This window comes from Capricornis sumatraensis, chromosome 4 (genome assembly GCF_032405125.1).
Source record: "Capricornis sumatraensis isolate serow.1 chromosome 4, serow.2, whole genome shotgun sequence".
NCBI classification, from domain to species: Eukaryota; Metazoa; Chordata; class Mammalia; order Artiodactyla; family Bovidae; genus Capricornis; species Capricornis sumatraensis.
In genome coordinates, this window is record NC_091072.1 from 117,732,209 (window position 1) to 118,304,504 (window position 572,296).

At 44.3% G+C, this 572,296-nt stretch overlaps 7 protein-coding genes, 1 long non-coding RNA gene, 1 other non-coding gene and 3 pseudogenes across 18 annotated transcripts; 5 read left to right on the forward strand and 7 right to left on the reverse strand.

The window, feature by feature from the left end:
* Positions 1-12,173: 12,173 nt before the first annotated feature.
* RBFOX2 (RNA binding fox-1 homolog 2) lies at positions 12,174-301,598 on the reverse strand. 9 transcript variants are annotated; one of them, XM_068970557.1, is made up of 14 exons: positions 301,416-301,598; positions 214,938-214,988; positions 76,040-76,264; positions 49,100-49,243; positions 46,654-46,704; positions 37,442-37,534; positions 34,578-34,638; positions 31,261-31,314; positions 31,030-31,122; positions 29,801-29,933; positions 26,090-26,129; positions 16,437-16,525; positions 15,914-15,986; positions 12,174-14,029 (listed from the first exon to the last, which is right to left on the reverse strand). In XM_068970557.1, exons 1-14 carry the CDS (start codon positions 301,596-301,598, stop codon positions 13,985-13,987), a joined length of 1,335 nt encoding a protein of 444 aa, XP_068826658.1. In that variant the 3' UTR covers positions 12,174-13,984. The 9 variants fall into 9 exon arrangements, with proteins under 9 accessions (XP_068826658.1, XP_068826655.1, XP_068826657.1 ...); XM_068970554.1 differs by having other exon boundaries at positions 46,654-46,707; XM_068970556.1 differs by having other exon boundaries at positions 49,100-49,246.
* Positions 218,223-218,329, forward strand: LOC138079460 (U6 spliceosomal RNA). Its single transcript, XR_011144921.1, has one exon. It is a non-coding gene; the product is annotated as a U6 spliceosomal RNA (small nuclear RNA).
* A 61,781-nt stretch (positions 301,599-363,379) lies between the features above and the next one.
* LOC138078711 (apolipoprotein L2-like) lies at positions 363,380-379,069 on the forward strand. The gene is given in 7 exon segments (XM_068971485.1): positions 363,380-363,410; positions 368,765-368,885; positions 371,523-372,223; positions 372,226-372,435; positions 375,920-375,978; positions 378,251-378,268; positions 378,995-379,069. Coding segments are annotated over 7 exon segments (1,215 nt in total).
* Positions 365,693-368,479, reverse strand: LOC138077977 (zeta-crystallin pseudogene; annotated as a pseudogene).
* Positions 379,070-381,043: 1,974 nt separating the features above from the next.
* Positions 381,044-383,357, forward strand: LOC138077697 (uncharacterized). The gene is made up of 3 exons (XR_011144812.1): positions 381,044-381,173; positions 382,875-382,984; positions 383,144-383,357. It is a non-coding gene; the product is annotated as an uncharacterized lncRNA (long non-coding RNA).
* Positions 383,358-388,991: 5,634 nt separating this feature from the next.
* Positions 388,992-396,772, forward strand: LOC138078905 (apolipoprotein L3-like). Its single transcript, XM_068971669.1, has 3 exons — positions 388,992-389,067; positions 390,861-390,981; positions 393,710-396,772. Exons 1-3 carry the CDS (start codon positions 389,037-389,039, stop codon positions 394,578-394,580), a joined length of 1,023 nt encoding a protein of 340 aa, XP_068827770.1. The 5' UTR covers positions 388,992-389,036; the 3' UTR covers positions 394,581-396,772.
* A 36,980-nt stretch (positions 396,773-433,752) lies between these two features.
* LOC138078712 (apolipoprotein L2-like) lies at positions 433,753-439,039 on the reverse strand (annotated as a pseudogene).
* A 17,956-nt stretch (positions 439,040-456,995) lies between these two features.
* On the reverse strand, positions 456,996-462,473 carry LOC138077772 (apolipoprotein L3-like). The gene is made up of 3 exons (XM_068969974.1): positions 462,443-462,473; positions 460,524-460,644; positions 456,996-457,866 (listed from the first exon to the last, which is right to left on the reverse strand). Exons 1-3 carry the CDS (start codon positions 462,471-462,473, stop codon positions 456,996-456,998), a joined length of 1,023 nt encoding a protein of 340 aa, XP_068826075.1.
* Positions 462,474-483,298: 20,825 nt separating this feature from the next.
* Positions 483,299-495,814, reverse strand: LOC138079120 (apolipoprotein L3-like). Of its 2 annotated transcripts, XM_068971961.1 has the most exons (6): positions 495,712-495,814; positions 491,888-491,986; positions 488,420-488,460; positions 488,129-488,236; positions 486,782-486,893; positions 483,299-484,297 (listed from the first exon to the last, which is right to left on the reverse strand). In XM_068971961.1, the coding sequence occupies exons 4-6, from the start codon at positions 488,157-488,159 to the stop codon at positions 483,358-483,360; spliced, it is 1,083 nt and encodes a 360-aa protein (XP_068828062.1). In that variant the 5' UTR covers positions 488,160-488,236; positions 488,420-488,460; positions 491,888-491,986; positions 495,712-495,814; the 3' UTR covers positions 483,299-483,357. The 2 variants fall into 2 exon arrangements, with proteins under 2 accessions (XP_068828062.1, XP_068828061.1); XM_068971960.1 differs by lacking the exon at positions 488,420-488,460.
* A 21,212-nt stretch (positions 495,815-517,026) lies between these two features.
* On the reverse strand, positions 517,027-535,799 carry LOC138078713 (apolipoprotein L2-like; the record flags this gene model as incomplete). Its single annotated transcript, XM_068971486.1, is given in 6 exon segments — positions 517,027-517,101; positions 520,184-520,242; positions 524,033-524,725; positions 524,728-524,915; positions 527,880-528,000; positions 535,775-535,799. Coding segments are annotated over 6 exon segments (1,161 nt in total), but the record flags the coding sequence as incomplete, so codon positions are not given.
* LOC138077978 (zeta-crystallin pseudogene) lies at positions 528,383-531,062 on the forward strand (annotated as a pseudogene).
* An 11,752-nt stretch (positions 535,800-547,551) lies between the features above and the next one.
* Positions 547,552-558,986, reverse strand: LOC138078714 (apolipoprotein L3-like). Its single transcript, XM_068971487.1, has 6 exons — positions 558,956-558,986; positions 557,038-557,158; positions 552,344-552,782; positions 547,904-548,050; positions 547,718-547,821; positions 547,552-547,621 (listed from the first exon to the last, which is right to left on the reverse strand). The coding sequence occupies exons 1-6, from the start codon at positions 558,984-558,986 to the stop codon at positions 547,552-547,554; spliced, it is 912 nt and encodes a 303-aa protein (XP_068827588.1).
* Between the last annotated feature and the right edge of the window lie 13,310 nt (positions 558,987-572,296).

The window sequence follows — 572,296 nt, forward strand, 5'->3', positions numbered from 1 at the left end:
TCAGCTCTTCACATCAGGTGTCCAAAGTATCGGAGTTTCAGCTTCAGCATCAGTCCTTCCAGTGAATATTCAGGACTGATCTCCTTTAGGATGGACTGGTTGGATCTCCTTGCAGTCCAAGGGACTCTCACGAGTCTTCTCCAACACCACAGTTCAAAAGCATCAATTCTTCGGCGCTCAGCTTTCTTTATAGTCCAACTCTCACATCCATACATGACCACTGGAAAAATCATTTTTTTATGACCATATGTAATAATAATTAATAGCACTAATAAGTAAAGGGCATCAAATTGGGTGAAAATCAGATTGGAATAATTTTCTGCCTATAAGAGATATCCTGAAGTAAAATGCCACAAAAGTCTAAACTAATAGGAAAACTTACCACAATGTAAATTTTTAAAAAGATGACAATATTTAACAATTTATCCAAACTTTGTCTTACTAGGTGCTCAGTTGTGTTCCTTGCACTAAGTGCCTTTTATCCAAGTTAGAGATTTTATAGCGATAAAAGAATGAGTCATACAGATGTCACATTACTGTTTTTACTTTATTGGTTTTTATTATGAAAGCAGGACATGATGCTTGAGTGAAAGTTACAGGTGTGGGTCCCCCTCCCCCCAACCTCAACACCTCTCTCCCAAGCTGAGCCTGCTCAGATGTATCTCCTTCCAGAATTTTCCCTTAGTCCTATACACACATTTAATACTTAAAAAAAAAAATGGAGATTATATTCAACTATTTTTCGTTTGTTAATATATTCTGGGTCTTTTCCCAGGTCACTTTATGTATGTCCCAGGTCACTTTATGTATGTTCTTTCTGTGTCTCTATAAGCCTTTATTATTATTTTTAACAATATAGTTATTTGGCTATGCCAAGCCTTAGCTGTGGCACCTGGGATCTTCAGTCTTCCTTTTGATATACAGGACCTAGTTCCCTGACCAGGGATGGAACCCAGGCCGCCTGCATGGGGAGAGTGGAGCCTTGGCCACTGGACCACCAGGGAAGTCCCGAGCCTTTATTTTATATTGTTGTCTTTTAATGTGAACAGTTCCCCTGCATGCATATTTCAGATTGCTTCTATTTCTTTTTACCACTTCAAGAAACTGGCGGACATCCTTCTATGTGTTTCTCTGTGTATGCCATTGCAGGGTGAATTTCTAGAGGGAGGGTGTTGAGTTTCAGGCATATGTACTTTTTATGCTGTGATCACCGTTTCAGAAATTACATCATTTTATGCTCCCACAAGTGTTTAAGAGGGGACACTCTGCTCCTTCTTTCTCAGCAACATAGGTCGCTTTCATTCTTTTTACTTTTGCCAAAGTGATAAAAAAAAAAAAAATGGGGTCTTGCTGTGGTCTAAATTGCATTTTTGGGCAGACTAATGACGTTAAGTATCTTTTCATATATTTATTGGCCATTGTGTTTCTTCAGTGAAACACCTTTTCAATGGGCATGAGAAATACCTATTTACAGAAAATGAGAACCAAGTGCAGTTTGAAATGTCAAGGGTTTTGTTATTACTTCTTAAGTCTTTAAAAAAGAATAGGCGTGGAGACAGAGTGGGAGAGCGAAGTTTCAGGAGTGGGGAAGAGAAATGGAGTCACGTTTATGAATCACACTAAAATCAGAAAAAAATAAAAAGTGTCCCATAAAGATGTGGTGAACCTAAGCAACTCTGTAAGTTTTTTTAAGCTTTCAGCAAATAAGCAGTTTTCATGTTAGGAAAATTGTCCTAGAAATAGAAAACATAATATGCTATTGAGTTCATTTTTATGAAGCAAATATAACAATAATAATAAACCTTGATTACCAAGAAAGACAACTTATTATCATTTGTGGCTCTAAGATGAACATATTAAACACACTGCTAGAAAATAAAATCTTTAACATACTGAAGCAAAATTCTACAATAACAAAGTTGAGGTTTTTATGAACTATAAGGAAAATTTGATATATGTAAATTTATGCACATAATATACAATATTCATGGGCTAAACAGGAAAGGAAAATTATGGTCTTCTCATTGGAGTCTGAAAATTCAGCACCTAATCCTAATACAAATCTAGGAATAAAACATACTGCATTTCATGAAGAAAAGTAGTTTTTGTAAACCAGCTGCCAACAATACTGGAGTCAATTTCATAAAATTAAATAATTTAGGAATCAAGCTAACCCAATAAGGTATGGAACCAAAATAAGAAAAATAAATATTAAAAAATAGAAAAGAAAACCAGTATTAGGTATTCATGGAATATTCATTTCATAGTTACTGTAATTAGTAAAAGTTCAGCAAAGCACAAGGGAAGTATTTTAAATGAATAATATTTCTACAGAGTAACAAAACAAGTTAGAAAACATGACATTATAAGATATTATTCATAGTAGCCTCAAAACAATTCAAAGTACCCAAGGAAATAATGTTAGCACAAATGCAAAGAAGCAACAAATCTTAAAAGAAAAATTTAAACGAGAAGCCCTGGGGAGGCTATACCAAGAGACTATTATTATTCACACTATATACAGAAATTAAAAGATGCTTGCTCCTTGGAAGAAAAGCTATGACCAACCTAGACAGCATATTAAAAAGCAGAGACATTACTTTGGTGACAAAGGTCCATCTAGTCAAAGCTATGGTTTTTCCAGTAGTCATGTATAGATGTGAGAGCTGGGACCATAAAGAAAGCTGAGTGCCAAATAATTGTTGCTTTTGAACTATGGTGTTGGAGAAGACTCTTGAGAGTCCCTTGGACTGCAAGATCAAACCAGTCAATCTTAAAGGAAATCAGTCCTGAATATTCATTGGAAGGACTGATGCTGAAGCTGAAGCTCCAATACTTTGGCCACCTGATGCGAAGAATTGACTCACTGGAAAAGACCCCGATGCTGGGAAAGATTGAAGGCAGGAGGAGAAGGGGATGACAGAGGATGAGATGGTTGGATGGCATCACTGACTCTATGGACATGAGTTTAAGCTGGCTCCAGGAATTGGTGATGGACAGGGAAGCCTGGCGTGCTGCAGTCCATAGGGTTACAATGAGTCGGACATGACTGAGCGACTGAACCGAACTGAACTGATATACTGAAATCTTCCCAATGGCCCACATATGCAAATACAACAGCAAATAACTTCCTGCATGAAGTTTAACTAGAAAGATAAGCTGTCCCCAGCCCTTGCATGGGTGTCATTGTCCACAGAAGTGCATGAAGCCAGAAAACAGAGGAGGACGAGGAGTTGATCATTGGCCTGGTCACTGGTCAGAGTGGAGACATCAACCAGGACAGAATCAGTGCCATTTTATAAAAAACCTGAATACCCCAATGGGCCACAATAAAGGAGTGTTTCGATAAACACAAAGGTACATCCTCTCTTGGTGAAACAGCATAGAGTCACCAAAAATATCCTCATGACAGTTGTGTAGCAATATGAAAAATACTTGTCTTATAATACTACTACATTTAAAAAATAAGACATACAGGGACTTCCCTGGCGGTCTGGTGGTTAGGACTTGGAACTTTCACTGCTGGGGCCCAGATTTGATCCCTGGCCAGGGAACCAAGATCCCACAAGATATGCAGCGTGGCAAAATAAAATAAAAAGACACAAAATGACAAGTATGTAATAAAAGTCATGAGGAAAAGAATATGCATTGGAAAAACAGGTAAATGAATAAAATCAAGAGTTATGTTGTGGTCTTAGAAGTGGATCTTTAATTATATTGAAAATATATTTAAAGTGATTTCTGAGCAACAAAATGTGCAACAGAAGAGGCTTTAAACAAGGATATCTATGCAACCCTGCCTGTGTTGGAGAGGAAAAATAATTTGCCCTCTACCTTTCAGCGTTCTAGAGTGAAATCCCTGTAATAAAAGACAGGTTAACCAGAAAGAAACAGACAGAAGTTAAGGAGGGGTAGGCTTCTGGGAAGCTGGAATCCTAGGTTATTAGGCTAACCCCATTACTATTTGGTTTATAATCTAGGGGGAGTCACCTTGCCCTTGGGACCAGCTTTTTCCTCTGTGATGGGGAAGGTGGCATTCACTGATGGTGCAAATGTGGTAGATAAGCACTTATCTTCTGTGTTGCAGCTGCAGAAAGCATCACGGGCCAGCTGCAACATTCTTTCTCAAACAGCCTGGATGCAGTATCCCAGCTCTCCTCGTGAAAGTGGTCCAGATACCCTCACCAACAGTGGCAGGGGAGAGCATGTCTCTTTGCCATCTGTGTGCAGATGAACTCTACGATGTAGGCTGGAAAGGGGCTGAACTCCTAAGTGTATGGAGATGTCCAAAAGAAAATGCTAACTTAGCCTTTTAAAAAAATTGAAGTATAGCCAATGTATCAATCTTAAGGGAGATCAACCCTGAATACTCGCTGGGAAGACTGATGCTGAAGCTGAAGCTCAGTATTTTGATCATCTGATGTGAACAGACAACTCATTGGAAAAGTCCCTGATGCTGGGAAAGATTGAGGGCAGGAGAAGAGGGTGTCAGAGGATGAGATGGCTGGATGGCATCACCGAGGCAATGAACACGAACTTGGGCAAACTCTGGGAGACAGTGAGGGACAGGGAGGCCTGGTGCGCTGCAGTTCATGGGGTCGCAAAGAGTCGGACATGACTGGGCGGCTGAACAACATAGCCAATGGATAACAGAATGTAAGTTGCACAAATACAATACAGTGATTCACAATTTTTAAAGATTCTATTCCATTTATAGTTAATATAACAATTGGCTATATTCCCTGTATTGTACAATATTCCATGTATGTTATTTATTTTATACATAGTAGTTTGTTCTCCTTAATCCTCTTGCTGTTTCTTGCCCCTTCCCCTTCCCTCTTTCCTCATTCATTTGTTCATTCAACAGATTTTAATTAAATGAGGCCTGTGACTGGACATGGAACAATAGACCGGTTCTAAATCAGGAAAGGAGTACGTCAAGGCTGTATATTGTCACCCTGCTTATTTAACTTATACGCAAAGTACATCATACGAAATGCTGGGCTGGATGAAGCACCAACTGGAATCAAGATTGCCAGGAGAAATATCAATAACCTCAGATATGCAGATGACACCACCCTTAGGGCAGAAAGTGAAGAAGAACTAAAGAGCCTCTTGATAAAAGTGAAAGAGGAGAGTGAAAAAGTTGGTTTAAAACTCAACATTCAAAAGACCAAGATCATGACATCCAGTCCCATCACTTCATGGCAAATAGATGAGGAAACAATGGAAACAGTAACAGACTTTATTTTCTTGGGCTCCAAAATCACTGCAGATGGTGACTGCAGCCATGAAATTAAAAGATGCTTGCTCCTTGGAAGAAAAGCTATGACCAACTTAGATGGCATGCTAAAAAGCAAAGACATTACTGCCAACAAAAGTCCGTCTAGGCAAAGCTATGGTTTTTCCAGTAGTCATGTATGGATGTGAGAGTTGGACTATAAACAAAGCTTTATAGTACTGAAGAATTGCTTTTAAACTGTGGTGTTAGAGAAGACTCTTGAGAGTCCCTTGGACTGCAAGGAGATCCAACCAGTCCATCTTAAAGGAACTCAGTCCTGGATATTCATTGGAAGGACTGTTGCTGAAGCTGAAACGCCAATACTTGGGCCACCTGATGCAAAGAAATGACTCATTGGAAAAGACCTTGATGTTAGGAAAGATTGAAGGCAGAAGGAGAAGCGGATGACAGAGGATGAGATGGTTGGATGACATCACCAACACGACGGCCATCAGTTTTGGTAAGCTCTGGGAGTTGGTGATGGACAGGGAAGCTTTGTGTGCTGCAGTCCACGGGGTCACAAAGAGACAAAACTGAGAGGCTGAACAGAACTGAACTGTAGAAGGGGCCAAGGATTTAAGGAAATGTTCCCAAACGTTGGAATCACCTGGCACGGCTTTAAGAAATAGTGGCGAGTGGGCGGGTCTGACTTCCAGTGACAGGGATTTCACTGATCTGTGACATCACTCAGCGTGGGAAGTTTTCAAAGATCTGCAAGTAATTCTGTTGAGTTTGGGAACTGCTGCATTAAGGCATGAGGTCCTTTTTTTTTCGGACTCTACGGCATAACATACTTTTACTCTGTGGATACATGTTCTAGCTTCTTAATAACCAGGGGGCAGATTTTGGGGGTAAACCATGAAACACAGGATTCACCTTCTGAGGGTCTTGGCAGTCTCTTCCCTTGCCTGTCACGGAACACAAGCTTAGGGCAGGTCCCACAGGGCACTGAAGACATTATGGAAGAAAATACAGTCTCTGTTCTACTGGCACTGGAGGCTCAGTAGGGGTACATACCCCAGATAAGGTTTTAACAGGAGAGGTAAGTGGTAGGAACAAGGGCAGGCCAAGGGGGATGGGGTGCTGTGGGAGCCCCTCAAGGGGCATCTTCTCCTGGGATGGGCGGGCTCTGGGGGGAAGGGAGGGAGTACCTGAGGGTGAGAAGCTGGTGCTTCGCCATTCTGTTTTCACCACATGGAATCCTGGGCCTGGGCCTTTGCCAATCAGCTCACTGAGCACTCTCTGCACATTACCTACATGCATTTCCAGCCAGAGGGGCCATTCATTAAGTTATTTGATGCAGACGTGTTAATTGAGTACCTCTGTGCTGGGCATCAGACCAGATCCTGCTGTGAACTAGGCAGACAAGGACAGGGAGAGCATTACCTCACCCAGCCCTGTAACCTCTGGGCAAGCATGTGAGCCTTCAGGGAGACGGCAGTGACGCTCCACAAGTGAACACACTACTTACTTCTCCTTTCTGTCCTAGTTACCCTGTCCCATGAACACCTTGTGTGCCAGAGGCAGAATGCCAGTCTTTGACTATGCCCGCAAAGATGCTCCCAGCAATGGCAACACAGGCAGATCAGCCATGGTTCCTGATCACCCCTGGGGACAACAGGAACACCTGGGATGGAAGGAAAGTTTGTCAGAGACCAGATTTTCGGTGTGGACAAGTGGGGCTGGAGACCAAGAAGACCTACATATTCATGTGAATTTCAACTGACTTTGGGACATATTCAGAACACATTTTCCAAATTGTATAAAACCACACAGTATACTTATGACTAAAATGAAAAAAAAAATCCTTTAAAATCAACTACGCTCTGCGGCTGGTCTATATCTTTCCTTGCCCTGCCCCCACCCCATCTCTCATCACAGCCCGCAGCACTGCTGAGATCTGATCTACTTTCCTGGTACCCCGAGGAAAAGTCAGCAATTTGACAGAAGCCGTTACTGAGAGACAGTTATCCCTTTATCTCAGCGGAACTTAGAACCGTGAAAAATTGGACACAGCTGAAACGTTCCAACACTAGAAGTCAAGACTTGTTAAATACAAACCATTCGTCCACTGGAGAGACCATAGTGCAGTGATCAAGAGGATGTTCAAGAGAGCTATTAACTGGATTCACATGGAAAATGTTTATCAAGTACGGTGGACAAGGCAGGGTGAACATTGTATATGCACTTTCTCACTTAAGACTCTAACCAGGGGAAACACACCTTTCGAACCTGGGAGTAGAGAAAACAAAACCTTGCAAGGAAGCTGAGCAAGGTCACATTGCAGCTATGGTGGTGGCTGCTTAGTTGCTAAGTTGTGTCCGAGTCTTGTGACCCCGTGGACTATAGTCCACCAGGCTCCTCTACCCATGGGATTTCCCAGACAAGAATACTTGAGTGGACTGCCATTTCCTTCTCCAGGGGATCTTCCTGACCCAGGGATCGAATCTGCATCTCCTGCATTGCAGGCCGATTCTTTACCACTGAAGGGAAGCAAGGAAGCTATGGTTATTTAGAGGTCGTTTCGTTCCTTTTTTTCCTTTGATGTGATCTCTATGGTTTGAATTAGTTTTATGAATTGGAAATAGATAATACATCAAAAATACTTTTCTAAAAAGAGAGGACCAACTCAGGGTCTGCTGGTCTTAACTCAGCTTCCTCCAACAGTTGAACAGGCTCACCCTCACGAGTGTTGGAGGTCACAGCGGGACGAGCATGAGCGTGTCTTCTTGGGAGGCCACGCCCATAAATGCTTGCCTTGGCTGAAAACCAGGAGCCCACGAGGCTGAGTCTTTCGGGTTTCTGGATCGAATTCTAAGGAAGGGTGGCTGAGGAAGGCCAGGGAAGAAGGAAAAGGCTCGGGAGCTTGCGTGGCAGCCAGGGAGCCAGGGGAGAGGCGGCAGTTTCTGAAGCAGGTGAGGGTGACAGCGGGGGACACGTGGAGAGGATGGGAGAGCACAAGGGAAGGGGAAATTTCTGAGGGAGAGACAGGAAGGCAGCTCCCGAGGGGCTGGAGGGCAGGCCTCTCATTCAGGGAGCTCTGCATTTGCCGCCTTCCTTTCTCCATCTTAGAATTCGGATCCAACCTCTACCTTGGGAGCCTCAGGGGGAGGCAACAGCGGGATCACTGAGGATCAACACACGCAGGCAGGAGAATGGTGTTTCTCTCTTTTATTTAAAAACAGTGCTTCATTACCATTTGCGAAGGCAGAGGCAGTGCTCTTCCTTCGCTTAGAGTTTATAAAAGCCAGCAACATGATCAATAATTTATACACATGGATAGTAATACAAAAAAAAAAAAATAAGGAATCAAAGCTAAAGATCTAACTACTCCGACCTTCACAATTCCAGCTACTTGATAATAATAGGAGTAACCCAATGAATACTGTATGGTCTAAAAGCTACTATACAATATGATTCTTAACGAGAGGGAAGGGATTAGAGACTGTCACAAAGCCCTGGGTGCTTCTCTGGAGTTGGCAGGGAAACAGGACCCTGGGCAAGCAGCTCGGGTGTCCTAGGAAGTGATTCCGGAGGGCGGGAAGGGGAGGGAGAAAAGGCGAGGCGGTGGATTATGTGAGCATCCCATGGGAGGCCCCCGTGCCCTGCAGGTACCTGTTTTGCCATGGCAACAGGAGGGGGCCTAAGAAACTGCAAGTAGGGATGGTTCCATCCTTGCCACGGGGAGCGGGGAGAAGAGGGGAGGTTTGCTGGCGATTTTAGCCTTGCAGAGATTTGGACTGAAAAGCTCAGAGACTCAGGTGGGTCAGCCTGTCGGGGACAAGCCAACCCACCCTGCTCTCTCAGCACTCTGCAGCCCTAGCTTAGTGTATCAGCCCCAGGTTTGCTCCAGCTGTTCACAAGCAGGATTATAACACAAGGAGAAAACAATTAATATCCCATAGGGGGAAAAAAAGGATCAATTCATCACTCGATATATAATACAGCCAAAATGAGCTGCCAAAACTTTGCACACACACACACACAAAATACTGTGAACAGAAAAATACAAAAAAAAATGAAGAAGCTGGGGGCCTGGCAGGGTATTGATGCTGCTTAAAGCACTCATCGGTCCCCAGAAAAACCAAACCAAAAAACATTTTTAAAAAAATTCAAAAACATATGTACCCCCTGGGAATCTGGCATTGGTAATAGGGGCGGGAAGCGGGGGTGTGGGGTTGGGGGGAGAAAAGAGAATTGCTGTTCCCTTTTTGCTGGCGGATGTGAGCTGAGCCCTCACCACACCGGCTGGTGTGTGAGTCACTGCCAGGCGGGGCCCCTCCAGCTGGCAGTCCCCTTCAAGGCCAGGTCTGAGTGGTGGCCAATGAGCAGTTCTCTCCGTTACCAAGCCCTGCCAACCAGCACTACCATGGCTGAAGGATCGACCGTTTTCCTGAGTAAGCTGTAACTGGCTACAGTTCTGGTAACGTGGAGAACTCAGCTGCTGCGGCCGCAGGCCCATGGGCCCTGTGCGAGCGCTCCCCTGGCCCCCTCGGCTCCTCCTTCCTAGTGCACTGGAGTTGGGAATTGGAGAATCTGCTGTGGCCTGGTCTGGAAGCCTTAAAGATGGGGGCCAGGGACTTGATGGCAGCCGCTGGACCAGAGGGCACCCCCCGGCTGAGGACACCCAGAGTCTACTTGGAAAGGGCCCTGCTCCTCGCTCCAGCTCCTGATGGCTACTGCCTGGTTGATCAGTCAGGCGAGGATGAAGGAAGAACACAGGAGAGGGGAAAGGGAGGGAAGAGGCTTTCAGACAGTAACATTTCCAAAAAAATAGTGTTTTATGCAACAGAGCATCAGGCTTCACCGGTGGATACTATAAATGGTCAAACATTTTCAAGAGCATGACAAAAGAAAAACACACAAGCTTACGTTGGATGTTCACCTTGCCCACTATATATTTTTTTTCCTATCTCAAAACAGTGCAAACAGTAACTTATGCTTTTAAAACACCACTATCCCTTCCCCACCCACCAAAGTCCCTTTCCTCCTATCTTCTGGGGGAAACAAGTCTGTGATTTTGCACATGTTACTGTGCTATAGGGGGTTGCAAGCAGCAGAGAAGCGGTGGGCTTGGTGGAAGGGGGCGGTCCCCAGGGCTTCCCCTTCCCCTCCCTACGGCTCTGTCCTATCCTTGCTGGGCTCATCCTCCTGCCAGAGCGAAGGGGGCTGCCCAGCCCTTCACAGATAGACCTGGAGGGTGCTCCTGCCTCGAGTTCACACCTCCCTCCTATCTGGAAGCTATGTGACTAGTTAGAACGTGGCGGTGACTCAAACTTCTCTGCCAGAACTCTAGAAAAGTAGAACCTAAACTAAGAGCAGTTCAGCCCCTGAGGAATCACTTGCAGGAAAAGCTGCTATCATTGACTTCTACTGAATAGAGCCCCACTAGCTCCCCTGAAACTAAGAGCTGAGCCCCAGTTCCCTTCTTTTTCAAGGAAAGATAATATTGGCTCAAGTCCACCTGTGGCTGCTGGAGGAGGATGGTGCCGGTAGGTTTTGTAAAACCTGAGAGCCTTAAAAATGATGAATCACAACAGCTGATCAGGGTCAGTGGGAGCTGAATTATGTAATATGATGGATTCTGGAGAAGCTCTGAGGACAGCTCTCTGGGCTTAAAGATGGATATTCAGATAAAGGTGTTCACTAGAGGATTCCTGGAAGGAGCCTGGCTTCTAAGAGTAAGAAGCATGGTATAGAAGTCTACATGGTGACCTACAGTAAAGCTGTCGAAGTCATTCACGTGACTCAGCATGGGTAAGTTTTCTAGCCTTATCCACCAGCATCCTCTAACAAACTCACGAGATGCCAACTCTTCTGACTTTATTTCTGAGTCCACTGGGAATGAGAGTCAGGAAGAAACAAGCACTGATGGTTCGAGGAACCTGCCTCTGATGAAGTTGCCTGTGTGGAGTCTCAAAGTTCAGAAGCTGATGGGGTAGACTGATGCCAGTAAACTGAGGTGCTTCAAGAGCCCCAATCAGTGCTGACACTGAAAACCAAAGGCCCTTTAATAACCCTTTAATAACTACTTAGTCTTTCTTAGTAAAGGGAGCTGAAGGAAGCGGTGTTAACACCATCCCTGGAAGTACAGCAGAGGCCCGCTGGGAAACACAGAGCTTGCCTACCGAGTCCTCAGCCAGAGCCAGCTGAACTGAAATGTACGAAAGCTCAGGCCTCCGCCTCTTTTAAAGAGGGCTGTGGAAGCTGCCTTCCCTGCCTTTCCCATCACCATTCCCTCTTTCTGGAAAAAAGAGAAGAAAACCCTTGAACTCAGTGCCCTGCTCTCTTCTGCCGCGGATATGACTATTTAGAGTTTGGCCTTGTCTCCACTGAAGCAGTGGCTCGCCGTTTTAAGAATGGCCCCTGCGTGAGCAGGACAGAGCATTTCTCTCAGACTCGAGTCAGTGAAAGCTCTCCCTCAAACCAAAAGTGAAGGAAAGAAAAACCCTCTCTGCCCCCAGTCCTTCAGACTGCGAAAGCCCCACATCCCATTCCCCTACCCCAAACTGAAATATTTATATGCACACAAGAAAAATTGTCTTAACAGCAACAAACCAAACTTTGGCTTGAGGAGGAGAACCCTTAGAAAATGGCCAATGGACCGGGCAGTCTGGCGCACTCTAATCGTGCGTTCCTCCCCAGAGTCAGTAAGATTGCATCGAGGCCTCTAGCTTCCTTGATGTCTCCCCTGATTTCAGGGAAGCCTCTCTCCCAGTTATTAGGAGAGAAAGGATTCTGAAGGGGGAGAAGATATGTATTATACATAACAGGTCAGGCCCCACCCCCACCCCAAGACAGATCCCTCTGCTTACAAAGAATGCTTGATGCTGTCATACGTCAGTCATTTTAATTCAGGGACAAGAATCAGGATCAGGCAAGAACATGTGTGGAGGCAGGAGTAAAAAAAAAAAAAAACAAAACAACAACAGCAACAAAACAACAAACCAAAACAAACCCATAACAAACCAGAAGCTCCATGTCTCTGAATTGCTCCCTTTAGCAGCTATCCCACGGGTGAAAGGTCACCCTAGTACCAATGTGAATAGACCAGGGAGCCAAATGGACCGTGCTTTTCCATTTGCTAATGCCTTCATTTTGGAAATACTGCAGGACCCTTGCCTTTAACAGCTAATAGCTAGAAGAGAAGCCTAGCCCCCCTGCCCTGATAACAGACAGAAAATTGAAGCCGGGTAGTGTAGCAGGGACTCACTGTGTGGCCACATGAGTGGCTCTTTCTGGCAACATGTGAAGTCCTGGCCATTTCAGACTCTCCTTCCTGTACAGGAGGGAGGGGAGCAGCCTCAGGGGCTTCAGTTTCATGTCCTGTAGTGTTCACCAATACCAAGTGGTCCAGGTGCTCAGCTGGCTGTCTTTGGAGGATAATGAGAAGCTGGGTGAAATGGCCATGAGGGCTCCAGGCTGTGGACAGAGACGTGACTCGCACAGGCTCTGCAAGATGAGAAGTTCTATGGCTTTGCAGCTCGTACAAAGTGCCTTTGCCTGCCCTTACATGCCCTGCTCACCAGACTTCAGGGACAGCTGACCTAGGGCTCGGTGCTTTATCTTTTGCCAACAGAGCCTATATTACATGTTTTATACTCTGAGCTGACTTTCTGATGCAAGAGAAAGACTGGGGATATCAGGGCACCTTGTCAGATATCATCTAACAACCTTTTTCTTGCCCTCATCCTCTTCACTGCCAGTCGACAATTTGGACTTTCAGCCTGCAAGCCATGCCCAGATCTCTGGGGAAATCTGGCCACTGGCTATTTATTCTTCTATCCCTGGGTCCTAAATTCTTGAATCTTGAGGACATGGGAGCAGGGTGTTAGTAAACGGAGAGATGAGCTAAGCGGTGGTTCAAAGAAAGGGAAGAAGCCCAGCAGGAACGCTAGGGTTTACAGGAAAGAAAAGAATGGTCTTTCTCAGACTCCAGAGTTCATTCTGAGACCGGATGCCTAATGAGGTGTTTATTATCCACAGTCTGAGCGCATGTTTGGAAATATTAACACTATAATTCCAAAAACCATGCCAACTATCTCAGGCTGTGCATGTCAAGATGATTATAAAAAGAATGGAGAAGATAGGAGGGAAGAGGAGATGAAAGTGTCTTTGTGATTCTCCTACATGGCAAGCACACATTCCTATCATCTATTAGCATGTGGATTCCAGCCACAGCCAATCAGAATGGCCTGCCAAAGACCAGAAACTCAGAAGACTAGAAGGATATCCTGTTGCAGAGAGGTCTCTTCTACTTCTGCTTGTCCCCCAGCCAGTCAGCACCAGATTCACTTTGGTAATCCTGTCTGCTGATTTCTGATCAGGTGCATGTATCAGCTCCTAATGTCTCTCCTTCCTCATTAACTGCCTCTTCCGTGACTGATAGAATAAGCTAAGCACGGAGATACAGACATGGAAATGCATTTTTTTTTTTTACCACAGTTAAAAAAAAAAAGAAAAAAAAAGAAAAAAATGCACAATCTTTGGAACAAAAGAATTAAAGGCAGAAATTTAAAGGAAAAATACATATTCAAAGAACATAGTGAGGTATAAAAAAGTATTCTCTCTTTTTTTGTGTTTTTTTTTGTTTGTTTGTTTTTCCTCTTCATCTTGCTATAGAGTTCCTCTACTAGTAAATATTGCAATAGCCAGGCCTCATGAACTGGGGGGCTGTCCCACTTGCAGGGGTCTCACGTCACTTCAGTAGGGGGCAAATCGGCTGTAGCCACCTCGGTATAAACTCGCCTGCAGTAATTAAAGACACAAAAATTATTAAAAGGTTGATGAGAGAAGCATTATGAAAGAAGACATATGTCCTGAGAAGGTTTTTGGACAAACAGCTTCCTTAGAAGCTTCAACAAAACTGGTTAGATAGTGTCTACTGCATGAGGTCAGGAAACTAACTTCTATCTCTAAAATGCTCAAATCGGGACCCAAATATTTATTGCCGACCTGATATTCTCAAGGGGAGGTGATCATAACAATTCATTTCATTATTTACACGAATTAGCACAGAAGAGAAATTGTGCCCAGTTTAAAACCAGGTCTGTAAATAGGTGGATTTTGAAAAGCATGTTATCTTGTTTACCTTGATTATTTTAACATAATCGTGGCCTAAAGCAGATTGCTGACTTTACCTACCTACCCGTTACCTGACAATGGAGAACATGGGACTTCTGATTACTATCACTGTCATATCCCACGCTTGGGATGGTGCTGGATTTAAACCTGAGTTAATCTTTCAATGAATAAAGCCTACTGCCTCAGTAATTTATAAAAACAACAACCAGGTTGTTTCTTGATGTACCGATTTTTATCTTTATATGTATATGTATATGTATATGTATATATATATATATGTGTATATATATATATATATAGCAATGGCACCCCACTCCAGTACTCTTGCTTGGAAAATCCCATGGACAGAGGAGCCTGGAAGGCTGCAGTCCGTGGGGTCACTGAGGGTCGGACATGACTGAACGACTTCACTTTCACTTTTCACTTTCATGCATTGGAGAAGGAAATGGCAACCTACTCCAGCGTTCTTGCCTGGAGAATCCCAGGGACAGGGGAGCCTGGTGGGCTGCCATCTATGGGGTTGCATAGAGTCAGACACGACTGAAGTGACTTAGCAGTAGCAGTATGTATATATAGCTGGGGTTTTAGCTGGACTTTATTCCTTTACTCATTATCAAATGATTTATCCTTTTCAATCAAAAGTTCCTTAGGACCGTATCACTCCTTGGGTCATTCTTTTAGTATAGGATTTATAATATTTGGGCACTAAATAAAACCTTAGGAATTCCCATCCCTTTCTTTATATTTTATGTTCCTACCTCAATTCTGACACCTCCCCCACCCCCACCCAGACCCTATTACTTCCTCCTACAGATCCTCATCACTAGACTCAGTGTGGAAAATGGCAAGCTCTCGAACACCCTTTATGTCTTAACTGGGACCCATCATCTGCGTCCCTCTCAGACATGGCCACCTGTGTTCCCAGGCCCTTGCTTGGTGGCACTGAAGATGGCAAGAGAAACTCTGGCATGAGGTGGCATCTCTGTGGACCGGCCACTGCTGAAACCAGTAAGTCCTGGTCACTGGACCTGGAGGTGTCCTGGGGGATTATTCTAGATGAGCTCTATGGACGCTTTGTATACTTCTAAGAAAATATTGTATTTTGCCACAAATGTTACTAATAAAATATCTTTGGAAGGCAATTGCTTGGTGATTTCTAGTACTATCTACTAGAAGGCTTAAGAATAGGGACATCTTTTGGCATCTGCATTTGAAACAGGTGAAGTTTTCTGAAAACTACTGTGAAAACTAGAGAGTCCTATGTCCCCAGGTGTTAGCTAACACCTAGTAGTAAAACTCTCCTCAGGCGTGCATCTAACATCTGTGGCAACATAGAACAGCAGACTCCTTTCTGCTGTCTTTACCCAGGCCGGGGGCTCACACGAGCACACAAAGGAGCCACGTGAAATTTACAGGTAGTCCTATTGGATTTAATACTTGGGCAATGGAAACAGGGCTGAGTTTATTACCTCCCTAGATCTTTTATAATCTGTAGGTAAAAGTCAGAAGTAAAATGTTTAAAGAATTAAAAAAGGCACATCTACTTACCACAGCGCCAACTCCATAGCTAGCGGCAGGGGCAAGGGCATGGTAGGGGTCGGCTGTGTACACCCTGCCATAACTGGAAAAAGAAATCCAATCAGGGATAAAGAGAAAGGAAAGACAGTAATCAAACAAAAAATGCAAAAACTTAAAAGTGTGTTTGACTGTCTAGGGATTTGTGAGTAACTTAGTCTTGGAATGCTATTAGGAAACTAGCAGAATGGAAAAAAAATCTGTCTGCTCCTAAAGGCAGTAACTAAAAAATCTCTGAAGTACATCTATAAAACGGAAAAGAAGGGCATTGGTGATGAGGAAGCGGGAAACCGGGGTCAGAGCCAGAAGAGCCCAAGAACAAGACGGAAGGAAGGGTCTGAGCTGGTGGGTTTCTGGCGGGGCAGGGTCTGGGGAGGAGGCCTGCAGAAAACCCAGCTCAGCAGCAGCCCCGTGGCCCAAGTGCCCTTCTGGAAAGGCTGCAGGAAGGGAAGGGGGTGGCGCAAGACGCCAGGGCTCGCCCTCCCTCAGCACCTACCCGTCGCTGTAAGCGGCTGCAGCAGCGGCAGCGGCGGTGGCTGCGGTCGCAGTGGCGGGCTGTGCGTATCTGTAGGCTGCGTACCCACCCTACAGGAGAGAAGAGAACTCACTTTACAGACACCTCTCCCCCCGGGGGACAGGTGAACACACACCCGCCCACACGCAGACAGACGGGACGCAGAGACAGACATGGACACAGACACACACGTGGGGAGAGTGTTTCAAACTGCATCAGTCTGCATGTTGCTCCTCAGTGCAAAATTAAGCTCCACCCAAGACAGGGATTTGATTTGCAATTTGTAGTAGTAACATAAGTAAACTACACTGGGGTACCTGTTCTCAAATTTAAGAAGTGAAAATATGATTTAAAATACTTTTTAAAAATTAAAATATGGTTGATGTACAATGTGGTGTTAGTTTCAGGAATATATCTAAGTATTCTTTTTAGATTATAGGTTATTAGAAGATATTAAGTAGAGTTCTCTGTGCTATACACTAGGACCTTGTTGGTTGTCTATTTATATATATAATAGTGTGTATGTTTTAATCCCACGGTCCTAATTTATCCCTCTTCCCCTCAAATGAAGATATATGATTTTGGATCTATCTTTGTTGGAACCTTCAGCAAGGAAAATATTTACAGCAAGTTGGGAGAACTTTATCTGACAGGAAATGGAAACTTTAGAATTAAAACATTTAAGTTTATATGTGCTATCTTCAGATTCTCTGACATGTACTCAAACTCATCTACTGCTAAAAGACAGCAGTTTATAGAGAAAGGGCCCATACAAGTGCTCTGCTCTATGTGGCCTAGCATGATTGCCAAGAGGCTAGGACAATCAAATGACATTTAGAAGGAAGAACCAGTGTAAACCAGGGGCTGGCAAACCTCCATACGTGGGCCAATGTGGTCTGCCACCTGTTTCTGAAACTAGCTGTAACACAGAACGTACGGCCAATGATGATGAAAGGCTTTACCACTTGGCCCCCTACAGAAAAAGTATGCCAACTTGAGTCTATATTTCAGACTCAGGCACATCAGATTACAAAGAGCTGGGGGCTCCTTGGGCCAGGTTCAAACAGATTAGGAAGCCCTTCCCACCTCCCCCGAGCATTTAACCACATTTGCTTTTCTTCCCTAGAAGGTTTTGGGATCCTTACGTCCCAATCTCACAGCAGGCTCTGGAGCTTTTTTTCCACGGGTTCAAATATCCTCTTAGTCCCAAAGAGCTTCCAGCTCCCCTGTCCTGCTATTTTACCTCCGTTTAGATGAATCAAATACTCAAAAGGTTTTTACTGCCAGGGGGAAGCATGTGTATTTCTTCATAAAGTATTTCAAAGATAATCACAACAACAAATGGCACATGAGACAGGCTACTGGAAAAAGTGGAAAGCCCTATTTTCCTTCTTTTTCTTTACCTTTTTAGAATTCATCTATTTTGCCTAAACCTAATTCAGCTGTGTATTTATATTATTGTCTTAGCTCCATCAGATATAGCAAAATACAACCATGTCCATTTGGAGGGCTTCTCAGCAGTGAGCCACAGCCCATTTCATTTCCATAGATTAGTATGTCTGTTTCTCATGGACATCTGAAGCTTTCTGCCCTGAGCTTTCTACTTTCAATCTCTTCAAATGTTCAATTTTTGCTAAGTCTACAAAAAAAAATTTGAATTTTTCTGTATTGTTTCTTAGGATTGAAAACAAGCATTTTCTAATGGGACCTCTGGTATTCTTAACCACCTTACTGGGCAGCTTCTAGCTTGCTGCTTTTATTTCTGTCCAAATCTTCTGGAAATACTTGTAATTTCTTCTTACGGCTTTTTGCTTTTTTCTTACATAATTTATGCTTTCTCTAACTGACGACACTGTACTGTGGGGTGAAGCATACTTCTGCTCTTTAAATTTATGCTCCTCAAATTCATCAGAAGTAGCTGCAAATGTACATTAAAAAAAAAAATCTGATAGGTTTTCAGTGGTTTTGTATTATTCCTTTATTGTTTAAGTGAATGATTTGAACACTGCTTCAATTATAGATCTTTCCATAGATATTTACATAAATAAGAAAATTCTCATTAATATTACTAACACTGGTAATGGGATGGGGCCATGGCAGGAGCACCCTCAGGGGCTAGCTACAATCCACAAGCTTCCTGAGTTCTAGCCAGGTCTACCAGGACACACAGGGCAGACTGATTTGGGTAAAGGCCTATATCCAGGCTGCAACACATACCCTGTCATACATACACGCCTAAGTATCTACATTATATATAAACTAACTCAAGTATCTCCTTCCTTCACTTAAAAAAAAAACTTATAAAGAAGAAATGAAACAGTAAAACCAACTGTTAAACAAAACAAGATGTTAATCATTGTAGTTGAGATTTTAAGCTTTGTATGAATCTTGCTGCTGCTGCTGCTAAGTCGCTTCAGTCGTGTCCGACTCTGTGCAACCCCATGGACTGCAGCCCACCAGGTTCCTCCATCCATGGGATTCTCCAGGCAAGAGTACTGGAGTGGACTGCCATTGAATCTTGAAGGTTCACTTTTTCTGTATCATTATAAATGGTTGCACTTATTTAGAATTAAAGTTTGCTTGTGTGAAGTCTAGAGCAGGGCCATGTTCAGGAAAACCTCTTTGTAAATGAGGATGATGTGGTAAACAAGACATCAGGAAGTCTGTCCCTTCAGCAGGTTTTCAAAATTCAAAATAATCTCTAAAAATGGAAAAAGTCAAGGTAATAAAAGCAATTAAAGCCCAATGTATACTACCCGGGTAAAACAACTAAAAACTTAAGTTCTATGCCATGGAGCAGAGGTATACATTCCCATAAAAATACTAACTAGATTCTCAGTAAGTCCTGGTATGTCAGATATACTGGGGATTGTATTCAGTCATTAAATTTGAGCAGTAGTGCACTAATTCTGGAAGAAAAGAAGTTCTGAATGAGGTTACTAATAGACATTTCCTCTTGGTTTCCTCAGCCTGCAAGAAACCAGGGGAACCTTAGTGGTTTGGGGGCAATGCTATTGTTTTATTATTTTTTTTTGAACTTTTTAGTTTATATTGGGGTATAGCCAATTAACAATGTTGTGACAGTTTCGGGTGAACAGTGAAGGGATTCAGCCATACACATACATGCACCCATTCTCCCCCAAAGCGGTAATGTTACTGTTGATCAAGACAATTTTAAAAGGATCAGGCTGTGGGAAAGAAGGCTCCTTCCAAACCAGAAGGAAATGCAGAGAATCTACCTCCAGTCCTTTCCTTTTCCTTAAAGTGAACTCTGACTCTGGAGCCTGAATCTGATGAGGGTCTTTTGCCATTCAAAATCAGAAGCGCAGGACAGAGATGCAAATATTTTATTAATAACAAAAGGCTCAAGAACGTCAATAGAATTTTAAGAAAACTACATCTATTTGTTTTTTTTTAAAAAAGCAGATAATATTTCCACATGTCTACTCTTCTAATTACTTTACGATAATGGCGCTATAGACAGGCTCTTTTAGGAGGAGGGATCTACCTTTAGGACAGGAAGTAATATCCTAATTAACTTGTTAATTTCATCGATGACTACCCCCAAATTAGACAAGCTAAATTGCATGTCACAGATTTACTCCTCTTAGATGTATTCTTAGTCTAAAGTATTTCTGATGGTGCTTTCAATTGGTTATTCAACAATGTGTCTCACCATAATGTAAGCCAGTGAACATTCAGGCATATTTATTTCCAGTTTGATGTTGGAAGGCATAAAGCATCCAGGAGGAGAAACCATTTTCTCAACTTTCACTTCTATGAGCAAATCTGAAGTTGTTTATGGAACATGAGAACAAAGTGCAGTTTGAAACACCAAGGGTTTCATTGCTGTTTCTTAGGTTTTTCAAAAAGAACAAGGGTGGGGGAAGGGGTAGGAGAGACAGGGTTCAGGCGTGGGGAAGGGGTATGGCGCCACATTTATTAATCACATTAAAAACTAAGCATGCCAACATCTGGAGCTAGAACGACCAGCAAAATCACCACGTTCAGACTCGGATTGGCTAACTCTATCTATCCCAGCATTCTCTTGGGACAGCGGTTCGCCCTAGGCTCTACCACAAGCTCGGTGAAGTACACAGCCTCAATTACTAGAGCGTGCAGCCACAACGACCTGGTATTACGGAAACAGTCAGTCACCACTCGAGTTAACATTCCAGACCCTAACGACTGGCCCCTCCCAGCCCAGAGAAAGAGTCAATCTGGCCCGCCCGAGCCCTGGCCCACACCACAATGTTAATAATTATAACAAGCAGTAACCCATCTGTTATATCAGAGAAGGGAACAGAGACTCCACTGAGAGATTTAGAGTGAGATGTTAACATTTCTTCAGCTGACTGCACAAACAAACAAACAAAAAAAGAGGAGAAATAATTCATTTGGAGATATGAAGTCATGAGATAGCTGATGTGTATTGCTTTGAACCATGCACCAATGCAAAACTGAAGCAACCATTAATAATAAAAATTAAAAAGGACATATGTATTTACACACAATCAGACCTGTTTGATCTGAAGCAGTTTGCAGATTCTATCTGTGTGTGATTTGAAATAAAACAAAAAATGGGGATTAGCATGGCCACAGCACACCCTAATGTCGGAGGGCAGACACGGACAGCTTTTTGGAACCTGACAGCTGGATAAATCTGGCATGGCTAAGCCTGGTCCAAATATTCCACACGCCCCAAACAATTACTTTCTTATTCCTTTGTAATTCATTTTGACTGACTCCTAATGCTCCCAACTGGGGCAGCCCAATGCTATTCCACTTCCCTAGTCCATCTTCCTGATTCACTTCTGACCCGCAGTGCTCACTTGTATGCTTGCCCTCTGTCAACACCCAGACCTACTGACCCAGTGTTCTCAAATATTTCCTGTGTTTAGGCATTCTATCTTTTTCACATGTCTGTAACACACCCCTGCCTTCAACTTCTGGCTTTTTCAAATGAAAATGTGGTTACCTTTAAGATCCTTTTGTTGTTGAAAACTCTCACTTTTCCACTGCTCAATGTCACCTAGGGACTCCGCTCTGAACCAATTTTGTTGTCTAGTGAACTTTAGAGTGCTGCCACGCCGACCACGTGACTCCTCTGCACAGGCCTGAGCTGTGTCTTAATTAGAACAGAGTGGAAGTGTTCTACAAAACTCTCCTTTTACACCTGGCCTTTCTCTGTCTCCATTTAACCTTCCCTTGTCTTGATTTTAACCTGGCCATTAAGTATATTACTACATTTTTGTTTTAGGATTTACATTAAAACAGGACTTTGGTGAGCATGTGATGTCAAGACACCTTCTTTCTACCTGGAAGACAATGACATTATGTGACACTGAGGAGAATGTATATTTCAAGACCAGCAGACAAATGAAAGCTTGTTCCCTGCATGTGGTGTATGGATTTACAGAGCAAAGGAAGTTGGGATTGGGGGGTGGGGGTGGGGAGAATGGCAAGTGTGATGCTTTGAATCACTATGGCAGAGCAGAGATCTGGTCCACCTGGCTTGGGCCTAAGGCTGTGCCTCTGGGGATCACTGTCTTTACATGATTCTAACTCCTTCCTTTCCCTCGCCTCCTCCACTGAGATCCATGGCTCTGGACTGAACTTGTATGAGGAGGGGCTCTTTAGGAGAACAAAGATTCTTTGGTGGCAATATGGCACACTGGATTAAATGTGAGTAATACAGATGTGAATACAAAACTTGTAATAATGATAATATTGTTACCGCTTTTGACTGGGAGACCTTATCTACTTGGAAGAGTAGATAATGAAAAATTTTTAAGGAAAATATTTTAAATTTCTATTATTATTAAAATTGGGGTTAAGGAAAGGAATCTTTATGACCGATTTGGTATCCTCCACTTACTAATTTTATGATAGATGAAAGACGATCTTCAACTGACTAAGCCTTTCAAACACTTTTCTTCCGCATCTCTATAATCGGTTCACCTCCAGAAGCTCGCTGGGTGGCCACATAAATAGACTAACTGAATTGTGACAAGTTACCTGCTGCTTCCCCTTTTGCTGAGCACCCAGCTACCAGCAAATTGAACAGGGCATCATAATCCACTGCCCTCACTAATCTGGTTTTAAAGTGAAAAGGAGAGAGGGCCCGGGAAACATATGCTTCCATTTTAGAGTTCTAGTATACCTAGATTTTTAGGACAACTTCAAACTTACATAGCAGCACAGCCCAACTACTACAATGATTTCACAACAGGGGCCAATTTGGGATTCAGAAATCCTGTCTAGACGGATTCTACTTTTTCTCTTTTCTCATTTCTTTCACAGAAGTAAGAAGATGTCCCAAATGGCTAAGCTCTTCAAAATATAAAAGACCAGTTTCAACACCATGGATAAATGTGATTGACAAACTAAAAGGGGTGGCAGTGATGGGACAGTGCGTGTGACACACCTGGAGCGGATGTGTGGCAATGGGGCGGGAGCACGGAATTTTGGAGGAGGTGCCCTCATGTAAGGAGCTTGACTGGGTGCACTGCTGAGGTAGCAGGCCTTAGATCACACGCTCACAAGTCTTGATTGTCCAAAAAAGCCTCTGTTCCCATCTCTAACGTGGAGCTGGAATGGTTAGTATAATTCAATTTTTTCACTGCAATCCACAATCTGATTGATTGGCAGGTCACACTGGCGCTCCTACCTGAGGTATTTTAGCGCTAATGATTGGTTCCTGTAAGACTATTCTATAACAGAACACAGGAAGAGCAGTTCAAAAAACACAGCTGTGGAAGGAAAACAATCATACAAAAAAGCCCGCGAAGGGGCCCACCAGCCTTTTCTTTCCTTTGGATGCAAGCATGCTTTTCACAGGGTGAGAATTAGGAGCAGTCGTTATCCCATTAAAAAAGTGATTTAGGGTAAATGGTGTCTTTCCTACTGATCAGAAAAAGAGGGTGTGGGCAGACACATAATCTACCTGCGACACTTCCAAATCTTAGCGTGGGGAATCTCTTTACAAGTCATGGGCACGATTGCTAGATCAGTTCTCCAGACAGGAATGTGCCATGAAAGACACAGGGAGGAAGGAAGTGGCCAGCAGGGGTTACGGCCTAAGAAGAGGACAGGGAGAGATTACAAACAAAACCAAACCAAAAAAACCTACAAAAAACACCTTCACAGTTAATAGCCTAAATTAATACAGCTTAAATAAAAGCCAGCAATTTAAACTCTTTTCCCTCATGTTGTCTCCTCAAGTTCAGGTTCAGGGCACTTTTTAGACTAGATAAACCAACCTCTCTATTTCTGATCTTCCTTTCTGAGATAACAAGAACTAAACATACATTAATAGATTTTCACAGAAGGGAAAATGTACAGAGAGGAGCAGAAACAAATTCAACATAAAATGATAGGGGTTTTTATTGTTGCTGTTTGTGTCTTTTTTAAAGAAGCCTCCTTTTCCACCTCACACATGGAGTGGGGATTGTGCAGTTTTAAAAGCTGTATTCAAAGTTAACTCTAAGCCTCACTCAACAGTTCTCACCTCATGTTTTCCGGTTTTCCATTTGTGGGTTTGGGTATTATTTCAGCACTAGTAACCAACTTTTTCTTCTTTCCTCTAAGTAACTAACTGGTTTAAGATAACTAAGAAATAAAAATACCATCAGTATTCAGTTTTTTCATCAACTAGGGGCCACGGGTCAAAAAAATGTTTTGGCAAAGTTGCTGAATTACTTCTGTTCAGCTTGATAAGGTGGTCCAATTCATAGATTAAAAAAAAAATCAAGAGTATTTTCTCAACAAGTGCAGAAAAATCATTTCTCTCTTAATAAAGTCATACATTGTAAACTAAGGAAGTGAGAGAACTGTTAACAAATACTCGGTTGGATGACTTAACAAGGTGGAAGGAGGCAAACCTTAATAAGGTACAAGTACATTATACTTAAGAAATCCCCAAATAAGATATCAGAGGACAAAAACAAACCCCAATTCAAGAGGAAGTGTACTCTAATAGACCAGATTTCAAGAAAACTTAAATAACATAAATGTGAGCTTCATGAGACTATGGATACTAATGTATATGGGAGGATGTACATGCTTATAAGAGCTTATGTAAATACATATATTTAGAAAAGTGCACTCTGGTGTAAAAGTAGGATATATTAATAGTTTCCTAATCCTCAAGTTTCACCGTGAGCATAAGAAAAAAAGATCTTTCATTTACTTCTTGAAGACCATTAGGGGAAAGATGTGGATTTAAACTAAATTACTGTAGGAGGTAATTAAATATTGATTATTTGGGTTTTATGCTTGGATAAACAAACACTTTCGGTAATCTGGGTGTCACAATCTAAGAAACATATCCGCAAAGTGAGGAGGCTGGACCAAATTATGGCTAAGGTTCCTTCAAGCATGTGTTCAAGTCTACTTTGAAGGTCTGCTCTAAATGGCCAGGTGTGTACACCCCCTCACCGTATCTCAGAGAACTGCTCTCTCCTGTTTACTTCCAGCAACACAGAATGCATACTCCACATGCATTCTGGAAGGGCATTAATGTTTTAAGATTGCTGGGAGTCTCTGGCAGACTGTGGAAACAGTTCATTAAAAAGGTACCCTTATTGACTTTGGAGAAATTAGGGTGTAAAAATCATTTCCAGACAATTCTACACTGTGCCTAAAGAATCATTTCATGCTGACACGTTTTTCTCAGGAAACTATTTCTTAACAATGTGGGTAGTTAGACTAAGCATGCATTCAGAAAGAGATCTTTGGAGAGAGGTCCCAATAGAAGACTTGCAAAACTCAAAAAACTTGACTCTTTTGTCAGGTTAGATCATTTTGTCCATATTTTAAATAACATGTGACCACCAATCATGAGACTCGAGCTATAGCTAGGCAGTTTAAATAATGGAGAGTAATAAAGATGTTACCATGGCTGGTCAAATCAACAAATCCTGTATGAGTCAAACGTTTGTAGAAGAGTGTAGGTTGTTAATGATGCCATTTGTTTCCTTCTAGATGGCTCTTAAAGAAAGAGCCCCACTGGCTGTGGACCTTCTTATATAGAAAAGCATTATGCACTGAGTATTTGGTTTCCTCTCATTCCTACCCACTCTCCACTGGCATCAATTCCTCACCTTACTCTCACCAAGACAGTGCTCTCTCAAAGTATGTGAAACAGGAAAACACACATTTCAGGAAGCTTCTTGCCATTTACAGAAATCAAAGCCCTAATGATCTAAAGAGGGATGTGAAATGAAAAGCAGAAAAGGGAAAGAGCTGGTTTCAGGCTATGCTGGTCCTGTTATTTATGTATGCACATGAGACGACAGGAAGAAAAGACTTTAAACCTGCTGATCATCTCTCAAGTATATTTGTGGAACACAGAATATCTGTGGGCATAGGGAAGGGAAAAGAATATGTCCAGTAGACTGATTCTAGCAATGACCAGGAAACCCAAAGGCTAAGTTTTTGCACCCAGGGGCAAGCGCAGTGGCAGAGAAGCATGCTTGCATTCTTAAATATATAAATATATATATATCCACAAGGAAAAAGAAAATAAAAATTAAATAAACTATATTAAAAAAAAAAACAAACCAAAGAAAAAGAAAAAAAAAGGCTGGCTTGTCAGGGGATGGGGACGAGAAGGCCCCGGTGTGTGTACTTACATAGAGGTCAGCACCGTAAAATCCGTCCTGGTAAACCACACTGCAGAAAATCCACACAAAAACAAAAACAAAAAAACAAAAGAACAGAAACACATTCCGGTTATTGAGGACGGCAGCATGCACATGCGCTCTACACGGGCAGGTGATGTATGAATACGGACCCTGGGCTGGAGAGGTTGGGGCAGCTCTGGGACAGGCAAGGCAGGGGAGGGTTGCAACCCTAGAAGGAAACGCCTGCCAATCTAGTAACTAGAGTGGGATGAGAGCAATAAAGAGCATCCCCAGAGGGCCAAGTATAGCTATGGAGAACCTGCTGGATTGGAAACACCAACCTTTCATATTGAGAGTATTAAAAAAAATAAGCTTGTCCTAAGAGGACGTTTTTCTTCAAAAAGGGTGTGTGTATGTGGGGGTGGGGGCAGGGTTTGTGCAGAGAGGGGTTAAATATGAAAAAAGGGAAAAACAAAAACAGAAAAACCCCCAAAGAATCCCACTAGGGCAGGACCTGTATGCAAAGTATGCTTCAACATTATGTTTAATATTTTGTTATCAGTTTCAGAGAAACGTAGAAATTCTTTTCTGATATCCATACATCACCTGCTTTTTACCCTGCACATTAGACATGCGATAAGATTTGGCTGATCACACAAGCATGCAAAGTATTATTATTCAGCATTTTAAGAACCAATGCAACACCTCAGAAAAACAAGTCAATCAATTCTGACCAAAGTAAACAGAGAAATGTAATTAAAAAAAAAACACAACCAAAAATACCCACAATGCATTGCTTTCACAAGCAGAGATAATGAGCTAAAGGTTAAGGTGATTGGTCCAAGGTCCAAGAATTGAAAGGTGCAGTGGGGATCCCAGATAGTAACAATATAATCCAGAGTGGGAGGAGTAACTGGAAGACTTTAAGGGTTCTTTTTTGACCATAAGAATATTCATGGAATTCTGACAAATACAGTTGATAACTGAGGTTCTGGCATGACCTGTTTTATTTAAATGAATATAATCGAGAAGGTAGCTTGATTAGGAATAAAAAGATTTATTTTCCTGTTTAGAAAATAAATTTGTATTGAACAAAAAAAATACACGATTCTGTTTTTAATCCTAAGCAACACTAAACTATTATAATGAAGATATAGATTTCAAGCCTTTTGAGGTATTTTGTGCATATAATTTCCCCAAAACGTTATGTTGGGACCAAAAGACAGAATAGCAGTAGAGAAAAAAAGATAAGAGTCTGTTTTCACTAAACCAAGATTTTGTTATTTAAAATTAAAAGATCTGTTCATCATTTATTCAACTAAACAAGCTGGAAATTTTCACTACTACCTTCTCCGCTATAACAAACAAGCTAGCAAGTGAGGTTATCAAGTCATAGTTTTAATATGAATATGAAAATAATTTATTTTTTACAGGTAGCTATAAAGTTTCTGAATTCTACTCCCAGTGAGGTTCTGTTGTATTTACAGGATAGTATGATCACACTTTGTGATGTCCCAATTATTCTGTGCCTTTGTATTATTACACAACAGGCAAATTCATCGCTGAGGTCATTTAGATAAATTCTGTCCATTTTCAGTCTCCAATTGCAGCTAAAATCTGAGGTTAGAAAATAATCTGCCTCTCAATTGCATTTTAGTAAAAAAGAGACTTGTTCATAATGAGAAGGCTGATAAAATGCCAAAGCATTGATGCCAAGTGGTGACTAATTAACCTTCAACTATTTTAGTAAGGGGAAATAGGCAAAGTTCGAAAATATTTCTTCTATAGAGAAGAGTGGTGGCGTTAAAAATATGAGTAAATTTTATGCTAAACTGTTTCACTCATTGGGAATATTCACCTAAATCTAGGAGAATTCCAATATTCCCTATATCAAATGCCACGAGGAGGCTAGAACACAATGATTAATGATGAAATTAGTTCACTAAGCTAAAAAGCAATTTTAGGCCACTCCCCATAAAATACTGGACTTATTCCTTGCCATCTTCCATGTAAACAGGTGGTTTAGTTAATAAAAAATAAAACATGGGAAATCAGTGTTCAATGTAATGCACAGAAATTGATGTGATTAGACATAAAGGTAAAATATCTTTGAGCAAATATATACCTAACACAGACTTGGTAGAGAATGGGTTTTCAAGTCTGGCCAATATACTGAAATGACCTATATTAAATAGGAATGAATTCAACCACTTGATAAAGTAACTCAGGAATATTACAAAATGCAATCCCATGTTTCTGGTGAGCAGTATCTCTTTGCAAACATGACAGTACCATCTTTTGGACTGAAATGGAAGACACTTTGTAAACAATTTTCCTAGTGTGTAGAACATCCAAGGCTCAGTTTTATGTTTTACTTGAATATTTCTTGATGAAACAATATTATATCTTTAGTCACTTCTTTAAAAGGAGATGTCAGAGGTTGAAGGTCAAAGGTCAAGTTGAGAGGGAAAAAAGGATAAAATTAAAAGTAAGTAATGGTAGAAGATGGAGATGATGGAATGCATGGGATTTAAACATCTATAAACTGCAAACAAAGGTTTATTTCTAAAGTAGTTCCCCTTCCAGTGGCTTCTGGAGCCTGCCAATTTCAACACCCATATTTGTCTTGTCTGATAAAAATGCTTTAATTCTGGGTAATTCAGGACCCCGAATGGCATGTCCCTTTGGTCTATGACTGACTACTAAATTAGTACACCTCACAGTCAATTTCTCTGTCAGAAAAGGACCTACAAAGGAGGCTCTTTCCCTTTACATTTTTACTAAGTAGCAATGAATAGGCTGCTCTGCCACTGTTTATTCTTCAGTAAGTATATGGGAAAAAAACCTGTCACAGGCAGAAAAAAGATGAGGAACACAAACATCACATCTTTGAAGAAAGAAAAGTCCTGATACAACTAACTTATAAAAGTCCACTTTTTATATAAAAATATACATTGTAGGCTGACCTTGAGAAACAACGGAAATCAAAACCTGCCATCTTCACTCCTTCTCCCCCATTCAGTAACAAAGGATTTATTTGTTGCTATGGAATCATTCCACTGCATGAGACACCCTCCATACAAAAATCAAAAGGTGAAGGATGCTCAGCTCCATTAGTTGTTTTACCATCATTCAGAAGCCAACTGTAGTTTAATTCTTCCTACTTCTCCCTTTCTCCCTTGATTCAATTGGACTTGGCTCATCTTTGAATTAACCTCTTTTAATCCGTCTCCTACAAAGAAAGCAAATCCATTGTGGGTAACTAGCTCTGCTGCTCACCACCCAGGCAGTGAAACCATAAGGGAGGGCACATGTGAGAGCCTCAGCCCCAGCAAGGGTGGTGGTGAGGGGTGAGCCCAGCAGATGCAGTCTTGCACTACAATCTTCAGCTCCTAGTTTGGTTCTCTGCAGGAGTGTTAATCCAAATTCGTGCGATGCTGAGTGAACTCCATGCCAACACACTGCTAGTGAACACAAGACAGTTCTGGCTACTGTCTTAAGCCACTACTGTGAGGGCTTAAGGTGGCCAAGATGAAGATTTATATAATGCATTGATATTCTGTTACATTCTGACAATGGTATGGTTCTTGCCATCTAATCTGTTAATTTGCAAATATTCAACGAGTCTCTACTATGTGGCAGGGCAACAACCCAGAAGTTATAAGAGGGCCATGGTATTCTGGTTTTATCCAGTTGCTTATTTGGGAATCTACTGCTTACCCTGGATAGGCGGGAATGGCTGCTGGAGGTACCGCTCGGACTGCGCCATATACCGTCCGCCCTCTGCCCCTCAGGTGGGCTCCTCTGAAAGCGGCCGCCGTGGTGGCTGCAGTTGGGTAAGGGAAGCCAGGAACTAAAGGGAGACCCAAAATATGACAGAAATGTCAACTTGCATTCAGCAGCACGTGTAACATCACAACCTGCTTTACAACAATTACAGGAAAGATGAAAAGGTACCTCCACATCACAACTTTTCTCAAAAAGAAATGGAAATATGAGATATGCCATAACTCATTGACACCATGCCTCACTTATCACAAATCATGAGTTTTCTTTGTTCCTTCCCAATTTTGGCCTTGCAATGCAAGCTGATGAGAAACAGGTCAAGAAACTTGAGAACTGCTGCCATAATGGAGATGACACTTTTCATTTCTACAACCAGTTTAAGTTTGATATAAACTCTTTCACTGACTGATTATTAATCTTATTTCCAGATGTTATTACGTCAATTTAAATAATTATTTTTCATAAGCATATCCTTTTGTGCTTTGACATGCCACCACATTCCAAGGCACACTAAATAGTCTTCAGACACGTCATGAGTCCACCTTACTCTTTATCTAACATGTTTCAATCCAGAAATGAGAGGTGAGAAGGAAACTGCCTCTCCTCTGCAGCCCTGTGTCCTTTAAAGAGGCAGACAGTCTCTAAGGGCCTGTTTTAAGTGTGCTATCCTCTGCAAAGCATGCAGGGACATTGATTCCGTATCCACTGAACTCTGTTTAATTATATCTCTTGCTGGAGCTAAATAGCTCAGGTCAAAATGACTTTAGAGGTACCAACAGAGCTGAGAATAATCAATAAAACTGGAGCAGCGTTTGAGTGGTATTCTACTCAAGGGCTCAGAGCTGACTTGCAGATAGCATGTATATGTTCCACCAATAGTCCCTTCTTTGTTTGCTTCATTACCAAAGTGCAAAACTAAAATTTTCTTTACATGCCCTCATTCTCTTCTACCTTTTCCGACTATCTGTGCTTTATGGCCATCTTAACATTTGATCAAAAAGATTCTAGCACAGGACAGGGCATTAATGATAGTATTTAACTCTCTCGTGAATGCCTCCTTTACAGTTACGTGTATTTGGGGGTACAAAAAGATCAATACCTCGCTGTTTACTCACAACAGTCAAACTCTCAAACTCCATGCCAGGTCAACATAGGCTACTTACTGATTAAAGGAATGTAAGTGTTGATGCCCCCTCTTCCTGACAGGGGCACGGCTGCATCGTTGCCTAGAGACACATCTGCTTGGAAGCTGGATGCTAAGTGTATTTAGGAAATGAAAAGGTGCAAAAAGATTACCAAGGAGTAGGAAAGTGAAAAATAATAGATTTATATACATATATAAAAATAAATATATATGTAAATAGCACAAATGGAAAAATTAACTTAAATACTACCTGCATACAACTCAGGGCCATATACAGCTCCAACTACTGGGCTTAATTTCCAACCTGGAATGGAAGAGAGGACAGTGAGCAAATGTTTAAGACTACATGAGGAACAGACAGAAGGTAAAGGAGGGCTTCAGATGCTCTGGATTCGTTTTTGCCTGGTACCATCTTCTTTTTAGGATGCCGGTGGGTGTTTCCATGAGAGGGTGATGATATTTTTGGACCTGACCCTCTTTAAGCAGGACTAGCACAGTGAAGGGATAATGAAGATCTGGCGGAGGGAGAGGCGGTAGGGGAAAGAGGAGGTGGGAAAAAAATTGGGAGGGAAGAAGGAAGGAAGATGGAGAGGGAATGAGAGAAGGAAAAAGAAATACAAATAAATCCTTGGGGTTTTGTACACTGTCTCTCACAGAACGGCTAAATGACCTAGTCCTTGTTTAGAAGAAGGGAAAAAGGCACAATATATGTAATTTGGTATCGCACTGTGATGCGCTGTCTTCTATATCATCTTGACATTGTTTATTACTCTAGCTGTTTTATTATAAAACAGTATCCTTTGACTGAATTAAAATATGACCTGGACCTCTGAACTCCAGGTTCATTTATAGCATGCTAATGGTATTCTGGGTAAATGGAAATCTTTCATTGGGATTTCCCATTGAGATTTCACTGGAATTTATTTAACCAAGTCACCAAGGAGAGATATGCAATGATAAAATTCAAGGTATGTTCCTAACTTTGGTGCATGTCTTCTGAGATTTTAATTTATAAGAAGCATATTTACATGAATCAGACTTTTAAGCTAAAGAATACAAGACCACTACAGAACATTAGTGTAAACATTTTAAGTATTTCTAAACAACATTAGGTTTGATGTCACTTTAATTTCTACAATTCCTTTTTTATATTTATAGGAATATGGTAAGTGGTTAAAAAAAAAAAGAGATAAATGTTCTAATGCCCACTGATAGAGTAGCATTCTACAAGAAAAATCTTAAAGAATATTTCTTGAATTTTATCATTTTATAAAATTTTTACAAATAAATAAAGCCATTTTACTTTTCTGAAAAATTGGCCCTTTGGTTTAATTCTTTTATAACATTGCAACATTGTGTCACTGCTAAGTTGCTTCAGTCCTGTCTGACTCTGTGCGACCCCATAGATGGCAGCCCACACCCCAGTCCCTGGAATTCTCCAGGTAAGAACACTGGAGTGGGTTGCCATTTCCTTCTCCAATGCATGAAAGTGAAAAGTGAAAGTGCAGTCGCTCAGTCGTGTCCGACTCTTCGCGACCCCAGGGACTGCAGCCCACCAGGCTCCTCCGCCCAAGGGATTTTCCAGGCAGGAGTACTGGAGTGGGGTGCCATCGCCTTCTCCGATTGTGTCACTGCTACTCTATAAATATGCGACTGGAAAGACGAAAAGGCCAATCACCAGATTTAAACGACTATAAGCAAAGACATTACTCAAGAGAAAACCCATTCATTTGGAATCATTCCAATCCCCCATTCATTATTTTATGTGCTTATAGACATGCCTCTTCATTATTCTGCATGAAAATTTCAAAATTTGTCTTTAAATCCTACTGGAGTTGTAAAAGCACAAATATTCTGCATTGTTAGACAAGTCAGGAGACTCAAAGCCAGTAAGAACATGCTGAGAATTCACCAGAAGGCACCTAGCATGCTCTTTGGAGAATCTCTTTTTAACACAGCAGCTGAAGGTTTCTAAAGTCTGCCTCCAGTAGGCTTGAGTAGTGATTTAGAATAATATTAAAAAATGAACTTTTCCTTTCCTATCAGTGGCACTACTACTTAAGCACTCCCTTTAAATGCATACAATGGATGCACACGATAATAATGGAATATTGTCAACAAAAGCTTGAATATGTTTAGTTTTGTACACTTTACAATGTATTTTTACGAGTGTTTATGTCACTTGATTTTCACAAAACTGAAAAAGAGTGGTAAGATAGGCACCACTTCTGGGACAATGAGTAAATATCCGTATTATATTTCCCTGGGCTTTATTTCCTGAAGAATAAGCTAAGAGGGCTGGATTTTGATGACTTCTAAAGAAGAGCCTGGTGGTGCTAAAATTCTGGCTGCCACTTGATAGTGGTGAAAACAGAAATGGGTTAGGAAACTGGCCCACTGTCACAGAGTAAAATGGAGAGACAGATTAAACAGGAGAATTCCTTAGTCTTCTCAATTCCAGTCAGTAGCTCTGTCTGTCCCACTGGATCTAAAGGAAATCCGACATACTTTGCCTCTCCTTATTTTGTTTAAATTTGATTTTTTAAAAATCAAAATTGCAAAAACTTGTTTTTGTGAAGCAGTGGAAAGAAGAAAACAAAAGGTAACTTGGAAGGTGATGGTATCCCAAGATACACCACTAGTAAAATGACTAAGGAAAATGCAAGTTATGCTAATAAATGCAAATTATGCTATACTCTATTTGAAAAGCTGAGCTACACATATTTATTGAAGGCCAACTAATACATTTCTTCTTGACTTAAGACATTACCAGCACATACTGTCATACTCTAGCAAAAGAGGGAGAAACTCTTCTTTTTACTCTAGATAAAATCTCATGCAGAACTCTAAAATATACAATAGTGAATGAGGTTCTTCAAAGTAGAGCCATGGGCCTCAAGACTCAGTCCATTCAGTTTTCTTTCCCCCCGAAAGATGGTCCTGTGGAACACAGTGTGCAAAACTACTCTTGTGCTATAGATTAAAATTATATCCTGTCTTACTCAGGCAACATGAATCTAGATTAACTTTTGACAACTGAAGCAGAAGTTCTGTTTTTGTTAAACAAAATATTTACAGAAAAATTCCCACTTAATGAGAAACATTTATAAAACTCACTACATAACATGTAGCCATCAAATATAAAATATTTTTAATTTTACACAAACACATACCCCGTGGCTATTACCTCTAGAGCATTCCTTTAAAAGGAGAACAAGAGGTCAAGAATTATTCCACTCATGTTCAGATAAGTAAGATCTTGAACAAGCCTAACATATTACAAAGAACTTCAGCAGCTAAAAGAGGGTTATGAGCAGAAATCTCAAATGACATGCTCACACTATATAACATGGATTTTACTGAGACTAAGACTGTAATAATTAAAAAAACACAAAAGGTAATTTATAAAAATTAACTCTGCCAGGTAAAAAAAATACTTCAATGTACATGAAAAAAATTGAAGACTGAAATCAAGAAAGTCTTTGATGTTTGTGAAAAGTTCATGTATCTATACAAGAATAGATGACATAAGTGACATTTTTCTGAAGATGATTCGTAACCTCTTACCATTTGCATATGGTGTGACCATCTTCTTATTGGTCATTACACGTGCTGTAGCATTATTCACCTACAGGTACAAAGTAGAAAGGGGGGGCAGGGAGAAAGGAGACCACATTAGGGAACATGGAGGTGCTTATTCAATAACAAAGTATTCAGTTTACAATGCAAATTTCAGAGATAATTTATTTAAATAATACCGCAATATAAAATATTAATATAGTATTTTAATTAAAGTGTTCATTAAATGAGGCTAACAAGAGTAAAATACAGTTTCTTGGTCTTCAAATGGAAAACTAGGGCAACTTTACCACCCAGGACTCCAAAGAAAAAGTACATTTGCCAAGTTCTTTGGAGATCTTTTAACAGAGAAGTCTCTGCACTGAGGAAAATATGGATAAAATTGGAAAGAGCCCTGTTTGCATGTGAACTTTGAAGTTCATTAATAAAACAGAGGCTTGCTACATTGGTTCAGGAAACAGATTTACAGGAAAATAGGAGAAAAAAAATCTGTGGATCTGATCTGTTCTTATGTTTATTGTTGTTTACATGCTTATATAAAATTTTACTGTTTGAAAAAAAAAAGTATAGGAACTTAGATTCCTATGTTGATAGGCTTTAGGACTATTTTGAATTTTCTTGATTATATGCCCTCCTCATTTAAGAAGAAAGTTTTCAGAAGGCTGTTAAATCAGGCACTTAAAAGAACTGAAAAAAAAAATAAAGCTTTATGTTTCTTTTGTTTTATGGTACTCTCTACCCTCATTACAGAACTGCATAATTAAAGCATTCTCAGTGCTAAGGTAAGTAGGCATTATAAAGATGGTGCTGATAAAGAAAAGATGAATGGGGCTTAGAAGCCAGGATCCTGTAGTCAGTCCAGTGTCAGAATCAGCTCCAAAGTTCTTGCAAGGAGGGTAGAGCCTTACAATAGAACCTGATTATATACTATGTTGTCAGGTACATAGAAACAGACCAGTTCTTAAAAGAATTATAAAACATAAAAATTATACAAAATGTTTTATTTCACTCTGTGGATTTATATTATGTTAAATTTGAATAGCAATAAATTTGCTACCAAAAACTCCACCAATTTTAGGTGGAGTTGGAACCAAAAATGTTTTGTGTTTTTTTAAGATTTGTATAGTGATCACCTTCCTATGTGAGGAAGAGCTTGAAACTTCATTTACTCTAGTTTGCCCATAAAATCATATCAACATTTCACATTTAAAAAGAAAGAATGGGATACAACAATGATGAGACTGAGAGCATGCAGTTAAAAAACACACACACACAAATAAAAGAAAGAAAAAAAAACAATCAATTTTGGAAAGACGGGAGAAAGTGAAGAGCGAGGCTCTCACAGACAAGGATTAGAATGCTTCTACTAGCTAGCTGCTAGAGCAGAAAGCACCCAAGCACTTAAAGGAAAAATGGCCAGAACCAATCAGAAACCACCAGTCAGCAAAGAGACCAACAGCTGCACAGAACAGAGAAGGGGCGGGAAGGACTAGGGCGGAGGATGGGAAGAGAGTGGGTCAGGAGAACAAAAAGCAAGGGAAGAGAAGAGAGAAAGTCAGGAAGGCTGTCACGGGCAGGAGAGAGAGCTGTCAAGGGCAAAGAAGGGGCAGTCATAGCTACAAACAGAGGTCTGGGAAAGAGGAAAAAGGAGGAAAGGAAGTAGGGGCAGGAAGTGCATTAATAAAACCAGCCAAACTGGAGTTCAGTAACTCTGAGTAAGATGTGCAAGGGGAAAAAAATCACCATGACGTCAGTACTCAAACAGCTCAGACGGCTACAAAACAATATGTACATCCAGAGTCCAGGCGGCATTACTCAACAGCATTGAAAATAAAAGGGGGAAAGGAAAAGGAAGAGGAACAAGTCAAATCACATTTTGTAGTGTTAATGTGAGATGGCAGATGGACTTTTTCTTTCTTATTTGTTCGTAATTACATTTTTAAAAAGCTTCTTCTCTAGTGCTTTGGTTTCACTTACCGCCAATGGGCACCATCGCCAGCATTGTGTATAGTTACCATGGAAAGAGTGAGTCAAGTGAAGGGCCCTAAATGCTAAACCATTGGAAAGGGAGGGGGGGAAAAAAAGCAAAATATGCAGACATCTTACTCAAAATGGTGGCTTTTATATTTCATACTTTTAAAAACTGGGAAAGGGGAAAGGAGCCAGTTAACCTTCACCGTGTGATGAAAAGGGCCAGTGAGCACCAGGTGGCCAACTCAGTCTCAGTTTTAGTACATGCTACAAGTGGCCACCCAACCCTCTGCTGGAGAATTTTATCCAGTAATTGCTGAAATTCTGGATATTAAATATATTTAAAAACCACATGAGTTTTGGATTCTTTCCTCCCCACCTCCCAACCTCTACTATCTTTTATTCCTTACTTATTACACGCAGGTGGAGGCAAACTGGACTCCCAAGAGAGAGAGGATACTGGCTGGCCCCTTGATTCATTACAGGACACATTTCTAAACTGGACAGTTTTTAGACGTTTTCAACGTTAGTTTTATTTTGGCCTGATTACAGGACTTCAGAGTCTCCCAAACCGAAGCAAAGGAAAAAAATCAAGAGAGTAGAAGGATGAACATCTCAGAGGAAAAAAGTAAATGAAATCAAATACATATACATTCGCACACAGGTAAATTGAAAGGAAAACCCCCAAACAATCAAAAAATGGGGGGGGGGAGGATAGAAGCGTTACTTTTATAGCATTTTAGTGCAAGAAAGTGAAGGACACAGAGACACAATACACACACCACAAACAAGACAGGGTTCCAAATGTGAAGTAAGTGAGGCAATACATAAAAAGAGAAATAAAAATATAAACCAGAAGTTGAATTATTGAAGACATGCACCTCGATTTTACGGCCCTCTACCACGGTGCCGTGTAATTTCTCCCTGGCCCTGTCTGCATCAGCACTATTCTCGAAAGTTACGAACCCGAATCCCTGCATGCAGCGGGAGAAGGGGGGAAAACATGCACATCGTTATATTGAGGTACTCATTTCTTGGTAAATAGAAAAAAAAAATCACAGTATGAAACTGACATCAGCAACAACTCAGCAATACTCTCCCAAAGTCACATTGTTGGTCCATGCATATTTTGTAAAGGGAAATGAAATCCAATAAAAGGATAAAGAACTATAGTAGTAGTGATAATAGTAATAATGTGATTAACAACAACAATAATAATAATGAAATAAAACAAAAAGCATGTGAGGCCAGACCAAAAGTGAGGTAGAGAGTTACTCGGGTCAAACTAGTCAACCGAGAACCTGAACATTTAAAAATAATCCTATCTTTCTCATTTCATGCTGTTAATGTACATGTCCCTTTATCTAATACTAAAAAATAATCAAATCTATTACTCCTCAGCAACTTCTATATGAAGCTTGATATTTGGGTGCCAGTGTCATAAAATGAATTTGTTAGGAGGTCTAACCATTTTAGCTTCACTTGGCCTACGTCTTACAGCACCATCAATTCCTCTGGGAATGGAACAATTTAAGACATAGTGTGGATGTTTGATTCGTGGGTACTGGGTGTGGGAGAAGAGAGCACTCATGTTCGTCTAAGCAAATGAAAAGACCATGAGGCAGTGGTCGATTATAACTTTTCTTCAATGTGAATTTTAAACAAACAGATTGACACAAGAGTAAGAATATGTTCAGCTGGAGTTCAGAAACTGCTTGTCCAGATCTGCCTAAATTATACATCTGTTGAAGCCTACTCAATGTGTTCGTTTTTTTCCATATGTAGAGAGAAAAGGAATCGTCAAAAGACAGTGGGAGTGAGATCTACTTGGTGACATGAACTGCGTACTATTCAACAGGAAAGAATACCATAGAACAGTAATAGGATTAATTTATTTGTCCACCATAGACACTGGAAACAAACAAACCATGAGGCTTTCATTTGTCAGCAGAAAATGCAGGAGACCAGGCAGCTAACGCGCTTTACTCCTTTGAGTGTATGTGCGTGTGCTGTTGCTTCAGTCGTCTCTGACTCTCTGCGATCCTATGGACTACAGCCGCCAGGCTCCTCGGTCCATGGGACTCTCCAGGCAAGAATACAGGAGTGGGATGCCCTTTCCTCTACTTCCTTTGTTCACGCTATATCTGAAAAGCCAGTCTGGGTCATCATCCTGCTACCAATTTCAACACCAGCAGGATTTACTATATACTGCAGGACTATTTCAAAAAGCACTTTATCAGCTTCATTCTAGGCGCCTTGTCCTTGTCTCGCTTCTCAGCAACTATAACAATTTCTCAAGCTATTTTCCTCTGTAGAGCGGTAACTTCTTAGATTTTCGGAGACAGTCCTCATTTTTCAATAGCTTCACTGTCCCTCTAGCATTCTTTGAATATTCCATTGTAGGATAACCGGAACCCTTTACTTTTACTGAAGTTCTGCTTTGCTGCTTAATCCATGAGCACTCCTATATATATGACACACATTCTTAACTGAGATGGCCAGCAATGTGCACTGTTCGATAAGATTTTATAAAAGCAATTTCATCATTCCGAAGGATCTGATGACTCAGCATCTAAATGATTATATGATGGGGTAGCAATCCATGGAGGATTCCAATGGATTACCTTCACCTTCAATCTGGATATCTAGAAAGTGAAATGCTAAGCTGAAAAGAATTTTTTTGTAAAAAATATGTAGCTTAGGATATAATACTATGGGTAATTTTAATGAAAAATGTTCCTTTAAAATGTATATGCATTGAAAATATCAATGGGAACTCATTTTCAGAAACAAATTTTGATATCAAGATGTTATAGCCACTTTGACAACTCAAGTTGTACAAGGGCAAGCTACTAATTAATTATTCCATCTGTCACACTAGCATCTAAGGCAGGAAGCCAGTTCTCCAATCCTGGAGAGCCCTCCAATAGGAAAGTCAAATCTTTTAAAAAAGGTTGCAGGTTGTAATGAGGTTTTGTATCACATTTTAGAAGTACTATAAGCTGTATTTCAACTGTTTGTCACAGCCTCATACATTTGATACCTTCAGTTAAATTAGTGAACTATAAATTATCTGATGTCCAACTAGCACCTAAGTTTTTAATTCTAGCATTGATTATCTGTATCTATATACCCATATACATACATACATACTTGTCTTTTAAATACACCCGTGGGTAGAAAGGATTAACCTGTTGGTCTCCTTTTGAAGTAAAGACATGGAGTCAACCTGAGGTTAAGGACTCAAGCATCAACAAGGCCCAGAGCAACAGTAAGGTCTTCTTCCTTCTGTGTAGCTTTTTTTCTACAGCTAATGGTGAGAAAATTAGAAATTACACTTCGAAATCTAAGTTCTGAATTCCATTAACTAAATTACATTAGTCCCACAGTTTTTTAAATTTCTGCTTTCAAATCTAATTGTTAAATGTGTTCTATGATCCTCCTTTCTGTAATGTGTTGATGGGCCATCTGTGACACAGTGGCTGCATGGTATCATAAGCATTGGCAGCTCATGGTCAGCAAATGACAAAGTTTAACATTGAAGCCTACACGTGTAAGATTTTTTTCAATATGACTTCAGTATTCTAGAACAAAATTTCACTTTTAAATGCTTTTAAAATATTTTATAAGGAAAAGTACTTATAAACTAAAAGAAATTCTAATTAAGGTACCAAAGACTTAAAAATGAAGCCATCTTTACAGGCATATTTACTAACCTAAGAGGAGGAAGAAGGCCTTGTTGATAATTTTGGGATTTCTTGATAAGAAACACAGAGCTAAGAGGATTTCTTTCTTTCCTTCGAAGGTAAACAGACCTTGTGTCAGGCAGAGAAACAGCCCCCCAGCTGTCCATGTCCTAATCCCCTGTGAATGTGTTCCCTTACAGGGCAGAAGGGGTTTTGCGGATGTGATTAAATTAATGACCCTGAGATAGGGAGATGATCATGGATTATCCAAGTGAACCCGATGTAATCCAAGGGTGCTTACAAGTGAAAGAGGAAAAGAGAAGAGTCAGAATCGAAAGGCTGGGCTGGCCATTGCTGACTTTAAAGGTGCAAGGGAGGCTTACAGGCCAAGGAATGTGGGCTGCCTCCAGAAGCTGACCAAGGCAGACAGTGGAGCATCCATCGCTTAGCGCCACCTGAAGGAAAACAGCCGCTGACACCTTGATTTTAGCCTAGTGAGACCCTCTTTGGACTTCCAATCTCCGGAACTGCAAGATAATAAATCTGTGAGGTATTAAGCCACACAGTGTGGCTTATTGTGTTTGTGATAATTTGTTCAGAAGCACCAGGAAATTAGGATACACTTCTCAGGATTAAGGTCTGTGATAAGGAAGGGGAGAAGCATCACCAGCATTTTTGGAGTATTGTTCTTAAGTACTTTTATCTTGAGTGGAAATTTCAAACAGGTGATTTTCCATCAACTCAGCTTCCTTCCTACCTGCTTATCTGTCACATTTACAATTTGGTTTTATGAATATTAACTCAAAGTTTGAAAAAAATTTAAAGTACTGCTCCTTTAATAAAATTTACCCATTTTTGAAAATGTGCCAGGAATTGAGCTAAGGATATTCCCAGACTTATAATAAAGTTACTAACAGTAAAACTCGCTTCCACAAAATTATGCTTAATGTTTCTTTATTCTTAGAAATATAATTCATATTAAGTCTGGTCATTTGGATCTCTTGTTTTGAAAAAAAAAATTCATACAATCATGTCTAAACCCAACAGTTTCCTTAGAAGAGCTTCAAAATGATCATACATTTATCAAATAGGAAAATGTAGTAACTCTCCGAATAATCACAAACTCTTAACAGGAGTAACTATTTAAGGTATGTAAGAAGATAAAGAACAGATAAACAAAAAGTAAAGTTTTATTTTTAATTAAAAAAATTATGTTGACACATTTGCTTGTACCAGAACTATCTGATAGAAATGTAACATAAGCCACATATATAATTTCAAATTTTCTTCTAGCTACAGTAAAGTAAAAATTTGTGAAATGAATTTCAATAATGTATTTTATTTAAGCCAGTATATATGACATAATTGTAACATGGCATCATTATAAAACCACTATTAGTGAGATGTTTAAGATTCTTTTTTTGATCTAAGTCTTTGAAATTGGCATTTATTTTATACTTAAAGCACATCCTCAATTTAGACTTGCCACATGTCAAATGGTCAGTATGGCCACTGCACTGGACAATACTCTTAACAAGATTCTCGGCTTCCAAAGTTCTTCTATGTTAATAATTTAAACTTATCAGTGTTAATTCATGATTTACCAGCTATCTTAGCTGTCTTTTGGAAATTAAGAGATGCTGTATTTATCAGGTGTATGGTGTGGTTAAAACTTCGACAAGAGTGTGACAAAAATGTTACTATCTGCCTTGATATCCATTTGTCATCAAGGGCACACAGGAGCCGAATAACTGTTACCTTTTTAGTCTGGCCTCAGACTGCAATAAATAACAAGCAATAGGATGAGCATTGTAAAAATATCTTAAAATTTGTATAATCTTTGAATTTTTCCATCTCAGAAGAATGAGAAAGAAAATTTACCATGTAACTTTTAAGGGAGAAATCAAAAGCAGATGGTTCTCCTGGGTATGGCCAGAACACAGAAATTAAAAAATAAATAAAAGAAAAATAAAACTAAAACCCATAAAATGGTAACAAAAGAAAATAAACTAAGACTTTTGGAATTACATGCACTGTTAAATCAGTTTTAAATATAATGAAAACATTTCATTTCAGCATTACCCATCAAATTTTACCAAAAATCACAAACGCCTACTTAGTGCAATTTCAAAGACAGTCTTTCGACCATATTTAGAAATAAATAATTTCCCTTTGCATAAAATCAAGAGCCAGGGAAATAGGAGAGAAATTACAGCACACTTCTTATGTCTGAGGAATGGGAATAAACATTTTATCTTCCCAAACTCCAGTCTAAACTATAGCTTAACCCAAACCCAGATTCCCATCATTCCAGAAAGCCACCTGAGAGAAGTAATGAGAACACATTAACTAAAAATCCACTAGAAATCTCAGTAATTGTTGCTGTGCTCTATTTTGCAGTCCTTTAGTGGACTTAATAATTGACACTGTCTGAGGAAGTGCAGAGCTTCTACACAGTCAGTATTTGTAAGACATGTCCCTTCAAAAGTGACAACTGTACTTCAAAGTGTGTTGACAAAACTCTATGGAAAATCTAAATGTTAGAATCTGTGTATTTCTTTTAAAATAAGCTTGATAATTATCACAAATGAATTGCTATAGGGCTGGGTGATGGTGAACAGGATTGTGGAAGGTCTGAATTTTAACAATGGAAGAAACTTTTGAAAAACTAGTCAGTCATTGAAAGTGTCTAGCAGACAGTACAAGGTCAAGAGTATTGGTTGTTGAACTAGGTGACCTTTAAGAGTTCTGTTTAAGATTCTATGTGAGATTTCTATATTTTAAATGGCTAACCACCAAGAACCTACTGTATAGCAAAAGAAACTCTGCTCAATGTTATGTGGCAGCCTGAATGGGAGATGAGTTTGGGGAAGAATCGATACATGTATATGTATGGCTGAGTCCCTTAACTGTTCACCTGAAATCATCACAACACTGTTAACTGGCTGTACTCCGATACAAGAATAAATTATTTTCCTTCCAATAAAAAGAAGAAAAAAAAGATTCTACGTTAAGAAAAATGACTGGAAGGACTTACATGAGAATATTGTGAATAATCTCATTAATGAACTATGTATGTCCCCCTTCTCATTAAACATCATGTTTTCCTTTTATAATGATTTTTTAAAGGGTGCTTTTTAAAAATTGTTACTTAAAGGATCTATGAGGAGAGTGAAAATATAATTTACTGTTCAAACTAAGACACTTTGAGGGAGAAAAAGGACATTAACAATTATACTAAAACAACAGGTATAAATTAGAACAACTAGGTATAAACTAGGATATATGGCTGCTCTTGCCATATGTTATCTTCTTATTGTTTGTACTAATACTTTGTCGTGACTGGTGAAATCTGGAGGATCAATAAAGCTATTCATATCTGTATAATCATTTTCTAGATTCTGAGTACATTAATTTTTTTGGTAGGGGTACCATTTTTCATCATATATCTTAATTGGACATTTTCAAAAGGATAGTCTATTCTTTATTTCAGTTAATCATAGAAAACTAAATACAGGTGACTTTGTACAAAGGAGTAGGGGGTAAAAGGAAGATTTAAAAAATCACATGAAATAATTTAAATAAATATGTATGTATATGCATGTTAATGAAATAAATTCATTTCATAATAGCCAAATTCAGAATATGCAGGTCAAAGGAGAAAAAAGGAAAGTAGTCAACAACAAAGAAGCAACTACTTTCTGGAACACAGAAATCCTACTGCCCAGGCAAGCTAAAAAGGTAGGCTATTGGTAGGCAGGGAAGAAACGGGCATGGCAGCAAAAGTGTTCATTTTGTTTTTAAAGGGGTATATTCACAAACCCGGGTCCAATATTCTCATAAAAAATAAGACATGGCAATAAAGAGATGCTTTTTGTCTTGCAGCCCACTTGGTTAAATATTGTTTTACATGTAAGTATTACTTATGTCAAAAAACTTGTCAGTTTTTCCATTATTGCTTCAGAAAAAGTTCAATAAAGCTAACTTCTGTATAGAAAAGCACTCTGTTAAAAGACTGAACAATTCTTAGCTAAAAATGTAAGTTTCCTTTTCTCTGGTTCCTTCCAAGACATGTGGTAATTTTATAGTCAAGTCCAGACACAAAAGAAATGAGAAACTGAACTTAATTTACAAAAACCAAAGTACTCATTACTTTATCTTAGGTGGATCCCGGAACAGGCATCTAGGTTTTGACTCCAAAATAAATCTCTATTAATAAGCCTATTCCATAAAAGAACTCTGGGTAACAGTTAAGAAGGGCAAAGGACTAAGACAGGTTTTGTATCAGTTCTGGAAGGCAGGTGCAAGGCAATTCTGAATTTTGTTCTTTAACACATTTTCCAATCAGTACGTAGTCTATCTCCCCTGCAGTAGCCCAAAGAAAAAGGGGCAGTGAGGACACAGCATAAGCTGAGAGAAGGAGCATATACTTTTAGATTCCCCAAAGAGAAAGGAAGGCTTGTGTCATTTTAAATGAAAACTACAGGGGAGAAGCAATTGAATTGGATAATTAAAAAATTTTTGGTAGTAGGCAAATCCTTGAAGTCAGTGAAAGAAGCCTTACAAAGATCAATTTCCTTTGCTTCACAAGAATTCAAATTATTTTCTTGGTAAGGAGCAAGTCCTCAATGCCTGATAGAATTTTATTGGGCTTCTGGCTGTTAGAGTCTAGCAAAGAGTATTTTAAGTGCATACACTTAAAACCAAAAACATTTAAACTACTGGTTTAGATAAACAATGTAGTCAATAATCTTCACCTATTTATTTCACATTCACATGCTTCTCATCTCTAAACTATCGTCATTTTTCCACCTTGTATCTAAAAAGTTCACAAAAAATACAGCAATCTATACAACAAAAGCATAGAAATCCACTGTGAGCAATTACAAGTATAAATAGTTTTACTGGTTACGGTTTGAACAGATTTCTCTTCAAAAATACTTACCAAGTTAAGTGCTGGAGAAAGTTCTGTATAGGCATATTAATCTTTAATCTTTTTTTGTTTTAACTGAAAACTAAAAGCTTAAGAGTATAATTACCTCTTTAATAATTAACAAATAAATTATTATAGTCAGAATTAAACACTTATAGTGTTGATGCATTCTCTAAAGGAAGGGAATAATAATCATACATTTGTATTAGCACAGATGGGGGCAGAAAAGTATTAATATATACAACTCGGTAGGTATGTTATCAGTTCCCAGTGTATGGTGAACTTGGAGTAAGAAACTGAAGAGAGGCAAATATTAGCTCATTTATTCATTTCAGCTTTTCTCAAATTACATTCTTAGAGATTAAATCATAGCGAAGGGCTATGTTCAAAGTTTAGCAGAGATGACCACAGGAAAATTAATTAAAACAATTGGTCTAACCTAAAAGTGCAAGTAGAATGAAATCTAACAAGGTAAATATTTATAAGCCCGGCCCACATCTGACTGTGTCTGTGGTGTATATTCCATCTGCTGAAAAGGAAGAAAACTCTCAAATAGAACTTTATAAAATTCAGTTCATCAAATATTTTTTCACAACACCACTTTACCATTCTCTCATTTCTAAAAGCGCTGCTGCTTATTTTAGGGAATAAAATTCTAAATCATACAGATTGGGAATTTAAAATAGCAAACTACTAGGTAAATTATTATGCCCATTCTCACGTGAAAAGCTCCCAACTCATTTGTAACTGAACTAACGTGACTCTCAGCCTCAAGTCTTAGTCTTGAAGCTTGCGACTGGGTATAACTTAAAGGAGGAAATCCACAGTGAATACCTGAATCTCTTCTCCCTGTGTTTAAGCTTTGTCAAAATTTCCTGAACAGAGAGAGCAAGTCAACTGGATAACTGAAATATTAAATTTCTCCTAAGTATGTAAATTTGAAGTTCTATTTTTCAAAGCTGAATTGTTCTGGTAGAATTCTGACTAGAATTCTCACAGAATTTAACTTTTTTCCTGTCATCTCTCTCTCTCATCCTTTATTATTTTTACTTTCCTGGCTGTGTCCACAGCATGTGGGATCTTAGTTCTCTGACCAGGGATGGAACCCAGGCACCCTGCAGTAGAAGCGTGGAGTTTTAACCACTGAACCGTCTGGGAAGTCCCTCTCTTGTCCTTTAAAATAAGAAGCTTCGGCCAAATTTAAATCTGAGAAAGAAATGGTGCCTCTGGCAGACTTTCTTCCTTACAGCCACACTCTCCCCTCAAACTTCTCACTTTTATCCCATCACTCTCCAATGTAAGATTTAGGAAAAAGTATGGACCCTTGGTGGTTTCTGTATAGAGGTAATCTAATCAAGCTAGATTGCTGGGATACTTTTTGCAGGCTGAAAACAACAACTTAAGTTTTCTGACTACTTACTATTTTAAATAAAACTAAAAGAAACCAAGCACACAATACTGAAATGGAGCTTACCTTAGAGCCACGTTCATTAAAGATTATTTCTACATCTAGGATTTTGCCAAACTGCTGCAGAGACAAAAATAAAAGCATTTACTTATGGTCAGCTTTTTTTCCTACATACTTTACTTTCTTCTGAAAAAAGAGGAGTTTTTTTCTTTTTTCCTTTATTTATTGGACCAATACCAGTTGATATTTCCTCATCATTGAGCTGATAGTTTCATCTTTTAAAATTCACTCACACATGCATCATCCACCTAAATACAGTGGAAGCTATTTTCAGAAGATATTCACAGTGTCACCCCATTATATGCTTCTTCACATGGACAAACTGGAGGTTTTCCTATCTGCAACTCTAAGTTTTGAAATGCTTGTTTTAAGAAGTAAATCCTAAGTAGAAAGATAAACTATCAAAGGCTGTTTTTCTTCCCTTTCTTTTTAAAAAAATTAATAAAAGTGACCATGTTCACTGACGACAAAAAACAACAACAACAACAAAAAAAAAAACCCCAGAAAATATAGATTAAAAAAAAAGGAAAAAGGGGCACAGAAAATCAAGATCATCTTTAATCCCATCATCTTAACATTAAAAACATGTTTTAAAATGTTTGTATTTTGGCTGTGCTGGGTCTTCACTGCTGCCTGGGCTTTTCTTCAGTTGCGGAGAGTGGGGGCCATTCTCTAGTTGCAGTGGGCGGGCTCAGCAGTTGCGGCTCCTGGGCTCTAGAGCAAAGGTTCAACAACTGTGGCACTTAGTTGTCCTGTGGCATGTGGGATCTTCCAGGACCAGGGATCGAACCTGGGTCTCTTGCATTGGCAGGCGGAGTCTTTATCAGTGAGCCACCAGTGAAACCCCATCTTAACATTTTGGTATCATCTTCCCCGCCTTTCCTTAGGCATGTGTGTGTTTGTATAAAACTATAGACATCTGACATACTATACATATTGCTTTTATTACTTTCCTTAAACTTAGTATACTTATATTTATAAATCTGAGTAACTTTCCAAATCAATAAATATATATTTGTATTATTTCTGTTTTCAAGCATACCAAACATTCATGGACATTATGAATGATTCTATTCATTTGCCACTTTATATGTGGCATGTGGGATATCAGTTCCCCAGCGAGGGACCGAACCTGTGCCCTCTGCTGTGGAAGCACAAGTCTTAAACACTAGACTATCAGGGAAGTCTCTCATCAAGAACCTCTGAAATAATAACTGTATCTTGTAATTAGTTAAGTATTTCAACATTAAGAAAATCAAACAAAGCTAAAAGCACAAAACCTAAATAACTATTGCTACATAGCCAAATAGCTGAGGAGGGGCATACACACACACAGTAATTATTTTGAGGAGAGGTATATATATAAGGTGACCAAACTATCTGTTTTAATCGATAACTGAATAAACTGAATTGAGGGATGGGAAGGGAATTATACATTTTAAGAAATCACTGACAACTGGTGTAGGCAGATCTTCAGTAGACAATATTTTTCTGCCTCAAGAGAAAACACACCTCTGACAGAAGAGGATGTACCCATTTTCACAGACCTCCAGAGATTACGGTTCCATACCATCTCTGATAATGCAGTAGAGAACCTAATAACTCATACTCCTGGGAAGTTTCTCCTTAAATGTAACCTAAATTCTTTATGTTGCCCCTTATATTTTCTGTTGCTCTTCTTTCTATAGAGCTGGAAAACAGCTGGCTACCATTTTCTGTCAAAAAGCTCTTTCAGGGCTTCCAGAATATCATTAAATCTCAACCATGGCCTTGTATTTGGTATAGAAAACACTTCCAGGAAGTTGTCTGTAAGTGACAGAACTCTGCTCCAGGGTCTTGTCACCTTGAGGTGGCCACAACCAAGACGGAGACAAGGGTACCTGCTTTTCTGACAAAAATTCGACTGCCACACAAATATTCAGGGAAAAAGACCCCAATCATTTCTTATTCCTAGTTCAAGTTAAGAGTTTGATCAAATTAAGACAGGCAACAACATATTAGCCCAGAAAAAAATTAAGGTTCTCAGCAGCCATTCACTTTTGAGTGATTTTGGGAGGAAGTAAAGCTGGAAGAATGTGTCAGGTAACAAACTAACCCTGTATACATGATTTGAGATCACAGATATTATTTCATTTAATTCACTGCCCTTGAAAGGCAGGAATTACTATCTGGTCCTGATTTTAGCACCTGAAGTCTCACGTCCCAAGAAATCCCTCAGTCCCAGGCAAACTCAGTTCTATGGTCACCTTACGTATGTGAGAACTTGCAAGGCTAATGTCCAGAACAGGCCAGGTGATGGGAATGTTTCTAAAGGGTGATGAAAATACTGACTGAGCTTACAATCCTCAGTGTATTTGTAGTTTTACCCTAAACTATCAATACTAACGACAAATTATACATTGGCAGATTATATTTTCATTGAAAAGCCAATAAAAGGACTTCAGAGACTTACCCCAAACATCTGCCGGAGGTCAGGGTCCCGGAAGCGGAAAGGAATATTAGAGACATGCAGTCGTTTAGGGGTAGATTTACTTTCTGAATTTTCACTACTTTGTGTCTGTGACTGCTGGCCGTCTGTCTGTGCGCCTCCTTCTGTCTGCTAAGCAAAGAAATAAACAACATTAAGGAAAAAATAAATACAATTATTTCACAGGAATTACATAAAATAAGGTCCTTTCCCCTCCCGATCATTATCAGTGTGTCTTTAAGCCAAAATTACAACTGTCCCTTCAAAGAGAAAAAAAAAACCACCAAGATGTTATCTATGTTGAAAATGCTATCAGTTCAGTTCAGTTCAGTCGCTCAGTCGTGTCCGACTCTTTGCGATCCCATGAATTGCAGCACGACAGGCCTCCCTGTCCATCACCAACTCCCGGAGTTCACTCAGACTCACATCCATCGAGTCAGTGATGCCATCCAGCCATCTCATCCTCTGTCGTCCCCTTCTCTTCCTGCCCCCAACCCCTCCCAGCATCAGAGTCCTTTCCAATGGGTCAACTCATTGCATGAGGTGTCTAAAGTACTGGAGTTTCAGCTTCAGCATCATTTCCTCCAAAGAAATCCCAGGGCTGATCTCCTTCAGAATAGACTGGTTGGATCTCCCTGCAGTCCAAGGGACTCTCAAGAGTCTTCTCCAACACCACAGTTCAAAAGCATCAATTTTTCGGCACTCAGCTTTCTTCACAGTCCAACTCTCACATCCATACATGACCACTGGAAAAACCATAGCCTTGACTAGACGGACCTTTGCTGGCAAAGTAATGTCTCTGCTTTTGAATATGCTATCTAGGTTGGTCATAACTTTTCTTCCAAGGAGTAAGCATCTTTTAATTTCATGGCTGCAATCACCATCTGCAGTGATTTTGGAGCCCCCCAAAATAAAGTCTGACACTGTTTCTACTGTTTCCCCATCTAGTTCCCATGAAGTGATGGGACCAGATGCCATGATCTTCGTTTTCTGAATGTTGAGCTTTAAGCCAACTTTTTCACTCTCCTGTTTCACGTTCTTCAAGAGGCTTTTTAGTTAGTCTACCAAAAAATTTAGGTTCTTGCATATTTATAGTATGTTAGTAAAATGGGAGATAGAAGAAAAATGAAATGACTTGAAATTTCACATGAAAATACATTAGGAAAACAAGATATAAGAGGAGTACATTATTCCTAGACTCTGCATCACTGACTCAATGGACATGAGTTTGAGCAAACTCTGGGAGATGGTGAAGGACAGGGAAGCCTGGCATGCTGCAATCCGTGGGGTCGAAGAGTCAGACACGAATGAATGACTGAACAACACTTTGAAAATAAAGAGTTTGTTATGAAGATTCTAGCATTTCTGGTTCATCATTTCAGGATATAAGGGAATATTTTTATATTTCATTCCCTCTAGTAGTTTCAGAGTTTATGGCTACTAGGTTACCAACGTACTCTAATATTAAGAAGAGATACCTAGTGACCAAGGGCATTCTGCTTGAAAACTGAAGAAGCTTCTTAATATGAAACCAATCTGTACTTCCCAATTTATGCACTCACTGCTATTTTAGTAGAGGGAACATTCCTTCTGTAGCTCAGAGCAAAGCTGAATTTATAGTCTGTCGGGAAAGGCTTGAAGGGACCCTGATGAATCTACTACACACAAATATATGCTAGGTTTGTATATATCAGCAGTGAAAGAATAAGGAGGAGTGTGGGTATGCATTTTTGTTTAATTTTTTATGGGTTAATCAATGACTAACAATGTTGTGTTAGTTTCAGTTGTACAGCAAAGTGATTCAGTTATACACATACATTTATCTATTCTCCAAATTCTTTTCCTATTTAGGTTGTAACATAATATTGAGTTGAGTTCCCTGTGCTAGACAGTAGGTCCTTGCTGGTAATCCATTTTAAATACAACAGTGTGTACATGTCAATCCTAAACTCGTTATGGGTGTGCATTTTTAATCTTGAATCTCCTTGGCAATGTCTTCAGTTCAGTTCAGTCACTCAGTCGTGTACAACTCTTTGTGACCCCGTGAATCGCAGAACGCCAGGCCTCCTTGTTCATCACCAATTCCCGGAGTTCACTCAAACTCATGTCCATCGAGTAGGTGATGCCATCCAGCCATCTCATTCTCTGTCGGCCCCTTCTCCTCCTGCCCCCAATACCTCCCAGCATAAGAGTCTTTTCCAATGTATCAACTCTTCGCATGAGGTGGCCAAAGTACTCGAGTTTCAGCTTCAGCATCAGTGCTTCCAATGCACACCCAGGCCTGGTCACCTTTAGGATGGACTGGCTGGATCTCCTTGCAGTCCAAGGGACTCTCAAGAGTCTTCTCCAACACCACAGTTCAAAAGCATCAATTCTTTGGTGTTCTTCACAGTCCAATTCTCACATCCACACATGACCACTGGAAAAACCATAGCCTTGACTAGATGGAACTTTGTTGGCAAAGTAATGTCTCTGCTTTTTAATATGCTGTCTAGGTTGGTCATAACTTTTCTTCCAAGAGTAAGCGTCTTTTAATTTCATGGCTGCAATCGGCATCTGCAGTGATTTTGGAGCCCAGAAAAATGAAGTCTGACACTGTTTCCCCATCTATTTGCCATGAAGTGATGGGACCAGATGCCATGATCTTCGTTTTCTGAATGTTGAGCTTTAGGTCAACTTTTTCACTCTCCTCTTTCACTTTCATCAAGAGGCTCTTTAGTTCCTCTTCACTTTCTGCCATAAGGGTGGTATCATCTGCATATCTGAGGTTATTGATAGTTCTCCCAGCAATCTTGATTCCAGCTTATAAGCATGTGTTAATTTAATTCCTTTTCAATAAATACTCAAAAAAACGCTATGTTGAGAAATACATTTGACAAATATTTAACTGGTGTGATATACTTCAAGCATTCAAATAATATTTACTCTGAAGTATTAATCTGACAATTCAAGAACCTTATGTTTTTAACTACTCCCTATGAAGTGCATGCCAAACTGGATAGCTTGCTAAGATAATTTAATCAACATATTTTTTAAAACAGGAGAGGAACCTGCTGTTCTTATTATCTCAATTGAAAGAGCACTGAGAAACTCCAGCAGATTCTGGGTGACACGGAATGGATTCCCCTCCTCTACTTTAACCTAGTGTTCAGCTAAAAGAAACTAACCAGAGAGACTGCTGGCTCAGAGATGTTTGCAACCATCTTGAAATGAAGTCTGAGACTTTATAAAGGATAATCAGGAATGTACTCCAAATGAACACCAACTTTTCAAGTGTCAATCTAAGGGATGGCAGCTTTTATCTCCTATTCAGGCTTTGCAGATGGCTCCACTGTGCCATGACTCACATGTTACAAAAATAGCAGAAAAGGGAAGAGCTGTATACAAAGCCATGTTCTGCGAAAGTGCAAGGTTTTTAGTCCTCAATCTGGGCACAGTGCAGACTAAACAAAACACATTCCACTCAAAGATGAAACTCACTTAGTTACTAAAACAGCATCACGGATGCCAAAGCAACTAGCACAAGCATCAATTACAACTGATGCTCATTTGAGCATCTGCCAACTTGCCTCTCACATCTCACAGCTGGATCACATAAAACTCTTTCTTCAACCAGTTTCTAGGACCACCAGATCTGAACTGGAGGTGAATTACTCTGAGAAAAGTAAAAAAAAAAAAAAAGCTGATAAAACTTCAAAGCACAGTTCTATAATTTAATGCAGTCCATGTAGTCTGTAAAAGAGTATGTAAGGTGGTAGGATAAATAAAAACTAATCATTACTTCCAAGTATGTTGCCTGAGGTCCTTATTTGTGGTTCTTGACAATTCTTTTTTTTTTTTTTTAACAGTCCTGAAGATACAACTTATGAATAAGCCAGATTGGTTAATTTTCCAGCCTTGTGGTAAGTACCTAACATTATTCAAAGATATGAAATCTTTAATTCTCAGAAAACGTGGCAAGTAGAAAAAGTTAAACCCATTATTTCCAAAATCTTAAGCCATCTGATTTTAAATACATTTACAAATGGAAGTTTAACATATCTAGCTACAAATACATAAACCATAAGCCTACAGCTGCATGAGTTTTCACAAAGAAAATACACTCCTGCAACAGCATCACTATAAAGCTAGTGGAGGTGATGGAACTCCAGTTGAGCTATTTCATAAAATATGGTGCTGTGAAAGTGCTGCACTCAATATGGCAGCAAATTCGGAAAACTCAGCAGTGGCCACAGGACTGGAAAAGGTCAGTTTTCATTCCAATCCCCCAAAATGCTCAAACTACCGCACAATTGCACTCATCTTACGCGCTAGCGAAGTAATGCTTAAAATTCTCCAAGCCAGGCTTCGGCAATATGTGAATCATGAAATTCCAGATGTTCAAGCAGATTTTAGAAAAGGCAGAGGAACCAGAGATCAAACTGCCAACATCCGCTGGATCATCGAAAAAGCAAGAGAGTTCCAGAAAAACATCATTTCTGCTTTATTGACTATGCCAAAGCCTTTGACTGTGTGGATCACAAGAAACTGTGGAAAATTCTGAAAGAGATGGGAATACCAGACCACCTGACCTGCCTCTTGAGAAACCTGTATGCAGGTGAGGAAGCAACAGTTAGAACTGGACATGGAACAACAGACTGGTTCCAAATAGGAAAAGGAGTACGTCAAGGCTGTATATTGTCACCCTGCTTATTTAATTTATATGCAGAGTACATCATGAGAAACGCTGGGCTGGATGAAGCACAAGCTGGAATCAAGACTGCTGGGAGAAATATCAATAACCTCAGATATGCAGATAACACCACCTTTATGGCAGAAAGCAAAGAGGAACTAAAGAGCCTCTTGATGAAAGTGAAAGAGGAGAGTGAAAAAGTTGGCTTAAAGCTTAACATTCAGAAAATGAAGATCATGGAATCTAGTCCCATCACTTCATGGCAAATAGATGGGGAAACAGTGGTAACAGTGGCTGACTTTATTTTTTTGGGCTCCAAAATCACTGCAGATGGTGATTGCAGCAATGAAATTAAAAGACGCTCACTTCTTGGAAGGAAAGTTATGACCAACGTAGACAGCATATTCAAAAGCAGAGACATTTCTTTGTCAACAAAGGTCTGTCTAGGCAAGCCTATGGTTTTTCCAGTGGTCATGTTTGGATGTGAGAGTTGGACTGTAAAGAAAGTTGAAAGTGAAGTCGCTCAGTCGTGTCCGACTCTTTGCGACCCCATGGACTATAGCCTACCAGGCTCCTCAGTCCATGTGATTTTCCAGGCAAGAATAGTGGAGTGGGTTGCCATTTCCTTCTCCAGGGGATCTTCCCAACCCAGGGATGGAACCCAGGTCTCCCGCACTGTGGGCAGACGCTTTACCGTCTGAGCTACTAGAGAAGCCCCAAAGAAAGTTCAGTGCTGAGGAATTGATGTTTTTGAATTGTGGCGTTGGAGAAGACTCTTGAGAGTCCCTTGGACTGCAAGGAGATCCAACCAGTCCATCCTAAAGGAGATTAGTCCTGCGTGTTCATTGGAAGGACTGATGTTTAAGCTGAAACTCCAATTCTTTGGCCACCTGATGCAAAGAGCTGACTCATTTGAGAAGACCCTGATGCTGGGAAAGATTGAGAGCAGGAGGAGAAGGGGATAACAGAGGATGAGATGGTTGGATGGCATCACCGACTCAATGGACATTAGTTTGGGTAAACTCCAGGAGCTGGTGATGGACAGGGAGGCCTGGTGTGCTGCAGTCCATGGGGTTGCAAAGAGTCAGACATGACTGAGCTACTGAATTGAACCATCAGATTAGGTCAAGCCACAGAACTCCAAAAGCACCCATGGGCCCCACTCTAGTCCCCACTCCCCTGCCAAAGGATCACCAGTATTCTGACTTCTAACTCCACAAATTAGTTCTGTGGTTTTTGAACTTACAAAAGAAAAAAAAAAAGAAGGAATGACACTGTCTATACTTTTTTGTGTCTGGCTTCTTTTACACATTGTAATTCATATACTGTTGTAAATTTTATAAACATACAGAATTTTTATCTGAGTGGCTTCCAGTTTTTAGCTATTATGGATAATGTTCCTATAAATATTCTTGTTACAGGTCTTTGCGTGCATAGGAGCAGGCATTTCTGTTGGATGAAGACATCTAAGATTGGATTTGTTGGGTCAAGGATATATCTTAATTCAGCCTTCAAAGTTATTGTCAGTTTTGCAAAGTGGCTGCATTAACTTACACTCCATCAATGGTGTATACAACTTCTAGCTGTTCTTAGTAACTCTGTCTCATTTTAACTATTCGGGTGGGAGGTAGTGGCATCCTACTGTGGCTTTCACTTGCTTTCTTCTCTTTCAGCCTCAGACCTTTTCTTCTCTCCACTTCTATATTTTTGAATTTTGTTGAAAAATGAGAATTCCCTGTAAAACAATAGCTATTAAAAAAAAAAAAAAACAAACAGCAAAGAGATACTTTTTGGCTCAGATGTTAGCAACCACCTTGAGGAGTCTGAGGAATAGAAAGATGGCCTAAGTAATGCAGCAAGGACTTGAATACAAGCAGCCTGGCTCCAGAGTATATGTTCTTAATCACTACTTCATAGTATACTTCACATGTATTATTTCCTTCTAATCTCACAGTAATCAATCAGGCAGGTACTGTTGCTGTTGTTGTTTAGTTGCTGAGTTGTGTCTGACTCTTTCGGGACCCCATGGGCTGTGGCCCACAAGTCTCCTCTGTCCATGGGATTTCCCAGACAAGAATACTGGAGTGGGCAGCCAATTCCTTCTCCAGGGGATCCTCCCAACCCAGGGGCCGATCTACACTGGCAGGCGCGTTCTTCACCACCGAGCCACCTAGGATGCCCATCAAGTACTATCACTGTCCTCCAATTGACAGAGGCACGAACAGGAATGGCGAAGTTAAATTTATTGCCCAAGGTCACAGATCGAGTGGCAGTGCAGGAAGTCAAAACTAGGAGCCCAATTTCATATGCTAAACCACCCCTTTTTAGCACTGCACCCACGCTCACCTTTTTTCTCATTAGATTGGAAAACATACTCCACTTTCTCAGGAACCCTACCTGAAGGAGCAAGGTTTCTCCTGGAGTGGAGGCAGGCATGAGGTTATGGGCCAGGGGAAGCTATTCAAGAGTTGATGTGACTTAAGGGAACAGGAGCAGGTCAGACCATGAAAGGAAGGAAAGAAACAAGCAAAGGCACGCTGACATTTATGAAAGAAAAAAGTCAGAGAACTACTAAACTGATACTCAAAGGGGCTGAAAAGATTTCTGTACATAGTGGAAATAGGAAAGTGAAATAATACACTGAATATAGTTAAATGAGACACTTCCCATTTGTCATTCTCAACTTTAAGTTTACTTCACTATAGATTACTAATTGTTGAAATACACAAATCAGAGCAAAGGCAAAGAAAAGTTTAAACTGTTCTGAGAAAAATCTCAGTCAATGCAGTGCTGTTTTGCTTTATTTTCTATTGTTAGCTGCTGAGCAACTTCACTAACTATATAAATAATCTTCCAAGGTTCTGTTTCTCCCTTCTGTTTTCTGATCTAATTGATTCATGGGGCAGAGGATGCAATGGAAAAGGCTGGAGTCCATGGACTGTTTACAGTGAGGCCTGACAGTGGTCCTGATGGATGTCACCATATGACTAAAAGCCTATATATCCACTCTCCAGACATCCTGGCCTCCTCCCCAGCAAGGGACACTCTACTTGAGGGCAAGCCAAGGGCACGTGACACTGAAGAGCAAATCAGATTTTTAAAGCCTCATTCAAGAAATGAGGACTAAAAAAGTTTTAAATAAACTTTAAAAATTCTTATAACTAGAAAATGGATTTACCTTTCTGACTCGCCTATGAAACAATGGAAATATATTTTAACTATTTATACATTGTGAACAAATGTTCTATTATGGACTGAGAAAGAACCCTGGGGAATACAAGATGAAGTAGTACTTTCTAAGTCTGCTTTTGAACTGTGGTGTTGGAAAAGACTCTTGAGAGTTCCTTGGACTGCAAGGAGATCCAACCAGTCCATCCTAAAGGAGATCAGTCCTGGGTGTTCATTGGAAGGACTGATGTTGAAGCTGAAACCCTAGTACTTTGGCCACCTGATGCGAAGAGCTGACTCATGTGTAAAGACCCTGATGCTGGGAAAGATTGAGGGCAGGAGGAAAAGAGGACTACAGAGAATGAGATAGTTGGTTGGACAGCATCACCGACTCAATGGACATGAGTTTGGGTTAACTCTGGGAGTTGGTGATGGACAGGGAGGCCTGGCGTGCAACAGTTCACGGTGTTGCAAAGAGTCAGACACGACTGACCAACTGAACTGAACTGATTACATACTACATAATCTGCAATACTAAGGAATCTCTTGATTAATTCAGGAATAATATTTTGATTTATGGACTATCTATTTTCTTCAATTTTTATAATGTCTTCATTTATTTCCACCTCTGTGAGGATGAAGGGGAAGAAAAAGAAAAGAAGACATTCAATTTAGCAAAGTTTCTTGAGAATCTGATTCATGTCCTAACCATCCCAGTTTAATGACAGTTTGGGTACAGAATTCTAGGTAGGGGGAAAAAAATCCTTTGGACTTTTTAAAATAAGTTAAGACTTTTGTAATTAATTAGTCTGTTTTTGGCTATGCTAGGTCTTCGTTGCTGTGCATGGGGCTTCTCTGACTGTGGTGTATGGCTTCTCACTGAGGTGGCTTCTCTCGCGGAGCATGAGCTCCAGGGTGTGTGGGCTTCAGTAGTTGTGGTGCTCGGGCTTAGTGGCCCTGAGGCATGTGGAATCTCCAGACTAGGGATTGAACCTGTGTTCCCTGCAATGGCAGGCAGATTCTTAACCCCTGGAACACCAGGGAAGTCCATCCTCCTTCAGAACTGTGAAGGTAACTCTCAACTGCAGCCGAGCTTCCAGTGCTGATGTTGAGAGATCTGGACACTGTAACTCTGTCTCCTTGTCTGTGACTTTTCCCACTCTCCCTCTCTGGTTTGTATACTAACAGTGATGTGCCTTAATGTGGGTTTATTTCAGCCTATTTTTCTGAGGTCTCTTTTAAGGTGGAAATTAAGATCTCTCAGTCCTGGACCTTTTTTTGTATTACTTTGCTTATGATTCCCACTCTATGTCATTTTGTCTCTCTTTCTGAAACCTGTATTATTAGAAACTGGATCTTCTGAACTGATCCTCTAATTTTCTTATTTCTTGTATTTTCCATCTCTCTGTCTTTGGCTCTGTTTTCTGGGATACAGGTCCTTAATCCCTCATCTGAAAACTTTGAGTCCATATGTATATCAGAATTCAGAATTTTTAGAAAGGCAATAATGATTTAAACCCATATATAACATTATCAAAGAGACGTGAGGCAGTGGTATTTCTGTAGCAAAATGTAAGCATATTCATATAAATGTGATAAAGATTGTACATAAAGTTGTGTGCTTTACTGTAATCTTTTTTTGATTTTTAGGACTTTACAGATTTTGGAATTGTGGATAAGAGACCAGAGACTTCTATATCTTCTATCTCATCTTCCAATGCTCCAATAAAGTTTCTTTATTTTGTTACCATGCTTTTAATTTTAAGGGCACGTTTCTCTTCTCTGAATCTCCCATTCCCCAACTTCCTTTTTAAAATTATATTTATTTATTGGGTCTTTGTTGCAGTGTGCAGGCTCTAGAGTGTGTGGACCCCCTAGCTGGGATGCACAGACTTAGTTGCAGTATGTAGGATCTAGTTTCCTGACTGGGGATTGAACCAGGGCCCCCTGCATTGGGAATCTTAACCACTGGGCTGCCAGGGAAGTCCCCCACCCCTTTTAAACTAGCATTTCATTCTTGTTTAGATAATGCATATCTTCCCTTATTTCTCTGAGGATATCAAATATTGTTTTTGATGGTTTTTGAGGAGAAAGGGGATTCTCTTTCTTCCAAATTTCTCTTTTTTGTTTTTATTCGCTGTCTTCCATGGTGAGGTTTTTCCCATGTATCTAGTAATCTTTGGCTGTCTTGTTTATAATTAAGAGCTGAAGGGAGAAAGGTAGCTAATAAACTAATTAGAAGTTCTGAGTGGGTGGGATGGAGGGGCTTGATGACTTTGTGTTCATTCTAGGTTCAGTTAGGTAAGCAATTTTTTGAGAAACCCCTTGATTTGTACATCTTTAGGTATTTCCTCTTGAGTTAGGTTTTCCAGAGAAGAGTTTTCCAAATCTTCTAACTAGAGTCATGCTTCTGAAACTCAAATTTTTGTAGTATAAACTGAATCACTTGTCAACTTTCCCTCACTACTGGCCTAGTGATAAATTCATTTTGGGCTTGTTCAGTTAGTTGCTAATTGGCTATCTGCTTTCTAGCTTCAAAAATTATTAATTCTCTTGTTCTTATTTTTTATATTTCTGAAAACACACAGACAAAAACACCGTTTACGGCAGTTTTGGAGAAGCATTAGATTGATGTATTCAAAAGTAACCTGAAATTAATAAGTGTTTTAAATAAAATCTTGTAATACGATATGTACATATTTTATTGAAGGCAGCAAAATAGGGCAACACAGCCTATATTTGCTTTGAGCTGACTCCTGTACGATACTTTGGGAAACATGGATTGCTTTAGAAAATAATCTTAGTATCTCAAGAAAGAAGAGCCTTATTACAGCCCTTCTCCAATGAAAGGTTGAGGTAGAATGAAGGCCTCAGAGACAAGACACTGTTATCAGTTAATAGCAAATCTATAAACACAAGATTTTTTCCTTTCTTTGTTCTTTAGATCAAAGAACTAAGAACTACTTCAGATATAAGCTGAGGATGATTAAAACATTTTGGGATGGCACTTCCCTGGTGGTTCAGTGGTTAAGATTTTGCCTTCTAATGAACGGGATGCAAATTTGATCTGGGGAAAGCAATGGCACCCCACTCTAGTACTCTTGCCTGGAAAATCCCATGGACGGAGAAGCCTGGTAGGCTGCAGTCCATGGGGTCAATAGGAGTCAGACACGACTGAGTGACTTCACTTTCACTTTTCACTCTCATGCATTGGAGAAGGACATGGCAACCCACTCCAGTGTTCTTGCCTGGAGAATCCCAGGGACGGGGGAGCCTGGTGGGCTGCCGTCTCTGGGGTCGCACATAGTTGGACACGACTGAAGCGACTTAGCAGCAGCAGCAGCAGGGGAGCTAAGATCCCTCAAGCCTCCTGGCCAAAACCAAAACATAAAACAGAAACAATATTGTAACAAATTCAACAAAGACTTTAAAAAGGTTAACATAAAAAAAAATCTTTAAAAACAAAATACAGTGGGATAAGGAGACATGACAACTTACTGCAATGTGGGATCCTGGACTGGATTCAGAACAGAAAACTGGTGATTAAATAAGATCTATATTTTACCTAAAAATATTGTACCAATGTTTCTTATTTTCTGATTATGGAAGATGTTCATATCAGGGGAAGTTAGGTAAACAGTACTCAGAAACTTTCTGTACTATTTTTACAACTTTAAGTCTAAAATTATTTCAACAGAGTTTTTTAAAAAAGAAAAATAGATTTTTGGTTTGTCAGATTCTAAACCCTACAAAATATTAGAACATGGCAAAGAATGTTTTGTTGGTTTAATGATTATTGTTGCTGTGCAGTGGCTAAGTCATGTCTGACTCTTTGAGACCCACGGACTGCAGCACACCAAGCTTCCCTGTTCTGCACTCTCTCCCAGAGTTTACTCAAACTCAAGTCCATTGAGTCGGTGATGCCGTCCAACCTCATCCTCTGGCGTCCCCTTCTCCCACCTTCAATCTTTCCCAGTATCAGGGTATTTTCCAATGAATCAGTTCTTCACATTAGGTGGCCAAAGTATTGGAGTTTCAGCTTCAGCATCAGACCTTCCAGTGAATATTCAGGACTGATTTCCTTTAAGATAGACTGGTTGGATCTCCTTGCTGTTCAAGGGGCTCTCAAGAGTCTTCTCCAACACCACAGTTCAAAAGCATCAATTCTTCTGCACTCAGCTTTCTTAACAGTCCAACTCTCACATCAATACATGACCACTGGAAAAACCATAGCTTTGACTACACGGACCTTTGTTGGCAAAGTAATGTCTCTGCTTGTTAATATGCTGTCTTTCCTTCCAAGGAGTAAGCATCTTTTAATTTCATGGCTGCAGTCACCACGAAATTAAAGATTTTGGAGCCCCCCAAAACAAAGTCTGTCACTGTTTCCATTGTTTCCCCATCTGTTTGCCATGAAGTGATGGGACTGGATGCCATCTTAGTTTCCTGAATGTCGAGCTTTAAGCCAACTTTTCCACTCTCCTCTTTCACTTTCATCAGAGGCTCTTTAGCTCTTCTTCGCTTTCTGCCTTAAGTGTGGTGTCATCTGCATATCTGAGGTTATTGATATTTCTCCTGGCAATCTTGATACCAGCTTGTGCTTTATCCAGTCCAGCATTTCTCATGATGTACTCTGCATATAAGTTAAATAAAGGTGTTCTCTTGATAAGTTAAATAACCAGCATATTCTCTTGACAAAACCCTGTTAGCCTTTGACCTGCTTCATTTTGTACTCCAAGGCCAAGTCCTTGTTCTTCTGGGCATCTCTTGACTTCCTACTTTTTCATTCCAATCCCCTATGGTGAAAAAGACATCATTTTTGGTCTTAGTTCTAAAAGGTCTTGTAGGTCTTCATAGAACTGGTCAACTTCAGCTTCTTTGGCAGCAGTGGTTGGGGCACAGACTTGGATTACTGTGATGCTGAATGCAAACAAACTGAGATCATTCCGTCATTTTTGAGACTGCACCCAAGTACTGCATTTTGGAGTCTTCTGTTGACTATGAGGGCTACTCCATTTCTGCTAAGGAATTCTTGCCCACAAGAGTAGATATAACAGTCACCTGAATTAAATTCACCCATTCCCATCCATTTCAGTTTACCGATTCCTAAGATGTCAACATTCAGTCTTGTCATCTCCAGCTTGACCACGTCCAATTTACCTCAATTCATGAATCTAATATTTCAGGTTCCTATGAAATATTGTTTTTTTACAAAATCAGATTTTACTTTCACCACCAAACACATCCAAAATTGAGCATCATTTCCACCTTGGCCTAACTGCTTCATTCTTTCTGGTGTGCTCAGTCCCGCAGTCGTGTCCAACTCTTTGCGACCCTACAGACTGTAGCCCACCAGGCTCCTCTGTCCATAAGATTTTTCTGACAAGAATTCTGGAGTGGGTTGCCATTTCCTCCTCCAGGGAATCTTCCCAACCCAGGGACTGAACCTGTGTCTCCTGCGGCTCCTGCATTCGCAGTTGGATTCTTTACCACTGAGCCTGCGGAGAAGTCCTATTCGTTCTCTCTAGAACTGTCAGTAATTACCTTTGGTGTTCCCCAGTAGCACACTGGACACCTTCTGACCTGGGGGGCTCATCTTCCAGTGTTGTATCTTTTTGCCTTTTCATACTGCTCATGGGGTTCTCCAGGCAAGAATACTGGTGTGGGTTGCCATTTTTTCCTCCAATGGACCACATTTTGTCAGATCTCTTCACTGCGATGCCTTCATCTTGGGTGACCCTGCATGGGCTCATGGCTTCATTAAGTTACACAGGCCCCTTCTGCCACCACAAGGCTGTGATCCATGAGGGGATGAATTTTGTTAACAGCTTAAAATGTACGCAAAAGTGAAATGAAATTAATTTTTCTATATCATACTATTTCTGTCCTGAACCATTCAGATTTATATTAAGATGATGATATATTTTAAATCTGAGAAAACCTAATTGAAAGGTCACTGCCCAAAACTGCTTTAACCACAACTAAAGGATACATGTGTACGTGTACATGCTTCAAAAATTATACAGCAAGACTTCCCAAAGGGTAGATTAACACTTCTGCAGGATGCTAACTGGTATTTTTAGAAAATGAGTTTTACCGTCAAACAAATTTGGGAAATACTGGACTAATAAAGTTAAAAGGTTTCCTGCGAATTCTGAATAGAGAAAACTCACCTTTCTCCCTAAACCTATACATATTACTCATTCATTCATTTTATAGGAGGCAAGCTATAAAATTCACTTTCAAAAATACCTCTTTTATCAGAATGACCTTTAGAGCACTGGTTCCCTAGAGTATGAAGGTAAACAATGGCAAAAGAGAAAAGACATGTATAACTGGATAGCCTATTAATTTGTAGTAAGTCAAGAACTGCCTATAATTCCTTCTTTGAAATGAAATAATTACATACTAATAGAATTATAGGTAATATTTATTGAAGATTTATTATGTGCCAGGTATTTCACAAAGTATTTGCTATTCATTTTCTCATTTATTGTTAAAAACAACTCTATGAGTCAGGAACTAGTATCACCAGTTTTACAGGTTAGGAAAATGAGCATGAGTTGTCATTCTCTCACGGTTACACATTTAGCAAATGGAAAGGGCTGGGAGCTAACCCTAACTCAATCTGGTTTCCAAGCTTGAGCTCCCTCACCAAATATGATATAATAAAAAGTTTTTTCAAGATTGCCTTAAAATAAATTCAGTTTCTCCTAATATTTTAGAAAGTTGGCTGGGATACTTTTCATTATGTCATCTTGCACAGCCTTAAAGGAAAATTAGGTACTAAAATCCATGTTGACCATCAACCAGACTTGGTAGCATTTACGATTTAAAACATTTTTATAAATATTTATAATGGAGTACATACTGGGTTAAAACTGGTAGAATTATATCTTATGAATTCATTCTTAAAGAGTAAAAATCTCCTAACATGATTGAATATCTTTCTAAAAAGTGAAATCCTGGCTTATATACTTAGTTACCAACAATCAGAGTAATTTCATAATGCTAGAATAACGTATCAAGAACACCTGTGCACATAAAATTATTTACCCAATGCAACACCAAACAAATTTTAAGGGCATTAAAAATTGGATTTACACCTATGTAGAGCAATGGCACCCCACTCCAGTACTCTTGCCTGGAAAATCCCATGGACGGAGGAGCCTGGTAGGCTGCAGTCCATGGGGTCTTGAAGAGTTGGACATGACTGAGTGACTTCCCTTTCACTTCACTTTTATGTACTGGAGAAGGAAATGGCAACCCACTCCAATGGTCTTGCCTGGAGAATCCCAGGGACGGGGGAGCCTGGTGGGCTGCCATCTATGGGGTCGCACAGAGTCGGACACGACTGAAGCGACTTAGCAGCAGCAGCAGAGCAATTCCTTGAGCTAAAATACATACAGATTTAGTTATTTTAAAGATTAATGCTTAAATATTTCTTCTGTGTATTTGAATGTTGCTATAAGTCAAATTCTGAGAATCTGGTCTTGTTTGGGCATTTAGAGGTAAGCTAACATTTCCCCAAAAAACTAATAATTCAAGTTTCTTCAGAAAACATCTAATTCTATTTTATCAGTGGGTCAAAGTGTTATAAACCACAGCAAATCATTTATTTTTTTAAAGCCAGGAGTCAGAATTATGTAAGAATTATTATGGAGAAATAGCAGAAACAATAGACTCAATTTCTAAATGCTTTATATTTAACTGAATGATTCTTTTATATTTCAGAATGAAAGAAATCTGTTAAGTATATTCTCGTTGGAGTTTTTGCATTTAAAGTTGAAGAGCAAGTGGAAGCTGAGAAGACACGAGGGCTTCCCAGGTGGCTCCATGGGAAAGAATCCACCTGCCAATACAGGAGACGCAGGAGATGTGGGTTTGATCCCTGGGTTGAGACAATCCCCTGGAGTAGGAAATGGCAACCCATTCCAGTACTCTTGTCTGGAAAACTCCATGGACAGAGGAACCTGGTGGGCTACAGTCCATGGGGTCACAAAGTGTTGGTCATGATTGAGTGACTGAGTGTGAATACATAAGAAGTATAGATGTCTTTTATTTTCTATAATTTACATGGGGAAGCAAAAAAAAAAAAAAAAAAGGCCTTGACTTAAAGCATTTTTCCTGAGTCCCAGCTCTGCTACAAGCTAGCAGAGCTAGCTTGTTCAAGTCACTTAAAATTGCTGGTTTCTGCTGTAAAAGGAAGGCATGAGATGATTTCTAAAATTCATTTGAGTTTTAAAATCCAGTGATTCTAATGAGTTTACTGACTTCAAAAGACAGTACAAAGTATTTACAGAAAATGCACACCCCCTGTAAACAGGTTAAGAAAAATCACGACATTGAATTAATCATTGGTGCTTCTTCAGCCTGACCCTAAGGCACAGGGGAGCAATAACGGCCAGCAGAGCAGAGTAGGAGCAGTACTGTTCCCAGAACATTTTAGCTCTAATTTCTGTTTTTGAGGGCTTCCCTTGTGGCTCAGCTGGTAAAGAATCCGCCTGCAATGTGGGAGACCTGGGCTCAATCCCTGGGTTGGGAAATCCCCTGGAGAAGGGAAAGGCTACCCACTTCAGCATTCTGGCCTGGAGAATTCCATGGAATGTGTAGTACGTGGGGTCGCAAAGAATCGGACATGACTGAGCGACTTTCACTTCACTTCTGTTTTTGAAGGGTGAAAGTGAAACTGAAGTCGCTCAGTTGTGCCCGACTCTTAGCGACCCCATGGACTGCAGCCTACCAGGCTCCTCCATCCATGGGATTTTCCAGGCAAGAGTACTGGAGTGGGTTTGAGGGGTGGGGTGGGTAATAATAATCAATAATTAATAAGTAAATAAATAAATGAAGGCATGCAAAGGAGAAAAAGCAATAATCTTAACAATATTAACAATTTGCTGAAAGGGTATCCTGAGTCTTACATGAACCAAAGGGCAATTTTCTCTACTGAAAAACATGCCTGCCTGCCTCTGAGTGTGGTTTTCTGTAGCAACTTTTACATTTCAGGCCAGGCTGTAGTTTCCTCATTAACTCAGCTGTGAACCTGTCCAGCTGCTCACAAGCATCAACACTCCCAAGGTGGAGTGTATAAGTAATTGCCTTTTAAGGTTCAATCAGTCATAAGTGTGGGTAATTTGTATAGGCTCATCATCCTCTACTATTTTTTTATTTTGGGGAAAAATCAGGACCTCTCCTGGAAAAGTGGATTACTGCATAAATGAATCCCCTGTTGTCTGAGGCCTCTAATTCTAGCCTGGAGATGGAAGATGCTAATGATCATACTTACACGGCAGGTCAAAGGTAATATGGCACAACAATACACAATGTGAAGTAAGGACTGGGTCCTATTTTTACCATTATATTCCAGAAGTCCTCCTTTGGGGAAATGGACCCATTGTTCAGGGTTATAGCTGCTTGGCTACATCTGAGTGGATTATCAATCCACAAGGCATCTTCAAGTAAGGGTTAGTGGGTAATTCCAAGTGAGGATGATTAGACTGGTCTTCTGACAGAAGAAATACAAGAAAATCTGAACTCCAGAGAAAGGGTGTACAAAAAGGAGAAGAAATTGAGGATAATGAACAATATGGGGTCTGAGTCATCTTTACTTGGAGGTGTGCTCAAAGACCCGCCAATGAGGAGGGCTGTAAAACTTACAGTGGACTATGTCACAGTAAGGCAGGCCATTCAACTAGTCCTCAAATCTCTGATGTAAAGGCACCAGCAACTTATTTGGAATGTTGTTACTGACTGGTGTGTACTCTGTTTTAGAAGCTTCTTTTTTTTTTTCCCCATTCAGAAATCATTTACTAAATGTCTATTATATACCACTGAGAGTAATAAGAAGAGGGACTAAGGAATAATTCCTGCCCTCAATAGGTTGCAATAGGTCCAACAGGTTGGAAGAATGTGTACCCAAATATAAATCTTGTATCTGAAGATCACTCACCAAAGTTCGTCTACTTCAAACACTTGGGTTATTTATTCTTGCTGGTATTTAGAAAAAATATCTAAACATACAGGAACTGAGAACCTTTCTTCTCTGCAGGCAGGCTCAGTGATAATCAAGCCTCTGCAGACCCAGGTGGGAGACCCCTAACTGTTATCTCTCTTGCTCATGCACAGTATGGGACTAAATGACTGTCAAAACAAGATCTCACATCAAGAGCATGAGACACTTCTAGCCCAATGTTCAGTTCAGTTCAGTCGCTCAGTCGTGTCTGACTCTTTGAGACCCCATGTATCACAGCACGCCAGGCCTCCCTGTCCATCACTAACTCCCGGAGTTCACTCAGACTCACATCCATCGAGTCAGTGATGCCATCCAACCATCTCATCCTCTGTCATCCCCTTCTCCTCCTGCCCCCAACCCCTCCCAGCATCAGTCTTTTCCAATGAGTCAACTCTTCGCATGAGGTGGCCAAAGTACTGGAGTTTCAGCTTCAGTATCATTCCCTCCTAAGAAATCCTAGGGCTGATCTCCTTCAGAATGGACTGGTTGGATCTCCTTGCAGTCCAAGGAGCACGCCAACGCTCACATCCATACATGACCACTGGAAAAACCATAGCCTTGACTAGATGGACCTTTGTTGGCAAAGTAATGTCTCTGCTTTTGAATATGCTGTCTAGGTTGGTCGTAACTTTCCTTCCAAGGAGTAAGCGTCTTTTAATTTCATGGCTGCAGTCACCATCTGCAGTGATTTTGGAGCCCCCAAAAATAAAGTCTGACACTGTTTCCACTGTTTCCCCATCTATTTGCCATGAAGTGATGGGACCAGATGCCATGATCTTCGTTTTCTGAATGTTGAGCTTTAGGCCAACTTTTTCACTCTCCTCTTTCACTTTCATCAAGAGGCTTTTTAGTTCCTCTTCACCTTCTGCCACAAGGGTGGTGTCATCTGCATATCTGTTAATACCATCTAAAACATTCTGGAAACAAAAATTCCAGATTTCATTGCTTATTTCTCATTTTTATGTCTGAAATCCTTTCTTTTTGTTTTCTCCATCAATAAGATGAAACTATTCAACATAAACAAGTTCCATATTAAAATACAGCAGTTCAGTTCAGTTGCTCAGTCATGTCCAACTCTTTGTGACCCCATGGACTGCAGCACACCAGGCTTCCCTGTCCATCACCAACTCCTGGAGCTTACTCAAACTCAAGTCCACTGAGTTGGTGATGCCATCCAACCATCTCATCCTCTGGCGTCCCCTTCTCTTCCCTCCTTCAATCTTTTCCCAGCATCAGGGTCTTTTCAAATGAGTCAGTTCTTCGCATAAGGTGGGTAAAGTACTGGAGTTTCAGCTTCAGCATCAGTCCTTCCAATGAATATTCAAGACTGATATCCTTTAGGATGGACTGGTTGGATCTGTTTGAAGTCCAAGGGACTGTCAAGAATCTTCTCCAACACCACAGTTCAAAAGCATCAATTCTTCGGTGCTCAGCTTTCTTTATAGTCCAACTCTCACATCCATACATGACTACTGGAAGAACCATAGCTTTGACTAAACAGACTTTTGTTGGCAAAGTAATGTCTCTGCTTTTTAATATGCAGCAGTAGCCCACAATAATGAAAAGGACAAATAAATGTCATTAACCAGGACAAATGATTTTTTAAAAGGTGATAAAAACAATTATTTCAAAGAACTATCTAAACAAGCAATCTCCATAGCTTCTCTAATTTATTCTCCCTATAATCCTACCAGGTAGGCATTATTACCTTTGTTTGATAGATGAAGAAACTGAAACCTGGGAGGGTAAAATGATTTTATTCAAGATACATTTATTGCAATAAGGAGGAAAAATCTCACTCTGATCTCATTTTACTCATCCAACCAGCTGTCAAATTCTGTTTATTCTACCCTCATAATTTTTCTTTAATGTATTTCCTCCTTTATATAATCACTGCAGCCCCAATTCCAGAACCCCATTATCAACTCCAACCACAGGACCCTTTCCTAACCAGTCTTCCTGCTTCTCTACTATCTTGTATACGTGAGATCAATTTTCTGAAGCACCATTCTGCTCGCTTCCATTTCCTGCTCAAACATCTTTAACAAAGTCATTTCTCAGTCAGGCACTCAAACACTTCCCCATCTGTGCTCTTGAGTGACCTTTCTCCCACCGTCCTCCCCATTCATCTCCACCAAGCACCCAAGCTTCAATCAAACAGAAACCCATGCTTTTATTCAAAGACATTTTTATCTTTTTTGTCTCTCCAACTTTGCTTTGAGAAATGACTTTCCTAATTCTTCCCACCATATCGAAGCATGTCTGAATTCCAGGCACTTATAGTACAAGGCCCACGTCTATGCCTTCTCCACCAAGGAGCCTGAGCTTCTCTCTCCTCAGGCTGCCCATGGCACACCTCTATCTTTTTATTTTTTTTCCCCAAGAAATATTTACTGTGTAACTATTAAGTGTTAGTTACTACAGTAAATCAAGCAAAAAAAGCTTACACTTTAGTTAGGGAGTCAAAAGTGAACAAAAAACCATCACATCTTATAAGGTCCACAGAAAGTGGTCAGCTCAGGAGTCTACCTGAGCTTAAAGGAAGGGTGCATGAATTTGGCTTTGCCTAGGAAGGTGAAGCGTGGCTTCCCAGGAGACCTAACACTTCAACTGAATGGGAAAAGTTGCACAAGTGTCTGTTCAGAAGAGCAGTGCATATATATAATCACAGGCATTGAGCTGGACATGCAGAGTCAGAGTGGTAGCCTGGATTCCCATAGTGTAAAAACAACAGCATACCACCACAAAGGGCTATTTTATGAGCCACAATAAAAGGTTTGTGGAAGCAAGATTTAAATTGAAAACTGTTATACAAATTTAAGATATCATTTATTTATAAAGTGAAAGAAAATAAAGTCGCTCAGTCATGTCCAACTCTTTGCAACCTCATGGACTGTAGACCGCCAGGCTCCTCCATCCATGGGATTTCCCCAGCAAGAATACTGGAGTGGGTTGCCGTATCCTCCTCCAGGGGATCTTCCTTCCCCAAGGATTGAACCTGGGTCTCCTGCATTGCAGGGAGACGCTTTACCGTCTGAGCCACCAGGGAATCCCTCATTTATTTATAAATAACATATAAATGCTTCTCATCTACCGTTTGAATGTAACTGGCCACAGGAATTATCAGACTCTTAAGAAACATATAAGTAGGAGGTAAAGGTTTAACAGTATCATTTATAAAGAAGGCAAACCTAGGTTTCACAATATACTGCTCTACTGCTCAGTTTCTCTAAGCACACATTCCCTGGCCTGAGAAACACACACCCATACACAATTTCCAAAAGTGAAGGGCTTAAGAGCAGCGGATCTACACTAATATTTTAAATGGACACTTAAAAATATAAGCAGAATCTTCAACTAGTGCTTCCAGATGCTTCCCCTTTTACTGTTAGCAGCTCCCTAACATGACAGCCTGTGTGTGGTCTGCAGGCCTAAGCCAAGGAGTTTCCATTTTCTCCACAGCACTAATGAATTCACAATCTATTCACAAGGATTCCTAGTCTTACTTCAATATATCTGTAGGAACTCAAATTGGTCAACATAATATAAAATAACATAATGAATAGTTGGTCATATGGATGAGGAACACAAGTCTAAACTGTATATATTCTTATGAAGGAGCAGAGCTCACTGTCATTAGAAACACACACTCTGGGATCTTGAAACCATGGGAAACTGTGGCAATAAGAGAGAGAAAGAAAGAGAAATGGGAAGGGGTGAGGAGAGGTGTACTGTGCCTTGTACATGATCAGGAAATGATTCAGGGAAGGGACTTCTGGCTCTAATGGCATGAATAGATTAGTGAATCCCCTCCTCGAAACAATAAGAAAACTTATCAGTCATTTCAGGGTTCTGGAAATCAGTTAAAGGCAGATAACAGAATAATTTCATGAAAAGTTGCTACAGCTTTAGGGTTAATACCAGCAGGGGGCTAGAAACCTTCTTCCTGGGGCTATTCCAACCCAAGAACTCCATCCTCTAATCCTCAGCTCTGCCAGGAAAGCTTTCAGGATAGTTAGGCGAAGACTCTTGAGAGTCCCTTGGAGAGCAAGGAGATCAAACCAGTTAATCCTAAAGGAAATCAATCCTAAATATTCACTGGAAGGACTGACACTGAAGCTGAAGCTCCAATACTCTGGCCTCCTGATGTGAAGAGCTGACTCATTAGAAAGAACCTGACACTGGGAAAGACTGAAGGTGGGAGGAGAAGGGACGACAGAGGACAAGATGGTTGGGTGGCACCACCGGCTTGATGCACATGAGTGTGGGCAAGCTCCAGGAGACGTTGAAGGACAGGGAAGCCTGGTGTGCTACAGTCCGTGGGGTTGCAGAGTTGGACACAACTGAGCATCTGAGCAACAACAAACCATGAAAACCAGTAGTTTTGCTGTCAGAGGGGGTAGACTCAGCTTGGGGTACTGGGGTGGGGTGCAGTAGAAAGCCACGGCTTTGTCAGCTAAAAGTGGCAAACTTGGTAGGAACCTAACTGATTCTTCTAGCTGACTGGTGTGCGTGGCAGATCAGCTACAAATACGAAGGGAAGATCCGGGAAATGAGAGAATCGTAGAGTAACTAGTTATGTTCTCCTGACATTCCCGACTGACTGAAAATACTGGGATGGGGACGGGGGAGACAAAGGAGGGTGCAACAAGAGAAAAGGCAAAGGCATACTTGAGAACTGGCTGGGCTCTAAATGCACTTGCCAATCACAAACAGATCAATTGAAGGCAGAAGCTTTCCACACTCCAGGTGCTTGAGCACAACATATGCCCAAATCACTGCCTACGAAGAGAGAGGAGTGACTCCCAGCCAGGATAAAAAGTAAACAGGAGAATAAAAATCATTAAGCAGACACATCAGTGACCATGGTGGAGTCACAGTCCACAGTTTAATCCAGGTAAAGTACTAAAAACACACACATAAACACTCATCTCTGTGTTTCTCAAAAACAAAACCAACAAACTTCAGAGTGTTGAAATATATTACTAAAACATCCAATTTACTAAAAAGTTACAAGACATGCAAAGAAATAGGAAAAGTGAGGCCCTGACTCAAGTAAACAAGAAACAGGCCCTGAATCAAGTAACTAGAAACAGGCTCTCAGCAGGCCTAGATGTTGTGGCAGATGACTTCACAGTAACAATTACAAATGTATTCAAAGAATTAAAGGAAACATGACCAGAATTAAAGGAAATATTCCCTAGTCAAGTAGGGAATCTCGACAGAACTATAGAAATCCTAAATGAAATTTCCAGAGTTGAAAAGTACATTAACTAAAATAAAAATTCACCAGATGAGCTCAATAACTGATTTGACCTGGTAGAATAAAGAATAAGTAAACTGAAACAGATTAATCAAAATTATCCAATCAAAAGAAAACAAAGAAAAAACACTTTAGAAAAATGAACAGAACTTTAGATCCAGCTTAAAAATGAACAGAATCTGAACCTGTAGGGAACAAACAAGCATCCCTATATACTTGTGGCAAAAGTCCCAGAAGAAGAGAAGGAAAGAACAAATATTCGAAAAAATTATGTTAAAAATTTTCCCAATTTTGATGGAAAACAATCCGCAGACCCCCAAATTTCAATAAACTGCAAGTATGATAAAACCAAAAATATCTATCCTTGATCTATCAGTGTCAAACTGCTCAAAGCCAAAGATAAACCAAAAATCTTGAAGACCGCAAGAGAAAAACAGCTTAACACATACAGGAGCACAACAGCAGGGTTAACAACTGACTTCTTGCTGAGGTCATAGGGCTGAGGAGACAGGGAGAAACTGTCAACCATGAATTCTACAGCTAGCAAAACTATCCTTCAGAAATGAAGACAAAAGAAAGACATTCCTAGACAAATAAAAACAGAAATTTTGTTTCAAGCCGATCTAGCCTCCAGAAAACTCTACATGATATACTATCAGCTAAAAGGAAATGACATTAGAAGATAACTCAAATCCATAGGAAGAGATGAAGATCAATGGAAATGGTAAATTTCTTTAAAAATAAAAGATTTTTTAAAGCAATAACTGTACTACTATATTGTTTCATTTCATATGACAATAACCTTGCAGAAAGGATGGTAAAGGACAGAACCCCACTGGACCAAACTGCTATATTTTACCAGCAGCATAACACATACATACACACACACACACACACACACAGCCACCAGTAGGTTGTAGTAACTCCAAGATGTAATTCTTGATCAAGAACTAAGAAAATAAAAAAATAACAACAAAAATAAATAATTTAAAAAATTGCAAAGGGATTCAAAAGATACAGAAAGAATTTATTTAACATAAATCAGTAAAGGAACAATAAAGGACAAGACACATATAAGAACAAATAGTGAAATGGCAAACATAAATCCACCTATATTAACAATTATATTAAAAGTAAATAGACTAAATACTGATACAAAGGCAGTAATTTTCAGACTGGAAAAAGAAGTACGATCCAGATGTATGTACGTTTGCTTGTTTGTTTGTTTTCCCCAAGAGACATACCTTAGATTCAGAGTTTGAGACTAAATGAAGGAAAAAGATGTCAGGTAAATAGCAATTAAAAGATAGATACAGTGGTGATATTAATATCAGACAAAACAGACTTAAGACAGGAACTACTAATAGAAACAAAAAGGGACATTTCATATTGATAAAAGGCCTAATTGGTTAGGAACATTCTGTAGGACAGACCGTCTCATCTACTAAGCTGTAAAACAAGTCTCATTAAGTTTAAAAAGACTGAAATCAAAGTATATTCTCTGAGAACAATGGGATTATAAATGGGAGAAAGACTTGGGACATTCTTAGACATCTGGAAATTAAACAACACACTTCTATATAAGCTAAGACCAAAGGAAAAATCATAAGGAAAAATTTAAGAATATCTTGAACTGAATGAAAATGCAAACACAATATATCACACTTTATGGGATGCAGCTAAAGGGAAACTTAAGGGGTAAAGTGTACCTTTAAACATATATTAGAAAGGATAAATTCTAAAATCAATGACCTAGGATTACATGTCAAGAAGCTAGGAAAATAGGACCAAATCAAACCCAAAGCAAGCAGAAGGAAAGGAATAATAAAGATCAGAATGGAAATAAATGACATACAAAAGAGAAAAACAATAGATTTTTAAAAGTCAATGAAATTGAAAGCTGGTTTTCTGGAAAAAAGCTGCAAAATCAAAAAACCTTAGCTAGATTAACCAAGAAAAAAAGAGAAGACATAATCACCAAAATCAAGGATGAAAGGGTGGGTATCACTACAAACGCAGTAGAAATTAAAATAATCAATGGAATTATTATCAGAATAACTTTATACCAACAAAATAGCTAATTAACAGGTAACAGAAAAATTCTAGAAAAACACCAGTTACCAAAACTGATTTAATAAGAAATAGAAAATAGAAAAAAGAAAAACACTGATAACTAGCAAAGAAATAGACTTAGTGATTAAAATACCTTGATAAAGCCTCTGATGTATAATATTTTACTCTTTCTTTTTCCTTCTTTTCTAGTACTTCTGTTAAATCTGTAAGTTCCTCATCATTCGTACGTGATTTGGAAACGCAGCCACTACAGCCGCCTGTGTGTTTTAATTCTAGAATGGACGCGATAGAAAGCCTCATTTGTTACTACCATGCCCAGACTTTTCAAGGCTCTTTATAGGGAAGTAAATCTTATCAAGTGATTTAAAGATTGAGTTAAGCTCTCCTCCTGATAATCTGATACAGAAAGGCAAAAAGAAAGCTAAAAACTAGAGAGAGATCTTTCTATGCAGAGTATTGGACATTTTTATCTTAGGAAATATACCACACAATCCCACAAACAAAATGATTTCCTGTATGATGTGATAACATACCTACTGTAATTTATGATGCTTCCTTTACTCGCTTACTAAATTAGTAGTAACAGGTAAAGTCAAAGAGGGAGGCTGGGGCCAGGGATTAGTAAACCAAGTACGAGTTTGGATTTTATTCTAAGTATGTTAGAAAACCATTAGAATCAAACAGGGAAATAGCATTATTTGCATTAAGAGAAAAAGGATCTTGGCTGCTATGTGATAAATTAGGCAACAGTAACAGAAAAAGTGAAAAGGTTTGGATTAGAGTGGTGACAATGATGATGAACACCTCACATGAATTAACTTCTTTTAAGTCTCCTAAAAGCCACTTGAAATAGGTGCTACTGTCTTCATCTTGCAGATGAACATGCCAAGGCAGAGAGAGATTAAATAACTGGTCAAAGGTCATACTACTAATTAGAGAAGATATTAGGATTCAGACCTAAAAAATCTGGTGGAAATGCTGAGCTCTTAATTATGGACACTATCCAGCTATGGTCGTAAGATGAAGAGAAGAGGCTGAAGTGAGAAAATGTTCTAGAGTCACGGTGACCAAGACTTGCTAATGGATTGGATGCAGAGATGATGGAAACAGAGAAAAAATCATTCATAGCTTTCGTTCGAGCAACTAGGTGAATTTAGTAGTATCATTATGCAACAGAGACAAGATAAAAAACAGGAGGGAAAGGAGTCCTAGGACCCAGCTCTGGAGTACTACATTTAAAAGCTGAATAGACAAAGACAAACCAGCAAGAAAGACCAAGGAAGGACTTTCAGTGCCTAAGAGGGAAACAGGGAGCGTCATGAAAGCCAACAACTCAAGTGTTTCAAGGAGGATGGAGGAGGCAATGTGTAGAATACTGCTGACAGATTGTGGACAATGAGGACAGAGAAGGACCGTGAGATTTTTGCAGAATGAAGGTTACCCGTAAAGCTGAAAAGAGCAGCATCTTGCTAAGTTAACTCTCATCATCACATTTACCTTGTTTTACTGTCTGTCCCATGTCTAGACTGTAAGCTGCTGGGCATTGACTGTGAGCTTTATTCTAAACCCTTATCTTCTAATTACAGTGCTTGGAGTAGAATGGAAATTACATTAGCATTGTGCAATGTAAGGTAAATGCAAAATTAATTCAAAGGGTTTTTGGGTATGATGATTAAGAAGATTTCAACAGGACGATGACAGGCCTCTTTCTATTTCGCTGCCTCATCACTCACGTACCGTCAGAGATCCGTTCTGTGTGCTGGGTGAGTTGCTGCTCTGCTCCCCGTGGGCTTGCGTGCTTCCATACAGTGTCAGGTTATGCTCACTGGTCTGGCCGGCATAGTCCTGAGTGTGTGGCACTCCATACTCTGTGGGAATTCCATTCTGTGGAGGTGGTGGAAATGGGATGGTAGTAAAAGGCTGAACCATTGCGTCAGGAGTTGTTGTTGGCTCCTGGTTACCCTGGAACAAACAGAGAAAGAGAAGATAAGACTAACAAAAAAAGTTGACTAGTTACCAAAGGACCAAAGATTTTCCTTTAAACCAAACTTTTTTAAATGCAAGGAAATTTGTTACAGAAGATAAGTTATAAGATTTGAAATTTGTTTGAGCCATTACTGTTTTCATTAGTACACTCTATTCCTTTAGTGATTCTTAGGGGAAAACAAATTAATTTCACTAAATTATAATTCTTTGTAATTTATTTGTAATTTGTTGTAAACTCCAATACTTTGGCCACCTGATGCAAAGAACTGACTCATTTGAAAAGACACTGATGCTGTGAAAAGACTGAAAGCAAGAGGAGAAGGGGACGACAGAGGATGAGATGGTTGGATGGCATCACCGACTTAATGGACATGAGGTTGAGCAAGCTCTCGGAGTTGGTGATGGACAGGGAAGCCTGGTGTGCTGCAGTCCACAGGGTCGCAAAGAGTCGGACATGACTGAGTGACTGAACTGAAATTACAATTCATAGCAACAGGTAGAATGACAGTATAAATTAAATTCTCAAAACCAGATGATATACACCTCTAGATTTTAAGAACACAGAGTTCAGGAGAAAGTACATTTTTGACAAAATTAATCTTTGAATTTCAAGGTAGAGATTTATTTAAGTCTTGGCCACTAGATTAATTAAAAAAAAAAAACAAAAACCTTTCCTTAAATTAGAAACTAGACAAAAAAACTTCCTAGACAAAAACCCTGAGTTTTTCATAATTACGGCTAGCATTTCAAGGCTAGCAGATACTTCTTGACACGGCGTCCATCCCCAGTTGCTTACCTGGGATCTCATGTGCTATCTACAGAACATACAGTAACAGCGGGAGCCCGTTAGAAGCCATTTTGACTCCATAGCCCCTGTCTCATTTCTGTTCAGTCTTTAAGTTCAGATACAAACAAGGAGTTAAATCTTGTGTAAGAGATTTTGTAAAATCCTCCCTTCTCAACAACTTACCTTCTGACCTCCCATTTTAGTCCATAAAAGGCAGAGTCATTATTTTACTAAAAACAAACACATTTTCAAAGTCTGGGGCCACTATCCTTTTGGAAATAGCTGAAAGAGATGGTCAAATGCTTCAAAGTGGTAGCACTTTGATAAACCCTTTCCCCCATATTTTAGACATCATATCATTAGGGATCAAAGAAAATCTGGGTTTAAGTCACTTGGATTCCTCCTAGTCATGAGCATCATTTCCTTCCAAACAACATAGTAATTATTCCTCTTTCTTTCTCAGTTATGGTTATCCTTCTTTTCCCTCAATTTAAGAAGGGATTCTCTACCCACTGAGAGCTACAGGAAACTGAACTTCCAGCTGCTGCTGCTGCTGCTAAGTCGCTTCAGTTGTGTCCGACTGTGCAACCCCACAGACGGCAGCCCACCAGGCTCCCCCGTCCCTGGGATTCTCCAGGCAAGAACACTGGAGTGGGTTGCCATGTCCTTCTCCAATGCATGAAAGTGAAAAGTGAAAGTGAAGTCGCTCAGTCGTGTCCGATTCTTAGCAACCCCATGGACTGCAGCCCACCAGGCTCCTCCACCCACGGGATTTTCCAGGCAAGAGTACTGGAGTGGGATGCCATTGCCTTCTCCTAACTTCCAGCAGCACTGTCTAACACCATTCCAGGTTTTTAGCATTAATTTGAAGGCCATTAAACTCACACTATTGCAACAAAATGAATCCAAAACTGGAGAAAGATCTCACATTACTTTTTAAAGGAAGGTTCACCCATCCTTTAAAATCTGCCTAAAATAAAACAACAAATTTACAAAGGCTGTTATAAATAGAGAAATATATGATCATAGGTTGGAAAGCTGGATATTCTGAAAATGACAATGCACCCCAAATTCCACAAACCCAATCAAAACCTCAGCAGGTGTTTTTGTATAAATTGACAAGTTGTTATTAAAATTTCTGTGGAAATGCAAAGGATCTAGAGTAGTCAAAACAGTAACACAAACTGGAGAACTTACACTACCTGAGTTCAAGATTTACAAAGTGATAATAATCACAATAGTGTGGTACTGGTTTAAAGACAATGGATAAATGAGACAGAAAAGAATCCAGAGTCAGAAATAAACATTTACAGTGAATATTAAGGCATCAAGTCAATTCAGCGGGGGAAAGGAAAGACTTTTTAATAAATGGAAAACTGAATACCCAATGAAAAAAAATAAACCTCAACTTTCACCCTATCTTTGTAAAAGTTAACCTAAAAGAGATAATAGACCTAAGTGTAAGAGCTAAAACTATAAAACTTTTAGAAAAGGCAGCAAAATCTTCACATATTTGCGATAAACAAGGAATTTGGGGGGACACAAAAAAATTAAGAACTATTAAAGAAAAAAATGACAGACTAGATTTCACCAAAATTAAAAAACAATTGTTATCCAAAAATCAACTTAAAATAATAAAGAGACAAGGCAGAGACTGCAAGACAATATTCACAATACATGTATCTGGTAAAGGACACTAGAATCTATAAAGAAATGTTATAGATCACAATGAAAAGAACAAGGCATGTTTGAAAGAAAGCTAACGACTTTTTAACAACCACATCCCACAGAAAGATATACCAATGGGCAGAAAATATTTGAAAAACTATTTTAAAATACATGAATGGCTATTTTAAAATTAGCAATAATCATCTATTTAAGAGTACCCAAATTTAAATTATAATATAAAACATATAATATATAAGATCTGAATAAATAGAAAGGTATATTTTATTTCTGAGTAATAATAAAGATAAAAGGTTAATCATTCCCCAAATAAAATATAAACCTAGTATAATTTCCAATTAGAAGCAAATCAAATGGTGCCTAAAGAAGGAAACAGGACCAAATACTTTTCTAACTTGCATATGAAAAAATATTAATAAAGTCTGCAAAAGGAAAAACCATGGAGAAGGAGATGCTCTATCATATATTAAAACTTGCCATAAAACTACTATGATTTAATATACAAAATGATTAAAGGAACACTGATAATCCTGATTCAAGTTTATATGGAAACTCAATAGAAGATAAAAGTGGCATTTCAATTCAGTGGAGGGGATGATTATTTATCATATGGCATTGGTATTAAAGAGGCTTCCCTGGTGGCTCAGATGATATTTGTATTGACTAGAAGTTGGCTACCCACCAAAAAGAAAATACTTATGCTCCATGCAAAAAAAGAAAAAGGAATAAAATATAATTAAAACTATGAAAATATAAGAAATATTGGGAGTGTTACTGGGGTGGGGAGATTATTAAGTAAGACAGGAAACCTAAAAACCAGAAAAGTTAAGAAAAACCTACTGGGGAAAACATCTACAAAGTAAGACAGACACACACTGGTAACCATCACTAAGTGCAGGTTATTCAAACTGATGACAAACACACACATAAACAGAAAAAGAGGCAAAGAATATAACAACAATTCACAGCAGATGAAATACAAATGGCTGCATGATAAAAATGCTTAATCTCACTAACAAATTGAAATACATATTAATGGCAAAATAAGTCCATTTTTTCACCATCAAGTCATAAAAAAATTAATAAACCATTTTATTGACACAATTATAATTGACATATACAGTTGGCCTTCTCTATCTGTGGGCTCTGCAGCGTGTATTCAAATAACCACTGATTGAAAAATACTAGGGAAAAAAAAAAGTCCCAGAAAAGTAAAGCTTTACTTTGCCACAGTCCAGCAACTATTTACATTGTATTTATAACTATTTACATGACATTTACACTATACTAGGTATTATAAGCAATCTAGACATGATTACTGAACTGAACTAAGACATGATTAAAAATATACGGGAGGATGTGCACAGGTTATATGCAGATATAGTTATGCCATTTTATACAAGGGACTTGAGCATCTGCGGATTCTGGTATCTGCAGGGGGTCCTGGAACCAATCCCCTGTGGATACCGAGGGACAATTCTACAGTAAGCCTCATTGGTTTATTCATAGTGTACGCTTTGGTAAGTTTTGACATATATATGTACACTCATGAAATCACCACAATCAAAACAGTGAACATATCTATCCAACCCCCTCTCCCAATTTCCTCATGCTCCTAATAAGTTTATATTACTTTTGTAATAAAGCCTACAAAGTATTTTTTAATATAATAAGAGAATGATGACTAGTGTAATCAGTAAAGGGAAGCCAATATACTGAAGCATTGAGTTATTGTGCTCTTCTAAAAAAAAAAATGGCATTGACATTACCTACAGAAGTTACAGCATCAAAATTCAGCTGTCTCTAGTGTCTAAGAATCACGTCTACAAAGCAATAGGAATGCTTTACATAAAAATCCTTCCTTTTATTTAGTTCTTAAAAATTATCCTAGTTTTTACCCATAGTTTTTCAGGAAAGAAAATCCTTGTCATTCATCACTATATAAGTTCTTTTCATAATCTCAAGGTCAGGGTACTGTAAATGACTTCGCTTTAGCTATTCTGGGTGTCCTAAGAAGGAAATAATATAATCCTGTCCCTTCTCTTTCAAATTATTCAGTGCTATCTAACTATCTATCTACCTACCAACCTACATGAAGCATACCTCTTCAGAAGTCCTCATGGGATTTACTGGCCTGAAGACAGATAAGAAAAAATTCTGTTTCAGGTGGGTTGGTGAATATAAGGGAATAAGAGCACCAAAGGTATTCACAGACTTACGCTTCAACTCCAGGCATGAATAGAGACACAGGACAGGTCTACTAAATAACCCATAAAGGCTAAAGACACTGTTGTGCAGTTTATGAACACAGCAAGGGGGTCTTCTAATACCCCACTGGGCTCCTCTCAGACTCTCCTCTTTCAGGGCAGCCTCCATCCTCCATTTCAGCTCTGCTGGGGAGGATGCTCTGGCACACAAAGCACAAAATTAACTCTCCCCCCAGAGGCAGTCTTGACAAAGCTGGCTCAGTCAACTGAGCAAACCTGTCAATTAGCAGTGGGAGATGGGGGGAAGAAAGGTCAAAACTTCTAAGATTCGCTTGTGGCCTTTGTACCATGTGTTTCAAAGTAATGCAAGACAAGGTAGAGGCTGAACTATTTCTCCCTCAAAAGGGAAATGTAAACCCTTATCAGGAGATATAGAAGAAACTCTTGATAGTTTATTTTGTTACATACAGGAATTTTTTTGAATGTTATTAAAAAATACTATGTTTATACACTACAGGTAAGAAACTGGAATAGGAGTGAGTTTGCATTTTACCTCACACACTCTGCAATGTCTAAAAACTTCCCCAGGTAAACATTATTATAATTTAGAAATGTTATATGGTTTTCAGACTTTCATTAAATTTCCAGGCTATATTCCTAAGTTTTAAGTTCAGAAGAGAAGCACTATAGCCTGCAGACAAACTGTGAGATAATAGTCAACATGATTATTTCTAGGTAAGAATTTACCTCTTAAGTTTGTATGAAAATGTTTTAAAATCACAGACTAAACAGTTTAAGTATATCTCATCTGACAAAATGAATTAACTTTTTCTTGTAGCCCACAAAACTAGACATAAATTCTTTTCCTTAATTTAATAGCCTATAAACTTTCTCATCCACAAGATTAAAAAACTGACAATAAGGAGTACGATGAAAATAACATTTCTACCTTGCCTAACAAGGCTCTAATAAAGATTTATCTACAACTCCTTTCTTTCCTAGAATATAAACTAAGATTTTATGTGAAAGATGAGAGGAAAAATAAAGGAGAGTTAGCTTTTAGTTCTTACCAGTGTAGCTCATTAAAATGAAAGAGAGTTACTTTGTATTCTGCCCTGCCTCTCATGGTGCCACAGGTACTCCAGCATTTGTTGACTTGTACACCTCCCTCAGGTCTCTCTGCTCAAACGTCAACTCCCCTGAGCATTCCTTTTAGAACTTCAACCCCGATTTCTCCCTAACCCTTCATAATAACACTGTTTTCAAAAAAGCAGAATGATGTCCCATTTTGTGAAAAGCTATGAGGATACGAAAAGCAGGATGCATCCAATCCTCCCACTATCCACATGAATTCGCTACAGTGGCTGGCAGGATATTATAAACAAAAATAATGCTTTGGTTTCCAGAAGCAACATAATTTACAACTATACTAAAAAGTCAGATTTCCCAAATTTCAGAAAAACCTACCTACATTTCTAATTCTCTGGTTTAAAAAGTAAGAAGATATAAATAAGTGAGAAGAGTTTTTCTAAAGTTATTTTCAAATGACTGGGGGAAAGAAAAACCCTGAAGAGAGGTACATGAAACAGACAAATCTGGGTTATATTTGATATTTCAACAAACTGATTCAAGACTGTCATCTCATCATCATTATATTATCTACACAAAAGTTTAAGGAGAAAAATTAAATATTAAGAAGATAAGAATAGTACTTATTTCACACAGAATGTATACTACTGCAACTCAAATGATTTTAAGATGCCATCTTTGAGTAAAGTTCAAGATGATAAGCACAAAGGAATGTATAAGTTATGAAGACTGTTAATAACTTTTGAAAATGTATTTTTCGCCAATGCAAACAAATTTGTTTATTCCACTATTTACACATTACCTAAAATTTTATCAAATTCATCTGAGACCCAACAAATTTTGTATTTCACAAAGAGGAATGCTGGAGTGTATGGTCAAAACATAATTTCAACCTCAGTTCTGTCACTTACTACAGCTGTAAACAATTGAATATGCTACAACCTACTTTCTCTGTGCCCCATTTTCTTAATCTATAAAACAGCAATGTTAATGTTATGATACTGTTGTGAAGAACTGGTAACATAAAATGTGAAGCAATTAAAACTCTAGACTCTCAATAAAAGTTGTTTTCAACAAACACAAGCACCAGGTAGACCAGTGGAGCCAAACTTCCACAACTTGATAAAATATTAAAATCCTACTGGATGCCACTGTAATGGATGTCACATGAAATAAAAAAAAAACAAACCAAACAAAAACAACCCTCATTACCATATATTTGTGGGAACAATATTTAAGAAAACAAACTACAGGGATTTCCCTGGCGGTCAGTGGTTAAGGCTCTGTGCTTCCAATGTAGGGGGCATAGATTCAGTCTATGCCTTACAGCTCAGCCAAAATAAAAAGAGAAAGAAAACAAACTAAGTGAAAAGTCACTCAGTCGTGTCCAACTCTTTGCAAACCCATGGACTGTGTCCATGGAATTCTCTAGGCCAGAATACTGGAGTGGGTAGCCTTTCTCTTCTCCAGGGGATCTTCGAATCCAGGGATCAAATCAAGGTCTCTCTCATTGCAGGTGGTTTCCTTACCCGCTGAGCCACCTGGGAAGCCCAAAACAAACTATAGATATACAAAACTTATTATAGTGACAGAGGCACCAACTTGCAAAGAAGAAAAATCCACTGAAAAAGCTTTTAGAATGATCAACCAGCTGAAAAGGAAATGAGGAGATTTGAAATCTAATTTCAATTCCAAGACATGTACTAAATTAACTACTGTGGATCCACAGCTGTTTTAGGCACTGAAGACATAACACAAATTAAAAATTTGCCTCTTAAGAGTTTCAGTTCAGTTCAGTCGCTCAGTCGTGTCCGACTCTTTGTGACCCCATGAATAGCAGCACGCCAGGCCTCCCTGTCCATCACCAACTCCCGGAGTTCACTCAAACTCATGTCCATTGAGTCAGTGATGCCATCCAGCCATCTCACCCTCTGTCGTCCCCTTCTCCTCCTGCCCCCAATCCCTCCCAGCATCAGAGTCTTTTCCAATGAGTCAACTCTTCACATGAGGTGGCCAAAGTATTGGAGTTTCAGCTTCAACATCAGTCCTTCCAATGAACATTCAGGACTGATCTCCTGTAGGATGGACTGGTTGGATCTCCTTGCAGTCCAAGGGACTCTCAAGAGTCTTCTCCAACACCACAGTTCAAAAACATCAATTCTTTGGCGCTCAGCTTTCTTCACAGACCAACTCTCACATCCGTACATGACCACTGGAAAAACCATAGACTTGACTAGATGGACCTTTGTTGGCAAAGTAATGTCTCTGCTTTTTAATATGCTATCTAGGTTGGTCATAACTACTGTCTACTAAATGTATTTGAAAGTATATATTCTAAATATACAGAGGGTCTATGTTTCTTATATGTCTGGTAAAAGTCTAAGCACTTTGAATATATTAACTCATTTAATTCTCACAACTCTAAAAGCTAGGTATTTCCAATGTTCTCCTTTTACAGATAGAGAAACTGACATTTTAAAAGGTTAAGAATCTTATCAAAAGCCACTCTGCAAACAGCTGACATATGCAGACTCTAATCCAAATCTAAGCCAATTTTATAGCTGGGGTTGCTAGTCACTACTCCTCGTAGCATCTCCAGCAGGGTTCTCAACACAATATATATATGTCTGTATTGCACTGAATCTAGAATATTCCCTAAAGATGATGCTTTCCCAAGTCACAGCCAGACTGCAACAGTAAGGATCAGGATCAGGGTCTTTCCCAATGCTGTCCTCCCTCTATCACAATATTCATTACACTGAAAAAGTAAGCAACTCAAGTAATGCCTTCCTCTGTAAAGCCATCCTTAGAGGAGGGTGGGAGAAAGCAGGAGTCAGCTGCAACTCCTCTGCTGCTACAACTGGAAAGCAGCCAACAGGTAACAGGTAAACAAAAGGGTGTATCTGTGTTCCAGGAAAATTTTCACGGACACTGAAATATTATTCCTCTTTTGATTTTTTTCTCAACCATTTAAAAATGTGAGAATATCACGAGCCTTACTAAAGCAGGTAGTGGGCCCAATTTGCCCACAGGCCAGTCTGCTGACATCAGGTGTAGAAGAGAGAGATTACCCTTTAGATCTAAATAAACCTGGGATAGAACCCTAACTCTGTGATCAGTTACTTGTGTGGTTTTGGACAAGACACTAAGCCTCAGTTTTGTCTACCATAAAACAAACATAACAGCACTGACCGTGAGGCTGAAAGGAGCTAAAAGATAAAAACAAAAACAACAGCACCTCATACAATGTCTAATACAGCAGACCTTCAGTGAGTGACTGCATTCACCCTTTCCAGTTGGAAACAAATTCTCCTCTCCTGGATTCTCATAGCATTTAACTTGCACAACTAAGGTCTACAGACATTTAAACTCAAAGCCTTATATTTAACATATCTAGATACGAGTTCCATCTCTCCTATTAGATTAAAAGCTTCATCATAATGAGTGGGGTCAGTTTTGCACAATGCAGAATTACATATGGTACCTAATAAATATAAAGTGTTAAGATTTTTTAAATAAATGAAGATTAAGAAGAACGGTCACATGTTATGTGCCCAGCAGTATATTGTTTTGTTTGGCTAGAGTAGAGAGCCATCAGGAAGGATAGTATGAAATCAAACAAATGTTATCTTGGGTTGATATTAAGTGGGGGAAGAGTGTTGGAAAAGGAAGTGAGAACTGGTGGAGTATTGTTTGTAATGAGAGGAATCAACACTTACATGCTTATGCTTTAGGTATGTGGTTTTGTAAACACAAGAGTTAAAGATGACATCTTTCTCCTTTAAATCACATGGAGTAACAGAGGTGAAACATTATCTCTGATCTTCTGGTGTACAATGTGAAATATGTCTAATGTCTTAATTTTAAATTTGAATGTACTATCATAGTGAACAGGCCCCATCAAACAGGAAAAATGTATAACCTAAGGACCAAGCAAGACTCAACCCTTTTATCAGTCTACTCTCCCACATCAATCCCAGAACTCCAACAGTTACCTGCCTAGGAGTGACTTCCATGTATTTTTTAGGTCCAGCCATGCCCATTCTCCCAAGCTTTCATTGAAGAAACAGCCTGACCTTGAAAGACAGACCTTGGTTCAAATCCTAACCATACCTCTTATCAGATATGGATGAGTCACTTTAAGCATTTCTAGCCCGTTTCTTCATCTGCAAACTGGCTTATTTACTCAGAAACTTGTGAGGATTACATGAGAACAAGTGAAACTGTTGACCTGGGGCCCAGCTTCCCAGCTGATCAGTCCAGGTCTTCTGGGTAAACATCCCCTCTTAGCATCCCACTAACACAACAAACTATCGAAGAACTGAGTCTGTCACTTTTTTTTCAGATTTCTGCTGATGAGTTAAGCACCTTTCCAGTCCAAGACTTACTTGGAATCTCTCCCTCATCCTTTGTGATGTTCTGTTCTGTGTACTGAGTATCCCTATACCCCAATACTTAGATACTGATGATTTTAACTATTATTCCTCGGCAGTGAACAACTGTTCAAATAGAGGAATAACAGAATCACAGCTTATAATATTAGCAATACATGGAATGTACTAGAAGGGGGGAGACCTAGAAGGCTTTTGTAATATATTGGAGAAGACAGGTAGGCCTAGACAAATGTAGTAGGGCAAAGGAAATGGAATCAAGAGATGCTGTGTGATGGAATTATAAGAACTTGGAAACCAACCAGTTATAGAGAAGCAGGCAGAACAGGTGATTTTTTAAGATTTCGAGTTGCAGACTCACTATTTGTGACCTATCAACCCACTCACCTTTATCAATACTTTAAAGAAAAAAATTTTTCACTCTTTTACAAGTCACACTGCTTAGGGTAAATGAGTCAAGGTTTGTTATCATTCCTTAACTATATTTGCTGTTCTTAATAAATTATTCTGCATATTGTTTGAGATTACTTACCGACATTTAAACATTTATAACACTCTGTCTTCAACACGGTGGGGAGAGGAGATAAAAATGAGATTTTGCTTTTGTAGGACCAAACTTAGAAACTGAGAAGGCACATAAGCTAATAATTACATTAATGTTATCTGTGCTACAAATAAAGCTAAGCATAAAGTACTGTAGAAAGGCCCCAAATATAATCATCTTCATTTTCCTAGGGTAATAAAAGTCTAAGTAATCTTAAGGAGAGAAAAGTATTTTGTCTGTATCTTCCAATTTACTTTTCAACTTCACTGTAATTTTTTCAGCTTGGTTATCTTGAGTCCCATTTTTATACTAGTCTGCTGTTGTGTTACAAATCACAGGCTACAAATCCTATCTTAAAAGTTTCCCAATTTGCACATTACGTCTGTGCTCAGAATGGATCACCGATAGAAACAGATCAATATTAATTTTATTTAAACCATCATAAAAAGAATCACTTAGTTTTTTAGATAATGCCAATGTCACTAATCTTTTTCCTAATGCTGTAGATAAATGGACATTAATTCTCTAGGTTTGTAACAGAGGAAAAAATATTTTTGTATTAAGTATTTTATAAATTATATCATTTTTATCCCTTGGGATTTTTCAGACAGGCTCAGATTTCAAACTCTACCTGCTTCTGTAAAGTAAGTTTACAAAGAGCTCTCCGTTGAGAAGGACTGAGCAGAGGGTTGTCACTCTTCTCAGCTCTTATACCAAATGTTTGTGACCAAAGGAAGAAAGAGCTATACAACTAGTAATGCAGAAAGATAAGGACAGACCACTGGATTAAAGATGATCCAGAGTCAATTAAAATAATTTTTAAGAACTCTGTAGAGAACTGACAGGCCATGAAGAAAACCCAGAGAAATAAAACAGATGAGTAAACATGTACCAAGACAAAACAACACCAGTTTACTGGGCAAAAAGTGAAATTCATTCTAGACTCTCAATTTACCTACACGCTTATGGCAAAAAAGATAAAAATAATGTATTTTCTCTCTTACAATAAATATAAATTATACCCAAAGCCATAAGATGTCAGACAATCTGTAGGTTAGTTAGAAATTGAGAGGAAAATCCTATGAAGTTTTTCATGAAGTTTCATGAAAGTTTCATGAAGTTTCCATGCAGCCTCCAAGTGGGACTTCCCTGGTGGCTCAGATGGTAAAGTGTTGCCTGCAATGTGGGAGACCCAGGTTCAGTCCCTGGGTTGGGAAGATCTCCTGGAGAAGGAAATGGCAACCCACTCCAGTATTCTTGCCTGGAAAAACCCATGGACGGAGAAGCCTGGTAGGCTGCAGTCCATAGGGTCGCAAAGAGTCGGACACTACTGAGCGACTTCACTTCACTTCAATTTCAGCAGTTCATTTTTCATTTGGCTGTTTGTAGCTTAGTAGATGGCTGGGACCCCAAGGAAACTCACAAAAACAGATTTAATGATTATAGGATAATGACTATACTAACAAAATCCAATCACCAACTGAAATATTAATTTTAAGGGAAAGTATTTCTGATTCCAAGAAAGGAGTCCAGGGCCACATCTATTCCAAATGCGGTCTCAAAGATATGATCACCAAACCCACACGGTAGGGACCCAGCCCCTCACACCCACAAACTCATCTTTTACCTGGTTCCTTGAAAGTAGAGATTCCATATTTTACTGTGCATAACAAACACTCTGGGGACATATCTTTAACGAATCATGATACTGGTACTATTCCAGTAGGTAGTTTGGGTACCACACTGAGAAATACTGCTTTTAGAGGCTTTGGCTGGGCAAAATGAAGAGAGTGACGGTGGTGGCAGGTGCTTATAGAAAATACCCTGAAGCATCTAAACCTCTAGAAGGGCAGACCTTAGGGAGGGAGTAGGCTATGAGAAGAAGGTAATAGTGGCCATAAATGTAGGTTACCTGAAAGGAGACAATTACCTTATGTGGAATCCACAGATAAGAGAATAAGCACCATTTTTTTTTTTTAATGCAAACCCTGAAATGCAAGCCTAACAAGGGCCCTTGCTCTAGAGTGGGTATAACTGAGGAACCAGGACCCAAAGTGAGAGTGTTCTGTAGCCACATGAAGGGGAGATGGAGTTGCAGGAGGGGACTGAGGGTAATTCTGAGCTCTTGCAAACAGATGATAAACAAAAATAAAACAGGAAATACAATATACTTTACCTTCATGCTTAGACTAAAAGTCAATTTCAGGATCTGGTACTAGTACTAAGGGAGGTACAGGCTTGGCTGACAAGAATATTGCAAAATGTGTGTTAGTTGTTCAGTCGTGTCTGATTTTTTGCGACCCCATGGGCTGCAGCCTGCCAGGCTCCCCTGTCCGTGGAGTTCTCCAAGCAAAAATACTGGAGTGGGTTGCCATTCTTTTTCCAGGGGAATCTTCCAGATCCAGCGATTGAACCCAGGTCTCCCACACTGCGCAAACTTGCCACCAAATCATTTGTCTTCAAAATACACACACACATCCCTCTTTCAAATTAGTAAGAGAGAAAAGCCAGCCTGATCTCTCCCCTGAGGCTGAGTTCTGCCATCTCAAAATAATAAATATTTAAACAGAAAAATAAATATTTCAGAACAAAGTCATTCAAACCAATAGTCTATTAGGCTAAAAATGACAAACCCGGTAATAGTCTTAATGTCTCCAACCTCTTAAGAGCTCTTTCTTCCAGATCTCCTTAAAGCAGTATCGAGAACCTCAAACATCTGTGAATCACATCTTCTGGCAACAAGAGACCACAAGAGGTACTCCAGTCAGCTACCAGCTTCCTTGGAAATGAAAGGATCTTACACACAAATTAATGGTTGACTGTCTATTCTATCCAATGTAATTTGTGATTTATACAGTGCATGGATAATTATTCTTTTTCTCAACCAAACTTTTCACTCCAATTTAAATTAATTTAGTCTTTATTGTGTCTTCACGGACAATTAAGTTTTGTGTCTTCTCTATGTTAAACTGAAATATCATTAAAATTATCCACAACTCATGTTCAGAATAAGACAATAGCAAGATTTTGCTGTGTGTGCTAAATAATAAAATATTTAATGATTCTTCATAGATTTTTGCACTGGATGTTCTATTATAGTCTACCTCTTTAAAATGAGTAATTTGCACGATATGTACATACAATAATAGACAAAATTTTCCCCCATACCCTTTACAGGACAAAACTGCATTTTGCCTGGCAACCACAGTTAACATGATGGTTTATATTTCCTCTAGTCATTTCATGAGTAAAGCCCCTAAACGGATCAGGGACTGAGTCATATACTACTTTACAGTAGCTTCCTCACCAAACAATAAGCATACTGTAATTGATGTTTAAAAAATACATGCTAAACTGAATTAACCAGGTAGTTGAATATCTGCTTCTGAAGTTGTCTGTAAAAAAGATAGGGACCTTTCTGTCAATAGCTTAGGAACTCTGAAGGAAGTTCACTACAACGTAATCACTCATAAATATTTACTACAGAAGGAGTTATTCATATATATACATATTAACTGAGAAGCTACATGTGAGAGTCCATGCTATGTACTGTGGAAAATGAAAAGAAAAATGAGTCTCTGCTCTCAACAATTCTCACCCAGGATAACCCAAGAATCTTTCTTTTAATAGTTCTTCTTTCTTTTAGCTTAACCTCAACCTAATGAATTTTCCAAGCAGCTGCCAGTGAACTTTCTAAAATAAAACCCAATCAGGTGTTGCTAATTAATTCTTTTCTTAAAATCCTAGATTGCTCAATGCCTACAGCTCAAGTCCCAATACTTCTGCATGGAAGTCATGCTCCCTGCAAAATTTATCTATTCGGCTTCAATTCTTGCCATCAAATATTTACTGAGTACTTACCATGGATTATTAGACACTTTGTTCTAGGTGCTGGGGAACAGTGATTAAAAATACAGGGTTCTTGCCCTTATAGAGTCTACCTTCTAGTGGAGAGACGGATAATGAACAGGTGAGTAAAACAAGAAACAGAAGGAGTGGTGCGGAGAGAAACAAAGCAACAAAGCGGGCAGGGGAAAACCAGGTTGGAGGGGTATAGAACCCTCTCAACTACTGATTAGATTTCACCTTTCAATATTTTCCTCCAAATATATTCTAAAAAGCTTTTGGTATTTATTTCCAGGGTATTTTGGGTAATCTATTTTTTGTTTTTAAAGTTGATTTTTATTTTTATGAAATTATACATGCACATGATAGTGAACCCAATGGATACGGAAGAATTTTTGACAGAAAACGGTAGTCTCCTCCCCGCTCCTTCCCTTCACCAGTCCTCTTGGGAATGACCCTCTGTTAACCTTTTCTCTACCTTATGACCCAGCAATCCCACTGCTGGGTATACACACCGAGGAAACCAGAATTGAAAGAGACACATGTACCCCAATGTTCATCGCAGCACTGTTTATAATAGCCAGGACATGGAAACAACCTAGATGTCCATCAGCAGATGAATGGATAAGGAAGCTTTGGTACATATACACGATGGAGTATTACTCAGCCGTTAAAAAGAATTCATTTGAATCAGTTCTGATGAGATGGATGAAACTGGAGCCGATTATACAGAGTGAAGTAAGCCAGAAAGAAAAACACCAATACAGTATACTAACACATATATATGGAATTTAGAAAGATGGCAATGACGACCCTGTATGCAAGACAGGAAAAAAGACACAGCTGTGTATAACGGACTTTTGGACTCAGAGAGAGAGGGAGAGGGCGGGATGATTTGGGAGAATGGCATTCTATCATGTATACTATCATGTAAGAATTGAATCGCCAGTCTATGTCTGACGCAGGATACAGCATGATTGGGGCTGGTGCATGGGGATCACCCACAGAGATGTTATGGGGAGGGAGGTGGGAGGGGGTTTCATGTTTGGGAACACATGTAAGAATTAAAGATTTTAAAATTTAATAAAAAAAAAAAAAAAAAAAAAGGCAGACGCTCCAAGGCTGGAGGCTACCTAGAATATGTGCTCAGTTGCTCAGCTGTGTCCAACCTTTGTGATCCCGTGGACAGCAGCCCATCAAGCTTCTCTGTCCATGGGATTCTCCAGGCAAGAATACTGGAGTGGGTACCTTCTCCAGGGGATCTTCCCAACCCAGGGATCAAAACCAGGTCTCCTGAATTGCAGGCTACCTTAGGGGTACTGACTCCTCTCACCTCTCCAGACTCAGATATCACATCAATCTGCAGATCTGTGCACAAAGAGAGTAGGTCTTGGCCTCCCCGAGAGGCCACTGAACAGGTCAGGTGTGGTAACCATTTGAACAGCAAACTTTGACCAAAAAGTGGGATGAGCAGGAGGTGAGAGGAAACCAGTAGATGAAAACATGTCCCCATACTTAGGAGGCCTGGCAAGAGGAACAGTAATCTATACAATGTCTTTTAAGACTTCTGCTGAAGCCAAGGCATCAGCAATGTCTTTTACAAAGCTTTGTCCAACCTTTCTCCTTTGTTCTCTCTCCCCTTTTCTTGTCCTGCTTTCCTGAGATTGTATTCCCCAATAAAGTACTGTCTCAGGCTCTGTTTTTAGGGCACACGGGCTAAGGAAATCATCTGAGACTTATCTCTTGTGTTTTCCATCTTTGCATCTTGAAGCTTGCATTTTGGGAAATATCTTTACTTTCTTTCCTTCGATGGCCTGTTTTCTTTTAACTATCACATTCTTAATCTCTCAAGTTCTTTCACATTCTCAAATTGTTCCCTTCTCATTGTACCCAGTACTGGTTTTAGGCATGCTTTCTCTTCTTTAACCTTACTACATTAGTTAGAATGTTTCTTTAAATTCTTCTCTGCCCCCTGGATTATGTTTCCGTTTGGGTAAGTACTTCTTTTTGTTTCTTCTCTTCCCTTTCATGCTGAAAGTGCACTGGTGACCCAGGTATAAAACTTGGTTAGCTGGTGTGGGTTTCCTCTGCTATCCTGTAAGGAAATCTGTTGTTACTGGGTCTCTTCCTAGAATTAAAATTCTAATTGGGAACTCAGTATGAGATAAGAAAGAGCACATCAATGGTTTTCAGGGTTCATTTCAGTATATGCAACGACCTCCTCCTAGGCCCCAAATATCATATTAAAGAAGGGGTGCCAATATTTAATACAAAAAGTTAAATTTCGCCAAACATTTTTGACCAATTTATTTGGAGTTAAACAACCTGGGGTTTTGATTTTTCCTTTTTTTTTTTTTTAATGCTGGAGAAAAGAGGCAGCAATAGTAAACACTGGCTACTTCCACTGGGAAGGAGTTGGAAAGGTTACATCGAGGCCAAGCAGTTGAATCAACCCTTGTAGAATGCACACGAAATCCCTGTTGTCCATCCCTTCTTCACTCCTGCTCTGAACCCAGAGCCTCTTAGGGTTCCTGCTAGGCAAACCAGCTTCCACACCACTCACAGGCTCCTGGTAATAACCGGCAGGCTTTAGCTTCTCCTCCATTCATCCATCAACTGGCTCCTTTTTGCTTTCTTTTAAAGAAATCTGTTTAACTTTTGTTTAAAATAATTCTTCACCCTTCTCTGTTAGTGTTTGCTGTTCTTGGTTTATTTCTTTTTGCACTTCTATACTGTTATTTCAGTGGAGTCTTATAAGAGATGCAAGGCAAGTAAAGTGTCTATCATTCTGACCCAGAGGTCATAATTTATTTTCTGGAAAGGATTTCAACCATAAGTAAATTACAGAATTCCAGGTTCCTTTTTCATTTTGAGAAAGGACATTGATTTAATGGACTTCTATGTTTCTTTAACCATTTAACAATACTAAGATTTATTAAAGGCAAATGAGAGAAGTTAAAGAAGATGAGAAGTATTTAGCACAATTCTAAAAACAGCCCTTTTACATACACTTTAGGCAATTAGATACATTTAGATTACAGGAAGTAAAAAACAAAACAAAACAAAACAAAAAACTCAAATAAGAGCAGAAACAGATGTGTACTTTACTTCTGGTCGTAGTCCGAGTGCCATGTACAAGTACATCCAACACTATGTGCTAAACATCATTCTAAGTCCTGAAAACCAAGACTTTCAAGGGTCTAATCACTCTCAAAACATAAACAAAAGAAAAAACAAGTATTTGTCAATTAAAATGTGTAACTCTTCATCTTCCTCCTTCTTCACAAATGTAATGGTGGCCAATATCAGAATGCAGTTTAAAGGAAGGAAAACAATTCCCATTATTCTATTGGTCTCTAGCACACAAATTAATCAGGCACACTACAGACTCCGACCCGTCAGGAATGGCAATGAAATATAAACTAGTGGCTGCAATATTTATTCCTTCCTCAAAATGAGGCAAATAAATCTAGAAAAGAAATTAAAAGTCCTATGTTGGGAGAAGTCATGAAAAAAAATCTATCATGGAGAAACCGTCATTACTAACCAGGAAAACCTAGTCCTATCTCAAAGTAAGGGAGGATATTCAACTTTAGAAAGGTGGCATGCAGAAAACCAAGAGCGGAGATCTAAAATCAGTTCCTAAGAGCACTAAAAAGAAGCTATCTATATGGATGTGAGAGTTGGACTATAAAGAAAGCTGAGTGCCGAAGAACTGATGCTTTTGAACTGTGGTGTTGGAGAAGACTCTTGAGAATCCCTTGGACTGCAAGGAGATCCAACTAGTCCATCCTAAAGGAAATCAGTCCTGAATATTCACTGGAAGGACTGATGCTGAAGCTGAAACTCCGATACTTTGGACACCTGATGTGAAGAACTAAGTCACTGGAAAAGACCCTGATGTTGGGAAAGATTGAAGGCAGGAGGAGAAGGGGACGACAGAGGATGAGATGGTTGGATGGTATTACTGACTTGATGGACATGAGTTTGAGCAAGCTCCGGGAGTTGGCAATGAACAGGGAAGCCTGGTGTGCTGCAGTCCATGGGGTGGCAAAGACTGGGATATGACTGAGTGACTGAACTGACTAATACACTATAATGATTGCTTGGTAACAAAAACACTCCCAGATTTCATTCCACGTTTCCTATTTCCAAGTCAAGACAAATGCTCAAGCATTTCAAAGGGCACATTTATTTCTTACTTATAATCTTTCTTCCTTAGAACTTCATTATCATTATCACATCAACTAGACTATCCAGCTTCATTCAAGAATAATTTCCCAGCAAAGAACGCCCAAGATATCTGAGTTCACCTTTTAACTCATTTTCATTTTTTCTCTCTAGGAACAGGGGGCATACAAACTTCACATTTTAGCCTCTACAGACTGCACATCTTTCATTAAAGGCCCGGAGGTTTCTAAGAAGATGTTCTGAACTGGAGAACTAGCTCCATTTCTGCTGTACTGAACTGTATGACCTTGGACAGCTCACTTCCTCTGGGGTTCTGTTTCCTGATTAGTAAAGTAAAGCTCATTACAGCTCTTAGAATCTGATTCTGTGAGAAAGAGACCTTACCCAAGGGATAGAATATAGTGAAAAAGAAGAAACATTAGGTATACCATGTGAAACTGTGTTTTCTTCTGTAATAGTCAGCAAAGTGCCATTAAAAGCTTAGCTGCTTCCTTGCCCAAAGTGGCTAAGAGCTGCTCAAAAGAGCCAGTTCTTTGATTTCTCTCTTATCCTGTACAAATGCTCCCATGTGATATACTAAGCCATCAAACTCTAAGAGCTGAGATAAAATTTCAGGAAATGAAAGTTATGTATACTGCTACTGCTAAGTCGCTTCAGTCGTGTCCGAATCTGTGCGGACCCACAGACAGCAGCCCACCAGGCTCCCCGATCCCTGGGATTCTCCAGGCAAGAACACTGGAGTGGGTTGCCATGTTCTTCTCCAATGCATGAAAATGAAAAGTGAAAGTGAAGTCGCTCAGTCGTGTCTGACTCTTTGCGACCCCATGGACTGCAGCCTACCAGGCTCCTCCGTCCATGGGATTTTCCAGGCAAGAGTACTGGAGTGGGGTGCCATTGCCTTCTCTGAAGTTATATATAGAATAGTTAAATTGATCAATTCTGTACTTAGCCCAGAGAAACCTAAGGCTCTAAGAAAATTAGCAGACACTTCTCAAGGTTCTGGCTAAAGGTAAATTACAGAGATTTTCCTTATGTTAAAGAAAAAGTTAAATAAATACTAAGGCCTGTATCCTTCATATGATACTTAAGGTAATGGCTAGCATTAAAAAAAAGGGGGTGGTGGATAGAAATAGCATAAACGTTGGAATAAGCTAAATGTGGATTTAAACCCAGGCTTTGCCATGTACGGTTGTGTGACTGTGGACAAGTCACTGAACTTCTCAATTCCTCAATACTTTTATTTGTAAAATGAAGACAGCTACCCAGTGGGGTATCTACAAGAATTCACTGAGAGCATGTATACAAAATTCTCTGCTTTTGGCTAAAAAAAAAGTAGTAGAAATAATAACTACCTATTGTGAAGGAAGAAGAAAAAAGGGGGAAAGAGTATATAGTCCACAATATAAACCTAAGAGTTGAGTTATAACTGTAAAGTTCTTTTTCACATAATAGCAATATCACTACCAATGTTCGGGGGTGGTGGTGTTTGGTTCATATTCTTTTTACTAAAAGCTTTATATAAAATATAGGCTAAGTGAAATGAACCCAAACACAACACATATATTCCCAGTTGTTCCAAAATGTCTCCTGGTTCCTCAAGAGAGAAAATGATAAAAGCATATATTTGGCTGAACTTCTGTTCATAGTTACTGCACAGGTTAAGTGACAGGCAACCATTCCAACTCAAGAAAGCTCCACCCAGAGCCACCCCACTCACTTTCTCTAGCAGGTCCATGTTGAGTTCAACAGCACCCCCACCCCACTTAAACGTCTAGATAACCTGAAAACCATTTAAATAGCAATGGCTGAAAGCCTAAAGGCTACTTACTACAGGATTTCTAAAGATTCATAAATCTCAGACCAACGCTCATCATCTTCACTGTCCACAGTGCCCTGTCTTCTCCACTGCTGAAGTAAGCAGATGGTACACTGACTTTTCTCCCTTCCTCTTCTGCTAGCACTGCAATGACAGGGAATCTATAGGACAAAGGCATCTCTCTCCTTTTCCACAACAGACCACAAATCATGCTCAACCAGAACAACACAGAAACCCTATTCTTCCTGTGATTTTCTCCATGTATTCTTAAAAAACTATCTTTAACTGTGATTAGACCAGCCCTAAACTCTCTCTGAAATTATTCCACCACTGAGTCTCACTTAATACTCAAAAATTTGCTTCTAGATCCACACACACACACACACACACACACACACACACACACACACACGCCATAGCCTTTTCTCACTCCTTCCCTTTCTGCCAAACTCCCCAAACTAATTCTTTTCTCATCTGAATTTCTAAAGGTATTTTATGGACATCATGTCCACGTAATTTACCATATTCTATCTTGGTATTTTAATTATTCTTTTACATCAAATGCATTCTTCTCCAACATTGCTTGAAATTATTGTTCAGCTGATTTTTCATTCATAAATTAGGAATACATTAAATGAAATATCATGTAATTTTTAAAAAAAATAAGCGTTCTCATTTCTGCTTTCAATTAGGATGGAGTAATGAGGACAAGACTTATCTTGCCACCTCAAACAACTAAAAACAGAAAAAGTACATGAAGCCTGGAGAAAGTTCTCAAGCTGTGGCACAAAAAGGGAAGCCAGGGAATGGTCTCCATGAGTTGAGGAGATAAAGCTTCAAGTCCAGGGAAGTCAAGACCGCTAGAGGTCACAGGGGAGAGCGCTGTAGGAGACAGAACTGTAGAGAGAGAATTCTGAAGACCCACAGAGGGTTCTCCTCAAGAACTCAGTTGAATGACAGCATATGCAAGAAACTATTAAGAATTGAAGGGAACAGTGCTAAGAGCTCACACAGTGTCAGAAACAGCCTGTTCTCCAAAATGAGAGTGGAAAATCTGATAATTTAAAAAGCATCAGTCACAGTACTAGGAAGAGTCTTGCCTCAGAAGCGAGGTAGACTAATAAACACAGCTCTGGTCCTATCTAACAAAACTTAAAAATAAATCCTGAAAGGATTAAACTATTTCTAAGAAAGTCAGCTGTGTTGTAGACAAAGCTCAAGAATATTTATAAGGAGAAAAAACAAACAAAACAACCCATCTAGCATCTAACAGGGCAAAATTCACGTCTGGCATCCATTCAAAAATTACCACGGATTCAAAGAAGCAGAAAAATACAACCCATAATGATAAGAAAGATCAACCAACTGCAACTGATCCAGAATGAATACAGATATTAGAATTAACAGATAATGACATTAAGACATCTGTATTCCACATGTTCAAAAAAACTGTACATAAAAGAAAACTGAGCATGTTAAGAGAAATGGGAGATACAAAAAGATCTGCATCAGAATTCTAGAGATGAAAACTATACTATCTGAGCTTAGAAAAATTCTATTGGACTAATAATGACAGATTAGACATTGCAGAAGAGAAGTTCAGTACACTAAATACTACCACAACAGAAACTACCCAAAGGAAATATACAGAGAGTAAAAAAGATTAAGAGTAATGAACAGCAAGGCTTGAAAATAACATGGAATGGTTATGGTCTAATATATACTGGTGATGATAGTTTTTTTAAAAATTGAAGAATAGTTGATTTACAATGTGGTGTTAGCTTCAGGTGTACAGCAAAGAGATTCAGTTTTATGTAGATTCTTTTCCATTATAGATTATTACAAGATATTGAATATAGTTTCCTGTGCTACACAGTAGGTCCTTGTTTATCTCTTTTATATGTAATAGTGTGACCTGTTAATCCCGAATTACTAATTTATCCCTTCCCTGCCCACCAGCTGCATCCTCCCCCTCCACTCCCTCCCTAAACTTTTTTTTTTTTAATTTTTAGTTTTTATTTTTACTTTATTTTACTTTACAATACTGTACTGGTTTTGCCATACGTTGACATGAAAAAGAATCTACTTCTGGTCATCTTGAGTGGAAGGAAAAGGGAGAAGGAGATAGCTTGCAGTCAATATACCACATTTGGTATACTTATTATGGGTTATCAGTCCCTAAAATTTCACTGTCACCTTTTCACATTCTTTGCCTTTCTACACTTATTGGAGTCATACTCTCTTTCCTTTCCTCTTTGCTGACCTCTTAAGCCAGAGCTCCTATGCCACTTACCCACATTCTATCTTCTGGATATATGCAGCCTTCCACTGGAAGATCTACAAGAGATTTGTGTGTTCTCCAAACAGCCAAAAGTCCTCCTTTCTTCTTACCAAATAAAACATCCATTTCCAAAATGACATTATATTTTAAGTATTGACTGATTTAGGTAATAAACACGAGAATATATGTGACTTTAACTCTTTTGGTTTGAACTTGTCATGAAGGAACAAGTTAAAATTCATTAATTCAATCAAGAAGTATTAAGTTGAACTAGACATGATGACAAACACAGGCGATACAGTCTCAATCCTACAAGAAACTACAGTCCGATGGAAAAAAACAGACAAATGTATTCACAATTAGAGTAAAAATTGAAACCTACATACTATGGACTAAGAGAACAATACATACACAATGCCAAGGAAGCACAAAAAAGGGAAAACTCTATGAGATAGGGCAAGTTTTCTGAAGCAGGTAACATCTAAGCTGAATCCTTAAGGCAAGAAATAAATCACGTGGGAGAAAGTAATAATATATGAAAAATAATATATTAATATGAAGAATTATATGAAAAGCATGAAGGTACAAAATTGCAAGTGGCTCAGTAGAGTGGAGGGAGAAAGCAAGTGAGGAAAGGAAAAGAATCATCAAGATTTCTAGGAGGAAAATGAGAGAAGCAAACCTTAACAGGGATTGAAGACGACCTGTCAAAGCTGCTAGAAACCAGGTCCCCGTCATCAAGTTAGATGGGAACGCTTCCCCACTGCTAAATATCAGCCCTCCAAGTCAGGGGTTGGCAAGTTACGGCTTTCGTCCAAAGCTGCTCCACCACCTGCTTTGGATAATCTGAAAGCTAAGTGTAGTTTTTACATTTTCAAATAGTTAAAAAATTCAAAAGAAGAATATTTTGTGGCACATGTAAATAATATGAAACTAAAATTTCAGAAGTGTTTTAAAATAAAGTTTAACAAGAACATAGCCACGCCCATTCACTTACCAATCCTGGATGACCACTTTCATGTCACAACAGTAGAACTGAATAGCTGTAACAGAGACAGCATGGCTTGAAAAGCCAAAAAAAATTTACTATCTATCTAGTCATTAATGGAAAAAGTTTACGGAATTCTGCTCTGAGTCTTTCAAAATCCCATCTCCTTCAATTAAATCTCAGCTTATCTGTTAAGAAGTTCTTATAAGAAACCTCATAATATTAGATAAAAGACTAATTATATTATTTGTAGATATAAGAGTATTATTTTTTAATTTCATAAATTACTGATTTCCATTTCCATATTTTCTTCTTAAATATTCCTTTACATATGAAATATCAAATTTTGATTGCAGAACTTTATCCTGAAATTCTAAATGAATTAAATATCTCTAGTTATATGATTCCAAGTTAAAAATTTTAAAACTGTATTTCCTGCTGTTAATAGCAGTCGAGCTGTTCTTATTTCCTGGGTCATTAATTAAATAAATGTTATTTTAATATTCCAAAACTGATAGATAGCCTTTGAAAAATTTCAAGAGGAATGATGGAAAAAATAATATATCAAAATATGATAATCTAAGATTATTTCTAAAGTATTTGATTTATAATAAGTATTATTAAATCAAAATAATTTCCCAGGATTTAATTTCTTTTTTTGGGTGTGTTTTGCTTCTATTCTCAATACAAATAGAATATTATGATTTACTGTTGCTATCGATTTAAAAGACTCTATAATTCCCAATTTTAGCTCTTCAACACTTTTTCGATACAATTTCAACATCTCAAGGAAGGTGATCAAATTTATTTTTGTTGATTTTTAATATATCATTTGTTGGTCCAATTGGCATCTTCAAAACAGAATTTGTAAAAAAAAAACAAGTTTAAAAAGTGAAAACTTCAGTGTTAGTAACCTTTGAAGGATCTGGGCAAGACCTAGAAGTTAGAAGGCAGGGAGATTCTCACCAATCAGCTGACAGTGTGCATTAAAATGGTGAAGAAAACAAATATTCTACTTTAAGAGGTGAGGGTAGTAAGTCCTTATTTTTGAAGCTGTGAATTGGTGACTACATTACATGGCCAATAGACTTTGAAAACTGAGTAAACTCAATGTGCTGTCAAAAAATAAAACCTATAACAAAGATATGCTGCTTAATAATACTCTTAACTACTTAGTAGTTAGATATAAATGATACACCATTCATATAAATTGTCATAATTAGACCAGAAGAGCAAAGACTCTAGAAACCATATGGTTTTCTATCTATGAGGAATAATTCAAGGAGGCAGGTAAGATGAGCACAGAAAACAGAAGACTGAAGGGGACATGTAGCAGTTATTTTCAAATACCTGGGTTTTATGAAGAAGAGAGATGAAACCCCTCCACGTGAGTCTGGATGACAGAACAATGAAGAAGGAGAAGACAAGAATGGAGACAGACTTATGCTCACCATGAGGAAATGAGAAGGGAATAATGGAAACAGATTTGACCTCACCATGTGGAAAGTATTTCAACTCTGTAATGGCCAACAATGGAGCGATTTATCTATGAGGTTTGTGGAATAATGGAAGAATATGCAAATCTGGAATTAAAGGCATCTCAAATCTGAATCCTATTCCTATCCGTTCCTAGAACTACCAAATTGCTTGACTTCTTGAATCTCAGTTTAATGTACTGGAAAAAAAATGGGAAAAACACCACCTACCTCAAAAAGAGATTGGCAAGTGACATATGATATCAGTAAAACAATTTTATATATGTAAATGTGCACATGTGTAGGTATGCTAAGTCTCTTTGGTCATGTCCAACTCTTCGTGATCCTATGGGCCATAGCCCACCAGGCTCCTCTGTCCATGGGATTTGTATGTAAAACTGGTACAAAGTAGATATGCAAAAACAAAAGGTTATTTCAATAACAGTAATTATTAGTGGTGGTCAAGAACAGGGAAGCTGAAGCCAAACTCTGGTTGAAATCCTGGAGCTGCCAACTTAACTTCTTTGTATTCCTGTTTGCTGATTTCTACAATATGGGTATAACGGTACTTATACGGCTGCTGAAAGGAACTGTACAAGGCGCTGACGATGGTGCCTAATGCGTAATATATATACGCTACAATGTTTTTGCCTGTGTGCTCAGTCGCTTCAGTTGGGTCCAGCTCTTTGTGACCCTATGGACTATAGCCCGCCAGACTCCTTTGTCCATGGGAGTTTTTCAGGCAAGAATACTGGAGTGGGTTCAGCCATACCCTCTTCCAGGGGATCTTCCTGACCCAGGGATCGAACCTGCATCTCCTGCCTTGCAGGTGGATTCTTTACTGCTGAGCCACTGGGGAAGCTCAACCTATTATTATGTAATATCAGAAAAATAAATTCATTTAGTGAATTCCTTGTTATTGCAAGTATTCTATCAAAGCCTTGAACATGTAAGAGATGGAAATTTCAGAAGTAAATAAGAGAGTCTCACCTAAATTCATTCATTTACACAGTCAACAAGTATTATATGAATATGTAATACTTACAAGGGGCATTAGAGCACAGTGGTTAAGAGTACAGATTCCTAAGACAGTCTGTGGATATGAATCCCCACAGTATCTCTTAGTAGCTTATAAATTGGGGCAAATTACCTAATCATGGTATTGCTCAGTTTCTTCTTCTGTCCTATGAGGGATAATTACAGGGCTGATGAGAGCATTCAATGATCTCAGGCAGGGACTTCCCTGGTGGTCCAGTGGCTAAAACTCCACACTCCCAAAGCAGGTGGCCTGGGTTCAATCCCTGGACAGGGAACTAGATCCCACCCACATGCCTCAACTGAGTTCCCAGGCCACAACTAAAGATCCTGCATGCCCTGACAAACACCAAAGGTCCTGCATGTTGCAACTAAGACCCAGTGCATCCAAATAAATAAATATTTTTTAAAATGAGTTAATGTAGGTAAAGTACTTAGCACAGTACTTGACAGTAATACATCATATATAAAGATTAGCTGATTAGCTATTCTTTTTTTTTTTTTTTGACTACATGCCAAGCACAGTTCTAGATACAACTGACTTCTGACAGGGTTCCTGCTTCAAAGACCTTACATTCTTTGGAGGGGTGGGATAGCACTGATGATAAACAAGCAAATAATAAGTAACGACAAACAAAAATATCAGTGACCAGAGAAAACAGGTTAAGGGGATAGGGAGAAATTGGGGAATTTGAGTTAAGAAAGTCAAAGGAGAGCTCTTGAGAAACCTCGAAGATGAGCATTTCTATGACTAAAGAGAAAAACAGAAGGAAAAGTTCTGAGCAGGAGGATGCAAGGCGTGTTAAAAGGAAGAGCAAAGATGTCAGTGCCAAAGGGCAGTAGGAGGTAAGGTTGGAGAGAGACAGCCAGGTTCCCAATCACTCAAGGGCCTTAAGAGATCAGAGTGAGGGCACTGGATTTTATTCGGAATCTGAAGGGAAACAAGGTTTAAAGCACGGGAGTGACAAAATCCAGCGTGCACTTCAAATGACTCACTCTGCCAATGAACCCAATTATTAATCAACTATTAATCAATCTAATCAATTATTTGGCTCCAAGGCTTTCTGAATTTAATCATTCTACTACTAGTGGTGGTTTAGTTGCTAAGTCGTGTCCAACTTGTGCAACCCCATGGACTGTAGCCTGCCAGGCTCCTCTGTCCATGGGATTCTCCAGCCAAGAATACTGGAGTGGGTTACCATTTCCTTCTCCAGGGGATCTTCCTGACCCAGGAATCGAACCCGGGGCTCCTGCATTGCAGGCAGATTCTTTACCAACTGAGCCAGGGGGGACATTTTACATATTTGGGAAATGGAAACAATACGTCACAACAGCAGACTGAGGCATTTCTGACTGCTTGAAAATCAGGCATCCAAATCCAATAATGAAACTGCTCCATTTAAAACGACAAAGCATTTACTGCAGGAGAGCATTCCATTTGTGTTTGTTAGATTTCACATATGAAGTACTGTTTAGAAATGTTTGAGAAAGATTTGACAGCGGTTTTGGAATATTGGAAAAAAAAAAAGACTGAGAAGTTATGATTCCAGAAGGGAATGCTTGAGATATCAACAACATAAGATTCCAGAGAGGAACTATACACCAAAAGGCGGGCTAGGGGGCTGTATCATCACCATGACAACACATACAGATGACCAAGAAACAAACCAAGGTAAGAATGACCTGAGGAGAAGTTAAAATATGAGCACTCCACGAACCAAAAGTCTGAAGAGAAATGAGACTGTTTCCATACGGCAGGCAACCTTTTAGAAATGAGTCTGAAGATTTTCAGGGAGAGATCAGAACAATGGAGGAACAAAACCAGGACTCTGAGCTGAGCCACTGACCAGGATGAGGAGCGGCATCTCCTTTTCAACAGGGAGGTGTCCTCCACAGCAAGACAAACTTGAACAGCGGACTGTCAAACACTAAGCTTTCCTAGTCTAAGCTGCAAAACTAAGCAGAAGGATAAAGGGAAAAAATTTAGAGAAAGGGTCAAAAAAAGGTGTGTGTTTTGGGGTATGGGAGGTGACCGAAAAGAAAAACCATTCAATAAGTCAAAATTGCTCAGATTTATGGGATTCTGGGTATCTTTTATGGAATTCTGGGTATCTTTTCAGGGCAGCTGACTAATTTTTAGAATAGCAGTGTTTTTCAAGAGCCAGCCTTGGCCATGGCAAGGAAATGGTTATAAGTAAGATATGTAGCAATGTAGAAGAATTCTGAAACAAACCAAAGCTCTGGAAAAAGTGAGGCTTTTTTTGGGTTCATTGTAAAGGAACATAAATTAGTCTCAAACCCACAATCTCCGCCTACCCCCCAACTTCCCAGAGTCCTGTGCAGCCCACAGCAAGTGGAAGTGTGCCAAGACCAACAGTGTGGACTGAAGCTCTGTGGATGAAGGGCGTGATGGGCTCCGGTGGACCTGGCGGGCAACCCAATGAGAATCATTTGAAAGCAGTGTCACAAAATGGAGACTAAATAATCACTGAGGACAGTCAAAACGCACAGAAAACACACTTAGCAAAATCAGAGGACAGATTCCCTACTCCAACTCATTAAAAAAAAAAAAATCCAAAACTAAACAAACAAAAAAAAAATCCAGATAAGATAGTAGAAAATGAAACAAAGCAAAATATACCTGCCCCCTTACCTGCCTTTAACTAAAGTATAACACCCTCCCTCTTCTCTCCTCCCAGCCACCCTGGAACAGAATAGGGAACTAGCCACAGCTCAGGTGAAGACTTAGGCCATCTAGCTACACAGAGGGGAGATGGCAGACAATGGAAGTGGTGATTCATTACAAAAGAATACACTCCTAGCGGCCTGCTGCCTCATGGGCTCACTGCACTATTTAAAGGAACAGCAACCCCCTTTCCAACCTCCCTTATTCTTAACACCTTCCCTCCTCTTGGTCCTGATGGAAAACAGATTTTGAAGAAAATGCCAGCAAAGCACTGAGCTGTCCAAGAAAGGGAGGGCTTTGTGTTCCACAGAAACTGGCAGTCTTACTCTAGAGAAGAGAACAAAAATTTTCTTTCACGTCCACACTGTAAGATCTTCCTCTCTGTCTAGTATACTTTCCCTTTCAATAGCAAATAGTATAACCTTTTCTTATTAATTGGAGTTGAGGTCATTTACAACTTTGCCTAATTTGACACATATTACAAGGATGATTTCTCTTCTCCTTCCTTTTATTCCACACTGTTATTTTCACAGATGAGAGGAGATGCAATATTTTGGTTCATAGGCTCTGAAAGAAGAGAGCATCTCAGTGAAATACTCCAACATATACAGGAATGACAAGGAAACCTAAAGTTATTTTTTTTTTAATCACATGAGCATGTGTGTCTACTATACTAGAATTCCATAATTAAATGGCCATCTGCTTTTTTCTTTTTAAAGCAAAACTTTGATAACTTATTGCAAATAACCGAGCATTATAAACCAAAAGCAGGCCTTATAAAACCAGAGCATATATAATAACAATGAGTGCACACCATGCAGCTACTGATACAGATCTAAACATGTGATGAAAATGTCATCCACTGAAAGCCCTTCACCTTCTTCCACCAAGTGAGGGATAGAAATGGGATACAGATCAAAGATCTGTTAAGATCAAAGATGCAAAGAACCTAGGTGACAAAATGGTGAAAACATACCTAAATGCCTTTCCTAATATACTTGCTGAGAAATTAAATACCACAATGAACTGTTTGATAACTTGAACCGTAAACAATGCAGACATTTTCTACTCAGAAAGCTTTACGTTGACAGATCATTATCAAATACTGGGATCCTATGTCTGGCTCAAAAAACCAAAAACTAGCCCTTCACCCTCCCCCCAAAACCCCCATAGAACAAATAAAGATTTGGCCTGTTTGGCTACTTGCTTCATTTTCCCCCTAGATTATTAACAGCTATGTATGTTACATTAACATAGGAAGTGTATACAAAAAACAAACACATTGGAATACCGGAACTTTCCAAGTGTGACATTCTGTATTTTCCATTTGTATACATTCAGAACCGGAAAAACTGAGCTCCTGCTTTCCCTTCAGCATTCACACACACTGAGAAAATCATTAATGAGTTTCACTCATTTATTAGAATTCTTAACCACTCCCAAACTCCTTCTTTCCAGTTTCTACTTATCTCTTCTGCTTCCTTCCTAAAATTATAGTTTTCTTAAATGCTGATTATTAAGACCAAGTTATTAAGTGTGCAAACGCTTATGCATTCTTACTTGGGCTTGCACATGCTTACTCAGCTCCTCTAGAAACTAAGGGGACAGGTTCCAAGAGGTCACGGAAAACCTCTGATTATAAGAAGTCCTAGTTTAGGTAACTCTTTCACTGACTTAAAAATATATATAACAAAAGTCATATTTACCTAAAAAAGTATATATATAATGAAAGTCAAGTAGTTTAAAAGGCTCCAGTAATAGCTGAGAAAGAAGAGAGCTGGTACCCTCTAATATGGTCAGTTAATGAAAACTGAATGAGGGCTCCAAGGTTAAGAAGTATCATCTACCAAGCAACAAAGAGAAGCCAGAAACAGCTTCTCTCTCTCTCTCTCTTTTTTAAAGTATAGCATATTTCAAAAGAGTTAATCAGGCTCATGAGCAAGGGATAAGAAATGCAACAGAAAATATTTCAAGGGTTTCTCCCCTTTGCAGAAGAGGGAGGGGTCTCTTAATAATCTCCAAACTTAAATCCGTTGAAAAATTATTTTGAAGAGACATATTCTTTGAAACTCCCCTTTCCTCCAGGTCATGTTGGGAAAACCTCCCTAAAGCTTTACCTCCTTCCAAACAGCACTGCGGGGCATTATATAACATTTACGGAACAGGGCTCCAGCTCCTAAAATCATGCCTCTATCCAGATAGCCAGCTGACTCTCTCGCCCTCCGGTGGTGACTTAGGAAGAGAGACAAGAGAATACAAAAAAGGGGGGCAACATCCTTAAAAGGAAAGCACTGTCCAGTGATGAAATTTCCCTACGGAGCATAAAACCTGGAGTGAAACACATCCTAAGTCTGAGACCAAAGGATATGAAGTTCTACAATGCAACAATGCAAATGATTCTAATTGATAAGTCACAGCCTCATCATTTCCTCTCAACCTATATATAAAGAAAAATGGGTAAAAGGATCATACGGAAGGATGCCAAAAGGAAAAACAGCACCACCAGGGAAAATCGGGGAAGAGTATTCACCTTTCTATTTGTCAGGAATGACTTGCTAAAATGCAGATACTGCTTGGCACAAGTAAAGGCAGGCAGAGAGAGAGAGGGAGGGAGGGAAGGAGGGAGGAAGGGAGGTCTTCCATTTCCTACTCCCTCTCCTTCAGATGTCTTTTAATGCCCCCGTGACTGTCACTTATACATTCAGACCTGCTCTCCTGCCAGGGAGGGCTCTAACCTGCCTGTGGTGCACCTAGATGCTTCTACAGTTCTCATGGAAAACAAACCATGCAGTAACAAAGACATGAAAATCAAACGTATTTTTTTCAAGCCTTCATTTTTAATAAGCCCTTTAGAGCAAAGGCAGCAAAACTGCAATTCCATCGCCTCTTTGGAGACACCGAAGTGCATCTGAAATTGGATTTCCCTACAACACAGACTCTTCTGCTATTCTTACAAGGAAGTCAATCCCGCTCCCCTCTTTTTGGCCGTCTACAAGAATCTCTTCCTACCTCTGCAGTCTTTCTCTCCCTCCCTCTTCTCAGAACCAAGACAAAGAGGTAGACAAATCCCCACAGGGTCTTTCCTGAGCCACAGCTGCACAGTACAGGAAACAGGAATCTGCTATGGAGCTAAGGGAGGGGGAGAATAAAGGATACGCACACAACACACACACACACACACACACACTCTCTCTCTCTCTCTCTCTCTCTCTCTCTCTCTCTCTCGGACCCACAACAGGCACAGACTAGCTTCCCAGCTGATAACAGTAATTTTGACCCTTTCTAAAAAGACAATAATAATTAAAACTCTGGTGATTCTGCCCCACCCGCAGAGCTCTTTTTAGATCTCGGAAATGAGAAAAGAAACGAACGGAGCAAACACAGATCTTACCTGAGTTACCATTTTCTTTTTCTCCATAAACCAAAGGGAATAGATGATGAACACTCAGAGCAGTTGCGCTGGGGGGGACACCTTCCACGGCTTTCTTTCCACCCCCCTCCCCCCCCAGTCTAGCTTGTTAAGGGCTGGTGATTGTTCTCCCTTTATCTCGTTTTCCTTCCTTTTTCTTTCTAGTGTTTCTTCCTTTCTTTTCTCTTCCTCTCTGGCAGTCTCTCCCCCTCCTTCCTTCTCCAGCTCCCTCCCATATCTCAGGCAGATGGCTGAAGGAAGCCCCACCCCTGAATGCCTAAGGTAATTAATCAGAGTAGAGCCCCACCTCTTCCTCCTCCCCCCACCCCCTCCTGGCTGGCTGACATCTCCCAACTCCAGAAAAAGGCCTGCTGGAGAATGGCAGTTTGGTGTGTGCTTTGCGCACGCGTGTGTGTGTGTGTGTGTGTGTATGCGCGCGCGTGTGCGCGTGAGGAGAGGAGGGAAGGAGGGGGAGAGAGGCAAGGGCAGGCGCCATGTGCAGGCATATTTTAAGGAGTGAGATTCTGCGATGGTGGCATTAATTATATAGCACAGGAAGTATTCAGGGCAGCTTACCATAGTTAGTACAGATTTAAAATGTTCCATCTAAGAATATCTGATAATATGAAATAAGAAAGGAATTATTTTTTTTAAAACATTTCCACAGATGTATAGTTTATAGATGCAGTGGATTTAATAAAAGATGAGAAAAGCTGCTCAATGACAGTTGACTGGAAGGTTTTCAAGGAATGAAAATATGCAAGAACCTGCTTGTCCTAAATCAGCCTAAAGACTTCAAAGAACCAAAAGAGAGAAGGGAGGTAATTTAAGTGCATATTTTTTCCACTGTAAAAAACCTGGGGATTCTGAAAAAGGTGTCTACAAACATGATGGCTTATGAAACGTAGGGTGGATACTAATTTGACTGTTCAAGGTCTCCAGCTTCATTACAAATTCTGGTTAACTGAGAATTCACCTTTTGTGTTTCTCAGCCTTCTGCAACTCAGCCTCTAGTGAAAAACGTAAACCTTTCTTATACACATTGGACAACTGTTTCATTGCTATTACTAGTTATTGTTACTATACAGTGCTAGAGATACAGAAGACATGGGAGAATATTTATTAAATATAAGAGTTTCTTTTAAGTTCTCTTAGTAGAAAATCAGGTTTTATTAAAGGGCTTCCCTGTGGCTCAGATGGTAAAGCATCTGCCTGCAATGCGGGAGACCCGGGTTTGATCCCTGGGTCGGGATGGCAACCCACTCCAGTACTCTTGCCTGAAAAACTCTATGGACTGTCTGCTGAGAAGCCTGGTAGCCGACAGTCCATGGAGTTGCAAAGAGTTGGACACGACTGAACACCTTTCACTAAGGTGGCTTAGTGGTAAAGAATCTGCCTGCCAACGCAGGAGATGCTGGAGATGCGGGTTCCCTCCCTGAGTTGGGGAAGATTGCCTGGAGGAGGAAATGGCAACCCATTTCAGTACTCTTGCCAGGAAAATTCCATGGACAGAGGAGCCTGGAGGGCTATAGTCTGTGGGGGTCGCACAACTGAGAGACTGGACACACACACACAGTAAAAAGCCATAGTGGAAAAAAAGCATCAGAGGTGTGATTCAGTTCAGAAGCCCTGGTCAGAGTTCTAATTCTGCCTTTTATAAGTGATCTTGGAAAACTCTTTGACCTCTGAATATAAATGTCATAATCTTCCTACTTCTCTACTTTCTATTATTAAATATTCAAATAATCTATGTGAATGTTTGATGAGTTCATGGTATTTGTCTCATAACAGTAATAATTTCTATTTTTTTAGTATTCTAATAAATAAGATTCTATATTATTTTTTATTTTGTATTTTAAGTTATGCTATATTTATGTTATAACCTCTAATAGATTACCTGAAGGGCAAAGAGATTAATTCCAAAGTTAAGCTTCCTATTTTTAATATAAATGCATAAAAAAATCAAAATTAAAAATCACAAATCACATGGAGAATACATTAAGTTTTTTCTGTCTCAATGAGGATTATTTGGCAAAATATATAGTCAGGCTTTAAAAGCAATGTACATATAACCGTGCTGGTTGGCACACTGCCAATATAACATCATCATAAAGTGCTAGTCACTCAGACACGTGCAACTCTGCAACCCTATGCTCCCATCCAAATTAGTAACCATTTTAACAACTCGGAAAACACAGAAACTACCAAATCACCTGAAGAGACTGGCACAGTCATAGCTATTTACTGAGTGCCTACAACACGCCAGGCACTATTCTGGGCACGTTACAGATACTTGAATACTTTTAGTATATGTGTAAAGAAATACATACAAAAGAAAGGGATCTTTTAACATTAGGAAAAACAACATTAAGAGAAAAGGGATGGATCAGTTTTGGACTTGTTCTTATTTAACATTTTTAGAAATGATCTAGAAGATAGAACATATTACATTCTCTGAATCTGTGACTGTAAAGTCAACCTGGAGATAAAATACAGACAAAAAAACGTAAAGACGGTGACAGTGAGAGCCGCTCAGCCGAGTCCGACTCTTTGAGAGTCCATGGACTTTACAGGCCATGGAATTCTCCAGGCCAGGGTACTGGAGTGGGTAGCCTCTCCCTGCTTCAGCGGATCTTCCGGACCCAGGGATCGCACTGTGCACTGCAGGTGGATTCTTTACCAACTGAGCTATTAGGGAAAGACAAAGTAAGGAAGCAGAAAAGAGTTCCCTGGGAGCAAGGGCAATGCAGTGTGCTTTGGGGAAAATCTAAACCATATTCATGAGATAATTATTTATGCTTTCAGTTCTAATATAAGAAATAAACTGAGAATCATTGTATACCGTTCTCTGAATCCGCTGGCCCATGACAGGCTAGGGGACAAAAACCCGGAGCACGGAGAAGGCAGAGTCCCCCATTCCGCACCACATAGACACACACACGCACACACACGCACATACGCTACTCTTACGAAACCATAGCTGTCGTGAGTCTGCAAACCTTCATACGTATGGAAAAACAAGCCCCAAGAGATTTTTTTTTTTTTAATAAAAATGAGGGATTCCCACATGCAAAAAGCCTAGGACATAGGTTTCCTTAGGTCTGGTATTCATGCCTCTTTTCCACACGTAGGACCAGTATTTTATGTCGCAGATAAAAAACTTGAAACTATTAAAATAATTTTCATAAACTCACTGATTCTAGTGAGCACTGGACAAACGCAAGGCTATTCTGATGCGCGTCCCTGACTTTAAAGTCTGTAGTTATAGAGGACAACCTGCTCCCTCATGACCGAGAGAGAAGAGCAACTGAACAGCCTGGGTCTGACCCAGCAACATGCCTGAAGTCCCCTGGTGCTGAGTGTGCCCAGTGGTGTTCCAAGGAGAAACTCATTTCAGGGCATTTTCTGGGCAGGAGGGAGGGGTTTGGGGAGGGAGGCAGGCAAACAGACGATCAATGTCAGCTAAGGGAGGAGACCATGTCCACCCTCAAGGATCAACCCTCAGCTTCCAGCACAGGGCCTAATATATGGCAAGGACTCAATAAATATCTGGTAAATTAACAAGTGAACTTCTAGTCGTCTCAATGTCTTCATTGTTTGCTAGGGGCTTCATGTAATCCCCAGAACTCTAGCTTCCTTTCCCCCATAACACTGAGTGGAAATTGATCTTATCAAAGTCACCAAAGACAGACCTCCGATGGCCAAATTCAATGGACAGGTTATATCTTCTTCTTTGGCATCTGGCACTCCCTCCTTTTGGAAACTTTGACTCTCAGCTTCAAATGAGAGCAGTCTTTTCTGATTCTCCTCCTTCCCTGTTCACTCGCTTCCCCACCTTACTCTTCTTGCTCTGCTGTTGGGCTTTCAGTCACTAAGTAGTGTCTGACTCCGGGGCGCGGTGGACTGCAGCACGCCAGGTTTCCCCATCCTTCACTATCTCCCGGAGTCTGCTCATCATAATCATGTCCATTGACTCAGAGATGCCATCTAGCCATCTCATCCTCTGTTGCCCCCTTCTCCTCCTGTCCTCAATCTTTCCCAGCATTAGGGGCTTTTCCAGTGAGTCAGCTCTTCAAATTAGGTGGCCAAAGTAGTGGAGCTTCAGCATAAGTCCTTCCAATGAACAGGCAGGGTTGATTTCTTTTAGGATTGACTGGTTTGATCTCCTTGCTGTCCAAGGGACTCTCAAGAATCTTCTCCAGAACCACAATTTGAAAGCATTAATTCTTCGGTGCTCAGCCTTCTCTATGGTCCAATTCTCAAATCCATACATGACTACTGGAAACACCATAGCTTTAACTGCCAACCTTCAATGTTGGTATTGCTCGACATGCCATCTTCAGACCTCTTTAACTACATACCACAGGTCCTTAACCAAGGTCCTGAGTATATAGTTCCTCACACAGGTAGCCCAGTGGAAATCTGTTTTCTTATGTGCAATTCTGTGCAGAGAGGATTTATGGTATTCATCAGATTTTCAAAAAGGTACACAACTCAAAAAAGTTAGGCAATGTTTCTTAATTCCCAAGGCCTCCTGTTGACCAACATGCTTGCTCTGGGTGGTGTGACCACTGCACTGCTTCAGCTACTACCCACTGACCTTGGTGACCCCCCACATTGCTATGTTCATTCCAGACATCTCTCCTGAATTCCAGACCAAATTATTCAAATACTGAACAACTGTTACTACCATTTAGATATTCAACAAATTTCTCTATTTTAAAAGTCCAAATTAAATTCTCAAAATGGAATCAATAATTCATTTAGCAAACATCCTAGTGTCAATCATGTGCCAGGCACTGGGGGCGCACAGTAATGGACAAAGGAGATAACCAGTCCTGGATTCTAGGACTCACTCTGCCATGTTTTACTTGGTGAAATGTGGTTAAACTTGCTAACCGGTAAGAGGTATCATTTCTTGAAAACTTACTCTGTGGTGGCTTCTTATCAGGACACTACATATATTCTTAGCTCACTTCATCCTCAGGAAAAGATGCTTTAATCTCCTTTGCAGAGAGGAGGGAACTAAGATGAGGTGAGACTAAGTATCTCGCCCAAAGCCACGCGAGCTTCACCCAGATTTAAACCCAAATCTGATGGAAAGTCTGGAGACCTTCCAGGTCTTCTAGGACTCCTCCCTCTCACCTGACACCACACCAAACCAAATGCAAGTCCTTTTGATTTCTCTGAAATCTCTCTCTTTGATTTCTCTCTGAAATCTGCCCTTTCTTTCCACCCTGGCACCACAAATTTGGCTCTGACCTTATTATTTTGCATTCAACCTCCTACCAGCTCTCTGCCTTTGGTCTACCCCTCTTCCTGTGCAGGCCTCTCACCACTGCCAGAGCTTGAAATCTCATCATGCCACTTCCCTGGTTAAAATCCTCGACTATTGCCCACAGCCTAACAAGCGGGACAACCCTGACAGCTGAGGAGGCACCTAACACACACAACGTGGCTTCAGCTCACCTGTCCAGAGCCCCTGCTTTCCCTCTCCCCACCCACCGCCTTCCCCTGCTCCTGCCACACTTCACCGTGTGCAGCCAGCTCCTCTGCAACTCCTCCATTCTTTTCTGTTCCTCACTCCAGGCACCCCATGCTCCAAAAAGCCTTTGCTGCCCTAACCTGCACCCACACTTGGGTTAAGGACCCCTTATCCCTGTTCCTTGGCACCTGAGCCACAGTTCATATTGTTCCTGTATAACTTTGAACAGACTGTGAGCAATCTGAGGGTAGGAACTGTGTTTCACAATCTTAACTCCGTTCCTAACCCAGCACCTAAATATCTAGTAGATGAATGAATGTTTGATGAAATCAAACTGTGTAATGCTTTGATTTCTACCTCTTGCCATTTATATATCCATGGAGGGTACCTAAGAACAAAAGGCATCTCTGTGATTACCAATATACTATATAAAAGCAATCTTTTCTTCCCAAAGAGTACTTGGAAATATCTTTAAATTTATAAATTTACTTTAGTATTTTAGAAATCTGAAGGGGAAAGGAAGATGTACAAGATGAGAGAATGGGAGAAAGGCCTTATTTTCAACTTTATTAGAATAGTTTAGATTCTAGACAAAACAACAATCACTGATTAAAAAAAAAACACGAAAACTCACGACTTCAGGTACCTTGCTCCTCACAATTTTACCCAGACCAGGACGCAACCTCCCCACCTCCTACCCACATACCAGCAATGCTCTAAAACCAGGTCTGAGAGTCCCTGACCAGAAGGCATACTTTCCCAGGCTGCCGCTAACACCCAGGTGAAAAGCAACATTAAAGGGATGGCATTTCCTGTGACAATAAAAACTTGCTAGTATAAAAGCTCTTCACTGCACAGCCCCCTCACCCATAATCCTAAGTGTAAATAACAATTTACACCTAACAGATATAAATACCTTTGCAGAAGCATCTCTAAGACAATACTACTTTAATATCACTTGCCCCAGCACTCCCTTTAATATAAATAATGTCAAATTACAGATAATTATATTATATCCTAGCTCATTTTCTCTGGCTTAGGGAGTGTTCAGTTATACATAACTCACTCTAGAACAACAGACGAGAGCAAAATTTGACATCAACTGCTTTGGACCTTAAATGCTTATAAAAATCAAACAATCCTCAATTTATTTCCTGTCTCCCCAAAATCAAACCCTTAGAACAAGATCACAAGTAATACACACTAAGACATAAGTGAGGCCAGAGAAACTAGAAAATATAACTTAATAAACTATTAACTTAGAGTTGCATAACATGTTCTGTAAATCTCTTTAAATTATCCCAAAATATATACAATTGAAATTACATGTACATTCTCTATATTCTCTGAGAGATTAAGGAAATGGTTCTTAGACAAATACTAAAAGGGATGGGACATAAACATATTTATTAATAACCAAATTAACAAGAAAATACACGATTAATCTGTGAAAACAGAACTGTACTGTTTTTCCAATAATAAAATATGCCACGTCTCTATTACTAAATTACTGGAGACTCTGCTGGTTTTCTCCACCACTAAATCCTTGTGCCTGGCATAGTATCTGGCATGTAGTATGTACTCAGCTAATTCAAAGTGAGAAATTACAGTGTATGTATATATCCCTCTACATCACGGTCATCTGCCCACAAGGAAGTGGGCAGTCTTTGGTCTAGCTCACTCTATACACTCTATACAGCCCCCAGCATTCTCTTGGCATTCTCTACTGTATTCATTAAACAGGTCACTTCTATCTCTTGATTTTCCAGAGGCCTAATATCCTCAAGCTGCACTTTACTCTCCTAAACTCTCAAACCATGACACACAGCTGCAACCCCCAAATGTAAGACTCTGCTTCTTCTCCCTCCAACTGCCCTATTCACCTCAAAATGACAATCACTGCCAAAATGGGTGATTGGCAGGTTAAGTACAGTGGCCTCAGGAAAAACTGTGATAAAAGATGAACCCCTAACTTGCAACCACTTATCACATAACATGAATTTACTGTCTTAGTCATTTATACGGTTCTGTGGTATTAAATACAGTGGGGCTCTGCAGAACACAAGTTTGAACCATTGTAAGTTCACCTACATGGGGATTTTTTTTTCTTACTGAACATGTGCACAATCAGTGGTCAGCTGTATCTAAAGAGGCAGAACCACAGATATAGTAATTCTTTTATTTTTTAGGAACCATCAAACAGTTTTCCACAGTAGCTTACATTCTTATAAACAAATGCACAAGGGTTCCAATCTTACCACATCCTTGTCAACACTTGTTATTTTCTGTTTTTCTTCCTTTTTTTGTTTTTACAGTAGCCATCCTAACAAGTTATATTTTAACCATTCAGTCACAGGCGGTAAATGTACAATCCACAAGACTAATTTCAAAAACAGTTTCTCAAATAGATTTCCCTCTGATCTGGCCATGCTGTGAGGTTTGAGGGATCTTAGTTTCTGGATCAGGGACTGAACCCAAACTCTTGGCACTGAAAGTGTGGAGTCCTAATCACGGGACTGCCAGGCATGCATGTGTGGTTCAGTAGTTCAGTCATATCCAACTTTTGGCGACCCTATGGAACTGCTGCCAGCCAGGCTCCCCTGTCCATGGGATTTTCCCAGCAAGAACACTGGAGGTGGCTGCCGTTTTCTCCTCCAGGGGATCTTCCCAACCCAGGAAGTGGACCTGCATCTCCTACACTGCAGGTAGATTCTCTACCATTGAGCGACTGTGGAAGCCCCTAGACCGCCAAGGAATTCTCTCACATCGGTTTTTTATGGGCAGGGAGACCATACTTACTATCCTTTAAATCATGTCTAGCAACCCTCTACCTACTTACTCTGCCTGTATTTTAAAATGATTTGGCTCAGATTTGGTTCTGCAAAAATTATAACTAATAAAATAACTAATTTAAATTGCACTCTTAAGACGGGCATGATTTTATGAACCATAGGAGCAATAAAAGGTCAAATATCTAAAATACTTCATTGCCCTATGCTGAGAATTCACTTTGTTTCATTATCTTCACATTAGCAATTCTATAAATTTAATCTAAAAAACATGTGCAAAACTTTTAATCTTTTAAAAATACTATTCAATCACCTCCTCAATAATGTCCAATTGCATAAAGCATTGGCATAGAACCACAAGCGTCAGGCAACAAAGAGCTTTGATTTAACTAAGTTCAAGAATATAACAGAAGCTAAAAATAAAATTTTATAACTATAGTGGAGATAAGAGTTTGGAGAGCAAACAACCATCGTAAATGCACCAACATTTATAAATGTACTGGAAGAACCTGTTACCCTAACAGAATTAAGAAATACGACTATAAGAGAGTTTGGGATCCTTCAACATAAAGTTTAGTTTCCAATCACATTAATTTCCCTAATGTGGTGGAGAGTGGACTCTTAAATTTTAGTATCCCATTACCTGCATTTCTAAGCTATCTTAATTTCAGATAGAATGACCTAATAAATGGAGAAAAGTCAGGAAAGTGCAGTTTTAAATCCTGAGCACCACATTTATCAGTACTAAATCTTAATGACTGAAAAGATTTGGGGTGGCAAGTTCATTTTATCATAAATGAATATAATTTTAGCATAAAGACTATCAAATATGTCATAATTTCTAAACAACAACCCTTTAATCCACTCTACCACTTTCAGTTTTGGGGAGAATGGCCAATTTTCTACATTGAAAAATTTATTTACAAATTACATTTATTTTTCTCATAAATTTTAAACACCTCAATCTTCTTTAGAAACATTCTTGCCTTTTCAGTTTCTTTTTTTACATTACTTACAGTTATTACAAGTCCCTTCCTTTACTAGCTGGGCCTCAGAAATTTACTGTTCATAGATGTTTGTCTTCAAAAGCACATCATTATTTACTTGTGAGAAGTTTTGCTTTTAATCTAGCCTCATGACACTTTTTACACTGACCAATCAATTGTGTTATGCCAGGAGATAAATAGCTCACACATAAACGAGATATATAAATACTTTAAAACCTCATTATGGAAAATACTTGCTCAATCTGACTAACTCAAATCATAGAAGATTATACAGTTAAAACAAAACATATGGTATAGACCAGTGCACTAGAATATAGTTAAAGAAACATAACCATATCCCCTCCCACACGACATCCACACTGGTAGCTCACAACTTGAACGAGAGCTGTGAGTTTACACTGGAGCGCTTATCCAATAGGTCCAATTAAAGAGCTTGGTTTAGCCTTCAGGCCCAACCTATCTAATAAGATAAACTGGGGTTTGTCACTTCCTTTAACCCTAAGCATTTCTGTCAAAACCACAACTTAGGAGCTAATTACTAGAGAAATGGCTGTCTGAAAGAAAAAATTAAGTGCCATGAAAACAAACCAAACCAAACTGAGAAACCAAATAGTATTGATAATTCAGAATTAATTATATCGACCATTTTTGTTTTCCTAGTCTAGATTTTCAGCACAATCAATATTTCAAAGAATTACAACATATGAAAAATAACCTAGTTCAATCTCTTTATTTTATATACAAGTAAAGTGAAGTCAAGAAAAATGAAGTTATTTGAACATGAATATGGAGGTTTAATATTATAGCTTGAATCAGAATCCATAATCCTTCAACTTCATTCACTATATTGCTACTAACTTAAAGGCGAATAGTTATTCAAGAGTATGGCTGATAAAGGCCTAAATTTTTATGATTCTGGATTTCAACAAGTAAATAACTAAAATGCCAATATCACAGAATAATCTAAAATGCTCAGTGTGGAGAGAGCGCCCTCTACTGTATATTACCTCTCTGACAACTACGGCAACAGTTAGAAACTGCCATCTGTGTATCTAGTCTACTCAAAATGAGCCTGAAGTTACTATAATACATACTGTGGCTTAGTTATGTTACAACTATAATGCCAGGCCCAGTATTTAAAACATACATACATACACGTGGGTTAGGTAACCACCCGTCCCCCTGCCACACACACACACACACACACACACACACAAGAATCTCTGAAGCTTCAGAATTTGTAGGACTGAAAGCAACCACCTCCCTGCCCAGCCGTCAATACCATAAATATCAAACTTCCTGTTATAGCAAATTAGCAAATAACTTTGGGAAATCTATGCTCTGAATGGTACCAGGTCAGAAGACAGGAAGTTTATAAGCATTTCATCCCACCATAAAATTCTCACTTCAATCAAGTACTATCTAGAAAACAAGTTATAACCCTCAGCTTACCTGGACAACAGGATACTGATAATCCATACAATATACACCATACATAGCAAAGGGGGAAAAGATCTTCAGATAAAGACAGTACAGAAAGTATTTAAACTTCTGCCTTGTTTGATGTGGGTGTCCTGTCCAAAGGAACCTGGAAACACCAAAAAATCCTTGGCTGACTTCCAGCCTACGCAGATAAGTATGTTGACTCAGATGACGAGGAAAGAGCTTGGCTCAGCCCAGGCTTCCACCCCAATAAGACTCTACACTACACAAAAGAAATGTTCAAGGAAAAGCAGACAGTTCCAAACGGAGTTACTAGCTATAGACTGAAAACTACACTAGAGGTTTGCTGTTACTGTTGATTTTAAACTGACAATTTCTCCAGAAACTCAAGAGGCAGAGAATGACAGCCAAGGAAGGGATCGTAGGCTCCTTAAAGGGGCACAAAAAACGGTAGGAAGCACAAGGTATCCAGGGTCCAAAGTGATATATATATTCCAGGCTTTAAATACGTCAGAGGGAACACTCCCAGTCCAGGAGGTGGAAAAGCAAATGGGACTCGTATTATTTCCCTACTTCTTCTTGGGCGGGGACTGCGCACACACGCATGCACGTACACACACACACACACACACACACACACACACCCTTCTCACTGTCTCCGGCACAGACAGGTGTTAGGATTAACAGTATAAAATCCTTCTGCTGTGGAAAGAAATGGGAAAGAAATGAAGTCACACTGCTACAGGCAGTGAAAGGAGCTCTTTCATGACATTGTATGTTTTTGTATCATTTAACATCTCCTCTGCTGGGCTCCAGCAGAAGCTCGGACAGCTGGCAGGATCAGCACAAGAAAAGAGGAAGGTGGCCCCGACTCTGAGGCAACATGAGTCCACTGGAGACCTTCAGATATGCCAGAGACTCTCTCAGCTGTTCCAGTCAAACATGGAAGGATTAAGTGCGGCTGCCTGCAGAAAGGTGGGGGTGGAAAGGTCTTTTCAGAAAAGCCAGTTGCTTTTCCCCTTTTAGGAAGCTGCTATACCCACCCTACCATTATATACAAACACACATGTGCACACATATTTCTATAACAGATATTAAAAGCAGTAACAAACACAGACAGGTGTTTGGTCAGTCTGACAATGTAGGGCAGGTTAAAGAGTTGGCTTTAAGAGCCTAAATGGCCCTGTAAAACCAGGGAACTGCTAAGTAATTCTTAGAAAACTGAATGTAGAGTGAGCAGAAAGTAAAGATAAATGCTCAGTAAGAGAGGCACATTTATAACTATCATTGCTAACAAATCCCCTAGTTGGGGTAAACATTCAAAAGTTCAAAATGATAAATAATTCTAAATTAGTTTCGGGGGCTCTGATCTCCCTAGTCTTAGAGAGAGAGTAATATTGTAACATGTTTTAGTAAGATTAACCCATGAGGATTATCTGCAACTGTGAGGCATTTGTAAGAATCTAAGTCTTACCAAGTCCATTCCACCCCCAGTGCAGTTTTTCTCCTTTTATGGTCACTGCAATTTATTTCAGTATTGTTCAGGAGAAACTGCTTTTTAAGAGTCAAAATGGCCTTAGTACGTTTAAGATAGATATCTTGGTTAAGCATTTACATTAATTCGGTTCTTAGAGATCAGGTGGACCACTGCAATGTACTAGATTATCTTTGCACTGCTGGTACTGATTCTATGTGTATTACACATAAAGGACAATAATAAACCAATCCAGTATAATTAAAAAATTTACTGACCTATTATACACAAGGTATTGTGCTAAGCAATGGAGAAATGAACAGGCACAGTTTTGTTGTCGAGGAATTTGCAGCTTGTGCGGGAATAGACAAGTACACAGGTAAAACCAAAAGGCAAAACAATGCTACAGCTCCAAAATTAAACGTCGTGAGCAATTTCTCACTCAGATAATGATATTTTTTAAATGCTGCTCTTAATGAACACTTCCACAGTGTCACTTTCTTACCACTAAAACTATGAGACCCTGCTTCATATCTTAACAGAGATTGTCTGAGCCTGGCCTGTAACAAACATCCTACTTGTCCCAAGAGTCCCTTGGACTGCAAGGGGATCAAACCAGTCAATCCTAAAGGAAATCAAACTTGAATTATCCATTGGAAAGACTGATGCTGTAGTTGAAGCTCCAATACTTTGGCCACCTGATGCAAAGAGCTGACTCACTGGAAAAGACCCTGATGCTGGGAAAGATTGAATGCGGGAGGAGAAGGGGACGACAGAGGATGAGATGGTTGGATGGCATCATTGACTCCATGGATATGAGTTTGAGCAAACTCTGGGAGACAGTGAAGGACAGGGAAGCCTGGTGTGCTGCAGTCCACGGGGCTGCAAAGAGTCAGACACAACTTAGCAACTGAACAACAACAAAGAAATAACAAAAGGGATGTTTCTATAATAAAACCTTATACTAAATTTTCCCTGGGGTCTTCCTTGGTGATCCAGTAGCTAAGACTCCATCCTCCAATGCAGGGGGCCTGGGTTTGATCTCTGATCAGGGAACTAGATTCCACATGCCACAACAAATTCGCATGCTGCACCTAAAAAAAGACAATCCCAAGTACTGCAACTGAATAAGGAAGATTTCATGTGCCGCACCTAAGACTTGGTGCAGCCAAATAAATACATAAAATATTGTTTAAATAAATAAAAATAAATATTACAAATAAAAACTAAAATTCTCCTTCTAATCAAATCAAATAATCCTCCAATCCTTCTTCTTCCTGTCCATTCTGCTGTCCCACCTCCAGCAGTACAGTGGTACTGGCCACACAAACACAGGTGAACTAGCATCTTAATCACTATTATACCTTCTTGATATGACTGGTATCAAGATTCCCTTGATATAAAGACTGGAAAATGATACCCATAAACCGGAAGAGGGTATTGTTAACCATGAACTACAACTGACAAACTTCACTTTCATGAGTTAATAACCCAGTTCAGTATCTGATGAATTAATCACAGAAGATGCATCTTTCCCAAACTGTACTATATTTAAGATGACAGACTGTAACTCAAACTCTGGAACAACTAACCTAATTTCAACCTGAAAGTATCCCCAGATATGTTATTGAGGGCCTTACCAATCTCTGTAGCTTTAAGTTCTTCTTGTGGATAGACCTATATGGACATGGTGAAAAGATATGACTGATACATTTTTAAGTGAGAAAAATTATGTTGTTGAATAGTGGTTAAAGTACAATTCTGTAGTTCCATATTTGTAAATGCATATATATATATATATATATATATCTGTGTCTGTGAATAAATTATATATGTAATTTACAAGCTTTATGTGTCTCACATATGTTATATTTTATATATTTATATACACATATAATTTATTGGTTAACATGCACACCAATATATGTCATACATAGTTCATATTTATATACACACATAGGCATAGGACAAAACCAAAACCTCTAGGGGGTGGGATAGTGGTTTTCATTTATTACCTTAAAATAAACTTCGAATTTGTTTAAATACATTTAAATGAGCATTTAATGTTCTATAATTTATCTTTTTTTAAGTTTAAGGGAATCAAAGCAGATTTTATTCTGAGTACAAGTACTTTAAAAACTGGGCTTCCCTGGTAGCTCAGCTGAAAAAAATCTACCTGCCAATGCAGGAGATACAGGTTCAATTCCTGGGTTGGGAAGATGCCCTGAAGAAAGGAATGGCAACCCACTCCAGTAATCCTGCCTAAAAAATCCTATGGACAGAAGAGGCTAGCAGGCTACAGTCCATGGGACCACAAAGAGTTGGACATGACTTAATGACTAAACAACAACAACTTTAAAAATTAGTAATATTCTCAATGTTATCACATTTGCTTTACCTAACATGATGACATAAATATAAGCTCTCATTTAATACTGGAGGATATAGATGATAAACAATCAGTACCTCGGTATAGTTTAAACAATGAGCCCTTTGGAAAAATGTCAAAATATTTCAATATGTGAATTATAACTCCTTGTACTTTTGCTTGCCCTTTTACTTACCTCTTTCTATAGATTTGTTGAAATTGTAATTTAAGGCCAATAATTTAGTCAAACAAAAATTCTAAAAATTTCTTACAGAAAGAAAGGTGAATCTTTCACCAGGAAGAAAGCATACTACAAAAGATCAAATTACAAATGTTATGGTTAAGAGTCAAGCTTCTCTCTTTTCCAGACATACAGTCTTTCTGTAGACTAACGGAGCCTTAGTTACTAATAGAGATTTGTTGCGTGGGTCAAAAACTGAACATCGTTTCAATATTTTTCTCCCATTTTGAAAGATTTAAAAGATAAACAAAAAATGTGAACATTTTCAGTTTAAATTAGTACTGTGTCCCTCCCTCAGAGGAAACAGTCTAGGTATTTCCTTTAGATTTAAATACTATCGGCAACCCACTCCAGTACTCTTGCCTGGAAAATCCCATGGACAGAGGGCCTGGTGGGCTATAGTCCATGGGGTCGCTAAGAGTCGGATACGACTGAGCATCTTCACTTTCACTTTTCACTTTCATGCACTGGAGAAGGAAATGGCAACCCACTCCAGTGTTCTTGCCTGGAGAATCTCAGGGATGGGGGAGTCTGGTGGGCTGCCATCTATGGGGTCGCACAGAGTCGGACACGACTGAAGCGACTTAGCAGCAGCAGCATGTTTATTAAAAATAAAATTCCAAAAATAAAAAGACTATTCTCCACAATAAGCTCAGTTATTTGCTGACAATCCCAAATTACACCAATAGAAAATATGCAATGCAACATCATGAGTGCTTTTTAGTGTTAAAGTTTTTGTGTACGCATCAATTAGAAATATGAATATAGAAAATGGGCTCCATATACTTCTATATATTTCATTAGCAGAGACACGTAGTCTACAAATTTCAACACCTGGTACACCTAGAGCGTGTCTGTTACATAGAATGTAACGATATAGAGGAACAAGACCTAGTGAGGGAGTGCGCTATCTAGAAATGATCTCGAGATTTAGGAAATTTAAATTTAGCTAAAGAAAAGGAGACAATTTGCAGTCCCATGCCAGAAGGAATAGCTGGTAACTGTAGTGTGAACTGTACTATCTACAACCCTAGGGATCTCAAGACTTACTCAATACTGGATAATCAGAAAATATCTGAGATTCTTTGTATTTCTACTCTCATTCTTGTTTTCTTCTCCCCTTTTCTTTCCCTTCTGCCTGTGTCATAAACCATAGGTATTCAAAGCATAGGTGTTCAAAGATGTGTTCATTGTTCAGAGATAACTAGCTAGGCCTCTGGGTAGAATGCTTTGGCAAAGACTGTAAAGACCTCTGCCCTAAGGTATAACTGATTTTAGTAGCAAGCTAAGAAGGTTCCAAAGATTGCTGTGTAGTGGAGTAACACATAAATTCAAAAAGAGATAAAGCTTGAGATAGACAGATGAGGGTGGAGGGGATGGGACAAAGAAAGATACATATGTAGGCAAAATACTATAGTTAGAGATACGTAAGACTTACATAGGGATCAGTGTGGCCAGTCTACTGGACTGTGGGTAAACAGTGGCAAGCAAGAGGAGTAGGCCAGGGTCACTGTGGAGGGCTTAGGCTATCAAGCTATGTATTTCAGACCTTTAAAGACTGAGAGGGAACGAATACTACAAAAGTAACTTTTTGTGAAAATGGCCTTTGGTGGCTGCAGGAAGAATGGAAAGGGGAACACAGCAGTAGACAGATTTATTAATGTAAAACCCACATGTTACCAGAAGGAATAAAGAAGGAACAGATGTAGGAGACATTACAGGAACTGGAGACTGTTCACACATAGTTGGATGGCATCACCGACTCAATGGACATGAGTTAGAGCACACTCCAGGAGATGGTGAAGGACAGGGAAGCCTGGCATGCTACAGTCTATGGGGTCACAAAGAGTCAGACACCACTGAGCAGCTGAACAACAACAAAACACATAGGGTCTAAGAGAGCAGGTAATTAAATATAACACTAAGGTTCTAAGTCTAGTTGGCCAGATAGGGATAACAGTGCTAAAACAGGAAAGTCAGAAGCATGAACTGGTTTGAAGTTGTGAAAGGACATCCAATAGAAAATGTCTAACTGGAGAATCACCAGAGGAGTCTGGTGGGCAGAGGAGCCCATGGGGTCGCAAAGAGTCTGACACGACTTAGTGACTAAGCACGGCATAGCACAAGTACTCAGAATTATAGGTGGCAGCCCCAGAGAGAGGTCAGGGTTAGAAATGAAGATTCAAGAGGAGTATGGGAGGAACAGTTAAGGTCATAATGAGTTAGTCCACAGCATGTTCTGAACATCAAACATAAGCTTCAAAAAGGGAGGGGGGGAAGGGGAGGGAAGGAGGGACAGAGGAAAAGAAGAGGGAAAAAGACAGCAGTTGATACAAGGCAAAGGTCTGAAAATAGAATCTTAAGGAATACACACTTCTAGAAGGCAGAAATAGCAACAAAGGATTAAAAGATTAAGCAGGATTCTGTACTATTCACAAAAGCCAGGACACAGAGGACATGTGTTACTTTTCTTCTATCCTGTGTCTCTTACAGTAGGGATAGCATTTAATAAATTGATACCCAGATAAGAGTAGTTAATAATGTCAAGCAGATATAGAAAGGTTAGAGAAGGTAGAAAAGATGATTGAATTTAGCAAATAGGAGAGCAAGAGAAGTTTTGAGAGAGCTATTTCAGTAATATCAGTAAAAAGATGGCAGCAAAGTTGATAAACACATGATCAGAATGAAAAACAGACATGATGCCTACTTTAACAAAACCTTCTACCTTGGGCTGCTTCTTTGTCTTCCAAGTGGCAAGTAAACGCCAAAATTATTGATACATTCAACTCTCTACTGTTGTCTCCATCAAGGCAGACTTTTATCTTCTTTTGTTTGATTATATTGTTCCTTTACAAAATATTCATATCTGAAAGTGACTCCTTCAAGGCCTACCTTAAATGCTATCTGTCCCATGAAGCTCCTCCTGATTACTTCCAGCTAGAAATCATTTTTCTTTTGTCTGAACTTCAAGATGGTTTATCTGTAGCCGACTTAACAGCACTTAGCACTTTCTATACATTTTAAGGCATACTTTATTAACTGGATGATTTCTTTAAGAATGGGACCTGTCTATTCACCTTGGTATTTTTCTCAAAGGATGAAGCCAGTACCTTTTACACAGATACAGCCATCAGTATATGAAAAGGGAGGGTCTACATTTTATTACTTGAGAATACAAACCAGAGGTAAATGAATTAAACACCAGGCACAGACCATCTCTTATCTGTTCAGTCAACCTTCATTCATTCAAGCAAGATGTCCCCAGCAGTGAAGTCCTAGGAATACAGAAAGCTCTCAAAGAGCTGACAGTAGCGGAGAGAAAGTAGAAAATAATAAGTATCAAAGTACCACGTGATTAATGCCATCAGAACAAGGCTCGGGAGAAAAATTAAGAGGCAACTGCTGCTGCAATCACCACTGCCATCATCTCATTTCCCAGGGTGGAGTCACCCAGGAATAGCTCACAAGCACTTCACGCTGGAAAAGAATTGTGGAAAGCTAGTAAGAGTCTTCCAGATGGATTGGAGTCAATGGTGGGGAGCTTGGAGGCAGCAGGACAGCATTCCAAATCCACAAACCAGCATAGCATAAGCAAAGTCATACTTAAGGCGCTTACAGCAAGGCAGGCAGGTAAACATATGCAGAGTCAAATGCCTATTCAAAAATATTCATGAGTTCCACTGGTTCTCAGGTCCTGTAAGAATCATTGAATCTTCTATACCAGTGGAAATGTTTTGAATTATATCTGCCAGAGAGGAGCAAATCAAAATGAAGTGCAGAAACACTCCTTTGTGTGACATATGGTCCAGAAGGAAGGATGGGTAATAACAGGCTGTGCCATGCTATGGCTGAAATACATTCTTCTGTTGATACTTGGAGTGACAGACATGGTATACAGTCTGTGAGGCCAGGAATTAGTATCGCTTTTAGAAGTGTCTTTCAACTGCTCTTTCATTCTAAATCAGTATTATTAAGAGGTAAAAAGTATCCATAAATCATGGGACAATAGACATTCACTTTAAATCCATAAAGACAAATAGTACATAAAAGATAAGGGTAAAAAGATATTACCTTTAAGACAGAAAATAATTGTAAATATTCTCATACTGTTGGGGAAATAAGTCTACAAATGATTCTACATAATTATCTTATACAATAGAGACTTACTTTCCACAGAAACTTTCATCTCAACTAACTGGTAATATTTCTGTGGTAGATTACAAAAATGGTCACAACATTTCACAGCCCCCCGTTTAAGAGACACAATTTTCCCTCCAGCCCTGGAGTTTGGTCTCAGCTTCGTGACTTGCACTGGCCATTGGGACATCAGCAAATGTGACACAAGCAGAGAGCTGACAGGTGCTTGTCCCAGGGGCTGGCCCTCTCCTCCTCTCTAGAACCCTGAGCTGACATGGGAAGAACTGTGAAGAACGAGAAGCCAAGTAGAAAAGGGCTGAGCTGTTCCAGCTGAGCCTCCCAACCCACTAGCTCACCAACTGCCAGCCATGTAAGTGTGGTCATCCTAGAGCACCTGCGCCCAGCCGCCCCAGACGAGAAGAGCCACCCAAGTTCCCGACCTGCAGAATTGTGAGCAAATAAATGATCAATGTGGTTTTAAGTTATTAAGTTTGGGGGAGGTCTGTTATGCCACAAAACCTAACAGACACAATCTCACTGCCTAACATTAAAAGGGATATCTCAATATTGGCACTAATACGACATCATCGTAATTACTGTCACTTGGAATCAGGCTGTGTTAGTCGTCCAACTTTGTTTTCTTTTTCAAAGTTGTTTTGGCTCTTCTAGGTCCTTGGCATTTCCACATGAATTTTAGAATCAGCTTACTAATTGTTGAAAGAATCTGGCTTGGATTCTGATTGGCATTACACTGCATCTACAGATCAGTTTGGGGAGAATTATTATCTTAAGAATATAGGTCTTCTAGGCCATGAACACAGTATATTTCTCTACTTCATTCTACTATTCAAAAATAGGTTTTAAAATATTATGATTACCTTTTTTTCCCCCTAGTATGTGCTAAAAGCAAATGCTATGTCTGAGGTACAGCATATCTTATTACCACTTTCCTGAAGTCTGCTAAATCCCATAATACTCACATTCCTATAAGACAGTGTGATATTGGTGTCAAGATAGAAAAATAGATCAATGGAACAGAAGAACCAAAAATAGACCCACAGGTGCAAAGGCAACTCAGTAGAGAAAGAACAGTCTTTTCAGCAAGTGGTACCAGAACAACTGGATATCCACATAAGATAAAAATGAACCTAGATCCGTACTTTACGCCATGTACAAAATTTAACTCAAAATGAACCACAGACCTGAAACGTAAAACACGAAACCATAGCGCTTCAAACAGAAAACTTCTGTGACCTTTGATTAAGCAAAGATTTCTAAGATGTCATGCCAAAAGCACAATTCACAAAAGAGCAAGTCTGCTTTTCAAAAGACACTGCGAGGACAATAAAAAGACAAGTCATAACTGAGAGAAAATATTTGCAAAGCATGTATGACAAATGACATCCAGAATATATAAAACGTCACCAAACTCAGCCATAAGAAAACATGCAACCTATTTTTTTTAATGGGCAAAGATTTGGATACCTGACCAAAGACAAGTCAGGGATGCTAAAGACACTCCTGAAAAGGTGCTCAGTATCACTATCTATTAGGAAATTAAAACCGCAACAATACTACCACCTTCCTATTACACTATGACAACACCAAGTGTTGACAAGTCTACGGAGGAACAGAAAGTCTCAAATACTGCTGGCAGGAATGTCAAACGGTACAACCAATGTGAAAATAGTTTAAAAATTTCTCAAAAAGCTAATTATACCCCTATCATATGATCCATGCATTTCACTTCTAAGTATTTACTCAAGAAATATGAAAACATATATCCATATAAAGATTTGGCAATGAGTACTCCGAATGGTTTTATGTGTCATACTGTAAAACTGAAAATGAACGCAAACGTCCATGAACAGATAAATGATGAACAAACTGTGGTATATCCACATGGATTGGCTATAAAAATAAATGAACCATTGGTAAATAAAATAATATGGATGAATTTCAAAATAACTATACTGGGTGAAAGATGCTAGGCAAAAAATATTTATTGTATTATCCCATTTTTATAAAATACTAGAAAGTAAAAACTAAGCCACAGTGTCAGAAAGCATATCAGAGGTTGCTTGGAAATTGCTTGGAAATGGGTGGGGATAAGAAAGACTACCAAGGGGCACAAGGAATCTTTTGGAGATGATCAATATATTTATTGTCTTGGTTGTGGTGATGATTTCATAGGCATATACATATGTCAAAACTTTACACATTTGCAGTTTATTGCATATTAATTATACTTCAATAGAGCTGTTTAAAAATTAAAATAAATGAACTGCTGCCTTATTTACTGCAATGAATTTGCAGAGGGCTAGTTATTTCCTTTTGGGGGAGATATGTAGACTGGTAAGGGTCTGAAAGGGAAGTATGCCCTAAAATATTACAGAAAAAGCCTTATCAAAAGGAAGATTATGGGTATGGTGGTAAATTAGGTATAAGATATAAGCAGAAGCAAAAGGGAAGGTTTCTCTGAAAATCACCTTGGATTAATCTAGGTTGGACCCCTACTACATGTCCCCTTAGCACTTGTATATGTCCTTTCCAACTTGTCATACATATAATTTCTGCCTCTCCCACTCCAGGAGAGCAGGCACTATAGAATCTATCTTATTCCTTAAAATATCCCTAATGCCCATGAGAGGGTCTACTGGGTTACATAAGCAACACACTGGGTAGTCAGGAGTCCAGGGTTCTGAAGCCAAACCCCTGGGATTCAAATTGTAGTTCCATCACTTCTAGCTGTGGAACTGGGCCAGAAGATAAAGAATTCACCTTCAGTGTGAGAGACCTGGGTTCTATCCCTGGGTCAGGAAGATCCCCCGGAGAAGGGAATGGCAACCCGTTCCAGTATTCTTGCCTAGAGAATCCCATGGACAGAGAAGCCTGGGGAGCTACTGTCCACGGTGTTGCAAAAGTCGGACACGACTTATGACTAACACTTACACTTCTAGCTGCGTAACTTTGGAAAAATTATTTAACATCTCTGCCTCAGGTCCTTCATGTGGAAAAAGAAAATAATAAAAATTCCTACTTCAGAGGATGGATGCGATTATTACATCAGGTAACGTATGAATGCACCTGCTGCTGCTGCTAAGTCGTGTCAGTCATGTCCGACTCTGCAACCCCACAGACGGCAGCCCACCAGGCTCCTCCGCCCATGGGATTTTCCAGGCAAGAGTACTGGATTGGGGTGCCACTGCCTTCTCCATGAATGCACCTAGCGTACAGCAAATAGTTACTGTTATTGTGGTTGTTGTTGTCATCGTTTCCAATAATTTAAGAAGGGCATTTAAAAGAGATTCAGAATTACCTGATTTATGAAGTCAGATGGATATCTGAGGAAAAGCAGCCTCAACAGGAAGCGGAAAGTATGCAAAAGGCAGATGATTGTGTCAGAAAGTGGAACGGGTGCTCCTTGGCACAGGCAGGAAGGGCAGTACATTTCTTTTGAATGAATTTCTCAAAGTGAGAAGACTATGCTTGACCAAGAAGGCAATATTAGTAAGTAAAGCAGCAGAGACAGTACACAGTGATTTTTATCTCAAAGCAAATCTCCTCAAGTGGAAGACAGGTAACAAATTATCTGACCAGTAGTATCAAAACAATGAGAAACTGTACCCTTGTGCTCAAAACAAAAACTAACCAAAAGGCAAGGCCATGATGTCTTGAACATGTAACTGGCTCTCTTCTCGGATTGTGTTCATCATGCCTGCGCCTTCTAGATGAACTGTCAGGCATCACTTGGCGCTTGTCCCCACTGAGGATGGGAGCAGGGCTCTGACAGCAGCGATGCAGCACTGTGGGAATCCCTGGGTTGGCACCAGCCCCTTGCTTGATGCAGACCTATAATCTCTTCTGACTTTGATTTAATACAGCAATTACTGGTAATGTGTTTTGAAGGAGATAAATGCCCAGTGTAGCTGCCTGTCGCTTACTCTGCTTATGATGCAAGAACATTCTTTAATTAAAATTCTCTTTATGATAAAAGAGCTGCTTCATTGAATGTTTCTGTACAGCCCTGATATGGAGCTTCCCCCAAAGCGGATTAGAAATCTGGTTGCCCCTGCTCACTTCCGGCAAAGCATCTAGATACACAATCACTCCATCACCTAAAGTGAGTTCCTTAACCCCCCCCAATTCTCCCATTTTTATAATTAGATCCTAGTAAAGAACCCATCTGCCATTAAAGATCTAAATGTAAGACCAGAAACTATAAAACTCTAGAGGAAACATAGGCAAAATCACAGCAAGATCCTCTATGATCCGCTTTCCAGAGTAATGGAAATAAAAGCAAAAATAAACAAATGGGACCTAATTAAACTGAAAAGCTTTTGTACAACAAAGGAAACTATAAGCAAGGTGAAAAGAGAGCCTTCAGAATGGGAGAAAATAATAGCAAACAAAGCAACTGACAAAGAATTATTTAAAAAATATACAAGCAGCTCATGCAGCTCAATTCCAGAAAAATAAACAACCCAATCAAAAAACAGGCCAAAGAACTGAACAGACATTTCTCTAAAAAAGACATACAGATGGCCAGCAAACACATGAAAAGATGCTCAACATCATTCATTATCAGAGAAATGCAAATCAAAACCACAGTGAGGTACCATCTCACGCCAGTCAGAATGGCTGCTATCAAAAAGTCTACAAGCAATAAATGCTGGAGAGGGTGCAGAGAAAAGGGAACCCTTTTACACTGTTGCTGGCAATGCAAACTAGTGCAGCCATTATGGAGAATAGTGTGGAGATTCCTTAAAAAACTGGAAACAGAACTGCCTTATGACCCAGCAATTCTACTGCTGGGCATACACACCGAGGAAACCAGAATGGAAAGAGACACGTGTACCCCAGTGTTCATCGCAGCACTGTTTATAATAGCCAGGACACGGACGCAACCTAGGTGTCTATCGGCAGACGAATGGATAAGAAAGTTGCGGTACATATACACAATGGAATATTACTCAGCTATTTAAAAAAAATGCATTTGAATCAGTTCTAATGAGGTGGATGAAACTGAAGCCTATTATACAGAGTGAAGTAAGCCAGGAAGAAAAACACCAATACAGCATATTAATGCATATATATGGAATTTAGAAAGATGGTAACGACGACCCTATATGCAATACAGCAAAAGAGATGCAGATGTAAAGAACACACTTTTGGACTCTGTGGGAGAAGGCAAGGGTGGGATGATTTGAGAGAATAGCATTGAAACGTGTATATTACCACATGTGAAATAGATGACCAATCCAAGTTCAATGAATGAAACGGGGCACTCAAAGCCGGTGCACTGGGACAACCCTGAGGGATGGGATGAGGAGGGAGGTGGGGGCGGGGGTTTCAGGATAGGGGGACACATGTACACCCATGGCTGATTCATGTCAACGTATGGCAAAAACCACCACAATATTGTAATTAGCCTCCAATTAAAGTAAATTAATTAATTTAAAAAAATCTGCTTGCTAGTGCAGGAGATGCAGGTTTGATCCCTGGGTCGGGAAGATCCCCTGGAGAAGCACATGGCAACCCATTCCAATTTTCCAGTAATTTTCCAGTATTCTTGCCCGGGAAATCCCATAGACAGGGGAGTCTGGTGGGATACAGTCCATGGGGTCGCAGAGAGTTGGACACAACTGAGTGACTGAACACATTACTTCTCACAATCACAATGTCAGTATTACACTATTTCCAGTAAGACTCATTTCTCGTTTTTGCAAAGAAGATCCTTTAATTTTCTTCTTAATAAGTATGCAAAGTAAACATTTATAAACATACATGCATAAAAAGATTTTGGACCCATTTCATTGAAAAATAAAATACAGCTGAATATACCAACATATATACCAATAAACCAATATATTCTAAAGTTTGGTTTTAATTCGTAAAGCAATGGTTTGTTATACTTTTTATATATAGGAATCCTTGCATAACTGTCATAAGTGAAATAAGTAGAGAAAGATTAATAGTCTATCACAGTTGTCTTTGCCCAGAACATAAAACCATCATGTTCTAGGAGTTTAAGGAATCAACATCAGGTATTCCAACTGTTAGTTAGACAACAATAGCAACAACTACCCAACAGCTAGAGGGAGAACAGTATCTACATGGGGCCTCCAGAAGGATCATCTGGTACAGGTTTACTAGCTCCTGAATCAATAAGTATAACTTTTGACCCAGTTACAAGACTTTCCACTCCTAAAAGTAGAGATTAAAAGAGGGGAAAAAAAAAAAAAAGAATTTACAGTTAGCTAGGATCTGTTATTTTGATTGCCTTGGAGAAGATGGTCATTGACAATTATTCCTTTAAAATAAGGAGAGAAAGAAACAGAGAATACAGGTCTAATCAGTTCTCTTCTGCAAAGTGGAAGCAAGGAGATCCAAGACCAAACACGCACTTTCTTTTCCCATGACACAAGGTACAATTTCAAGGTGAAGGTCAAAACCTGAGAACTATTTTCTGTTCTATTACAAGGGAGTGGTGTCTCAATTACAATCAATCCAATGAATATATTCTGACTAAGAGCTTCTAAATTCAAATAATATCTTCTTTCAGAAGAGTGCCATACGCCTCCCTCAGGAAATACAAGAAGACAACTAGATTCCCCTCTCAGGAGGCCATGCCAAGACCCACTTTCATCTTATGTGTACGAACACAGAACTGATGTCATCCTTGCAATAATACTAATGCTACTTCAGAGACGTATGTGTGTCTCTCTAGTTCTGCATGAGAAAAGTGATCTTTTTGAGAAAGAAGGGGCTGGTGGAGAGAGATATCTTGGAGAAACAACTATATGAATATATACACTATATTTACCCGAGCCCTTGGGAAAATGGCCTGGCATAATTAACAAGATTAAAGAAGGATTTAGGATAAATAAGATGAAAGTTAGTCTGATCCTTACAGGATTAAACTCAAAATCCTAATTCGAATCCAACTGAATTTTAAGATCAACACCATATAACAGGATTAAACCAATAGCTGCTTTTGTTTTTGTACTGGAAACAATCACAGTTGGCAAATCCAGGCCTAGAGCAGCACCTCAGCAGTCAGATAGCCAGGAGTTCAGGTCTAAAAATAGCGGCCTCTACTCTAACTGGGCTTGCTGAGTGTCTGTCTCCACAGGTCCACAAGCCCTTCTGTGCAAAATAAAGTCCAAAGACTTGGAAAACTTTCCTTCTTTCTGCTCCCTCTCCCTACCTTTTTTGTGTGTGTGGTGGTGGAAGAGAGAGATCCAATAGGTGATGAAATGGGACCCAACACTGTAACATGAGTGAATATTAAAAATAATTTAGCTGTAAATATATGAATGAGTATGATGACTAGCTAGCACCCCAACTAAGGGTGTGACCCTAACAGAGAGTACATGTACTGCTTTTCCTTTCTAAAAATCTAAGATTCCAAATTATAATAGATATCTGACTCCAAAGGTCTCAGATAAGGACTGTGGGAACTGGAATTACTTTCTAAAGTGTAGTTCTTTAACTTTAAAAAGGTGGCCATGACATGAACAATGGCACATCCAGGGAAACAAAACTGCTGACACACTAAGCAACAAGATGTCAAACAACGGCTGTTAAACTGCAGCCAGTGTGTCTAAGACAGACATGCGCTGGGGATGAATGAGAAGACACACAGACCTGGCGGAACCAAACACGTTGCAGACTGACGATTACATTTTAAAAGTGGCCAGAAAAGCAGTATATTTTGAGGAAATTTTCTCAAAAGTCTAGTTCAGGGGTAAGGTTTCAAAACTTGCCATAAATCAAAAGAAACAAACAAAAAATTTTTTTGGGGGGTGGGAGGTGGGTCATATACCAGAAAAGGTCCATGAAGGCTCCATCCACTGGCATTATTAGATAATTATCTATTTGCAGAAAATCTCTGGAGTCCTATGATTTGTAGAATTTTAATTCATAAGAAAAGAAAAAAATGTAACACAGAAAGAAAATTTGGAAGATAGCACATGGACCATTTATTTCTCTTGAAACATTTATATTGAGATATATGTTTCTCTTTGACAGGAATACTATCAGTTAACATAAAAGGAGTAACCTATTCTTTCCACTAGATACAATTTAAGACCCTACCCATTTTATATATTAAATAAACATAAGACACCTCTTAGAGGTGGAGAGAAGACAGCAAACTGGACTGGGACCTCAGAACACGGTGGTGAGTTCCCTGGGTTTCCCATATGCCTTCTAAAACCCAAACTTGTAGCTAAACAACCTGGAAATGCCAATGGTTCAGACAAAAGAGGTCCCAAATGAAAGCTTGCTCTCTGTAAGCAAAGAACACAGAAACGGCCACCCTAGCAAGATGGAAAATCTTAAGACTGCTCAAGTCCAGCCATATCCCCATCTCACTCCCACACACAGCAGAAAAGGCCAAGTGGAGAGCTGAGACTTCCACCCTTGCTAGGCTATAACCAGGCTTCCCAACAGCTCTGCCCAAGTAATATTCTAGTGTCGAGAAAACAGAAAGAGCCCTCAAAACTCAACAGTGAAGAAACAATCTGATAAGAATGCAGGCAAAAATCACCGACACCACAAAATGATTACGCCTAACATTTATAATTATTATATCATATGTTCCTTCCTATGGAGTTACCAAAACATTATGGGCTCACAAGGTATTCTTTGTGCTCACTAGACATATAGTTGCTCTTATCAGAAGACAAAAGCAGTATGCAGACATTGTCTCATAAGAGACATGTTTCTTAAACATACTAACTAAAGGTTTTGCTTTGGAAAGCACTATCAGAATTTAAGTACAGGCAACTGTACTCAGTAGTTTATAAAAAGGGCAAAGAATTTGAAAAAGAAAAAAATTTATTTCTTTTACAGAATATATATATTAATATATGTTAGTTTCAGGTATACATATATACAGTATATATAACATTGCAAATCAACTATGTTTCAATTTTTAAAAAAATTTTAAGAAGAACTTAAGAGATGTTTCCTTGATTAACATGTTTGATAAGCTTTTTTCCATTACACTCCTTGAAAATTATTTTATGCAGAAAAGTAATAAGGATTCACATGTTCCATTTGATTGTCAGTTTCCAAGTCAAAATTTTTTGTTCTTTATTATCTCTCGATTAAGTTCCCTTCAGTGACCTTAGCTAAAACAAAACACAAATATAAGAAAACACACTTTTAGATATGATTATTTTACCAATGTAATATCCAACACTGTATATCACATCACTTTTTTAAAAACTATTTTTCATATTACTTATATAAACCATTAAAACTGAAAGGAAGAAAGGAAGAATTAAAACAGAAGATCTGGCTCAAATCAATACGGGAACAATATGTAGAATCTTTTCTACAGAAGTCTTGTAGGTAGTATTACGGTACTCATTACTTCCCACTTAAGACAACTAGAGGAAAGATCTATCACAGAGACTCTGAAATCACATTTAAAACCGAAACACCACGCATAAGATTCCCCCCAAATATCGAAAACTATGATATTATTCACCACCAAATCAAAAGGATCTAGGAAAATCAACCCTTAAGTTCTAAAATATTTGTGAGGGCAGGAGGAATAACTGTTTTATTTACTGTCTCCTTCCTTTTATTCCAGCCAGACTGTCTCGCTCCAGACTGCGCCAAGCTTTAGGCGAATAAGTTTAGGAACTCATTCCTACTTTTACCAAAAACATATAAAAGTAGTTCTTTGATGAAGCACTGGTTTGATTGATTCAGCATCAAGTCAAAGATGCTGCATATTCCTAGAACTGACAGCAGTGCTTGGCCCACAGCAGGTTTGCACAATGTATTTGCTGAATAAAAGACAAATTAAAAAAAGGAATAAATAGTGTTCAAAACCTATTTACTAAAGAGGCCCTGAATCCCTAGTGCTCAGGTACCTTACTCAAGAATGGAATCTCTTAACAGTCTGCCTGGGCTATTTGCCTCAGCATGAAAATTCACTTGCCTTGGCTAGTACCCTTGGGTTCCAGACTTTGGCACATGAAAGGTCAATATCACCTGACCTTTCAGTTCTTAGCCCCAGTGAGTAAGCCCACCACAGCTTCAGTTTTCTTACATATACAGGAAAGGAAAGTGAAGTCGCTCAGTAGTGTCCAACTCTTTGCGACCCCATGGACTGCAGCATACCAGGCTCCTCCGTCCATGGGATTTCCCAGGCAAGGGTCCTGGAGTGGGTTGCCATTTCCTTCTCCAGAGGATCTTCCCAAACCAGGGATTGAACCCGGGTCTCCCACAATGCAGGCAGACACTTTACCAGCGAAGCCTTTTTACATATACAGGACCTCACTCTAAATCTATGACCTAATCCAGCCTGCTATCTTCACCTTAACTACAAGTAGCCATGCACAGAAACCTTCAATTTTGTATTAGCCTCTGAGATCATGATTCCCTGGCTTGTAGTTCTATGATACCTATGGTTTTAACATGGAAGTTACATGACTCGGAGCAACTCTGTATGTGCTGCTTTCCAGTATCCTACAATTTAGTTTGCTAGCATTATCTACAACCCACTCCAGTGTTCTCGCCTGGAGAATCCCAGGGACGGGGGAGCTTGGTGGGCTGCCATCTATGGGGTCGCAGAGTCGGACACGACTGAAGCGACACAGCAGCAGCAGCAGCAGCAGCAGCAGCAGCAGCAGCAGCAGCAGCAGCATTATCTACGACGCATGTTTTTATACAACAGGATAAATGACTTACTCAGAGTTGCAGTGAATGACAAAGCCTGGATTGCAGCTGATTTTCTAGGATCTTATGTCCAGCCCATTAAATAATATATATATACACCCCCTACTGCAGCTGTATCAATTACCTTCTTTTTTAAATTTTAAGTACTAAATAAAGAGACATGCAAAGAAAGCAAATTCTTTAAAATCCAGATTCTATTATTGCCTGGCACAAGAGTTCAAGTCTAATGCACACATACACTTTTTACCTTGAATTTAATCCATTCTTCATCCACATGCCAGCAGTATTAATCATCTTACAGCATTCAAATACTTCCTATGGCACCAAGTTCATTATATTTTGGCTAAGTCTGGGCAGCAGCAGCTAACAGAAAAGTTAATATGTTCTTAGTATGGTTGGGCTTCATAAGACCCGTTTTTCCTCTGAAAACTGTGTACAAAATGTTGTAAAAATGTACATTGTTCTGGGGACCTGGTCCAGAGCTCTCATTTGATTCTCAAGAGGTTCAAGATCCAAAATAAAGATTAAGAACCCAAAGGCCAAAAAACTAACAGGGTTGTGATAATTCCTTAAGAAGCTGTTCCATTCAAACATTCCTATTTTTCCTTGGTGAACAATTAATATTCTAATTTATGTATTTTCCCCAAGTTCTCTTCCTAATCCTAACTCTGATGTTTCCTTTTGATTAAAGGTCCTTTACTTTCATTTATAACCCTCATCACCTTTCACAGAACCCCCAAGCTCTTTCTCTCCGAAGAGTCAGAACAGAGACCCAAATCCTAGGCCCACTGTAATTTTTTCAAGTTGGGGACCAACTGACAAGAAACATTCCGGCTCCAACATTCCAACTGTCTTACTAAGGGGCTAAAATAGTAAGAGAGACCTTTGTTGTGTGTGTGTATGTGTTTTGCTTTTCTTAAACAGTTGTTTAAGCCAATCTGGCTACAAATCCTCAAGGGAAAATATGGGGTCAAGAATCTATTGCCCCTTTCTGGTTGGGCCCGAATTTTCCTCAAGCTATCCCACATCGTCTAAGTTGAACAGGCTCTAATGAAATACTTTACTGCAAGCATGGAAAATACTGCAAGTGGAAATTCTTCCAGCCACTCTGAGAAAATCAGAGACTCCAAACAAGTGTTTCTTACTCATTTTAAAAACACTTGTACTACACTATTTACTGACTTTCATCTTCTGAATCCTTCTTCATCAGCCCAGCCTTACTTGCATAAAATGTTCATTATGACTTGGAGGTCTGAATATTCTTTTTTGAACTGTACGGTCTCACCCCCCAGCTCTGAGATTCTGGTTTATATCTCCTTCTCATTTCTAACTGAGATCATGGCTCTAAACACACTTCTGGACTTTTGTGACAAGCTTCTTTCCAGTGGTTCAAAACAGTAACCTATATGCAAAAGGAGCACACCAGAAAAGGCTTTTTAACAACTTCTGTGCCTTACAAGAATTAGTAAAGTTGAATTTAAAAAAAAAATACAAAAAAAAAGCCCACCACCACAGAACTTTCTGGCTAACTGAGAACTGTTGTACATGAGAATTAATAACACAGAACTAAACTGAAGATATCTGGATCACGTTATAAATACCAACTATTCTACAGAGAATACGCTGACAGTGCAGGAGACTCAGCTGAATTTACACAGCATACGCCTTTCTGGATAAATGGTGAATAAGAGCAGGTCTCAATTTCCTCTCAGAATGGTAAGATGTGTTACGTTTTTAGGCACTGACTTCCAGATATTTGAACTGTCAGGATTTGTTTGGAGGCAACAAGAGTTTAATGTTCCACACAAAATGTGAAAATTAAGGAAAAGCACTCCCTGGGGTTCTCCGCGCATTCCGGATCGCCTTTATTATCTTCACACTCAATCTCACCCACATCTGCGTCTCCCCTCCCCCCGCCCTCCCCCCTGCTTCCTTGGCTTCCATTAGCTCCGGAGCTCTGATGGGTGATTCTAGTGGTTCACTCTTTGTGCTCCTCCTCCCTCGTGCCACTTGGCTCCCCATCGGCAGCATCCTAAGGGAGCTGGTATGTTGCTCCCTCCCTTGAAAGCTACTCTAAAAGGTCACTATTCTCAGTAAGGTGAAGGGGAGGTAAGATGAAGGGAAACCGAACTTTGGCGATGCATAAACATGTTTCAAGACCCACACTCTGAAATACAACTGGGTTTCCCTAAGTAATGTGTGTTGTGTGGGTGGAAGAGAGGGGGACAGAAGAGGTGTGGAGGTAAGAGAAAGGAAGACAAAACAGGAGGAAGCAGGGAAGGCCCAGTGCAGAGGGAATGGAGTCCTGAACAACAGTGAAGCGAGATTCAGGGTGAGGGTAACATCAGTAGGCAGCATGAACATATAGGGAGATGGTGAGCAAGTCTGAGGAGCAAGGAATTGTTATGTGGAAATAAATAATGCAGTATAAATGGGGAAAGACGCATCTTACAGAAAGAGGCCAAGATCCAAACGATTCAGGCTTCCAGTCATTATCAAATTAGCCTAATCTGAGCTGTCCTCATTTAACGGGTGCAGTGTGAAAGGACAGGTCAAACCTCACTTTTCCTAGTCATACAAGGAATGTCATCCAACTCAAAGAAAAAGGGAATCAGGATCCAATATATCAAAGAAACATACGTGCCAAGGGAGTCCTCTGTAAACTGAACCGGGGTTCAGTGCTGGGTTCAGGCCCCAAGAAAACCTAGGGCATCATCACGAACCAGAATAAAAAGACCAGGCGAGGAGATAAGCCACTCTAACAAGGGTCATGTTTAAACCCTGGGACATAGGTAAGGAAGCATCAGATTATTTAAAGACTGTGCTGAGCAGTGGGAAAGTGGCTCTGTGATATAAGGCCAGGATGAACTCTAACTCAGAGATTTGAACTTGCATGCCTTCTGTGGCCATGGCTGGGCAGGGCAAGTGCAGGTGGAGAACACCAATTCTAAGCAAGATAGTATGCCAGAGTTCAAGTCGATTCAACCTCTACCACTGCGTATCTGATATACATTCAATCCTGAGCTAAGTGCTGGGACACAGAGAATTCACCCCCGACTTGAAAGAGTTCACAGGGAAAACTAGAACAAACAGCTTGAAATTGTGGAGAATTTGTTTCAGAATGATTTGTTTCTTCAGATTCTGCCCATCAGACTAAGAATTTATATTACACCTAGGGTACGACCTCTCCCCATTGACAATCTAGTTCTTATAATAGTCCAGGTAACACTGTTTCTGGCAAACTTTCTCCATCAGTCATGGGAATGCCAGCGCCAACACAGTCTTGCGCCCATGTTACCCACGTTTTTTTATAACCTGTGAAGCTGATCATTGTCGATCCTCACAAAAGAAGACTGTGGAACAACTATATTATTTTGTCACAAATCAAAAGGGAGAGATTGGAAGGGCTAGCACAGGTCATTCCTTGCCCTGAAAGTGAAAAGTCCGTTGCTGTCATCATTGTTAAGTCATACTGCTCTCCCACAATGAATCTGAGTAAAAGCATACATGAAAAACAACACCTCTAGCCTCCATCAGGCTAAATTCTAAGAAAAATAGGAAAACAACCTAAAAATGTTCAGAGTTGATCTGATTTAAAGATTTGCAGTATATTTTAACAGAAATAAATATAAGACATTCCATCTACCTGTTAAATTTTTGCACCAATAAATATAGTAAACTTAAAAGTTCTTAGAAAATATGTCCAATTTAGGGAAGAGTGGATGGGGAGAGAAGGCAGAACATGAACACAAAAAATACAAAGAAACTACAGCAGAGAAAAAAAGGGTAAAAACAGAGAGAACACCTGAGGCAAAATCCTAAGTGTACCAGGGAAAGAGGAAAATAAGAGCAAATGAAAATGGAATTAGTATTGATGGAGGTTGAGTGAATCATGGCTACTGACAGGTTCGACCCTTTGTTTTACAGATAAGCTGTGGCCTAGTGAGGCTGAGTCACTGCTTTGAGTTTACATAGTGACAGACTTATTTTCTTGGGTTCCAAAATCACGGCAGATGGTGACTGCAGCTATGAAATTAAAAGACGCTTGCTCCTTGGAAGAAAAGTTATGACAAATCTAGACAGCATATTAAAAAGCAGAGACATTACTTTGGCCAACAAAGGTCTGTCTAGTCAAAGCTATGGTTTTTCCAATAGTCATGTATAGATGTGAGAGTTGGACTATAAAGAAGTGACATTACTTTGGCCAACAAAGGTCCGTCTAGTCAAAGCTATGGTTTTTCCAATAGTCATGTATAGATGTGAGGGTTGGACTATAAAGAAAGCTGAGTGCCAAAGAACTGATGCTTTTGAACTGTGGTGTTGGAGAAGACTCTTGAGAGTCCCTTGGACTACAAGGAAATTCAACCAGTCCATCCTAAAGGAAATCAGTCCTGAATATTCATTGGAAGGACTGATGCTGAAGCTGAAACTCTAATACTTTGGCCACCTAATGTGAAGAACTGACTCACTGGAAAAGACCCTGATGCTGGAAAAGACTGAAGGTGGGAGGAGAAGGGGACGACAGAGGATGAGAGGGCTGAATGGCATCACTGACTCGATGGACATGAGTTTGAGCAAGCTCCAGGAGCTGGTGATGGACCAGAAAGCCTGGCATGCTACAGTCCATGGGATCACAAAGAGTCAGACACGACTGAGCGACTGAACTGAACTGAACTGAGCTGGATGGTGGCAGGACTAGAAAGGAGGTCAGTGCATAGTAACTACTCAAATTTGGGATGAATTAAGAAAATAAGTGAAAGGTCTGAATGTTGGTGGGTCCCTTCCTGGCAAAATTCACGTGATGAAGTCCTAATCCCCAGTGCAGCTTTGTTAGAAGACAGGGCCTCAGGGTCCCCAAACTGATAGTCCTTACAGTGGTGAGTTGACCTCCACGAGCACCCAAATTCCTGCTCTTGCTCCCCAACAAGGCATGCACAAAAATGAGGTCAAGTAAGCACACAAGGAGATGGTGGTAGCCTATGATCCGAGAGGCCTACTTGGTAGGCACCTTGATCTGGGACTTCCCAGCCTCCAGAACAGTGAGAGAGAAACTTCTGCTGTTTAAGTCACGGGTCTCTGGTTCTCTGTTACAGCCGACCCAGTGAACTAAGACAACAGAACTGAAGTCCTTTGGCAAGCGATTCAAAAACGAAAGCTTAACTCATTTGTTAAATCTAAAATATAAACACATCTTACCCTCCTCCCTCTCACCTTTTCTTTCAGTTGAAGAATGAGAATGGGCCACTGGTTAGCTTTAAGCAAAAATTCAGGTAACATTCTGAGAGGCAAACTATAAGACACCTACACATAGGAGAAATTAAATAAAATCAGTCAAATAATGGGTGGTCAAAATATGATTCTGTGCTTAGGAAAGTAACATATCCTTCACCCAGTCTCCAAACTATGCAAATAACACATGCTCAAGGTAGGTCTGTGCGCGTGTCTGTTCTGCAGCCAGCACCATAAAGAGGCAGACTGCCATTTTAAGAATCTGGCCAAGCCCCAAGCACCCTTTCAACTTGCCTACTCTCTGAGCTCCTTCTTATGCCATGGGAGTCTATGACTTGACACTTATATTTTTACATATTACTAGCAAAACAAAATAGAATTTTTCATTACCAAATTTTTAAGAAATTTGCTTACTATATTTCTGTTTGGTGAAATAGTAAAAATAAAAGCAAAAAGCTTTACTGCCTAACTTGAACATATATTTATTTATTTGATTAATAAATTAGGCTACTTCTTGGTGAAAAGAGAATCTTAAGGGTTCAAAGGAAAATAAAAATTAGTGGAGGGAGGGAGGAGGTTTAAGAGGGAGGGGACATGTATATGCCTGTGACTGATTCATGTTGATGCATGGTAGAACCATCACAATATTGTAAAGTAATTATCCTCCAATTAAAAATTAAAAATAATAATAAAAATGAAAACACAACAAAAAAGCTACTGGAAAATGCAAATTACCAATATATAGAAGTAGAAATTCAGCAGTTTTCACTATGCTTTATAGTACTTCCCCACAATGGTCACTGTCAATTAGCATGGATGAATAAATGGGCTATGTAACAGAAAAACAGTAAGAAGAACCCACAGTTCATACATACAGACAGGACACTTTTAACTAACATTTTAATCATCTTTAATTTGTTTATGAAATGTGCCCAGAAAATGATTAGACCAAGAAAAGGGGGCAAAAAGAGTACTGTTTTTCTTGTAACATGAATTAGGTAAAACCACAGCATACCTTACAGATAGATGAAAGGCCCACAGAGTTTCAAAATAAAACCTCTTTAAATAGATGCCTAGATGGGTCCATCTTGTCTGCTCTGAAAAGAATTTTATAGCCAATATACAATCTAAAATTTATAAAGTGGGTCATAGTCTAAAAATTCATCTTTACTTCAGAATGTTCAGAATTGATCATATTTCCCCATTAAAAGAAACACACACACACGAACATATTTATAAATGGTGGCTGGGTTTCCAGACCAGACCATGAGAGCCCAGTAATGTAATCAGGGAGGGGTTGGAAGGGTGGAATGGGAGGAACACAGGAGTCCATGGAACCAGTAATGGACATGAACTACCGTACATCTGAAATAAACAGGAGGACAAGATAGCTAAAACAGCAGCAAATTACAAGTAATGCCAATGTAATTAAATAAGAAATGATGTGTTTTTTTCCAAATCATCTTGCATATTGGTTAGAAGTAGAAGACAAATTTAATCCACTTAGAAAGTGGAGGCTTCTATGGAGACTTAGAGGAAGGAGCAGGAGTACTTTCAAGCCTTTTAGCGATGGGTGCAATTTTTTGGGGGGAGGATGCAACTTTTAAAAATACAACTTCATTTCCAATCTACATTTCCATTTTCCTTGATACAAATGCATTTCTAATCAATCAATCTTAAGGAAGGTAATCTGTTTACTTTGTAAATGGGATAAAAAGATGGAGACAAGGAAAAGGAAACATAGGAAGATTTAGAACAGAACGGGGAAGGGGAAGTAAGCGCTTAATTAAATACTTGCTGAAATGAGAGGAGGGAGAAACCTAAGAGTGTGCTGGTAGTGGGAATAACTAAAGTTTGAATAGTAAAAGAAAAAGAGGTAAAAAGGAGAAAGAAAGACCCAACATACGCGTACTATTTTCAAAGGAGGAAGAATACAGATGTTAAGTAAACCCTGAATCAGAGTTCTCTGTACTGCCATCAGAAATGTCACTGACTCAGAACAGTCTGGATGGGTCTAACCAGGTAGCAATCATGGTAACTAACATAAACTGAATATTTATCATATGCCAAGGACTAGAGCTTTTACAGGCTCAAAACAACCTTCTGAGATACATACTATTTTTGATGTTCTAATTTTATAGATCAAGAGACACAGTAATATACCCGATGTCATTAAGACAGAATGCCACACAGCCAGGTTCGAAAACTCGTCAATTTGGTTCCAAAGCCCGCACCATGAAGCACTACTGCCTCTACAGTATAACCATCAGAGAGGGACAAATGGCCGTAGTGTATGAGAGAACAGGAAAAATACAAAGAGAGTTCTGCACTAAAAATTTCTATGAATGAATGAATGAAAGTCGCTCAGTCGTGTCCGACTGTTTGCGACCCCATGGACTGTAGCCTACCAGGGTGTTCTGTCCATGGGATTCTCCAGGCAAGAATACTGGAGTGGGTTGCCATTTCCTTCTCCAGGGGATCTTCCCGACCCAGGGATCAAACCCGGGTCTCCCACATTGTAGCTAGATGCTTTACCATCTGAGCCACCAGGGAAGGTCTCAGTTACTAAATATTCCCTTGTCAATGAAAAAGTAAGAAGTAGAAAGGGCTTCCCAGGTGGTGCGAGTGGCACAGAGTCCACCTGCCAATGCAGGAGACGTGGATTCAATCTCTGGGTCGGGAAGATCCCCTGGAGGAGGGCATGGAGACCCACTCCAGTATTCTTGCCTAGAGAATTCCACGGACAGAGGAGCTGGTGGGCTACAGTCCACAGGATTTCAGAGAGTGAGCACACACTCTTTCAATGACTGAGCACACACACACACCCCCAGGAGGTAGAAAACCTCTGGAATTTACCACCCATGTGACAAATATTTATTGAGCATCATTACTATTCTAGACACTGAGGAAACAGCAATAAACAAACCCGACAAAAACCTCTATAGGTGAGGAGAGCAGTAAAAGAGATGTTTTTATAATATACTAGAAGCTGGTGAGGGCTGTGGAGAATTTACAATAAAATGACTGAAAAAGTACTAAATGCAAAGGTAACGTGAGCAAAGATGTGAAGGAACTGAAGCCGTACACATGAGGGTATCTGAAAAGAGCACAATCAGCAGAGGAAAGAAGTACTATTACAGAGTGCCTGGCAAGTCTGAGGAGCAGCGAGAAGGCTAGGGTGGCTGGAGGAGTGTGAGGAATGTGAAGAACAGAAGGAGACAGACATCAAAGTGGTCACCCAGAAGCCAGTTCAACAGAGCCTTGTAGGGACTCTGCCTTTTCTTCTGAGTGAAACCCATCAGTGGATTTTTGAGCATGATCAGATTTATATTTTCAAAGGTTTAAGTCAGATGGTGTGCTCAGAATAAATTATCTGGAGTCAATGGTGGAAGTGGGGGAGAACAGGTAGGAGACTTCTGCAATAAAACAGGCGAGAGAGGATGGGGTACTGAGCCGGGAGAGCCACTGCAGAGCTAGTAAAAGGAGATGAGATTTAGGTGATTTTTGAAAGGCACAGCCTAAAGGATTTGCTGATTAATAAGACTGGAGTGAGGGAGAAAGAGGAGTCCAAGACAGCTTCAAGTGTTTTTCTGGCCCAAGGAACAGAAAGATGTCATCTGAGATGGGAAGACTGTAGGTGTTCCCACAGGTATGAGACTCAGCGAAGGCAAGTGGAGACCAGGAGTCCAGCTTGGCCAAGTTAAGTCTGAGCTAACGGTGAGGTATGGGAATGTCAAGCAGGGAGGTGGATGCAAACTTCCTGGGACGGGTCTTCTTTTAGAACGTGACAAAATTTACTAACACCTGAAACAGTTAATAAGTGGCCAAATGCTGAAGGTAGATACATGTATAAAGGTAGCTGGAAGAAAACAGACAGTATAGAAATGAAAAAAAGGTTCTGCGTTGATCATTCTAAATGCTGCTTTTATAAAAATAAAAATATTTTGCGGTTATGAAGCAAAGAAGATCATCTTGTCAACACAATTATGTAGTGTCAAAAGATTTCAAAAAATTCTTTAAATATTGCATTTAGACTATGCAAGTATGGGAAGAAGAACCAGAAGCAATAATTAACTAGAACCTATTAGAGGCTATGTTTGGAATCTGGAATCAGAACTTATAAGATGGATATGTTCCACGTTAATGAATGACTATTCAAAAGCAATTAGATTATATTCAAAGGAAGCTGCCTTTTTAATATATGCTTTCAAAACTAAGGAAAATTGGGAATAAAAATTGGGACAGTGCATGTCGGTGAAACATCATAGATTTGGAAGATACAGATCTACACAGATAGAGCTCTACAAAAGGACCAGGAGCAGAACAAAGGGTCAAAACAGTACAAACACTGACACAGAACCTAGAACTCATGGCATAAATATAACTTGCGACAATTTTAGAACAAGTTTGGGATTGGCTTGAGTACTACTCAGCAAAAAATTTGCTTCAGTTAGTGCTTTGAGGAAGAAAAGGGCTGAATTTCAATGTATTTTCACAGATGGAAAAGGAAGAGAAATCAAGAGTACATTATTTAGATTTCAAAGAGAGCAATGATTCTTTCTGTGCTTAAAAAAACTAACATTCTTCTCAGCTCAGTGTATTAACTATTAATAGATTCAAAAAGTGGTTTTTAAAATATATCCAGAGATCTTGTACTGTTAAAAAGGCTAAAGAAGGGGTAGACACAATGATGAGTTAAAATCTGCACTTGCAAAAGAATGGCTGGAAGACAGCTTATGTCTGTTTTCTTCAATATGATATTAGTACAATAAATGCTTTCGTTTTACAGGAGAAGCTGCAATTACAAGACTGCAAATTAGTAAGACAATTCCTCATACAGCTAGGAAATGAACTTGCAGGAATAAATACAGAACTAGGAAGAGAACATCGACCCTCTCAACCATAAGCACATGTCTTGGATAACAGGAAGAAAGGGAGAGGATACAAAAAGAACAAAAACACATGAAGCACTGCAAAAAAGATTTTGTAAAAAACCATGAATAGTATTCAAATGTGACTTGTAGTCATTACAGGAAAGAGATGTAATTAGTTGCATGAATGAATTTTTTCTTATCTCTAATAAAGCTGTTTTTCACTCTCATTTCTTAATTTCTTAACGCAGATTCTTTACCATCTGAGCCCCTAGGGAAGCCCTCATAAAGAATTAAACAAGATAAAACATCAGAGCTCCCACTGGACCCAGATGATAAATGGTTTTGGCTATCTGTCCTGGTTAACTGAAAAGCAGGAGGGGCTAGAGGAGCTATCCCACGTTGAAGGTCAGGAAGGGTGGCGGTGAGGAGATACCCTTCGTCCAAGGTAAGGAGCAGCGGCTGCACTTTGCTGGAGCAGCCGTGAAGAGATATCCCACACCCAAGGTAAGAGAAACCCAAGTAAGATGGTAGGTGGGCAAGAGGGCATCAGAGGGCAGATACACTGAAACCACAATCACAGAAAACTAGTCAATCTAATCACACTAGGACCACAGCCTTGTCTAACTCAATGAAACTAAGCCATGCCCGCAGGGCAACCTAAGACGGGCGGGTCACGGTGGAGAGGTCTGACAGAATGTGGTCCACTGGAGAAGGGAATGGCAACTTCAGTATTCTTGCCTTGAGAACCCCATGAACAGTATGAAAAGGCAAAATGATAGGATACTGAAAGAGGAACTCCCCAGGTCAGTAGGTGCCCAACATGCTACTGGAGATCAGTGAAGAAATAACTCCAGAAAGAATGAAGGGATGGAGCCAAAGCAAAAACAATACCCACCTATCGATGTGACTGGTGATAGAAGCAAGGTCCTATGCTATAAAGAGCAATATTGCATAGGAACCTGGAATGTCAGCTCCATGAATCAAGGCAAACTGAAAGTGGCCAAATAGGAGATGGCTAGAGTGAACGTCGACATTCTAGGAATGAGCGAATTAAAATGGACTGGAAAGGGTGAATTTAACTCAGATGACCATTATATCTACTACTGTGGGCAGGAATACCTCAGAAGAAATGGAGTAGCCATCATGGTCAACAAAAGAGTCCAAAATGCAGTACTTGGATGCAATCTCAAAAATGACAGAATGATCTCTGTCCGTCTCCAAGGCAAACCATTCAATATCACAGTAATCCAAGTCTATGCCCCAACCAGGAATGCTGAAGAAGCTGAAGTTGAACAGTTCTGTGAAGACCTACAAGACCTTTTAGAACTAACACCCAAAAAAGATGTCCTTTTCATTATAGGGGACTGGAATGCAAAAGTAGGAAGTCAAGAAACACCTGGAGTAACAGGCAAATTTGGCCTTGGAATGCGGAATGAAGCAGGGCAAAGACTAATAGAGTTTTGCCAAGAAAATGCACTGGTCATAGCAAACACTCTCTTTCAACAACACAAGAGAAGACTCTACACATGGACATCACCAGATGGTCAACACCGAAATCAGACTGATTATATTCTTTGCAGTCAAAGATGGAGAAGCTCTATACAGTCAACAAAAACAAGACCAGGAGCTGATTGTGGCTCAGATCATGAACTCCTTATTACCAAATTCAGACTTAAATTGAAGAAAGTAGGGAAAACCACTAGACCATTCAGGTATGATCTAAATCAAATCCCTTATGATTATACAGTGGAAGTGAGAAATAGATTTAAGGGCCTAGATCTGATAGATAGAGTGCCTGATGAACTATGGAATGAGGTTTGTGACATTGTACAGGAGACAGGAATCAAGACCACCCCATGGAAAAGAAATGCAAAAAAGCAAAATGGCTGTCTAAGGAAGCCTTACAAATAGCTGTGAAAAGAAGAGATGCAAAAAGCAAAGGAGAAAAGGAAAGATATAAGCATCTGAATACAGAGTTCCAAAGAACAGCAAGGAGAGATAAGAAAGCCTTCTTCAGTGATTAATGCAAAGAAACAGAGGAAAACAACAGAATAGGAAAGACTAGAGATCTCTTCAAGAAAACTAGAGATACCAAGGGAACATTTCATGCAAAGATGGGCTCAATAAAGGACAGAAATGGTATGGACCTAACAGAAGCAGAAGATATTAAGAAGAGGTGGCAAGAATACACAGAAGAACTGTACAAAAAAGATCTTCATGGCCCGTATAATCACGATGGTGTGATCACTCATCTAGAGCCAGACATCCTGGAATGTGAAGTCAAGTGCACCTTAGAAAACATCACTACGAACAAAGCTAGTGGAGGTGATGGAATTCCAGTGGAGTTATTTCAAATCCTGAATATGATGCTGTGAAAGTGCTGCACTCAATATGCCAGCACATTTGGAAAACTCAGCAGTGGCCACAAGACTGGAAAAGGTCACTTTTCATTCCAATCCCAAAGAAAGGCAATGCCAAAGAATGCTCAAACTACCACACAATTGCACTCACCTCACATGCTAGTAAAGTAATGCTCAAAATTCTCCAAGCCAGGCTTCAGCAATACGTGAACTGTGAACTTCCTGATGTTCAAGCTGGTTTTGGAAAAGGCAGAGGAACCAGAGATCAAATTGCCAACATCCGCTGGATCATCGAAAAAGCAAGAGAGTTCCAGAAAAACATCTATTTCTGCTTTCTTGACTATGCCAAAGCCTTTGACTGTGTGGATCACAAGAAACTGTGGAAAATTCTGAAAGAGGTGGGAATACCAGACCACCTAACCTGCCTCTTGAGAAATCTGTATGCAGGTGAGGAAGCAACAGTTAGAACTGGACATGGAACAACAGACTGGTTCCAAATAGGAAAAGGAGTACGTCAAGGCTGTATATTGTCACCCTGCTTATTTAACTTATATGCAGAGTACATCATGAGAAACGCTAGGATGGAAGAAGCACAAGCTGGAATCAAGATTGCTGGGAGAAATATCAAAAACCTCAGGTATGCAGATGACACCACCCTTATGGCAGAAAGTGAAGAAGAACTAAAAAGCCTCTTGATGAAAGTGAAAGAGGAGAGTGAAAGAGTTGGCTTAAAGCTCAACATTCAGAAAACGAAGATCATGGCATCTGGTCCTATCATTTCATGGGAAATAGATGGGGAAACAGTGGAAACAGTGTCAGACTTTATTTTTTGGGGCTCCCAAATCACTGCAGATGGTGACTGCAGCCATGAAATTAAAAGACACTTACTCCTCGGAAGAAAAGTTATGACCAACCTAGATAGCATATTCAAAAGCAGAGGTGCCGACTAAGGTCCGTCTAGTCAAGGCTATGGTTTTTCCTGTGGTCATGTATGGATGTGAGAGTTGGACTGTGAAGAAGGCTGAGCGCTGAAGAATTGATGCTTTTGAACTGTGGTGTTGGAGAAGACTCTTGAGAGTCCCTTGGACTGCAAGGAGATCCAACCAGTCCATCCTACAGGAGATCAGCCCTGGGATTTCTTAGGAAGGAATGATGCTAAAGCTGAAACTCCAGTACTTTGGCCACTTCATGTGAAGAGTTGACTCGTTGGAAGAGACTCTGATGCTGGGAGGGACTGGGGGCAGGAGGAGAAGGGGACGACAGAGGATGAGATGGCTGGATGGCATCACTGACTCGATGGATGTGAGTCTGAGTGAACTCCGGGAGTTGGTGATGGACAGGGAGGCCTGGCATGCTGCGATTCATGGGGTCGCAGAGTCAGACACGACTGAGCGACTGAAGTGAACTGAAATCTGAGACTAGCAGCAGCAGCAGATGAAATCACTAAATAAAAGAATCGAGAAAAAGTGGCCCAAGACTTGGCCCAGAGTATGACAACTTTAAAACAGAAGGAATCACCCAAAAGTTAAAAAAAAAAACCAAGAGAGTATAATGTCCTGGAAGTCAAGTACCCAAGAAAGTGTCACAGAGAAGGAAGTTATTGACCATGTTCTGCTCTGCAGGTGGGTCCAGTAAGCAGACGACTGAGGCCTGACCACTGGACTGAGCAGCAGGGAAGCTGCTGGTAAAACTGGCAAGAGCCACTTCAGCAGGACAGTGGCAATAAAAACCTAACTGAGGGGGCTTAGAGGGAATGAGGGAAAAATTGGTATGTACAAACAGAGACAACTCTAAGGGAAAATAAATTTATCAGTAGCTGACAAAAGTGAGGCTAAGGGCATTAAAGTGGCTGAAAGAACACCTTAGTTGTAATGTTAATAGAGCTCACCCAGAAAAGAGAAAACCTGATGATCCCAGAGAGAGGGGGAGAATTGCTGGGTCCAGGTCTTCAACAGGCCAGCAGAGATGGGACCCACTACACAACTGAGGGGTTGGCCTGATAAGGAAGGCAACTGTTTCATGTATAGTAATAGAAGAGAGGACAAGTTCACTGACGCCGATGGGACAAAGTGGGTCAAGTGTGGGGATGGGAAAGCTGATTGCTTCAGCTTTCTTACGTATACTCTGGCAACTAGAAGATCTATAAACTAAAAGGAGTGATTCAGCAACGGATACAGCATTCTGGGGAGATTGGCCTAAGTGGCACGGTATCAGGGCACCCTTCTCATCTGCCCTCTAGGCTTCTGGAACTCTGAAATCTCTTCTAATCTCTAAATGGCGTAACTTCTCCAAAGGGGAGAACAAAGGAATTACTGGTCCACAGTGATGCTGAAATCTCACTGGGCAAATGCTGAGAGTTCCTTGATCAGGTCTCAGGCTAGGGTAGGAATTCTCTGTGGTTCTTGACTTTGAATCATCCTTCCCTTTTCATGAAAGGTAGCAGGTGTTAGCAGCTGAGTAATTTTCTCAGTCTGCTTCCTGCCAGAACAATTTTTGGGGTTCAGCAGCCTCTTTTGTTCCTTCTCCTTTCAGCTGTAGCTGCAGTGGGCCTCCTATGACTCTTGCTGAGATTACTGCAATAGACAAAAGCTACACCCACAAACACCTTCAAGATAAGCCCTTCTCTACCCTCTCCTGCTAAAATGGCTAGAAGTCCTAGTGCTTGACTGAGAGGTCTTCTGTGTGATTCTTAAGGCACTACCTCTGGTTTTTCTCAGGTCTTAACAAAAGATTTTACAGCCACACCCTCAGCTTCATCTTTAGACTACCATTCTCCCGACTCAGTGGAAAAGACTCTGATGCTGGGAGGGATTGGGGGTAAGAGGAGAAGGGGACGACAGAGGATGAGATGGCTAGATGGCATCACCGACTCGATGGACGTGAGTTTGAGTGAAAGCTGGGAGTTGGTGATGGACAGGGAGGCCTGGCGTGCTGCGATTCATGGGGTTGCAAAGAGTTAGACACTGCTGAGGGACTGAACTCCTGAAAGTGCCCTTGAATTGACCTTTCCTAGAAATTTACGTCTTAATTTTACCATCATTTGCTCTGCATAAAGTCCGAAAATTTTCAAAACAATCATGTCCTGGCTCCTTTTTTAACAGTCCTTTCCTCAATTTATTTCTCTCTTCTTACTCTCTACTATAAGTAGCAAGAAGAAAGAAGTGGGCACCTTCAATGTTTTGCTTGAAAATTTACTTAGGGACCTCTCCCAGTTCCTCAGGCACGTTTCCACTTTCCACGCAACTACAAACAAGAGTGCTGCTAAACTTTCTGCCACTGCATAACAAGGATTCCCCTTCCTCCAGTTTCCTTTCCTTTGAGCCTTCATGGCAATCTCCTCAAGGTCCCCAACTTTAGCAACAACACAGGTACTCTGATCTTTCACCAAAACTCCCCTCAAAGGCCACTGCCCCATTCCAAAGTCACTCCCCCATTTTACATTTCCTGTGCAGAAACACCCACTTTTGGGCACCAAAATCTACAGCTGTCCATTTCTCTTTAACAAATCATTCTCAAACAACAGCTTAAAACACTACCTTTTATCTTGCAGTTTACATGGATCAGGAAGCCAGGTGAGTTGGAGCTGGGTGCCTCTGGTTTGGGGTCTCTCATTTGGTCTCTCTGTCACCGAATCTTAGCAGTGACATCCTATCACATTTGCCACATTCTATTAGTCCAAAGTGAGTCACTAAGTTCAGCCTACACTCAAAGGCAAGAGACTGCATAAGGGAATGAATACCAAGAGACAGGAATCATGGGGACTATCTCAGAGGCTGTGTATCAGAGATGAGATGGAAAGCATGTAGCAGGCTGATTAACAGTATTGACTCTGAAACAAAACTATGGGGTTTGACTTTTGCTTCCGTATCACAATGTGGAAAAAGGATCATAAAGTAAGACAAGAGTCGAAAAAGGACCTGACTTCATAAACACATCGCACTTGGGAATTTCTGTTCCCCTCTCTCTTCCAATCCTGTCTTAAACCACCTTGAGGATTTCCCTGGTATTAGATGTAATCTGCAAGCAGCCGGTGCCAGAGAAACATGCAAAAATGTGATTTTGACTTTTAGTGAGTCCAAGAAACTTATTTTTAATAAATTTAATAAAAAACAAACAAGACAAAAGGGTAAAAAGAAAGATCCAGAATTAATGAAACAGAGCAGAGGGAAATCTACACAAAACCGCACAAGGGTGGAGGTTTGTCCCTCCCCCCCAGCCCCCTGCCCTAATTGTGGCATCTGCTTTTAAATTGTAATGCCAGCCTTAATCAAAAAATACCATACCACCTTTTCTCTAATTGGCAAATAAAAGTACAAAATAAACAGAAGAAATAAATCATTAAGAATGATTTAGATGCTTTTATTTAGATGTCAGTTTATATGAGGAATACAGCATTCAGCAGTTAACACTGGGGAGTGACATCATTCCCATTTTACAGATGAGACACGAGAGCATGAAGGTCTTGTGGCGCGTTCTAGTGACACAGCAGCAGTAACAGCTGAGCACAAGCAGAACTGCTGCCAGCATGTGATGTGATAGGCAATGAAGCCACAATTGACTGGTTTTGATTTGCATGGATATGATGATCTGGCTGAGATGGCCGGTGATTCAGTGTTCATTTCACAGTCAGGAAAAATAACTGACACTTATTTTAAGTAATGAAAGTCAGGTTTTGATGACTTAACCTCTAAATTAATGGTCTGAATCCAAATAAGCAAATAAAACACCATATGAACTAACATGCAAGTAAGAGAGCATAGACCCTACAGATATGAATTAAGTTGGACACTGTACTACACAGATAGTTCATTTTACTAAGAATATCTAATTAACCTTTCAATTAATGTATGTGGAGTGTCTATTCTATGCAGGTCTTATATTACAGATATTGTATGTTATCTCACTCAATATCATTAATAATAAAGGATGCTGAAAAAGCATTTGGGAAGAGGAGCCACAAGCTTACCTTCAGAGAAGGAGTAAGAATGCAGTGCTTAAAACCAGCTCAGGAGTTTTATTAAAAACAGCACATACTTCCAGAACCAAAACGAGGAAACGGAGCACTACAACTCCTAAAATGTAATTTCTTCATTGCAAAAAGAAGTGAAAGAAAATGCATCTTGGGAGTTACAGGCTTCGCTTCCCTCCCCTCCCCATTCCCAAGCCAGTATGTGTGTTTTACCACATTGATTTTCTACCCCTTCAAGTATACAATTTAAATCTTTAAAAATGAATGTTTGCTTAAATGGTTTCAATGTTTTATCCCCTAATTTATACATTTTGCAACAACAAAATTCCATATTATGGTTCAAAAAATGATAAAGGATACTTGCTTGAGATTAAATGCCACATTTACGACAAACAGCAATGAAACATACATACTAAGATAGGCAACTTTCTTATATAACTGGAAGCACTTCTCTCTCAGCATTTGAGCATCCGGCCATCATCTCTATCTAAACATGTTATTCTCACTTCCAAACCCTGATCCTAAGGCCTTTTAGTTCATACCTGTACAACCCTATAGTTGCTACCCAACAAGTGCCCAATAGTAACTGATCTTCCTGCTTCTAGCCCCTCTCCAAACTATTCTATCCACAGAATCTTAACAGCAAAGCACTCCTTTGAGAAGGTTAAATATTGCTGTAATGAAAAATTTCAGAATTTCTTATTTTCTATAGAACAGTGATCTACTATTCAAGATCTGCCAGGTTATCCATCAAGGCATTTCTTCCATTCCTGTCTCTCTAGTAATACTGGACCCTTCACCATTCCCCAAACTTTCTTTCCTCCTTTCTTTTCACTACACGATGTCCAGCCAGTGCCTACTCTACACAGGCGCAGAGGACACACCAGTGCCTTCATGGAGTTTATATTCTGGCTGGAGGAGAAAAGCAATAAACAAACACAGCGAGTCAGATGGTGGTAGGTGCCTGGGAGAAAAACAAAGACCAGGAAAGCGAATGGGAGATGTTGGACAAGGGAGTAGAGAATTACTATTTATCTAGGATGCTCCCGATAAGGTAACCACTGAGTAGAGATTTCATATAAATAAGAAGTCAAGCAGATACCTGCAGAAAGAGCAAGCCAACAGGCAAAACCTAAGGCCTGGCGGCAATGGTGTTGTTTGAAATATTCAAAGAATAGGCAGGGGTACAGAAAAACAGGAGGTCAAAGATAGCCACGGGAACAAGTCATACAGGGCTTTACAGACCAGTGCAGGGCACTTGACTTTTATGCTGAGTGAGATATGAAGCCTCTGCAGAGTTTCGCCAGAGGAGCAAAATAATGTGACCTATGAAAGGATCACTCTGGCTGCTGTGTTGAGAACAGACTTAGAGAAGGGGTTGAAGAAGAAGAGGAGGAGCAGGGAGGCTAGTTAGATAATTGTTCCAACAATACTTCTTGCCTGGAAAATTCCATGGACAGAGGATCCTGGCAGACCACAGTCTGTGGGGTCGCCAGGAGCTGGGCATGACTGGACAACTGAGCACACACACACACAGGCAGCATCAGAGCACTGGGGCTCATGAGCAGCTGGAAGGCTGTCTGGTCATTCTTGACACCATAGGGCTGCTCATGCCAGTTCTCCATCTCTTGTATTTATTTAGCTCTCCCAGAATCTAGCTTAAATCACATCTTCAAGAAACATTCCCCAGTCAATTCCATCTTCAGTGATTAATTTTTCAAGCTCCTGTTGACAACTGCCCAAACCACCTACCAGTGGGCATGTCATCTTTGCTACAACATATGGTTGTTTATCAATTAACTTGTCTGTCCCTATTTTGTCCCATTATCCTTGAGAAAGAAAATACTGTATAACTCTCAGTATCCTCATCTTGCTGCATAAAACAGATATTCAATAAATGTTCACTAATAAATGGCATCACCTATTTTGAGGGATAAATTACTATCCCTCAAAAGAAATGATCACAGACCCACTATGTCCTTTAACTGCCAAAGTCAAAGAGAGGCCTGACACAGCTCTGCTATCACCAGGCCACATAACATCTGGAGCTTCAGTCTTCAAGAGCGGCTGACTTGCCCACAACGAGATTCTCTGGACCAGTGGTTCTCAGAGAGTGGCCTCTGGCCCAGCAGCAGCAGCAGCATCACCTGGGAATTTATTAGAAATGTAAACTCCCGGGTCCGCTTAGATCTCAGGAATCTAAAACTCTGGAAGTGGGCCCAGCTATCTGTGCATTCTGATGCACCATAAAAGTTTGAGAATTACTGCTCTGGCTTGAAGGTTTAAGTAATTACCCTGTTTTTCCACAAGATTTCTGGAACGATCCTGGCTAACATCTTCACTCACCTCGACCATCCTGAGAAGCCCCAGCCTTCCAGATGTCTCACCTTCTGCTCCAAAGGAAGCCTGACTGCTCGTGAGAACACTGCTGCTCCTTCAGCACAAGCTTTCCTTTCCTCAGGCCGGGCAAGCATCCTCCATCCTCCGCACTGCCATCTAGTGCTGAACCTCACAGGTATCTTCCCAGCTTCTTCCCAAGACTACTTCCACTCTCTGTCCAAACTGCAGACCCTCTGAAACAGGTATCACCCACCTATCTCAAGTCTTAGCACGGGGCTCCCTCTCTTCACCTCCTTTAATACTTTATAATTCTTGATGACCTCAAAATTCACAAAGATTATTCATTAACTACTCTGGCCTCCGAGCTGTTGCTGTTACTGTTCTAATGTGTATTTTTTTCACAACTTCACTGAAGCCACTGACCTCACACCATATCCCAGCACTGTCATTAGAGTAACTGCGTCAACATCTCAAGTGTTTCAAGCCTTCTCCTCTCACACCACACCTATGAGCTTCCCACACCAGCATTTCACCAGCCTCCTTCGGATCTCTAATCTACCAGTCGACCCTACCACTTTTTCACCACTCCTACTCCTCTCCTCCTCACGTTCTTAATTCCCTCTCAAGCCAGTTTAGATTTTAGAGTCCAACACTATACATAATCTTTTTCAAAAAGTCTTAACTCCCTTGCCCCCTTTTCCCTTAATCTAACTTACCTAGTAAAATCTCAATTCCTGGTTGCTGCTGCTGCTAAGTCACTTCAGTCGTGTCCGACTCTGTGTGACCCCATAGACGGCAGCCCACCAGGCTCCCCCGCCCCTGGGATTCTCCAGGCAAGAACACTGGAGTGGGTTGCCATTTCCTTCTCCAATGCATGAAAGTGAAAAGTGAAAGTGAAGTCGCTCAGTCGTGTCCAACCCTCAGTGACCCCATGGACTGCAGCCTACCAGGCTCCTCCATCCATGAGATTTTCCAGGCAAGAGTACTGGAGTGGGGTGCCGTTGCAATTCCTGGTTAAGTCCAACTATTTACTTAATCCTCTCTTGTATCTAAAAGATTGCCACCACTCACTCAAGTTTATGACCACAGATTTTAAGCACCCTGCACCTCTCCAGTAAGTTTACTTCCCAGTTTTGGGCGGATGACTACCACTTCACACCCTGTCCTCTCTCCTCAAACCAGCAACACTTCTCCACTCCCTGCCCTACCACTTTCAGCTATGTTCATCTTACATGTTAGAAACAAAGCAGACACGCAGAAAAAGCTCTCTCTTCTGCCTGAAGCTAATGCCACCAGCCAGCCTACTTGGCTCTAAACCCATATACTCATTCCTCCTTCATATTAAGAAGAAAAAAAACCCTGCTTCTGGCCAATCCCTCTATGTGGGTTATAACAGACTTTGTTCCTGCAAGCAGCCTCTTTCTTTTCAGCACTCTCAATTCTTCCCCTACTTAATCTGTCCTACTGACATAAGACATGCCTTCACATCACCTATCTTTTCAAAATGGCCCCTTGAATACACATGAACAAGCTGCCCCAATTCTTTGTTCCACCCTACAACTATACGTGAGAAACGCTGGGCTGGAGGAAGCACAAGCTGGAATCAAGATTGCCAGGAGAAACATCAATAACCTCAGATGTGCAGATGACACCACCCTTAGGGCAGAAAGTGAAGAACTAAAAAGCCTCTTGATGAAAGTGAAAGAGGAGAGTGAAAAAGCTGGCTTAAAGCTCAACATTCAGAAAACGAAGATCATGGCATCTGGTCCCATCACTTCATGGCAAATAGATGGGGAAACAGTGGCTGACTTTATTTTTCTGGGCTCCAAAATCACTGCAGATGGTGACTGCAGCCATGAAATTAAAAGATGTTTACTCTTTGGAAGGGAAGTTTCAACCAACCAAGACAGCATATTAAAAAGCAGAGACATCACTTTGTCAACAAAGGTCTGTCTAGTCAAGGCTATGGTTTTTCCAGTGGTCACGTATGGATGTGAGAGATGGACTATAGAGAAAGCTGAGCACTGAAGAATTGATGGTTTTCAACTGTGGTGTTGGAGAATACTCTTGAGAGTCCCTTGGACTGCAAGGAGATCCAACCAGTCCATCCAAAAGGAGATCAGTCCTGGGTGTTCATTGGAAGGACTGATGCTGAAGCTGAAACTCCAATACTTTGGCCACCTGATGTGAAGAGCTGACTCATTTGAAAAGACCCTGATGCTGGGAAAAATTGAGGGCAGGAGGAGAAGGGGATGACAGAGGATGAGATGCTTGGATGGCATCACTGACTCAGTGGACATGGGTTTGGGTCGACTCTGGGAGCTGGTGATGGACAGGGAGGCCTGGCGTGCTGCAGTTCATGCGGTTGCAGTCGGGCATGACTGAGCGACTGAAGTGACTGACTGACTGACTGACAACTATACAATATTTCACTGTCTCAACATCTTCACCTAGGGACTTCCCTAGTGGTCCAGTGGTCAAGAATTCACCTGCCAATGCAGGGGACAAGCATTTGATCCCTGGTCTGGGACGATCCCACATGTTTTGAGGCAGCTAAACCCATGTGCCATGGTTACAGAACCCAGGTGCTGCAACTAGTAAAGGCCACATACCCTGGAGCCTGGGCTCGGCAACCAGAGAAGCCGCCGCAATGAGAAGCCCCGTACTGCATTGAAGACCCAGCACAGCCAAAGTAAATAAACGAACAAGCAGAGAATGAAACATCTTCACCTACCAATTAACAATTCCAGCTGGCTTTTCAATCCCCATCATTCCAGTTCAAACAGCTCTCAATGACTACCATCCAATGAACCTGACCTACCAAGACCAATGACCCATTATTTCCTCCTGAGTAATCCAAACCTAGCAAGCCCTCCCCAGAGTCTGTGGTGCCACATACTTGCCTTGTTTCCCCACCACCTTACCCAATTTCCAGTATTCTCTGACCTCTAGTGACATCCTCAGGGCTTCAGCCCCTTATTCTCCAGTTACATTTTCTCCCAAGGCTTTAAATACGTGCTGATAAATTTTGACCTTATGCTTTCAACTCACATCTCTCTTCTGAGCTCCAGACTCACATCAAATTGCCACTGAATTTCTCCACTTGGATATCTACTACACATTTCAGACTAAACAAGACCAAACCATAAATATTGTTTTGTTTTTGTTCTTTCTTCTGTGTACTCTCTGTTGTTACAAGGAAAAGCCCCTTCCATCCTAATTCTTCAATCCCAAAGTTGAATAACCCAGATTCCTCTTTCATCTAACCCACACACAAACCCATCTTTAATCTTACCAAATTGCCCTCCCAAGTCTAAGCCATCACCTCTTGCTTCTTGATCTCCCTTATCACTTTTCCTAAAGAAAATCAACTCTCCTGCTGAAAATCTCCCAATACCTTCCCACTTTAAGAACAAAATTCTAATCTCTACCATGGGGAATGGTCCAGCCCCCACCTACCTCTCCAGTCTTATCTTCCTCCATGCATTTTGTTCTCTACACTCCAACCACACCCCCCCTTTCTGTCCTTTAAAAGCCCCAAACTCATTCCATCTGAGAACTCTGGATTTGCTATTCCTTCTGCTTATAAAGCTTTCCTCCCAAAGTGACACAGGTTGGCGTCTCTTGTCACTCAGGCCTTTCTCACTCTAGATACAGCTTTCAGGGTCACATTGCCTTTTCTCTGTAGCACATATTAATTCCAGAATTTATCTTGTTTGCTTACATGTTTACAACGTTCTTTTTCCAGTTTAAAAACACAGACTCCCTGGGAAAGAACTTTGTCTCGTTCATGCTCTTTCCTCACCTCTTAGAAAGTGATCAATATACCAGCAGTCATCAATAAATGTGTTAACTGCTTGAGTCTCATTAATATAATCCTTTAATTAGTTCCTTACAGTTTCCTGGGCTTTTAAAATATACATCAAACCAATTTCATTCAAAGCGTAAATATAAATTCTGTAACAATAATAGAAGCCTCTTGTTATCTTTCTATATACAAATCTGTTCACACTTGATCCTGCCTAAAATCCATCAAGAGCTTCTATTAGAATAAACAAACATCTTAAACAGTTCAGATAATCCAGCTTCCAAATTTTTTTGGTAATTTTAGCTTTTAGAAAGAACTTCATTGAAATTTGTATGCAAACAAGCCAAAAATCCAAACTGCCGATCTTCTCATTAAGTCTCTGTCTATATATATATATATTCAATGAACCCATACTTTTAGTTATAAATAAAATTTTATGTTACTTTTCCCTTGACATACAGTACATATCCTAGCCTCTAAAATTTTAATTTTTCATCCATCACTATCCCACTCATCTCACACATATAATTATATATGGTTCCCAAACGTATTTCTGAGATCCCAAAACTATTTTACCAATCTATCTCTTTTGGAGAAAGCAACGACCCTTTCCACTCCTCACTTACTCTGCTTGTCTATCTCCTCCTCTGTAAAGTCTCTTCTGAACTCCTAGACGCTGTAGGCTCTTCTGTCCTTTATCTGCTTTGTCTCTTGTTAAATAGAAGAGTTCTCCCTACCCCTAAAGCTAATTTCATCTTCTTAAAGCATAAGCACAATCCTTTCTCCTCTCACATACTCCACTTTTCCTTCTCAAATGAATCTGTTCCGTCAGCTTTTAAACATGACCAGGTCTCTTTTATTTAAAACAGAACATAAAACTTTTCCCTAGCCCACATACTCTTCGAGCTCCCTCTATATTCCTGTAAGTTAAGGTTTTCCAACAATTGTCTACACTATTTCTTTCTCCATTTCCTTCTCCCATCCTTCCAATCCCCCACCATGAACTCCTGAACTGACTCCATTCCCAGGCTTCTGCCCTCATTAGTCCATCAAAAGAACTCCTGCAGAGGTCATCAATGACCTCCATGTTGCTAAGCCCATGGACATATTTCAGTTCTCTCTTCCTGCCACTGTTTTATCTTAGTTTCCTAATGTCCTGGTTTTCCTCCTGAAGAACAAGCTCTCTGGAACCTGGCTCCTGGCCTCCTCTGCAGGCTCATCTCCTCCACCAGGCATCAGCTTCTCTTCTTGCTCTACTCCGTAGGCCACTGTCATCTTAAGGCGCTGAGTTTCAACACCATCAAACATTCCCACATCTTCAATTACTACTGTGTGAAGATTCCTCACAAATTTATACTATTTTTCCTTGTATTTCCAGACCTGGATAGCCAACTATGTAAGCAGTATTTCCCCCTGAACATCTCAAAGTTACCTAAAAGTACTAAATCCAGAAATCAAACTCATGAGACCCTGCATCTCCAAACACACTTGGCCCTCTTCCACATCATGACACCAGCCTGCTGACTGTACCTGGGGCATCTCTTTCAGGCAGTCCACTTTCTCTAGCACGTGCTACCACTACCACTCTCTGCTCCTTGAACTATGACTCAGCCATCACCTAACCTCTCTCTACACTCCTACCACTCTCTAATCTGTGTAGGTATCATTTTAAAAAACAAATCTAATTATAAACTCCACTTCAACCTATTCCCAACCCTATTTAAAATCTTTTAATGACTTTTCACTGCCAAGCATCTATTCACAGCATCTGGCCTCCAATGTTAACTGAGCTGAACTATGTCTACATTTTGTGATAACTCAATTTACTAAGTTTAGTTTTCTCAATGTGTAAACCAATCAGAGTGGCAAAATAGAGATTAAAAAGTGAGCATTTAAAAATTAGCCTGACTACAACCTGAATTGCTGCTGCTATTATTATCATTATCTTGTATATGCTTAGTACAAAATAGCTTCCAAAAATAGATTATTTCAATAATCTTTTAGGTATTAGTTGTCCCATTTTAAAGATTAGAAGGCCAGTGTTGGAAAGGTGACACACTGACAAACGGTGCTGCTGTTTCTCTGTTGTATGACAGGACTTTCACTTACTGACTAGTCTGTTTCTAAAATGGCTACATGTGCTTTTCTAAGATTACTCCATTACCATTCTCAAGATCTATCACATCCTTCTCACAGCCTGGAAAATCAAGATACAAACAGTTAATAACTTGTCTCAAGTAGTTAATGGAAATGGAAACAGAATTCAGGCTACCTTATTTTCACTTCCCTACTCCAGCCCCTATCAGGCTGGTAAACTGGACGCTACTGAACAAATAGTGTCAGACTTCTTTTGAAACAGTGACAGACTTTCTTTTCTTGGGCTCCAAAATCACCGCAGATGGTGACTGCAGCCATGAAATTAAAAGACGCTTGCTCCTTGGAAGAAAAGCTATGACCAACCTAGACAACATATTAAAAAGCATTACTTTGCCGAAAAGGTCCGTCTTGTCAAAGCTATGGTTTTTCCAGTAGTCAAGTATGGATGTGTGAGTAGGACTATGAAGAAAGTTGAGTGCCGAAGAATTGATGCTTTTGAACTGTGGTGTTGAAGAAGACTCTTGAGAGTCCCATGGACTGTAAGGAGATCAAACCAGTCCATTCTGAAGGAGACCAGCCCTGAATATTCACTGGAAGGACTGATGCTGAAGCTGAAACTCCAATACTTTGGCCACCTGATGCAAAGAACTGACTCAGTGGAAAAGACCCTGATGCTGGGAAAGACTGACGGCAGGAGGAGAAGGGGATGCCAGAGGATGAGATGGTTGGATGGCATCACCAACTTGATGGATGTGAGTTTGAGCAAGCTCCGGGAGTTGGTGATGGACAGGGAAGCCTGGTGTGCTGCAGTCCATGGGGTTGCAAAGAGTTGGATACGATTGAGTGACTGAACTGAACTGACTGAACAAATAAAAGAAGATGGTACTTACGGTGTAGGAAGCTCTGAGGCCAGACAGACCAGAGTTCAAGTCCTACCTCTGCCAATTCTAAACTGTGTGACTTTTGCAAGTTACTGAAATTTCCACTTCCTCCTTTGTAAAATGAAGATAACAGCTAATTCTCACTTGAGTGGAGGACTAAGTGAGGTATATGCCTACTATATATGTTATTACTTAAAAAAAAAAAAAGGTTTAAACAAGAAAAAAGTTAGCTTCTCAAAAACAAAAACAAAAAAAATGTTAGCTTCTCCCTTCCAAAAAAATAAAAATCATAGAGTTAAAAAAAAAAAATCAGGAAATTGAGTTTCCAGCCTTGCCACTTACTAACTGTCATGTACTCTTTCTTGGTCTCTTTCCTCTTCTGTACAACAGAGATATTGATTCTGGGCCCTGAGTACTGCTGTGATGATGAAATAAGATGACATATAAACATACTTTCTTAATTGAACAGCACCATGCAAAAATTATGATTATCTGTGTATACACATTGACTACCAACCACTGTGTTATAAATTCTTTAAGGCCATGAGACTCTTTAATCATCTTCGTACTTGTAACAGCTAGTGACATAGTCCTCTGTCCCCCTAAAAGCATAAAAATTATATGCTGGCTGAACTGATTTATTGAGAAGACAGGAGTGAAGTAAGACAAAGCAATAGTTCAAAATGAAATCCAGAAGTTCATCCATACAGAATGTGAGTAAGGGAGTCTGAGACCAGTCTAGCTAAGATCATCCCAGACAGAGAGACTATATCCTGACTTCTGGGATTTAAGTAAGTGGTCTATAATTTTGTTTCCTGGGCTTAAATTGTATAATTATTAAACAAGTAAGCTCCCTCAGCACAGGAATCATGTGTCTCCTCCCTCCCTCTCCCCTGCTTCTGCCCCCTACTCTCTCTGCTGCCCTCCCTGTTTTGGACACTGAAGAGGAGATGAGGAGAATAAATGACAAAGTGAGTGCCCAGTGGTACTACACCCTTTCAAAAACAAGTTTGCAAAAAGTAAAAGGGACGTTCTCCATCCGGAGGCAACTTTGAGGAGAGTTTTCTAGTCGCAAGTACTTAAAAAAACTGGTTAATGGGAGACATTAACATAAAACTAATTTGTGTTTATCAAAGTTCTCCCTGCATGCATTCAAAGGCATCCTTTACATGCTAGAGAAAATGCTCTGGAGTAATGAGTGGTCTGCTGAATGTTCAAAGCAAAAAACCTGGCTCACGCTGGCTATTTACTGAGCATCTACTCTGTGCCATACATCATGTGAAGCACGTTTCATGGCTTATCTCAAATCTTTACAGTAATCCTGTACGACGGGCATTATTTTCCCTATGAGACAAATGAAGAAACTGAGGTTCAGAGATGTTAAGTACTTGTTCATGGCCATACAACCGGGAGTAAGAGGTGGAATTTAGACCTAGTAAAGTCTTTAAAAGCTATATTCTTTGTGCCATATCATGCTGCCCCCAATGACAGCAGAATCCCTATAAAGAAGGGTGACAGGAAGGTGGGGAGGAGATCTGACAAAAACACATGTATAGAGCAGAAGACAGAGTTCTATCTCAGAATTTTAGATGCAAAGGAGCAAATTAATGAGCAATGTCCAACTGCACAATCCAAAATGCTAGGATGAGCTCTCCCCATTACTCTTCAGCTCTACCTGTCTAAGAACGTCCACACCACGCAGAGGTACTGACAACCAAACACAGTTTGGCAATTTTTCTAGAATGTTTAGAACGGTGCCTTTAAGCCATTGCTGGTACCAAACCAGGCAGGTGATGAGGGTGACATGTTTCATCTCTCTCTCATGCCTTCCAGACACTAAACTTTCTTGCACAACAGAGTGTCTTCTTGGAACATCTATAAAATATCTAATTCTTTAGAATTAGAAGGGATATCTTATAGATGTGGAAACTGAGGTCAGAAGACTTCAGTGACTGTCCAGTATCCCATAGCTGAATGCTGGCCTGCACAAAATTCTGATCCCCCGTCCTCGTCCAGTAAGTTTTCTCTGCAGCAGCCCCTCAGGGCCTCCCACTAATCGCTTGACCACCTGGGGTTCCTTTTCTAAGGAAACAACTTGGATGTCACGCAGCTATGGCTCCTCCTGGACATTTTCCTGGAATCTGACAAGTGTGTGAGGCACTGGGCAAGAAGATGTGATCATAAAGAGAGTTGACACACTTTGCCCTCTACACAGTGCTGTCCCATCTTTCAGGTGTCATGGCACACACAGAAAATGGTAGTATTTTTATGGCACAAAGTAGCAAACTAGAGTGCACACAGACCAAGTGATCAGGGGGATCCTGAGTCCCTCCTGGCTGCTCCTGGGGTAGAAGGAAACAGTTATCTTTGTGTACATGTATCTCAACCCCGCATGTGGTACTCTGGATGAAAAGTCCTGTTCTGGGGCTAAATAAAGGGTATTGAGACAAATTTACAAATAAGTGTAATATAAGCACAGAGGTCACTGTCTGCTTTCATCAAACATGAACTGAGTGGAAATGAGACTAATTCAACTTGCTTCCTTTCATAATTTCTCTTCCAAACAAATCAAAAGACAGAATAACCAATCCTCTGGCCTACAGATAGCCATCAGTCCCACTAACAAGTCTGCAAAGACCCTGGACACAGACTTCTTGTTCACAGAGATAAGAACTACTTCAAGGACATAAGTGTGTCAGAAAAGTTTTTTGACTTCCTCGAAATACCACAAAAATAAATCAACAGAGAGGAGGAAATTAGATTTTAAGGTCATATTCAAATATGAAGGAGAAAGCAGGAAAAACAATCCTTACACACATGCGAGCACGCACACACGTGCACACACACACACACCCCTTTCTGATCAAGCTCCATCACCATAAACCTAGTTAAAATTCTGCCGTCTGATATTTTTAATTTAGTCTGCCTGAGCCAAGTAGGTTTCTGCAATTCCAGACATCTAGGCTGAAGGGCAAAGGGCAAAGGGAAACTCAAAAGCTGGCCAGTAGCCAAGGGCATCACATCTAGGAGGCTCCCTTAGCAACACACAACAACCGTCTCCTCAAGAGAAGACACCGCCATCTTTGCAAGGGATTATGGATGTTCTTGTTTTCCCAACTAATAGCAGGACTCTCCCCCCCTGTATTATTTTCCCGGTCATTCTCCTAAAAGTTATCACATTTCATAATTTAAAAGTCTCTCTAATCCCAGTGTGGTTTCCTCCATCCCAAAGTTCAACACAGGAGTTAACAAATTAAAATAATGTGTGGTACTAAGTTCCTGACAAACAGAAACTTTTTTGTAACATTTGGTTATGAATTAGTATTCAAGCCACCACAGACTTGGTTCCTAACTATGGGCAAGTCACTCTTTTTGACTTAATTACTTCCCCTTATAAAATTTTAATAACAACAGTGACCTACTTCACATTTCTATTGTGAAGGACAATAAAAATTATTAGACAAAAACTTTCAAAGGCTTATTCCTAATTAAGAATCATGCCACCTACTGGCTCTCAGTATCTGAAGAGATGCTTTGGCTATCAAGGTCAGTGTCCCCCAAAGAGAACACAGGCAGGCCGTGGCCCGCCAGGAAACCTGCAGCTCCTGGGGTGACCGCTCACTTTCCTGCCCCATGTGCCTGCTCCAAACATCCCAAGCCCTGGGGATGGCGCTGCACTGGGAGCTCAGCCCTAGTGCCTAAGTCAAACAAGGTAAACAACATTCAAAAAAAAAAAAAAGTGCAGGCCCATGTCACAATCCCTGCGAGGTTTTAAAACCTTCACACCTGTGAGAAGGGGCTGCGGCAGCCCGCGCACTCCGTGGGGAAGGCCATTCGTGCGGGAGCAGAATCTCACAGCTTTCCACTCCTTATATGTGCAAGTGCAAGCCCTCACCCGCAGCACTCTGTACTCACCCAGAGGTACATCATGTCAGACCCGGCTGCTCAAACTCAGCGGCCAGTTGATCCTGGACTGCAGAGAGGCCCTTCAGTGGACTGGAGGAAAGGAGGTGCCAGAATGGGGGGCCGAAGTGCAGGGTGGGGAGAGCCCCCCCACCCAGTCACTTGAATTTAAAAACCTAAAACGACCGGTCTCCTCCCCCCTCCTCCCTCCTCTCCAGCTGACTGTTCTGTTGTTCTCTCCTCCCTCTCACCCTCCCTCCCTCTCCCTCTCTCTCTCCCTCTCTCTCTCTCTCTGGGAGTTCCCAGCCCCGTGTGTCTGAACCCGAGTGTACAGCACACTCTCTGTGTATCTGCCTTCAGGGACTCTCTCTGTGTCATTCTACTTCAAGAAACACAATCATCGCTCACAAAGATTATTGCAAAAGGCAGGAATGGGTGGGGTTCCTAATAAACTACCGGCACTGGTTTCTAGTAGCTGGACAACTAGAATAAGACGGCTTCTTTAAATGTGAGTGGAGCAATCAGAAAACCTCTGCCCTCCAAGATCAAGGGGAGTGAGCCCAGGCTGCCCTCTGCCTCAGTTCTTCCGGAGCCTCATGCTGAAGCCGAGCCTGCTCAGAGCCTACGTTCCCTCCCTGCTAGGTCAGCCTTACGCCACAATCCTGTAATAACGATCAGTCTACCAGTCATAATTCTGAATCTTAGAAGATTTTAAAACATGAAGAAATTTTCAAATAAGCTTCACAAGGTTTTCATCTTTTTTATTACCACTGCCCTAGTTCAAATCAAGAGAGCCTCTCCTGTTGCAGATTCTTTAGCAGGCATGGGGATGGGGCAGGGCACAAAACCTGGGCTTGAAATCTGGTCTATAATTACTGTCACCATGCCCTGGGGCAAGTTATTTAACCTGTCGAGGCCTCTGTTTCCTGAAGCAAAAACCGAGTATAAAACTCCTTTTGGAGTTGCTTAGATCCAGTGATAACACTATGTAAACTGTCTGCCATGCCCCTGCTGGCCATGATTTCTGAGTTCAGTTCAGACATTTACGGAGTTTCTCCTGTGTATGCCAGGCATATTTTTGTTTACCGAGTCTCTCCTATATGCCAGGCATATTTTTGGCCATTATGTTCAGTGGTGAACGACAAGTATTATCCAGTCACCTGTCCTGGTGGTTTCTCTACCATAGGCCAATGCTCCTTCCTTACTTCCCTCCCCATTTTCCCATGTTCAAATCCAAAACCCATCCCAGCTGGAAGTGACATCTCCTCCTCTGAAAGCTTGGTGTTTGTAAAGTGGCATTCACCAACCCTGCCAGTTACTATCACAGGTACTTACCTGTACCTTCCAACCTTACCCCCTTTATTTACATTTTTCAGGGTACAGTTCACCTCTTTTGAGCCATGGCATCTTTGCACAGTAGGTACACAATACATTCTCAGAGGGTTGTGTGTCTTGAGGAATATTTTACTCTTTTAACTCCTTAAAGGAAAAACAAAATAAAACAAAAACAAGAGGTCTTCCACCTTTCAGCTGCCTCAGGGCTCTGTTCCCCTCAAACATGTTGAAACAGCTCTCTCCTGTTCATAAAATCTCCAAGTACGGTCTGCGAGTCTCACAGTCAAGGCAGGCCCGGCACAGGTACTAAGCACCCTCCCCTTCCTGTATAATGCTTCCGGCTGCGGAGAGAGCTCTGTCTTAGTTTGCTGTGGTGGAGTGTCTTTTTCCCCCAGAAGTGAAGTCACCTGTTCTCTTCCACGCTAAACATGTGCCTTTCTCAAGAGCGCTTATACCTTGCCCCTCCTCCCACCTCAGACTCCCACTCATTTAAACCTGGAGAGGCAGGGCAAGCATTCCTCTCAGCCTCACCCAAATCTTTTCTTTTTCTTTATGGAGAACTTTGCATCTTCTGAAGTCAGGAATACCTCCGTTTCAGTACAGAACAGAAGAAAGAACTTCCAAGTCTGCAACAGAGACAACCTTCTCTCTAAAATGGGAAAACAAATCTCGGCTTTCTATAAACTGCTGCTTGGCATCTGTTATATAATCAATGTTCATAGGCAACTCTCCGCTCTCGTCTCACAGCACATGCCCTAAATCATAAGTCACCAGACTTTCCTATACTCCATCCTAAACAACTACATTAAAATCATGCCATGAAGCGATTATAGCCGTTTCAAATTCTTTGAAGACACAAAATTGCAGGGGGCTTCCCTGGTGGCTCAGACGGTAAAGAAGCTGCCTGCAACACAGGAGACTTGGGTTCAATCCCTGGGTCAGGAAGATCCCCTGGAGGAGGGTATGGCAGCCCACTCCAGTATTCTTGCCTGAAGAATCTCATAGACAGGAGATTAGCAGGCTACCCACAGGAGCCTAGAGGGCTACAGTCCGTGGGGTCACAAAGAATCGGACATGACTGAGCCACTTTCACCTTCCCTCATGGTCCAATGGTTAGGACTCTGTGGTTTTACTGCTGTGGGCCTGGGTTTGATCCCTGGTCAGGGAACTAAGATCCCACAAGCTATACAGTGCACCCAAGGGAAAAGAATTAAAAAAAAAAAAAAGTTACTACTCATTCTTAATCAAGCATCAAAAACAAATACAGTAAAATATTACTGTTATTTTATGGTTTTATCTTTTAATCAAATTTGGGATGGTATAATGATACCCCTGTTCTCCTGGAGCAAAGCAGGAGAAAAACAGAGAAATGAGATCCCTGAAATGAAATAAGAAAAGATTAAATGCGTCACAAAACCCTACGAACTACCTCCAAAACTTCCATGAGTGGAATCACTGTAAACTTCTTTGGAACCTCAGGAAACTCTTAAACTTCTACTCTCAATGCAAGTCTTCCTTTTTTGATCATAATCTTAATAATCAGGTGAACAGTCTGTTCTATGTGTTTTCTTCACATTAAAAACAAACAAACAAAAATCCTTCAAAAACCCACAAGCAAAAGAAGTGGATCATGCTCCTGCACGTCCACATTTTCCTAATCTTTAAAAAAAAAAAAAAGGAAGAAAAGGAAACAAAGAGGTAGGAGAAAACAAAATTCTTTCGAATCAAGTCAAATAAGCTCTGCTTTACCGCTATGCAGGATTCAGTTTAAGAGACACAAATATCTAACAACTGGACATGACGAAGACCCTCTCAAAAGGATCCCAGTCTTACACACAGGATGAGGACCCACGTATGCCTCCTTCTCTCAGGAGAACACTTTATCAGGCTACATAATGGTTCTCTGAAGCTTATCAGCCTCTATATTAGTTTGGAGGAAAGAACGTGTGAATTAAAACATCAGAGAAGGCACTCTTCTCGGGAGGGTCCACAGAGGAAGTCTAGCATGATTGCTTCTGGGAAAGAAAAATCAGATTATCTGGGATAGCAATATGGGTGCTGCCAGTAATTCTAACCTGATAATGCATCTTGAATTCCTGCTTCTGAAAGCACTGGATGTTGTAATGTGAAGAGTCTGGTGGTAGAAAGGGTTTAAAGCCACATTTCTGACTCTGCCTCAAAGTCTAACAATTAAAGAGGCTGCTTTTTTTTTTTTAATTTTATTTTATACTGGAGTTGGAGAAGGCAATGGCACCCCACTCCAGTACTCTTGCCTGGAAACTCCCATGCGCGGAGGAGCCTGGTAGGCTGCAGTCCATGGGGTCGCTGAGAGTTGGACACGACTCAGTGATTTCACTTTCACTTTTCACTTTCATGCATTGGAGAAGGAAATGGCAACCCACTCCAGTGTTCTTGCCTGGAGAATCCCAGGGACGGGGGAGCCTGGTGGGCTGCCGTCTATGGGGTCGCACAGAGTCGGACACAGCTGAAGTGACTTAGCAGTAGCAGCAGCATAGCCGATTAACAATGTTGTGGTAGCTTCAGGTGGACAGCAAAGGCACTCAACCATACTTATACATGTATCCATTCTCCTCCAACCTCCCCTTCCATCCAAGCTGCCAAATAACACTGAGCAGAGTTCCCTGTGCTACACAGTAGGATCTTGTTGGTTATTCATTTTTAAATATGAGACTGCATGTTTTATGACAGTAGTTCTGTTGGTGTAAAAGGCTGATGTGGCAAAGTATGTACAGCTGGACAACCGATACAATTTTGCGAAGATATTCCTGAGAACTCAGACATTGAAAATTTTTCTAAAGAAATATGAAGCAACCCTCTCTACATTATTTCTACTCCTTTCACTTCCAGGATCTGCAGAGATAACACAGACTCACCACAGCAATGAGCTATAGAAATGGGCCATATGAAGTCCAACTGAATTTGACTCAAAAAAAAAGTTTAAAGAATGGGGCTCTTTTAACCTCATTTCCTCTCAGTTTAAAATAGCAAGGATTCCCACAGGGCAGTTCTCTAATAGAATCTTGCTACTCAAAATGTGACCCACGGACCAGCATCAGCAGCATCAGTGTCAACTGGGAGCTTCCCAGATAAGGAAGAATCTCCAGCACCATCCGAGACCTACAGAGTTAACATCAACATCATGACAAAAGCCACAGCTGGGTCACAAGCGCACTGAAGTCTGAGGTGCTAGTCCTCATGCAGTAGCACAGACTTACGCAGGACAGGAGAGCTGTGGCTGTCACTTTCCAATGACGGCATCTAAACCACTCTGGAGCACCAACTGGAGAGAGCGTTCCATTGCCGCCGGCTGATTTCAGTGTAATACCACCTGTGCTGTGCTCAGTCGTGTCCCCCTCTTTATGACCCAAGGACTGCAGCCAGGCTCCTCTGTCCATGGGATTTCCCAGGCAAGAATACTGGAGTGGGTTGCCATTTCCTTCTCCAGGGGATCTTTTCGACCTGGCATAGAACCCTCGCCTCTTTCATCTCTTGTACTGGCAGACAGATTCTTTACCACTGCACCACCCGGGAAGCCCCCATAATGCCACCAACAGCTACTGTTTGCTGAGAACATCCTATGTGCCAGAACTCTCCTCGCATCATCTCACTGCATCTTCATGCCATCTCTGTAAGGAAGGCCCTACTTTATCTTTTTCACACATGGAAGAAAATTGGGGCTTAAGGTGGCTAAACACTTTGCCCATGGTCTCACAACCAGTGAGTAAAGGTGCCACAAGTTAAACATAAATTTGTAAGACTCCAAGATCAGTCCTACACTACACTTTTTCACTGATAAAATCAAATCTGCCAAGATCACAGGAAAATTTTCCCCGGATAATACCCTTGCTCTCTTATCTCTGCTCAATACGAAGACTTCAAACAATAAAGGACAGAGATGAGGCTTGGAACCCACTGAACACACACTGTGAGTGAATTTCTGAAGGCTGCGGCTCTGTTTGAGTGTTGCTGCTATGACAGGTGTCATTACAAGAACGGTTCTGGAAACCTCCTCTGATCCTGTGGTTACCTTCTACAATGTCTAGGGAACTCTAGATGCATACACAGAGAAGAGGGGACGTCCCTTTTTCACCTCTCAGTAAAGTTACCAGCAAACAGATGTGCCAGAGCTCTGACTGCCAGGTTTAGGGAACCCAGAGTGACCGTCCCTAAAAGATGAAAAGTGAACAATATCTTAAGAGCTGTGTTCTTCCTCATTGTGTTTCAATCATATTCTCAAATAACCTCCCATCCTTCCAACCAACTTGCTCTGGTATCCCCTCCGCTACAAGCTCCGACCTCCTCAATGACCTGTTCATTATCTATCCACCTCAGTCCTGTCTTTTTTTTTTTTTTACATAGACCATTTTTAAAGTCTTTATTGAATTTGTTATAATGTTGTTACTGTTTTTATGTTTTGGTTTTCTGGCCACAAGGCATATGGCATCTTAGCTGCCTGACCAGGGATTGAACTGGCACCTCTTGTGTTGGAAGGCAAAGTCTTATCCACTGGACCACTAGGGAAATCTCTCCATTCCTGTCTTCTACTCCCTCGAATGTCCAGCGCTGACTCTATGATCCATGATTATAATCCCTCCCTTGCAAATATCCTCAATCATTTGCCCGCTCCATCACTGGCATATAGCAAAACTCGAACCCTGGTTAAATACAAGTATCTGCCTTCTCTGTGCCTGTTCCCAACCAGCTAAATGTTGCCGGAGAAAAGTCACATGACCAAGCTGACTGACTTCACTATATAGTCATGATCACAAACCTCAACTGGGCCCTTGGCAATGCCGAACAGTCCTCCCAAAGCTGCCCCAGAAGCTTTCTCACTCTCCAAAATGACTGTTTCTTACCTTCTCCTGAAACCTACTTCATTCTTTCCCCACAACTCAACCATCAGCTGTTGCTCTACTTAAGTACTTCACTTTAAAAGAGAAGCATTCAGTCTCATCTGTCCACCAAATCCACAATCCTACCTAGTAATGCGTGCATCTCCTCCTCCTTACATCCTGTTACAATGTCAGAAGTGTGCCTTGCACCAAAGGTCTGTTTCACTACTTGGGCTCACATCCCATCTGCCAGCACCCATGTAAAAACCAGGCTGCTCTGTTGATCACCTCCTCTCTCCTGCCTCATAACTCTCTCCCCTTTCCACTCACTGTCAGGCCAGCAATAAACATATGTCCATCTTCAGAAAACCTCCCCTCTGCCCTCATACAATGACAGGGAAAGTGTACATTGGCAGCATCACTCTGGGAGTCTGTTTGGCCAAAATCTGTTTCAGATTCTGAAACTTTCATGGCCTGTAACTCAGCAATTCCACTTCCGAGTAACCTATCTTAGAAAATCCTCACAAGCGTAGAAGGAAGTTTGCTGTAGCAATCTAAGAGCAAAAACCTTAAAAAAAAAAAAAAAAGTCCGATAGTAGGCAACTGACTAATTGAATCAAGGTGCAAAAATCCTCTGTGGGCCCCTCACCTCTCCCCAGCCACTCTCTCCTTTTCCCTGCTCACTACTTCACAGTGAGTGAAAGCCTCTCAGTCATGTCTGACTCCTTGCGACCCCATGGACTGTCCATGGAATTCTTCAGGCCAGAATACTGGAGTGGGTAGCCTTTCCTTTCTCCAGGGGATCTTTCCAACCCAGGGATCGAACCCAGGTCTCCTGCACTGCAGGCAGATTCTTTACCAGCTGAGCCACAAGGGAAGCCCAAGAATACTGGAGTGGGTAGCCTATCCCTTCGCCAGCAGATCTTCCTGACCCAGGAATGGAACCAGAGTCTCCTGCATTGTTGGTGGATTCTTTACCAACTGAGCTATCAGGGAAGCCCAACTTCACAGTAAATCTTCTCATAAAAAGTATCTATACCTGCTTCCACTTCTTCACCTCTTATTTCTTCTTCAGTCTACACAAAATAAAGTTTCCAAGCCCTCCACTCCATTAAACCATTTGGTCAATGGCAACTAGGGGGTGGCCAAAAAGTTAGTTCAAGTTTCTGAACCATCTTACAGACAAACCCAAATGAACTTTGTGGCCAATCCAATACATCCATGCTGCTGCTGCTAAGTCGCTTCAGTCGTGTCCGACTATGCGACCCCATAGACAGCAGCCCACCAGGCTCCCCCGTCCCTGGATTCTCCAGGCAAGAACACTGGAGTGGGTTGCCATTTCCTTCTCCAATGCATGAAAGTGAAAAGTGAAAGTGAAGTCGCTCAGTCGTGTCCGACTCTTAGTGACCCCATGGACTGCAGCCTACCATGCTACTCAACCTAATAGACATTTTGCTGTCCTCAACTTAAGTGACCTCTTCAACAGAGTTGGCAACCTTCTTAAAACATTCTCTTCTGCTAGTTTCTAACAGGCTACAATCCTGCTTTTTTCCCCATATCGATGATTACTTCTGCTCAGCCTCTTTTTCAGCTTTTCCATTAACAGACCTTTCAAAAGGAAGTGTTTCCTGGGGCTCAATCCTGAGTCACCCTTTCCTTTTTGAGTTCTCTCAACCTATCCCATTGCTTCAAATACCATCACACTAATAATTACCAAGTTAGAGCCCTATACTAGAACCCTTCTCATGCTGCAATATGACTACTCAGCTGCCTCACAAGCATGTGAAACAAAACTCTCCCCACTCTGGACTCTTGAACACCACTCTTGAAACTGGTATGTCCTTGGTGTTCCCTACCTCCGTAGGTGGTACTACCTGGCAATTACGGAAGTGAGAGACCCTCCCTTTATCCCTCACCCCTCATATCAAACCCCTCAGCATGTTGTGTGTGTGTGACTCGTCTTGATCTCCACTCTACCACTGGAACCCAAGTTCCGATCACCTCTTTCTGGAACATCACAGGAGTTCCACCACTTTCACTGCTGCTCTCCTTCAAAGCACTCATCACACAGTGGCCAGAGGGACTTTCTAATCCAATCATATCACGCCTGTGATTCTGCAGCTTCATGTTATGCTTAACTTTTTTCTATCTGAAGTCCTTATAATGGCTCTGAAGGTGCTACATGATTTATTTGCTAACTGCCCACCTCTCCAACCTCATTTCATATCATTACATCCACTTCAGTCACTATGCTCTAAATACACTGATCCTGTGCCAGTTCCTCAGAGAGAAAGTCCATCCCTCTCCTGAGCACCCTTTTAGTCCCTTTATCCCATTCTTGAAATCCCTTCTCAGGCTGTCTTCATTCTCTGTAAGGCTGGCTACTTCTTATCGTTCAGATCTCAGCTTAAATAACACCCCCTCAACTAATGTTCTCCAGACCACTCTCTCTAGTTGGAAGGCCTTCCCCACAGCCCTTATTCTCTGTATCACTGTACTCTGTTTATTTTCTTCCTACTGCTGCTAAGTCACTTCAGCCGTGTCTGACTCTGTGCAACCCCACAGACAGCAGCCCACCAGGCTCCCCCATCCCTGGGATTCTCCAGGCAAGAACACTGGAGGGGGTTGCCATTTCCTTCTCCAATGCATGAAAGTGAAAAGTGAAGTCGCTCAGTCGCTCAGTCCTGTCCGACCCTCAGCGACCCCATGGACTGCAGCCTACCAGGCTCCTCTACCCATGGGATTTTCCAGGCAAGAGTACTGGAGTGGGTTGCCACTGCCTTCTCCGATTTTCTTCCTAATAGTTACCAAAATCCATAATTAGTTAATATATTCATTTGTTTTCTTATTTGCTACAGATTTCTCCATTAGAAAGTAATATTTTTCGTATACAGCATACAACTGAGATCTTCTGCTGTGGGTCATTTTATTCTTTGACTTTTTGCTAGGGAAGGTCAAAGTTATTTGTAGGAGTTTCTGGCGCTCTGGTTAGGCAAGTGTCTAACCAAGTCCTATAAATAAAGTTAGAGTGCAACTAATATCACCCTAGTTACCAAGAGGACTCAAAGTCTTATCGCAGCTGCAAACCATAAACACAGGCCAGCACCAACAGCTTTAGAATGTTACAGCTTGAAATAACCATAACATTAACATGAAAAGCAATTTCAATTTAATTATTTACCTTAAGCTAATTTGAGTTGTTGTTGTTCGGTCACTCAGTCACGTACAACTCTTTGCAACCCCATGGACTGCAGCACACCAGGATTCTCTGTCCTTCACCATCTCCTGAGCTTGTTCAAACTCATGTCCATTCAGTCAGTGATGCCATCCAACCATTTCATCCTCTGTCATTCTCTTTTCCTCCTGCCTTCAATCTTTCCCACCATCAGAGTCTTTTCTAATGAGTCGGCTCTTCGCATCAGGTGGTCAAAGTATTGGAGCTTCAGCTTCAGCATCAGTCCTTCTAATGAATATTCAGGACTGATTTCCTTTAGGATTGACTGCTTTGATCTCCTTGCAGTCCAAGGGACTCTCAAGAGTCTTCTTCAACACCACAGTTCAAAAGCATCAATTCTTCGGTGTTAAGCATTCTTTAAGGTCCAACTCTCACACCCATACATGACTACTGGAAAAACCATAGCTTTGACAATACGGACCTTTGTGGGCAAAATAATGTCTCTGCTTTTTAATACGCTGTCTAGGTTTGTCATAGCTTTTCTTCAAAGGAGCAAGTGTCTTTAGTTTTGTGGCTGCAGTCACCATCTGCAGGGATTTTGGAGCCCAAGAAAATAAAGTCTGTCACTGTTTCCCTATCTACTTGCCATCAAGCGATGGGACTGGAATGCCATGATCTTTGTTTTTTCAATGTTGAGTTTTAAGTCAGCTTCTTCACTCTCCTCTTTCACTTTCATCAAGAGGCGCTTTAATTCCTCTTTGCTTTCTGCCATAAAGGTGGTGTCATCTGCATATCTGAGTATCTAATCTGAGTATTACATTCTAAATCGCCTTCTTTCCAATACTATAAGTATGCATTTTGCTCAGTACAATAAAACAACAGCATCCCAACCCAAGATTTCCTATAATCAAGCTCATCGTTAATTATTTAGTCTAGAACCATACATCCAACAGAGTAGCCACTAGTCATGTGTGGCTACTTGATTTTAATGCAGATTAAAATTTCTGTTCTCCAGTCTCATTTGCCTCAAGTCTCAAGTGCTCAAGAGCCACAAGAGCCTAGTGGCTACTAATAACGGACAGGGCGGATATAAAACATCTCCATCATCACAGAAGATCCACTGGACAGAGCTATTCAACATGGTAATAATTAGGAAACAAAGTGAAAGTTGCTTAGTTGGACTCTTTACGACCCCATGGACTGTAGCCCATCCAGTTCCTCTGTCCATGGGATTCTCCAGGCCAGAATACTGGAATGGGTTGCCATTTCATTGCAGGCAGATTCTTTACCATCTGAGCCACCAAAGGCCCTCTAAATATCCTGAATATCAAAATGCTCATGCACTTTCATCAGCAGGAAAGCTCTGCCAGGCCTTCTTTTAATCTTTTTTTTTTTTAATTTTAGAAACATTTCTGTCCTGATTATCTGGCTACTTACCCACTGAACATTTAAAAAGCAAATTAGGAAAGGGAGCTAAGAAATAGTAGGGAATAAGTACTAGAGTAAAGAGAAATATCATGTGAGAGGCAGCCACATCAGATGCAAGAGACCAAGAGAAAAAAATCTAAAAAGCAGATAAGTTATCAAAAGGCAGACATATTAAAATAAGGTCATTTAGCAAGGCAAAAACCATGAAAAGCTCTTAGATATCACTCTTTTTCAGTCATAAGCAATAACTGATGTTGACAACTGTGCTAAAACCATTAAGAAAAGTATAACTGTTAGAAAAACTGTAGTTAAGTAACAAATTTTAGAAGGACTAAACTATATAGCTAAGTAATACATTTAAAAAGGACTTACTTCCAAAATAAATAATTCTTAAACATCCTGATGCTTAAAGAAGGGAAAATCCCCTCAGCTAGTTGGAATACTTGACCACTAAAAATGACTCATTTCTAAAATATTCTGCATAGTCAAATTGAATCAAAGAGTTCGGTTTAACCAATATGAATGAACGTTGCTTACAGAGCAGGTACAGACATAAGAACAAGACAAAGTTCTTCTGTTAATGAATGATGGTTCACCCAGACAATGGGCACTATATAGCCTTGCGGGGTGGAGAAGGGGCATGGCATCTCTTCGGGTGATAAAAGAAAGGTTCAGAGCAACGTATAGCACAGTGCCACTGAGTTTCTTTCTTTTTTTAAATAGGAACTATATACAAAAGGGAAGACATCCATTGCTTCTAGGGGAAAGACACTGGGGAATCAAGGTAGGAACTGGGGAGCAACTATTCACTGTATGGCCATTTGGTACCTGTTGAGTGTTGAATCATATAAATGTATTATTTGTCAAAAAAACATAAAATTTTAAATTAAAATAAGCAAGTTCTCTATCCCCAAGAAACGTATAATTTAATAGCTGATCCAGGCTTCAAAAAACTGAAGGAAAATTTACACTCTTTTCTTTACTAATGACTAGACACCTAAATATTTAACACTTCATTTTATGCTTACTAAAAAGCTCACTTTATACTATTTAGAGTCCCAAAAAACTGGTTTCAAAAAACTCAAAGTTGAACTTATATGGAAATTTCACTGATCCTTATTATCTTCTACTAACTTTTTTTAAAAAGTGTTTACATAAAGGTATATACATCTCAAGGGAGAAATCACTTTATTGGACAACACAGCAAAGACTGACTGAAGAGGTTCCAAGGAAACTACAGAATGGTCTTCTGCACCATATGGGAGGCAAAGTCATGTCATTCTGATGGTCTCCGAGGTTGAGAATGCTAGTGGTTCCCCAATATCCTTTCTTCCTCAGTAACAAAACCCCAGTTTTCATCCAAGGATTAATACACACACCCTCCAAGAAAGGGCTGTATCTCCCAACCTCCACTGCTGCTAGGTGTGGCCATAGGCTAAGTTCTGGCCAATGAGATATGAGTAGCAACGTTATATGGGACTTTTTGGAAGGTTTCTTAAGTAGGGGAGGGGAGCTCTTTTCCTCCTCTAAACTGCTCCGTGGAAATGCAGGAATGATGGCCGGAGCTGTAGCAACCATCTGGGTCACATCCTACAGGCAGAGAAGCAAAGAGCAGTGAGGATCCTGGATCCTTGATAACCACTGAGCACTACACCAGCCCTGAGCTGCCTACTTCCATACTCCGTTTTCATCAAAGACAAGTCTTGTTTAAGCCACTTTGGGGTAAGGGGAAAGGAGGAGGGGGATTCTGTTGCATGTAGCTGAACTCAATCCTAAGTGATACCTTCAACAACTATTTTACTGTAACTTTACAAATCAAAGTTCAACGTCACAGAAAGCTGTATACATATTAATAGTGTACACGCCTCACGCCAAAGACAGAGACTGCAAAGAATCCTGAAATGTCTAGGCTGAAAGTCTCAGCCAAAAATCAAGTTGTCTGTCCCCACAATCTGCTGCTCCTAACCATTCTACACCAGTATGACAGAAATGAAAATTCAACTTAACAATTCCTGGCTTTCAGTAATAAAAAAGTCAAATATATATACTTTCATTTTGTCATCTGTAAAATGATAGTAATGACACAGGGCTTTCTTCAGACCCAGATACAATAGAGCATGCTAGCTATTCTGTAAACAGAGCACGATTCACTATCATCGCCATTACCACTGTAACGGCTGGCTGATAAGCGTGAGACACAAGAAAAATCAGATGAAAGCAATCAGACAGAATCTTGGGTTTGGGACGCAAGGAATTCCATGAACTTGTCGAACCTCCTTCACCAACTTTCTTATCTCTTTATCTATCAGAAAAATACTACATCAGGAACTTCAGTTTCCTTCTTAAAAGCACTGGGAGAAAGAAAGGAATTGAGTGGCTATAAAGGGGAGAAAGAGACCACTAGAAAAGGGTTTAAAGCAGTTCGTGAATATGACATTTAAAATATATTACCATGTTTTTAGCATTTCACGAGCTGTCATTAGGTAGTTCAACAATTTATAAATTGATGCTAGTAATAGTTCTTCTATTTGATTTATTTATTCTAAAGAAAAATACTAAACACATATATACAGTTTCTAATGAGTATGCAACAACCTATCATTTAAGAGTGAGATGCCATCTTTGAGAAATAAGGATAAAATGTGAAGTACTACAAGCAGGAAAAAGATGTTTAACATGTACATAGGCCATATATTAAAACAAAAACAGCTTAATTGCATTCATTTTTTAAACTGCTTTTATTTTTGCACTTAATGATTTAACTTCTCCAAAGATAGTTTTGAAGTCTGAAAAAAAGTAAATGATTTCACTTTTTGAAGGCATTAACTCAACTTTGAGACCATGTCTGGTGACTAATCCACAAACAGAATGTACATGAGTCACACTGCGCTCTGTTGTTCATGTCACTAGATTTCGAAAAGAATCCCACGGTCACATAACTTTGAGAAAGATGCTTTAAGCAGTTTTACTATTTAATGAATGTCAGCTTTTCCTAGTCTTCTCATAGGCTACTAAAACTAATAATGCTTCTTACTAATTTCAAATATACTCACAGGAAGAGAACAAACTATCCAGAGGCGTCAGAGACTGGCTGACAGGCTGCTAGATGCCAAGTATTTGCTGCACAATTTAAAGGACTACAATCAGGATAAGGAGAGTGTGAGAAACAAACTCAGACAGCCTGAAGGATTTTTTTGTTCCCCAGAAGGGACACCAAAGGCATGGCCGATTCATATGTTCTTCTGCTCTGAATGGCCATAGCCAAGCAGCTTTAACTAAGCAGTAAGATTTCTGAAGAATTAGAACTACTCTTTCTTAGATGATACACTTATCATCTCTTTATGCCCATTTATGACTCTGAATGAGTCTGAATATATAGCTAGGGTTTGAGGGACTCCTGGACTAGCAGAAATGAAATAACACTATCTTCTGAGAAGGCAACCTACCTAATACTCCACACTAAACTGGACCAGACCATTTGACCTCAGATCTAACTGAAGGATGGCTTCAATATCCAAGTCCTCTCAACAGTTAGTATGCATCAACCTCTATAAATTTATTTTCAGGCTATGACTACATTTTTAATAACATAAATGAGTTCAGTGGGACTTACTTTAATGGCTTCTGAAACACAGTTTATTTTTAGTAAATATAATAGTCCCCCACATGGGAAGCTACAACCACGCCAAAAATGTCCTAAGAGGAGATAAAATCCTATTTATAGGCCTATCAGTTGCTCCTTGCTTAGGTTGTAACATAGTTTCCACTTTAAGCCTGATATGACCTCCCCTGACCTCTCTGGTCTCTAACGTTCTTTTCATCCTGAAGTTTCTCACATTTATCTTTATCTCCACAGGGTACTTAAATTAAGCTACTATGGAGTAGGGGGAGGGAGAAGGAAGAAACTTCATTCCCTACACGTTCTCCCACCTCAGAGTTTCAGATTAAGTTTCAGGAACCTAAAAAAGGAAAAAGAAGAGCTCTTCCCTGGGTGGGCTTTGTGGAGGGACACTCATAAATATGCAGCAGTCATCAAGGACAAGGCCACGGTGAGCCATGCACACAGCAAACAGGCCTACTGATGTCTCTGTCTGTGTGGACTCAGCTTGAAGTTTCCCAACTTTTAAAAACCAACAAGAGTAAGTGGCAAGGCATCTCTAATATAGAGAACACTGTATTAAAAAGCTAAGGGGCAGGGGGCGGGGGGATGCTAACCTGGGAACCAGCTTTTTTCCCTAACCATGCAGTTTCCGCGGGGATTAAACTGTTGTGGTTTACACTGGCTATTGCCACCTTTACGCTCCCCATTTAGAATGCTACCTGTGGAGTCTTCCTTCCCAGTCTCTGGCTACAGCTCCATCCACAATGTTAGGATACTTACCTTAATTCTGTGAACCATTTCCATTGCCTTGTCACTGAAAGTGACCAAAAAACCTCAAAAAACCAAAAAACCTCATCTCACCCCAGCTCTGCCCCATTGCATACCCTGGATGAAACTGTAAAGTAACTCTGTCTTTACTACTCTGGCAAACCCTACTCCTTTCATCTCAGAACCCCAGTAAAATCTGCTGCCCCTAGTTCATTTATTTTTTAAATATTCTTAAGCATATACTGCCTTTCATTATTAATTATATGTTTATATGTCTTGTTTCCTAAATGAGACTGTAAATTCCACTCCACTATGAGATCCTAAAGGGATGTCTTATTCATCTCAGAATCATCAGTACTATGCCAAGCAACTGGCATATAGCAGACACACAAGGAAATGCTGCTGAAACATTTGTTAGGCTGATATGGATGGCAGAGACTGTGTAGTGAATATACTTCTTTTGTGTGACTCTCTCGTTGCACACAACTGGCAAAGCCCAGCATCACTGTGGCAGAACAAAATCATAAGCAATTCTTGAAAAGAGTTAGGGTGAAGCAAATGGCCATTAAGTAATACCAACCCATCTTCCACTGGATTCTCAACACCATCTTAAGGTGCTCAAAGAGATGGTAGACAGAGGCTGTACCAAATGATGGAGTAAATGACAAATTCCTTACCCCAAGAAAATTCTGCTTTTCTCCATCTACTCATATATAACTCATCCTCTAAGGTCCTCCTCTTCCTGTGCACCCCAAACCACAGTAGAAACCCCTAAATCTCTGGAATCTTAGGATGAACAGCCACCAATTTAGCATTTTCACTTACAATTAGATGTGATGGATTTAAATTTTAGTAAAAATAATTCAAACTAAACATTAATAAAAGTTACCTGATTATAAAAGTTGGCAAAGACCAGAAAATACTTCCCTTAATTTTTTTTCCCCAACTGTGAAGTTTATCATCTAAAACGGTACATCTCTTTTAAAAAGAAAGCATATGGATTCTCTGGGGTGATCAGTGCTGAGGAACGGGCATGGATGATTAAATCAACTCTCAAGATCATCTTCCAGAAGCAGCATGGTACTGAAGAGAGAGCTTAGATTTGGAAATGAAACAGATCTGGAATCAAAGTACCAAACCCGTCATTAGCCGTGACCTGGGCAAGTACTATAACCACTCTTAACTGTTTCTTCATCTATAAGTACACATTTATCATGAAAATTAGGAATTATGTACATAAAACACCGGGGTCAGTGCCTGGCTTTGTAATTTACAACTTAAGAGACTTGCCTATGGTCATTTTTCTTAACCCACAACAAAAATAAAAAATGACTCCTTAACAAATCTGACATTTTAGGGTTGCTACTATAATTTATTTAAAATCAGCTGCAATAATCAATAGAAACACACCTAAAGAAAGCTATTTTCTCTGTGGGTTTAGAAGTATTCAATTAAACTGCAGGAAGAGAAACACAGCATGTTTCATGGGGCAAGATGTCCCCCAGCCAGATAGCTAGAATCATTTATAAGAAACTACACTGGAAACCAAGCTCTCGGATAGAGGGACCTCCTGACAGGGCTATACATTATCACAGTGCTTCCAGGGGCAAATGCGATAGTGTGTCTCTAGCTCACAGAAAAGCTTTGAATAAAGGGGATTTTAAAAAATCTCCTCAAAATTTCACCCTTCCCTTAAACCAGAGATCCTTATCCGACTATCAAAACACAAGGCAAAGAGAAAAAGGAAGTATTAATACCTCTATCTGCCTGAGGAAAGGGAATGCTGAGGAAGCAGGAGATGCTGGCCCTAATCAGGAGTCCCCAAACTCTGGGATCTAATGCCTGATGATCTGAGGTGGAGCTGATGTAATAATAATCAAGTGTACAATAAATAGAATGCATTTGAATCATCCTGAAACCATCCCCCCACGCTCATCCATAGAAAAACTGTCTTCCATGAAACCAGTCCTTGGTATCAAAAACGTTGGGGACCGCTGCTCTAAAGGATGAGGACTTCCCTGTGATGCAAAGAGAAAACTGATGGCTATATCATTTTCTTTTGCTGCTTTCAGGAGATGGCAGAAATGTCATCATTTCTGAAAAGTTATTCACCTGCTCTATTAACAGGGCTGTGGAAAGGGAGACAGTAGTCCCTCTACAGGGCAGAAGCTATTAAGAAGCTATTAAGGAGTTAAAACTATCAGAGTATTTGAAAATGCTAGGAGGACTTTGAGGGCCTTTCGAGCCAACCCAGTGGCATGGAAGAAAGTGTGGGCATTAGAGCCAGATGAGCCTTCCTCACTATTTGACCTTGGGCAAGCTGGACAGACTCTAGCCTTCACTCTTCTAATCTATGAAACTGGGTGAACAGCACTTACCCTGCAGAAGGCAAACTATAAAAAAACAAACTGCTTCAAAATAGGCGCTCAACACAGGTTAAATGCTTTTCCCCAGACCTCAGGCTAGCTGTACATGAAACTGAGAATCTGGCTGGTGACTTGTATACACAGTTATGTCATGCATGTTCATCCTGTCCTCCTCTCCCTCTAATTTAGCAGAAAGGGGATCAAGTCCAAGTAGGGAAAGTAACTTGCCCAAGGTCATGCTGCTGGTTTTTGGCAGAACTACGGCTTCAAAAACCAGCTTCTTCAAGCTCAAAGCACTGCACTGTACCTCACTAGGAGCCTTCCCTTGGGGCCTGGGTAAGCTTACTTAACATTAGATGGGCTCAGAGAGGCATGGCGAACGACAGAACGAGCTAACTGCAATGGCAGGAGCTCACTACAAGTCAGACACCCAGGAGTTAAACATCCTGCCGGTGAAGGCTCCAGAGAACTGCTGCTGGGCACACTCTTCTGGGAGGAGGCCTGAGAGGCCCTGAAATCCATTCCTTGGCGTGATTGGTTGGTTCCCAGAGGGGTGGGGAAGAGGGAAGGGGAGAAGAATGTCACCCGATCCCCACGGGTAAACAACAGCAGGAGCATCTGCTCAGGTTTTCAACTAAAACTGTGAAATATTTCTGAACAGTTGACCACCAAACTCGGAAGACTGGGACCTCTGCCCTTCATAAACAATCCCGTTCTTGTTCTCTAACAACCAGATCCTTAGTGATACAGTCTGGATGAACAAATGCAAAGACAGCTGACCATTTCTCTAGCACAGTCTTAGCACCCGGTGCTCACACTAGATGCTGGAAATCACCGGCCACCCTCCCGCCTGCCCTTATAGAGAGAACAGAGCCTGCTCCGTGCTACTCAAACTCTCGAGTGCTACGTTCCCTCCTCTGAATTCCTCTCCTTCTTCTTTAAGAGGATCCCCCTCCTTTGTAAAAAGGCTATCTTACTGCAAGATGCAACCTCTCTCTAATTGTGTTAGCACACATGTGCAGAGCAAAGAGAAGGGAGGGTCTGGGGAGAGAGAAACCTAACACCGTGCCAAATCCACTGGGAAGTCTGCCCGAGTTATTAAGCCAGGACGGGGCCACTTAACTGAATTGGTTGAGGCGATGCCCTTCAATCCTGGCTGCATTATTCCCCCCAGGGAGAATGTAGGAAGGGCTGTCTCCTCCAAACCTTATTATCCCAACAACTCTCTGCCTCTCAGAAGTTTCTCTCTCCCATTTTAGGATATACACAGAATGTTTATGTTATGAGCAGAGAAAGAGAAAGCCCCTCAACCCTAGATCCCTATGGGGACTCCACAGGACTGACACTAAGAGCTGCTGAAAACTGAATTCCCTTTGTTCTTAGATGAACCACAACTAAATCCTCAGGTCCCAACGACTAACGGGGCATGGGGGCAGGACTCAAGAACCGAAGAGAAAGCCTCCTGTTGAATGCCTAAAATAGGAGGACCTTTAAGAAGCCAAGTCAGTCCAGGGAACAACCGGTGCCCATCCGAGTGGCCCAGGGAACCAAGACTAGGCCCACCCTAAGCAATCTGGAACTGCTGGGCAGGCCCATGTCTCAGGAACAACCTGAAACTACTGTGGACTTAAAGAGCAAGGACTCCTCCACACTGGGCCAAAGTAAGCCAGCTTCAGGAAGTGGCCGAGGATCCTGAAGTCTCCCCTTTGTTCCTATCCTGCAATCCCAAAGCCAAATCTAATCTAAGCTGTGTTCCGAATGCCCTTTGCGAACACAGACATCTCATTTATAAGTCTCAGGGAGCACAAGTGACTCAGCTCTTTCTTGCAGGAATGTTCAGCAAATAAACTACTCAGGAAGGTTCCACGTGGTTACTAAAAACATAGGCTTTGGTGTCAGACAGGCCTAGGTCTCGATACCGTTTCCCCATTTTCTAGCTAAACCTCAGTTTCTGCAGCTGTCAATATGGCTTCTGCCATCTCCTGACAGGGAGAGCTGTTGAGAACAATGAGGAATTCAGGGTGTGTGTACGTGAACACTGAGCGCAGTAAGCATTCAGTAAATAGTAGCTGTCACTATAACTTATTACTGAGGACCAGGAAACAACTTCTATAGAGAAGTTATGCTGCCAGCTGTCAGCTGTATTAGCCTTCCCGTACCTCACCAGTCATCAGAGAGTGGTCAACAGCGTGAGGATGCCAGAGATTATTTCTGACTATCTGTGGAGCACTGTGCAGGGGAAGTAGGGGAGACAGTGAAGGACATAACCTCTCCTATAGAGCAGCTCCCCAGCGCTGAGGGTGGCCGTGACAGAGAGGAAGTGGTGGGGAGGAAGGGAAAGTTCAGAGGGGGTCTCACCATGGGCCTTCTACTCAGCTTCTGTGTGCCACTATGAAGGGGCTGCTTTTACTTCTAGTCCCAGCAGTTAGGGTCCGGCTGACTGCTGGCTCTATCAGGGTCCCAGGCAGGGGGCCCTGGGAAGCAAGGCTCCTCCTACAGTTCCACACCAAGAGGGAGATGAGGGAGAGGGGGACGATGGGACAGTGGAGAAGGGGTTCTGCCTTTTCACGTGATACCAGGTAAATGTCACCCCAAGCATGGAGGCGGCAACCGTGAGCCAACTACAAGACGACGGCTTGATGGGTTAGTGCAGCAGCATAGATATTTTTGGGTGAACAGACATGGGGTCTCAGAAATTACAACCATGTGATCCGAAACACGTACACTCACTGGAGAGAGTACACGGGGAGGGCCAGAAGGGCTGCGTTCTTTGGGTCAGTGGCCCCCAAACTCATTACCCAGTGCTCTTGCACAGATTTCTACTATCCCAGTCCCCACCTGCCAAACTCTTGCAAACACTTTAAAGCCTGAGCCGCAGATGTGTGGAGCAGGGCTGGGCTCCTTACTGGTCAGGAAAGCACTTGCCCTTCAGGTAACAGCATGACGCTGGGGAAGGGCACTGAGCTGAAAGTGAGGGCTCACACCACCGGCGCAGCTCCGCCCTGGCAAGAGCTCTGAGAATGCAAGCCCTGGGACGGCTGTTTGGACTCTCTCAGACTCAGTTTCCCCATCTGCAGTGCCAGGGCAACATGATGAAATCCTGCTCTGACATCTGAAGGACCTGAGCACCACACTGGTGATCCAGCCCCTGGGTTCCTATCTCCGTGTTAGGGCAGATGGGCCTTGGAAGAGCCAGGGTATTAAGACAAGGGAGTACAAGTCACTCTAAACTTTCTGAAAGCTCAGACACAGTAGAAAGTCGGCCACAACTTGTCTGGAATTCAAACAGGGATGTTTTAGAACTTACAGTTCTGGCCCCAACGATTCACTTTATGAGGTCAGGACACTCTGTCCTTGGATAGCAAGTCAGGAAAGAAAGCACAGAACAGCACCAGGACCACAGAAGGGTTACCTGGCGCCTGGAAGGGCCCTCCAGAGACGATACTGAGAAGGGCGCAGAGGGGCCTCTGGGTAAATATTCATTCTAATAATACCGGCACGACAGTGGCTATTTCTGGCCAATGGACCTGAAAGATGGGTGTAATCTCCACTACACAAATCGTACAGTCAGAAATAACCTTGCAACTGCCAGCATTCAACACACTGGCGGCTCTTTAGAGAGGACTCTCTGGGGACCCAGAGCTGTAGTAACCAAGGGAAATGGATTGAGATTAGATCAGAAAAGGCCTCTCCATTTCCTCACGGGGTATTGTAGGGGGCAATGACACCGCCCAATACACAAGATTTACACAATGAGCTCCCTGAATGCTGCACATGTCCAGGTCAGGAGAGCTGCCGCTGAGCAGCAAATGGCTCCTGGAGCAGCCAATGCCAAGTGCACCATTTACCTCTGCCTTTGGTTACAATTCCTCAAGAGGGCCTGAGAGGTCTACTTTTCACAGTATTACCTGTTTCATCCATTTTAAATTAGGAAGAAGAATTTCTGGTTGTTTCATTCCCTTTACTTGTCTCTTCCCAACATAAAAACATAAATAAGAGGTGGTATGCCTATACAGTAGAAGTGAGAAATAGATTTAAGGGACTAGATCTGACAGAGTGCCTGATGAACTATGGACAGAGGTTCGTGACACTGTACAGGAGACAGGGATCAAGACCACCCCATGGAAAAGGAATGCAAAAAAGCAAAATGGCTGTCTGGGGAGGCCTTACAAATAGTTGTGAAAAGAAGAGAAGCAAAAAGCAAAGGAGAAAAGGAAAGATATAAGCATCTGAATGCAGAGTTCCAAAGAACAGCAAGGAGAGATAAGAAAGCCTTCTTCAGTGATTAATGCAAAGAAATAGAGGAAAACAACAGAATGGGAAAGACTAGAGATCTCTTCAAGAAAATCAGAGATACCAAGGGAACATTTCATGCAAAGATGGGCTCGATAAAGGACAGAAATGGTATGGACCTAACAGAAGCAGAAGATATTAAGAAGAGGTGGCAAGAATACACAGAAGAACTGTACAAAAAAGATCTTCACGACCCAGATAATCACGATGGTGTGATCACTCATCTAGAGCCAGACATCCTGGAATGTGAAGTCAAGTGCACCTTAGAAAGCATCACTACGAACACAGCTAGTGGAGGTGATGGAATTCCAGTTGAGTTGTTTCAAATCCTGAAAGATGATGCTGTGAAAGTGCTGCACTCAATATGCCAGCACATTTGGAAAACTCAGCAGTGGCCACAGGACTGGAAAAGGTCACTTTTCATTCCAATCCCAAAGAAAGGCAATGCCAAAGAATGCTCAAACTCTAGTAAAGTAATGCTCAAAATTCTCCAAGCCAGGCTTCAGCAGTATGTGAACCGTGAACTTTCAGATGTTCAAGCTGGTTTTAGAAAAGGCAGAGGAACCAGAGATCAAATTGCCAACATCCGCTGGATCATGGAAAAAACAAGAGAGTTCCAGACAAACATCTATTTCTGCTTTATGGACTATGCCAAAGCCTTTGACTGTGTGGATCACAAGAAACTGTGGAAAATTCTGAAAGAAATGGGAATACCAGACCACCTGAACTGCCTCTTGAGAAATCTGTATGCAGGTGAGGAAGCAACAGTTAGAACTGGACATGGAACAACAGACTGGTTCCAAATAGGAAAAGGAGTACATCAAGGCTGTATATTGTCACCCTGCTTATTTAACTTATATGCAGAGTACATCATGAGAAACGCTAGGATGGAAGAAGCACAAGCTGGAATCAAGATTGCCGGGAGAAATATCAATAACCTCAGATATGCAGATGCCACCACCCTTATAGCAGAAAGTGAAGAGGAACTAAAGAGCCTCTTGATGAAAGTGAAAGAGGAAAGTGAAAAAGTTGGCTTAAAGCTCAACGTTCAGAAAATGAAGATCATGGCATCTGGTCCCATCACTTCATGGCAAATAGATGGGGAAACAGTGGAAACAGTGACAGACTTTATTTTTTGGGGCTCCAAAATCACTGCAGATGGTGACTGAAGCCATGAAATTAAAAGACGCTTACTCCTTGGAAGGAGAGTTATGACCAACCTAGATCACATATTCAAAAGCAGAGACATTACTTTGCCAACAAAGGTGGTCTATGGTCAAGGCTATGGTTTTTCCAGTGGTCATGTATGGATGTGAGAGTTGGACTGTGAAGAAAGCTGAGTGCCGAAGAATTGATGCTTTTGAACTGTGGTGTTGGAGAAGACTCTGGAGAGTCCCTTGGACTGCAAGGAGATCCAACCAGTCCATTCTAAAGGAGATCAGTCCTAGGTATTCATTGGAAGGACTGATGCTAAAGCTGAAAGTCCAATACTTTGGCCACCTCATGCAAAGAGTTGACCTGTTGGAAAAGACTCTGATGCTGGGAGGGACTGGGGACTGAGGAGAAGGGGACAACAGAGAGATGGCTGGATGGTATCACTGACTCGATGGACATGAGTTTGAGTGAACTCCGGGAGTTGGTGATGGACAGGGAGCCCTGGCGTGCTGTGGTTCAGAACTGGACACGACTGAGCGACTGAACTGAACTGAACTGATACCCATACGATAGGATATTATTTAGTAACAAAAAAGAATGAAGTACTGATGCCTGCTACGACAAGGAGGAGGAACTGGGAAACATCATGCTAAGTGAAAGGAGCCAAAAACATAGGACCGCGTACTATACTGAGTCTATTTATAGGTGACATCCAGAACAGGAAAATCTGTAGAGACTGAACGTAGACGAGTGGCTGCCTAGAGTTTGGGGGCAAGGGAGACAGAGAGACAACGTAGTGATGACTAAGCAGTACACGGTTTCTCTCTGGAGTGATGAAGACTCTGAATACACCAAAAAAGACTCTGAATCGTATACTTTGAATAAGTGAATGGTAGAGTATCAAATTATGTCTCAACAAAGTTGACTTTTAAAGGTGCCTCAAAGGAATTACAACCTCCTTCAGGAAGGGCCACTTCATGAGTGAGCTCTGACTCTCCTGACCATCACTGGCCTTTCCTACCAGCGATTCATTGCACTAGTCCACTCCGCAGTACGTGGCAGTATACGACACAGGCTTCCGCCTTCCCCGAGACACCTGGGCGGGGGGCAGCTTTGCTGGATCTTCAGGTCTAACCCTGCTCTGTTACGACTTTAGTGTCCTTCCTCCCCCATCTACGTTCCCTCTGTCCCTGAAGAGTGAAACCACCCCCCACCTCCCAGCAATGGGTGATGACCTGCCATGTCGTGAAGAAAGAATGAAAATAAATGATACTATAAAAGCCCAAGTTTGGGAGTTTGATCAAATCTGGGTTCCAATGGAAGCTCTGAACAAGTTACCTTACGTCTCAATCTCAGGTTCCACTCCTGTAAAATGTGGGAAACACCGCTTAATGCATTGAATGCATATGGTTGTTATAAAAATTAAATGGTAAAGTCTATATAAATGATTAATATGGTACCTGGCACACAGATGGTATGCAATAAATAATAACTGTTATTTATGAAAGCTTTATGCCAACACTTCCCTTGAGGTCCAGTGGCTAAGACTCTGCACTTCCAATGCAGAGGGCAAGGGTTCGATCCCTGATTGGAGAAATAACAGCCCCTATGCCACGTGGTGCAGCCAATAAATAAATAAGTAAATAAATAAAAGCCTTATGCTCAGTTTTGTCATGCTGTCACCTGGCAGATCAGCTTCTATATCAAAAAGGCAGTAATAAAAGTAGGCCACTGACACACTCAAAAGGCTTCTAATCATTCTCCTGACTACTTGTTTAATCCACCCCACTCAACAGGTCCCTAGTTCATTCCTACTAATTCTATGTTTTTTACTTTAATTTTGTTTTCCTGTTTCTGGGCTCAATTTAACCCATACATTAGGCTTATTATTGCCTCTCTAGTTCCATCTTCCCTCCTCAACTTTAGTCTGTATTTATCAATTTAATTACAATACTTTAAGGCACTCCAGGTAAACTATTTACCCAGAGTAGCACAGCACTTGGTATCCATGTTGTTGCTGTTCAGTTGCTCAGTCATTTCTGACTCTTTAAGCCCCCATGCACTATAGCACTCCAGGCTTCCCTGTCCTTCACTATGTCCTGGAGTTTGCTCTGATTCATGTCCATCACTGACTCAATGGACTCAGTATCCTAGTCCTCTTAAAAGCCTATAGGATCAAAACAACTTAAGACAGGCTTGAGAGAGAACCATAAAATGGAATACTAGGCAGCTATGTAAAACAATGCTGTAGAAATATTTAATGACATGAAAAGATATTTGCAATGGAGTAGGAAGACACTAGAAGCATATTACAAAGTTTGTACCAATGATGAGATTATTTAATTTTATAATGCATGTATATGCAAAAAAAGCTGCAGAGAAATAAAAATAGAACAATAAAGAATAGACAGTTGAGATAAAATTAATATATTCAGGCAATTTTATTTTATTCTTTTGGCCTACTGTATTTTCTAAATTTTCTTTGGTCAATGTATGTTTTTTTCCTGAGAAAAAGACTGACAAAAATATGAATTTAAACAATACAGAACTTCGCATTTTCTTAGCAGATGCTGTGGCATAGCTCTGGAGTCAGAAAGACCAGGACCCAAATCCCGCCTCTACCACTGGTTCAAAGTCTCACTTCGGCAGTCCCTGAGCCTTTAGGTGGTGTGGTTACCTGGAAAATGAAGATGCACGTCCTAGCAAAGTGCCGGTACCTCGTCTGCAGCAGGCTCCATGTCCTTATTCTTTGGCAGTGGTCCTCAGCTTGAATGTGCATCAGACTCACCTGAAGAGCATGCGGAGCCACATGGCTGGGCCCTGACTCCAGAGTTTCTGATGCAATGGGTCTGGGGGGAGGAGGATATCACGAGTTTGCATAAGTTCCCAGGCGACACTGATGCTGCTGGTCTGGAACCATGTTTTGAGGACCACTGCTCTAGGCAACAATATACTACACAGACATTACATGCTCTTTCAGAGAAACATTTCCAGAATATGTGCTCACTGGAAACTGAATTATACAAGAGCTGAATACCACAGATTCATCCAAAAGCCCAGACTTTATTACACAGGATCATTCACCGAGAGTGAGGAAACTGGGTTTCCACTACAGGTGAAAGCAAGTAACAATTCCTAAGACTGCACTTAGGTGGGAGACAATCCCTGCAAACGTGGACAGGATCAAGCAACACGCAAGAAGCAGACACTATGTGGGTCCCCTACTCACTGACCTGTGCCTGTGTGGACAGGAGGGCCGTGGACAATGTGGCACAGAGCACTTGCTTTGCTCTGGGCGCCCTCTGTTGACAAAAGTCGACATAGCCACTAGTTCCACTGCCCCGTCCCTTTTCTCCTCCCACCCCAGGAGAGCCAAGAGTCCTAAGTGTGACTCAGACTTGAGGAAAGGTTTCCACTTAGGAAACTGTCCTAAAGCCACACGAAATCAGGACAGGCCTTTTCTTCTCCCAGTTTCCCCAGCCCCCTTCTCTCTGTGTCTGCGCCTCATCTCCAGATGGGTTCACAACTATGGCAGCATGGCAGTCATCTTAACGGCATGTGGGGTTTATATCACAACTGCTAGGCTGGCACTAGCAGTGGGAATAAAGTCCTGTTGTGAACAGTCTTTAACACTCTGTGAGGCCCGGTTGATAATTTTGAAAACACACTAACTGGTGAAGTCCTTAAGAGTTTCTATAGATGAAAATTGTTCAACAGCACCCAGACAACTAAAAGCAGAATGAGAGAATTTTAGAGCTGGCAAAGGCCTCTAATACTATGACCTCCAATCTCCTCACTTTAATGAGGAAAATGAAGGGCCCAAAAGGTAAAGTGACATACAAAGTCACAAAACTAGTGACAGAACAAGTTTCCAGCCTCCTCATGACTCATCATCTTTCAACTATACTATTTCGGTTTTATTCAGAAAGCTTATTCATTCGTTAGTCATTACCAAGACAAGCATAACTGCATTTTAATCACTTCATGGAGGGTAAAGAAACTAATGAACATGTAATGATTCCTGTTCTACCCTTTTACAAAAAGTAAGCCTTCCTAGTATCAATATTTTTTTTTGGCTGCACCACGTGGCTTGTAGGATTTTAGTTCCTCAACTAGGGATTGAACCTAGGTCCTTGATAGTGAAACTGCAGAGTCCTAACTACTGACTGCCAGGGAATTCTCTATTGATACTTCTTTAATAGCAATCACTTTAATTCACAGTATCAAACGCTGCACTGATTACCAACAAGCAATGTCTAAACTGGGCATCGCCAAATTTTGGGCCATGGACCAAATCTAGCCTATGCAACCCACATATAGTCCATGAGCTAAGATGGTTTTTACATTTTTAATGACTGAAAAAAAAATCAAGAACATGGTATTTCATGATGTATGAAAATCATATGAAATCGAAAATGCTAGTGCCCACAAAAAAAGTTCTATTAAAACACAGCCATGCTTAGTGGTTTCCATACTGTCTGTGGCTGCTTCTGTGCCACAGCGGCAGAGGTGATTAGCTGCAACAGAGACTGTGCCCCAACGCCTAGAATATTTACTCTCTGATCCTTCACAGAAAATGTTTGCCTATCCCTGTTCCCTCATAGCTCAGTTGGTAAAGAATCCGCCTGCAATGCAGGAGACCCTGGTTCGATCCCTGGGTCGATCCCTGGGTCGATCCCTGGGTCAGGAAGATACACTGGAGAAGGGATAGGCCCATTCTTGGGCTTCCCTTGTGGCTCAGCTGGTAAAGAATCCGCCTGCAGTGTGGGAGACCTGGGTTCAATCCCTGGGTTGGAAAAATCCCCTGGAGAAGGGAAAGGCTACCCACTCCAGTATTCTGGCCTGGAGAATTCCATGGACTGTATAGTCCATGGGGTCTCAAAGAGTTGGACACGACTGAGTGACTTTCACTTTCATTCCTGTTCCCAGATGGTGCTAGTGTTAAAGAACTCGCCTGCAAATGCAGGAGATATAGCAGATGCAGCTTTGATCCCTAGGTTGGGAAGATCCCCTAGAGAAGGGCGTGGCAACCTACTCCAGTAGTCTTGCCTGGAGAATCCCATGGACAGAGGAGCCTGGCGAGCTATAGTCCATAGGGTCTCAAAGAGTCAGACAGGACTGAAGCAACGTAGCACACATCCTTATTCCAAACTATTGATAAATGTGATGTGTCAGCCTTTGGTCAAGTACAAAGTTCTGGGTAGTAAGTCCTGTGGAGGCCCAGGCTCTCCTGGGAACCTCCCAGGTTTAGCAGGAGGCCCTCACAGGGCAAGCAGCTGACCTATGCTGCCCTTAGACCTGATCTGTCCTCCGCAGAAGTTGAGGGCACTGTGCTAGGTTTGGCCCGTGTTTTAATTGATATTTATCAGCAATCCTATGAAAAGAGCACTGAATATGAGAAGTGTACCCATTTTACAGATGAAGAACCAAACCTAAGCAAGGTTAACTATCAGGCCCAAACTACAATTTGATCCAGATCTATCTGGCACCAAAGTTCTTCGCTCCTTCCCCAGGGGCTTTCACCTGTGTTCTGGTCAGCTGGGGGCCTCACGGGCAGAAGAAGTCCAGAGGTGGGGCTCCAGGCCTTTCCCATCTTTTCTACTAGGACTGACCCACTTACATTTTTTATATTGTATCCATATAATTTGTTTGAAAAAGAAAATTTTCTGCTACAAAATTTAGCCTGAAGATCAGTGTTCCTCTTCAAAACAAAAGCCAATTTCAGTATCACTTATTATTACCACCTTCAACAAATCTCTCACAAAACTGGAAATCTCAATTTCCTCATCTGCCAGTCACGATTAGAGCCCTGCCTCCCTGCCTGCAGACGAAACTGGTTGAGTGGGGTCTCACCACTCCCAAGATCAAACGAGACTAGATATGAAGCCATGTGTAAATTAGAGGACTACAGAAACTTAACACAGAATTTTTCATCCCCTCCCTAACGGGCAAGGAGGGGAGCAAGGTGGGAAATAACATTTGCTGCTGACCAAAGAAAAATCAAACACGCAAGTAAAATGTACACAAAATAAATGTTCAAATAAGCATAAATAAATAAAAGACATGTGCACGGTGGAAATATCATCAGCTCTGAAATCTAACACATTTCAAGCCCAGCTTCCCTAGTTAACAGCTCCATAGCCATGGGCAATGGCTTAAACCTCTTTGACTCAGGGTTTTCTCACCTGCAAATGAGATGAAATAAAATAATACATGTTCAGTGCTTTATACAGGAACTGGCAGTGTTTGGTACAGGTTAGCTCTCTTTTCATGGGGACCTGCCATTTATTACTAAGACCCACCTGCCAGAATTAACGAGTGGGTTCCCTGTAAAAAAGTAATGGAATTAAAGCTCCAGGAGTATCTTCAGCTGAGACGATTCTATGAGCCACGTGACAATACAAAGCTTGTGTGAGCACAGGCTGAAGGCACTCTAAAGGAACAATGAAAGGTACTAATAACAGGAGATACACAGACCATCCCCTGTTGACAAGTTCTACTAATTCAATAAGGATATTTATTGAGTGTTTTAAGAGCCTTCTATGGCTCCATAAAATGACAGATTTACATTGAACATCCACTTCACCAAACCCATTAAACTTGTAAGAGGCTCTCTCTTGCTGAAGATTAGATATCTAGCTTCTTAAGTATTAATTTTTCATACTGCTTTGGCAAAGAAAAGGCAACAAACCTAGCTAAAAGTCTGAACAAAGTTTTTTTTTTTTTTTTGGCTTTGTCCACAGGAAAAATATCACAACAGAATAGTCTCTGTATTTCAAGAAGGCTGAGATGACTTTACTTTTTAATTTGTCCATTTACCAAATTCTTACTGAGCACTTACTTTGTAAAAGGATTCAGGAATATCAAGAAGTACTGAGAGGATAGGGTCCTTGTCCTCACAGGACTGTGTGAGTCATCCAACTTGTTTACCATCACACAACAGGCAGTAGTAAAGTGCTGTTACAAAGAAGGCAAAATGTGCCTCGAAGGTTCAGTGGTCTGTACGGAAATAAGTGCACTAAGCAAGACTTCATGGAGCAGGGAACATCTGAAGTGGGATTTAAAGAATGAAGTGTATTTAAACAGAGACATACAACAAAGAAAAAACTTAGAATTAAAACTCATATTTGATTTCAAAGCTACATTATCCTACCCCATTATGTGCCTAAAACACAAAATACCTTACAGGGAACAAAAGGAAAAAGACTAGGGCCAGATCATGGAAGGCCTGGAGTAACCACTAAAGTGTCTTCAGCAGATAAAAGCTAAGCAGAATATGAGCCCCACTGAAATCAGAGTTGTGCCTTTAAATGCATGATTACACAGAACTTGCTGAAATTATTTTTTGGTTGCACCAAATTTTGTAACACAAGACCTTAAGTCATCTGCTGCATTTCCCTTCCTCTCTAAGCCAACCCTAAATCAGCTCAGTATAAGGGTATACAGCTAATGCTACTAAGAAAATAAAAATATTTGACCTATAACTGAAACGCACAACTATACTCTCCAACTACAACACCTTTGGCCTTATCTTATATTTGACTAGCTGGTTTCATTCTAAATCATTGGTCACGGTTGTCTGTTGAAGAACAACAGGTTGAGGAGATATACCAACGTTCTTAAAAGTAACTTACCAAACGTAACCAGCGCTGGTTGAAGGAAGACCACCTGCTGCTCAATGGTACTAACTACCAGAGCAAGACTAACTACTTGGCCACTCTAAGCAATCCTAGACCGGTGAATCTCCTCATATTGAAAATTGCTTATAAAGGAAACTCTATAATTTTCTTTTTATAAATAGCCCCAGTGACTAATAATCTTTAGTCATATGATTCTTTTTGATGGCCATGTTAGATCTTTCATCATAATACACATCAACTGTATACATAGTATTAGGTCAGTCTACTACAAAGTCAAGCAGTGAAATTATGATCAATCTGTTTGCAAAATACATACTAAGCATTTGGGTCAAGAATGCATACAAATTGTTCTAACAGCCTGAAATCACAGCAACCCCAAACTGAATGAAAGGAGGCAAAGTAGGGGAAGAAGTCAAACTCCGGCATAAAAGACAGGATATGCCAAGAAACCAGGTACAGAAGAGGGCTGAGGAGGAAAGACAACCGCACTTTCCATTCTTTGGACTCAAGTCACTCCCTCATCTATCCAGAGCCACAGCAACCCTGCAGATTCAGAGGGGAGAAGCTAAGGGACAAAAGCTGCCACTGTTTCCACAATAAAGCGAGACACTCCCGAGTACCACAAATGCAAACCCATCACGGCCAAAACAGCCCTGAAAGGAAAAGAGGGAAGTTGAGCCCAGAGATGAGAAGAGTTTTTCTAGAGTCCAAGGAAACCTAAAGGTAGAGGTTAGTAAACAGCATTAACCAATAAGACACTTTTTACCTACGAAGTTTTAAAAAATTTAACCTTTACAATCACCTAACAGACTTAGACATTTACCCTCACTTTCACAGATGAGAAATCTGAGCCTTAGAGAAGTTAAACAATCTGCTCACAATCTTCACAGTATTTCCCAAACTTCCTTGATCTGAACCTCATGGAAATGTTCATATAGACATGTTAAAATGAGTTCAAATGATTAGCAGAAATTAGGAAAGATTTCATAAAGCAGGTTAAATTGTGGCCAGAGATTCTAATGGATATATAGGACTCTGCTGGGGAAAGGAGAACATTTCAAGCAAAGGGCACTACGAAGAAATCAATGTTCAGGAGAGAGACTGAAGGACTGAAAGAAGACACACAGATCAGAAGAAATATGTGGGTAGGGTAACAAGGAGCAAGATGGTTGCAGAGAGGCTTCAGTGTCTGCTCAACCTGAACCATTTTCTGTTCAAGACATGAAAGTCTCAAAAACGACTCCCTCTTTCTATTTATGTTGCCAAGACCCGTAATGAGTGAGGTAAATAAACTTACACAGATTTCATTTCCCTCATATTGACATATTTTTTCTTGGAAATATGGTAAAGCTATGTTCCTGCACTAGAAATTTCAAATCGATACATGTAATTCATTTCACATGGTGAATAACTAAGACTCAAAAAGAAAATGAAAAATAGACTTAAATCAGAGACTGTGAGAACTAATCATTTCCTTATAAAGCTTCCTTAAGGCCTCTTTCCCATAAAATAAACAGGAAAAATGATTTATTGACCCTATTACATGTCAAGAAACTTACATATGTTATCTCAAATCCTACAACAACCTTTCACAGTAGATACTGTTCCTATTTTACAGACACTCAGAGAAAGCTGAAGAAAAAACTTGCCCAAGGTCATCTAGCCTGAAATGGCAGAGCTGATATTTAAACCAGAAGTCAGGGATATGGGTGTGTAGGTATGTGTGGGGTGTGTGTGTGTGTGTGTGCGGGGGGGTGGGGGGGTGGGGGGGGGGTGTGTGGTGGGTGTGTGTCTACAGAAGAATTTCCATGAAATAACTTTACACAGAAGCTACAGTGTCTTGGTTGGGGGTGAGGGGGAGCCAATGAACCTGGCTGACCCCTTACCATATCATATCCCTTCAGACATGCAGAGAGTAGCATAATTTCTCTCGACAACATTAAGGGCTTTCTTGCCCAAACACGCCTGCCACTAAGGATCTGGAGAAGGCTGTCTCAGCCAAACACAAAGCCACTATAAACCTGCCAATCTTTTTGGAGCAATTACCAGGCCTGAAAAGAGGTAATCAAATGCCTGTTTTCATAGGATGGTTATGCAGAGTTTATTCAAACTTCGCACATGAGAATAAGTTTTGTTTTATTGGGGGAAGAAGATTTGTCTTGCAAAATCGTATAACTGGGAAAAAATATTTCCAAATTGTAAATATGACAAAGAACTCATATCCAGAGTATATAAAGAACTCTTACAATTCAACAGGAGGAGGACAAACAAACCAAATATTTGTATATATACAACCAAAGAAAACTAAATAAACGGGCAAAAGACTTGAACTGACAGCTCAACAAAGAAGACACATGAAGAGCTAATAAGCACATGAAAATGTACTCTACATTGTTAAATCATCAGGGGAATGCAAATTAAAACCACGATGAAATACCAATTATACTCAGTATAATCAAAGAGATGGATAAAACCACGCCACTTTGGAAAACAGTTTGGCAGTCTCTTAAAGTTAAGCATAATACTTTTTATAATTTCTTCGATCATATTACTGCATTGAAATTTTTATAAGGTTCAGTCAAATATTTAGAAATATTTTATTTTCCTTTCAAATTGGATTTAACCCTTTAATTGTCTAGATATTATTTTCATTTGTAATAGAAAGATAATGAGTTACTTGAGTAGTTTTTTAAAATAACTTTCATTAGAATTGTTCAGTGACCCCCACCCCTACAAAAAAGCTAAGCATAACTTTACTATAAAACCCAGCTATTCCACTCCTAGAAATCTGCCCAAGAGAAATTAAAACTTACATCCATACAAAGACTTGTGAGTATTCACAACAGCATTGTGTACTCATAGAAACCAAACTGGAAATAAGCTAAGTATCTATCAACTGGTAAATGGATTAACAAAATATGTACACCCACTCAACAGAATGCTATTCAGCAACGAAAAGTAATGGTATGGTGATACATCCGACGACAGGGATCAATCTCAAAAACACTACAATAAATGAAAGAAGTCATACAAAAAACATTACGTACTTATTATATGATTGTATATATACGAAATGTCCAGAAAAGGTAATTTTAGAAAACAAGTAGACGGTTGGTTGTCTGGGGCTTGGGTGGGAGTAGGGATTGACTGCAAACAAATTTAGGGGGATGATGGAAATATTCTAAAACTGGACTGTGGTGATGGTAATATAAATCTATACATTTGTCTATAAATTTAATAAAAATCCTTGAATAAGTACACTTACATTGAGCAAACTTCATATATTATATCTCAATAGTGCTTTTCTGGCCTGGGGAATTCCATGGACTGTATAAGTCCATAGAGTCACAAAGAGCTAGACACAACTGAGCGATTCTGTTCTGAAATTCCCTCATAGCTCAGTTGGTAAAGAATCCACCTGCAGTGCAGGAGAAAGTGAGGGTGCTCAGTCATGCCCAACTCTTTGCAACTGCATGGACTGTAGCCCACCAGGCTCCTCTGTCCATGGGATTCTCCAGGCAAGAATACTGGAGTGGGTTGCCATTTCCTTCTCCAGGGGATCTTTCTGACCCAGGGATCGAACCCAGGTCTCCTGCATTGCAGGCAGACGCTTTAACCTCTCAGCCATCAGGGAAGCAATGCAGGAGACCCTGGTTCAATTCCTGGGTCGGGGAAGATCCGCTGGAGAAGGGATAGGCTAACCACTCCAGTATTCTTGGGCTTCCCTTGTGGCTCAGAATTCACCGCAATGTTGGAGATCTGGGTTCAATCCCTGGGTTGGGAAGATCCCTTGGAAAAGGGAAAGGCTACCCACTCCAGTATTCTGGCCTGGAGAATGCCATGGACTGTATAGTCCATGGAATTGCAAAGAGTCAGACATAAATGAGCGACCTTCACTTTCACTTCATGCTTTTTAAAAAGTAATTATTAAACATACATATGTACATACATACATATGTATTTTCTATACATATATACGTATGTATTAAATAACTCCAGGGGAAACAATAAAGTACATAAGGGAATGCAATCATATTTTATGGTTCAGCTATATTCACTCATAATAATGTATGTATTATGTGAACATAAATAAATAATGAACACTGATTTAGCAAAAAAAAAAAAAAAAAAGGCTTTGTTAGAAGGAAGGGGAGAGTGTCTATAAAACTGCTAATTTCTCAGCTCCAATATAGTAAGTAGGAAACCAAAGAACAGAGCTTCAAACTGTTAAATCAATATCAGAACAAGCATGTGATTTAGGTGCATGGTTGTAAGTAACAAAAGAAATAAAATGGTCTTTCCTAGGAGAGAGAAAAGTTTATGAACTTTCTACAGGATGGAATGATCTAAAAGGCAGTATCAAGTCTGAACCCTATGAATAGTTTGAAGCTGCAGCGTTTACCAGCCCTTCATCCACTAGAGGGTGTAAGGCAACCCTGCACGAGGACCTGAGCCACTGATGGTGACCTGATGTCTGACACTGAAGAGAAGCAACATTTGAATAAACTTTGCATGAGGCTGAAAGCAGGGTTCTAGGTAACCTACTGGGGAGAAAAGAAAGCGACTGCATACATTTTGTAATTTAAAAGCAAAGTAGAAGTATTTTTAGGTTAAAAAAAAAGTGGGGCACTACAATTACTCTTGATTGTGAGATATAAGAGAGGAATGAAGGAGGAAGGAATAGTTAGGCAACTTGGGATGGACATGCACACACTGCTATATTTAAAATGGATAACCAACAAGGACCTACTGTATAGCACAGGAACTCTGTTCAACATTATATGGCAGCCTGGATGACAGAGGAATTTGGGGAAGAACGGACACAAGTATACAGATGGTGGAGGCCCTTCGCTGTTCATCTGAAACTATCACAACAGAGTTAACTGGCTATACTTAAATACAAAAAAAATTTTTAAGAAATTAAAAAAAATTTTTAAAAGAAAGAGGTATGAAACATTTTATTTCTGAATCTGTCATTTTCATCCAGTCTCCAACTGGGAAATGGCAGTGGGATAAAATTTCTCATTCAACAATAAAGTGCTAGCTGGAACTGATACTAAACACAGCAAATGAAAAAGCTGTTGTCTAGATAGTTCTAATGTTGCCTTTTTTTGTAGGGAGGTGGGGGACTCTAAGTATTCATTCTTTACAGCAACCACAATGTAGTTCTGAAAAATGTAAAGCAGATCATGTCATTCTCTGCTTAAAATCTTTCAAAAGCTTCACATTAAACTGAGAATATTTTTCGTTTATTCATTCAACAAATACTTATTGATCTCCTCCTACATGCCCAGCTCTGCTCCAAGCAATGCCACAACTTGCACAGAACTTATATTTTAGTGGAAGAGACAGACAATAAAGTATACACACTAAATAATTTAAGATAATAATGAGAAAGAGTGTATATGTGGGTAACTTTAGACTGGTGTGGTCTGGGAAGGCGTCTCTGAGAAGTAAACTGTCCCTGTGACCTGAATGACAAAGTGAAGATCTGGGTCAAGAGCACTGCAAATCTGACAGCAACTCCATACCTGAAGCTGAAATCAAGGTCCACAAGTTAAAAAATGGAAAGAATGCCCAATGCACCTGAAGCTGACAGTAAGTAAAAGAAGGTTAGGAGATGAATTACAGAGGTAGGCAATAAGCTCACATAAACATACTCCTAAATCCATACAATGAGATATTATTCCATCAAAAATAGAAAGGACTGATACATGCTACAATATGGATGAACGTTGGAAACATGACACCAAGTGAAAGAAGCCAGTCACTAAAGACCAGTGAGTGAAGTCGCTCAGTTGTGTCCGACTCTTTGTGACCCCATGGACAGTAGCCTGCACCAGGCTCCTCTGTCCATGGGATTTTCTAGGCAAGAGTACTGGAGTGGGTTGCCATTTCCCTCTCCAGGGAATTTTCCCAACCCAGGAATCGAACCTAGGTCTCCTGCGTTGTAGACAGACGCTTTACCATCTGAGCCAAGACAAGATACTGTACGATTATGCTTTCATTAAATGTCCAGAATAGGCAAATACACAAAGACAGAAAGCAGATCAATGGTGCATGCGTGCAAAAGATGGTAAAGTGACAGCTAAAGGCTATGTATGAGGTTTCTTTAGGGTGGCATTCCTAAGAACAACAATTACTCGAATCTTGTTTTTCAAAACTGCAAACTGCAATCCATTAGTGAGTTCAGGAAATCGATTCTGGCCAATCGCTAGTCACAATCAACAGTGTTTGTTTGTTTGTTTTCTTAATGGAACAGAATAGAAAATATCACAGAGAATCACGATGGCGTAATCACTTATCTAGAGCCAGACATCCTGGAATGTGAAGTCAAGTGTGCCTTAGAAACCATCACTATGAACAAAGCTAGTGGAGGTGATGGAATTCCAGTGGAGCTATTTCAAATCCTGAAAGATGATGCTGTGAAAGTGTTGCACTCAATATGCCAGCAAATTTGGAAAACTCAGCAGTGGCCACAGGACTGGGAAAGGTCACTTTTCATTCCAGTCCCAAAGAATGCTCAAACTACCGCACAATTGCACTCATCCCACATGCTAGTAAAGTAATGCTCAAAATTCTCCAAGCCAGGCTTCAGCAATACGTGAACTGTGAACTTCCTGATGTTCAAGCTGGTTTTAGAAGAGGCACAGGAACCAGAGATCAAACTGCCAACATCCGCTGGATCATGGAAAAAACAAGAGAGTTCCAGACAAACATCTATTTCTGCTTTATTGACTATGCCAAAGCCTTTGACTGTGTGGATCACAAGAAACTGTGGAAAATTCTGAAAGTAATGGGAATACCAGACCACCTGACCTGCCTCTTGAGAAACCTGGATGCAGGTCAGGAAGCAACAGTTAGAACTGGACATGGAACAACAGACTGGTTCCAAATAGGAAAAGGAGTATGTCAAGGCTGTATATTGTCACCCTGCTTATTTAACTTATATGCAGAGTACATCATGAGAAATGCTAGGATGGAAGAAGCACAAGCTGGAAGCAAGATTGCCGGGAGAAATATCAATAACCTCAGATATGCAGATGACTCTTATGGCAGAAAGTGAAGAGGAACTCAAAAGCCTCTTGATGAAAGTAAAAGAGGAGAGTGAAAAAGCTGGCTTAAAGCTCAACATTCAGAAAACGAAGATCATGGCATCTGGTCTCATCACTTCATGGGAAATAGATGGGGAAACAGTGGAAACAGTGTCAGACTTTATTTTTTGGGGCTCCAAAATCACTGCAGATGGTGACTGCAGCCATGAAATTAAAAGATGCTTACTCCTTGGAAGGAAAGTTATGACCAACCTAGATAGCATATTCAAAAGCAGAGATATTACTTTGCCAACAAAGGTCCGTCTAGTCAAGGCTATGGTTTTTCCAGTTGTCATGTATGGATGTGAGAGTTAGACTGAGAAGAAAGCTGAGCGCCAAAGAATTGATGCTTTTGCACTATGATGTTTGAGAAGACTCTTGAGAGTCCCTTGGACTGCAAGGAGAGCCAACCAGTCCATCTTAAAGGAGAGCAATCCTGGGTGTTCATTGGAAGGACTGACGCTGAAGCTGAAACTCCAATAGTTTGGCCACCTCATGCAAAGAGTTGACTCATTGGAAAAGACTCTGATGCTGGGAGGGATTGGGGGCAGAGGAGAAGGGGAAGATAGAGGATGAGATGGCTGAATGGCATCACCGACTTGATGGACATGAGTCTGAGTGAACTCCGGGAGTTGGTGATGGACAGGGAGGCCTGGCGTGCTGTGATTCATGGGGTCACAAAGAGTCGGACCTGACTGAGTGATTGAACTGAACTGAAATGAAGAACACAGTATGGATAAGTAATTTTGATAAGACTAATTAAACTCTTATGTTTGTGTATGCGCATGTGTGAGTGTACTGGGTCATGATGTGAAAGGTATCGTTTACTAAAAACTGCCATCTTTTTTAAGCTTGAAAGTGCTGAGCTAGACCCTGAACACCCTTCCTATGTCCTCCATTCCAAATCTCCCCAAGGAAAGAAAAGCAGCCATCGTTTCTTTGCCACCAAAGCAAATGAACATGACGGAAAACGCACTTGCTGTTGCCCACGGCTGTCACTCAAAATAAGCCCTCCAAGTTCATTTGCGAAAAACTGGACAAAAATAGAGTTCATTCCAGGGATTAAAAAAAAAAAAGGTAACTGGTGAGAAAAGGGGAAATTAAGAATCCTTAAGAAGAAAGAAAATACTTTGGGGATACAAATCTATGTAAATTTATAATCTTCCCTCTAAATTAAAAGTAAGACTGCTCCTCCAAATTTAAATCCCTAAGTATCTCAGTCACATCTGTCATCTTCTTTGAAAGTCCCATTTTGTCAGAATCACTTTATCATGTCCATATAACAGCTCTTGGACAGATTTTTAGAAAACTGAAGGAAAAAAACTCTTTAAGGAGCCGCTGACTAGCACTTAAAAAAATCAGAGTCTAACACTGTGACATTACTTTTCTTTATATTAAAAATCCAAAATTGTAACAGGAAGCTTTATTTCATTCCTCATGGGCATGTTCTCCTTGACACTCCCAGGAAAGCAGTGTTCTCTAATGTAAACAGCAAATCACAATCATAGTCCATAGTGTAGCCAGCAAGCAAAAGTAAGTAAATTCATAAAATAAAAAAAGATAAATTGTAGACCGTAAGTTATTTTAACAAACAAAACAGGAAGAAAACTTGACAGAAGTAAGCTATGCAAGGAACTTCCAGTTCATATGAAAACTTTTCGTGCTGTTACATTCTCCAAAGATTCCGTAATATCTTATCTTGCCACAGGAGGATGAGAACATCCCCATTTAAAGAGGAGAGAACACTGACAGAAGAGTACAGGAGGAGACTACAAGACACGGAGGCTGAAGATCCAGGGCTCAAGTCTAATTGTGCCACTAACTACGTGATAAGGGGAAATTCATTTAAAAATCTCTGCAGTGAGGGACAGGGTGGGTAGGGAGGTGGGGCGGGGTTTCAGGATGGGGGAACACATGTATACCTGTGGCTGATTCATGTTGAAATATGGAAAAAGCCATCACGATATTGTAAATTATCCTCCAATTAAAATAATTTTTTTTAAAAAAGTCTTTTCCTAGGAAGTGTAATGCTAGGGGCTTCTTAAAAAAAATTCTCTATTTTGGTTTTCTTAGCTACAAAATAGGGATAATAAAGCCTGACCTTCCTAGCAGAGCTACTGTGAAGATCAAAACTGAATATACTGACACATGGCAGCACACACTGTAAACTGCAAAATTATTTACTAACATTCTGGTTCCTCAGCTGATTCAACACCTGAAACCAAGAGTCTGTGCTCTCATCTCCAATGTGAATGGCAACGCTTCATGCCCACAGGTCGAGTGTGAGCAGTGCACCAAGCCATAATCCCAAACCTTATCACCCCAGTTAAGGGGTGCTTAGTTGCCCAGTCATGTCCAATTCTCTGCGACCCCATGGACGGTAGCCTGCCAGGCTGCTCTGGCCATGGGATTCTCCAGCAGACAATACTGGAGTGGGCTGCCATGCCCTCCTCCAGGGACCAGTTAAGGGGATACTCACTGTATTTCTTCAATCAAAGCTAGGATGACCATACATCCCATTCATCAAGATCTGCCTCAGACTATTTTGACACTAGCTTCCCTTTTCTCTCTCAAAATTGCCCCAACTTGAATGATAAACTATACACAGTCCCCCTAATTACAGCAGATATAACACTGTAGCACCAAGAGGTGACAGGCAAGGTCTAGGCTTAGGACGCCCACTGTAGTTCCTAGGGGCCCCTGAAAACCATTCCAAACAAAAACACAACATTAGCAGAAATAGTTAGTTTCCTATGCAGAACTAAGGCCCCTTCTAATCAGTCTGCTGTTCCCAGGTCCCTTCTGAATAAAAACTCTGGTGCTAATGCACACAGATATTCTCTCATTCAGAGAACATTACAAACCCACAAAATATTCCAGCCTTAATCAACACTTGAGAACTCTATCATAAGCACGTGCATATACACATAAATCACAGAGCTAGGAATCTAAACCACGACACTGTGTCATCAACCTAAAATTCTGCGTGGCCTGAGATAAAACATTCAGCCTTTCTGAGCAGGTTTTCACTTCTGCTAATTTGGAACATGTCTGTCTCCTCCACTTCCACGGAGAGACCACATCAGCAAGCACTGTGATGTGCTCAGAGTGCTTTGTAAAAGCAATGGAGTGCAATCCTTGAAAGCCTGTTAACTAACTGGGAAAGAACGCTGAGCTGAAACTGCATAAAAAAGGAAAACCTCTACAAGGTGACAGGTGGATTTTTCTCCCCTCCTTTCCTTCTCAGGTTTTTGATTCAAATGTGTTACCAGGGGTGTGTGTAACAGGGTGAAAAGGGTCACCGTAAGGGTGAAATGCTGGCCCACTTAGTGCTAAGGAACTTTGCTGTTATAATTCTTAACCAGGGTCATGGACTCAAAGATTTATAGTTCAGTGTTAAGGGATCTATGAAGCCCCCAAATGATAAATAAATAAAGTGAGTGAGCAGAAATACTGCACATGACCACATTTTCCTTTGGTAAGTCAATAATGGCCACTATAGAGAAAAGGACACTCAGAGGACAGTGACAGAGGACAAACTTCAGCGCTAGTTCAGCTACAAACTTGTATCGTTACCGTGGATAAGTCACTTTAATCTCTGTGTGTCTGTTTCCTTATCTTTCCAAAGGAAATACTTGCTTATCCATTCAAGAGGTGGTGGTGAGGATAAGGGGAGAAAATACTAAAGAAAGCCCCACTCTGCAAGAGTCAAAAGACTGTCGTTTTTATCTCTTTTAAAATCACAATTAGATGCTGACAGGAATTCTGTCTGGAGATGGTTCCTATTTATTTAGAAAGGAAATGAAAAAAAATAAGGAAAAGCAAATAAAGATTCACATAATTAAAGTTCACCTTCACCTCCACTCTCTGGTCTCCGGATGTGCTGAGCCAAAGGTCTCTCGGGAGGTGTAAAGACCACAAGTTCAGTTTCTGCCCAGCTCAGGCTGCTCGGTGACCAGTGTTTCACACTGATAAATGCCTCCCAAATCTCAGAGCACAAAGTGAGAGTTCACAAGGTTAGGCGCATTAATTAACAGGATTCATTTGGATTCTGTATTCATCAAATGCAACAAGCAGCCATTCAATATTTGCCTGTTTGCACTACACTAAGGTCTCTAATTCAAAGATCCAGACAGAAAAAAAAAAAAAAAATAAAACCCAACAAATTAAACTAAAATAAACCTGTCACCATCAGAATGTGCCTCAAAGTAAATTAAGCAGCTTCAAACCATAGCAAAAAGGTCTGCATAGGCCCACAGCAGAGACAGTATGAGTAATAAATGTGCAGCCTACAGAAGTGGGTCCCGCTGCAAAAGAAAGGAAAAATAAAGTAGTTCTAAGCAGAGACTACTTTTTGTGCTTTAACAAATTCCTCTTAATTCCTTCTGCTTAATTCCTTATTGATCTGTAATCCCCGCAGGAAGACACATTATACAGTACCTTTTCAGATTCTTTTAAACTTCGTAAGTCTGTTCCCCATATTTAACTTCAATTAGTTTTACCTTCCTATATCTAGAATAAGCCTATATCCAAAATAAGCAACATTTTATAAGCAAATATTTGAGTTAGTATACAAAAGTAGATTCAGAGACTGACCACGATCCCTTATGTTTTCAAGGTCCTAGGTGGAAAGTACAGGGTGAAATAGAAAATTTCACTCATTTCAAAGCAGCCCAGAGGGTTGTAGTTTTTTTATTTTGGCTGAAAAAATCACCTGGAGGAATTTCTAAATACCTGAATGGTTAAGCCCAATCTTAGACTCACTCAATCAGAATCTCTGGGGCCTAGATCTCCAGGCAATGGTACTTTTTCTGTTATATGGCCAGGATATAGAACTGCTATCAAAGGACATGAATTTCACAGCTTACAGAAGCTCTAGGGCAAATCTAAACCAGAAAGAAAACAGGAAGACCTTCTACATCATCTTTAAGTCTGGGGTAAATGACCATCTCGCTCACCAAAAGCTCCCACAGGAACGACCTTCAGTGCCAATGGGGTTCCCACTGGGAGAGGAACACAGAGAGGAACAGCACTTTCTCTTCCCCCCTTTTCGCCATACCCTACCTGGACCACTCTGATGCCAACTTAACACCAGAAATGCAAGAACTGAGCCAAAACTTCCAAATCTGGAAGGCACTCAAATAGTGATTGTTGATTACGGCGCCATCCTGGTTTTTAAGCTCAGCTTCAGGGGTTTTGATAAGACTTAATTAAGTTCTAGGAAGGGGAACTAGGTCAGCCCCTTGGTCTAGCATTCTGATAATGCACATCCCTTAATGAGCATTATTGGACAAGTCTAATAATGGTGACTTCTTTGGACAGCCCTAACACAAGAGAAGACTCTACACATGGACAAAACCAGAGGGTCGACACCAAAATTAGATTGATTACATTCTTTGCAGCCAAAGATGGAGAAGCTCTACACAGTCAGCAAAAACAACACTGGGAGCTGACTGTGGCTCAGATCATGAACTCCTTATTGCCAAATAAGACTGAAAATGCAGACTGAAATTGAAGAACGTGGAGAAAACCACTAGACCCTCCAGGTATGACCTAAATCAAATCCCTTATGACTATACAGTGGAAGTGAGAAATAGATTTAAGAGACTAGATCTGATAGAGTGCCTGATGAACTATGGATGGAGGTTCGTGACACTGTACAGGAGCCAGGAATCAAGACCATCACCAAGAAAAAGAACTGCAAAAAGGGAAAATGGCTGTTGGAGGAGGCCTTACAAATAGCTGAAAAGAAGGAAAGCGAAAAGCAAAGGAGAAAAGGAAAGATATACCCATTTGAATGCAGAGTTCCAAAGAACAGCAAGGAGATAAGAAAGGCTTTAACAGCAGTCAATGCAAAGAAACAGAGGAAAACAACAGAATGGGAAAAACTAGAGATCTCTTCAAGAAAATCAGAGCTACCAAGGGAACATTTCATGCAAAGATGGGCTCAATAAAGGACAGAAATGGTATGGACCTAACAGAAGCAGAAGATATTAAGAAGAGGTGGCAAGAATACACAGAAGAACTGTACAAAAAAGATCTTCATGACCCAGATAATCATGATGGTGTAATCACTCACCTAAAACCAGACATCCTGGAATGTGAAGTCAAGTGTGCCCTAGAAAACATCACTATGAACAAAGCTAGTGGAGGTGATGGAATTCCAGTTGAGTTGTTTCAAATCCTGAAAGATGATGCTGTGAAAGTGCTGCACTCAATATGCCAGCACATTTGGAAAACTCAGCAGTGGCCACAGGACTGGAAAATGTCAATTTTCATTCCAATCCCAAAGAAAGGCAATGCCAAAGAATGCTCAAACTGCCACACAATTGCACTCACCTCACATGCTAGTAAAGTAATGCTCAAAATTCTCCAAGCCAGGCTTCAGCAGTACATTAACTGTGAACTTCCAGATGTTCAAGCTGGTTTTAGAAGAGGCAGAGGAACCAGAGATCAAATGGCCAACATCCGCTGGATCATGGAAAAAACAAGAGAGTTCCAGACAAACATCTATTTCTGCTTTCTTGACTATGCCAAAGCCTTTGACTATGTGGATCACAAGAAACTGTGGAAAATTCTGAAAGAGATGGGTATACCAGACCACCTGACCTGCCTCTTAAGAAACCTGGATGCAGGTCAGGAAGCACCAGTTAGAACTGGACATGGAACAACAGACTGGTTCCAAACAGGCAAAGGAGTACGTCAAGGCTGTATATTGTCACCCTGCTTATTTAACTTATATGCAGAGTACATCATGAGAAATGCTAGGATGGAAGAAGCACAAGCTGGAATCAAGATTGCTGGGAGAAATATCAATAACCTCCCTTATGGTAGAAAGAAGAACTAAAAAGTGTCTTGATGAAAGTGAAAGAGGAGATTGAAAAAGTTGGCTTAAAGCTCAACAATCAGAAAACGAAGATCATGGCATCTGGTCCCATCACTTCATGGGAAATAGATGGGGAAACAGTGGAAATAGTGCCTGACTTTATTTTTTGGGGCTCCAAAATCACTGCAGATGGTGACTGCCACCATGAAATTGAAAGATGCTTACTCCTTGGAAGGAAAGTTATGACCAACCTAGACAGCATATTAAAAAGCAGAGACATTACTTTGTCAACAAAGGTCGTCTAGTCAAGCCTATGGTTTTTCCAGTGGTCATGTATCGATGTGAGAGTTGGACTGTGAAGAAAGCTGAGCGCCAAAGAATTGATGCTTTTGAACTGTGGTGTTGGAGAAGACTCTTGAGAGTCCCTTGGACAGCAAGGAGATCCAACCAGTCCATCCTAAAGGAGATCAGTCCTGGGTGTTCATTGGAAGGACTGATGCTGAAGCTGAAACTCCAATACTCTGGCCACCTCATGCGAAGAGCTGACTCATTTGAAAAGACCCTGATGCTGGGAAAGATTGAGGGCAGGAGGAGAAGGGCACGACATAGGATGAGATGGTTAGATGGCATCAGCAACTTGATGGACATGGGTTTGGGTGGACTGTGGGAGCTGGTGATGACAGAGAGGCCTGGCGTGCTGCGGTTCATGGGGTTGCACAGAGTCGGACACAAGTGAGTGACTGAACTGAACTGATATATATCAACAACACTTCTAAACTGATAAGGAACAGTGGATAGGCATTCAAAGATACAAATGATGGCTAGAAATTCAGAGATATTTCTAGGAGCTACCCTTTTAAATCTCCTGAAGAGTATCAATATCTCCAAACAGCAGGAGGTAAATTCCAGAGGCAAGGTGTCTTACATCATTTCTGAGGCAGCCTAACCTGTTCTACCCTAACTCTGTCCGCCTCACCAGATCCAAAAAGCACACAAACAGGGAAGGCGTTTTATACCCTTCCCTAAACCTTGCTGAGGATGTCTTGGCGGGAGACAGTTTCGCTCTAACCCACAAATGGGGCCTGGGCTTTCTCCAGTCATCCTCCCTATCTAACAAAGAAAGGCAGCAGAAATTTCCTCGATTAAAACCATAAGGCTGAATTCCCCCAGGAATAAGAATGGAATTTTCTTGTTGCTGATTACCACAGGGACTCCAAATATCTGTGCAGGCAGGGGCTAAGTGGCTGGGAATAAACAGACAAGTCCAACACAAAATCATGAGACATCAAGAAAACCAGGTTAAAAACATTATCATGTAGCTTGTAAAAGAAAAAACAAAAGCTATCACAACTGTGCTTGACTGACTTTCCCCCTATAATATCCACAATTCCAAAAATGTGATTACAATACCTTTAAAGTTAAGAAATATGTTTTATATATTGCTAATGTAAATTCATTGCTGAAACTAACCAAATCACTCTTCAAAATAAGTAATTCCAGGAAATGTTCTCTATCATGTAGCATTCTTAGATAAAAGACACACACACCACATCTGAGTTATAAACAACTTATACCAACCTGGCTGTCCCGTGTTGGGAATCCATGATAACCTGGGGTCAGAGGCTCGTTCTGAGACAAAGAAAAGAAAAGAAAACCGTAAGACAAAAGACAGTGTTAAGAATCATCAGAAGCACCCAAAATGACCAGACGTACCTTCCCGCAGTAGTTCCTAAGGTGCCACTGCTCTACCCAACTCTACCTATATACATCTCTGAGTTCAGCATGCAGGATAGCAAAAGAACCAAAACCAAATGAAAAACAGTATTTGCTTAGGAGCACTATCCATGAAGCACTGTGTTCCTCCTCGACCAGAGAAATGCTTGCTTCTCAGTGCCTCTCCAACAGAGCACTCCAGGGGTTTGGGGCAGATCAATTCCTAACTTCACACTATGGGACTCCAGCATGTCTGGCCCTGAACTCTAAAAGTCAGTAGCACTCCCAAACACTGGACAACGAAAAACCTTCACATATTTCCATAAGCACCATCGTGGGGAAGGGGACAGCATCACCCCTACTAAGAACTGTCTCTTGACCTGGACAAGTTTTGACCCTTCCCTCTATCCGTCTGCCCTCCTTCAGTTTTGCCCGTTCCAGATTTCCTCTACCATCCTACATCCTATGGACTCAAGTGACTCCTAATACGTATATGTGTTAAATTTATTAGGTTATTTGCACAATTTACTTTCCATATTATTTATAATTTCATCCACCTTTTTTTTAAAGGTGTATCATACTTAGAGGTCTTCCCAGGTGGCATCAGTGGTAAAGAACCCGCCTGCCAATGCAGGAAACATAAGACACACGGGTTCAGTCCCTCAGTCAGGAAGAACCCCTCGAGGAGGGAATGGCAACTCACTCCAGTATTCTTGCCTGGAGAAGCCCATGGACAGAGGAGCCTGGCGGATTATAGTCCATGGGATTGCACAGAGTTGTACACAACCGAAGTGACTTAGCACGCACACACCCACGTCATACCGAGTGTCTGATCTTCACATTAACCATTAAATCAAGATCCTTGAGGGCCAGAATGGTAACCAACAGAAGCTATGCAAACCCTGATTAAGTATAAGGTCATACAGTATGAGCACTCACTAATGGCTTCCTTGACGCATTTAGTCATTCAGTTTACATACATTCAATACCTTATATTTTGAAAGGACTGTTTAGATGACTGACAGAGTAGGCAAGATGCATAAAACACGACCCTTGCCTCCAAGGGAACCTTAAAACGGGAGGAGACACACACGCACATAAAGATGTAAGTGAGAAAACAGTGTCTCCGTCATTTTTTCAAGGTGCTCGATACAGCTGCCTCAAAGATGTTCATCCTCTTCTTCAATTCATTTGTATTTCCACTCCTACTAGCGGAAGGAAAGTTAAGAAGAATTTTCACGGATAGGACCTTCTTTTATGACGAGATAGTGAACTTTCCATCTAATGGTACATCTGCTTTGATTTTATCTACATCTTTGATCATCAAAAATCCACACTCCTTTCAAAAACATGAAAGCGAGGTGTCAACTTAAGCTCCCTGCATAGACCCCATGTCTTATTCATCATGATTTCCCCACAGTCAAGTACAGTGTCTAACACATGCTGGACATTCAAAAGAATGTGTAAATAAATAAATGAGGTTCAATAATCAAAAAAAAAAATCTACTTCTGCTTCACTAACTGTGCTAAAGGCTCTGACTGTGTGGATCACAACAAACTGTGGAAAATTCTTATAAGAGAATACCAGACCACCTTACCTGCCTCCAGAGACATGTGTATGCAGGTCAGGAAGCAACAGTTAGAACCGGACATAGAACAACAAACTGGTTCAAAACTGGGTAAGGAGTATGTCAAGGCTGTATACTGTCATTCTGCTAATTTAACTTATATGCAGAGTACATCATGTGAAATGCAGGGCTGGATGAAGCACAAGCTGGAATCAAGATTGCCAGAAGTATCAATAACCTCAGATATGCAGATGACACCACCCTTAGGGCAGAAAGTGAAGCAGAACTAAAAAGCCTCTTGATGAAAGTGAAAGAAGAGAGTGAAAAAGGTGGCTTAAAGCTCAACATTCAGAAAACAAACATCATGGCATCCAGTCCCATCACTTCATGGCAAATAGGGAAACAGTGACAGATATTATTTTCTTGGGCTCCAAAATCACTGCAGATAGTGACTGCAACCACAAAATTAAAAGACACTTGCTCCTTGGAAGGAAAGTTATGACCAGCCTAGACAGCATATTAAAAAGCAGGGACATTACTTTGCCAACAAAGGTCCATCTAGTCAAAGCTGCGCTTTTTCCAGTGGTCATGCATGGATGTGAGACTTGGACCATAAAGAAAGCTAAATGCCAAAGAACTGATGCTTTTGAGCCATGGTGCTGGAGAAGACTCTCGATGGCATCATCAACTCAAGGGACGAGTTTGACTAAGCTCTGGGAGTTGGTGATGGACAGGGAAGCCTGGCATGCTGCAGTCCATGGGGTCACAAAGAGTCGGGCACAACTGAGTGACTGAACTGAACTGGACTTCCAGGACATCAAACCAGTCAATCCTAAAGGAAATCAATCCTGCATATTCATTAGAAGGACTGATGCTGAAGCTGAAACTTCAATACTTTGGCCACCTGATGTGAAGAGCTGACTCATCAGAAAAGACCCTGACGCTAGGAAAGATTGAAGGCAGGAGAAGAAGAGGATGAGAGAGGATGAGATGGCCGGGTGGCACCACTGACTCGATGGACATGACTTTGAGCAAGCTCCAGGAGATGGTGAAGAACAGGGAAAACTGGCATGTGGCAGTCCATGGGGATCACACGACTGAGCAACTGGACAAATTAAACATTCAGTTGCTGACTCATAGACAATTCAAGTTCTCTTTTTTTTATTCCTAAGTCTCTATTTTGGACACTTATAAATTGTCTTCCCAAAGAGAGTACATCAAAGATAATTGCCTTTAAAAATGATAGGTGCCAAAACAATCATGAGAAAGAATAAAGTTAAAGGGCTCACATTACAAAGCTACAGTAATCAAAACAGTGTAATACTTTTAGGAACAGACAGACAGACCAATGAGGTACAACTAAGAGTCCAGAAATGAACCCTTGCAGTTATGACCAACTGAGTTTTAAAAAGTGTGCCAAGAAAAACAACAGAAGAAAGAATAACCTTTTCAACAAATGGCGCTGGAACACCTGGATATCACGTGTTGAAGAATAAAGCTGGAACTCTGTCTTACACCATATACAAAATTAACTCAAGACAGATCCTAGACCTAAAATCATACAACGCTTAAAAGAAAACAAGTGCTCGCTTCGGCAGCACATATACTAAAATTGGAACAATACAGAGAAGATTAGCATGGCCCCTGTGCAAGGATGACACGCAAATTCGTGAAGCATTCCATATTTTTAAGAAAGCTGTGGTATGTATACACAATGGAGTATTACTCAGCCATTAAAAAGAATACATTTGAATCCATTCCAATGAGGTGGATGAAACTGGAGCCGATTACAGAGTGAAGTAAGCCAGAAAGAAAAACACCAATACAGTATACTAACGCATATATATGGAATTTAGAAAGATGGTAATGATAACCCTGTATGTGAGACAGCAAAAGAGACACAGATGTATAGAACAGACTTTTGGACTCTGTGGGAGAGGGAGAGGGTGGGATGACTTGGGAGAATGGCATTGAAACACGTATACTATCATGTAAAAAACGAATCGCCAGTCTAGGTTCAATGCAGGATGCTTGGGGCTGGTGCACTGGGATGACCCAGAGAGATGATATGGGGAGACAGGTGGGAGGGGGGTTCAAGATTGGGAACTCATGTACACCCATGGCGGATTCATGTCAATGTATGGCAAAACCAATACAGTATTGTAAAGCAAAATAAAAAAAAATAAAATAAAATAAAAATAAACCAAAGGAAATCTTCATGACCTTTGATTACATAATGGTTTCTTCAATATAACTACAAAAACACAATTGACAAAGGAAAAACAGATTAAACGAACTTCATCAAAACTGAAAACTTCAGTACTTCAAAGGACACCATCACTTCTGGGGATCTAATACACACACAGTGATTACAGTTAACAAGACTGTATGATATACTTGAACTTTGCTAAGAGAATAGGCTGTAAATGTTCTCACCACACAGACACACACAAAGATAATTATGTGACATGATGCAGGTATTAGTTACAGCTATGGTATTAATCATGTTGCAATATACAAGTGTATCAAACCAACAAGTTGTACACATTAAACTTATACATTGTTAATGCCAACTATGTCTCAATACAGCTGGGGAGGAAAAGATACGATCAAGTTAGACAACAAAACGGGAGAAAATATTTGGAAATCCTTTGTCCAACAAGGGACTTGTATTCCAGAACATAAAAGAACTCTTAGACAAATAATCCAAATTTTTAAATGGGCAAAAGTTGTGAACAGGAAGTTCTCCAAAGAGGATATACAAATGACCAATAACCACATGAAAAAATACTCAACACTGTTGGTCATTAGGAAAATGCACATCAAAACCATAATGAGATAACACACCCACGAGGATGGCTACAGTCAAACAGTCAGACAATAACAAGTATTATCAATGATATGGAGAAACCGGAATCTCACACATTGCTGTTGGGAATGCAAAATGGTGCATGCACTTTGGAAACAGTTCGGAAATCCCTCAAAATGTTAAAAAAAAAAAAAAAAAAGTGACCACGTGATCCAGCAATTCCACACTAGGTGTAACCAAGAAAACTGAAAACCTACATCCATAGAAAGCCTTGTACACAAATGTACATAGCAGGGTTATTTCATAATAGCGAAAAAGCAGAAATAATACAAACGTCCATCAACTGACGAATGGAGAGGCAAAGTGTGGTAATTGTATAACTGAGCATTATTTAGCAATAAAAAAGGAATGCAGTATTGGTAAAACAAAAATGAACTTTAAAATATCATGCTAAGTGAAAAAAATCAGAGACAAAAGCCACAAATTATAATTTCATTTATAGGAGATATCCAGAATGGGCAAATCCATAAAGAAAGAAGATTAGTAGTCTAGGGAGTAAAGGGAGTGACTGCTAATGGGTGCTGTGTTTTACTTTTGGTGATGAAAATGTTCTGGAAGTAGTGATGATGGATTCACTACTCTGATTTTGCTGAAAACCCCAAAACACTAAACACCACTAAAAACACTTTAAAAGGGTGAGATTTATGGTCTGTGAATTATAGGTTAATAAATTTGTTATTTAAAAATAATAACAGGCAATGTTGGCTGGCTATTCTCACCCTAAGTTTTACAGAGGAGACACCTGTTGCTTTGCTATTGTTACTTAGTTGCTCAGTCATGTCCAACTCCTTTGTGACCCCATGATTAGGTTCCTCTGTCCATGGGGATTCTCCAAGCAAGAATACTGGAGTGGGTTGCCATTTCCTTCTCCAGGGGTCTTTTCAACCCAGGAATCAAACCCACATCTCTTGCATTGGCAAGCAAGTTCTGTAGCACTGAGTCACCTGGGAAGCCCACCTGCAGCTTGGACCAGAACAAAAACAGGGCTCCTTCTAAGACCCCCAAGAGCCTTGTTTGTTCTGGAGTCCATACATTTACTTCAACACCATTCCCTCCAGATTTTAACAATGCTGATGATAAAGATGATGATACTGAGCAATCAATCAGGCATGGTTTTAGGATGATGGGGAGAAACGGAAGAGAAAGTGGCAAAGAGAAGAAGATAATAAAACACAGATAATAGGTGGGAAAGTCAAACTTTCAACCCAGGTCTGTTGTACTCCAAAGCCCCTGTTCTTCCCATTTTATCAAATTATCTTTTTAATAATCATGCCATATTATTCCTTCACAATAAATTTCAAGACTGTCTGAGAAAGGAATTAGAGAATTAAGAAGGTCATCAAAAACACCCAAAAGCATCATTAACAAAGATTCATCACTCCCAGAGACTATCCTATATATAAACTCTTTGAGTTCAACAATGCACAACACTTTTTATAAGGGGAAAAAAAAATCCTCCTACAAGCGAGCATTGTCAAAAACTTTAATAGCAAAGACAGAAGTAATAAGAGGTGCACAGAGATGTGCCAGAGGAAATGGACTTCCTCCTTCACCTGCTTAGCAAAGCGGTTCTCCTTTCTTCCCCATCTCTCACTCTTAAAACTCTCCAGCCCTCAGACACGTCCTGCCTCACTGAAGGTGGCCTACACTTAATGACACAGGTTTGCTTTTTTAATTTTACTGTATATATGCCTGTCCCTTCAAAATGCATGAAGTTTGCATGTTTTTGAATTTTATAGAAATGAATCCTATTGCATAGCCATTTCCTTTTTTTCTCAATATTCTGAGATTTATCTCCACTTATGCATGCCACTATATTTCACTAATTGACCACTATATTCACTATTTGACCACTGCTTAGCTTTCTATCTTATGACTATGTCACAATTTATTTATCCCTCTTGCTTTCCTGTTAACAGACTTAAATTGTTCCCAGTTATATTCACAAACCATGCTGCCTGTAAACATTCTTTCAGAGCTGAGGTATCACTTTCCACCCATATACTGGCAAAAATAAAAATATGACAAATTGGCAAGAAGAATCAATACACATCTTCACATCTAACAGTAGGAATACAAGTATATTAGGGCTACTCTTTTGAAAAGCAACTTTACAATAATTATTAAAATATTAAATACTCATGCCTTTTTGTAATTTCATATCTCTGATTTCTTTATCTACTCTAGAGAATCACCTGAACTTGTGCTCAAAGAAGCATGTTGGACCATAACAAAATGAACAGGGATCCTTCCAAAATCCCCAAGAGCCTTGTTCGTTCTGGAGTCTATACATTTACTACGACACCATTTCCTACAGACTTTAACAATGCAACTGCAAAGGTTTTTTAATTCGGTGCTGTTTGCAACACTGAAAAACTAAAAAGAACCTCAATTATAGGGAAATACTGTTATCAACCATTGTCTCTTTTCAACATCATCTGTTGAACTCTGCAAGCTTTTCAAAAGGTAAAAAATCTCAGTGAACTAGCTCAAGTCTAGCATGACACCAAAACAGTCAGCGTGCTGTTCCTTTAAGTCACCATACAAAAGAGGGATTCCTATGGGCTTCCCTGATGGCTCAGATGGTGAAGAAGCTGCCTGCAGTGCCGGAGATCGGGACTCAGTCCCTGGGTCAGGAAGATCCCCTGGAGAAGGGAGTGACAGCAGAACAAGTCAGTGTGCTGCTTCTCCAAACCACAACACAAAAGAGGTATTCTACATGGATATAAAGTCATGAACAAGTGCACAGAGAAGATCTAGGAGGACAGACAGCGGAGTTCCAACAGTGGCTGCCTCTAGGGAGAAGAGCTAGATTTGTGGGAGGTTGACAGGGCATTCTCTACGGGAATCATTTGAATATGCAAAATATAACATTCATGTATTAAGAACCAAAACAGTCACTATTACCAGTGTTTCATAATGGTTTATACAAACAGTTATTTTGTGCAAAAACACCTTCATGTAATCTTATTTAGTCCTCACAATGCAGAAAATGGGTTTCATAACCCTTGTTTTACCGATGACAAAACCGAATTTCAGAATGATTAAGTGGTTTGCTGAAGGCCAAACAGCTAATGATAGTGGTCGAGCTGCCTTCAGATTCAGGTCTTTTAACTCTATACCTAGTACTCTATTACCTCATGACAACCTGTACAAACCAGTACTGGTCCTGGGAGAGACTGATATAATTGTCTAAAAACCTGCAGATCGGAGTTTTTTAATCAGAGTAAAAATAACTGCTGAAATGTATTATTTTTAAAATGTTTTATTTCACACTGGAGTACAGCTGACTAACAATGTTGTGTTAGTTTCAGGTATGTGGCAAAGTGATTGAGTTATACATTAATAACAAATTTAAAGCAGAGATGAAATTACATGGAACAGATGGGATAGAAATCAGATGTGTTTAAACTCCAAAGAGGAAAGGCTTTAGCAGTTATATTGCCATAAGCAAGAGTTATTGACCTAGTAAGACTGGAAGACTTAGAAAATGACTGCCAAGACATAGAAGCTGCCCAAAAAAAAAAAAAAAAAGGGAATATGTAAGAAATTAAATACTAACCATAAGAATTTTACTACAGGTCAACAATTAAACCTGTTTAGAAGCTTCTGATTAATGAATATATGTAACTAACAAATAAAGTAATTGTGATGGATCGTGCATGTACAACAGACACTGAAAGAAGTGAAGAAAAAAATTACCTGATTTTTATACTCTTCACTGGCTTAGAAGCTCCCCCTGCATCTATGTTTGAAGAATCCACTTAAGCAGAGGCATCCTTCATTTATTCAGTAAAAGTGGATTTAACAACTGCTTTATGACAAGTATGGTGCTGGTATCCCTGCCCTTGAGGAGCTCTAAGTCATAATAATAACAAGATAATGTGACTGATAACACAACTAACATCTATAAAAAGAACTACAGGACTCCATAAGATCTTTTGGAAACGTGTGTACTGGAGTGGGGGTTGGGCGATGAGTGGGTAATAGCCTCTAATCTCGTATCAGAGGACAGGATCGCCACACTGTCAAGAACCAAGGAATACTGAAAAGACAGAGTGGATTTTAAAACCACTCCTCTAAATGCATTCTGAAAATCATCAACATCATTTCTAAAAGGTTAGATACATACAAAGGGCCAATAACATATTTGCACATTCCAAATTAAAATCGCCTAGAATACTGCGCCTAGGAAGTACAATAGATCAGCTTACTTAAGCATATTTTTTAAAAAGGAGGCACTAAGAGGACTTAGTAACACTGAAGATCAAAAAAGTCTGCTTTCAGTACAGAAATACAGTAGTGATATAACATACTAGCTATAAATCCTAAGCAACGATCAATAAAACTCCGAGGAGTCTAAGGAAGACACAACTCTGCCGGCCTCCCCTGGCTTCACCCACTTAACGGGCCATGTGTTCAGCATCCAGAGATTTATCACAAGAGTATTTTTTTTACTGGCTTCGATCAGTGATGAAGGTTGTCTAGGAACAGGAGCACAAAACTGAAAATGTACAAGAAAGCTACATTAAGCAAGTAGGAAAAAAAAAAAATTTAACCCACCTTACGGTCTTTCTTTTGTATCTAACAAAATCAAACCCGCTTCACAAAATGGAAGAGAAAGAAAAATACTGAGTCTGGAACAAAGTAAGTTCTTGCCATCAGGCAATTTGGGAAGAGGAAAGGAAAATCGAGCAAAGGAAAGTAAGAATGAAGCTGTCCTCCAACAAACAAGCCTGGTCAATGGTACTAAGGTTTTCACTGACTGACTTACTCTCAGTTGAAAACTAATTTCATATTACCTTACATACATTTAACAATGAAAGGAAAAATTGATTTAGACCATATTGGCTAGGGAAGAAGAGCAAATCAAGTTTCGCAGGGTATTTCAATACCTTTGTTTTGCGGCCCAAGCTACTTGAAGTAGCCTATTTTTGAATGGGGACACGGAAAGGAACACCACAGGAACTGAAGAGGCAGCTAAGTTCCACATGTCATTACGTACAAAAACCAACCCTAGCAACAACCACTTCTGAGTCAGGAAGAGACTGCTTAACAAACCATACAAGGCTCAAGGTACCCAAAGATAAGAGGACTAACCTGGTAGTATCTAACAACACAGTCCCAATAGAAAGTGCAATGGGTAACTGGCAAACTAAACTTTCACACTACTATATGCTGTGCTGTGCTTAGTCGCTCAGTCATGTCTGACTCTTTGCAACCCCATGGACTGCAGCCGCCAGACTCCTCTGCCTATGGTGATTCTCCAGGCAAGAGTACTGGAGTGTGTTGCCATTTCCTTCTCCAGGGGATCTTCCCAACCTAGGGATCGAACCCAGCTCTCCCGCACTGCCGGAGGATTCTTTACCATCTGAGCTACCAGGGAAGCCCATAATAAAACAAAATGTAAAGTAATTCATCCCACCTCCCCAACAAGAAAACTGACAGCCAATACCTCTTTGTTACATTCACCACTTCCACCCCAAATATCCCTTTTTTTTAAGACCAGTTCATTCTGGGGGTGCTTTATCTCAGCCCTGGGGCTTGTTGCTATTATAATTTTTATAATATTAATTTAATATTAACTTAATGTTAAATTAACTTTATATTAATGATATATTACCATCTATTAATCACATTATTACAGTATATCTATTACATCTGTTATTCCTTAGAGTTCACTCTACTCCTTACAAGCTAATCCCTTATTACTTTGATCTGCTGTTACAGTAAATAATTCTTTATGTTAAATTCCTTGTTTAAATTACTTTAGTCTCTTTGTCCTGATTGGACCCAGATTGGTACAGATGAGCTGAAACAAAATGCTAATAGCCACTGATTTCACACAGGACAGACATTATGTTTCATATTTTCTATACATTATCACTCTGTATTCGCACCAAAACTCTATAATATATCTCTCAACAGTAAGAAAACAGGCTTAGAAAATGAAGCAATCTGTTTATGATAATGCAAATCCAGGTTGGTCTGATACTCCAGTCCCTGCTGGTTCCCTACTATAACATTTATTTTTCTTCACAGAACCTAGCAACACTTTTTAAAGAACTAAACATCTATGTCCCGGAGAAGAATGAACAAAGCAGTTCTGGCTGCTATACTTAGAAAGGGCAGCTTCCAAGGTTGGCCTTGACTGGTGCCTGGGAACTTAGATTTCAGGAGGGTTCTATTCCCAGAACCAGTTAAGAGTGGCTCACTGTGGCTAAACTGTGCAAACCATATGGTTGATGCTGAACACTGCTTTCCTTCTGGGAGTCGAGAATCCGAGCACATGCTAGGCAGAGGGTGCCTAAGTGCACAACTCTTCCCAGCCATGCCCCAGAAAGAAAACTTCCCCTACTAAGGCTATAATGAGCTTCCCCAGTAGACAACACTGCCACCACTGGCTGAAGCAGAGAAGCAAACCCCGTGTGACTCCACTGCAAGGAAAGCTGAATAGAGCCTGATTTCTTCTGCACATTACCACCATGCACCTTTAAGGGGAAAAGTGATTTTGCTTTGTATCCTCTCACTGCTATAAATCATGGCCATGAGTATGTCTAGACACTGAATTCTATAAATCCTAGCAAACCACTGGAGCTGGGGTAGTCTTGGGGACCTCCTAATACAGCCTGTGACATGTCGAGTATTTTATTAAATGCAGAGGACACAAAGATGAATGGGGCCTTTGCCCTCAAGGAATTTTACAGTCTATTTAAATTTCCCTTCTTTCACTTCTCTGATCTTCACTTCTCAGTCTGTTCACCACTTAAAATAGATTAGATACATTTCCTTGAGCTAAATCTCATTCTTGGTACTGAAATGATGCTAAATATTTAATAAGTCCATCAGGCAAAATCTGAGATACAAAGCTCTAATAAACTCGAAGGCCACACATATTTTCTTTTTACTTTCCCCCATCATATTGTGTTCCTCATTAAAAATAAATTGACAAACCCTTGTACACTGCTGGTAGGAATATAAAATGGTGCAGCTGCTACAGAAAATTGTTTGGCAGTTCCTCAAAAAGTTAAACATAGAACTACCACATGGCCCAGCAATTCCACTCTTAGGTATATTCCCCAAAGAATTAAAAACAAGTACTCATGCAAGCACTTGTAAACACTATGCAAAAGAGCTGAAAGGTAGAAATAACATAAATGTTCATCAATGAACAAATAAATTATTGTATATACATACAAAGGAATATTATTTGGCTATAAAAAGGAATAAAGTGCTCAAATATGCTATAACATGAATGAACCTTGAAAATATGGTATATTTATATGAAATATCAAGAATAAGCAAATTTCTAGAGGCAGAAAGCAGATTGGTGGTTTTCAGAGACTGGAAGGAAGGGAAAAGTGATTGCTTAACAGGTGTGGGGTTGTTTTGGGGGTGATAAAAATGTTTGGAACTAGAAGGGGTGGTGGCTGCACCACATGTGAATGTACTAAAGAAAACCAAACTGTTTACTTTTAAAAGGTTAATTTACATGTTATATGAATCTCATCTCAAAAAGAATTTTTGCAAAGCAATACAGTATACAATGTGGCAATAATGATGTTATTTGACTGGGTACTTGTAGCTTGAAAAAAATCAACAGTGACTACAATAGACATAGATTCAAAACAGTGCTGTATCTCCATATATACCCTAGAAAACTATCTGAAAACTCAAGGCGGTTCTAAGATATGATAGAGTAGAGTATGTATACCTGACACAGTAGAGTATGTATAAATTTTCCTTCAAAGCCCATAGAAAATAAAATTATAACATTACTATACATTACAGTTAAAACTATAATTATGAAACAATATTATAATATTGTATATTACTTTGAATAGCATGCATGCATAAATAAAATCAATATTTTAAAGACATTTGCCTATTTTATCAACATCCCTAAAAATTTATATATTTTGGTAGGCTGGTCTTTTCAATGAAAAAACAATTTAAAGACTTATATTCAGGGTTTCCTCATATTCAGGCATTTACAACACATATACATAACTTTTTTTCTCTTAAGTCTAGAAGGATGTATCCCAAAATGTTTAGTGATCATATGTCTTGGTGTTGAGGTAGGTTTACAGAGTGGTATATATATTTTTTTCTTTCCCCTATCTATATTTTCTAATTTTTCAACAATGAATACATATTATTTTCACTCAAAACCATAAAAAAAAATAGGCCCTTTTATCTGAACCAATAGGTTGACTGATGGTGTCTCAGATGGTGAAGACTCTGCCTGCAATGCAGGAGATCCAGGTTTGATCCTTGGGGAGGGGAAGATCCCCTGGAGAAAGGAACGGCAATCCACTCTAGTATTCTTGCCTGGAGAATACCATGGACAGAGAAGCCTGGTGGGGTACAGTCCATGGGGTTACAAAGAGTCGGACATGACTGAGCAGCTAACACTTTGAAGGATTCTGTAAAAATTAAATGAGATAATACACATAAAGCCTTTAACACAGTATGCAGAATGTTATAAGTATGCAACAAACATTAGGTAAAATGGATATTATTAGGTTTCTGTTTTTTAAAATATTCCTGAGGAAACATCTTTCATTACCTACAGCAAAAGCATTCACCTTAATCTAGGCCTGGGTCACCTGAGTCAAGCCTAAACAACTAACAGTTTCTCAGCTGGTCCAGCAGCCTTCATCCACCTCTTCCCAGTTTTCTCACCAGGGCCAGGGTTAATTCAACAAACACCACTCACAGCACTCCCATGCTAATGGCTCTCCACTGCTTACATGATCAAGTTCCAAAAACTCTAAAATCTGGTCTCACCTGTTCATTTCTTTTTTCTCCCTATTTATTCATTCCCTCAACAAACATTTACTGAGGGACATTCATGTGTCTGGTACTATGGTAGAAACAGAAAGACAAATAAGTTACTGATTCTTTTCTCGAGGAACTTGTAGTTTAGTGAGAGAGACAGGCACGTAAACAAGCACAACATGAATCATGCAATAAAATGTAAATATTAGGCCCAGAGGGAACAAGTGTACAAGGCTGGCAATGGAGTGTGAAAAGCATGAAGGAATCACAAAGGAGGGACATCACAGGAGGCAAGGTCTGGATGGGTTTGAAGATCTAAACATTACTCAAATAACTTCATACCTAAGGGTGTTCTCCCATATCAACTCAAGTAAAATCGAGCAAAGTCCTCCTTGCCTTCACAGTGCAATTCCTATCTGGCTCAGTATACTTTCAAACGGAGTCAAGACCCATTCATGATTGATTTAAGAGGTCTCAATCATTATTATAAAATCAAAAGTTAAAGCAGCAGTTCTCAAACTGTTTGGTCTTTGAATCTGTTTTCACTCTTAAAAATTACTAGAGATCTCAGAGAACTTTTGTTTATGGGAGTTAATAAAGATTAGTATTTGCCTATTAGAAACTAAAACTGCAGTTTTAAAACTATTTGTTAATTCATTTTAAAATACCTGTAATAAACCACTATGCTAACACGAAAGCTTTTACAAAAATTAACTGTATTTTGATACAGCCACTACGGACAACAGTACGAAGATTACTAAAAAAACTAGGAATAAACTAACATATGACCCAGCTCAGCTGGTAAAGAATCCATATGCAATGTGGGAGACCTGGGTTTGATCCCAGGTTGGGAAGATCCCCTGGAGAATCACATGGACTATAGTCCACACGGCTGAAAAGAGTCAGACACGACTGAGCAACTTTCACTTCACTTCACTTCATGACCCAAGTGGGCATTTAAACCCTGAGGAAACCATAACTGAAAAAGACACATTCACCCCAATATTACTGCAGCACTATTTACAATAGCTAGGATATGAAAGCAACCTAGATGTCTATCAACAGATGAATGGATAAAGAAGCTGTGGTACATACATACAGTGAAATAGTACTCAGCTATGAAAAGGAACACATTTGAGTCAGTTCTAATGAGGTGGATGAACCTAGAGCCTATTATGCAGAGTGAAGTAAGTGAGAAAGAGAAAAACAAATATCGTATATTAACACATACTTATGGAATCTAGAAAAGATGGCAGCAGGGCAGCAATGGTGACACAGACTTAAAGAACAGACTTGCGGACACAGTTGGGGAAGGAGAGGGCAGGACAACATATACAATGTATACTGAAATATATACATTACCATATGGAAACTAGATAGCCAGTGCTATGTGACGATCTACAGGGGAGGGAGGGAGGGAGGTCCAAGAGGGAGGGGACATTTGTATACCTATGTCTGACTCAGGTAGATGTATGGCAGAGACCAGCACAATAGTGCAAAGCAATTAAAAATAAATTTAAAGGACAGAAACATACAAAAAAATGTGGTGAGAACAGTGCCACTGCCATACATTTTTCTGCAGTTATCTCTCACAGCCAACTTAATAGAAGATGGCTAAGATACGTGCTTCTGCTTTCAATCTGTTGTGATATTTTATTTTGATGAAACTATATGAAGAAAATTTGGCCTCCTACAGATATGTGTTTGTAAAAAGTAGGAGTACTTTCACATATCTATGGATATTCTTCCTTAATATAATATCAAAACTTGCAAGGTGACAGTTCCTTAAAAGTTAGTTGCAGTGTGGCAATGCATATCAGTGAATTTTTCATAAAATCCATTGGCCTGTCCTGTATTTTGAACAACTGTTTTACCTATCATGATTATGTAACATCATGCATTGCTCATTTATAAATTACTGGTTCACTAAATTATAAAGATCTTCTCAATATTGACACATTTCATTATGTGTCATTAAGCAATGAAACTGGCTTTCCCCCCTTCTCCTTTAAGTGCAAGACTGTGGTAGTGAAAAAAAAAGAATGACTACTAACCAGTACAGTTTGGTGCCAGTACCTTGACTCACACTAGGATGACCCATCGTTGCTTATACATCAGTGCAAATGTCAACACAGTAGGAAAAGCAAAGAACATCTTAACGTTATGATGAGTTTTGACCTTGAAGACCTCCTAAAAGGTTCTGGTGCACCTTGCAGGGCAGCGGGTCGGGGCGTGGGGGAGCTGTCCATGGACCACACTTTTTAAGATGAGTATACTGGACTATAATAGAATTTTTAAACAGAAAGAATCAAGTATCTCATGTTTTAATAATCAGGGTAAGGATTATTCCATGAAACATGTTTTGGTCACATATATACAGATAAACACCTAACTATACTAGCCTGTCATGTAAAATGGATCTCTTATCATGGGTCAAGGTCAAAATCCCATGGTCAAACAACTCTTATATTGTGATATTCAGTTGAAACTGCTATTTCACTGAACTGAAGACTTAAAAACAAAATGAAAAAACCCCTCTAAATTAGCCTCAGTATAAAGGAAATATATCCCAAAAGGATAACTCAGCAGTATTTCAAAATTCCTTTCAGACAGGCTAACATGTCAATCCTTTAGCCCCAAAGGTCAATACAAACATAATAAATTGTATTTTAACTGGCATACAATAGCTATTTCAATTTCACTTTTATAATCATTTCATCACTCACATTACTATTCAACATGATTCAGCTCTGTTGCTATTAGCTGAGTGACTTAGGGCAAATTACTCAACCTCGCTGATTTATTGTACCTGCAGAGATGTTAAGATTAGGCATAATATAAACAAAGCGCCGTGCCACCTTCTAGAGAAAAGCTGCTACAACAATTCTATTATCTACTTTGAGTTCAGAATCCTCCCTCACCTACGGCTGAGTGACAACAGGCCTGTCTGTTTCCTACTCTCGCTGTTGCTTCCAATGCCTACTGTCTACAACTAATGATCCTCTGACCTAAACTCTCTCCCAGCTACTTCTGGTGTCCCCAGTGCAAGTCCGAAAACTTCCTCTCATCCTATAAATTTCCTGGTCAGAAAGAAGATAAGCTTATTACAATTCAAAGAGCTTCTGATAAATGCCATGTCAATGCTTGCTTGGAACTAGCCTAGAAGACTTCAAATGAAATAATCTGAATTTGTGGTGGGCTGGTTTTTTTTTTTTTTTTTTAACAGCAATTTTTTAAAAAGAACACACAAACTTTAATTCCTAAAACATATGGTGAACTACTATGAATTCATGAAAGGGCTGTCTCTATCAGATCTCATCACACCTTAATTCTTGAACAAGCTCCACTCCATTATTTCATGGTCTACGTGTTACTTTCATGATCAGTTGAGAACAGTGAGATTCAGAGAGGTTGAATGACTAGGTCAAGGCCAAACAGGTAATAAGAGGCACAACTATAACTCTATTCTTTCCATTACTCTGTGACTTAGTCCAGAAAAGCATTTATTTCCAGGCTAGGCAACAGGGAAGGGAAGTACAAGTTCAAACTCTCTTAGCCTGACTGTTTCTCTTCTACCAATGAGAGTACCAGAGATAATCCAATCTTTTTTTGGGGGGGAGGGGACTTCCCAGGTGGCGCAGTGGTAAATAATCTACCTGCCAATGCAGGAGATACAAGAGACACAGGTTTGATCCTTGGGTTGGGAAGATCCCTTAAAGTAGGAAATGGTAAACCACTCCAGTATTCTTGCCTGGAAAATTCCATCAACAGATGAGCCTGGTGGGCAACAGTCCATGGGGTGACAAAGTAGAATATGACTGAGAAGAAGCATGAGCACAATCTGCCTTTTAACGTGAAGTTATCACCCAGTTACCCTTATTGGCAGAAGAAAACCAGTGTTTCTTAAATTTTAACATGCATACAGGTCACTGCAGGGCATCCTGCTAAAAATGCAGATTCTGATTCAGTGGGTTTGGTAGGGTACCTGAGACTCTGCATTTCTGGTAAGATCTCAGGAAATGATGACAGACCTAATGCTGGGGCCTTACTCAAAGCAGATTAAATGCAGTGGCTCTCAAACCTGGCTGCTCATCACAATCATCTGGGAATCACTGAACAATCACAGATTCCCAAGGCCCTCCCTCCTGGATGTTCAGTGGTGTCTGAAACCATCTACTTCATAATTTTGTAATTCAAAGAAATGTATAATTATTAATGACAACAGCCAGAGCAAGCACTGATTGAGCATATACTAAACGTTTAAGTGTTTTTCGTATTAGTTTACTTACGCTCAGCACCACACTGTAAGGTTGGTATTCACAGCACTACCATCCCTGTTTTAGACATAAGGAAACCAAAGCACCACGAGACTGTCCAAGGTCAGTCACTGAGCAGGAGGACAGGGTGCAGACCTAAGCCCATCTGGCTCCTCAATCTGTGCCCTCAGACACACCACAGAACACTCTTCTTCCTCATATGCTTTCATCAATCATGCAGCCACTGTCAAACTATATAATCTAAGAGCTCTTGATCTGAAAATGAAAATGCCTTCAGAAACTAAACCTATGACTTTAAATATCCTTAACTGGGACAAAAGCTCATCATTTGAACACAGATTTGATTTTTTGACAACCCCAAATCAGGAAAAGCAAATTCAAAGAAAGCCAGTGTCTGATCAAGCTAGGTATTTTTTTTAAATAAAAAATGCGGTGTCAGGTATTAAAAATGTTTTCCTCATCACTCATCTCTGAAGCTGATTCCAAAGGAGAGTTCTTTATGTTTTGCGCAGTGGTTATATCACCACAGTCAAAGTGGCTATTTTGAAGGACAATATTCACCTGGATGCACAGATTCGGTTGTATTTGTTTTTTAGAATATTTGGCCCCTCAGACATTCCAAAAGAAACACATTTGCCCTTCAGCATCAGTCCAGACACGCACGCGTATGTTCAGAACGACTGTCCTGAAGCATGCAGTTTTCTGCTGCAAAAGCAACGCTTTTTCTTTCAGATTTTTAAAAAATAAAAACTGTGCTTTATTTATACACATCCATTTGTAGAAAAATAAATACAACAATCAAGCATTAATAATGAAGCACTGAACTGCATGCAGTACTATAAAAGGCACCCTACAAAGGTAACTATAGATCCAAATAGGTGCACAAATACCCTCACACACAAGGGATAAAGGCACACACAGATACTACAGGGAACAGAACTCTAGAAAGGTATTCTATTTCTACATCTAGATTAGCTCCTTTGTTAAATGACTATATCCTTTCAACAAAGAAAATATTCTGCAAATTCAGAATGATTTACAGATTTTTAAAAAGCAGGCATTAATGCAGATCAGCACAATTCCACACAACCAACCTCTCTGCTTGAACTGGACTCCCCACACCTTAGTGAAGCCACAATTCCCTTGCACAAACTCCCATCCACCACCCCCCACGCACACCCAACTCCCCACCAACCTCACAGGGGTTCCTGGGCTGGTCCATGGAATCTGATGACATCACTCTCTCTTCCTTCCTGGAATTCTAAACCCTGCTGCTCTCCCCTTGCACACAGCTACCATCTCCATGGCAACCTCACCTCCTCCTGCTTCCCTATTGGCTTCATGGAGCAGGATACACAAAAAGGTTTTCCGTTCTCCCCTCACCACCCGCCCCCAAAAAATGATGCTTTCAACAGGAACCTGTGCTAAATTTAGCTACTTGGGATTCAGAGTCCTATGACTAAGAAAACACAGAGAAACGTCCTCCTTCCCACATTCCACCCTCCTCCTTCCAACCCCACCCCAAAGTGGCTGCTTCACCTCATCCTCTCTGGCCCCCAACGCAAAGCAAGTAACGGTATCTGCTCAACATTAAAAACATCTGGACTGTCCCACATATAAGGCTGGCACAGAGAAAATTCTCACGGCCTCCTCTTCTTGCAACAAGGGGGGAAAAAAAGAGCAAAAATAAAGGTACGCATTGGTCAAAAAACCAGTTAGGACATGTCACAGACTGAGTATCAGTCTTCTGCTGTTTCCTTCCATTCCAAGCCAAGGATCCGAAACTCTGTGCCTAGAGGCAGAATTCCTAAGTCTCTAACCACTTAGAAGACCAGTTCTCTCCCTATTTGCTTGATATTATTTCCTCCAGCAGAGGGAAAATAGGAGGAAGAAAAGGGGAGAGAAATGAAGTTGAAAGACTGCACACTTCAGGGACCAAACATGCTAATCCTAGAACCACAAATCCTGGGTCAAATTTTCCATCCCAGAGACTGAGCTGCTATGTAAACTGAAGCAAGTTCTGACATCCCTCACGTCAAAAGAAGCTCCCACACAGGGATGTTGTAAGAATTACTGACAAAATTAATGTAAAGTAGTTTAAGTCCCCGGGCCAAAGGGACTGAATAGAGTGTAAGCTGACATCTCAGTAGTAGTGAAATTCTTGTGGACATTAACGGAAATCAACTCTCCACAAAGGAAGAACATGCCACCTTCTAAAAAATTATCCTTTCATAATCACAGATACAGCACAAAGTACACATAATTTCTTGAATCACAGAAAGCTCCCCCAAAGGTCTCTGCTTCTAGTAAAATCCAGCTGATTTATGACTAGTTCTCAACTTTGGAGCTCGCCCTGCCCTTTCTTTACCTAGTCCTAACTTTAATTTGGAAACTGCCACTCACTTTCCCTAAATGACTCAATATGGACCAAGGTTTCATTTTCCAGTGCTGCCCATTTCTAGGGAAATAACTTTTTCTCAGAGCCATATTTGATAGCTAAACGCTGAGTCAACCCAGTGGCCACTCATATATGACTCTAAAGGACAAAGCATTAATTGTAGCCAAGTATAAGGCTCCAAGCAGGTCAGAGCCTTACAGTATGAAAGGGATTGGATTAAAATACGACACACCCAGAAAAACTGTGTTTTGGGTTTGCAGGGCAGAGACTCTGCTCCAGGGCACCAACTCTCCAGTGAAAAAACAGACATGAAAGGAAAATGACTTCATGCAATAAGAAATAGTCATTTGCCCCAAACAGAATTTAAACAATTTGGAACTTTCAGCAAAGTCCAAACGCCCCACTAGTTAACACACAGGCATCCAGAATAAGCTTCACAACTGCTACAGAAGATAGCAAAGGACATAGTATTTGCTAAAAAACAACTGAAACTCACATGGGGAGGCGGATAAGGAGAGGAGGAGATAGAGGAGGAACACAGCGTGATATGTCCATCTCTGAAATTTCTGCTTCCTTATCTCACTCCACGTGGACTCCGTAACAAACTACTCCCTGTGTGACATCACTGGTCAGATGGTTCCACAGGCTAAATATGATGAACCCTCTTCTAACAATTCTCCTTAATACTCTTAAAAACAAACAGAAGGTCACTTACTTTACTCCACAATGGGAAGACTGAAGCACAGTTTCCCATCCAATCAACTACGGAGCTTGACTTACATTATCTATCATCATGAAATCTATCAACAGTGGCATGGACTAAGCTGACTGCTGCAAATAAAACTATTTATGTGGCTCAGACGGTAAATGCCGGAGACCCAGGTTCGATCCCTGGATCGGGAAGATCCCCTGGAGAAGGAAATGGCAACCCACTACAGTACTCTTGCCTGAAAAATCCCTTGGATGGAGGAGCCTAGTAGGCTACAGTCCATGGGGTCACAAAGAGTCAGACACGACTGAGCGACCTCACTTTCATTCAAACACCCATTAAAGTGCACTTATCATATGCTAGAAGTTTTATATGGACTGCTATTAACTCTCAAAAATAAATAAAAAACTACAAGTTGCATATATTCTTACCTCTCTTAGCACACAGAGAAACAACAATTCCAGGGATGTCAATGTGACCATGATCATAAAACTCGGTATTTAATTTTTTTAAAAGCCAAGAGTCTAACCCAGATCTGTTTGAACTCACAACCTGTGTCTTTTCTGCTTGGCCTCCCATTTATAGACAGTTGGAGGTGGAAAGAAATAGTCAGAAATCACTATGTATCTGTGTTTTCTTATATCATCAATAAAATACAGGCTGTTAACATCAAGGTCAAAGTCACAATTTTTATATAACACTAACGACAAACTGGTTCCAAATAGGAAAAGGAGTATGTCAAGGCTGTATATTGTCACTCTGCTTATTCAACTTATATGCAGAATACATCATGAGAAACGCTGGGCTGGAAGAAGCACAAGCTGGAATCAAGATTGCTGGGAGAAATATCAATAACCTCAGATATGCAGATGACACCACTCTTATGGCAGAAAGTGAAGAGGAACTCAAAAGCCTCTTGATGAAAGTGAAAGAGGAGAGTGAAAAAGTTGGCTTAAAGCTCAACATTCAGAAAACAAAGATCATGGCATCCGGTCCCATCACTTCATGGCAAATAGATGGGGAAACAGTGGAAACAGTGTCAGACTTTATTTTTCTGGGCTCCAAAATCACTGCAGATGTTGATTGCAGCTATGAAATTAAAAGACGCTTACTCCTTGGAAGAAAAGTTATGACCAACCTAGATAGCATATTCAAAAGCAGAGACATTACTTTGCCAACAAAGGTCCATCTACTCAAGGCTATGGTTTTTCCAGGGGTCACTTATGGATATGAGAGTTGGACTGTGAAGAAAGCTGAGTGCCGGATTGATTCTTTTGAACTGTGGTGCTGGAGAAGACTCTTGAGAGTCCTTTGGACTGCAAGGAGATACAACCAGTCCATTCTAAAGGAGATCAGTCCTGGGTGTTCTTTGGGAGGAATGATGCTAAAGCTGAAACTCCAATACTTTGGCCACCTCATGCGAAGAGTTGACTCATTGGAAAAGACTCTGATCCTGGGAGGGATTGGGGGCAGGAGGAGAAGGGGACAACAGAGGATGAGACGGCTGGATGGCATCACCGACTCGATGGACGTGAGTTTGAGTGAACTCCGGGAGTTGGTGATGGACAGGAAGGCCTGGCATGCTGCAATTCATGGGGTTGCAAAGAGTCGGACATAACTGAACGACTGAACTGAAGTGAACTGAACTGAACAGTTTTAAACCCTGAGCAGGCACTCCATACTTATTCATTTCTTAATCTAATCCTATTAGTCTAAACTTCTGGACAAATGGCAACGATTCTACTCAGATCTTTTAAAATTAAAATTGGCTTGAAAAATTACATGCTGAAGTGAAATGATAAAACTTCAGATAACATATTCTGGAATTTAACTTTATAATATTCGAGATGAACAAAATTATCACTGGCTAATGCCTACACTGGCCCAATTATAACATCCTGATGCCGACACAGTCTCATCTGCTGGTTTTAATCTGTAAAACCTGTGCAGTCAAGATCTATATATTAGATTTATGATTTCTAAATTCTGCATATAGAACCAGAACATTTCAAAGTATTTCTCCAGGGATTCCACTAAAATTCTATCAGCTGTTAAAGGACAACGCTAAAGAGGCCAAGGTTACATGTCTGATACCCATGTGAACCAGTTAGCATCACTCTCTCCTCCTGTCACAATATGGCCTCTTCTGTAAATACACACTCCTGGGTTTACTGAAAATTTAACACAAAGTATCTCTACTTCCGAAAAAAGTTAAAATGTATCTAACAGTATCAAATACTATCAGTTCAGTTCAGTTCAGTGGCTCAGTCGTGTCTGACTCTTTGTGATCCTATGAATGGAAGCACGCCAGGCCTCCCTGTCCATCACCAACTCCCAGAGTTCACTCAAACTCACATCCATCGAGTCGGTGATGCCATCCAGCCATCTCATCCTCTGTCATCCCCTTCTCCCGCCCCCAATCCCTCCCAGGATCAGAGTCTTTTCCAATGAGTCAACTCTTCGCATGAGGTGGCCAAAGCACTGGAGTTTCAGCTTTAGCACTTCTAATCTGCAGAAAACAGCTATCGTCTTTCAGAAAATATGCCCAATCATTCATCCTTTCAATACTTATTGAACCTCTACCACAGGTCAATTGATAAATCTTAAAAGGCTAGTACTAGAAGACAAATAAACAGTTATGTGTGGTATGCGACATGGTAGAGACGAATATATATGGTAAAGTGAGAGGACACGAGAGACATGGGGACCTCTAGCAAGCGTCATGGGAAAGGAATTTCAGGAGTTCCCTGAGATAGGTAAGGGCCTTCCAGGGAAAGAGAATTAATTTTTACAATGGTATGGTGAGAAAACAAGATGGAAAACTTAGGAGGACTTTCAAGTATTTAACTAAGGCCAGACTGAGAGTTGAAGGAGATGACCTGTTGGGAGAAGTCAATACAACAGGATTTTCTACCCCAACCAGGTTACGTTTTCCTAAACTGCCTTATTTTGAGTTAACTTCCAAAGTAAAGGAGGGAAATTTTTTTAATATCATGTGAAGAGTTCCTATCTTTTTAGCTGCCATGATAAAGGTCAATAAAACGCCTCTCCACAGCAAAAGAAACCACCAACAAAATGATAAGGCAACCTACCATACAGAAGAAGAGATTTGCAAATTATGTATCTGACAATATATAATATCAGATGAGGTTAATAACCAAAACATATAGAGAACTGTATCAGGTGGGGTTAAAATCCAAAATATATAAATAACCCATACAACTCAATAGCAAAACCACAAACAACCTGATTATAAAATGAGATGGGGATCTAAATAGACATTTTTCCAATGAAAACCTGCAGATGGCCAACAGGTACACAAAAAGCTGCTCAACATTCACAGATCATCAGGGAAATGCAAGTCAAAACCTCAATGAAGTATCATCTCACACCTGCTAGGATGGCTATTATCAGAAAGACAAATTACAAGTGTTGGCAAAGATGTGGAGATAAGGACCCTTTGTACACTGCTGGTGGGAATGTTAACTGTTGCACGCACTATGGAAAACAGTATGGAGGTTCCTCAAACAATTAAAAACGACTACCATATGATCCAGTAATTCCATGTCTGGGTATTTATCCGAAAGAAACAAACACACTGCACTAATTCTAAAAGAGCCACATGCCCGAGTTCACTGCAGCACTGTTTACAAAAGCCGAGACATGGAGACAACCCAAGCATCCACTGATGGACGAATGGACGAAGAAAATGTGGTGCACAAATATACACATAGAATATTATTCAGCTATAAAAAGAGGGAAATTCTGATGTCTGCAACAACAAAGATGAATCTTGAGGGCATGAGGATGAGTGAAAAACTTCACACAGAGAAAGATGAACACTCTAAGATCTCACTTACATGAGCAATCTTAAACAAACAAAACAAAAAAATATCCTAATAGAGAACAGATTGGTGGTTGGGGTGAGAGATGGGTGAAGATGGTCAAAAGGTACAAACCTCCAGTTATAAAATAAATAAGAAATGGGGATGTAAACAGCATGATGACTACAGTCAACAACACTGTACTATATATCTGAAAGTTGTTAAGAGAGTATAGATCTCAAAAATTCTTATCACAAGAAAAAAATTTTGTGTGGTGATGTATGTTAACTAGCCATATTATAGTGATCATTTGCTATGCATACATATTTCAATGTTATATTTCAATTACATCTTAATATTTTTAAAAGAATGAAGGTTAAAAGGAGGTGCATTCTTCTGAAAATGAAGTCTTTAGTGACTGAGAACATTTCATGAGGAGGTTCCTCTGTTTGTAGAGCAAATTCCCAATTTGCTGTTCTGTGAGACAGAGTGAAAGTTTCCTTATTCCTTGCAGAGAACTGGTTTAAAACAGTGATCAGCGGAGTTGGTTCATCATTTGAAACTCGGTGGGTTGACTATTTGACAAGCATATTTACATTAATAAAAGAAGCATCTTCATGTCCATACAACATCTATAATACATAAACACATAAATGCATGTGGGTACCCACAACCTAAGCATCCCAGGTGGCACAGTGGTAAAGAATCCACCTGCCAATGCAAGAGACTCAAGAGACATGGGTTCAATCCCTAGGTCGAGAAGATCCCCTGGAGGAGGGCATGGCACCCCACTCCAGTATTCTTGCCTGGAAAATCCCATGGACAGAGGAGCCTGGTGGGCTACAGTCCATGGAGTTCTAAGAGTTGGATACAAAATGAGCCACTGAACATACATACAAGCTGCCAATTTTAATAGGCAAAGGAGTAATGTATGTATGAGAGACCCTGGTGCTGAGGAAGACTGAAGGCAGGAGGAAAAGGGTTGACAACAGAGAATGAGATGGTTGGATGGCATCACCAACTCAATGGACATGAGTCTGAGCAAATCCAGGGAGATGGTGAAGGACAGGGAAGCCTGGTGTGTTGCAGTCCATGGGGTTGCAAGCAGTTTACACAACTTAGCAACTGAACAACAACAACAATGTATGAGAGAGAAAAAGCAGTCTAAAGGCTAAAACAATCACAGGTCAAAAGTGGAATCTAATTTTTAAGCAAACTTTTTACTGAAGTGACTATATATATATAAATGGGGAAAAATAATCAGAAGTATACAACTCAGTGAATTTCCACGAAGTGAACCCACGCATGTAAACAAGTTCCTAGGTTAAAAAAAAAAAAAGAACACTATCAGCACCCTGATACAGTCTATACAGTCAGCAAAAACAAGACTGGGAGCTGACTGTGGCTCAGATCATGAACTCCTTATTGCCAAATTCAGACTTAAGTTGAAGAAAGTAGGGAAAATCACTAGACCATTCATTCAGGTATGACCTAAATCAAATCCCTTGCAATTATACAGTGGAAGTGAGAAATAGATTCAAGGGATTAGATCTGATAGACAGAGTGCCTGATGAACTATGGATGGAGGTTCGTGACATTGTACATGAGACAGGGATCAAGATCATACCCAAGAAAAAGAAATACAAAAAAGCAAAATGGCTGTCTCAGAAGGCCTTACAAATAGCTGTGAAAAGAAGAGAAGTGAAAAGCAAAGGAGAAAAGGAAAGATATACCCATTTGAATGCAGAGTTCCAAAGAATAGCAAAGAGAGACAAGAAAGCCTTCCTTGGTGATCAATGCAAAGAAACAGAGGAAAACAACAGAATGGGAAAGACTAGAGATCTCTTCAAGAAAATTAGAGATACCAAGGGAACATTTCATGCAAAGATGGGCTTGATAAAGGACAGAAATGGTATGGCCCTAAGAGAAGCAGAAGATATTAAGAAAAGGTGGCAAGAATACACAGAAGAACCGTACAAAAAAGATATTCACAATGCAGATAATCATGATGGTGTGATCACTCACCTACCAACAGAAATCCTGGAATGTGAAGTCAAGTAGGGCCTTAGGAAGCATAGCTAGCAGAGGTGATGAGTTCCAGTTGAGCTATTTCAAATCCTGAATGATGATGCTGTGAAAGTGCTGCACTCAATATGTCAGCAAATTTGGAAAGCTCAGCAGTGGCCACAGGACTGGAAAAGGTCAGTTTTCATTCCAATCCCAAAGAAAGGCGATGCCAAAGAATGTTCAAACTACCGCACAATTGCACTCATCTCACATGCTAGTAAAGCAATGCTCAAAATTCTCCAAGCCAGGCTTCAACAGCACATGAACTGTGAACTTCCTGATGTTCAAGCTGGTTTTAGAGAAAAGGCAGAGGAACCAGAGATCAAATTGCCAACATCCACTGGATCATCAAAAAAGCAAGAGTTCCAGAAAAACATCTACTTCACTTTATTGACTATGCCAAAGCCTTTGACTGTGTGGATCACAAGAAACTGTGGCAAATTCTGAAAGAGATGGGAATACCAAACCACCTGACCTGCCTCTTGAGAAATCTGTATGCAGGTGAAGAAGCAACAGTTAGAACTGGACATGGAACAACAGACTGGTTCCAAATAGGGAAAGGAGTACTTCAAGGCTGTATATTGTCACCCTACTTATTTAACTTACATGCAGAGTACATCATGAGAAACGCTGGGCTAGAAGAAGCACAAGCTGGAATCAAGATTGCTGGGAGAAATATCAATAATCTCAGATATGCAGATGACAGCACCTTTATAGCAGAAAGCAAAGAACTCAAGAGCCTCTTGATGAAAGTGAAAGAAGAGAGTGAAAAAACTGGCTTAAAGCTCAACATTCAGAGAACGAAGATTATGGCATCTGGTCCCATCACTTCATGGCAAATAGATGGGGAAACAGTGGAAACAGTGACAGACTTTATTTTGGGGGGCTCCAAAATCACTGCAGACGGTGATTGCAGCCATGAAATTAAAAGACGCTTACTCCTTGGAAGAAAAGTGATGACCAACCTAGAAAGCATATTAAAAAGCAGAGACATTGTCAACAAAGGTCCGTCTTGTCAAAGCTATGGTTTTTCCAGTAGTCATGTATGGATGTGAGAGTTGGACTGTGAAGAAAGCTGAGCGCCGAAGAATTGATGCTTTTGAACTGTGGTGTTGGAGAAGATTCTTGAGAGTCCCTTGGACTGCAAGGAGATCAAGCTAGTCCATCCTAAAGGAAATCAGTCCTGAATATTCATTGGATGGACTGATTTTGAAGCTGAAACTCCAATACTCTGGCCACCTGATGCGAAGAACTGATTCATTTGAAAAGACCCTGATGCTGGGAAAGATTGAAGACAGGAGGAGAAGGGGACGACAGAGGATGAGATGGTTGGATGGCATCACTTACTCAATGGACATTAGTTTTGAATAAACTCCGGGAGATGATGATGGACAGGGAGGCCTGGCGTGCCTCAGTCTATGGGGTTGCAAAGAGTCAGACACAACTGAGCAACTGAACTGGACTGAACTGAACTGATCAGCACCCTGCAAACCCATCCAGGGCATTGGCAAAGTCACTCCTACCAGCTCACAGGAATGACTGTAACACCACAGATTCAATCTGCCTGTTTTTAAGCTTCATATAAATGAAATCACACATTATGTACTTTGGGGCTGGCTTCTTACACTCCACATCATATTCGTGAAACCGTTTCATCTGTTGAACAGAGCAACAGTTCATTCATTGTCAATACTGTCAAGTATTCTGTTTTATAAATATAATTTTAACTTACTGAAAAATATTTTATTGCTGTTGAAAGGCAACTGTGTTATTTCTAGTTTGGGGCTATTACTAAAAACACTGCTACGTGCATCTTCGTACATACTGTTTGGTGCACACGTGTATACACATTTCTGTTACGTATAACTGGAGTGGAATTGCTCATCACAGGACACACTTACATTCAGCTTTGGTAGATAGTTCCAACTGCCTATTTTCCAAAGTTGTTCCAACAAACATCCTCACTGAATTAACACCTGGTAACATCTGTCTTTTTCATTTCAGTCATTCTGGAGTTACTGTAGCAGCATCTCACTGTGGTTATTTGCTTTATCCTGAAGGTTAATTTGATGATAACCACTTCAGGGGCATTTGGATATCATCTTTTGTGAAGTACCTACCTACGTACCTACGTTTTTGTTTTTTGTTTTTTTTTCTGGCCTGTTCAAAGATCGATTTATAGGATCTCTTTTATATATTGATTTGTAGAAGTTATTTATATGTTGTGGATCTGAGCCAGACACCTATATTGCAAATATCTTCTCCTACTCTGTGGTATGCCTTTTCATTTTCTTAATGGTGCATTTTAATGAAAAGATAGTGCTAACTGATTCAATGGACATGAGTTTGAATCAGCTCTGGGAGTTGGTGATGGACAGGGAAGCCTGGCGTGCTGCAGTCCATGGGGTCGCAAAGAGTCAGACACGACTGAGCGACTGAACTGAACTGAACTGAATTCTAATGTAGTCAATCTATCATTTTTTCCTTTACAGTTATTATTCATGTCCTGGTTCAAGTAAAGAATATCATGAAGACATTCTCATAGATTTTCTCTATAAACTTTAATAAAGTATCATTTTAAATGCATATTTAAAAAATTTCCAGGCACACCATGTATATATATATAAAGTGCACAACTGAAGTTTTCCTCTAAAACACAGAGCAACTCTAACAATCTGTGAGTTACACACGTCACACTAAATTAAATTTACTGAGCACCTCTTACGTGCCCAGGACTGTGTTAGGTGCTACAAGAGATAAAAGCAATATATAAGAGGTGAGTCCTGACCTAAATGAATATTAACCTTTGTTGTTGTTCAGTCATTAAGTCATGTCTGACTCTTTGTGACCCCATGGACTGCAGCACGCCCTGGTAGCTCAGAATTGAATATTAACCTTAGCTGGCAGCATAACACTTAAATATTAATTTTGAGGAAGGACAGATGCTGAAGCTGAAACTCCAAACTCCACCTGATGCAAAGAACTGACTCCTTGGAAAAGACCCTGATACTGGGAAAGACTGAAGGCAGGAGGAGAAGGGCATGACAGAGGATGAGATAGTTGGATGGCATCACTGACTCAATGGACGTGAGTCTGAGTGAACTCCAGGAGTTGGTGACGGACAGGGAGGCCTGGCGTGCTGCAGTCCATGGGGTCGCAAAGAGTTAGACACAACTGAGTGACTAAACTGAACTGACTGATATAAGAAACTGAACTGACTGATATAAGAGCTTGAAAATAACAATCCTCCACCACCCGCAACTCTCCAAGCACATTTCTACTTCACTAAGGAACAGTGAACTGTGGTGCTGGAGAAGACTCTTGAGAGTCCCTTGGACAGGAAGGAGATCAAACCAGTCAACCCTAAAGGAAATCAACTCCGAATATTCACTGGAAGGACTGATGCTGAAGCTCCAATACTTGGTCACATAATGCAAAGAGACAACTCGTTGAAAAAGATTCTGATGCTGAGAAAGATTGAAGACAGAAGAGCGTGGCCGAGGATGAGATGGTTAGATAACATCACCAACTCAAAGGACATGAATTTGAGCAAACTCGGGGAGAGAGTGAAGGGCAGGGAAGCCTGCATGCTGCAGTCCATGGGGTTGCAAAGAGTTGCACACAACTTAGCAACTGAACAACAAGAAGGAACAGAAGAACAAAGAATTTCTTTATTATGGCTACTGCTTCAATGTGCTGTGCTGTGCTTAGTCACTCAGTCATGTCCAACTCTTTGAGACCACATGGACTGTAGCCCACCAGGCTCCTCTGTCCACAGGGATTCTCCACGCAAGAATACTGAAGTGGGTTGCCATGCCCTCCTCCAGAGGATCTTCCCAACCTAGGGATCGAACCCAGGTCTCCCGCACTGCAGGCAGATTGTTCACCATCTGAGACACCAGGGAAACCCATGAATACTAGAGTGGGTAGTTTCCAGGGGAAACTGTTTTCCAGGGAAACTGCGTCACCCAGGAATCGAACAGGGATCTCCTGCATTATAGGCAGATTCTCTACCAGCTGAGCTACCCAAGAAGCTCTATTGCTTCAATGCACACATCTAAAAACCATACCATTTACCAACTTTCAAAAGTGTAGACCAAATGCCCTAGGAAGATTCAGTTCAGTTCAGTCGCTCAGCCATGTCCGACTCTTTGCAACCCCATGGACAGCAGCACGCCAGGCTTCCTTGTCCATACCAACTCCGGGAACTTGCTCAAACTCATGTCCATCGAGCTGGTAATGCCATCCAACCATCTCATCTTTTATCGTCCCCTTCTCCTCCTGCCTTCAATCTTTCCCAGCATAAGGGTCTTTTCTAAGGAGTCAGTTATTTGCATCAGGTATCCAAAGTTCTGGAGTTTCAGCTTTGGCATCAGTCTTTCCAATGAATATTCAGGACTGATTTCCTTTAGGATGGACTGATTTGATCTCCTTGCAGTCCAAGGACTCTCTAATAACTCTAACGAGGTTAACAACTACAGTTTCAGTATTTTATAGCTTCACTACCTAAAAGAAATAGCTGAATCCAGAAATCATGCAATCTTTTCCAGAATTAAAAAAATATATCATTCTAGTTACAGAAGAATGTGGCAGAGAAGGGGAAAATAAATATATATGTATATACAAACACAGGCTTCCCAGGTGGCGCAGTAGTAAAGAACTCACCTGTCAATGCAGGAAATGCAGGAGACTCCAGTTTGATGCTTCAGTTGGAGAGATCACCTGGAGTAGAAAATGGCAACCCACTCCAGTATTTTTGCCGGGAAAATTTCATGGACAGAGGAGCCTGGTGGGCTACAGTCCATGGGGTCGCAAAGAGTTAAACACAGCTGAGCACACACACACACCCACACATACACACTCACACACCCACGTAACTCTACACTTTTTTCCTATACTGTTTTCTAATTTTCTTGCCCACTATTACTTAACTTTTTCTTCCTAGACTTGGGGACAAAGATTACTTAAAAAGGAAAAGCCACGCGTGACCCCTTCATAAAGATACATTTAGGGAAGGTCAATTCCAGGATAAGAAGTTAAAGAGCCAGTAAGCCAAGTTAGATGAACAGAGAGTTTTTAAACCAGAGTCATCCAGTTTTCTTTATTCTCTTTTGTAACAAGCATTAAAACAGAATTATGCTACTCCAATACTTGGGAGAATATGTAGGACAGGAGAGAAATGAAGAAGTCTGCTAATTTTAGAGGTCAAGCTGGACCAAATGCTTCATGGCCTGGGATTCTAAGCCTTAAACATGTTTTCTGAAATGATGCAAGAATCCATTAGCAGAACTCAAGTGACGACCACAAGACAAGGTGGTTTACTAATTTATGACAAGAAGAAAAGAATACTAAGGGATTAAAACTCTTCTATCCAGAAAGTTTTCAAGTCTCTACTCTTACCTAAAACAATAGGCAAAATAAAAGGCAACTAAGAGTTAAGCTTTTCAGCAGGAACTATAATTTCCCATGATATTTATTCATTTAACAAACCTTTATGCTATGTACACCTACTAGCCTAGTTTCCATGTATTCAGTACAAAAAAGGGGCACAGTCCTTGCCTTCATAAGTATAGCCAAATTGGGGGAAAATATTTTAACCAAGTAAACAAAAAAAATTTAGTTACAAATTACAATAAATGATTAAAAAAAAAATGGTGGTAGATGTACTTTAGGTTAAAGAAGGCCTCCTTAGGAAGATGACATCTAAGCTAAGAGGGAAACAATGAAAGAAGTCACCCTAGTGATCCCAACCAAACATGCCTGGTTGATTCACCCCTATCAGTTCCAACTCACTTCTCCCAAGGTCTGTGATGACTCCAACCCCCGCCCACCCCGCAATCTAGCCCTCCATTCTGCGTCCTGTCTCTGCCTAAACACATCAGCAAGACTGCATGGTGTGGCCTGCTTGAACCGAGGACTGAACCTGGGTGCTTCTCATGCTAGACCGTATCTAGTATTTGACATATGCACAAACCAGAGAGTGGACAGCCAGCAAGGTGAGCAGAGGGTTCAAGGGCCCCCGTCTAGTCTTCCTCCACTCTGCCTCAGGAGACCAGGAAAGGCGTCTATCCGCCTCTAAACCAGAACCTCTGCCTTCTCACCATTTCAGAAGCAGCTTTCGTACAACTGTGTGTGAATCTATAATACCCTCATAAAAATTCCAATTAAAAAAAAAAGCAGCTTTTTAAGACTCAAAGTCTGTCTATGAATAGTAAACAACTGGTTCACCCCCTTCCTCTCTCCAGTGTCAGCTTTACATCAAAGGCATGAAGTTAATTAGCATGCCTAAAAAGGGCCGAGGATGATAATAAAAATAAGTTTAAAAATGATCTTTAAAAAAATGTCAATCACTATATTCCCCTTAGAAAAGAATTTCTGAGAAGAGTGTAGGCCTCATATGCAACTCAGAGTGGAAGAATATATACCACCTTTGGACCCAAAATGGGCTGAACCTGTCTCTCTGACACTAGCTTTGTGACACTGGGCAAGTGCGGTCTCCCCATCTACAAATGAAATTAAGGCCACTTCATATTAAATGTGGGGCTTCCCTGGTGGCTCAGTGGTAAAGAACTCGCCTGCCAATGCAGGAGACCTGGGTGGTGAAGATTCCCTGGAGAACGAATCGGCAACCCACTCCAGTACTCTTGTCTGGAGAATCCCATGGACAGAGGAACCTGGTGGGCTACCATCTCTGGGGTTGCAAAGAGTCAGACACAACTTAGCAACTAAACAACAACAAAAATTCATTAGTTTCAATGCTATATTGCTAAGACTCGCTGACCAGAAGGTTGACCACGTGGCCTATCTTAAGAAATCCCATTTTCAAACATTATTCCCACTAACATCAAAATATTCCAGAAATGCAAATACTTTCATTTCCAAACTACATCTCCCAGACAACCTTGATACCTAAAAACTGCACAGAACTTTTTCATTTGACAATATAGCCCACATTTAACACAGGAGAAATACGTGATCATCACATTTACAGGAAGACAAAAGGGACACTAAAATTATGGGCAGGTCAGGAAAAGCAATGTTGTTGAGAATTTTATTCCAACATAGAATTTTACAAATTTACAAGTGCAATAAATTCACATTTATGCAGCAACATGAATACAACAGCCAAATGGATTGGGATGAAAGTGCAAGGACCTAGATGAACCCCTGAGCCCACAGTCTGCAATCATCAGCTAGATCCAGAAGACTGAGATTCAAATACCAAGCATACATTTGAACCAGAGAGTCTTAACAGGCATCTATCTGCACGAAAAGAGGAAATCCAGTTTATACATAAAATACTGATACAGCCCTAGGTGGAGTCTGGAAGGCCCACAAGAACGACTCAGTAGCTACAGCTGAGCATCACCTCCTCTTTGCACTGGTGCAGAGTGCCTGAGATGCCCTGCAGCAGCTGAAGAGCTGGCCAAACAAAAGCCTATGTCAGGGCACAGAAGGAGGCATCCTCCCGTGACAACAATGCTACCAGAGACGTGAGCACAAGATACCTTTCTGTCTCTACTGGGGTTTAAAGTCACTGTCAAACTCACCCTGTGGCACACAGCCAGAGAGGGCCAGGGATACTCAGTTTATAATGTAAACAAACCACGTATTATTCTGAACCCTTTGGAAAGGATGCTGGGATTGAAAAAATTGAAAAATGGAGTTGGCTTGGTTTTCCCTGTCTGCTTCATGTTCTCATGTTCCCAATACCCACTTCCAGCAAACAGCTCCCAGGTCCAGAAAAAAAGCCTTTCAGCATCTGTCTTTAATTTGGCCGTTCCACCCTCCTCCCTCCTTCCTCTTCCTTCCTCTCCTTTCCCCTCCCTCTCCTCCCCATGGCTCCCACCCCATAAGGAATATATATGTCCCCATATATATTCGGAGAAGAGATTAGAGAGGAGAAAACAAACAGAGAAGAGATTAGAGAGGAAAGGAGACGAGGATGGGGAGATAAACGGGGCAGGAGAAGAGGGTAGTTCACAAAAGGAGACACAAAGATAGCCCGAGATGGCTGCTCACAAGGCCCGGCGGTAAGGGCTGTTTCTGATTAGGTGAGTACAATTGCCGAGCTGCACAGGAAGTGCTCAGGGGGCCCCTCTTGGTCTGCCCCATCCCAAACACACTGAAAACCTTTGTACTGGAGCAGGCCCATCTGGAATCAGTTAAGACCAGGCTCCTAGCAGGCCTTTCCTTTAAAAAAAAAAAAAAACCCTCTCTAAAACCACTAGGCTGAGCTTTCCCGCCTGCAACTTTCTCATCCCTTCCCCCCAAGTCACCCTTTAGAGAACAATTCTCCAGTTCTGGGGTCATCACACACAAAAGAGGCATATAAGAACATAATGTATTCAGAGACCCAGCATCCTCCCCCAGCCCAGAGGACCAGAGCCTCCCCCCCAACCTGCCAGAAAATTACAGAATTCGTGAAACTAAAATCCCTTTTTACACAATTTTGGGATTTTTTTTTTAATGTTATTTTTGGGAATCCAAAGTGGCCTACTTTTTCCTTTATGCATTTAAATGAAGCATGCATTTGATGAAACTTTTATCTTTTTGTCCTGTCTTCTAAATCATGCAAAAAGCAGAGAAAGAGAAACTTTGGGATAGTTATAACATTCAAAAGGGGAAAAGGTTTTGTACTCACATTCCTAAGCTAAATTGCCACTATTCGTTTCTGCACAAAGTCGGGTTTTACTGATGCTATTAACCAAAAAATTAAAAAAATAAAAATAAAACAGGCCTTCTCTGGTAGAGCGATAAATGCCCAGAACTGGGACTTGGCAGACCTGGAGGACAGTCTTGGTGGCCGACTAATTCTTGTGACTAGGAACTAGTTGACCTTTCTGGGTCTCTATTTTGTCTCTGGTAAAATATGGAGTTGAGGAAGAGTCTCTAAGATTATGTCCAGCACCACTACCCCCTCAAATTCCACATACCTAACAAAAATATGAGTACATATACAATTAGCCTCCAGCTTCACCTAGGAATCATACCTTTAGGGTAAATTTTTTTTTTAATTGTCCCCAAAGGCTTTACAAAGCTTCCCAGGTAGCTCAGTGGTAAAGAATCTGCCTGCCAATGCAGGAGATGTAGGAGACGTGAGTTTGATCCCTCGGTCAGGAAGATCCCCTGGAGGAGGAAATGGCAACCCATTCCAGCATTCTTGCCTGGAAAATCCCATGGACAGAGGAGGCAAGGGGGCTACAGTCCATGAGGTTGCAAAAAGTTGGACACAACTCAGCACATACACACACAGGTCAGACGGAAAGGAGTTAGGTAGGTATGTGGTGGGGGAGAATGGGCTGAGTCTCAGCTAGATGTACTTCTGACTCTTCTATGAACCACATTCCTGTCTTCACTTTGCTTAGTGATAGCATAACCAAGGCAGAGGATAAAAAGTTTAAAGTCAAGTACCAGGCTAGTCATCTGGGCCCAGCAACCTGACTGGAGAAGTATGGCATGAAGACCTGGAGAATCAAATTAACAAACTACTGAATTAGCACTCTGTCCTTTGTGCTTAGTTTAGAAGCTGCCTGTTTATTTAATTGATCTCTACAAATATTTATTGAATCTACTAAGAAGATGAGACTCTCTGGGCAATCCAAAACAGAATCAGAAACTGCTCTCTCCTCAGGAAATTTATAATCTACAGAAGAGACACAGAGATGTTTGGACATAATTGTAGTTCCAGACTTGATAACCCTGGGGTAATTATATAGTATTGTGAAAGATCCCTGACTGCTACTTCCTCCGTGTGCCTCATTCTCTTATCTCTTATCTGCCTCCTTCTGCTCAAATGTTAAGAGGGTTCTAATAAATCTGAAAATTATCAAAATTACTTCACTGTGAAACTGAAAAGCTAGCATTATAAACTGCCTAAACTTATCACAGGGTTCAATAAATGTTAAATAAGTCGTTTGTACCCAGAGAGAGAAGGGCTGACCTATACAAGCCATGCCCCAATCCTCGCTGACACCAGCACAGAAGCACTGAAAGCTGTCTCAACAGTCACACTCAAGACAATCCAGAACCCAGTCTTGACCCAAGCCTGGGTTCCGGGGATTAAAAACCTGTAGAGCAAGTGAAAGGTTTGCAACAGAACTGTCACAGGGCACAGCCTTGCCCTCGGCCAAAACCAGAATGGCAGGAGTTACTATAGACCACAGGTAAGAGATGTGTGCCATGCAGGATCACCAGCCTTCATCTCATGTCAATGCGAACAATGTTTCCTCACAACTAAAACTGGATAAACAAAGGTCCAGTCAGAGGGCCTATTCTGCCATTTCATAAAAAGACTCCCACAAAACTGATACTTGTTTCCTTAACCTCATATCCTAGGTATCCTGAAGGATGTAGATTCCTTTTCCTGGGCCATTCATCAGGGTATCCCATTCTGGGCCAGTTCCCTAAAAACATACTCCGGACAGTGAGTTAATGTTCCCCCTTCCCTGAACTGGCAAGACTTCAAAGGCATTCAGAGAGAAGGAAGAATCTGTGACCCGGGGCTCCAGGAACAGCAAGGTCACATTTCCTCCTGAAACAAGTTGAACTGCCGGAGATGCGTCTAAGGGCCCTGGCCCACACCCTCAACACTAACACATTTCGAGATGGATGCAGAGCACTTGGCAGATCAGCTGACTCCTGACCAGCTCCGAACAAAACTGGACCAGTCAGGATTCTTCATGGCAAACAGCCACAGAGGGGGCCCATCAAAGCTGGCCTTGCCAAAACACGGCAGCCTTTTCCTTAAAGGGAAAACACTTCAAGGTGAGTGTTCATGTATGAGTATGTAGTTGTGAAGAGAGAAGCAGGTTTGAGATTTTCTGAATTCCTACCTTTGGTTAGCTTTATATCTATAAATTCCTTTTCCTATATTTGTTCTCCTCTGCGACAACACCAGCATTGCTGCAGACAGTAATGAAAAGCAGGTAAGGGCTCTACAGAAAGGTGGCCACAATCCAAACACTGCATTTGTCCACAGGAAGCACAGGATCCACCATCATCTTAGCAGAGACCTGACAGTCACCTTCCACTACTTCAGGACAAGGTCTAGAGCCTTCTCCCAGAGTCTCCCGAGACCCTCACCTTCCCCTCCTGCCTCTTCCCTTCAACTGACCCTGGCCCCACTCCTGCCTCTTCCCCTTCTATTGACCCTGTCCCCGCTCCCGCTCAGAACTCAAGAGTCAGCTAAAACGCTGGAGCTAACTGCCCACTGATGCAGTCTCACTAACAGGCAGCATGGCACAGTGCAGGCTTCTCAAACTAGCCACAGCGACCCTTTTCTTTTCATAATCCCCAAACCATCAATAGAATGGTACTTTTGTAATAATGCAATAAAATAAGCTAAAAGAAACAGTGAAATTAAGGACATGTACACACTGCTATATTTATGCTATATTTAAAACGGATAACAAGAAGGACCTATTGTATAGCACAAGGAACTCTGCTCAATGTTATGTGGCAGCCTGGATGGGAGGGGAGTTTGGGAGAGATTGGATACACGGATATGTATAGCTGAGTCTGTTCACTGTTCACCTGAAACTATCACAACATTGTTAATCAATACAATACAAAATAAAAAGTTTTTTAAAAGACAAACTATGGCTAAAGATGAAATTTTTTTTAAAAAAATGAAGACACATAAAATAAAGCCCAACTGTTTTAATTATTAGACTCAACGTTCACATACTTAGTCCATCGAAATGTTATGAAAAGTCAATATCGTGTAATAACCTATGATGGAAAATAGGTTATTTTTCCAAAATAATCTATTAGGTTATTATTCAAAAATAATATATGTGTGTTTATCTAACTGAATCACCTCACTGTGCACCTGAAACATTGTTAAGTCAACTATACTTCAGTAAAATATATATATATATATATATTTTTTTTTTTAATGTTATGAAAGTTTCCACATACTCACCATCAAGCTCTGTCCCTGTCCTGTAGTGAGTCTGTAAACCAACAGTGGACTAACACCAGTGTTCAAATTACACTGATCATCAATGGCACAGTAATAAAAGAACGTGTTTTGACACCACCCAGTCTTAGGGAGAAAGCCCATCCACCAGGTACGTGACTTTGGATCTATCATTTAATTTGTCTCAATTTCTGTATTTATAAAATAAAAATGTAGTATCAACAAATACTTTGCAGGATTATGAAAGGATTAGGAAAATGTAATGGCAAGGAGCACAGCACAGTGCCTGAATTAGACTAGGACTCCAATACTATTATTATCAGGCTTTCCCAGGTAGTCCCCAGGTATTTCCTTTCATCATTCTCTTTTAATCAAAAGGCAATTCCAATTCCAGTAAATCCTAACCTTGGGAGCTACTATTATCATAACTAACTGTAACTAGCAAAAGCCAAACCTATGATTTCTTATTGTCTTTAGCATCCTTTTCTCTTTTGATGTCAGGAAGAACCAAACATTCCTGTTGTGCCAAAAAATACATTCCCATTTGATTTCTAACATTTTCTGTTTAATCCAAAATATATTACAGTTTGATTTATGGTAAAACTCATAGCAGCTCCATCACCAATTCTGCCATCATTCCAGCTTTCTTAATATGTTTTACTGAATACTAAGTAGATACAAGAAAAATATTTATAAATTATGTAAAGGATATAAAGAATAACAAAACCATGTCACTCAGCTTAACATTCTCATTTTCTCCCATCCACCCCCTACTCAGTGTGCTGCCCTTCTTTATAGCTGTTCTTAAAGATCTTAGTGTAAGGCCCAGCTCCTCAGTAAGTGGGCTTCCCAGGGGCACAGTGGTCAAGAATCTGCCTGCCAGCGCAGGGGCCGCAGGAGACATGGGTTTGACGCCTGGGTTGGGAAGATCCCTTGAAGGAAGAAATGGCGACCCACTCCGATATTCTTGTCTGAAAAATTCTAAGGACAGAGGAGCCTGGCGGGCTATAGCCATGGGTGCAAAGAGTCGGGCATGACTGAGTGACTGAGCACACGCACACACAGCTTCAGTAAGTGACGTCCTCTCTCTAAGTCTCTCTCTCACCTACCACATGAAGCTCCCTGTTTGACTTCATTTAGGTTTAACACTCTCCATGGTAACCCCCTGGCTCCTCTGAGGCTCCTTACCCTTCTACTGTAGACAGTTCTAACAGCCATCCTCCCACCCCTGAACTGGTTATACTGAATTCTCCTACCAAAGCCCCTGGCTACCACCACCACTCTTATTCCCTCAGCTCTTCCTTCCTTTTCACAAGCACCCTTTGGTCCTTTCGTGGAGGCAATTCCATATGATCCTCCAAGATCCCCACTTCCTCTCAAGTCTAGATTCATCCTCTTACATATACTTCTCTTGTGTAGTCACAACAGGGAGGCTCTATGGAAAGCCCCAAAGAATCCAATCCAACATTTTGATGAACTAAAGAAACTATGTTTATCACTTATAATAACAGAATGGGAGAAAATATTTGCAAACATGTATCTGACAATGGACTGGTAACAAGAATATATAAAGAACTCTCAAAGTTCACCAAGAAAGCAACCAACTCAATTTTTAAAATGAGCAAAAGGTTTAACAGACTCATCATCAAAGAGATATGAATGGCAGCTATGCTTCCCTGGTGGCTCAGACGGTAAAGCATCTGCCTGCAATGCGGGAGACCTGGGTTCAATCCTGGGTCAGGAAGATCCCTGGAGAAGGCAATGGCAACCCACTCCAGTACTCTTGCCTGGAAAATCCCATGTACGGAGGAGCCTGGTAGGCTACAGTCCATAGGGTCACAAAGAGTTGGACATGACTGAGCAACTTCACTTATTCAAATGAAGAGCTGCTCAACACCACTGGAATTTAGAGAAGTACCAAGTAAATTCAGGCTTCCCTGGTAGCTCAGCTGGTAAAGAATCCGCCTGCAATGTAGGAAACCCTGGTTCAATTCCTGGGTCAGGAAGATCCCCTGGAGAAAGGATAGGCTACCTGCTCCAGTATTCCTGGGCTTCCCTGGTGGCTCAGATGGTAAAGAATCTGCCTGCAATGCAGGAGACCTGGGCTGGGAAGACACCCTGGAGGAGGGCATGGCAACCCACTCCAGTGTTCTTGCCTGGAGAATCCCCAAGGACAGAGGAGCCTGGCGGGCTGAAGTCCATCAGGTCCCAAAAAGTTGGACGCAACTGAGCAACTAAGCACACACCAAGTAAAACCACAAAGAGACAGCACTACATACCTAATGGAGTGACTCAGATTACAAAAAAAAAAAGAAACTAACAATATCAGATGGTGTAAAGAATGTGGAGCAACTGGAACTCTCTTATACACTGCTGATAGCAATGCAAAAACGGTAAGATGCTCAGCTTAGCAGTTTCTTAAAGCATTAAACATGTACTTAAGGTATGACCTGGCAACCCCATCCCTATGTATTTACACAAGAGCAGTGAAGACATATATCCACACAAAAATCTATAGACAAATATTTATTGCAGTCTTATCGATAGTTGTCAAAAGCTGGAAACAACCCAAGTGTCCATCAACTGGTGAATGAAAAAAAAACTGCAGTATAGACATAAATAAATAAGTGCTCAACAGTAAAAAGGAATGAGTTACTAACCATAAAACAGCATGGATGAAATGCACAAGAACACAAAGTGAAAGAAGCCACACCTCCAAAGACCACACAGTGAGCAGAGCTCAGATCAGTGATTGCCAGCAGCTGGGGTAGAAGGAAGCCCTGAAAAGAAAGGGACCCGAGGGAACTTTCTGTGGCAGTGAAAGTATTCTGTATCTTGACTATCTAAGGCTATCACTACATGCCTATATTGCATTTGGCAAACCGACAGAAATGTATACCTTAAAAGGATGAATTTTATTGCATATAAATTATACTTCAATAAACAAACAAAAAATACATAATCTCCCTCAGAAAAGAATAACAGCTCGCCTCCAGCATAGAGAAGTTAATGCAATAGGTAAGGACCTGGGTGGGTAAGGAGGTGAGGAATCTGAAGAAGGCACAGGCCACCAGGCCCAGAAGCCGAGAACGCAGGGCACCTGGGGGAGGCCACCAGGAAGGCTGGGAACGAGAGGGAACACTGGGAGGCCAGTGGAAGGCGGAGCAGAGAACCCACTGGCTAAGGCCATGAGGAATGGGATGAAGAGCTGGAGAAGACAGTCACACCAAGCAAATAAGTAAAATGAAGTAAGTAAATATACCGAGGATAAGAGTAACCCAATTTTCTCCCTAATTGGGAATGTATTTCCAATAATGGAAAGAGGTTGGCTGGATTTAAGATGGAGTTATAGATGTGAACTTTAGTTTTTACAATATAAATAAAACTCAAGGTTTTATAATATAAAATACACAATATATACACACCTATAAACATCATACATTTGCACATACTACATATATATATACAGAGAAATCTAGAGATAATTACAGATGGACATGGATGGTGTGTGTGTGTGTGTACATATTTACTTACATATATTTTCTAGCTCTGTCTGCTGAGAGAGCCAAGAGGCAATGACACCCCAGTAGCACCCAGACTATGGTTTCTAATCTCTCTCATCCACTTAAAAAACCAAGCCTCCTTGGAAATGGCTGACTCCAGGGCTAGGGCAGGAAAAGAATAAGATAAGTTTGGAAAATCTTGTGCCAGAATGTCAAGAGACACTGAAGAAGCCAGTATAAAATGGGTCCTACTGGCCAAACTGGGAACAGCCTGAAGATTAAGAACAATTACAGAAATGGATTTCAAACCACAGAACACAATAGGAATCCATGAGTTCATACTGACAGAAATAAACAAGTAAAGGAAAATTCTTCCTTATAGTACAATGGCAACTGATAAATATAGACAGATTGATAGAGAATCACAATTTGGCAACTACTACAGAAGTGGCTGGTTCAGGATGTTAGGTAGCGCTCTGATGAGGAATAGGCTAGTGGTATAACCTCAAAGTATCTTGCCACAAATAATAATCACTAACTGTAAGAGAAAAACTGGTGAACCTAGTGTGGAGAAACCTGGCAAACACCAAATAAACCAGGAGATCAAGGCTAACATCACCGGTGGTAGGACGGGCACACACGGCCTGCCTCCAGGTCTGACGCTCTGGGGAGAGCACAGCCTGTCTCTGTGCCATTCCTGCCGGAAGTGACATGAACTGCTGCCATGGAGAACCAGACAGAGACAGACCTAGACACGCCAAGAATGTCAAGGACATGGAAGAAAGGCAAAGGCTAAAGAACTGTTCCAGACTGAAAGACTGAGGAGACACTAAATGCAACACACATTCCTAGACAGGGTCCTGGACCAAAAAGGAAAGAGACACGACAGGGACAACTGGCAAAATGCTAATGGGGCCATGGATGGATGGTAACGTATCAATAGTGATTTCCTGATTTGGAGAGTTATATACTGGTCATGTAAGAAAGTCCTATTTGAGGGAATACACATCGAAGTGTTTGGTTCAAAAAAGTTCAGAAAAGGAATAATGATACAGGGTATGTGTACACATACACACACATATAGGAAGGGTGGGCAATGAACCAAAAGCAATAAATTACTAGCAACTGGGGAATCTGAGTAAAAGGAACATTGGATTTTTTAGTTTTTGTTTTGCAAACTTTTCTCTAATGGTGAAATTATTTCCAAATAAACTATCAGAGAAGAATAACAGACACCTACTGCCCGGAATTGTGCAGGGTGCAATAATTTTTATCCTCACAACAAAAGCTGATCTTAAAGCTCAGAAGGTTAAAACCTGGTCCAAGGTCCTCTAGCTAACAAGTGCTGGACCCATCCTAACCAAGGTCCACAAACTCTAAAGCCTTCAATCTTCTACCACACCATGCTGCCTCATTCCACAAACAGGTAACCACTGTTTACCAAGAGACATGCCAGCATCTGTACTGATCACTGAGAATGTGAAAAGAATCAGACCATTCCGCCCTCAAGGTATTCAGCCTAAAAGACACAGACTTGTGAAGTAGTAAAGGGTTATAGGCACTGTCTGTCATTACTTGTCCAGCTGGCCCTCACTCTACCCCAAATACAGTATGACCCATTAGAGGGTAGAAGGTAACTTTTGAGATGTATAGGACAAAGAGACCATGGCCACGTGGGGTAGGCTTGGGTCACACAAGGGAGAGGTCCCTACCTGACCACAGACACACACACACACTCCCTCACTCACTCTCTCTCTCTTACACTCCTTTTCTCTCCCTCTGTTCCCTCCCTCCTCCAAGGCCTAAACTGCCCAGAAGAAAAAAAGGGGGAAGGGGAGCAGACATCCAGGTATAATTAAGGAGTCTCAAACTATTCTTCCCCTTAGGTTTTCATCATCCCCAGAGGCAGTCTGTGTTTTGTTTAAAGGGGTCCTTTTAATAATGAGTAGTAGCTGTGGTGGGACTAGAGCTGCTTGGCCCAGTGGACTGGAAAGAATTACTGCCAAGTCATACCCTTGCTTTCCAGTGGTTTTCTACTCAAGAGCAAAAAACAACTCTTGTGTGTGAAAGAGACCGAAAGTCTGAATCTCTACCAAAGTACAAGAATCAGGTTCATGAGGATCGCAGCTGCGCTGACTCTGAAAGCCCAATTTACCCCCACAGGAAGTGGGTTTTACCATCAATTATGTGCAAATTAAGTGGTTTTCTTTTCTGGTTATAAATCAAGTGAGGGAGGGTGTGTGCGGGCGGGGGAGGGGGAGAGGGTGGAGGGGTGAGGGGGTGGAGGGGTGAGGGGGTGGAGGGGTGAGGGGGCAGGTGCTGTGCCTCTTGGTATTGTTGCGAGTTTCACAAAAGCTTGGGTTCAGACCACACATCACCTAAGTCAAGGGGAGGAGGGAGGCACAAAATGCACATTGGTTACACAACAGTACAAAGGACAGTCACTGCCCTCAGAAAACTTACTTTTAGCAGGGGACATATAAATTTTTAAAAAGAGTACTGTGGAAAATCTGGAAAGAATACCTTCTAGATTGCAATAGGACCAGGATCAGGGAAGGCTTCCTTGAAAAGGGATCACCACTGAGATGAGATCCAAGGAACTGAAATTGCCAGGTCTCCACATGTATGTGTTTTATTTGCTGGAGAATTTTCTGAGAAGGCAGGTAAAAAGAAATATAAGAAAAGTATGTGTAAAAGCAAAGAGGGAAAAGAAGTAGCAAGTGATGCCATCTTGTTGGGACATAAATACAAAGAAAGAAGCCTGGGAAAGATTTTTAGTAGTTTCATAATAAATATTTGATCACAACAATTCTATGGTAGTTATTATTAGCTTCAGTTTACTGAGGCTTGAGAAAATTTAGGTCAATTGGACAGAGTCACACAACAAATGAGGGGCAGATTTGCTGTAAAACCCATCCTCTCTTTCTCTTCCACTCCCCTGAGAGTTTTACCCAGAATGTGGCTAATTCGTTGGATTTCCAGACAAACCACCTATTCCCTGGATATTCAACCCTTGCTATTTAACACTTTAAAAATCCAAACAGTCACCAAAGTTAGTGTTAGCTCCATTGAGAGGACAATCCTTCAGTTCAGTTCAGTTCAGTTGCTCAGTCGTGTCCAACTCTTTGCGACCCCATGAACCGCAGTACACCAGGCCTCCCTGTCCATCACCAACTCCCAGAGTTTACCCAAACTCATGTCCATTGAGTTGGTGATGCCATCCAACCATCTCATCCTTTGTCGTCCCCTTCTCCTCCTGCCCTTAATCTTTCCCAGCATCAGAGTCTTTTCAAGTGAGTCAACCCTTTGCATCAAGTGGCCAAAGTACTGGAGTATCAGCTTCAACATCAGTCCTACCAATGAACACCCAGGACTGATCTCCTTTAGGATGGAATGGTTGGATCTCCTTACAGTCCAAGGGACTCTCAAGAGTGTTCTCCAACACCACAGTTGAAAAGCATCAATTCTTCAGCGCCCAGCTTTCTTTATAGTCCAACTCTCACATCCAAACATGACTACTGGAAAAACCACAGGCTTGACTAGACGACCTTTGTTGACAAAGTCATGTCTCTGCTTTTGAATATGCTATCTAGGTTAGCCATAACTTTCCTTCCAAGGAGTAAGCGTCTTTTAATTTCATGGCTGCAGTCACCATCTGCAGTGATTTTGGAGCCCAAAAAAATTAAGTCAGGCACTATTTCCACTGTTTCCCCATCTATTTGTCATGAAGTGATGGGACCAGATGCCATGATCTTAGTTTTCTGAAAACTAAGTTGGCTTTAAGCCAACTTTTTCACTCTCTTTCATTTTCATCAAGAGGCTCTTTAATTCTTCTTCAGTAAAATCTAGTAATACTTATTTTTTGTTTTCACCAATGCAGATTTCAATACAAAAACATAAAACATTTTCCCCCTTATGCTGCAGAGACTTCAAAAGCTTAAGGCAGCAGTAAGAAGACAGCCCACACAGAATTCATTGTATACTACGTAATGCACAACACATCAGCATCTATTTTATCTGGCAGCAGGACGAGATATAAGTTAGGGCCCCACAATTATCCCTGTAGAAAGGCACAGCAAAGGGAATGCAGGCATAACAGCTACAATAACGGTAACACAAATAGCCATCTGTACTTAGAGCCAGTCACGCCAAGAGCTCCCAACCACCCACACCCCTCATGCCTCCTCTCCCCCCATGCAGGTGGGCCAGTTCCTTGCCATTCTTCTCCATCCCACATAATTCCACAGGAAGAGAGACTCTGCTGCCAGGAGTGGGAAGCAAAGTAAGCTGCTGTACTTCTGAACACAAAAGCCCAAAAAGTAACCGTCCTACCTCCCTACCCTGCATTCTACCCATTAAAGCAGGATTTCCCTCTTTCTTCTAGAACTGTCTAAAACATAGAGACTTGTAGCTCCCCTGACAGCCCCCAGGTCCCGTTCTGTGACACATCCAGTTAGGATGGGCACCCTCTCCTCTATACCCACACCTACTCACCTCTGCACTGAGCACATCACAGGTCTGCCTGGGATCAGTCTCCCTATCATACCAGGAGCTCCCAAGGACAGGGGCTGTCCTTCAATCTGCCTCCCTGCACATGGGCAACAGCTAGCACAGTGCTGGCCGTACAGGGGCTGAATTAGGTTCCCGGGGTACATACAAGGACTGCAGAATGAAACAGGAAGTGGGCAGTGGAAAAGGAAACGGTTCAACAGTAATCTGAGGTCTGAGGATCCAGGATGTCTGAACAAACAACATGGTACATACGGTCTCTACACTAGACCGATAAGCTGAGTGCAAACTTTACATTAAAAAAAAATCAGCCTTTCATTGTCTTTAATAGAGTGCTCTAGAACAGAAGATGCCACAAAGAGTATCATTTAAAGAAAGAAAGAAAGAAAGACCCTAACTAACCATAATTATTAGTGTGTCCCTCAAATCAAAACAGCAATAAGAGAGTGTAGCCTACAAACAACGACCACAGCCCTACCACTCTGCCCCAGTTCCTAGCACACACAGCTTTTCAGGGTTCTTTGGGAGGGGGGGGTGGGGAGGTACTTTTTGCCCACTGCTTCCTCTTACCTTCCCCACTCTCCCTTCCTCCTACAACCTACCAAAGAAAACAGTGACTATACTGCAATACCCAAGAACCTCCAGAAAGATACATCTCCCCAGTTCTCCTAAGCTCTCCTTGAGGGCTGCTGGCAAGATAAGCAGTTTGTTCCCAATTATAGCAGACTTCATCTGGGTGATGAATGTACTCAGCAATTCAACAAAGTGCTGGAAACGATGGACGATCTCAAAACCAGGCTCTGGCAGCACATTCCCAATCTGCCTGCAGCTCCACACGACTGCAGGGTTTAACCAGACTCTTCTTTTTCTATAACCCATCAGCCACTTCCTCCCCCAGGGACATCTGCTCTCCAGTATTCCTTACCCATTCTACTTGTCAAAATCAAACAGAACCTGCTAGAGAGCTAAGATGGGAAAAGGATCTAATAAGGTCCCAAGGCTGTTTCAGTTTAAACCCTGTGGCCATACTTTGCTTGGATTTTTTTTTTTTCCTACCGAACAAAAATTACAGTAATTACCTTAGAGAGGTGCCAGTTTTCACTAGATTTTACTTGGAATCATTGTAATGAGATAGCTGAGACGAAAGCCACCTCAGAAATAATCTCATCATAGCCTCCCTTTTCACAGAGGGAGAAAGGCTCAGAGAAGTTAAGAACTGCTGAAGTAAGTTACACAAAGGAATTCCCTGTAATGTCAGATCCTAAAATGCAAGAGTTGTGTCTAATTCATCTCCAGGGCCGACACAGTGCTCAGGGCTTGATAAATGGCTGGTGAACTGAACCAAACAAACACAGCTAATTAGTCACAGGACTATGACCCCATGACGTTTGACTTCAAGTACACTGTATTCTCATCATCTGTGACTAGAAAGCTAGGATCTATGGATGGTGGTTTACACACAGCAGACTCTATGGAATTCAGGCTCTCTCCTTCCCCAACCACCAGGTACACTCCCTTCATCTCTGACACCATTCGAAAGATTTCCAACCTCTTTACATTCCAACTGTTCCAAAAAACATACACATTTCTAAACCGATTTCCTAAAATATCTTCCACTTGGATACTTTTAATTCTCTTCAATTGCCCTCTTAATCTCCTTAATGACTATCCTCTTTGGGATTCCTCCACATGTTTTCAGCAAACCACAACCTGTCTCATCTCCCATGTCAGCCCCTCTAAGCCAAAGGTTCTCAAATTTGACTGCATACCGAAGTCACCTGGGGAAGTTTTCATAAAACTACTGATTCCTGGGTCCCTCCCTCAGAGTCCCTGATTTCATTGGTCTGGGTTTCAGTTCAGTCCAGACAGCTCAGTCATGTCCCATTCTTTGAGACCCGGTGGTCTGGGCTGGGTATGGCCTTTAAATAAGCTCCCTAGGTGATTCTAATGCACAGCTAGCTAACTCTGAGAACTTCTGCCCTGCACCCTCAGAAATCCACCGCCTGGTCCATTATACACTCCAAAAATAACTACTGCTGACTGTCCAAGACTTGAAAAATGTTAGACTGCCCTGTGCCTGGCATACATGCTGCTAGACAAAAGGTACCTTAGAATCATGCCCTGGATTCACATCTGTTTGATAATAAAAATGCTTTGGTAAATATGTGGGCAAAGCCCTATAAGTCACTAATGATGATGAATGGCCAGATCCTGCTAAAAGACTACACAGGCGAAAAAGCTGTATTGGAGTTTTCTGACTCAGAAACACATTTAGTTTCTGATCTTTTACCAAGAATTCAAGGTCCTTCAAATCCAAATGGTCTTTTGGTATGAAAAACAGCCTTCTGTGGCCAACCCCAAAGAAGCACAAGATACGTCATCTATTTTCATGCCTCCATGCTTCGGCACATATCAATCTCTACCTGCTTGAAAAACTCCTATTCATTCTGCAAAGTCCAGTTCAAATGCCTCCTTTAGTCATTCATTCAACAAATACTGAGAATCTACTAAGTGGCAGGCATTTTTCTAGGCTCTGGAGAAACAATGTTGAACAAGACATAGTCACTAGTCTCACAGGAGTAAACAAGGAGACAAATTAAAATAATTCCAGATGGTGGTTAAGTGATATGAAGAAAATAAAATAACATACTATCATAGAGTAATGATAAGTGGTAACTTTCCCCAAAGGCAGACTCACTGTATCTCAAGACCACATCAAGAACAAGGGGCTTTACCATATTCCACACTCCCAGCGTGCACTCTTAGTACATACACAATGAATATCTTCAATGAATAAAAAACCCAGGGTAAGGAAAAAGGTAGAAGTTTAAAAAAAAAAGTTTCATAATCAACTAAGAGTTAAGAGACATGAACCCTCACCTGAGTTGGTGATGGACAGGGAGGCCTGGCGTGCTGCGATTCATGGGGTCGCAAAGAGTCGGACACGACTGAGCAACTGAACTGAAGTTTCTCCCACTAACTACAAGATTTGGGGCAAGGCCCTTCCTCCCCTGTGTTAAATAAGTAGACTGGATTAGACTGGGGCTGTAATACTCCCCAGAGGAAACAGGGAAGAGAAGTGTGCAGGCAGAGCCCTGTAGCAGTGGGGCCAGTTGTTTCCAAAGCCCCAACAGAGCGGCCCTCACAGGACCCCAGGGCCAGAATGGCGGAGAGAAGCCAGAAATCTGTGTTTCATGTGAGCTCTGCCAGTGTTTAAATATTACATCCAAATGTCTTTAAAATACTGTGATAGGCAAACAAAACCCCCTGCGGAAGGGTCAGGCCATAGACTTACAGTTTGCAACCTCTATACTAGATCGCCTCCGAGTCCTTCCTAGTTAACAGTCCATGGCTCTAGAATGAAATATGTCCTTGCAGGAAAACACTAAAGAAGACACAACAGGATTAGAGGACAAAAAGAGAAAAGAATACACGTTTCTACTTGTGTTCTACTAAGATCATAGAAGAGCCTTCTTCATAATTCATCCGTCAGTAAATCCTCATTACTTGGAAAGAAAATTTTGCATCCTGGACAATAAAAAGACTGACCCCAGCCTTCCTTTAGGTTATAAGAGCTACACACATGTGCTTAATAAATATTCCTATCCCAAGCAGTCAGGAGTGCCTAAAGAGGCACAACTCATGTGCACACACACAGACACACACACACCCCACAAAGCAAGGAAATCAATTATGCTGAAGACTGGCAAGACGCCCCAAAGACGCAGCAGGAATTTGATACGAACAGCGGGATGAGGAAGGAGAATGAATAATTCAGTCTCCCTGATTCACTTAACCAAGTGCTGTCAGGCCCAAGCTGAGGCCCACAGCTCTCCGGCTGGGCTCCCTCATCTGCAAGCAACATGAGCTTCTGTCTGAATGGAAAGCCAACCGTGCTGGCTCAGAGGTGGGAGAGGGAAGACACGACTGACTGGCACCCAGAATGAGTCACGTTCTCTTTCTTTGCCCAATTCATCACAAAGACCACACTTGAAAGCGAACAATGTTTTCACACTGCCATTAGCAAAGGAAAAAGAACATGCATATTTTATTCATGCCCACCCTCTTCAAGGAGGCCTCCATTAGACGAGAAAGCCAAAAGAAATAAGATAATGGGGAAGGCAAAGGAAAGAAGTACTGGCCAGTATATACAATACGGCTGAATGGCTGACAATATATCCAGACACCTTCCTTGTGGCTCTGATGTTAAAGAATATGCCTGTAATACGAGAGACCTGGGTTTTTGATCCCTGAGTTGGGAAGATCCCCTGGCGAAGGGAAAGGCTACCCACTCCAGTATTCTGGCCTGGAGAATTCCACGAACTGTATAGTCCATCGGGTAGCAAAGAGTCAGACACGACAGGGCAACTTTCACTTTTCCTTACCCCTACTGTCCTGCTTCCAAGGATGAAGAAAGTTCCCAATGTTAACTACCTTTAAATTACCAAAGATAAGCGGTTTATGAACTGCTCATCAATTGCTTAACCTAAGTTCCACAGTATTTTTAGACAGAAGCTATTCTGAAAACAGACACAGAACTAACCTGAGTATCAATCAGTCATCACAAAATCTGTTGGAGACCAGGACTTTGCACTGTAGATTAAAAAAAAAAAAAAGCTGCTACAGAAATGACCTAGGGAAGAAAAACGAAAACAGCCCAACTTGTTTTCATGTGTCTCTATGACAGGTTTGGTGTTTCATCTTCCTTTTTTGTTTTTAATGACAAGGATGAAATATTTGCAATCACTCAACATTTAAATCCCTCAGATCTACAATACTCACTGAGGCAAGTAATTCTTTCAGCCTTGCACTGGTGACCAATACAAGAAGGAATTCAGTTCTGAACCCCACAGTGCCAACATCATGCTGGCGTAAAAATCAAGGGAAGAAAACAAACGTGAGGTTCCTCAAATCCTTCCAAGGCCGTGTGTGAAGATACACAGGCTCTGTGCAAGAAATGGATCTTAAATATTATACTAGTTGAGTAGCAGGAAACAGACTGTATTAAGCAATTACTACCAGAGATAAATGCACTCGAGAATGAGCTCACACTTTAAAAAACCATTTAAAAAGTTAACCTGACTCCTCCAAGTTACCAAAAGCAAATACTTCTCTAAAAATCAAATATCTGAAAAGAGATGATCCAGCCCTGAAAGCAAAGATGAAACAGTATTTTTTTTTTAAGGGGGTAATTAAATAACAATGTGTTCCTTCTGGTGCTAATAACCAAATTTTCCTATTTACATCAGGTCAATCCCTGGGAATTAGTCTGTGAGCAGAGGTGTGTGATACAACAGCAGTGACTCAGATCACAGACCCCATCAGAGGACAAGGTGACTACACTGGATAGAAACCTTCTGCTCACATCGTACGTTACAGATCACAATCTGAGGGTTCACAAGGGAAGTTCCTGAGGTTCACAGACAGAAAAGTGCCCCTGATTTCAAAATGATTAACAACCGGTGCATCTAGAAATTAGATAATACAAAGTCTTACCTGCCATTTCTTTTGTCTTGTCAAAGAGTAAGTAGTAAGGCTGCTGTTGATCAATTTTAATAAACTGGAAATGGATGACAATCTTACCAGAATAAAAATAAAAGTTCTGCTCTTATTTGGTGAGTTAAGGGCAATGGAATTTTTTTTAAAGCTCCCCAGAAGATGGGCTTCCCTGTGGCTAGGTTGGTAAAGAATCCTCCTGCAATGTGGGAGACCTAGGCTCGATCCCTGGGTTGGGAAGATTTCCTGGAGGAAGGCATGGCAACCCACTCCAGTATTCTTGCCTGGAGAATCCTCATGAACAAGAAGCCTGGCAGGCTACATTCCATGGGGTTGTAAAGAGTCGGACACAACTGAGCAACTAAGCACAGCACCCCAGAAGATGCTAGTGGGCAGCCAGGACTGAGAAACACAGGTCTACCTAAATGTGGAAACTAACCACTTAGGGTTACTTAACTAGCGGAACCAAAGGTAACGCATTCAGAGGCGGTTTGGCTTCTGAATACAGCTTAGCTTGAAATGATTATCTCCAGCAAAAGAACCAAATGCTACACAGTGAGCATCCACCCTGAAAATCCAGGACATGTTTTCTATATAGATAGGGTTCTTTGAGTTCTGAAATCCTATCATCTATCCTACCATTAACCATCCAATAAATATTGGCCCTACTACATAGCAGGTGTTGTGCTAGAAGATGATAATTTAAAAAGGAAAAAAGACCAAAGCAGAGTCCTTACCCTCAAGGAACCTATTGGTACCAGATCAAAGTAGATGGGTATTTATAACACAGTGAGATAAAAGCTAGAAAGGGAAAAGTACAAGCTACTATGCCAGCAATCAGGAGAGTTACTGCCCCATTTAAGACATTTGACAAAAGGTCTCCAAAGAAAACTGACCTCTAAACCAAGACCTCAGAGATGAGGGTAGGCGAGAACAGGTGGAAGAGAAACTTACAGCGGTACCTCCAAGCAGAGGTGCACGGTCTATGTACAAGCAGGTTGAGGGTCTGGGAGATGAGGTAGGAGCCGGATCACCGGTGTCATTTAATGGGACTAGAGGCAGCAACGTGATGACAGCTGTTGTAGAGGGTCACTCTCAGAAAGATCCCTGCGATGCAGTGACGTGGACACAAAGGGCAAAACCAAAGGCAGAAAGACCACTGCGGAAACGGTGACACCAGTCACTGACTTACACCAGGGCAGAGTTCTGTAGCAAGAGCAGATGAGGAGAGGTCAGTTTCAGACACGCTGGCTCTGAAGGAACTATGGGGCATCCACACGCAGATGCAGCTAAGCACCCGGAGACAGACACCTAAAGTGCAGAGAGGAGATGCAGGCCACGCGGAGGCTGTCAGCATACAGACGATCAATAAAGCCTTAGCAGTGGAGACCCAGGCCCAAAGAGAACATGCATAATACAGACAGCAGAAGGCCTCAGTTCAGTTCAGTCGCTCAGTTGTGTCCGACTCTTTTCGAGCCCAAGAATCGCAGCATGCCAGGCCTCCCTGTCCATCACCAACTCCCGGAGTTCACCCAAACTCAAGTCCATCAAGTCGGTGAGGCCATCCAGCCATCTCATCCTCTGTCGTCCCCTTCTCCTCCTGCCCGCAATCCCTCCCAGCATCAGAGTCTTTTCCAATGAGTCAAATCTTCTCATGAGGTGACCAAAGTATTGGAGTTTCAGCTTCAGCATCAGTCCCTCCAATGAATACCTAGGACTGATCTCCTTTAGGATGGACTGGTTGGATCTCCTTGCAGTCCAAGGGACTCTCAAGAGTCTTCTCCAACATCACAGTTCAAAAGCATCAATTCTTCAGTGCTCAGCTTTCTTCACAGTCCAACTTTCACATCCATACATGACCATTGGAAAAACCATAGCCTTGACTAGACAGACCTTTGTTGGTAAAGTAATGTCTCTGCTTTTTAGAGAAACCTAAATATCAGCAAGTTTTAAATGGCAGGTTGAGGAAGAGATTAAGAAAGAGGACTGGCAGAGAGAGAAACATTTTTTAAGGATGGTGCCAGAGAAGCTTGGGGGAAGAGGCATTTCAGGGACACACAATATAGAAAAAGAGAGCCATTGGATTTAGCCACAAGTTACTGGTGACACTGGGGGAAAGAGTTTCGATATTGTGGTTGAAGAAGAAACCTGACTACAATGGGTTCAAAAAGTACAGATGATTATTTCAAGAAGTTGGTTTGCAGAAGAGAGAAGAATGAAAAGGAGCTGGAAAGTGAAGGAGACTGAAGGACTAAATATGGTCGATCTTATTTATTTTTAATGAGATAAGCATACATAAACTTGATTAAAAAAAGATACAGAAGAGCAGAATTTAAAGTCTAAAAAAGAAATTCAAGTAAGATTCACCATAAAAAGAAAGATACATCTTTCACTACAACAGGTGAAATTTGTAGGTCTAGGGGCAGGAAGTTAAAAAATTTCCAATTTCATAGATTCTATTCCATCCACCTGCAATGTAGGAGATGCAGGTTTAGTCCCTGGGTCGAGAAGATGCCCTAGAGAAGGAAATGGAAACCCATTCTAGTATTCTTGCCAGGACAATCCCATGGACAGAAGAGCCTGGTGGGTTACATACAGTCCATGGAGTTGCAGAAGAGTCAGACATGACTTAGCAACTAAACAACAGCTTCATCTATAAATTAAGAGGCAAGATTTCTTTCCGTAAATGAAGAGACAGTGAATGTAGGATAATGAGGAACATCTGAAACAGCCATTGTGTCAAGTTCCCGAGAGGTCCCTCAAAAACAGAAAGACTACCAGACAGGAATCAAGCATCCAGGAAAGGATGGAAATCACGAAGGCAGACATCTATATTGATCTAGGCCTGGGGTTTGCTAGGTAGTGAAAACCAAATGAAACAAAGAGAGGATACCGGCCAAAGAGCTGTTTAAGCAAAGAAGCCTGAAATCCAAACAAGATAGGGAAGGAAGCAAAGACAAGGGAGTCAAAAGACAGCGTGAGAGCAGAGAAGACCAAGGCTGTGCATTTCTCAGTGACATTTTGGGAAAAGATGCGGTGGGAGTAAATGAAAGAGAGAACTGGAAGAGTGTTCATGAGAAAATAAGATGCCCATCTAGATTTTCAGAAATGAAGCAGTTCCAGACTGACAGGACCCAAAGCGCATCCTCAGAATAGGTGGTAAATGGGCAACTCACGGCAGGGGAGCTGATAAATGAAAGGACTGAGAGCCTGGGACTAGCTAAGGTGCTGGGTCCATCCAGGCACTCTCTGAAGACAACAGCAATACTTGAGGTAGGGCCGAGGTACCAAGATCCAAGGGCCAAGGTAGTTTTCTTCTGTTTTTCAAAACAGGCAAGGTCATCAATAAGCCACAGTACCTAGTCAGGGAAGAGGGCAGATTACTAGAGTTTGAACAGAGCAAGGAATTTCACCGAAAGGCAGACGATTCAATAGGAGCGCTGGAGACGGAAGAGAGGGGACAGGATTCTGACCTCCCCACTGCAGGGGGACAAGAGGGACATGCCAGGTCCTTGGAAAGAAACCATATGAAGTCAAGAGAAAGGGGCAGAAATAACATGCAGTTAAAAGGCCGAGGGTGAAGAAATCTGTTTACTATGCAACAGAGAAAATGGGATAGTCGATGAGGGAAAAAGTCACTGGAAGGTCAGGTCAGGAGAGAAAAACCATCAAGCCAGGCCTGAGATCACAGGGATACACAGATGGCCATCGCTGCTTACATTCTGGATGCTGACCAAGGAGTGCAGAGTTGAGAGGAATGATCTGTTTGGCTGCTGCAAGACTTCTAAAAAAAACTAGACACAAAAGAGTCCCAACAATTCCTTAATAGAAAACTGGAGGGCACAGAAGGGCTTGGGCTTTTTGAAAGGAGTCAGCATTAGCCAGGTTTCAGTGACCCAGAGGCTAAGCTGCAGGCCGAAGGCAGGCTCTGTGAATCACAGGTGACCTACCAGCAGCCTCTGATCGTGGGAGAAGGGAGGTGGCCTCAGGCTCTGCGAGGAAGAACCTGGCCTAGAATATCTATTTTACCACAGCAGACAAGAAAATTCTCTGAGTGGAGTCAGTTATGACCTGGACCACGTGGGCTGACAAGGACAGGCACGAGAATCAGGCTTCTGCTACTTCAAATAAATAATGTCAAATAAATTTTATGAGAGGCTCAAGATTCAAGAATTTTGATGCCTCTAATTAAATAAATGAATAAGCTAACCGATTAATTTTTTCACAAATCTAACATATGTAACTGCTCCTTTGCTAAGTGCTTTACTTGCAGTATCTCATTAGTTTTCACAACCCTATGAGGTGGAAACTATTATTAACATTTTACAGATGAAGGAACCAAGCCTCAGAGAAATTAAGAAACTTGCCCAAGGTTATAAATGTATTAAGCAGCAGAGCCAATAGGACGCTAAACTCCAGATTCTTACCCATGAGCTCTATGCCTGACTCTCACCACATCAGTGGATGTTGACAATATATCTAAGTAAAAAGCTTGCAATGTGGGAGACCTGGGTTCATTCCCTGGGTTGGGAAGATCTCCTGGAGAAGGGAAAGGCTACCCACTCCAGTATTCTGGCCTGGAGAATTCCATGGACTGTATAGTCATGGGGTCGGAAAGAGTCGGACACGACTGAGTGACCTTCACTTCACAGAGCCTCTCAAATACACAACTCAAAATACAGTTACTAGTAGGGAGAATATAAAGAATTAAAAGGCATGAGCCTCAAGAAAATTAAGTCCAGTAGAGAGACAAGAGGCTTCCCTTGTGGCTCAGATGGTAAAGAATCTGCCTGCAATGCGGGAGACCCTGGTTCGATCCCTGAGTTGGGAAGACCCCCTGGAGGAGGGCATGGCAACCCACTCCAGTATTCTTGCTTGTAGAATCTCCATGGACAGAGGAGCCTGGCAAGCTGCACTCCATGGAGTCTCAAAGAGTCAGACATGACTGAGCGACTAAGCACAGCACACAGAGAGACAAGAGATAGTTAAAAAAAAAAAAAAAGGGAAAGCAACAATTCAAAACTACTTAAGTACCAAGATCATGATAAAGATAACAAAGGTTTAAAAGATAGTTAGATGCAACAGATTTTTAATTCTCTCTCCAAAGCAATAAACTCTCTAACAGCCCATTCATCTAAGCTTTCAGACTTCCCAAACGTGAGAGATAACGTTAAATTCCTTAGGAAATACCTGAGTAAATCATACCAAGATACTAGAAAAAAATGAAGTTAAGTGGACTGAAATGAACACTTGCTCTCCTAAATCTTGAACCCTCTACTAACCCAACCATTTTCCATAGCATACTTAGTTTCCATGTATTAAAGCTCCGTTTTGACCCAGAGCAGGCAAAAATCGACCTTCACTGATTATGTCTAATGGATCACCAACATCCTACATCTTACATCTTGCCGCAGTCTAAATTTGAGAAGACTGAGGCTGAGCCAAAAACAAAACAGCCACCAGGAGGGGAGGCATGGATGAAACCACCACTGAAAACAGCAGCGTGCTCTAAGCACACTCAACTCACATAGTGTCTTAGTTCCCACACTACATTTTGAGCTGCCTGCGAGCATCATCTATGTTTTCACCTGGTACACCGCTACGCCCCTCTCAACACTTTCATTCCGTCTCAAAGATAAATGAACTCTCCTCAATTTCCCTACTTGCACAATAAAAAACAGAATGGCACCCTGCCTTCTGTTCAGACCTCTCAGAGGTAGAATGAGTTATGGAATGGTTCTTAAGTGCTCTGAATCTCACCTAAGAGGAATGTGATATACAAGTACACAAGGCATTCACCAAGTAACACCCAAACAGCTTATTCCACTACTCAAAATCGCACACACGAACACAGGTACATACCAGTGCTCAAAGTTCAGGCAAAGCTAAACTCATCTTGGCCCCTGATCCCTGAAGGGCCCAATTCGATTATTGGGTCAGAATTTGCACTTTCCAAATGAATAGAACTGTTCCAAATTATACTGTGAAGCAGCAGTTGAGGGTAAAATGGACTTCAACCACTGGACTCTGACCATCACCAGAGGCAGTCAGTGAAATATGGGTATGCCAACAGGGGAAAACAAAAGAAAAACGGATACGTGGAGTGGTTCCAAAATATAGCCACAAATTCTTTGACCCTATTCCCTTCAAGAGGTGGAGAATAATTCTCCTCCCCTTGGGAGAAAGTAGATTTGGACACTTGCTTCTGACAGATAAGTAAAGCAGAAACAACAGTGTGCGCCTCAGGAACGAGATCACAGAACTACGCTTCTTCACCTGCTCTCTCTCTCCTCACCTGATCTCTCACTTGATCCCTCCAGGAGAGTTCTGTCATGCAAGGAGGATGCTCAAAGAGCCAAAGAGACAGTCATGTTGGGGCAGGAGAGGGAGGGGGACCCATGCCTCCTGCCAACAGCCAGTGAGGAACTGACAACATGTCAACAGCCATGAAATGAGCCATCTCAGAAGTGGTTCCTCCAGCCCCGGTCCAAACTTCAGATGATGGCAGCAGCCCAGCCAACAACTTGACTAAAACCTCATGAGAAATTCTGAGCCAGAACCACACAGGTAAGTTGCTCCCAAGTTTCTCACCCACAGAAACTGAGATAATAAACATTTGTTGTGTTAAGTCAGTAAGTATGAGCTAATTGGTTACAGGGAAAAATAACTGTAGCACACTAGGTTGTGAATCCCAAACTATCATCAAAGTCCCTCCAAGGTTCTGGAAACAGACACCACCAGAGAGAAGCACACCTGTACTCCACAACTTCCTCTTCTCTTCAAGCATGACATCTAACAAATATCCTGAGAGCCAGAAATATGGGCCATTTATGTAATTTAAAACTTTCTAGTAGCCACACTTAAAAGGAAATAGATGAGAGTAATTTTAACAATATACTTTACTGAAACTAACATTCAAAATACTAACATCGAAATTCCAGCATGTCAGAATAAAATATAGTCAGTATTTTAAAAATGCAATGAATTTTTTTTTGGACTGAGTCTTTAAAACCTAGGGTATAGTTTATACTTCCAGAGCATCTCACTTCGGTCAAGTCACATTTCAAGTCCTTGACAGCCACAAGTGGCTACTGTGTAAGACAGAACAGGAGGCCTCCATGGTGGCTCAGTGGTAGAGAATCTGCCTGCCAATGCAGGAGACACAGGTTTGATCCTTGACCCAGGAAAACCCCACAGGCCACGAAGCAACCAAACCTGTGTATCACAACTCCTGAGCCTGTGCTCTAGAGCCTGAATGTGGCGAGTATTGAGTGTGTGCACCCTAGAGCCCACACGCTCCACAGGAAGCCTGCGCACTGCAGGCAGACAGCGGGCCCCACCTGCCGAAACTAGAGAAAGGCCTACACAGCAACGGAGACCCAGCATGGCCAAAAATACATAGACTATAAAAGTAAATAAAATCTTTAAAAAAAGAGCAGGTCTAGGATTTCTTCTACAGCTTGTTGCCCTTTCAGGAACATGATTGTGGAAATCAGAGGTGAAAGTAAGAATTTTTTAAATACCTAAAGGATTCTTTTTTCTCTCTGCCTACTGAGATCTCCCTACTGAGGCTCCCAAGCTAGGAAGAAGTGGCCTTCACAGAAGGAAAGAGGGAGCGGACTGTTAAGAAAAGGAAGGACCACCCTGAAAAACTGAAAAGAAACTAATTCCACCAACAAAACATCAACACCAAGAAGCAGGGTGAGTACAGAGCATGTCACCACGATTTTTGATTGCTGTTTCCCTCATCATTTATTTACCCTCCCACTACACACACAATCCTAGATCCAACTGAGAAGGAAAGATGCAGTTTGCTCTGAAATGGAAGGTCTGAAAGGGGTGGGCGGGAGCAAAGTAGAAGAACATTTGGCTTTCTCCAGCTCACACATTTGCCTCCCCTCCACCAGCAATGTTAGCTTCTAGGATCACTGCTTGAAAGGAGGACAAATCAAACCCAGAGAGTTCAGCAGACAGTAATCTCAACAAGAAGATCTGCTCCAGTGCAACGAGTCACCCTCTTCCTCCTCCCGCTCCTCCTTCTTGAGAGGCTAGATTCAGACCACTGTGGAAAAAAGCCCAGTTGTGTGAGTCACCGCAGCCATTCCAAGCGGCCTGGGCAAAATCCAGCGGACAGCTGGAAACAGCTGCTGTGAGATCAACTGCAACTGGGCGGGAAGGAGGAAAAAAGGATGAATTCATAGTTTATCACACACGACCCCATTCTCGCCTCACAAAAGCTGGGTTTGATTTTCTCTCCCAAACAAAAAGTTTCTTCTCCCTGCTTACTTAAGATTCTTCTCCTAATGAAGGAAATAACAACAGGCTCACCACCCTGAGATAATGATCCAGTGTGGGACACCACCTCCACTGCGTGTCTCCCACAGTACAGGGTAACCAAGAACCCATCAGGTGAAGTGAAATGAGTGAAAGTCGCTCAGTTGTGTCCGACTCTTTGCAACTGCATGAACTATACAGTCCATGGAATTCTCCAGGCCAGAATACTGGAGTGGGTAGCGTATCCCTTCTCCAGGGGATCTTCCCAACCCAGGGATCAAATCCAGGTCCCCCGCATTGCAGGCAGATCCTTTACCAGCTGAGCCACAAGGGAAGCTCAGGTTCAAGAACCCTCAGTTGGGTAGCTGTAAAGGCAAAACACTGTCAACTTGAACAAAACTCTTAAAAAAAATAAAAATTCACCAGGAAATAAGAGACTGCTGAAATCTGTCAGAGAAATAGCCCCAGGGAAAGAGGAGTTCCACTCTCCTTACATGATAATGATGTTATAAACACTGTTGATTAAGGGAAAATGAAAAAGTGCCAGAAGTGGAGTGTTTCTCTGCATAACCAGAAGGCAACAAACCTCTAGACCTCTAATCCACTTTCCTACTAGCCAAAAGGATGCAGATCTTCACACATTAGTCCTTGAAGAAAAGGCCGCTGACCCCTGGTCCAGAAACTGTCCTAAATAAAATTGGCAGTGTACCAACAGGTACCTTTCCTAAGCCAGAACTTCTTAGAATCTCAGGCTAAGGGAACAAGAGGGATTCACTGGCATCTGACACATTTAAACAATCAGTAATGGTCTCTGGTCATGAGACTCAGGCAACTCGTGAGCACCCTCCTCTACTGGGTCTCTGAACCCCCAGCCATCCTTCAAAAGCCCCACGCCCACAGCTCGTGGTATTTTTTTTTTAATCAACACACACTCCAGGGTGGTCAGTCTTGGATTCTTTAGTCACTTTAGATATTCACATGGTAGAAGTAGTACATATCCTCCTAATTCACCAGGCAGATCATCCATGAGTATAGAAGAGCTGCAGCCTTCAGAAGGGGGCTCCAGAGATTTTAAAAACCAACAAAAAGCTCCTTCAGCTCTCCCTGCTGCCCACCTGCCAGCAGTGACACTGTTTCTAAAGTAAGCTACAAAGACTTAAAGTGTCTCTATACCTTCTCCTCCTGAGTGCTGTTTTTCACTACAGGACTTTAGTTATTTCTTCCACTAATATTTTTTAAGTATTTATGATATTACATCATACATAGGACCTCTTGCAACTAATTGCTGAAGCCAGCCATTGGCGAACCTATAAATCGTGGAAGGAAGTGAGATGGGGAAGGAGCACAGAGGGAAGTCTGAGTCAGCTTCCAGGACCAAGGGAAACTTTTCCTGGCCTCCCAGGTTTAAGATTAAAATAATTAGATGACAACTTTTGCTTAAAATATGTAAAAGTCATAAAAACTTCTTCAGCTGCCATAGCTTGTATTTTGGACCCCCTCTTATTCTCCTTTATGTTTTGTCTTTTCAAGCATACACCAAATCCAGAAAGACAATTATGATACAATTTTGTAACAAATATAGACTTTCTAACCAACACATTAGCATATGTGACACCATCAATTTCAACTGTTATTTAATTTTGGCTGAGTTTATACAGCACCTACCCAACTGAATTGAAACCCGTGACAGAGCACCCTGGGATCTTCCTGCCCATACTACTTCATAAGAGCAGAACCTCAAACCACCACCTCTTGATTAGGTTTCACTTTATATAAAATGAGTGCAAGGATGAGATGGAAGACTGGATCTAAAATGCACAAAACGAAACAACAAAAGTGATTCTTTCCCAAAGAAACCATCCTCCAAAAGAGGAAAAGAAGAACTTCTGCTCAAATCTGAAAGATGACAGTGAGGCCTCTGCAGCCCCCGATGAGAACCCATCTACTAGCAACACGGCTAAGCTGCCAAAGCCACTCACATCTGCACCCCCTTCTCCTTCAGTCTGCATTTCTGGTAACTTCCTTTCCCACCAGCCCACGGTGACAGCCACTGCCATGACAGCCTGTCGTGACTGCAATGAATCCAGTCATCTGTTTTCCAGGGCAACCTGAAAAGGCCAAAAAATAAGCATGGCCTAGGCCAGCTCTGGCGGGATCCACGAAGCTAAAAAGGTAGAAAGGGGTTTGTAAGGAGATTACCATCAGCTAAAAAGTCAGAGTGTATTCAGTTCAAATGTGGGCATGGTAGTGATCACAGATTTTTTTTCTTTTCCCCCAACCAAAGCAACTAGGGAAAAGAATCATACTTGGGGTCTAAGGGGAAATTGATTTTTAAAAAATAAGAGGTGTAAATAACTGAACACTATACTTTGGAGGAACTTGTCATATTAGAATTTTGGTTAACTATGCATTGCTGGATGGGTATAATTACCTATACTTAGCAGACGGGTAAGAAGTTAAACATCTCAGTGCAACATTTCACAGAAGACAGATGTCCAAAGACAGAAACTCAATTACTTAAAGGCACAAATTATGGGGAGAACTTCTTAGACATGGAATATAAAACATGGGAATGCATTATTAATTTTATACACTTAATATCTAAAAACAGGATATGCAAAGGTTATAGTCCTTTTAACAATGCTAAAATAGATACGCTATATGTAAAGATAGAATTTTAGAGCTGGAAGGGATTGCTAGACAATAAATCTGTAAAACAGCAACTCTAACAGACACTTAAGTCCAAGAAATTCAAAGCACTTGGCTTTAAATGCTATATACGTGCAGCATGAGTAAGACTTTGAAGCGTTAACTTTTGTACTTTATGATCTGTGCTAATTTATAGCCTCTGTATTATAGTCAATGTTATTTTAAAAAAGAAAAAGCAAGGAAAACAGACAGAGATACGAGAAAGAAAGAGGAAAAGGGGAGGGAAGGAAGAAGGGAGAGTGAATGAATAAAAGTGCTCCAAATGGTTTAGACCTCCTGCAACAGGAAAAATGCATTTCACTGGGGTTCTAGGTACCTCCTTTCCTGTGTCTGTTCTCCTTCGCTTTTCCTCTATTTCTCTGGGTCTTTCGTCCTCATTGGCAGCCCCGGTTTCCTTCTCATCCTCCTTTGTGCTTCTGCTCATCGCCCTTCCACGTCTGCCTGCCTGCCTCTTTGTATCTTTCCCTTTGCCTGACTCCAACTCCACATCCCCACACAACACAAGAGCAAATCCCACTCAAAAGTAAACAAGAAGTTTTAAAAAATTCTTTACAATGTTACAAATTAACAAATCAAACCCTTCCATCTTAGGAAACTGAGGTTCTGGGAGATTATACAATTTGATCAGTGTCACAAAACTAGTAAGTGACAGAACCGAAACTAAAATCCAGCTTTTCCCATTAAAGCACTAAAAGAAAGCACAGAATGTTATTTTTAAATCTCAGTAGATAAGGTCTCTCTCAGAAAGAAACAAGATCCAAAAACTTAAAAATCAATACCTTATATAGTTAATTATACTAAAAATTTTTATCTGGCTTCAAAACACACATAAACACATATAAACAAACTCAAAAAACCAATGACAAATTAAGAAATTTTGTAACATGAATGGCAAAAGCTAATTTCCTTAATTTTATAAAGTTCTTACCACCACCACCACCACCAAAACCCCACCATTCTTCCTAACCTTAGTTTATGACAAAGAAATACAAATGACTTTTAGATATCTTTTTAAAAACAGACTTTTTTATTACAGAAAAACAAAAGATCACGGTACCAGTTTTCATGTATCAGAGGACTGGTTAAAATCAGAGTATGGTAACATACAGGTTTCACTTTCATGCATTGGAGAAGGAAATGACACCCACTCCAGTGTTCTTGCCTGGAGAATCCCAGGGATGGGGGAGCCTGGTGGGCTGCTGTCTATGGGGTCGCAGAGAGTCAGACATGACTGAGGCGACAGCAGCAGCAACATACAGTTTGCCAAGCTGATAGGAAAAAGTCACTCCACTATACACGCAAGTATACAATTTTGAAGGCTGCTTGGCAATACCTATCAAAAGTTTAAATGAACATACCCTTAGAAATCCAACAACTCCACTTCTCAGAATCTGTCCTAATGTACTTACTTATATGTACAAGAAGATATTATATATAAGCAGCATGGCTTATAGTAACAAAAGATTGGAAGCAACCTAAATGTCCAGCAATAGTAAATGTTTAAACAAATCATAATTTTAGAACTACAACAAACCTTACTATGGAATACTAAATGGTCATTTCAAAAGAATGAAGCTGATCTGTACAAACCGAAACAAAACGTTCTCCAAGATGTTCTGTTCAGCGAAAAACAACGAAGAGACTTCAGGTACATAAAGGAGTGTACATACATGCATAGAATTTCCCCGTAACATAACAGAAACTACTAAGGTTTCTATCACACAAACATTGCAAAAGGAACTTTAGGGCCCTTCTAGTTCCAAGAAGTCCTACAATTTAAGTTCTTCCTGACAGCTGCTGCTGCTGCTGCTAAGTCACTTCAGTCGTGTCCGACTCTGTGAGACCCCATAGATGGCAGCCCACCAGGCTCCCCTTGTCCCTGGGATTCTCCAGGGAAGAACAGTGGAGTGGGTTGCCATTTCCTTCTCCAATGCATGAAAGTGAAAAGTGAAAGTGAAGTCGCTCAGTCGTGTCCGACTCTTAGCGACCCCATGGACTGCAGCCTACCAGGCTCCTCCATCCATGGGATTTTCCAGGCAAGAGTACTGGAGTGAGGTGCCAGCTAACTTGCAGTAACTCTCCTAGAAGACCCATCCCCACTACCTCTCCTGGAGCTCTTAAACCCTGGAGAGAACGATGACTCTCCTCTCTGCCTTTCGACCAGTTCAACTAGGTACCTTGGTAGCCCCCTTTCCAGTTCTCTATAGCTTTGCATCTTTCTTCACTGTCTCAATACTTCTCCTATATCCTAACATTAATTCATTTTTCCCATAAATATACCTCACAGCCTTTCAAAGCCTAAAGGCTATTGCTAGCGACTGGCATTCTTCCTGCTTCCCATTGCTGCTTTTCTATCAATTTCATTTGTTACTCAGCAAACACTTATTGGATAACAACCGTATTCCACATAGAGTAAGTTCTACCTAACAGGTGGTCCCTGTTTTAAGAAACTTGCAGCCTAGGACAAATATTCAAAAGCAAGCCTCTTGGCATAGCATGTAAGAGGGAGAGAAGCTAGATGAAGAGGAGGTAACCTTCCAATGTTTAGCTACATATACCAAGTTCAGAGCTCTGGATACCTCTAAGGAAGGAAGAGAGACTGGGGTTGGTGGCCAAAGTGTCCACTCGCTTTTATGTGTTTCAATTTTTAGGTTTTCTATCTGTAAGAATATACTTGTATATTAACTTATAATTAAAACATAAGACTTTAAAAAGGAGGCAATAAACCCAAGCATGGTGCCTGGTAGATAAATGGAGCTCCATAAATGATCACTAAACATCTGTTCAGACAGTTACAGAGTGGAGTGGAAGGAGAAAGAAACTATATTCTGTTGCCCTTACTCAACAACTCCTCTTTTAAAGTTAACACAGGGTTTCTCAGCCTCAGCACTACTGACCTTCTGAGCCAGACCACCCTTCACTGTTAAGGCCCGCCCCATGCATTTTCAAACACGACAGCAGCATCCCTGGCTTCTACCCACTAGATGCCCCCAGCACCTCCAGTTGTAGAATCAAAGATGTCTGAAGACATTGCCAATGTCCCTTGTGGGCAAAATCTCTCCAGTTGGGAACTACTGAATTAATGCTTACATATTATGCTACTTCCTCAAACTCAAACTGACAGCCCTTCCAAAGCCTCCAAGCTCTTCAAATCACTTATTTCCAGGGGACTTGACCTTTATCACAATCATCCATTTGATTACCATTCCTTAGGAATCATCACTACCTAAACTCTTCTAACATCAAGATCCCAAACTCGAGTCACAGGCCCTCTCTCTTTTGTCTTCTCCCACTTTTTCCCTCCAGCTGAATCTGTCAGTCCCAGTTTACCAATGCTCAGCCCAGGGTAATGCGCACTTGATCACACTCGTGCACTCCTGAGTACTGTTTGATAGATTTAAGAAATCACCAAGACCACCTCAATGCAAGCTGGCACTTAACTGAGACTTAGCGATCTTTTTATTCTACTTTTCAATGAATACTTATTACACTGGAACAGCACTTACCTCTAAAATGTCTCTACCTCCTCAAAGTGTCAACACAATCCCTGCCTAGAGGTTACTATTCTTTTCTACCTGAAGGAAGACAGAGGTCTTCTGACATGAGCCTGGTCAACTTCCCTTCTCATTACCTCATATGTAACAGGTGCTCAATAACTATGTGTTAAATTTAGGAAGGAAAAACATCATGGTTTTATATTGGCTCTACTTAAAAGGACAATCTTTATGAAGGGAAAAAAGCTCTAAATTTCTAATTCAAGACTTTATTCTACAATACTAAGCAAACTTAAGCATGCTTTTTCAAGGGTACCAATAGAAATCAATGGTGTAAACTGCTGCTGCTAAGGGACCCTCTCCATAATCATCAAGGCACGCAATGACAAGGAATCACACTGCAAATAAAAACCCCTGCCCGTAACTGAGTGATTCGTAATTCCACAATTCAGTGAGACGCAGAGAAGTACCTTAACAGGACACCAGAGCATCAGTGGCAGTGCCGCGTGCTAAAGGCCCAGCACTTGGCTCTCTGGGAAGACCAACAGATATTCTCTGAGAGTATAAACTGCTCTGCCACAGGAGATAAGGGCTTTAACTAATTAATCAGCATAGGCAATTGTACAATATCTTTAGAATTAAGTGTCCCATTTTCACGTAATCCTAATGTCTCCCATAAATAGGAGTTTACTGTCAGAAGAAATGGGCGGCCTCTATGTTCCACTTAAAGAATGTTGAGGTCCTCACTGAATCTAAGGCAGAACACTTTCCTCCAGCTTTTGTCTCCCAAGGCAATTAGAGAAAAAGAACATCCATTTTGCCCTAGCTTTGGCAAAATAGAGCCCATCATTTTTCAAAACGTGTTCTAAACCTTTTTCTTGACCTTCAGCTTATGGTAGCTTAGACAAGTATCTTAAAAGCATTTCCAGTCAGCCATTTTTGGTAACTTGTGAGCAAAATTATTTTTAGCTGAAAAAGTTTATTTCAATCCCTCTCTCATAACTCAGAAGCATCTGACCAGGTTTGGTTCAAGCTTTCCAGAATAATTTGTCTTTGAGTGGATTCAAGGCATAGGACAGTTCAGCTTCAAAGGGGAAAGTTTCTCCTTCAGAGGTATGGGCCACCAAAACATGAGAATATGCAACATACGTGAGGAAAAAAAAATCATCTGACTACCTGCCACCTACCCTGTACACTGTGGAGATAAAGAGCTTAAATGCTCATAGATGTTCAAAAAGCCTCTGATGGAGAAAACATTTTGTTACAGCATTCCATGCTATGAAGAGCAAAATGCTTGCCTGCATGGTAGAAAGTGCTTCACATAAATTTAAATATAATGAAACAGAATATAAAGTTCGAGTTGTTCCCATGCAGCATTCAAACTGTGATTCCAAATAGAGGGAAAGTTTCTTCTAGGATGAAGAGAGCTGAAAAGAAAACATCAGTAATTCTGCTAGAAGGCACATCTACATATATACAACATCTACAATTAAACACAGGTTTTCTTTGTTCTCTCTTACAATTTTTTTCTTTTCTTTTTCCCCTGCTTTGGGATGAACTGAGACAGTGTCTCTACTCCCCTACCACTATGAGACTGTGCTCCAAGAGTGGTAGGGTAGTTCATTACCGTCATCCAGTCAGCCTTGGGAACAATGGCACATGACTGCAAGGGGACGGCTGCCTGCGAAAGACTCTGGGGAAATCTGCTGCCCTCACGCCCTCGGTCCCAACCCCACCGGCCCACACAGTTCCTCTCCTACCTGCTCCTTGGACAGTGTGCTTCTCCTGCTCGGATGGCCTGTGCCTGCCTAAGCCCTGCTCACCAATGGCTCCTGCAAAATGCTCTCCTTGCACCCATCCCAGCCTGGCTGGATAAGAATCCCTCTATTATGCTGCCAGAGAAACCCTGTACTCATCCTATCAGGGTACAGAAGCTCCTTTATTTACCATCAGGTTAGGTCTGGAATAAAAAGCAGTTCCTAAGCCCATTAGTTCATAAAATTCCAACATGAAAAAAATCCAAGGAACCCATGGATGCGCCTCTAGTAAGGGAACATTTCTTAAGAAAACTAGAGAGGCTTATGGTAGTGGTTCCGACTTGTTTTGTTTCTTAACTCACTTTATGATTTGCACATGGCCCTGTATATCATCTGCTGTTGAATGAATCATCCCATATACATATTAACATTTATCATCTCCTAATTTCACCTCCATTCTTATTCATCTCTATATTTATCTATTTATTCATATGAGCACTTTCCTTATAATCAAGTTTCATCCTTACTGAAGACAGTTAATAATAAATGTAATAAGACATAGTTAACAAGCACTGGAAACATTCCATATACCAATAAAGTGTGACAGACAAAATGACCATGTGCCACCGCCAGTACTACTGTTTCTTTGCTTGTGGTATGCAGAATTGGCACACCTGTGTTCTAACATGTAACTTTACTCATTTTTCTCTGAAAACTAGCAAGTTTAAGGATCATAAGTAAAATAGCTCCTGTGCTTATTCCTATATAATTTCAATAAACTATTTTTAAAACAACACATGCAGGTAATACAAAATTCAAAAGGCACAAAAGGTATACAATAAAAATTAAATCTTTACCTATACCCACTTTCTCCATCACTCGTTAGCCCTCCCAAGAGGCAACAAGTGTTAACCAGAACCTTGCATTTCCTGGCAAAGAGATTCGATGTGTACATGGATATATACTTTTTTGTCATTACACAAACAGTAACAAACTATACCCTTTTCAGCACCTTAACTTTTTATACTTGATGTATTTTAGTGTCTTCTAAATGCGTTTACCTAGAGCTAATTCTTTTTAATAGCTGCATGATATTCCATTTTATGAATGTACCTTATTTTAATTCACAGTTCTGTCAAAGAGCATTTTGATTTTTTTCAACCCTTTGCCATTTCAAATTATGCTGTACTATATATTCTTATATAGAGAAACAACAGTATCTGTAGGATCAATTCCTAGAGATGGAACTGCTGGATCAAAGAAAACATGCATTTTACATTTTGGCAGACATTGCAATAGTTCTTCATGGAATATATGTGACTTTTCACCCCCCAGCAACATGAGTACCTATTTCTCTACCTACACCCTTACCAATACACAGTGCTATCGAATTTTTCTTCCCATGTAAAGTTGTTCCAGAAACCTCCCCCAACAAGCCTCACACATTCCATACGAATCTCCTTTAACTCATAATCCTGGCATCTAGCATGTTGTAAGCATTCAAATGTTGAATGAACGAATGAGCAAAAGGGGAATTATCTTTTGCATAACATGAAAAATTTACTTTTAATATAAAGAACAAGGAAAGGGATTTAAATACTAACAATTTTTCCTTTTGAAGAAGGAGGGAGAGAGGAAAGTAAGAAAGGATGGATTCTGCTCTAAAATGCCTTCTCCTAGAGGTTTAAAAAGCAGTGAAAGATGCCTGTCTGAAACAGTCAAGTATTGTCCTACCTTAAAGGAAGGTATATAGTCTATATTCAAAATGTCAAGAAAGCTGAAGGGCCTAAAAAGGAATAGCAAGATCCCTTCTCTGAAACACACAGGGGATACTGAAGCCTCTCACATCAGTATTCCTTTTACACGCTTTCCAGAGAACTGACTCTCAACATGTGCTGTACACAGTCACACAGCCAGTTAACGCTTCATTTATTTGCTTCTATGCAGCACTTGGCACAGTCACTGCTAAAAATCTTTCACTGAATACAGTAACACCGACCTCTGCACTGCCACTGGTTATGGGTTTGCCGGGGTCCTCAGTGCCCTGCCAGGTGCTGTAACAACCATTGAAACAGAGAGCACTTACATAGTGCTTATCGTGGACCAGATACTCTTCCAAGCGTATTATATTTACTATATTAACTCACCTAATATTCACAACAAGTTTGTAAGAGTTGTTATTATCCCTCATGTACTCATGTACTTCAGATGAAAAACTGAAGCACAGAGGAGATAAGGAACTTGCCCAAAGGACACACAGCTAAGTAGATGGAGAGAAAAGAATTTGAATCAAGGCTGTCTGATAGCAGAATGGCATCTCTTACCCCAGTATTTTAATACAGGGTGATCACCGCTCTGACAGAGTTGCAGAGTGTCTGTAACCCAGAGCACCAGGCTGTGACATATGCAGTTGAGCCTCTATCCGAGCAATGATCACACTGTATGAGCATCATCTGTGTGCACATCCACTTCCCCTCTGCAGGTTCAAGGCTTAGTCCTCACTGTGCCTAGCACCACCTGACAATAAACCCTTCAGCTGCGTTTTAGGTTAAGGTGGAGTAATAAAACCTCAGCCTATTCCTTGGATTTGCACTTCATATTTTCAGTGCTGATGCTTCTCCTGCTGTGAGCCACCATTTCCTACAACTCATCTCCTCTGAGGCAAGATGTGCTTCCTAAATCGCGCTACTTCCCCGAGATGCCAGCCAGACCTCTCAAACTGCCTCTGGGTACCTGCTTGGAGTCCTAGAACAGCAGAGACCCACACCCCATCATTCCTGCTGGGCAGGGCACTGCAGTCCATCGCCCACCCCCACCCCCAGCAGCCACCAGGCTGCATCAGTGGCTCTTATCAGGAACATGGAGTAATTTGAACCACTTGCCAACCCATCTCTCAACTGCTAATACGGGCGCTTTCTGCTCTCAGGTTGCACAAATGCCTGGAAACCTTACACCGTGTGTGAAAGAAGAAGCAAATAGGAGAATCAACACAGCATCTGGTGCCCTCCCCTGCTCCCATTCACTGTGTGGGGCCACAGAGACCTCAGGAACAGAAAGACTGTATGGTGAGATGAACATAACCACACAGTGGAGGTCAGCATTCTTCTAGGATGCAAGACACATCCCCACCGGCCTCATTCTCCGAAAAGCTGGAATGCAACTTCCTCTATGATATTTTTGTGGAGACAAAGGTCCACTGCAGAAGCCAATTTTGAAAAGCATTGTTTTTAGTTCATATCTTTAAATGCAGACATGTATACAGGTTAACCGAGCTAGAATCAAAGCCTTAGCTTGAAATCTTTAATTCTACATCTGAATCAGAATCCACTACTGTCCAGTAAACATAAGAAAAATATGCCCTGTTTGTTGACCCGTATGTGTTTACCTCCCATTAAGTCTTGGTCGCAGAGCGGTCATATTCCAGGGATGAAGAGCACTGCCTCAGTCCTGAGCTTTCCACAAACAGAAGAGTGAAGTGAAACTAACAGCAGTTATGGCTGCTGAGACGCAAACAACTATGAGGAACCAAATCTTTCTTTCTCACAATTCAGCACCAAACTCGGTTCACTGAACAGCCTCCTGACAGCAGTAACATTCAATCAGGATAAACCTGGGCATTCTGGATATGTCTGGTATAGAAGGTGTCAGAATGAATAAAATCACACTGCAGTTAAAGTTTAAACGCAATGACTCAAGGCAGATCCAGAGTATCATTACTAACTCAATGACACATGGAACATCTGACCCGAAATGGGCCCTACAACCACAAAACGACAGGACTAGGAGCAGCTGACATGGGCAGGTGGAGAGAGGAGGATGCCTACCTTGTGCTCAAGCATCTTTAAATGGTATCGTCCATCAAGGATTTATGGGTATTCACATGAAAGAAGACAGATGCACATTAGGTCTCTAACCCTGTAATTCCATAAAAACACAGGCTCAGACTTTATGAGATCCTATACAAATCAGAGTCATTCTTACCAGAGACATTTAGATATAGTTATCTCAGTAGACCAGAACAGAATAATCCTAATTCCAGAAACCTAACAAATGGAGAAAAATGTCAATATAAGCTGATATAAAATGATCTCCAAATACTTCAGAGAAAAGTATATGAATATTAACACTACCATTTGAGTTTCTAAAATGGGGGGGATGGAGAAAATATTATGCAAGTACTATCTCTGGACAGATACTGAGATAAACAACCATACTGGTTACTTTTAAGGAGAGAAACTAGGTAGCTGGAAAAGGCAGAGATTTTGTACTCTTCAACCTTTTGCACAGTTTGAATCATCACCCATGTGAATACACTATGTGTTTAAAAAAATAAACGTAAATGATGGAAAAAACCCTCCATATAAGAAACTCCCAGAGAAATCACATCCAAACAGTAGAAATTATAAGAAATGAAAGATTCTACTTAGTCCCAAAGCTGAAAATCTGAGCATATTGCTTGCTCTCTCATACTTCCTTGAACCTGAAACAACCTATCCATAAAAATGTGCACAGATTCTACTTCATCTCACTGAAGCAGAGAGCTGATCCAGGAAACTTTGAGATGACCTCCGCTCTCATGATTTCATACTGTCCACCATTACCAATCCACTGATTTAGCTATTGTTCACCCTTTATTTGATCGGTAATAAAACTAGAGACTGGTAACTTTAAGGCAAAAAAATAAAAGCAAAAACCCAAAAATAACACGTACCAAATTCTTATTATAATATATCCCTGGTACTGATGAAGAAGCCAAGAAAACACAGATTAAGAGACTGTTCCTGCCTTTAAGAAAGTGAAAAAAGTACTGAGACATAAGAAAACAGGGCTTGATAGATACACCTACTCAGTGTCAGGCTCTGAACTAAGCACATTACATACATTATCTCTTTTAATTCTTATACCATTCTATAACATATTTTATAAACATAAAAGCTGAGCCTTTTCTTAGGCTGTGTAACCAAGATCACAGAGCTGTGATGTGGAAAAGCTAGGGCTCCAACTCAGCTCTGTCTGTCTGCAAGTCCATTCTGGTTTTTATAATCATAGAGTGGGAAAAACTTTCCTAAGCATCACACATACACAAACCCAGAAATCATTAATGAAAATATTAATAAGCTCTGTTACAAAAATAAATAAATAACCTCCGACAGAGTAAAGCAAGGTGCAAAAAGAATGTATGGAGTATACTAGTTTGCGTAAAAAGAAAGAGGGTGGAATAACAAGAAACTAACACGGGGAAGAGGGAAGAGAGGAAGATGCTTCACTGAACATGTTTCTATAAATTCAGAGTCACAACATCTGCTTATGAAAGTCAAAATGAGATAGCTTAAATTTTGTTTAACTCTATTCCAAAGTTATGTCACTTTGTGTGTATGTCTGTCAGAATGACACCAATTATCATTTCTCAAAGGACAACCAATAAAAAAACGGCTTGGGATAATATGAATTAGACCATTTCCTTGCTTAAAACAGGATGCTAGACCAATCTTTTTTTTTTTTTAATTTCTTCAAACTCTGGGGTACTGTAAAACCAAAGAAATATTTACTATTTGCCTAAAATGAACACTGCAGAAAACAATTCATAGTGAAGCTAAAATTCAGTAAGAGTGAATGATCCCCTACACCAACCTCAAGAAAGTCAAATATAAAGGTTTCTTGAAACAGGCTTCCAAGGATTAAAATGCAAAGCCTACTGGGGAACACTTAATCCAAACTACTGCTAGAGAGAGCAGTGCCAAGTAAGCATAAAGGAAGACTGCTCATCCACATGGACACATGGGTATGGGTTAATAACAGCATTTTTACACAACTGACAAAAATCACGAATGGTCCGTGGTAAGTATCTCTTTGCAAGGCTTCTGCTTTGTGGACACCACATGCCAGTCAGCCAACTGATCTCCAACACTGTAAAACACAATCAGCTCAGAGCCAAACTGCTGCAGCAGAAAGATCTATTTAGTGCCACAACAAGCAGCTGAAGACCCGTAACACAAAGTGCAGGACAAAAGATGTGTTGCTAATGCACACCCAGTGGCAGCCGGGGAGGGGAGGAGGCCACCAGCAGAAACCGCCACTTCTAAGCCCTGACACAGACCTTTTATTGGTAAATATGACCAGCATCACTTCAAAGTCCAGGATGATACCAAGATTAGCCAAATCAGTTTACTAAAAGTCAGACTGTGGCTTCAAGTGTAAATGCAACATTCAAAATACGCCATAGAATCTGGACGTGAGATAGCAAACACAAACAGGAGACGGGACACCTAAGTAACAGTTGTAGAGCACGACTCTCCCTTCTTCAGACAAGGCCGCCTCTTCCCCTCTCACTGAGATGGGCAGTCTAAGACCAGCCACACTTTCAAAAGACGCGTTACCAATTCCCCTTAGCTTTGCCAATGTTCCCACTGTGAGAGACTGCCACTGTGGAGACTTCCTGAAGCGCCAACAAAGTCCCCAAGGCCATCACGCCAGCCACTGACAGTGTTCCTGGAAGTTCATATGAGGTGCAAGCCCATGAGCTCAGCTTTGTAGGTGCTGGGAGCCACCACAAAAACACCTTTCCATTTTGCCAGTTCTTGCTTTGAAATCACGATCCTACTACCCCACTCCCTGGAAACCAAGAAATAGCAGGTGAAAGCTGTGAAAGCCACAGATTCAGATGGATCAGGGGACAGGCCAGTCTGACTAGCGGATAAGTGACCTCCTTTGCAGATTCTTTTACAAAGGATGGGGTGGGGGAGGGCTGGGCAAGAAAGGGAGGTGGGGTAGGGAGCCAAACAATTCTTGTCTTCTACCCCAAATTCTCCGGTGTCTCAGTGGTAAAGAATCCACCTGCCAATGTAGGAGACACGAGTCTGAGCCCTGGGTTAGGAAGATCCTCTAGAGAAGGAAATGGCAACGCAGTCTAGTATTCCTGCCTGGAGATTCTCATGGACAGAGAAGCCTGGTGGGCTACAGTCCATAGGGCCGCAAAGAGTTGGTCACAACTTAGCGACTAAACAACACCACCCTAAATTATTACCCACTTTCCTCAGAATTTTTATGGAGCACTAAACTGCAGAAGGAAAAAGGAGGGAGGGGAGAGGCAAAGAAAATCTTAAGGCTGTAAATATGACTGTACAAAAATCCCCAAGAGGATGACCTACGAAACGAAGCTCCTGCAACAAGGCCTAACTGTGCAGCCGCTTTTCTACTTGCCTCCCTGTCCAAGATAAATAGAGCAGCTCACAGAAGCCCACCAACTTCCAGGAAAATGGAACCGAAGTCCTCTTGACTCCCAACAAAGCACACACCCCTGAAATAAATGCCTAAATGAAATCCATACGGGTCTGCTCTGGAAACCATCCTGGCTGACAGCAGCTAACGCCCCCTCCTCCACACAGCTGCCAACACACGGAGGAAAAAGCTGCTCAAAATAAAGCAATTGGAAGAACTTCCCGTGAGCCTCGGCTTCAAAAGTGTTCCAACTCAAGCAGCGACTGGGGCCCACACACACACCCCACGGTGCCCCCAGACCATGGCTGCAGCTCCTCTAGTCCCACTGGCATGGCTCCAGCTCCCCGCCCCCAACCCCAGAGCTGAGAGAGTCCCTCGGGTACCCCCCTGACCCCTCCTTACAGTAAATCATGCTTTGCCTGTGGTATTTACAATTAGGATCCGACAAAATCGATGCAGCCCTGAAGAAAAGTAAACAGTGTGCCTCCTCAAAAACCACATGCCTGGAAAAAAATATCCAGTGCTCAGAGCAAAATCTCTTTCCCTTGGCAAAGGAGAAACCAGGGAACCAGCCTCTCTGCGGGAAAAATCCCACATACCAGGATATTATCTGGGGACTTAGGTCCCTAAAAAACCTGAGAATTGTGGCTGAACACACCCATGTGGAAGCCTAAACCTCAAAGGCTCGGTTTCCACCCTTGGGAAAATAGGTTTTTAAGCAGTTACTCAACCATTATCATTTGGCAATTCAAAACTGTCATCTACTTCATAAGTGGTATTTATCATGTGTGCTGTGCCTTAAATCCTCAACTGAAATTTCTAGATGCCACGTATGTGCAGAACACGTCAGAAGGAAGTGATATAACTGGTTGCTCTCACTCTCATTCCCATTTTAGAATCTGCCTTATTCACCCAGCATCTGAACAGCCAGAAGCACTATAAAGTATGCCCATTTCGCCTTTAAAGAGGCCCCAACTAAACTGGCAAGGGGAGTCTCGAGGCTGGAGAACAGGCGAAGATTAATAGGAGCACAAATCAGAGGACGAAGGGAAGGAGGTGGGTATGACGAGGGCCAGAGAGAGGATTCCTGCAAAATACTTCTATGAACCCGTCTCCAAAGCTGAGATTTATAAGAACTGTATTGTTTCCCTGTTTTCAAACATATCCAATGAACCATCTGAAAAAGAGTGTGCATTCTGTGAGGTATTTTTCTGCACCCATAAAAACAAGCTGTAAGAGCTTATGAAATTCATTGGTTGAGAAGGGAAAGGTGAAGGTCCATAGTTGATCAAATGGGCTTAGTCCCAAATGGTGGTGAGACATATGAACCACAGCACTCCAAGAGCTCTCAGCAGCGCCGCCACTGAACGGCAGGTCAGCAGACTACTCCAATGAACCGGAACAGGTCAGCTCTAATCGCCCTGTCCTCGTGCGGCTCTTCTAGTTCCTCAGTCACAAAGGCACTTTTCACACACACACGTGCTCTCAACTAATATCTGAGCACAGGAAACCTAATGGCAGGTTGCCATGCCCACCCGACACTTTCAGCAGTTAAACTCCACCCCCTCTAAAGTCACCTTTAACCCTGATATCAATGGAAAGATCAGGCACCATTCACGAATCCCACAACACCTAGTCTTTGCAGGAGCTGGAGAGCAGACCAAGGGCCAGACCCCCCAGGGATAATCTGGAAAAATAATTAAAGCCATCTGCTGGCTCCAACCAAGGAGCAGGAAGACAAAGTTCAGTTCAACAAGAAAGACAGTTTCTTGATTAGTCAGGGCAGGGCAGTGCTAGATCCTATGGATCCCAAAGGCTCCCTTGATCACACAGTCTGGCGGGGGGCGGGGGGGGGGGGCGGGCGGTGGTAAGAGGAGGGGCAGACAGCTGAACAAATGTTAATCTAAAAAGTCCTAAAACAGAGCTCTGGACACGACCGTCTGGAAAGCAGCAGGAATGCAGGAGGGATGAAGCATAGACAAAAGGCACCCAGGAGGAATCAGCATCCCAGCTTATTCCTGAAGACAGCCTTACCAATGAGATGAGAGGCGTGAGGGAAGAATTTTGGACAGAAGAACAGAAACAAAAGCACTGAGGTATGAATGAGCCTGAGCGGCACAGCCTGCTCAGGAAGCTACTAGTCCCTTGCCACAGACTAGAAAGAAGCTAAAAGGGAAGGCTACAAATCAGGCCAGAAGGACCTGGCAGGCCAAACAAGAGAACGGACCTCATCCATTTGATAAGCTCTCTATGACTTTAAGCTCTTTTAGATGGAGTACGATGTTAATAGCCAGAAAGGTGGCTTTGAAGAGACTGGAAAGAGAGCACAAGAGACCAACTCATCCCAGTTCAATTTCCACAAACAAAAATGAAAACAAAATGCAATACATTTAACCAACAAACCTTATAAAATCTGGAACATAAATGACATTTTCACTCCTGCATCCCCTGTGCCATCAAAACAGCCAGTGCCTCTGTCACCCACACTCCCAGGAAAGATCCCATAGATTCCTGAAATGTCCACACGCCCCATGCAGGAGCCCTCTTAGTCCTTAGCAAGGAAGTGAATATCTCCTCTTCCTCTCACTGGAGGGACCACCTTGACCAGGTCCATATACCTCTTCACCCACGTCAAACCAGTTAGATTTCCCAGTTTAGTACACTGCTCATCTGAGGTAGCTTCAACTCTGTCACTTAATCAATCAGAAGCACATTAACCACTCCATGCTGATGGAGCAATGAGCAGGAACTCGTGGAATACTGTGTAGCAGGTTATAAAGGAGGCAAGAAATAAACATTTACTGCTGGGTTCCATGATGGGAACTTTAAATAATCTCAGTCTGTGATTACAGCAGCTTATGAGAGGATGCAGTAATTCCTCCAGTTCACAGATGTGTAAACAGGAGCTCAGATGCTAAATATCCTACCAAAGGTCATTTCAGTTGGCTGGCAATGGGAAGAACCAGGATTCAAACCCCAATGTGAGAAATTCTAAACAGTGTTCCTTGCACTATACCACACTTCAAGTATGTATGGATAACAAACATAATGATATATCAAAGTTGGTAATAATGGTAACAACAACATCTCCCCTTTAAAAATTGAGAGGCAACACACATAATACAGTCTCAGATGAAGGGATCACTCAGAAAAGACACAACTGAGTGATCACAACTGGAATCCCCAAATGTTCCCAAAATGTCACTCCTGAGCATGAGTGACCAAAAAATGTTCAGACTCAAATAATCAAAGCAACCTGACTACACTCCAGAGAAATGTGTCAAACCCTCCATCCACTTCCCCTCAGGGTCCCCAGGGCAACATGTGGAAACACTCCAAGCTGATGGTGAGCTCTGGCTCCTAAGTGATTTCCCAAACCACTTTACCACCCAAATTACAGAAATATGTCCAGGATTCACAAGGCAGTTCTGATCCGATTTGCCCCAATCCTGGCTCAAGCGGCTTTGCACTACCCTCCTAACTAGATCAGTGCCAGCCAATGGGTTTATTCAAGCCGATCTGTGATGGATTAGATAATGAAACCTTAGCCATGTAAGCTGCCTGCTTGCACTGGGGCTGGAGAGGCAAGGAATAGGAAACTGGATACTCGCAGGGGCCACCTAAACACCACACACACTCATCCCGCCTCCATCTGTCTGCTCACGCTCCAGTTACTGCCGTTTCCTCTCCATCATCTCGAGGGCTCTTCCCTTCTGTCTTTAAAGGAAGGGTACATTAGCCCCAGAAAAAAAGATGTGCACTAAGCTTTACAAATGTGTATCAAAAAACAATTCAAACAAGTCAACTCACTAAAATGACCAGCTTTATTGGGTCTTCCCTGGTAGCTCAGCTGGTAAAGAATCCACCTGCAATGCAGGAGACCCAGGTTCAATTCCTGGGTCAGAAAGTTCCCCTGGAGAAGGGGTAGGCTACCCACTTCAGTATTCTTGGGCTTCCCTGGTGGCTCAGGTGATAAAGAATCTGCCTGCAATGCAGGAGACGTGGGTTGGGAAGAGCCCCTGGAGGAAGGCATGGCAACTCACTCCAGTATTCTTGCCTGGAGAACCCCATGGACACAGGAGCCTGGCAGGCTGCAGTCCAAAGGGTCGCAATGAGTTGGACACGACTGAGTGACTAAGCACTGCACACATTGTTTCCACAAATTATCAAAGCCTGATACCAAACTGATGGCCTGAGAGATGTCAAACCAGAGATTCACTAGCAACATTCTTGTTTACACCAAGCAGTACACTGAATTTCTTTCTCAGCCCTGTAATCTTGAGGCCTGTCTGCACCAGTCTGCTTTATATCAAAATGAAAGTTAAATCTCTAGCTAGCTTCTGTGATGTTCACATATCAGTGTGATAGGGGAAAAAAAAAAAAAATGACAGTGACTAGAAAAATGGGAGAGGAAGTTAGGAGACAAATTCAACTCAGGATAACCTCTTGAGTCACCCTGCAGAATAACTCTATTTTGAATTCAGATCTTTCTGCCTCTCAGACATTCCCAGCTATATACTCACAAGCTGCCTTGTGAGTCTGGGGGAAAAAATTTAGTCATTTTTACATGACTGTGCTATCTCAGTTTCTCCAACTACAATATTTACCACTCTGGTGGTAAATTATGGGCTGTATTATGGGCTGAATGTCTGTGTCCCCTCCCCCCACCCCATCACAAACTAATACGTTGAAGCCCAAGCCCACAATTTGATGGTAATTGGAGGAGGGGCCACTGGGAGGCGATTAGGTCATAAGGGGAGGATCCCACCACCACCACTGCATCCCATGACGGGGGAGCCCTTATGAAAAGGAGATTCTCTCTCTCTCTCTCTGTCCACTAGCATACATGGAGAAAAGCCCACGTGAGCACACAGCAAGAAGGCAGCTGTCTGTAAGCCAGGAAGAGAGCCCTCATCAGACACCAAATCTACCAGCACCTTCATTTTGGACCCCAGCCCCAAGAACTGTGAGAAACAAATTTCTGGTGTTTAAGCCACCCAGTCTACAGTCCACTTGAGCAGACAAAGACATGCAGAAATGAAAAATTCAGTAATTTAGCGAGAGATTGTTCACCAAATCCCTTGGAAAGAAACCATATTGGTAAGTCTACTCAAACGGCAGCACCCATGTTCAGTTTCAGCACCATACACTCAAAGTCCAAAGAGACTTCCACCTAGGAGGAGAGAAACCCAGAAAGCAGCACATGGGAAGATAAAAAGAAATACAGTGTCTACAAAGCAATACCTGCAAACCCTTCCCAAGACCAGAGAGTCCTCCTACTACTAGACTCCAACACCAACATGAACAACTTCTGAACTCACTTAGCTATGCTAGACTTACGATTCGATGGCCAGAAGCAGTTAGCCGTGTAATAACCACATTCTGACATTTCACTACCATAAAGAATGTTGCTGAAAGCTATAAATAATAATTAAGGTGCACCTTGCTTTATGAAGGTGAACTTTCTAAGTTCCTAGAAAGCTGCACAAAAATCTGAATTTCTGCTCATCAAATTGTTTATATTCACTACAGAAGCTGACCAAAAGAATTCATTCCCTGGTATGTTTCATAAGGCCCGAGTTTTTCACACATATCAGACTTGCTTAAAGTGAAACAAATCTCTAATAACTCACTTAACTTCCTACCAGGTTAGAGTACAGTATTTCCAAATACCCTCTTTAACAACTCACTACGTTTCTCAAGCTGTGTTTCAATTTTCAGGTGGAATTTGTCTCTTCCCTCCTACTCTGCAGTTGAGGGTAGGAAACTCTAAACTGTTTCTAGGGCTGTGCTGACTCCTCTGCCACCCACATAAAGCTTCTGGATACTGGCCTAGAAAGGAGCGACCCTTCCTCTTCCCCCTCGCCCCAGGGGTCCTTCTTAGCACAAGGATTATAACATAAGCACCACAGACTCTCTCATGTCCCCACTGCTCCATTTTAGGAAGTAATGATTTATCCCCAAAAGCTTAGTGGCTATAACTCATCAGGGTTCAGCCTTGGAATCTGCAGCTTAGAGCTATAGCTCCATTTAGTCTGCAGTCTTGGGACATTAACCCCAGCAAATGACTTCCGTCTAAAAATGGGTTAATCCTTTGACACTCAAAAGGTTAGGATATTTCCTGAAAGTACTCTCACCCCTAAATTTCATGGCATTTTTTTCTATCCCTTAATTATTTTAAAAAGGCAAAATGTTAACTTCAGTTTAACAGGCATTGAGCACTTACTATGTACTCAAAACTGTGAGGTATTATAAAGGATAAACACAAAGAAAATATAGTTCTTGGCTTCTAGAAGCTTACAGTATCACTAAGGAAACAGGAATAAAACAATGAGAAGACAATACAAGATGATGCATAATTAACCACCGATACAACAGGAGCCAAGAGGTGGGTCTAACTGGTGTGAATTAAGCTGTTAGAAGGGAAGGCTTCCAAAAGGAGCTATAATCTCAAAGAAATGCCATGTGTGCTAAGATATAAGGAAAAAAACAAGTGCTTCAAGACAAATCCATATACCAAAAAGCAAGCTACTCTAGAATTTTTAAATGTCTATTTACATGAACCTATCCTGAAAGATGATGCTGTGAAAGTGCTGCACTCAAGATGCCAGCACATTTGGAAAACTCAGCAGTGGCCACAGGACTGGAAAAGGTCACTTTTCATTCCAATCCCAAAGAAAGGCAATGCCAAAGAATGCTCAAACTACAGCACAATTGCACTCATCTCACATGCTAGTAAAGTAATGCTCAAAATTCTCCAAGCCAGGCTTCAGCAATACGTGAACCTGATGTTCAAGCCGGTTTTAGAAAAGACAGAGGAACCAGAGATCAAATGGCCAACATCTGCTGGATCATGGAAAAAGCAAGAGAGTTCTAGAAAAACATCTACTTCTGCTTTATTGACTATGCCAAAGCCTTTGACTGTGTGGATCACAAGAAACTGTGGAAAATTCTGAAAGAGATGAGAATACCAGACCACCTGACCTGCCTCTTGAGAAACCTATATGGAGGTCAGGAAGCAACAGTTAAAACTGGACATGGAACAACAGACTGGTTCCAAATAGGAAAAGGAGTACGTTAAGGCTGTATATTGTCACTCTGCTTATTTAACGTATATGCAGAGTACATCATGAGAAACGCTGGGCTGGAAGAAGCACAAGCTGGAATCACGATTGCTGGGAGAAATATCAATAACCTCAGGTATGCAGATGACACCACCCTTATGGCAGAAAGTGAAGAAGAACTAAAAAGCCTCTTGATGAAAGTGAAAGAGGAGAGTGAAAAAGTTGGCTTAAAGCTCAACATCCAGAAAACGAAGATCATGGCATCCGGTCCCATCACTTCATGGGAAATAGATGGGGAAACAGTGGAAACAGTGTCAGACTTTATTTTTCTGGGCTCTAAAATCACTGCAGATGGTGACTGCAGCCATGAAATTAAAAGACGCTTACTCCTTGGAAGGAAAGTTATGACCAACCTAGATAGTATATTCAAAAGCAGAGACATTACTTTGCCGACTAAGGTCCGTCTAGTTAAGGCTATGGTTTTTCTTGTGGTCACGTATGGATGTGAGAGGTGGACTGTGAAGAGGGTTGAGCGCTGAAGAATTGATGCTTTTGAACCCTGGTATTGGAGAAGACTCTTGAGAGTCCCTTGGACTGCAAGGAGATCCAACCAGTCCATTCTGAGGGAGATCAGCCCTGGGATTTCTTTGGAAGGAATGATGCTAAAACTGAAACTCAGTACTTTGGCCACCTCATGCGAAGAGTTGACTCACTGGAAAAGACTCTGATGCTGGGAGGGATTGGGGGCAGGAGGAGAAGGGGACGACAGAGGATGAGATGGCTGCATGGCATCACTGACTCGATGGACTTGAGTCTGAGTGAACTCCGGGAGTTGATGATGGACAGGGAGGCCTGGCGTGCTGCGATTCATGGGGTCGCAAAGAGTCAGACACAACTGAGCGACTGAACTGAACTGACAGACATGTCTACACCACTGATATCACTTCCTAAAACTGCTTCACCCCTTTACATTCTCCTCCAGCTCCACTGGTCTCTTGTTCTCAAACACATCAAGTGTATTTATCTCTCAATGCCTCTGCACCCACAGTTCCTCTGTCTGAACCCCATTCCCTCAAATTCCCTCAGGTCACCCAAAGGTCACCTATCACAGAGGCCTTCCCTAACCATCCTCTTCACCACTCTTACCCCTTTCCATGCTTTATTTTTCTTCTTAACACTTAAAACCCCCTAATAACAGTTGATTTCTTTATTGTCTGTCTCTCTCAATTAGAATCTTAGTTCCATGAGAGCGGAGTCTTTATTTTGTTTACTACTATATTTCCTAGGCTCTAAAACAGGGCCTGGCACTTAGCAGTTGCTCAATTAACGTCAGTTAAATGAATATTAAATATCCTATCATAATTATCTGAATGATAGGAAGGTCCTAGAAATGTAGGTGACCTAGGTTCAAATTTCATTTTTTCATGAACATTACTTTTCTTTACTCCCGATTAGACCTCAAATTTCAACTTCTCCATAAAGCCTTCCTTGACCATTTCAGCAAGAACCACCATCTTTTGCTTCTGGCTCCAATGGCACAAATCCTCAACATACTTTGGTTTTAAAGTTCGCAAAGCCTTGTGACAAGGATCTACCTTGTGGTATCCCTATTCTTGTTCCTCTGGAACTTACCAAAAAATTCATATATATATACCTAATACACCTACATACATATACATGACACATATACATACACACACTTTTTTTTTTTCCCAACTTTTCACCCATTCTGGCTCCCTCCCTAGATTGCAGACACCAAGTTTTTTAAAGTCATGGAACTTTCTGTATCTTTTTAGAGGTAACTTATAAATCATCCTTTACAAACACTGTATTTTACAACTATGGTAATAGAGGCCCCCAAAGAAGGGATTTTCCCAGAACCATGCAGACTGTTGAGGGCAGGGGGCTAAGTCAATGATGACATGAATACCTGTGTGACATGGTGTACTGAAACTACAAAAAAGAGAACCTATAAAGTGAAAAACAAAGATCCACAGATCCACAGAGTGAAAAAAGCATTCTCTGTGGGATAGTTCTAAGGTGCCCATCGGTACCCAGAGGACCTAACCCACTGCTTCCTCTGCATACTCCAAAGTCTCTACACACTGCTCCATTTCCAAATACTGCTCTCAGCCAATTTGAAGGCAACCAGCAAATAATGGGCCCCAGGAGGAAAGAGGGGGAAGGCAGTAGGAGACTCACTATTAACTGTGATTGACAGCAACAATAAATGGACACAGATATATGCACACACCAAGCGGATGCGCTCACCAGCACCCACACCCAATCTTCTCTCATCTTCCAGTGTCAACCCAGCTCACCTGAAGTTTCCCCATAATCCCCTATATTTTTTCCAAGGCCCGGGGTGTGTACTTCACACAAGCACCCTGCCTGAGGGAGTTCAAATGGAGAACAAAAGCAGGCAAGTGAAACAAAAGAATTCAAAAATAAACACCAGGAGGGTCACTTTACCCAAGTCAACACAAGTAATAGAGTGGCCTCTGCAAGGGAGACCAAGAAGCACAGAGCAAACACGCCAGGCTTAAATACAGCTCCGTCTCTAACACAGGAAGTCAGACAGAGCCTTGAAAAGCAGCGAGAGCAGAGCACAGGAAGTCTTTTAGCACTGCAGAGATTTCCAAGAGTGCTGTAATGGAGAGAGCCCAGGAATAGGAGTTAGAAGACCAGGCTTCTAGCTCTACCAGCTAACTGGGTGACCCTAGGCAAGTCACTAGTCTGCTCCAGATTTTTTGATTCCTCATCTACCTAATGAGGTTGAAACATTTTGGGACTCGAATAAAAAAGATGAAAACTATTGACTTTCTCTCACCAGAGAGTACCTGTAAACTATTCCGCAGAAGAATCTTCCAAGTCTTTCCAAGTTAAGAACTCCAGTCAAAGATGTTATCTCTGGTTGCTTCTCTAACATTCTATGATGCTAAGAGAATTGGGCAGATTGCTGGTAGGTAAGTAAACCCGCTATTTCACAGCAAGTATGTTCTGAACAGAGACCAAATCTAAAATCAAATCAAGGAAGGCTTCACGCTCTTCCCCAACTACAAAGTCAACTGACAGGGTCACTACATTTGCCAGTCCCTTTCCAAACCAACCAGCTTCTCCCTAAGTCCACAATTCAGAATCCAATCTTCTAACAGTCCTATAAATTTTCTTTTATATTCCAGGACAATAAAGATCTAGTCAGTGTCCTAAGATACAACTGGCCAGGTCCTGTGTCTCCAGACTCACCAGATGCTCCACGAAGTTAATGAGCTTGAGCACCACGGTGTAGCCACAACGCTACCCAACTCCTCGTACTTCGCATAATCCTCGTGTAACTGATTTAACCCACAACCTAAGCCACATCCCCTTTGGGCTCTCGAGGAGTTTTCTCGCTTTTCACTCCTCCCTTCTATGCCGATCCCGTTCTCCATCCCAGTTGTGTGTCCAGGGCTGCCCAAAACAGTACTCCCTCTTTTGGGAAGGTATCCCACCACTGTCCCCCACCCCTACCCCCCACCCCCAGTCTTCGATTCGGTCCCCAGCTCTCCGGGCAACGGACCAGGATCTCTCGGCTTCCACTCCCCGCTAAGGAACTAAAGAAGGGTGTAAAGAAATGGAATCCATCTCAAGCACGTTCGATTTCCTCTCAACACCTATTCGTGCTACGTGCCCCCTCGTCCCCTCAGAGATCAGGACCCTCCAGGGCACACCAGGCTCCTCCTGCACCCTTAGCTTCCAAGTCGGGGCTCGCCCCACCTTCCACGCAGGCCCCGACCGGCCCCCTCCCACCTCCAAGCCGGGACCCCGGGCACCCCTCCGCCCTCTAAGCCCCGCAGCCCCGCGCTGCTCCCGCCGCCCCCCCCACCCCGCCACGGTAACGGGGCGCCTGCCCCGCGCGGTCACCTGCATCCCGCTGCCGTCGGCCGCCGCCTCCTCCGTACGCGGCCGCTTGCTCAGGCCGGGCTCGGCTCCGTCTCCTCCCCCTCCGGGCACCGGCAGCTCCAGCTCTGACTCCCGCTTCATCCCCCGGGCAGCGGCGCCGGGCCCAAGCTGAGGCGGCTGCTGCGGCTGGGCGCCTTCCGCCATCCGCCCGAGGCCCCCTCGCCTCCGGGAGCCGGGCGACCCGCGACAGGCCACCTCCCCCTGGGCCTCGGCCCCGACTGTCGCGACAGGCGGGCGCGCGCCTGCACCCGCCCCCGCGTGCGTGCGTACGTGCGCGCGCGCGCGCGGGCCCGCTGCCCTCCTCGGCGGCGGCGGGCGGTAGCCCCTGGTCTCTCGCTGGCCGCCTCCCCGGCTCGGGGCCGCCGGCGGGTCGCGACGGGCACTCGCTCGCGCCCCCACGCGCACACGCGACCCCCGGCCCGGCCTGCCGCGCGCCCCGCCTCGCTCACTCACGAAGCTAGCCCGCCGGCCCGCGCTCACTCCCTTACACTGGCCCTCGCCACACGCCGGGCAGAGGGAGGAAGGGGGCGGTCCGGGCTCCTGAGGCTTGGGGAGGGGTGTTTATTTGGGGGGAGGAGGGGCTCGAGGCCGGAACGAGCTGACTGGCCGAGATCCTCCGACCCGCCACTGTGGCAGCATCGGGAAGGCGGGGAGGGAGAAAGGAGGAGGGAAGGCCCGGGATCTGGGACTCCAGCCCGCGCGGGAGGGCGGCGGGGGAGAGGGGACGGTGGTGGCCGAGCTCGCGGAGGGGGCGGGGCCAGCCCCCTCGGCAATCTCCGCCGCCTCCGCTCCCGGAGACCGAGAAAGGCCGGGTGGAGATCGAGGGAGTTCGGGAAACTCCGGCTTGAGAGAGGGATTGTCCTGGAGGCACCGCGCCTCTGGAGTTCCAGGGGCGGAGTCTGTTCCCTGAGGGCGGGGCCACAGCCTAGAACGGGCGGAGCTTGAGTGGCTGGAGGGCAGCGTAGCAACTCCCTCTGGCGGGACTCACTGTGCGGAGTTGCAACGCAAATTCCCCCATCTGACAGGGTTGGTTCCAGGCAAGCGAAGAAGTGCTCTGAGGGAAGGAGCTCTTTACTTGGTCCCTCTCCCGCAAAAGAATGGGGCTCTCGAGTTGGAAGGCCTAGGAATGAGGCCACCGCCACAGGGGCTCTCCCCAGTCCTAAAAGCCTTTAATCATAATTTTTATCACATTTCTGGTCATCTTACTAATACCTGATGTCTGTAAGAGCGTCACAGTTTGCACAATGAATTCACAGACCCGTTTTGGACCGGGTGGTATTAGCAGAGTATATATGAGCTCTGTTTCATTGGTGGTGAAACTGAACCTTGGTTAAGTTCCTCAGATAAAAACTGGCAGATCCAGATCTCAGGAAACCAGATCATATTCTTTTTCTCTGGACCTTGCTGCCTAACACTTTCTTGCTTATCAGCTTCGTACAATTAGAGCTATTTGTGCAATAGCTTTTCTCTCCTACCAGACTGTAAGGACTAAGATAGCATCTAATTTCTTCAGGTTTCATGTTGTGCCCTGTATGTTACAGGGACACAGCGATGTTGCATGAACAACATGGATTCTGCTAACTAGCTTAAGCCAGTTGCTTCGTCTCTTTGGACCTCTACTCCATTATTTGCAAAATGAGGAGCGAGTTCAGATCAGTGGTTTGAAACCAGGGACGATTTTGCCCCTTTCCCACTCTCCCCGGACATTTGTCAACATCTGAATATATTTTTGGTTGTTACACCTAGGGTGGGGTGGAGGTGGGAGTGCTGCTGGTGGATAAAGACCAGGAGGTTTGTTCAACATCCAGCAATGAACAAGACAGTCCCCACAAGTTATCCAGCCCAAAATGTCAGTAGTGCTAACGTTGAGAAACCCCAGGTTAAATGATTTCTAAGTGCTTTTCAGATAGGTCTATGACTTGTCCTTTGTACTGGGGTTTAACCCAAGTTAAAAGTTAGTGCTGGAACAGTGCAATGATAAAGATTCCTTCTTTGAAGTCAGAAACCAACCCAGCTTTGAATCCAATCTTTACTACCTACTGCCCATGTGATGCTGAACCAGCGATGACTTCAGAATTTTTAAACTGAAGGGAATTAGAACCAGCAGTCTGGTTGCAGGGAGGACTGGTGGCCTTATCTTGAAGCTGAATTTTCATAGAAGGCACACTGTTTTAACTAGACTGTGTTATAGACCAATAAAAATAGTCAAGTTTTAGCTCTGCCACTCACAAGTCATGGTACTTTGTAAAAGCTACTTAGCCTTTCTATGTCTTCATCTGAAAACTTAAGACCTTCCTAAAAGGATTATTGTGAGGGTTTAAATGAGTTATCATTATTACACATTAAGAACTTTGAACAGATGGACCTAAGAGAAGCACTCAATAAATAGTAAGAATATATCAGTATCACTACCACTGTGTGCATGCTAAGTCGCTTCAGTGGTGTCCAACTCTTTGCAACTCTATGAACTGTAGCCCCTCAGACTCCTCTGTCTGTGGGAGTCTCCAAGCAAGAATACAGAAGTGGGTTCCCATGCCCTCCTCCAAGGTATCTTCTTGACCTAGGGATCAAATCCATATCACTTATGTTTCCTGCATTGGCAGGTAAGTTCTTTACCACTACCGCCATTACTACCATTGTTTTTTTAACTTTTGTCTTATTTTTGTCTTGGCTGCATTGCAAGGTATGTGGGCTCTTAGTTCCCGACCAGGAATCAAACCCATGCACCTTGCAGTGGAAGTGTGGAGTCTTAACCACTGGACCGCAAGGAAAGTCCCATCACTGGGTTTTTTTAATTCTTAAGGTGACTTTGTGAGGCTGTTAGAGATCAAGATGGGCAGACCAGACTCCCCAAATCAACCTTTAGTACAGTGACTGTTGGGCAAATTGAGTCTTTTCACCAAGCCTTCAATTCCTTGTTGGTAGGTGACAATAATAGTGACAGTGTTGTTCTAAGGATTAAATGAGACAAAATAAAGCACCTAGCATAGCACTCAACAGATAGTAACTGTTTAATAAGTGGCAAATATTTATCATATAATTCGTTTTGTGATAGTAAGCTACTGGCAGGGACCCATGGGGTTGGAGAGAGGAGTCTAGGCATCTCTTCATACTGCTGGTTGGGCCACTGTGTTGGGAATCCAAGTGCCTGCAAGCTTGTTCTTGAGCTGAGTTAGGCAGCTCTGCAGCAGATGGAGCTTCATCCTGTCCAACCAAGTGTTCTGAATTTGAAGGAAAACCAGGATGTTTTCTGATGGTCTATGAAACAACAATGGCTTAAAAAAAAAAAAAAAAAAGCTAGGGACATCAGTGTTTGATTTTCCAAAAAAAGTTTACTTTCTAGACTGGTATCTTAAGAATTCTTTTCCCCTCTCAACTCACCTTAACACTGGAATCTAAATGCTGCTAGGTCCTTCCTGGGCTGCTCCATGACCCAGAAAAAAAATAAGATTTTGGATCAGGGCTATTTGTGCCTCAAATTATTGTTATTCCAGTAGTGTGCCTGACCCTAAGAAGTAGAGCAATGTGGTATGGTTATGTTTGAATGACCAGGCAGAATAAAGAGAAATTGGACCCTGCTCTGTAAACACACATTAAGCATTTAGGGAGGGAGAGAACAGAAGCCTATAAATAGTGGCCAAATGCACCCATGGCAGCACAAAGACCAGGATCATTACTTTCATACACATCTGCAGCTACCTGTTGGTGAACAGGTGGCTACAAACCATTACATAGAAAAAGGAAATTTTTTAAATATTTCCCTAGGAAGAATTTTGAGCTGCATAAACTATTGAAGTCCTAACACTTATTCATTTATCTATTCAACAAACTATGGGCAGGAGTCTGGGATACCAAAACAAATAAGTAGCTCACAGTCCAGGGAAGAAGGGATGAACAAATAAAAAGACAATTGCAATGCATCACGTTGAGGAAGTAACCTCTCATAGTGGTCAAGATCATGGACTCTGGCCTCAAACATGGGTTTGAATCTGACATGGCCATCTATCTGATCTTGGACAAAAAAGATCCTTAGCATCTCTAAGGCCCAGTTTTTTCATTTATGTGACAAGCATAGGTAGCAACCCAGTATTCATTCTCCTCTTATTCTTTACTAGCAAAACCTTAATTTTGTTCAGGCCAGAAATCTGCCTAGCTTAAAAGAAAGAGAAAAAAGGGCTTCCCTGGTGGTTTAGTGGTTAAGAATCCACCTGCTGGTGCAGGAGACACAGGTTCGATCCCCAGTCCAGAAAGATCCCACATGCTGTGGAGCAACTAAGCCTGTATACTACAGCTACTGAGCCAGAGCTCTAGAGCCCTCAAGCCACAGCTAGTGAGCCCACATGCTGCAACCACTGAAGCCCAACACCTAGAGCCCAGGCTCCGAAACAAGAGAAACCCCTGCAATGAGAAGCCCAACCACTACAATAAAGAGTAGTCCTACGTTTGTCGCTACCAGAGAGAAAGCCCATTGCGAAGCAACAAAGACCCAGTGCAGGCCAGAAAAAAAAAAAAGAGAGGGAGAGAGAATTCTCAGGCTCTCTGGCAGGTAAAGGTGGCCACCTGACACAGTTCTGGTCAGAGAGATGTAGACAGGGAAGAAGTATACCTTCTGGACTAATAAAAACCACAGGAGGGAAAGGCTCTTTGCCCTTCACCTTTTGCTTTTTTGTCATTTATCCTTCCTCCCTCCTGGAACACAGACTGGCAAAATGACAGCCCTCTGGTGTCCACAGTAACAAAAACCAAAAACTACATGCTAAGAATGGTACCATGGTGTCACTATAGCAGCCCTAGCCCATTGTTATTTGAGCAAAATAAGTTTCCATTCACTTAAAGCACTATGGACAGGTTTCTGCGTGCAAACTCAACTCCTCACTGATACAATCTGTAAACTGAGGATAATAATAGTATCTCCCCCTGGGGTTCTTTTGAGCATTAAATAATGCATGTAAAGCACTTAGCATGACACCTGGCTCATAGACACACTCAATAAACAGTAACTTAGACATTTTTACTGCTATTATTACTCCTATTATCCTTATTAATATGGTTAGTAAATGTGCCAACAGCTCTAGGAGCCTATAGGAAGATGTAACTCCCCCTGCCTCAGGGAAACAGAACAAGCTTACCCTATAATGTTGTTTGATCTGGGTCTTTCAAAATGAGGAGTTTCCCATGATGTGGTTTCTGATCAAAAAGTGAGCACATTCCTGGGTGCCCGCAAGGGCTTAGGAGATGTTCATTAGTGTTCACCAGGAGAAAACTTTGATAAGGGGGTAATAGTGCTGGGCTGGAGGTCAGAGGGCCAGAGCTAGATTCAGTGGTCTTCAAACTGAGCCTGGGAGAAGTAAGTAGGTGCAGGAGCACCCAGCCACAGGGCCATTGTGAGCCCATAGGAGATAACAGATCATAATTCAAATACCAGTTATTGTTAACACTGTACCCTGGTTCCTAACCACCATCAGAGGAGCTGATGTCACAAATCTCTGTATTTATAGGCTCTTTGAGAACACGAGTGCTTTCTTAATCCTCTCCTTGATTTCTGTGTATCCCTAGCTCCAAGCATACAGCTTGACACAAAACATGTGGCTATTCCAACAACCTTGAAAATATTCAGAACCACAGCCCTACATCTCACATCCCCCTGAAGACCAGATGAAGACCCAGAGCAGAGCAGAGGCTCTTAGAAATGCTGTCTTAACCGTGCACTTTCTAAATAGAGAACTGAAGTCCATCCCCAAACTGTATCATCTCTTTAATCAGAGGGAAAAGAGTAGATATAAATAGAAGAGAACGTTTTCTACTCCAAAACTTTCCTTTCCCAAAAAAGAAAGGTAGAGAATACCCTTGATAATTCATCAGCCGGATGAAGGGGAAACCACTCCTGCCATGTGGCTGGCTGATCCTGGAGCAGATACAGAGCCTAACGAGAAACCAAGTTCATCGCAGGAGGAACGTGTGATGTTTAAGCCTCATTAGGACTATAATACCAGCCTTCCAGACACAAACCCCACTGTTGACTTTGACCTCACTTCCCTACCTCCTGCTGCTCATGGCATTATTGAACCTGGGTTTTTCCTATAGGCCAGAACCTTGCCAACCCCTTTGCCCTTCACATAGTGTGTTTGTCTGGTTTCTATTTCTGCAGCGTGATGAAGGATGATAGCAGGGTATTGAATGGTTGTTTTCATTTAGTGCCGTCGCCGCCCTAACTCTGTCCCTTACCCCCAGCCTTCCTCTCAAGTTGGCTTTTCGTTGTCCACTTTGTGCCTTGTCCTCGGTTTTTATTGTTTCCTTACAGAGTAGGGAAGGCATTTTATTTTATTTTCCAGGCCCTGGTATACATAGCCTCCTGTATGCATCTTTCCCACAAAGAATCATCATGTTTTGAAACTGGAAATAACCTCAGATGGGAAAGACAGGAAAGGTTCAGATATTCACTGAGCCCCTAATGTGTGCCAGGCCCTGAACCAGGGCTTTTTTTTTTTTTTTTTTTTTTTGCATTTAATCCTCACAACAAGTCTGTGAAGCAGGTAGTATTACATTTCATTTTACAGATGAGAAAACTGAGACCCAGACAGGTGAAATGACAAGTTCAAGGTTGTACTGAATGGTTACTGACAAAGGAACTCCCATTTCCCCTACTCCAAGCCCACCCCCCCTTCCATGCCTCAGCTTGTCTTTGAGGACTTTTTAGGGTGTTTTGAAGTATAACATTTTTTTGTTTTCTGAAACAGAAGGCAACTATCTTAAGCCTGCATTTGCCCAGGGTATAAACTCCTAGACCTCTGTTGGTCAGTCAAGACATTGGGTCTTCACTGTCTCTGGCATCTGCTCAGGTGTCTTCTTCCAGGTCCTTGTCTGCCTGTGGATACCATGCCAGCTGGCCTCCGCTGAGCTGCCCTGCCTGGTCCTCCGTGGTTGATCCACAGAAAGAGCAGTTTACCCAGGGCCTCTCCAGGCAAGGCTCTGTCTTGTCAGCTTCACATCTCTGTCAAGGGCAATGGAAAACCTCAGCTGTTCCCACACTGCTCCGGGGCCTTGGGAATCTCCCAGAGGCTGTCTCGAGACCCTGCTGTATAAACATGGAGGAGGCTTCCCTACCTCTCACACCCTTGCTGGAGATTGTTGTTGTTGTTTAGTTGATAAGTCATGTCCAGCTCTTGCAACCCTATGGACTGCAGCCCGCTAGGCTCCTCATTCCAGCAAGAATACTGGAATGGGTTGCCATTTCTCCAGGGGATGTTCCCAACCTAGGGATCGAACCCAGTCTCCTGCATTACAGGGAGGTTCTTTGCTGCTGAGCCACTAGAGAAGCCCCCACCTTTGCTGGAGGGGAACCCTGCAAAGGAGACAAGACACAGACCTCCTCTCCTATCAGATACCACAGTGACCCAGAGCTGCTTCTCCCTGTCTCTTCCCCAGGACTCCATCCAGGAGGAGGTAGGAGGCAGGGATCCTCAGAGAACCACATGAGGCTCCTGCTCTGATCTCCTCAGGGTTAGCCTCTCTCTTCTCAACCCTTAACACATTTGCCTCTCCTGGGTTAGGGCAAGAGACTAGTCCTGGCTGAATCCAATTCTGGAAAAAGCCTCTAGATTTTGCAGGGTATAGATTTCATTACTGAGTCATTCAGGATTTAGAATTAGGGAATTAAAAAGACCAGGCTTTTAAGTCGCAGAGATTTTTTTCTCAAGCTGTATGTTTCAAAAGTCTTTTGAAGTTGAAAAGCTTAGTCTGGACTCTTCTTTCTCCTCACTTTTCCACTGAAATAGCTGTATTCCTGAAAGGAAGGGAGAGTGGGAATAGTGGAAGATACCAGGGAGATGGGGGAGAGAGAATATGAGTTAATATTTTTGTGGCAAAGACAGTTGCTGCACTGTGTCTTCATCCTGGGAACCTAGAAACTGATCTCAACCTCTTCTGCAGTTAGGGGACATATGACAACATTCTGGTCAATGGAACGTGGGTAAAAGTTTCAAGGCTGGCCTCTGAAAACATCCCAGTCGATCCTGTTGCCCCTCCACAGCAGCAGTGGAGACCATGAGCTAAAGAGAGTAGCCTCAAAGGAGGAAAAAGGAGCCTGGATGCCCAAGTCATCAACTGAGGAGAGCTGCAAAAGAATGCAATGTGAGCAGAAATGAAACTTAATTGTATTGAGGCACTGAGCTTTACTTAGGTTTTTGTGTGGGGGTGTGTGTGTATCTTTTACAGCAGCTTATATTACTCACCCTAACAAAATAAGTAAATGTTGTTCTACCTCAGCACCAATGAGTAAAAAGATCAGAGATGGAGAATCAGAAATTTGAGCATTTCGATTAAAATCTGTTAAGCTGAAGTTATTTAAAATGATGCCAGCTTTAATAAAACATTCTCTTTGGACAATATTCAAAGCTTGACATTGAAGGAGAAGTGATGGGAAAGAAAATGAGAATGAAATAGATTAATAACAAGGACTAACTGCATAGCACAGGGAACTATATTCAATATCTTGTAATAACTTATAATGGAAACTAATCTAAAAAAGAATACATATAATACATATAGTATATAATTGTATATATATAATATACAATGTTACATATAGCATATACATATTGTATATATTACATAATATAATGTATAATACATAATGTATTATGTACAAATTATTATGTTATATATGTTATATATATTATGTATAGTATATATTTTATAATAGGGCTTCCCAGGTGGCTCTAGTGGTAAAGAACCTGCCTGCCAATGCAGGAGAAGCAGGAGACACAGGTTTGATCCCTGGGTTGGGAAGATCCCCTGGAGGAGGGCATAGCAACCCACTCCAGTATTCTTGGCTGGAGAATCCCATGGACAGAGGAGCCTGGTGGGCTACAGTCCACAGGGTCACAAACAGTTGGACATGACTGAAGTGACTTAGCATGCACATGCACATATTTTATAATATAATATACAATATAATGCTGCTGTTTAGTTGCTAAGTCATATTCACCTCTTTGTGACCCCATTGACTATGGCCCAGGCCCTCTGTCCATGGGATTTCCCAAGCAAGAGTACTGGAGTGTGTTGCCATTTCCTTCTCCAACACAATATAATATTATTAATATATTGTATATTATATACTATATTGTATTGTATATATTATATACATTATATTATAGTGTATATATTGTATATTACATATATATATCACTGAATCACTTTGCTGTACACCTGAAACATTGTAAATCAACTATACTTCAATTTTAAAAGTTTTTTTTAAATACCACAGTAAAAAAAGTGACATATCGAACCCTTTCTTTTGACCAGCCTGGCATAAATCCTGGCATACTGAAATGCTTAATAAGTAATGATTGAATGAATAAAAAATTCATTAACCTATCAACTCTGCTTACATCCAGAGTTTGATAGGGAAGGGGAAAGGAGGTAGAGATAAAGAAAACAGATGAAGAGGGAAAACAAGTTGGGACTAGTGAGAAGGTGAAGTGGAAATAACTTTCCACAAGGCGGGCATCCTCCCCATCCCCACTGTGGGACTTAACATACTGCTTATCATCGAGAACTCCCTGTAACTTTGCTCTCTTCACGCTCACAGACACACAAACGTAAGGTTACAATTCCTGTGTATTATTGATGTTAACATACAAAATGGCAAGTGCCACAAAGAAAGGCAGCCAGAAGCGGTGGGTCACGGGAGGGGGAAATCTATTTTATCGCTGAGATTTGGAATCACGTACAAAGGCTTCTGAGGTTTGATGAAAGTGAAAGTGAAATTCGCTCAGTTGTGTCCCACTTTTTGCAACCTCATGGACTACACAGTCCATGGAATTCTCCAGGCCAGAATACTGGAGTGAGTAGCTGTTCCCTCCTCCAGGGGATCTTCCCAACCCAGGGACTGAACCCAGGTCTACCACATTGCAGGCAGACTCTTTACCAGCTGAGCCACCAGGGAAGACCATAGGGCTCAATAAATTGTGAAAGTGTCAGTCGCTTCAGTTGTGTCCTATTCTTTGTGACCGCATGGACTGTAGCCCTCCAGGTTCCTCTGTCCATGGAATTCTCCAGGCAAGAATACTGGAGTGGATAGCCATTCCCTTCTCCAGGAGGTCTTCCCGACCAGGAGATCGAACCTGGGTCTCCTACATTGCAGGTAGATTTTTTACTGTCTAAGCCACCAGGGAAACTCTTCCCTATCAAGTCAGGAACTGATTCACAGAAACATAGAGAAGAAATCAAAACCTTTATTACTGGTAAACACTAGGTTTGAGTGTGCAGCCAAACCTAGGGAGTGCTGGGAACCTCCACCCTTGAATTAGACAGACTCAACCACCAAGCCACTGGCATAGCTGGAAAGCCACAAGCTGCCCCCAGTAGGGACAGGCTCCCTACTGCATGGCTTGACCCTCTCAGACTCAAGCAGGTTTGAAGAGAGAGTAAGGAAGTTGCTGAATCATGTCCAGTTCTTCTTCCCAAATCGCTAATCAGAGAAATCAGTCTCTGTCCAGTCGGCTTTGGCTAAGATATGTGACAGGAACAAATGCTTCTGATTTCTCAGTGGTGTAGAATTACAAGGATCTCTTGTTCACACATCCCTATGTGAACTATAGTGAAGTCGCTCAGACATGTCTGACTCTTTGCGACCCCATGGACCAAAATCTACCAGGCTCTCTGTCTATGGGATTTTCCAGGCAAGAGTACTGGAGTGGGTTGCCATTTCCTTCTCCAGGGGAATCTTCCCGACCCAGTGATCGAACCTGGGTCTCCCGCATTGCAGGCAGATGCTTTACCGTCTGAGCCACCAGGGAAGCCCATATTGGAAAAGACCCTGATGCTGAGAAAGATTGAGGGCAGGAGGAGAAGGGGGCAACAGAGGATGAGATGGTTGGATGACATCATCAAGTCAATGGACATGAGTTTGAGCAAGCTCCAGGAGATGGTGAAGGACGGGGAAGCCTGGTGTGCTGCAGTCCATGGGGTCACAAAGAGTCAGACACGACTGAGCGACTGATCAACAACAACAACAAAGCTGACTCACTTTGATGTACAGCAAAAACCAATACAACATTGTAAAGCAATTATACTCCAATTAAAAATAAAATTTAAAAAGCTGAATGTAAACTCAGTGTAAACAAAAAATAAAATAACCATGTGAGGCTGGTACCATTATTATCATCCCCACTTTGTGGATGAGGAAACCAAGGCTCAGGGAGGAGAGCCACCTCCCCCAGCACTTGCAGGGAAGCTTCTGACGCCTTGTCCAACCGCCATGACTCTGTGGCCATCTCAGCTGGTGTCAGCTGGTCTCCGACTTAGACATCTTGGTGCCTCTCTTTCTTTCCAGCCTGTAATTTAGGATTTCTCAATTGTCTCTGTGCAGCCACCATCATGCCTCAGACATAGTTCATTCACGTTCAGCAAGTGTTAGGTGGCTCCTAAGTGGCAGGATTGTTGTAAACACAGGGAATATGACAGTGAAGGTGACAGGCCAGGTCTCTGCTCTCATACGGCTTATTTTCTGGTGAGGAAAGAGGGAGAATCAGCTATAGAAATGTTAGCTGGTGGTAAATGCTACTCAGAGAATCAGACCAGACTGATGGGATCGAGGGAGAGAAGGTGGCTAATTTTTTGCTAAGAGACCAGAGACGGCTGCTTTTCTGAGAGGGTCACTTTTAAGCCAAGAGCTGCATCACAAGAAGGTGTCAGCCACGGAAAGATATGGTGGAAGAATATTCCATGCAGACAGCACAGCATAAGCTGCTGCTGCTGCTAAGTCGCTTCAGTCGTGTCCGACTCTGTGCGACCCCATAGACGGCAGCCCACCAGGCTCCCCCGTCCCTGGGATTCTCCAGGCAAGAACACTGGAGTGGGTTGCCATTTCCTTCTCCAATGCATGAAAGTGAAAAGTCAAAGTGAAGTCGTTCAGTCGTGTCCAACTCTTAGCGACCCCATGGACTGCAGCCCACCAGGCTCCTCCGCGCGTGGGATTTTCCAGGCAAGAGTACTGGAGTGGGTTGCCACTGCCATCTCCGCACAGCATAAGAGAAGTTCCTAAAGGGACTAGTGGCCCGAGGAGAGTGTTAATAAATAATAACCACTGACTCTGGTGGCTTAGCAGTCAAGAATCCACCAGTCAACACAGGAGTTGCAGGTTTGATCACTGGGTTGGGAATATCCCCTGGAGAAGGAAATGGCAATCCACTCCAGTATTCTTGCTGGGAAATCCCATGGGCAGAGAAGATTGGCAGGCTACAGTCCATGGGGTTGCAAAAGAGTCAGACGACTGAACAACAACAATAAATAATAACACTTGTTCAGGGCGTATATGTTCTTTAAAATTTATTTTATTGAAGTATAGTTGATTTACAATGTTGTGTTAATTTCTGGTATACAGCAAAGTGATTATATATATATATATTTTTTTTTCATATTCTTTTCCATTCTGGTTTATCACAGGATATTGAATATAGTTCCCTGTGCCATACAGTAAGACCTTGTTGTTTATCCATTGTATATATAGTAGTTTGTGTCTGCTAATCTCAAACTCCCAATCCCTCCCTCTTCCACATGCTTTGGCAACCACCAGGCTATTTCTGTCTGTAAGTCTGTTTCTACTCCATAGAGCTTCCCAGGTGGCGCTAGTGGGAGATGCAAATTCCATCCCTGGGTCAGAAAGATCCCCTGGAGGAGGGCATGGCAACCCACGCCAGTATTCTTGCCTGGGGAATCCTCATAGACAGAGAAGCCTGACAGGCTACAGTTAGTAGGGTTGCAAAGAGTTGGACATGACTGAAGCGACCGAGCATGCATGCACATAAGTGATACGGAATTTGCCTTCTGTTTCTTGCTTCACTTAGTATGTAATCTCTAGGTCCATCCATGTTGCTGCAAATGGCATTATTTCATTCCTTTGTATGGCTCTGTGTACATGTACTACATTTTCTTTACCCATTCCTCTGTCTGTGGGCATTTAGGTTGCTTCTGTGTCTTGGCTATCGTATAGAGCGCTGCAGTGACCATTACAGTGTATTTATCTTCTCAGGTCATAGTTCTGTCCTGACATATGCCCAGGAATGGAATTGCAGGATCACATGGCAACTCTATTTTTATTTTTACTTTTGAAGAATGTCCATACCCTTTTCCATAGTGACTGCACCAATTTACATTCCCAGTAATAGCATAGGAGGGTTCCCTTTTCTTCACACCTCAAGAGGGTCACTTTTAAGCCTACAACTGAATCACAAGAAGGTTTGGGCCATGGAAGGGTGTGGGGGAAGAGCATTCCACACGGAGAGAGGAGCATCAGAGAAGGTCCTAAAGGGAGTAGTGGCTTGAAGAGGATATAACTAGGCGGATGTTAATAAATAATAATACTTGCCTTTAGTGGGTATATGTTTATCAGAGGCAAGCCACACTGGAGTCCTGTGCTTTGAAGAATTAACACAGAGAGGGCAAACTCCCAGCTTAATCTGCCTCCCAACCCCTCCTGGTTTCCCCACCTGTTTCAGCTGATTCTCTGTCAACACTGCTTGGAATCTGGTCCAGTTCCTAACTTAGGTGAAATGAACTGTTTCTTCAAGACTCCACCAGGGCACCAGAGCACATGCCACAGACAGGGCACTGGACTTCTACATTAACTCCCTGCCGCCCTCCTACACCAGGGACTCGGAGGGAGCTGGAATCTCTCCCTCCCTCTCTCTTTTCCTCCCTCCCTACCCTTCCTGGTTGTGCAGCACTCACAGAAAATGTGCTAAGCATGTCCTCTTAGCACTTCGCAACAGTTCCAGTGAGTCTTTAACACATGGTTACTTATTAACCTAACTTCCTCTCCAGCTGTTCATCAAGGGTGGCAGACCCAAATGCCCAGAGGGACCAGGCAGGGAAGGGACATGACCCTAAGGACTGAAGGCAATTGGGAGGCAATGGCAAACTCACTTTCCTGGAATTCTGGAAACTTGGATTCTTAATGTGAACTCTCCAGATATTTACATGTTGACAATTATTTATTTGGAAAAGAAATGAGCTCTCAAGTGCATTTTAAATGCATTTAAAATAAAATGCATTATAGGTGCATTTTATTCATAAGGGTTTTCTCAGTATCTCACATACCAGATGACAAATAATATCTGCTCGATAATATTTGTTGAATGAATGAATGAAAAAGATAAACTTAATGGGAATTAATCAGATCTGCTCTTCTCATTGGAGTCCAAATTATCACTGACAATTTGTCACTGACACTCAAATTGTCATCAGCTGCCTTAGTCAAAACTGGATTCCAGATGAAATGTATGGTGGGCTTAGTTTTCTTTGTTACATCATGTGTTGGGATCAAGTATGTTTACTTGATTGCTTTACTATACTAAATGACTCCAATGGCCCTGGGCTTTCTGGACAGGAGATCAAACATCTCCAAAGCAGGCTTATTTCCACACATGGCTCAGCTGGGTTCACACACTAATCAAAGAGACAACTGATAACTAAGTGCTTAGGATCCAGAAATGTTGACATAAGTAGAATCGTAGAATATTAACACTGGAAGCATCACCTAAGGTCTAGCCTCTAGGCAAGGAGCCCCACTGAACAGAGGAAGAAACTCATTTGAAAACTGACCCTCTCAAGGTCACATGCTTCTCGGGCCTGAGGCATCCCTCTTCTTCCTGCTTTCTCTGGCTCTGCTCAGAAGCCCCATGGACTCATCTTTCCCCATTTCTAACACAGTAGACAGTCTCTGTGAGAAACATCAGCATACATCATAGTCCTCCAGACTAGTTAACAGTGTGGGCTGGCTGGACTAATCCCAGGACTGCTGCCCAAAGAGTGATTCTAGAGAAACAGAATTAGATTGAATGTAAATATTCTACTAACAGAAGCCCAGAAGGCATCTGAGAGATGTGATTCAAGGAGAAGGATTAGGTTTTTCCTACTTTTGTATCCCCAGGAGCACCTAACAGAGGGTGTTCTGTGTAACAGACACTAGGTACATATTTGAGTGGTGCCAACTCTGTGTTGGAGTTTCCCAGGTGACTCAGTGGTAGAGAATCCATCTGCCAAGCAGGAGATGCAGGTTTGATCCCCAGGTTAGGAAAATCCTCCAGAGAAGGAAATGGCAACCCATTTTAGTATTCTTGCTTGGGAAATCCCATGGACAGAGGGGCCTGGTGGGCTACAGTCCATGGGGTCGAAAAGAGTAGGACATGACTTAGCAACTAAACCAACCAACAACTCTGTGCTGGGCATTGTTCCAAACAGTAGTTCTCAAAGCAGAGTTCTTGGCACTATGGGGGCCCCTAAAGCCCTTTCAGGGGGTCCTCAAGGTCAAAAGTGTTTTCATAACGATACCAAACGATATTTACCTCTGCATCCTCATTTTTTTCATAACTGTACAGTATTTTCCAGAATCTACATGATGTCTGGCAGATTACAGAATGTGTGCTTGTGATCCTTGGGTTTTGAAAACTTCTCAGTATTAACTTCAAATATAGTAAATATCAATAGATACAACCCACATAAGAGTGTTTTGAAGTTCAATAATATTTAAGAGCATAAAACAGATCTTGGAACCCCAAATTCTGAGATTCATTATTCCAGAGGATGTAAGAAGCTAATAAGTACCATGAAAAAAAAGAAAGAAAAAGTAGAGCAGGCTAAAGGGAATTGGAAGAGCCTGAGGATGGGGGTGGGCGCAGGTGATGGAGGCAAGTAAGGGGTGATGGGTGAGGAGGGGCAGCTTCCAGTATTAAATGGGAATGATACAAGTTGGCCTAATTGAGAAATAAATCTACAAATCAAACATCTGACAACTCTGAGATGCCATTTAAAATCCCTTCATTTACCCTGAATTTAAAATCTTTATTGAAACTTGAATCATGAATATAGGACTTCCCTGATGGCTCAGCAGGTAAAGAATCTGCCTGCAAAGCGGGAGACACATGAGACTCCGTTCAATCCCTGGGTCAGGAAGATCCCCTGGAGGAGGAAATGGCAGCCGATTCTGGTATTCTTGCCTGGAAAATCCCATGGACGGAGGAGCCGGTAGGCTATAGTCCCAAGGGCTGCAAAGCACTGGACATGACTGGGCCATTAAGCAGCAATTATGTGCATGTGATTTAAAGAAATTGGTTAAGAAATAAGAATACTTCCAGTAGCTTTCAAATTCTACTGTGAAGATAGTGTCAGTCTCCTCACCAGGGAAAGCCTTATCCTATTTTTTTTTTCAATTGAAGTATAGTTGATATACCAGGTTGTGTTAGTTTCTGATATACAGCAAAGTGATTCAGTTATTCATGTACATATTCTTCTGATTTTTGAGTGAAGTATTCTTTCATATATTTTGGCAGTATTACCATCTGTATAGGATATAGGATCTATACAATAAAGGAGGTCTTGTTTAATTTTGGAAAACCAAGAAGCAAACCAGCCCAAACCACTGTAAGGGAAGAGCAGTATTACTGATAATAGATGAAGTCTTCCGGGAGAAAATGAACTGGACCAAGCAAGGCATCACAGAGTATTTCCCGTTATTTATAAGAGCTGCTTCCAGAGCAGTGAGCGAGTAACATCAGGGTGTCTGCAAGGACTGTAGGGCAAGCCATGCACCGTAGTCTGGTAAACATACATTCACAGGGAGAGGGCTACTTCCTTTTTCACTTTATTTTGATTTGTTTTTGCTTTTCAGCTCCATGATCTATCTCTAGGAGTGGGTCAAATCTGAACACATGCGAAGTTGAAACAATTGCAATGCACCATTGGGAGGGCAGAGACTCCACCAACACCCAGTCAAAACAAGATCTAGAAAAGAATCAGGGCTCTTCGTATCTGGGCGGGCATTCTCTTCCTTCAGCTGGGATCGTGGTAATAATGCCCCAAACATATCTGTCTTTATTCTCTAAGTTCCAGGTCTCCCTTGGGACTGGTTGAACTGGTTGCCCGCTGAGTCTGGGCACAGCTGTCACTCAGTAGATCTCTGATTTACTGAACACACACCTTTCTATTTAGTGATTTACATTCCATTTTGGTGGAATTTAGCCTCGGGCACCCCACTCCAGAACTCTTGCCTGGAAAATCCCATGGACAGAGGAGCCTGGTAGGCTACAGTCCATGGGGTGGCTAAGAGTCAGGTACAACTGAGCGACTTCACTTTCACTTTTCACTTTCATGCATTGGAGAAGGAAATGGCAACCCACTCCAGTGTTCTTGCCTGGAGAATCCCGGGGATGGGGGAGCTTGGTGGGCTGCCATCCATGGGGTCGCACAGAGTTGGACACACCTGAAGCGACTTAGCAGCAGCAGCAGCAGCTTGCTGAGACGGAGAAGGCAATGGCAACCCACTCCAGTACTCTTGCCTGGCAAATCCCATGGACGGAGGAGCCTGGTGGGCTGCCATCTCTGGGGTCACACAGAGTGGGACATGACTGAATCGACTTGGCAGCAGCAGCAGCTTGCTGAGAAAGGCTACACGGAAAAGAATTGGGATCTTGGCAATTTGAAAATGTTTCTGCCAAAACATCGTATGTGGCTAATACCTTCACTGAGAATAGAATTCTATTTTGAAGATTATTTTCATTTGTACTTCTGAAAGCATGGGGCCATCAGTACTGCTATGAGAAGTCTGAAGCTGTTCTAATTCTGTTTTATTCTTTTATTATGTTTTTTTGTTTCTCTCCTGAAAATCATGAATCTTTCTTTTTTAAGTCTCAGTGATCTGAAATTTTAGCAATATGCCTTGATTTGAGTATATTTTCATCCATTATAACAAGCTCTTGGCTCTTTCATTTTGGAAATTGGTTTCTGCAGGATTTCTTGAGTATTTTGTAAATAGTTTCCTCCTCTCCATTTTCTCTGTTCTCTTCTTCTGGAATACCAATTATTCTGATGTTAGGTCTCCTGGTCTCTCCTGGTCTGGACTTCTTTTCTTTTTTTTTTTTTTCTTTCCTGTTTTCAATCTATCTTTTTGCTCTAATTTCTAAATTGTTTCCTTAACTTGATTTTCCAACCCTTTTATGGACTTAAAAAAAATTCAACTATCATATCTCTAGTATCTGAAGCTCTTCCTAAATCTTAGAATGTTTTCTGATGGTATCCTGTTTTTGCTTCAGTTCAGGGACGCATGAATGCTTTCTTACTTCTCTGAAAACAAAATATATTTTTAAAAATTCCCTGCACGTTATCTGTTTCTCCCAGGTTGCTTTATCCTGTTTGTTTTGGTCTCTCTGTCTTCCATGTTAAAGGTATTTAATCTGAGGCATTTCTTAGGTCTACTGTCAATGAAATACTAAAAAAAAAAAAAAGAAGAAAAAAAGAAAAAAAATTGGAAGCTTTTGGTGCAAGAGAGATTGTCCACTTGGAGTTTCCTAGTAGGGTGATCTGCGGGTCTGCTGCTGCTAAGTCGCTTCAGTCGTGTCCAACTCTGTGTGCAGCCCACCAGGCTTCCCCATCCCTGGGATTCTCCAGGCAAGAACACTGGAGTGGGTTGCCATCTCCTTCTCCCATCTGTGGGTCTAGGTATTGGTAAATTCAGTATGTCAGTGTTTTTAAGTCTTTTCCTTATGCTAAACATCTTCCGACCTACTCCCTGGAGGGCAAGGTTTGATTTCAGGACTCTAGGAACCCAGCTGAGGGTGAAGGTTGGAGCCATGGGGGTGTGCCGTTTCCACATTCAGCATAAAAACACACGCTGTGTTGCTGTTGTTGTTTAGGCTCTAAGTCATGTCTGACTCTTTTGCAAACCTCTGGAATGTAGCCTGCATCCATGAGATTCTCCAGGCAAGAATACTGGAGGGGGTTGCCATTTCCTTCTCCAGGGGATCTTTCTGACCCAGGGGTCAAATCCTTATTTTCTGTGAAATGCCCATGCCTTAACTGTGCCTGGCATCTACCAATCCGGGGAAGCTGTGCTTTACCATCTTCCAGGTGGCACTAGTGGTAAAGAACCCACCTGCAAATGCAGGAGGCGTAAGAAACACAGCTCGGATCCCTGGGTCGAGAAGCTCTCCTGGAGGAGGGCATGGCAACCCATGCCAGTATTCTTGCCTGAAGAATCCCAAGGAAAGAGAAGCCTGGTGGGCAACAGTCCATGGGGTCGCACAGAGTCAGACACCACTGAAGCTATTTAGCATGCACACACCCTCTCCTGAGAATAATCTTGCAGACTTCTTCCAGTATGAGGGAAAATCAGCTGCAAGGAAGTTGGGGGTAGGGAGGTTGGCGTGGAGTGGGGGTGGACCCAGGATCTAATTTCTTCTTAGATACTCCCTTAGTCTTTCCTATCTAGCCTCCGCCCCTCCCCCGCCCGTTCACCCACAGAGAAACCTGGTACAGCCAGTTTCTTTGTCTTGGGCTGAGTCTACTGTGTAAATCTGGCTTGTACTCCACCCTCCCCTTGACTGCCTTGGACTCTGCTTTCCCAGGACTGCACAGTAAATTACCACTGTCCTTTTCTTGTGGCTGTGGTTTCTGTTTTCTCAACATTGTGGGTTTCTTTTAAATTTTTTTCAAAAATTCCTCTTCCGGAAATTCTAATGGGGTTTCAGGAAGGAGCAAAATTGGAGACGTGTGTTCAATCTGTTCTTGTAACCTGAACACTACCCTAGACTTCTGAAGTCCAATCTGCTCCTTAAAATTTGGTGTGGGAGCTCCCCATAGAGTTATGGAAAAGTCATAAATTCCACTTATTCTGCAGACTTTGCTGTGTGTGACCACATAGCAGGCACTTTGTTGGAATCTGGGAATACAGATGTGTTTAGGACATGGTAGCATCCTCATGGATGTCAGTTAAGCAGAAGAGACATACTCACGGGAACATAGTGCTAGTCCACAATCCCTCACCCCAAACCCTCAGGAACCCAATGGGTTTTGGATTTCAGAATTTATCAGAGTTTAGAAAGATGCATGCATTCTAAGTCACTTCAGTCATGTCCAACTCGCCAGGCTCCTCTGTCCATGGGATTCTCTAGGCAAGAATACTGGAGTGGGTTGCCATTTCCTTCTCCAGGGGATCTTCCCGACCCAGGGACTGAACCGGCATCTCTTACTTCTCCTGCATTGCATCTACTGCGTTAACAGGCGGGTTCTTCACCACCAGTGCCACCTACGGTAACACAGGGCGCATATCGTAATTCCCATAGCACCCCAGTGGGTCCTGCAGCAATATCTGGGAATCAAACACATGTATATTGCTGCCATGAAGCATGCTGATATTTGTATTAAGTAGGATAAAAAAAAAAGACTATAAATAGTCTCATGTACAACCAGGGCAGATTTTAAAAGTGAATGATTTAACAAACCAAGTCCAGTTTTCAGTTTGGGGGTTTCTGAGTTGATGAGGCCCTGTGACCCTCTACAGGGTACTAAGTTCTATAAATGAAGTATACAAAGTACTATGGATACAGGCTGGAGGGTTCAGGGAAGGCTTCACTGAGGAGGTGATATTTGAGCTGGACCTTGAAGAATGAATAGGAGCTCCCCAGAAAAGAAAGGGGCTCTCACACTGATGGTGGGAATGTAAACTGGTACAGCCACTATGGAAAACAACATGGAGGTTTCTCAAAAAACAAAAACTAGAGTTACCAAATGACCCAGCAATCCCACTCCTGGGCACATACCCAGACACAACTCTAATTCAAAGATATACGCGCTCCTATGTTCATTGCAGCACTATTTACAAGAGCCAAGACATGGAAGCAAGCTAAATGCTCCTAGACAGAGGGATGGGTAAAGAAGATGTGGTACAGACATAATGGGATATTACTCAGCCACAAAAGTGATATAATGTCATTTGCAGGAACATGGATAGACCTAGAGATTATCGTACTAAGTGAAGTAAGTCAGAAAGAGAAAGACACATGCCATATGACATCACTCACATGTGGAATCTAAAATGCGACACAAATGAACATGTCTGTGAAGCAGAAACAGACTCACAGAAGAAGACAACAGTTTTGTGGTTGCCAAGGGGAAGAGAAATGGGGGAGAGGTTGGGAGCTTGGGATTAGCAGATGCAAACTAGTATCTAGAGAATGGATAAACAGCAAGTTCCCACTGTATAGCACAGGAAACTATATTCAGTATTCTGTGATAAACCAGAGCAGAAAAAAAATATATATATGTATAAGTGAGGCACTTTGGTGTACAGAAATTAACACTATATTATAAATCAGCTATACTTCAATAAAATTTTAAAACACACACACACACACACAAAGGAAAGGGAATTCTAGGCAGTGAGCAGTTCAAGCAAAGGCCCCAAGGTTGGAAGGATGAAAGAAAGTCAGTTTGTTTCCTGCTCCAGGAGGAAATGAGCAGCTAGGCACCTTGGTTTGGGTTCTAGAGCCAGGTCTCTTCCCCTACAGGATGAACCCACTCTTACTTCAGCAGGGGTGGAACAATATGAGAGGGGACTGATGTCAGCAGGGGCAGTTCATGGACAGCTGTCTGGGCCACACCAAGAAGTTCAGGCTTCACTCTATAGGACAGCATTTCTCTAAGTGCTCCCGAAACCCTTTCAAGCTGTCTAAGAGGTCAAAAGCATTATCATAGTAACACGAACACATGATTTGCCTTTTTCGGGAAAAACAAAAACAAAAACAAAACCTGTTGACATGTACAATGATGTGAAACAATGTTGAGTAAAATTGCTGACACCTTAAGCAGGAATCATGGTACCAAACTGCACTGTTAGTTATTATACGGTTCACCACAGGGCCCCTGCAAACATCATCATCATCACCATCATCATTATTATTATCTTTTTTTGGTTGTGTTATGGCACATGATGCCTTAGTTTCCTGACCAGGGATTGAACCGGGCCCCTTGTAGCGGAAGCTTGGAGTCTTAACCACTGGACCAACAGGGAAGTCCCTGGGTCCCTTGCAATTAAAAAACAACAAAAAAGCTTCCTTTACTTACAAATATCCTTGCTGAAACAGTAAAATTATCATTTTTATTAAGGCTTGACTCTTGATTTTATGACTTTTCTAAATTCTGTTTGATGGAATCGGATATATCCATCAGGTAATTCTGTGCCATTAAGGTACCGTGGTTATTTCTAGGAAAAGCATTTAGACAATTGTTTGAGTTACACATGAAACCAGCTGTGTTTCAGGGAACACCATGTTTACTTGAAAGAACAACCACCAGTTTGGGTATTTGGCAGACATTTTCTTGAAAATGAAGGCAATGACTCTGTCACTTCAAGGAAAAAAAGTGACAGTACTTGATGCCAATAATAAAATTCAAGCTTCTGAGCAAAGATTAAAATGTTGGAAATTTCACAACATGGATTTGACAGCTTCCCATTATTAAAATAACTTGCTGATGAGATCAATGGTAATAATATCAGTGATAATATTAATAATGAGATTTTTCATTATAGTATAAAGAAACATGTCAGTGTTTCAAAGATTTGCATATGTCAGTAACCCAGCATTTTTTACAGGATTGATGTATAATGTTACAAAATCATAGAGGGATAAAAGATCTACTGAACATGCAAGATAGATCAGTGGATTTTAATGTAACAGAGTAAGAAAAGTTCATTTATATGGTTTCAGATTCCACATTACAACCCTTAAGAAACTATCACTCATTGAATTTTCATGTAGTATTAAAGAAGAATATTCAAAATTATTTGAAAGGACTATTAAAATACTATTAAATCCTTTTCCCACGTACATAGTTGTATGAGGTTCAATTTTCTTCATAAAATTCAACCGAAACAATATACTGCTACATACTGACTGTGGAAGCAAAGATGAGAATCAAGCTGTTTTCTATTTAAACAAGCAAGTGAAAAGATTTGCAAAGCTGTAAAACATTGCCACACTGCTCATTGGTAATTTTTGTTTGGGGAAATTTAGCCATTTTTTTCCTAAAAAAAAAAAAATCATATGTAATGGGTTTGCTACTTTTGTTTTTTAATTACCAAAAAGTATTTTAAATATTCTCATTTTTAATTTCTAATATGGTAACTGTTGAGACATATAACCCACACAAACAAAAGCTCTTTGGGATCTCAGTAAGTTTTAAGACTGCAAAGAGGACCTGCCTGAGGCCAAAAAATTTGAGAACATTGCTGAAAGTCAAGAGAAGTCACTGGCAGATTGGAACAAGAGGAGAGATTTTGTTAGAAAGATCCTTCTAAAAGCAATGTGGAAGTGGGCTAGAGTGAAGCCAGGTTGCAGGTAGGTGCTTCTGTCAGGGAGTCAGAAGTGACAAAGAGAATGGGTGTGGCAATGGGGATGGGAGAGAAAAGGGTTTTTGCAGGAAACATTCCAGGAGTAGAAATATCAAGATGTGTTGATTATCTGCTCATCCTTGCCCCACCATTTGTCTTACTTCAGTGAGCATCACTTTCATCTACATTCCTTTTAGTCTTGGCTGATCGGCCTAATGGGCATCACGTTTCATGTTCTGCAAAATAGGCTCTTGGTTTCCCCAAACCCCAACCTGCTTGTCTTACAGATGAGGAAACTGAGGCTCACAGAACTTAAGAGCTAGCCAGGGTCATGGGTATAAACAGACAAAATTCCACTCTAGTTTCAGCTCAGCTTGTTTCTGAAACTCCAGTTAACTCCTTCAGTTAACTCCTTCCCTGACCCCAGCCTGGCTCTCTTCAAGCATAGAGTGGCCTCTGGGATCTGACTGGCGTGCACCATTCTCCTGAACTCATTGAAAGCCCCCTAGGGTCAGGGAATCCGGACTTCCTGTTGATCTCCCAGGCAGGACTGGAGTCTGAGGACACCAGCTTGGTCCAGAAACGCTGACTGGGGAGTTGGTAAAGGGGGAAAAATTTTTAACATAGTTCCAAGTAGTGTCCCTTTTTATCCTGATCCTTTCCTATCCCTCCAGCTTGCTCTGGCCAGTGTCAGTCACTGCCACGTAAGTTAAACCTCATTAGCAGAGAGGCCGGCCAGAGATCCCCAAGCAATTTAACATAATAGCAGAGTCCTTTAAACACCAGACCCTGCGACCTGAACTCACAAGGGCTGCTTTCCAATCAGGCATCTCAGTGTGGTCTGTAGAGGCTAAATGAAGCTCCCTCCTACATCAGGGAAAAGGGAGACAGGCACAATCAAATCTAAAGACGTGCTTATTCAGGGACTAAAGTGAAGTGGGACAGAGGTCCAGCAATCCAAGAAACTCACAGCCCAGTTGGAAAACGGGACAGACTCACGTGACTGGTGTCCGTCTTCCGCCACCCCCCCACGCCATCCTCTTCCCACTTCTCCGCCTCCCCTCCCCCTTGGCTGCCAGTGCAATGAAATCGCGACCACAGTAATACCCTGAATCACAAGTTCTCGAGGTCCCCACCCATTTCATCACAGGAAATGCGGTATTTTCCGTGAGGTTTCCAAGGACGCTCAGGGCTGCGGACACGTGCCCGAATTCTGCGAGAGGCGCGCCCTCTAGAGGCGGCCGACTGACGGCTCCTTCCCACTGTGGACAGAGGTGCTGGGGCTCCACCTCTGTTTAGAGCGCCTGATAGTCCAGAAAGCACCTTCCAAAAGACATCTTTTAAAGTGAATGGGAAAAGAAAACGTCTTTTCTTTGCGTTACTCTCTGTCCCATAGCAAAGCGGCTAGGGTCTCAAACCACTTTCCTTTCAGTTCCCTCTATTTCCTCTGGGGGGCGCGCGCTGCCAGGATTGGTTTCAGAGTGAGCTGTCCACTTGCTTAATGTCTCTTCTCCAGGCCTCTGGGCTGGCCTTGTGATGCTCAGACAGGGAAATCTACAGGCTCCTCTTAAGGGTGGATGGAGATCTGAGAGCAGCCATCTCAACCACGCTGAAAGACCCGAGTTCCTGCATCCAGCATGGGGAGAGAGCACTAGAGAATATTTACTGAACCCTCGGTGTCCACCATCATTCTAAGCACTGTTACATGTTCTTGCCACTTTGATCCTCGTAGCAACCATATGAGGCAGACACTATTATTATCCCCATTTCACAGTCGGACTTGGGAAGGTTTAGTTATCTGCCCAACGATCTATAGCTCCTGATGGCAGGCCATGCTGTGCTGGGTTGTGAGGAGGTGCACTGCCCTGAGACACCCCAGGAGGCTGGTGGGGAGGATGGCTAGAGTGGAAATGATGATGGTGATGGTCAGATTTCTGCGTCAGTGGAAAGCTGTGGTCTCCGGTTAACCAAACACTAGATATTGCTGTGAAGGTATTTTGTACATGTGGTTTGTCTATAATCAGTTTACTTGAGGAAGAGGAGATTACCCTATGTAGTCTGAATGGACCTGACTTGATTAATTGAAAAGCTTTAAAAGCAGAACTGAAACTCCCTGAAGAAGAAATTGCGCCTGTGGAAGGTAGTTTCAGCTCACACTTGAGAGTTTCAGCCTTTCTGACAAACCTTCCCTGCAGATTTGGAACTTGCCTATCAGCTCTTGCGGGCTTCCCAGGTGGCTCAGTGGTAAAGAATCCACCTGCCAGTGCAGGAGATCTGTGCTTGATCCCTGAGTTGGGAAGATCCCCTGGAGAAGAAAATGGCAACCCACCCCAGTATTTGTGCCTGGGAAATCCCATGGACAGAGGAGCCTGGAGGGGTGCCTGGGGTCGCAAAAAAGTCAGATACAACTTAGTGACTAAACAACAGCAACCAGCTCTCACAATTGCATAAACTAATTTCTTGCAATAAACCTCTTAGTATCTCCTACTGGTAATGTTTTTCCAGTTGAACCCTACCTGATCCAAGGAATGAAGACCAGGCAGAGGCCTACGAGGGTGGATAATGATCCCTAGGACCTGGTTCAGTGTGAGTCCCCTTCAATGGGTAGCTGCCATGCTGGGAGAGCTGGAAAATTCCAAATCGAATGAAATAGAAAAAAATCTAGCTCACATATTGCATGATGAAGAAAGGGACATTTTTGCACTCCCAAGTGTATGCATGACGTAGATCCACACCTATGACACTTGTTAACAGCCTAGATCTCCTTCAGGGAGCACAGAAGAACAGAGACACAATGACACTAGCCAGACTCTCATACGAAGAGTTATAACCATCTAACGGTAAGAGATTACCGGGTGTCCGATATTGCACTTTGCGTGCATTATCTAACTTAATGCTGACAACGACCTTGTGAACTAGGGATGGTTGTTTTGTTGTTTAGTAGTTCAGTCACATCTGACTCTCTGCTTCCCCGTGGACTGTGGTCTGCCAGGCTCCTCTGTCCATGGGATTTCCCAAGCAAGAAAACTGAATTGGGTTGCCATTTCCTTCTCCAGAACTAGGGGTGCTTAGGAGTCCCGTATATAAAAGACAAACTGAGACCTGGAAAGATGAAATGATTACCCCAATGTTCCATGGCTGGTGAATGAGGGTCAAGATTCAACACCCCGCCTGTTTGCCTCCGAAGTTGCACTTTAACTCCGATGCTATGCTGGTCTCTGGCATGAAGGATTGGAATTCCCTCTTTAGACCCACCATTTCTCCTTCGAAACTCCTGGAGACTTACAGGTTTTTTTCAGCTACAACCAGCGACCTCCTTTTCTCCCGCTTGTCTTCTGTCCTGTGTCCTTTGATCATCCCCACTGGGATGTGACCAGACTCTGTCAGTGTCTCTGCTCCAAGTTGAAGATGCTGTTTGCGTTATTGCCTACGGACTGGTTTCCTGCCGCTGCTCAACTGGGTTCCAGCAGTCTTAGCCAGTGATCACTCCCTCCTCATTCTTCCTGGCTAGCAGCATTATTCACAATAACCAAAAGGTAAAGGAAACCCGGACATCCATCAGCTGATGAGTGGATGAAGAAAAATGTGACCTATTCACACTATTCAACCATAAAAGGGCATGAAGGACAGATACATGCTACAACATGGATGAATCTCAAAAACATGGTGCTCAGTGAAGGAAGTCAGACCCAAAGTGTCACATATCATATGATTCCGCTTGTATGAAATATCCAGAATATATACATCAATAGAGAAAGAATGTAGACTAATGATTGCTAAATACTAGCAGGAGGGGGATATGGGGCGTGATTGCTTCATGGTTACAAGGTGTCCTTTGGGGGTGATGAAAATGCTTTGGAACCAGAGATGATGGTTGCACAATTGTGATCGTACTGAATGCCGCTCAACTGTATATTTTAAAAATGACTAATTTTATGTTGTGTGATGTTGCCTCCGTAAAAATACATGCACACAGAAATAAATCAGCAATGCTAGTGTCTATCCAGTTATATCACCATGTCATCTGACTTTCTTTTATCTTCATGTCAGCCATCCTTACGAGATCCTGAGCTGGGGCTGGCCTGGCAGCATTGCCCTGGTCAGCCTGATGCTCCCCTCCCTCTAGTCCCCATTGTGTCAAGTGGGGAAAACTGCTCCTTCAGGGGACCTCTCCCATCTGGCGGCTGCCAAGGGTATCAGAGTATCTGTTAGCCCGGGCTCTTTGCTACAAGTGGTAGAAACACACTCTGGCTGATTAGGCAGAAAAGGAACTTATTAAAAGGGTATGAACTCACAGAATTGGTTGAGGGGCTGGCAGACCTGACTTGAGGCTGTTTCCTGGATTGATGTCCCAAAATATCCACTGCTGCAGCTCCTCAAGGACATTTTTGCACCAAAATTTCACCCTAAAGCTGAGCGTCTGGAGCCACTCACCACTCAGAGCATCCTTCCTTTGCCTCATCTCCCCAGGTGAATCTGATTGGTAGAAACAGGTCAGATGCTGGTACCTTAGCTGCAAGGAAGGCTGGGAAGTCAACATTTCTGTCTTCTGCCATGGCGGTGATGGGGCGCATAAGGTTGGAAATTTCTCAGATATTGCATGGTGTTGAAAATGTGGCAGAAAACATGACAAACAGCAGACACAACGTTTATGATTCCTGAGCTGTTTGAAGGACTATGTGGCAGCCATAGCTCATTTGACATCATCTTGAGGCAGCTGCAAGCTGCAAGCTGAGTCTTCTGCAAGCTGAGACCCAGCCTGGTGCATTCTGGTTTTTGACTGTCCAAAACCTTTACACCTTCCCCTTCACCTCCCATGAAGGGAGGTCTCATGGGGCTGTCGGTTATAAGGACCACTCATATCACTGACCCCTAGTTATGGGGTAGGTAAATAACTCAGACTGGATCAGCCATTGTATCCCACTTCCTAAGAAGAGTGGTTGGTCCAAGGGGGCCCATAATCAAAATCCCTAGGACTGATACGATGATGCACGTATGGGTGGAGAAGCTCTCTTTTGCCCTGGAGTTGTTAATCTGGAGGAATTTATTTATTGCAGGTGGTAGCTATCTTCCCTGGCCATTAAAAAACTATATGCAATAGGAGAAAACTAGTTCAGCCTAGAGTGAAGCAGAGATGAGAGATGATGAGACAGCTAGGAAAATATGGTTTCATCTCCTGGATCCAGCTAAGCCTGAAGTGATTCCATCTCTGTTTTTTAATTAAATGAGCCCATAAGTTCCTTTATATAGCTTAAGCTACTTGGAGTTGGATTTCTATCATAACTGAGTATGTAATAAACCATCTAATCCCTAGTGGGAAATTTACTATGAAGCACTTTTCTGTCCATTATATTATTTGATTATGGATTTTAGAGTAAGGAGGAGAGAGTTTTAGTAATAAAAAATAATGTTATTATCATCTCAATTTTGCATAGAGGAAAATATGAGCTCAGAGAGGTTAAGGGACCTTGGGGTCACAGAGCTAACTGTGGTCTGACTTGAATTTGAACTTGGTTCTTTCTGCCTTAGTGTTCAGCACTTGTCTTACAATGTCTAGAGTCAAATTTTATTTTTAGAAATAATTCCATTCCTCACAGTTTTCTCTAAACCTTGGTACACTTGGGCCTTTCAAAGTCAGATCTCAGCTCCTGATAATGTGAAAAACTGAAAGAATTTATGGAGTTATTCTTCTTGGGGTGTTTTTATTTTCAAAATGTGTAAAGGCCAAGATATAAAGCTTCAAAGGAGAAATTTCAGTCATTGATTGTGTGTGGACAAGAGGGACCCAGAGCCTCCAGAAACTCATTCCCCATATCAATAATTATGGGACATCCTGGCCTTTTCCTTAGGCCTTTTCCTAGATATAAGATTTTTTTTTTTCCTGGCAAGCCTAAGACTTTCTAGACAATGGGAAGACACAGTGTCAACATGTTTTTGTAGCCTGATATAATTCATGGGACCCTACTCTCACCAAATCAGGTCATCACCTGGAGGTTAGTTAGTTATTTGGGAAGGAAAGGTGATAGAGAAGGATCATGGGAATTAATATTCATTGAGCTCATGCCAAGGATGGCAAACAGAGTTCATTTCCACCCTCAACTTCACTCATGCATTAACAAGAATGCCGAAGCAGCCTCCAGGCTCAATTAGTAATGTCTGCCCTGGGTGTAGAAAAGGACCTGGTAGCCTGGTTGCCAGTCATGTGCCCTTTCTGGCTATAAGCCAGGCTCTTTACCTCATTAACCCCACATTCTCACAACAGCCTCTGAGCTGGGAGTTACTTATTTTCCAGAGGAGGAAATTTGAGGTTTAGAGAGGTTGTTGCTTACCCCTTGGGAAAGCTGTTAAGTGGGTGAGTCATTAAGAACTCACAAATAAAATAACACACCACCCCAACACACACAGCAACGTTATGTTTCCTTTACTGTGTGCTTTCTACATGCAAGACACTGCAATAAGCCTGTTGTGTGTATGATCTTAGTTCATGTCCCAAAAGGTTGATGGGGTAATGCGCTGTTTGACAGATGAGGACGCCAGGAAACAGAATCCAAGTGTCACGTCTAACGTCACCGGCTCATTGGAAGCAGACCGGAGGTGGATGTCGGGCGTGTCCAAGGCTCTGTTACGTCATACTGGGTGGTTTCATCATGAGTTGGGGTTTGGTTGGGGAGGGATTTCTGAGAATGTGATGGACTAAAATACAACAATCGTGGCAAAAGCTGGCTCAAGGCATCTCTGGAGAGGTGTTCTAATAAATCCTACTGCAGGGACAGTTTCTGCACGTCAGGCTTGTTTAGAACCCACACCTTGTGGCCAGCCACCCCTTTAGGTTTTTCGAGCACCCGACTCCCCACCATGGTGCCCTCTGCCCTGCCTGCCCCAGCCTTTCCCCATCTGGGTGAGTCAGAGGCCTCCAGAACTTTCTGCATGAGGTGCATGCCTTGGGGAAAATCTTCCAGCATTTTGTATCCAAAACACACAGCAGCTTGGTACTGTGGCAGGAGTGAGGCCACTGCTCCTGGCTGGGTGGCCTTGAGCCAATGGAAGTCTCCTCCTCTAGAAAGCAAGAAGGGTGGCCAACATGACCACAAGTGACTCGGTTTCTCTAAACTATGTGAAAGGCCTGAGTCCACAGACCCTCTCTGTGGTCACACTCAGACCCTGTTCATCCTGTTCTCTCTCCTTCTCCCCTCCCTCAACGCACGCTAATTTTTCCAACATCTTATTAAGAAAAATTTCAAACGAACACCAGAGTTAAAGCCATTTTACCCTGAGCACTCATGGACCCACCCACCGGATTCCATCTGGTTCTCTTCAGTTCGTTTCCCTGGTGACTACAGAGGCAGAAAGCCCCCCAGATGCACCTCCCTGAGCACAGGGAGGGATTCAGAACCCCTTCTTCCCCCAGAGTTCATATATCTCACACATCCCCCTTGCTCCTAACTCCTTTCTCTGATGGTAGCGTCTCTGCCTGCTAAGTCGCTTCAGTTGAATCCAACACTTTGCAACCCCATGGACTGTAGCCCGCCAGGCTCCTCTGTCCATGGGATTCTCCAGACAAGAATACTGAAGTGGGTTGCCATTTCCTTCTTCAGGGGATCTTTCCGCCCTAGGGATTGAACCTGAATCTCTTACGTCTCCTGCATTGGCAGGTGGGTTCTTTATCGCCACCAAGCTTCTCTCTGGCCAGCAGCAGTGACTTTGGATGAGACCCTGGGGGCCCTTCTCGCCGGGCTTCAGAGGGAAGGGCTTGCCAGCTGGGAGGTGGGGTGGGGTACCTATTTCTTAAGAGGTGACTTTGCACTGGGCACCTTCCCTATGCTTCTATTTGTATAACGTTTCTCCCCCAGAGATGCAGAAGTAATACATAATTGATGTAGAAACCTTGGGAAATCCCACAAAAGTCTAATAAAAACCTGAAAGCCACCCATGAGCACCGTCCACAAACACAGTACTTGTGGGCCCCTTATTGAGGGCCTGCTGCGTGTTGGGCATTGGGGGTGTTACCTGTATTTCCTCAGCAACCGTATTCAGTAGGTTGTTGTGGTCGTTAAGTCACTAAGTCATGTCTGACTCTTTTGTGACCTCATGGACTGTAGCCCACCAGGCTCCTTCTGTCCATGGGATTTCCCAGGTAAAAATACTGGAGTGAGTATCATTTCCCTTCTCTCTTTCTATTCATATATTAATCCTCAAAGTCACCCTCTGAAAATAGACAGTGTTATTCACATTTACAGATGAGAAAATGAAAGGCTACAGAATTAAAGATGGAAAGTAGAAGTTCAGAGAGGGAAGTCACTTTCCCAAGGCTGTGGTAAGTGATGTGATGGGGTTCAAACATTGGACTAAAGCTGGTAATCCCCACCCTGGCACCCCTGCCTCCCACACCCAGGGGTGGGGTGCAGCCTGCAGGTGGTTGAGGAATGGAACCTCAAATCATTTTCTTCAAACCTCCCTATATTAGATCATGCTTAATTGCCAGCTGAAGGCTGGCTGCTTGCTTTCTCCTTCTCTCTGGAAGCTGCTTTGCTTGAAGTCTGTCCATCCAGGGAGGACACTTGCATGTCTGCCGGAGATGGAGGTAGGTCATTTCCAAGCAGAAAAAAAGACGAATGAAAAAACTAAATGAAGGAATGTATCTATAAATTCTAACACTGTAGGAGTGCAATAAATGATATCTAATCATCCTTATCATCATCATCACCATCACTGTGACAATAACAAAACTAGTCAAAACTGTGTCCGCGAGGGTGTCTTTATAAATTTCGCCACAAGGTGGCAGGTTGCTATCAGACTGCATATTTGCCACAAGATAAAGTGAAAGTGAAGTCCCTCAGTGGTGTTCGACTCTTAGACCCCATGGACTGCAGCCTACCAGGCTCCTCCGCCCATGGTATTTCCCAGGCAAGAGTACTGGAGTGGGGTGCCATTGCCTTCTCCAACGACTTCACTAGTTTAGTATGCAATAAAATAACAGAGGCTTTGAATAAGTTAAACTGGCTAGTAACAACTAATCAGTTTTCTTCAGTGATTACTCTTCTTCTACATAGGCAGGATAATTAATTTATGGATGGTCTTTCTGGTCTATCTTCAACTATTCTTACGCTACATAATCAATTAGGGACACCTTTTTACAGATATATGAAGAGAACACAGGTAGCTTTATGTAAGCTGAGTTTGTTAAATCTATTTGTTTTGACAGGGGATTTCTGACACAAAAATTGCTCACTGCACACTGAACCCCAGAGAAGTGATGAAACAAGACAGCTGATGTTAGGAGGTATATGGGGGTGGGGTAGGGTGAGAAGTCATGGATAAATTAAAAACTGGCAAGTATCTGCTGAAGCAGAGCCACTTTTTAGGGGGCATAAGAATAACTGATAAGTCACCATTTTGGTCTCTTGACAGAAATCCATTTGTTGTTAAGAACTTAAGGTGATTACTACCATTCATACTGCAAAATGCAGTAGTCACACTATTTCCAAAACGATCCTGAAAACTGCAGTGCAAAAGAAATCCAAGAAAATAAATAATTACAAAACCATCAACAGTTCAAAGAAATGTGCTCAAAACAGTGACTTTTACAAAAAATGTGAATTTGTTTTAAATGAAAAAAGAACAAGCCAGGCTTCAGCAATACGTGAACCGTGAACTTTCAGATGTTCAAGCTGGTTTTAGAAAAGGCAGAGGAACCAGAGATCAAATTGCCAACATCTGCTTGATCATGGAAAAAGCAAAAGAGTTCCAGAAAAACATCTATTTCTGCTTTATTGACTATGCCAAAGTCTTTGACTGTGTGGATCACAATAAACTGTGGAAAATTCTGAAAGAGATGGGAATACCAGACCACTTGACCTGCCTCTTGAGAAACCTATATGCAGGTCAGGAAGCAACAGTTAGAACTGGACATGGAACAACAGACTGGTTCCAAATAGGAAAAGCAGTATGTCAAGGCTGTATATTGTCACCCTGCTTATTGAACTTATATGCAGAGTACATCATGAGAAACGCTGGGCTGGAAGAAACACAAGCTGGAATTAAGATTTCCGGGAGAAATATCAATAACCTCAGGTATGCAGATGACACCACCCTTATGGCAGAAAGTGAAGAGGAACTAAAGAGCCTCTTGATGAAAGTAAAAGAGGAGAGCGAAAAAGTTGGCTTAAAGCTCAACATTCAGAAAATGAAGATCATGGCATCTGGTCCCATCACTTCATGGGAAATAGATGGGGAAACAGGGGTAATAGATGGGGAAACAGTGGAAACAGTGGCTGACTTTATTTTTTTGGGCTGCAAAACCACTGCAGATGCTGATTGCAGCCATGAAATTAAAAGACACTTACTCCTTGGAAGGAAAGATATGACCAACCTAGATAGCATATTAAAAAGCAGAGACATTACTTTGCCAACAAAGGTCTGTCTAATCAAGGCTATGGTTTTTCCAGTGGTCATGTATGGCTGTGAGAGTTGGACTGTGAAGAAAGCTGAGTGCCAAAGAATTGATGTTTTTGAACTGTGGTGTTGGAGAAGACTCTTGAGGGTCCCTTGGACTGCAAGGAGATCCAACCAGTCCATCCTAAAGGAGATCAGTCCTGGGTGTTCATTGGAAGGACTGATGCTGAAGCTAAAACTCCAATACTTTGGCTACCTCATGCAAAGAGTTGACTCACTGGAAAAGACCCTGATGCTGGGAGGGATTGGGGGCAGGAGGAGACGGGGATGACAGAGGATGAGATGGCTGGATGGCATCACTGACTCGATGAACACAAGTTTGGATAAACTCCAGGATTTGGTGATGGACAGGGAGGCCTGGCGTGCTGCGATTCATGGGGTCGCAAAGAGTTGGACACGACTGAGAGACTGAACTGAACTGAACTGAAGCATGTGTGCATAGCAATCTCTATGGGTCATCTGGGAAAGGGTGGGGGGGCATATAAAAAATAACCTCACAATTATTATGTTGGGATTTAGCTCTTACTTCTCTTGGCCTGACTGGCTCCTGCTGGCCCCACTACATGTAGTTTTGAAAGCTTTCTCATGCCTCCCTGCCTTTGCTTAAGCTTTTCCTCTGCTTCCATTCTACTCTCGTCAGATCTGACATCATTCTGGAAGCCTCTCCTGACCCCTCCACCTAGACCCCAGGTAGCAGACCCCAGGTAGCGTAGGCTCTGCCATCTATGCTCTCCACCATCACAGCCTTTGATTCCACCCCCTGTAGACTTCGATCTGCAGTAGGACTCGGGGGACTGATGGTCATTCTATAAGCATTTATTGTTCTCCCTCCCTGCATGAGGAATTAGGTGCCAGGGATCTGCTGGTGTTTTCTTTGAATAAAACAAACCAGGCCTGAAAAAGAGAGACTGCCAAGGGAAATCAGCAGTGTTTGAAAATCAGAAGGGCTCTGTTCCTCTTTTCCCTTCTTTATAGATGCAATATATAAGACATATTAAATAATAAAATAATAGGTCCTAAATATTTTTTTCTGTGTAATTAAAAAAAAACACTTTTGCACTGTAGGTAAAAAGTGCATAAGATTTACCATTTTAACCATTTTCAAGTGTACAGTTCAGTAGCATTAAGCACATTCACTTTGTTGTACAACTATCACTGCTATCCATCTCCAGAACTTGATTTCATCACCCCAAAGTCAAACTCTGTACCCATTAAACAGTAACTCCCCGTTCATCCCCCCACCCCCCAGTCTTTGGTAACCACTATTCCACCTTCTGATGTGTATTTTATGACTATTCCACATACCTCATCTAAATGGAATCATGCAATAAATATTGTCTATATTCCATATAAGTGGAATAATAAAATAAGTATTACATATATGTCTTCTCATGTCTGGCTGATTTCACTTAGCATGATGCCCTGGAAGGTCGTCCATGTTGTAACTGTCTCGAGATTTTATTTCTTCTGCAGCCGAGAGTGCTTCATTGTTTGTATATGCTACGTTTCACGTATTATTTCATCAGTTGATGGATATTAGGTTGTCTCCACTTTTTGGCTATATGAATAATGGTGCCATGTACATTCATGTACAAATTTTTGTGTTCAGACATCTGTTTTCATTTTTCTTGGGTTTATCCCTAGGAGTGGAACTGGTTAGTCATTTGGTAACATATGTTTTGCTTTTTGAACAACTGCCAAACTGCTTTCTATAGCAGCTGTATCATTTTTCTTTCCCAACAGCAATGTAAGAGAATTCCAATTTCTCCACATCCTCACCAACATTTGTTATTGTTCATTTGTTCCCCAGTGGGTATGAAGCATTATCTCATTGTGGCTTTGATTTGTGTATCCCTAAAGACTAATGATGTTGAGCATCTTCTCATATGCTTGTTGGCCATTATCTCGATTAATATTTTAATTTTCGTGTTGATTTTTTTTGTTTGCTACATTTTCAAAGTCTTTTTTTTTTTAGAAGTTCTTCTGAGGATTATATTTAACATCTCAAAAACAATCTAGTTCAGATTAGTACTAACTTAATTTTAATCATAGACAAAAACTTTACTTCAGTGTAGATCTGTTCTCTCTCTCCACCCTTGTGGCATTGTTGTCATACAAATGACATCTTTATGCATTTTAAGTCAGTCTATAAACATAGCTTTATAATTGTTGCTTTTTGCATTTGTCTTTTAAGTCAATTAGAAGAAAATTGTTACAGATGAAAAAGTATGTATGCTGTTTTTCATATTCACCTACAGTTACTCATACTGGTGCTCTTAATCTCTCCTGCCTGCTCCAATCTCCTGTTGAGCTCCTCTTATGAAACTATTTCAGTGATTATGCTTTTTAGCTCCATAATTTATATTTGTTTCTTTTAAAAACATTATTTCTTTAGTTGATTTTATTCTCCTAATTTCCCATCAGTTCAGTTCAGTCGCTCAGTCGTGTCTGACTCTTTTGGACCCCATGAACCGCAGCACGCCAGGCCTGCCTGTCCATCACCAACTCCTGGAGTTCACTCAGACTCACGTCCATTGAGTCCGCGATGCCATCCAGCCATCTCATCCTCTGTCGTCCCCTTCTCCTCCTGCCCCCAATCCCTCCCAGCATTAGAGTCTTTTCCAATGAGTCAACTCTTTGCATGAGGTGGCCAAACTATTGGAGTTTCAGCTTCAGCATCATTCCTTCCAAAGAAATCCCAGGGCTGATCTCCTTCAGAATTTCCCATACTGAATTTTTAATTAAAATTTTAATTTATTATTTTTAAAATTTGTTATACAATTTAAAAAAATTGTTGTTCGGTCACTCAGTTGCATCCAACTGTTTATAACTCCATGGACTGCAGCACACCAAGCTTCCCCTGTCCTTCACTGTCTCCTGGAATTTACTTAATTGAGCTCATGTCCATGGAGTTGATGATGCCATCCAACCATCTCATCCTCTGTCACCCCTTTCTGCTCCTGCCCTCAAACTTTCCCAGCATCTCTCTTTAAAAGGTTATACTCCATTTACAGTTATTGAAAAATATTGGCTACATTCCCCCTGTTGTTTAATACTTCCTTGTAACCCATCTTACACCCAAAAGTTTAGTTGATATTCTTTATTTCCTGAGACATCGTTCCCATACTTTATCTTTGGACATGGTTTTCTTTAGTTCTTTGAATACATTTATAATATAATAGCTGATTTAAAACTGACAGGTAGCTCTAACATCTGGGCTTCCTCAGGGATGGTTTCTATTGATGGTCTCTTCCTGGGTATGGTTTCAGTTTCAGTTCAGCTCCATAATTTCTATTTGTTTCTTTTAAAAACATAATTTCTATTTCTTTAGTTGATTTTATTCTAATTTCCCATCAGTTCAGTTCAGTCGCTCAGTCGTGTCCAACTCTTTGTGACCCCATGAACCGCAGCACGCCAGGCCTCCCTGTCCATCACCAACTCCCAGAGTCCACCCAAACCCATGTCCATTGAGTCGGTGATGCCATCCAACCATCTCATCCTCTTTCATCCCCTTCTCTTCCTGCCCTCAATATTTCCCAGCATCAGGGTCTTTTCAAATGAGTCAGCTCTTCACATCAGGTGGCCAAAGTATTGGAGTTTCAGCTTCAGCATCAGTCCTTCCAATGAACACCCAGGACTGATCTCCTTTAGGATGGACTGGCTGGATCTCCTTGCAGTCCAAGGGACCCTCAAGAGTCTTCTCCAACACCACAGTTCAAAAGCATCAGTTCTTCGATGCTCAACTTTCTTTATAGTCCAACTCTCACATCCATACATGACCACTGGAAAAACCGTAGCCTTGACTAGACAGAACTTTGCTGACAAAGTAATGTCTCTGCTTTTTAATATGCTGTCTAGATTGGTCATAACTTTTCTTCCAGAAAGTTAGCGTCTTTTAATTTCATGGTGAAGAAGGCATTCATAGGGCCTGGACTCCACCTTAGGCCTGTTCATGCTGATCATGCTCGGCCACCTTTCCAATGGACTCTGAACTCCGTGTTTAGTGCCTATGAAAACAACAACAGAAGGATAAGACCCCGTCCAGACAGGGGAACCTTGAAGACTGTATCCAGGTTACTCATCGCCTAAGAGAAAACATACACTAATCACCCCTTCCTCCAGACAGGCCATACATTTTTCTGTATCAATCGGCATGTAACCTCGGGTTTATTGATTATTGGTTAACTGTTTGACTGAGCACATGAGCACATAGCATGTGAATGATGGGATTATTAGGACTGTATTTTCCTCGGTTTATGTAAGTCTCAAGGAATTTGGGGTGGTGGGTTCGGACACGTACACATGGGGTATAAAAGATTTTCACAAATGCTTGTTGGGGTCCTTGGCTAAGAGGAGACTCTGCCCTGGGCCCGCCGGTGTAATAAACTGCACTCCACTATCTGCACTGTCCTTCTGAGTGAGTTTGTTTCCTGGAACGTGTGGCTACAACAATGGCTGCAATCACCATCTGCCGTGATTTTGGAGCCCAGAAAAATAAAGTCAGCCACTGTTTCCACTGTTTCCCCATCTATTTCCCATGAAGTGATGGGACTGGATGCCATGATCTTCGTTTTCTGAATGCTGAGCTTTAAGCCAACTTTTTCACTCTCCTCTTTCACTTTCATCAAGAGGCTCTTTAGTTCTTCTTCACTTTCTGCCATAAGGGTGGTGTCACCTGCATATCTGAGGTTATTGATATTTCTCCCAGTAATCTTGATTCCAGCTTATGCTTCTTCCAGCCCAGCGTTTCTCATGATGTACTCTGCATAGAAGTTAAATAAGCAGGTATGGTTTCTATGTTCCCATTTGTTGTTTTGTTTGCAAGTCTCACAACGTTTGTTGAAAACCATACATTTAATATAATGTAGCAACTGTAGAAGTCTGATACTCTCTCCCTCCCTAGAATCTATTGCTGTTACTATTTTGGTTGTCACTGTATTTGTTACAGTTGCCCTGTTTGTTTAGTGACTTTCCTGGATTAATTCTGTATAGTCTGTGTTCTGTGTGATGTGCATCCACGGATGCTTCTGCTGGGTAATTAATCTAGTAGTTGAAATGCTCAGCTAATGATTAGAGATTCCCTTGAAATACTTTAACCAATAAGCCTCGTATCCTCTGTTGAAGGGCGCTCTGCTCTGTATGTTGGGCATGTCTTCAGTACTCCATCCAGCAAGAGGTTTACAGCTTTGCCTTGGCATCCACTTCCTGGTCGGTCAGCCAGAGGTGAAATATGAGTGTCTTCTCAGGTCTTTTTGAGCATAGGTATTTCTGTACATGTCTGTGGCCCTCTGGATTCCCAGGGTCATGTCAGAGCTTTTCAAAGCCCCTATGAACATTTTATTCCCAAAGGAAATGGCAACCCACTCCAAAATTCTTGCCTGGAAAATTCTACAGACAGAGGAGTCTGGCAGGCTGTAGTCCATGGTGTCGCAAACAGTTGGACATGGCTGAGTGTGCACACACACAGACACAATCTTTCTTTTACGTTTTTCAAACACTCTTTCCTTTACCCCAACTGCAGTTGGCACCTCAGAGAGTTGTGATATTAAACAATCGCCACTGACTGTTGCAACAACAATCTCCGCACTGCCCCCCCCCCCAAAAAAAAGAGACAATCTCCCAAGACACAGGGATTTTCTCAGTGAGCTCTGAGTCAAATCAATAAAGACAAACTAAATAGGGCTTTTCCTGGGAGCTGCCAAACAGGTAAAGTGATGATCTTCTCGGTAGCTCCAAACCCACTCTGCCCCCTGTTGTGACTATTAATTAGGCTGCTGGTTTTCACAGCTATCTTCGTTACGAGTTGCTAGTTTTCAAGGCTATCATGGAGCTGAGGGAAGTAGATAGAAACAGGACAAGTTAAAACAGCACAAAGTTCATTGTTCTTATTGAGATTCAACTGTTTTTCTTGACTAAACACTCATCAGATTGTTACAAGCCTTTGATTAATTTCCAGAATTCTAAAAAGTTGATGTTTTGCCAGTGTTTTCACTGCATTTATTTTCAGAGGTCCTTATTCTGCTATTCTGAAAGTGATCCTCAGGCTATACATTTTAAATACATTAAACCAATTAACTGCCATTAAGCTAATTTCTTAAGAGCAGTACTTGAGAAAATAGGGAATATCTAGTCTATACTGGCCTGAAGGCAGGAACTCTATTTTATTATATCTGTATATTAATACAGAGGCCTGAAACAGTGGCTGATGCAGAGTAGGTAATTATTAACAATTTAAAAGAATAACTACAAATGTCTTATTTGAATTGTGATTTGAAATTTACAAAGTGCTTTCTTACAGTCTTTTTTAATATAGTGCAATTTAATTCACATATATTTCCTGTTCATTAACTACATACCAGTCAGTATATCAAGTGTCAAGAACAGAGAGATAAGTAAGACAAAATCTTGCCCTACAAGGTATTTTCAGGCTGGCTGAAGACACAAGATGCAAACACAGATATCAAAACAAATAATAATATGGAATGTAAATTCCATGGGGCTTCCCTGGTGGCTCAGTGGTTAAGAATTCACCTGCAATTCAGAAGACATGGGTTTAATCTGTGGGTCAGGAAGAGCCCCTGGAAAAGGAAATGGAAACCAACTCCAGTATTCTTGCCTGGGAAATCCTGGTGGGCTACAGACCATGAAGCCGCCAAAGAGTCAAACACGAGTTAGCAACTAAACAAGTTCCATGAGAGTGGATATCATGCCTGTCTTGTACTACAATGTGTTTTCAGAGCATAGAAGAGTATCTGATATTGTGAAGATGTTTTTAAAGAGAAAAAGTGGGTTGCCTATAAAGAAACATGTTTTGATAGGGTCAGAAATTGAGTCAGCACCACTGAATGCTAAAGGACCATGGAACGATCCCTTCGAAGTTCTGCAGGAAAAGTGTTTGGAACTTAAAAGCCTCTGCCTAGCCACAAATCATTTATAAGAGAGGGGAAAATAAAGACATTTATAAACATGCCAGAGCCTAGATCCAGAATCACTTTCAATCTAAAGGAAAAGTGGAGCTAAGAGTGAGGTTCGCAGTGCAGAAAGCAGGCAGCTAAGACCTAACCACTGCCGGGACTCTGCTCAATTCCTCTCTCTGTGTGCTGCTGACCCCTGCTGGTCCCCAGGGGTCTTGCCTCCCTCTGAATTCTTTTTAATTTCCCATCTCACCAATCTGACATTTGATCATGAGCTACCTTGAGAGATGGCTTACAAGGCCACAGCAAAGCCCTCTTGCTCTGCAGGTTCACTATTCATGTGTTTGCTTCGCCTTCCTGCCTGGATTACAAACTTTCATCAATAAGAACCATATTTTGTACATAATCAATAAATAGTCACCAAACTTTAACAAATCAATCTCTCCCATTTCACACAGTATTGTGATTCCCTTTGTTCCCCAGCCTCTTTTTTCCCATCTAAGCTGCTCTAAACACCTTCTCAAAACACAGTCTGCTGTCTTTTACTTTCTCTTTCCCTTCTTTTCCCTTTCCAGCTCCATTTTTCTTTCTCCTACCCCTCAGTCCTTTCTTCTACACACTGGTCTCTGTGATTTCCCGGGTATTATGCAGTCATTCTCCTGATCAGTGTTAATTAAAGCCCAGAGCCAAGGAGGTAGAAGGCTAATCAGGAGGCCGCCACGTGCCAAGCAGTGTTCTAAGCTCTTTGGATGGGTTAATGAATTCCTGTCTCGCAGCCGTCCTATGGGATAAGGACCGTTATTTGTCCCATTTTTCAGATGGGAAAACCAAGGCAGAGAAAGATGAAGTAACTTGCTTGAAAACTCACAGAAGTTCATACATGGACCTGGGATTCTGAATCAGGCAATCTTACTTGCTTTCAACCATAATAAATTTCAGAGGCATTGCTACGTTTTACCTCTTGTCAACCAGTAAAAGCCCAGAGATTTAAAAACAAAGGGGATAGGGACTTCCCTGGTGGACCAGCGGCTGACTCTGTGCTCCCAATGCAGGGGACCCAGGTTCAATCCCTGGTCAGGGAACTAGATCCCGCATACTCCAACTAAAGATCCCTTGGGCCACAACTAAGACCAAATAAATATGTAAATGAATGCTTAGAAAACAAAAACAAGTGGGATATATTCAGGGGGCAGGGAGTGAACAAGAGAACAGAACTGGAGAATTAGAATTGGTGCTAATGGGTGACAAGTGAGAATTAGTTAGAAGACGGGATATAAAACAGAGTGGCAATATGTGACATGGGACAGGTATAAGTTGTAGAGTTCACAAAGCATATGCTCATTTCATTGATCCCAATAATAATACTCAGAGAAAGGATTCGAGGGGATCATTGTTCTTGACATTTTACAGATAAAAGTCTGATGCTCAGAGAGGTTAAGTGACTCCTTCAAGGTCACACAGCCAAGAAGTGGCAGAGCAGGCACTTGAACACTACAGAGTCCCGACTTCAGACATGGGTAACTGGGGCATAAGTGCTAAGCAGAGGTGCAGAATGCCAGTCAGGGCTCATGAAATATTTACCTGATTCTCTGCAGTTACAAAACATGCTGCTTCTATTAATACACCTACTGTTTGTCTTCTGGGGGAAAAAAACTGTATTTTTGGTTAGGGTTCCACAGAGGACGGATTTCTGTCTCTGCCCGTTCAAGCTGAATTGCTCCTGCCTAGGTGGCTGCTCACCCCTCTCCAAATAATCTGAGTTTGGAACAGATATTGGACAGAAGGCAGAGAAGAAAAGGGAGTCAGAAACCAGGAGACAAGTCTTTGGAGAACTATTCCCATGATGCAGGAGTAACTTCCACTCCCATCTCATCAGATAGTTTTAAGATGCTCCACATCTTTTTCCAGTTACTTGGCGGTTTGCGTAGGTGGGGGCTTCCCTGATAGCTCAGTTGGTAAAGAATCCACCTGCAATGCAGGAGACCCTGGTTTGATTCCTGAGTTGGTGGGAAGGGAGGAGGGAGCCGACGTGGCGAGACTGAGGCAAGGGCCTATCTTGACATTTAAACATACCACGGGAGGCTTGTGTTTGCACAGAGAAGCTGCTAGAAAAAGAAATTGTGACCTGCACTCCCCCTGAAGCCAGAAAGCCTGCACCCAGAGCTTACCTTGGCCCTTTGTTTCCTCTTGGCCATGGGACAGGGTCCTGTAAAGAATGAAGGCTGGGAGGCCAGGCCCCAGTGCTGCCTGAGCCAGGCTGCCAGGGCCAAGCAGCCCCTGGTCCCATGTCCCTTCTGATCACGAGGGAAGGCCCCTTCAGCTGGCACTTTGTGAGTGTCTGTGCTTGCCTGGCCCTGGGGAGGTGGAGATGTATAACACCTGGTCTTCATCCTTGCCAACCTTGCTGTTGGCCAGCGAGGCACATGTGTGTCTCATGGTTCTTATTCGGCCTCACGCTTGAAGCAGTGGCTGACAGGGGCCTGTGGGGCACAAGGAGATGAGGCTGGGCTACCCCACAGGACAGACTTCTGCTGTCTTTGGGTCTGGAATTCTGGTGAGCCAGCTTCCTAGTGATGTGACCCAGAGGAAAGCATCTGACCTCCTCAGTCTGGGCTGCCCCTGCTCGGAAATAGAAAACGTAATAATACTCACCCTGCAAGTTGCTGGGAGAAGCAGCAGCACCATAGAGATGGGGGTGGGGGCTATTCACTACCCAGAGCAGAAGGGGGGACTGGAAGCCTGGGGAGAGAAGGGTTAAGCCAACGAAAGCGCCCCTCCTCCTAGTGGCTGGGAGCCAAGGAAAGGTTTGGAAAGGAGGGGAGGTGTGTTGGGCCCAGAGGGCAAGGGATTAGGGTCAGGGGCCCTCGTGTGTTGCCGACTGTGGACCCATCTCTGGGTCCACATTGCCCTCCCACCTCTGCCCAGGCAGGTAGCTTCCTGCCAGGTTGGGAAATCGCTTCGGCCTGGAATTTTTCTGCTGGGGTGGTGTGGGGTTGGGAACGTTTTTGGAGACAGGTTTAGAACGTCCAGTTACCAGCATTCCTGAGACAGATCCAGAGAAGGCGGGACAAGGGCTGCACAGTCTCCGGTGGGAGTGGAGGAGGAGACCGGGGAAGCGAGGAGGAGATGGCCGTGCCAGACACGCCTTCCCAGCTCCAGAGCCACCCCCGGGGCCCTCTTCTGTGGCCGCCATCTCTCCTCCCATGACGCTGGTGTGGACAACGCTAAAGTCCATAACAGGCACCCTAAATCCTGGAACACCAGGGTTGGGAGAGCTTCTGATCAGCCCACTTACATTACAGGTGAGGAGGAGAGAAAGGACCACATGAGGTCAGGCTCTTCTCCACCCGTGAGGGTCCCCACTGAGAGCAGATCTCATTAGCAAGCTGACTGGAGGTCCCAAGTGCTCCCTGGGACCTGACATGTCTCTCTGGGGAGTATGCTAGACTCATAACAGCACCAATGCTTAGGATAGCGTATATCATCTTCCCCATTTTCCTGATGAAGAAATTGAGACTCTGAGAGGCTGGCTGACCTTGCTGAGGTCATGACTGTAGTTCATGGGGACCCAGGTTATTTTGCCTCAGGGACCCTGCCCGCCCAGTAGCTCTGGGAGCCTCTCTAAGGCGAGGAGTCACCGTGCTCCAACCTTAAAGACTCTTCTGCCTTTGGAAAGCAGCTGAAATCCCAGCAGGCTCCTGAGGACATCCCTTCTGGGCTGCAGGTGCAGATGTCTGTGTCTTCCCCTGGCTTTCTTCCGTGTCCCAGCAGCACCCCCTGGATCGATTTAGGTTAAAACCACAGATTTATGTACCCTCTTGTGATGCTGGCAAAGGAGTTCAGGCTCATGGCTGCAGATCTGGGTTTGAGTCCTGTCTTTGGCTCTTGATACTGAGTGACCCTGAAAGTGAAAAGTGAAAGTGAAGTTGCTCAGTCATGTCTGACTTTTTGCAACCCCATGGACTGTAGCCTACCAGGCTTCTCCGTCCATGGGATTTTCCAGGCAAGAATACTGGAGTGGGTTACCATTTCCTTCTCCAGGGGATCTTCCCAACCCAGGGATTGAACCCAGGTCTCCCGCATTGAAGGGAGGCACTTTAACCTCTGAGCCACCAGGGAAGACCCTGGTTAGGTCTATTTCAATATCTGTTTTTGACCAAGTCATAAAAGTCCATGTTACAAAGTTCAAAAATACATAAAATGAAAAATAAAGCTGTCTCTCAGCCTTACTCTCTCCCCTTCCCCCCGTCAAGTTCGTCAGGTGGTTCAGCTTGAAGGCCTCCTGGGTTTGGAAGGTGGGTAGTGCTCCTTTGGAGACAAACCGTCGCCAGCACCACCCCTCCCAAAAGGCTGATGGTGCCACTCACTTCACCCCTCCCCTAGCCTTACTCAACCCCTATGATTAGACTTCCTTATGCAATGGTTCCTGGTTTTCCTACCCAAGCAGGATTATCTCAGACAATTGCAGCAGAGACTCCATAATCCAAGACATAGGGGTCTGGGTGGGAAAGCCAAAGCAAAAGGATCAATTCAGATATCAAAAGCTGGCTTAAGAGGAATGCAACAACTAAGCAAAACGTGTGATCCTGGGTTCATTTTTCCAAATGAAAATTTTGGTGGAAAAGCAAGAGCTGACTTAGGAAGCCAGGAAATCTGAGAAAGAGCAGGAGTGGACTAAAAGCCTGAGGGGTTGGACTGCTGCAGAGATGGCATCTCTGCTGTTGGTCTCAACATTCTAGGAAGGGTATGGGGTGCAGTCCAGCCAGGACACAAACCAGCCGAGTGCTGAAACTTTTCCCAGTAAATCCATCACTAGGTTCCTTACCCCTCTGTCTTGGGTGGCCCTACATGGCATGGCTCATAGTTTCATTGCGTCAGACAAGGCTGTGGTCCATGTGATCAGATTGATTAGTTTTCTGTGATTGTGGTTTTCAGTCTGTCTGCCCTCTGATGGAGAAAGATAAGAGGCTTATGAAAGAGAGTGGAGAGTACTGACAAAATGAGGTCCACTGGAGAAGGGAATGGCAAAACACTTCAGTATTCTTGATACCTTGAGAACCTCATGAACAGTATGAAAAGGCAAAAAGATAGGACAGCCCTATGCAAACAAGGAGCTGAAAGGAGATCTCCGAGACACTACTGCTGCCACCACGGGCTCAGAAGACCTGGGGGGCTGCTCAGGTAATCAGCTGTCTCTTCTCCGGCTGGTTCCTACTTGTGACCTGGAGTTAAAGTGGTGCCAACTGGCTGAATTAACCCAAGAAGAATCAAGAACCAAGAAGGGGATGAATAAGCAACCTCCAGCAGCCCGCAGGGGTCGGGGAAGTCCCGCAACCAGGAGTCTGTCCCCAAGGCCTCCTTCTGGGCTGTCTACTCAGGGAGCCAAGTCCAAGGTGCTCATTTCCTCCCACCACCCAACAAGTGACTCATAAGTGAGGCCAGGACAGCTCACAGGGAGAGAGGACAGCAGAGGGAGTTCCCAAGGCCAGATAGGGCTTCTCCTGCCCTCTCCCTTTGGTCCAAATCTCCTCCTGTTCCCGGACCCTGGAGTGTCACCACAGAAGCTGTTTCTTTCAGCTCTTGCCCTGCCTCCAGCCCCAGCCACTGTGGGAGGGTCAGCGGACCTTGAACTGAACCCCAATCTGGCCTTTGCCATCTCTCACCTGTGTGACCTGGAGCACCTTACCTGCTCTCACCTGTAAAATGAGAAGACTATTTCCCTATACTTTTATGAGGCTCAAATATCATGTGTGTCCGTGGCCTGGGCCAGTGCCTGCCGCACAGTAGGTCCTGCTGAGTGTGGTGCTGTCCCCTCTACCTGGAATGGGTTAGTTTAGGTGGAAACCTCTCCCCTCCACTTGAATCCCCGCTTCCCTGTGCTATGTTAGGGCGCCTGCCCAGCACTCTCATATAAAAGCACTTACTTGCCAAATGTGACTGCCTCAGGCAGGTACTAGCTCAACTGATCTCAAATGTTCCTCCTCAAGATTCCACGAGGAGTGTTTTTCCCGTGTCATTTGCTGGCAGAGAATGTCCTCTGATTGAGAAAAGATGAAACCTACAAGGAAGGGGCAGGTTATGTGACCTTGGACAAGTTATTGAGCTGCTCTCTGCCTTAGTTTCCTCATCTGTTCAATTTTATTCTGAGGAAACTGAGATCATGCATGCAAAGTGCTTGGCATGATTGCTCATACATGTAGTGACTTCACACCGAATGATTCTCACACACACAGCATTATCAGAGACAGCAACAGGAGAGCTCGCAAAAGAGACTCTTGGAGAAAATGCTGAGTGCACATTTATTGATAACTTATCTTGTAGTCTTTAACTAAGAGCTGTAGGCAAGGCAGAGACCAGAATTCTAGGATTAAGGAAGCCTTCTCCTGGAGGCCCAGAGGTAATCACATTCAGTTCAGTTCAGTCGCTCAGTCATGTCTGATTCTTTGTGACCCCATGGACTGGAGCACACCAGGCTTCCCTGTCCATCACCAACTCCCAGAGCTTGCTCAAACTCATCTCCATCAAGTCAGTGATGCCATCTAACCATCTCGTCTTCTGTTGTCCCCTTCTTCTCCCACCTTCAATCTTTCCCAGCATCAGGGTTTTTTCAAATGAGTCAGTTCTTCACACCAGGTGGCCAAATTCAGGATTGATTTCCTTTAGGATTCACTAGCTGGATCTCCTTGCAGTCCAAGGGACTCTGAAGAGCCTTCTCCAACAGTCTGTCACTGTTTCCATTGTTTCCCCATCTATTTGCAATGAAGCGATGGGACCAGATGCCATGATCTTAGTTTTCTGAATGTTGAGTTTTAAGCCAGCTTTTGCACTGTCCTCTTTCATTTTCATCAAGAGGCTTTTTAGTTCCTCTTCACTTTCTGCCATAAGGGTGGTGTCATCTACATATCTGAGGTTATTGATATTTCTCCTGGCAATCTTAATTCCAGCTTGTGTTTCATCCAGCTTGGCATTTTGCATGATGTATTCTGCATATATGTTAAATAAGCCAGGTGACAATATACAGCCTGACATACTCCTTTCCCAATTTGGAACCAGTTCATTTTTTCATATCTGGTTCGAACCGTTGCTTTTGACCTGCATACAGATTTCTCAGGAGGCAGGTCAGGTGGTCTGGTATCCCCATTTCTTGAAGAATTTTACACAGTTTGTTGTGATCCACATAGTCAAGGCTTTGGCATAGTCAATAAAGCAGAAATAGACATTTTTCTGGAACTCTCCTGCTTTTTCGATGATCCAACGGACGCTGGCAATTTGATCTTTGGTTTCTTTATGAATTATGTGATTAGAGTCATAAAGAAACGACTTTGAAGATAAGGGGGTTTGTTCTGTGTGCAGAACAGCATCTAACTAATGCCGACATGTCAGTCAGAATGTCTAACTTAAGAGAGGGGAAAAGAGCAAGCAAAGAAGAGAGAATGAGCAAGATTAAATTCCAGGAGACATTTCTGAGAAAGCAGTAAAACATGGTTCCCACAATTCCCCTCTTCTTATCTTCTTTAATGAATGTTTCTTTGATCTTCTTGTGGGAGGAATAGTGTTAGTATCACCTCAGTGCAGGTGAGTCAAGAAAATGAAACAATTGATGTTCTGAAAAGAAACAAAACACAAAGCAATATTATGAATAAGATGAAAGGAAAAAAATCAAGATTTTAGATTTAGGGAGGAGAACCAGTTCTTTGCGCTGAGCCATGTGGCTTTATCTAAGAGGGTTTGAATAGTAACATCCAAACAGCATTGTTGAAGGGATTGAATCTGTTGACAAAGGATGAGTTGTAAGTGTAGGACAGAGGCATCGAGTATATCGTCTGATTTTGGATCTAGCTGTTGACACAAATCATTCCAGGTTTCAGAATAATTATGAGAAAATAAAGTGTTACACACACATGAGAAAACATACTGTCACGGTCTAATTGTGACTGAGTCCAAAGAGCATGTTGATGTTCACCGAGCCATAAAACTGTGGTGTTCAAAGCTGCAAGTTGAGGTAAAATCATTAGATCAGTTTCTACTTGTTCAGTAAAGCCAGAAGTTATATTAGTCATAAAAGTCTGTACTTGGTCGGCGGTTTTTGAGGATATAGGGCAGTGGCAGCAGTAGCTGCAATAACAGCTGCCGCGGTAACAGTTATTATGGATTATCAGGAGTAACAGGTGTGCCAGTACTAACGAGCTATTTCAGCTCTTCACGTAATGTCAGTGGCTGGCGCATGACTATTTCTCTGTCTTTTTGGAGGAGATGTGCTAGGAGGAGTCTTTTGGGTGGTCAGCAGATGAAACTCTGGTAATGGATCTTGAAATCCTTGGTGCCTCATGATAAGGTTTCACATACCAGGCAAGGATCCAAAGTGGACCTGAGGAAGACAGAACGGCAGCATATCCCCTTCCCCATGTTAGTAATTTAACAGGTCCTTGCCAAATAGGAGAGGGTGGTTGTTTAAAAAGTACCAGAGGCTATTCTTGTGAATGTGGAGGAGAAAAATGTCTAGCAGCAGCTGATTGTGAAGAATTTTTGGGAAATTGACTAGTGATTAAGAGTGAGTAGGGCAATATTCAATCATTCCCCAGGAGGGGTTAATTATTTCCTTTTCTGTTTATTTAAAAATAATTTCAGTAGCCCATTTGCACATTCAATAATGGCTTGTCCAGGAGGGTTGTGAGGAATACTTGTGATGTTTAATATCCCATTCAGTTCAGTTCAGATCAGTTCAGTCGCTCAGATGTGTCAGACTCTTTGTGACCCCACGGACTGCAGAACGCCAGGCCTCCCTGTCCATCACCGACTCCTGCAGTTTACCCAAACTCATGTCCATTGAGTCGGTGATGCCATCCAACCATCTCATCCTCTGTTGTCCTCTTCTCCTCCCATGTTCAGTCTTTCCCAGTATCAGGGTCTTTTCCAGTGAATCAGTTCTTTGAATCAGGTGGCCAAAGTATTGGAGTTTCAGCTTCAACGTCAGTCTTTCCAATGAGTATTCAGACTGATCTCCTTTAGGATGGACTGGTAGGATCTCCTTGCAGTCCAAGGGACTCTCAAGAGTCTTCTCCAACACCACAGTTCAAAAGCATCAATTTTTCAGCCCTCAGCTTTCTTTATACTCCAACGCTCACATCCCTACAGGACTACTGGAAAACCATAGCCTTGACTAGATGGATCTTTGTTGGCAAAGCAATGTCTCTGCTTTTTAATATGCTGTTTAGGTTGGTCATAACTTTTCTTCCAAGGAGCAAGCATTCTTTAATTTCATGGCTGCAGTCACCATCTACAGTGATTTTGGAGCCCAGAAAAATAAAGTCTGTCACTGTTTCCACTCTTTTCCCATCTATTTGCCATGAGGTGATGGGACTGGATGCCATGATCTTAGTTTTCTGAATGTTGAATTTTAACCCAGCTTTTTCACTCTCCTCTTTCACTTTCATCAAGAGGCTCTTTAGTTCCTCTTCACTTTCTGCCATAGGGTGGTGTCATCTGCAAACCTGAGGTTATTGATATTTCTTCCGGCAATCTTGATTCCATCTTGTGCTTCATCCAGCAGAATCAGAGTTTCTCCTGATGTACTCTGCATATAAGTTAAATAAGCAGGGTGACAATATACAGCCTTGACATACTCCTTTCCTTATTTGGAACCAGTCTGTTGTTCCATGTCCAGTTCCAGCTGTTGCTTCCTAACCTGCATACAAATTTCTCAAGAGGCAGGTCAGGTGACCTGGTATTCCCATCTCTTTAAGAATTTTCCACAGTTTGTGGTGATCCACAGTCAAAGGCTTTGGCATAGTCACTAAAGCAGAATAGATATTTTTCTGGAACTCTCTTGTTTTGTCAATAATCCAACGGATGTTGGCAATTTGATCTCTGGTTCCTCTGCCTCTTCTAACGCCAGCTTGAACACCTGAAAGTTCATGTTTCACATACTGTTGAAGCATGGCTTGGAGAATTTTGAGCATTACTTTACTAGCGTGCGACATGAGTGCAATTGTGCGGTAGTTAGAGCATTCTTTGGCATTGCCTTTCTTTGCGATTGGAATGAAAACTGACCTTTTCCCGTCCTGTGGCCACTGCTGAGTTTTCCAAATTTGCTGACATATTGAGTGCAGCACTTTCACAGTATCATCTTTTATGTTTTGAAATAGCTACTGGAATCCCATCACCTCTACTAGCTTTGTTCATAGTGATGTTTCCTAAGGCCCACTTGACTTCGCATTCCAGGATGTCTGGCTCTAGGTGAGTGATCACACCATTGTGATTATCCGGGTCGTGAAGATCTTTTTTGTACAGTTCTCCTGTGTATTCTTGCCACCTCTTCTTAATATCTTCTGCTTCTGTTAGGTCCATACCATTTCTGTCCTTTATTGAGCCCATCTTTTCATGAACTATTCCCTTGGTATCTCTAATTTTCCTGAAGAGATCTCTAGTCTTTCCCATTCTGTCGTTTTCCTCTATTTCTTTGCATTGATCGCTGAGGAAAGCTTTCTTATTTCTCCTTGTTATTCTTTGGAACTTTACGTTCAAATGGGTTAATTGCAGTGTTAATATCTTCCAAGCCTCCAGTTTTCAATTTGTCGGTCAATAGCATTTTGATGCAAACACTTGACTCCTCAGAAAAGATCCTCATGCAGGGAAAGATTGAAGGCAGGAGGAGACAGGGACGACAGAGGATGAGATGGTTGAATGGCATCACCAACTCGACGGACATGAGTTTGAGCAAGCTCCAGGAGTTGGTGATGAACAGGGAAGCCTGGCCTGCTGTAGTCTGTGGGGTCACAGAGTCAGACGTGAATGAGTGACTGCACTGAACTGACTGAGCATTTTGTAATTTGTCTACAAAGCTCATGTAAGGTTCATTTGCTCCTTGTCTTAGAGCAGGAAAGGATTCCTGTGGGACTGGAAGATGGGGTAAACAAATACAAGCTTTATGAGCAGCTTTGGAGGCTTGTGTAAAAGCCTGAGTGTCCATTTTGGTTTGAGCAGCCACAGTTATGTATTGTCCTTCTCCCAAAAGCATATCTGTATTAACAGAGATGCCATTTTGAAGGTTGTTTAAAGCAAGCATAGTACAATAATCTCTATATTCTTGAAACGATAAGGAATATTGAGCAGTAGGTAAACCATTTTTACAAGTGTCTTCCAATCCCAGGGTGTCATTTGTTATCCACCACCTATACTTTCTACAACCCCTTTAGTAAATGAACTAGAGATGCCATTGTCCTGCTGTGAAAAGACAGGGAAGGCATCTACAGTTCCTTCCTTCTCTAAACCTTCTCTGACCATGTTTTCTACCATTGGACCCTGAGAAACATTAGGAAGTGATTGAGCAAGTCCTTGAGCAGATTCATGAGCTGGTAAAGTAGTCTTTGTTGATTCTATACAGCTGGTTTTAGACATAATAAAAGGAGATGGAGGAGGTGCTTCCAGCAGAGGAATAATATCAGCCCAAGGAGTTTCTCACTGTTCTACAGCAGAAACCCAATATGACAAAATTCCAAGTATTTAGATGCTGTACATTTGCAACACCTACACCATTTCTCAACCAATGACCTACTAGTTCCCATCAGACACTTTCAAAGCACCTTCTTGTGGATACAAAGGACACCGAGAAGAAGTTTCATTAGAAAACTTAGAAACAACAGAAGAAGTTTCGCTAAGTCTAAACCAGAGACCTTACAACCAGCGGCAGCAAGCAGAAAGGAAAGCTGACATTTATGTGCAAGCTTTTGAGAAGAAAGAGAATTATAGCAGAAAGCAAAAGCAAAACTATTGCACGTCAGGAAGACTTCATTCCATTGCTGGGCTGAGAGGCCGTAGCTCCTACCTGAATCAGCAGATGTCCTTTCCCCTTGCTTGGGCTTGAGGAACAGGTTAGAAGCAAATCATCAGGTGGTCTTTGTTCAGGTGCCAATTGTGGCAATGGCACATTGAATAATTCTCACTAACACATGGGATTATGAGAGTTTCTCCCAGAACAGACACTCTCTGAGATAATGCTGAGTGCATATTTATTGATAACTTATCTTGTAATCTTTAACTAAGAACAGTAAGACAAGGAAGAGACCAGAATTCTAGGATTAAGGAAGCCTCCTCCTGGAGGTCCAGAGGTAATCACATTAGAGTCATAAAGAAAGGACTTTGAAGATAAGGGGGTTTGTTCCGTGTGCAGAACAGCATCTAATTAATGCTGCCGTGTCAGTCAGAATATCTAACTTAAGGAAAGGGGAAAGAGCAAGCGAAAGCAATAAACCATGGTTTCCACACATATGGATTAGCTGAGTTCTGCATCTCATGGTGGTTTTGCTTGAATGTCCAGATAAGCTCATGCTAATGGAAGAGAGAAGAATTAGTAGGAGGGAGTTTTCTGGGGAAAACAATAGTTGAAAACAAAAAGTAACTTTAAACAAGGAGTAGAGTTTCCAATAGGCAAATGACAACCTTGGTTTGAGTTGTGGCACCTACCCTGAGTTGCAGAAAGAAAGCCCCTACCTCGCCCCTCCCCTTGGTTGCCTTATCGGCAAAATCAGATCAGATTCCTGACCTAATTTCCAGGGTGACTGTAAAACCAAACTGTGGTGTGTGGTCCTCATGGGATACCGTCCATCACTCCTGTGGCCCTCCCTCAAAAGCTGAGAGGAGGTGACCATGATGACCAGGGCCATGTTCTGGGATGAAGCAGCCCTGATGTTGGCAGGTGGGTCTCTAGGAGGGGTCCAAGTACATCGCTGCCCTACTGCTTGGGGCAAAAAAGAAAAGTCCACCAGCAGCCCAGCTGCATGACTCTCAGGATGCGGGGCCTGTTCTTCTGTTTCTTAATCTGAAAATGGAGCTGAAGCTTCCTAGAACTGGTGTGAGAGTCTGGACAGGCATGCTGCGGATGGTGCCTGCACAGAGTCTGTGCATGCCCAGTCCTTGACACACCGAGGCTCTTTGCTCAGGAACCAAACAGAAATTCAGACTGGTTTTCTATTGTAGGCTTTTCTGAGTTGTCAGGTCACTAGCCTTCCTGTAAAAGTGCTCCATTTGCAGAAAAGAGAACTGTGTCAAGTAGAAATAATCCAAGGGAGTAAAGAGCAGCATGCTCTCAGCCCTTCCTACAAACTTGGCCTCCATCCCAGTGGCCTTAACCACCAAGGCTTGGGCCTCCTCAGGCGAGTTGCTGGGACCTGAAGGCGCTAGTTCTGTCCCTGTCAGCAGGGCCAAGTCCAGGGGGACTTGATCAAAGGGTGGAGCTGGGTATGGACAGGGTGGCTGAGGGGTAGCCTTAGGCCCCTCTCCCAGGTACCACAGGAGCACAGCAGGGGACTCTGCAGGGGAGGCCCTGGAGGGCTTCTCAGAGGAGGTGATGGGAGATTTTGGCTCTGCAGGGTGAGTATGATTTCTCCAGATCGGTTGCAGCAGGTGTCCCTGGCAGTTGGATCTGCATGAGCAAATCCTAGTAGCCACATGGGCATAGCCCTCTGCAGCAGCAGTATGGCCATGTGCTGGTGGAGCAAATGTGAATAAGGCAGGCAGGCTAACAACTGTGTTGGGGTGGAGAGGACTGAGCGGGTGGGAAGACGGCCATGGGCTGGGGAGTGGGTCGCCAAGGGACTCACAATGTGCTGCTATCGGTTCTCCTTCAAGGAGCCGACTCAGGGAGGACTGTGTCAAGGTCAGGAAATGTCAGGGCTGGGCTTGTTTTCCTAAGGGGTCAGCAGAAGGGTGAGATTTGTCCAAGGTGGGGCCAGGGTGGGCAGGGTGTTGTTAACTTGAGCAACTCAGAAAGAAGTTTTCACTTTCCCTTTTGATTCTCTGGGTATATCTGGGCCCCGAAAGTGTGTGGTCATTGCAGAGATGCACAGAAGGCGGCTGCATCTGCAGAGCTGAGAATAACTGGATCTTGTTCACACTCGGCCAGAGGAAGATTCCTGGGTAAGCAGGGGCGGGTAGGAGCCCTGCCCATCTCCCCATTCTCAGGATGACTGAGAAAAGGATGACTGACACTACTTTACAGAAGGGAAATGGAAGCTCACGGAGGTGAGGTCATGGCTCAAGGCACAGGTTATGCAGGGGCAGAGCCTGGATGTGGAGACAGATGTGTCTGTGTTCAGCCAAAGCTTTCCTAAACCAAGATGGTGTAGAGAATAGACGATGTAGGTCTCACATCACAGTTTACTGGCAGAGGGTGATCTTCTGGAAAGTGCAGGATGCCCAGAAATGGAAACACTCAGAAATGTGATGATACAATCAGAAAGAACTTTTATCAAGACAGACAAGGAAAACAAATGAAAGCACTCCACGCAGGTAAAAGAAGTGTGGTGCTGTGTCTTTATGAAGCTGGTTGCTTCATGTCCCAGTAACAGGCCCCACACCTCTTATTCTAGCCAGGCTGTGCCCGGGAGGGTGGAGGGAGCCCCGGAGGCCCTGGAGCATGAGGAGCAGCAGAGAAGAGACAGGGCCCCTGCCCGGTGCTGGGAGCTGCAGAAACTCCACACAAACAGACCCGCAACCAGGAAAGTACAAGATTCCAGGGGAGACTGGAGAGGAACTGGGGGAGACAGCAGGGGGAGGAGGCTTTGGAGTGGGAACTCTAAATACTGGTAACATTTCACCTGGTGAGGCAGGTGGGGAAAGGCCTTGCAGGGGGAGGGGCAGCCTGCGCGAAGGCCTGGAGGCTGGTGTGTGTGGGGGGGAATCAGAGTCCAGGCAGCTGGGCGTCCTCCAGGCCCCGTGGAGTCAGGAGGGTGCAGAAGACAGGAGTAGGAGCATCAGGAGGGCCTGACGATGGGCTAAGGACTTTGAATTTGACACTGCCTTTACCCCTACTATCCCTGCCCATAGAGTATGAGCTGTACCATGTGGAGGGAGATGTTCGGTAGAATCTCTGTCTGCCCATGGGAAGATAAGGGCTCTGCATCTGGCCATGTAGTTGGGCGGGGACAGGCTTCCCCACAATCCTTCCTTTTCCCAGAAACAGCCTTTCTAGGAAGTGACCTGGAGGCTAACAGAGGAAGGCACTCACAATAGAAATCCAGCAAAAGGGAGCACCATCCAACATCCACACCCAGCTGAGGCCCAAGACAAGGGTCAGGACCAGGACACGAATGGGAGGGAAGGACAGAAGGAAAAGTCAAGGGTCATGATGCATTTGCAATTCTTTGGCATCATCCAGGAGCTGGCCCTTCTGCTGGAGCCCTCCTCTTCTTTCTGGCTTGAATTTTCCTTCTCATGTTTCATGATTTCAGTTGGCTGCCCCGGCTCCTGGGGTCCTGCAGCTTTGAGGCAGAGAAGGAGGCAGGGGAGCAGCCAGGTCTCTTCTCCCACCTGCTTGGAGGAAGGCCTACCTCTGTGAATACTCTCCCATTCACAAGGTCAGTGCCTCTAGCCTCTGCCGCCAGGCACACTCGCTAGTGGACAAGCTGATGGTTACTCTTCCTGAGGGACAACCCTGGGCATCACAGAGAGGAGATGACAGAAAGATTCTAGGATGGGGCTTAGGGGAGGGGATTTGGGGGAGGCTCTAATGATATGGAGCAACTCTAAGCTGGGTGCTGCCGAGAACTGGGGTCAGCTCTACCAGTGTGAGTCTCAGCAACCCCATCTGTGGAATTGGGGACCAGAGTGAGGATAAAGGTGCAATTGGTAAAGAAGGAGCAGTCCCACTTTTCACCCAAGGGAGGGGGTGTTTTCTTGGTGGGGGCGCAGTGATGGGTGTTTGCTGTCTCCTTCACTCCTGCTCTCAGGGTGACCCTGTGTGAGGTTGGAGTTCTGTGAGAGCCTTTACATCCAAGAGGAAAAGAACATCACCCTGTTGTGATATTAGGCCAGCTTTGGGATGTCAGGGGTCCTTTCTTTCTCAATCCTTTATAAACATTCATCTAAATAAACAGAAGGGAATATCCCCACAAACTTCAAGACTGCTCTTCTTCTTAAATTTATTTCATAACAAAATATTTTCTATTATACTTACTCTTCTTTACACCATGAAAAGAAAAGAAAAATACCAGCTCAGTCCTGTCCAACTCTTTCTGGCCCCATGAACTGTAGCCCACCAGGCTCCTCTCCATGGGATTTCCTAGGCAAGAATACTTGAGTGGGCTGCCATTTCCTTCTCCAGGGGATCTTCCTGACTTGGGGACTGAACCCACATCTCTTGCATTTTTCATCTCCTGTATTACCACGAGTGCAGTTTTTAAACTTTATGTCTCCCTTTTTGGCCACACTTTATCCAAAGTCCTCTCCTTTGATTATTATTATGAACTCGTGGCCTTTCACAAATTCAACAAGGTCCAATGAAATACATTTATAGTAACATTACCTTTTATTATTATTATTACTGTTATATGTGGGTGCCCCTTCTGACCACTTCTCTGATCATCTTCTAGAGCATCCTTGCCTCTACAGGAGCAGTGATGCTGGCCTGTGGATGCCTCCCCTGCAAGTTATCTCGCTTCCTTTGAGTGGACAGAAGCCCATGGGTATACATGTGGGTGGGCTACTGGGTACATTGGGTGTCCAGATGCTGCTGGACAATATTTGTTTAAGGCCACAGTTCACTCTCATTTTTCTGGTTTCACCCTGTTTTCATGTCTACTTTTCTAGAGAACTTGGTTTCATCAGCACGAACATGTTCCTACACTGACAGTTGTCACAGCAAGACTCATACTTATTTCTTGTTGGCACTTAATTCAACTGCTTCCCTCATCTTTGAGGTGGTGGTGCTAGAAACCACCCCATTCTTGTGGGTTCCTGAATGCTATAAAGTGACTTTTGTTGTCTTAGTGCTTCCCTGGTAGCTCAGAAAGGAAAGCATCTGCCTGTAATGTGGGAGACCTAGGTTTGATCCCTGGGTCGGGAAGATCCCCTGGAGAAGGAAATGGCACCCCACTCCAGTACTCTTGTCTGAAAAATTCCATGGATGGAGGAACCTGGTAAGTTACAGTTCATGGGGTTGCAAAGAGTCGGACACGACTGAGCAACTTCACTAGTAGCTGTCTTAGAGTTAAAACAATAAAAAATCGTAAGTACATATGGTTAAAAAAATCAATTTGTGCAGAGGGTTCTACTCATTCCTTCCCAAGGAAAAGTTTCTTTCATTTCAGTTCAGTTGCTCTGTCATGTCCAACTCTTTGCTACCCCATGGACTGCAGCACACCAGGCCTCCCTGTCCATCACCAGCTCCCAGAGTTTACTCAAACTCACGTCCACTGAGTTGGTGATGCCATCCAACCATCTCCTCCTCTGTCGTCCCCTTCTCCTCCTGCCTTCAATCTTTCCCAGCATCAGGGTCTTTTCAAATGAGTCAGCTCTTCACATCAGGTGGCCAAAGTACTGGGGTTTCAGCTTCAACATCAGTCCTTCCAATGAATATTCAGGATTGACTTCCTTTAGGATGGACTGATTGGATCTCCTTGCAGTCCAAGGGACTCTCAAGAGTCTTCTCCAACACCACAGTTCAAAAGCATCAATTCTTCAGCCCTCAGCCTTCTTTATACTCCAACTCTCACATCCCTACAGGACTACTGGAAAAATCATTGCTTTGCCTAGACGGACCTTTGTTGGCAAAGTAATGTCTCTGCTATTAAATATGCTGTCTAGGTTGTTCATAACTTTTCTTCCAAGGAGCAAGCGTCTTTTAATTTCATGGCTGCAGTCACCATCTACAGTGATTTTGGAGCCCCCCAAAATAAAGTCTGTCACTGTTTCCATTGCTAGCCCGTCTATTTGCCATGAAGTGAGGAGACCAGATGCCATGATCTTAGTTTTCTGAATGTTGAGTTTTAAGCCAGCTTTTTCACTCTCCTCTTTTACTTTCATCAAGAGGCTCTTGAGTTCTTTGCTTTCTGCTATAAGGGTGGTGTCATCTGCATATCTGAGGTTATTGATATTTCTCCTGGCAATCTTGATTCCTGCTTGTGCTTCTTCCAGCCCAGCGTTTCTCATGATGTACTCTGCATATACGTTAAATAACCAGGGTGACAATATACAGCCTTGATGCATTCTTTTTCCGATTTGGAACCAGTCTGTTCTATGTCGAGTTCTAAGTTCCTGACTTGCATATCAATTTCTCAGGAGGCAGGTCAGGTGGTCTGGTATTCCCATCTTTTATGAATTTTTCACAGTTTATTGTGATCCACACAGTCAAAGGCTTTGACATAGTGAACAAAGCAGAAGTAGATGTTTTTCTGGAACTCTGTTTTTTTTTCAATGATCCAACAGATGTTGGCGATTTGAGCTCTGTTTCCTCTGCCTTTTCTAAATCCAGCTATTTTTTAGATAGTTAATCAATGTCTTTAAATTATATTTGGAGAAGGAAATGGCAACACACTCCAGTATTCTTGCCTGGAGAATTCCATAGACAGAGGAGCCAGGTGGGCTACAGTCCAAGGGGTCAGAAAGAGTCAGACACAGTGAGTGACTAATGCACACAGAAATGATATTACTACATTGGGAGGTGGAATCGTGTGAGAATGTGCTCAGGAGACAGGAATCTGGACTTTGATGCTGAATCTAGCACTAGCTGTGTGTTTTGAGTAAATTATTTAACCTCTCTGAGCTTCAGTTTCCTTTCTTATAGGATTATTGTGAGAACTAAAAGGAAGTGAATTCATACCAAGCAATTGGGAAGGTGTCTGGTGCACAGTGGGGTGTCATCAACCACAATAGCTATTCAGTATTAGGTACTGCATTTTTTATTTTCTTGATTTAAAAATTTGTACATTATTTATTTCTTACTAGGAAAAATAAAGATTTCATTTATTTTTATACTTTTCTTATACTCTTCCCCATCTTCTGCTTGTATCATTATTTCTCTAGTTTTATATCCTCTGTTAGGAAGCTTTGCATTTGTAAACATTTTATTTACATCTTTATTTGTTACACTCTCAACTGGAGCTACTATTTCTTTACTCCTAGCTTTGTAAACAACTCTTCCCTTCAGAGCTTCAGCTCCCAAGTTCTAGAAATGTATTTTAATTTTTATATTGATTAAATGAATTGTTAAATATTAAATATATCAACAATACTTCAGTTTTAAAACAGCATGCAAAATAATCAAAATGGGAAAACCAGGACTTGGAGATACATTAATTTACCTTAGATTAAAAAAAAAAAATCAAACAAGAGAGTTTACATATTTGTGACATTTTAATACATTTTTTTAGAGCTAACTTGTACCAAATAGCTGCACGTGCTTCTGGGCAGAACTTTAGTTTTTCCTGATGTTTCTAATTGGCTTCATTTTCACCCCTTGCACTGTTAATTTTCAACATTTCCTCCATTTCTTTCCACTGTTTATCTTCAACATTTCCTCCATTTCTTTCCAACTGTGCCTCATGTGGTACCGAGTCCCCTGTCCCCACAGACTCTGGACTTCTTATCCCATTCTGGACTGGTTTCTCTCTAGATCTTCTGCGCGCCTAGATGTGATCCTTGGATTCCCTTCCGGCTGGCTTGGTGTTCCTGACTCCTGGATCCCACGTCTATCTCTCTTGTGGGTATCCTTTATCTTCCTCCATAATTACACAAACACACCACCTATTGTTTTTCCCTGCACCTCAACTGCAAGTAACTTTCTGAAAACCCTGGTGAAGAGTGAAGGCTGCTGTGAATATGGGATGGGGTGTGGGGGTGGTGGGCTTGTCCCCTGCTTCCCCTCGGCCTCCCTCTCATCTTGCTCCCTCTCCGGGGCTCCGCCCAGCAGACCGTTCTCTCCTGTGAATGCGCTCCCTGTTTCTCTCACTCTACTGAGCTCCTCTTTATTCAGCTATCACTTCTCCATCCAGTGAGTCTTCAGACATTTGTTGAATACTCTGGTCTCCTGTTGCCCCCATGCTTGTTTTTATTAGCAGCAGAGGAAGAAGAGGGAGGTTATTTTGAGTGGGGTGAGCCCACTGAGTGGGGTGGAATCCAGTCTACCGGGGCAAGACTTCTGACCTGGGCCAAATCATAAAACTTCTGTACTTCAGCTTCCTTATCAGTAGATGGGGATACAATGTACACATATCAAATGTTAATGGAATAACATGCAAGTTATCATATGTAAAGTTTCAGAGCCAGTACCAATGCAGAGCAATGACCACAAACACGAGTCACTCTTACCAGTAGCTGTTATTATACCTCTAAGTACCTCTACTATCATTTCAGTCAGGTCTCAGGAGGAGGAGTTGACAAAGACTCTTTTGCTTTCTTAAAACAGTAGCTAGATGTAATCAACATCTGCTTTCCTATTTCTCCCATAGCGAGATAATCACATGCAGAACCAAAGTAAATTTTTTATATATAAAGACCTGAAGCTTTTTTAAAAAAAAGACCACTGAGAATGGGAAAGTCTGAAAGGATGGACACCCTCATATATTTTGAGCATGATCATAAATTATGACAATCTGCATAACAGTGTGGCTCTAGGTATGAAAATTTTTTAGGTACTGATTCCTTGTGATTTCATAATTCTACTTCTAGAAATAGCTTAAGGGAACAGTCTCAAATGTGAGTGCAGTTTAATACAAGGAGAATGTTCTTTATTATTTACATATGGTATTAGAACCAACCTAAAGTCCAGTAGTCAGTAGAGGACAGCAGAGAGGACCGGGCACCATCAGGGTCCTCAGCCACACAGGGCAGGGACACAGGAAATGTGGTGGGGCTGGTGGGACTCCAGGCCCTTGTGAGATAAAGGCTCTTGCAGAAGCAAGGAAGACCTGGGCTCTTGGAGTTGCACCACCAGGAACTCTGTCAAGGCTGACTCTAGCCTGGGGGGCAAGACATCATTTTAGAATGAGAAGTGTCATTTACCAATAAACATATATCCACAAGTAATTATTTTCATGTATTAAATGGAGTAGAGCACAGTCATCACAAACCTGGGATTTGAACCAGAAAGTCCAGGCTCTGGCACCCATGTGGAAAACTGGGCTGACCCAAAGTTAGATTAGTTTCGGGAGCCTGCACGTCATAGACACTGGACCAACATCACCTATTACCGGTTCGTAACAGACCTGCTCCAACCTCACGTAATTTCCAGAGTGTTCCTTCCTACCTGTTCTTCTGTCTCTGGCTTTATTACTCCTATAACTTCACAGATGGCTGTCTCCTCTGTCATTATCTTCTCTTTGTACCCCAACAGGACTCTGACTTGGAGGAAGTTGGAGGGAGGTGAGTAGCTTTCCTTAACTAGTGACCTGCAGAGCCCAGGGGACAGAGAGCCACGCTGGGTTAAGTTCCCGGTGGCCCTGGTGGCCGTCCCGGAAGAACCCCCCTGAGGCCTCACCCCGCACTGCTCCCTCAGCTGCCGCTCACTCGTGATCGAGCCCACAGTCTGTGTTTTCTCTCCCCAAGGGTGAGGTCACACCTCCTGCCAGCCTCACGCAGACCAGGAGCTGAAGGGAGATCTCTGAGACCCCGCTGCTGCCACCATGAGCTCAGAAAACCTCGGAGACCGCTCAGGTAGGCAGCTGCCTCTTTTCTGGCCAGTTCCTACATGTGACCCAGAATTGAGAGTGGTTCCTCCAGGCAGAGTTAACCTACAGAGGAATCAAGAACCAAGAAGAGGATGGAAAAGCGTCCTGGAGCCCCTCAGGGGGGCCATGTGAAGTTCCCCCAACGGGAGTGTGTCCACAGAGCCTCTTTCCCAGTCGTCTCCTTGGGGAGCCACTTGCTCGGTGCTCACGTCCTCCCACACTGCCCTCTTGCTAGTGACTCAGAAGTGAGGCCAGGACAGCCCATGGGGAGGGGGAGAGCAGAGGGAGTCCCCAAGGCCAAATGGGGCAGCAAGAGGAGGTCACCCAGGGCCCCTGGAGCTCCTCCTGCCCTCTCCCTTGGCCTGAGCCTCCTCCTGCTCCCAGAGCCTGGGGCACCACCACAGACACCATTCCTTCAGCTCTCACCCTGCCGCCTGCCCAGCCACCCTGCAAGACTCAGCGGACAGTGAACTGAACCCTCGTCTGCCTTTGCCACCTTCCCCTTGGAGGGGAGGGGTGACAGGGTTGTGCACAGGGTCACATCTGGCTCCACCCCTCCTCTAGCTGGTTGATCCCCTCCCCTGCCCATTCTGAGTGTCTGCGATTAGGATCCTCTCACATAGTGGTCTTACTCAATGGTGGGTGGTCCTAAACCCTTTTTTAAAGTTAGGTAACATTGGTTTCTCATGTTCTAGAAGTTTCTTGTGAACAACGCTGCACTTCTACTTCTGTGTATGCTGCAGTGTGCTGCTGTAGTCTGTGCTTAGATGCTCAATCGTTTTGACTCTTTGAAACCCCCATGGACTGCAGCCCACCCGGCCCCTCTGTCCATGGGATTCTCCAGGGAAGAATTTTGGAGTGGGTTGCCATGCTCTCCTCCAGCTGCAGCGTACTCACCACCAAAATTTAGTTGGAAAAATCCCTATGTCGCAGAATGAAGAAATCACAGGTTTAAATTAAGGAGGATTCACAGTCATGTCCAAGAAGTGTCTGACACTTGACCTTGGGTTCCACCTCTGAGCTTTCTGCTCACTGGCCTTGGGCTGTCCCTTCTCCTGTCTGAGTCTCACGTTCTTCTTCTGTGAAATAAGAATAATGCCTCCGTTTGTTCATGTACCAGGAAACACATCTTACATCGTTTCCCAGCCCCTCCCATATATATATATCTCCTAGTTGCCTATGTCTTACCTTCAGTTCCGTAACCTCTAGATCCCTGAAATCACACAGGGATTTTGGTCACTCATTTGAGCAGTGATCTTGCCCTGTACTGATCTGAGGTTAATTATTCTCATTACATTCTTTATCCCATTTCATGTGAATATTCTTTTGTTTCACTGCCAAAACATGGAGCACGCATGTGCAGGGTGCTGCCAGTCTGTGCTGGCAGCAGAAACTCACAAATCACACACGCCTGGATTCTTTCTCTGTGAGTGTGTGCACGTGCTCATTGGTTCAGTCGTCTTCAGTTCTTTGCGACCTCATGGACTGTAGCCCGCCAGACTCCTCTGTTCTTGGGATTTTCCAGGTAAGAATACTGGGAGTGGGTTACCATCTCCTATTCCAGGTGATCTTCCCAACCCGGGGATCGAACCCATGACTCCTGTGTCTCCTGCATTGACAGGCGAATTCTTTACCACTGTAACACCCTAGAAAGCCCTCGTTCTCTTTCTAAAAATTAAAATTGTACATTCCTGAAGGCATCTAAATCCCAGGATTAGATAATGATTCTGGAGGGTTGGAAGCCCAAGATCATCAAGGTAGTGGCGGTTTCTGGTGAGACCTCTCCGCCTGGCTTGCAATTCCCAGCTGCCCTCTAACTGTGTCTTCACGTGGCCTTTCCTCTGGAGGAGGGGGCAGGAAGAGAGAGAATCTGGTGTCTTCTTTTCTTATAAAGACAACACTCTTATTGGATTAGGGGCTCACACTTATGACTTCATTTTACCTCAATTGCCTCTTTAAAGGCCCAGTCTTCAAATAGAGTCACTGGGGGTTAAAGCTTCAACATATGAATTGGAGGGTGATGGTGGGAAAAGCAGTTCCGCCAATAACCCCCGGTGACTCTACCAACAGTGCCCAGGTGATCGCTACTCAGGAAGATGAATTTCAACAATTTATACTAAATAGCACTTAAAAAAATTTTGCTCTAGAATTTGTTGCAGTTATCATATTATGATAACAAAAGCAGATCATTCTTAAGGCATAAACTTTGTTTATTAATTTAAATAAAAATATACGATCCCTGTCACACATAGATACAATTCTGAAAGGTTACTTCCATGAGTTGTGAGCTAATCTGGTATCCTCGGCCTCCAAAGAGAAGACTTCAACCTGGAGCCAGAGACAAGGCTGGATCACTCAGAGCTTTTTTGTAGTAGAGTTTTATTAAAGTGTAAATGGGGTAGAGAAAGCTTCTAACATAGACTTCGGAAGGGGACAGAAAGAGTGTCCCCTTGCTAGTTTTTAGCAAGGCATTATATGCCTGATAGCAAGCTGCTGATCGGATAAAAGAAATGCCTCAGACAGAGAGCGCTGTACCAGGCTCCTCTCCCACAACATGCATTTTGAGATAGAATGTCACAAGGGGACTCACCTCTGGCCATAAAACAATTGACATGAATCTTGAAGAAAGGCAGATTTCCAAGCAAATGAATAGTTTCAATAACACAGCTTAAGAAAAACATTTCCATGAGAAATACACATTGGTTAGCTCAAGGTCTGAGAAAAAGTTAAGTTCAGGGGGCACCAGGTAGCGTCATGGCAACACAGGATTACCAGGAGCCTTTTAATCTCATGTAGATAAGGGGGAAACGTCTGGCACTCGCAGTTTATTTCCTCCTGCCACGTGGGGACCCCTGTCCTTCCTCCCTGACTGTAATCCTTTGTTTCTCCCCTTCTCATTTAGGAGAATATGGCTACTAGGGAAAAAGGTGGCAATTCTTTTCAGACTGCTTTGAGCTGGCCAGGGACACAGACCCTAAATTGTTGAGGCAGCATGTTCTGCTTACCCTCATATTGAGGATCTTTGATCCAGGAGGCCCCAAGTAATAGTTGGAGAAGGCTGTGGCACGTGCCATTTGTAACTTGAAAGGCTTCATGCGGCTAGAAACAAGTTGAACCAATCAGTGCGTATATATGTGGAAACCATGCACCTGATGTGCTAAGTCACTTCATCCTGTGCGACTCTTTGTAGCCCTATGTACTGTATGTAGCCCGCCAGGCCCCTCTGTCCATGGCATTCTCCAGGCATGAATACTGGAGTGGGTTGCCACGCCCTTCTCCAGGGGATCTTCCTGACCCAGGGGTCAAGCCCACATCTCCTACATCTCCTGCACTGGCAGGCAGAATCTGTACCACCAGCGCCTCCTGGAAAGCCCAACTACGCACCTAGTATCATATTACACCAGAGAGAAGGCTGATGTCCTCAGAGAGTACATGGGTCATTGGTAGCTAGTAACTAACCTAGTGATAGCATAAACTACTGGGGAATATTGGAAAACTAACAGATTTCTCTGGACATGGTTTATCTTGTCCTTCTGAGAGACCTGTAGATCTAGATGAGATTATTTTAGAAAAGGGTCTCATTTAGTTCAGAGAATCGTCAGAGTCCAGTATAGTTCTGGGCTAATCAGAGACTAAAGAACCTTTGTAAAGAGAAGTAGACTTGGGAATCAAGAGTCCTATTTTGAATTAGCATGTTTTAGTCAAAGGTATGGAATTCATGATAAGCATTGGTTAGGAATTTCTGTAATGTCCTCCAAAGCCAAGTGACCACTAACATCCTATTTCCCACTATTCCTTGATGAGAGGTAGAAGGCATAAGAATATTCCCAGCTCTAAAATAAACTGCACTCCAACGCCTATGAATCCTAAGATAAATATCTTTTTAAATGGAAGAAACTCACTGAATCAAATGATTGCTAAGCAGAGCAAATGCAGTGTACATAAAACTAAGGTAAGAAACCTCTTAATTACACAGGAAATCAATGGAGGGATTAATGATTTTAAGAGGAGAATCATTTCTCCTGTGGCCCCACTGCTGTGAATGATATCTTCATGAGCCTGGGCCCCCTTCTCCAGTGAATACCAGGGACCTATTACTAGTCTCAACTAACCAATTCATTCCGGCTTGGAGGGCTGCTGCAAACTGCTGGAATTCCTCCTTGGAGGATGAAGGGAGAGCTACTCCTCTTATGCTAGATTCCTTTGTCATGGATCCTGTGGATTTATTTTAATAGGACCTCTGCGGCCAACAGCTATTACTCGTCCTCCATGTGACAAAAAATTTAAATATTTGCTAAATTTGACATTAGCAAACATTTCAATAATCACATCAACTCTTTCTTCACTGACAGATTTCTTAGTTTTATCAATATTATTAGCTTCTTTTGGATTAAACACTTCGTGGGCTCCATTTTGGAAAGCAATCTTTTGTCCTTCCTCAGTAGTAGCTGTGCCCAAAATCTTTAAGCCGTAAGCTCTAACCATGTGGCATGCTGCTCTTCCAGCTCCTCCACCTGCCCCAGAACACTTCCTCCAGCTTTCACGGGCACTGCGGAGCAGACTCGATAAGCAGTATAACATGAGATGCTGGTGGCAGCTTCTTGTTTAAAGTCCAGTTTTTGGGGGAAGTGTGTAAACAGTGTGAAGGGCTTCCAGAGCAAACTGGTGTTGCCCCCAGAGACCGTCCTGGTAGTGAATATCACTTCTTGCAAGCAGATACAATCTCTCCAGCAGCTTCTACTATCCCAGCCACATCTCAGCTAGGAGTAGCAGGTAGAAGTGGTTTTATACTGTGAGTGCAGGAGCGGATATATGCATCCACTGGGTTACACCACATGCTTGGACTTTGGGGAACCAGGTGGTCTTTCAGAATTGGTACAGCAACATCCAGCTGGAGTTTCAGCACTTCGGGTCCACCAAATTCAAACACTCAATAGCTCTCTTCAACTTCTGTCACCATGGTGATCCAGATACCTGTTCTAGAGTGGATTGTCAAAATCTGTGAGCCCTCCCCCAGGTTACACAGGGTTAAAAAAAAAAGCTACCCAATACCATTTATGATCCACCACAAAATCTCCTGCGCTTTCCCAGTGACTCAGACAGTGAAGAATCTGCCAGCAATGTGGGAGATCTGGATTTTATCCCTAGGTTGGGAAGATCCCCTGGAGGAGGCAATGGCGACTCACTCCAGTATCCTTGCTTGAAGAACCCCATGGACAGAGGAGCCTGGCAGGCTACAGCCCACGGGGTCACAAAGAATCAAATAAGACTCAGCGACTAACACTTTCCCTTTTTCTCTTCACAAATTCTTCTAACCTCATTCCCTTTCCTTTCATCTAGATATTGAGATCTTTTTTGAGGATGTTGCTGAGTGTCTCTGGAACATACTGAGCAGAGAGGAACTGCTTCTCCTGCTGACTGAATTCCTGAAGAAAATTGAGGCTAATGCTGGTTTGTCCAGGTAACCTGTACAGCTGTATTGGTGTGTCAGGAAGGTCACCCACACCCCGTAGCACCAGACTAGAGTTGTGCTAGCAGGCACACCTCCTCCAAGCAGGACCCTATGGTGGGGGTTGAGGATGTTCCTTCTCAATATCTCATGAGGAATGTTTCCTCCATGTCATTTGCTGGCATTGAACAACCTCAGGTTGAGAAAAGATGAAACCTGCAAGGACGGGGCTCGTTATAGACCTTGGACAAATTACTGAGCTATTCTCTGCCTTAGTTTCATCATCTGTTCAGTTTTATTGTGAGGATACTGAGATCATGCATGCAACGATCTTCCCATCATGAGTGATACAGAGTAGGTACTCAATCAATACTAACATTTAAAAAGCTTGTTGGGAAGAATTTTCTCTCTGGTGATGAGAACCAAGCAGAATTTCCTTTGGGGCAAGTCAGGAAATCCTGACGCCATCGTTTGTATTACTCGGGCTTCTGCCTAGATAAAGCCTTTCTAGTCCCCATCTTGGGAACTGCACCAAGCCTGCAGGATCCTGCTGGCCCATAAAGCAGAGGGGCTGGAGAGGAACTGGGCGGAGCTGGTGGGATCCTGGATCTAGCCCTGCCCGGCTCCTCGGCTCTGGGCTTATGTGTTAGAGCTTCAGATTTGCATGTGTCCTTGGGAATAGCAATTCAGTCTGATGGACTATGGTGATGGCCTCAGAGTGAACTGCAGGTCAGAGGTGGGGAACCAAGTGCAATCATCTCGTCCAAAGGCCCAGGGAGGCCTGCACCAGGGTCAGACCCAGGGGTCAGGGTGGAGCAGAGGGTCCAGGCTGGAGGACGAGCAGGCGGGCTTGGGCAGCAGGACCGGGATTAGAGTGAGGAGAGTGGGCCCCGAGGACACAGGACTGAAGGGTCTGTGACCCTAGCAGAGGCCCCCTGAGGGGGAGGGGGGACATTTCTTCCCTCCCTGACAGGATCCCCTCATGCTGGGCTAGAGGGCCCTGGGTGACCCTGTCTGCACAACCTGCCTGGGACCTGGGTTCTCACTCCATCTGGGACCCTCTTCTAATCCACATGGAGCCTCCCTGACATGGAAGGCCTTGTGGCTCAGTGAGCCCTCCAGGGTCACAGTGAGTAGCTGCAATTGTGTGTCATTTGAGGGATTCTGAGGAGCCTCACGCATCCCCACCGATGAGGAAAACACTTCCTCCACCCGCTGTGCAAGTGCTGGTCTCTTCAGGCTCAGCCGTTCAGATGGGTGTTTCCTCAAGTCTCTTGAACCTTTAGAGGATCCACAAAATTCCACATGGCCTTGGGGTACAGGCTCATGAGGCTGTCACAAATTAACATGTGACCCCTGAGAGGTCAGGGGTGCTGGGTGCTGGGTCAGGAGTCAGTGAGGTGGGCTGCAGAGACCAGGGGAATAAGCAACACATCTCCCGATCTCCAGGCAGCTGGGGCAGTGGATGGACTCAGGGACCTGCTGCTGGGAAGGCCAAGGACACAAGCCTTAGAAGACAGCAGATGGCAGACTAAAGGACTGTTAAGGTGCCTTCTAGTTCTGACTTGGGCTTTTTTTTTTTTCTACAAATTCTAAGTCACAGAGACAGCCAGTCTGCAAAGGGTGAGCACACAGTGCCCAGGACTATGTTTTCATTTGAGCCAATGGCAAATTTAGGGGATCCCCAAAACCACCCTCAGGTTTGAGAATTCTCTATAGAGCAGACAGGACTGACTGAGAGCCATCCTGATCCCAGTGTATTACAGGAAGCCTGTGGGTTTCCATCAGTCACAGGGCAGAGTCTGGGCGGATTTCACACCCGAAGCTTCGATTGTCCCCAGGATGGGTTACTGTTCTGGAACTCGGTGTATGGCAGGGAACAGGGAACACTGCCTGCCAGGGACAGTCACCCATTAAAAAAAATATTATCCTGACTTGTGGTCTCCAGCGCCTCCCCGAGGTCAGACTAATGTCCTAGAGTCCAGCTCCTCCAGAGGCCCCATCACATGTCTCCTAGTCAGACTGAACAGTGGCCAAAAGGCCCAGGCAGACAAGGACACTCGTATCAGCAAGAATATTCTAGGGGCTTAGGGACCACTTCCCAGTAGCCAAGGGCAAAGATCAGGTTGACCCCTCGCTACACACCGAGGCCCTTGAATGCAGGCTTTCTGCTCTGATCCCTCTTCTCTTTGTTTCTCTGTGGAGTTCCCACTCACCAACTCTTTCGAAGTGCTGGTGACGCCCTGCCTCTGAGACATCCCTACCAAATGCGTTTTTCTTTTTTTTTGGCTGAGCCACATGGCTCGTGGGATCCTTGGTCCCTGACCAGGGACTGAGTCATGCCCGAGGCAGTGGGAGTGCAGAGTCATAACCTCTGGATCACCAGGGAATTCCATCAAATATCTCTCTTGAGTTACGCGTATCCTAAGGTGACTTTTGTTTATCTGTTAGAGGATTGAAGAAGTATATGGAGCATCTACAAGGTATAAAACCTGTGTTTAATGTTGAAAGAGGAAATTTTACTTTTGTAGATTTCTTTTCTAATTGATTTAGAGTACTCTCTCTGTATTTATGCAGAATAGACATTTTTGAACCTATTTTACAGACAAGGAAACTGCCTTTCTAACCCCTTGACCTTCATTGTTACAGGGAAGACATGAATGCTCTACACGAATATCTGAATGAAATGAAAAGAGACTTGGCTGAGAAGGAGCAAGAAATGCTTCCAAAAGAGCAGCTGGATAGGAAGAGGTTTCTGAAGAAGTTTCCTCAGGTGACACAGCAGCTGGTGGAGCTCAAAAGCAAGCTCCTGGAGCTTGCAGACAGTGTTGGAAAAGTCCACAGGGACTGTACCATCTCCAATGTGGTGGCCCACAGCACCGGCGCTTTATCTGGCGCCCTGACCATCCTCGGCCTGGCTCTGGCACCTGTGACAGCGGGGGCCAGTGTGGCACTCTCAGCCACTGGAATAGGGCTGGGAGCAGCGGCTGCTGTGACCGCTGTGTCCACCAGCATCGTGGAGCATGTGAGTAGGTCATCAGCAGAAAACAAAGCCAGTCAATTGATGTCAATTGGTGTCAAGAAGTGGAAGGTGCTCCTAGAGGTACTCAAGAGCAACCCCCAAATTGTTCCCACAACAGAGAAATTGGCAGAAGCCGAGAAACGCCTTGAAAGAAATATACATGCCATGGAGACAGGTGAAGCCAATCCTGACTCTGAAGTCAGTGCAAACGTCTACCTGAGCCCTGGGAGAATCGCAGCCCCAGCCATCCAGCAGGTAGAGGCAAGTTTCAAAGGCTCGGCTTTGGCAGTTACCAAAGGAGCCCGGATCGCGGGGGCGGCCACTGCAGGGTCTTCCTCCTGGTGGATGTGGGCTTCCTGGTGAAGGAGTCAGTGCACCTGCACAATGGTGCAAAGGCAGCATCGGCTGAAACCCTGCGGCAGCGGGCCAGGGAGCCGGCGAGGGAGCTGGAGGAGCTCACCCAGATCTACAGGTGTCTGAAGAGGAGCCCACTCCACCACCCCCAGAGAGTGAGGGTGCAGGGACACATTCAGGGTCCAGGTGCGGAGGCACATTCTCAGGGAAGAAAGGAGAGTGAGACAAACTTGTTGGAGCTGAGGGTTAGGAAACTGGCATTTCTGCAGCTGAGCCCAGGAGGGGAGGGGTGAATGTAGGTGATAGATGGGGAGAGAGGAGGAGCCTGGATTAAGAGAGGAAGGGGGACTGCAGAATAGGCGAGGGCAAGGGAGAAACCTCTTATTTTTTTCACACTATGAACTTTCTGTTTGTATTGGGGAATAGTCGATTAGCAGTGCTGTGATAGTTTCAGGTGAACAGTGCGGGGACGCAGCCATTCACATGCATGCATCCATTCTCCCCCTAACTCCCTTCCCTTCAGAAACCACGTGCTTTGAACTAAAGACAACACTGGGTGCAGAATAAAGGGAGAGGCAGGGGAACTAGCAACGAGACACAGAAATACGGAAGGGCTGAAAATGGGGGATAGGCAGAGAGGCAGGCCCCTTGGGATCCAGGAGAAGCAGCAGGGGCTGCTCTCTCGCCCTTCCCGGGGTCCGATGCCCCAGCAAGAACAGTCTCCCCCTGGCGGTGGCCTCTAGCCCAACATCTCCAACAACTCGCCTTTGAACCCAGCATTTTATCTTAAATAGGCTGTGACTTCTTTTGTCTCCTTGTTTCTTTAATTGAAGTAGAGTTGATTTACAATATTCTGTTAGTTCAGGTGAACATCGAAGTGATTCAGTTATACATAATCTGTGTATATATCTTTATTCTTTTTAATTTTTTTCATTACAGATTATTATAAGATACTATTATTCCCTGTGTTATACATAAAGTCCTTGTTTTTTAATCTATTTTATGTATGGTAGTGTGCATCTGTTAATCCCATACTCCTAGTTTACCCCTCTCTCACTTTAGTAACAACAAGTTATGTTTTCTATGAGTATGAGTCTATTTTGGTTTGTTCATAAGTTCATTTGGACTCTTTTTTTTTGGCCATGCCTAGCAGTTTGTGGGATCTGAGATCCCTAATGTGGGATAAACGTGGCCATAGCAGCAAAACCACCAAATTCTAGCCCCTAGAGCACCAGGCAACCGCCTAGACTACTTCTTAGATTCTCCATACAAGTGATACTACATATCTGTCTTTTCTGCCAGACTTACTTCACTGAGCATGATCACCTCTAGATCCATGCATGTCACTACAAAAGGCATTCTTCATCCTGTTTATGGCTGAGTGATATTCCACCGTGTGTGTGGACCACATTGTCTCTATCCCTGCATCTGCTGACAGCATCTGGGTTGCTTCCATGCTTTGGCTATTGTGAATAGTGCTGCTGTGAACATGGGGTGCGTGTATCTTTTCCAATTGGAACTTTTTCTTTTCCAAATATATGCCCTGAATGGGATCGCTGGATCACAGGATAGCTCTATTTTTAGTTTTTAAGGAACTTCTTTACTGTTTTCCATATGGCCACACCAATTTATATTCTCAGCAACAGTGTAGGAGGCTTGCCTTTTCTCCACATCATCTCCAACACTGATTGTAGACTTTTACTTGATGGCTCTTCAGATTGTTAAGGGGTGATCCCTTATTGTAGTTTTGATTACCATACACACAGGATGAGCTGGTTGGATGGCATCACTGACTCAATGGAGATGAGTTTGAGTAGACTCCGGGAGGTGGTGATGGACAGGGAGGCCTGGCGTGCTGTGGTCCATGGGGTCGTGAAGAGTCGGATGCGACTGAGCGACTGAGCTGAACTGAACTGAATACTCAGCAGTGTTCAGCCTCTTTACATATGCTGGCTAGCCATCTGTGCATCTTCTCTGAAGAACGGTCTGTGTAGAGCTTCAGGCAGTAGCTTCCTGATGACCGTGGTGGTGATGATGGTGGTGGCAGCAGGGGTGTGGCAACACAGTGGATGGAGCATCTGGCAAGCATCCTGGTGCCCTTTGAGTTCAGGGTGCACCGAGAAACCGACGAAATTCCCATGAAATTCCCAGTGTTGTGTAGGAACAGGGATTGATTTGGGAAAAACAGAAAGAAAGATGAAAGCAGAAGGCATCAAACAGGTCAAGGAACTATGCGGTGTGTCAAGGAGATCAACCAGCCTGGGGTCAACAGACAAGGCCTCTCTGACCCTCAGTTTCCTCCTCAGTTGGGGATGGAGCAGAATAAGATATTCTAGGACCATCTGCCTCTCTCCACATTGTGTTCTACAGACTTTAGTTCAATAAATACGAGCTGATTCACTGAGACTTCCTTGCATTGATTGATGAGCTCAGCTGGGCTCCGGATGCCCGACCTCCTTCCCCATGAGCCTGTCTCCCAGGGTCTCAGGGAACACATCCTCCATGGCTCCTCCTGCCTGCCCTCTGGGCTCACATAAAGTCGTTTCCCTCAGACCCTGGAGCACCGCAGGCCTCAGGGACACCCGCGGGAGCCCATGTCGTCTGACTTGGGCTGAGCACGGGGATGGTCTTCCTCCAGCCCCCGGGGACCAAGATGGACACGGGGCACCTGAGGGTGATTGAGAGCCGAGGGCTTGTGTGCAGGTTTGAGGGGGGGTCAGCAGAGGGGTAGGGAAAGACAGCACACGCCTCACCCAGGCTGCCTTCATGTTTCACCAGGACTCCTGCAGGAGCTTCCAGAATGGTCTTCATGTGTTTACCTTGGGGCACTGCCCTGCCTCACCTGTCTATTCCCCACACAGGGCTAGAATGACTCTTAAGAATATTGATCTTAGCCCTACCTGCTTCCCCTCCTCTATGGCTGCCTATGACTCTGAGCACAGACACTCAAAGCTTCCCTGCAGCCTAACCTGCTGGAGCCTGTGGTCCCCCCTAGGGCAGAGCTGGATGCCAGGCTCACTCCATCCCGAGGATCAGGACTGAGGGGCTGGGGGAAGTAGGCAGGAAGGAGGGAAAGTCCTTCCAAGGCCATGTTCTGACCTGGTCACCCATCTGGGATTGCACCTGCCACGACCTTCTGAGGAACTGTAATGGGATGCCTCAGGTTCCTCCTTTCCAGGGAGGAAAGGGCAGCATCTGGGTGTTGCTCTTACCCCCACGAGCCTGCTTCACGGGGCACTGACTCTCTGTGTTTCCATGTGTGGAGCATGTGAGCACCTAACAGGATCCCACGCCTGGAGCCCAGGGCAGGAAGCCAGAGACTTGGGACTTGGAAATGATCCCAGGACATCTCCTAAGTCCCTCTCCACATGCTGCAGAGCCTTCTCCACACTTTTGTCCAAACCTCCCTCAGAAGACTTTCCTCAGTGCCTCTGACTCCCTCTCAGCCCATGTTTTCCTGAGGCTTCAACCGGTCCTCTCATTCCTTCTTGAAGATGTCAGCAGTCACGGCCATCGCCTGCCTGACCTTCAGAAATGTGAGTTCATTCCTTCATCGGTTCTTCTTCAGTTCCTGAAGAATTCCCATCCTGCCCAGACTTCTCTGGGCAGGGTTTCAGGCACTGGGTACAGAACATTCTGTGTCCACCCCCATCTCCCCCTGAACCCTTAGAGCTGGACTCCAGTGAGCTCAATGTGCGGCTGATGCAATTCCACGGTGACCCGTGTCAGGTGAGATCCTTGTGGTTCTGAGCAACAGAAACTGTGTCTGGCTAAATGAGCACAGAAGAGGATGCACTGAGAGGGAAGAAGTCCAGGTCAGAGGATAGAAAGAAGCCCAAACATGCACAGTTCAGGGAGGACAGGAAGCAGGACATGTCCCCCTCCAGGATCCCATAGTCTGTCCCCTGAGGTCCCGTGAGCAGGGGGCTTAGGTCCAAATACCTGGAATCCCAGTGTCAAGTTCCCAAGAGACAGAATAACTTGGGCCTGGGGACAGTATCCTTGGACTAATACTTCAGGCTGAAGGATGAAGAAGATGAATGAGTAACAGGGACCCGAACCCTGGGGGGAATCTCAGGTAGAGAGACTCCAGATTGAGTGATTCCTGAATGCACACGTGTCCTCTGCCCAGACCAACAGACACGACTCTCCTCACGCTATTCTGGGTCTAAGTACCCCACACACGACAGCAAGTGCACCTCCCACTTCCCCAGCTGGAGACAAACACGAATCACCTCCACCTGCTGCATCTGCAGGGATGTCAGGGGTGAAGGGCCCCAGCATGATGCCAGTGCTTCTCCTGGTCCATCGGGCTCCTTTCCCGGTACTCTGCATGTATATTATGTATGTGCAGCAACAGGGAGTGCAGTAGAGACCACGGCCCCCAGGAACATTGCTCCCCCGATCCCAGTCTTCACTGGGTCCCACTCCCTGTTCCTCTTTCCTGTGGGGAAATTCACCCCTGTGGAGCCTGGGCTGGGCCATCGCTGTGTCAGCACTGTCACCTGGGTCCTAATCAGGACCTCACTGCACCTCTGAGAGCAGGTGCCTGTCACCCCAGTGGAGGACAGGAGGAAGCTGGGCCCAGGGACCAGGAGAGTGGTTGATGCCCTGCCTAGGAAGCCATCCTGGGTGGGCCCTCTGGGTGCCTTGAACCTCCTCCCTGATCCAAGTTGAGCTGATTGGTCGGGAGAACGCAGGGTGTCCTGTTCTGGGAGGAAGTGAAGCCAGCATGTGGTGTTTCTGTAACTCAGCTCACCCTGGGTCCAGCGCAGAGTGCCCACCCCTGTGGGAGCCCAGACCATGCCGCTGTCTGTCCCCACCTGCTGTCCTGTCCCCCATGGGGAGAGGTGGGCAGGGATGTGTGCTGCACACACGTGCCCACCACCCAGGACCTGAGTGCCTCCGGGCAGAGCCTCTGTTGACAATTTCACATTTCTCTCATGCCTTTTTGCTGGGCATCTTTAAGACCCTGCTCCCATCTCTCAAAAATGCCTGGAAGTTCTCATTAACTTGTTCTTTTTCAAAGGGTGCCGTCCTGGACCTCATACCGGTGATGACCGCTGAGTCTGGGCAGAGCCCTCCCTCCAAAGATAGGGACATTGCTTTTGAAAGACAGCAGACGTGTTATGCCCAACCGTTCTTTAACCTGATAATTAAAGAAGCTGTATATTTCATTATGAAAACACTACAACTAACGGTTCAGATTCAGAAAATGGGGTAAAACTTAGAGAAGTAAAAGAATTCCCCCAGTGAGATTATTGGACATCTCCCTACAGTGCAGCTATGTTTCTAGAAGCAAATCTCAAAAATCTTGTCATTTCTTCTGTACATACTTCAGTTCATCCCTATATTTTAAAAAGGTCTTTGCCTGGTGGCCAGACCCTAAAGAGTCTGCCCGTAATGCGGGAGACCCAAGTTCATATCCCTGGGTTGGGAAGACTTCCTGGAGAAGGGAATGGCAACCCACTCCAGTATTCTTGCCTGGAGAATTTCATGGACTGAGGAGTCTGGCGAGTGACAGTCCATGGCTTCACAAAGACTTGAACACAAGTGAATGGCTAACACTTTGCAAATGTCTAAGTTCGCTCTGCCCATATTGTTGGAATTTAGGGTCTTGCAACTTCCTTCATTTTAAATAACACGGCAGTGAACATATTTGTGTATGAAGTTTTTCCCTCATCTTTGAGGCTGTTTTTCTGGGGGTGGGCCCTGCAGATGACATGGTTGTGGTAGGCTCCACCGTCCCTGGGATTCTCCAAGCAAGAACACTGGAGTGGGTTGCCATTTCCTTCTCCAATGCATGAAAGTGAAAAGTGAAAATGAAGTCACTGAGTTGCGTCCAACTGTCAGCGACCCCATGGACTGCAGCCTACCAGGCTCCTCCGTCCATGGGATTTTCCAGGCAAGAGTACTGGAGTGGGGTAAGGGAATGAGTGCTTAAAGGCTCCCTGTCTGACCCATCCCCCAAACTCGCCCCTTGCCCCGGGTGTCCCTGCAGGCTGACTTCGCCATCAAGGTGTGGCCAAGGCCATCTATGAGGGCATGTTCACACCACCTGGCGCACAGCCTCCAGTGGCTGGATCCCAGGGCATGGAGCTAATTGAACAGGGGTGTCCTCAGTCTGTGGAGGGCCTGGCTTAGACGAAAGCTGGTTCTCAGCAAATTGTGTTGCTTGCGCAGAGTGTCTAACAGTTGGTTACACTTGGATGCTGGGTTACACCCAGTCTGGGCCCAGCCTCCTCGTCAATGACAGTTGTTGATGAGAGACTTGCCCTGTCACAGCGCTGCTCCCAAGCCACTTGTGGCCCTTGAGTGCCATCCTGCACCTGGCCTCACTTTCTTGGCTTCCCCTGCTTTGCTCCTTAGCTTCCTAAGTATGTTGAAGCCCCTCTTGACTTTAAACTACCTGTTTAAAGAAACACTCTTTCTCTAATTACCTAGGGCAATGTACCAGAGCCCCGATGTCCACTGCCACCTTTGTTAGAAATGCACGGAGACAGAGATGCCAGCAGGTAAAATCCCTTCAGGGCCCAGGTTCTGTGTTTCTCTGCAAGTCTGACTCCTTACCTGTCCCGTGCTGGCCCCCACATGCCCCCTTCCTGGCGTCCCTCCACCCCACTTTCCCTGCACCAGGAGAAGTCTGTGTGCAGAGCATTAAGACCGATCCAGGGCCTTGGTCTTTCTCTAGCACTCCGTGGTGGCTGGGGTGGCATGTGGTCAGTGGCCAGCTCTCCTCTTCTAGATCAAGGCCCTGGAGATTGAGAGTAACCTGTACCGCATGGGCCAGAGCAAGGTTTTCTTTGGGCTACCGTGCTAGCCCACCTGGGGGAGGAGCGGGAACTGAAGACCACTGACGTCATCATCGGCTTCCAGGCCTGATGCAGGGGCTACCTGGCTGGGAAGTGAGTCCTGGGATGCCCACCACCAGCTCAAGGCCCCCAGCTGTCCTGTGGTGGAGGCACTGAGGAAGCAGGGCCTGGCCTCCCTCACCCAGGCAGGTGTCCCCTGGGGAGGCCCACATGACTTTCCTGCCCCTCTGCTTCCTGGATTTCTGCCTGAGGTTTAAAGTGAGCAGGTGAGAGGGGTGACTGTGCTCCGATTTTGCCTGCAGAAAAACCCCTGCCTCCCACTGTTGCTCCCTGTGTCCCTCCTGTAGGTGTGACACCCAGATCTGGCTGTCCCCAGAGGACCCTGAGCTCTGGCAAGAGGCATCCTTGAGTTCCAGCAGCTCCTGTGGGAGCAGGCTTGTGCAGGTCAGTGGGCAGGGCAGCTGCCTGTTTGCCCCTTGACTCCTCTGTGTCTGGGCTCTGGGGCGTCTGTCCTGGCCTGAACCCTGAGCTCTAGAAACACGGTGTCAAATGAATGTTTGCAGGACGTGAGCTGCTGACATTCTCCCACCAAACACAAGTCCCTGAGTTGCTGGAAGAACACCCCCTTCTCCCCTCCTCTCAGCTCCCTTATCTGCAAAACACATCAGATACATAACAGTTGGCTTTAAGACCAAACTATGGTTGGCTATCCTCATGGAATAATCTCCTGCCCCTCCCTCCAACCTGGGGGGAGGGGACCATAATGGCCCAGGGACGTTTCCTGGGGTGAAGCCGCCCTGAGGGAAGGGCAGGGGGCCTCCGAGGGGCATCCAGGTCCACTGCAGCCACTTCTGCTTGAGGCAAACCGAGAAGTTCACCAGCAGTCCAGCTGCAGGCTTCTCAGACTGTGGGAACTTGAGCTGCATTTCTTCATCTGTGAAACGGAGCCAGCACTCCTAGAGCTGATGTGAGATTCAACAGGAAAGGCGTGGACGGTGCGAGCACAGTGCCTGCCACTCGCTCAGCCCCACCCACAGAGGCTCTTTGCTCAGGAACCAAATGGAGGCAGGGCAAGCTCTCCATTGCAGACTTCTCTGAGTCGCCAGGACACTGGTTTTCTGATAAAAGTCTTCCATTTGGAGAGAAAAAAAATCTGTTATCAATTGAGATAAGCCAAGGTAGAAAAGGGCAGCGTGCTCTCAGCCCTTCCCAAGAACTTCTGCCTGCACCTTATGGCAGTGATCACCAAGGCTGGGCCTCCTCCTGTGGGCCACTGGGACTAAAGGTGCTAGTTCCATCCCTGCCAGCAGGGCTCAGTCCAGAGGGATCTGATCCTAGGGGTGGAGGCGGGGCTTAGAGTGGCTGTGGGATGACCTTAGGCCCCTCTTCCAGGCACCATGGGCACAGAGCAGGAAATGGTGGGCTCTGCAGGTGAGGTCACAGAGGGCTTCTCAGAGGAGACTGCTCAGATTTGGGCTTTGAGAAAGTGTTTCTCCCAGCAGGATGCAGCGAGTGTCCCTGACAGAAGAACCTGTGTGAGTGAATCCTGGCAGCCACATGAGCGTGGCCCTCCACAGCAGAATGTGACCAGCATGCACTGAGCAACTGGTGTGTTCTGGGATGGTACCACGTGCTGGTGGCACAAAGGTGGCTGGCTGGTGAGTGTGGGGTTGGTGGGTGAGAAGATAGAAATATGTAGGAGTGATTTGCCAAGGGCCTCACGCTGTGTTGGTGGCAGGTCTTCCTTCAAGGAGCCCGAGGCAGGGTGGACTGTGTCAAGAAGGACGTGGAATGTCAGGACTGGACTTGCTTGTCTAGGGTGTCAGCAGGATGGTGGGAATAGCCCAGGGTGGGGCCTGGTGGGCAGGATGTTTGTTTGACTTGAGAACTCAGAAATAAGGGTTTTGACTTTCACTTTTGCTTCCCAGAGTTTATCTGGGCCCAGAGGGTGTCTGTGTTCTCATTGCAGAGACTCACAGCTGGTGTTCTCACTGCAGAGATGCACAGCTGTGCTCTCACTGCAGAGACGCACAGCTGGTGGCTGCATCTGCACAGATGTGAACAACTGGATCTCGTTCACACTCGGACAGAGGAAGGTTCCTGAGTAAGCAGGTGGGTAAGACCCCGTCCATCCCCTCTTCCCATCCTCAGGACGACTGTCTGAGAAAAGGATGATTGTACCTGACTGACAGAAGAAGGAAATGGAACCTCAGACAGGTGAGGTCATGGCCAAGGCAGCAGGTTAAGCAGGGGCAGAGCCTGGACGTGGAGGCAGGTATGTCTGAGGCCTTCCTCCCAGCCGAGGGCCCCTAAACAGAGCAGAGGGAGGGCGGCACCTGCTCAGGTGGGCTCAGCTCAGGATATGGACTCCTGAGACATAAGCAGCGACCCCAGAAGGAAGGCGTATGTTCCAGGTACTCAGCCATTTAGGAAATTAAAGGAAGCAGACGGGGTGGAGGACAAGAAGTCAGAGCCTCCCTTCCTATGACCTGGCCACCTTGAAGCTGTCCCCAGGGTGCTAGGCTGGGGCTGATGGGAGAAAGGGGATTTTTTTCAGATACAAGGAATCAAGGTTTGTTGAAAAACCCTGCCTCTGAGTGCTAGACTCAGTGCCAGGCCTGGGGGACACTTGGCCTGGAGACAGACCGGACACCAAGCGGGGAGTCGAAGGGTGTTGGCTTCCTGTGTTTGCCAGGCCCTCTGCTCAGGATGTGGGTGATGGGAGGTCCTGTGTGGGGAAGGTGGCGCTGCTGGAGGAAGTGAGAAGGGCTCACTGCACAAGGTCCACACACATGCCGGTGTTGCAATGTTAAGATAAAAAGCCAAACTCTACAGACATCAGTATAATAGGCTTTTCTGAATCCAGCTTGAACATCTGGGAGTTCATGGTTCACATACTGTTGAAGCCTGGCTTGGAGAATTTTGAACATCGCTTTGCTAGCATGTGAGATGAGTGCAATTGTGCGGTAGTTTGAGCATTCTTTGGCATTGCCTTTCTTTCTGACTGCAATGAAAACTGACCTTTTCCAGTCCTGTGGCCACTGCTGAGTTTCTTTCGGTCCCTTCAGTTTTTTCTCTCTGGTTTACGTTGGATCCTTTAGAATGATTGATTGATTAGGATCTTTCATTTCTTCTCCATTCTCTTCCTCTTTCTCCCCTTCTCCCCTCCCTCCATTTCTAATTTTAACAGGGGGAACAGGGGTTGTCCTGTGTCATCGAGAAGCTGCTTGTTTCATGTCCCCATAAAGGGTCCCACACCTCATATTTTGAACAGGCTGTGCCCAGGAGGAAGGAGGGTGCCCAGAGGCCCTGGACAGGAGGAGCAGCAGAGAAGAGACAGGGTCCCTGATGATGAGGGAAGGGTTCTCAGACCTAGAGAAACTGAGCAAAAAGGGACCACTCCCAGGAAAGTGCATCCTCAAGAGGAGCTGGGGAGCAGCTGGGGGAAGGTGGCAGAGGGAGGCTTGGAGCTGGGTCTCCAGGGACAAGTAACCCATCACACGGTGAGGCCAGTGGGGAAGCACATGCATGGGGAGGGCAGCCTGTGGCAGGGAGCTGTCAGTCTCCTGCAGCAGGCCCTGCGGAGACAGAGAGTGTGAGGAACACGGGAGCTTGGGCAGTCGGGAGAGTCCAGGTGCTCGGCCAGGGACTTTCCTAACGCCCCTTTCCCTTCCCAGGGAGGGTGACTGCAGGCACATGAGGGACATGTTTGGGGAGAATCTGTCTGCCCACCAGGAGGGGAGGGATGCATGCCTGGCCATGCAGCTGGGCAGGGACAGGCTTCTCCAGGGTCCTCCCCTCTCCCACCAACAGCCTTTCCAGAAAGGGACCAATCAGAGGCTAACAGAGGAGGAAGCCCTGGTGAGGAATTCAGCAGAGGAAGCACCGTCAGCATCCACACCCAGCTGAGGCCCCAGACAAGGGTCAGGACCAGGCCAAGAATGGGAGGGAAGGACGGCAGGATGAGTCCAGTGTTCAACGCATTTACAATTGTTTGTCATCACCCAGGAGCTGGCCCTCCTGCCTGAGCCCTCCTCTTCTTTCTGACTAGGCTCTGTTCTCATGTTTCATGATTTCAATAGGCTGACCTGGCTCCTGGGGTCCTGCAGCTTTGGGGCAGAGAAGGGGCAGAGGGCCGCCAGCTCTCCTCTTCCATCTACCTGGAGGAGGGCCTGCCTTTGTGACTTCTCTCCCATCCACGTGACGGTGCCTCCAGCCTTTGCCACCAGGCACACTCCCTAGAAACAAGCCGATGGTTACTCTTCGTGAGGGAGAGCTGGGAACATCGCAGAGGAAGGTGCAGGAAGAAGGATTCTCGGCTTGGAGCTTAGGTGGGGGGGTGCGGGGGAAGCTCTAAGGCAATGGGGCTGCTCTGGATGCGGTGCTGCGGGGAATGGGAGGCAGCACTGCCAGCGGGCTCTCAGTAACTCATCTATGGAGAGGGGCGAGCAGAGCGAGGATGAAGCTGTGTTGGTAAAGAAGGAGCAGGCCTGCTTTTCAGCCAGGGGAGGGGCGTGGTGTTGGTGGGGGCACAGTGATGGGTGTTTGCTGTCTCCTTCGCTCCTGCTCTCAGGGTGACCCTGTGGGAGGCTGGAGGTTTGTGAGAGCCTTTACATCCAACGGGTGAAGAGCAGCACCCTGTTGTGACACCAGGCCAGCCCCCGGATGTCAGGGGTTCTTTCTTTCTCAATCCTCTATAAACATTTGTGTAAATAAACAGAAAAGAATATACCCAGAGACTTCAAGACTCCTCTTATTATTAAATTCAATTCACAGCAAAACAATTCCCATTACATTTACTCTTCTTTGCACCATAGAAACAAAAGAAAGACACCAGCTCAATTGTGTCCCACTCTCTGCAGCCTCACGGACTGGAGCCCTCCCAGATCCTCAGTCCATGGGACTTCCCAGGCAAGAATACTGGAGTGGGCAACCATTTCTTTCTCCAGGGGGATCCTCCCTGCCCAGGCATCGATCCCATATTGCTTTCGTCTTGCGTCTCCTGCATAACCACTAGCACTCTTTTTCACCTTTATGTCTCTCTTTTTGGCCACACTTTTCTAAAGTCCTCTCCTTTGAATATTATTATGAACTCATGGCCATTCACAGACTCTGCCTGTCTCAATGAAACATTCATAGCAATCATTATCTTTTATTGTTATGATTATATGTGGGTGCCCGCTTATGACCACTGCTCTGATCACCTTCAAGAGCATCCTTGCCTTTGCAGGAGCAGAGAGGCAGTCTCTGGAATTCACCTCCCCTGCAAGGGGTCTTCCTTCCTTTGAGTGGATGGAAGCCCATGGGTGCCCATGTGGGTGGGCAAGATGCTGCTGGACAGTATCTGTTTAAGGTCACAGTTCACGCTCATCATTCTGGTTTCACCCTGTTTTCACGCCTGCTTTTCTACAGAACTAGGCTTCATCAACACGAACATGTTCCTACACTGACAGTTGTCCCAGCATGAGTCACACATTTCTTGTTGGCGTTTAATTCAGCCGCTTCCGTCATCTTTAAGCTGGTGGCCCCAGAAACCACCCCATTCTTACTGACTGGGTTACTGACTGCTGTAAAGTGACTTCTGTTGTCTTAGAGTTAAAACAATCCAGTCCTAAAAGTGCTTATGGTTCAGTTCAGTTCCGTTCAGTCACTCAGTCATGTCTGACTCTTTGCGACCCCATGAATCGCAGCACTCCAGGCCTCCGTGTCCATCACCAACTCCCGGAGTTCACTCAAACTCACATCCAATGAACTGGTTATGCCATCCAGCCATCTCATCCTCTGTCATCCCCTTCTCCTCCTGCCCCCAATCCCTCCCAGCATCAGAGTCTTTTCTAATGAGTCAACTCTTCGCATGAGGTGGCCAAAGTATTAGAGTTTCAGCTTCAGCATCATTCCTTCCAAAGAACACCCAGGGCTGATCTCCTTTAGAATGGACAGGATGGATCTCCTTGCAGTCCAAGGGACTCTCAAGAGTCTTCTCCAACACCACAGTTTAAAAGCATCAATTCTTCAGCACTCAGCTTTCTTCACAGTCCAACTCTCACATCCATACATGACCACAGGAAAAACCATAGCCTTGACTAGATGGACCTTTGTTGGCAAAGTAATATCTCTGCTTTTCAATATGCTATCTAGGTTGGTCATAATTTTCCTTCCAAGGAGTAAGCATCTTTTAATTTCATGGCTGCAGTCAACATCTGCAGTGATTTTGGAGCCCCCCAAAATAAAGTCTGACACTGTTTCCACTGTTTCCCCATCTATTTCCCATGAAGTGATGGGACCAGATGATTAAAACAGATCAATTTGTACAGAGGGTTCTGCTCTTTCCTTCCCAAGGAAAAGCTTCTTGTTTAGATAGTTAACCAATGTCTTTAAATGATATCACTACATTGGGAGGCCGAATGGTGTGAGAATGTGTGCGCAGGAGACAGGACGCTGGACTTGGAGTCTGGCTCTAGCACTAGCTGTGTGCTTTGAGTAAATTACTTAACCTCTCTGAGCTTCAGTTTCCTTTCTTATAGGACCATTGTGAGAACTAAAGGGAAGTGAATACATACCAAGCAATTGGGAAGGTGCCTGGTGCAAAGTGGGAAGTCATCAACCACAATAGCTAATAAGTAGTTGGTTTTGCGTTTTGCTTTTTCTTGACTTAAATTTGATAGTATTTATTTGCTTCTTATTGGGAAAAATAAGGATTTCATTTATTTTTATACTTTCTATTATACCTTTCCCCTTCTTCTCCTTTTATCATTATTCAAATTGTATATCCTCTGTTAGGAAGCTTTGTACTTGTAAACACTTTATTTGCATCTTGGTTTCTTATGCTCTCGACTGCACCTCCTCTATCTTGATGCCCAGCTTTGTAACCTGAGATGGTAGTCCTCCTCCTCCCTTCAGTGCTCGGCTCCCAGGCTCTAGACGTGTGTTTTGATTTTTAAGTTAACAAGTACACTTACTTCACATATTTAAATACTCTGTTTCATTTTAAAAGATAAAGGTTATTTTATTAAGATAAAGGTTATTTTATAATGACTATAAATGAAATAAAACTAAGATTTTTGAATCACTAATAAACTTGTGAGTTAATACACCTGTGAGTTATAATACACCTGTGAGTTATTTCATATTTTATATATTAATATTACTTCAGTTTTAAAACAGTCTCCAAAGGTCTTGGACATAGATATATTTACTTTACATTTTTTAAAAAAATCAAACAAAAGTGTTTACACTTTTTTATTTTAATACATTTTTAAAGACCTAACTTGTACCATATAGCTGCACATGCTTCTCAGCAGTTCACTTCAGTTCAGTTCAGTCTCTCAGTCGTGTCCAACTCTTTGCAACCCCATGAACTGCAGCACGCCAGGACTCCCTGTCCATCACCAACTCCCGGAGCCTACCCAAACTCAAGTCTATTGAGTCAGTGACCCCATCCAACCATCTCATCCCCTGTCGTCACCTTCTCCTCCTGAGCTTTAGTTTTTCCTAATGTTTCTAATTGGCTTCATTTTCACCCCTTGCACTGTTTATCTTCAGCATTTCCTCCATTTCTTTCCAACTGTGCCTCATGTGATACTGAGACCCCTGTCCCACAGACTCTGCACTTCTTATCCCCTTCTGGACTGGTTTCTCTCTAGGTCTGCTGCGTGCCCAGCTGGGATCCTTGGATTCCCTTCCCATGGGGTTGATGTTCCTGATTCCTGGATCCCACGTCTATCTCTCTCGTGGGTATCCTTTACCTTCCTCCATAAATAAACAAACACGTAAACCTACTTTTTTCCCTGCATCTCATTCTCAAGTAACTTTCTAAAAGTCTGGTGAAGGGTGAAGGCTGCTGAGAATGTGGGATGGGGTGTGGGGGTGGTGGGCTTGTCCCCTGCTCTCCTCTCAGCCTCGCTCTCATCTTGCTCCCTCTCTGGGGCTCTGGGCAGTGGACCGTTCTCTCCTGTGAACACCCTCCCTGTTTCTCTCCCTCTACTGCGCTCCTCTTCACTCAGCTATCACTTCTCCACCCAGTGAGTCTTCAAACATTCGTGAAAGACTCCGGTCTCCTACTGCTCCCATGCTTGCTTTTATTAGCAGCAGAGCGAGGAGAGGCAGGCTATGGGTTCTTGAGCCAGTGAGTGGGGTGGAACCAGTGTATCTAGGGCAAGACTTCTGACCTTAGGTAAGTCAGGTAACATCTATGTGTCAGCTTCCTTATTTGTAAATGAGGATACAATGGTACAGACCTCAGAAGCTAATGGAATAACATATGAGGGACCATTGATGAAGTTTCAGAGCCGATGCCAATGCAGAGCCAGGATCACAAGCACCAGTTGCTCTTCTCAGTGAAAGTGGAAGTTGCTCAGTCACATCCGACTCTTTGTGATCCCTTGGATGACACAGCCCATGGAATTCTCCAGGCCAGAATATTGAAAGGGTAGCCGTTCCCCTCTCCAGGGGATTTTCCCAACCCAGGGATCGAACCCATGTCTCCTGAATGGCCGGTGGATTCTTTACCAACTGAGCCACAAGGGAAGCCCACGTGAAGCTGTTTCCACTCGATTCTGAACCGGGGCCCTTTTGCATGTTAGGTGAACATGATAACCACTACACTACAGAAACCAGCACTCTATCAGCAGATGGTGTTACACCCATATATACCTTCACCATCACTTCAGTCAGGTCTCAGGAGGAGTAGCTGACAGATGCTCTTTTGCTTTCTTAAAAATAGTAGCTCAACATCATCAACACTTGCTTTCCTTCCTCCTCTCCCATGGCAAGAGAATCACATTCAGAACCAAAATAAATGATTTAATTATAAAGATCTGATTTTTTTTAAAGAAAGACCACTGAGAATGGGTTTATCTGAAAGGATGGACACCCTCATATATTATAAGTGTGAACATTTTGCTACAGTTTGTTTGCATAGCATGGTGGCTCTAGGTATGGAAATTTTTGAGGTGTTGATGCCATCTGATCTTAATTCTACTTAATTAGATATAGCTTAAGGATACAGTCTCAGATGTAGGTGAAGTTTTATACAAGCAGAATATTCTTTGCACTATTATTTATATAAGGTTTAGAAACTACATCAAGTCCAATATTCAGGAGGGGAAAGCAAGGAGGACAGAAAGAACAGCTGCAGGGGTCTCAGCCACTCAGAGGGATACAGAAATTGGGGCAGGGCTGGTGGTACTCCAGGCCCTTGTGGGGAAAAATGGTCTTGCAGAAGCAAGGAGGACCTGGGCTATGGGAGCCGTATCACCAGGAACTTTATCAAGGAGAGACTTGAGCACAGGGAGCTCATCATTTTGGAATGAAAAGAGTCATTTACCAATTAACATATATCCATAAATAAATATTTTTGTATGTTATAGGGAGTAGAGCATAGTCATCACACACATGTGATTTGGATCAGAAAGACTCAGGTTCTAGTCCAGACTCTGGCACCAGCATGACAATTTGGACTCAGTTAAGTTTGAGTGAGTTTCAGGAGCCTGCATGTCAAGGACACTGGATCAATGTGATCATTAATATTAGTTATTACCAATTCAAAAACACAGGTGTCCCAACCTCACTTCACTCCAGAGTATCACCTCCTATCTGTTCTAGTCTCTGGTGTTATTGTTCCAATAGCTTCGCAGATGGCTGTCTCCTGTCTGATACCTTCTCCTTGTGCCCCAGCAGGAGAGCAGGACTCTGACTTGGCTTGGAAGGAGCTGTAGGAGGTGAATGACTTTTCTTAACTAACAACCAGCAGAGCCCAGGAGACAGAGAGCCACACTGGGCTGGTGCCTGGAGGCACTGATGGCCGTCCCGGGGGAACCCACCAGAGAAATTGTCCCTTGCTGCTCCCTGCAGCCACTGCTCCCTCACAGTGGAGCTCACAGTCTCTTTTCTCTCCCCAGGGATGAGGTCACACCTCCTTCAGCCTGACGCAGACAAGGAGCTGAAGGGAGATCACTGAGAGCCCCTGCTGCCACCATGAGCTCAGAAAACATTGGACACTGCTCAGGTAGTCAGCTGCCTGTTCTCTGGAAGGTTCCTATGTGTGACCCAGAAGTGAGGGTGGTATTTCCAGGCTGCGTTAAACTACAGAGGAATCAAGAGCCATGAAGAGGATGGATAGGCATCGTTGAGCTTCCAAGGGAGACCGGGAGATTCCCTCACCCTGGGGTCTGCCCGCAGCCTCCTTCCCGGCCCTCTCCTCAGGGAGCCATGACCAAGGCGCTGACTTCCCGCCTCTCCCACCCCCAGCAAGTGACTCAGGACGGAGGCTGGGAGAGTGCGCGTGGAGCACGGACCGCAGATGGGCGTCCCCAGTGCCAGGCAGGCCTGGAGAGGAGGTCCTCCGGCATCACGGGAGCGTCTCCTGCTCTCCCCCTTGGCCCAAGCCTCCTCCCGCTCCCAGACCCTGGGGCATCACCGCAGAAGCTGTTTCCTCCGGCTCTTCTCAGCCAGCAGCCCAGCCGCTCTGCAAGGGTCAGTGGACCCTGCACTGAACCCCCGTCTGGCCTTTGCCGCCTCCCACCTGGAGGGGAGGGGTGATGGGGATCACATCTGGCTCCACCCCTCCTCCACCTGGTTGATCCCCTCCCTGCCCATCCTAGAGTCTGTGGTCAGAAGCAGGAATCCTCTCACATGGTAGTTTTACTCAATGGCGTGTGGCCCTAAAGTCTTTTTTGAAATTAGGTGACATGAGTTTGTAACGTTTTCTAAGTTTCGTGTGCACCACATTATATTTCTACTTCTATACACGCTACTGCATGCTCACCACCAAAAGTGAGTTGCAAAGAATCCCCATTGTGCACTCTAGAGCAGAACGAACAAATCACAGGGGTTTTAAATGCAAGGAGGATTCAAAGTCTTGTCCAAGAAGTGTCTGACACTTGACCTTGGATTCGACCTCAGGGCTTTCGGCTCTGTGGCCTTGGGCTGTCCATTCTCCTGTCTGAGTTTCACTTGCCTCTTCTGTGAAATAAGGATAATGCCTCTTTGTGTGGATTTACCACGAAACACATTTGATATCAAGTCCCAGCCCCCACACACATATATAGCCTGGCCACCAATATCTTACCTACAATTCCATAACCTCCAGATCTCTGAAATCACTCAGGGATTTTGATAACTCATTGGGGAGTAATCCTACCCTGTAGTGATCTGAGGCCATTTATAGTCATTACATTCTTTATCCCATTTAACGTGAGTATTCAATTGTTTCATTGCCCAAACACGAAAGCATTCATTTACAGGGTGCTGCCAGTCTATTCTGGAAGTGGTAACTAACAAATCACACTTGCTCTTTCTTCTCTTTGTGTGTGTGTGTTCAGTTGCTCAGTCATGTCCAACTCTTTGCAACTGCATGGACTGCAGCCTGCCAGCCTCCTCTATCCATGGAGTTCTCCAAAGAAGAATATTGGAGTGGCTTGCCATGCCCTCTTTCATGGGGTCTTCCTGACTCAGGGATCAAACCCGCCTCTCTTACATCTCCCGCATTGGCGGGCAGGTTCTTTACCACTAGAACTCCCTGGGAATCCCACCTATGACCTCAGTTTACCTGGGAATCCCACCTAGGACCTCATTTCACCTAACCTCCTTACAAGCCCTATCTTCAAAAAGGTCACCAGGGGGTTAACTTTTCAACACAAATTGGGGGGGAGGACAGTCCATCCATAATCCTAGGTGACCTCACCAAGAGCACCCCAGATGACTGCTGCTCAGCAAGATGAATTTTAAATACTTTATACTCAATAACATTTAAGTCCCACCACAAATTCTTCTAATCTTACTCCCTTTTCTTTCATCTAGATATTGAGATCTTTTTTGAAGACGTCGTTGAATGTCTCTGGGACACACTGAGCAGAGATGAACTGCTGATCCTGCTGAATGAATTCCTGAAGAAAATTAAGGCTGAGGACAATTTGTCCAGGTAACCTGCACGGTGCACCAGGAAGGTCACCCATATCCCCCAGCACCAGGCTAGCTTCCTCCTGGCAGGAATGCCTCCTCCAGGCAGGACCCTATTGTGAGGGTCAAGAGTATTCCTTCTCAAGATCCCATCAGGAATGTTTCCTCCATGTCAATTGCTGACAGTGAATGATTGTGGGTTGAGAAGAGATGAAACCTGCAAGGAAGGGCAGGTTATGTGACCTTGGACAAGTTACTGAACTGCTCTCAGCTTTAGTTTCTTCATCTTTTCATTTTTATTGTGAGGACACTGAGCTCATTCATGTAAAGTACTTCCCATAATGACTGACACAGAGTAAGTACTCAGTCAATATTGACATTTAAAAAACTTGTTTGGAAGAGATAGAAGTCAAGGTCTTTTTCTGGTGATGAGAACCAAGCAGAATTTCCCTTGGGACAAGTTAGAAATTCCTGACACCACCATTTGTGTCCTGGATCTGCCTACAGTCTTTCTATTCCCCATGTTAGGAAATGAACCAGCCCTGCAGGGTCCAGCTGGCCCATAAGGCAGAGAGGCTAGAGAGGAACTGGAGGAGCTGGTGGGATCCTGGATCTAGCCCTGCCCAACTCCTGGGCCTGTGGGCTTAAGACTTTGAATCTCAGATCTGTCCTGTGTCCAATGGGAATAGCAATTCAGTCTGATGGATCGTGGTGATGGCCTCAGAGTGAACTGCAGGTCAAAGATGGGAAATCAAGTGCAATCATCTCGTCCAAAGGCCCAGGGAGGCCTGCACCAGGGTCAGACCCAGGGGTCAGGGTGGAGCAGAGGGTCCAAGTTGGAGGACGAGCAGGCGGGCTTGGGCAGCAGGACCGGGACTAGAGTGCGGAGAGTGGGCCCCGAGGACACGGACCTGAAGGGGCTGTGACCATAGCAGAGGTCCCCTGAGGGGGAGAGGGGACATTTCTTCCCTCCCTGATGGGCTCCCCTCATGCTGGACTAGAGGGCCCTGGGTGACTGTGTCTGCACACCCTGCCTGGGACCTGGCTTCTCCCTCCATCTGGGACCCTCTTCTAGTCTACGTGGAGTCCCCCTGAAAGTGGGATGGCCGCATGGCTCAGGGAGCCCTCCAGGGTCACAATGAGTGCCTGTGATTGTGTGACGTTTGAGGGATTCTGAGGAGCCTCACATCTCCCCACCCAAGAGGAAAATGCTTCCTCCACCAGCTGTGCAAGGGCTGGTCTCCTAGGCTCAGCTGTTCAGACGGGTGTTTCCTCAAGTCCCTTGAATCTTTAGAGGTTCCACAGGTTGCACACGGTCTTTGGGTGCAGGCAGGTGAAGCTGTCGCCAGGTAAATAGTGAGTTAGGTTGGTGACCCCTGAGCGGTTGAGGGTGCTGGGTGATGGTCAGGAGTCAGTGAGTGAGCTGGAGAGTCCAAGGGAAACCAGGGCTCAGCACGTCTCCCGCCTCCCTGTCCACTGGGGCAGTGGGTGGACCCAGTGACCTTCTGCTGAGAAGGTCAAGGGCTCAATGCTTAGAAGACAGCAGATGACAGACCAAATGACTATAAGGTGCCTTCTAGCTCTGACTTTGGGGGTTTAAAAAATTCTAAGTCATAGAGACAGCCAGTCTGCAAAGTGTAGGGGCACAGTGCCCAGGACTCCCCTTACTTTGACTTCAATGGAAAATTAGGGGATCCCCAAAGCAACTCTCAGGTTCAAGAATTCCCTATAGAATAGACAGGACTCACTGAAAGCTTCACGATCCCAGCTACAGTTTACTACAGGGAAGGATAAAAGTTCCCACCAGCCACATGGCAGAGTCTGGGCAGGTTTCACATACGAAGCTTCCACTGTCCTCAGGACACGTTAGTGAACTGGATTCGGTGTGTGACAAGATGCATGGAGTACTGCCCATCAGGGACACTCATCTTGCTTAAAAGCCAAATTACCCTGACCTGTCATCTCCAGCCCTTCCTGGAAGTCAGACTCGTGCCCTAGTGTCCAGCTCTACCAGATGGCAGAACTGATACCATGGGACCCAGAGACCTTGGGTCACTTGTCACCTTGTCACACTGACCAGTGGCCAAAGGCCTAGGCAGGCAAGGAGACTATCAGCCAGAATTCTCAGGGCTTAGGGACCATTTCCCAATAGCCAAGGGCAAAGAGCAGAGAGACTTCTCACTACACACTGAGGCCCTTGAATGAAGGTTTTCTCCTCCAGTCCTACATGTCTTTGTTTATCTGCAGAGTTCCCACTCTAAACACTCTTTCAAAGTGATGGTGTAGGGCCCTGCAATAAACCTTTCTCTGCTCCAGAAAAACAAACAAACAAACAAACAAAGTGATGGTGTAGACCCATCTGTGTGATGTCTTTACCATCTATCTTTTCTTTGGCTGAGCCATATGGCCTGTGGGATCTTCATTCCCCAACAAGGGATGGAGTCAAGGCCAGAAGTGGGAGTGCAGAGTTGTAACCTCTGGACCACCTGGGAATTCTCTCAAATACGTTTCTTAAGTTGCCAGTATCCTAAGCTGACTTTCGTTTACTATTCCAAGTTTAGCTTTTTCAAGATGGAGCATCTATAAAGTATGAAACGTGTTTAAGGTTGAAAGAGAAAACTTTACATTTATAAAATTCTTTTCTAATGATTTATAGGAACATATCTGTATTTATGCAGAATAGATATTATGGAGCCAGTTTTACAGACACGCAAACTGCCTTTCTAATCCCTTGACCTTCACCATTACAGGGAAGACACGGATGAACTACACAAATATCTGAAGGAATTGAAAAGAGCCTTGGGTGAGGAGGGCCTAGAAAGTCTCCCCAAAGAGCAGCTGGACAGGAGGAGGTTTCTGAATAAGTTTCCTCGGATGAAACAGCAGCTGGAGGAGTTCATAGGCAAGTTATATGAGCTCGCAGACAAGGTTGAGAAGGTCCATAAGGGATGTACCATCTCCAACGTGATGGCCCACAGCACCGGTGCTGTGTCTAGTATTCTGACCATCGTTGGCCTGGCTCTGGCACCCGTGACAATGGGGGCCAGTGTGGTGCTCTTGGGCACTGGGATAGGGCTGGGAGCAGCAGCTGCTGTGACCAGTGTGTCCACCAGTATCATCGAACATGTGAAGAGGTCATCAGCAGAAACCGAAGCCAGTCGCATGATGTCAACTGTCATCAAGAAATGGAAGGTTCTCCTAGAGGTACTCAAGAGCAACCCCCACATTGTTGACACAACAGAGAAAGTCACAGAAGCTGAACAGTGCATTGAAATGCACATCCATGCCCTGGAGACAGGCAATGCCAACCCTGGCTCTGCAGCCAAAGCAAGCGTCTACATGAGCCCTGGGAGGATCTCAGTCCCAGCCATCCAGCAGATAGAGGCAGGTTTCAAAGCCACAGCTTCAGCAATTGCCAAAGGAGCCCGGATCGCGGGCTTGGCCACTGCAGGGGTGCTCCTCCTGGTGGATGTGGGCTTCCTGGTGAAGGAGTCGAAGCACCTGCACGATGGTGCCAAGACAGTAGCAGCTGACAGCTTGAGGCAGCGGGCCTGGGAGCTGGAGAGGAAGCTGGAGGAGCTCACCCAGATCTATGAGAGTCTGCAGGAGGACCTGATTTAGCCACCCCCAGAGCAGTGCAGGGTCCAGGACACGTGAGGGGCTCAAGTGCAGAGGTACCTTGTTAGAGGGAAGGAGAGGGAGATGACATTAAAGAAGCTGGGTGTTAGGAATTTGGCATTTCTGTGGTTGAGCACAGCAGGGAAGGGATGGATGTAGGTGATAGATGAGGAGAGAGAAGGAAGGGGCCTGGAGCCTGGATTAAGGGAGGAGGGGGCAACCAGAGAATGAGAGGCGAGAAGAAACCACTTTTTTTCATACTAAGAACTTTTTATTTTGTATTGGAGTATAGCCGATTAAAAATGCTGTGATAGTTTCAGGTGAACAGCAAAGGGACTCAGCCACTCATATACACGTATCCATCCTCCCCCACACGCCCCTCCCATCAGAAACCACTTACTTTGGACTAAAGACGACACTGGAGGCGGAATAAAGGGAGCGGCAGGCGAACTGGCAGTGAGAGGCCAGGTGTTCGAAGGCGTTGAAAGTGGGAGAAAGTCAGTCAGGGCTGTTGGGATCCAGAGGTAGCAGGGGCTCCTCTCTCGCCCTCCACAGGCAGCAAGAAGAGTCTTCCCCTGGCGCTGGTCTCTAGACCTCCCCTCCAACATCAACTCACCTTCGGCCCTAGCTGATGTGTCTTATTTAGGCAGTGACTCTTGTTTGTTTGTTTTATTGAAGGATAATTGATTTACAATATTCTGTTAATTTCAGGTATACAGCAAAGTGCTTCAATTATACAGGTATCTATGTATTTATCTCGGCTTCCCAGGTGGTAAAGAGTGTGTCTGCTAAGCAAGAGACACAAGTTTGATTCTTGGGTAGGAAAGATTTCCTGGAGGAGGAAATGATACCCCACTCCAATATTCTTGTCTGGGAGATCCCTTAGACATTGGAGCCTGGCAGGCTACAGTCCATGGGGTTGCAAACAGTCAGACATGACAGAGCATCTGAGCATGTATATGTCTACATTTTTTTTTGTTCATTTCCATTATAGTTTATTACAAATATTGAATTCTGGTCCTATGCTACTACAGTAGGCAGGCTCTTGTTTATCTGGTGTGTATCTGTTTTTCTCATCTCCTAGTTTGCCTATCCCCCCAAAACTTTGGTAAAAAGTTCATTTTCTATGAGTCTGTTTCTATTCTCTAAGTTCATTTGTATTATTTTCTGGATTCTACATATAAGTTAATATCACAGATTTGTCTTTGTCTGACTTACTTCACTCACTATAGTAATCTCTAGATCCATACATATTGTTACAGATAATACTATTTCATCCTTCTTTATGGCTATGTAGGATTCAATGGTCTGTATACATGTACCACATTTGCTTTATTCATTAATCTGTCAACAGACATTTCAGTTAATATCGTATCTTGGCTGTTATGAATGGTACTCCTATGAATTTGAGGGTACAAGTATCTTTTCAAACTAGAGCTTTAATTTTTTCTAGATATATGCCCAGAAGTGGGATTGCTAAATCATATGGTAGCTCTATTTTCAGTTGTTGAAGAAAACTCCCTATGGTCTTCCAGAGAGGCTGCACCAATTTACATTCCCACCAACAGTGTAGAGGGTTCCCTTTCTCCGCAGCCTCAGAGCACTGCAGATGGAGGTGGCAGCCCCTGTGATTGCTGTAGGGGAGATAGCTTATTGTAGTTTGGTTTGCATTTCTCTATAATTAGTGATGCTGAGTATGTTTTCATGTACCTGTTGGCCACGTGTACGTCTCCATGAAGAACTGTCTATGAGGAGCTTCAGGTGGTGGCTTCTTGATGACAATGGTGGTGATGTGTTGGTGGCAGCGGTGGTGTGACAGCACCGTGGGTGGGGCACACAACAAGGTGCCAGGGGCTCTTTGGGTCCAGAGTGCACAGAGAGACCAGTGGGGTTTCCATGAGAGTCCAAGTGTGGAGCAGGAACAGAGGTTGATTTTAAGAAAGAAAGTAGGAGAAACAAGGAGGCAGAAACAGGTCAAGGAACTTTTTGGAGTGTCAGGAGATGAAACAGCCTGGGCCAACAGACACAACTCTCTGACCCTTGGTTTCTTCTTCAGCTGGGGGTGAGGCTGGATAAGATGTTTCAGGTTGCTCTGGTTCTCTCCACCTTGTGTTATCTAGACTCTGGTTCAATAGATACGAGCTGATTCACTGAGGCTTCCTTGCATTGACTGAGGGGCTCACCTGGGCTCCAGGTGCCTGACCTTCTTCACCGTGAGCCTGTCTCCCAGGGTCTCAGGGCGAACATCCTCCACGGCTCCTCCTGTCTGCCCGCTGGGCTCCCATCCGGTCGTTTCCCTCAGACCCTGGATCCCCACAGGCCCTGTGGGATGCCCGGGGATACCCATGTCTTCTGACTTGAGCTGAGCTTGGGGATGCTCCTCCTCCAGCCCCAGGGACCAGGATAGACACACGGCACCCAGGGGGGACTGAGAGTACAGGGCTTGTGTGCAGGTGTGAGGGGTGGGGGGTCAGCCGTAAACAGAGGGGAGAGAGAGACAGCACACGCCTCACCCAGGCAGCCTTCACGTTTCACCAGGACTCCAGTAGGAGCTTCTAGAACCACATTCCTGTGTTTACCTTGGGGCACTGCCCTGCCCCACTCATCTATTCCCTACACAGGGCTAGAATGACCCTTAAGCATATTGACCTTTGCAGTACCAGCCTCCAGCTTTTCTCTGGCTGCCCATGACTTTGAGCTCAGATGTCAAACCTTAACTGCAGACCAAAGCAGCTTGCAAGAGCCTGGGGTCCTCTGAGGGCAGAACTGGAGGCCAGGCTCATTCCATCCCTAGGGGCAGGACTGAGGGGCTGGGAGGTGGGAGCAGGGATGAAGGGAAAGTCCATCCAAGGCCATGTTCTGACCTGGTCACCCATCTGGGATTGCACCTGCCAGGACCTTCTGAGGAGGCTTCATGGGACGCCTCAGGCTCCTCCTCTCCAGGGAGGAAAGGGGAGCATCTGGGTGCGGCTCTCATCCCCATGGGCCTGCTCCACAGGGCACCGACTCTGTGTTTCCATGTGTGGAGCGTGTGAGCACCTAACAGGCTTCCATGCCTGGAGCCCAGGGCAGGAAGCCAGAGACCTGGGACCTGGAAATGATCCCAGGACGTCTCCTCAGTCCCTCCCCACGTGCTGCAGAGCCTTCTCCCCACTTTTGTCCAAGCCTCCCTCGGAAGACTTTCCTCAGTGCCTCTGACTCTGACTCCTTCTCAGCCAGTTTTACTCTGAGGCTTCAACTGGCCCTTCCATTCCTTCCTGAAGATTTCAGCAAAAAAAAAAAAAAAAAAAAAGGCAAAGTAAAGCCACTCAGTCACGTCTGATTCTTTGCGACTCTATGGACTGTAGCCTGCCAGCCTCTTCCATCCATGGGATTTTCCAGGCAAGAATACAGGATGGGTCTGGAGAAGGATCAATTCAGGGATCAGACCGTCAGCAGTCATGGCCATCCCCTGCCTGACGTTCAGAATTAGGAGTTCATTTCTTCATCACTTCCTGGAGAATTCCCATCCTGCACAGACTCCTGGGCAGGGTTTCAGGCACTGGGTACAGAACCATTCAGTGTCCACCCCCATGTCTCCCTGAGCCCTTAGAGCTGGACCCCATTGAGCTCAATGTGTGGTTGATGCAATTCCACAGTGAGCCCTGTGTCAGGAGAGATCCCTGTGGTTCTGAGCAACAGAAACTGAGTCTGACTAAGTGAGCACAGAAGAGGGTGCTGGGGGAAGCAGGGCAGGTCAGAGAAAGGAAAGAAACCCCCAAACTCGCACAGTTCAGGAAGTACAGGAAGCAGGACAGGTCCCCCTGCAGGAGCTCACGGTCCGTCCCCTGAGGCCCCTGCCAGCAGGGGGCTTAGGTCCAGGCACCAGGAATCCCAGTATCAAATTCTCAGGACACAGAATAGCTTGGGTCAAGGGACTAGATTTTTGGGCCAGTGGGTCAGGCTGACGGATGAGAAGATGAATGGGTAACAGGGACCCTGACCCCTGGGGGTAAAGTCTCAGGTCAAGAGGCTCCAGATGGAGTGCTTCCTGGATGCGCATGTGCCCTCTTCTCAGACCAACAGACATGACTCTCCTCACCCTGTTCTGGGTCCAAGCAGCCCACACACGACCGGAAGTGCACCGCCCACTTCCCCAGCTGGAGACAAACACGAATCACCTCCACCTGCTGCATCTGCAGGGATGTCAGGGGTGAAGGGCCACAGCGCGATGCCAGTGCTTCCCCTGCTCTGTTGAGCCCCTTTCTCAGTACTCTGCATGTATGTTACATACATGCAGGCAACAGGGAGGTGCAGTAGGGACCCGACCTCCAGGAACATTGCTCCCCTGATGCCAGTCTCCACTGGGATCCCACTCCCTGTTCCTCTTTGCTGCGGGGAAATTCACTCCTGTGGAGCCTGGGCTGGGCCATCGCTGTGACAGCACTGTCACCTGGATCCTTATCAGATCCTCACTGCACCTCTGAGAGCAGGTGGTATCACCCTACGGAGAACAGGAGGAAGCTGGGCCCAGGGTCAGGAACGTGGCCACGGCCCCTGCCTGGGAAGGACTGTCCGGGGTGGGGCTTCTGTGTGCTTCTAGCCGCTTTCCTGCATCCGGGTTGAGCTGATTGGTCGGAAGGACACAGGGTGTCCTGTCCCAGGAGGATGTGGAGCAAGCACGTGGTATTTCTGTAGCACAGTTGTCCAGGGTCCGGGGCAGTGTGCCTGCCTTCCTGGAGCCCAGGTCAGGCGGCTGTCTGTCGCCACCTGCTGTCGTGTCCCACGTGGGGAGAGATGGGCAGGGGTCTGTGCTGCACGCACGTGCCCACCACCCAGGACCTGAGTCCCTCCCCGCAGGGCCTCTGGTGTGGTTTCTAGTTTCTCTGCAGGCCCTGGCAGTGGGTGGCTTTAAGCTGCTGCTCCCATGTCTCAAAGGTACCTTGTAAGTCACAGAGCTGCCTTCACACCAGCTGCACACAACCTCCTGTTGTTCCTGGGGCTTAAACCTAACTGAGCAGTGTTGTGCTAAGTTGCAGAGGTCAGTATTTACACTAGAGCTGCTTCTTTTCAGCAAGCTGTGTTGCTTGCACAGAACATCTACCAAGTGTTTACACTCAGATGAGTGATGAGCTGGGCTGGGCCCTGTCTCCCTTCAATGACAATCAGTGATAAGAGACTTCTGTCACAGCCCTGCTTCCAAACCATGTGTATTTCTAGCCGGCTCTCCTGCCAGTGGCCGCACCTGCTCAGCCTCTGCTGCTTAGCTCCTCTGTCTCGTAAGGCTGCTAAACCCACTCTTGACTTTACATTGCCTGTTAAACATAAAAAAATTAGAAGAGCTTTTTCTCTGTTTACCTAAGGTAAAGCTGCCTGAACACCAATGCCCACTGCGACCTTTGGTAGAAGTGAACGTGGGCAGAGACACCCAGATGTAAGGTTCCTTCAGGGATGAGGTTCTGTGTTTGTCTGCAAGTCTAACTCATTACTTCCCCTTTGCTGACCGCAGCTTGTCCCCTTCCCAAGCCCTTCTCCACTATACCCCCAGGTCCTGCCTCCCCTGTATCTGGAAAAGCCTGCTCACAGTGCAGCAGGATAGACCCTGACTCCAGGCTTGGCCTTGCTCCAGAGCTCATGGTGGGTGCTGGTGCGAGGAGAGGGGCATGGTATGGGATAAGCATCCAGCTCTCCTCTTCTAGATCAAAGACCTGGACAGCAACATTTACCCCATTGGCCAGAGCAACATCAGCAAGGCAGGCAGGTATCATGTGGGAAAGGAGGAGAGAGGGAGGGGCTGGGAAAAAGCCCATGGGGTGGGAGAGTGATTTGCCAAGGGCCTCACAGTCTGTTGGTGGCAGGTCTTCCTTCACAGATCCAGGGAGGGATGTGCTGAACCAAGAAGGACCCGGCATGTCAGAGCTGAGCTTGCTTCTCTAAGGGGTCAACAGGAAGGGGACAATAGCCCAGGGTAGGGCCCGGTGGGTGGGCAGGCCTGAGAGACTCAGACGTGAGGGCTTTCGCTTTCCCCTTTGCCTCCTGGTGTATATTTGGGCCCAGAGGTGTGTGTGGTTTATTGAAGAGATGCACAGCTGGTGGCTGCATCTGCAGAGCTGAGAACAACTGGATCTTGTTCACAATCAGGCCGAGGAAGACTCCTGGGTAAGTAGGGGGTTAAGACTCCGCCTAACTCCCCATCCTCAGGATGAATGTCTGAGCAAAGGATGATTGCCACTAATTGACAGAAGAAGGGAAACGGAAGCCCAGAGAGGTGAGGTCAGGGTCTGAGGCAGCAGGTTAAGCAGGGGCAGAGCCTGGATGTGGGGGCAGGTGTGTCTGAGGGCTTCCTCCCATCCCCCAGGGCCCCTAAACAGAGCAGAGGGAGGGCGGCACCTGCTCAGGTGGGCTCAGCCCAGGATCTGGACTCCTGAGATGTGACTGAAGACCCGAGAAGGAAGAGGATTTGGGGATGCTCCAGTCCTTTGGCCTAGAACACACAGAAGAACTATACAAAAAAGGTCTTAATGACCCAGATGTCCATGGCGGAGTGGTCACTCCCCTAAAGCCAGACATCTTGGACTGTGAAGTCAAGTGTCCTTAGGAGCATCACTACGAACAAAGCTAGTAGAGGTGATGGAATTCCAGCTGAGCTATTTCAAATCCTAAAAGATGATGCTGTCAAAGTGCTGCACTCAAGATGCCAGCAAATTTGGAAAGTTCAGCAGCGGCTACAGGACTGGAAAAGGTCAGTTTTCATTCCAATCCCAAAGAAAGGCAATGTCAAACACTGTTCAAACTACCACACAATTACACTCATCTCACACACTACAAGGTAATGCTCAAAATTCTCCAAGCTAGGCTTCAACAGTATGTGAACAGAGAAAATCCAGATGGTCAAGCTGGATTTAGAAAAGGCAGAGGAACCAGAGATCAAATTGACAACATTCACCGGATCATAGAAAAAGCAAGAGAGTTCCAGAAAACATCTACTTCTGTTTCATTGACTACACTAAAGCCTTCGACTGTGTGGATCGCAACAAACTGGAAAATTCTTTAAGAGATGGGAATACCAGACCACCTGACCTGCCTCCTGAGAAATCTGTATGCAGGTAAAGAAGTAACAGCTAGATCTGGATGTGGAACAACAGACTGGTTCCAAATTGGGAAAGGAGTCCATCAAGGCTGAATATTGTCACCCTGCTTATTTAACTTATATGCAGAGTACTTCATGAGAAATGCCAGGCTGGATGAAGTAAAAGATGGAATCAAGATTACTGGGAGAAATATCAATAAATATGCAGATAACATCACCCTTATGGCTGAAAGCAAAGAAGAACTAAAGAACCTCTTGATGAACGTCAAAAAGGAGAGTGAAAAAGTTGGCTTAAAACCCAACATTCAAAACAATAAGATCGTGGCATCCGGCCTCATCACTTCACGTGGCAAACAGATGGGGAAACAATGGAAACGGTGACAGACTTTATTTTCCTGGGCTCCAAAATCACTGCAGATGGTGACTACAGCTATGAAATTAAAAGACATTTGCTTCTTGGAAGAAAAGCTATGACCAACATAGACAGCATATTTAAAAGCAGAGACATTACTTCACCAACAAAGTTCCATCGAGTCAAAGCTAGGGTTTCTCCAGTAGTCATGTATGGCTGTGAGCGTTGGGCCATAAAGAAGGTTGAGCGCTGAAGAATTGATTCTTTCAAACTGTGGTGCTGGAGAAGACTTTTGAGAGTCCCTTGGACTGCAAGGACTTCGCACTGGTCAATCCTAAAGGAAATCAGTCCTGAATATTTATTGGAAGAACTTACGCTGAAGCTGAAGCTCTAATACTTTGAGCACCTGATGCAAAGAACTGACTCATTGGAAAAGACCCTGATGCTAGGAAAGATTGAAGGCGGGAGGAGAAGGGGACAACAGAGGATGAGATGGTTGGATGTATCACTGACTTGATGGACATGAGTTTGAGCAAGCTCTGGAAGTGCTGAACACTGGAAGTGGTGAACAGGGCAACATCTGGAAGTGATGAACAGGGAAGCCTGGAATGCTGCAGTCCACGGGGTTGCAAAGAGTGAGACAGGACTGAAGGACTGAACTGAACTCTGGAGAGGCCAGGTGTGGGATCTTGAGCCCAGAGAGTGAATTGGAACCCTGTCTACCATGAACAAGATTTCTGACCTTGGGCAAAACACATAATATCTATGCTTCAGCTTCCTTATCTTCAAAGAGGGATATAATAGTACACACCTCAGGGTTATTGGAATGATATACCTTATAATTTATAAAATCTTAGAGCAACTGAAGTATAGAGCAAAATCATAAACATTTGAGGCTCTCATCAATAGCTGTAGCTATAGCAATAAGGATCTTTACTATCATTTCAGTCAGGTCTTGGGAGGGGTAATTGATAAATGCTCTTTTGCCTTCTAAAAAGGGATTAAACATAATCAACATTTGCTTTCTTTCTTTACTTCCCAGCACATGATAGTTACAACCAGAACCAAGAGAAAACTTCTCAATATAAAGATCTGCTTAAAAAAAAAAAAAAGACAACTGAGAACTGGCAAGATTGAAAGGATGGCACTCTCCTATATCGCGAGTCTGAATATAAATTGGGAGTTTCCTTGCATAACAGTGTGGCTCTAGGTATGAAAAAGTTTTAGGTGTTGATACCCTCAGACCCATTCATTCTACTTCCAGAAATAGCTTAAAGAAATATTATCCAATGAAGGCAAACTTTTCTACAAGAAAGGTGTTCTTTGCACTATTGTTTATGTAAATAATTAGAAACAGCCTAACAGTTCAGCAGTCAGGGGATGACAGCAGAGAGGACTGGGCACCACCGGGGTGCTCAGCCATCCAGGGCAGAGCTTCAGGGATTGGGCGGGGCTGGAGGGACTGCAGGCCCTTGTGAGAGAAAGGCTGTTGCAGAAGCTAGGGGGGCGTGGGCCGTGGGAGCTGCAGCATCAGGAAGTTTATCAAAGCAGAGACTGGAGCACAGGGAGCAAGACGTCATTTTAGAACAAAAACACTCGTTTGTTAAGAAACATACCTACGAATAAATATTTTTATATTAAAAAGGCGTAGGGCATAGTCATCACAAATGTGGGATGTAGATCGGAAAGACCAGGCTCTGGCACCAGCATGCAAACTTGGGCTGACCTAATTCTAGGTGAGTCTCAGGAGCCTGCATGTCATAGACAGAGAATCAGTGTTAGTTACTGCCAAGCAGCGCACACATGTGTTCCCTCACGGGATTTCCAGAGCAGCCCTTCCTGCCTGTTCGTCCATCTCTGGTGTTATTGCTCTATAGCTTCGCAGATGGCTGTCTCCTGTCTGATGACCTTCTCCCGGTGCCCCAACAGGAGAGCAGGACTCTGACTCAGGGTGGAGAGGGCAGTGGGAGGATGTGTAACTTTCCCTAACTAGCGGCCAGCGGAGCCCAGGGGACAGAGAAGCACGCTGGGCTAAGTGCGTGGTGGCACTGGCGGCCGTCCTGGTGGAAACCGCTGGAGACCAGACCCCTCGCTGCTCCCTGCAGTCACTGCTCACTCACGACGGGGCCCACAGCCTGTTTCTCCTTCCCAAGGGAGAAGCCACACCTCCTTCCAGCCTGACGCAGACAAGGAGCTGAAAGGAGATCTCTGAGATCCTGCTGCTGCCATGAACCCGGAAGGCCTCCGGGACTGCTCAGGCAGTCAGCTGTTGCTTGTTCGGATGGTTCCTACTTATGACCCAGAACTGACATGCTGCCAGCTATCTGAATTAACCTAGAGAAGAATCAAGAATCAGAAGGGAATAGATAAGCATCCTTGTATCCCATGGAGGCCAAGGAGACTTCCCCCACCCTGGGGTCTGTCCCCATAGCCTCCTTTCTGGCCCTATTCTCTGGGAGCCATGGCCAAGGGGCTTGGTTTCTCCCTCCCAGTCCCCCAGATCCCAGCTCATGACTCAGAAGTGAGGCCAGAACAGCCCACGGACAGAGGGGACAGCAGAGGGGATCCCCAAGACCAGACAGGGCAGGGAGAGGAGGTCCCACAGCATCCCTGAAGCTTCTCCTGCCCTCTCTCCTGGTCCAAGTCTCCTCCTGCTCCCAAACCCTGGGGCATCACCACAGAGGCTGTTTCCTCCAACTCTCGCCCTGCCGCCTGCCCAGCTGCTCTGCAAGGATCACAGACCCTGAACTGAACCCCAGTCTGGCCTTGTCGCCTCCCCCTTGTGTGACTAGAGCACAGTTATCTGACCTCACCTGTAAAATGAGAAGAATATTTCCCTATATTGTTATGAGGATGAAATGTAATGTGGTCTGTGGCCTGGGCCACACAGTAGGTCTTGCTGAGTGTTATGCTGTCCCCTCTACCCAGACTGTTAGATCCAGGTGGAAAACTCCTCCTCCCCCAGAATCACCTCTCCCCCCATGCTGTGTCACCACACCCGCCCAGGGGCCTCATATATGAGCATGTGCTTACCAGGTCTGATACCTCAGGCAGGTACTGGCTCTACTGATCTCAAACACCCCTGCACATAGCCAGGTGCTCTATTATTTCCTCCGCCCACCCACACCCCAATCAATAAATACACAGATTTAGTGCTCTGCGTTCCCTCCATATGAGACCTGGGTTCCTTTCACTCTTACTAAAACAGGAAAAAGAAAAAATATTAACAACCCTTCACACTACAGGATAGACAGAGAGAGAGTGAGCTGGTATCACTTCCTTTTTGAATAAGGACACAAATCTTCTTGGATTAGGGCCCCACACTTATGACCTCATTTCACTGTAATTTCCACCTTAAAGGCTCTATCTTCAAATAGTCTTCATTGAGGGGGGGTGAGGCTATGGCTTCAACATATGATTGGGGTGGTTGCACACAGTCCACCCATAACCCCAGGTGAATCCATCAACAGTACCCCCAGATGACTGTTGCTCAGGATTGTGAACTTTAACCACTTCACCCTCAGTACCATTTACCATTACATTACACCATAATTTCTTCTCATCTTAGTCTTTTATCCACCTAGGGTAAAAGCTTTTTTGAGGATATCATTGAGTATATCAGAAGAGAGTAAGCAACGAACAGCTGCAAAACCTGCTCATTAAGTCAAAACCTAGGAGAATTTTGTGACTGAGGCTGGTTTGTCCAGGTAACCTACACGGGTGCATCAGGAATGTTACCCACGTCCCCCATCTCAGGCCAGCTTCCTCCTGGCAGGCCTCCTCCAGGGGTCAGAGTGGAACAGAGGGTCCAGGCTAGAGGGCTAGCAGGCAGGCTTGGGCAGCAGGACTGGGACTAGAGTGAGGGGAGTGGGCCCCGAGGACACAGAACTGGAGGGGTTGTGACCCTGGCAGAGGCCCCCTGAGGGGGAGGGGGGACATTTCTTCCCTCCCTGACGGGATCTCCTCCTGCTGGGCTAGAGGGCCCTGGGTGGAGGGTCCTGGGGTGGTCGTGTTCTCCACACCCTGCCTGGGACCTGGCTTCTCCCTCCATCTGGGACCCTCTTCTAGTCTGTATGGAGCTGCCCTGACAGTGGGAAGGCCGTGTGGCTCAGTGAGCCTCCAGGGTCACAGTGAGTGGCTGTGATTGTGTGTCATTTGAGGGATTCTGAGGAGCCTAACCCATCCGCAACAAAGAGGAAAGCACTTCCTCCACCAGCTGAGCAAGTGCTGGTCTCTTCAGACTCAGCAATTCAGATGTTTCCTCAAGACTCTTGAATCTTTAGAGGCTCCATAAAGTTGCATACGGTCTTAGAGCGCAGGTATGTGAAGCTGTCGCCAGGTAAGGTGTGTTAGGCTGGTGACCCCTGAGAGGTCAGGGATGCTGGGCACTGAAGGATGTCAGGATTCCAGTACAGTTTATTGCAGAGCGGAATTCAGGTTCCCTTCAGCTCCAGGACAGGGTCTGGGCATGTTTCACACATGAAATTTCAACTGTCCTCAGGATGAGTTACTGCCCTGGATTCAGTGTGTGGCAGGAACACAAGGCACTGCCCCCAGGGGTGCTCACCCTGTTTAAAAACAAATTGTGACGTTTTTTGAAAATGTTCATTTTGCCTGAAATATAACATCAAATAAATTGGGGAGTTGTCATGGGATGAGATTTCTAGAAAGCTCTGGGTTTGTGTACTGTGTATTTTGCTTCTTTGTGCAGTGTCTGCAGTGCTCAATTTGTGTCTCTCTTCGTATTGTCACAGTCTTTCTTTTTTGTTAGTTGCCAGGAAGTTAACTCGGTGTTAAAGAATTTTAAATGCATGACAACAAAAACCATTTTGTGATGTTGAATGAGAATAGGACCAGGCCTCAATCTTTTGCTTATTATGGTGATGCTTTATTTGTCTATTACTGTTATTATTTCCAAGCTAAAAATTTTAAAACTAATTATTAATACCCTGGCCTGTTGTCTCTGAATACTCCCAGAGGTCAGACTAATGCCCTAGTGTCCAAATCCTCTGGAGCTCAGTGCAGATATTACATGACCCAAAGCCACCATCATATGTCACTTTGTCAGACTGTCAAGTGGCCAAAGGCCCAGGCAGATAAGGACACTCCAGAATATTCCAGGAGCTTAGGGACCACTTCCCAGCGGCCAAGGGCAAAGAGCAGGTTGACTCCTCACTACACACTCAGGCCCTTGAATGAAGTTTTTCTCCCCCAATCCCACTTCTGTTAGTTCCTCTGTGGACTTTCCACACTACCAGCCTTTGGAAGTGATTGTACTGACCTGCCTCTGAGGCATCTTTATCAAATACCTCTCTTAAGGCTATCTTAAAATGGCGTTTGCTTGTTTATTTCATGATTGAATAATGGAGTATCTATGAGGTACAAACATATGTTTAATGTTGAAAATAACTTACATTTGTAAAATTCTTCCCTTGTGATTTATAATAAAATCTCTGTAGTTTATGCAGAATAGATCCATTGAGCTTACTTTACAGACAAGCAAAGTGTCTTTCTTAATCCCTTGATGTTCCTTGTTACAGGGAAGAAGTGGAGGCATCATGTAAATTTCTGAATGAGTTGAAGACAGACGTGGCTATGGAAGACCAAGAGAGATTCCAACAGGACCTGCTAGACAGGGAGAGGTTTTTAAAGGAGTTTCCTCAGGTGGAACAGGAGCTGGAAGAGAGCATAAGAAAGCTCTGTGCACTTGCAGACAGGGCTGACAAGTCGCACAGGGACTGTACCATCTTCAAGGTGGTGGCCAACTCCACCGGCACTGTGTCTGGTGTTCTGAACACCCTTGGCCTGGCTCTGGCACCTGTAACAGTAGGGGCCAGTTTGGCGCTCTCGACCACTGGGTTAGGGCTGGGAGCAGCAGCTGCTGTGCCCACTGTGTCCTCCAGCATCATGGAACACTTTAGCAGGTCATCAGCAGAAACGGAAGCCAGTGGCCTGTTGTCAACTAGCGTCAAAGAAAAGGTGTCTGTGGGAGCTCGATGTCTGTGTGCACTTGGGATGGCTTTTCCTACAGCAAAAGTCTACAAATCTATGCAAGGGGTTAGGAAACAAGTTTATGCTGCGAAGCTGGTGAAAGACAACTCTCAGTTAGCAGCCCATGCTAAAAGCTTCACGAGCACTGGGCAAGTCTCTGTCCAAACCAGCAAGGAGGTGAACGAAGCTTTCAAAGGCACGGCTCTGGTAATGACGAAAAGGCCTGGATCAGGCTTCGCAGGAATCTCCCTTCTAGTGGATGTGGGCTTCCTGGTAAGAGTCAGTGCACTTACGTGAGAGGGCAAAGGCAGAGTTGGCTGAGAAGCTGAGGTAGCCGGCCAGGGAGCTGGAGGAGGAGTTGAAGGAGGCCATACAGACCTATGAGAGGCTGAAGTAAGGCCTGACTCCCCCACCCCCAGAGCAGTGCAGGAACCAGGGACACACATGAGACCAAGGTTGAGAGCAGCTTGTTAGAGGGGAAAGGAGGGGAGACAGCACTGATGGAGCTGGGTGTTAGGAATCTGGTATTTCTGCAGCTGAGCACAGCAGGGGAGGAATGCATGCAGGTGGAAGAGGGGAGAGAGAAGGAAGGAGCCTGGGGCCTGGACTAAGGCAGGAGGGGGACTAGAGAGTGAGGGGAAGGGAGAAACCACTTATTTTGGACTAAAGAACACACTTGGGGGCAGAGTAGAGAGGCAGGGGAACTAGCCACGAGAGGCCAGGAATATGAAAGGCTTTAAAATGGGAGAAAGTCAGAGAGGAATGATAGTTGGGATCCAGAAGTAGCCCGGGCTCCTCTATCGCCCTCCCCAGGGCTTGCTGTCCCAGCAAGAATAGTCACCCCCAGGTGGTGGTCTCCAGCCCTCCTTCTCAAGCATCAACCCACCTTTGATCCCAGCAGGTTTATCTTAATTAGGCACTGACTTCTTGATGATGGTGGTGGTGGTGGTGGTGGCAGTGATGACCACTCAGTGGGTGGAACATTTGTCGAGATGCAGGTGATGTTTGGGACCAGGATACACTGAGTGACTAATAAAGTTCCTATGAAATTCCAAATGCTGTGTGAGACAGAGGTTGATTTCAAAAAAAAAAAATTACAAAAGAAAGAAAAAATGACACCAGAAGGCAACAACCAATCAAGGAACCTTGTGGTGCATCAGGATCAACCGGCCTGGGGTGAAGAGGAAGCCTCTCAGACCCTCGGTTTCTTCTTCAGCTGTGGGTGGGGCTGGACAAGACATTTCAGGTTCCTTTGTCTCTCCCCACCTTTTGTTCTCCTGACTCTGGTTGAATAAATACGAGCTGATTCACTGAGGCTTCCTTGCATTGACTGAGGGGCTCAGCTGGGCTCCAGATGCCTGACCTCCTTCCAAGTGAGCCTGTCGCCGAGGATCTCAGGGCGCACGTCCTCCACGGCTCCTCCTGCTTGCCCGCTGGGCTCCCATCCATCGTTTCCCTCAGACCCTGGAGCCCTCAGGCCCCATGGGATACCTGGGGGCGCCCGTGTCATCTGAATTGGGCTGAGCATGGGGATACTCCTCCTCCAGCCCCGGGGACCAGGATGGACACGGGGCACCCAACGGTGATTGAGAGCAGAGGGCTTGTGTGCAGGTGTGAGAGAGGGTCAGCTGTAAACAGAGGGGCAGAGAGAGAGCACACGCCTCACCCAGGCTGCCTTCACGTTTCACCAGAACTCCTGCAGGAGCTTCCCCTCTCCTCTTGGCCAGAGCCTGGACCTCAGAGGGTGAAGGCTGAGCTTTGGGACCTTGTTCTTTCTTATCATAAAGAGAATAATTTGTTTTGCTGGAGGTTCACAGGGATATAATGACCTGACATCAAGAAAAAAGGCTCTGACACCAAGAAGGTTGCAACAACTAACCAGGCCCCTTGCTTACCTTTCTCATTAAAGGGCTTTGCTGAGAGCTTCAGGAAGCTTGGGGTTTTTAAGGCATGAGCCACCCGTCTCTTTGCATGGCCCTGCAATGAACCTTCGTCCGTTCCAAACTCCAACATTTTGCTATTGTTCGGCCTCATTGTGTGTTGGGAACATGGACTTGCATTCAATAAAACAGGCAGCCCAAAGTATTCTGTCAGAGCCTCAGGTCCCTCGAAGGCAGAGGTGGACGCCAGGCTCACTCCATCTCTGGAGGCAGGACTGAGGGGCTGGGGAAAGTGGGCAGGAAGGAGGGAAGGCCCATCCAAGGCCATGCTCTGACCTGGTCACCCATCTGGGATTGCACCTGCCACAACCTTCTGAGGAGCCTTCATGGAATGGCCTCAGGCTGCTCCTCTCCAGGAAGGAAAGGGGGGCATCTGGGTGTTGCTCTCACCCCCACGGGCCTGGTCCATGGGGCACCAACTGTCTGTGTTTCCATGTGGAGCATGTGAGCACCTAACAGGCTCCCATCCCATGGTGACCCTTGTCTCAGGTGAGATTCCTGTGGTTTTGAGCAACAGAAACTGAGTCTGGCTAAGTGAGCATGGAAGAGGGCCCACTGGAGGGAACCGGGGCAGGTCAGAGAAAGGAAAGAAGCCCCCAAACCTACATAGTTCAGGAAGGACTGGAAGCGGACTGGGCCCCTTGCAGGAGCTCATGGTCTGTCCCCTGAGGCCCCTGCCCACAGGGGGGCTTAGGTCCAGGCACCTAGAGTCTCAGAGTCAAAATCCGAGGACACAGAAGAGCTTGGGTTGGGAGACTGTATTCTTGGACCAATAGATCAGGCTGAAGGATAAGAAGGATGAATGGGTAATAAGGACCTGAACCCTGCGGGAAAGTCTCAGATCAAGAGGCTCCAGATTGAGTGCTTCCTGGATGCACACGGGCCCTGTTCTCAGACCAACAAAATGAGTCTCCTCACCCTGTTCTGGGTCCAAGCACCCCACACAGGACAGTAAGTGCACCACCTTTTCATACGGTTCGTACTGTTCATCTTCACGTGGTTCTTGCGGCAAGAATACTTTGGCCACCTGATGTGAAGAGACGAGTCACTGGAAAAGAGCCTGATGCTGGGGAAGACAGGATTGCTGGCAATTCTGGGCTTTTTGGCAGAAAATTGCCAATACTGGCAATTCCTTGGGGTTTTTTTCAGGCCAGAAGGGTAGCAGACTTATCAGAATTTCAGTCACTTCTATCTGTCCAAGAACTGCAGCGGCATTCAAGGGAAATCCACAAAAAATGACTATCTCATCCTTTGCCCATCATTCAATCTGTCTTTGGCTCTCCTCAAAATCTTCCTGCTCTGCTTCTCCTGAGCCCTCACGTGGCGGTTTTGCACTCTGTACTTCTGTGTTTTCTACTTTGTACCAGGTCTAGAGTGTGTGGTTGTTGCCTGCAGGAGAGTCTGCTTGTCAGGAGCTTGTCTGAAATGAGTTTTGAGCCTTAGTTCTTTCGCTGACTTGTTGTGTTATCTGGAACAAGTTGCGTCCCTGCCTTTGCCTGTTTCCCTGTCTACATAATAAAATAATAATTCTGCCCCTCTTTGGAAGAATCACATGATAAAAAAGTAAATGAATTGCAAATGGCCAAGTGCTCTTCTGATAGAATCATACCCTTCACTCCTCCTGTCCTTCCACAGGCTCTCCAGGGTCCAGGGTGCCCCATGACCTCTATCCTAGGGAAGCAGGCCCTTAACAGGGAGGGAGAACTTGGACCTCAGTGTTTCAGCCCACCTCGCACCCCCTCCCCCTTGGACATAAATCAGGATGGTGAAGATCCCAACTTTAGAGTCAGACCTGGGCTTCTATTTCTCTTTACATCTCTGAGATCTCGGATAAGCCGTTTCCCTTTCCTTGATGAGCAAGGCGGCCCTTTGCCTGCTCCTTGATGGGGAACCCCCTGCTGACACAGTGCTGTTCACAAGCCTCGTGTGGTTCTCGCCCTCTGCTTCCACATCTGGCCTGGCAACACTTGTCCTCCTGCACTTGCTCCTCTGGCTCCTAATTATGTTAGGTCTCTCTTGACTTTGAACTGTTCTTTACAAAAAAGCAACCCTGTTTCTCCAGTCACCTAAAGCAGTGTTACCTGAGCCCCCATGTCCACTGCCGCCTTTGTGAGAAGTGCATGTGGGCAGAGACGTCCACAGGTGAGGTCCTATCTTAGGTGAACTCCCCAGGTTGGTAAGTTACCAATATGCTACTGGAGATCAGTGGAGAAAAAACTCCAGAAAGAATGAAGAAATGGAGCCAAAAGAAAAACAATACCCAGTTGTAGATGTGACTGGTGAGGGAAGTATAGTCCAACGCTGTAAAGAGCAATATTGCATAGGAACCTGGAACGTCAGCTCCATGAATCAAGGCAAATTAGAAGTGGTCAAACAAGAGATGACAAGAGTGAACAGCAACATTCTAGGAATCAGTGAACTAAAATGGACTGGAATGGGTGAATTTAACTCAGATGATCATTTTATCTACTACTGTGGGCAGGAATCCCTTAGAAGAAATGGAGTAGCCATCATAGTCAGCAAGAGTCTGAAATGCAGTACTTGGATGCAATCTCAAAAATGACAGAATGATTTCTGTTCGCTTCCAAGGCACACCATTCAATATCACGGTAATCCAAGTCTATGCCCCGACCAGTAATGCTGAAGAAGCTGAAGTTGAATGGTTCTATGAAGACCTATAAGACCTTCTAGAATTAACACCCTTAAAAGATGTCCTTTTCATTATAGGGGACTGGAATGCAAAAACAGGAAGTCAAGAGATACCTGGAGTAACAGGCAAATTTGGCCTTGGAGTACAGAATGAAGCAGGGCAAAGGCTAATAGAGTTTTGCCAAGAGAAAGCACCAGTCATAGCAAACACCCTCTTCCAACAACACAAGAGAAGACTCTACTCATGGACAGCACCAGATGGTTAATCCCGAAATCAGATTGATTATATTCTTTTAGCCAAAGATGGAGAAGCTCTATATAGTCAGCAAAAACAAAACTGGGAGCTGACTGTGACTCAGATCATGAACTCCTTATTGCCAAATTCAGACTTAAATTGAAGAAGTAGGGAAAACCACTAGACCACTCAGGTATGATCTAAATCAAATCACTTACAATTATACAGTGGAAGTGAGAAATAGATTCAGGGAATTAGATCTGATAGACAGAGTGCCTGATGAACTATGGACAGAGGTTCATGACATTGTACAGGAGGCAGGGATCAATATCATTCCCAAGAAAAAGAAATGCAAAAAGCAAAATGGCTATCTCAGGAGTCCTTACAAATATCTGTGACTAGAAAAGAAGTGAAAGGCAAAGGAGAAAAGGAAAGATATACCCATTTGAATGCAGAGTTCCAAAGAATAGCAAGGAGAGATAAGAATGCCTTCCTCAGTGATCAGTGCAAAGAAATAGAGGAAAACAATAGAATGGGAAAGACAAGAGATCTGTTCCAGAAAGTTAGAGATACCAAAGGAACAGTTCATGCAAAAAATGGGCTCAATAAAGGACAGAAATAGTATGGACCTAACAGAAGCAGAAGATACTAAGAAGAGGTGGTAAGAATACACAGAAAAACTATACGAAAAAGATCTTCACCGCCCAGATAATCATGATGGTGTGATCACTCACCTAGAGCCAGACATCCAGGAATGTGAAGTCAAGTGGGCCTTAGGAATCATCACTACAATCAAAGCTAGTAGAGGTGATGGAATTCCAGTGGAGCTAAAATCTTAGAAAATGATGCTGTGAAAGTGCTACACTCAGTATGCCAGCAAATTTGGAAAACTTAGCAGTGGCCACAGGATTGGAAAAGGTCAGTTTTCATTCCAATCCCTAAGAAAGGCAATGTCAAAGAATGCTTAAACTACCACACAATTGCACTCATCTCACATGCTAGCAAAGTAATGCTTAAAATTCTCCAAGCCAGACTTCAACAGTACATGAACTGTGAACTTCCAGATGTTCAAGCTGGATTTAGAAAAGTCAGAGTAACCAGAGATCAAATTGCTAACATCCGTTGGATCATCGAAAAAGCAAGAGAGTTCCAAAAATCATCTACTTCTGCTGTATTGACTATGCCAAGTCTTTGACTGTGTGGATCACAGCAAACTGGAATATTTTTCAAGAGATGAGAATACCAGACCACCTGACCTGCCTCCTGAGAAATCTGTATGCATGTCAAGAAGCAACAGTTAGAACTGGACATGGAACAACAGATTGGTTCCAGATCGGGAAAGGAGTGCATCGAGTGTCACCCTGCTTATTTAACTTCTATGCAGAGCACATCATGAGAAATGCTGGGCTGGAAGAAGCACAAGCTGTAATCAAGATTGCCGGGAGAAATATCAATAACCTCAGATATGCAGATGACACCACCCTTATGGCAGAAAGCGAAGAAAAACTAAAGATCCTCTTAATGAAAGTGAAAGAGGAGAGTGAAAAAGTTGGCTTAAAGCTCAACATTCAGAAACTAAGATCATGACATCTGGTCCCATCAGTTCAGTTCCATCGCTCAGTTGTGTCCGACTCTTTGTGACCCCATGAATAACAGCACACCAGGCCTCTCTGTCCATCACCAACTCCCGGAGTCTACCCAAACCCATGTCCATCGAATTGGTGATGCCATCCAGCCATCTCATCCTCTGTCGTTCGTTTCTCCTCCTGCCCAGAATCCTTCCCAGCATTAGAGTTTTTTCCAATGAGTCAACTCTTCACATGAGGTGGCCAAAGTATTGGAGTTTCAGCTTCAACATCAGTCTTTCCAATGAACACCCAGGACTGATCTCCTTTAGGATGGACTGGTTGGATCTTCTTGCAGTCCAAGGGACCCTCAAGAGTCTTCTCCAACACCACAGTTCAAAAGCATCAACATCACTTCATGGCAAATAGATGGGGAAACAATGGAAACAGTGAGAGGCTTTTTTGAGGGGGCTCCAAAATCACTACAGATGGTGCCTGCAGCCATGAAATTAAAAGACGTTTGCTCCTTGGAAGAAACATTCTGACCAATTTTGACAGCATATTGAAAAGCAGAGACATTACTTTGTCAGAAAAAGTCTGTCTTGTCAAAGCTATGGTTTTTCCAGTAGTCATGTATGGATGTGAGATTCGGACTATAAAGAAAGGTGAGCACCAAAGAATTGATGTGTTTGAACTGTGGTGCTGGAGAAGACTGTTTAGAGTCCCTTGGACTGCAAGGAGATCCAACCAGTCCATCCTAAAGGAAATCAGTCCTGTATACTCATTGGAAGGACTGATGCTGAAGCTGAAGCTCCAATACTTTGGCCACCTGATGCTAAGAGCTGACTCATTGGAAAAGACCCTGATGCTGGGAAAGATTGAAGGTGGGAGGAGAAGGAGATGAGGATGAGGTGGTTGGATGGCATCACCGACTCAATGGACATGAGTTTCAGTAAACTCTGGGAGTTGGTGATGGACAGAGAGGCCTGGTGTGTTGCAGTCCATGGGGTTGCAAAGAGACATGACTGAGCAACTAAGCTGAACTGAACTGAGGTTCCTGACAGCCACCAAGGGACAGCAGAGAAATACAAGGATCAGGCCGTACAAGGTCAAATTGTGGTTTTGATGAGCATTTCTCACTTTTTAATGATCTCTTTTGGTCATTGTCTCTGAATGCCTCTTTGTGCCTTTTTTCTGTCTTTCCCTTAGTTTGTCTTTTCCTAATGATTTGAGGAATGCCTTTTATATTTTAGAGATTAATCTTATGTCCCTCAGGTGTTGAAAATATCTCTATCTAGTTTGAAACTTGTTTTTTTTTTTCCTCCTCTTTTTATGGTGGGAAATTCATCTTCTGATTTATTTGTATGCATTCAAAGGTATTGATCTTGAATGATTTGTGCTTTTCATGTCTTCAGAAATCCGTGCCCTGCCACAAGAGCATAGAAATATTATTCTGTATTTTTCTTCTAAAAGTCTTAAAGTTTTGCCTTTCACATTATACCTGTAACTGATTTTTTTTATGGTGTGAGGTGGGGGTCTGTTTTCATTTTTTTCTTTGGGTACTCATCACATGTTTGCTGACCTGCTGGAAAACAGTCTCATGTTGGAGAAACCAAGCCAGGGCAGGCTGGGACACAGGGCTCCAGCAGTGAGCTATGGGAGGAGAGGTATACGTCATCCAAAGTGGTCCTGATGTAATGGTTGTGGAAGCATCTTCCCACCACACACGAAAGCAGGAGGTTTGACCAAGCCAGAGGTGGTCCTTAGGTTAAGCTGCAGGAAGATAGGAGGAGCTGAGTCAAGAATAGAAGATCCATACAGGAGGAAATATGGTTTCAGTCACCATGGTGACCCCACAGTGGCCTCTCAGACACTCAAGATAGTTGGTGAACTGAGCTGCTTTCCAAAGGCAGGCAGGAGACAGGCTGGACAATGCCTGGGGTCTGAGCAGAGACCCCTAGTCCACTCCTGCCTGCCTCTGCCCCAGTTTAGCACTGGCTGGACTAATAGGCTCTTCATCTTAATAAGGTTCCCACCTTGCCCTGGGTCTGAGCTCATCCATGCAGCTTGGAGCCCCCTGGACCTGGGGCAGGTCGGCTGGGAGAGAAGGATCTAATCACTGAGAAGGGGCCATTAGAGAACGCAGCTGTGAGGGGAGGGCTCATCACTTTGTGCAGAAGGAAGCCTGACCGCCCACAACTTGCAGGCACAGGACACGGGCTCTGGGCCAGACACCTTGGCCCTACGGAACTAACTTCATTTCCGGAAGGTAAAAGTGAAAGATGCTCAGTTGTGTCCGACTCTTTGCGACCCCGTGGACTGTATAGAATGGCCTGAATTCTCCAGGCCAGAATACTGGGGTGGGTAGCCGTTCCGTTTTCCAGGGGATCTTCCCAACCCAGGGATCGGAGCCAGGTCTCCAGCACTGTGGGTGGATTCTTTACCAGTTGAGCCACCATCTCCGGGCTTCACTGTAAATGGAATTCTAATGGCAAGCTCCCCAAGGAAGTCGTTGTAAGTTCTACAGATAATGAGGTAAACAGTTGATATTCAATACAGGAGTGAAATTCATCATTTGCATGAAGTTGCATAGCTCATAACTGAGCCTGATAGCAATTTCTCCACAACCTGTTTTTGTGGACTTATTTCTTATAACTTTCTCTATTTCCACTACACTGAGCCACACTCACATGCTGCAACCATCTATTTTTGGGGTCTGGTTAGATACCTTATGGCTCATCCATAGAATGGAATACCATGTCGCCATTAAAAAGGGGGTACACCTGAACCAGTTGATAAAAGATGTCCAGATATGTTATGAATTGGGTGAGACAAGGCACACAACCTATGTAAAGTAGGATGATCTAGTGCCGTACTTGGGAGGATATTGCTCAATGTATATCGGTGCACATGCACGCAGACACACCTGTGTGTGTGCTGGTGTACGCGTAGCTTATCTCCCGTATAGTTCCACGGGGAGCTGTTAACACAGATCCCTTTTGGGGAGAGGGCCCAGTAGAGCAGGTAGGCACTCGTTACTCTTCTTACTCTTTCTGTGCAATTGACACCCCCACCAGAAACAGCAAACAGCCTCTGATGAATTGCTTCATTATCTGTAATTCTTATTGTCCTTCCTGCCCACGGCCCGACAGGAGGCACAGGTGAGGGAAGAATGGGACTTTGGAAGTCCAGTGACCCCCATTCTCACCTCAGCTCCACGCAAAGTCATCTCAGGATGACCTTGGCCCAGCCCCATGGCCTCCCTGCCCCCAGCCTCCATCTGGAGAGCTAGGATGATGCCGGAGCCGATGACCTCCATGGGTCCGCCTGCTCAAGGATTCTCTGGCTTTCTCTGGTCTATTTTTGTCTGACACCTCTCCCAGGGGCCTGTGGGTCTGAGCTAATTTCTCTGGCTGGCCCCGATCCAGGCAGCTCAGGTGAATAGTGCCGAGCTAATGAGGCCAAGGTCATGGGCCAGTTAGCGGATCTTGGAGGAACCCGTGGCCAGAGTGCAGCTGGACTACAGCTCTCCCACCAGTCTCTGGGCTCAGGCACAGGGGGAAGTGATGAGAGCTGCCATGGGGCCCAGTCCAGTTACCTTTTGTGGCTGCAGCACACTGTCCCCCAGCCCTATGACAAAGAAGGGGGTATGTAGTGTAGGGGTGGGGAGAGGACCAGATGGTTTAAAAAAGTGCATTCCCCTGCCTGCAAGCAGGCCACACGTGATCAAGCCAGGAGGATGAGAACCAGTTTTATTTCTTTAAAGCCAAAGCAAGAGGGTATGCCCATATTCTCTTGGGTCCACCCACAGTGTATCTTTTCTCCCTCTTTCTGAGTCACATCCTTGCCTCCTAACCCAGGGTGAGGTAAAGGAGGGCTTCCTCTTTTATTACCTGTCATAAGGACAGGGGTTCTCTATTTTATTCAGTGCTGCATTCCTAGCACCTAGATGAATGCCTGGCATGCACAGTAGGAGCACAATAAATACTGCTCAAGTGCACTGACTCACCTTTGTTCAGAGAGGCTGTGGACTGCACTCAAAGGGACCTGGCATCACCAATGGGTTCTACTTGATAGTTTTCAAATATTTCTATTTCAAAGTCTGTGGAAGCTTGATATTTAGAGAAAAACCCTATGAAGCCTCTAGGAAAAAAAGAATAATTCCTTTTACAGTAGGCCACCCCTTCCTAACTTGAATATTTGGCAAGTTTGAATTTTCTTCTTCCAGGTTTTTCAACTCAGTTCAGTGACTGTTTGTTATTAGTTATTGTACTATATTATTAATTTTTGAGTTCATCTCATCAATCAGGCTTTGGGCTAAGCACAAAACAAATATTGATTTATTTAATTTTCATAACAACTGTGTAGGATGGGCACTGCAGTCATTCCCATTTTACAGATGAGAAAACTGAGGAATACTGACATCAAGGAATTTGGTCAAGCTCACGTGTACAGCGAATCAAAACTCCAGAACCCATGCTCCTGATCACAACTAGTGCTGGGACTTATTTTGCATGCAAGTATCCATCTACGAGGTACTGGTGATTTAACAACGAATGAGGCCTTTGATAAGTGAGAGGTTAAACAGACAGTGATACATCTACATCGTGGAATATGACTCAGCAACGAAAGGGAAGGGATAGTTGGTACACGCAGCAATCTATGTGACTCTCCAGAGAATTATGCTGAGTGTGAAAAGGCAGCCCCTCAAAGTTCCATGCTGCATGATTCCGTTATATGACATTCTCAAAAAGACAAAATTATGGACATAAAGAGGAGACTGGATAACGCCAAAGACTAGGGAGAGATGGAGCTGACAAAGAAGTAGGCTATGAAAGGGCAACACGGGGGATCCTTGAGAGGATGAAAAGACTGTATCTTGATTCCATCAGTGTTGATATCCTGGCTGTGATAGGGAACAGGAGGCAAAAGAAGCAGTATTTGGTACAACAAAAGATAGCAGCCTTTAGTCCCAAAGCAGAGAACTGGCCGGATGTGTGCTAAAGCTTTGTGAGTGTGTGTGTTTGCATATACAGCATTTACACGTTTTTCTGCCAACATTTAAACATTTTGCAAGACATTGCCATTGAAGGAAACTGGGTAGCTCAGATGGTAAAAGCATCTGCTTGCAATGCGGGAGACCCGGGTTCAATCCCTGGGTGGGGAAGATCCTCTGGAGAAGGAAATGGCAACCCACTCCAGTACTCTTGCCTGGAAAATTCCATGGATGGAGGAGCCTGGTGGGCTACAGTCCATGGGGTCGCAAAGAGTTGGACCCGACAGAGCGACTTCCCAGAGAGGGGTAAAATGTACATGGGATCTCTGTCTATTATGTTCTACAGATGTGAAATAGAGTTTCATTTTAAAAAAGAATGAGTGCATTCCTGCCTGCAAGGAGTGCTCCTGTGTAACGAGTGAGACCTCATGCCACATGCCCAGGTAACTTCTGTACATCACAGTGGGGTGACGTGGCGGGCCCGAGAGGGCTTCCAATGCAACGACGGTGGAGCTGAGTTCTCAAGCATCAGCAGCTCAGAGCGGAGAGGAAGGGCATCCAAGGCAGGCAGGAGAGCATGAACAAGCAGGGCACCTGGGTCTTCTTTCCCCAAAGTTCCCTCTGGGGGCCACAAGATCTCAGACCATCCCATTGCAAAATGTGAAGTGACGGACAGAATTATCACCTTACATTTTTTGTTCAGCCTTTGGTACCTGCTGCCTATTATCCAGTAGAACCCAATCACATGAGAAAATGACTCCCTTGTCAAACATCACACCAGAAAGCAAGCATCTTTGTTCAGCCTGTCAAGATCAGTTTTCACATTCAATTTAGTAAAAAGGCAGATGTTAATGTTCTTCCTATTAAGAGATAATTTCTTTGTTAAATGTGTGGGTTTCTTTTTTCCTTGATAGGTCTAATTCTGCTTTACATGTAATAGAAGCTGAGTGGTGGAAAGAGTGAGGGCGTTGGGGTCAGAGGATCCTGCATTTGAATCTCATTTCTACCACTTACTAGCTATGGTCTTCACCATCATTCTCCCTGAACCTCTGTCCCCTGATCTCTGCAGTGAGACTATACTAAACAGCCCTGCAGTCCTGAATCCATAGTGAGGATTAATGAGGAAACATTTGCCAAAGAGCCTAGTAGAATGCCTGACACATAGCAAGCACTCTATAAATGACACTCATTACTACTGACAATTCTACTTTATGTAGAAATTTAAAAATAGGTACCTTTTACAGTGCTCTGCAAATAGTACTATATCTTCAGGGTTTTGCTTGTATCAGTCAGGATAGTCAAGGCTATGCTATAGTAACAAACAACCCACAAATCTCAGTGGTTTACAACAACAACATTTATTTCTTGCTCACACTACATAGCCACCGTGGGTCAGGTGCAATTCTGCTCCTGTGGTCTTCTCTCCTGGACCCGGGATAAGGGAGAAGCCAGTCGCTGGCACATCACTGGTGGTCATAGTAGAGGAAAAGGGTCTTCTAATCAAGATTAAATGCTATGTGGCTTAGAAATGACACATAACATTTGCATTCAAAACTCATAGGTCAGGGACTTCCCTGGCAGTTCAGTGGTTAAGACTTTACCTTCCAATGCAGGGGGTGTGGGTTTCATCCCTGATTCAGGGAACTAAGATGTCATATGCCTGGGGGCCCAAAAAACCAAACCATAAAGCAGAAGCAATACTGTAACATATTCAATAAGACTTTAAAATATGGCCCACATTAAAAAAAAATCTTAAAAAAAAACCTCATTGGTTAGAACTGGTGACACATTTCCACTGTACCGTAAGTAAGACAGGAAGGAGAATCCTCTCTTGTATCTGGAAGGCAGGGGAGTAATCACAAGAATATAGCCAACAGCTCTGCTGACAATCACAAAGATTTTGAGAACCACCACCCTGCCCAGAGGGACAGCTGGACATTGGGAAGGAGGCAGGAACCCCGGGGAGAAGGTAGAAATACACAGAGGGGTCCTACTCAGCAGGGAGTGGGGGGGCGGGCATCCTCACGTCGATGGGCAGGTCTGAGGCCAGAGGAGCTCTGGGTGCCTTTATCATCTGGACCCGACCCAAACGGAACGTGGCCTGTTCTCATCTCTGGGCAAACCAGCCTGCCCTGCTGGGAGGTGCGAGTCCCACATGCCCAACATGAATGGTAAAGCTGCATGTAACCTGCTTCTCTGGCCCTGCAGGACTTCCCTGTGGCTCAGATAGTAAAGAATCTGCCTGCAACGCAGGAAGCCAGAATTTGATCCCTGGATCAGGAAGATCCCCTGGAGGAGGGCATGGCACCCCCCTCCAGTATTCTTGCCTGGGAAATCCCATGGACAGAGGAGCCTGGTGGGCTACAGTCCATGGGGTCACAAAGAGTCGGACACGACTGAGCAACTAACACTTCACACTTCACTTTCAGCTGTGGGCAAGACAGAGTCACAGAGCAGTATTTCTCTGGCTCCACTTTTCCTGTTGTGCTGGGTCCCAGCACCTATCGGATTCTTCTAGGAGTTTAGGGGAGCCCCCAGGGTCTCTTGTGTGCCCGCATCCTGCCCCTGGGGCTCCTTCCCGGTGCCACCCTGGGTCCCTCCCTGCCCTACCTCTCCTTTAACGGCTAATGTCAGAAGCAGCCACTCAGCAGGCTTTGTCCTCCGGGTCCCCTGGGGCTGCAGACAAGCGGCTCCAAACAGCAACGATGTTTGTGCCGACAGTGCCACCTCCCGTCCCTTCAGAGGCTGCTAGCAAAGTCCGGTGCTCACAAGGCAGCCCCTGCAGAGGATTCAGCACGGGTCCTGGCGTAGGGAATCTGGGGTGGCCTGTGCGGCAGCCCCACCCACTCCCTTTCCGACCCCCACGAACTGGCTTCCAGATTGCTGACCTCGGGTCTTCTTCTAATCTTAACGGGTGCCGGGCCTCTGCTTTGAAACCTCTAACCACCACTTTCTTCTTCATCCTCCTCCACCCTCGCTCAGTCTTCAATTGTGAGTCCAAATGCCATTTCTTCAGGGAAGACTTCCTTGATTTCTCAAACTAAATGGAGTCCCCCAACATGAGATCTTTCCCCTACATGTTGGATTGGCAGGTAATAATGGAGGCACCAAAAGAAGAGACACACCTGCCCACCCAAAAGTATTTCCAGACGGCAAATTTTCCATATTGCTTGTGAGACTAGACGCCTTGCCGGTGACAAGCTGCTCACACATCCTTCGCAATCTTCAGGGGAGAGGTGTAGACCTATTAGATGCACTGGCCTTGGTGAGAAGACTCTGTGGGTTTCTAGTTTGCCCCCATACCTTAATGTAGGTACATGGACATGTTGACCTGACCGGCTGGGAAAGGAATCTTCTGTGTTCTCTGTTTGCCATGGATGACTCACAGCTTCTCTGGATCAGGGGCAGCAGCTATTTTCTTGCCAATGGGGAACCTGGCGGAGGCACGGCAGTTTCCCAAGAGGCCCATGGTCTCCCAGAGCTGATTGCATTCCAGCATTGTTCCTACTATATTTTTTAAAATTGAGGAAGCCTAATAACAATACACACATTCAGGCATAGGTAGGTAAATTAGGTGTGGGCTTCCCTGGTGGCTCAGCAGTAAAGAATCCCCCTGCCAATGCAAGAGACACAGGTTCGACCCCTGGGTTGGGCAGGTTCCCTGAAGAAGGAAATGGCAACCCACTCCAGTATTCTTGCCTGGGAAATCCCATGGACAGAGGAGCCTGGCGGGCTACAGTCCATGGGGTCACAAAGAGTCAGACACTGCTGAGCGACTAAACAGCAGCAGGTAAATTAGGGTCCATCCTTACGAGGGAGTACTGGTGCTGGAGGAAAGCATGCGCCCCACGGTTGTTGTCTTCGGGGGTCACCCGTCCATGCCCTGGGGGGTCTGGGAGCCCATGAGGAGCCTGGGCATCTCTTAGTCACCCCCACCCCTTACCCTTCAGAGGAGTGTTCTTGTGCTTGGTGGCGCAGTCAGGTCTGACTCTGCAACCCCATGGACTATAGCCCACCAGGCTCCTGCGCCCCTGGGATTTTTCAGGCAAGTATACTGGCGTGGGTTTTCATGCCCTCCTCCAGGGATCTTCCAGACCCAGAGGTCAAACCCATGTTCCCTGTGTCTCCTGCATTGCAGGTGGATTCTTTTACCTGCTGAGCCAGGGGGACATGGAAAGAGTAGTTCCGAATCCAGGCTCAGCTATCTTGGATCTGTTACCCAATCTTTCTGTGCCTCAGTCTCTCCATTTGTCAAATGCGGAAAATAATCCTGCTTTCACAGGCCATGTTCCCCCTCCCCCGTCCCCCTGTCCCCAGGATCACTGATCAGTGAGGCCTGGCTGTTATCACCTCTGTAGATCCCAGTCCCCAGTCTGGGATCATGGGTCACTGAGTTATAACCCCACTGTCCCTCCAGGATCCAAGATACGCCCAAAAGGAAAACTGAGCTCGCACAGAGTAAGTCCCTGGGCACCAGCCTCAACGTCAGTCCCTCCCCTCGGCTGGCCAACACAGAGGACGGTCCAGGTTCAGAACCGCTGTTCAGACCCAGTTTCAGTGGGTTCAGGTCAGTTGGGGGTACACAGGCCCTGGCACTTCGTGACTGTGCGACCTTAGTTACTTGTCCACTCTGGGCTCACTCCCTGCTGCCCCTTCTTCAATCCCAAACCCACTTCATCCCTGCTCTTGGCTTGCAGCCTGGGATGTAAGAGGTCCTAGGTGACACCATACATGACCTTTGTCGTTTGGCCTTTTTGTTTGTTTTTTTGTGGTTTTTTACTCAAGTACCTCTAGTAGAATGATGTTGGTATAAAGTGGGTTTGCCAGTGCTCAGTGACAACCTAGAAAGGTGGGATTGTATTTAGGTTGGGGTGGGAGGAAGGTTCATGAGGGAGAGAACATACGTATACCTATGGCTGATTCATGTTGATGTATGGCGAAACCAATACAACATTATAAAGGAATTAGCCTCCAATTAAATAAATTAACAATAAATAAATAAAGGCAGGATTTAAAAAAGAAAAGCAGGGGTTGGTGGAGAATGGTGCTCAAATGCACACCGAGGCTCCTGGGAGCCTGTTATAGGAAACCTGGATTTTTCTGCAGGGGCTTATCCCTGTTTGGCCACACATCTTTTTCTCAAGAAACAGAGGAAGCTGAGAGAATGGCAAGGATTCAGCTCAGAAGGGACCGGAGGAAGGAAAGTAAATCCTGTTTCCTGCCTGGTGATTGTGGAGAGCAGTGATTCACTGTGAGAGCTTGTGATGCTAAGGGTTTTTTTTTTTCCAGTCACTCTTTGCAGCATGTAGGATCTTAGTTCCCTGACTAATGATTGAACCTATATTCCTTGTGCTGGAAGTGCAGAGACTTAACCACTGGGTCACCAGAGAAGTTCACTGAGGTCTTTATAAGCAGCTACAAATTCAAATTTAATTTTACATCCACTCCAGGAGGGAGGTACCCTATTTAGAAATGAAGACATCAAGGCTGAGCAACTTCACTGGACGAGCCACAGGTGGTCCAGTGGCTAAGACTCTGTGCTCGCAATGCTGGGGGCCAGGGTTCAATTTTTGATCAGGGAGCTAGAACCCACATACTGCAACTAAGAGTTCACAGGCCACAGCTAAAAATCCCCCATGCCGTAGCAACTAAGACCTAGAGCAGCCAGGTAAATATATATAAAAAAAAGAAAGAAATCAAGGCTCAGAAGAGAAACAACTTATCTAAGATCTCTGAGATATAAAGAAGAATAGAAGCCCAGGTCTGGCTCTAAAGTCCTTTCTTCATCATTCCGATTTATGTCCAAGAGGAAGGGGGTAGGAGGCCTGGAACACTGAGGTCCAAGTTCTCCCTCACTGTAAGGGCCTGCTTCCCTAGGATAGAGGTCATGGGGCACCCTGGACCTTGGAGAGCCTGTGGAAGGACAGGAGGAGTGAAGGATATGATTCTATCAGAGGAGCACTTGGCCATTTGCAATTCATTTACTTTTTTATCATGTGATTCTTCTGAAGAGGGGCAGAATTATTATTTTATTATGTAGACAGGGAAAGAGGCAAAGGCAGGGATGTGACTTGTTCCAGATCACACAACAAGTCAGCGAAAGAACTAAGGCTCAAAACTCATTTCAGACAAGCTCCTGACAAGCAGACTCTCCTGCAGGCAACAACCACACACTCTAGACCTGGTACAAAGTACAAAACACAAAAGTACAGAGTGCAAAACCACCACGTGAGGGCTCAGGAGAAGCAGAGCAGGAAGATTCTGAGGGGAATCAATAGCCTTAAATATTCGTTGGAGGAACTGGTGCTGAAGCTGAAGCTCCAATACCTGGTTACCTGTTGCGAAGAACTGACTCATTGGAAAAGACTCTGACGCTGGGAAAGAGTGAAGGCAAGAGGAGAAGGGGGCAACAGAGGATGAGCTGGCTGGATGGCATCATTGACTCAGTGGGCTTGAGTCTGAGCAAACTCTGGGAGATAGTGAAGGACAGGGAAGCCTGGTATGCTGCAGTCCATGGGGTCGCAAATAGTTGAACATGACTTAGAGACTGAACAATGAACAACAACAAAATATGGATTGAACGATGGGCAGAGGACAAGTTTGTCATTTTTTCTGTGGCTTTCCCTTGAAGGAAGCTGCAGTTCTGGGACAGATAGAAGGGACTGCAACTATGATAGAAAGCCTGCTATTTTTCTGGCCCAAAAACAACCCCAGAGGACAGAACCCAGAGCAACCAGGACTGTGGGAGGAGGAGAAATGGTTAAAGGAGAAAAAGAAAGGCAAGGCCAAATTCTGTGCACAATTTCTACACCAGTGTCTGATGGATTCTTACCACATAGCATTATACAGACTAAAAGAAGTCTGAGCTAAGATGATAGTTGCCTCTCATCACAGACAAGACAGATTTGCAATTTCAGTCTAACCAAGTGAATTGCCTGCCAAAGGGGGAAAAATTAGTATTGGAGGAATATAATTGGGTTGGCCAAAAAGCTTATTCAGGTTTTTCCATACCATCCAGGGGAAAAACCCAAGCTAACATTTTGGCCAACCCAATAAAAGAATAGGGCTACCCAGGTGACTCAGTGGTCAAGAATCTTCCTGCCAATGTGGGAGTTGCAGGAGACACAGATTCGATCTCTGGGTCGGGAGGATCCCCTGAGAAGGAAATGGCAGCCCACTCCTGTATTCTTGCCTGGGAAATTCCACGGACAAGAGGAGCTGGTGGGCTACAGTCCATGGGGTTTCCAAGAGTAAGAAACGACTAAGCAACTGAGCACACACACACACACACACACACACACACTAAAAGAATCCATAGCCTCTTCAAGATAATATTCATAACGTCCAGGATATTTTCAAAAGAAAAGACTATCAACAGAGGTCAACACTGAATGATCCAGATGTGGGAATTAATAAACAAAAGTTTAAAGGCAGTTATTATAACTATGCTTGATGAGATAAAGGAAATTACACATGTATGAAAAGATAGAAATCTCAACAGAGGGATAGAAAATACCAAAGGACAAAGAAAGAGCAAGAGAAAATTTTAGAACTGAAGTATATGGTATCTGAAATTCTAAAATGAAATGTTTGCACTTAATAACAGAATGGAGATGGCAGAGAAAGAGTGAGTTTAAACATAGATTTTAAAAGAAATTATCCAATCTGAGGAAACCAAAGAAAAAAGTTAAAAAAAAAAGCCTCATGGACTTGTAGGAAAACATTGAAAACTATAAAGTTAATAGGTAATTGAGGAATTGGGTTCCCAACTGGAGAGAAGAACGAAAGAAGTGGGGGAAAATATTTGAAGAAATAATGGCTGAAAATTTTCAAGTTTGGTGAAAGAGCTAAATTTATACATTCAAGAATGGACTTGTGGACACAACTGAGAAAGGAGAGGGTGGGATGAATGAAGAAAGTAGCAGCGACATACTTACACTCTCGTGTGCAAAACTGAAGGAGGAAATGGCAACCCACTCTAGTATTCTTACTTGGAGAATCCCACGGACAGAGGAGCCTGATGGGCTATAGGCCATGGGGTTGCAAAGAGTCAGATGTGACTGAGCTTGCACACACATGTGTGTAAAATAGATAAGGGGTGGGAAGTTGCTGTATAACACAGGGAGCCCTGCCTGGGCCTCTGTGAGGACCCTAGAGGAACGGGAGAGGAGCAGGGAAGGTTGCTCACAAGAGAAGGGATATATATATATATACAATTAAGGCTGATTCTCGTTGTAAGGCAGAAACCAACAGAACATTGTAAAGCAATTATCCTCCCACTAAGAAAAAAAAAAAGAAAGAAAGAAACTATTGGAGATGCATTTTATAGACAAAAAACAGAAGAATTTCTGTGAGGGACTTCCCTAGTGGACCGTGGCTAGGGCTCTGTGCTGTCACTGCCGAGGGTGCAGGGTCAATCCCTCGTCGGGAGCTCAGATCCTCAAAGTGGTGTGGTGTGGCTAAAAAAACAGTTGCGTGAACCCCAACGAATATAAGTCCTTCCCCAGACAGCCTAACACTTTCAAAATGGGCTCTGTAACAAAGCGGCTGGCAGGCAGACTACATTTAACCATACATCATGGACTGCCCTTCATCAAAGTTGACTTGGAGCCTAATGAGTTTAGCCCTCAGAAGCAGTGGCCTGAGATATCACTGAACTGTCCTGTAGGGGACTCAGTGCCATGTCTCCTGGAGAAGGATCTTGAACGCTTGAGTCGTGCTCTCGTGGAATGTGTCATGCTCTGAATCCATACCCAGTATTTAGCGCATTTGCTCCATACCCATGTGTTATGGATCTCGGAATTAGGAAGTTAAGCCAAGGCGGTAAATTTCATGATTACACATTATAAGCCCATCTCAAAGTTTTTGTTTTCAATGCCCATGACTCTGGATCCTTCTGGGCTAGAGGTTTTAGTACTAAAGAGGGCAATACCTCTACGAAGGCAGAACAGAAAGTTTCATTGAAATGCCATATCTGATTTATCTCGCCCCTTGATTTGTGGATAGCAATGAGGTTATGGGTTGGGTGTGGTAATGACCTTGGTTGTCAAGAGAGATTTATATGGTTGCTACACAGGAGGGCGGTAGGAACATGAGTAGAACTCCACGGATTCCTTCTACTCATGGGCCTCTTCTAGGAATCCTTCTTGGAAGACCATGACAGATGATACAGGTTAACAGAAAACTCCGCAGTCTTACTGAGCTGGGACCAACAAAGGGCTCAGGCTCATAGGAGTGAATTTTCCCACAGGAAGGAGGAACACTGAGCGGGATCACCCTTAAGGACTGGCATCGAGGGAACACTGCTCCTGGAGGCTGGGGTCTACTGCACCTCCCTGTTGCTGCACATATATAATATGCACGCAGAGTACTGAGAAAGGAGCCCAGTGGACCAGGAGATGCACTGGCATCGCGCTGGGGCCCTTCACCCCTGACATCCCTGCAGATGCAGCAGGTGGAGGTGATTCGTGTTTGTCTCCAGCTGGGGAAATGAGCGGTGCACTTACTGTCATGTGTGGGGTGCTTGGACCCAGAACAGGGTGAGGAGAGTCATTTCTGTTGATTTAAGAGGGCACGTGTGCATCCAGGAAGCACTCAATCTGGAGCCTCTCTTCCTGAGACTTTCTCTCAAGGGTTCAGGTCCCTATTACACATTCTTCTTCCTCATCCTTCAGCCTGACCTATTGGTTCAAGAATACGGTCCTCTGACCCAAGTTATTCTGTGTCGTGGGAACTTGACACTGGGATTCCAGGTGGTTGGACCTAAGACCCTGCTGGCAGGGGCCTCTGGGGACAGACCGTGAGCTCCTGCAGGGGGCCCTGTCCTGTTCCTCTCCTTCATGAACTGTGTGAGTTTGGGGCTTCTTTCCATTCTCTGACCTGGCCTGCCAGACTCGGTTTCTCTTGCTAGGACACAGGGATCTCACCTGACACAAAGGTCACTGTGGAATTGCATCAACCACACAGTGAGCTCAATGGGATCCAGCTCTAAGGGTTCAGAGGACGTGGGGATGGACACTGAATGGTTGTATCACCCAGTGCCTGAAACCCTTGCCCAGGAGAAGTCTGTGCAGGATGGGAATTCTCCAGGAACTGATGAAGAACTGACAAGGAATGAGCTCATATTTCTGAAGGTCAGGCAGGTGATGGCCATGACTGCTGATGTCTCCAGGAAGGAATGGAAGGGCCAATTGAAGCCTCAAGGAAATACTGGCTGAGAGGGAGTCAGAGGCACTGAGGAAAGTCTTCTGAGGGAGGTTTGGACAAAAGTGGGGAGAAGGCTCTGCAGCACGTGGGGAGGGACTTAGGAGATGTCCTGGGATCATTTCCAGGTCCCGGGTCTCTGGCTTCCTTCCCCCAGGCTCCAGGCCTGGGAGCCAGTTAGGTGCTCACATGCTCCACATGTGGAAACACAGAGTTGGTGCCCTGTGGAGCAGGCCTGTGGGGGTGAGAGCAACACCCAGATGCTCCCCTCTCCTCCCTGGAGAGGAGGAGCCTGAGGCATCCCCTGAAGGCTCCTCAGAAGGTCCTGGCAGGTGCAATCCCAGATGGGTGACCAGGTCACAGCATGCCTTGGATGGACTTTCCCTCCTCTCCTGACCACTTCCCCCAGCCCCTCAGTCCTGCTTCTGGGGGTGGAGTGAGCCTGGCCTCCAGCTCTGGCCTCAGGGGACCCCAGGCCCCAGCAGAATAGTTTGGGCTGCATGTTTTATTGAAAGTATGTCCATTTGCCTGATGCACAGTGCAGTCAAGCAATACAAGAATGTCAGAGTTTGGAGCAGAAAAAGTTTTATTGCAGGGCCATGCAAGCAGATAGGCGGCTCATGTGTTAAAACCCCCAAACTCCCCAAAAGCTCTCAACAAAGCCCTTTCATAGAAAAGTGAGGGGGGAGGACTGGTCAGTGGCAAACTTCCCAGTGTCAGATCCTTGCTCTTGATATCAGGTCATGATGTTCCTATAAACCTCCAGCAAAGCAAATTCTCTGTTCTGACAAGAAAGGGCAAGGTCCCAAGGCTCAACTTTCACCCTGAGGTTCAGGTCCTAGCTAAGAGGAGGGTTTCCCTGCGAGGGCTGGTTACCCTGCCAGGGACCCTTCCTCCAGCACTCAGGCTAAGCCCTCTTGCCAGTACCCAAGCCCTGCTCAAAAGGCAGATCTCAGCCGCTGGTGCCCTTTAGTCCCCAAGCCTGCTCAGCTGTTACCACTGAGGGAGCCGGGCACCCAGCACCGGGGCAGCCCTCAGGCTTCTCATTTGACCTGGAGAGATCATTGCATGGGAGCCATAGGAACGCGTGTTGCAGCAAATGCCCTCCAGGTTAATCCCTAACCCCCAACAGCCCCCACCAGAGAATGGCCTTGAAGTGATGCTGTGTAATGTCCTTGCCACTTAACCCTGACCTCTGGCACCTGCTTGGGGTCAACAACTGACCTCAGCTGGACCAGTTCTTGGGACTTGAATGGAATGACTGAAGCTGGTTAAATCTATCGCCTTAGTGGCAGTGTCGAGTTACTCCAGTTGCTGAGGCCTCTGTGAACTGGGACCCATGGAGACCTCCACCACCTCAGGTCTCAGAGGTGGGGATGGATGAGAGGTTCACTGTCTTCCCAAGGATGGGCCTGGCCAGTGGGCAGCCAAGCGAGGGCTCTGGAGCTCTGCCGGTCACCGTCCCCAGCCTGTCCCTCACCCTTCAGCTCACCTTCAGGCCTGAGGCTGGAAGGCCTGGAGGGCCAGGGAGAAGGCGGCCATCCCCCTCTTATAACACTCTACACCGTGAGGACACCGCTGCCAGGCTGGCTGTTGGAGGGAGGGCTCTACGACCACCCACTCCTGGTCTGCCGACAGTCTCCTCCTAACTGTCTTGAGCTAACGGCTGTGCATCCCCCGCCCCTATTACACCGGGAGGCTTTGGGCGTCTGTGCTCAGAGTCATGGCTGCCAGGGAAGAGCTGGAGGCGGGTGCTGCTAAGGTCGATATTCTTAAGGGTCATTTTAGTCCCCTGTGGGGAATAGACGGGTGGGGGCAGGGCAGTGCTCCAAGGTAAACACAGGAAGATGGTTCTGGAAGCTACTGAGAGAGTCCTGGTGAAACGTGGAGGCAGCCTGGGTGAGGCGTGTGCTCTCTCTCTCCCCTCTGTTTACGGCTGACCCTCTCTCACACCTGCACACAAGCCCTCTGCTCTCACTCACCCTTGAGTACCCCATGTCCATCCTGGTCCCTGGGGCTGGAGGAGGAGCATCCCGTGCTCAGCCCAAGTCAGACAACACGGGCTCCCCTGAGTGTCCCATGGGGCCTGGGGGCTCCAGGGTCTGAGGAAAATGACTGGCTGGCAGGCAGGGGCCATGGAGAACGTGAGCCCTGAGATCCTGGGAGATAGGCTCACGGGGAAGGAGCTCAGGCATCCGGAGCCCAGCTGAGCCCCTCAGTCAATGCAAGGAACCCTCGGTGAATCAGCTCGTATTTATTGAGCCAGAGTCTAGAGAACACTAGGTGGGCAGAGCCAGACAGACCTGGAATATCTCACCAAGCACCAACCCCACCTGAGGAAGAAATGGATGCTCCAAGAGGCTGTGTCTGTTGGCCCCAGGCTGGTTGACTTCCTTGACTCACTGCAAAGTTGCTGTTGCTGCCTAGTGCTTTCACTTTTCTTCCTTTTTTTCTGATCAGCCTTGGTTCCCACGCAACATTTGGAATTTCGTGGGAACTTCACTGATCTGTTGCTTCTCCCTAGACCCAAAGAGCCCCTGGCAACTTGTCAAATGTTTTATCTACTGTGTTGTTATCATCATCATTGCTGCCGCTTCCATAATTACTACCATCATTATTTAGGAGTCACTGCCTGAAGACCTACATAGATGTTTCTTCAAAGAAGACATACAGGTGACCAACAGGCACATGAACAGATGCTCAACCTCATTAGTTATTAGGGAAGTGCAAATTAAAACTACAATAAGGTATCAGCTCACACCAATCAGAGGGACCATTATCTAAATGTCTACAAATAATCAATGCTGGAGAAGATGTACAGAAAAGGGAACCCCCTACACTGTTGGCGGGAATGTAAATTGGTACAGTCACTATAGAGGACAGTATGGAGGTTTCTTGAAAAACTAAAAATAGAGTTATCATATAATCCAGCAATCCCACTTCAGGGTAAATATCTGGAAAGGGGAAAGCTCAGATTTGAAAAGATACATGCACCCCCATGTCCATAGAACACTATTAACAATAGCTTAGACATGATAGTAACCTGAATGTCCATCAGCAGATGAATGCGTAAAGGCAATGTGGTACATATGTCAATAGAATAGTACTCAGCCATAAGAATGAAATAATGCCCTTTGTAGCAACACGTATGGATTCAGAGCTGATGATACTAAGTGAAGTAAGTCAGACAAAGACAAATACATGAAATCACTTATTAGTGGAAAGTTAAAAATACTAAGCAAATTCCCTGGCAGTCTTTTGGTTAGGATTCAGTGTTTTCACAACCATAGCCCAGGTTCATCTCTGGTTGGGAAAACAGAGCTCACAAATGGCTTAGCATGGACAAAAGGAAAAAAAAAAAAGAATTCAAATGAACTTATTTACAAAACAGAAATACTTACAGAAAACACCCTTATTGTTACCAAAGTGGGGAGGGATAAATTAGTATGGGATTAACTGATGCATACTACCATACATAAAATAAACAACAAGGACCTACTATATACTACAGGGGATAGTATTCAAAATTTTTAACCTGTGATGGAAAAAAATTAAAAAGAATATAGATATATACAAAAATACATGTATAACTGAATCACTTTGCTGTACACCTGAAACTAACAGAATATTGCAAGTCAACTTTGCTTTAATAAAAAACCAGAAAAGAGTAGTCACTGCCTAATTAAGATAAACCTGCTGGGATCAAAGGTGAGTTGATGCTGGAGAAGGAGGGTTAGAGACCATCACCAGGAAGAAACTCTTCCTGTTGGGGCATCAGACCCTGGGCAGGGTGATAGAGGAGCCCTTGCTACTTCTTCTGGACCCCAGCAGTCCTAACTCTTGGCCTTTTTCCATTTTCAACCCTTCTCTATTCCTGGTCTCTCATTGCTCGTTCCCATGCCTCTCCCATTATTCTGCCCCCAGGGTCTTTAGTCCAAAATAAGTGGTTTCTCCCCACACCTGCACCCCCCAGTTGAGGCTCCTTCCTACTCTCTCTCCATCTACCACCAGCATGCATCCCTCCCCTGCTGTGCTCACTGCAGAAACACCAAATTCCTAATACTCAGCTCCACCAGTTTTGTTTTGCAGTCTTACCCTCTAGCAAGTTGCCTCTGGGATTTGGCCACTCACGTGTCCCTGGTCCCTGCAGTGCTCTGAGGTGCCCAAATTGGGGCCTACTTCAGACGCTCATGGATCTGGGTGAGCACTTCCAGACCCATCTCCAGCTTCTGGGCCCAATCCCTCAGTCTCTCAGCAGACTCTGTCTTTGCCCCACCCTGCAAGTCCTGTGACTTTCATCAGGGACCATATGTCGAACGGGAGGAACAAATCTGCAGAGACTCCACCATACATGCGGGCTCCTCTGGTCATTGCAAGAGCCGTGCCTCCAAAAGCTGCTCTCACCAGCTGGGTGCTTTGGCCATAGACTCACCCAGCTACTAACTGAGGGTTGCTTTTGGCCATCCTGATGGCACGGATATGCTTCCTAAAATCTTTTGCTTTGTAGAGACTTTTTCCACTGGAAATCTCCTGGGCTATGCTGTGGAAATCAAGTTGGGCTTCTACCAATGACGTGTTTACGAGTTCCATGATGCTGGTGGACATGCCTGTCACAGTAGCTGCTGCTCCCAGCCCTAATCCAGTGGCTGAGAGTCCCAGCCTGATGCCCGCTGTAAAGGGTGCCAGAACCAGGCCAAGGATGGTCAGGAAGCCAGATGCAATGCTGGTGGAGGAGGCTACTACATTGGAGATGGTGCAGTCCCTGTGCCCCTTGTCAGCATTGTCTGCGAGCTCACGCAGCTTGTTTATGCTCTTCTCCAGCTCCCCTGTAATCCGAGGAAACTCTTCTAGAAACCTCTTCCTGTCTGGTTGGTCCAGATATTCACGTAGTATAACTGCCTCTTCCCTGCAGCAATGAACATCAAAGGATGAAGAAAGACAATTTGCTTGTCTGTAAAATAGGCTCAACAAGATCTACCTTGCATAAAACACAGAGATTATAAATTAAGTGGAAAATTTATTGTATAAATTAAATGGAAATAGTTTTGCAAATTAAACAAATTTTTAAACATTGAACCGATGTTTGGACATCGTTGATGTTCTGTGTGCTTACTCAATCATGGAAAAAATAAGTAAAGGATCTTAGGATACTCTTGACTTCAGAGAGGCATTTGACAAAGATGTCTCAGAGGCAGGTCAACACCAACACTTACAAAGAGTTGGTAGAGTAGGTACTCCACAGATAAACTAAGAGAAACGGGATTAGAGCAGAAAACCTTCATTCAAGGGCCTCAGCATGTGGTGAGGAGTCAACCTGTTCTTTGCCCTTGGCCGCTGGGAAGTGGTTCCTAAGCCCCTAGAATAGTCTGGCTGATATGAGTGTCCTCTCTGCCTGGGCCTCCGGCCACTGGACAGTCTGACAAAGTGACGTAACGGGGCCTTGTGTCACGGGGTATCAGTTCGGACCTGTGGAGGAGCTGGACTCTAGGGCACCTGTCTGACCTCAGGGAGGGGCTGGAGATGACAGGTCATGGTAATTTGTTTTTAAACAGGGTGAGCATCCCTGGTGGGCAGTGCTCTGTGTGTCCTGCCACACACTGAATCTAGGACAGTAACTCGTCCTGAGGACAATGGAAGCTTCATGTGTGAAACCCACCCAGACTGCCCTATGGCTGATGGGAACCCGAATCCTGTCCTCAGGATATAAACTGGAATCATGAAGCTTTCAGTGATCTCTGAGCATCCTTCTAGGGAAAACTCAAACCTGAGGGTGGTTTTTTGGACCCCAGAAATTGATCGTTGGTGTCAAATGTAAGGACAGCCTGGGGGACTGTGCCCTCTGATTTTGCAGACTGGCTACTTCAGTGTATGTAGATTTTTTTTATTTTAAATCAAAACTTAGAGCTAGAAGGACCCTTAATGATCATTTTGCCTGGCATCTGCTCTCCCCCAAGCCTGAAAACCTTGGCTTTCACAGAAGGTCACTGGGTCCACCAACTGCCCCAGCTGACAGGGAAGCCGGGGATGTGCTCTGAGTCCTGGTTCCCCATGGCTCTCCAGCCCACCTCACTGACTCCTGACCCCTCATCCAGCTCCCTGACCTCTCAGGGGTCACCAGCCTGCCACCTTAGCTGTAACTCATCCTGAGGACAATGGAAGCTTCGTGTGTGAAACCCGTCTAGACTCTGTCCTGTGGCTGATGGGAATCTGAATCCTGCTCTGCATTAACTGTAACTGGAATTCTGACAACTTCCAGTGCTCAGCACCCCTGACCTCACAGGTGTCACCAGCCTAACTCACACTTTACCTGTGACAGCTTCACCTGAATGCACCCCAAGGCCACGTGCAACTTTGTGGAACCTCTAAAGATTCAAGAGTCTTGAGGAAACACTCATCTGAACGCCTGAGCCTGAAGAGACCGGCACTTGCAAGGCTGGTGGAGGAAGTGTTTTCCTCTTGATTGGGGATGCGTGAGGCTCCGCAGAATCCCTCCAATGATACACAGTCACAGCCACTCACTGTGACCCTGGAGGCTCCCTGAGCCACACGGCCTTCCCACTGTCAGGACGGCTCCATGTAGACTAGAAGAGGGTCCCAGATGGAGTGAGAAGCCAGGTCCCAGGCAGGGTGTGGAGGACACGACCACCACAGGACCCTCCACCCAGGGCCCTCTAGCCCAGCATGAGGGGAGCCCATCAGGGAGGAAAGAAATGTCCCCCCTCCCGCTCCCAGAACCTCTGCTAGGGTCACACCCTTCAGTTCTGTGTCCTCGGGGCCTTCAGTTCTGTGTCCTCGGGGCCTTCAGGTCTGTGTCCTCGGGGCCTTCAGGTCTGTGTCCTCGGGGCCCACTCTCCTCACTCTAGTCCTGGCCCTGCTGCCCAAGCCCGCCTGCTCGTCCTCCAGCCTGGACCCTCTGCTCCACCCTGACCCTGGGTCTGACCCTGGTCCAGGCCTCCCTGGGCCTTATGATTGTGCTTTGTCCTCCATGTCTGACCCTGCAGTTCACTCTGAGGCCATCACCATAGTCCATCAGATTGAACTGCTATTCCCACTGAACACAGGACAGATCTGAGACTCCAAGATAAGCCCAGAGCCCCAGAGCTGGGTAGGACTAGAGCCAGGACCCCACCAGCTCCATCCAATTCCTCTCCAGCCTCTCTGTCTTATCGGCCAGCAGGATCCTGCAGGGTTGATACAGTTCCTAATCAAAGGGCTCAAGTCAGAATCCTTGGGAATGCAAAATGATGTTGATGTCCGGATTTCCTGACTTTTCACAAAGGAAGTTCTACCTGGTTCTCATCTCCTGGAAGAAGGCCATTGACCCCTGATTCTTCCCAACAAGGTTATTCTAAAAGTTAACATGAATTGAGCACATACTCTGTGTCAGCCATCATGCAAAGCACTTTGCATGCATGATCTCAGTGTCCTCTCAGTAAAACGAACGGATGAAGAAAGTAACAGCAAGAAGATCAGTAACTTGTCCAAGGCCACGTAACCTGCTCCTTCCTTACAGGTTTCATCTCTTCTTAGTCTAAGGCCATTCACTGGCAGTGAATGACATGGAGGAAACATTCTTCATGGATTCTTGAGAAGGAAAATTCTCAACCCCACCACACCATAGGATCCTGCCAGGAGGAGGTGTGCCTGCCAGGAGGAAACCAGCCTGGGGCCTGAGGATTTGGATGACCTTCCTGGTACACCTGTGCAGTTTACCTGGACAAATTGACCTCAGCCACAAAACTCTCCCAGGCTTTGTCTTGAGCAAGCAGTTGTTGCAGTTTTTCCCTCGCTCTGTTCAGCAAAAATATTCTGAGCGCTAGACAGAAAAAAAGAAAATTGGAGAAATTATGGTGGAAGGTAAATGGTACTGAGGTTCAAGTGATTAAAGTTCATCTTTCTGAGCAGCAATGACCTGGGATACTCTTGGTGGAATCACCTGGGGTTACAGATGGAATTGTTTCCCCCCCACCCCTCAATTTATATGTTGAAGCTTTAACCCCCTGGTGACTGTATTTGAAGACAGGGCCTTTAAGGAGGTAATTATGGTAAAATGAGGTCATAAGTATGGGGCCCTAATCCAATAAGCTTGGTGTCCTTATCAGAAGAGACACCAGATCTCTCTCTCTCCTTCTCTCTTTCCTGCAACATGAAGTGTTCTTAGTTTTCCTCTTTTTCCTGGGTCACTGAGGGAGAAAGGAACCTAGGGCTCACTTGGAGGGAAGCCAGAACACTAAATCTGTGTATTGATTGATTGGGGAGGGGGTGGGCAGCGGTAATAACTGAGCACCTGGGGATCTGCAGGGATATTTAAGATCAAAAGGACCTGCATGGGGCAATCACTTGGTAAGCAGGTGCTTATATATGGGAGCACTGTACAGGTGCCCTAACACAGCTAGGGGAAGGGGTGTTTCTGGGGGAGGGGAGAAATTTCCAGCTGGAACTAACATATTCCAGGTAGAGGGGACAGTACCAAACCTAAGCAGAACCTACTGTGTGGCAGGCACTGGCCCAGGCCATGAACACACATTCCATTTCATCCTCATAACAATAAAGGGATATATTATTCCCACTTTATAGGTGAGGTCAGATAACTGTGCTCCAGGTCACACAGGTGGGAGGCAGAAAAGACCAGATGGGGGTTCAGGATCCTCTGACCCGTGCAGAGCAGCTGGGTAGATGGCAGGGAAAGAGTTGGAGGAAAGGTCTCTGTGTTGACGCCCCAGGGTCTGGGAGCAGGGAGAGGGCAGGAGAAGCTCCAGAGACCCTGGGGGACCTCCTCTCCCTGCCCCGTCTGGCCTTTGGGACTTCCTCTGCTGTCCCCCTCCCCATGGGCTGTCCTGGCCTCATTTCTGAGTCACTTCTTATAGGGCAGTTGGGGAGGAAGTGATCACCTTGAAAGTGGCTCCCCAAGGAGAGGACTGGGAAAGAGGATCTGTGGACACACCCTCATTGGGGGAACTTCACGTGGCCCCTCTGGGGAGCTCCAGGATGCATATCCATCCCCTTCTTGGTTCTTGATTCCTCTTCATGTTAACTCTGCCTGGAGCCACCACCCTCAATTCTAGGTCACAAGTAGGAATCGTCCAAAGAGGCAGCCGATCACCTGGGGGGGTAGATGTTAAAGCTCGTGGTGGCAGCAGCAGTGTTTCAGAGATGTCCCTTCAGCTCTTTGTCTGAATCAGGCTTGAAGGAGGTGTGGCTTCACCCTTGGGGATGAGAAAACGGATGGTGGGCTCCATCACTAGTGAGCAGTGGCTGCAGAGAGCAGTGAGGGGCAATGTCTCTGGTGGGTTCCCCTAAGACAGGCACCAGGGCCACCAGGGACTTAACCCAGCATGGTTCTCTGTCTCCTGGGCTCTGCTGGCCACTAGTTGAGGAAAGTCACTCACCTCCCACGCGCTCCCTCCAAGTCAGAGTCCTGTTGGGGCACAAGGAGATGGTAATCAGAGAGGAGACAGCCATCTGTGAAGTCACAGGAGCAATAAAATCAAGAACTGATAGGAAGGAATACTCTGGACATTCCATGAGGTTGGGAACATTTTCTTTATTCTTCGGTAATAACTAATACTGATCCAGAGTCTGTGACATGCAGGCTCCTGAAATTCACCTGAACTTCAGTTAGTATAAGTTTTCATGCTGGTGCCAGAGCCTGGACTTGAACTCAAGCCATTCTCATCCAAATCCCAGGTTTGTGATGACTATGCTCTACTCCCTTTAAAGTGGGCTTCCCAGGTGACCCAGTGGTAAACAATCTGCCTGCCAAGGCAGAAGACGCAAGAGACTCAGATTGGATACCCGAGTTGAGAACTCAGATCCCCTGGAGGAGGAATTGGGACCCACTCCAGTATTGCCTGGACAGAGGAGCCTGGTGGGCTACAGTCCACAGTTCACAAAAAGGGACTGAGCTTGCACTCCCTTTAATATAGAAAAATATCTGTTTGTGGGTAGCTGTTAGTTGGCAAGTGACTCTTTTTATTGCCAAATGATAACTCCCTTCCTTTGCTTGAGCCTCTGCCTTGATAAAGTTCCTGCTCTATCAGGAACACAGCTCCCACAGCCCACACCCTCCTTGTTTCTGCAAGAGCCTTTATGCCACAAGGGCCTGGAGAGTCTGCCCAGCCCTGCCCTGGATGCTCTGAACCCGGATGGGGCCAAGTCCTCTCTACTGTCCTCTGCTGACTGTTGAACTTTAGCTTGTTTCTAATTGTTTATGTAAATAATAGTGTAAGCAACACTCTTCTTATATAAAACTTTGCTTGCATTCTTTTTTCTATGTCAGATCTTATTATTCCCAAATTAAGTGAAAGGGAATATACTTCCTCAAGGGCAATGAGGTCCTTGTTTCATCTCTAATTCTCTTCAGGCTCCTTTCTAGAAAGTTCCATGTGTGTTTCATTGGGAATGGGACTTAATCTTCACCACTCTCTTAGACGTTTGTACCTTCATCTTGCTTGATGGAAGGAAAACCCAACTCACAGGCCCCAGAAAGGGAAACAAGGCTCTCAAGGAAAAAATGACCAAGATGGAGATGGGCGAGAGAACAAAGGACCTAAACCAAAAAGAAACAGGAGTCAAGAAAAAAATTAACAACCAAATGTGCTTAAACACAGACTCTCCAGTTAGCATTTCGAATGAAATAGCTACCAGTTAACTCCAGCCCTTTGTACTGTGTCTATGCTCCCGCAGTTCTCTTTAAGCTGTAATTCTGGAAACTCTGGCAGCAGCACAAGACACAAATCTCCTAAGAGAGAGATACTATTAAACCTTTTGGTGGTCATTTTTCCTACAAACAAATGGACAATTCTTAAGCCCTGTTACCCATTTCGGTTTCCCTGGGGCTCAGTCAGGAAGGAATCCACCTGCAATGAGGGAGATGTGGGTTTGATCCCTGGGTTGGGAAGATCCCCTGGAGGAGGGCATGGTAACCCACTCCAGTATTCTGGCTTGGCAAACCCCCACGGACAGAGGAGCCTGATGGGCTGCAGTCCGTGGGATCTCATGGGACCCTGTCTCTTCTCTGCTACTCCTCCTGTCCAGGACCGGCAGGGCAACCTCTGCCCTCCTGGATACAGCCTGGCTGAAATATGAGGTGTTCAGTTCAGTTCAGTCACTCAGTTGGGTCCGACTTTTTGCAACCCCATGAATCACAGCACGGCAGGCCTCCCTGTCCATCACCAACTCCTGGAGTTCACTCAAACTCATGTCCATCAAGTCACTGATGCCATCCAGCTATCTCATCCTTGGTCGTCCCCTTCTCCTCCTGCCGCAATCCCTCCTAGCATCAGAGTCTTTTCCAATGAGTCAACTCTTCACATGATGTGGCCAAAGTACTAGAGTTTCAGCTTTAGTATCAGTCCTTCCAAAGAAATCCCAGGGCTGATCTCCTTCAGAATGGACTGGTTGGATCTCCTTGCAGTCCCAGGGACTCTCAAGAGTCTTCTCCAACACCACAGTTCAAAAGCATCAATTCTCTGGTGCTCAGCTTTTTTCACAGTCCAGCTCTCACATCCTTACATGGCCACTGGAAAAACCATAGCCTTGACTAGACGGACCTTAGTCGACAAAGTAATATCTCTGCTTTTGAATATGCTATCTAGGTTGGTCATAATTTTCCTTCCAAGGAGTAAGCGTCTGTTAGTTTCATGGCTGCAATCACCACCTGCAGTGATTTTGGAGCCCTAAAAAATAAAGTCTGACACTGTTTCCCCATCTATTTCCCACGAAGTGATGGGACCAGATGCCATGATCTTCGCTTTCTCAAAGTTGAGCTTTAAGCCAACTTTTTCACTCTCCTATTTCACTTTCATCAAGACACTTTTTAGTTCCTCTTCACTTTCTTCCATAAGGGTGGTGTCATCTGCATATCTGAGGTTATCAAAATTTCTCCCAGCAATCTTGATTCCAGCTTGTGCTTCCTCCAGCCCAGCGTTTCTCAAGATGTACTCTGCATATAAGTTAAATAAGCAGGATGGCAATATACAGCCTTGATGTACTCCTTTTCCTATTTGGAACCAGTCTGTTGTTCCATGTCCAGTTCTAACTGTTGCTTCCTGACCTGCATATGGATTTCTCAGGAGGCAGGTCAGGTGGTCTGGTATTCCCATCTCTTGAAGAATTTTCCACAGTTCTTGTGATCCACACAGTCAAAGCCTTTGGCTTAGTCAATAAAGCAGAAATAGATGAGTTTCTGGAACTCTCTTGCTTTTTCCATGATCCAGCAGATGTTGGCAATTTGATCTGTGGTTCCTCTGCCTTTTCTAAAACCAGCTTGAACATCAGCAAGTTCGCGGTTCACGTATTGCTGAAGCATGGCTTCGAGAATTCCGAGCATTACTTTACTAGCATGTGAGATGAGTGCAAGTGTGCAGTAGTTTGAGCATTCTTTGGCATTGCCTTTCTTTGGGACTGGAATGAAACTGACCTTTTCCAGTTCTGTGGCCACTGCTGAGTTTTCCAAATTTGTTGGCATATTGAGTGCAGCACTTTCACAGCATCATCTTTCAGGATTTGAAATAGCTCAACTGGAATGCCATCACCTCCACTAGCTTTGTTCGTAGTGATATTTTCTAAGGCCCACTTGACTTCGCATTCCAGGATGTCCGGCTCTAGGTGAGTGATCACATCATCCTGATTATCTGGGTTGTGAAGCTCTTTTTTGTACAGTTCTGTGTATTCTTGCCACCTCTTCTTAATGTCTTCTGCTTCTGTTAAGTCCATACCATTTCTGTCCTTTATCAAGCCCATCTTTGCATGAAATGTTCCTTTGGTATCTCTAATTTTCTTGAAGAGATCTCTCGTCTTTCCCATTCTGTTGCTTTCCTCTATTTCTTTGCATTGATCGCTGAGGAAGGCTTTCTTATCTCTCCTTGCTATTCTTTGGAACTGTGCATTCCAATGCTTATCTCTTTCCTTTTCTCCTTTGCTTTTTGGTTCTCTTTTTTTCATAGCTATTTGTAAGGCCTCCTCAGACAGCCATTTTGCTCTTTTGCATTTCTTTTCCATGGGGATCGTCTTGATCCTTGTCTCCTGTACAATGTCACAAACCTCCGTCCATAGTTCATAGGGCACTCTATCTATCAGATCTAGCCCTTAAATCTATTTCTCACTTCCAGTGTATAGTCATAAAGGATTTGATTTAGGTCATACCTGGGCTGCGTGGGTGCAGGAGGGCCTAGAGGAGCCATCCCACGTTGAAGGTCAGGAAGGGCGGTGGTGAGGAGATACCCCTCATCCAAAGTAAGGAGCAGTGACTGCGCTTTGCTGGAGCAGCTGTGAAGAGATATCCCACACCCAAGGTAAGAGAAACTTAGTTAAGATGGTAGGTGTTGTAAGAGGCCATCAGAGGGCAGACACACTGAAACCATACTCACAGAAAACTAGTCAATCTAATCACACTAGGACCACAGCCTTGTCTAACTCAATGAAACTAAGTCATGCCCGCGGGGCAACCCAAGACAGGTGGGTCATGGTGTAGAGGTCTGACAGAATGTGGTCCACTGGAGAAGGGAATGGCAAGCCACTTCAGTATTCTTGCCTTGAGAACCCCATCAACAGCATGAAAAGGCAAAATGATAGGATACTGAAAGGGGAACTCCCCAGGTCAGTAGGTGCCCAATATGCTACTGGAGATCAGTGGAGAAATAACTCTAGAAAGAATGAAGGGATGGAGCCAAAACAAAAACAATGCCCAGCTGTGGATGTGACTGGTGATAGAAGCAAGGTCCGATGCTGTAAAGAGCAATACTGCATAGGAACCTGGAATTTCAGGTCCATGAATCAGGGCAAATTGGAAGTAGTCAAACAGGAGATGGCAAGGGTGAACGTCGACATTCTAGGAATCAGTAAACTAAAATGGACTGGAATGGGTGAAATTAACTCAGATGACCATTATATCTACTACTGTGGGCAGGAATCCCTCAGAAGAAATGGAGTAGCCATCATAGTCAACAAAAGAGTCCAAAATGCAGTACTTGAATGCAGTCTCAAAAATGACACAATGATCTCTGTCCGTCTCCAAGGCAAACCATTCAATATCACGGTAATCCTAGTCTATGCCCCAACCAGTAATGCTGAAGAAGCTGAAGTTGAACGGTTCTATGAAGACCTACAAGACCTTTTGGAACTAACACCCAGAAAAGATGTCCTTTGCATTATAGGGGACTGGAATGCAAAAGTAGGAAGTCAAGAAACACCTGGAGTAACAGGCAAATTTGGCCTTGGAATGCGGAATGAAGCAGGGCAAAGACTAATAGAGTTTTGCCAAGAAAATGCACTGGTCATACCAAACACCCTCTTTCAACAACACAAGAGAAGACTCTACACATGGACATCACCAGATGGTCAACACTGAAATCAGATTGATTTTATTCTTTGCAGCCAAAGATGGAGAAGCTCTATACAGTCAGCAAAAACAAGACCAGGAGCTGACTGTGGCTCAGATCACGAACTCCTTATTACCAAATTCAGACTTAAATTGAAGAAAGTAGGGAAAACCGCTAGACCATTCATGTATAACCTAAATCAAATCCCTTATGATTATACAGTGGAAGTGAGAAATAGATTTAAGGGCCTAGATCTGATAGATAGAGTGCCTGATGAACTATGGAATGAGGTTCGTGACATTGTGCAGGAGACAGAGATCAAGACCATCGCCATGGAAAAAAATGCAAAAAAGCAAAATGGCTGTCTGGGGAGGCCTTACAAATAGCTGTGAAAAGAAGAGAAGCGAAAAGCAAAGGAGAAAAGGAAAGATATAAGCATCTGAAAGCAGAATTCCAAAGAATAGCAAGAAGAGATAAGAAAGCCTTCTTCAGAGATCAATGCAAAGAAATAGAGGAAAACAACAGAATGGGAAAGACGAGAGATCTCTTCAAGAAAATTAGAGATACCAAGGCAATATTTCATGCAAAGATGGGCTCCATAAAGGAGAGAAATGGTATGGACCTAATAGAAGCAGAACGTAATAAGAAGAGTTGGCAAGAATACACAGAAGAACTGTAAAAAAGATCTTCACAACCCATATAATCATGATGGTGTGATCACTCACCTAGAGCTAGACATCCTGGAATGTGAAGTCAAGTGAGCCTTAGAAAGCATCACTACAAACAAAGCTAGTGGAGGTGATGGCATTCCAGTTGAGCTATTTCAAATCCTGAAAGATGATGCTGTGAAAGTGCTGCACTCAATATGCCAACAAATTTGGAAAACTCAGCAGTGGCCGCAGAACTGGAAAAGGTCAGTTTTCATTCCAGTCCCAAAGAAAGGCAATGCCAAAGAATGCTCAAACTACTGCACACTTGCACTCATCTCACATGCTAGTAAAGTAATGCTCGGAATTCTCGAAGCCATGCTTCAGCAATACGTGAACCGCGAACTTGCTGATGTTCAAGCTGGTTTTAGAAAAGGCAGAGGAACCACAGATCAAATTGCCAACATCTGCTGGATCATGGAAAAAGCAAGAGAGTTCCAGAAACACATCTATTTCTGCTTTATTGACTAAGCCAAAGGCTTTGACTGTGTGGATCACAAGAACTGTGGAAAATTCTTCAAGAGATGGGAATACCAGACCACCTGACCTGCCTCCTGAGAAATCCGTATGCAGGTCAGGAAGCAACAGTTAGAACTGGACATGGAACAACAGACTGGTTCCAAATAGGAAAAGGAGTACATCAAGGCTGTATATTGTCACCCTGCGTATTTAACTTCTATGCAGAGTACATCATGAGAAACGCTGGACTGGAAGAAACACAAGCTGAAATCAAGATTGCTGGGAGAAATTTTGATAACCTCAGATATGCAGATGACACCACCCTTATGGAAGAAAGTGAAGAGGAACTAAAAAGTGTCTTGATGAAAGTGAAATAGGAGAGTGAAAAAGTTGGCTTAAAGCTCAACATTCAGAAAACGAAGATCATGGCCTCTGGTCCCATCAATTCATGGGAAATAGATGGGGAAACAGCGGAAACAGTGTCAGACTTTATTTTTTTGGGCTCCAAAATCACTGCCGATGGTGACTGCAGCCATGAAATTAAAAGATGCTTACTCCTTGGAAGAAAAGTGATGATCAACCTAGATAGCGTAATTCAAAAGCAGAGACATTACTTTGCCGACTAAGGTCCATCTAGTCAAGGCTAGGGCTTTTCCAGTAATCACGTATGGATGTGAGAGTTGGACTGTGAAGAAGGCTGAGCACCGAAGAATTGATGCTTTTGAACTGTGGTGTTGGAGAAGACTCTTGAGAGTCCCTTGGACTGCAAGGAGATCCAACAGTCCATTCTGAAGGACATCAGCCCTGGGATTTCTTTGGAAGGAGTGATGCTAAAGCTGAAACTCTAGTACTTTGGCCACCTCATGCAAAGAGTTGACTCATTGGAAAAGACTTTGATGCTGGGAGGGATGGGAGCAGGAGGAGTGAAGAATCAAAGCTTCTCCATTTTGTGAGGTTCCAGGAAAAGAGCCTTTGGAAATCCCCTGACCTCACCCCACCACCTGCAAACCAATCAGAACCCTTGGCCAACCCGGGAAATTCGAATCAAGCCCGGGAAAGGAGAACCAATCAGAACTCAACCCCTAACCCTTCACCAGAAGGTGATCAGTCAGACCCAGAGACTCCCGTTTTTCGAATTTTTTGCATGATAATACCCTATATAAGCAATGTAACCCAGAGCTCAGGCCTCCTCCCTATAGCTACTGCGTTGGTATCGGTGGGAGCCCCAGCTCGAGCTTGGTAATAAAAACTCTCTTGCTTTTGCATCAGATATGGCTCCCTGGTGGTCATTGGGAGATTTCGTGACCTGGGCATAGCATTTGGGGGCTCCTCCGGGATCTCCCACCGGCTCCATGGGAAGACCGATCCGGAGAGTCATCTGCAGCTGGTAAGCTTTTTTCTCTTTCTTTTCACTCCTGGTAGGGCCTGGTTTCTGAGACCAGTATACGCGCCGGAAAGTCACCAGTGGGGGTCGTTGGGAGATGTCCCCGACCCCGGCGTGGGGGGATGGAGTGCCCCTCTTCTCTGTAGATGATAGCAGGTCGCTCCCGCTGAACGGCCGGAGGCTGTTGTCATTCGGTTTTACCTCCGGACTCCCGGAGGTGTATTTCTCCTGTCTCTGTCTGTTTGTGTGGCTGTTCGTATTGTCTGTGTTAATTTACCAACATCTGACTGATCCAGGGACGATGGGGCAATGCCATTCTAGCCCCACACCTCTATCCTTGGTTACTGATAATATTAAGGAGGTCAAGATGCGCGCTCATGACCTCAGTGTAGAAATTAAAAGGAATAAATTAATCACTTTTTGCAGCGCAGAATGGCCGACCTTCCATGTAGGCTGGCCCTCAGAAGGCACCTCTGACTTGGGAACTGTACACCGAGTCCAAGATATCATCTTCTGACTGCGGATCGGACACCCTGACCAAGTTCCCTTCGTCAGCACATGTGTCTCCTCAGACAATTCATTTCTGAGTGTTAGACAAAAGCCCAGTTTCTGGCCCTGGAAGGGTCCCTCTTCCTGCAAAAAATGGCGACTCTGGCGGGGACTCTTCTTTGCCGAGACTGACATCCTGTCCACTCGGGGTACTCAGGGGCCAGCTTGCCTGCCAATGGACCAGACCCAGCAGCTGCAACTGGGACCCTTTTGTCCCTGGTCTCCTCCTGACGCGGACAACTGGCCAGAGTGCCCCGACCGGTAAGGTACGAGAGACTTTATTGATCTCTCTCCCCTTCTCTCTCTATCTCCTCTCCTTAACCCTTCCTATCCTTCCCTGTTTTTCTAGTCCCCCGGTCCTGGATGCAGGAATCTGGTCTAAGGGCCCTCAGCCTGAGCTGAGGATTGGAGACTGATCACCTCCTCTTGGCAGAGAACTTGAATTCTGGTTCTGATTTCTGGTAGGGCCGAGTTCCAGTCCTCCCTACTCTGGAGGCCCAGGGAAAAGTCCCGTAACACCTGGGTATCTGTAGGTGGCAGGAGACGTCTGTAAGGCCACCCCTTTTGCCCCCCTCTCCCACCTCCTCTCCCTTCTTTTTCAACCTGGCTTCCTTTCCTTCCTTGAAATCTTTGATGTTAGTACTTGGATCTGAAGTTCTGTGTCTCTATAGGAGGTTTTCTGAGAGACTGTATTTTTGTATTTAAGGGCTTCTCTGGTGGAGCCGAGGTTAAAGCCTGCAATATGGGAGACCTGGGTTCAATCCCTAGGTCGAGAAGATCCCCTGGAAAAGGAAATTTTGCTTTGTCTGGCAACCATGTGGTTTAAACCTGCCGCCATTTTGTTAAAACTTGATTTTCTTTCCCTGTGCCTTGAGACCAGGGCTCTCAGGAACACATATCTAGACCATCTCTAGCTCCTGACACTGAGGAAAAAGGAAAAAAAAAAAAAAAAGACTTGAAGCTAGATCTTACACTGTGCCTGTCTAAATATGTCTTGGTAATATTTTTGTATATGAGCTCTATTTATTTGGCTTAAAAAAAGGTAAGTGCTTACAAATCAAGTAATTCTAAATTAAATAAATTCCAGGTTTATGTGAACTGGGAAATATTCAGTGTTAAATACCTGATATTAATGTTTGCTTGTTGACCTATTTAATATAGACATGTCTTAGAGTACTTAACGTTCAGTTCAGTTCAGTCGCTCAGTCGTGTCCGACTCTCTGCGACCCCAGGAATCGCAGCACGCCAGGCCTCCCTGTTCATCACCATCTCTCGGAGTTCACTCAGACTCATGTCCATCGAGTCTGTGATGCCATCCAGCCATCTCATCCTCGGTGGTCCCCTTCTTCTCCTGCCCCCAATCCCTCCCAGCATCAAAGTCTTTTCCAATAAGTCAACACTTTGCATGAGGTGGCCAAAGTACTGGAGCTTCAGCTTTAGCATCATTCCTTCCATAGAAATCCCAGGGCTGATCTCCTTCAGAATGGACTGGTTGGATCTCCTTGTAGTCCAAGGGACTCTCAAGAGTCTTCTCCAACACCACAGTTCAAAAGCATCAATTCTTCGGAGCTCGGCTTTCTTCACAGTCCAACTCTCACATCCATACATGACCACAGGAAAAGCCATAGCCTTGACTAGACAGACCTTAGTTGGCAAAGTAATGTATCTGCTCTTGAATATGCTATCTAGGTTGGTCATAACTTTTCTTCCAAGAGATTTTATAAATTACAATGTATATTATTTCAATAACCCTGAGGTGTGTACTATTATATCCCTGTTTGAAGATAAGGAAACTGAAGCATAGATGTTATGTGTTTTGCCCAAGGTCAGAAATCTTGTTCATGGTAGACTGGGTTCCGATTCACTCTCTGGACTCAAGATCCCATACCTGGCTTCTCCTCAGTTCAGTTCAGTCCTTCAGTCCTGTCTGAGTCTTTGCAACCCCGTGGACTGCAGCATTCCAGGCTTCCCTGTTCATCACTTCCAGATGTTGCCCTGTTCACCACTTCCAGTGTTCAGCACTTCCAGAGCTTGCTCAAACTCATGTCCATCGAGTCAGTGATACATCCAACCATCTCATCCTCTGTTGTCCCATTCTCCTCCCGCCTTCAATCTTTCTTAGCATCAGGGTCTTTTCCAATGAGTCAGTTCTTCGCATCAGGTGCTCAAAGTATTAGAGATTCAACTTTAGCATAAGTTCTTCCAATAAATATTCAGGACTGATTTCCTTTAGGATTGACCAGTGTGAACTCCTTGTAGTCCAAGGGACTCTCAAAAGTCTTCTCCAGCACCACAGTTTGCAAGAATCAATTCTTCAGCGCTCAGCCTTCTTTATGGCCCAACGCTCACAGCCATACATGACTACTGGAGAAACCATAGCTTTGACTTGACAGAACTTTCTTGGCGAACTAATGTCTCGGCCTTTAAATATGCTGTCTATGTTGGTCATAGCTTTTCTTCCAAGAAGCAAATGTCTTTTAATTTCATGGCTGCAGTCACCATCTGCAGTGATTTTGGAGTCCAGGAAAATAAAGTCTGTCACCGTTTCCATTGTTTCCCCATCTGTTTGCCATGAAGTGATGAGGCCGTATGCCATGATCTTAGTTTTTTGAACGTTGAGTTTTAAGCCAGCTTTTTCACTCTCCTCTTTGACTTTCATCAAGAGGTTCTTTAGTTCTTCTTTGCTTTCAGCCATAAGGGTGGTGTTATCTGCATATTTAAGGTTATTGATATTTCTCCCAGTAATCTTGATTCCATCTTTTACTTCATCCAGCCTGGCATTTCTCATGAAGTACTCTGCATATAAGTTAAATAAGCAGGGTGACAATATACAGCCTTGATGGACTCCTTTCCCAATTTGGAACCAGTCTGTTGTTCCACATCCAGATCTAGCTGTTGCTTCTTTACCTGCATACAGATTTCTCAGGAGGCAGGTCAGGTGGTCTGGTATTCCCATCTCTTGAAGAATTTTCCAGTTTGTTGTGATCCACACAATCAAAGGCTTTAGTGTAGACAATGAAGCAGAAGTAGATGTTTTATGGAATTCTCTGGCTTTTTCTATGATCCAGTGAATGTTGTCGATTTGATCTCTGGTTCCTCTGCCTTTTCTAAATCCAGCTTGAACATCTGGATTTCCTCTGTTCACATACTGTTGAAGCCTAGCTTGGAGAATTTTGAGCATTACCTTGCTAGTGTGTGAGATGAGTGTAATTGTGTGGTAATTTGAACAGTCTTTGATATTGCCTTTCTTTGGGATTGGAATGAAAACTGACCTTTTCCAGTCCTGTGGCCACTGCTGAACTTTCCAAATTGGCTGGCGTATTGAGTGCAGCACTTTGACAACATCATCTTTCAGGATTTGAAATAGCTCAGCTGGAATTCCATCACCTCCACTAGCTTTGTTTCCAGTGATGCTCCTAAGGCCCACTTGACTTCACAGTCCAAGATGTCTGGCTTTAGGGGAGTGACCACACCACCATGGACATCTGGGTCATTAAGACCTTTTTTGTATAGTTCTTCTGTGTGTTCTAGGCCAAAGGACTGGAGCATCCCCAAATCCTCTTCCTTCTCGGGTCTCCAGTCACATCTCAGGAGTGCACATCCTGGGCTGAGCCCACCTGAGCAGGTGCCGCCCTCCCTCTGCTCTGTTTAGGGGCCCCGAGGGATGGGAGGAAGCCCTCAGACACACCTGCCCCCACATCCAGGCTCTGCCCCTGCTTAACCTGCTGCCTCAGACCCTGACCTCACCTCTCTGGGCTTCCGTTTCCCTTCTTCTGTCAATTAGTGGCAATCATCCTTTTCTCAGACATTCATCCTGAGGATGGGGAGTTAGGCGGAGTCTTAACCCCCTACTTACTCAGGAGTCTTCCTCGGCCTGATTGTGACCAAGATCCAGTTGTTCTCAGCTCTGCAGATGCAGCCACCAGCTGTGCATCTCTTCAATAAACCACACACACCTCTGGGCCCAGATATACACCAGGAGGCAAAAGGGAAAGCGAAAGCCCTCACGTCTGAGTCTCTCAGGCCTGCCCACCCACCAGGCCCTACCCTGGGCTATTGTCCCCTTCCTGTTGAGCCCATAGAGAAGCAAGCTCAGCTCTGATATGCCAGGTCCTTCTTGGTTCAGCACATCCCTCCCTGGATCTGTGAAGGAAGACCTGCCACCAACAGACTGTGAGGCCCTTGGCAAATCACTCTCCCACCCCATGGGCTTTTTCCCAGCCCCTCCCTCTCTTCTCCTTTCCCACGTGATACCTGCCTGCCTTGCTGATGTTGCTCTGGCCAATGGGGTAAAGTTTGCTGCCAGGCCTTTGATCTAGAAGAGGAGAGCTGGATGCTTACCCCATACCACACCCCGCTCCCCGCACCAGCACCCACCGAGAGCTCTGGAGCAAGGCCAAGGCTGGGCGAGGAGCCTGGAGTCAGGGTCCATCCTGCTGCACTGTGAGCAGGCTTTTCCAGATACAGGGGAAGTGGGACCTGGGGGTAAAGTGGAGAAGGGCTTGGGAAGGGGACAAGCTGCAGTCAGCAAAGGGGAAGTAATGAGTTAGACTTGCAGACAAACACAGAACCTCATCCCTGAAGGAACCTTACATCTGGGTGTCTCTGCCCACGTTCACTTCTACCAAAGGTCACAGCGGGCATTGGGGTTCAGGCAGCTTTACCTTAGGTAAACAGATAAAAAGCTTTTTAAAATTTTTTATGTTTAACAGGCAATGTAAAGTCAAGAGTGGGTTTAGCAGCCTTAGGAGACAGAGGAGCTAAGCAGCAGAGGCTGAGCAGGGTGCGGCCATTGGCAGGAGAGCTGGCTGGGACCACACGTGGTTTGGAGCAGGGCTGTGATAGAGCAAGTCTCTTATCACCGATCGTCATTGACAGGGACACGGGGCCCAGCCCCGCTCATCACTCATCTGAGTGTAAACCCTTGGTAGATATTCTGTGCAAGCAACACAGCTTGCTGAAAAGAAGCAGCTTTAGTGTAAATACTGACCTCTGCAACTTAGCACAACACTGCTAGTTAGGTTTAAGCCCCAGGAACAAGCAAACGAGGTTGTGTGCAGCTTGTGTGAAGGTGGCTCTGTGACTTACAAGGTACCTTTGAGACAGGAGAGCAACAGCTTAAAAACACCCAGTGCCAGGGCCTGCAGAGAAACTAGAAACCACACCAGAGGCCCTGCGGGGAGGGACTCAGGTCCTGGGTGGTGGGCACGTGCGTGCAGCACAGACCCCTGCCCATCTCTCCCCACGTGGGACACGACAGCAGGTGGTGACAGATAGCCATGTGACCTGGGGTCCAGGAAGGCAGGTACACTGCCCCATAACCAGGATAGCTGTGCTACAGAAACACCACATGCTTGCTCCACATCCTCCTGGGACAGGACACCCTGTTTCCTCCTGACCAATCAGCTCAACCTGGATGCAGGAAAGAGGCTGGAAGCACACAGAGGCCCCACCCTGGACAGTCCTTCCCAGGCAGGGGCCGTGGCCACGTTCCTGACCCTGGGCCCAGCTTCCTCCTGTTCTCCGTAGGGTGATACCACCTGCTCTCAGAGGTGCAGTGAGGATCCGATAAGGATCCAGGTGACAGTGCTGTCACAGCGGTGGCCCAGCCCAGGCTCCACAGGAGTGAATTTCCCCGCAGGAAAGAGGAACAGGGAGTGGGATCCCAGTGGAGACTGGCATCAGGGGAGCAATGTTCCTGGAGGTCGGGTCCCTACTGCACCTCCCTGTTGCCTGCACGTATGTAACATACATGCAGAGTACTGAGAAAGGGGCTCAACAGAGCAGGGGAAGCACTGGCATCGCGCTGGGGCCCTTCACCCCTGACATCCCTGCAGATGCAGCAGGTGGAGGTGATTCGAGTTTGGCTCCACTGGGGAAGTGAGCGGTGCACTTACGGTCGTGTGTGGGCTGCTTGACCCAGAACAGGGTGAGGAGAGTCATGTCTGTTGGTCTGAGAAGAGGGCACATGTACCTCCAGGAAGCACTCCATCTGGAGCCTCTTGACCTGAGACTTTACCCCCAGGGGTCAGGGTCCCTGTTACCCATTCATCTTCTCATCCTTCAGCCTGACCCACTGGCCCAAAAATCTAGTCCCTTGACCCAAGCTATTCTGTGTCCTGAGAATTTGACACTGCGATTCCTGGTGCCTGGACCTAAGCCCCCTGCTGGCAGGGGCCTCAGGGGACGGACCGTGAGCTCCTGCAGGGGGACCTGTCCTGCTTCCTGTACTTCCTGAACTGTGCGAGTTTGGGGGTTTCTTTCCTTTCTCTGACCTGCCCTGCTTCCCCCAGCACCCTCTTCTGTGCTCACTTAGTCAGACTCAGTTTCTGTTGCTCAGAACCACAGGGATCTCTCCTGACACAGGGCTCACTGTGGAATTGCATCAACCACACATTGAGCTCAGTGGGGTCCAGCTCTAAGGGCTCAGGGAGACATGGGGGTGGACACTGAATGGTTCTGTACCCAGTGCCTGAAACCCTGCCGAGGAGTCTGTGCAGGATGGGAATTCTCCAGGAAGTGATGAAGAAATGAACTCCTAATTCTGAAGGTCAGGCAGGGGATGGCCATGACTGCTGACGGTTTGATCCCTGAATTGATCCTTCTCCAGACCCATCCAGTATTCTTGCCTGGAAAATCCCATGGATGGAAGAGGCCGGCAGGCTAGGGTGGCAAAGAATCTGACATGACCTAGCAACCTTACTTTGCCTTTTTTTTTTTTTTTTTGCTGACATCTTCAGGAAGGAATGGAAGGGCAAGTTGAAGCCTCAGGGTAACACTGGCTGAGAAGGAGTCAGAGTCAGAGGCACTGAGGAAAGTCTTCTGAGGGAGGTTTGGACAACAGTGGGGAGAAGGCTCTGCAGCACGTGGGGAGGGACTGAGATGTCCTGCGATCATTTCCAGCACCCAGGTCTCTGGATTCCTGCCCTGGGCTCCAGACATGAAAGACTGTTTGGTGCTCACATGCTCCACACGTGGAAACAGAGTTGGTGCCCTGTGGAGCAGGCCCATGGGGATGAGAGCCGCACCCAGATGCTCCCCTCTCCTCCCGGGAGAGGAGGAGCCTGAGGCGTCCCCTGAAGGCTCCTCAGAAGGTCCTGGCAGGTGCAATCCCAGATGGGTGACCAGGTCAGAACATGGCCTTGGATGGCCTTTCCCTCCATCCCTGCTCCCATCTCCCAGCCCCTCAGTCCTGCCCCTAGGGATGGAGTGAGCCTGGCCTCCAGCTCTGCCCTCAGGAGACCCCAGGCTCTTGCACACTGCTTTGGTCTGCAGTTAAGGTTTGGCATCTGTGCTCAAAGTCATGGGCAGCCAGAGAAAAGCTGGAGCTGAGTACTGCAAAGGTCAATATACTTAAGGGTCATTCTAGCCCTGTGTAGGGAATAGATGAGTGGGGCAGGGCAGTGCCCCAAGGTAAACACAGGAATGTGGTTCTAGAAGCTCCTACTGGAGTCCTGTTGAAACCTGAAGGCAGCCTGGGTGAGGTGTGTGCTGTCTCTCTCTCCTCTCTGTTTATGGCTGACCCTCTCTCACACTTGCACACAAGCCCTCTTCTCTCAATCACCCTTGGGTTCCCCGTGTCCATTGGTCCCTGGGGCTGGAGGAGGAGCATCCCCCTGCTCAGCCCAAGTCAGATGACACGGGTATCCCCGAGTATCCCACGGTGCCTGTGGGGATCCAGGGTCTGAGGGAAACGATTGAATGGGAGCCCAGCGGGCAGGCAGGAAGATCAATGCAAGACGTGAGCCCTGAGTCCCTGCGAGTCAGGCTCCTGGGGAAGAAGGTCAGGCATCTGGAGCCCAGGTGAGCCCCTCAGTCAATGTAAGGAAGCCTCAGTGTATCAGCTTGTATTTACTAAAACAGAGTCTGGTGAACACAAGGTGGAGAGAACCAGAGCAACCCGAAATATCTTATCCAGCCTCACCCCCAGCTGAAGAAGAAACCAACGGTCTGAGAGTCGTGTCTTTGGCCCAGGCTGTTTCATCTCCTGACACTCCGAAAAGTTCCTTGACCTGTTTCTGCCTCCTTGTTTCTCCTACTTTCTTTCTTAAAATCAACCTCTGTTCCTGCTCCACACTTGGACTCTCATGGAAACTCCACTGGTCTCTCTGTGCACTCTGGACCCAAAGAGCCCCTGGCACCTTGTTGTGTGCTCTACCCACGGTGTTTTCACATCACTGCTGCCACCAACATATCACCACCATTGTCATCAAGAAGCCGCCGCCTGAAGCTCTACATAGACAATTCTTCATGAAGATGTACACGTGGCCAGCAGGTACATGAAAACATACTCAGCATCACTAATTATAGAGACATGCAAACCAAACTACAATAAGTTATCACCTCGACAGCAATCACAGGGGCCGCCACCTCCATCTACAGTGCTCTGAGGCTGCGGAGAAAGGGAACCCTCTACACTGCTGGTGGGAATGTAAATTGGTGCAGCCACTATGGAAGACCATAGGGAGTTTTCTTCAACAACTGAAAATAGAGCTACCATATGATTTAGCAATCCCACTTCTGGGCATATATCTAGAAAAAATTAAAGCTCTAGTTTGAAAAGATACATGTACCCTGATGTTCATAGCAGTACTATTCATAACGGCCAAGACACAACATTAACCAAAATGTCTGTTGACAGATTAATGAATAAAGCAAATGTGGTGCATGTATACATACCATGGAATCCTACGCAGCCATAAAGAAGGATGAAATAGTATTATCTGTAACAATATGTATGGATCTAGAGATTGCTATACTGAGTGAAGTAAGTCAGACAAAGACAAACGTGATATTAACTTATATGTAGAATCCAGAAAATAATACAAATGAACTTAGAGAATAGAAACAGACTCATAGACATAGAAAATGAACTTTTTACCAAAGTTTTGGAGGGATAGGTAAATTAGGAGATGAGAAAAACAGATACACACCAGATAAACAAGGACCTGCCTACTGTAGTAGCATAGGACCAGTATTCAATATTTTGTAATAAACTATAATGGAAATTAAAAAAAAAAAAGAATAGAGATATACACATGCTCAGATGCTCTGTCATGTCTGACTTTCTGCAACCCCATGGACTGTAGCCTTCCAGGCTCCAGTGTCTAAGGGATCTCCCAGACAAGAATATTGGAGTGGGGTATCATTTCCTCCTCCAGGGAATCTTCCCTACCAAGGAATCAAACCTGTGTCTCTTGCTTTGCAGACTCATTCTTTACCGCTAGCGCCACCTGGGAAGCTGAGATAAATACATAGATACCTGTATAATTGAAGCACTTTGCTGTATACCTGAAATTAACAGAATATTATACATCAATTATCCTTCAATAAAACAAACAAACAAGAGTCACTGCCTAAATAAGACACATCAGCTAGGGCCGAAGGTGAGTTGATGTTGGAGGGGAGGTCTAGAGACCAGCGCCAGGGGAAGACTCTTCTTGCTGCCTGTGGAGGGCGAGAGAGGAGCCCCTGCTACCTCTGGATCCCAACAGCCCTGACTGACTTTCTCCCACTTTCAACGCCTTCGAACACCTGGCCTCTCACTGCCAGTTCACCTGCCGCTCCCTTTATTCCACCTCCAGTGTCGTCTTTAGTCCAAAGTAAGTGGTTTCTGATGGGAGGGGAGTGTGGGGGAGGATGGATACGTGTGTATGAGTGGCTGAGTCCCTTTGCTGTTCACCTGAAACTATCACAGAATTGTTAATCAACTATACTCCAATACAAAATAAAAAGTTCTTAGTATGAAAAAAAGTGGTTTCTTCTCGCCTCTCATTCTCTGGTCCCCCCTCCTCCCTTAATCCAGGCTCCAGGCCCCTTTCTTCTCTCTCCTCATCTATCACCTACATCCATCCCTTCCCTGCTGTGCTCAACCACAGAAATGCCAAATTCCTAACACCCAGCTTCTTTAATGTCATCTCCCTCTCCTTCCCTCTAACAAGGTACCTCTGCACTTTAGCCCCTCACATGTCCTGGACCCTGCACTGCTCTGGGGGTGGCTAAATCAGGTCCTCCTGCAGATTCTCATAGATCTGGGTGAGCTCCTCCAGCTTCCTCTCCAGCTCCCAGGCCCGCTGCCTCAAGCTGTCAGCTGCTACTGTCTTGGCACCATCGTGCAGGTACATTGACTCCTTCACCAGGAAGCCCACATCCACCAGGAGGAGCACCCCTGCAGTGGCCAAGCCCGCGATCCGGGCTCCTTTGGTAATTGCTGAAGCTGTGGCTTTGAAACCTGCCTCTATCTGCTGGATGGCTGGGACTGAGATCCTCCCAGGGCTCATGTAGACGCTTGCTTTGGCTACAGAGCCAGGGTTGGCATTGCCTGTCTCCAGGGCATGGATGTGCATTTCAATGCACTGTTCAGCTTCTGTGACTTTCTCTGTTGTGTCAACAATGTGGGGGTTGCTCTTGAGTACCTCTAGGAGAACATTCCATTTCTTGATGACAGTTGACATCATGCGACTGGCTTCGGTTTCTGCTGATGACCTCTTCACATGTTCGATGATACTGGTGGACACACTGGTCACAGCAGCTGCTGCTCCCAGCCCTATCCCAGTGCCCAAGAGCACCACACTGGCCCCCATTGTCACGGGTGCCAGAGCCAGGCCAACGATGGTCAGAATACTAGACACAGCACCGGTGCTGTGGGCCAACACGTTGGAGATGGTACATCCCTTATGGACCTTCTCAACCTTGTCTGCGAGCTCATGTAACTTGCCTATGAACTCCTCCAGCTGCCGTTTCAACCGAGGAATCTTTTTCAGAAACCGCCTCCTGTCCAGCTGCTCTTTGGGGAGTCTTTCTTGGTCCTGCTCATCCAAGGCTGTTTTCAATTCCTTCAGATATTTGTGTAGCTCTTCCGCGTCTTCTCTGTAACAATGAAGGTCAAGGGATTAGAAAGGCAGTTTGTGTGTCTGTAAAACTGGCTCCATAATATCTATTCTGCATACATACAGATATTTTCCTATAAATCATTAGAAAAGAATTTTATAAATGTAAAAATTTCTCTTTCAACCTTAAACACGTTTCATAGTTTATAGATGTTCCATCTTGAAATAGGAAACCTTGGAATAGGTAAAGGAAAGTCACCTTAGGATACTGGCAACTTAAGAGAGGTATTGGAGAGAATTCCCAGGTGGTCCAGAGGTTACAACTCTGCACTCCCACTGCCGACCTTGACTCAATCCCTGGTTGGGGAATGAGGATCCTACAGGCCATATTTCTCAGCCAAAGAAAAGGTATGTGGTAAAGACATCACACAGGTGCGTCTATACCATCACTTTGAAAGAATTTTTGGAGAGGGAACCCCACAGGTAAACAAAGACATGTAGGACTGGAGGAGAAAAGCTTCATTCTAGGGCCTCAGTGTGTAGTGAGAAGTCTCCCTGTTCTTTGCCCTTGGCTACTGGGAAATGGTCCCTAAGCCCTGAGAATTCTGGCTGATAGGCGTGTCCTTGCCTGCCTGGGCCTTTGGTCACTGGTCAGTGTGACAAGGTGACAAGTGACCCAAGGTCTCTGGGTCCCATGGTATCAGTTCTGCCATCTGGTAGAACTGGACACTAGGGCACGAGTCTGACTTCCAGGAGGGGCTGGAGATGACAGGTCAGGGTAATTTGGCTTTTAAGCAAGATGAGTGTCCCTGATGGGCAGTACTCCGTGCATCTTGTCACACACCGAATCCAGTTCACTAACGTGTCCTGAGGACAATGGGAGCTTCTTATGTGAAACCTACCCAGACTCTGCCCTGTGGTTGGTGGGAACTTTTATCCTTCCCTGTAGTAAACTGTAGCTGGGATCATGAAGCTTTCAGTGAGTCCTGTCTATTCTATAGGGAATTTTTGAACCTGAGAGTTGCTTTGAGGATCCCCTAAATTTCCACTGAAGTCAAAGTAAGGGCAGTCCTGGTCACTGTGCCCCTACACTTTGCAGACTGGCTGTCTCGATGACTTAGAATTTTTTAAACCCCCAAAGTCAGAGCTAGAAGGCACCTTATAATATTTAGTCTGCCATCTGCTGTCTTCTAAGCATTGAGCCCTTGACCTTCTCAGCAGAAGGTCACTGGGTCCACCCACTGCCCCAGTGGACAGGGAAGCGGGAGACGTGCTGAGCCCTGGTTTCCCTTGGACTCTCCAGCTCACTCACTGACTCCTGACCCGTCACCCAGCACCCTCAACCGCTCAGGGGTCACCAACCTAACTCACTATTTACCTGGCGACAGCTTCACCTGCCTGCACCCAAAGACCGTGTGCAACCTGTGGAACCTCTAAAGATTCAAGGGACTTGAGGAAACACCCATCTGAACAGCTGAGCCTAGGAGACCAGCCCTTGCACAGCTGGTGGAGGAAGCATTTTCCTCTTGGGTGGGGAGGTGTGAGGCTCCTCAGAATCCCTCAAACGTCACACAATCACAGGCACTCATTGTGACCCTGGAGGGCTCCCTGAGCCATGCGGCCATCCCACTTTCAGGGGGACTCCACGTAGACTAGAAGAGGGTCCCAGATGGAGGGAGAAGCCAGGTCCCAGGCAGGGTGTGCAGACACAGTCACCCAGGGCCCTCTAGTCCAGCATGAGGGGAGCCCATCAGGGAGGGAAGAAATGTACCCCCTCCCATTCAGGGGACCTCTGCTACGGTCACAGTCCCTTCAGTCCTGTGTCCTCGGGGCCCACTCTCCTCACTCTAGTCCTGGCCCTGCTGCCCAAGCCCGCCTGCTCGTCCTCCAACCTGGACCCTCTGCTCCACCCTGACCCCTGGGTCTGACCCTGGTGCAGGCCTCCCTGGGCCTTTGGACGAGATGATTGCACTTGGTTCCCCATCTCTGACGCTGCAGTTCACTCTGAGGCCATCACCATGATCCATCAGACTGAATTGCTATTCCCATTGGACACAGGACAGATCTAAGATTCAAAGTCTTAAGCCCACAGGCCCAGGAGTTGGGCAGGGCTAGATCCAGGATCCCACCAGCTCCTCCAGTTCCTCTCTAGACTCTGCCTTATGGACCAGCAGGACCCTGCAGGGTTGGTCCAGCTCCTAACATGGGGAATAGAAAGACTGTAGGCAGGCCCAGGACACAAATGGTGGTGTCAGGATTCTCTAATTTGTCCCAAGGGAAAGTCTGCTTGGTTTCCTCACCAGAAAGAAGACCCTTGACCCCTGTCTGTTCCCAACAAGTTTTTTAAATGTTAATATTGACTGAGTACTTACTCTGTGTCAGTCATTATGGGAAGCACTTTACATGAATGAGCTCAGTGTCCTCACAATAAAAATGAAAAGATGAAGAAACTAAAGCTGAGAGCAGTTCAGTAACTTGTCCAAGGTCACATAACCTGCCCTTCCTTGCAGGTTTCATCTCTTCTCAACCCACAATCATTCACTGTCAGCAATTGACATGGAGGAAACATTCCTGATGGGATCTTGAGAAGGAACATCTCTGACCCCAACAATAGGGTCCTGCCTGGAGGAGGCGTTCCTACCAGGAGGAACCTAGCCTGATGCTGGGTAACCTTCCTGGTGCACCTGTGCAGGTTACCTGGACAAATTGGCCTCAGCCTTAATTCTCTCCAGGAATTCATTCAGCAGGAGTAGCAGTTCGTCTCTGCTCAGTGTGTCCCAGAGACATTCAACGACCTCTTCAAAAAAGATCTCAATATCTAGATGAAAGAAAAGGGAGTAAGATTAGAAGAATTTGTGGTGGGACACAAACGTTATTGAGTATAAAGTAGTTAAAATTCATCTTGCTGAGCAGCAGTCACTGGGGTGCTCTTGGTGAGGTCACCTAGGGTTATGGATGGACAGTCCCACCACACCCCCCAATTTGTGTTGAAGAGTTAACCCCTTGGTGACCTTACTGAAGATAGGGCTTGTAAGGAGGTTAGGTGAAAAGAGCTCCTAGGCGGGATTCCCAGGTAAATTGAGGTCATAGGTGGGGTTCCCAGGGAGTTCTAGTGGTAAAGAACCTGCCCGCCAATGCGGGAGATGTAAGAGAGGCGGGTTTGATCCCTGAGTCAGGAAGATCCCTTGAAGGAGGGCATGGCAAGGCACTCCAATATCCTTGTTTGGAGAATCCCATGGATAGAGGAGGCTGCCAGGCTGCAGTCCATGCAGTTGCAAAGAGTTGGACATGACTGAGCAACTGAACACACACACACAAAGAGAAGAAAGAGCAAGTGTGATTTGTTAGTTACCACTTCCAGAATAGACTGGCAGCACCCTGTAAATGAATGCTTTCGTGTTTGGACAATGAAACAATTGAATACTCACGTTAAATGGGATAAAGAATGTAATGACTATAAATGGCCTCAGATCACTACAGGGTAGGATTACTCCCCAATGAGTTATCAAAATCCCTGTGTGATTTCAGAGATCTGGAGGTTATGGAATTGTAGGTAAGATATTGGTGGCCAGGCTATATATATGTGTGTGTGGGCTGGGTCTTGATGTCAAATGTGTTTCTTGGTAAATCCACACAAAGAGGCATTATCCTTATTTCACAGAAGAGGCAAGTGAAACTCAGACAGGAGAATGGACAGCCCAAGGCCACAGAGCCGAAAGCCCTGAGGTTGAATCCAAGGTCAGGTGTCAGACACTTCTTGGACAAGACTTTGAATCCTCCTTGCATTTAAAACCCCTGTGATTTGTTCGTTCTGCTCTATAGCGCAAAATGGGGATTCTTTGCAACTCACTTTTGGTGGTGAGCATGCAGTAGCGTGTATAGAAGTAGAAATACAATGTGGTGCACACGAAACTTAGAAAACGTTACAAACTCATGTCACCTAATTTCAAAAAAGACTTTAGGACCTCACGCCATTGAGTAAAACTACCATGTGAGAGGATTCCTGCTTCTGACCACAGACTCTAGGATGGGCAGGGAGGGGATCAACCAGGTGGAGGAGGGGTGGAGCCAGATGTGATCCTCATCACCCCTCCCCTCCAGGTGGGAGGCGGCAAAGGCCAGACAGGGGTTCAGTGCAGGGTCCACCGACCCTTGCAGAGCGGCTGGGCTGCTGGCTGGGAAGAGCCGGAGGAAACAGCTTCTGCGGTGATGCCCAGGGTCTGGGAGCGGGAGGAGGCTTGGGCCAAGAGGGAGAGCAGGAGACGCTCCCGTGATGCCAGAGGACCTCCTCTCCAGGCCTGCCTGGCACTGGGGACGCCCATCTGTGGTCCGTGCTCCGCGCGCGCTCTCCCGGCCTCCGTCCTGAGTCACTTGCTGGGGGTGGGAGAGGCGGGAAGTCAGCGCCCTGGTCATGGCTCCCTGAGGAGAGGGCCGGGAAGGAGGCTGCGGGCAGACCCCAGGGTGAGGGAATCTCCCGGTCTCCCTTGGAAGCTCAATGATGCCTTTCCATCCTCCTCATGGTTCTTGATTCATCTGTAGATTAACTCAGCCTGGAAATACTACCCTCACTTCTGGGTCACAAGTAGGAACCTTCCAGAGAAGAGACAGCTGACTACCTGAGCAGTGTCCGAAGCTTTCTGAGCTCATGGTGGCAGCAGGGGCTCTCAGCGATCTCCCTTCAGCTCCTTGTCTGCGTCAGGCTGAAGGAGGTGTGACCTCATCCTTGGGGAGAGAAAAGAGACTGTGAGCTCCACTGTGAGGGAGCAGTGGCTGCAGGGAGCAGCGAGGGACAATTTCTCTGGTGGGTTCCCCCAGGACGGCCACCAGTGCCTCCAGGAACCAGCCCAGTGTGGCTCTCTGTCTCCTGGGCTCTGCTGGTTGTTAGTTAAGAAAAGTCATTCACCTCCTACAGCTCCTTCCAAGCCAAGTCAGAGTCCTGCTCTCCTGTTGGGGCACAAGGAGAAGGTATCAGACAGGAGACAGCCATCTGCGAAGCTATTGGAACAATAACACCAGAGACTAGAACAGATAGGAGGTGATACTCTGGAGTGAAGTGAGGTTGGGACACCTGTGTTTTTGAATTGGTAATAACTAATATTAATGATCACATTGATCCAGTGTCCTTGACATGCAGGCTCCTGAAACTCACTCAAACTTAGCTGAGACAAATTGTCACGCTGGTGCCAGAGTCTGGACTAGAACCTGGGTGTTTCTGATCCAAATCACATGTGTGTTATGACTATGCTCTACTCCCTATAATGTACAAAAATATTTATTTTTGGATATATGTTCATTCGTAAATGACTCTTCCACACTGATGTCTTGCTCCCTGTCAAGTCTCTCCTTGATAAAGTTCCTGGTGATACAGCTCCCATAGCCCAGGTCCTCCTTGCTTCTGCCAGAGCCATTTTTCCCACAAGGGCTTGGAGTCCCACCAGCCCTGCCCCCATTCCTGTATCCCTGCTCTGAGTGGCTGAGACCCCTGCAGCTGTTCTGTCTTCCTTGCTTTCCCCTCCTGAATATTGGGCTTGATGTAGTTTCTAATCCTTTATGTAAATAATAGTGCAAAGAATATTCTGCTTGTATAAAACTTCACCTACATCTGAGACTGTATCCTTAAGCTATATCTAGAAGTAGAATTCAGATCAGATGGCATCAACACCTAAAAAATTTCCATACCTAGAGCCACCATGCTATGCAAACAAACTGTAGCAATTTATGTTCACACTTATATTATGTGAGGGTGTCCATCCTTTCAGATAAATCCATTCTCAGTGGTTTTTCTTTTAAAAACATCAGATCTTTATAATTAAACAATTTATTCTGGTTCTGCATGTGATTATCTCGCCATGGGAGAGGAGGAAGGAAAGCAAGTGTTGATGATGTTGAGCTACTATTTTTAAGAATGCAAAAGAGCGTCTGTCAACTCCTCCTCCTGAGACCTGACTGAAATGATGGTAAAGGTATATATGGGTATAATACCATCTTCTGATAGAGTGCATGGTTTCCATAGTGTAGTGATTATCACATTTACCCTACACGCAAAAGGCCCTGGTTCAGAATCGAGTGGAAACAGCTTCACTTGGGCTTCCCTTGTGGCTCAGTTGGTAAAGAATCCACCTGCCATTCAGGAGACGTGGGTTCGATCCCTGCATTGGGAAGATCCCCTGGAGAGGGGAACGGCTACCCTTCCAATATTCTGGCCTGGAGAATTCAATGGACTGTGTCATCCAAGGGATCATAAAGAGTCGGACATGACTGAGCAACTTTCACTGAGAAGAGCAACTGGTGCTTGTGATCCTTGCTCTGCATTGGCATCGGCTCTGAAGCTTTACCAGTGGTCCCTCATATGTTATTCCATTAGCTTCTGAGGTCTGTACCATTGTATCCTCATTTACAAATAAGGAAGCTGACACATAGATGTTACCTGACTTACCTAAGGTCAGAAGCCTTGCCCTTGGCACACTGGTTCCACCCCACTCACTGGGTCAAGAACCCATAGCCTGCCTCTCCTCCCTCTGCTGCTAATAAAAGCAAGCATGGGAGCAGTAGGAGACCGGAGTCTTTCACGAATATTTGAAGACTCACTGGGTGGAGAAGTGATAGCTGAGTGAAGAGGAGCGCAGCAGAGGGAGAGAAACAGGGAGGGTGTTCACAGGAGAGAAGAACGGTCTGCTGGGCAGAGCCCCGGAGAGGGAGCAAGATGAGAGGGAGGCCAAGAGGAGAGCAGGGGACAAGCCCACCACCCCCACATCCCATCCCACATTCTCAGCAGCCTTCACCCTTCACCAGACTTTTAGAAATTTACTTGAAGATGAAATGCAGGAAAAAAAATAGATTACTTGTTTAATTATGGAGCAAGGTAAAGGATACCCACGAGAGAGATAGACGTGGGATCCAGGAATCAGGAACATCAACCCTGTGGGAAGGGAATCCAAGGATCCCAGCTGGGCACACAGCAGACCTAGAGAGAAACCAGTCCAGAATGGGATAAGAAGTCCAGAGTCTGCGGAACAGGGACTCGGTATCACGTGAGGCACACTTGGAAGGAAATGGAGGAAATGCTGAAGATAAACAGTGCAAGGGGTAAAATGAAGCCAGTTAGAAACTCAGAAAAACTAAAGCGCAAGAGGAGAAGCGGACGACAGAGGCCGAGACGGATGGATGGCATCACCAACTCAAAGGACATGAGTTTGGGTAGGCTCTGGTGATGGACAGGGATTCCTGCTGTGCTGCAGTTAGTTCATGGGGTTGCAAAGAGTCAGACACGATTGAGCGACTGAACTGAACTGAAGTGAACTGCTGAGAGCCATGTGCAGCTATATGGTACAATTTAGATCTTAAAAAATGTATTAAAATGTCACGAAAAATGTAAACTCTTTTGTTGATTAAAAAAAAAATCTAAAGTAAATATATCTATGTCCAAGTCCTTTGGAGACCATTTTTAAACTGAAGTAATATTAATATATATAATATGATATAGCTCACTGATGTATAATATAGTGATTCAAAAATCTTAGTTTTATTTCATTTATAGTCATTATAAAATAAGCTTATCTTTGAAAATGAAACAAAGTATTTAAGTATCTGAAGTAAATGTACTTGTTAACTTAAAAATCAAATACACGTCTAGAGCTTGGGAGCCGAGCATGGAAGGGAGGAGGAAGACTACCATCTCAGGTCACAAAGCTGGGAGTCAAGAAGCAGGAGGTGCAGTCGAGAGCATAAGAAACGAAGATGTGAATAAAGCGCTTACAAGTACAAAGCTTCCTAACAGAGGGTACACAATTAGTGGAATAATGATATAAGGAGAAGAAGGGGAAAGGTATAATAGAAAGTATATAAATAAACGAAATCCTTATTTTTCCTAATAATAAGTAAATTAATGCTATCAAATTTAAGTCAAGAAAAAGCAAAATGCAATACCTACTGCTTATTAGCTATTGTGGTTGATGACTTCCCACTTTGCACCAGGCACCTTCCCAATTGCTTGGTATGAATTCACTTCCTTTTGGTTCTCACAATGATCCTATAAGAAAGGAAACTGAAGCTCAGAGAGGTGAAGCAATTTACTCAAAGCACACAGCTAGTGCTAGAGCCAGAGTCCAAGTCCAGGTTCCTGTCTCCTGCGCACACATTCTCACACCATTCCACCTCCCAGTGTAGTGATATCATTTAAAGACATTGATGAACTATCTAAAGAAGAAGCTTTTCCTTGGGAAGGAATGAGCAGAACCCTCTGTACAAACTGACCTGTTTTAACCAAATGCACTTAGAACTGGATTGTTTTAACTCTAAGACAACAGAAGTCACTTTACAGCAGTCAGAAACCCACAAGAATGGGGTGGTTTCTGGGGCCACCACCTTAAAGAAGATGGAGCGGCTGAATTAAATGCCAAGATATGTGTGACTCGTGCTGTGACAATGTCAGTGGAGGAACATGTTTGTGTAGATGAAGCATAGTTCTCTAGAAAAGCAGGCATGAAAACCGGGTGAAACCAGAATGATGAGAGTGAACTGTGACCTTAGACAGATACTGTCCAGCAGCATCTTGCCCACCCACATGGGCACCCATGCGCTTCAGTCCACTCAGAGGAAGGAAGACCCCTTGCAGGGGAGGTGAATTCCAGAGACTGCATCTCTGCTCCTGTAAAGACAAGGATGCTCTTGAAGGTGATCAGAGCAGTGGTCATAAGGGGGCACCCACATATAATCATAACAATAAAAGATAATGATTGCTATGAATGTTTCATTGAGACAGGCTGAGTCTGTGAAAGGCCATGAGTTCATAATAATATTCAAAGGAGAGGACTTTAGAAAAGTGTGGCCAGAAAGAGAGACATAAAGGTGAAAAAGAATGCTAGTGGTTATGCAGGAGACGCAAGACCAAAGAGATATGGGATTGATGCCTGGGCAGGGAGCATCCCCTGGAGAAAGAAATGGTTGCCCACTGCAATATTCTTCCCTGGGAAGTCCCATGGACTGAGGAGGTGGAGAGCTCCAGTCTGTGAGGCTGCAAAGAGTGGGACATTTCTGAGCTGGTGTCTTTCTCTTGTTTCTATGGTGCAAAGAAGAGTAATGCAATGGGAATTGTTTTGTTGTGGATTGATTTATAAATAAGAGGAGTCTTGACGTCTCTGGGTATATTCCTTTCTGTTTTATTTACACAAATGTTTATAGAGGATTGAGAAAGAAAGAGCCCCTGACATCTGGAGGCTGGCCTGGTGTCACAACAGGGCGCTGCTCTTCACCCGTTGGATGTAAAGGCTCTCACAGAACTCCAGCCTCCCACAGGGGCACCCTGAGAGCAGGAGCGAAGGAGACAGCAAACACCCGTCACTGCGCCCCCACCAACACCACGCCCCTCCCCTGGCTGAAAAGCAGGCCTGCTCCTTCTTTACCAACACAGCTTCATCCTCGCTCTGCTCGCCCCTCTCCATAGATGAGTTACTGAGAGCCCGCTGGCAGTGCTGCCTGCCATTCCCCGCAGCACCGCATCCAGAGCAGCCCCATTGCCTTAGAGCTTCCCCCGCATCCCCCCACCTAAGCTCCAAGCCGAGAATCCTTCTTCCTGCACCTTCCTCTGCGATGTTCCCAGCTCTCCTTCACGAAGAGTAACCATCAGCTTGTTTTTAGGGAGTGTGCCTGGTGGCGAAGGCTGGAGGCGCCGTCACGTGGATGGGAGAGAAGTCACAAAGGCAGGCCCTCCTCCAGGTAGATGGAAGAGGAGAGCTGGCGGGCCCCCTGCCCCTTCTCTGCCCCAAAGCTGCAGGACCCCAGGAGCCAGGTCAGCCTATTGAAATCATGAAACATGAGAACAGAGTCAAGTGAGAAAGAAGAGGAGGGCTCAGGCAGAAGGGCCGGCTCCTGGGTGATGACAAACAATTGTAAATGCGTTGAACACTGGACTCATCCTGCCGCCCTTCCCTCCCATTCTTGGCCTGGTCCTGACCCTTGTCTGGGGCCTCAGCTGGGTGTGGATGCTGATGGTGCTTCCTCTGCTGGATTCCTCACCAGGGCTTCCTCCTCTGTTAGCCTCTGATTGGTCCCTTTCTGGAAAGGCTGTTGGTGGGAGAGGGGAGGACCCTGGAGAAGCCTGTCCCTGCCCAGCTGCATGGCCAGGCATGCATCCCCCCCTCCTCGTGGGCAGACAGATTCTCCCCAAACATGTCCCTCATGTGCCTGCAGTCACCCTCCCTGGGAAGGGAAAGGGTCGTTAGGAAAGTCTCTGGCCGAGCACCTGGACTCTCCCGACTGCCCGAGCTCCCGTGTTCCTCACCCTCTCTGTCTCCGCAGGGCCTGCTGCAGGAGACTGACAGCTCCCTGGCACAGGCTGCCCTCCCCATGCATGTGCTTCCCCACTGGCCTCACCGTGTGACGGGTTACTTGTCCCTGGAGACCCAGCTCCAAGCCTCCCTCTGCCACCTTCCCCCCGTTGCTCCCCAGCTCCTCTTGAGGGCCACACTTTCCTGGTGGTGATCCCTTTTTGCTCAGTTTCTCCAGGTCTGAGAACCCTTCCCACATCATCAGGGGCCCTGTCTCTTCTCTGCTGCTCCTCCTGTCCAGGGCCTCTGGGCACCCTCCACCCTCCTGGGCACCGTCTGGCCAAAATATGAGGTGTGGGACCCTTTATGGGGACATGAAACAAGCAGCTTCTCGATGACACAGCACAAGCCCAGTTCCCCCTGTTAAAATTAGAAATGGAGGGAGGGGAGAAGGGGAGAAAGAGGAAGACAATGGGGAAGAAATGAAAGATCCTAATCAATCAATCATTCTAAAGGATCCAACGTAAACCAGAGAGAAAAAACTGAAGGGACCGAAAGAAACTCAGCAGTGGCCACAGGACTGGAAAAGGTCAGTTTTCATTCCAGTCAGAAAGAAAGGCAATGCCAAGGAATGCTCAAACTACTGCACAATTGCACTCATCTCACATGCTAGCAAAGCGATGTTCAAAATTCTCCTAGCCAGGCTTCAACAGTATGTGAACCATGAACTCCCAGATGTTCAACCTGGATTTAGAAAAGCCTATTATACTGATGTCTGTAGAGTTTGGCTTTTTATCTTAACATTGCAACACCAAGATGTATGTGGACCTTGTGCAGTGAGCCCTTCTCACTTCTTCCAGCAGCGCCACCTTCCCCACACAGGACCTCCCATCACCCACATCCTGAGCAGAGGGCCTGGCAAACACAGGAAGCCAACGACCTTCGACTCCCCGCTTGGTGTCCGGTCTGTCTCCAGGCAAAGTGTCCCCCAGGGCCTGGCACTGAGTCTGGCACTCAGAGGCAGGGTTTTTCAACAAACCTTGATTCCCTGTATCTGAAAAAAATTCCCTTTCCCCCACCAGCCCGAGCCTAGCACCGTCAGGACAGCGCCAAGGTGGCCAGGTCATAGGAGGAGAGGCTCTGACTCCTTGCCCTCTCCACCCCGTCTGCTTCCTTTAATTTCCTAAATGGCTGAGTACCTGGAACATACACCTTCCTTCTGGGGTCGCTGCTCATGTCTCAGGAGTCCACTTCCTGAGCTGAGCCCACCTGAGCAGATGCCGCCCTTCGTCTGCTCTGTTTAGGGGCCCTCGGCTGGGAGGAAGCCCTCAGACACACCTGCCTCCACATCCAGGCTCTGCCCCTGCTTAACTTGCTGACCTCACCTGTCTGAGGTTCCATTTCCTTCTTCTGTCAGTCAGTGACAATCATCCTTTTCTCAGACAGTCATCCTAAGGATGGGAAGAGGGGATGGGCGGGGTCTTACCCACCTGCTTACTCAGGAACCTTGCTCTGTCCGAGTGTGAACAAATCCAGGCGTTGACATCTGTGCAGATGCAGCCGCCAGCTGTGCGTCTCTGCAGTGAGAACACAGCTGTGCTTCTCAGCAATGAGAACACACACACCCTCTGGGCCCAGATATACTCTGGGAAGCAAAAGTGAAAGTCAAAACCCTTATTTCTGAGTTCTCAAGTCAAACAAACATCCTGCCCACCAGGCCCCACCTTGGGCTAGTCCCACCATCCTGCTGACACCCTAGACAAGCAAGTCCAGTCCTGACATTCCACGTCCTTCTTGACACAGTCCACCCTGCCTCGGGCTCCTTGAAGGAAGACCTGCCACCAACACAGCGTGAGGCCCTTGGCAAATCACTCCTCCATGTTTCCATCTTCTCACCCACCAACCCCACACTCACCAGCCGGCCTGCCTCGCCCACCTTTGTGCCACCAGCACGTGGTACCGGCCCAGAACACACCAGGTGCTCAGTGCATGCTGGTCACACTCTGCTGTGGCTGCCAGGATTCGCTCACCCAGGTTCTTCTGCCAGGGACATCTGCAGCATCGTGCTGGGACAAAGGCATTCTGCAAAGCCCAAATCTGAACAGCGTCCTCTGAGAAGCTCCCGTGACCTCGCCTGCAGAGCCCACCGTTTCTTGCACTGCACCTATGGTGCCTGCAAGAGGGTCCTAAGGCCATCCCTCAGCCACTCTAAGGCCTACATCCACCCCTAGGATCAGATCCCTCTAGACTTAGCCCTGCTGGCAGGGACGGAACTAGCGCCTTTAGTCCCGGTGGCCCACAGGAGGAGGCCCAGCCTTGGTGGTCACTGCCATAACGTGGATGCAGAAGTTCCTGGGAAGGGCTGAGAGCACGCTGCCCTTAACTACCTCGGCTTTTCTCCAACTGACAACAGATATTTTTCTCTCCAAATGGAAGGCTTTTATCAGAAAACCAGTGTCCTGACAACTGAGAAATTGTGCAACGGAGAGCTGGCCCTGCCTCCGTTTTGTTCCTGAGCAAAGAGCCTCTGTGGGCGGGGCTAAGCTAGTGCCAGGTGCTGTGCTCGCACCGTCCACGCTTTTCCTGTTGAATCTCACATCAGCTCTAGGAGTGCTGGCTCCGTTTCACAGATGAAGAAATGCAGGTCAAGTTCCCACAGTCTGAGAGGCCTGCAGCTGGACTGCTGGTGAACTTCTCGGATGTCTCCAGCAGAAGTGACTGCAGTGGACCTGGATGCCCCACAGAGGCCCCCTGCCCTTCCCTCAGGGCGGCTTCACCCCAGGAAACATCCCTGGGCCATTATGGTCCCCTCCCCCCAGGTTGGAGGGAGGGACAGGAGATTATTCCATGAGGATAGCGAACCATAGTTTGCTCTTAAAGCCAACTATTATGTATCTGTTGCATTTTGCAGGTAAGGGAGCTGAGAGGAGGGGAGAGGTGGGGGTGTTCTTCCAGGATCAGGGACTTGTGTTTGGTGGGAGAGTGTCAGCAGCTCACATCCTGCAAACATCCATTTGACATTCTGTCCCCTGTGCTCAGAGCTCAGGCCAGGACAGACACCCCAGAGCCCAGACACAGAGGAGTCAAGGGGCAAACGGGCAGCAGCCCTGCCCACTGACCTGCACAAGTCTGCTCCTGACCTTATGGGAGCTGCCAGGACTCGAGGATGCCTCCTTTCCAGAGGTTGGGGTCCTCGGGGGACAGCCAGCTCTGGGTGTCACCCCTATAGAAGGGACACAGGGAAGAACAGTGGTAGGCAGGAGCTTTCCTGGAGGGAAAATCCAAGCACAGTCACCCCTCCCGCCTGCTTACTTTAAACCTCAGGCAGACATTCAGGGGCAGGGAAAGCCATGTGGGCCTCTCCAGGGGAAAACTGCCAGCATGAGGGTGCCCAGGCCCCACTTCCTAAGTGCCCTCCACCACAGGATAGCTAGGGACCCCGAGCGAGGATCAGGCTGGGTGGGGTGTGTGTCCCGGGACTCACCTCCTGGTCAGGTAGCCCCAGCAGGAGGCCTGGAAGCCGATGATGACGTCGGTGATCTTCAGGTCCCGCTCCTCCTCCAGGTGGGCCAGCACGCCAGCCTGGAAAAAGGCCTTGCTCTGGCCCATGCAGTACAGGTTGCTCTTGAGCTCCAGGGCTTCGATCCAGAGGAGGAAAGCCGGCTGCTGACCACGGGGCACCCTGGCCACCACAGAGCCCTGGAGCAAGGCAAGGCCAGGGAAAGGGCCTGGAGCCTGGGTTGGCCCTGCTGCTCTGTGGGCAGCCTCCTCCTGGTGCAGGGAGAGTGGGGCTAAGGGGACGCAGGACGGGGCAGGTGGGGGTTAGCACGAGACAGGTAACAGGTAAAAGCCACAGAGAAATACAGAACCTCGGCCCTGTAGGTACATTACCTGCTGGAGTCTCTGCCCACGAGCATTTCTTACAAGGGTGGGAGTAGATAGTGGGGCTCAGGAGGCATTACCTTAGGTAACTAGGGAAACAGCGTCCCTGTGTGTTTATCTGACTGCCCTGGGTCTTCAGTGCTGTGCAGGCAGGGGCTGCTTTCCCTAGTTGCAGCGAGTGTGCTCCTCTTCATCGAGTACATGGGCTTCTCGTTGCAGTGGCTTCTGTTTCTGCAGAGCACAGGCTCTAGGGAGCTGGCTCAGTAGTTGCAGTGCACGGCCTTAGTTGCTCCGCAGCATGTCGGATCTTCCCAGACCAGGGATCAAACCCGTGTCCCCTGCATTGGCAGGCAGCTCCTTTGCCACTGGACCACCAGAGAAGTCCCAAAAGGTATCTCTTGAGAAAGGTGCTGTAAAGTCAAGACTGGCTCAACGTCCTTCAGAAGCACAGGAGCTAAGCAGGGGTGGCTGGGCAGTGTGGGGCCGTGTGCAGGGTGACGGGCAACACCATAGGTGGCTTGAGAGCCTCACTGGGACGGTACAAGGTGCTCCTCACCAAGTGTCCTTGTCGCAGAGGCTGGGTCCAGACCAGCTCCACAGGCATCTGAGTGTCACCAGTTGTTAGATATCCTGTGTCAGCAGCACAACATCCTGAGATAACTGGTGGATTCTGAGTATGGACCTCTGCAGACTCAAAACTCCCCTCTTCTCTTAGGTCTGAGCCCCGGGAACAAGGCAGTTGGAGGCTGTGTGCCGGCTGGTATGAGGGCAGCTCTGTGAACTTCAGGGCATTTGTGAGAACCAGGAGCAGCAGCTAAAACCACCAAACTCAGGGCCAAGCGAGGAGCTAGAAGCCTCCAAAACAGGCCCTGCCAGAAGGGACTCAGGTCCTGGGTGGCAGGACAGACCTGTGCCCATCTCTCCCCACATTGGGAAGCACAGCAAGTGGCAACAGACAGCTCCGTGGCCTGAGCTCCAAGGAGGTGGGTCCACCACCCTGGGCGCAGATGAGCTGTGTTACAGAAATACCACATGCTTGCTTCACTTCCTCCTGAAGCAGGACACCCTGCGTCCTCCTGACCAATCAGCTCAACATGGATCCAGGGAAGAGGCTCAAGGCACCCAGAGGCCCCACCCAGGACGGCCCTTCCCAGGTGGGGGCTGTGGCCACATTCCTGGACCCTGGGCCCAGCTTCCTCCTGTTCTCTGTTGGGGTGACAAGCACGTGCTCTCAGAGGGGCAGTGAGGCCTTGATTAGGACCCAGGTGACAGTGCTGACACAGCGATGGCCCAGCCCAGGCTCCACAGGGGTGAATTTCCCCGCAGGAAAGAGGAACAGGAAGTGGGATCCCAGTGAAGATTGGTATCTGGAAGCAGCGCTCCTGGAGGTCCTGGAGCCTACTGCACCTCCCTGTTGCTGCACGTATGTAACATACATGCAGAGTCCTGGGAAAGGAGCCCACAGAGCAGGAGAAGCACTGGCATCGTGCTGGGGCCCTTCACCCCTGACATCCCTGCAACACGCAGCAGGGGAGGTGATTCGTGTTTGTATCCAGCTGGTGAAGTGGGCAGTGTACTTAGTGTTGTGTGTGGGATGTTGGACCCAGAATAGGGTGAGGAGAGTCATTTCCATTGGTCTGAGAAGAGGGCACGTGTGCATCCAGGAAGCACTCAGTCTGGAGTCTCTCTTCCTGAGCCTCTCCCTCCAGGGTTAGGGTCCCTGTTAACTATTCATCTTCCTCATCTTTCAGCCTGACCTATTGGTCCAAGACTATAGTCCTCAGACCCAAGCGCCTCTGTCTCCTTGGAACCTGACACTGAGATTCCAGGTGCTTGAAGCTAAGCTCCCTGCTGGAAGGGGCCTCTGGGGACAGACAGTGAGCTTCTGCAGGGGGACCTGCCCTACTTTCTGTCCTTCCTGAACTGTGCAGGTTTGGGGGCTTCTTTCCATTCTCTCACCTGGGCTGCATCCCTCCAGTGCACACTCTTCTGTGCTCACTTAGCCAAACTCAGTTTTTGCTGCTCAGAACCACAGGGATCTCATCTGACACAGGGGTCACTGTGGAATTGCATCATCCGCTTATTCAGCTGAACGGGGTCCAGCTCTAAGGGTTCGGGGGGACATGGGGATGGACACTGAATGGTTCTGTATGCAGTGCCTGGAACCCTGCCCAGGAGAAGTTTCTGCAGGATTTGAATTCCCCAGGAACTTACAAAGAATTAAAGAAGGAATGAAACTCATGATTCAGGGATCAGACAGATGCTGGCCATGACTGCTGATGTCTCCAGGAAGGAATGGAAGGGCCAATTGAAGCCTCAGGGAAACACGGGCTGAGAGGGAGTCAGAGGCACTGAGGAAAGTCCTCAGAGGGAGGTTTGGACAAAAGTGTGGAGAAGGCTCTGCAGCACATGGGGAGGGACTTAGGAGATGTCCTGGGATCATTTCCAGGTCCCGGGTCTCTGGCTTCATTCCCTGGGCTCCAGGCGCGGGGGACTGTTAGGTGCCCACATGCTCCACACGTGGAAACACAGAGTCGATGCCCTGTGGAGCAGGCCCATGGGGGTGAGAGCAACACCCAGATGCTCCCCTCTCCTCCCTGGAGAGGAGGTGCCTGTGGCATCCTATGAAGGCTCCTCAGAAGGTCCAGGCAGGTGCAATCCCAGATGGGTGACCAGATCAGAACATGGCCTTGGATGGAATTTCCATTCCTTCCTGCCCACTTTCCACAGCCCTCAGTCCTGCCCCTGGTGATGGAGTGAGCCTGGCGACCAGCTCTGCCCTTGGGGGACCACAGGCTCCAGCAGGTAGGCTGCAGGGAGGCTTTGAGCATCTCTGCTCAGAGTCATGGGCAGCCGTGGAGGAGGGGAAGCAGGTAGGGCTAAGATCAATATTCTTAAGAGTCATTCTAGCCCCATGTGGGGAATAGACAGGTGAGGCAGGGCACTGCCCTAAGGTAAACAGAGGAAGATGGTTCTGGAAGTTCCTGCAGGAGTCCTGGTGAAACCTGAAGGCAGCCTGGGTGAGTCGTGTGCTGTCTCTCTGCCCCTCTGTTTATGGCTGATCCCCCCTCACACCTGCACACAAGCCCTCTGCTCTTACTCACCCTCGGGTGCCCCGTGTCCATCCTGGTCCCCGGGGCTGGAGGAGGAGCATCCCCGTCCTCAGCCCAAGTCAGACGACACGGGCTCCCCTGGGCGTCCCATGGGGCCTGGGGCTCCAGGGTCTGAGGGAAACGACAGGCTGGCAGGAAGGAGGAGCCACGGAGGATACTCTCCCTGAGATGCTGGGAGACAGGCTCACGGGGAAGGAGCTCAGGCATCTGGAACCCAGGTGAGCCCCTCAGTCAGCACAAGGAAGCCTCAGTGAATCCGTGCTATTCATTGAAATAAAGTCTAGAGAACACAAGGTGAGGAGATCCGGTGTTAGTTGTCAGTCGTGTCAGGCTCTTGCTGACCTTATGGACTGTAGCCTGCCGGACTTCTTTCTCCATGGACTATTTCCAGGCAAAAATATTGGAGTGGATTGCCATCTCCTTCTCCAGGGATCTTCCCAACACAGGAATCGAACACACGTCTCCTGAATTGGCAGGCGGATTCTTTACCACTGAGTCACCTGGGAAGCCTGTGGAAAAGCATGGAGTTTCCTTAAGAAACTAAATATAGAGTTACTGTATGAGTCAGCACTTCTGGAAAAGACAAAAGCTCTAATTCAAAAAGTAACATGCACTCCAGTGTTCAAAGCAGCACTATTTGTAATAGCATGGAAGCAATCTAAGTGTCCATCAATAGAAGAAAAATGATGCAAAATAAGTGGAATAGTACCCAGCCATAAAAGAATAACACAAGGCTGTATTTTGCTGCTTGGATTGACATAGAGATTATTGTAAATGAAATAAGTCTGTCAGAGAAAGACAAATATTGTATGATCTCAATTATATGTGAAATCTAAAAAGTAGTACAAATGAACTTATTTACAAATCAGAAACAGCCTCACAGACAAAGAAAACAAAGTTATGGTACAAAATTAAGAAAGGGGAGGAAGGGTAAATAGGGATGTGTGGTTAACAGATGCCCACCACCATACCTAAGATAGACAAACAATAAGGCTTTACTGTTAGCGCACAAAACTACATGTGTGATCAATACATTTGGCTGTACACCAGCAACCCACACAATACTGCAAGTCAACTACACTTCGATAAAAACAAACAAACAAACAATGAAGTCCCTGCCTAATTAATACAAACCTGCTGGGATCGAAGCTGAGCTGATGCTGGAGACACAGGGCTGGAGAACACCACCAGGGGGAGACTCTTCTCGCTGGGACATCACACCCTGAGGAGGGCGACAGAGGAGCCCCAGCTACTTCTCCTGGATCCCAACAGTCCTCACTCTGACTTTCCCTCATTTTCAACCCTTTGTATTCCTGGCCTTCCACAGCTAGTTCCACCTGCCTTTCCCTTTATTCTACCCCCAGTGTGTTCTTTAGTCCAAAATAAGTGGTTTCTCCCCTCCCCTCACTCTTTAGCCCCTCTCCTCCCTTAGTCCGGGCTCCAGGTTCTTTCTTTGTCCTCATCTGCACCTGCAGCCATCCCTCCCTTGCTGTGCTCAGCTCCAGAAATGCCAAATTCCTAACTCCCAGGACCATCAATGCTGTCTCCCCTCCTTTTCCCCTCTAACAATCTGCCTCTGAGACACCCAGCAAATGTCCCTGGTCCCTGCACTGCCGGGGTCCAGCCCTGGTGGATCCAGGGTAATTTGAAGGGGAGATGGAATCGGCGTCCTAGGAAAACACTTATTTAATTACAGATATAGAGAGAGAAGAAACAGATAGTGTAGTAGGAAAATTAGTGGAGAAAAAGAGGCTGAATAAATTGGTTTATGTGGGATACCAATAAAATTCCAAGACAAGGAATTTTCACCATCTACGTTGGGCCACTGGTGCCACTTGAATATCAGAAGGTGCCCCTCCTTGGGCTCCTTCGCGTGTGGAACTTAAAAGCCAGGGCAAGTAAGTAGATGTGGTGAGCACTCATGCTCCAGATGGGAATTCAGCCAGATAAATGGGGAGCAAGAAAGAAACGACACGGGGGAATCAGTCTTTCCAGAAACTGATCCAATTTCTTTATTTTTCAGGTTTGCTTATATACTTTATGTTATACATAGGGATGAATACAGAGTCACGTGGGGGTCAGCAGACGTGACCCTTGTCAAAATCAGGTGCTTCATATAAAATTATACAAAGGTCTTATGGGTTTTACATCATCTTCTGGCCATGAGGCCTGCTGACATTTTATGGCCCTTTCTGATAACGGTCAGTCAACCAGAAAACTTGTTTTTTCCAGGGGTGATATTTTCTTAAACCAAGCGCCACCCTCCAAATAAAGTTGCATTCCTATAGGGTGACAGTGTAGTGGGTTACAATCAAGAAAGGAATTTACTTAGCCTAACTATGCCTGATGGTGACTGCAGCCATGAAATTAAAAGACACTTACTCCTTGGAAGAAAAGTTATGACCAACCTAGATAGCATATTCAGAAGCAGAGACATTACTTTGCCGACTAAGGTCCGTCTAGTCAAGGCTATGGTTTTTCCTGTGGTCATGTATGGATGTGAGAGTTGGACTGTGAAGAAAGCTGAGCGCCGAAGAATTGATGCTTTTGAACTGTGGTGTTGGAGAAGACTCTTGAGAGTCTCTTGGACTGCAAGGAGATCCAACCAGTCCATTCTGAAGGAGATCAACCCTGGGATTTCTTTGGAAGGACTGATGCTGAAGCTGAAACTCCAGTACTTTGGTCACCTCATGCGAAGAGTTGACTCATTGGAAAAGATTCTGATGCTGGGAGGGATTGGGGGCAGGAGGAGAAGGGGACGACCAAGGATGAGATGGCTGGATGACATCACGGACTCGATGGACGTGAGTCTGGGTGAACTCTGGGAGATGGTGATGGAGAGGGAGGCCTGGAGTGCTGCGATTCATGGGGTCGCAAGGAGTTGGACACGACTGAGCAACTGAACTGAACTGAATTGAACTGAAGGTTTAACATGATTAATCTTAAAGGTTAATACTTATTTTTCCTATATGCTAGTTATATTCATTATAAGGGCAAGGAATATGGAGATTTAGCAGTAAATATTGGCACAACAAATGAAAACCCTTCACCAGTATTCCCCGTAAGATCTATTTAGTCTTAAGATAGTGATAAAGTTACATTTTTACATAGCAAGGACACAGTGATTTATAACAAAGTACAGTGATCATTAAGGGATTTGATTTAGGTCATACCTGAATGGTCTACCGGTTTTCCCTACTTTCTTCAATTTGAGTCTGAATTTGGTAATAAGGAGTTCATGATCTGAGCCACAATCAGCTCCTGGTCTTGTTTTTGTTGACTGTATAGAGCTTCTCCATCTTTGGCTGCAAAGAATAAAATCAATCTGATTTTGGTCTGGACCATCTGGTGATGTCCATGTGTAGTGTCTTCTCTTGTGTTGTTGGAAGAAGGTGTTTGCTATGACCAGTGCATTTTCCTGGCAAAACTCTATTAGTCTTTGCCTGGCTTCATTCCGCATTCCAAGGCCAAATTTGCCTGTTACTCCAGGTGTTTCTTGACTTTCTACTTTTGCATTCCAGTCCCCTGTAATGAAAAGGACATCTTTTTGGGGTGTTAGTTCTAAAAGGTCTTGTAGGTCTTCATAGAACCGTTCAACTTCAGCTTCTTCAGCGTTACTGGTTGGGGCATAGACTTGGATAACTGTGATATTGAATGTTTTGCCTTGGAGACGAACAGAGATCATTCTGTCATTTATGAGATTGCATCCAGGTACTGCATTTCAGACTCTTTTGTTGACCATGATGGCTACTCCATTTCTTCTGAGGGATTCCTGCCCACAGTAGTAGATATAATGGTCATCTGAGTTAAATTCACCCATTCCAGTCCATTTCAGCTCGCTGATTCCCAGAATGTCGACGTTCATCCTTGCCATCTCTTTTGACCACTTCCAATTTGCCTTGATTCATGGACCTGACATTCCAGGTTCCTATGCAATATTACTCTTTACAGTATCGGATCTTGCTTCTATCACCAGTCACATTCACAGCTGGGCATTGTTTTTGCTTTGGCTCCATCCCTTCATTCTTTCTAGAGTTATTTCTCCACTGATCTCCAGTAGCATATTGGGCACCTGATGACCGGGGGAGTACCTCTTTCAGTATCCTATCATTTTGCCTTTTCATGCTGTTGATGGGGTTCTCAAGGCAAGAATACTGAAGTGGCTTGCCATTCCCTTCTCCAGTGGACCACAATCTGTCAGACCTCTCCACCATGACCTGCCTGTCTTGGGTTGCCCTGCAGGCATGGCTTGTTCATTGAGTTAGACAAGACTGTGGTCCTAGTGTGATTAGATTGACTAGTTTTCTGTGAGTATGGTTTCAGTATGTCTGCCCTCTGATGCCCTCTTGCAACACCTACCATCTTACTTGGGTTTCTCTTACCTTGGGCGTGGGGTATCTCTTCACGGCTGCTCCAGCAAAGCACAGCTGCTGCTCCTTAACAAGACCAGGAGCTGACTGTGGCTCAGATCATGAACTCCTTAGTACCAAATTCAGACTCAAATTGAAGAAAGTAGGAAATTCGCTAGACCATTCATGTATGACCTAAATCAAATCCCTTATGATTATACAGTGGAAGTGAGAAATAGATTCAAGGGCCTAGATCTGATAGATAGAGTGCCTGATGAACTATGGACTGAGGTTCGTGACATTGTACAGGAGATAGGGATCAAGACCATCCCTATGGAAAAGAAATGCAAAAAAGCAAAATGGCTGTCTGGGGAGGCCTTACAAATAGCTACGAAGAGAGGAAAAAGCAAAGGAGAAAAGGAAAGATATAAGCATCTGAATGCAGAGTTCCAAAGAATAGCAAGAAGAGATAAGAAAGCCTTCTTCAGCAATCAATGCAAAGAAATCAAGGAAAACATCAGAATGGGAAAGACTAGAGATCTCTTCAAGAAAATGAGAGATACCAAGGGAACATTTCATGCAAAGATGGGCTTGATAAAGGACCTAACAGAAGCAGAAGATATTAAGAAGAGGTGGCAAGAATACACAGAAGAACTGTACAAAAAAGATCTTCACGACCCAGATAATCATGATGATGTGATCACTAATCTAGAGCCAGACATCTTGGAATGGGAAGTCAAGTGGGCCTTAGAAAGCATCACTATGAACAAAGCTAGTGGAGGTAATGGAATTCCAGTTGAGCTGCTTCAAATCCTAAAGATGATGCTGTGAAAGTGCTGCACTCAATATGCCAGCAAATTTGGAAAACTCAGCAGTGGCCACAAGACTGGAAATGGTCAGTTTTCATTTCAATTCCAAAGAAAGGCAATGCAAAGGAATGCTCAAACTACCGCACAATTGCACTCATCTCACACGCTAGTAAAGGAATGCTCAAAATTCTCCAAGCCAGGCTTCAGCAATACGTGAAGCATGAACTTCCAGATGTACAAGCTGGTTTTAGAAAAGGCAGAGGAACCAGAGATCAAATTGCCAACATCCGCTGGATCATCGAAAAAGCAAGAGAGTTCCAGAAACACATCTATTTCTGCTTTATTGACTAAGCCAAAGCCTTTGACTGCGTGGATCACAAGAAACTGTGGAAAATTCTGAAAGAGATGGGAATACCAGACCACCTGACCTGCCTCTTGAGAAATCTGTATGCAGGTCAGGAAGCAACAGTTAGAACTGGACATGGAACAACAGACTGGTTCCAAATAGGAAAAGGAGTACATCAAGGCTGTATATTGTCATCCTGCTTATTTAACTTCTATGCAGAGTACATCATGAGAAACACTGGACTGGAAGAAACACAAGCTGTAATAAAAATTTCCAGGAGAAATATCAATAACCTCAGATATGCAGATGACACCACCCCTATGGCAGAAAGTGAAGAGGAACTAAAAAGCCTCTTGATGAAAGTGAAAGAGGAGAGTGAAAAAGTTGGCTTCAAGCTCAACATTCAGAAAATGAGGATCATGGCATCCAGTGCCATCACTTCATGGGAAATAGATGGGGAATCAGTGGAAACAGGGTCAGACTTTATTTTGGGGGGCTCCAAAATCACTGCAGGTGGTGACTGCAGCCATGAAATTAAAAGATGCTTACACCTTGGATGGAAAATTATGACCAACCTAGATAGTATATTCAAAACCAGAGACAAAACCAGGCCAGAATACTGGAGTGGGTAGTAGTTCCCTTCTGCAGGGGATCTTCCCAACCCAGGGATCGAACTCACATCTCCTGAATGGCAGGTGGATTCTTTACCAACTGAGCCACAAGGGAATCCCAAGTGAAGCTGTTTCCACTTGACTCTGATCCAGGGCCCTTTTGCGTGTTAGGTGAACATGATACCACCACACTACAGAAACCAGCACTCTTATCAGCAGATGGTATTATACCCATATATACCTTTACCATCATTTCAGTCAAGTCTCGGGAGGAGGAGTTGACAGATGCTGTTTTGCTTTTTTAAAAATAGTAGCTCAACATCATCAACACTTGCTTTCCCTCCTCATCTCCCATGGCAAGATAATCACATTCAGAACCAAAATAAATTATTTAATTATAAAGATCTGTTTTTTTTTTTTAAAGAAAGACCACTGAGAATGGGTATATCTGAAAGGATGGACACCCTCATATATTATAAGTGTGAACATTTTGCTACAGTTTGTTTGCATAGCATGGTGGCTCTAGGTATGGAAATTTTTTAGGTGTTGATGCCATCTGATCTTAATTCTACTTCTAGATATAGCTTAAGAATACAATCTCAGATGTAGGTGAAGTTTTATAGAAGAAGAATATTCTTTGCACTATTATTTACATAAAGGATTAAAAACTGCATCAAGTCCAATATGCAGGAGGGGAATGCAAGGAGTACAGAACAGCTGCAGGGGACTCAGCCACTCAGAGCAGGGATACAGGAATCAGGGCAGGGCTGGTGGGACTCCAGGCCCCTGTGAGAAAAAAAGCTCTTGCAGAAGCAAGGAGGACCTGGGCTACAGGAGCTATATCACCAGGAACTCTATCAAGAAAAGTTATGACCAACCTAGATAGTATATTCAAAAGCAGAGACATTACTTTGCCAACTAAGGTCCGTCTAGTCAAGGCTATGGTTTTTCCTGTGGTCATGTATGGATGTGAGAGTTGGACTGTGATGAAGGCTGAGCGCTGAAGAATTGATGCTTTTGAACTGTGGTGTTGGAGAAGACTCTTGAGAGTCCCTGGGACTGCAAGGAGATCCAACGAGTCCATTCAACCCTGGGATTTCTTTGGAGGAATGATGTTAAAGCTGAAGCTCCAGTACTTTGGCCACCTCATGCAAAGTGTTGACTCATTGGAAAAGACTTTGATGCAGGGAGGGATTGGGGGCAGGAGGAGAAGGGGACGACCAAGGATGAGATGGTTGGATGACATCATGGACTCGATGGACATGAGTCTGGGTGAACTCTGGGAGATGGTGATGGAGAGGGAGGCCTGGCGTGTTGCGATTCATGGGGTCGCAAGGAGTTGGACATGACTGAGCGACTGAACTGAACTGAACTGAACTGAACAGTGGTCTATAACAAAAAAGAAAATTCATTAACTCAAAAAATCTACTATTGCTAACATCAATACTATATTTCCTTTTCTATATTCCAAATACATTGATTAATATATTCCCAGGTGCCTAAGGCTATGGAGGCCTGGCGGCAATCATTGACTCAACAATGAGAAAAGCCCTATGCTAATTAAGACTTTCAAAATACTCCAAACTCTCTGTGCTGTTTATGGTTGTGAGGTAGTAAACAATCGTGTGTTTGGCAGGAGTATGGATAATCCTGTCACATAAGCTAGTTTGCCAGCAGAGAGGTTTGACCTGAGACAACCTTGTCACACCCAGGGGAGGGAATTAGCAGTAATTTTTGGCACAATAAATGAAAAACCCTTCACCAATATAATTCCTAATCAACCCACTATACTATACTAATAATTTTCTAACTTTTCAAAAGAGTCTGTATATAGAAAGTTTAAAGCATCTCATGCCTCTCACGGTTGGGAGGCTGTAAACAATCACATGAGGCCGGACGAACCTGCTCAGACAGGCTAGAGAACCTTCAGAGGAGTTTGTAAGTTGAAACACTCTTGTCACGCCCAGAAATTTTTATTAACTGGAGCTGCAAGTTAACTCCTTTTCCTAGAGAAATGGTGATGGGGGAGAGCCCCCTGTAAAGTCAGAGGTGTAGGTGAGAGCATAAACCAGACTCTGGTTTTGGGGGTAGATGCTCAGGAACAGGGGGTTTCCTGAGGCTCAATCTTGCCTTTGCGTATGCTGAAGCCTCCTTCCTCATAAGCTTTGCCATGGGCAGAGTTCCTCACGCTGGCTCCTGGCACTGCACTCCTCTGGGGGTGGGGGAACTGAGCCCTCCTGCAGATTCTCATGGATCTCAGTGAGTAACTCCAATATGCTTTCCAACACCTGGGCCTGCTGCCTCAGCTTTTCAGCTGACTCTGCCTTCGCTCCATCATGTAAATGTTTTGACTCTTTCACCAGGAAGCCCACATCTATCACAAGGCCGATACATGACAGGACTAGGCCAGTGATACGGACTTCTTTTGTCATTGCTAAAGCCATGCCTCCAAAAGTTTTCCGCGCCTGACCGCTGACATGGATGAAGGTTTTCCCTTTGGTTATGAAGAACTTGACTTTGGCTGCTAAGGCAGGGCTGGCCTTAATCACCTTGATAAATTGGACTTGCTTCTGAATGTATTCTAGGGCACTGATGAATGACTTCGTTGCAAAAATAATTTGAGGTGTCCTCTTCTTGAGTACATCCTTGACTACCTTCCATTTCTTCGTGTCAGGGGACAGCAGTTGAGTGGTTTTGGTTTCTGCTGATGACATGTTTACTTGTTCCACGATGCTGGTGGACACATTGGTCACAGCAGCCGCTATGCCCAGCCCTAACCCAGTGGCCAAGAGAGGCAGAGTGGCCCCCATTGTCAGAGGTGCCAGAGCCAGGCCAACGATGCTGAGGATGCCAGACACAGCGCCAGTGGAGTGGGCCACCACCTTGGAGATCGTGCAGTCCTTGTGCACCTTGTCAACTTTGTCTGCAAGAGCATGGATCTTTTCTGTGTCTCCCTCCAGGTCCTGTTTCATCTCAGGAAAATCCTCCAAAAACTTCTCTCTGTCCAGCTGGTCTTCTTGGAGTGTGTCTGGGTCCTGTCCACTCAACTTTGTTTTCAGCCTATTCAGATATTCATGTAGTGCCTTTGCCTCCTCCCTGTAATAAAGAGGGTCAACGAATTAAGACAATTTGTTTGTCTGTAAAAATAGGCTGGACAGGATCTATTCTGCATAAATTACAGAAATTGTTTCATTAAAGGTTTATAAGTGTTTCTTTTTACATTAAGCACATATTTGGACATTGTAAATGCTCCATATACTTATTCAATGGTGGAAAAAATATGCAAAAGTCATATTAGGATACAATTAAGGTAGGCATTTGGTAAAGACACTCGGGGGCAGGTCAAAACCATCACTTGCCAAGAGTTGGTAGGGTGGGAACTCCACAGAGAAACAAAGAGAAGTTTGATTGGAGCAGAAAACCCTTCACTCATGGACCTTAGTGTGTAGTGAGGAGTCAATCTGCTCTTAGCCCTTGATTCTAGGAAGTGGTCTCTAAGCCCCTAGAATATTCTGGCTGATAGGAGTGTCCTCATCTGCTCTGGCCTTTGGCCACTGGACAAACAGAAAAGGTGATATTCACGATGGGGCCTCTGGGTCACGTGTTATCAGTTCTGACCTCTGGAGGAGCTGGACTTTAGGGCATTAGTCTGACCACCATAGGTTAGGATAATTGTTTTTAAGTGGGTGAGGTTCCCTGGAAGACAGTGCTCTGCGTGTCTTGCCACACACTGAATCCAAGGATGGAAAACATCCTGGGGACACGGAAGCTTTGCATGTGAAACCCGCCTAGACTATACCCGTGGCTGAAACGTCATCCTTTCCTGTAATAAACCATAACTGGGATGACGATATCACAGTGAGCTCTGAGAATCCTTCTAGGAAATTCTCAGGCCTGACGGTGATTATGGGAACCCCCAAAATTGCTACTGGTGTTAAATGTAAGGACAGTCCTGGGGTCTGTGTCCTCAGATTTTGCAGGTTGGCTAACTCTGCATACTTAAAAAAAAAAAACACACCAAAAGTCAGAGGTAGAAGGCACCTTAAAGATCAGTTTGCCTGGCATCTCCTCTCTTCCAAGGCTTGTGCCCTTGATCGTCCCATTGGAAACTCACTGGGTCCATCCACTTCCCCAACTTACAGGGAACCAGGAGATGTGCTGTGAGCCCTGGTTCCCTTGGACCCTCTGGCTCACCTTACTGACTCCTGACCCATCTCCCAGCATCCTTGACCTCTCGGATGTTACATATTAGCTGGAAAACATGCCTGCTCTCCAAGGCCATGTGCAACTTCATACACCCTCTCCAAGACTCAAGAGACTTGAGGAATCACCCATCTGAATTGTTAATCCTGAAGAGACCGGCACTTGCACAGCGGGTGGAGGAAGTGTTCTCCTCTTGGGTGGGGATGCGTGAGGCTCCTCAGAATCCCTCAAATGACACGCAATCATAGCCACTCACTGTGACCCTGGGGGGCTCACTGAGCCACACTGCTTTCCCACTGTCATGACGGCTCAATGTAGACTAGAAGAGGGTCCCAGATGGAGTGAGAACCCAGGTCCCAGGCAGGGTGTGGAGGACATGGTCACCCAGGGCCCTCTAGCCCAGCGTGAGGGGAGCCCATCAGGGAAGAAAGAAATGTCCCCCCTCCCACTCCCGGAACCTCTGTTAGCATCACAGCCCCTTCAGGTCCGTGTCCTCGGGGCCCACTCTCCTCACTCTAGTCCCGGTCCTGCTGCCCAAGCCTGCCTGCTCGTCCTCCAACCTGGACCTTCTGCTCCACCCTGACCCTGGGTCTGACCCTGGTCCAGGCCTCCCTGGGCCTTTGGACAAGATGATTGCATTTGCTTCCCCACCTCTGACCTGCAGTTCACTCTGAGGCCATCACCATAGTCCATCAGATTGAACTGCTATTCCCACTGGACACAGAAGAGACCTGGGGTTCCAAGACATAAGCCCAGAGCCCCAGAGCCAGGAAGGGCTACAGCCAGGACCCCACCAGCTCCACCCAGTTCCTCTCCAGACTCTCTGCCATATGGGCCAGTTGGATCTTGCACGGTTGTTACAGTTCCTAAGATGGGGAAGGAAAGGGCTTTAGTCAGAATCCCCAGCAACACAAAAGGATGTTGGCAGGATTTGCTGACTTGTTCGAAAGTGAACCCTATTTGTCCTCCACCCTAGGAAAAAGATCTTTGCCCCCTATCTCTTCTCAAGAAGTTATTTCAAAGTTAATATTAATTGAGCACCTACTCTGTGTCAGCCATCATGCAAAGCACTTTGCATGCATGATCTCAGTGTCCTCACAAAAAACTGAACAGATGAAGAAACTAAGGCAGAGAGCAGTTCAGTAACATGTCCAAGGTCACATAACCTGACCCTGTAGCAGGTTTCATCTCTTCACAACCCGAGGCCGTTCACTGCCAGCAAATGACATGAAGGAAAAACTGCTATTGGGATCTTGAGACAGAACATCCTTGACCCCAACTATAGGATGCCACCTGGAGGAGGTGTGCCTGCCAGGAGGAACCTGGCCTGGGGCAGAGGGATCTGAGTGGCATTCCTGGTGCAGCCATGCATGTTACCTGGGTATATTGGCCTTAGCCACAAATCTCTCCCAGTTTTGGAGTAGGACATTCAGTTTCTGTTTTGTGACCTCGGAATGCTCAACAACAACTTGAGAAACAGTTTCACTCTCTAGATGGAAAAAGAAAAGAATAAAATTAAAAGAAATTGTGGTGGAATGGAAATGACATTGAGTAGTTTGCTCCTTGGAAGAAAAGTTATGACCAACCTAGACAGCATATTAAAAAGCAGAGACATTACTTTGCCAACAAAGGTCTGTCTAATCAAACCTATGGTTTTTCCAGTAGTCATGTATGGATGTGAGAGTTCCACTATAAAGAAAGCTGAGCATCGAAGAATTGATGCTTTTGAACTGTGGTGTTGGAGAAGACTCTTGAGAGTCCCTTGGACTGCAAGGAGATCCAACCAGTCCATCCTAAAGGAAATCAGTCCTGAATATTCACTGGAAGTTCTCATGCTGAGGCTGAAACTCCAATACTTTGGCCACCTGATGCGAAGAGCTGATTCATTCAAAAAGACCCTGATGCTGGGAAAGATTGAAGGCAAGAGGAGAAGGGGACGACAGAGGATGAGATGGTTGGATGGCATCACCAACTCAATGGACGTGAGTTTGAGTGAACTCTGTGAGTCTCTGATGGACAGGGAGGCCTGGAGTGCTGCAAACCATGGGTTGCAAAGAGTTGGACATGAGTGAGCGACTGAACTGAATTGAACTGAAAATGTGTTTAAGGTCTCTTTCTGACCAAAGGTCCCTGGATTTATGGGTAGGGACATATGTGTCCCCTCTGTCCCAATTCATATGTTGAAGCTCTGACCACTCCTCCCTGAGGACTGAGGTGGCACAGTCCTGACCTGAGTTCAGTTCAGGGTCCCCTAACCAGTGCAGAGTGGCTTAGGTAGAGGGGTGGCAGAGCAAGAACTGGAGGAAAGCCTCTGTGGTGATACCCCCGGGTCTGGGAGCAGAAGGAGGCCTGGAGCAAGGGAGAGGGCAGGAGAAGCTCCAGGGACGTTGGGGGACCTCCTCTCCCTCTCCCACCTGACCTTGGGGATCCCCATCAGCTGTCCCTCTCACCGTGTCTTGGCCTCACTTCGGAGACCCTTGCTGGACGGCGGTGGAGGAGGAAGTAGACACCATGCTGTGGTGCCCTGAGGAGAGGGTTGGGTTGAGGCTGTCCGGATAGAACCCCGAATGTAGGGGGCTCCCCTGGCCTCTCTGGAGGGCTCCAGAATGCTTAGCCATCCCCTTCTTGGTTTTTGATTCCTTTGTGGGTTGTCTCAGCCTGGAGGCACCACCCTCAATTCTGGATCACAAGTGGAAACCAGCCAGACAAGAGATAGCTGACTACCTGAGCAGTAAACGAGGTCTGTGGAGCTCATGATGGCAGCAGCAGGGGCTTGGAGATGTCTCTTCAGCCCTCCCGTCAAGTCAGGCTGGAAGGAGGTGTGGTTTCACCCTTGGGGAAGAGAAAACAGGCTGTGGGCTGGATCACGAGGGAGCAGTGGCTGCAGGGAGCAGCGAGGTGGGAGGCCTCTGGTGGGTTCCCCTGGGACGACCATCAGTGACACCAGACACTTAACCCTCTGCGTTTCTCTGTCCACTGGGCTCTGCTGTCTGTTAGTTAAGAAAAGTCACTCACCTCCTGCAGCTCCTTCCAAGCTGAGTCAGAGTCCTGCTCTCCTGTTGGGGCACGGGGAGAAGGCAATCAGACAGGAGACAGCCATCTGTGAAGTTATAGGAGCAATAAAACCAGAGACAGAAGAACTCATAGAAAGGAACATGGAAAGGAATACTCTGGAAAGTGTGTGAGGCTGGACATCTGCGTCACTAACTGGTAATAACTAATGTTGATTCACTGTCTATGATGTGCAGGCTCCTGAAACTCACCTAAAGATGGGTCAGCCCAAGACTTCGTGTTGGTGCCAGTGTCTGGATTTGAACCCAAGTCTTTCTGATTCAAATAGCAGGTTAATGATAACTATGCTGTACTCTCAACAATATACAAAAATACTTACCTGGGGATATATGTTTATTGGTAAGTGATTCTTTTTATTCCAAAATGATGTCTTGCTCCCTGTGCTTGAGTCTCTGCCTTGATAAAGTTTCTGGTGCTGCAGCTCCCACAGCCCACACCCTCCTTGCTTCTGCAGGAGCCTTTCTCCCACAAGCCCCCTCCCTGCAGCCCTGCCCTGGGCAGCTGGGTTCCTGGATGGCGCCCAGTCCTCTCTGCTGTCCTCCCCTGACTGTTGTACTTTCCAGTCCATTCAGGCAGTCAGTCGTGTCCAACTCTGCGACCCCATGAATTGCAGCCTCCCTGTCCATCACCAACTCCTGTAGTTTAGCTTGTTTCTAATTGTTTGTGTAAATAATAGTGGAAAAAATATTCTTCTTCTATAAAGCTTCACCTACATCTGAGACTGTATCCTTAAGCTATATCTAGAAGTAGAATTAAGATCAGATGCCATCAACACCTAAAAAATTTCCATACCTAGAGACACCACGCTATTCAAACAAATTGTAGCAATTTATGTTAACACTTATAATATATGAGGGTGTCCATCCTTTCAGATATACCCATTTTCAGTGGTCTTTCTTTAAAAAAAAACCAGATCTTTATGATTAAATCATTTATTTTGGTTCTGAATGTGATTATCTTGCCATGGGAGATGAGGAAGGAAAGCAAGTGTTGATGATGTTGAGCTACTATTTTTAAGAAAGCAAAAGAGCATCTGTCAACTCCTCCTCCTGAGACCTGACTGAAGTGATGGTAAGGGTATATATGGGTATAACACCATCTGCTGATAAGAGTGCTGATTTCTGTAGTGTAGTGGTTATCAGGTTCACCTAACATGCAAAAGGTCCCTGGTTCAGAGTCGAGTGGAAACAGCTTCACTTGGGCTTCCCTTGTGGCTCAGTTGGTAAAGAATCCACCTGCCATTCAGGAGACGTGGGTTCGATCCCTGGGTTGGGAAGATCCCCTGCAGAAGGGAACGGCTACCCACTGCAGTATTCTGGCCTGGAGAATTCAATGGACTGTGTCATCCAAGGGATCACAAAGAGTCATCCTGACTCAGTAACTTCCACTTTCACTGAGAAGAGCAACTGGTGCTTGTGATCCTTGCTCTGCATTGGCATCGGCTCTGAAGCTTTACCAGTGGTCCCTCATATGTTATTCCATTAGCTTCTGAGGTCTGTACCATTGTGCCCTCATTTACAAATAAGGAAGCTGACACATAGATGTTACCTGACTTACCTAAGGTCAGAAGCCTTGCCCTTGGTACACTGGTTCCACCCCACTCACTGGGTCAAGAACCCATAGCCTGCCTCTCCTCCCTCTGCTGCTAATAAAAGCAAGCATGGGAGCAGTAGGAGACCGGAGTCTTTCACGAATGTTTGAAGACTCACTGGGTGGAGAAGTGATAGCTGAGTGAAGAGGAGCGCAGCAGAGGGAGAGAAACAGGGAGGGTGTTCACAGGAGAGAAGAACGGTCTGCTGGGCAGAGCCCCGGAGAGGGAGCAAGATGAGAGGGAGGCCGAGAGGAGAGCAGGAGACAAGCCCACCACCCCCACATCCTATCCCATATTCACAGCAGCCTTCACTCTTCACCAGGCTTTTCAGAAAGTTACTTGAGAATGAGATGCAGGGAAAAAAATAGATTACGTGTTTGTTTAATTATGGAGCAAGGTAAAGGATACCCACGAGAGAGATAGACGTGGGATCCAGGAGTCAGGAACATCAACCCCGTGGGAAGGGAATCCAAGGATCCCAGCTGGGCACGCAGCAGACCTAGAGAGAAACCTGTCCAGAATGGGATAAGAAGTGCAGAGTCTGTGGGACAGTGGACTCGGTATCACATGAGGCACCTTTGGAAAGAAATAGAGGAAATGCTGAAGATAAACAGTGCAAGGGGTGAAAATGAAGCCAATTAGAAACATCAGGAAAAACAAAGTGCAGGAGGAGAAGAGGATGACAGAGAATGAGATGGTTGGATGGCATCACAGACGCAATGGACATGAGTTTGGGTAGGCTCTGGGAGTTGGTGATGGACAGGGAGTCCTGGCCTGCTGCAGTTCATGAGGTCTCAAAGAGTCGGCCACGACTGAGTGACTGAACTGAACTGAAGTGAATTGCTGAGAAGCATGTGCAACTATATGGTACAAGTTAGCTCTTAAAAAAAGGATTAAAATATCACAAAAAAATGTAAACTCTTTTGTTTGAGTTTTTAAAAAAATCTAAAGTAAATATATCTATGTCCAATTCCTTTGGAGACTGTTTTAAAACTGAGGTAATCTTAATATATATAATATGATATAACTCCCAGATGTATAATATAGTGATTCAAAAATCTTAGCTTTATTTCATTTATCAGTTCAGTTCAGTTCAGTCGCTCACTCGTGTCCGACTCTTTGCGACCCCATGAATCGCAGCACACCAGGCCTCCCTGTCCATCATCATCTCCCGGAGTTCACTCAGACTCACGTCCATCGAGTCCGTGATGCCATCCAGCCATCTCATCCTCGGTCGTCCCCTTCTCCTCCTGCCCCCAATCCCATCAGAGTCTTTTCGAATGGGTCAACCCTTTGCATGAGGTGGCCAAAGTACTGGAGTTTCAGCTTTAGCATCATTTCTTCCATAGAAATCCCAGGGTTGATCTCCTTCAGAATGGACTGGGTGGGTCTCCTTCCAGTCCAAGGGACTTTCAAGATTTATACTCATTATAAAATAACCTTTATCTTTTAAAGTGAAACAGAATATTTAAATATGTGAAGAAAAAGTACTTGTTAATTTAAAAATCAGAACACACTTCTGGAGCTTGGGAGCCGAGCACTGAAGGGAGGATGAGGACTAATATCTCAGCTTTCAAAGCTGCGCGTCAAGAAATAGTAGGTCCAGTCGAGAGCATAAGAAACGAAGATGTAAATAAAGTGCTTACAAGTACAAAGCTTCCTAACAGAGGATATACAATTAGTGGAATAATGATATAAGGAGAAGAAGGGGAAAGGTATAATAGAAAGTATATAAATAAACAAAATCCTTATTTTTCTGAATAAGAAGTAAATAAATGCTATCAAATTTAAGTCAAGAAAAAGCTAAATGCAATACCTACTGCTTATTAGCTATTGTGGTTGATGACTTCCCACTTTGCACCGGGCACCTTCCCAATTGCTTGGTATGAATTCACTTCCTTTTAGTTCTCACAGTGATCCTATAAGAAAGGAAACTGAAGCTCAGAGAGGTGAAGCAATTTACTCAAAGCACACAGCTAGTGCTAGAGCCAGAGTCCAAGTCCAGGTTCCTGTCTCCTGCGCACACATTCTCACACCATTCCACCTCCCAGTGTAGTGATATCATTTAAAGACATTGATGAACTATCTAAAGAAGAAGCTTTTCCTTGGGAAGCAATGAGCAGAACCCTCTGTACAAACTGACCTGTTTCAACCAAATGCACTTAGAACTGGATTGTTTTAACCCTAAGACAACAGAAGTCACTTTATAGCAGTCAGTAACCCACAAGAATGGGGTGGTTTCTGGGGCCACCACCTTAAAGAAGATGGAGCGGCTGAATTAAATGCCAAGATATGTGTGACTCGTGCTGTGACAACTAACTGTCAGTGTAGGAACATGTTTGTGTTGATGAAGCCTAGTTCTCTAGAAAAGTAGGCGTGAAAACAGGGTGAAACCAGAATGATGAGAGTGAACTGTGACCTTAAACAGATACTGTCCAGCAGCATCTTGCCCACCCACATGGGCACCCATGCGCTTCCATCCACTCAGAGGAAAGAAGACCCCTTGCAGGGGAGGTGAATTCCAGAGACAGCATCTCTGCTCCTGCAAAGGCAAGGATGCTCTTGAAGGTGATCAGAGCAGTGGTCATAAGGGGGCACCCACATATAATCATAACAATAAAAGATAATGATTGCTATGAATGTTTCATTGAGACAGGCTGAGTCTGTGAAAGGCCATGAGTTCATAATAATATTCAAAGGAGAGGACTTTAGAAAAGTGTGGCCAGAAAGAGAGACACAAAGGTGAAAAAGAGTGCTAGTGGTTATGCAGGAGACGCAAGACGAAAGAGATATGGGATCGATGCCTGGGCAGGGAGGATCCCCCGGAGAAAGAAATGGTTGCCCACTGCAATATTCTTGCCTGGGAAACCCCATGGACTGAGGAGCTGGGAGGGCTCCAGTCCGTGAGGCTGCAGAGAGTGGGACACAATGAGCTGGTGTCTTTCTTTTGTTTCTATGGTGCAAAGAAGAGTAAATGAAATGGGAAGCATTTTGTTGTGAATTGATTTAATAATAAGAGAAGTCTTGAAGTCTCTGGGTATATTCCTTTCTGTTTTATTTACACAAATGTTTATAGAGGATTGAGAAAGAAAGAACCCCTGACATCCGGGGGCTGGCCTGGTATCACAACAGGGCGCTGCTCTTCTCCCGTTGGATGTAAAGGCTCTCACAGAACTCCAGCCTCCCACAGGGTCACCCTGAGAGCAGGAGCGAAGGAGACAGCAAACACCCGTCACTGCGCCCCCACCAACACCACGCCCCTCCCCTGGCTGAAAAGCAGGCCTGCTCCTTCTTTACCAACACAGCTTCATCCTCGCTCTGCTCGCCCCTCTCCATAGATGAGTTACTGAGAGCCCGCTGGCAGTGCTGCCTCCCATTCCCCGCAGCACCGCATCCAGAGCAGCCCCATTGCCTTAGAGCTTCCCCCGCATCCCCCCACCTAAGCTCCAAGCCGAGAATCCTTCTTCCTGCACCTTCCTCTGCGATGTTCCCAGCTCTCCCTCACGAAGAGTAACCATCAGCTTGTTTCTAGGGAGTGTGCCTGGTAGCGAAGGCTGGAGGCACCATCACGTGGATGGGAGAGAAGTCACAAAGGCAGGCCCTCCTCCAGGTAGATGGAAGAGAAGAGCTGGCGGGCCCCCTGCCCCTTCGCTGCCCCAAAGCTGCAGGACCCCAGGAGCCAGGTCAGCCTATTGAAATCATGAAACATGAGAACAGAGTCAAGTGAGAAAGAAGAGGAGGGCTCAGGCAGGAGGGCCGGCTCCTGGGTGATGACAAACAATTGTAAATGCGTTGAACACTGGACTCATCCTGCCGCCCTTCCCTCCCATTCTCGGCCTGGTCCTGACCCTTGTCTGGGGCCTCAGCTGGGTGTGGATGCTGACGGTGCTTCCTCTGCTGAATTCCTCACCAGGGCTTCCTCCTCTGTTAGCCTCTGATTGGTCCCTTTCTGGAAAGGCTGTTGGTGGGAGAGGGGAGGACCCTGGAGAAGCCTGTCCCTGCCCAGCTGCATGGCCAGGCATGCATCCCTCCCCTCCTCATGGGCAGACAGATTCTCCCAACCATCTCACTGTGTGCCTGCAGTCACCCTCCCTGGGAAGGGAAAGAGGCGTTAGGAAAGTCCCTGACCGAGCACCTGGACTCTCCATGCTGCCCGAGCTCCCATGTTCCTCACCCTCTCTGTCTCCGCAGGGCCTGCTGCAGGAGACTGACAGCTCCCTGCCACAGGCTGCCCTCCCCATGCATGTGCTTCCCCACTGGCCTCACCGTGTGACGGGTTACTTGTCCCTGGAGGCCCAGCTCCAAGCCTCCCTCTGCCACCTTCCTCCAGCTGCTCCCCAGCTCCTCTTGAGGATGCACTTTCCTGGTGGTGGTCCCTTTTTGCTCAGTTTCTCCAGGTCTGAGAACCCTTCCCACATCATCAGGGGCCCTGTCTCTTCTCTGCTGCTCCTCCTGTCCAGGGCCTCTGGGCACCCTCCTCCCTCCTGGGCACAGCCTGGCCAAAATATGAGGGGCGGGACCCCTTATGCGGACATGAAACAAGCAGCTTCTCGATGACACAGCACAACCCCTGTTCCCCCTGTTAAAATTAGAAAGGGAGGGAGGGGAGAAGGGGAGAAAGAGGAAGAGAATGGAGAAGAAACGAAAGATCCTAATCAATCAATCATTCTGAAGGATCCAACGTAAACCAGAGAGAAAAAACTGAAGGGACCGAAAGAAACTCAGCAGTGGCCACAGGACTGGAAAAGGTCAGTTTTCCTTCCAGTCAGAAAGAAAGGCAATGCCAAAGAATGCTCAAACTACCGCACAATTGCACTCATCTCACATGCTAGCAAAGTGATGTTCAAAATTCTCCAAGCCAGGCTTCAACAGTATGTGAACCATGAACTCCCAGATGTTCAAGCTGGATTCAGAAAAGCCTATTATACTGATGTCTGTAGAGTTTGGCTTTTTATCTTAACATTGCAACACCAAGATGTATGTGAACCTTGTGCAGTGAGCCCTTCTCACTTCTTCCAGCAGCGCCACCTTCCCCACACAGGACCTCACATCACCCACATCCTGAGCAGAGGGCCTGGCAAACACAGGAAGCCAACACCCTTCGACTCCCCCCTTGGTGTCCGGTCTGTCTCCAGGCCAAGTGTCCCCCAGGCCTGGCACTGAGTCTGGCACTCAGAGGCAGGGTTTTTCAACAAACCTTGATTCCTTGTATCTGAAAAAAATCCCCTTTCCCCCATCAGCCCGAGCCTAGCACCCTGGGGACAGCTTCAAGGTGGCCAGGTCATAGGAGGAGAGGTGACTCCTTGCCCTCTCCACCCCGTCTGCTTCCTTTAATTTCCTAAATGGCTGAGTACCTGGAACATACGCCTTCCTTCTGGGGTCGCTGCTCATGTCTCAGGAGTCCACTTCCTGAGCTGAGCCCACCTGAGCAGGTGCCGCCCTCCCTCTGCTCTGTTTAGGGCCCTCGGCTGGGAGGAAGCCCTCAGACACACCTGCCTCCACATCCAGGCTCTGCCCCTGCTTAACCTGCTGACCTCACCTGTCTGAGGTTCCATTTCCTTCTTCTGTCAGTCAGTGACAATCATCCTTTCCTCAGACAGTCGTCCTGAGGATGGGAAGAGGGGATGGGCGGGGTCTTACCCACCTGCTTACTCAGGAACCTTCCTCTGTCCGAATGTGAACAAGATCCAGTTGTTCACATCTGTGCAGATGCAGCCACCAGCTGTGCGTCTCTGCAGTGAGAACACAGCTGAGCGTCTCTGCAATGAGAACGCACACACCCTCTTGGCCCAGATATACTCTGGGAAGCAAAAGTGAAAGTCAAAACCCTTATTTCTGAGTTCTCAAGTCAAACAAACATCCTGCCCACCAGGCCCCACCCTGGGCTATTTCCACCATCCTGCTGACACCCTAGAGAAACAAGTCCAGTCCTGACATTCCACGTCCTTCTTGACACAGTCCACGCTGCCTCGGGCTCCCTGAAGGAAGACCTGCCACCAACACAGCGTGAGGCCCTTGGCAAATCACTCCTCCATGTTTCCATCTTCTCACCCACCAACCCCACACTCACAAGCCAGCCTACCTCGTCCACCTTTGTGCCACCAGCACGTGGTACCGGCCCAGAACACACCAGGTGCTCAGTGCCTGCTGGTCACACTCTGCTGTGGAGGGCCACACTCATGTGGCTGCCAGGATTCGCTCACACAGGTTCTTCTGCCAGGGACACCTGCTGCATTCTGCCGGGAGAAACGCATTCTGCAAAGCCCGAATCTGAGCAGCCTCCTCTGAGAAGCCCCCATGACCTTGCCTGCAGAGCCCACCGTTTCCTGCTCTGTGCCCATGGTGCCTGGAAGAGGGGCCTAAAGCCACCCCTCAGCCACTCTAAGCCCCGCCTCCACCTCTAGGATCAGATCCCTCTAGACTTAGCCCTGCTGGCAGGGACGGAACTAGCGCCTTTAGTCCCGGTGGCCCACAGGAGGAGGCCCAGCCTTGGTGGTCACTGCCATAAGGTGCAGGCAGAAGTTCGTAGGAAGGGCTGAGAGCACGCTGCCCTTTTCTACCTCGGCTTATCTCCACCTGACAACAGATTTTTTTCTCTCCAAATGGAAGGCTTTTATCAGAAAACCAGTGTTCTGGTGACTCAGAAAGTCTGCAACAGAGAGCTGGCCCTGCCTCCATATGGTTCCTGGGCAAACAGCCTCTGTGTCAGCAGAAAACTGACCTTTTCCAGGCGCTGTGCTCGCACTGCCCATGCCTTTCCTGCTGAATCTCACATCAGCTCTAGGAGTGCTGGCTCCGTTTCACAGAAAGAAATGCAGGTCAAGTTCCCTCAGTCTGAGAGGCCTGCTGCTGGACTGCTGGTGAACTTCTCGGTTTGCCGCAAGCAGAAGTGACTGCAATGGACCTGGATGCCCCATGGAGGCCCGCCTGCCCTTCCCTCAGGGCGGCTTCACCCCAGGAAAAGTCCCTGGGCCATTATGGTCCCCTCCTCCCAGGTTTGAGGGAGAGACAGGTGATTATTCCATGAGTATAGTGAACCATAGTTTGGTCTTAAAGCCATCTGTTACGTATCTGTTGCATTTTGCAGGTAAGGCAGCTGAGAGGAGGGGAGAGGTGGGGGTGTTCTTCCAGGAACTCAGGGGCTTGTGTTTGGTGAGAGAGTGTCAGCAGCTCACATCCTGCAAACATCCATTTGACATTCTGTCCCCAGTGCTCAGAGCTCAGGCCAGGACAGACGCCCCAGAGCCCAGATACAGAGGAGTTAAGGGGCAAACAGGCTGCTGCACTGCCCACTGACCTGCACAAGTCCGCTCCTGAACTTACTGGAGCTGCCGGGACTGGAGGATGCCTCCTTTCCAGAGCTTGGGGTCTTCTGTGGACAGCCAGCTCTGGGTGTCAGCCCTATAGAAGGGACACAGGGAAGAACAGTGGGAGGCAGGAGCTTTCCTGGAGGGAAAATCCAAGGACAGTCATCCCTCCTGCTTGCTTACTTTAAACCTCAGGCAGACATTCAGGGGCAGGGAAACCCATGTGGGCCTCTCCAGGGGACAACTGCCAGCATGAGGGTGCCCAAGCCCCACTTCCTAAGTGCCCTCCACCACAGGATAGTTAGGGACCCCGAGCAAGGATCAGGCTGGGTGGGGTGGGTGTCCCAGGACTCACCTCCTGGCCAGGTAGCCCCAGCAGCAGGCCTGGAAGCCAATGATGACATCTGTAATGTTCAGGTCCCACTCCTCCTCCAGGTGGGCCAGCATGCCAGCCTGGAAGAAGACCTTGCTCTGGCCCATGTGGTACAGGTTGCTCTTGAGTTCCAGAGCTTCGATCCAGAGGAGGAGAGCCAGCTGCTAACCCCAGGGCACCCCAGCCACCATAGAGCCCTGGAGCAAGGCAAGGCCAGGAAAGGGGTCTGGAGCCTGGGTTGGCCCTGCTGCTCTGTGGGCAGCCTCCTCCTGGTGCAGGGAGAGTGGGGCTAAGGGGACGCAGGACGGGGCAGGTGGGGGTTAGCACGAGACAGGTAACAGGTAAAAGCCACAGAGAAATACAGAACCTCGGCCCTGTAGGTACATTACCTGCTGGAGTCTCTGCCCACGAGCATTTCTTACAAGGGTGGGAGTAGATAGTGGGGCTCAGGAGGCATTACCTTAGGTAACTAGGGAAACAGCGTCCCTGTGTGTTTATCTGACTGCCCTGGTTTTCACTGCTGTGCAGGCAGGGGCTGCTTTCCCTAGTTGCAGCGAGTGTGCTCCTCTTCATCGAGTACATGGGCTTCTCGTTGCAGTGGCTTCTGTTTCTGCAGAGCACAGGCTCTAGGGAGCTGGCTCAGTAGTTGCAGTGCACGGCCTTAGTTGCTCCGCAGCATGTCGGATCTTCCCAGACCAGGGATCAAACCCGTGTCCCCTGCATTGGCAGGCAGCTCCTTTGCCACTGGACCACCAGAGAAGTCCCAAAAGGTATCTCTTGAGAAAGGTGCTGTAAAGTCAAGACTGGCTCAACGTCCTTCAGAAGCACAGGAGCTAAGCAGGGGTGGCTGGGCAGTGTGGGGCCGTGTGCAGGGTGACGGGCAACACCATAGGTGGCTTGAGAGCCTCACTGGGACGGTACAAGGTGCTCCTCACCAAGTGTCCTTGTCGCAGAGGCTGGGTCCAGACCAGCTCCACAGGCATTTGAGTGTAACCAGTTGTTAGATATCCTGTGTCAGCAGCACAAGTTCCTGAGAAAATCGGTGGATTCTAAGTATGGACCTCTGCAGACTCAAGACTCCCCTCTTCTCTTAGGTCTGAGCCCCGGGAACAAGGCAGTTGGAGGCTGTGTGCCGGCTGGTATGAGGGCAGCTCTGTGAACTTCAGGGCATTTGTGAGAACCAGGAGCAGCAGCTAAAACCACCAAACTCAGGGCCAAGCGAGGAGCTAGAAGCCTCCAAAACAGGCCCTGCCAGAAGGGACTCAGGTCCTGGGTGGTGGCACAGACCTGTGCCCATCTCTCCCCACATTGGGAAGCATAGCAAGTGGTGACAGACAGCTCCGTAGCCTGGGCTCCAAGGAGGTGGGTCTGCCACCCTGGGCCCAGGATGAGCTGTGTTACAGAAACACCACATGCTTGCTTCACTTCCTCCTGAAGCAGGACACCCTGCGTCCTCCTGACCAATCAGCTCAACATGGATCCAGGGAAGAGGCTCAAGGCACCCAGAGGCCCCACCCAGGACGGCCCTTCCCAGGTGGGGGCTGTGGCCACATTCCAGGACCCTGGGCCCAGCTTCCTCCTGTTCTCTGTTGGGGTGACAAGCACGTGCTCTCAGAGGGGCAGTGAGGCCTTGATTAGGACCCAGGTGACAGTGCTGACACAGCGATGGCCCAGCCCAGGCTCCACAGGGGAGAATTTCCCCGCAGGAAAGAGGAACAGGAAGTGGGATCCCAGTGAAGATTGGTATCTGGAAGCAGCGCTCCTGGAGGTCCTGGAGCCTACTGCACCTCCCTGTTGCTGCACGTATGTAACATACATGCAGAGTCCTGGGAAAGGAGCCCACAGAGCAGGAGAAGCACTGGCATCGCGCAGGGGCCCTTCACCCCTGACATCCCTGCAACACGCAGCAGGGGAGGTGATTCGTGTTTGTGTCCAGCTGGGGAAGTGAGCGGTGCACTTGCTGTTGTGTGTGGGATGTTGGACCCAGAATAGGGTGAGGAGAGTCATTTCCATTGGTCTGAGAAGAGGGCACGTGTGCATCCAGGAAGCACTCAGTCTGGAGTCTCTCTTCCTGAGCCTCTCCCCCCAGGGTTAGGGTCCCTGTTAACCACTCATCTTCCTCATCCTTCAGCCTGCCCTATTGGTACAAGAATATAGTCCTCAGACCCAATCGCCTCTGTCTTCTGGGAACCTGACACTGGGATTCCAGGTGCTTGGACCTAAGCTCCCTGCTGGAAGGGGCCTCTGGGGACAGACGGTGAGCTCCTGCAGGGGGACCTGCGCTACTTTCTGTCCTTCCTGAACTGTGCAGGTGTGGGGGCTTCTTTCCATTCTCTCACCTGGCCTGCATCCCTCCAGTGCACGCTCTCTGTGCTCTCTTAGCCAAACTCAGTTTCTCTTGCTCAGAACCACAGGGATCTCACCCAACACAGGGGTCACTGAGGAATCGCATCATCTGCACATTGAGCTAAACGGGGTGCAGCTCTAAGGGTTTGGGGGGACGCTGAAAGGTTCTGTATCCAGTGCCTGGAACCCTGCCCAGGAGAAGTCTCTGCAGGATTTGAATTCCCCAGGAACTTACAAAAAATTAAAGAAGGAATGAAACTCATGGTTTGGGGATCAGACAGATGCTGGCCATGACTGCTGACGTCTCCAGGAAGGAATGGAAGGGCCGATTGAAGCCTCAGGGAAACACGGGCTGAGAGGGAGTCAGAGGCACTGAGGAAAGTCTCCTGAGGGAGGTTTGGACAAAAGTGTGGAGAAGGCTCTGCAGCACATGGGGAGGGACTTAGGAGATGTCCTGGGATCATTTTCAGGTCCTGGGTCTCTGGCTTCCTGCCCTGGGCTCTAGTGTGGGAGACTGTTAGGTGCTCGCATGCTCCACATGTGGAAACACAGAGAGTCAGTGCCCTGTGGAGCAGGCCCATGGGGGTGAGAGCAACACCCAGATGCTCCCCTTTCCTCCCTGGAGAGGAGGAGCCTGAGGCATCCCATTACAGCTCCTCAGAAGGTCGTGGCAGGTGCAATCCCAGATGGGTGACCAGGTCAGAACATGGCCTTGGATGGACTTTCCCTCCTTTCTGCCCACTTTCCCTAGCCCTCAGTCTTGCCCCTGATGATGGAGTGAGCCTGGCGACCAGCCCTGCCCTTTGGGGACCACAGGCTCCAGCAGGTAGGCTGCAGGGAGGCTTTGAGCATCTCTGCTCAGAGTCATTGGCAGCCATGGAGGAGGGGAAGCAGGTAGGGCTAAGATCAATATTCTTAAGAGTCATTCCAGCCCCATGTGGGGAATAGACAGGTGAGGCGGGGCAGTGCCCCAAGGTAAACACAAGAAGACGGTTCTGGAAGCTCCTCCAGGAGTCCTGGTGAAACCTGAAGGCAGCCTGGGTGAGGCATGTGCTGTCTCTCTCTCCCCTCTGTGTACGGCTGACCCCGCTTCACACCTGCACACAAGCCCTCTGCTCTCAATCACCCTTGGGTGCCCCTTGTCCATCCTGGTCCCCGGGGCTGGAGGAGGAGCATCCCCGTGCTCAGCCCAAATCAGACGACATGGGCTCCCCTGGGCGTCCCATGGGGCCTGGGGCTCCAGGGTCTGAGGGAAACGACTGGCTGGCAGGCAGGAGGAGCCATGGAGGATGTGCTCCCCGAGATCTTGGGCGACAGGCTCACGGGGAAGGAGCTCAGGCATCCGGAGCCCAGCTGAACCCATCAGTCCACACAAGGAAGCCTCAGTGAATCCGTGCTATTCATTGAAATAAAGTCTAGAGAACACAAGGTGAGAAGATCCGGTGTTCGTCGTCAGTCGTGTCAGGCTCTTATTGACCTGATGGACTGTAGCCTGCTGGACTCCTTTCTCCGTGGACTATTTCCAGGCAAAAAATTGGAGTGGATTGTCATTTCCTTCTCCAGGGATCTTGCCAACCCAGAAATCGAACACACGTCTCTTGTATTGGCAGGTGGATTCTTTAGCACTGAGTCACCTGGGAAGCCCGTGGAAAAGCATGGAGTTTCCTTAAAAAACTAAATATAGGGTTATTGTATGAGTCAGCACTTCTGGAAAAGACAGAAGCTCTAATCAAAAAGTAACATGCACGCCAATGTTCATAGCAGCACTCTTTATAATAGCATAGAAGCAACCTAAGTGTCCATCAATAGGAAAAAAGAGATGCGAAATAACTGGAATAGTACCCAGCCATACAAGCATAAAACAATGCTGTTTTTAGCTGCTTGGATTGACATAGAGACTATTGTAAATGCAGTAAGTCAGTCAGAGAAAAACAAATATTGTATGGTCTCATTTATAGGTGGAATCTAAAAAGTAGTACAAATGAACTTATTTACAAATCAGAAACAGCCTCACAGACAAAGAAAACAAAGTTATGGTACAAAATTAAGAAAGGGGAGGAAGGGTAAATAGGGATGTGTGGTTAACAGATGCCCACCACCATACCTAAGACAGACAAACAATAAGGCTTTACTGTTAGCACACAAAACTACATGTGTGATCAATACATTTGGCTGTACACCAGCAACCCACACAATACTGCAAGTCAACTACACTTCGATAAAAACAAACAAACAAACAATGAAGTCCCTGCCTAATTAATACAAACCTGCTGGGATCGAAGCTGAGCTGATGCGGGAGACACAGGGCTGGAGAACACCACCAGGGGGAGACTCTTCTCGCTGGGACATCACACCCTGAGGAGGGCGACAGAGGAGCCCCAGCTACTTCTCCTGGATCCCAACAGTCCTCACTCTGACTTTCTCTCATTTTCAACCCTTTCGTATTCCTGGCCTTCCACAGCTAGTTCCACCTGCCTTTCCCTTTATTCTACCCCCAGTGTGTTCTTTAGTCCAAAATAAGTGTTTCTCCCCTGCCCTCACTCTTTAGCCCCCCTCCTCCCTTAGTCCGGGCTCCAGGCTCTTTCTTTGCCCTCATCTGCCACCTGCTTCCATCTCTCCCTTGCTGTGCTCAGCTCCAGAAATGCCAAATTCCTAACACCCAGGACCATCAATGCTGTCTCCCCTCCTTTTCCCCTCTAACAATCTGCCTCTGAGACACTCAGCAAATGTCCCTGGTCCCTGCAATCCTCTGGGGTTGAGAGAATCAAGCCCTCCTGCCGGATTCTCATGGATCTCAGTGAGTAGCTCCAATATGCTTTCCAACTCCTGGGCCCGCTGCCTCAGCTTTTCAGCTGACTCTGTCTTTGCTCCATCATGTAAATGTATTGACTCTTTCACCAGGAAGCCCACATCTATCACAAGGCCGATACATGACATGACTATGCCAGTGATACGGACTCCTTTTGCCATTGTTGAAGCCATGCCGCCAAAAGTTTTTGGCACCTGAACGCTGCCATGAATGAAGGTTTTCCCATTGGTTATGAAGAACTTGACTTTGGCTGCTAAGGCAGGGCTGCCTTCTATCACCCTGATAAATTGGAAATTCTTCTCAATGGTTTGTAGGACACTGATGAATGACCTCGTTGCAGAAATAATTTGAAGTTTCCTGTTAAGGAGTATATCCTCGATTACCTTCCATCTCTTTCTGTCACGGGACAGCAGTTGAATGGTTTTGGTTTCTGCTGATGATGTGTTTACGTGTTCCACGATGCTGGTGGACACACTGGTCACAGTAGACGCTATGCCGAGCCCTAACCCAGTGGCCAAGAGAGGCAGAGTGGCCCCCATTGTCAGAGGTGCCAGAGCCAGGCCAACGATGCTGAGGATGCCAGACACAGCGCCAGTGGAGTGGGCCACCACCTTGGAGATCGTGCAGTCCTTGTGCACCTTGTCAACTTTGTCTGCAAAAGCACGGATCTTTTCTGTGTCTTCCTCCAGGTCCTGTTTCATCTCAGGAAACTCCTCCAAAAACGTCTTTCTGTCCAGCTGGTCTTGTTGGAGTGTGCATGGGTCCTTCCCACTCATGTTTGTTTTCAGGCTGTTCAGATATTCATGTAGTGCCTTTGCCTCCTCCCTGTAATAATGAAGGTCAAGGAATTAAGACAATTTGTTTGTCTGTAAAAATAGGCTGGACAAGATCTATTCTGCATAAATTACAGAAATTGTTTTTTAAATGTTTATAAGTGTTTCTTTTTATATTAAGCACATATTTGGACATTGTAAATGCTCCATATACTTATTCAATGGTGGAAAACATATGCAAAAATCATATTAGGATACCATTAAGGTAGGCATTTGGTAAAGACACTCGGGGCAGGTCAAAACCATCACTTGCCAGGAGTTGGTAGAGTGGGCACTCCACAGAGAAACAAAGAGAAGTTTGATTGAAACAGAAAACCCTTCATTCGTGGACCTTAGTGTGTAGTGAGAAGTCAATCTGCTCTTAGCCCTTGATTCTGGGAAGTGGTCTCTAAGCCCCTAGAATGTTCTGGCTGATAGGAGTGTCCTTAATTGCTCTGGCCTTTGGTCACTGGACAAACAGAAAAGGTGACATTTGCGATGGGGCCTCTGGTTCACGTGGTATCAGTTCTGACTTCTGGAGGAACTGGACTTCAGGGCATTAGTATGACCGCCGGGAGGAGCTGGAGACCACAAGTTAGGATAATTTGTTTTTAAGTGGGTGAGATTCCCTGGCAGGCAGTGCTCTGCGTGTCCTGCCACACACTGATTCCAAGGCTGGAAAGCATCCTGGGGACACGGAAGCTTTGTGTATGAAACCTGCCTAGACTATCCCTGTGCCTGAAACTGCATCCTTTCCCGTAATAAACCATAACCGGGATGACGACATCTTCAGTGAGCTCTGAGAATCCTTCTAGGGAATTCTCAAACCTGACGGTGATTATGGGAACCCCCAAACTTGCTGCTGGTGTTAAATATAAGGACAGTCCTGGAGACTGTGTCCTTAGATTTTGCAGGTTGGCTAACTCTGCATACTTAGGAAAAAAAAAAAAAACACCAAAAGTCAGAGGTAGAAGGCACCTTAAAGATCAGTTTGCCTGGCATCTCCTCTCTTCCAAGGCTTGTGCCCTTGATCGTTACATTGGAAACTCACTGGGTCCATCCACTTCCCCAACTGACAGGGAACCAGGAGATGTGCTGTGAGCTCTGGTTCCCTTGGACCCTCTGGCTCACCTCACTGACTCCTGACCCATCTCCCAGCATCCCTGACCTCTCGGATGTTACATGTTAGCTGGTAAACATGCCTGCTCCCCAAGGCCATGTGCAACTTCATACACCCTCTCTAAGACTCAAGAGACTTGAGGAATCACCCATTTGAATTGTTAATCCTGAGGAGACTGGCACTTGCACAGCGGGTGGAGGAAGTGTTCTCCTCTTGGGTGGGGATGCGTGAGGCTCCTCAGAATCCCTCAAATGACACGCAATCATAGCCACTCACTGTGACCCTGGAGGCTCACTGAGCCACTGCTTTCCCACTGTCAGGGCCACTCCACATAGACTAGAAGAGGGTCCCAGATGGAGTGAGAACCCAGGTCCCAGGCAGGGTGTGGAGGGCATGATCATCCAGGGCCCTCTAGCCCAGCGTGAGGGGATCCCATCAGGGAAGAAAGAAATGTCCCCACTCCCACTCCCGGAACCTCTGTTAGCATCACAGCCCCTTCAGCTCTGTGTCCTCGGGGCCCACTCTCCTCACTCTAGTCCTGGCCCTGCTGCCCAAGCCTGCCTACTCGTCCTCCAACCTGGACCTTCTGCTCCACCCTGACCCTGGGTCTGACCCTGGTCCAGGCCTCCCTGGGCCTTTGGACAAGATGATTACGTTTGCTTCCCCACCTCTGACCTGCAGTTCACTCTGAGGCCATCACCATAGTCCATCAGATTGAACTGCTATTCCCACTGGACACAGAAGAGACCTGGGGCCCCAGAACATAAGCCCAGAGCCCCAGAGCCAGGCAGGGCTACAGCCAGGACCCCACCAGCTCCACCCAGTTCCTCTCCAGCCTCTCTGCCATATGGGCCAGTTGGATCTTGCACGGTTGTTACAGTTCCTAAGATGGGGAAGGAAAGGGCTCTAGTTAGAATCCCCAGCAACACAAAAGGATGTTGGCAGGATTTACTGACTTGTTCGAAAGTGAACCCTATTTGTCCTCCTCTCTAGGAAAAAGATCTTTGCCCCCTATCTCTTCTCAAGAAGTTATTTCAAAGTTAATATTAATTGAGCTCCTACTCTGTGTCAGCCATCATGCAAAGCACTTTGCATGCATGATCTCAGTGTCCTCACAAAAAACTGAACAGATGAAGAAACTAAGGCAGAGAGCAGTTCAGTAACATGTCCAAGGTCACATAACCTGACCCTGTAGCAGGTTTCATCTCTTCTCAACCCGAGGCCATTCACTGCCAGCAAATGACATGAAGGAAACACTGCTATTGGGATCTTGAGAAGGAACATCCTTGACTCCAATTATAGGATGCTGCCTGGAGGAGGTGTGCCTGCCAGGAGGAACCTGGCCTGGGGCAGAGGGATCTGAGTGGCATTCCTGGTGCAGCCATGCATGTTACCTGGGTAAACTGGCAGTAGCTACAAATTTCTTCGTATATTGGAGTACAACCTTCAGTTTCTGTTGTGTGACCTGGGAATGCTCAACAACAACTTTAAAAACAGTTTCACTCTCTAGATGGAAAAAGAAAAAAATAAAATTAGAAGAAATTGTGGTGAAATGGAAATGGCGTTGAGTAGTTTGCTCCTTGGAAGAAAAGTTATGACCAACCTAGACAGCATATTAAAAAGCAGAGACATTACTTTGCCAACAAAGGTCTGTCTAGTCAAAGCTATGGTTTTTCCAGTAGTCATGTATGGATGTGAGAGTTGGACTATAAAGAAAGCTGAGCACCGAAGAATTGATGCTTTTGAACTGTGGGGCTGGAGAAGACTCTTTAGAGTCTCCTGGACTGCAAGGAGATCCTACAAGTCCATCCTAAAGGAAATCAGTCCTGAATATTCATTGGAAGGTCTGATGCTGAGGCTGAAACTCCAGTACTTTGGCCATCTGATGTGAAGAACTGACTCATTCGAAAAGACCCTAATGCTGGGAAAGATTGAAGGCGGGAGGAGAAGGGGAAAACAGGATGAGATGGTTGGATAGCATCACTAACTCAATGGACATGAGTTTGAGTAAACTCTGGGAGTTGGTGATGGAGAGGGAGGCTTGGCATGCTGCAGGCCATGGGTTGCAAAGAGTTTGACACGACTGAGCGCCTGAACTGAACTGAACTGAAAAAGTGTTTAAGGTCCACCTTCTTGACCAAAGGTCCCTGGTATTATGGGTGGGGACATATGTGTCCCCTCTGCCCCAATTCATATGTTGAAGCTCTGACCATCTCTCCCTGAGGACTGAGGTAGCACAGTCCTGACCTGAGTTCAGTTCAGGGTCCCCTAACCCTTGCAGAGTGGCTGAGGTAGGGGGGTGGCAGGGCGAGAACTGGAGCAAACAGGCTCTGTGGTGACACCCCAGGGTCTGGGAGCAGAAGGAGGCTTGGAGCAAGGGAGAGGGCAGGAGAAGCTCCAGGGACGTTGGGGGACCTCCTCTCCCTCTCCTGCCTCACCTTGGGGATCCCCCTCAGCTGTCCCCCTTACCGTGTCTTGGCCTCACTTCGGAGACCCTTGCTGGACGGCGGTGGAGGAGGAAGTAGACACCGTGCTGTGGTGCCTGAGGAGAGGGTTGGGTTGAGGCTGTCCGGATAGAACCCCGAATGTGGGGGGCTCCCCTGGCCTCTCTGGAGGGATCCAGAATGCTTAGCCATCCCCTTCTTGGTTTTTGATTCCTTTGTGGGTTGTCTCAGCCTGGAGGCACCACCCTCAATTCTGGATCACAAGTGGAAACCAGCCAGACAAGAGATAACTGACTACCTGAGCAGTAAACGAGGTCTGTGGAGCTCATGATGGCAGCAGCAGGGGCTTGGAGATGTCTCTTCAGCCCACCTGTCCAAGTCAGGCTGGAAGGAGGTGTGGCTTCACCCTTGGGGAAGAGAAAACAGGCTGTGGGCTAGATCACGAGTGAGCAGCGGCTGCAGGGAGCAGCGAGGTGGGAGGCCTCTGGTGGGTTCCCCTGGGACGACCATCAGTGACACCAGACACTTAACCCTCTGCGTTTCTCTGTCCACTGGGCTCTGCTGTCTGTTAGTTAAGAAAAGTCACTCACCTCCTACAGCTCCTTTCAAGCTGAGTCAGAGTCCTGCTCTCCTGTTGGGGCACGGGGAGAAGGCAATCAGACAGGAGACAGCCATCTGTGAAGTTATAGGAGCAATAAAACCAGAGACAGGAGAACTCATAGAAAGGAACATGGAAAGGAATACTCTGGAAAGTGTGTGAGGCTGGACATCTGCGTCACTAGCTGGTAGTAACTAATGTTGATTCAGTTATGATGTGCAGGCTCCTGAAACAGCTAAAGATGGGTCAGCCCAAGACTTCATGCTGGTGTCAGTGTCTGGATTTGAACCCAAGTCTTTCTGATTCAAATAGCAGGTTAATGATAACTATGCTGTACTCTCAACAATATACAAAAATACTTACCTGGGGATATATGTTAATTGGTAAATGACTCTTTTTATTCCAAAATGATGTCTTGCTCCCTGTGCCTGAGTCTCTGCCTTGATAAAGTTTCTGGTGCTGCAGCTCCCATAGCCCACATCCTCCTTGCTTCTGCAGGAGCCTTTCTCCCACAAGCCCCCTCCCTGCAGCCCTGCCCTGGGCAGCTGGGGACCTGGGTGGCGCCCAGTCCTCTCTGCTGTCCTCCCCTAACTGTTGCACTTTTGGGTTGTTTCAAATTGTTTGTGTAAATGGTAGTGTAAAGAACACTCTTCTTGCATGAAACTTTGCCTGTACTTGAGACCATTTCCTTAAGCTGTTTCTGGAAGTAGAATGATGTGGTCAGGGATCTAAACATTTTAAATGTTTTCATACCTAGAGTCGCTCTCTTGTGCCAAAAAATTGCACCAATTTATTACAGTTATGTTCATATATGAGGGTGTCAATTCTTTTAATCTTGCCAATTCTCAGAAGTCTCTACTTTAAAACAGATCTTTACTGAGAGAGAATTTTTTAATTCTGTTTGGGATTACATTGCCTTGGTAGATGATGAAAGAAAGCAAACGTTGATTACATTCAGCAGTGTTGTAAGAAGACAAAAGTGCGTTTATCAGCTCCTCCTCCTGAGACCTGACGGAAGTGATAGGAAACATGCTTGCAGTTATAATAATGGCTACTGATGGGGGAGTCTCTGTGCTTGTGGTCTTTGTTCTGTATGATAGTTAATCTAAGACTTTACTGAACATAATTTGGATTATTCCAGTAACCCTTGAGATATGCACTCCAACTTCCCTCCTTTTTTCATAGATGTTATGTGCCTTGTCCAAGGTCAGAAATCTTGTCCATGATAGACTAGGTTTCAACCCTCCAACTTCCCTCCTTTTTTCATAGATGTTATGTGCCTTGTCCAAGGTCAGAAATCTTGTCCATGATAGACTAGGTTTCAACCCACTTACTGGGCTCAAGAGCCCATACCTCGCCTCTTGGTACTCTGCTGCTAATATAAAGCCAGGAATGTGGGCAACAGGAGCCCAGAGTCTTCAGCAATAGCTTGAAGACTGACTGGATGAAGAAGTGACTGCTGAATCTAGAGGAGAGGAGGGAAGAAACGGGGAGAAGGTGTACAGGCAAGAGGAGTGCTTGCTTAGAGCAAAATGAGGGTGACACAGAGGAGAAAGCAGGGGATAGTCCCAGCAACCCACATCCCATCACATATTCACCCAAATCCACACCAGATGGAGGAAAATCTTAATTCAGAGACTCCAGAAAAAATACTTCTGTATTCTGGAATTTAGGTGTCCTCAGGCAAGCACTCTACAGAGAAGCTTACCAGTCAACTTATTCCCTCTTAAATATGAATGGGTCATCCAGGATTGGATACATGGAAATGATGACAATGTGGAAAAGGGTGACTAAGATAAACAGATGAAAAATGACACCAGAAGGGATGGATGGACAATTTTGAAGAAGAAAATAATTTTTAAAACTTGAACCCAGGTCCTTAAGTCAATTAAAAGGGATTTTTATTTATAAAATGAGATTCACTGAGAAGTGGGAAAAAATGAAACAGACAAAAAAAATCTTGGGAATTAATAAGTGTTTACAAAATAAGTCTAAAGAAAGATTGGAAAATAAGGTTAAAAAAAGCTTCCAGAAAAATTTTTTTTAATGACAGAAGAAATGGAGCTAAATTGAGAATAGAAACGTTGCTATTCACAATCGTTCCTTAGCAAGTTACTTGAGAGTGAGGTGCAGAGGGAAAGAAAAGGTGTGTGTGTGTGTGTGTGTGTGTGTGTGTGTGTGTGTGTGTGGTGATGTAAAGGATAACCAAGAGAAAGAAATATTCTTGAATGTGATCCAGGAATCAGGAACATCAACCTAGAGAGAAGGGAATCCAAGGATCACAGCTGGGCACACAGGAGATCTAGAGAGAAACCAGTTCAGAATGGGGTAAAATGTCCAGAGTCTGTGGGGACAGGGGACTCGGTATCATATGAGGCACAGGGGCAAAGAAATGGAGGAAATTTGAAGATAGACAGTGCAAGGCGTGAAAACAAAGGCAATTCCAAACATCAGGAAAAACTAAAGCTATGCCAAAATGTGTGTGCAAATACACAGTATTAATACAAGTTACTCAAGAGAAAATGTTTAAAACATCACAAAAATGTAAATTCTCTTCTTTGACTTTTAACATTTAGAACAAAGCATTTAAATATGAGAACTAAATTTATTTGCTGTCAATCAATGTAAATATTAAATCACACTTCTAGAAGGTGGGAGCTGAAGCACTGAAGGGAGAAAGAGAATTAGTCTCATTTTACAAAGTGGGGGACCAAGAAACACCAGCTGAACCTGAGGGCCTAAGAAATAATGGCACAAATAAAGTGCATATAACCACAAAGTTTTCTAATAGAAGATGTAAGATTAGTGATATAATGATATTAGGAGAAGATAGGGATGGATATAAGAAAAAGTATAAAAATAACTGAAATCATTACCTTCCCTGGTAAGAAGTAAGTTAATAGTATCAGACTTTTTAAATTAGGAAAAGAAAAATATGATACTTAATATTTATTAGCTATTGTGGTTGACAACTTCCCACTTTCCACCAGGCAGCATTCTAAGTGCTTCTCAAGCATTCACTTATTTTTAGTTCTCTCAATGACCCTGTAAGTAAGGAAATTATCGAAGGATATTGCTAAAGCAAATAACTGAAAGTGCTTTTTACTACAAAGGGGTGTGCAGAACCCTCTGTATAAACTGATTTGTTTTAAACTTATGCTTTTAGTCTTTTGGATTTTTTTAATTTTATAAAAGCAGAAGTCACTTCACAGTAGTTAGTAACCCATAAGAATGGGTTGATTTCTGGTGCCACCACATAAAACTGGAGGAAGCAATTGGATTAAGAGACAGAAAGAAACAAGCCTGAGACCTGATGTGACAACTGTCAGTGTAGGAGACGTGTTTGTGATGATGAGGCCAGGTTCTCTAGGAAAAGGAGGGATGATAATACTCGTAAAGCAGGACAATCACAGTGAAGTGTGGCCTTAAACAGATCCATCATCCAGCAGCGCCTTGCCCACAAACGTGTGCCCCCATGGGCTTCTGTCCACTCAGAGGAAGCCAGACTCCTTGAAGTGGAGGTCAGTTCCACAGGCCGGCCTCTATATCCACAGGTTGGCGTCTGTACACCCCCAAAGGCACAGATTCTCTTGGAAACGTTCAGAGCAGCATTTAGAAGGGGCACCCATATAAAATGAGCTTCCCTGGTGGTTCAGATGGTAAAGAATCTGCTTACAATGTGAGAGACCTGGATTCGAGCCCTGGGAAGATCCCCTGGAGAAGGAATAGCTACCCACTCCAGTATCCCAGTCTAGAGAATTCCATGGACAGAGGAGCCAGGCTCCTCTGACAGTCCATGGGATCACAAAGGGTTGGACCCGACTGAGCCACTGTAATGTAACTCACATATAATAATGCTGCTGATGATGGAAAGTGAATACTATGATCATGTTTCATTGGGCCAAGTTGATTCTGAGAAAGGCCATGAGTTCATAATAATTCAATGAGAAGAGTTTATATTAAGTGTGGCTAAGAAGAGAGACATAAAGCTTACAAAAGGTAGCTATGCTGCAAACAGGAGAAACTGCAGTGGGAAAGAAAGAGGAGAAAGTGTAGTGGGAAATCTTTCATTGTTAATTGAATTTAATGATAAGAGGAGTCTTAAAATCTATGGGCACATTGCCTTCCGTCTATTTATGTGACCATTATAAAGGACTGAGAAGGAAAGAATACCCCTGACATCCCAAGGCTGGCCTGGTATCACAACAGGGCGATGCTCTTCTCCCGTTGGATGCAAAGACTCGCACAGAACTCCAGCCTCACACAGGGTCACCCTGAGAGCTGGAGCAAAGGAGACAGCAGTCACCCATCACTGCGCCCCCACCAACACCACACCCCCTCCCTGGGGTGAAAAGCATGACTGCTCCTTCTTTACCAATCACACGTTTATGCTCACTCTCCCCTCTCCATAGATGAGTTACTGAGACCCCCACTGACAGAAGTGCCCGTCATTTTCTGTGTCACCTAATCAGAGTGGACCCATTTCCTTAGTGAGAGAGTCAAAGTCTCTCAGTCATGTCCAACTCTTTGCAATCCCATGGACTATAGAGTCCCTGGAATTCTCTAGGCCAGAATACTGCAGTGGGTAGCCTTTCCCTTCTCCAGCGGATCTTTCCGACACAGGAATCCAACTGGGGTCTCCTGCATTGCAGGCAGATTCTTTACCAACTGAGCTATCAGGGAAGCCCCCATTTCTTTAGAGCCTCCCCCAAATCCCCTCACCTGAGCCCCCATCCTAGAATCTTTCTGTCACCTTCTCTCTGTGATGCCTGGGGTTGTCACTCAGGAAGAGTAACTTGTTCACTAGGGAGTGTGCCTGGTGGTGGAGGCTGGAGGCACTGATTGTGTGGATGGCAGAGAATTCGCACAGGCAGGTCTACCTTGAAGCAGGTGGGAGAGGAGAGCTGGCTGGTCCCGTGCTGCCCTCTCTGCCCGGAAGCTGCATGACCCAGGAGCCAGGGCAGCTGAATGACATCATGAAACATGAGGACCAAGAGCCAAGAGAGAAGAGGAGGGCTTGGGCAGAAAGAGCTGGGTCCTGGATGATGCCAAAACTTTGTAAATGCATCTGAACCCTCGACCTCATCCTTCCGCCCTTCCCTCCCATTCTTGGCCTGGTCCTGACCCTTGTCTGGGGCCTCAGCTGGGTGTGGATGCTGACGGTGCTTCCTCTGCTGGATTCCTCACCAGGGCTTCCTCCTCTGTTAGCCTCTGATTGGTCCCTTTCTGGAAAGGCTGTTGGTGGGAGAGGGGAGGACCCTGGAGAAGCCTGTCCCTGCCCAGCTGCATGGGCAGACAGATTCTCCCAACCATCTCCCTCATGTGCCTGCAGTCACCCTCCCTGGGAAGGGAAAGGGGCGTTAGGAAAGTCCCTGGCCAAGCATCCGGACTCTCCCGACTGCCCGAGCTTCCGTGTTCCTCACCCTCTCTGTCTCCGCAGGGCCTGCTGCAGGAGACTGACAGCTCCCTGCCACAGGCTGCCCTCCCCATGCATGTGCTTCCCCACTGGCCTCACTGTGTGACGGATTACTTGTCCCTGGAGGCCCAGCTCCAAGCCTCCCTCTGCCACCTTCCCCCAGCTGCTCCCCAGCTCCTCTTGAGGGCCGCACTTTCCTGGGAGTGGTCCCTTTTTGCTCAGTTTCTCCAGGTCTGAGAACCCTTCCCGCATCATCAGGGGCCCTGTCTCTTCTCTGCTGCTCCTCCTGTCCAGGGCCTCTGGGCACCCTCCTTCCTCCTGGGCACAGCCTGGCCAAAATATGAGGGGTGGGACCCCTTATGCGGACATGAAACAAGCAGCTTCTCGATGACACAGCACAACCCCAGTGCCCCCTGTTAAAATTAGAAAGGGAGGGAGGGGAGAAGGAGAAAAAGTGGAAGAGAACGAGGTGGAGAAGAAACTAAAGATCCCAATCAATCAATCATTCAAAAGGATCCAAGTACACCAGAGAGAAAAAACTGAAGGGACTGAAGGAAGCATTAAAAATGACATTGATTTGAGAAAGCCTTTCTAAATACACACATTTCACAAGATATAATGGAAATTCTGACTTACTGAACTCTTGGAAATAAAAATTGTCAAGGATCCCATAAACCAGGTCAGAAAAGACATCTGCACCCACAGGGAAAAATGGAAATCAGCTTTTAAAAACTTAGTAAGAGAATAGAACAAACAATTCCCCACGAGGTAGTTTGCCCAGGGTCACACAGCTCTCTGTGGGCAGGGAGGAGGCCAAGACCAGGCCTTGGGACATGGGTCCGAGGGAGGGGTGGGAATGTGATTGTAATAACCAAACATTTCTAGGGTTGTCTCTGCCGGTAAAAAACATAGATCTAAGCTCATGCCCCTCCTGTTATACTGATGTCTGTAGAGTTTGGCTTTTTATCTTAACACTGCAACACAGGGATATATGTGGACCTTGTGCAGTGAGCCCTTCTCACTTCTTCCGGCAGCGCCACCTTCCCCGCACAGGACCTCCCATCACCCACATCCTGAGCAGAGGGCCTGGCAAACACAGGAAGCCAAAGCCTTTCGACTCCCCACTTGGTTTCCTGTCTATTTCCAGGCCTCAGTGTCCCCCAGGGCCTGGCACTGAGCCTGGCTCTCAGAGGCAATGTTTTTCAACAAACCTTGATTCCCTGTAACTGAAAAAAATCCACTTTCCCCCATCAGCCCCAGCCTAGCACCCTGGGGACAGCGCCAAGGTGGCCAGGCCATAGGAGGAGAGGCTCTGACTCCCCTGTCCTCCTCCACCCTGTCTGCTTCCTCCAATTTCTCAAAGTACTAAGCACACCCAACAGCCACCTTCCTTCTGGGGTCACTGCTCATGTCTCAGGAGTCCACATCCTGAGCTGAGCCCACCGGAACGGGTGCCGGCCTCCCTCTGCTCTGTTTAGGGGCCCTCAGCTGGGAGGAAGCCCTCAGACACACCTGCCTCCACATCCAGGCTCTGCCCCTGCTTAACCTGCTGCCTTGGCCATGACCTCACCTCTCTGAGCTTCTGTTTCCTTCTTCTGTCAACTAGTGACATCATCCTTTCTCAGACATTCATCCTGAGGATGGGGAGATGGGCAGGGTCCCTCCCCTCTGCTTACCCAGGGGTTTTCCTCTGGCTGAGTGTGAACAAGATCCAGGTGTTCTCAGCTGTGTGGATGCAGCTGCCAGCCGTGCATCTCTGCAGTGACCACACACACCCTCTGTGCCTAGATACACCCTGGGAAGCAAAAGTGGAAGCAAAACCCTCACTTCTGAGTGGTTCAAGTCAGACAAACACCCTGCCCACCAGGCCCCGCCCTGGGACTATCTCCACCTCCAGCTGACCCGCTTAGAGAAAGAAGCCCAGTCCTGACATTCCACGTCCTTCTTGACACAGTCCACTCTGTCTCAGGCTGCATGAAGGAAGACCTGTCACCAACACATCGTGAGTCCCTTGGCAAATCACTCCCCCCTCATTTCCATCTTCTCACCCCTCCAACCCCACACTCGCCAGCTTGCCTGCCTCATTCCCCTTCGTGCCGACAGCATGAGGTACAGTCCCAGAACAGACCAGTTGCTCAGTGCATGCTAGTCACACTCTGCTGCTGAGGGCCACGTCCAGGTGGCTTCTAGGATTCACTCACACTTCTAGGTTCTTCTGCCAGGGACACCTGCTACATCCAGCCGGGAGAAACGCGTTCTGCAAAGCCCAAATCTGGCACCACCTCCTCTGAGAAGCCCTCCGAGTCCACTGTTTCCTGTTCTGCTCTCGTGGTGCCTGGAAGAGGGGCCTAAGGTCATCCCTCAGCCACTCTGTCCGTGCCCTTCCCCCCACCCCTTTTGATCAGATCCCTCTAGACTGAGCCCTGCTGGCAGGGACGGAACTAGCACCTTTAGTCCCGGTGGCCCACAGGAGGAGGCCCAGCCTTGGTGGTCTCTGCCATAAGGTGGATACAGAAGTTCATGGGAAGGGCTGAGAGCACGCTGCCCTTTTCTACCTCGGCTTATCTCCACCTGACAACAGATTTTTTTCCTCTCCAAATGGAAGACTTGTATCAGAAACCAGTGTCCTGGAGACTCAGAGAAGTCTGCAACGGAGAGCTGGCCCTGCCTCCATTTGGTTCCTGAGCAAAGAGCCTCTGTGGGCGGGGCTGAGCGAGTGGCAGGCACTGTGCTCGCACCGTCCACGCCTTTCCTGTTGAATCTCACATCAGCTCTAGGAGTGCTGGCTCCGTTTCACAGATGAAGAAATGCAGCTCAAGTTCCCACAGTCTGAGAAGCCTGCAGCTGGACTGCTGGTGAACTTCTCGGTTTGCCTCAAGCAGAAGTGACTGCAGAGGACCTGGATGCCCCATGGAGGCCCCCCTGCCCTTCCCTCAGGGCGGCTTCACCCCAGGAAAAGTCCCTGGGCCATTATGGTCCCCTCCCCCCAGGTTGGAGGGAGGGACAGGAGATTATTCCATGAGGATAACCAACTGTAGTTTGGTCTTAAAGCCAACTGTTATGTATCTGATGTGTTTTGCATGTAAGGGAGCTGAGAGGAGGGAAGAGGTGGGAGCTTTGTTCCAGCAACTCAGGGACTTGTGTTTGGTGGGAGAATGTCAGCAGCTCACGTCCTGCAAACATTCATTTGACACTGTGTTCCCAGAGCTCAGGGCTCAGGCCAGGACAGACACCCCAGAGCCCAGACACAGAGGAGTCAAGGGGCAAACGGGCAGCTGCCCTGCCCACTGACCTGCACAAGTCTGCCTCTGACCCCACAGGAGCTGCTGGAACTCAAGGATGCCTATTCCCCAGAGCTCAGCGTCCTCTGGGGACAGCCAGCTCTGGGTGTCACACCTACAGGAGGGACACAGAGAGGAACAGCGGGAGGCAGGGGTTTTTCTGAAGGGAAAATCGGAGCACATTCACCCCTCCCACCTGCTCATTTTAAACCTCATGCAGAACTCCAGGAAGCAGCGGGGCGGGAAAGCCATGTGGGCCTCCCCAGGGGACACCTGCCTGGGTGAGGGCGGCCAGGCCCTGCTTCCTCAGTGCCTCCACACAGGACAGCTGGGGGCCCTGGGCTGGTGGTGGGCGTCCTGGGACTCACTTCCCAGCCAGGTAGCCCCTGCATCAGGCCTGGAAGCCAATGATGATGTCAGTGGTCTTTAGGTCCCACTCCTCTTCCAGGTGGGCTAGCACGGTAGCCCAAAGAAAGCCTTGCTCTGGCCCATGTGGTACAGGTTGCTCTCGATCTCCAGGGCCTTGATCTAGAAGAGGAGAGCTGGCCGCTGACCACATGCCACCCCAGCCACCACAGAGTCCTAGAGAAAGACCAAGGCCCTGGATCGGTCTTAATGCTCTGCACACAGACTTCTCCTGGTGCAGGGAAAGTGGGGTGAAGGGATGCCAGGAAGGGGGCATGTGGGGGCCAGCACGGGACTGGTAAGGAGTCAGACTTGCAGAGAAACACAGAACCTGGGCCCTGAAGGGATTTTACCTGCTGGCGTCTCTGTCCCTGTGCATTTCTAACAAAGGTGGCAGTGGATATTGGGGCTCTGGTACATTGCTGCTGCTGCTAAGTCGCTTCAGTCATGTCCAACTCTGTGTGACCCCAGAGACGGCAGCCCACCAGGCTCCCCCGTCCCTGGGATTCTCAAGGCAAGAACACTGGAGTGGGTTGCAATTTCCTTCTCCAGTGCATGAAAGTGAAAAGTGAAAGTGAAGTTGCTCAGTCGTGTCTGACTCCTAGCGACCCCATGGACTGCAGCCCACCAGGCTCCTCCATCCATGGGATTTTCCAGGCAAGAGTACTGGAGTGGGTTGCCATTGCCTTCAGTAATTAGAGAAAGTGTTTCTTTAAACAGGCAGTTTAAAGTCAAGAGGGGCTTCAACATACTTAGGAAGCTAAGGAGCGAAGCAAGGGAAGCCAAGAAAGTGGGGCCAGGTGCAGGATGGCACGCAAGGGCCACAAGTGGCTCGGGAGCAGCGCTGTGACAGGGCAAGTCTCTCAACAACTGTCATTGACGAGGAGGCTGGGCCCAGACTGGGTGTAACCCAGCATCCGAGTGTAACCAACTGTTAGACACTCTGTGCAAGCAACACAATTTGCTGAGAAGAACCAGATTTTGTCTAAGCCAGGCCCTCCACAGACTGAGGACACCCCCATTCAATTAGGTCCACGCCCTGGGATCCAGCCACTGGAGGCTGTGCGCCAGGCGGTGTGACCATGAGCTCATAGGTGGCCTTGGCCAAAGCTCGATGACGAAGTCAGCCTGCAGGGACACCCGGGGCGGGTGGCGGTGGGGCGTGGGGGATGGGTCAGACACAGGGAGCCTTTAAGCGCTCATTCCCTTTACCCCAACAATGTCATCTGCAGGGCCCACCCCCAGAAAAACAGCCTCAAAGATGAGGGGAAAACTTCATACGCAAATATGTTTACTGCCGTGTTATTTAAAATGAAGGAAGTTGCAAGACCCTAAATTGCAACAATATGGGCAGAGCGAACTTAGACATTTGCAAAGTGTTAGCCATTCACTTGTGTTCAAGTCTTTGTAAAGCCATGGACTGTAGCTCGCCAGACTCCTCTGTCCATGAAATTGTCCAGGCAAGAATGCTGGAGTGGGTTGCCATTCCCTTCTCCAGGAAGTCTTCCCAACCCAGGGATATGAACTCTCGCATTATGGGCAGACTCTTTAGGGTCTGGCCACCAGGCAAAGACCTTTTTAAAATATAGGGATGAACTGAAGTATGTACAGAAGAAATGACAAGATTTTTGAGATTTGCTTCTAGAAACATAGCTGCACTGTAGGGAGATGTCCAATAATCTCACTGGGGGAATTCTTTTACTTCTCTAAGTTTTACCCCATTTTCTGAATCTGAACCGTTAGTTGTAGTGTTTTCATAATGAAATATACAGCTTCTTTAATTATCAGGTTAAAGAACGGTTGGGCATAACACGTCTGCTGTCTTTCAAAAGCAATGTCCCTATCTTTGGAGGGAGGGCTCTGCCCAGACTCAGCAGTCATCACTGGTATGAGGTCCAGGACAGCACCCTTTAAAAAAGAACAAGTTAATGAGAACTTCCAGGCATTTCTGAGAAATGGGAGCAGGATCTTAAAGATGCCCAGCACCAAGGCATGAGAGAAACGCGAAACTATCAACAGAGGCTCTGCCCGGAGGCACTCAGGTCCTGTGTGGTAGGTACGTGTGTGCAGCACACATCCTGGCCACCTCTCCCCATGGGGGACAGGACAGCAGGTGGGGACAGACAGCGGCATGGTCTGGGCTCCCACGGGGGTGAGTACTCTGCGCTGGACCCAGGCTGAGCTGAGTTACAGAAACACCACATGCTGGCTTCACTTCCTCCTGGAACAGGACACCCTACGTTCTCCCGACCAATCAGCTCAACTTGGATCAGGGAGGAAGCTCAAGGCACCCAGAAGGCCCACCCAGGATGGCTTCCCAGGCAGGGCCTCAGCCACTCTCCTGGTCCCTGGGCCCAGCTTCCTCCTGTCCTCCATTGGGGTGACAGGCACCTGCTCTCAGAGGTGCAGTGAGGTTCTGATTAGGACCCAGGTGACAGTGCTGACACAGCGATGGCCCAGCCCAGGCTCCACAGGGGAGAATTTCCCCGCAGGAAAGAGGAACAGGGAGTGGGACCCAGTGAAGACTGGGATCGGGGGAGCAATGTTCCTGGGGGCCGGGGTCTCTACTGCACTCCCTGTTGCTGCACATACATAATATACATGCAGAGTACTGGGAAAGGAGCCTGATGGACCAGGAGAAGCACTGGCATCATGCTGGGGCCCTTCACCCCTGACATCCCTGCAGATGCAGCAGGTGGAGGTGATTCGTGTTTGTCTCCAGCTGGGGAAGTGGGTGGTGCACTTGCTGTTGTGTGTGGGGTGCTGGGACCCAGAACAGCGTGAGGAGAGTGTCTGTTGGTCTGGGCAGAGGGCACGTGTGCGTTCAGGAAGCACTCAGTCTGGAGCCTCTCTACCTGAGATTTTCCCCCAAGGTTCGGGTCCCTGTTACTCATTCATCTTCCTCATCCTTCAGCCTGAACTATTAGTCCAAGGATACTGTCCCCAGGCCCAAGTTATTCAGTCTCTTAGGAACTTGACACTGGGATTCCAGGTGTTTGGACCTAAGCCCCCTGCTCATGGGACCTCAGGGGACAGACTATGGGATCCTGGAGGGGGACATGTCCTTCTTCCTGTCCTCCCTGAACTGTGCACATTTGGGATTCTTTCTATCCTCTGACCTGGACTTCTTCCCTCTCAGTGCATCCTCTTCTGTGCTCACTTAGCCAGACGCGGTTTCTGTTGCTCAGAACCACAAGGATCTCACCTGACACAGGTCACCGTGGAATTGCATCAGCCGCACATTGAGCTCACTGGAGTCCAGCTCTAAGGGTTCAGGGGGAGATGGGGGTGGACACAGAATGGTTCTGTACCCAGTGCCAGAAACCCTGCCCAGAGAAGTCTGGGCAGGATGGGAATTCTTCAGGAACTGATGAAGAACCGATGAAGGAATGAGCTCACATTTCTGAAGGTCAGGCAGGCGATGGCCATGACTGCTGACATCTTCAAGAAGGAATGAGAGGACTGGTTGAAGCCTCAGGAAAACATGGGCTGAGAGGGAGTCAGAGGCACTGAGGAAAGTCTTCCGAGGGAGGTTTGGACAAAAGTGTGGAGAAGGCTCTGCAGCACATGTGGAGGGACTTAGGAGATGTCCTGGGATCATTTCCAGGTCCCAAGTCTCTGGCTTCCTATCCTGGGCTCCAGGTGTGGGAGACTGTTAGGTGCCCCCATGCTCCACACGTGGAAACGCAGAGAGTTGGTGCCCTGTGGAGCAAGCCCAAGGGGGTGAGAGCTACACCCAGATGCTCCCCTTTCCTCCCTGGAGAGGAGGAACCTGAGGCATCCCATTACAGCTCCTCAGAAGGTCGTGGCAGGTGCAATCCCAGATGGGTGACCAGGTCAGAACATGGCCTTGGATAGACTTTCTCTCCTTCCTGCCTACTTCCCCCAGCCCCTCAGTCCTGCTCCTGGGAATGGAGTGAGCCTGGCATCCAGCTCTGCCCTTGGGGGACCACAGGCTCCAGCAGGCTAGGCTGCAGGGAGGCTTTGAGTGTCTGTGCTCAGAGTCATAGGCAGCTGTGGAGGAGGGGAAGCAGGTAGGGGTAAGACCAATATTCTTAAGAGTCATTCTAGCTCTATGTGGGAAATAGACAGGTGAGGCAGGGCACTGCCCCCAGATAAGCACAGGAAAACTGTTCTGGAAGTTCCTGCAGGAGTCCTGGTGAAATGTGAAGGCTGCCTGGATGAGGTGTGTGCTCTCTCTCTCCCCTCTGTTTACGGCTGACCCCCACTCACACCTGCACACAAGCCCTCAGCTCTCAATCACCTTTGGGTGCCCCGTGTTCATCCTTGTCCCCAGGGCTGGAGGAGGAGCATCCCTGTGCTTAGCCCAAGTCAGACGACATGGGCGCCCCCGTGTGTCCCATGGGCCTGGGGGCTCCAGGGTCTGAGAGAAATGACTTTATGCGAGCCCAGAGGGCAGGCAGGAGGAGCTATGGAGGACGTGCGCCCTGAGACCTTGGGCGACAGGCTCCCGGGGAAGGAGGGCAGGCATCCGGAGCCCAGCTGAGCTCATCAGTCAATGCAAGCAAGCCATAGTAAGTCAGTTCATATTTATTGAACTAAGTCTGTGGAACACAATGTGGAGAGAGGCAGATGGTCCTAAATACCTTGTTCTGCTTCATCCCCAACTGAGGAGGAAATTGAGAGTCAGAGAGGCCTTGTCTGTTGACCCCAGGCTGGTTGATCCCCTTGACACACCGCATAGTTCCTTGACCTGTTGATGCCTTCTGCTTTCATCTTTGTTTCTGTTTTTCCCAAATCAATCCCTGTTCCTACACAACACTGGGAATTTCATGGGAATTTTGTCGGTCTCTCGGTGCACCCTGAACTCAAAGGGCACCAGGATGCTTGCCAGATGCTCCATCCACTGTGTTGCCACACCCCTGCCACCACCACCACCACTACCACCACGGTCATCAGGAAGCCACTGCCTGAAGCTCTACACAGACCGTTCTTCAGAGAAGATGCACAGATGGCTAGCCAGCATATGTAAAGAGGCTGAACACTGCTGAGTATTCAGTTCAGTTCAGTTCAGTTCAGTCGCTCAGTCGCATCCGACTCTTCACGACCCCATGGACCACAGCACGCCAGGCCTCCCTGTCCATCACCAACTCCCGGAGTCTACTCAAACTCATCTCCATTGAGTCAGTGATGCCATCCAACCAGCTCATCCTCTGTGTATGCTAATCAAAACTACAATAAGGGATCACCCCCTACCAATCAGAATGGCCATCAAGTAAAAGTCCTCAATCAGTACTGGAGATGATGTGGAGAAAAGGCAAGCCTCCTACACTGTTGCTGAGAATATAAATTGGTGTGGCCATTATGGAAAACAGTAAAGAAGTTCCTTAAAAACTAAAAATTGAGCTATCCTGTGATCCAGCGATCCCATTCAGGGCATATATTTGGAAAAGAAAAAGTTCCAATTGGAAAAGATACACACACCCCATGTTCATAGCAGCACTATTTACAATAGCCAAAACATGGAAGCAACCTAAATGTCCGTCAGCAGATGCAGGGATAGAGACAATGTGGTCCACACACACGGCGGAATATCACTCAGCCATAAAAAGGATGAAGAATGCCTTTTGTAGTGACATGCATGGATCTAGAGGTGATCATGCTCAAAGAAGTAAGTCTGGCAGAAAAGACAGATGTGTAATATCACTTGCATGGGAATCTAAGAAGGAGTCTAGGTGGTTGCCTGGTGCTCTAGTGGCTAGAATTTGGTGGGTTTAGCTGCTATGGCCACGTTTATCCCACACTGGGGATCTGAGATCCCACAAACTGCTAGGCATGGCCAAAAACAAAGAGTCCAAATGAACTTATGAACAAACCAAGACAGACTCATAGTCATAGAAAACATAACTTGTTACTAAAGAGGGAGAGGGGTAAACTAGGAGTATGGGATTAACAGATGCACACTACCATACATAAAATAGATTAAAAAACAAGGACTTTATGTATAACACAGGGAATAATAGCCAGTATCTTATAATAATCTGTAATGAAAAAATTAAAAAGAATATAGATATATACACAGATTATGTATAACTGAATCACTTCGATATTCACCTGAACTAACAGAATATTGTAAATCAACTCTACTTCAATTAAAGAAGCAAGCAGACAAAAGAAGCCACAGCCTACTTAAGATAAAATGCTGGGTTCAAAGGCGAGTTGTTGGAGAAGTCGGGCTAGAGGCCACCGCCAGGGGGAGACTCTTCTTGCAGGGGCATCGGACCCGGGAAGGGCGAGAGAGCAGCCCCTGCCACTTCTCCTGGATCCCAACCGTCCTGCCTCTCTGCCTATCCCCCATTTTCAGCCCTTCCGTATTTCTGTGTCTCGTTGCTAGTTCCCCTGCTGCTGCTACTAAGTCACTTCAGTCGTGTCTGACTCTGTGCGACCCCATAGACGGCAGCCTGCCAGGCTCCCCCATCCCTGGGATTCTCTAGGCAAGAACACTTAGTGGGTTGCCATTTCCTTCTCCAATGCATGAAAGTGAAAAGTGAAAGTGAAGTCGCTCAGTCGTGTCCGACTCTTGGAGACCCCATGGACTGCAGCCCACCAGGCTCCTCCATCCATGGGATTTTCCAGGCAAGAGTACTGGAGTGGGGTGCCATTGCCTTCTCCTACTTCTCCCGTTAATCTGCACCATGTCATCTTTAGTTCAAAGCACGTGGCTTCTGAAGGGAAGGGAGTTAGGGGGAGAATGGATACATGCATGTGAATGGCTGCGTCCCTACACTGTTCACCTGAAACTATCACAGCACTGCTAATCGACTATTCCCCAATACAAATAGAAAGTTCATAGTGTGAAAAAAATAAGAGGTTTCTCCCTTGCCCTCGCCCATTCTGCAGTCCCCCTTCCTCTCTTAATCCAGGCTCCTCCTCTCTCCCCATCTATCACCTACATTCACCCCTCCCCTCCTGGGCTCAGCTGCAGAAATGCCAGTTTCCTAACCCTCAGCTCCAACAAGTTTGTCTCACTCTCCTTTCTTCCCTGAGAATGTGCCTCCGCACCTGGACCCTGAATGTGTCCCTGCACCCTCACTCTCTGGGGGTGGTGGAGTGGGCTCCTCTTGCAGACGCCTGTAGATCTGGGTGAGCTCCTCCAGCTTCCTCTCCAGCTCCCTGGCCCGCTGCCGCAGGGTTTCAGCCGATGCTGCCTTTGCACCATTGTGCAGGTGCACTGACTCCTTCACCAGGAAGCCCACATCCACCAGGAGGAAGAGCCCTGCAGTGGCCGCCCCCGCGATCCGGGCTCCTTTGGTAACTGCCAAAGCCGAGCCTTTGAAACCTGCCTCTACCTGCTGGATGGCTGGGGCTGCGATTCTCCCAGGGCTCAGGTAGACGTTTGCACTGACCTGAGAGTCAGGGTTGGCTTCACCTGTCTCCATGGAATGTATATTTATTTCAAGGTGTTTCTCGGCTTCTGCCAATTTCTCTGTTGTGGGAACAATTTGGGGGTTGCTCTTGAATACCTCTAGGAGCACCTTCCACTTCTTGACACCAATTGACATCAATTGACTGGCTTTGTTTTTTGCTGATGATCTACTCACATGCTCCACGATGCTGGTGGACACAGCGGTCACAGCAGCCGCTGCTCCCAGCCCTATTCCAGTGGCTGAGAGTGCCACACTGGCCCCCGCTGTCACGGGTGCCAGAGCCAGGCCGAGGATGGTCAGGGCGCCAGATAAAGTGCCGGTGCTGCGGGCCACCACATTGGAGATGGTACAGTCCCTGGGACTTTTCCAACACTGTCTGCAAGCTCCCGGAGCTTGCTTTTGAGCTCCACCAGTGGCTGTGTCACCCGAGGAAACTTCTTCAGAAACCTCTTCCTATCCAGCTGCTCTTCTGGGAGCGTTTCTTGCTCCTTCCCAGCCAAGTATCTTTCCAGTTCATTCAGATATTCGTGTAGTGCATTCATGTCTTCCCTGTAACAATGAAGGTCAAGGGGTTAGAAAGGCAGTTTGCTTGTCTGTAAAATAGGTTCAAAAACGTCTGTTCTGCATAAATACAGAGAGAGTGCTCTAAATCAATTAGAAAAGAAATCTACAAAAGTAAAATTTCCTCTTTCAACATTAAACACAGGTTTTATACCTTGTAGATGCTCCATATACTTCTTCAATCCTCTAACAGATAAACAAAAGTCACCTTAGGATACGCGTAACTCAAGAGAGATATTTGATGGAATTCCCTGGTGATCCAGAGGTTATGACTCTGCACTCCCACTGCCTCGGGCATGACTCAGTCCCTGGTCAGGGACCAAGGATCCCACGAGCCACATTGCTCAGTCAAAAGAAAAAAAACAAAAACGCATTTGGTAGGGATGTCTCAGAGGCAGGGCGTCACCAGCACTTCGAAAGAGTTGGTGAGTGGGAACTCCACAGAGAAACAAAGAGAAGAGGGATTAGAGCAGAAAGCCTGCATTCAAGGGCCTCAGTGTGTATTGAGGGGTCAACCTGATCTTTGCCCTTGGCTACTGGGAAGTGGTCCCTAAGCCCTAGAATATTCTGGTTGATATGAGTGTCCTTGTCTGCCTGGGCCTTTTGGCCACTGTTCAGTCTGACTAGGAGACATGTGATGGGGCCTCTGGAGGAGCTGGACTCTAGGACATTAGTCTGACCTCAGGGAGGCGCTGGAGACCACAAGTCAGGATAATTTTTTTTTTTAATGGGTGAGTGTCCCTGGCAGGCAGTGTTCCGTTGTCCCTGCCATACCCCGAGTTCCAGAACAGTAACGCATCCTGGAGACAATAGAAGCTTCGGGTGTGAAATCCGCCCAGACTCTGCCCTATGGAAAGAGTCTGATGGAAACCCACAGGCTTCCTGAATACACTGGGATCAGGATGGTTCTCAGTGAGTCCTGTCTGCTCTATAGAGAATTCTCAAACCTGAGGGTGGTTTTGGGGATCCCCTAAATTTGCCATTGGTTCAAATGAAAGCATAATCCTGGGCACTGTGCCCTCATCCTTCGCAGATTAGCTGTCTCTGTGACTTAGAATTTGTAGAGAAAAAAAAAAAAAAGCCCAAAGTCAGAACTAGAAGGCGCCTTTACAGTCCTTTAGTCTGCCATCTGCTGTCTTCTAAGGCTTGTGTCCTTGGCCTTCCCAGCAGCAGGTCTTTGAGTCTGTCCACTGCCCCAGCTGCCTGGAGATCAGGAGATGTGTTGCTGGTTCCCCTTGTCTCTGCAGCCCACCTCACTAACCCCTGACCCGCACTCAGCACCCCTGACCTCTCGGGTGTCACAAGTTAATTTGTGACAGCCTTGTAAGCCTGCATCCCAAGGATGCATAGTCCATCAGGTTGAATTACTATTCCCATTGGATACATGTAGATCTGAAACTCTAACACATAAGCCCAGAACCCAGGAGCTGGGCAGCGCTAGATCCAGGATCTAGCCCTTGTGGAATTTTGTGGATCCTCTAAAGGTTCGAGACTTGAGGAAACGCCCATCTGAACAGCTGAGCCTGAGGAGACCAGCACTTGCACCGCGGGTGGAGGAAGTGCTTTCCTCATCAGTGGGGAAGTGCGAGGCTCCTCAGAATCCCTCAAATGACACGCAATCACAGCCACTTACTGTGACCCTGGAGGGCTCACTGAGCCACATGGCCTTCCACTGTCAGGGAGACTCCATGGAGATTAGAAGAGGGTCCCAGATGGAGTGAGAACCCAGGTCCAGGCAGGGTGTGCAGACACGGTCACCCAGGGCCCTCTAGCCCAGCATGAGGGGATCCCATCAGGGAGGGAAGAAATGTCCCCCCTCCCACTCAGGGGACCTCTGCTAGGGTCACAGTCTCTTCAGGACCGTGTCCTCGGGGCCCACTCTCCCCACTCTAGTCCCGGTCCTGCTGCCCAAGCCCGCCTGCTCGTCCTCCAGCCTGGACCCTCTGCTCCACCCTGACCCTGGGTCTGACCCTGGTCCAGGCCTCCCTGGGCCTTTGGACGAGATGATTGCACTTGGTTCCCCATCTCTGACCCTGTAGTTCACTCTGAGGCCATCACCATAGTCCATCAGATTGAATTTACTATTCCCATTGAAGTGAAGTGAAGTGAAGTCGCTCAGTCGTGTCCGACTCTTTGTGACCTGATGGACTATAGCCCACCAGGCTCCTTGGTCCATGGGATTTTCCAGGCATGAATACTGGAGTGGGTTGCCATTTCTTTCTCCAGGGGATCTTCCCGACCCAGGGATGGAACCCAGGTCTCCTGCATTGCAGGCAGACGCTTTACCATCTGAGCCACCAGGGAAGCCATGAAAATCTGAAACTCTAACACATAAGCCCAGAGCTGAGGAGCCGGGCAGGGCTAGATCCAGGATCCCACCAGCTCCGCCCAGTTCTTCTCCAGCCTCTCTGCTTTATGGGCCAGCAGGATCCTGCAGGCTTGGTACAGTTCCCAAGATGGGGACTAGAAAGGCTTTATCTAGGCAGAAGCCAGAGTAACACAAACGATGGCGTCAGGATTTCCTGACTTGCCCCAAAGGAAATTCTGCTTGGTTCTCATCACCAGAGAGAAAATTCTTCCCAACGAGCTTTTTAAATGTTAATATTGATTGAGTACCTACTCAGTGTCAGTCATCGTTGCTTGCATGATCTCAGTATCCTCACAATAAAACTGAACAGATGAGGAAGCTAACGCAGAGAATAGCTCGGTAATTTGTCCAAGGTCACATAACCTGCCCCTTCCTTGCAGGTTTCATCTTTTCTCAACCTGAGGTTGTTCAATGCCAGCAAATGCCATGGAGGAAACATTCTTCATGAGATGTTGAGAAGGAACATCTTCAACGTGCACCATAGGGTCCTGCTTGGAGGAGGTGTGCCTGCTAGCACAACTCTAGTCTGGTGCTACGGGGTGTGGGTGACCTTCCTGACACACCAATACAGCTGTACAGGTTACCTGGACAAACCAGCATTAGCCTCAATTTTCTCCAGGAATTCAGTCAGCAGGAGAAGCAGTTCCTCTCTGCTCAGTATGTCCCAGAGACACTCAGCAACATCCTCAAAAAAGATCTCAATATCTAGATGAAAGGAAAGGGAATGAGGTTAGAAGAGTTTGTGAAGAGAAAAAGGGAAAGTGTTAGTCGCTGAGTCTTATTTGACTCTTTGTGACCCCGTGGGCTGTAGCCGGCTCCTCTGTCCATGGGGTTCTTCAAGCAAGGATACTGGAGTGAGTAGCCATTGCCTCCTCCAGGGGATCTTCCCAACCTAGGGATAAAATCCAGATCTCCCACATTGCTGGCAGATTCTTCACTGTCTGAGTCACTGGGAAAGCGCAGGAGATTTTGTGGTGGATCATAAATGGTATTGGGAAGCTTTTTTTTTTTTTTTTTAACCCTGTGTAACCTGGGGGAGGGCTCACAGATTTTGGCAATCCACTCTAGAACAGGTATCTAGATAACCATGGCGACAGAAGTTGAAGAGAGCTATTGAGTGTTTGAATTGGGTGGACCCGAAGTGCTGAAACTCCAGCTGGATGTTGCTGTACCAATTCTGAAAGACCACCTGGTTCCCCAAAGTCCAAGCATGTGGTATAACCCAGTGGACGCATATATCCGCTCCTGCACTCACAGTATAAAACCACTTCTACCTTCTACTCCTAGCTGAGATGTGGCTGGGATAGTAGAAGCTGCTGGAGAGATTGTACCTGCTTGCAAGAAAGGTGATATTCACTACCAGGACGGTCTCTGGGGGCAACACCAGTTTGCTCTGGGAGCCCTTCACACTGTTTACACACTTCCCCCAAAAAACTGGACTTTAAACAAGAAGCTGCCACCAGCATCTCATGTTATACTGCTTATCGAGTCTGCTCCGCAGTGCCCGTGAAAGCTGGAGGAAGTGTTCTGGGGCAGGTGGAGGAGCTGGAAGAGCAGCATGCCACATGGTTAGAGCTTACGGCTTAAAGATTTTGGGCACAGCCACTACTGAGGAAGGACAAAAGATTGCTTTCCAAAATGAAGCCCACAAAGTGTTTAATCACAAAGAAGCTAATAATATTGATAAAACTAAGAAATCTGTCAGTGAAGAAAGAGTTGATGTGATTATTGAAATGTTTGCTAATGTCAAATTTAGCAAATATTTAAATTTTTTGTCACATGGAGGACGAGTAATAGTTGTTGGCTGCAGAGGTCCTAGTAAAATAAATCCACAGGATCCATGACAAAGGAATCTAGCATAAGAGGAGTAGCTCTCCCTTCAACCTCCAAGGAGAAATTCCAGCATTTTGCAGCAGCCCTCCAAGCCGGAATGAATTGGTTAGTTGAGACTAGTAATAGGTCCCCGGTATTCACTGGAGAAGGGGGCCCAGGCTCATGAAGATATCATTCACAGCAGTGGGGCCACAGGAGAAATGATTCTCCTCTTAAAATCATTAATCCCTCCATTGATTTCCTGTGTAATTAAGAGGTTTCTTACCTTAGTTTTATGTACACTGCATTTGCTCTGCTTAGCAATCATTTGATTCAGTGAGTTTCTTCCATTTAAAAAGATATTTATCTTAGGATTCATAGGCGTTGGAATGCAGTTTATTTTAGAGCTGGGAATATTCTTATGCCTTCTACCTCTCATCAAGGAATAGTAGGAAATAGGATGTTAGTGGTCACTTGGCTTTGGAGGACGTTACAGAAATTCCTAACCAATGCTTATCATGAATTCCATACCTTTGACTAAAACATGCTAGTTCAAAATAGGACTCTTGATTCCCAAGCCTAGTTCTCTTTACAAAGGTTCTTTAGTCTCTGATTAGCCCAGAACTATACTGGACTCTGACGATTCTCTGAACTAAATGAGACCCTTTTCTAAACTAATCTCATCTAGATCTACAGGTGTCTCAGAAGGACAAGATAAACCATGTCCAGAGAAATCTGTTAGTTTTCCAATATTCCCCAGTATTTTATGCTATCACTAGGTTAGTTACTAGCTACCAATGACCCATGTACTCTCTGAGGACATCAGCCTTCTCTCTGGTGGAATATGATACTAGGTGCGTAGTTGGGCTTTCCAGGAGGCGCTGGTGGTACAGATTCTGCCTGCCAGCGCAGATGTAGGAGATGTGGGCTTGACCCCTGGGTCAGGAAGATCCCCTGGAGAAGGGCGTGGCAATCCACTCCAGTATTTATGCCTGGAGAATCCCAAGGACAGAGGGGCCTGGCGGGCTACATACAGTACATAGGGCTACAAAGAGTCGCACAGGATGAAGTGACTTAGCACATCAGGTGCATGGTTTCCACATATATACGCACTGATTGGTTCAACTTGTTTCTAGCCGCATGAAGGCTTTCAAGTTACAAATGGCACATGCCACAGCCTTCTCCAACTATTACTTGGGGCCTCCTGGATCAAAGATCCTCAATATGAGGGTAAGCAGAACATGCTGCCTCAACAATTTAGGGTCTGTGTCCCTGGCCAGCTCAAAGCAGTCTGAAAAGAATTGCCACCTTTTTCCCTAGTAGCCATATTCTCCTAAATGAGAAGGGGAGAAACAAAGGATTACAGTCAGGGAGGAAGGACAGGGGTCCCCACGTGGCAGGAGGAAATAAACTGCGAGTGGCAGACGTTTCCCCCTTATCTACATGAGATTAAAAGGCTCCTGGTAATCCTGTGTTGCCATGACGCTACCTGGTGCCCCCTGAACTTAACTTTTTCTCAGACCTTGAGCTAACCAATGTGTATTTCTCATGGAAATGTTTTTCTTAAGCTGTGTTATTGAAACTATTCATTTGCTTGGAAATCTGCCTTTCTTCAAGATTCATGTCAATTGTTTTATGGCCGGAGGTGCCATTCTATCTCAAAATGCACGTTGTGGGAGAGGAGCCTGGTACAGCACTCTCTGTCTGAGGCATTTCTTTTATCCGATCAGCAGCTTGCTATCAGGTATATAATGCCTTGCTAAAAACTAGCAAGGGGGCACTCTTTCTGTCCCCTTTTGAAGTCCTTGTTAGAAGCTTTCTCTACCCCGTTTACACTTTAATAAAACTCTACTACAAAAAAGCTCTGAGTGATCCAGCCTTGTCTCTGGCTCCAGGTTGAAGTCTTCTCTTTGGAGGCCAAGGATACCAAATTCGCTCACAACTCATGGAAGTAACCTTTCAGAATTGCATCTATGTGTGACAGGGATCGTATATTTTTATTTAAATTAATAAACAAAGTTTATGCCTTAAGAATGATCTGCTTTTGTTATCATAATATGATAACTGTAACAAATTCTAGAGCAAAATTTTAAAAAAATGCTATTTAGCATAAATTGTTGAAATTCATCTTCCTGAGTAGCGATCACCTGGGCACTGTTGGTAGAGTCACCGGGGGTTATGGATGGAACTGCTTTTCCCACCATCACCCTCCAATTCATATGTTGAAGCTTTAACCCCCAGTGACTGTATTTGAAGACTGGGCCTTTAAAGAGGCAATTGAGGTAAAATGAAGTCATAAGTGTGAGCCCCTAATCCAATAAGAGTGTTGTCTTTATAAGAAAAGAAGACACCAGATTCTCTCTCTTCCTGCCCCCTCCTCCAGAGGAAAGGCCACGTGAAGACACAGTTAGAGGGCAGCTGGGAATTGCAAGCCAGGCGGAGAGGTCTCACCAGAAACCGCCACTACCTTGATGATCTTGGGCTTCCAACCCTCCAGAATCATTATCTAATCCTGGGATTTAGACGTCTTCAGAAATCTACAATTTTAATTTTTAGAAAGAGAATGAGGGCTTTCTAGGGTGTTACAATGGTAAAGAATTCGCCTGCCAATGCAGGAGACACAGGAGTCGTGGGTTTGATCCCCGGGTTGGGAAGATCACCTGGAATAGGAGATGGTAACCCACTCCCAGTATTCTTGCCTGGAAAATCCCAAGAACAGAGGAGTCTGGCGGGCTACAGTCCATGAGGTCGCAAAGAACTGAAGATGACTGAACCAATGAGCACGTGCACACACTCACAGAGAAAGAATCCAGGCGTGTGTGACTTGTGAGTTTCTGCTGCCAGCAGAGACTGGCAGCACCCTGCACATGCGTGCTCCGTGTTTTGGCAGTGAAACAAAAGAATATTCACATGAAATGGGGTAAATAATGTAATGAAAATAACTAACCTCGGATCAGTACAGGGCAAGATCACTGCTCAAATGAGTGACCAAAATCCCTGTGTGATTTCAGGGATCTAGAGGTTACGGAACTGAAGGTAAGACATAGGCAACTAGGAGATATATATATATGGGAGGGGCTGGGACACGATGTAAGATGTGTTTCCTGGTACATGAACACATGGAGGCATTATTCTTATTTCACAGAAGAAGAACGTGAGACTCAGACAGGAGAAGGGACAGCCCAAGGCCAGTGAGCAGAAAGCTCAGAGGTGGAACCCAAGGTCAAGTGTCAGACACTTCTTGGACATGACTTTGAATCCCCCTTAATTTAAACCTGTGATTTCTTCATTCTGCGACATAGGGATTTTTCCAACTAAATTTTGGTAGTGAGTACGCTGCAGCTGGAGGAGAGCATGGCAACCCACTCCAAAATTCTTCCCTGGAGAATTCCATGGACAGAGGGGCCAGGTGGGCTGCAGTCCATGGGGGTTGCAAAGAGTCAAAACGATTGAGCATCTAAGCACAGACTACAGCAGCACACTGCAGCATACACAGAAGTAGAAGTGCAGCGTTGTTCACAAGAAACTTCTAGAACATGATAAACCAATGTTACCTAATTTTCAAAAAGGGTTTAGGACCACCCACCATTGAGTAAGACCACTATGTGAGAGGATCCTAATCGCAGACACTCAGAATGGGCAGGGGAGGGGATCAACCAGCTGAAGGAGAGGTGGAGCCAGATGTGACCCTGTGAACAAACCTGTCACCCCTCCCCTCCAGGTGGGAGGTGGCAAAGGCAGACGAGGGTTCAGTTCACCGTCCGCTGAGTCTTGCAGGGTGGCTGGGCAGGCGGCAGGGTGAGAGCTGAAGGAATGGTGTCTGTGGTGGTGCCCCAGGCTCTGGGAGCAGGAGGAGGCTCAGGCCAAGGGAGACGGCAGGAGGAGCTCCAGGGATGCTGGGGGACCCCCCTTGCTGCCCTGCCTGGCCTTGGGGACTCCCTCTGCTCTCCCCCTCCCCATGGGCTGTCCTGGCCTCACATCTGAGTCACTAGCAAGAGGGTAGTGGGGGAGGAAGTGATCACTTTGAAAGTGGCTCCCCAAGGAGAGGACTGGGAAAGAGGATCTGTGGACACACCCCCATTGGGGGAACTTCACGTGGCCCCTCTGGGGAGCTCCAGGATGCATATCCATCCTCTTCTTGGTTCTTGATTCCTCTGTATGTTAACTCTGCCTGGAGCCACCACCCTCAATTCTAGGTCACAAGTAGGAACTGCCCAGAGAAGAGGCAGCCGATTGCCTGGGGGGTAGATGTTAAAGCTCGTGGTGGCAGCAGCAGGGTTTCACAGATGTCCCTTCACCTCTTTGCCTGAATCAGGCTTGAAGGAGGTGTGGCTTCACCCTTGAGGATGAGAAAACGGATGGTGGGCTCCATCACCAGTGAGCAGTGGCTGCAGAGAGCAGTGAGGGGCAATGTCTCTGGTGGGTTCCCCTGGGACGGCCACCAGTGCCACAATGGACTTAACCCAGCATGGTTCTCTGTCTCCTGGGCTCTGCTGGCCACTGGTTAAGGAAAGTCACTCACCTCCCACCAGCTCCCTCCAAGCCAGAGTCCTGTTGGGGCACAAGGAGAAGGTAATCAGAGAGGAGACAGCCATCTGTGAAGTCACAGGAGCAATAAAATCAAGAACTGATAGGAAGGAATACTCTGGAAATTCCACGAGGTTGGGGACATTTTGTTTATTCTTCGGTAATGACTAATACTGATCCAGAGTTTATGACATGCAGGCTCCTGAAATTTACCAGAACTTCCATTAGTCCAAGTTTCCATGCTGGTCCCAGAGCCTGGACTTGAACTCAAGCCTTTCTCATCCAAATCCCAGGTTTGTGATGACTATGCTCTACTCCCTTTAAAGTGGGCTTCCCAGGTGACCCAGTGGTAAACAATCTGCCTGCCAAGGCAGAAGATGCAAGAGACACAGATTGGATACCCGAGTTGAGAACTCAGATCCCCTGGAGGAGGAATTGGGACCCACTCCAGTATTGCCTGGACAGAGGAGCCTGGTGGGCTACAGTCCCCAGTTCACAAAAAGGGACTGAGCTCGCACTCCCTTTAATATAGAAAAATATCTGTTTGTGGGTAGCTGTTAGTTGGCAAGTGACTCTTTTTATTGCCAAATGATAACTCCCTTCCTTTGCTTGAGCCTCTGCCTTGATAAAGTTCCTGCTCTATCAGGAACACAGCTCCCACAGCCCACATCCTCCTTGTTTCTGCAAGAGCCTTTATGCCACAAGGGCCTGGAGTACCCCCAGCCCTGCCCTGGATGCTCTGAACCTGGATGGGGCCAAGTCCTCTCTACTGTCCTCTGCTGACTGTTGAACTTTAGCTTGTTTCTAATTGTTTATGTAAATAATAGTGTAAGCAACATTCTTCCTATATAAAACTTTGCTTGCATTCTTTTTTTCTATGTCAGATCTTATTATTCCCAAATTAAGTGAAAGGGAATATACTTCCTCAAGGGCAATGAGGTCCTTGTTTCATCTACTCTGATCTCTAATTCTCTTCGGGCTCCTTTCTAGAAAGTTCCATGTGTGTTTCATTGGGAATGGGACTTAATCTTCACCACTCTCTTAGAGGTTTGTACCTTCATCTTGCTTGGTGGAAGGAAAACCCAACTAGCTCCCAGGCCCCAGAGAGGGAAACGAGGCTCTCAAGGAAAAATGACCAAGACGGAGATGGGAGAGACAACAAAGGACCTAAACCAAAAAGAAACAGGAGTCAAGAAAAGAATTGACAACCGAATGTATTTACACACAGACTTCTCCAGTTAGCATTTCAAATGAAATAGCTACCAGTTAACTCCAACCCTTTGTACTGTGTCTATGCTCCCACAGTTCTCTTTAAGCTGCAATTCTGGAAGCTCTGGCGGCAGCATAAGATATAAATCTCCTAAGAGAGAGATACTATTAAACCTTTTGGTGGTCATTTTTTCTACAAACAAATGGACAATTCTAACCCTGTTACCCATTTCGGTTTCCCTGGGGCTCAGTCAGGAGAGAATCCACATGCAATGAGGGAGATGTGGGTTTGATCCCTGGGTTGGGAAGATCCCCTGGAGGAGGGCATGGTAATCCACTCCAGTATTCTGGCTTGGCAAACCCCCACGGACAGAGGAGCCTGATGGGCTGCAGTCCGTGGGGTCTCATGGGACCCTGTCTCTTCTCTGCTACTCCTCCTGTCCAGGACCAGCAGGGCACCATCTGCCCTCCTGGATACAGCCTAGCTGAAATATGAGGTGTTCAGTTAAGTTCAGTCCAGTCACTCAGTCGGGTCCAATTCTTTGCAATCCCATGAATCCCAGCACGCCAGACCTCCCTGTCCATCACCAACTCCCAGAGTTCACTCAAACTCATGTCCATTGAGTTGGTGATGCCATCCAGCTATCTCATCCTCAGTCGTCCCCTTCTCCTCCTGCCCCCAATCCCTCCCAGCATCAGAGTCTTTTCCAATGAGTCAACTCTTCGCATGAGGTGGCCAAAGTACTGGAGTTTCAGCTTCAGCATCAGTCCTTCCAAAGAACACCCAGGACTGATCTCCTTCGATTGGATTGGTTGGATCCCCTTGCAGTCCAAGGGACTCTCAAGAGTCTTCTCCAACACCACAGTTCAAAGCATCAATTTTTTGGTGCTCAGTTTTCTTCACAGTCCAACTCTCACATCCTTACCTGACCACAGGAAAAACCATAGCCTTGACTAGACAGACCTTAGTCGGCAATGTCTCTGCTTTTGAATATGCTATCTAGGTTGGTCATAATTTTCCTTTCAAGGAGTAAGCGTCTTTTAATTTCATGGCTGCAGTCACCACCTGCAGTGATTTTGGAGCCCCCCAAGGTTGTCTGACACTATTTCCCCATCTATTTCCCATGAAGTGATGGGACCGCATGCCATGATCCTCGTTTTCTGAATGTTGAGCTTTAAGCCAACTTTTTCACTCTGCTCTTTCACTTTCATCAAGAGGCTTTTTAGTTCCTCTTCACTTTCTGCCATAAGGGTGGTGTCATCTGCATATCTGAGGTTATTAATATTTCTCCCAGCAATCTTGATTCCAGCTTGTGGTTCCTCCAGCCCAGCGTTTCTCATGATGTACTCTGCATAGAAGTTCAATAAGCAGGGTGACAATATACAGCCTTGATGTACTCCTTTTCCTATTTGGAACCATTCTGTTGTTCCATGTCCAATTCTAACTGTTGTTTCCTGACCTGCATACAGATTTCTCAGGAGGCAGGTCACGTGGCCTGGTATTTCCATCTCTTGAAGAATTTTCCACAGTTTCTTGTGATCCACACAGTCAAAGGCTTTGGCTTAGTCAATAAAGCAGAAATAGATGTGTTTCTGGAACTCTCTTGCTTTTTCCATGATCCAGCAGATGTTGGCAATTTGATCTCTGGTTCCTCTGCCTTTTCTAAAACCAGCTTGAACATCAGGATGTTCGCGGTGCACGTATTGCTGAAGCATGGCTTCGAGAATTTTGGGCATTACTTTGCTATCATGTGAGATGAGTGCAATTGTGCAGTAGTTTGAGCATTCTTTGGCATTGCCTTTCTTTGGAACTGGGATGAAAACTGACCTTTTCCAGTCCTGTGCCCACTGCTGAGTTTTCCAAATGTGCTGGCATATTGAGTGCAGCACTTTCACAGCATCATCATTCAGGATCTGAAATAGCTCCACTGGAATGCCATCACCTCCACTAGCTTTGTTCGTAGTGATGCTTTCTAAGGCCCACTTGACTTCACATTCCAGGATGTCTGGCTCTAGGTGAGTGATCACACCATCCTGATTATCTGGGTTGTGAAGCTCTTTTTTGTACAGTTCTGTGTATTCTTGCCACCTCTTCTTAACATCTTCTGCTTCTGTTAAGTCTATACCATTTCTGTCCTTTATCGAGCCCATCTTTGCATGAAATGTTCCCTTGGTATCTCTAATTTTCCTGAAGAGATCTCTTGTCTTTCCCATTCTGTTGCTTTCCTCTATTTCTTTGCATTGATCGCTGGAGAAGGCTTTCTTATCTCTTCTTGCTATTCTTTGGAATTCTGCATTCAAACGCTTATATCTTTGCTTTTCTCCTTTGCTTTTCGCTTCTCTTCTTTTCATAGCTATTTGTAAGGCCTCCTCAGACAGCCATTTTGCTCTTTTGCATTTCTTTTCCATGGGGAAGGTCTTGATCCCTGTCTCCTGTACAGTGTCATAAACCTCCATCCATAGTTCATCAGGCACTCTATCTTTCAGATCTAGTCCCTTAAATCTATTTCTCACTTCCACTGTATAGTCATAAAGGATTTGATTTAAGTCATACCTGGGCTGCATGGGTGCAGGAGGGCCTAGAGGAGCCAGCCCACGTTGAAGGTCAGGAAGGGCGGTGGTGAGGAGATACCCCTCAACCAAGGTAAGGAGCAGCAGCTGTGCTTTGCTGGAGCAGCCGTGAAGAGATACCCCATGCCCAAGGTAAGAGAAACCCAAGTAAGATGGTAGGTGTTGCAAGAGGGCATCAGAAAGCAGACATACTGAAACCATACTCACAGAAAACTAGTCAATCTAATCACACTAAGACCTCAGCCTTGTCTAACTCAATGAAACTAAGCCATGCCCATGGGGCAACCCAAGATGGATGGGTCATGGTGGAGAGGTCTGACAGAATGTGGTCCACTGGAGAAGGGAATGGCAAACCACTTCAGTATTCTTGCCTTGAGAACCCCATGAACAGTATGAAAAGGCAAAATGATAGGATACCAAAAGAGGAACTCCCCAGGTCAGTAGGTGCCCAATATGCTACTGGAGATCAGTGGGGAAATAACTCCAGAAAGAATGAAGGGATGGAGCCAAAGCAAAAACAATACCCAGCTGTGGATGTGACTGGTGAAAGAAGCAAGGTCTGATGCTGTAAAGAGCAATACTGCATAGGAACCTGGAATTTCAGTTCCATTAATCAAGGGAAATTGGAAGTGGTCAAACAAGAGATGGCAAGGGTGAACGTCGACATTCTAGGAATTAGCAAACTAAAATGGACTGGAATGGGTGAGTATTAACTCAGATGACCATTATATCTACTACTGTGGGCAGGAATCCCTCAGAAGAAATGGAGTAGCCATCATAGTTAACAAAAGAGTCCAAAATGCAGTACTTGGATTCAGTCTCAAAAATGACAGAATGATTTCTGTCCGTCTCCAAGGCAAACCATTCAATATCACGGTAATCCTAGTCTATGCCCCAACAAGTAACACTGAAGAAGCTGAAGTTGAACGGTTCTATGAAGACCTACAAGACTTTTTAGAACTAACACCCAAAAATGATGTCCTTTTCATTATAGGGGAGTGGAATGCAAATGTAGGAAGTCAAGAAACACCTGGAGTAACAGGCAAATTTGGCCTTGGAATGCGGAATGAAGCAGGGCAAAGACTAATAGAGTTTTGCCAAGAAAATGCACTGGTCATAGCAAACACCCTCTTCCAACAACACAAGAAAAGACTACACATGGACATCACCAGATGGTCAACACCGAAATCAGATTGATTTTATTCTTTGCAGCCAAAGATGGAGAAGCTCTGTACAGTCAGCATAAACAAGACCAGGAGCTGACTGTGGCTCAGATAATGAACTCCTTATTGCCAAACTCAGACTTAAATTGAAGAAAGTAGGGAAAACCGCTAGACCATTCATGTATAACCTAAATCAAATCCCTTATGATTATACAGTGGAAGTGAGAAATAGATTTAACGGCCTAGATCTGATAGATAGAGTGCCTGATGAACTGTGGAATGAGATTCTTGACATTGTACAGGAGACAGGGATCAAGACCTTTGCCATGGAAAAAAAATGCAAAAGAGCAAAATGGCTGTCTGGGGAGGCCTTACAAATAGCTGTGAAAAGAAGAGAAGCGAAAAGCAAAGGAGAAAAGCAAAGATATAAGCATCTGAAAGCAGAATTCCAAAGAATAGCAAGAAGAGATAAGAAAGCCTTCTCCAGCAATCAATGCAAAGAAATAGAGGAAAGCAACAGAATGGGAAAGACGAGAGATCTCTTCAGGAAAATTAGAGATACCAAGGGAACATTTCATGCAAAGATGGGCTCGATAAAGGACAGAAATGGTATAGACTTAACAGAAGCAGAAGATGTTAAGAAGAGGTGGCAAGAATACACAGAACTGTACAAAAAAGAGCTTCACAACTCAGATAATCAGGATGGTGTGATCACTCACCTAGAGCCAGACATCCTGGAATGTGAAGTCAAGTGGGCCTTAGAAAGCATCACTACGAACAAAGCTAGTGGAGGTGATGGCATTCCAGTGGAGCTATTTCAGATCCTGAATGATGATGCTGTGAAAGTGCTGCACTCAATATGCCAGCACATTTGGAAAACTCAGCAGTGGGCACAGGACTGGAAAAGGTCAGTTTTCATCCCAGTTCCAAAGAAAGGCAATGCCAAAGAATGCTCAAACTACTGCACAATTGCACTCATCTCACATGATAGCAAAGTAATGCCCAAAATTCTCGAAGCCATGCTTCAGCAATACGTGCACCGCGAACATCCTGATGTTCAAGCTGGTTTTAGAAAAGGCAGAGGAACCAGAGATCAAATTGCCAACATCTGCTGGATCATGGAAAAAGCAAGAGAATTCCAGAAACACATCTATTTCTGCTTTATTGACTAAGCCAAAGCCTTTGACTGTGTGGATCACAAGAAACTGTGGAAAATTCTTTAAGAGATGGAAATACCAGGCCACGTGACCTGCCTCCTGAGAAATCTGTATGCAGGTCAGGAAACAACAGTTAGAACTGGACATGGAACAACAGACTGGTTCCAAATAGGAAAAGGAGTACATCAAGGCTGTATATTGTCACCCTGCTTATTGAACTTCTATGCAGAGTACATCATGAGAAACGCTGGGCTGGAGGAACCACAAGCTGGAATCAAGATTGCTGGGAGAAATATTAATAACCTCAGATATGCAGATGACACCACCCTTATGGCAGAAAGTGAAGAGGAACTAAAAAGCCTCTTGATGAAAGTGAAAGAGCAGAGTGAAAAAGTTGGCTTAAAGCTCAACATTCAGAAAACGAAGATCATGGCATGCGGTCCCATCACTTCATGGGAACTAGATGGGGAAACAGTGGAAACAGTGTCAGAGTTTAGTTTTTTGGGCTCCAAAATCACTGCAGGTGGTGACTGCAGCCATGAAATTAAAAGATGCTTACTCCTTGGAAGGAAAGTTATGATCGACCTAGATAGCTTATTCAAAAGCAGAGACATTACTTTGCCGACTAAGGTCTGTCTAGTCAAGGCTATGGCTTTTCCAGTAGTCATGTATGGATGTGAGAGTTTGATTGAAAAGAAGGCTGAGCGCCAAAGAATTGATGCTTTTGAACTGTGGTGTTGGAGAAGACTCTTGAGAGTCCCTTGGACTGCAAGGGGATCCAACCAATCCATTCGAAGGAGATCAGCCCTGGGATTTCTTTGGAAGGAATGATGCTAGAGCTGAAACTCCAGTACTTTGGCCACCTCATGTGAAGAGTTGACTCATTGGAAAAGACTTTGATGCTGGGAGGAACTGGAGGCAGGAGGAGTAGGGGACGACAGGGGATAAGATGGCTGGATGGCATCTCTGACTTGATGAGCATGAATCTGAGTGAACTCTGGGAGTTGGTGATGGACAGGGAAGCCTGGTGTGCTGCAATTCATGGGGTCGCAAAGAGTCGGACATGACTGAGCAACTGAACTGAACTGAACTGAACTGAATAATAAGTGGCTTTCCCTACTTTCTTCAATTTAAGTCTGAATTTGGCAATAAGGAGTTCATGATCTGAGCCACAGTCAGCTCCTGGTCTTGTGTTTGCTGACAATATAGAGCCTCTCCATCTTTGGCTGCAAAGAATAAAATCAATCTGAAATCAGTGTTGACCATCTGGTGACTTCCATGAGTAGAGTCTTCTCTTGTGTTGTTGGAAGAGGGTGTTTGCTATGACTAGTGCGTTCTCTTGGCAAAACTCTATTAGCCTTTGCCCTGCTTCATTCTATACTTCAAGGCCAAATTTACCACTTACTCCAGGTGTTTCTTGACTTCCTACTTTTGCATTCCAGTCCCCTATAATGAAAAGGACATCTTTTTTGGGTGTTAGTTCTAAAAAGTCTTGTAGGTCTTCATAGAACCGTTCAACTTCAGCTTCTTCAGCCTTAATGGTTGGGGCATAGACTTGGATTACTGTGATACTGAATGGTTTGCCTTGGAAACGAACAGAGATCATTTTGTTGTTTTTGAGACTGAATCCAAGTACTGCGTTTCGGACTCTTTTGTTGACTATGATGGCTACTCCATTTCTTCTGAAGGATTCCTGCCCACAGTAGTAGATAAAATGGTCATCTGAGTTAAATTCACCCATTCCAGTCCATTTTAGTTCGGTGATTCCTAGAATGTCAACGTTCACTCTTGTTGTCTCCTGTTTGACTATTTCCAATTTGCCTTGATTCTTGGACCTGACATTCCAGGTTCCTATGCTCTTTACAGCATCGGACCTTGCTTCTTTCACCAGTCACATCCACACCTGGGTGTTGTTTTTGCTTTGGCTCCATCCCTTCATTCTTTCTGGCATTATTTCTCCAGAAATAGTAGCCTATTGGGCACCTACCGATCTGGGGAGTTCCTCTTTCAGTATCCTATCATACTGCACCTCGGTGGCTGCGTGGGAGCAAGAGGGCCGAGAGGAGCTACTCCAAGTTCAAGGTCAGGAGGGGCTGCCGTGAGGAGATACCTCTCGTCCAAGGTAAGGAGCAGCGGCGGTGCTTTGCTGAAGCAGCCATGAAGAGATAGCCCACGCCCAAGGTAAGAGAAACCCAAATAAGATAGTAGGTGTTGCCAGAGGGCATCAGAGGGCAGACATACTGAAACCATAATCACAGAAAATTAGTCAATCTAATCACATGGACCACAGCCTTGTCTAACTCAATGAAACAAAGTCATGCTTAGTTTGGGGGCCACCCAAACTTGGGGTGGGTTGTGGTGGAGAGGTCTGATAGAATGTGGTCCACTGGAGAAGAGAATGGCAAACCACTTCAGTATTCTTGCCTTGAGAACCCCATGAACAGTGTGAAAATATGAGGTGGAGGGACCCCTTATGGGGTCATGAAACATCCAGCTTCTCAAAGACACAGCACAGTCCCTGCTTTACCTGCAGCACAGTAATTCCATACATTTTCCCCATCTGTCTGGATGAAAAGCTCTTTCCGACAGACAGTATGATCAGATTTCTGAGTGTATTCCCTTTACAGGCATCCCTTGCTTTCCAGAAGATTAGCCTCTGCCAATAAACTGTGACCTGAGACCTAGATTGTCTATGCTCTATGCCATTTTGATTTGCAGAATTTTCATAGGAACCCTATACATTCAGGTGGCAGGAAACACCTGTATTTCCTCATGTCTCCTGACTCCAGCCAAGATATTTTTACATGAGGAGAGGAAGAGAGAATTGTGGGAAAACATGGGACTTATCTAAAATCTGATACATGCCTGACCCTTGATTCAGACATTCCAAAGCCTGGGACAGGCTTCTCCAAAGTCCTCCTGTTTCCCAGAAATACCCTTTCCAGGAAGTGGCTTATCAGAGACTAACAGAGAACGCCCCATATTGTAATCCAGGGCCAAGCGTGGCTGTGGGCCCAGCTCCCTCCAGCCTCCCGCTCTCTGTTCCCTAACTGCTGCTGGGGACTTTGGGGGAAGAGAGTGGAGTCATACCCTGACTGCCATGAAGGCTGGTTTGAAGACACAAGCAAGGGTGTGCTCCTTTTTGACTGAATACTGGAGTGGGTTGCCTTGTCCTTCATCAGGGGATCTTCCCGACCCAGGGATTGAACCCACATCTCTCATGTCTCCTGCATTTGCAGGCGAGTTCTTTACCACGAGCGCCACCTGGGAAGACCTTGACTGAGAAAGTGAAAAAGTGAAGTCGCTCAGTCGTGTCCAACTCTTTGCGATCCCATAGACTGTAGCCTACCAGGCTCCTCTGTCTATGGGATTTTCCAGGCAATAGTACTGGAGTGGACTGCCACTTCCTGCTCCATGACTGAGAAAAGTACCCATTAAATATGTCCGGCTTGAAAGAGAAGAAGGAGAAAAGGAGAAAGGGGAAGGAGGAGGAGGAAGAGGAAGAAAGAAAAAGCTTCTAATCAATCAATCACCAAGTCCCAATGAGATCTAAGTGTAAGCCAGAAAGAACACACTACAAAAGTTCTAGAAAAAAAATGTCAATAATAAGATTGACTGAGGAAACCTTTCTAGTCAAGACACAAATCCCACAAGCCATAAAGGAAAGTCTGATTATTTGTCCTCTAAATATTAAAACATGCAAAGGACACCATAAACCAGGTCAGATTACAAGGAGAGACCAGCAGACACTGTTTGCAATACCTAGAGTCAACAGACTGGTTCCAAATAGGAAAAGGAGTACATCAAGGCTGTATATTGTCACCCTGCTTATTTAACTTATATGCAGAGCACTTCATGAGAGAGCTGGGCTGGAGGAAGCACAAGCTGGAATCAAGATTGCTGGGAGAAATATCAATAACCTCAGATATGCAGATGACACCACCCTTATGGCAGAAAGTGAAGAGGAACTAAAAAGCCTCTTGATGAAAGTGAAAGAGGAGAGTGAAAAAGTTGGCTTAAAGCTCAACATTCACAAAACGAAGATCATGGCATCTGGTCCTATCACTTCATGGGAAATAGATGGGGAAACAGTGTCAGACTTTATTTTGGGGAGCTCCAAAATCACTGCAGGTGGTGACTGCAGCCATGAAATTAAAAGATGCTTACTCCTTGGAAGGAAAGTTATGACCAACCTAGATAGCATATTCAAAAGCAGAGACATTACTTTGTCAACAAAGGTCAGTCTAGTCAAGGCTATGGTTTTTCCAGTGGTCATGTAAGGATGTGAGTTGGACTGTGAAGAAAGCTGAGTGCCGAAGAATTGATGCTTTTGAGCTGTGGTGTTGGAGAAGACTCTTGAGAGTCCCTTGGGCTGCAAGGAGATCTAACCAGTCCATTCTAAAGGAGATCATTCCTGGGTGTTCTTTAGAAGGAATGATGCTAAAGCTGAAACTCCAGTACTTTGGCCACCTCATGCGAAGAACTGACTCATTGGAAAAAACTCTGATGCTGGGAGGGGTTGAGGGCAGAAGGAGAAGGCGATGACAGAGGATGGGATGGCTGGATGGCATCACCGACCCGATGGAGGTGAGTCTGGGTTGGTGATGGACAGGGAGCTCTGGTGTGCTGTAATTCATGGGGTCGCAAAGTTCGGACACAACTAAGCGACTGAACTGAACTGAACTGAGAGTCAACAAGGTGAAAATTCACACGAGAGAGACTAAAATCCACAGAAAAAGACAAACCAGTTTTTAAAATTTAAGTAACAGGACTTCCCTGGTGGTTCAGTGGTTAAATCACCTTGCAAGGTAGGGCACACGGGTTTGCTCTCTTGTCAAGGAACTAAGATCCCACATGCTGCAGCAACTCACCCCATTTGTTTCAACTAGCACCTGACACACTCAAATTTAAAAAAAAAGTATTTACATATATATATTAAAAATTTGAGTAAGAAACTGAAGATTATCCATTTTAAATATTGGTGTGTATACATGTCCATTCAAAACTCCCTATCTGTCCTTTCCCCTCATTCTTCACCCCTCCAACAAATAAAACATGCTTTTTGATGTGCATTTATCTTTTTTTAATTATTATTATTATTTTTTACTTTACAATACTGTATTGGTTTACATGGAATTCAGCTCAACGTTATGTGGCTGTCTGGATAGGAGGGGAGTTTGTAGGAGAACAGATACACGTATGTGTATGGCCAAGTCCCTTTGCTGTCCACCTGAAACTATCACAGCAATGTTAATCAGCTATATGCTTATAAAATATAAAAAGTTAAATAATAAGATTAAAAAAAGAGAAAGAAACTGAAGAAACAATTCCAGGGGAGGTGATTGCCCAGGGTCACACAGCTCTCCATGGGCAGAGTGGAGGCCCACTCTGACTTTCTGAGATGGATATGTGAGAGGGGGAACATGGTTTTAGTAACTCAAAAGTTTCCAGCATTGTTTTTGCCTGTAAAACACATAGATCAAAGCCCATGTCCCTCCTGTTATACTGATGTGTTCACAGCTTGACTTTGTCTTAAAATTATAAACCGGGATCATAATGTGGGCCTTGTGTAGCAAGCCCTGCGTCTCCCCACTTGCTCTCCTGTTCCTCTCCTCTCAGGCCTCAGTTTCCCCCGCAGGGACTGGCACTGAGCAGGCATTCAAGAGACAAGGTGAGGATAAACCTGGATTCCTTGTATCTCAAGAGGAACCCTTTCCTCCATCAGCTGCAGTGGAGCACCTGCGGGCAGCCTCAAGGTGGCCAGGCCACAGCAGGAGAGGCTCTGACTCCTCTTTCCTCCTCCACCCCCTCCATTTCCTCCAGTTTCCCAAAGGGCTGAGCACCTGCAACATACCTCTTCCTTCTGGGGTGTTGGGTCTCGTCTCAGGAGCCCATCTTCCAAGCTGAGCCCACCTGAGCAGGTGTCACCCTCCCTCTGTGCTGTCCAGGGGCCCAGGGGTGGGAGGAAGCTGCCAAGCACACCTGCCTCCACATGCAGGCTCTGCCCCTGCTTACCTGCTGCCTCGTCCATGACCTCACTTCTCTGAGCTTCCATTCCTTCTTCTGTCAACTAGTGACAATCATCCTTTTCTCAGGCGGTTGTGAGGATGAGGAGATGGGTGGGGATCCTACTTGCCTGATAACCCAGGAATCTCCTCTGGCTGAGTGTGAACAAGATCCAGTTGTTCTCAGTGTTGCAGGTGTAGCCACAAGCTGTGTGTCTCTGCAATAAACCACACATCCTGTGGGTCCAGATAAACCCAGAGAACCGAAGAGGGAAATTGAACACACTCAATTCTGAGTCACTTGCATCAAATATTCTGCCCACCAGGCCCCACCCTGGGCTTTTCCCACCCTCCCACTGCTCCCCTTAGAGAAACAAGCCCAGTCTTGACATTCTAGGTCATTCTTGGCTCACTTCATCCTGCTCTGTGCTCCTTGAAAAAAGACCTGCCACCCACACACTGTGAGGCCCTTGGCCTCAGCCCATAGGCTTCTTCCCAGCCCCCTCTGCCTTCTCTACCCACCCACACTCGCTAGCTTGCTTGCCTTATTCACCTTCATGCCACCAGCATGGGACCCAATCACAAAAAATGCCACCTGCTCACTGCATACTGGTCATACTGCTGCTGCTGAGTGTCACGTCCATGCGGACTCTAGGCACTTACTTACAGAGGACCTTCTGCTAGGGTCACCTGCTGCAACCACCTGGAAGAGCATGTTCATGCAGCGAAGCCCAAATCTGACATCACCTCCTCTGAGAAGCCCTCTAGGACCTTCCCCTGTAGAGTCCACAGTCCCCTGCCTTGCTCCCATGGTACCTGGGTGAGGGGCCTCAGGCCACTCCTCTGACACTCTGTCCACGCCCCTCCCACCCCTTTTGACCAGATCCCTCTCGACTTAGCCCTGCTGGGAGGGACGGAACTAGTGTCTTTGGTCCCAGTGGCTCATAGGAGGAGCCTGGCCTTGGTGGTCACTGCCATTAGGTGGACGCAGCAGTTCGTGGGGAGGGCTGAGAGCACACTGCCTTTTTCTCCCGTGGCTTATCTCCATCTGACAACTTGATATTTTCTCTCCAAATGGAGGACTTTTATCAGAAAACCAGTGTCCTGGCGACTCAGAGAAGTCTACAACAGAGAGCTGGCCCTGCCTCCGTTTGGTTCCTGAGCAAAGAGCCTCTGTGGACGGGGGCTGAGCGAGTGCCAGGTGCTGTGCCTGCACCGTCCATGCCTTTCCTGTTGAATCTCACGTCAGCTCTAGGAGTGCTGGCTCTGTTTTACAAAGAAATGGAGAAGAAAAGGTAACTCAGCCTGAGAGTCTTACAACTCAACTGCTGTTGGACTTTTTCTTCTTTGCCCCCAAGCAGAAGAGGCTGCAATGGGCCTATGCCTGATCTTCCATTGGGTTGCTTCATCCTAAGAGATGTCCCTGGGCCATCATGGTCACTTCCCCCCAGGTTTTGAGGGACAGTCAGTGATGGGTGTTATTCCATGAGGCCCACACACTGCAATTTGGTCTTACAATCACCCATAACAAAGGCCAGGAATTTGATCTGATTTTGCAGATAAGGCAGCCATGGCCTGGGGAGAGGTGGGGGCTTTCTTCAAGCAACTCAGAAAACCACTGTTGTTGGGCAGAAGAATATCAGCAGCTCATGTCCTGCAAACATCCATCTATCCAAACACCACACTCTCACGCTCTCTCCCCAGCACTCAGGGCTCAGGCTAGAGGCACTGACACAGAGGGGTCAAGGCGCAAACGTGCAGCTGCCCCTCCTGCTGTCCTGCACGAGCCTGCCCCTGACCCCACAGGAGCTGTCAGGACTTAAGGGCGCCTCCTCCCTGGAGCTCGGGGTCCTCTGGGGACAGCCGGCTCTGGGTGTCTCCCCTACAGGAGGCACACAGGGAGGAAAGGCGGTGGCCAGGGGTTTTCCTGGAGGCAAAATCTGAGCACAGTCACCCCTCCCTCCTGCTGACTTTCAACCTCTGGCAGAAATCCAGGAAGCAGGGGGCAGGGAAAGCCATGTGGTCTCCGTGGGGGACACCTGCCGGCATGAGGGCGCCCAGGCCCCGCTTCCTCAGTGCCGTCTGTTACAGGAGAGCTGGGGGTCCCGAGCAAGGTGTGGGCGTCCCGGGACTCACTTCCTAGCCAGGTAGCTGCTCAGCAGGCCTGGAAGCTGATGATGATGTCCATGATCTTCAGGTCCCGCTCCTCCTCCAGGTGGGCCAGCGTGGTGGCCTGGAAGACCTTGCTCTGGCCGATGCGGTACAGGTTGCTGCAGAGCTCCAGAGCTTCGATCCAGAGGATGAGAGCTGGCTGCTGACCATGGGGCCACATTGGAGCCCTGGAGCAAGGCCAAGGCAGGGGAGGGGCCTGGAGTGGGGGTTGGCCCTGATGATCCGTGGGCAGCCTCCTCCTGGTGCAGGGAGAGTGGAGGTAGGGGGGCGCCAAGAGGGGGCAGGTGGGGGCCAGCAAGGAGCAGGTAAAGAGTCAGACTTGCAGAGAAATGCAGAAACTCAGCCCTGAAGGACCTTACCTGTGGACGTCTCTGCCCACGTGCATTTCTCACAAAGGTTGCAGTGGACACGGGGGCTCAGGTAACACTGCTTTAGGTGACTGGAGAAACAGGATTGCTTTTTTGTAAAGAGGAAGTTCAAAGTCAAGAGTGACCTAACATACTTAGGAGCCAGAGGAGCAAGCGCAGGAGGACAAGCGTTGCCAGGCCAGATGTGGAAGCAGACGGCGAGAACCACATGAGGCTTGTGAACGGCACTGTGTCAGCAGGGGGTTTCCCATCAAGGAGGAGGCAAAGGGCACCCTTCCTCATCAAGGAGAGGGAAATGGCTTCTCCGAGATCTCAGTGATGTAAAGAGAAATAGAAGCCCAGGCCTGACTCTGAAGTTGGGATCTTCACCATCCTGATTTATGTCCAAGGGGAAGGGGGTGGGAGGCGGGCTGAAACACTGAGGTCCAAGTTCTCCCTCCCCGTAAGGGCCTGCTTCCCTAGGATAGAGGTCATGGGGCACCCTGGACCCTGGAGAGCCTGTGGAAGGACAGGAGGAGCGAAAGGTATGATTCTATCAGAGAGCACTTGGCCATTTGCAATTCATTTACTTTTTTATCATGTGATTCTTCTGAGGAGGGGCAGAGTTACTGTTTTATTATGTAGATAGGGAAACACGTAAAGGCAGGGATGCGACTTGTTCCAGATCACACAGCAAGTCAGCGAAAGAAGTAAGGCTCAAAACTCATTTCAGACAAGCTCCTGACAAGCAGACTCTCCTGCAGGCAACAACCACACACTCTAGACCTGGTACAAAGTAGAAAGCACAGAAGTACAGAGTGCAAAACCGCCACGTGAGGGCTCGGGAGAAGCAGAGCAGGAAGATTCTGAGGAGAGCCAAAGACAGATTGCATGATGGGCAAAGGACGAGATAGTCATTTTTTGTGGCTTTCCCTTGAATGCCGCTGCAGTTCTTGGACAGATAGAAGTGACTGAAATTCTGATAAGTCTGCTACCCTTCTGGCCTGAAAAAAACCCCAAGGAATTGCCAGTATTGGCAATTTTCTGACAAAAATTCCAGAATTGTCAGTAATCCTCAGTCTTCCCCAGCATCAGGCTCTTTTCCAGTGACTCGTCTCTTCACATCAGGCGGCCAAAATATTCTTGCCACAAGAACCCCATGAACATGAACAGTACGAACCGTATGAAAAGGTGGTGCACTTACTGTCGTGTGTGGGATGCTTGGACCCAGAACAGGGTGAGGAGACTCATTTTGTTGGTCTGAGAAGAGGGCACGTGTGCATCCAGGAAGCACTCAGTCTGGAGCCTCTTTTTTTTTTTTTAATCTGGAGGCTCTTGATCTGAGACTTTCCCGCAGGGTTCAGGTCCTTATTACCCGTTCATCCTTCTTATCCTTCAGCCTGATCTATTGGTCCAAGAAAACAGTCTCCCAACCCAAGCTCTCCTGTGTCCTGGGATTTTGACTCTGAGACTCTAGGTGCCTGGACCTAAGCCCCCGCTGCTGGCAGGGGCCTCAGGGGTTCTGCAGGGGGCCCTGTCCTGCTTCCAGTCCTTCCTGAACTATGCAGGTTTAGAGGCTTCTTTCCTCTCTCTGAACTGCCCTGGTTCCCTCCAGTGGGCCCTCTTCTGTGCTCACTTAGCCAGACTCAGCTTCCGTTGCTCAGAACCACAGGGATCTCACCCAAGACAGGGGTGACGATGGGATGGGAGCCTCTTAGGTGCTCACATGCTCCACATGGAAACACAGAGAGTTGGTGCCCCGTGGAGCAGACCTGTGGGGGTGAGAGCAACACCCAGATGTCCCCCTTTCCTTCCTGGAGAGGAGGAGTCTGAGGCCATTCCATGAAGGCTCCTCAGAAGGTCCTGGCAGGTGCAATCCAGATGGGTGACCGGGTCAGAGCATGGCCTTCCCTCCTTCCTGCCCATTTTCCCCAGCCCCTCAGTCCTGCCTCCGGGGATGGAGTGAGCCTGGCGTCCACCTCTGGCTTCGAGGGACCTGAGGCTCTGGCAGAATACTTTGGGCTGCCTGCTTTATTGAATGCAAGTCCATGTTCCCAACACACAATGAGGCCGAACAATAGCAAAATGTTGGAGTTTGGAACGGACGAAGGTTCATTGCAGGGCCATGCAAAGAGACGGGTGGCTCATGCCTTAAAAATCCCAAGCTTCCTGAAGCTCTCAGCAAAGCCCTTTAATGAGAAAGGTAAGCGAGGGGCCTGGATAGTTGTTGCAACCTTCTTGGTGTCAGAGCCTTTTTTCTTGATGTCAGGTCAATATATCCCTGTGAACCTCCAGCAAAACAAATTATTCTCTTTATGATAAGAAAGAACAAGGTCCCAAAGCTCAACCTTCACCCTCTGAGGTCCAGGCTCTGACCAAGAGGAGAGGGGAAGCTCCTGCAGGAGTCCTGGTGAAACGTGGAGGCAGCCTGGGTGAGGCGTGTGCTCTCTCTCTGCCCCTCTCTCACACCTGCACACAAGCCCTCTGCTCTCAATCACCCATGGGTGCCCCGTGTCCATCCTAGTCCCCAGGGCTGGAGGAGGAGTATCCCCATGCTCAGCCCAAGTCAGATGACACGGGCGCCCCCGGGCATCCCATGGAGCCTGAGGGCTCCAGGGTCTGAGGGAAACGACTGGATGGGAGCCCAGCAGGCAGGCAAGAGGAGCCATGGAGGACGTGCTTCCTGAGATCCTGGGTGACAGGCTCATGGGGAAGGAGGGCGGGCATCTGGAGCCCAGCTGAGCCCCTCAGTCAATGCAAGGAAGCCTCAGTGAATCAGCTCATATTTATTGAACCAGAGTCTGGAGAACAAAACGTGGGGAAAGACAAAGGAACCTGAAGTGTCTTGTCCAGCTTCACTCACAGCTGAAGAAGAAACCAAGGGTCTGAGAGGCTTCCTCTTCACCCCAGGCCGGTTGATCTTGATGCACCACAAAGTTCTGTTGTTGCCCTCTGGTGTCATTTTTTCTTTCTTTTGTAATTTTTTTTTTTTTTGAAATCAACCTCTGTCTCACACAGCATTTGGAATTTCATAGGAACTTCATTAGTCACTCAGTGTATCCTGGTCCCAAACATCACCTGCATCTCGAAAATGTTCCACCCACTGAGTAGTCATCACTGCCACCACCACCACCACCACCATCATCAAGAAGTCAGTGCCCAATTAATATAAACCTGCTGGGATCAAAGGTGGGTTGATGCTGGAGAAGGAGGGCTGGAGACCACCACCAGGGGAGACTCTTCTTGCTGGGACAGCAAGCCCTGGGGAGGGCGATAGAGGAGCCCGGGCTACTTCTGGATCCCAACTATCATTCCTCTCTGACTTTCTCCCATTTTAAAGCCTTTCATATTCCTGGCCTCTCGTGGCTAGTTCCCCTGCCTCTCTACTCTGCCGTCAGTGTGTTCTTTAGTCCAAAATAAGTGGTTTCTCCCTTCCCCTCACTCTCTAGTCCCTCTCTCCCCTTGGTCCAGGCCCCAGGCTCCTTCCTTCTCTCTCCCCTCTTCCACCTGCATGCATTCCTCCCCTGCTGTGCTCAGCTGCAGAAATACCAGATTCCTAACACCCAGCTCCATCAGTGCTGTCTCCCCTCCTTTCCCCTCTAACAAGCTGCTCTCAACCTTGGTCTCACGTGTGTCCCTGGTTCCTGCACTGCTCTGGGGGTGGGGGAGTCAGGCCTTACTTCAGCCTCTCATAGGTCTGTATGGCCTCCTTCAACTCCTCCTCCAGCTCCCTGGCCGGCTGCCTCAGCTTCTCAGCCAACTCTGTCTTTGCCCTCTCACGTAAGTGCACTGACTCTTACCAGGAAGCCCACATCCACTAGAAGGGAGATTCCTGCGAAGCCTGATCCAGGCCTTTTTCGTCATTGCCAGAGCCATGCCTTTTAAAGCTTCATTTACCTCCTTGCTGGTTTGGACAGAGACTTGCCCAGTGCTCATGAAATTTTAGCATGGGCTGCTAACTGAGAGTTGTCTTTCACCAGCTTCGCAGCATGGACATGTTTCCTAACCCCTTGCATGGATTTGTAGAATTTTGCTGTAGGAAAAGCCATCCTAAGTGCACACAGACATCGAGCTCCCACAGACACCTTTTCTTTGACGCTAGTTGACAACAGGCCACTGGCTTCCGTTTCTGCTGATGACCTACTAAAGTGTTCCACGATGCTGGAGGACACAGTGGGCACAGCAGCTGCTGCTCCCAGCCCTAACCCAGTGGTCGAGAGCGCCAAACTGGCCCCTACTGTTACAGGTGCCAGAGTCAGGCCAGGGGTGCTCAGAACACCAGACACAGTGCCGGTGGAGTTGGCCACCACCTTGAAGATGGTACAGTCCCTGTACGACTTGTCAGCCCTGTCTGCAAGTGCACAGAGCTTTCTTATGCTCTCTTCCAGCTCCTGTTCCACCTGAGGAAACTCCTTTAAAAACCTCTCCCTGTCTAGCAGGTCCTGTTGGAATCTCTCTTGGTCTTTCATAGCCACGTCTGTCTTCAACTCATTCAGAAACTTACATAATGCCTCCACTTCTTCCCTGTAACAAGGAACATCAAGGGATTAAGAAAGACACTTTGCTTGTCTGTAAAATAAGCTCAATAGATCTATTCTACATAAACCACAGAGATTTTATTATAAATCACAAGGGAAAAATTTTACAAATGTAAATTATTTTCAACATTAAACATATGTTTGTACCTCATGGATACTCCATTATTCAATCATGAAATAAACAAGCAAAAGCCATTTTAAGATAGTCTTAAGAGAGGTATTTGATGAAGATGCCTCAGAGGCAGGTCAATACAATCACTTCCAAAGGACTGATAGGGTGGAAAGTACATAGAGAAACCAACAGAAGTGAGATTGGGGGAGAAAACCTTCATTTAAGGGCCTTAGTGTGTAGTGAGGAGTCAATCTGCTCTTTGCCCTTGGCTGCTGGGAAGTGGTCCCTAAGTTCCCTAAATATTCTGGCAGATAGGAGTGTCCTTGTCTGCCTGGGTCTTTGGCCACCAGACAGTCTGACAAAGTGACATATGATGGTGGCTTTGGGTCATGTAATATCTGCACTGAGCTCCAGAGGGTTTGGACACTAGGGTATTTAGTCTGACCACTGGGAGTACTCAGAGACAACAGGCCAGGATATTAATAATTAGTTTTTAATTTTTTAGCTTGGAAATGATCATAGTTCAGTTCAGTTCAGTCACTCAGTCGTGTCTGACTCTTTGCAACCCCATGAATCACAGCACGCCAGACCTCCCTGTCCATCACCAACTCCCGGAGTTCACTCAGACTCACTTCCATCGAGTCCATGATGCCATCCAGCCATCTCATCCTCTGTCGTCCCCTTCTCCGCCTGCCCTCAATACCTCCCAGCATCAGAGTCTTTTCCAGTGAGTCAACTCTTCTCATGAGGTGGCCAAAGTACTGGAGTTTCAGCTTCAGCATCATTCCTTCCAAAGAAATCCCAGGGCTGATCTCCTTCAGAATGGACTGGTTGGATGTCCTTGCAGTCCAAGGGACTCTCAAGAGTCTTCTCCAACACCACAGTTCAAAAGCATCAATTCTTCAGTGCTCAGCCTTCTTCACAGTCCAACTCTCACATCCATACATGACCACAGGAAAAACCATAGCCTTGACTAGACGGACCTTAGTTGGCAAAGTAATGTCTCTGCTTTTGAATATGCTATCTAGGTTGGTCATAACTTTCCTTCCAAGGAGTAAGCATCTTTTAATTTCATGGCTGCAATCACCATCTACAGTGATTTTGGAGCCCCAAAAAACAAAGTCAGCCACTGTTTCCACTGTTTCTCCATCTATTTCCCATGAAGTGATGGGACCGGATGCCATGATCTTCATTTTGTGAATGTTGAGCTTTAAACCAACTTTTTCACTCTCCTCTTTTACTTTCATCAAGAGACTTTTTAGTTCCTCTTCACTATCTGCCATAAGGGTAGTGTCATCTTCATATCTGAGGTTATTGATATTTCTCCCGGCAATCTTGATTCCAGCTTGTGTTTCTTCCAGTCCAGCGTTTTTCATGATGTACCCTGCATAGAAGTTCAATAAGCAGGGTGACAATATACAGCCTTGATGTACTCCTTTTCCTATTTGGAACCAGTCTGTTGTTCCATGTCCAGTTCTAACTGTTGCTTCCTGACCTACATACAGATTTCTCAAGAGGCAGACCAGGTGGTCTGGTATGCCCATCTCTTTCAGAATTTTCCAGTTTCTTGTGATCCACAGAGTCAAAGGCTTTGGCATAGTCGATAATGCAGAAACAGGTGTTTTTCTGGAACTCTCTTGCTTTTTCCATGATCCAGTGGTTGTTGGCAATTTGATCTCTGGTTCCTCTGCCTTTTCTAAAACCAGCTTGAACATCTGGAAGTTCATCGTTCATGTACTGCTGAAGCCTGGCTTGAAGAATTTTGAGCATTCCTTTACTAGCATGTGAGATGAGTGCAATTGTGCAGTAGTTAGAGCATTCTTTGGCATTGCCTTATTGGCATTGGAATGAAAACTGACCTTTTCCAGTCCTGTGGCCACTGCTGAGTTTTCCAAATTTGCTGGCATATTGGGTGTAGCACTTTCACAGCATCATCTTTCAGAGTTTGAAATAGCTCAGCTGGAATTCCATCACCTCCACTAGCTTTGGTCATACTGATGCTTTCTAAGGCCCACTTGACTTCACGTTCCAGGATGTCTGGCTCTAGATGAGTGATCACACCATCCTGATTATCCAGGTCATGAAGATCCTTTTTGTACAGTTCTTCTGTGTATTCTTCCCATCTCTTGTTAATATCTTCTGCTTCTGTTAGGTCCATACCGTTTCTGTCCTCTATCGAGCCCATCTTTGCATGAAATGTTCCCTTGGTATCTCTAATTTTCTTGAAGAGATCACAGGAATAGACAATAAAGCATCACGATAATAAATAAAAGATTGAAGCCCGGTCCTATTCTCATTCAACATCACAAAAGGGTTTTTGTTGTCATGCATTTAAAATTCTTTAACACCGAATTAATTTCCTGGCAACTAACAAAAATGAAAGACTACGACAATACGAAAAGAGACACAAATTGAGCACTGCAGACACTGCACAAAGAAGCAAAATACATCGACACAAACCCAGAGCTTTCTAGAAATCTCATCCTGTGACAACACCCCAATTTATTTGATGTTATATTTCAGGCAAAATGAACATTTTTTAAAAACGTCACAATTTGTTTTTAAACAGGGTGAGCACCCCTAGGGCACTGCTCTCTGTGTCCTGCCACACGCTGAACCCAGGGCAGTAACTTGTCCTGAGGACAATGGAAGCTTCATGTGTGAAACCTGCCCAGACTCTGTCCTGGAGCTGAAGGGAACCTGAATTCCGCTCTGCAATAAATAGCTGGAATCCTGACATCCTTCAGTGCCTAGCATCCCTGACCTCTCAGGGGTCACCAGCGTAACTCACACCTTACCTGGCGACAGCTTAACATACCTGTACCCTACGCCCCTGTGCAACTTTATGGAGCCTCTAAAGATTCAAGAGTCTTGAGGAAACATCTATCTGAATTGCTGAGCCTGAAGAGACCAGCACTTGCAAGGCTGGTGCAGGAAGTATTTTCCTCTTTGTTGCGGATGCGTGAGGTCCTCAGAATCCCTCAAATGACACACAATCACAGCCACTCACTGTGACCCTGGAGGGCTCACTGAGCCACACGGCCTTCCCACTGTCAGGGCAGCTCCATACAGACTAGAAGAGGGTCCCAGATGGAGGGAGAAGCCAGGTCCCAGGCAGGGTGTGGAGGACACAGTCACCCAAGGCCCTCTAGCCCAGCATGAGGGGATCCCACTGGGAAGAAAGAAATGTCCCGCCTCCCACTCCCGGAACCTCTGCTAGCATCATGGCCCCTTCAGGTCTGTGTCCTCGGGGCCCACTCTCCTCACTCTAGTCCAGGTCCTGCTGCCCAAGCCTGCCTACTAGTCCTCCAATCTGGACCCTCTGCTCCACCCTGACTCCTGGGTCTGACCCTGGTGCAGGCCTCCCTGGGCCTTTGGACGAGATGATTGCACTTGATTTCCCATCTCTGACCCTTCAGTTCACTCTGAGGCCATCACCACGATCCATCAGACTGAATTGCTGTTCTCACTGGACACAGGACAGATCTGAGATTCAAAGTCTTAAGCCCATAGGCCCAGAGTTGGGCAGGGCTAGATCCAGGATCCCACCAGCTCCTCCAGTTCCTCTCTAGCCTCTCTGCCTTATGGGCCAGCAGGACCCTGCAGGGTTGGTACATTTCCTAACATGGGGAATAAAAAGACTGTAGGCAGGCCCAGGACACAAATGGTGGTGTCAGGATTCTCTAATTTGTCCCAAGGGAAAGTCTGCTTGGTTCTCCTCACCAGAAAGAAGACCCTTGACCCCTGTCTCTTCCTAACAAGTTTTTTAAATGTTACTATTGATTGAGTACTTACTCTGTGTCCGTCATTATGGGAAGCACTTTACATGCATGAGCTCAGTGTCCTCACAATAAAAATGAAAAGATGAAGAAACTAAAGCTGAGAGCAGTTCAGTAACTTGTCCAAGGTCACATAACCTGCCCTTCCTTGCAGGTTTCATCTCTTCTCAACCCACAATCATTCACTGTCAGCAACTGACATGGAGGAAACATTCCTGATGGGATCTTGAGAAGGAACATCCCTGACCCCAACAATAGGGTCCTGCCTGGAGGAGGCGTTCCTGCCAGGAGGAAGCTAGCCTGGTGCTGGGGGACATGGGTGACCTTCCTGGTGCACCTGTGCAGGTTACCTGGACAAACTGGCCTCAGCCTTAATTCTCTCCAGGAATTCATTCAGCAGGAGTAGCAGTTCGTCTCTGCTCAGTGTGTCCCAGAGACATTCAACGACCTCTTCAAAAAAGATCTCAATATCTAGATGAAAGAAAAGGGAGTAAGATTAGAAGAATTTGTGGTGGGACACAAACGTTATTGAGTATAAAGTAGTTAAAATTCATCTTGCTGAGCAGCAGTCATCTGGGGTGCTCTTGGTGAGGTCACCTAGGATTATGGATGGACTGCCCCACCACACCCCCCAAAATGTGTTGAAGAGTTAACCCCCTGGTGACCTTACTGAAGATAGGGCTTGTAAGGAGGTTAGGTGAAGTGAGGTCCTAGGTGGGATTCCCAGGTAAATTGAGGTCATAGGTGGGATTCCCAGGGAGTTCTAGTGGTAAAGAACCTGCCCGCCAACGCGGGAGATGTAAGAGAGGCGGGTTTGATCCCTGAGTCAGGAAGGTCCTTTGAAGGAGGGCATGGCAAGCCACTCCAATATTCCTGTTTGGAGAACCCCATGGATAGAGGAGGCTGGCAGCTGCATTCCATGCGATTTGCAAAGAGTTGGACATGACTGAGCAACTGAACATACACAGACAAAGAGAAGAAAGAGCAAGTGTGATTTGTTAGTTACCACTTCCAAAATAGACTGGCAGCACCCTGTAAATGAATGCTTTCGTGTTTGGACAATGAAACAATTGAATACTCACGTTAAATGGGATAAAGAATGTAATGACTATAAATAGCCTCAGATCACTACAGGGTAGGATTACTCCCCAATGAGTTATCAAAATTGCTGTGTGATTTCAGGGATCTGGAGGTTATGGAATTGTAGGTAAGATATTGGTGGCCAGGCTATATATATGTGTGTGGGCTGGGACTTGATATCAAATGTGTTTCGTGGTAAATCCACACAAAGAGGCATTATCCTTATTTCACAGAAGAGGCAAGTGAAACTCAGACAGGAGAATGGACAGCCCAAGGCCACAGAGCCAAAAGCCCTGAGGTTGAATCCAAGGTCAAGTGTCAGACACTTCTTGGACAAGACTTTGAATCCTCTTTACATTTAAAACCCCTGTGATTTGTTCGTTCTGCTCTATAGCGCACAATGGGAATTCTTTGCAACTCACTTTTGGTGGTGAGAATGCAGTAGCGTGTATAGAAGTAGAAATATAATGTGGTGCACATGAAACTTAGAAAACGTTACAAACTCATGTCACCTAATTTCAAAAAAGACTTTAGGGCCACACGCCATTGAGTAAAACTACCATGTGAGAGGATTCCTGCTTCTGACCACAGACTCTAGGATGGGCAGGGAGGGGATCAACCAGGTGGAGGAGGGGTGGAGCCAGATGTGATCCTCATCACCCCTCCCCTCCAGGTGGGAGGCGGCAAAGGCCAGACGGGGGTTCAGTGCAGGGTCCACCGACCCTTGCAGAGCGGCTGGGATGCTGGCTGGGAAGAGCCGGAGGAAACAGCTTCTGCGGTGATGCCCAGCGTCTGGGAGCGGGAGGAGGCTTGGGCCAAGGGGGAGAGCAGGAGACGCTCCCGTGATGCCGGAGGACCTCCTCTCCAGGCCTGCCTGGCCTTGAGGACACCCATCTGCGGTCCGTGCTCCACGCGCACTCTCCCGGCCTCCGTCCTGAGTCACTTGCTGGGGGTGGGAGAGGCGGGAAGTCAGCGCCTTGGTCATGGCTCCCTGAGGAGAGGGCCGGGAAGGAGGCTGCGGGCAGACCCCAGGGTGAGGGAATCTCCCGGTCTCCCTTGGAAGCTCAACGATGCCTATCCATCCTCTTCATGGCTCTTGATTCCTCTGTAGTTTAACGCAGCCTGGAAATACCACCCTCACTTCTGGGTCACACATAGGAACCTTCCAGAGAACAGGCAGCTGACTACCTGAGCAGTGTCCAATGTTTTCTGAGCTCATGGTGGCAGCAGGGGCTCTCAGTGATCTCCCTTCAGCTCCTTGTCTGCGTCAGGCTGAAGGAGGTGTGACCTCATCCTTGGGGAGAGAAAAGAGACTGTGAGCTCCACTGTGAGGGAGCAGTGGCTGCAGGGAGCAGCGAGGGACAAGTTCTCTGGTGGGTTCCCCCGGGACGGCCACCACTGCCTCCAGGCACCAGCCCAGTGTGGCTGTCTGTCTCCTGGGCTCTGCTGGTTGTTAGTTAAGAAAAGTCATTCACCTCCTACAGCTCCTTCCAAGCCAAGTCAGAGTCCTGCTCTCCTGCTGGGGCACAAGGAGAAGGTATCAGACAGGAGACAGCCATCTGCGAAGCTATAGGAACAATAACACCAGAGAACAGATAGGAGGTGATACTCTGGAGTGAAGTGAGGTTGGGACACCTGTGTTTTTGAATTGGTAATAACTAATATTAGTGATAACGTTGATCCAGTGTCCTTGACATGCAGGTGCCTGAAACTCACTCAGACTTAGCTGAGACAAATTGTCACGCTGGTACATGAGTCTGGACTAGAACCTGAGTCTTTCTGATCCAAATCACATGTGTGTGATGACTATGCTCTACTCCCTATAATATACAAAATATTTATTTGTGGATATATGTTAATTCGTAAATGACTCTTCATTCCAAAATGATATCTTGTTCCCTATCAATCTCTCCTGGATAAAGTTCTTGCTGATACAGCTCCCATAGCCCAGGTCCTCCTTGCTTATGGAAGAGCCTTTTTTCCCACAAGGGCCTGGAGTCCCACCAGCCCTGCCCCCATTCCTGTATCCCTGCTCTGAGTGGCTGAGACCCCTGCAGCTGTTCTGTCTTCCTTGCTTTCCCCTCCTGAATATTGGGCTTGGTGTAGTTTCTAATCCTTTATGTAAATAATAATGCAAAGAATATTCTGCTTGTATAAAACTTCACCTACATCTGAGACTGTATCCTTAAGCTATATCTAGAAGGAGAATTAAGATCAGATGGCATCAACACCTAAAAAATTTCCATACCTAGAGCCACCATGCTATGCAAACAAACTGTAGCAAAATGTTCACACTTATAATATATGAGGGTGTCCATCCTTTCAGATAAACCCATTCTCAGTGGTCTTTCTTTAAAAATAAAAATCAGATCTTTATAATTAAATCATTTTTTTTTTCTGAATGTGATTATCTTGCCATGGGAGATGAGGAAGGAAAGCAAGTGTTGATGATGTTGAGCTACTATTTTTAAGAATGCAAAAGAGCGTCTGTCAGCTACTCCTCCTGAGACCTGACTGAAGTGATGGTGAAGGTATATATGGGTATAATACCATCTTCTGATAGAGTGCGTGGTTTCCATAGTGTAGTGATTATCACATTCACCTAACACGCAAAAGGGCCCTGGTTCAGAATTGAGTGGAAACAGCTTCACTTGGGCTTCCCTTGTGGCTCAGTTGGTAAAGAATCCACCGGCCATTCAGGAGACGTGGGTTCGATCCCTGGGTTGTGAAGATCCCATGCAGAAGGGAATGGCTACCGACCACAGTATTCTGGCCTGGAGAATTCCATGGACTGTGTCATCCAAGGGATCACAAAGAGTCGGACATGACTGAGCAACTTTCACTTTCACTGAGAAGAGCAACTGGTGCTTGTGATCCTTGCTCTGCATTGGTATCGGCTCTGAAGCTTTACCAATGGTCCCTCATATGTTATTCCATTAGTTTCTGAGGTCTGTACCATTGTATCCTCATTTACAAATAAGGAAGCTGACACATAGATGTTACCTGACTTACCTAAGGTCAGAAGCCTTGCCCTTGGTACACTGGTTCCACCCCACTCACTGGCTCAAGAACCCATAGCCTGCCTCTCCTCCCTCTGCTGCTAATAAAAGCAAGCATGGGAGCAATAGGAGACCGGAGTCTTTCACGAATATTTGAAGACTCACTGGGTGGAGAAGTGATAGCTGAGTGAAGAGGAGCACAGCAGAGGGAGAGAAACAGGGAGGGTGTTCACAGGAGAGAAGAACGGTCTGCTGGGCAGAGCCCCGGAGAGGGAGCAAGATGAGAGCGAGGTCGAGGGGAAGCAGGGGACAAGCCCACCACCCCCACATCCCATCCCATATTCACAGCAGCCTTCACTCTTCACCAGGCTTTTCAGAAAGTTACTTGAGAATGAGATGCAGGGAAAAAAATAGATTACGTGTTTGTTTAATTATGGAGCAAGGTAAAGGATACCCACGAGAGAGATAGACGTGGGATCCAGGAGTCAGGAACATCAACCCCATGGGAAGGGAATCCAAGGATCCCAGCTGGGCACGCAGCAGACCTAGAGAGAAACCTGTCCAGAATGGGATAAGAAGTGCAGAGTCTGTGGGACAGGGGTCTCAGTATCACATGAAGCACAGTTGGAAAGAAATGGAGGAAATGTTGAAGATAAACAGTGCAAGGGGTGAAAATGAAGCCAATTAGAAACATTAGGAAAAACCAAAGCTCAGGAGGAGAAGGGAATGACAGAGGATGAGATGGTTGGATGGCGTGACTGACTCAATAGACTTGAGTTTATGTAGGCTCCGGGAGTTGGTGATGGACAGGGAGTCCTGGCGTGCTGCAGTTCATGGGGTTGCAAAGAGTTGGACATGACTGAGAGACTGAACTGAACTGAAGTGAACTGCTGAGAAGCATGTACAGCTATATGGTACAAATTAGCTCTTAAAAAATGTATTAAAAAATCACAAAAAATGTAAACACTTTTGTTTGACTTAAAAAAAAACAATCTAAAGTAAATATATCTATGTCCAAGTCTTTTGGAGACTGTTTTAAAACTGAGGTAATATTAATATATATAATATGATATAACTCCAAGTGTATTAACTCACAGGTTTATTAGTGATTCAAAAATCTTAGTTTTATTTCATTTATAGTCATTATAAAATATCCTTATCTTTTAAAATGAAACAGAGTATTTAAATATGTGAAGTAAGTGTACTTGTTAACTTAAAAATCAAAATACACTTCTAGAGCTTGGGAGCCGAGCACTGAAGGGAGGAGGAAGAGTACTATCTCAGGTTACAAAGCTGGGAGTCAAGAAATAGGAGGTCCAGTTGAGAGCATAAGAAACCAAGATGCAAATAAAGTGTTTACAAGTACAAAGCTTCCTAACAGAGGTATACAATTAGAATAATGATATAAGGAGAAGAAGGGGAAAGGTATAATAGAAAGTATATAAATAAATGAAATCCTTATTTTTCCTAATAAGCAAACAAATACTATCAAGTTTAAGTCAAGAAAAAGCAAAATGCAATACTTACCACTTCCTAGCTATTGTGGTTGATGACTTCCCACTTTGCACCGGGCACCTTCCCAATTGCTTGGTATGAATTCACTTCTTTTTAGTTCTCACAATGATCCTATAAGAAAGGAAACTGAAGCTCAGAGAGGTGAAGCAACTTACTCAAAGCACACAGCTAGTGCTAGAGCCAGAGTCCAAGTCCAGCTTCCTGTCTCCTGCGCACACATTCTCACACCATTCCACCTCCCAGTGTAGTGATATCATTTAAAGACATTGATGAACCATCTAAAGAAGAAGCTTTTCCTTGGAAAGGAAAGAGCAGAACCCTCTGTACAAATTGATCTGTTCTAACCATATGCATTTTTAGGACTGGATTTTTTAACTCTAAGACAACAGAAGTCACTTTATAGCAGTCAGTAGCCCACAAGAATGGGGTGGTTTCTGGTGCTGTCACCTTAAAGATGACGGAAGCAGCTGAATTAAATGCCAACAAGAAATGTGTGACTCGTGCTGTGACAACTGTCAGTGTAGGAACATGTTCATGTTGATGAAGCCTAGTTCTGTAGAAAAGCAGGCGTGAAAACAGGGTGAAACCAGAATGATGAGAGTGAACTGTGACCTTAAACAGATACTGTCCAGCAGCATCTTGCCCACCCACATGGGCACCCATGGGCTTCCGTCCACTCAAAGGAAGGAAGACCCCTTGCAGGGGAGGTGAATTCCAGAGACAGCATCTCTGCTCCTGCAAAGGCAAGGATGCTTTTGAAGGTGAGTGGTCATAAAGGAGCACCCACAAATAATAATAACAATAAAAGATAATGATTGCTATGAAAGTTTCATTGAGACAGGCAGAGTCTGTGAAAGGCCATGAGTTCATCAGTCAGTCAGTTCAGTCGGTCAGTCATGTCCGACTCTTTGCGACCCCATGAATCGCAGCACGCCAGGCCTCCCTGTCCATCACCAACTCCCAGAGTTCACTCAGATTCACATCATGTACTTATTGCCAGTTTATTAAATGTTTTCAAGTTCTTCTGTGTTTTCTTCCCTTCTAGTTTGATGGTCTTCATTAGTGGTATGTCTGTTTTCTCTTCTCTCCAGGTTATCTGTATCTTCTGTGGGTTTTTGATTTGTGGTTACCATTGGGGTTCATATATGTTGACCTAAACTTATCTACTTGTTCTAAATTGGCAGTCATTTACACATTCCAAGAAAATTTTTACTCCCTTCCACAACATTTTTTTTTGATACCATATTTCACATCTTCCTGTGTAAATATCTAGTCACTATTTTTTATATCATATTTCACATCTTCGTGTGTATAATATTCAAATAAGAGGACTTCAGAAAAGTGTGGCCAAAAAGAGAGACATAAAGGTTAAAAAGAATGCGAGTGGTTATGCAGGAGACGCAAGACGAAAGCGATATGGGATCGATGCCTGGGCAGGGAGGATCCCCTGGAGAAAGAAATGGTTGCCCACTCCAGTATTCTTGCCTGGGAAGTCCCATGGACTGAGGAACTGGGAGGGCCCCAGTCCGTGAGGCTGCAGAGAGTGGGACACATCTGAGCTGGTGTCTTTCTTTTGTTTGTATGGTGCAAAGAAGAGTAAATGTAATGGGAAGTGTCTTGTTGTAAATTGAATTTAAAAATAAGAGGAGTCTTGAAGTCTCTGGGTATATTCCTTTCTGTTTATTTACACAAATGTTTATAGAGGATTGAGAAAGAAAGAACGCCTGACATCCGGAGGCTGGCCTGGCATCAGAACAGGGCGCTGCTCTTCTCCCGTTGGATGTAAAGGCTCTCACAAACCTCCAGCCTCCCACAGGGTCACCCTGAGAGCAGGAGGGAAGGAGACAGCAAACACCTATCACTGCACCCCCACCAACACCACGCCCCTCCCCTGGCTGAAAAGCAGGCCTGCTCCTTCTTTACCAACACAGCTTCATCCTCGCTCTGCTCGCCCCTCTCCATAGATGAGTTACTGAGAGCCCGGTGGTAGTGCTGCCTGCCATTCCCCGCAGCACCACATCTAGAGCAGCCCCATTGTCTTAGAGCTTCCCCCGCATCCCCCCACCTAAGTTCCAAGCCGAGAATCCTTCTTCCTGCACCTTCCTCTGCGATGTTCCCAGCTCTCCCTCACGAAGAGTAACCATCGGCTTGTTTCTAGGGAGTGTGCCTGGTGGCGGAGGCTGGAGGCACCGTCACGTGGATGGGAGAGAAGTCACAAAGGCAGGCCCTCCTCCAGGTAGATGGAAGAGGAGAGCTGGCGGGCCCCCTGCCCCTTCTCTGCCCCAAAGCTGCAGGACCCCAGGAGACAGGTCAGCCTATTGAAATCATGAAACATGAGAACAGAGTCAAGTCAGAAAGAAGAGGAGGGCTCAGGCAGAAGGGCCAGCTCCTGGGTGATGACAAACAATTGTAAATGCGTTGAACACTGGACTCATCCTGCCGTCCTTCCCTCCCATTCTTGGCCTGGTCCTGACCCTTGTCTGGGGCCTCAGCTGGGTGTGGATGCTGATGGTGCTTCCTCTGCTGGATTCCTCACCAGGGCTTCCTCCTCTGTTAGCCTCTGATTGGTCCCTTTCTGGAAAGGCTGTTGGTGGGAGAGGGGAGGGCCCTGGAGAAGCCTGTCCCTGCCCAGCTGCACGGCCAGGCATGCATCCCCCCCTCCTCGTGGGCAGACAGATTCTCCCAACCATCTCCCTCATGTGCCTGCATTCACCCTCCCTGGGAAGGGAAAAGGGCGTTAGGAAAGTCCCTAGCCCAGGACTGGTCCTAAGATGGCATAGGAATAGGACGGGGAGACCACTTTCTCCCTGACAAATTCATCAAAAGAACACTTGAACACCGAGCAAATTCCACAGAACAACTTCTGAATGCCGGCAGAGGACATCAGGCACCCAGAAAGGCAGACCATTGTCTTCGAAAGGAGGTAGGACAAAATATAAAAAGATAAAATGAGAGACAAAAGAGGTAGGGAAGGAGATGCGTCCTGGCAAGGGAGTCTTAAAAAAAAAGAGAGAGAGAGGTTTCCAAACACCAGGAAACACTCTCTCTGGTGGGTCTGTGGAGCCTTGGAATCTCAGAGGGCAAAATAACTGGGAGGAAAAATAAATAAATAATGAAAAGCCACAGATTAGGTGTCTAACAGTAACTCCCAGCAGAGCAGCAGCCCGGAGGCTCACATCGCCCACTAGCAAGCGGGGGAGGGACAGGGAGGAGTGGGCTGCATTGCTTAGAGCCTGAACGCGCTGAGGGCAATCTGAGGGAACTAGCTTGAGATAGCAGCCCAGACTGTGGGATAGCTATCTGAGAAAAGCCCTAACCTGAGACACCACCAGGCACACTCACAGAACAAAGGACTAAGCAGAGCTAGCTGGCTGCGGACCGGCCCATCCCCCGCTGGAGACAGGCAGGTGAGGGCAGCCAGAGTCGGAAGGGGGCAATCGCAGCCCCAGAGACGGCTGCTGCTGCTGCTACGGAGAAGGCAATGGCACCCCACTCCAGTACTCTTGCCTGGATCGCGGCCCCAGAGACGGCATCCTCTACCAAACTGAACGCAGGCTTCATCGCTAACCAAGACTTCTTGGGATTCTGGACGGTCAACATCCACTGGGAGGGTCACAACCAGAGATCAGCTCCCCAGAAGAGACACACAGCACACCTGAGAATGTGTGCCAGTTGTACACCCAGAAAACCAAGTGGTTGGGACAGGGGAGGGGATAAGTCGCAGCCTTCAACTGGGGGTGACTCTTCACGCCAAGCACCTGGTCACCTGAGCTGCTTGGACCTTGGACGGGCACAAAACGCAGGCCCAACCAAGTCTGCGCCTTTGTGGAGTACCCAGGAACCTGAAGCTGAGTGGCTTAGACCTGAGAAGTGCATGCAAACCAGGGCCCGCATCAGACAGTTCCCAGCAGAGCAACCTAGAGTCTGATCAGTGTAGACTGGTCAGAAAGCACACACGCCATGAGCGGGGGCAAACCCAGCGTGGCTGAATCACTGTGAGCACACGCCAGTGATATTTGTTTGCACTGTTACTCCCTACCCAAAGCACGACTGAACAAGTGAGCCTAAAAAAAGTGACCAACACCACGCCCCTTGAGTACTGGACTGGGTTGCCATTTCCTTCTCCAGGGAATCTTCCCGACCCAGGGATCGAACCCAGGTCTCCCACATTGCATGCAAACGCTCCCCTGTCTGAGCCACCAGGGAAGCCCTAAGACAGCAGAAGTCATTTTATAGCAGTCAGTAACCCACAAGAATGGGATGGTTTCTAGTACCACCACCTTAAAGATGAGGGAAGCAGTTGAATTAAATGCCAACAAGAAATAAGTGTGACTCTTGCTGCGACAACTGTCAGTGTAGGAGGCATATTTGTGTTGATGAAACCAAGTTCTCTAGAAAAGTAGGCATGAAAACAGGGTTAAATCAGAATATTGAGAGTAAACTGTGACCTTAAACAAATATTGTCCAGCAGCATCTTGCCCACCCACATGGGCACCCATGGGCTTCCATCCACTCAAAAGAAGGAAGACCCCTTGCAGGGGAGGTGAATCCCACAGGCTGGCTTCTCTGCTCCTGTAGAGGCAAGGATGCCCTAGAAGATGTTCAGAGAAGTGGTCAGAAGGGGCACCCACATATAACAGTAAAAAATAATAATAATAATAATGAAAGGTAATGTTACCATAAATATATTTCATTGGGCCTTGTTGAATCTGTGAAAGGCCATGAGTTCATAATAATAATCAAAGGAGAGGACTTTGGATAAAGTGTGGACAAAAAGGGAGACATAAAGTTTAAAAACTGCACTCGTGGTAATACAGGAGATGAAAAATGCAAGAGATGTGGGTTCAGTCCCCAAGTCAGGAAGATCCCCTGGAGAAGGAAATGGCAACCCACTCAAGTATTCTTGCCTAGGAAATCCCATGGAGAGGAGCCTGGTGGGCTACAGTTCATGGGGCTACAAAGAGTTGGACAGGACTGAGCTGGTATCTTTCTTTCTTTTCTTTTCATGGTGTAAAGAAGCATGAGTATAATAGGAAATATTTTGTTATGAAATAAATTTAATAAGAAGAGCAGTCTTGAAGTCTGTGGGGATATTCCCTTCTGTTTATTTACACGGATGTTTATAAAGGATTGAGAAAGAAAGAACCCCTGACATCCCAAAGCTGGCCTGGTATCACAACGGGGTGATGTTCTTTTCCTCTTGGATGTAAAGGCTCTCACAGAACTCCAACTTCACACAGGGTCACCCTGAGAGCAGGAGTGAAGGAGACAGCAAACACCCATCACTGCGCCCCCACCAAGAAAACACCCCCTCCCTTGGGTGAAAAGCAGGCCTGCTCCTTCTTTACCAATTGCACCTTTATCCTCACTCTGGTCCCCAATTCCACAGGTGGGGTTGCTGAGACTCACACTGGTAGAGCTGACCCCAGTTCTCGGCAGCACCCAGCCTAGAGTTGCTCCATATTGTTAGAGCCTCCCCCAAATCCCCTCCCCTAAGCCCCATCCTAGAATCTTTCTGTCATCTCCTCTCTGTGACGCCCAGGGTTGTCCCTCAGGAAGAGTAACCATCAGCTTGTCCACTAGCGAGTGTGCCTGGCGGCAGAGGCTAGAGGCACTGACCTTGTGGATGGGAGAGTATTCACAGAGGTAGGCCTTCCTCCAAGCAGGTGGGAGAAGAGACCTGGCTGCTCCCCTGCCTCCTTCTCTGCCTCAAAGCTGCAGGACCCCAGGAGCCGGGGCAGCCAATTGAAATCATGAAACATGAGAAGGAAAATTCAAGCCAGAAAGAAGAGGAGGGCTCCAGCAGAAGGGCCAGCTCCTGGATGATGCCAAAGAATTGCAAATGCATCATGACCCTTGACTTTTCCTTCTGTCCTTCCCTCCCATTCTTGTCCTGGTCCTGACCCTTGTCTTGGGCCTCAGCTGGGTGTGGATGTTGGATGGTGCTCCCTTCTGCTGGATTTCTATTGTGAGTGCCTTCCTCTGTTAGCCTCCAGATCACTTCCTGGAAAGGCTGTTTCTGGGAAAAGGGAGTACTGTGGGGAAGCCTGTCCCCACCCAACTGCATGGCCAGACACAGAGACCTTCTCTTCCTGTGCACAGACGGAGATTCTACCAAACATCTCCCTCCACATGGTACAGCTCATACTCTATGGGCAGGGATGGGAGGGGTAAAGGCAGGGTCAAATTCAAAGTCCTTAGCCCATTGCCAGGCCCTCCTGATGCTCCTACTCCTGTCTTCTGCACCCTCCTGACTCCATGGGGCCTGGTCCAGGGGCCTGGAGGACGCCCAGCTGCCTGGACTCTGATTTCCCCCAGCCTCCAGGCCTTTGCTCAGGCTGCCCCTCCCCTGCAAGGCCTTTCCCCACCTGCCTCACCAGGTGAAATGTTACCTGTATTTAGAGTTTCCCCTCCTCCCCCCGGCTCTCTCCCCCAGTTCCTCTTCAGTCTCCCCTGGAATCTTGCACTTTCCTGGTTGCGGGTCTGTTTGTGTGGAGTTTCTGCAGCTCCCAGCACTGGGCAGGGGCCCTGTCTCTTCTCTGCTGCTCCCCCTGCTCCAGGGCCTCCGGGGGTCCCTCCACCCTCCTGGGCACAGCCTGGCTAGAATACGAGGTGTGGGACCCGTTACTGGGACATGAAGCAACCAGCTTCGTGAAAACACAGCACCACACCTGCGGTGGAGTACTTAGATTTGTTTTCCTTGTCTGTCTTGATAAAAGTTCTTTCTGATAGACAGTGTCATCACAGTTCTGAGTGTTTCCATCTGTGGGCATCCTGCACTTTCCAGAGATCACCCTCTGCCAGTAAACTGCAATATGAGACCTACATTGTCTATGCTCTATGTCATCTTGGTTTAGGAAAGCTTCTGTAGGAACACAGACACACCTGCCTCCACATCCAGGCTCTTCCCCTGCTTCACCTGTGCCTCGGGCCATGACCTCACCTCCCTGAGCTTTCATTTCCCTTCTTCTGTAATGAAGATCACCCTTTTCTCAGACAGTTGTCCTGAGGATGGGGAGATGGGCGGGGTCCTACCCACCCCCTGCTTACCCAGGAGGCTTCCTCTGGCTAAGTGTGAACAAGATCCAGCTGTTCTCAGCTCTGCAGATGCAGCTGCCTTCTGTGTGTCCCTGCAATAAACCACGCACACCTTCTGGTCCCAGATATATTTGGAGAATCAAAAGGGAAGTAAACCCTCACTTGTGAGTGCCTCAAGTTACCAACACTCTACCCATCAGGCCCCGCCCAGACCTATTTCCACCCTCCTGCTGCCCCCATAGAGAAACCACCCCAGCCCCGACCTCCCATGTCCTTCTGACGCAGCCCACCCTGCCTCGGCTCCTTGAAGGAGACCTGCCACCAACACACTGAGAGTCCCTTGGCCAACTACTCCCCCACCCCATGGCTGTCTTTCCACCCACTCAGCCCTCCCCGCCCACCCACTCACCAGCCTGCTTGCTTTATTCACTCTCATGCCACCAGCACGTGGCATGTTCCAGAACACACCAGCTCCTAACCACATCCTGGTCATATTGCTGCTGCCTAGGGTCACATCCACATGGCTTCTAGTGTTTGTTCATGCAGGTCCTTCTGCCGGGACACCAGCTGCATCGAACCTGGAGAAATCATCCTCACCCTGTAAAGCCAAAGTCTGGCATCACCTCCTCTGAGAAGCCCTCCAGGACCTCCCCTGCAGAGTCGCCTGTCCCTGCTCTGCTCCTTTGGTACCTGGGACAGGGGCCCAAGGCCACCCCTCAGCCACTCTCTTCATGCCCGCCCCCACTCTTTCGATCAAGTCGCTCAGACTGAGCCCTGCTGACAAGGACGACACCAGTGCCTTCAGATCCAGCAACTTGCCTGAGGAGGCCCAGCCTTGGTGGTCAAGGCCATTTGGATGGATGCCAAGTTTGTGGGAAGGGCTGAGAACACGCTACTCTTTTCTACCCTGGCTTATTTCTACTTGACCATAGATCTATTTCTTTCCAAATGGAGGACTTTTACAGGAAGGCTAGTGACCTTGCAACTCAGAAAAGTTACAACAGAAAACCAGTGTTATTTCCTGTTTGGTTCCTGATCAAAAAGCCAAAGTGTATGGAAGGCTGAGAGTGTACAGACTGTATGCAGGCTCTGTCCACACCATTCTTGTTTTAATCACATCAGCTCTAGGAAGCATCAGCTCCATTTTTCAGATAAAGAAACAAGGAAAGGTCTCACAGCCTAAGAGTCGTGCAGCTAGACTCCTGGTGGACCTAAGTGGTGCCACCATAAGTCCTGGTGGACTGCTGGTGCCCAAGCAGAAGGGGCAGCAGAGAGCCTGGACCTTCCATGGAGGCCCGCCCGCTCTTCCATCAGGGCTGTTTCATCCTAAATGCCCCAGTCATCATGGTCACCTCCTCTCAGCTTTTGACGGAGAGACAGAAGAGCGATGGGTGTTATCCCACAAGGACCACTCACTACAGTTCGGTCTTACAATCACTCTGGAAATTAGGCCAGGAATCTGATTTGATTTTGCTGATAAGGCAGCCAAGGGGAGGGGCGAGGTGGGAGCTTTCTTCCTGCAACTCAGTGGAAGAGCCAAGATTCAAACCAAGGTTGTCATTTGCCTACTGTAAAGTCCACTTCTTGTTTAAAGTTGCCTTTTGTTTTTCATCCTTTTTTCTTTCCAGTAAACTCTCTCCTACTGATTCTTCTCTCTTCCACTAGCAAGAGTTTATCTTTTTTACTTCCCTGTCTAGGGAAGTTTTACTTTCCATAAAACCACTGCCAGATGCAGACCTCAGCTAATCCACATGCTGTGTCCAGTTGTCATGAAATTCCTCTGTGAGAAGGCAGAATGGATGCTGGACATTCGTGGACTCAATAACACAAGCTCATGGGAGAGCAACCATGGGAGCTGCAGACTCAAATCAAAGTGAGGATTCAGCAAGACCTCAATCCAGGGACATGAGCTGAGACCACCCATTTGGAGACCCTAAAGAGTCAGTGACTATAAAATTGGGCTCCGCTTGACCCCAGCATCCCGGAAGTCCCTCAGGATGGCTACAGAGACCCGCTTGCCTGTCATTGTCCCCTTTTATAGGATCAGTGGGAGTGGGTAGGAAGCTTCAGGTTGAGCATGTGACTACAGAGGCTTTAGAGTCATCCAAGCAGAGGGGATACCTGAGGTCATATGTTACCTGAGGTCATGCTGACAGCACAGATGACCTCAGGGGAACTGGTCTCGGCCACTCGCTGCCAGGCTGCCTTTGTCACCATAGCAAGGATGTGGAAGCAAGAAAAATAATATAAGAATAATGTGGTTTATATGTAAAGTGGAATATCATTCACTTTAAAAAAGAAGATTTTTTTCTTTTATTTTAAAAGGAAGACTGTGGCTTTGTAGTAGAGCCTGAAGTCAGGCAAGTTGATTCCTCCAGTTCCATTCTTCTTTCTCAAGATTGCTTTGGCTATTTGAGGGTTTTTTGTATTTCCATACAAATCTTGAAATTATTTGTTCTAGTTCTGTGAAAAATACTGCTGGTAGCTTGATAGGGATTGCATTGAATCTGTAGATTGCTTTGGGTAGTATACTCATTTTCACTATATTGATTCTTCCAATCCATGAACATGGTATATTTCTCCATCTATTAGTGTTCCCTTTGATTTCTTTCATCAGTGTTTTATAGTTTTCGATATATAGGTCTTTAGTTTCTTTAGGTAGGTATATTCCTAAGTATTTTATTCTTTTTGTTGCAATGGTGAATGGAATTGTTTCCTTAATTTCTTTTTCTACTTTCTCATTATTAGTGTATAGGAATGCAAGATATTTCTGAGTGTTGATTTTATATTCTGCAACTTTACTATATTCATTGATTGACTTGCCTGACTTCAGGCTCTACTAGAAAGCCACAGTCATTAAGACAGTATGGTACTGGCACAAAGACAGAAATATAGATCAATGGAACAAAATAGCAAGCCCCGAGATAAATCCACACACCTATGGACACCTTATCTTCGACAAAGAAGGCAAGAATAT

Excerpts from the sequence above, each read along its gene's own strand:
- RBFOX2 (XM_068970553.1), bottom strand. The coding sequence starts at position 301,598 with ATGGCGGAAGGCGCCCAGCCGCAGCAGCCGCCTCAGCTTGGGCCCGGC. Across the intron at positions 15,987-16,436 it reads GCAGCCGCTTACAGCGACGG|TTATGGCAGGGTGTACACAG; the intron begins GTAGGTGCTGAG and ends TTCTTTTTCCAG. Across the intron at positions 14,030-15,913 it reads GCTATGGAGTTGGCGCTGTG|GCGAGTTTATACCGAGGTGG; the intron begins GTAAGTAGATGT and ends TAATTACTGCAG.
- LOC138078905 (XM_068971669.1), top strand. The coding sequence starts at position 389,037 with ATGAGCTCAGAAAACATTGGACACTGCTCAG. Across the intron at positions 389,068-390,860 it reads AAACATTGGACACTGCTCAG|ATATTGAGATCTTTTTTGAA; the intron begins GTAGTCAGCTGC and ends TCTTTCATCTAG. Across the intron at positions 390,982-393,709 it reads GCTGAGGACAATTTGTCCAG|GGAAGACACGGATGAACTAC; the intron begins GTAACCTGCACG and ends TCACCATTACAG.
- LOC138077772 (XM_068969974.1), bottom strand. The coding sequence starts at position 462,473 with ATGAGCTCAGAAAGCTTCGGACACTGCTCAG. Across the intron at positions 460,645-462,442 it reads AAGCTTCGGACACTGCTCAG|ATATTGAGATCTTTTTTGAA; the intron begins GTAGTCAGCTGT and ends TCTTTCATCTAG. Across the intron at positions 457,867-460,523 it reads GCTGAGGCCAATTTGTCCAG|AGAAGACGCGGAAGAGCTAC; the intron begins GTAACCTGCACA and ends TCATTGTTACAG.
- LOC138079120 (XM_068971960.1), bottom strand. The coding sequence starts at position 488,159 with ATGAGCTCCACAGACCTCGTTTACTGCTCAG. Across the intron at positions 486,894-488,128 it reads AGACCTCGTTTACTGCTCAG|AGAGTGAAACTGTTTCTCAA; the intron begins GTAGTCAGCTAT and ends TTTTCCATCTAG. Across the intron at positions 484,298-486,781 it reads GCTAAGGCCAATATACCCAG|GGAGGAGGCAAAGGCACTAC; the intron begins GTAACATGCATG and ends TCTTTATTACAG.
- LOC138078714 (XM_068971487.1), bottom strand. The coding sequence starts at position 558,986 with ATGAGCTCAGAAAACATTGGACACTGCTCAG. Across the intron at positions 548,051-552,343 it reads CAACTAGCGTCAAAGAAAAG|CCAGCTCTCATCCTCTGGAT; the intron begins GTGTCTGTGGGA and ends CATGGTCAGCAG. Across the intron at positions 547,822-547,903 it reads ACATCATCATCAGCTTCCAG|ACGGCACTGAGGAAGCGGGG; the intron begins GCCTGCTGAGCA and ends CTCCTGTAACAG.